Source organism: Salmo trutta, chromosome 5 (assembly GCF_901001165.1).
Source record: "Salmo trutta chromosome 5, fSalTru1.1, whole genome shotgun sequence".
Classification (NCBI taxonomy): Eukaryota; Metazoa; Chordata; class Actinopteri; order Salmoniformes; family Salmonidae; genus Salmo; species Salmo trutta.
Window position 1 is genome coordinate 64,865,575 of NC_042961.1, and position 576,716 is coordinate 65,442,290.

General features: G+C 42.0%; 5 protein-coding genes and 10 long non-coding RNA genes across 23 annotated transcripts; 10 read left to right on the forward strand and 5 right to left on the reverse strand.

Moving 5' to 3' along the window:
* Positions 1-8,718: 8,718 nt before the first annotated feature.
* Positions 8,719-26,898, reverse strand: LOC115194788 (butyrophilin subfamily 1 member A1-like). The gene is made up of 3 exons (XM_029754718.1): positions 26,632-26,898; positions 11,062-11,418; positions 8,719-9,023 (listed from the first exon to the last, which is right to left on the reverse strand). Exons 1-3 carry the CDS (start codon positions 26,702-26,704, stop codon positions 8,719-8,721), a joined length of 735 nt encoding a protein of 244 aa, XP_029610578.1. The 5' UTR covers positions 26,705-26,898.
* Positions 26,899-28,138: 1,240 nt separating this feature from the next.
* LOC115194803 (uncharacterized) lies at positions 28,139-34,487 on the reverse strand. Its single transcript, XR_003878498.1, has 3 exons — positions 34,414-34,487; positions 33,710-33,751; positions 28,139-28,555 (listed from the first exon to the last, which is right to left on the reverse strand). It is a non-coding gene; the product is annotated as an uncharacterized LOC115194803 (long non-coding RNA).
* Positions 34,488-80,011: 45,524 nt separating this feature from the next.
* LOC115194789 (uncharacterized) lies at positions 80,012-87,037 on the reverse strand. The gene is made up of 2 exons (XR_003878482.1): positions 86,790-87,037; positions 80,012-80,086 (listed from the first exon to the last, which is right to left on the reverse strand). It is a non-coding gene; the product is annotated as an uncharacterized LOC115194789 (long non-coding RNA).
* A 1,470-nt stretch (positions 87,038-88,507) lies between these two features.
* Positions 88,508-431,444, reverse strand: LOC115194768 (Fc receptor-like protein 5). Of its 6 annotated transcripts, XM_029754691.1 has the most exons (14): positions 431,248-431,444; positions 425,546-425,590; positions 422,556-422,816; positions 143,328-143,570; positions 118,135-118,179; positions 109,067-109,327; positions 104,110-104,352; positions 103,608-103,883; positions 101,109-101,384; positions 100,658-100,900; positions 93,321-93,563; positions 90,561-90,677; positions 90,071-90,112; positions 88,510-88,944 (listed from the first exon to the last, which is right to left on the reverse strand). In XM_029754691.1, the coding sequence occupies exons 1-14, from the start codon at positions 431,270-431,272 to the stop codon at positions 88,922-88,924; spliced, it is 2,343 nt and encodes a 780-aa protein (XP_029610551.1). In that variant the 5' UTR covers positions 431,273-431,444; the 3' UTR covers positions 88,510-88,921. The 6 variants fall into 6 exon arrangements, with proteins under 6 accessions (XP_029610553.1, XP_029610551.1, XP_029610552.1 ...); XM_029754693.1 differs by lacking the exon at positions 90,561-90,677 and having other exon boundaries at positions 88,508-88,944; XM_029754692.1 differs by lacking the exon at positions 118,135-118,179 and having other exon boundaries at positions 88,511-88,944.
* On the forward strand, positions 194,390-200,144 carry LOC115194808 (uncharacterized). The gene is made up of 3 exons (XR_003878504.1): positions 194,390-194,602; positions 198,441-198,485; positions 199,992-200,144. It is a non-coding gene; the product is annotated as an uncharacterized LOC115194808 (long non-coding RNA).
* On the forward strand, positions 201,880-224,239 carry LOC115194809 (uncharacterized). The gene is made up of 4 exons (XR_003878505.1): positions 201,880-202,068; positions 221,755-221,998; positions 222,523-222,564; positions 223,600-224,239. It is a non-coding gene; the product is annotated as an uncharacterized LOC115194809 (long non-coding RNA).
* LOC115194811 (uncharacterized) lies at positions 238,184-246,899 on the forward strand. Its single transcript, XR_003878507.1, has 3 exons — positions 238,184-238,297; positions 238,457-238,545; positions 246,662-246,899. It is a non-coding gene; the product is annotated as an uncharacterized LOC115194811 (long non-coding RNA).
* On the forward strand, positions 337,405-351,309 carry LOC115194786 (uncharacterized). 2 transcript variants are annotated; one of them, XM_029754717.1, is made up of 4 exons: positions 337,405-337,581; positions 345,239-345,283; positions 347,795-348,064; positions 350,953-351,309. In XM_029754717.1, the coding sequence occupies exons 1-4, from the start codon at positions 337,557-337,559 to the stop codon at positions 351,252-351,254; spliced, it is 642 nt and encodes a 213-aa protein (XP_029610577.1). In that variant the 5' UTR covers positions 337,405-337,556; the 3' UTR covers positions 351,255-351,309. The 2 variants fall into 2 exon arrangements, 1 of the variants encoding a protein (XP_029610577.1); XR_003878481.1 differs by lacking the exon at positions 347,795-348,064 and having other exon boundaries at positions 350,953-351,035.
* On the forward strand, positions 362,526-368,864 carry LOC115194807 (uncharacterized). The gene is made up of 2 exons (XR_003878503.1): positions 362,526-362,570; positions 368,225-368,864. It is a non-coding gene; the product is annotated as an uncharacterized LOC115194807 (long non-coding RNA).
* On the forward strand, positions 377,315-380,081 carry LOC115194792 (uncharacterized). Its single transcript, XR_003878485.1, has 2 exons — positions 377,315-377,469; positions 380,042-380,081. It is a non-coding gene; the product is annotated as an uncharacterized LOC115194792 (long non-coding RNA).
* On the forward strand, positions 382,545-388,191 carry LOC115194805 (uncharacterized). The gene is made up of 2 exons (XR_003878501.1): positions 382,545-382,586; positions 387,562-388,191. It is a non-coding gene; the product is annotated as an uncharacterized LOC115194805 (long non-coding RNA).
* A 27,689-nt stretch (positions 431,445-459,133) lies between the features above and the next one.
* Positions 459,134-479,349, forward strand: LOC115194782 (Fc receptor-like protein 5). Of its 3 annotated transcripts, none has more exons than XM_029754712.1 (7): positions 459,134-459,322; positions 469,874-469,918; positions 471,828-471,890; positions 472,941-473,237; positions 473,517-473,759; positions 478,716-478,813; positions 479,228-479,349. In XM_029754712.1, exons 1-7 carry the CDS (start codon positions 459,298-459,300, stop codon positions 479,303-479,305), a joined length of 849 nt encoding a protein of 282 aa, XP_029610572.1. In that variant the 5' UTR covers positions 459,134-459,297; the 3' UTR covers positions 479,306-479,349. The 3 variants fall into 3 exon arrangements, with proteins under 3 accessions (XP_029610572.1, XP_029610574.1, XP_029610573.1); XM_029754714.1 differs by having other exon boundaries at positions 472,946-473,237; XM_029754713.1 differs by having other exon boundaries at positions 472,962-473,237.
* Positions 479,350-479,799: 450 nt separating this feature from the next.
* Positions 479,800-481,890, forward strand: LOC115194814 (uncharacterized). Its single transcript, XR_003878510.1, has 2 exons — positions 479,800-479,876; positions 481,274-481,890. It is a non-coding gene; the product is annotated as an uncharacterized LOC115194814 (long non-coding RNA).
* Positions 481,891-487,554: 5,664 nt separating this feature from the next.
* LOC115194790 (uncharacterized) lies at positions 487,555-492,745 on the forward strand. Its single transcript, XR_003878483.1, has 2 exons — positions 487,555-487,712; positions 492,695-492,745. It is a non-coding gene; the product is annotated as an uncharacterized LOC115194790 (long non-coding RNA).
* A 1,726-nt stretch (positions 492,746-494,471) lies between these two features.
* On the reverse strand, positions 494,472-498,375 carry LOC115194767 (uncharacterized protein K02A2.6-like; the record flags this gene model as incomplete). The annotated part of the gene is made up of 1 exon (XM_029754690.1): positions 494,472-498,375. A coding segment is annotated over exon 1 (3,816 nt), but the record flags the coding sequence as incomplete, so codon positions are not given.
* Positions 498,376-576,716: the final 78,341 nt, after the last annotated feature.

Consider the following 576,716-nt stretch of genomic DNA (forward strand, 5'->3'; position numbering starts at 1 on the left):
AAGATATTATATTTGATAATGTTATGCTAAGCTATTATATTTGATAATGTTATGCTAAGCTATTATATTTGATAATGTTATGCTAAGCTATTATATTTGATAATGTTATGCTAAGCTATTATATTTGATAATGTTATGCTAAGCTATTATATTTGATAATGTTATGCTAAGCTATTTTTTTTGATAATGTTATGCTAAGCTATTATATTTGATAATGCTATGCTAAGCTATTATATTTGATAATGCTATGCTAAGCTATTATATTTGATAATGTTATGCTAAGCTATTATATTTGATAAAGTTATACTAAGCTATTATATTTGATAATGTTATACTAAGCTATTATATTTGATAATGTTATGCTAAGCTGTTACATTTGATAATGTTATACTAAGCTATTATATTTGATAATGTTAAGCTAAGCTATTATATTTGATAATGTTATGCTAAGCTATTATATTTGATAATGTTGTACTAAGCTATTATATTTGATAATGTTAAGCTAAACTATTATATTTGATAATGTTATGGTAAGCTATTATATTTGTTAATTTTATGCTAAGCTATTATTTTTGATAATGTTGTACTAAGCTATTATATTTGATAATGTTATGCTAAGCTATTATATTTGATAATGTTGTACTAAGCTATTATATTTGATAATGTTATGCATTTGAGACCCGTCATTCAGAGCAGTTTGTTAACAATAAATAAAACGGTCTCTTTTTATCTCCAAAATGCGTTTAAAAAAAATACAAAGAGTAGGGGTTGGTAATATTCTCTAGTTGCGCCGTGAAAAATGTAATTATATATAGATTTTTATATACATTTGCAAAAATAAATAAAAAACTGTTTTCGCTTTGTCATTATTACATTTACATTTAAGTCATTTAGCAGACGCTCTTATCCAGAGCGACTTACAAATTGGTGCATTCACCTTATGATATCCAGTGGAACAACCACTTTACAATAGTGCATCTAAATCTTTTAAAGGGGGGGGGTTAGAAGGATTACTTTATCCTATCCCACGTATTCCTTAAAGAGGTGGGGTTTCAGGTGTCTCCGGAAGGTGGTGATTGACTCCGCTGTCCTGGCGTCGTGAGGGAGCTTGTTCCACCATTGGGGTGCCAGAGCAGCGAACAGTTTTGACTGGGCTGAGCGGGAACTGTGCTTCCTCAGAGGTAGGGAGGCGAGCAGGCCAGAGGTGGATGAACGCAGTGCCCTTGTTTGGGTGTAGGGCCTGATCAGAGCCTGAAGGTACGGAGGTGCCGTTCCCCTCACAGCTCCGTAGGCAAGCACCATGGACTTGTAGCGGATGCGAGCTTCAACTGGAAGCCAGTGGAGAGAGCGGAGGAGCGGGGTGACGTGAGAGAACTTGGGAAGGTTGAACACCAGACGGGCTGCGGCGTTCTGGATGAGTTGTAGGGGTTTAATGGCACAGGCAGGGAGCCCAGCCAACAGCGAGTTGCAGTAATCCAGACGGGAGATGACAAGTGCCTGGACTAGGACCTGCGCCGCTTCCTGTGTGAGGCAGGGTCGTACTCTGCGAATGTTGTAGAGCATGAACCTACAGGATCGGGTCACCGCCTTGATGTTAGTGGAGAACGACAGGGTGTTGTCCAGGGTCACGCCAAGGTTCTTAGCACTCTGGGAGGAGGACACAAGGGAGTTGTCAACCGTGATGGTGAGATCATGGAACGGGCAGTCCTTCCCCGGGAGGAAGAGCAGCTCCGTCTTGCCGAGGTTCAGCTTGAGGTGGTGAGCCGTCATCCACACTGATATGTCTGCCAGACATGCAGAGATGCGATTCGCCACCTGGTTATCAGAAGGGGGAAAGGAGAGAATTAATTTGGTGTCGTCTGCGTAGCAATGATAGGAGAGACCATGTGAGGATATGACCGAGCCAAGTGACTTGGTGTATAGTGAGAATAGGAGAGGGCCTAGAACAGAGCCCTGGGGGACACCAGTGGTGAGAGCACGTGGTGCGGAGACAGATTCTCGCCACGCCACCTGGTAGGAGCGACCTGTCAGGTAGGACGCAATCCAAGCGTGGGCCGCGCCGGAGATGCCCAGCTCGGAGAGGGTGGAGAGGAGGATCTGATGGTTCACAGTATCAAAGGCAGCAGATAGGTCTAGAAGGATGAGAGCAGAGGAGAGAGAGTTAGCTTTAGCAGTGCGGAGAGCCTCCGTGACACAGAGAAGAGCAGTCTCAGTTGAATGCCCAGTCTTGAAACCTGACTGATTAGGATCAAGAAGGTCATTCTGAGAGAGATAGCAGGAGAGCTGGCCAAGGACGGCACGTTCAAGAGTTTTGGAGAGAAAAGAAAGAAGGGATACTGGTCTGTAGTTGTTGATATCGGAGGGATCGAGTGTAGGTTTTTTCAGAAGGGGTGCAACTCTCGCTCTCTTGAAGACGGAAGGGACGTAGCCAGCGGTCAAGGATGAGTTGATGAGCGAGGTGAGGTAGGGGAGAAGGTCTCCGGAAATGGTCTGGAGAAGAGAGGAGGGGATAGGGTCGAGTGGGCAGGTTGTTGGGCGGCCGGCCGTCACGAGACGCGAGATTTCATCTGGAGAGAGAGGGGAGAAAGAGGTCAAAGCACAGGGTAGGGCAGTGTGAGCAGGACCAGCGGTGTCGTTTGGCTTAGCAAACGAGGATCGGATGTCATCAGCCTTCTTTTCAAAATGTTTGACGAAGTCATCCGCAGAGAGAGGAGGGGGGGAGGGGGAGGAGGATTCAGGAGGGAGGAGAAGGTAGCAAAGAGCTTCCTAGGGTTAGAGGCAGATGCTTGGATTTTAGAGTGGTAGAAAGTGGCTTTAGCAGCAGAGACAGAAGAGGAAATTGTAGAGAGGAGGGCGTGAAAGGATGCCAGGTCCGCAGGGAGGCGAGTTTTCCTCCATTTCCGCTCGGCTGCCCGGAGCCTTGTTCTGTGAGCTCGCAGTGAGTCGTCGAGCCACGGCGCAGGAGTGGAGGACCGAGCCGGCCTGGAGGATAGGGGACAGAGAAAATCAAAGGATGCAGAAAGGGAGGAGAGGAGGGTTGAGGAGGCAGAATCAGGAGATAGGTTGGAGAAGGTTTGAGCAGAGGGAAGAGATGATAGGATGGAAGAGGAGAGAGTAGCGGGAGAGAGGAGAGAGTAGCGGGAGAGAGAGAGCGAAGGTTGGGATGGAGCAATACCATCCGAGTAGGGGCAGAGTGAGAAGTGTTGGATGAGAGCGAGAGGGAAAAGGATACAAGGTAGTGGTCGGAGACTTGGAGGGGAGTTGCAATGAGATTAGTGGAAGAACAGCATCTAGTAAAGATGAGGTCAAGCGTATTGGGAAGGTGATAGGGTGAGGTCAAAAGAGGAGAGGAGTGGAAAGAAGGAGGCAGAGAGGAATGAGTCAAAGGTAGACGTGGGGAGGTTAAAGTCACCCAGAACTGTGAGAGGTGAGCCATCCTCAGGGAAGGAACTTATCAAGGCATCAATCTCATTGATGAACTCTCCAAGGGAACCTGGAGGGCGATAAATGATAAGGATGTTAAGCTTGAAAGGGCTGGTAACTGTGACAGCATGGAATTCAAATGAGGAGATAGACAGATGGGTCAGGGGAGAAAGAGAGAATATCCACTTGGGAGAGATGAGGATTCCAGTGCCACCACCCCGCTGGCTCGATGTTCTAGGGGTATGCGAGAACACGTAGGCAGACGAGGAGAGAGCAGTAGGAGTAGCAGTGTTATCTGTGGTAATCCATGTTTCCGTCAGCGCCAGGAAGTCTAGGGACTGGAGGGTAGCATAGGCTGAGATGAACTCAGCCTTGTTGGCCGCAGACCGGCAGTTCCAGAGGCTGCCGGAGACCTGGAACTCCACGTGGCTCGTGCGCACTGGGACCACCAGGTTAGAGTGGCAGCGGCCACGCGGTGTGAAGCGTTTGTATGGCCTGTGCAGAGGGGAGAGAACAGGGATAGACAGACACATAGTTGACAAGCTACAGAAGAGGCTACGCTAATGCAAAGGAGATTGGAATGACAAGTGGACTACACGTCTCGAATGTTCAGAAAGTTAAGCTTATGTTGCGAAAATCTTATTGACTAAAATGACGAAAATGCTAGCTAACTAACACAACACTACACTAATCAAGTCGTTCCATTGTAATGTAATAGTTTCTACAGTGCTGCTAGTCGGTAGAGGTTGGCTATTATACAAAAGCAACTTTGTAGCTAGCGAACATAACATAACACTAATCAAGACGTTCCTTTGTAATGTATTTCGTTTCTACAATGCTGCTCGTCGGTAATAGTTGGCTAGGTATGGAACAATGGCGTCGCGGGGGACGGAAATAGCTGGCTAGCTAACCTAGCTAACCTCGATAATTACTAAACTACACAATTATCAAGCTATGACAAAGACAGCTATGTAGCTAGCTAGCTAACACTGCACTAGTCAAATCGTTCCGTTGTAATGTATTAGTATCTACAGCGCTGCTAGTCGGTAACGGTTGGCTAGCTAGCAGTGTTGACTAGCTAGCAGCTAGCAGTGTTGACTACGTTAGGAGGACGAAAAAATAGCTAGCCTCGGTAATTACTCTAATTACTCTAAACTACACAATTATCTTTGATAGCTAAGAAAAATTGCTCAGATCAAACAAACCAAACTGTTGTAATGTAAAGAAGTGTAATATTACCTGTGGAGCGAAGCGAAGTGCGACTGCTCGCACATTATGGGGTATTGCGTACAGATTGATGAGAATATGTTTTTTTTAAATACATTTTCGAATAAGGCTGTAACGTAACAAAATGTGGAACAAGTCAAGGGGTCTGAATACACTGGATCATTAACTACAGAAATGAATGTAGCAACTGCAGATTGCCCCTTTAATGGACAGCAGGATCTTTATCAATAGTCAACTACATCCATTACCAAGGTGCTGTGGTACAACACTTCATAATACACCTGTTGTATCAGCTGGAACAACACTTCATAATACACCTGTTGTATCAGCTGGAACAACACTTCATAATACACCTGTTGTATCAGCTGGTACAACACTTAATAATACACCTGTTGTATCAGCTGGAACAACACTTCATAATACACCTGTTGTATCAGCTGGAACAACACTTCATAATACACCTGTTGTATCAGCTGGTACACCACTACATAATACACCTGTTGTATCAGCTGGAACAACACTTCATAATACACCTGTTGTATCAGCTGGAACAACACTTCATAATACACCTGTTGTATCAGCTGGAACAACACTTCATAATACAGCTGTTGTATCAGCTGGAACAACACTTCATAATACACCTGTTGTATCAGCTGTAACAACACTTCATAATACACCTGTTGTATCAGCTGGAACAACACTTCATAATACACCTGTTGTATCAGCTGGAACAACACTTCATAATACACCTGTTGTATCAGCTGGAACAACACTTCATAATACACCTGCTACTCTCTGTTATTATCTATGCACAGTCACTTTAAAAACTCTAACTACATGTACATACTACCTCAATTACTTCGACTAACTGGTGCCCCCGCACATTGACTCTGTACCGGTACCCTTTGTATATAGTCTCCACATTGACTCTGTACTGGTACCCCCTGTAGATAGTCTCCACATTGACTCTGTACTGGTACACCCTGTAGAATGTCTCCACATTGACTCTGTACCGATACCCCCTGTATATAGCCTCCACATTGACTCTGTACCGGTACCCCCTGTATATAGCCTCCACATTGACTCTGAACCGGTACCCCCTGTATATAGTCTCCACATTGACTCTGTACCGGTACCCCCTGTATATAGCCTCCACATTGACTCTTTACTGGTACCAACCTGTATATAGCCTCCACATTGACTCTGTACCAGTACCCCCTGTATATAGCCTCCACATTGACTCTGTACCGGTACCCCCTGTATATAGTCTATTTGTGAGATGATGGGATGTTATGTAATAATGATAAAGTGAGAAGTGGTGCCGGGACAACAAACTATCCCTCAACGTGATCAAGACAAAGGAGATGATTGTGGACTACAGGAAAAGAGGACCGAGCACGCCCCCATTCTCATCGAATAGGCTGTAGTGGAGCAGGTTGAGAGCTTCAAGTTCCTTGGTGTCCACATCACTAACAAACTAACATGGTCCAAGCACACCAATACAGTCGTGAAGAAGGGCACAACAAAACCTATTCCCCCTCGGGTGACTGAAAAGATTTGGCATGGGTTCTCAATCCTCAAAAGGTTCTACAGCTGCACCATCGAGAGCATCCTGACTGGTTGCATCACTGTCTGGTACGGCAACTGCTCGGCCTCTGACCGCAAGGCTCTACAGAGGGTAGTGCGTACGGCCCAGTACATTACTGAGGCCAAGCTTCCTGCCATCCAGGACCTCTGTACCAGGCGGTTTCAGAGGAAGGCCCTAAAATTGTCAAACTCCAGCCACCCAAGTCATACACTGTTCTCTCTGCTACCGCACGGCAAGCGGTACCGGAATGCCAAGTGTAGGTCCAAGAGGATTCTAAACAGCTTCTACCTCCAAGACATAAGACCCCTGAACATCTAATCAAATGGCTACCGAGACTATTTGCATTGCTCCCCCACCCCTCTTCTACGCTGCTGCTACTCTCTGTTATTATCTATGCACAGCCACTTTAATAACTCTACCTACATGTACATACTACCTCAATTACCTCGACTAACTGGTGCCCCCGCACATTGACTCTGTACCGGTACCCCCTGTACATAGTCTCCACATTGACTCTGTACCGGTACCCCCTGTCATGACGCTGCCCTCTTTGGACACAGCGAGCACAATCTCTCTCTGTCTCCTACACCCAGGCTGCTGTGGTCAGAGAGGTCGTAAATTGCTGGAGGAGATTATCTCCTCATGGCCACAGTATAGAGAGAGTGAGTTTTCATAGAGAGAACAAAGGAATTTCTTCCAGAACTGGAGGTCCGAACAATATTTATGTTCTGGAGAATGTATAAAAGATCGGTGAAGAATCGCAAGTACATCTCTTAAAAGAAGTAGGGGAAATCCAAACGCGGATCACGTTAAGATATCCAGCCAATCGCAATTGACTGTATATCGATGTCTCATTCGATTTACCTAACAAGTGAAATTGCCAGATTTACCTTTTCAAGTGGATCTTTTAAATAATATCCAAATTGATTGGGCTTCTACAATGAGACAAGATGAACTCTTTCCACATTAACTTAGATGAAGCAAAGCTCTCAGGTTAATTTAAAGTTTAATTCCCAGATAGCCTGTACAGGTTTGATTTATCATAAATAGATTAATGAGTAAAATCTGCTTTTACACAATCAATCAGTCCCACCTCCAGCGGGAATCCCACATTCCTCATTTCCTTGTTACTATATCTACTGTTTGTTATGCATTTCTGTGAATTAGTTAGTAAATAAATGATTTTAAGACAATTGATGTATGGATGACTCATAGTGAAGGCTGAGTTCGTGCAGATAACCAACAATTTAAGACGTTTGGAATGAGACTAACGTAAATAATAATTCATTAATTCGAAGACTAATTGATCAGATATTAAAATATCTGAAAGTTATAATTTTCCTAATATAAACTTTGTAATCTGAATATTTTCCTTGGTGCCCTGACTTCCTAGTTAATTACAGTTACATGATTAATTAGTTTAATCGCGTAATAATAATTACAGAGTGTCACGGTTTTCGTTGTGTTGAGGAAAGGAGGACCAAAATGCAGCGGGATTGTGGACACTCATGTTTATTACTGATAAAACATGTAAGGTATCCACTTGAAACGAAACAAAACAATAAACAATGCTCTCAACGGTGACAGTGTGGCAGGCTCAAACAAATGCAGTGCACACAACAATCTCCCACAAAACACGAATACAAACACACCCTCATATATATGGAACTCTCAATCAAAGGCAAATAGACAACACCTGCCTTCAATTGAGAGTCCCAACCCCAATGAACCCAAACATAGAAACAGACACACTAGACTAAACATAGAATACATGAAAATCAAACAGTGCCCAAAAACCCCGGAATACTTAAATCAACTGCCCTAACACAAACACACCACCCCTAACCACATAAAACAAATACCCTCTGCCACGTCCTGACCAAACTACAATACCAATTAACCCTTATACTGGCCAGGACGTGACACAGAGAGTTATTTGATAAATAAGTCTTCAGTTTTAATGATGCCAAAGACACGACACAGTACAGCCAGTAGAGGACTGGTCACCCCTCAGAGCCTGGTTCCTCTCTACCCAGTACAGTCAGTAGAGGACTGGTCACCCCTCAGAGCCTGGTTCCTCTCTTCCCAGTACAGCCAGGAGAGGACAGGTCACCCCTCAGAGCCTGGTTCCCCTCTACCCAGTACAGCCAGTGGAGGACTGGTCACCCCTCAGAGCCTGCTTCCTCTCTACCCAGTACAGTCAGTAGAGGACTGGTCACCCCTCAGAGCCTGGTTCCTCTCTACCCAGTACAGCCAGTGGAGGTTTAATATCTCTGACTGAGGGACTTTTAATGATGAGACATCAAGGACCAGTCAGAGATCAAGGTTAAACTCACCTTTAATATGTTTTATCAACATGTAGACAAAAGCTGCAAGAACATCATTTATAAATACTACTGACAACAGACCAATAAGGTCATCCCCTAAGAAACCGTCCTCCACAAACAAGTCTAACTAACAAGGTGTCTCAGGTATTTGGGTTAACCAATGAAGACCTCACCTGGGACATGAATCTCTGTCTCCTTCATGTGGTTGATCTCCTGCTGTTGAACTCTACAGGTGAACCTGTTGGTGTCAGTCTGGTTCACGGTGACATGTCGTCTCACAGCGTAGAGGCCCTCTGAGTCCCTGTGTCTCTCTGGAGGTCCATCAGCAGGGAGGATGGTTCCAGAACTGTCCAGCCACTCCATCTTAGGTTCAGGAAACCAGCCTCCAGACTCACACTTCAGGACCACCCCCCAGTCTTTGGTTCCATCAATTGATATCACTGGCTGGGATACAGCACCTACAGATACAAGATAAAACAGATCACTGGCTGAGATACAGCACCTAAACAGATACAAGATAAAACAGATCACTGGCTGATTCACATCACCAAAAAACGAACATGGTCCAAACATACCAAGACAGTCATTAAGAGGGCATGACAAAACCTATTCCCCCTCAGGAAACTAAAAAGATTTGGCATGGGTCCTCATATCCTGAAAAGGTTTTACAGCTGCACCATCAAGAGCATCCTGACTGGTTGCATCACTGCCTGGTATGGCAACTGCTCGGCATCTGACCGCAAGGTACTACAGAGGGTACTGCGTACGACCCAGTACGTTACTGGGGCAAAGCTTCCTGCCATCCAGGACCTCTTTACCAGGTGGTGTCAGAGGAAGGCACTAAAAATGGTCAAAGACCCCAGCCACCCCAGTCATAGACTGTTCTCTCTGCTACCGCACGGTAAGCGGTACCAGAGCACCAAGGTCCAAGAGGCTTCTAATCAGCTTCTACCCCCCCAAGCCATAAGACTCCTGAACATTTAATCAAATGGCTACCCAGAATATTTGCATTGTGTGCCCTCCCCACCCCCCCTCTTTTACACCGCTGCTACTCTCTGTTATTATCTATGCACAGTCACTACCTCAATTACCTCAAATAACTGGTGCCCCCGCACATTGACTCGGTATCGGTACCCCCCTGTAGGGCTGGGCAATAAGGCCAAAATCTCATATCCCGATAACGATACATATCACGATACAGCACATTTTATGTAAATTCAATGAATAAATAGTTTATATAAAACAAAACCTATTTCTTATTACATTTGGAATTATACTCCTTTGTGCAAATGTTCAATTAACATATTTGAAGTAACAAAAAATGTAATATTAACGTATAAAATCTAAAAAGGTAAATAGAAAACACTTCAACTATAGTTGCAAACAAAATAAATATAGGCCTAAAAAAAAATATATATATATATAGACAGAACCCTGCAGCACTCCAGTATTAACAGAAAGATGGTCAGAAGTCATGAACAGAACCCTGCAGCACTCCAGTATTAACAGAAAGATGGTCAGAAGTCATGAACAGAACCCTGCAGCACTCCAGTATTAACAGAAAGATGGTCAGAAGTCATGAACAGAACCCTGCAGCACTCCAGTATTAACAGAAAGATGGTCAGAAGTCATGCCATCAACCTGAATACATTGTGATGTAACACTGAGATAATCATTAAACCAGCAACAGCTTTACTTGAATGACATCTATAATTCACTGTGTCAAAAGCCTTGGACAAATCAATTAACAAAGCAGCACAACGCTGTTGACTATACAATACATTCTCTATAGTATGTATTACTATCAGTATATAGTAACTACTGTGAGTCAACAGCAGGTAGTAGGAATATTAGGACACAGACAGTGTGACAGTGTGGGAGGTTTGGATGTGTGAGGAGTGTGTTGTAAAGGCTGTGTGCTGAGCAGCTGAATACATGATCTATAACAGAGGAAGGAAGACCAGCTGAATACATGATCTATAACAGAGGAAGGAAGACCAGCTGAATACATGATCTATAACAGAGGAAGGAATGATGAGGGAGGAAGACCAGCTGAATACATGATCTATAACAGAGGAAGGAAGACCAGCTGAATACATGATCTATAACAGAGGAAGGAAGACCAGCTGAATACATGACCTATAACAGAGGAAGGAAGACCAGCTGAATACATGATCTATAACAGAGGAAGGACTGATGAGGGAAGAAGACCAGCTGAATACATGATCTATAACAGAGGAAGGACTGATGAGGGAGGAAGACCAGCTGAATACATGATCTATAACAGATGAAGGACTGATGAGGGAGGAAGACCAGCTGAATACATGATCTATAACAGAGGAAGGACTGATGAGGGAGGAAGACCAGCTGAATACATGATCTATAACAGAGGAAGGAATTATGAGGGAGGAAGACATGTTGATATTTTAGCAGCCAATCATTTAGCCAGATTTACCAATACAACCTCTGATCACATGTCCAGTATTCATGACTCACCAACAAGGAGTTGGACGGTGGTTTCATTCACCTGGCTGGTCAGTGTTGGAATGAAGCACCTGTAGCTTACAGCATCAGAGAGAGTAACGTTGGTCAGCTTTAAGGAGACGTTGCCGTTCTTCAGTTCTTCATTAAACAATGATGTCCTTCCCCTGTAGGATGGATGCTGATCCTCATTGGAGTCTCGACTGTCAAGGTAAAGATGGACGTTTCCTCTTGTCAGGTTCAATCTTGTCCACTCCACTGTCATGTTCTCAGCACTGACACTGGGTTTCAGGAAACATGGTAGGATGATGTCATCACCAGCTAAGGCAACGACTGGGTCAGCCGGTCCAACAACCTGAACCTCAGACGACCCTGGAGAAAAACAAATGACACACAGTTAAAGATAACTGGTAACTTCCTGTTGTTCCATGGATTCTGGCCCACGTGACCCCATTCATTCCTATGTGAAGACTCAATAGTGCATTGAAGCCAAATTAAGTTGGTTAAAATGGCGTCTCATGTGGGAGATTTATGTAGACAGTTTGAGATACACCAGGAAGTGACATTACAGGCTAGCTCAGTGCTGCCCCCTCTCATTAAGTAACTCAAGTTGAAGGCCACCCGGGGTACTGCAGCCTGCCATGAGACATAACATGCAGGCTAGCTCAGTGCTGCCCCCCTCTCATTAAGTACCTCAAGTTGAAGGCCAACCGGGGTACTGCAGGCTGCCATTAGACATAACATGCAGGCTAGCTCAGAGCTGCCCCCTCTCATTAAGTAACTCAAGTGGAAGGCCAACCGGGGTACTGCAGGCTGCCATTAGACATAACATGCAGGCTAGCTCAGTGCTGCCCCCTCTCATTAAGTAACTCCAGTTGAAGGCCAACCAGGGTACTGCAGGCTGCCGTTAGAAACTATACACTGAGTTAACAAAGCATTATGAACACCTGCTCTTTCCATGACAGACTGACCAGATGAATCCAGGTGAAAGCTATGATCCCGTATTAATGCCACTTATTAAATCCACTTCAAAACAGTGTAGATGATCATGTGTTAAACCCGGCCCGTGATTTGGGTTGTCAATTAATTTGGTCCCGCTCTGATAAAGCCCACAATGAGCTGCAATATAATTCATAGCACATCAAACAGCGGTGCATTGTCCCACACACCCCTCATCCCACACCCCTCATTCCAGACCCCTCATCCCAGACAGTACATTGTCCCACAGACCCCTCATCCCAGACCCCTCATCCCAGACAGTACATTGTCCCACAGACCCCTCATCCCAGACAGTATATTGTCCCAGACCCCTCATCCCAGACAGTACATTGTCCCAGACCCCTCATCCCACACCCCTCATCCCAGACAGTACATTGTCCCAGATCCAGCCACACCAGAGCCAGCCAGTGTGCTGTATCATTATCATCACTAATGGCACTGACCAAATCTTCAACCGGACCAAAAGTTCAAATGTGTTGTGGATAAATGTCCATGCCAAGTTTCAGTTCAAACGGGTCGATGCTGTAGCCTACAGAAAAGGTTGGTGGTCAAAATGTTATGAAATAAAGGATTAAGGAATGACTACAGAAGAGGGAAAGTGTACAGACAAATACATAAACTGAACAAGGTCCACAGACATGTGACTAACAGAAATGGAATAATGTGTCCCTGAAAAAGGGGGGTTGAAAATCAAAAGTAAGTCAGAATCTGGTGTGGCAGCCAGCTGCAATAAGTATTGCAATGCATCTCCTCCTCATGGACTGCACCAGATGTGCCAGTTCTTGCTGTGAGATGTCCACCAAGGCACCTGCAAGTTCCCGGACATTTCTGGGGGGGAATTGGCCCTAGCCCTCACCCTCCGATCCAACAGGTCCCAGGCGTGCTCAATGGGATTGAGATACGGGCTCTTCGCTGGCCATGGCAGAACACTGACATTCCTGTCTTGCAGGAAATCACGCACAGAACGAGCAGTATGGCTGGTGGCATTGTCATGCTGGAGGGTCATGTCAGGATGAGCCTGCAGGAAGGGTACCACATAAGGGAGGAGGATGTCTTCCCTGTAACGCACAGCGTTGAGATTGCCTGCAATGACAACAAGCTCAGTCCGATGATGCTGTGACACATCACCCCAGACCATGACGGACCCTCCACCTCCAAATCGATCCTGCTCCAGAGTACAGGCCTCGTTGTAATGCTCATTCCTTCGATGATAAACGCAAATCCGACCATCATCCCTGGTGAGACAAAACCGCGACTCGTCAGTGAAGAGCACTTTTTGCCAGTCCTGTCTGGTCCAGCGACGGTGGGTTTGTGCCCATAGGCAACGTTGTTGCCGGTGATGTCTGGTGAGGACCTGCCTTACAACAGGCCTACAAGCCCTCAGTCCAGCCTCTCTCAGCCTATTGAGGACAGTCTGAGCACTGATTGGGATTGTGCATTCCTGGTGTACCTCAGGCAGTTGTCGCCATCCTGTACCTGTCATGCAGGTGTGATGTTCGGATGTACCAATCCTGTGCAGGTGATGTTACACGTGGTCTGCCACTGTGAGGACGATCAGCTGTCCATCCTTTCTCCCTGTAGCTCTGTCTTAGGCATCTCATAGTAAGGACATCGCAATGTATTGCCCTGGCCACATCTGCAGTCCTCATGCCTCCTTGCAGCATGCCTGAGGCACGATCACATAGATGAGCAGGGACCCTGGGCATCTTTCTTTTGGTGTTTTTCAGAGTTAGCAGAAAGGCCTCTTTAGTGTCCTAAGTTTTCATAACTGTGACCTTAATTGCCTTCTGTCTGTAAGCTGTTAGTGTCTTAACGACCGTTCCACAGGTGCATGTTCATTAATTGTTTATGGTTCATTGAACAAGCATGGGAAACAGTGTTTAAACCCTTTACAATGAAGATCTGTGAAGTTACTTGGATTTGTACAAATTATCTTTGAAAGACAGAGTCCTGAAAAAGGGACGTTTCTTTTTTTGCTGAGTTTATATACATGCCTTAATCTATTCTGACTAGAATATTCTGACTAGTGATGTTGAGGTTAAACTATATAGCCTTCCTGTATTCTGACTAGATCAGATGGTGTTAAACTATATAGCCTTCCTGTATTCTGACTAGATCAGATGGTGGTAAACTATATAGCCTTCCTGTATTCTGACTAGATCAGATGGTGGTAAACTATATAACCTTCCTGTATTCTGACTAGATCAGATGGTGGTAAACTATATAACCTTCCTGTATTCTGACTAGATCAGATGGTGGTAAACTATATAACCTTCCTGTATTCTGACTAGTGTCTGTAAAATCTCATCAGAAATTAGGTGTTTTGGATGCTATTATATTTGATCATGTTATGCTAAGCTATTATATTTGATAATGTTATGCTAAGCTATTATATTTGATAATGCTATGCTAAGCTATTACATTTGATAATGTTATACTAAGATATAATATTTGATAATGTTATGCTAAGTTATTATATTTGATAATGTTATGCTAAGCTATTATATTTGATAATGTTATGCTAAGCTATTATATTTGATAATGTTATGCTAAGCTATTATATTTGATAATGTTATACTAAGCTATTATATTTGATAATGTTATGCTAAGCTATTATATTTGATAATGTTATGCTAAGCTATTATATTTGATAATGTTATGCTAAGCTATTATATTTGATAATGTTATGCTAAGCTATTATATTTGATAATGTTATGCTAAGCTATTATATTTGATAATGTTAAGCTAAGCTATTATATTTGATAATGTTATGCTAAGCTATTATATTTGATAATGTTATACTAAGCTATTATATTTGATAATGTTATACTAAGCTATTATATTTGATAATGTTATACTAAGCTATTATATTTGATAATGTTAAACTAAGCTATTATATTTGATAATGTTATACTAAGCTATTATATTTGATAATGTTTATACTAAGCTATTTTTTTTGATAATGTTATGCTAAGCTATTATATTTGATAATGTTATACTAAGCTATTATATTTGATAATGTTATGCTAAGCTATTATATTTGATAATGTTATGCTAAGCTATTATATTTGATAATGTTATGCATTTGAGTCCCGTCATTCAGAGCAGTTTGTTAACAATAAATGAAACAGTCTCTTTTTATCTCCAAAATGCATTTCAAAAAAATACAAATAGTAGGGGTTGGTAATACTCTTTAGTTGTGCCGTGAAAAAGGTAATTATATATATATATATATATTTATATACATTTGCAAAAATAAATAAAAACCTGTTTTCGCTTTGTCATTATGGGGTATTGTGTACAGATTGATGAGAATATGTTTATTTTTTAAACACATTTTTGAATAAGGCTGTAACGTAACAAAATGTGGAACAAGTCAAGGGGTCTGAATACACTGGCTCATTAACTACAGAAATTAATGTAGCAACAGCAGATTGCCCCTTTAATGCACAGCAGGTTCTTTATCGCTGCCACAGTCATACCCTTCCAGACTCCCTCTGCCTACCCAAGGACGTCAGAGGACAAAAATCAGTTAACCACCTAACCGAGGAACTCAATTTAACCTTGCGCAATACCCTAGATGCAGTTGCACCCCTAAAAACTAAAAACATTTGTCCTAAGAAACTTGCTCCCTGGTATACAGAAAATACAGAAGCTCTGAAGCAAGCTTCCAGAAAATTGGAACGGAAATGGCGCCACACCAAACTGGAAGTCTTCCGACTAGCTTGGAAAGACAGTACCGTGCAGTATCGAAGAGCCCTCACTGCTGCTCGATCATCCTATTTTTCCAACTTATTTGAGGAAAATAAGAACAATCCGAAATTTCTTTTTGATACTGTCGCAAAGTTAACTAAAAAGCAGCATTCCCCAAGAGAGGATGGCTCTCACTTCAGCAGTAATGAATTCATGAACTTCTTTGAGGAAAAGATCATGATCATTAGAAAGCAAATTACGGACTCCTCTTTAAATCTGCGTATTCCTCCAAAGCTCCGTTGTCCTGAGTCTGCACAACCCTGCCAGGACCTAGGATCAAGGGAGACACTAAAGTGTTTTAGTACTATATCTCTTGACACAATGATGAAAATAATCATGGCCTCTAAACCTTCAAGCTGCATACTGGACCCTATTCCAACTAAACTACTGAAAGAGCTTCTTTCTGTGCTTGGCCCTCCTATGTTGAACATAATAAACGGCTCTCTATCCACCGGATGTGTACCAAACTCACTAAAAGTGGCAGTAATAAAGCCTCTCTTGTAAAACCAAATCTTCACCCAGAAATTATAAAAAACTATCGGCCTATATCGAATCTTCCATTCCTCTCAAAAATTGTAGAAAAAGTTGTTGCGCAGCAACTCACTGCCTTCCTGAAGACAAACAATGTATATGAAATGCTTCAGTCTGGTTTTAGACCCCATCATAGCACTGGGACTGCACTTGTGAAGGTGGTAAATTACCTTTTAATGATGTCAGACCGAGGCTCTGCATCTGTCCTCGTGCTCCTAGATCTTAGTGCTGCTTTTGATACCATCGATCACCACATTCTTTTGGAGAGATTGGAAACCCAAATTGGTCTACATGGACAAGTTCTGGCCTGGTTTAGGTCTTATCTGTCAGAAAGATATCAATTTGTCTCTGTTGAATGGTTTGTCCTCTGACAAATCAACTGTAAATTTCAGTGTTCCTCAAGGTTCCGTTTTAGGACCACTATTGTTTTCACTATATATTTTACCTCTTGGGGATGTCATTCGAAAACATAATGTTAAATTTCACTGCTATGCGGATGACACACAGCTGTACATTTCAATGAAACATGGTGAAGCCCCAAAATTGCCCTCACTAGAAGCCTGAGTCTCAGACATAAGGAAGTGGATGGCTGCAAACTTTCTACTCTTAACCTGTTGTGGACAGGGGGCAGTATTTGCACGGCCGGATAAAAAACGTACCCGATTTAATCTGGTTACTACTCCTGCCCAGTAACTAGAATATGCATATAATTAGAAAACACTCCAAAGTTTCTAAAACTGTATGAATGGTGCTGTGAGTGTAACAGAACTCATTTGGCAGGCCAAAACCTGAGAAGATTCCAAACAGGAAGCGCTCTCCCTGACCATTTCATGGCCTTCTTGAGCATCTCTAACCAAAACAGGGGATCTCTGGCATAATGTGACATTTTCTAACGCTCCCATAGGCTCTCAGAAGGCGCCAGAACGATGAATGGTGGCTTTGCAGGCCATGGCTGAAAAACATTAGCGCATTTTGATAGTGATCGATCTGAGGACAATGAGACTGGAGGCGCATGTACGAGCCGACACCATGTTTACTTTCTCTCTCTTTGAACGAAAACAACGACTCCCGGTCGGAATATTATCGCTTTTTTACGAGAAAAAAAGCATAAAAATTGATTTTAAACAGCGTTTGACATGCTTCGAAGTACGGTAATGGAATATTTTGAATTTTTTTGTCACGAAACGCGTCGGGCGCGTCACCCTTCTTTACCCTTCGGATAGTGTCTTGAACAAAACGCCGCTATTTGGATATAACTATGGAATATTTGGAAACAAACCAACATTTGTTATTGAAGTAGAAGTCCTGGGAGTGCATTCTGATGAAGAACAGCAAAGGTAATCAAACTTTTCTAATAGTAAATCTGAGTTTGGTGAGTACCACACTTGGTGGGTGTCAAAATAGCTAGCCTGTGATGGCCGGGCTATCTACTCAGAATATTGCAAAATGTGCTTTCACCGAAAAGCTATTTTAAAATCGGACGTAGCGAGTGCATAAAGGAGTTCTGTATCTATAATTCTTAAAATAATTGTTATGTTTTTTGTGAACGTTTATCGTGAGTAATTTTGTAAATTCACCGGAAGTGTTCGGTGGGAATGCTAGTCACATGCTAGTCACATGCTAATGTAAAAAGCTGTTTTTTTATATAGATATGAACTTGATTGAACAAAACATGCATGTATTGTATAACATAATGTCCTAGGATTGTCATCTGATGAAGATCATCAAAGGTTAGTGCTGCATTTAGCTGTGGTTTGGGTTTATGTGACATTATATGCTAGCTTGAAAAATGGGTGTCTGATTATTTCTGGCTGGGTACTCTGCTGACATAATCTAATGTCTTGCTTTCGTTGTAAAGCCTTTTTGAAATCGGACAGTGTGGTTAGATTAACGAGAGTCTTGTCTTTAAAATGGTGTAAAATAGTCATATGTTTGAGAAATTGAAGTAATAGCATTTCTAAGGTATTTGAATATCGCGCCACGGGATTACACTGGCTGTTGAGTAGGTGGGACGCAAGCGTCCCACCTAGCCCATAGAGGTTAAACTACAAAACAGAGATGCTTGTTCTAGGTCCCAAGAAACAAAGAGATCTTCTGTTGAATCTGACAATTAATATGGATGGTTGTACAGTCGTCTCAAATAAAACTGTGAAGGACCTCGGCGTTACTCTGGACCCTGATCTCTCTTTTGAAGAACATATCAAGACTGTTTCAAGGAGAGAAAAAATGACGCAGAAAAATTAACCCATGCCTTTGTTACTTCTAGGTTGGACTACTGCAATGCTCTACTTTCCGGCTACCCGGATAAAGCACTAAATAAACTTCAGTTAGTGCTAAATACGGCTGCTAGAATCCTGACTAGAACCAAAAAATGTGATCATATTACTCCAGTGCTAGCCTCCCTACACTGGCTTCCTGTTAAGGCAAGGGCTGATTTCAAGGTTTTACTGCTAACCTACAAAGCATTACATGAGCTTGCTTCTACCTATCTTTCCGATTTGGTCCTGCCGTACATACCTACACGTACGCTATGGTCACAAGACGCGGGCCTCCTAATTGTTCCTAAAATTTCTAAGCAAACAGCTGGAGGCAGGGCTTTCACCTATTGAGCTCCATTTTTATGGAATAGTCTGCCTACCCATGTGAGAGACACAGACTCAGTCTCAACCTTAAAGTCTTTACTGAAGACATATCTCTTCCGTAGGTCCTATGATTAAGTGTAGTCTGGCCCAGGGGGTGAAGGTGAACAGAAAGGCTGGAGCAACGAACCACCCTTGCTGTCTCTGCCTGGCCGGTTTCCCCTCTTTCCACTGGGATTCTCTGCCTCTACCCCTATTACGGGGGCTGAGTCACTGGCTTGCTGGTGTTCTTCCATGCCGTCCCTGGGAGGGGTGCGTCACTTGAGTGGGTTGAGTCACTGACGTGGTCTTCTTGTCTTGTTTGGCGCCCCCCCCTTGGGCTGTGCCGTGGCGGAGATCTTTGTGGGCTATACTCGGCCTTGTCCCGGGATGGTATGTTGGTGGTTGGAGATATCCCTCCAGTGGTGTGGAGGCTGTGCTTTGGCAAAGTGGATGGGGTTATATCCTACCTGTTTGGCCCTGTCCGGGGGTTTCATCGGATGGTGCCACAGTGTCTCCTGACCCCTCCTGTCTCAGCCTCCAGTATTTATGCTGCAGTAGTTTATGTGTCTGGGGGCTAGGGTCAGTCTGGAGTATCTGGAGTATTTCTCTTGTCTTTTCCGGTGTCCTGTGTGAATTTAAATATGCTCTCTCTAATTCTCTCTTTCTCTCTTTCTTTCTCTCTCTCGGAGAACCTGAGCCCTAGGACCATGCCTCAGGACTACCTGGCTTGATGACTCCTTGCTGTCCCCAGTTCACCTGGCCGTGCTGCTGCTCCAGTTCCAACTGTTCTGCCTGCAGCTATGGAACCCTGACATGTTCACCGGACGTGCTGCCTGTCCCAGACCTGCTGTCCTAGACCTGCTGGAACCCTGACCTATTCACCGGATGTGCTACCTGTCCCAGACTTGCTGTTTTCATCTCTCTAGAGACAGCAGGAGCGGTAGAGATACTCTCAAAGATCGGCTATGAAAAATCCAACTGACACTTACTCTTGTGTTACTGACTTGTTGCACCCTCGACAACTACTATGATTATTATTATTTGACCATGCTGGTCATTTATGAACATTTGAACATCTAAGCCATGTGCTGTTGTAATCTCCACCCGGCACAGCCAGAAGAGGACTGGCCACCCCTCATAGCCTGGTTCCTCTCTAGGTTTCTTCCTAGGTTTTGGCCTTTCTAGGGAGTTTTTCCTAGCCACCGTGCTTCTACACCTCCATTGCTTGCTGTTTGGGGTTTTAGGCTGGGTTTCTGTACAGCACTTTGAGATATCAGCTGATGTAAGAAGAGCTATATAAATACATTTGATTTGATTTATCAATAGTCAGCTGCATCCATTACCAAGGTGCTGTGGTACACAACTTCATATAACACCTGTTGTATCAGCTGGTACAACACTTCATATAACACCTGTCAATAGATACATCTTAGAATGTCTGGAAGCATTTCCTTAAAAAGAAACTTTCTGGAGGATCATGGGAAAACTGCTGTCCATTTCCTGGCAAAATGGTCATTTTGACAGGTGCCAATGGCAAGCAAGCCCTGAAATACATGGTGCTGAAAGAGGTCATTTTAGGTAGGTTTTTAATGCATATTTACAAGTAGATTTAAACACAAATGGTATCCAATGTAATTAGTGGTTCAGGGAGAAAAGCTGTGTGAACCCCTATTGTATTGGTTGACATGCATTAGGGGTTCAAGCAGCAAAGCAGGTGAAAGCCTATTGTATTGGTTGGTGTTCATTAGGGGTTCAAGCAGCAAAGCAGGTGAAAGCCTATTGTATTGGTTGCTGTTGGTTATTGGGGGTTAGAACAGAGAAGCTGGTGGAAGCCTATTGTATTTGTTGATGTTGGTTATTGGGGGTTAGAACAGAGAAGCTGGTGAAAGCCTATTGTATTGGTTGATGTTGGTTATTGGGGGTTAGAACAGAGAAGCTGGTGGAAGCCTGTTAGAACAGAGAAGCTGGTGGAAGCCTGTTGTATTGGTTGCTGTTGGTTATTGGGGGTTAGAACAGAGAAGCTGGTGGAAGCCTATTGTATTTCCTCTGATTCATTATTATTATACCGATTCTTCTTGCAAGCACAATTAACATTCAAATGACTATGAGATTGAAAGGCTGAGGAGGGTGCAACTTGACCTGATGGTAAAGACCCATAGTCCACAGCCTTTCATGCCATGTCAATTTGCCACAAGGTGGAGCTATAACAGGCGACTGAAATTGCAAACTTTGAACCCCCACACCCCCCGGGAAATTCTACACATTTTGCCATGGGGTGTAGAGAAACGCTCGCAGTTTTTAATATGATATCTGAGTGAGACCGATTAACAAAATCATTGGGAGTCCACCGGACGGTAATTAGATAACAAGTTTAGATAGCTGGCGCTAAACTAATTTTGCAATCCAAAAAATGTATCCGAAGCCAGTCCCTGACCTACAGTCCTGAAATTCAATGAATAGGTCCCTCTTCTCACAAAGAACATATTTGCCTCAAGGACTCATAAGGTCGGCAATGATGGATTTTCCACCTTTTTAGAATTTAGTGAAAAACACTTAAATGACATCTCCTCCGGAACCACAGAGCTGATCTGGATTAAACTCGATATATGGCATACAGTGGGGGGAAAAAGTATTTAGTCAGCCACCAATTGTGCAAGTTCTCCCACTTAAAAAGATGAGAGAGGCCTGTAATTTTCATCATAGGTACACATCAGCTATGACAGACAAAATGAGAAAATAAATTCCAGAAAATCACATTGTAGGATTTTTAATGAATTTATTTGCAAATTATGGTGGAAAATAAGTATTTGGTCACCTACAAACAAGCAAGATTTCTGGCTCTCACAGACCTGTAACTTATTCTTTAAGAGGCTCCTCTGTCCTCCACTTGTTACCTGTATTAATGGCACCTGTTTGAACTTTTTATCATTATAAAAGACACCTGTCCACAACCTCAAACAGTCACACTCCAAATTCCACTATGGCCAAGACCAAAGAGCTGTCAAAGGACACCAGAAACAAAATTGTAGACCTGCACCAGGCTGGGAAGACTGAATCTGCAATAGGTAAGCAGCTTGGTTTGAAGAAATCAACTGTGGGAGCAATTATTAGGAAATGGAAGACATACAAGACCACTGATAATCTCCCTTGATCTGGGGCTCCACGCAAGATCTCACCCCGTGGGGTCAAAATTATCACAAGAACGGTGAGCAAAAATCCCAGAACCACACGGGGGGACCTAGTGAATGACCTGCAGAGAGCTGGGACCAAAGTAACAAAGCCTACCATCAGTAACACACTACGCCGCCAGGGACTCAAATCCTGCAGTGCCAGACTTGTCCCCCTGCTTAAGCCAGTACATGTCCAGGCCCGTCTGAAGTTTGCTAGAGAGCATTTGGATGATCCAGAAGAGGATTGGGAGAATGTCAGATGAAACCAAAATATAACTTTTTGGTAAAAACTCAACTCGTCGTGTTTGGAGGACAAAGAATGCTGAGTTGCATCCAAAGAACACCATACCTACTGTGAAGCATGGGGGTGGAAACATCATGCTTTTTGGCTGTTTTTCTGCAAAGGGACCAGGACGATTGATCCGTGTAAAGGAAAGAATGAATGGGGCCATGTATCGTGAGATTTTGAGTGAAAACCTCCTTCCATCAGCAAGGGCATTGAAGATGAAACATGGCTGGGTCTTTCAGCATGACAATGATCCCAAACACACCGCCCGGGCAACAAAGGAGTGGCTTCGTAAGAAGCATTTCAAGGTCCTGGAGTGGCCTAGCCAGTCTCCAGATCTCAACCCCATAGAAAATCTTTGGTGGGAGTTGAAAGTCAGTGTTGCCCAGCGACAGCCCCAAAACATGTGTACTTCCGGTCCGGAGCGAGCAGTCGCACTTCACTTCGCTCCACAGGTAATATTACACTTCTTTACATTACAACGGTTTGGTTTGTTTTATCTGAGCAATTTTTCTTAGCTATCAAAGATAATTGTGTAGTTTAGAGTAATTATAGTAATTTTCCAAGGCTAGCTATTTTTTCGTCCTCCTAACGTAGTCAACACTGCTAGCTGCTAGCTAGTCAACACTGCTAGCTAGCCAACTATTACCGACTAGCAGCGCTGTAGATACTAATATATTACAACGGAACGATTTGACTAGTGCAGTGTTAGCTAGCTAGCTACATAGCTGTCTTTGTCATAGCTTGATAATTGTGTAGTTTAGTAATTATCGAGGTTAGCTAGGTTAGCTAGCCAGCTATTTCCGTCCCCCGCGACGCCATTGTTCCATACCTAGCCAACTATTACCGATGAGCAGCATTGTAGAAACTAAATACATTACAAAGGAACGTCTTGATTAGTGTTATGTTAGCTAGCTACAAAGTTGCTTTTGTATAATAGCCAACCTCTACCGACTAGCAGCACTGTAGAAACTATTACATTACAACGGAACGACTTGATTAGTGTAGTGTTGTGTTAGTTAGCTAGCATTTTTGTCATTTTAGTCAATAAGATTTTCGCAACGTAAGCTTAACTTTCTGAACATTCGAGACGTGTAGTCCACTTGTCATTCCAATCTCCTTTGCATTAGCGTAGCCTCTTCTGTAGCTTGTCAACTGTGTCTGTCTATCCCTGTTCTCTCCCCTCTACACAGGCCATACAAACGCTTCACACCACTCTAACCTGGTGGTCCCAGCACGCACGACCCACGTGGAGTTCCAGGTCTCCGGCAGCCTCTGGAACTGCCGGTCTGCTGCCAACAAGGCTGAGTTCATCTCAGCCTATGCTACCCTCCAGTCCCTAGACTTCCTGGCGCTGACGGAAACATGGATTACCACAGATAACACTGCTACTCCTACTGCTCTCTCCTCGTCTGCCTACGTATTCTCGCATACCCCTAGAGCATCGAGCCAGCGGGGTGGTGGCACTGGAATCCTCATCTCTCCCAAGTGGACATTCTCTCTTTCTCCCCTGACCCATCTGTCTATCTCCTCATTTGAATTCCATGCTGTCACAGTTACCAGCCCTTTCAAGCTTAACATCCTTATCATTTATCGCCCTCCAGGTTCCCTTGGAGAGTTCATCAATGAGCTTGATGCCTTGATAAGTTCCTTTCCTGAGGATGGCTCACCTCTCACAGTTCTGACCTGTGTCATTGCCAACAAAGGGTATATAACAAAGTATTGAGATAGACTTTTGTTATTGACCAAATACTTATTTTCCACCATAATTTGCAAATAAATTCATAAAAAATCCTACAATGTGATTTTCTGGATTTTTTTTGTTGTCATTTTGTCTGTCATAGCTGACGTGTACCTATGATGCAAATTACAGGCCTCTCTCATCTTTTTAAGTGGGAGAACTTGCACAATTGGTGGCTGACTAAATACTTTTTTCCCCCACTGTATATATGATATAGCTGCATTTGCGTTTGTTTAAGCCGTTTTCTAATGATATTTATTTGGATACTGAAAAAGCGTGCGCGAGCAAGGAGGCCTACAAACCTGACTCAGTTACACCAGCTCTGGCAGGAGGAATTGGCCAAAATTCACCCAACTTATTGTGGAAGCTTATGGAAGGCTACTCGAAATGTTTGACCCAAGTTAAACAATTTAAAGGCAATGCTACCAAATACTAATTGAGTGTATGTAAACTTCTGACCCACTGGGAATGTGATGAAATAAATAAAAGCTGAAATAAATCACTCTCTCTACTATTATTCTGACATTTCACATTCTTAAAATAAAGTGGTGATCCTAACTGACCTAAAACAGGGAATTTTTACTAAAATTAAATGTCAGGAATTGTGAAAACTGAGTTTAAATATTTGGCTAAGGTGTATGTAAACTTCCGACTTCAACTGTATATACAGTGCATTCAGAAAGTATTCAGACCTCTTGTCACAGCGTCCACAGAAGGTGGCGCCCCTCCCCGGTCGGGCGGTGCTCGGTGGTCGTCGTCGCCGGCCTACTAGCTGCCACCGATCTACGTTTCTGTGTCTTTTGGTTTTGTCTGTCTAGGTCCGCACCTGATCCTTGTTAGTCATTAGTGGGGGGGTATTTAGTTTGTCTTTTTTGTTTGGGAATTCGTGCGGGATTGTTACATGTCATGTTCTGTGTGGTAGCATTTTGCGCTGCTTCAGCATTAGGGTTGCCGGGCTGCGCCCCGTGTGTTTTGATTTTGGAGCTGTCCTCCTGTCTTGTGTTCTGTGCACCCTGCCTTGTGGCGACTTTATTTATCGGTGATTATTAAACATCTGTTCAAACAGACCTCAGTCTCCTGCACTTGACTCTACCCCTTTCCTGCTATCAAGGATATACCTCTTGACTTTTCTACATTTGCTGGGCTGATTCTGTCCCTAAAATGGCAGCTTTGGCTCAGTTCAGGCACAACCGTGTATTGATTTGAAAACCAATAGAATATTATAATGAATTCTAAAACTGACAGGCAGCTACTGCAGAGACCTTAAAACCGGTGTAATGTGTTCTCTGTCTGTTCTATGTCAGTACCCTGCAGCATTCTGTATGTTTTACAGTGCAGAGACCTTAAAACCGGTGTAATGTGTTCTCTCTGTCTGGTCTTGGTCAGTACCCTGCAGCATTCTGTATGTTTTACAGTACAGAGACCTTAAAACCGGTGTAATGTGTTCTCTGTCTGGTCTTAGTCAGTACCCTGCAGCATTCTGTATGTTTTACAGTACAGAGACCTTAAAACCGGCGTAATGTGTTCTCCGTCTGGTCTTGGTCAGTACCCTGCAGCATTCTGTATGTTTTACAGTTGACCAGATGATATAATGTCACAGATATAAAGATGAGTCCTTCATCTCTATAGTCATTACCTAATCTTAACACTCAATAAATTATACTTAACCGTAACATAACGCTTTGTTCCCAAACCAAACCTTAATTATTTCGACTTAGTGAGTCTACTCTTCCTTGGCTTCAGCCATATTTATGACTAAAGAGAAGACGTTTTAAGATCTGAATTCTTTGTCTCTCTTCAACTCAGATGGTAAAACGTCTCCTCTTTTTAGTCATAAACATGGCCATACTTCCTTTAGTCTAACACTTTTCACCACTTTCTACGTATTCCACGGACAGACACTATTTTCACGCCACTTCGATACAGCTACGATTTTCGTAACAAGTTAGCAGAGCATTTTCGCTAACCCTAACCCTTTTCTTAACCTAACCTATATCTTAAGTTCTCCTCTCCTAACTAACTGGCCTACCTGGTTAAATGAAGGTGAAATAAAAATAAAATATAAACCAGGTACGAACAAGTCACTGCCGTATCGAAGTAGCGGGTAAATAGTGTTTGTCTTCCACGGACACCCTACAGCACCACCACACCCCAAACTGTCCTGTGTGATCAGACACCCTACAGCACCACCACACCCCAAACTGTCCTGTCTGATCAGACACCCTACAGCTCCACCACACCCCAAACTGTCCTGTCTGATCAGACACCCTACAGCTCCACCACACCCCAAACTGTCCTGTCTGATCAGACACCCTACAGCACCACCACACCCCAAACTGTCCTGTCTGATCAGACAACACAGCGACGACAAGACATCTACATTTCCTGCATTTCAATTCTCCCCGTTTCTTTCTTGTTAATATTATGTTCAGATAATAAAATATCCTACAGGATAAATAATGAAGGAATAATGTTGTGTCCTACCTGTCGGTGACGATGAAACACTGATGAACAGAATCCATAAACACCAGACCGCCGAGGTCGGAAAGGTCTTCATTTCACTACAAAACAAGTCTGACTCCAAGGTAAAGCTGTTTTTAACTGGTGAATAAAACTATTAGGAGTTTAGAAAAATAAACCAAAACAGTCGAAAGGCTAATTTGTCAACGAACAGAATGTAACACGACGTCTGTTCCAGAAATAACGGGGGAAAAGGGTGGTGGAGTTTCACACGTTACTTTCACTGTCACTTATAGTACTTCTAGTTGCATATCATCTCGCGATATCTAGCTTCATCTAGTGTTCTGATATGGACATTAACTTCATGTCATCTCGCGATATCTAGCTCCATCTAGTGTTCTGATATGGACATTAACTTTGTGTCAAATGTCCTAAAACACATATGAGCACTAATGTGAATCTTGAAATACACATCACAATAGTGGCGACTAGTCATTCAGGGCAGGTGGGTTGAACCCCACCTGTTTACCTTTTACTATATATATATATATATATATATATATGTATATATTACCTATATACACACACTACCGTTCAGAAGTTTTAGGACACCCACTCATTCAAGGGGTTTTCTTTATTTTTACTATTTTCTACATTGTAGAATAATAGTGAAGAAATCAAAACTATGAAATAACACATATGGACTCATGTGGTAACCAAAAAGGTGTTAAACAAATCAAAACATGTTAAATTTGAGATTGTTCACATAGCCACCCTTTACCTTGATGACAGCTTTGCACACTTTTGGCATTCTCTAATCTAGCTTCATGAAGTAGTCACCTGGAATGCATTTCAATTAACAGGTCTGTCTTGTTGAAAGTTAATGTGGAATTTCTTACTTTCTTAATGTGTTTGAGCCAATCAGTTGTGTTGTGAACCTGGAATGGAGCATTTAGAAGATACTCAAGGCCCTGGGGGCTGTAGGGGAAACCTGGAATGGAACATTTAGAAGATACTCAAGGCCCTGGGGGCTGTAGGGGAAACCTGGAATGGAGTATTTAGAAGATACTCAAGGCCCTGGGGGCTGTAGGGGGATCCTGGAATGGAGTATTTAGAACATACTCAAGGCCCTGGGGGCTGTAGGGGAAACCTGGAATGGAGTATTTAGAAGATACTCAAGGCCCTGGGGGCTGTACGGGGAACCTGGAATGGAGTATTTAGAAGATACATAAAGGGAAGTGAATGAAATGAAAAACAGAGTGGTTGTGATGTCATTCAGAACAGATTAAAAACAAGCTACATGATTGAGGAAAATCATTTATTTAATTCTATATGATACAAAGTCAAAAGAAATATCTTTCCAGGATGATTAATAAACAAATAATTGTTTTGCACAAAACAACCACAATAAAACAATAGGACTACATTAGTTTCATTTAAATCAATTCATAATTTGTCTCTACTACTATAGAGACCAAAATGGGAAAATAAAGTAAACAATTATAATAATTGAATTCTCCTCTCCTGTATGTTTTCTATCTCTGTAACATGTAACGGTATAACATTATACTGAACCTGTAACAATAATGCCTGAACCACAACACCTATCAGTAGTTCTGTATAGACATGAAAAGTTAAGGCATTTACAATGTATCAACCATAATGCTATACAGTATATGACCAGTAAATGACTGATGTTAAAGGACAGCTGCTGAATGAATAATACAACACACATTATATTAAAACACATTCCAATCAGAATAATACATGTATCAGTTAATAGATCACATTTGATCAAATGCCACTATTGTTCCAGCAGGTGGAGCTACAATGTAACAACATACAGCATTGTGACTCACAGTTCTATATTAGAATTCCATGAGTTCCATTCTGATGGTTGTTATGGTGATCAGGTGATCTCAGCCTCACTCTTCTTCAACATGATCACCTGTTCAACACAGAAGTAGTTCATCAGTGTGGCCATGTATTTACTTATCCAATACAGAACCACTTAGAAATGTAAATCGTATCAGATCATTTACTAGTGAATACTGTGCTACTTAGAATCCTATCAAATTACTTCCAATGAGGCTCCTGCTTATGTCCAGGTCTATTTACTGATATGTCCAGGTCTCCCATATCAATACCAGGGCTATTTACTCCTTATATCCAGCTCTCCCACATCAATACCAGGGCTATTTACTGCTTATGTCCAGCTCTCCCATATCAATACCTGGGCTATTTACTGCTTATCAATACCAGGGCTATTTAATCCTTATCAAAACCTGGGCTATTTACTCCTTATCAAAACCGGGGCTATTTACTTCTTATCAATACCAGGGCTATTTACTGCTTATGTCCAGCTCTCCCATATCAATACCTGGGCTATTTACTGCTTATCAATACCAGGGCTATTTAATCCTTATCAAAACCTGGGCTATTTACTCCTTATCAAAACCGGGGCTATTTACTCCTTATCAATACCAGGGCTATTTACTCCTTATCAATATCAAGGCAATTTACTCCTCATCAGTACCAGGGCTATTTGCTCCTCATCAACACCAGGGCTATATACTCCTTATCAATACCAGGGCTATTTACTCCTTATGTCCAGCTCTCCATTATCAATACCAGGGCTATTTACTCCTTATGTCCAGCTCTCCCACATCAATACCAGGGCTATATTCCATATCAATATCAGGGCTATTTACTCCATTTCAATACCAAGGCTATTTACTCCATATCAATACCAGGGCTATTTACTCCTCATAAACACCAGGGCTATTTACTCCTCATCAATACAGGGGCTGTTTACACATCAATACCATGGGGATTTACTCCTTATGTCTAGCTCTCCCGTATCAATACCAGGGCTTTTTGCTCCTTATGTCCAGCTCTCCCTCATCATACCAGGGCTATTTACTCCTTATGTCCAGCTCTCAAACATCAATAACATGGCTATTTACTCCATATCAATACCAGGGCTATTTACTCCATGTCAATACCAGGGATTATTTACTCCATATCAATACCAGTGCAATTTACTCCTTATGACCATCTCTCCCACATCAAAACCAGGGCTATTTACTCCTTATGTCCAGCTCTCCCACATCAAAACCAGGGCTATTTACTCCTTATGTCCAGCTCTCCCTCATCAATACCTGGGCTATTTACTACTTAGATTCATCTCTCCCACATCAAAACCAGGGCTATTTACTCCTTATGTCCAGCTCTCTCTCATCAATACCAGGGCTATTTACTCCTCGTCAACACCAGGGCTGTTTACTCCTCATAAATACCAGGACTATTTTCTCCTTATGTCCAGCTCTCCCTCACCAATGACAGGGCTATTTACTCCTTATCAATACCAGGGCTTTTTACTACATATCAATACCAGGGCTATTTACTCCATATCCTGTTTGGGAAAGGGGGCAGTATTGTCACCTCCAGATGAGAAGCGTGCCCAAAGTAAACTGTCTGATACTCAGGCCCAGAAGCTAGGATATGCATATAATTGGTAGATATGGATAGAAAATACTAAAAGTTTCTGAAACTGTTAAAATAGTGTCTGTGAGTATAACAGAACTGATATGGCAGGCGAAAACCTGAGGGAAATCCATCCAGGAAGTGCTATTATTTTGAAATGAGTGTTTTTCCATTGAAAGCCTATCCACCATATAAATGGTTATGACCCAGTTTGCACTTCCTATGGCTTCCACTGGCTGTGAACAGTCTTTAGACATTGTTTCAGGCTTTTAATCTGAAAAATGAGGGAGAATGACCAGTTTCATTGAGTGGCCAGTGGAAAGGCCCCAGCCTGTTGGGGCGCGATACCAAGAGCGCGCCTTTCATTGTTTTTGTTTTATATTGACGACGCTATTGTCCGGTTGAAATATTATTGATTTTTTAGGCAAAAATCATACTGAGAATTGATTATAAACATTGTTTGACATGTTTCTACGAACTTTAACCTCTCTGGCGCATGTGGGACGAACTCGTCCCACCTACGTAACAGCCACTGAAATCCAGTGGCGCGATTTTTGAATCGTTAGAAATACTATTACTTCAATTTCTCAAACATATGACTATTTTACAGCTATTTAAAGACAAGAATCTCGTTAATCTAACCCCACTGTCCGATTTCAAAAAGGCTTTACAACGAAAGCAAAACATTAGATTATGTCAGCAGAGTGCCCAGCCAGAAAAAATCAGACACCCATTTTTCAAGCTAGCATATCATGTCACATAAAACCAAACCACAGCTAAATGCAGCACTAACCTTTTATGATCTTCATCAGATGACACACCTAGGACATTGTGTTATACAATACATGCATGTCTGTTCAATCAAGTTCATATTTATATCAAAAAACAGCTTTTTACATTAGCATGTGACGTTCAGAAAAAGCATAACCCCCGCAAACTTACGGGGAATTTACTAACAGTTTGCTAAATTACTCACGATAAACGTTCACAAAAAGCATAACAATTATTTTAAGAATTATAGATACATTACTCCTCTATGCACTCGATATGTCCGATTTTAAAATAGCTTTTCGGATGAAGCACATTTTGCAATAATCTAAGTACATAGCCCGGCATCACAGGGCTAGCTATTTAGATACCCACCCAGGTCAGCCTCCACCAAAATCACATTTCCTATAAGAAAAATGTTCTTACCTTGCTTGTTCTTCGTCAGAATACACTGCCAGGACTTCTACTTCAATAACAAATGTTGGTTTGGTCCCAAATAATCCATCGTTATATCCAAACAGCGACGTTTTGTTCGTGAGTTCTAGACACTATCAGAATGCTTCATCACGGTGTCGCGCATGGCGCATTGGCATGACAAAAATGTCTAAATATTCCATTACCGTACTTCGAAGCATGTCAACCGCTGTTTAAAACCAATTTTTATGCCATTTATCTCGTAGATAAGTGATAATATTCCGACCGGGAATATGCATTGAGCCTAAACAGCCGAATTAAATTTCTCCTCAGGAGCGAATCGTGCACACGCCTCATTCAAAGGTCCTCTGAGCCGCCACTTGCCAAAGCCGATAATGTGTTTCAGCCTGAGGCTCCCTCGTCAACCTTCAGTTATTTCCCGGGTTCTGAGAGCCTATCGGAGCCCTGGGAATTGTCACGTTACAGCTAAGATCCTTACTTTTCAATAAACAGATGCAAGACGCACGACTCCTTGTCAGACAGGGTACTTCCTGCTTGAAACCTTGTCAGGTTTTTGCCTGCCATAGGAGTTCTGTTATACTCACAGACACCATTCAAACAGTTTTAGAAAATTCAGAGTGTTTTCTATCCAAACCTGAACAATAATATGCATATTCTAGCTTCTGAGTTGGTGTAGGAGGCAGTTAAAAATGGGCACATATTTTTTTCCAAAATTCTCAATACTGCCCCCTATCCCAAACAGGTTAATGGTACTATTTGGATTTTTTGTCTGCCTGTTGTGACCGCATTTGAGCTAATGGATTACTGAACTTGACATAAAGAGGGACTTAATCGAATGAAACAAACATTTATTGTGTAACATGGAGTCTTGTAAGTGCAACCATATGAAGATCATCAAAGGTAAGTGATTCATTTGATTGCTATTTCTGACTTTCGTGACTAATCTACTTGGCTGGAAAATGTTTGTATGGTTTTGTGTGCTGGCTGCTGTCCTCAGATAATCGCATGGTTTGCTTTCACCTTAAAGCCTTTTTGAAATCTGACACGGCGACTGGATTAAAAAGAAGTTAAGCTTAGTTTTGATGTATTACATTTGTGATTTTAGGAAAGTAATTTTTTTTTATTCATTTCATTTGAATTTGGCGCCTTTCAATTTCACCGGATGTTGTCGAGGTGTCCCGCTAGCGGCACGCCTTTCCCAAACAGGATATCAATACCAGGGCTATTTACTCCATATCAATACCAGGGCTATTTACTCCATATCAATACCAGGTCTATTTACTCCATATCAATACAAGGGCTATTTACTCCATATCCATACCAGGGCTATTTACTCCATATAAATACCAGGGCTATTTACTCCATATCAATACCAGGTCTATTTACTCCATATCAATACCAGGTCTATTTACTCCATATCAATACCAGGTCTATTTACTCCATATCAATACCAGGGCTATTTACTCCATATCAACACCAGGGCTATTTACTCCATATCAATACCAGGGCTATTTACTCCATATCAATACCAGTGCTATATACTCCATATCAATACCAGGTCTATTTACTCCATATCAATACCAGGTCTATTTACTCCATATCAATACCAGGGCTATTTACTCATCAATACCAGGGCTATTTACTCCATATCAATACCAGGCACAATTTTCTCCATATCAATACCAGGGCTATTTACTCCTTATGTCTAGCTCTCTCTCATCAATACCAGGGCTATTTACTCCTCATCAACACCAGGGATTTTTACTCCATATCAATACCAGGGCTATTTACTCATCAATACCAGGGCTATTTACTCCATATCAATACCAGGCACAATTTTCTCCATATCAATACCAGGGCTATTTACTCCTTATGTCCAGCTCTCCCACATCAATACCAGGGCTTTTTTTCTTATATCCAGCTGTCCCTCCTCAATACCTTGGCTATTTACTCCTTATGTGCAGCTTTCCCACATCAATACCTGGCTATTTACTCCTTATCAATACCAGGGCTATTTACTTCTTATCAGTATGTGGCAATTTACTCCTTATCAATACCTGGGATATTTACTTCTTATCAGTATGTGGGCTATTTACTTCTCATCAATACCCAGGATATTTACTCCTTTTCAACACCCAGGCTATTTACTCCTGATCACTACCTGGGATATTTACTCTTCATCAATACCCAGGATATTTACTTTGCACCAATACGCAGGGTATTTACTCATTTTCAATACCAGGGCTATTTACTCCTTATCACTTATCTGTTCATATCAGTTACATTGCATATTGTGGTAGTTAATCCATCCTACTTTCTACTTCTACTAGGAGGTAACATAATATAGTACACACTGTGTTCAGAATACCATATTGTGCCACTGCAGCTGTTGTGATGTAAGGTGGAAACTCACCTAATTGGTCTTGGTGTGTCTTCCTGGGTACCCTGGTTTCCCCTAAACAGACAGTTATCAGCACTTTACAACCTGGTTCAATCAGAGATACAGTTATCAACACTTTACAACATGGTTCAATCAGAGCTACAGTTATCAACACTTTACAACATGGTTCAATCAGAGCTACAGTTATAAACACTTTACAACATGGTTCAATAAGAGATACAGTTATCAACACTTTACAACATGGTTCAATCAGAGCTACAGTTATCAACACTTTACAACATGGTTCAATGAGAGCTAGTTATCAACTATTTACATTATGGTTCAATGGTAGTTACAGTTACCAACACTTTAAAAACATTGTTCAATCAGATCTACAGTTATCAAAACTTTAAAACATGGTTCAATCTGTAAGGATCGATGCCGGGGACGAGAAGCAGGGAGTGAACATTTAAAACATGGTTCAATTAGAGCTAGTTATCAACACTTTACAACATGACTAAGTTAGAACTAGTTATCGACACTTTACAACATAACTCAGTCAGAGATACAGTTATCAACACTTTACAACATGATTCAATCAGAGCTACAGTTATCAACACTTTACAACATGAATCCATCAGAACTACTGCAGTATTGTCAGTCCTTGTGATATATTTCTGATTTACAAAAGGTATTCTGTTGGAATGTGGTGATCCTGTATAAACTCAGGTTCTCACCTTGAGTCCTGCTCCTGCAGCATTTCACCAGCAGTATGATGGTCACCAGCAGGTAGGGAGACCCCACCAGTAGAGACATGAACAACACTGGGACTGTTGGAGATGGAATGGGAGTTGGACCTGCATCTGGAGAAAGAATGAGACCTGTATTATGAGCACATTTATGGGTAGGGAGACCCCACCAGAAGACTACACAGCAGCCTGGGTAGAGATATGGACAACACTGGGACTGTTGGAGATGGAATGGGAGTTGGACCTGCATCTGGAGAAAGAATGAGACCTGTATTATGAGCACATTTATGGGTAGAGAGACCCCACCAGAAGACTACACAGCAGCCTGGGGAGATATGGACAACACTGGAGATGGTGCTGGAGAGAGACAGGAAAATACACCCTCATATACACAGACACACACATATATATACACACACGCACACACAGACACACACAGATTTAGAATTGTGTTCATAAATGTAAAATGTGCAGTATATTTATACTGGAGACTGAAAAGATTTGGCATGGATCCTCAGATCCTCAAAAGGTTCTACAGCTGCACCATCGAGAGCATCCTGACTGGTTGCATCACTGCCTGGTATGACAACTGCTCGGCCTCCGACCGCAAGGCACTACAGAGGGTAGTGTGAATGGCCCAGCAGATCACTGGGGCCAAGCTTCCTGCCATCTAGGACCTCTATACCTGGTGGTGTAAGAGGAAGGCCCTAAAAATTGTCAAAGACTCCAGCCACCCTAGTCATAGTCTGTTCTCTCTGCTACTGCACGGCAAGCGGTACTGGAGTGCCAAGTCTAGGTCCAAGAGGCTTCACAGTCATCCAGGATACTACAGGGATGGTCATCTCTCCTGTAGTCTCAGTCCTGATGAGGGATCCTTCTATCAGATCACAGCAAAATCACGGTCTACTTGAACAGAGTAAGACTCAGTCATGAAGCATCAAATCCAAAGGAACTGAATAAAATGAAAGAAATAGATCGAAGGAAATGATAAGGGATTTATATGTTTAAATGTAATGATTAAATAATTCTACCCTGAAACTTAAATATTAGTGATTATTAGTTTATGTAGCATGTATAATGAATAATTAAAGTACTAAATGTAAGTCCCATAAGGTTTAGTAGAGGCCTTTGAGAAAGAGAAATGTATGTGTGTGCCTAAGAGAATACCGAGAACAATTAAGACTGTGTTTGGCTCAACCTGGCTAGAAATCTGAGAAACTTATGATAGGACAGGGAGTACTTCTCAAGGTTCCTCTAATCTCGGGGGAATGGAACAGACAGCGCTGGGTAGTGATAAACAGTGGGGAGAACTCTGGGGAGGGATACAACTCACCTACTGTTCATGTGTATGTATGTGCGTAGAATACCTACTGTTCGTGTATATGTATGTGCGTAAGGAATAAGCAAGTTATAAAATGAATGTCGTTGTTTAAGCTAATAAGAATGAAAGATACAGTCGCTAGTGTTTGTTTAAGATATCAACTGAATGTTTTAATAGATTGTTTAGGTTAAATTGAAAGACTAATTCATTCAAAAGAATAGCGAGGCGATTTCAATGTAATACGTTGTCTGTTACCAAAAAGGTCTGCTGGAATAACGTATTGAGAAAATGAGTCATATTTAAATAACTGAATCACAGATAATGGCGATAGAGTTGTGCCCACCGAAATGTTTTTATGCTTATGGATTGACAGATTGATGAATGTTATAAATTTGGCGATTTACATGTTACTTTTAAGTCTTGGACATTTCATAAGTGTGAAGCCGAAGTTGGAAAATTTGCTTATAATCTTACGATAGAGGTAAGGCAGAACGTTGTTTAAGTAGGGGAGTTTCATAGATTTGAAATACAGTATTGTATCCAAGGGTAGCGCATGTTCAATTATATAACCATTGAGGAAGTTTAAAACTAATGATTGGAGGGAGTACAATGGAATTATCATTATTATTAGGTTTTGTTTATAGTCAACGTTTGGGTTTCTGAATTGGTGTAGTATAATGAAATGTTGACCAAGTGGTTGTGTTTTTTTTCTGGGAAAAGAAGTGTTTCACTGTCTCTCTTTGGAATGTTTTCTGGGGCTATAATCTTGGAGGGAGAGAGTGAGATAGAGGCCGTGAACTACCAGGTTGAAAGGGCCTGGAAATGTTTTGTTTGTTTTTAACTAGCGTTAGCAAATACCCACACACAACAAATAGTGTATAACTATTTGTTGGTGTTTTAAAAAATACTATGTTTTGATTCGTGTGTACTATTTCTTTTGAGTTTGGTGAGATTTCCATTTGCTGTAAGGCGATATCTTAAAACCTCTTCGGGATAGGGGGCAGTATTTTCATGGCCGGATGAAAAATGTACCCAGGTTAAACTGGTTACTACTCTGGCCCAGAAACTAGAATATGAAAAATCCAACCAGGAAGTGGAAAATCTGAGGTTGTAGTTTTTTCAAGTGATTGTCTTGACTGTATACAGTGACTATGGGTTCATTTTGCACTTCCTAAAGCTTCCACTAGATGTCAACAGTCTTTAGAACATTGTTTGAGGATTCTATGGTGAATTTGATGGGAATAACAGCCCAAGGAAGTAGGTGTCCCATTATAAGGCATGGGCTCAGTCACGCACAAGGACTTGGGAGCGAGCTGAGTTCATATTCACTCCTAAAGAGAACGGATAGGTCCGGTTGGAATTTTATTGAAGATATATGATAAAAGCAACCTAAAGATTGAGTCTATACATGGTTTGACATGTTTCTACAAACTGTAGTTTAACTTTTTTGTCTTTTCGTTTGGACAAAGTAAGCACGCGCGTTGTAGATTTGGATAGTGAACCTAACGCGCAAACAAAATGGATGTATTTAGATGCACTATTGTAAAGTGGTTGTTCCACTGGATATCTTAAGGTGAATGCACCAATTTGTAAGTCGCTCTGGATAAGAGCGTCTGCTAAATGACGTAAATGTAAATGTAAATGTAAATATAAACTTTATCGAACATTTATTGTGGAGCTGGGGATCCTGGGAGTTCCTTCTGATTAAGATAATCAAAGGTATGTGAATATTTATAATGTAATTTCTTAGTGTTATTGACTCCAAGATGGCGGGTTTCTTTTTACTAGTTGTTGGTGTCTTCTGGGCTGTACTCAGATTATTGCAAATTGTGCTTTCGCCGTGAACCTTTTTTGAAATCTGACAAAGTGGTAGCATTTAGGAGAAGTCTATCTATAATTCTGTGCATAACACTTGTATATTGATCAAAGTTTATGATGAGTATTTCTGTAATATGTGTGCTCATTGCTCATTCACCGAGGGTTTGGAGGGAAAACATTTCTGAACATTACGCATCAATGTAAAATGGTTTTTTCGGAAATAAATATGAACTTTATCGAGCAAAACATACATGTATTGTGTAACATGAAGTCCTATGAGTGTCATCTGATGAAGATCATCAAGGGTTAGTGAATATTTTAGCTGTACTTTTGGTTTTTGTGATGCATCTAGTTGCTTGGAAAATGGCTGTGTGGTTTTTCTTGTGAAGTTTATGCCCTAACATAGTCAAATTTTATGCTTTCTCCATAAAGCCTTTTTGAAATCGGACAATGTGGTTGGATTAACAAGGGTCTTATCTTTAAAATGGTGTAAAATAGTTGATAGTTTGAGAAAATGGAATTATGAGATTTTAGCTGTTTTGACTTTGGCGCTCTGATTTTCCACTGGCTGTTGTCAAAATCAATCCTGTTAACCTGTCTGGGCTAGGGGGCAGTATTGAGAATTTTGGAAAAAATATGTTCCCATTTTTAACTGCCTCCTACACCAACTCAGAAGCTAGAATATGCATATTATTGTTCAGGTTTGGATAGAAAACACTCTGAATTTTCTAAAACTGTTTGAATGGTGTCTGTGAGTATAACAGAACTCCTATGGCAGGCAAAAACCTGACAAGGTTTCAAGCAGGAAGTACCCTGTCTGACAAGGAGTCGTGCGTCTTGCATCTTTTTATTGAAAAGTAAGGATCTTAGCTGTAACGTGACAATTCCCAGGGCTCCGATAGGCTCTCAGAGCCCGGGAAATAACTGAAGGTTTACGAGGGAGCCTCAGGCTGAAACACATTATCACCTTTTGTAAGTGGCTGCTCCGAGGACCTTTGAATGAGGCGCGTGCATGAGTCGCTCCTGAGGAGAAATTTTATTCGGCTGTTTAGGCTCAATGCATACTCCCGGTCGGAATATTATCACTAATCTACGAGTTAAATGGCATAAAAATTGGTTTTAAACAGCGGTTGACATGCTTCGAAGTACGGTAATGGAATATTTAGACATTTTTGACACGCCAATGCGCCATGCGCGGGACCGTGAAGAAGCATTCTGATAGAGTCTAGAACTCAGGAACAAAACGTCGCTGTTTGGATATAACGATGGATTATTTGGGACCAAACCAACATTTGTTATTGAAGTAGAAGTCCTGGCAGTGTATTCTGATGAAGAACAAGCAAGGTAAGAACATTTTTCTTATAGGAAATGTGATTTTGGTGGAGGCTGACCTGGGTGGGTATCTAAATAGCTAGCCCTGTAATGCCGGGCTATGTACTTAGATTATTGCAAAATGTGCTTCATCCGAAAAGCTATTTTAAAATCGGACATATCGAGTGCATAGAGGAGTAATGTATCTATAATTCTTAAAATAATTGTTATGCTTTTTGTGAACGTTTATCGTGAGTAATTTAGCAAACTGTTAGTAAATTCCCCGGAAGTTTGCGGGGGTTATGCTTTTTCTGAACGTCACATGCTAATGCAAAAAGCTGTTTTTTGATATAAATATGAACTTGATTGAACAGACATGCATGTATTGTATAACACAATGTCCTAGGTGTGTCATCTGATGAAGATCATCAAAGGTTAGTGCTGCATTTAGCTGTGGTTTGGGTTTATGTGACATGATATGCTAGCTTGAAAAATGGGTGTCTGATTTTTTCTGGCTGGGCACTCTGCTGACATAATCTAATGTTTTGCTTTCGTTGTAAAGCCTTTTTGAAATCGGACAGTGGGGTTAGATTAACGAGATTCTTGTCTTTAAATAGCTGTAAAATAGTCATATGTTTGAGAAATTGAAGTAATAGTATTTCTAACGATTCAAAAATCGCGCCACTGGAATTTCAGTAGCTGTTACGTAGGTGGGACGAGTTCGTCCCACATACCCCAGAGAGGTTAACGGGATCCTATCTCGAAGGGGTCCTCATTAACCAGGTAGGCAAGTTGAGAACAAGTTCTCATTTACAACTGCGACCTGGCCAAGATAAAGCAAAGCAGTTAGACACATTTAACAACACAGAGTTACACATGGAGTAAAACAAACATACAGTCAATAATACAGTAGAAAAACAAGTCTATATACAATGTGAGCAAATGAGGTGAGATAAGGGAGGTAAAGGCAATAAATAGGCCATGGTGGCGAAGTAAATACAATATAGCAATTAAAACACAGGAATGGTATATTTGACAGTAGATGAGTGTGCAAAGTAGAAATACTGGGGTGCAAAGGAGCAAAATAAATAACTAAATACAGTAGGGGAAGAGGTAGTTGTTTGGGCTATTTATAGATTGGCTATGTACAGGTGCAGTGATCTGTGAGCTGCTCTGACAGCTGGTGCTTAAAACCAGTGAGGGAGATAAGTGTTTCCAGTTTCAGAGATTTTTGTATATATGACATCTGTGGTGATCTAGGATCATTGAGAGTATCGAGATAAACTTAACTATGTAATAATCTTAGAGATTACTACCATAGACCTGCTGATTTTTCAAAAAATCCATGAATGCAGACAGGGAGACAGTGAGACATTTAGTCAATATTTGGAAACAACCCATATTTGATACCGACTGTTATAAGAAAGAGCGACAGACAGATAGAAGGAAGGGCAGACAGAGAAGCCCTCCCCCGCACTGCTGAGACCTTCATGGTTTGGGAATATTAGGAAGAAAGGAGTAGGGCCAGGAGGAGGAGAAGATAGAAGTGACACAGAGGGGTTAGATAACAATTACTGAGTAGAGACCAGCATTGTTAAATTATAAACAGGATTAGATGGCAGTGTAAGGCTCTCCCGATAAATTAGGGACAGAAATAATACCGTGACAGACAGAAAAGACAGAATAAGAATAAAAGGGAAAGAGAATTTGGTTCGCTTAGCTTTAGGATATTAATTCATGGAGAGACTGTCGGCTCCATTGGTTCTAAAAAATATGAAAAGTTAGGAGGAGAGGTAGGTATTTTAGTTTTAATTTTAAACCTCTCACACATGGGACCAAACAGCATCCACACAACACCAACACACTCATACAGGTGAAAGCAGCTCATAACATGGTAATTATAAAAATAAAATTCCAAACATTCTATCAAATCACCAAATCAGTGAGGTATACACCACAGAGTTCTCCACTAACTCGTTAGCCAATGTGGTTAACCAGCTAGGGCCTTGGTCACTGATCCATCAGGAATGTACATGCAGCGATGAAACCCAATCATTCCACCCAATCATTCCTGTCCTTTTCTGCCAATAACATATCGAGAGTCAGTCTATTTTACCAGGTCATGAGGGTGGTGGTGGATAATTGGTCAGAGAATATTATTGGTCAGAGAACCCCTTTACTGCATCCCCGGTTTCATTCATGAATCTCTGTTGATTATAATAGATCTCATTAGTCCAATCAACATTTTTATTGATTGTCAACCACCAAAATAATGTAGTGGTAAAGCCTTCACCTATTTGATTCATAGCTTTGTATTCATCTGGAACTTCCCTGAGGATGCAAATAGCATCCATCTAGACAAAACTACTCCCGTCCTGGTCAAATCTCCTCCTGTGCCTACTTTAGCCTCCTATAACTGGCCTCTGATGACTAACTCGAGCTGGTTGTACCAATAACCCCGGGGCGCAAGTTCCTAACCACCCTTTTTGGTAGTTTCTGTCGTATGCGTCCTCTGCTAGTACTAGCCCACCCTTCATCAGTTATAGGTGCTGTGAGGTTAAGAATTTTCTCCTGTACTTCTAAACCTAAGTCAATCACATTAACGATTACCTTTCAGCCCTTAATTAACCTCTCTGGGCTAGGTGGGACGCTTGCGTCCCACCTACTCAACAGCCAGTTGAATCCCGTGGCGTGATATTCAAATACCTTAGAAATGCTATTACTTCAATTTCTCAAACATATGACTATTTTACACCTTTTTAAAGACAAGACTCTCGTTAATCTAACCACACTGTCCGATTTCAAAAAGGCTTTACAACGAAAGCAAAACATTAGATTATGTCAGCAGAGTACACAGCCAGAAATAATCAGACACCCATTTTTCAAGCTAGCATATAATGTCACATCAACCCAATCCACAGCTAAATGCAGCACTAACCTTTGATGATCTTCATCAGATGACACTCCTAGGACATTATGTTATACAATACATGCATGTTTTGTTCAATCAAGTTCATATTGATATCAAAAACCAGCTTTTTACAATAGCATGTGACAAGCATGTGACTAGCATTCACGCCGAACACTTCCAGTGAGTTTACTAAATTACTCACGATAAACGTTCACAAAAAACATAACAATTATTTTAAGAATTATAGATACAGAACTCCTCTATGCACTCGCTATGTCCAATTTTAAAATAGCTTTTCGGTGAAAGCACATTTTGCAATATTCTCAGTAGATAGCCCGGCATCACAGGGCTAGCTATTTAGACACCCAGCAAGATTAGCACTCACCAAAGTCAGATTTACTATAAGAAAAATGTTACTACCTTTGCTGTCAGAATGCACTCCCAGGACTTCTACTTCAATAACAAATGTTGGTTTGGTCCCAAATAATCCATAGTTATATCCAAATAGCGGCGTTTTGTTCGTGCGTTCAGGACACTATCTGAATGGTAAAGAAGGGTGACGAGCACGACGCATTTCGTGACAAAAAAATTCGAAATATTCCATTACTGTACTTCGAAGCATGTCAACCACTGTTTAAAATCTATTTTTATGCCATTTTTCTCGTAAAAAAGCGATAATATTCCGACCGGGAGTGGTGGTTTTCGTTCAAAGAGAGTGAAAAGAAAAACATCTCGTGCCCTCGTGCACGAGCCCCAGTCTGATGGTCCTCTGACAGGCCACTATCCAAACGCGCTAATGTGTTTCAGCCAGGGGCTGCCTCAATATCATTCAGCTTTTTCCCGGGTTCTGAGAGCCTATGGGAGCCGTAGGAAGTGTCACGTTACAGCAAAGATCCTCAGTCTTCAATAAAAAGAGCCAAGATGAACAAGAACAGGCCACTTCCTGTAAGGAATCTTCTCAGGTTTTTGCCTGCCATATGAGTTCTGTTATACTCACAGACACCATTCAAACAGTTTTAGAAACTTTAGGGTGTTTTCTATCCAAAGCCAATAATTATATGCATATTCTAGTTACTGGGCAGGAGTAGTAACCAGATTAAATCGGGTACGTTTTTTATCCGGCCGTGTAAATACTGCCCCTTACCCTCAACAGGTTAACAGAACCTGGTATGGGCTATCCCAATGGGGCTGCTTCCAGTCTTTTATCCACAGGGACTGTATCCACACCCAGTCTCCTGGTTGGATTGAGTGAATCACCTTCTCCCGTAATTCACCTGTTGGACGCAAAATTTTTGATATACAGGTTTGGTTAACAAACAGTCTTCTCATGTGTTCTGCTAGTATATCTTCAACTTCTATGTCTGCCAGTTCTGGTCTCCCTAACTCTGGTATTCTATTTGTTCTACCTGATTAGCTAGTAAACCAACTCTAGGGATAATATCTTGACCTAATATTTTAGCTACCATAATCGTGTCCGCCAAGTAAGTTGGGAACACTTCTACCCATTTAATATACTTATCTATTATTGTTAAACACCCCTTCTTTCCCTCACTTCGGAATAGTTCAATGAAGTACATTTCCAAATGTTTGAGGATATTCTACCCCCAATTTTTTGTTATTAAGTAGTTTTTCTCTAGGCCACTAAGTCTTTCCTAACCTACAGTGTTTCCTCACCTGCTCTACCATCCTTCCTCCCTGTTGACACATGGCTCTGCCCATGTGTCAATATTGCCGCATATCTAAACAGTGTCTTTGGTAAGATTAGTAAATTATCCTATGCCAGACCTTATCTTTTACGAATTCCCCTTTCATTTTCCACATGTCCAATTAATCCTGGGGCGTTCGTTCTTGGCTATCCTGTAACAATTCTCTGTCAAGTGTCTTATTTTCTATAAGATGTATCTGTGCTGCTTTGTATGGTTTTAAATGCTTATGTGCTGTCTGTGTTAATAGTAACCTTTCTCTCCTTTCTTATTTCACAGGCTCTAGTCAATGCTACTCTTTCAGCCTGCTGTGCCGAATAATTTCTAGGCAATGGTTCAGTGTCTAACACCTTAGTTCCTGAAACCAACTAAGCTTTCATTCCCCTTTTAGTTAGGGTAACAACTAAGTTCAACAAAATCATCATATCTCTTCCTAGTGAATTTACTACCCATAAACTTAACCTGTCTGGGAAACGTGGGACGCGTCGCGCGAAATACAAATACCTCGTAAATGCTATAACTTAAATTTCTCAAACATATGACTATTTTACACCATTTTATAGATACACGTTGTCCGATTTCAAAAAGGCTTTACAGCAAAAGCAAAACATTAGATTATGTTAGGAGAGTACCCTACCAAAAATAATCACACTGCCATTTTCAAAGCAACTAGCATGCATCACAAATACCCAAAACACAGCTAAATGCAGCACTAACCTTTGACAATCTTCATCAGATGACACTCCTAGGACATCATGTCACACAATACATGCATTTTGTTCGATAAAGTTCATATTTATATATAAAAACAGCATTTTACATCGGCGCGTGATGTTCAGAAATATTTTCCCTCAAATGCTTCAGGTGAATCAGCGTTACAATTTACAAAATTACTATTGAAAACATGGTTAAAATGTAATATTGTCATTCAAAGAATTATAGATTAACATCTCGTGAATGCAACCGCATTGCCAGATTTAAAAATAACTTTACTGGGAAATCACACTTTGCAATAAACGAGGTGCTATGCTCAGAAAAATAGGCTAGGCGATACAGGTTAGCGCCATCTTGGAACCATCTAAAATCAAATATACTATTGTAAATATTCCCTTACCTTTGATTATCTTCATCAGAAGGCACTTCCAGGAATCCCAGGTCCACAACAAATGTAGTTTTGTTCGAAAAAGTTAATAATTTATGTCCCAATAGCTCCTTCTTGTTAGCGCGTTCCGAAGGCTACTCATAATGTACGAGGCGTGCGGGACTTGTCGTCACGAATGTGCAAAAAATATATATTTATGTACGTTCAAACATGTCAAACGTTGTATAACATAAATCTTTAGGGCCTTTTTCAATCAGACCTTCAATAATATTCAAGGTGGACGATTGCATTGTCTTACTAAACGTTTCGGAACGAGAGGGTATCCACGGGCACCCACGTCATAGTAGTAATGGCCCTCCCCCTATGACCAACTTTCCAGGCCTCTCGTTCGGTCAGTTTTTACCGGAGAAGACTCAAACCCCTTTGTAAAGACTGTTGACATCTAGTGGAAGCCTTAGGAAGTGCTAAATGAATCCTAACTCATGGTGTGTTTCATAGGCAAAGTGTTGAAGGTGATTCCACAAATCAGATTTCCACTTCCTGCATGGAATCTTCTCAGGTTTTGGCCTGCCATATGAGTTCTGTTATACTCACAGACACCATTCAAACAGTTTTAGAAACTTTAGACTGTTTTCTATCCAAATCTACTTATTATATGCATATTCTAGTTACTGGGCAGGAGTAGTAACCAGATTAAATCGGGTACGTTTTTTATCCGGCCGTGAAAATAGGGCTTGAGTTCATAGGGCACATTCACGTTAGATGGGACCTAACATTCCAAAACCTTTCTCAAGACATTGCAAACGTCCGGTTGAAATATTATTGAAGTTTGAACTTAAAATGGTCCTAAAGATTGATGCTATACAACGTTTGACATGTTTTAACGAACGTAAAAAGTCTTTTTTTTTTTACTTTTCGTCGTGAAGGTTCCCTCGTGCGCCGTACATTTTGAGTAGCCTACTGAACGCGCAAACAACATGGAGTTATTTGGACATAAATTATGAACTTTATCGAACAAAAGAACATTTATTGTGGAACTGGGATTTCTGGAAGTGCCTTCTGATGAACATTATTAAAGGTAAGTGAATATTTCTTATGCTATTTATGCGTTTAGATGACTCCAAGACGGCCGGTGTCTATAATTGCCTGCTGTTTTTTTCTGAGCACAGTACTCAGATTATTGCAAAGTGTGCTCTCCCAGTAAAGTTATTTTGAAATCTGTCAATGCGATTGCATTCAGGGGCTAGGGGGCAGTATTGAGAATTTAGAAAAAAATATGTGCCCATTTTTAACTGCCTCCTACACCAACTCAGAAGCTAGGATATGCATATTATTAACAGATTTGGATAGAAAACACTCTGAATTTTCTAAAACTGTTTGAATGGTGTCTGTAAGTATAACAAAACTCATATGGCAGGCAAAAACCTGAGAAAAATACAAGCAGGAAATGAGAATTTTGTGGCTGTACTATTTTCGAGTCATTGCTAATAGATCACACAGTGACAAAGGATTCATTTTGCACTTCCTGCGGCTTCCACTAGATGTCAACGATCTTTATAAAGTTGTTTGAGGCGTCTATGATGAACAGAGACCGGAAGACAAGGAAGGGAAGTTGACTTCCCTGGGATGTCATCACTTCATTATTGCTCGCACATGCGCGTTCATGTGAGGCGAGACATTTTTCAAAACGTTTTTCAAGACACAGGAGAGGTCGGGTTGAAATATTACTGATGTTTCACGTTAAAATGGCCCTAAAGATTGATGCTAAACAACATTTGACATGTTTGAACGAATGTAAATAGATTTTTTTTGTAACTTTTCGTCGTGACTTCCCCCCCGCCCTACATTTTGAGGAGCCTACTGAACGCGCTAACAACATGGAACAACTTGGAGTTATTTGGACATAAATTATGAACTTTGTCGAAAGAAACCTCATTTGTTGTGGACATGGGAATCCTGGAAGTGCCTTCTGATGAAGATAATCAAAGGTAAGGGATTATTTACAATAGTATTATTGATATTAGATGGTTGCAAGATGGTGCTAACCTGTATATCCTAGCCTATTGTTCTTAGCATAGCACCCCGTTTATTGAAAAGTGTGATTTCCCAGTAAAGTTATTTTGAAATCTGGCAATGCGGTAGCATTTACGAGATGTTAATCTATAATTCTTTGAATGACAATATTATATTTTACCAATGTTTTCGAATAGTAATTTTGTAAATTGTAACGCTGATTCACCGGAAGCGTTTGAAGGAGAAAAAAAATCTTAATTTCACCGCCGCTGTAAAATGCTGTTTTTGGATATAAATATGAACTTGATGGAACAAAAAATGCATGTATTGTATAACATAATGTCCTAGGAGTGTCATCTGATGAAGATTGTCAAAGGTTAGTGCATAATTTTAGCTGGTTTTCTGCTTTTGGTGACGCCTGTCTTTGAATTGACAAAACAGTACACACAGCTATTTTCAATGTACTCTCCTAACATAACCTAACTTTATGCTTTCGCCGTAAAGCCTCTTTTTTAATCGGACAATGTGGTTGGATTTAGGAGATGTTTATCTTTCAAAGGGTGAAGAATTTCCCACCATGGTATCTTGTCAATAAATCCCGTTAGTGGGATCAGAGCGGGAAGGGGTCCTCTAGAGGTTAACCTGTTTAGGATTGGGGGCAGTATTTTCACGGCCAGATAAAAAACGTACCCGATTATATCTGGTTATTTCTCCTGCCCAGAAACTAGAATATGCATATAATTATTTTATTTGGATAGAAAATACCCTTAAGTTTCTAAAACTGTTTGAATGGTGTCTGTGAGTATAACAGAACTCATATGGCAGGCCAAAACCTGAGAAGATTCCCTACAGGAAGTGCCCTGTCTGACCATTTCTTGGCCTTCTATAGCCTCTTTATGGAAAATAGAGGATCTCTGCTGTAATGTGACATTTTCTAAGGCTCCCATAGGCTCTCAGAAGGCGCCAGAATGGGGAATGATGACTCTGCAGTCCCTGGGCGAAAAACAGTAGGGCTTTTGGAAAGTGGTCGTTCTGAGAACAATGACACGTGTGTGCGCGTGCATGTGAAGACTCCATTTTCTATTTTCAGTGTTTGAACGAAAACGAGGTCTCTCGGTCGGAATATTATCACTATTTTACGAGAAAAATCGCATAAAAATTGATTTTAAACAGCGTTTGACATGCTTCGATATAACTATGGATTATTTGGAACCAAAACAACATTGGGTGTTGAAGTAGAAGTCCTGGGAGTGCATTCTGATGAAGAACAGCAAAGGTAATCCAATTTTTCTTCATCAGATGACATTCCTAGGACATTATGTTATACAATACATGCATGATTTGTTCAATCAAGTTCATATTTATATCAAAAACCTGCTTTTAACATTACCATGTGATGTTCAGAACTAGCATACCCACCGCAACTTCCGGTGAATTTACTAAATTACTCATGATTAACGTTCACAAAAAACATGACACCCACCAAGTTTGGGACACACTAAACTCAGAATTACTATCAGAAAAATTGGATTACCTTTGCTGTTCTTCGTCAGAATGCACTCCCAGGACTTCTACTTCAACAACAAATGTTGTTTTGGTTCCAAATAATCCATAGTTATATTCAAATAGCTCCGTTTTGTTCGTGCGTTCAAGGCCCCTATCCGAAGGGAGCATGTTTTGACCAAAAAATTTCAAAATATTCCATTACCGTACTTAGTAGCATGTCAAACGCTGTTTAAAATCAATTTTTATGCTATTTTTCTCATAAAATAGTGATAATATTCCAATCGTGTAACGTTGTATTCATTCAAAGGCTGAAAGAAAAAAATTGAGAATTCTCGTGAACGCGCATCTCAGTCTCACTGTCCCCCGGCTGACCACTCACGAACAGAGCTGTTATACTTTGCCCAGAGACAGCAGACACCCCATTCCACTCTCTGGCGGCTTTAGAGAGCCAATGGGAGCCTTAGAAAGTGTCACGTTACAGCAGAGATGCTGTATTTTCAATAGAGATGCAACAGAAGGACAACAAATTGTCAGACAGGGCACTTCCTGTATGGAATCTTCTCAGGTTTTGGCCTGTCATCTGAGTTCTGTTATACTCACAGACACCATTCAAACAGTTTTAGAAACTTTAGAGTGTTTTCTATCTAAATTTACTAATTACATGCATTTTCTCGGCAGGAGTAATAACCAGATTAACTCGGGTACGTTTTTTATCCGGCCGTGAAAATACTGCCCCTATCCATAACAGGTTAACAGTGTAAAGAAGAACCAAATAATCTGAATGTCAAGGTTTCTCATATTCTCACCTGTCACTGTCATCCAGCTCTCTGGTGATTCTCCTTTCGAGCTGGAACACTTGTAGAGTCCTTCATCTGACTTGGAAACTGCAGGGATGGTCATCTCTCCTGAAGACTCAGCCCTGATGAGGGATCCATCTTTGTAGAAAACAGCTGTGAGGTCAGAGGGAGGATCCTGATATCTGCAGCGCAGAATCACTTTATCTCCCTCAGTCACAGGAAGGGCAGGGCTCTCCAGGATCATAGCACCAGCTGTATATAATAAATAAACATTATATATAAACAGGGCTCTCCAGGATCACAGCTCCAGCTGTATATAATATATAAACAGGTCTCTCCAGGATCACAGCACCAGCTGTATATAATATATAAACATCATATATAAACAGGTCTCTCCAGGATCACAGCTCCAGCTGTATATAATATATAAACATCATATATAAACATAACATCAGCTATCTGAAACCAGATGAACCACTAAACACTATAATGTTAGTAGATGGTGTTTGTGGACATACCAGGTACTGTGATGTTGACAGCATTGCTGTGTTCTCCAGACCCAGACTCACACCAGTACACTCCACTGTCTGATGGTGTTAGTGACACGATGCATGAAGACCCTTGTTGTTTTCCCAGTCAGTATTACACTCTGAAAGATTTCCTCTCGATGTGTTCTAAGGAATGACCTTATTGGTCTGTTTTCAGTAGTATTTATAAATGATGCTTTACTTCCTGTACAGTATATATGTAGTGTTGTAATGGTTTGACACGGCTTCTCTGTTTCAGATAACGTGTTTCCTAAATCACAAGTAGGGCTGATTGTAATCTACTCGATCATTGTTGGTCTACTAATAGCAGCTGTTGGAATTCTTACAGCTTCAGTTGGTGTTTACTTTCTACATAAAGGTGAGTTTAACCTTGATCTCTGACTGGTCCTTGATGTCTCATCATTGAGAGTCCTCTACTGGCTGTACTGGGTAGAGATGAACCAGGCTCTGAGGGGTGACCAGTCCTCTACTGGCTGTACTGGGTAGACCAGAGGAACCAGGTTCTGAGGGGTGACCAGTCTTCTACTGGCTGTACTGGGTAGACCAGAGGAACCAGGCTCTGAGGGGTGATGAGTCCTCTACTGGCTGTACTGGGTAGAGAGGAACCAGGCTCTGAGGGGTGACCAGTCCTTTACTGTCTGTACTGGGTAGAGAGGAACCAGGCTCTGAGGGGTGACCAGTCCTCTACTGGCTGTACTGGGTAGACCAGAGGAACCAGGCTCTGAGGGGTGACCAGTCCTCTACTGGCTGTACTGGGTAGACCAGAGGAACCAGGCTCTGAGGGGTGACCAGTCCTCTACTGGCTGTACTGGGTAGATCAGAGGAACCAGGCTCTGAGGGGTGACCCGTCCTCTACTGGCTGTACTGCGTAGACCAGAGGAATCAGGCTCTGAGGGGTGACCCGTCCTCTACTGGCTGTACTGGGTAGAGAGGAACCAGGCTCTGGGGGGTGACCAGTCCTTTACTGGGTAGAGAGGAACCAGGCTCTGAGGGATGACCAGGATATACCTTGGAATGACCCATATACTGTCCATTAGACTCTATTCATTTATACCAGGTTACCTTCAGACCAGTCCTGTATTAGATCAGGATATAACTAGGAATGACCCATATCCTGTCCATTAGACTCTATTCATTTATACCAGGTTACCTTCAGACCAGTCCTGTATTAGATCAGGATATAACTAGGAATGATCCATATCCTGTCCATTAGACTCTATTCATTTATACCAGGTTACCTTCAATCCTGTATTAGATCAGGATATAACTAGGAATGACCCATATCCTGTCCATTAGACTCTATTCATTTATACCAGGTTACCTTCAGACCAGTCCTGTATTAGATCAGGATATAACTAGGAATGACCCATATCCTGTCCATTAGACATTCAGCTTGTGGTCATTGTAGATCAAAACATGTTCAGGAGAGTTTGACCTTTTTACTTCTGGGTCCAAATAGTTTCTAGCTCAAACAGTGCTGATGGTACAGACATTAAATAATAATTTGTACGCCGAGGTGTCCGATTCTGAAACAGCCAAACATGACACTGCTGTGGAAGTAAAGTCTTAAAGTCACAGATTTTTGTTTAAGATTATGCTAATTACAGGAATTAATTAGATTACATCGCGAGAGCAGACATCCAGGCTTTTAATGATTATTATTGTAATGCTGTTATACATTTGTTTTCTTTTGTCTACAGAGAAGAAGCTTAGAGATGGGAATAACTTTTGTCTACAGTGGGAAATGAATTAAGACAACAAGGTAAGTGGGCTGTTGTCTTATTAGAGTTTCACATATAGAGATTCTGATTATTACTATAATACTGATGGGTCAACTGTTAATCACAGACCTCATGGTTTATTACTATAATACTGATGGGTCAACTGTTAATGACAGACCTCATGGTTTATTACTATAATAGTGATGGGTCAACTGTTAATCACAGACCTCATGGTTTATTACTATAATACTGATGGGTCAACTGTTAATCACAGACCTCATGGTTTATTACTATAATACTGATGGGTCAACTGTTAATCACAGACCTCATGGTTTATTACTATAATACTGATGTGTCAACTGTTAATCACAGACCTCATGGTTTATTACTATAATACTGATGGGTCAACTGTTAATCACAGACCTCATGGTTTATTACTATAATACTGATGGGTCAACTGTTAATCACAGACCTCATGGTTTATTACTATAATACTGATGGGTCAAATGTTAATCACAGACCTCATGGTTTATTACTATAATACTGATGGGTCAACTGTTAATCACAGACCTCAGTCCTCTACTGGCTGTACTGGGTAGACCAGAGGAACCAGGCTCTGAGAGGTGACCAGTCCTCTACTGGCTGTACTGGGTAGAGAGGAACCAGGCTCTGAGGGGTGACCAGTCCTCTACTGGCTGTACTGGGTAGACCAGAGGAACCAGGCTCTGAGGGGTGACCAGTCCTCTACTGGCTGTACTGGGTTGACCAGAGGAACCAGGCTCTGAGGGGTGACCAGTCCTCTACTGGCTGTACTGGGTAGAGAGGAACCAGGCTCTGAGGGGTGACCAGTCCTCTACTGACTGTACTGGGTAGACCAGAGGATCCAGGCTCTGAGGAGTGACCAGTCCTCTACTGGCTGTACTGGGTAGAGAGGAACCAGGCTCTGAGGGGTAACCAGTCCTCTACTGGCTGTACTGGGTAGACCAGAGGAACCAGGCTCTGAGGGGTGGCCAGTCCTCTACTGGCTGTACTGTGTAGACCAGAGGAACCAGGCTCTGAGGGGTGACCAGTCCTCTACTGGCTGTACTGGGTAGACCAGAGGAACCAGGCTCTGAGGAGGTACCAGCAGGGTTACATGATAGTTAGAAGACATGTTGACACTAAAACTATTTTATTTTTTATTTTTTACAGTCACAGATTATTTCTGGTAAATTTGTGTCTGTTCCTGTCTGTTCCTGTCTGTTCCTGTCTGTCTGTCTGTCTGTCTGTCTGTCTGTCTGTCTGTCTGTCTGTCTGTCTGTCTGTCTGTCTGTCTGTCTGTCTGTCTGTCTGTCTGTCTGTCTGTCTGTCTGTCTGTCTGTCTGTCGATGTTCCTGTCTGTCTGTCGATGTTCCTGTCTGTCTTCTCCCCAGGTAGACCCCCAGGTCCTCTCCCCAGGTAGACCCCCAGGTCCTCTCCCCAGGTAAACCCCCAGGTATTCTCCCCAGGTCCTCTCCCCAGGTAGACCCCCAGGTACTCTCCCCAGGTAGATCCCCAGGTAATCTCCCCAGGTACTCTCCCCAGGTATTCTCCCCAGGTATTCTCCCCAGGTACTCTCCCCAGGTACTCTCCCCAGGTACTCTCCTCAGGTAGACCCCCAGGTATTCTCCCCAGGTACTCTCCCCAGGTACTCTCCCCAGGTACTCTCCTCAGGTACTCTCCCCAGGTACTCTCCTCAGGTACTCTCCCCAGGTACTCTCCCCGGTACTCTCCCCAGGTACTCTCCCAGGTACTCTCCTCAGGTACTCTCCCCAGGTACTCTCCCCAGGTACTCTCCCCAGGTACTCTCCCCAGGTAGATCCCCAGGTACTCTCCCAGGTACTCTCCTCAGTTACTCTCCCCAGGTACTCTCCCCAGGTACTCTCCCCAGGTAGATCCCCAGGTACTCTCCCAGGTACTCTCCCCAGGTATTCTCCCCAGGTATTCTCCCCAGGTACTCTCCCCAGGTACTCTCCCCAGGTACTCTCCTCAGGTAGACCCCCAGGTATTCTCCCCAGGTACTCTCCCCAGGTACTCTCCCCAGGTACTCTCCTCAGGTACTCTCCCCAGGTACTCTCCTCAGGTACTCTCCCCAGGTATTCTCCCAGGTACTCTCCTCAGGTACTCTCCCCAGGTACTCTCCCCAGGTACTCTCCCCAGGTACTCTCCCCAGGTATTCTCCCCAGGTACTCTCCCAGGTACTCTCCTCAGGTACTCTCCCCAGGTAGATCCCCAGGTACTCTCCCAGGTACTCTCCTCAGGTACTCTCCCCAGGTAGATCCCCAGGTACTCTCCCAGGTACTCTCCCCAGGTACTCTCCCCAGGTACTCTCCCCAGGTACTCTCCCAGATACTCTCCTCAGGTACTCTCCCCAGGTAGACCCCCACCAGCCACTATTATTTAATTTACAAGGTATTACAAACTGACCACAGTATTTCAGTGGCGATCTTTCTCCAATGTATTTACAGTGACATCATCCACAGATTTTTGGAGCTGGAGGTTAAAAGGCAAAGAGCCTCAAAGAGCAAAGAAGGACTTTATACTGTATTTACTGTGTAATGTATACAATAACTATGTATTAATGTGTAATGTATACAACAACTATGTATTAATGTGTAATGTATACAATAACTATGCATTCATGTGTAATGTATACAATAACTATGTATTAATGTGTAATGTATACAATAACTATGTATTAATGTGTAATGTATACAATAACTATGTATTAATGTGTAATGTATACAATAACTATGTATTAATGTGTAATGTATACAATAACTATGTATTAATGTGTAATGTATACAATAACTATGTATTAATGTGTAATGTATACAACAACTATGTATTCATCTGTAATTTGTAATGTAAACAATAACTATGTATTAACTTCTTGAGGCTACCTGGGACGTTAGCGTGCCCCCCGTGGCGCACCCTATCAACAGCAGGTGCATTTCAAGAGCGGCAAATTTGAAACCAAATAAATGTACAAATTCAAATTTCTCAAACATAAAACTAACTTACAGCCTTTGAAAGATAAACATCTTCTTAATCTAACCACGTTTACCGATTTCAAAAAGGTTTTACGGGGAAAGCATAAAGTTAGGTTATGTTAGGAGAGTACATTGACAATAGCGGTGTGCAATGCATTGTCGATTCAGACAGGCTTCACCAAAACCATACAATCAGCTAAAATTATGCACTAACCTTTTACAATCTCCATCAGATGACACTCCTAGGACATTATGTTAGACAATGCATGCATTTTTAGTTCTATCAAGTTCATATTTATATCTAAAAACAGTGTTTTACTATGGCGTTGATGTTCAGGAAATCGTTTCCCTCCAATACCGGCAGTCAAGTCATGACAACAAAATAATTAATTAATATTAGAAAACATTGCTAAAATATTATATTGTCATTCAAAGAATTATAGATTTACATCTCTTGAACGCAATGGACTTGCCAGATTTAAAATTAACCTTACTGGGAAATCACACTTTGCAATAATCTGAGCACTGCGCCAGAAAAATACGCATCGCGATACAGACTAAACGCCATGTTGGAGGAATCTAAAATCGAAAATACTATATAAATAATCCATTACCTTTGATTCTCTTCATCAGATGTCACTTCCAAAGAGTCCCAGGTCCATAACGAATGTAGTTTTGTTCAAAAAAGCTCATCATTTATGTCGAAAAACCTCCGTGTTGTAGCGCATGATCTAAGCCAGCCGGACTTCATTTCACTTCAAGAACGGAAAAAATATATTTCCGTTCGTTCAAACATGTCAAACGTTGTATCGCATACATCATTAGGGCCTTTTTTAACCAGAACATGAATAAAATTCAAGGCGGACCATTGGGTTTTCTTTTAAAACGTTTCGGAATGAGAGTACCCACCATCAAATCGCACGCCAGGTGTCTAATGGACCATCACGTTCCATGGCTCTTATTCGGTCAGATCTCACTGTAGAACACTCAAAACACTTTGTAAAGGCTGGGACATCTTGTGGAAGCAATAGGAAGTGCCAGAATATTCCTCACCCCCTTTGTTTTTCAATGGCATAGGCTCAAAGTCAATTCAACACATCAGGTATCCACTTCCTGTCAGAATCTGTCTCAGGGTTTTGCCTGCCAAATGAGTTCTGTTATACTCACAGACACCATTCAAACAGTTTTTGAAACTTTAGGGTGTTTTCTATCCATATATAATAAGTATATGCATATTGTAGTTACTGGGTAGGTGTAGGAGGCAGTTAAAAATGGGCACATATTTTTTCAAAAAATTCTCAATACTGCCCCCTATACCCTAACAGTTTAATGTGAACAATAACTATGTATTTAATGTGTAATGTATACAATAACTATGTATTTAAATGGGAAAATAGTTGAATCCATTCTCCATTTCATTAATTTATTCATGGGTAAATAGTCATTGAAGCTTTTTTAAATGATTAAAACTTATTTCGGATCATTGGGACACTAGCGTCCCACCTCGACAACATCCGGTGAAATTGCAGAGCGCCAAATTCAAATTACAGAAATAGTAATAATAAACATTCATGAAAATACAAGTGCCGGTTAAAAGATTAACTTTTTGTTAACCTCTCTGGCGCATGTGGGACGAACTGGTCCCACCTACGTAACAGCCACTGAAATCCAGTGGCGCGATTTTTGAATCGTTAGAAATACTATTACTTCAATTTCTCAAACATATGACTATTTTACAGCTATTTAAAGACAAGAATCTCGTTAATCTAACCCCACTGTCCGATTTCAAAAAGGCTTTACAACGAAAGCAAAACATTAGATTATGTCAGCAGAGTGCCCAGCCAGAAATAATCAGACGCCCATTTTTCAAGCTAGCATATCATGTCACATAAAACCAAACCACAGCTAAATGCAGCACCAACCTTTTATGATCTTCATCAGATGACACACCTAGGACATTGTGTTATACAATACATGCATGTCTGTTCAATCAAGTTCATATTTATATCAAAAAACAGCTTTTTACATTAGCATGTGACGTTCAGAAAAAGCATAACCCCCGCAAACTTCCGGGGAATTTACTAACAGTTTGCTAAATTACTCACGATAAACGTTCACAAAAAGCATAACAATTAATTTAAGAATTATAGATACATTACTCCTCTATGCACTCGATATGTCCGATTTTAAAATAGCTTTTCGGATGAAGCACATTTTGCAATAATCTAAGTACATAGCCCGGCATCACAGGGCTAGCTATTTAGATACCCACCCAGGTCAGCCTCCACCAAAATCACATTTCCTATAAGAAAAATGTTCTTACCTTGCTTGTTCTTCGTCAGAATACACTGTCAGGACTTCTACTTCAATAACAAATGTTGGTTTGGTCCCAAATAATCCATCGTTATATCCAAACAGCGACGTTTTGTTCGTGAGTTCTAGACACTATCAGAATGCTTCATCACGGTGTCGCACATGGCGCATTGGCGTGACAAAAATGTCTAAATATTCTATTACCGTACTTCGAAGCATGTCAACCGCTGTTTAAAACCAATTTTTATGCCATTTATCTCGTAGATAAGTAATAATATTCCGACCGGGAATATGCATTGAGCCTAAACAGCCGAATAAAATTTCTCCTCAGGAGCGAATCGTGCACGCTCCTCATTCAAAGGTCCTCTGAGCAGCCACTTACAAAAGGTGATAATGTGTTTCAGCCTGAGGCTCCCTCGTAAACCTTCAGGTTTTTCGCTGGTTCTGAGAGCCTATTGGAGCCCTGGGAATTGTCACATTACAGCTAAGATCCTTACTTTTCAATAAAAAGATGCAAGACGCACGACTCCTTGTCAGACAGGGTACTTCCTGCTTGAAACCTTGTCAGGTTTTTTGCCTGCCATAGGAGTTCTGTTATACTCACAGACACCATTCAAACAGTTTTAGAAAATTCAGAGTGTTTTCTATCCAAACCTGAACAATAATATGCATATTCTAGCTTCTGAGTTGGTGTAGGAGGCAGTTAAAAATGGGAACATATTTTTTCCAATATTCTCAATACTGCCCCCTAGCCCAAACAGGTTAATCCAGCCGCTTTGTCAGATTTCAAAAAGGCTTTACGGCAAAGCATACCATGCGATTATCTGAGGACAGCACCTCGCTTACAAAAGCATACAAACATTTTCCAACCAAGTAGAGGGGTCACAAAAGTCAGAAATAGCGATCAAATGAATCACTTACCTTTGAAGATCTTCATCTGGTTGCAATCACAAGGGTCCCAGCTACACAATAAGTGGTCATTTGTTCGATAAAGTCCCTCTTTATATCCCAAAAACTCTGTTTTGTTGGCGCGTTTTGTTCAGTAATCCACTGGCTCAACATGTCAAACGATGTTTATAATTAATCCTCAGGTTGTCAATTATCTAAATAATCGGTAATATTTCATCCTGATAACAGCGTATTCAATAGAAAGGAAAAACAACGAAGAGTGCGCACACAGTCATACTTTCAATGGAAAACCACTCACATCAAAAATCCCATTTCCTGGATGGATTTTCCTCAGGTTTTTGCCTGCCATATCAGTTATGTTATACTCACAGACATTATTGTAACAGTTTTAGAACCTTCAGAGTGTTTTCCATCCAAATCTACCAATTATATGCATATCCTAGCTTCTGGGCCTGAGTAACAAATCAAATCAAATCAAATGTATTTATATAGCCCTTCGTATATCAGCTGAAATCTCAAAGTGCTGTACAGAAACCCAGCCTAAAACCCCAAACAGCAAGCAATGCATGTGAAAGAAGCACGGTGGCTAGGAAAAACTCCCTAGGAAAAACTCCCTAGAAAGGCCAAAAACCTAGGAAGAAACCTACAGAGGAACCAGGCTATGAGGGGTGGCCAGTCCTCTTCTGGCTGTGCCGGGTGGATATTATAACAGAACATGGTCAAGATGTTAAAATGTTCATAAATGACCAGCATGGTCAAATAATAATAGAGTAGTTGTCGAGGGTGCAACAAGCACGTCCGGTGAACAGGTCAGGGTTCCGTAGCCGCAGGCAGAACAGTTGAAACTGGAGCAGCAGGTGGCCATGCTGTTTACTCTGGACACGTTTGTCAACCAAACTTCAAAATACTGCCAACTAGCCTAAAGAAAAAAAACAGTGTTTAAAATCTGAAATATATTTAATTGTTTATTTGCATATAATAGGTACATTTTTTTAAAGACAACTTTATTGACACCGAATTAAATGTCTTCCCGCTAATATTTAGATTTTTGGAAGGAGTGTATTAGACTGTAAATAGTGATGTCATCTTCATACCTGTATTTCCATCATGAATTGCAAACTGTGGAAACTCTTGGCTATTGCGACGATCTATCAACGCAGCGACAGCGCTCCATGTGGGTTCACCCCGTCCTGATGACCCGCAGCCGGTATATAGAGAACCATGATCTGGTACAGGAGCTGTGGTTTGTGATGTTCCACAGCCGGTATATAGAGTACCATCATCTGGTACAGGAGCTGTGGTTTGTGATGTTCCACAGCCGGTATATAGAGAACCATCATCTGGTACAGGAGCTGTGGTTTGTGATGTTCCACAGCCGGTATATAGAGTACCATCATCTGGTACAGGAGCTGTGGATTGTGATGTTCCACAGCCGGTATATAGAGAACCATAATCTGGTACAGGAGCTGTGGTTTGTGATGTTCCACAGCCGGTATATAGAACCATCATCTGGTACAGGAGCTGTGGTTTGTGATGTTCCACAGCCGGTATATAGAGTACCATCATCTGGTACAGGAGCTGTGGTTTGATGATGTGACGTTCCAGGGATATTTCAGGCTTGATAAAGACCAGTTCGACGACCTGCTGTGCAGGATTTAACCTTGCATTGCAATGGATAGATACAACATTTCGGAGAGCTATTTGTCCAGCTGAACGTCTCGCCATTTGTCTTAGGTAAATATTGTCAAGCAATGTTAGAATCCTGATGTCTGCACAAAACCAAAACAGGCTCTTTTAAAGACCGGCACATACACAGAAAAGACCCGGTTAATTTTTCACCCGTTGGTTTGAATTTCTGAATAGCCCTCATGCACGTTCCATGATCGAACGTTCTAAACACACTTCCTACCGGCGTGGAAATTTACGGTCAGTCTAGTTGTTATCGACGATATAACGTTACTACCACGATGTCCCAGTTTTTTACTAGGTATCTTCAGGACTCAAATTAATATTATCGATGTACATTGAATTGTTAAATCAGCCTCCGAGATTCCAGCTAGTAAGAATGAAAAGGGGTTCAAGACGTATATAGGAAGCTACATAGACAACTATGAAGGTGAGTACCAATTCAGTGACAGATATTACGCTAGCTAGCTACAATCATATTAGCTAATTTAACTATTAACTGTAGCTAGCTACAATCATATTAGCTAATTTAACTATTTACTGTAGCTAGCTACAATCAGATTAGTTAATTTAACTATTCACTGTAGCTAGCTACAATCATATTATCTAATTTAACTATTAACTGTAGCTAGCTACAATCATATTAGCTAATTTAACTATTAACTGTAGCTAGCTACAATCAGATTAGCTAATTTAACTATTAACTGTAGCTAGCTAGTTACTTCGTAAAATGATGTTGACAGAATCTACCTGAGAATGTGTGTATTTTTGTTAGCTTGGTTTAGTTATGCTTGGTAGCTATATTTGCCAGCTAAAAGTAATTGTTATTCATGTCTTCTACACAGTATCTAACGGGGGAGTATCTGACAGGGGAGTATCTAACAGGGGAGTATCTGATAGGGGAGTATCTGACAGGAGTATCTGATAGGGGAGTATCTGATAGGGGAGTATCTGACAGGGGAGATCAACCTGACGGCTGCCTGTCACAGGTCCATCAGGAAGAGTGAAAATTAATTGGTAAAGATCTGTTGATGCAGTGTTTGGTAATTGTGTTCAATGAGACACAATCTATTCCTGTATAGTTAAATGAGCCCCTAGTTAAGAAGACTAGAAACTACTATGTTTATTGTTATTTATGAGCCGCATCATTCTTGTTTCTCACTTCAGTCTTTCATCACACGTATCTTCACAGATGGTGTTAAAGCAGTCCGTACCAGTGGTCGTGGTCCAAAGCCACTGCTCCTGTGTTGCAGGAAGTGCTCTGTGCAATCATCTAGTGGCCGTTCTTTACCAGACAGCGCACTACTCTCAACTAAACATTCCTGCTGCACCACCAGTTCACATCTGCACAGACACAGAACAGAGTTGGCACAAGCCAAGAACACTTGTGAGTCTATCAATATCCATAAAAAAATGCACCTGAAAAGTATTCAGCCTATGTAACAGTAAATCCTTGTTAATTAGGGTGTGAAGCCAGGTCCGGTTGATGGGATAGAGTTCCATAAACATACTAACTTAATTAGGGTGTGAAACCAGGTCCGGTTGATGGGATAGAGTTCTGTAGACCTACTAACTTAATTAGGGTGTGAAACCAGGTCCGGTTAATGGGATGGAGTTCTGTAAACATACTAACTTAATTAGGGTGTGAAACCAGGTCCGGTTGATGGGATAGAGTTCTGTAAACATACTAACTTAATTAGGGTGTGAAACCAGGTCCGGTTGATGGGATAGAGTTCTGTAAACCTACTAACTTAATTAGGGTGTGAAACCAGGTCTGGTTGGTGGGATAGAGTTCCGTAAACATACTAACTTAATTAGGGTGTGAAACCAGGTCTGGTTGATGGGATAGAGTTCTATAAACCTACTAACTCGTGTGCTGATAGAATAAGGTAAGTTGGAGGTTTCTAGACTGGAAACATTTTAGAAAACATTTTCTTGTGATTGTTTTTGTATCCAGATGATAAGCCTAAACAGTGGCGTCTTTACAATGTAATGACAAAGACTAGGGGGAAATATATAGTCTATAAATCTATATATTTTCATTCATTTTATTTGAACTTGTGCTGTTTCTGGAAAAGTTACATGAGTCTTTGTCATAGTAATCTCTCCAACCTGATGTCAAGGTTTTAACATGTTTTGCAGAAGTTCTCTCTACAAAGCACTCAATGGATACATGCCTGACATGGACCTTCTCCACGTCTCAGAAACGTATGCTAACTTTACTCCACTTACTGCCCCTCTTGTGACAACAATGGAAATGTCAGTTGACGTGGCCCTGGTTGAGTCCGCCTTCGGCCCAGTGCAAGCTGGCAGTGTGCTGTCCTATCAACTTCCACAGCCAAAGACCCGTGAAATTGTGAAGATTGCTGATGCCCCTTCTCCACCAATACCCAAATGTACCAAGTTATGATGACTGCCTGAATGGATCCCCTGCATGGGTGCCGAGTTTAGTGGTTTCATGAAAAATGAATATTGATGTTCGTGTGAAAAAAACTCCTGTACCTCCACCCAGTAAGCCTGCCCGACCGTCCTGTACCTCCCTCTGGATGGCAGCGGTGGCAGAGTAGAGAGAGAAAGCGATGAAGAGTGTGAGTCATGCTGGTAGTGGAGGTGCTCCTGTCCTTCCTCCACCCAGTCAGCCTGCCCGACCGTCCTGTACCTCCACCCAGTAGGTTTGTGTTAGCTGTCCATGTCAGGTCGGGACCCACTGGGAAAACACTAGTCGAGTCAACGTTGTTCCCACGTCATTTCAATGATATTAAGTTGAACCAACTTGGTAAAGATGTTGAATTTACATCTGTACTCAGTGGGCAGAGATGTTTATGGACTGACAGTGGCCCCGTTTACTCACAGTAATGTCAATTACTATTTATCACATGTGCCGAATACAACTGTTGGAGACTTTACAGCACAATGCTTGTGAAATAAACTTTCCCAATGATGCATAGTTATAATAATACACAATTAAAAAAACACAAGAGGAATAAAATAAAATACACAAAAACGGAATTCTATACAAAGGGTACCAGAGCAATGTGCAGAGGTACGAGGTATTTGAGGTAGATACAGTATGACAACACAAGCTGCACAGTAACAAGAAAACAGGCAACAATAGCAGCTAGGTCATGTCTAGTGCTACTTGATGCTTAGAGAAGATGGGCAATAATAGTAATGAGCATTTTTGGTATTCAAATACTCTGGTTCAGTCTTTAGATCTGCAAGCTACACCCACCAGATGGCCTTCTGGCACTTGATTGAGCGGGCAGCAGAGACCAAGTATATAAGAGTCACAAGCACCAATCCGTCTGAAACAAGTGTTACTGGAAGAAAACCCTGTAAGGGACAACTTCATTAAATACTTAAGGGGTTGTAAGGCCCCGGTTAATAGAAGAATTTGACAAAGTCCCAGAATTTCTGCAAAAGATTAGTTCTTTATTCAGAGAGCTCTAAAAATCATACAATGCACATAGCCTTTTATACCTCACAGTAAGGGACAACTTCATTAACCTCTCTAGGGTAGGGGGCAGTATTTTCACATCCGGATAAAAAACGTACCCGATTTAATCTGGTTATTACTACTGCCCAGAAACTAGAATATGCATATAATTGTTTGATTTGGATAGAAAACACCCTAAAGTTTCTAAAACTGTTTGAATGGTGTCTGTGAGTATAACTGAACTCATATGGCAGGCCAAAACCTGAGAAGATTCCAAACAGGAAGTGCCCTCTCTGACTATTTCTTGGCCTTCTATACCCTCTTTATCGAAAACAGAGGATCTCTGCTGTAACGTGACACTTTCTAAGGCTCCCATAGGCACTCAGAAGGCGCCAGAACGTTGAATGATGACTCTGCAGTCCCTGGCTGAAAAACAGTAGCGCATTTGGATAGTGGTCGATCTGAGAACAATGAGACGGGGGTGCGCGTGCACGTGAAGAGTCCATTTTCTTCTTTGAGTCTTTGAACGAAAACAAGTCTCCCGGTCGGAATATTATCGCTATTTTACGAGAAAAATCGCATAAATATTGATTTTAAACAGCGTTTGACATGCTTCGAAGTACGGTAATGAATATTTATAATTTTTTTGTCACGACATGCGTCCGCGCGTCACCGTTCAGATAGAGACCTGAACGCACAGATAAAACAGAGGATATTTGAACATAACTATGGATTATTTTGAACCAAAACATCATTTGTGGTTGAAGTAGAAGTCCTGGGAGTGCATTCTGACGAAGAACAGCAAAGGTAATCCAATTTTGCCGAAAAGCTATTTTAAAATCTGACACCGCGATTGCATAAAGGAGTTCTGTATCTATAATTCTTAAAATAATTGTTATGTTTTTTGTGAACGTTTATCGTGAGTAATTTAGTAAATTCGTTTATCGTGAGTAATTTAGTAAATTCACCGGAAGTTTTCGGTATGTTTGCTAGTTCTGAACGTCACATGCTAATGTAAAAAGCTGGTTTTTGATATAAATATGAACTTGATTGAACAAAACATGCATGTATTTTATAACATAATGTCCTAGGAGTGTCATCTGATGAAGATCATCAAAGGTTAGTGCTGCATTTAGCTGTGGTTTTGGTTTATGTGACATTATATGCTAGCTTGAAAATATATATAGCTGTAGTGGTGTCGGTCAGGAGGAGAACGGTTGGACTTTGAGCATATTGTGAGCACCCTGCCAGTGAAGCCGCTGAGCAGCTCTGCTATCTGGGGTGTAGCTCGTTTTGGCTCAGCGGCCGAGAGTCTTTCACTTCCTCAGTGTCAGAAGGCCGCCCCAACTACACACACTATGCATCCACCCCAACTACGCGCACTATGCATCCGCCCCGACTACACACACACTATGCATCCGCCCCGACTACACACACACTATGCATCCGCCCCGACTACACACACACTATGCATCCGCCCCGACTACACACACACTATGCATCCACCCCAACTACGCGCACTATGCGTCCGCCCCGACTACACACACACTATGCATCCGCCCCGACTACACACACACTATGCATCCGCCCCGACTACACACACACTATGCATCCGCCCCGACTACACACACACTACGCATCCGCCCCGACTACACACACACTATGCATCCGCCCCAACTACACACACACTATGCATCCGCCCCGACTACACACACACTATGCATCCGCCCCGACAACACAAACACTATGCATCCGCCCCGACTACACACACACTATGCATCCGCCCCGACTACACACTCTATGCATCCGCCCCGACTACACACACACTGTGCTGCAACAGTCGTGTCTCTCTACTCGGATACCAGCCACCATCATGACTCACCCACTTCAATGGGCACTGCGCTGCCACTCCCACCTCCACCGCCCACATTCAGCATCGACATGCACCTGATTTGTTGGCAGTCTATCATTTTCACTCTATCTTGCCCCGCAACGGATCGGACAATGTCTTAAGGTCAGCGAGATTTCAGAGATCCATAAATTAATAGAATTTGTGTATGCGGCCTCTGAGCCGCGCGTTGAAATTGGATCCGGTGCGGGAGAGAACAACTTTGCTGAACAGAGGACACTGGTGCACTGTTCTCTGACTGGCAACGGACCAGTCTCTCTCACTGCCTCTCTATTGTCTAGCCTACAGGACTTTCGGGACCTACACAGGACCTGCTGTGTATCCAAGACCAAGAAAACATCCGCTTAGGAACAATAGAGCACCAGCATGTCCTACAGCACCATCCTGTCTCTCTCTACTCGACTCCGCTACCAGCCACCAGCATGACTTACACACTTCATCGGTTTCTCTCTCTACTCTGCCACTGCTGCCATCCAGAGGGAGGTACAGGACAGTTGGGCAGGCTTACTGGGTGGAGGAAGGAGGAAAGACAGGAGCACCTCCACTACCAGGTTCAAGAATAGCTTTTATCTGACTGATGTTTTTAACACTTTAGCATTTATGACTGTGCTGTTTTATCATCTTACCACTCTGCACTTTCAAATCAAATCAAATGTATTTATATAGCCCTTCTTACATCAGCTTATATTCTCAAAGTGCTGTACAGAAACCCAGCCTAAAACCCCAAACAGCAAGCAATGCAGGTGTAGAAGCACGGTGGCTAGGAAAACTCCCTAGAAAGGCCAAAACCTAGGAAGAAACCTAGAGAGGAACCAGGCTATGAGGGGCGGCCAGTCCTCTTCTGGCTGTGCCGGGGTGGAGATTATAACAGACCATGGCCAAGATGTTCAAATGTTCATAAATTACCAGCATGGTCAAATAATAATATTCACAGTTGTCGAGGGTGTAACAAGTCTTTTAATTGTTGTTCTATTTATGATATTTATATTCTGTTTAGGACTGTTGTACTATATACCTCTATGTTCTTTGTAGTATATGTGAGAGATCTCCAACGAAGAATTCCAATGTATGTATAACTATTAATACTCGCAAATGGAAAATATACTACTTGTCACGGCTGTCGTGGAAGATAGAAGGGGACCAAGGCGCAGCGGGTTGAGTGCTCATCATAATATTTATTAGACTGAACACGGAAAAACAATAAACAAAGAAACGACAGAAAACAGTTTAGCAGGCTATACACATAACAGCAGTGCTAAAACACAACTACCCACAAAATACAAAACCCAAACACATACCCATATATAGGACTCTCAATCAGAGGCAACGAGAAAGCACCTGCCTCCAATTGAGAGTCCAACCCCCCATTAACCTAAACATAGAAAAACTAAACTAGAAAGAACCTAGAAATACATACAACACACAAACCCTGACCAAAACTAATACAATACTCCCTCTGCTGGTTAGGACGTGACACTACTTGAATAAAATTTGATTAAACTACTTGAATAAACTTATAAACAGCTTCTGATTGAGTTTGGAAACTATCATATAATTTCTGTTCCACAGGAATATAATGATAGAACAATGTATATAATGATATTGTGTATAATATATAATGATTTATAGGAAAGCGCACTGAGGTCACAGGGTCATGGTTGACATGGATAGTTCTAATGCTAGCAGGATTAGCCTGCTGGTTTGGACACTGAAAAAGCGGCGTGCCTCTGACTGGCAGCTGTACTGTCGGGAGAAGAACGTCTGGGCTGTGTGAGGAAGACGGAAAGACAGCGGCAGGAGCACGGCTGCCATAGATCACGAGCACCCAGCCAGTGAAGCCGCTGAGCAGCTCCGCTATCATTTCTTGCCCACAGGAAGAAGCAGTCCAATGTTCAGGAAAAGTTATTAAGTGGGAGGAGACGCTATAGATATATAACTGATATAGATATAACTGCTCAGATGTGTGCTGAGTACAAAGATGTACAAAGAAGCCAGAAGGACGCTGCCAACAACAAGAAAATAGCCAGAAGCCAGATTGAGTTCTTGAGCATTGCCAGAGAGAACTACCTTGGCCTCCTGAACAACGAACTGCCTTGATTATGAAGGGGAAAAGTGTCATGACTGTTTTCCTACTTGCACTTGTTGCAAAATCCTCCGTGTCTCTTCCTATCACTATAACAGTGATGTTGAATGACCCAGTTACACCCCCCTGCTCTGGATCGTTCCATGGTGGCAGAAATAAGAAGAGAAGGAAAGAACCATAGAATAAATGGAACATTCTGCTGTCACTCTGTGGATCCAAGACCAAGAAAACACATCCCCTCAGGAACAAACACGGGCATGTCAGTGTTTGTTCACACAAACTTCATCAGTGTCTCTACAGGCACTGTGGGATAGACTAGATCCCAACTTCACCCCCTGCACATCTACATAGCTGACTGCTGTTTTTACCACTTTATCGTTTATGACTGGACTTTTATTCTAGTCTTTACCACTCTGCACTTTCAATTGTTGTTCTATTGATGATATTTATGAATGTTCTATTTGTGACTGTTTTACTATATACCTCTGTGTACATTGTACTATATGTGAGAGAGCTCCAACGAAGAATTCCAATGTATGTATTACTATGAATACTTGCAAATGGCAAATATGCTACTTGAATAAAATTAATTAAATTACTTGAATAAACTTAGAAGAACTGTCAGATCATTTCTGTACCACAGCAATATAATTATATAATGTCTACAATTATAGTGTGAGCTATGATATTATGATATTATAAGAATGGGGCAATGAGGGCACAGGGAAATGGTTGATATGGGTAATGATAGCAGGATTAGTCTGCTAGTTTATGGTGAAAAAGGGTTTGATTTCGACAAGCAGCTGTAGTGTTCCTGGTTGGGAGAATAAAGGCTGGACGGTGTGAGGAAGACGGCAGTGTTCTTATTGCTAACACTAGGTGGCAGTATGTTACACCAACAAGAACCATAACCATCCATGGACACGGATACCCTGCTCTCATACCCAGGACCATATGTTATGTTCCCTGCCGTGACTTTAAGCACAGTCTGTCCATACTGCTATCAAGAACACTAGTGTGTGAAATGGGGGGGTTAGGAGGATTACTTTATCCTATCCTAGGTATTCCTTAAATAGGTGGGGTTTCAGGTGTCTCCGGAAGGTGGTGATTGACTCCGCTGTCCTGGCGTCGTGAGGGAGCTTGTTCCACCATTGGGTGCCAGAGAAGCGAACAGTTTTGACTGGGCTGAGCGGGAGCTGTGCTTCCTCAGAGGTAGGGGGGCCAGCAGGCCAGAGGTGGATGAACGCAGTGCCCTTGTTTGGGTGTAGGGCCTGATCAGAGCCTGAAGGTACGGAGGTGCCGTTCCCCTCACAGCTCCGTAGGCAAGCACCATGGTCTTGTAGCGGATGCGAGCTTCAACTGGAAGCCAGTGGAGAGAGCGGAGGAGCGGGGTGACGTGAGAGAACTTGGGAAGGTTGAACACCAGACCCCTTTTGTGTTTTAGAATCAGGGTAAGCAGGAGGGGCTCTCAGTTAAATGCACCAAAAAGTGCAGCACAATCTCACATTCAATTCGTGCACATATGTGCATAATTAATTTCAGCAAATTTGGTACGTTTTTGTGTGGCTTAATTCGTGAGAAAAGACACAAATTTATGGGCTGCCAAAACATTGCCATCAGGGTAAGGGACGTTTCTATGGCGGGAGTTTATGGGCTGCCATCAGGGTAAGGGACGTTTCTATGGCGGGAGTTTATGGGCTGCCATCAGGGTAAGGGACGTTTCTATGGCAGGAGTTTATGGGCTGCCATCAGGGTAAGGGACGTTTCTATGGCGGGAGTTTATGGGCTGCCATCAGGGTAAGGGACGTTTCTATGGCGGGAGTTTATGGGCTGCCATCAGGGTAAGGGACATTTCTATGGCGGGAGTTTATGGGCTGCCATCAGGGTAAGGGACGTTTCTATGGCGGGAGTTTATGGGCTGCCATCAGGGTAAGGGACGTTTCTATGGCGGAAGATTATGGGCTGCCATCAGGGTAAGGGACGTTTCTATGGCGGGAGTTTATGGGCTGCCATCAGGGTAAGGGACGTTTCTATGGCGGGAGTTTATGGGCTGCCATCAGGGTAAGGGACGTTTCTATGGCGGGAGTTTATGGGCTGCCATCAGGGTAAGGGACGTTTCTATGGCGGGAGTTTATGGGCTGCCATCAGGGTAAGGGACGTTTCTATGGCAGGAGTTTATGGGCTGCCATCAGGGTAAGGGACATTTCTATGGCGGGAGTTTGTTTTATCAAATGTGTGGTTTAGATCCGGAGCGGCTGCACTTTTTGGTGCGTTTCTCTGAGAGGGCGCTCCCGCCATGTGGTTTAGATCTATATATAGATATATAGATAGATATATATGGCTCCCGCCATGGACATGTCTTCTTACTGTCTGGGCCTTTAGACATGACTTGTTAGATATTACTGCACTGTTGGAGCTAGAAACACAATTTCGCTACAGCCATAATAACATCTGCTAAACACGTGGAAGTGACCAATATCATTTGATTTGATATATCACAATCGCAAGGCATATGAATTAACAGGTTATAGAGCAAACAACGCAATTATCACAGCACATATGTTGTAACATCACTTATATTTTGTTTGGGGGCTTCACCAGTGATTTTACCCACGCAGCACTGCTACAGGTGAAGACAGCAGTCAGTGGCAGGAGCACGGTAGACCAGCTGTACTACGGCTTGGCAGTCAAGTCTTTTCACTTCCTTGTTTGAGCGCCAGCCTTATAACAGCTCTTATAAATGGTTCTGCTGGTAGCAACATGGTGGTGTAATATAATATAATACTATAATACTATAATATAATGCTATAATACATACCGGGAAAGATGGATGGACTTTTTTTACTCTGCCCTTTCTGAATAGTGTAGAGTGTTTTTTGGCTTCCTGTCTTATTATGGTGGCATGGTTGCTTGTTTTCTCTCCAACTTCCTGATGACTGAAACTGACATGATGGGATGATTGAGTGACTGTCAGTGACATAACAGGAGGAAAATTGCTGATTTACAACCACGTTTCTAAATTGCTCTTTGTGTGTTCTACTATTCTAACTCTTAACAGCAAGTTGAGACCCCTGGCTCTATTTTAACAAACCTGATGCGATGGTACATCTCAGCGCTGCTGGTGGAGCTGTAGGTTAGGGTTTTTTTTCAGAAATAGTTTTCAATTTTCACAACCAAGAATGATGGGCGAAGTGCTGGCGCGAAAGGGAAAGGTTTTGATGAAGAAACAAGTTGTCAGGGAAGCGGGTGGTGAATCACGATAGTGAATCATTCAAATGAATACATTTTTTTTATGAACGAAAAACAAGGAACCAGTATTTTTTTTAACAACAACAATTAATACATGTAAAATGTAATGATATCATAAATCCGCCAGTATAGAAAAGACACAAGGCATTGCTGTTGAACCAGCCTAGGGTAAGGAGTAGCCTATGGAGGGCTTGTGTTTTGAACATATGAAACAGAAAACAAGATATTGTTACACGATCATAACTTCTAAATACGAGGTATTCACTGAGGTTCTCATATCTAGTTTCATGATGGGCCTGGACACATGCAGCCAACATGATGGAGAGGGTTTTACACCCAAATCCGGAGCTACATGGCTAAAATAATGTAGGCCTGCTTACAATATAAAAAGGCAGCAAATGTCAGCTCACTATTTTACTCCTCCCCAACTTGACATTTTAATAAAGCTTTGTTGATTAAGATGCATTTCCAGTCGGTTTCACGAGACACACAAACCCTTTATCAACAGCCTTGATTACTGTCAAAATTCATACCATAACAGCACCAGTTTTTGGTTGGTATTAAATATCCTGAAATGCCTGAAATGAGCACTTTGGATCCCGTTAACGTTTCCCATCTGAGCTCAAACGAGCTGATATATGACAGCTAAATTACCAATCCTTGCGCAACAGTTTGAAAATAGCAGAGTGCTGATACTGACTTTGACTTTAACTTGTTATAGATAGGGGGCAGTATTTTCACGGCCAGATAAAAAACGTACCCGATTTAATCTGGTTATTACTTCTGCCCAGAAACTAGAATATGCATATAATTAGTAGCTTTGGATAGAAAACACTCCAACAGTTTCTAAAACTGTTTGAATGGTGTCTGTGAGTATAACAGAACTCAAATGGCAGGCCAAAACCTGAGAAGATTCTGTACAGGAAGTGCCCTCTCTGACCATTTCTTGGCCTTCTTTGTCATCTCTATCCAAAACAAAGGATCTCTGCTGTAACGTGACAATTTCTAAGGCTCCCATAGGCTCTCAGAAGGCGCCAGAACGTTGAATGATGACTGTACTGTCCATGGCTGAAAAACAGTAGCGCATTTGGTAAGTGGTCGATCTGAGAACAATGAGACGGGTGCACGAGTGCACGTGAAGAGTCCATTTTAGATTTTGAGTCTTTGAACGGAAAGGACGTCTCCCGGTCGGAATATTATCGCTTTTTAACGAGAAAAATCGCATAAAAATTTATTTTAAACAGCGTTTGACATGCTTCGAAATACGGTAATGGAATATTTTGATTTTTTTTATCACGATACGCGTCTGCGCGTCACCCTTCGGATAGTGTCTTGAATGCACGAACAAAACGCCGCTATTTGGATATAACTATGGATTATTTTGAACCAAACCAACATTTGTTGTTGAAGTATATGTCCTGGGAGTGCATTCTGACGAAGAACAGCAAAGGTAATCCAATTTTTCTTATAGTAAATCTGAGTTTGGTGAGTACCAAACTTGGTGGGTGTCAAATTAGCTAGCCCGTGATGGCGAGCTATCTACTCAGAATATTGCAAAATGTGCTTTCACCGAAAAGCTATTTTAAAATCGGACGTAGCGAGTGCATAAAGGAGTTCTGTATCTATAATTCTTAAAATAATTGTTATGTTTTTTGTGAACGTTTATCGTGAGTAATTTAGTAAATTCACCGGAAGTTTCGGTGGGTATGCTAGTTCTGAACGTCACATGCTAATGTTAAAAGCTGTTTTTTGATATAAATATGAACTTGATTGAACAAAACATGCATGTACTGTATAACATAATGTCCTAGGAGTGTCATCTGATGAAGATCATCAAAGGTTAGTGCTGCATTTAGCTGTGGTTTTGGTTTTTGTGACATTATATGCTAGCTTGAAAAATGGGTGTCTGATTATTTCTGGCTGGGTACTCTGGTGACATAATCTAATCTTTTGCTTTTAGCGTCCCACCTAGCCCATAGAGGTTAACGTTACCTCAGGCTGACGGTCGGTCGGTAACCCCTTCACCATAACCCTGGACATTTCTAATGGAGGAACAAGCAGAGGGCTTCAAAGTAAACATAGGAGTCTTTATCATTTGGAAACTCCCGTTTGCAGCATCGAAAGTGCCCTTCATCGCAAAGTCTTCCTCCGCGAAGTGGTGTCTACAGAACCTGCTAGTTCGAGCACGTCCTTCCTCTTCAGGACATGGAGCCACTTCTTCAAAAGTTGTGGGTCCTCGGGCAGCCGATGGTAGTTTACCAAGGGATTTTAAAGTTGTGGGTCCTCGGGCAGCCGATGGTAGTTTACCAAGGGATTTTAAAGTTGTGGGTCCTCGGCCAGCCGATGGTAGTTTACCAAGGGATTTTAAAGTTGTGGGTCCTCGGGCAGCCGATGGTAGTTTACCAAGGGATTTTTAAGTTGTGGGTCCTCGGGCAGCCGATGGTAGTTTACCAAGGGATTTTTAAGTTGTGGGTTGTTGGGCAGCCGATGGTAGTTTACAGAGGGATTGTTTTTGGAGCCAATTCCTACAGCGGGGCGCTATACAGTTCATGTTTGAATTACTCCTTGTTGTTGCCATCTGCGTTTTCCGCACCTAACCTCACCCTCTCCGACTCTCCGGGTGGAAACTCAACACCAGACACGTCGCCGATTCCTGCCGTCAGTCGTTACTATGGCGATTTATAATGCCTCTGACCACAGCTCAAATAAACCTTGTTGATGATCAAAATACTAAATGTAGAGATGTTTTTATGTTAAATGAACATGGTTAGTATTAGTGGATTACATACATCAAGGCCTACTGCTTGGAACTGTATATACTGACGGGTTATTTTATTATTGACCCCGTAGCGTTTGATTTAAAAACCAGGTCAGTTATCCAATAGTAATACATGCATCAATCCACTGAACCTGTTGACCAATCATCATCCATCCACTGAACCTGATTACCAATCATCATCAATCCACTGAACCTGATTACCAATCATCATCAAACCACTGAACCTAAGGTTGACCTATCCATCAATTCCCTTGCTGCCTATAGTCCTTGTGTAATATCTTTAACTGCATGTCATTACCTGCTCCTTATAGGTCTCAGACTGATGACCTGTCTCCATAGCTCTATATAACAGACTGATGACCTGTCTCCATAGCTCTATATAACAGACTGATGACCTGTCTCCATAGCTCTATATAACAGACTGATGACCTGTCTCCATAGCTATATATAACAGACTGATGACCTGTCTCCATAGCTCTATATAACAGACTGATGACCTGTCTCCATAGCTCTATATAACAGACTGATGACCTGTCTCCATAGCTCTATATAACAGACTGATGACCTGTCTCCATAGCTCTATATAACAGACTGATGACCTGTCTCAATAGCTGATAGAAACAGAAGGAATATCCTCCCCAATGACACTACTAATAACTGTCCTGATGAGGAAGAGACGTCTCCATTGTCCCTGAACAGTTTGAAGTGTTCAGTCAGAATGACAGAGCCACTTTGTTCCCACTAGTCACATGGTCAATCATGATGACATCATAACAAGACCTGTTAGCTGGAGGACAATGTCTCTACCACAGGTCACCAAGGAAACAGTAAGGTAACACTACCTACTGACATTCAATAATGTTAAAATATTACACTGGAGTCACGTTCTCACACAATGATGTCCTAGTTTATTAAAACAAGAAATCATCAATACATGGAAAATACCATTCAACTGCATATACATGATCAATATATAATATACAGTGGGTCTGAAATTATTGACACCCTTGATAAAGATAATAATGACTGTATAAAATACATCAATATATAATATACAGTGGGTCTGGAATTATTGACACCCTTGATAAAGATAATAATGACTGTATAAAATACATCAATATATAACATAAAGTGGGGTCTGGAATTATTGACACCCTTGACAAAGATGAGAAACAATGACTGTATAAAATAAATAAAAAAATAATTAAAATACTGAGCTATATCATAATGTGTCAATTGTATTATTTTTTTAACAATTGAGCGATGTCATCCTGAGAGAAAAATCTTTTGTTGAACAAGTAGTATTTATTTTCTCAAAAAGTTCGAAAGATTCTAATAAATAAAGTAGTCAAAAGTATTTTGTCCCAATATTGTTCCCATCGACTACATCAACATTCTGAATCATTTTGACCCCTACATTTTTTAAAATAAAATATTACAAAAAAATATATTTATGAGCAATTGTTAGTATAGTTTAAAATAATATAATTCAGACTACATCATCTCTATTCTGACCTCTGTAGACATTTTATTTTAAGCAATCGGTCAGTATTTTATTTATTTAATATTGTCATTATTGCTAACAAGGATGTCAATAATTTCCTCTGTATATTCTGAAGATGAAAACTAAAAAAGTAGAGCAAAGAAATAAACTTAACCTGTCTGGGGTATGTGGGACGATTTCGTCCCACCTACGTAACAGCTACTGATATTCCAGTGGCGCGATTTTTGAATCGTTAGAAATACTATTACTTCAATTTCTCAAACATATGACTATTTTACAGCTATTTAAAGACAAGAATCTCGTTAATCTAACCCCACTGTCCGATTTCAAAAAGGCTTTACAACGAAAGCAAAACATTAGATTATGTCAGCAGAGTGCCCAGCCAGAAAAAATCAGACAGCCATTTTTCAAGCTAGCATATCATGTCACATAAACCCAAACCACAGCTAAATGCAGCACTAACCTTTGATGATCTTCATCAGATGACACACCTAGGACATTGTGTTATACAATACATGCATGTCTGTTCAATCAAGTTCATATTTATATCAAAAAACAGCTTTTTGCATTAGCATGTGACGTTCAGAAAACGCATAACCCCCGGCAAACTTCCGTTGAATTTACTAACAGTTTGCTAAATTACTCACGATAAACGTTCACAAAAAGCATAACAATTATTTTAAGAATTATAGATACATTACTCCTCTATGCACTCGATATGTCCGATTTTAAAATAGCTTTTCGGATGAAGCACATTTTGCAATAATCTAAGTACATAGCCCGGCATTACAGGGCTAGCTATTTAGATACCCACCCAGGTCAGCATCCACCAAAATCACATTTCCTATAAGAAAAATGTTCTTACCTTGCTTGTTCTTCATCAGAATACACTGCCAGGACTTCTACTTCAATAACAAATGTTGGTTTGGTCCCAAATAATCCATCGTTATATCCAAACAGCGACGTTTTGTTCGTGAGTTCTAGAATGCTTCTTCCCGGTTTCGCGCATGGCGCATTGGCGTGTCAAAAATGTCTAAATATTCCATTACCGTACTTCGAAGCATGTCAACCGCTGTTTAAAACCAATTTTTATGCCATTTATGTCGTAGAGAAGTGATAATATTCCGACCGGGAGTATGCATTGAGCCTAAACAGCCGAATAAAATTTCTCCTCAGAAGCGACTCATGCACGCGCATCATTCAAAGGTCCTCGGAGCATCCACTTACAAAAGGCGATAATATGTTTCAACCTGAGGCTCCCTCGTAAACCTTCAGTTATTTCGCGGGCTCTGAGAGCCTATTGGAGCCCTGGGAATTGTCACGTTACAGCTAAGATCCTTACTTTTCAATAAAAAGATGCAAGACGCACGACTCCTTGTCAGACAGGGTACTTCCTGCTTGAAACCTTGTCAGGTTTTTGCCTGCCATAGGAGTTCTGTTATACTCACAGACACCATTCAAACAGTTTTAGAAAATTCAGAGTGTTTTCTATCCAAACCTGAACAATAATATGCATATTCTAGCTTCTGAGTTGGTGTAGGAGGCAGTTAAAAATGGGAACATATTTTTCCAAAATTCTCAATACTGCCCCCTAGCCCAGACAGGTTAAAAAAGTCAAATAAAAACAGGCACATTGAAGCTAAAACAGAAACATTTCAATAAATGGTTTTATCAGGAACTGATAAAGGAGCCTCACAATAAAGGAACAGAACGGAGCCAATGGATTGTCAACAAACATGGAAACCATGGAAACCACATGTAGTAAATGAAGTAAAACTTCAAAGAGTAAAGAACTAACTACTGGAAGTGGATTATAGAGTAGTGACCAACACGTTGATCAAATGACTCTGTCTCACCAAGATTCATATCACTCAGTTATATACTCAGAAACTCAGCTTTGTTAGGAGGGATAGGTCTCTATAGAAAGTTACTGTCTCTCTATAGTAACTCAGCTCTATAGTTATAGTCTCTCTATAGTAACTCAGCTCTATAGTTATAGTCTCTCTATAGTTATAGTCTCTCTATAGTTATAGTCTCTCTATAGTTATAGTCTCTCTATAGTAACTCAGATCTATAGTTATAGTCTCTCTATAGGAACTCCACTCTATAGTTATAGTCTCTCTATAGTTATAGTCTCTCTATAGTAACTCAGCTCTATAGTTATAGTCTCTCTATAGTAACTCAGCTCTATAGTTATAGTCTCTCTATAGTAACTCAGCTCTATAGTTATAGTCTCTCTATAGTTATAGTCTCTCTATAGTAACTCAGCTCTATAGTTATAGTCTCTCTATAGTTATAGTCTCTCTATAGTAACTCAGCTCTATAGTTATAGTCTCTCTGTAGTAACTCAGCTCTAAAGTTATAGTCTCTCTATAGTAACTCAGCTCTATAGTTATAGTCTCTCTATAGTAACTCAGCTCTATAGTTATAGTCTCTCTATAGTAACTCAGCTCTATAGTTATAGTCTCTCTATAGTTATAGTCTCTCTATAGTAACTCAGCTCTATAGTTATAGTCTCTCTATAGTTATAGTCTTTCTGTAGTAACTCAGCTCTATAGTTATAGTCTCTCTATAGTAACTCAGCTCTAAAGTTATAGTCTCTCTATAGTAACTCAGCTCTAAAGTTATAGTCTCTCTATAGTTATAGTCTCTCTATAGTTATAGTCTCTCTATAGTAACTCAGCTCTATAGTTATAGTCTCTCTATAGTAACTCAGCTCTATAGTTATAGTCTCTCTATAGTAACTCAGCTCTAAAGTTAAAGTCTCTCTATAGTAACTCAGCTCTATAGTTATAGTCTCTCTATAGTTATAGTCTCTCTATAGTAACTCAGCTCTATAGTTATAGTCTCTCTATAGTAAACTCAGCTCTATAGTTATAGTCTTTCTGTAGTAACTCAGCTCTATAGTTATAGTCTCTCTATAGTAACTCAGCTCTAAAGTTATAGTCTCTCTATAGTAACTCAGCTCTATAGAAAGGTATAGTCTCTCTATAGTTATAGTCTCTCTATAGTTATAGTCTCTCTATAGTTATAGTCTCTCTATAGTAACTCAGATCTATAGTTATAGTCTCTCTATAGGAACTCCACTCTATAGTTATAGTCTCTCTATAGTTATAGTCTCTCTATAGTTATAGTCTCTCTATAGTAACTCAGCTCTATAGTTATAGTCTCTCTATAGTAACTCAGCTCTATAGAAAGGTATAGTCTCTCTATAGTAACTCAGCTCTATAGAAAGGTATAGTCTCTCTATAGTTATAGTCTCTCTATAGTTATAGTCTCTCTATAGTTATAGTCTCTCTATAGTAACTCAGCTCCATAGTTATAGTCTCTCTATAGTAACTCAGCTCTATAGTTATAGTCTCTCTATAGTAACTCAGCTCTATAGTTATAGTCTCTCTATAGTTATAGTCTCTCTATAGTAACTCAGCTCTATAGTTATAGTCTCTCTATAGTAACTCAGCTCTATAGAAAGGTATTGTCTCTCTATAGTTATAGTCTATAGTAACTAATCTCTTCCTCCCCTCTCCAGATCATCCAGATCATCCTTCTTTGGTCCAGCAGCCAGTAAAGACTCCATCTCCATCTCTTCAATCCTCTCAGACTATTAAAGATATGCAGATTTAAAATGAAGCAACAACACCATAATAAACTGACCAGTAATTCTAGGAAACATTAGAATCATTAAGACTGTGATTACCTTGGGAAGGAGTCTGTGTTTTCTGTTGACCACCTGGAGAATGGTTTTGGATTTGGGTGGTCTCTAATAACTCTCCCTGAGGACAAGAACAGATAGTCAGTCAGATAGACAGAATAGATAGAATAGATAGATAGATAGATAGATAGATAGATAGATAGATAGATAGATAGATAGATAGATAGATAGATAGATAGATAGATAGATAGATAGATAGATAGATAGATAGATAGATAGATAGATAGATAGATAGATAGATAGATAGATAGATAGTCAGTCAGAACACACGTTGGTGAGCAAACCTTAACATGACATTGCAGACACAGACACACGTGAACACACACAGACAGAGACAGAGACACACACACACACACACACACACAGAGACAGAGACAAAGAGAGACAGAGACAGAGACACACACACAGAGACAGACACACACACAGACACACACTACTTACTCAGCTCTTCTTTGAGTTCATCTGTAAAAATTAAATAAAGATAGTGAGAATTAAATAATCATTGAATCATGAGATTAATACACTACATGACCAAAAGTATGTGGACACCTGCGATTATCTAACATTAGATAGAAACACTACATGACCAAAAGTATGTGGACACCTGCTATTATCTAACATTAGGTAGAAACACTACATGACCAAAAGTATGTGGACACCTGCTATTATCTAACATTAGGTAGATACACTACATGACTAAAAGTATATGTACTCCTTGCTGTCCCCAGTCCTGGTTGTGTTGCTTGCTCCAGTTTCAACTGTTCTGCCTGCGGCTATGGAACCCTGACCTGTTCACCGGACGTGCTACCTGTCCCACACCTGCTGTTTTCAACTCTCCTTCTTTCCCTCCACAGCACCTGCTGTCTCTAACTCTGAATGCTCGGCTGTGAAAAGCCAACTGATATTTACTCCTGAGGTGCTGACTTGTTGCACCCTCGACAACTACTGTGATAATTATTATTTGACCCTGCTGGTCATCTATGAACATTTGAACATCTTGGCCATGTTCTGTTATAATCTCCACTCGGCACAGCCAGAACAGGACTGGCCACCCCTCAGAGCCTGGTTCCTCTCTAGGTTTCTTCCTATGTTCCTGCCTTTCTAGGGAGTTTTCCTAGCCACCGTGCATCTGCATTGCTTGCTGTTTGGGGTTTTAGGCTGGGTTGCTGTATAGCACTTTGTGAAATCGGCTAATGCAAAAAGGGCATTATAAATACATTTGATTGATTGATTGATGTTGGGCGATTAGGCCTGGCTCGCAGTCGGCGTTCCAAATCATCCCAAATGTGTTCGATGCGGTTGAGGTCAGGGCTCTGTGCAGGCCAGTCAAGTTCTTCCACACTGATCTCAACAAACCATTTCTGTATGGACCTCGCTTTGTGCACAGGGACAATGTCATCCAAAAACACGAAAGAGCCTTCCCCAAACTGTTACCACAAAGTAGGAAGCACAGACTCGTCTAGAATGTCATTGTATGCACTCCACCCGACACTTGGCATTGAGCATGGTGATCTTAGGCTTGTGTGCGGTTGCTCGGCCCTGGAAACCCATTTCATGAAGCTCCAGACAAACAGTTATTGTGTTGACGTTGCATCCAGAGGCAATTTGGAACTCTGTAGTGAGTGTTGCAACCGAGGACAGACGATTTTTACGCGCTTCAACACTTGGCGGTCCCATTCTGTGAGATTCTGTGGCCTACCACTAAACGGCTGACACATTTTTGCTCCTAGATGTTTCCACTCCACAATAACAGCACTTACACTTGACCAGGGCAGAAACTTGAACTGAATTGTTGGAAAGTTGGCATCCTAAGACAGTGCCACGTTGAAAGTCACTGAGCTCTTCAGAAGGGCCATTCTAATGACAATGTTTGTCTATGGAGATTGCATGGCTGTGCGCTTGATTTTATACACCAGTCAGCAACGGGTGTGGCTGAAATAGCCATATCTACTATTTTAAAGAGTTGTAAACATACTTTAGTATATATAGTGTAGTTAACCAGTGTAAATATATAGTGTAGTTCATCAGTATAATATATAGTGTAGTTAACCAGTGTAATATATAGTGTAGTTAATCAGTGTAATATATAGTGTCTAGTCTATTCTAGTTCTTCATTAAACAATGATGTCCTTCCCCTGTAGGATGGAGACTGGTCCACATTGGAGTCTCGACCGTCATGGTAAAGATGGACGACTTCCAATCTCGGGAAAAATCTTGTCCACCTCACCATCATGGTCTCAGCGCTGACACTGGGTTTCAGGGAACATGGTAGAATGACGTCATCACCAGCTAAGGCAACAACCTGAACCTCAGACGACTCTGGAGAAAAACAAAATGACAGTCAGAGAAAACTGGACCATCAATCAAAACACCATTCATTCCTATGTGAAGACTCAACAGTGCAATGAAGACAAATTAAGTTGGTTAAGATGGCGTCTCATGTGGGAGATTTATGTAGACAGTTTGAGCTACTCTAGTGACGTTACAGGCTAGCTCAGTGCTGCCCCCTCTCATTAAGTACCTGAAGTTGAAGGCCAACCAGGGTACTGCAGGCTGCCATTAAACTACACACTGACTTAACAAAGCATTATGAACACCTGCTCTTTCCATGACAGACTGACCAGGTGAATGCTATGATCCCTTATTGATGCCACTTATTAAATCCACTTCAAAACAGTGTAGATGATCATGTGTTAAACCCGGCACGTGATTTGGGTTGTCAATTAATTTTGTCCCGCTCCCATAAAGCCCAATGAGCTGCAATATAATTCACAGCACGTCAAACAGTGGTGCATTGCCCCACACCCCTCATCCCAGACCCCTCATCCCAGACAGTACACCATCCCAGACCCCTCATCCCAGACAGTACATTGTCCCAGACCCCTCATCCCAGAACCCTCATCCCAGACCCCTCATCCCAGACCCCTCATCCCAGACAGTACATTGTCCCAGACCCCTCATCCCAGACAGTGCATTGTCCCAGACCCCTCATCCCAGACCCCTCATCCAAGACAGTACATTGTCCCAGACAGTACATTGTCCCAGACAGTACATTGTCCCAGACAGTACATTGTCCCAGACCCAGCCACACCATAGCCAGCCAGTGTGCTGTATCATATCATCACTAATGGCACTAACCAAATCTTCTACCGGACCGAAAGTTCAAATGTGTTGTGGATAAATGTCCATGCCAAGTTTCAGTTCCAACGGGTCGATGCTGTAGCCTACAGAAAATGTTGGTGGTCAAAATGTTATGAAATAAAGGATTAAGGAATGACTACAGAAGAGGGAAAGTGTCCAGACAAATACATAAACTGAACAAGTTCCACAGACATGTGACTAACAGAAATGGAATAATGTCCCTGAACAAAGTAAAAGTAACAGTCAGTATTTGGTGTGGCCACCAGCTGCATTAAGTACTGCAGTGGATCTCCTCCTCAAATCCTTTACAATGAAGATCTGTGAAGTTATTTGGATTTTTACGAATTATCTTTGAAAGACAGGGTCCTGAAAAAGGGACGTTTCTTTTTTTGCTGAGTTTATATAGCCTTCAAAGTTGGCCTGTTGGGGGAGGTTTATGACCCCCATAAATACCTTTCCCCTTTTCTCTCTCTCTACTCTACAGAGGGACTCTGGAAAGCCTTTGTTAACATAGAGAGTCTGGTCAAAAGGTTGGAAACGGAACCATATTTCGGTAATCCAACCAGTTGAAAATATGCGTTGGTACTTAATGAATATGATGTCAGATCCGTTGTTGACTGAGACATTATTACTGATGACAGGACGACAAACTGTATCTTGGAAAGTCTACACATTCTAGTTATCAGATTCACATGGAATTGTTGTGCAATTTAAATGTTTAAATATGAAACTATTTTACTTTGTGGCTGTGGTAACTAGTGGAAGCCGTTCTCTCATGCCAAACATGATGGTTATCAGGTTATCATGTGGGGCAGCTAAGCAAAACAATTGTGCCTCGCTTAAGGACACATCAACAGATTGTTCACCTAGTCTGCTCTGGGATTCAACAGATTGTTCACCTAGTCTGCTCTGGGATTCAACAGATTGTTGTTCCAGATTTGGCAGTTTAGAAGCATGATGAGAAGATTTAGGGCCATGCACAGACATTTGCTCAAACAAAAAGAATGGCAGCCCGGAAATTGTATTTCCTGGAACAGCAGTCGTCATTGAGAAATGATTACAGAAAATGGGGAAGGCAGCACAATCTGACGAGTAAAGTCCTTGGCTAAACTACTTTGAAATTGAATAAATTCAGCACTTATTAACGATAACCAACACAATTCAAGTCAAAATAGAAGATTAGGAAAAACTGTATCCATGACTACATCCAACCCCACTCTAAATACTGTATCCATGACTATATCCAACCCAACTCTAAATACTGTATCCATGACTATATCCAACCCCACTCTATATACTGTATCCATGACTAGATCCAACTCTATATACTGTATCCATGACTATATCCAACCCCACTCTAAATACTGTATCCATGACTATATCCAACCCCATTCTAAATACTGTATCCATGACTATATCCAACCCAACTCTATATACTGTATCCATGACTATATCCAACCCCACTCTATATACTGTATCCATGACTACATCCAACCCCACTCTAAATACTGTATCCATGACTATATCCAACTCTAAATACTGTATCCATGACTATATCCAACTCTAAATACTGTATCCATGACTACATCCAACCCAACTCTATATACTGTATCCATGACTATATCCAACTCTATATACTGTATCCCTGACTATATCCAACCCAACTCTAAATACTGTATCCATGACTATATCCAACTCTAAATACTGTATCCATGACTACATCCAACCCAACTCTATATACTGTATCCATGACTATATCCAACTCTATATACTGTATCCCTGACTATATCCAACCCAACTCTAAATACTGTATCCATGACTATATCCAACTCTAAATACTGTATCCATGACTACATGCAACCCAACTCCATATACTGTATCCATGACTACATCCAACCCAACTCTAAATACTGTATCCATGACTATATCCAACTCTAAATACTGTATCCATGACTATATCCAACCCAACTCTAAATACTGTATCCATGACTACACCCAACCCAACTCTAAATACTGTATCCATGACTACATCCAACCCAACTCTAAATACTGTATCCATGACTATATCCAACCCAACTCTAAATACTGTATCCATGACTATATACAACCCAACTCTAAATACTGTATCCATGACTATATCCAACTCTAAATACTGTATCCATGACTACACCCAACCCAACTCTAAATACTGTATCCATGACTATATCTAACCCCACTCTAAATACTGTATCCATGACTACATCCAACTCTAAATACTGTATCCTTATTGTGGCTAGCTTCACAACACAACACGTTCCGGTCAAGCCTCACTAGCCAGATGAAGCTAGCTGGCTGCTGATAACGTTAGCTTTTGGCAACAGGGTTAAGTAGCTGGCTAGCTATTTATTTTCATGAGCTGAAGTTCAATTTCAATAGGTGAACAACAAGTGGCAACCTAGCTAATACTTACCAGGATTCCTAAATCATTGGTAAGAATAATTAAAATGACTGCAGTTTCTACTGGTCATTGTTTTCAGGCTGGTTGTATTGATGCTAGCTAGCTACCCCAGAAGTTGCGGTCGAACAAATAATGCCTTATTACCAACGCGGTATTGTAAACACATTGTTCGTGGCCGGTGTTTGCAGACTTATGTACAGCTTTGACAGTGCTACTGATAGTAGAAATTCAGAACACACACACACACACACACACACACACACACACACACACACACACGTTATTTGACGTGTCAAATTAAAAAGCCTATTTAACACTTCAAATAGTGTTATTTAACGTGCATCTTTTTTGACACGCAAAGACCCAAACGGCGTTCCATAGTATGTCATGAAGCTAATAGCAGTGACGGTATTACTGTGTAATTCCAGTAGGGCAACATCTGAAAATTAGTGCACTTGGTAGTGTGTACCGGTTCTCGACCAGCTGCGAAAGCCAACATCACCCACGTCAGAGAACGGTTGATTGTCAAGGGCAATGAATTCCATTAATGGATTTCACCTTCGAGTTGTCTCGCTGAAATGTTCTTACTCTTTCAAATGACTGCTGGACTTGCTGACTGCTCGATCGACACAATGTGGGTTAGTTTTGGAAAGCTGTGTTGCACGTGTAGCGCAATTTGTTTTACGTGGCGTCATTACGTCATGGAACTACGTTATATAGGGACGCACGTCAGCTTTGACATCGGTTTTTCACATCGGCGTTAAACTAGATCGGGCCGATACCGATGTTGGCATTTTTAGCTAATATCGTCCGATTCCGATATGTTCACCGATATATCGTGCATCCCTAGTGGAGTGCTGCACAGATGGTTGTCCTTCTGGAAGGTTCTCCGATCGCCACAGAGGAACTCTGGAGCTCTGTCAGAGTGACCATCTGTTTCTAGATCACTTCCCTGACCAAGTCCCTTCTCCCCCAATTGGGCCAGTCGGCCAGCTCTAGTAGGAGTCTTGGTGTTTACAAACTTATTCCATTTAGGAATGATGGAGGCCACTGTGTTCTTGGGGACCTTCAACGCTGCAGACAATTGTTGGTACCTTTCCCTAGATCTGTGCCTCGACACAATCCTGTCTGTCTCGGAGCTCTACGGAAGATTTGTTCGATCTCATGGCTTGGTTTTGGATCTGACATACACTGTCAACTGTGGGACCTTATAAAGACAGGTGTGTGCCTTTCCAAATCATGTCCAATCAATTGAATTTACCACAGGTGTAGTCCAATCAAGTTGTAGAAACATCTCAAGGATGATCAATGGAAACAGGATGCACCTGAGCTCAATTTTTAGTCTCATAGCAAAGGGTCTGAATACTTATGTAAATAAGTATTCTTTTTTTTTACCAGTTTTCAATGTGTCAATATGGGGTTGTGTGTAGATTGATGAGGAAAAATCATGTAATTTAATCCATTTTAAAATAAGGCTGTAACATAACAAAATGTGGAAAAGTAAAAGGGGTCTGAATACTTTATCAATACACTGTATCATTAACTCCAAAATTACTGTAACAACTACAGAATGCCCCTTTAATTTAATTCTCTATCAATAGTCAATTGCATCCAGTATCTTCACAAGGTCTTTGCTGTTGTTCTGGGATTGATTTGTACTTTTCGCACCAAAGTACGTTCATCTCTAGGAGACAGAACGCGTCTCCTTCCTGAGCGGTATGACGGCTGCGTGGTCCCATGGTGTTTATACTTGCATACTATTGTTTGAACAGATGAACGTGGTACATTCAGGCGTTTGAAAATTGCTCCCAAGGATGAACCAGACTTGTGGAGGTCTACAATTTTTTTTCTTAGGTCTTGACTGATTTTGTTTGATTTTCCCATGATGTCAAGCAAAGAAGCACTGAGTTTGAAGGTAGGCCTTGAAATACATCCACAGGTACACCTCCAATTGACTCAAATGATGTCAATTAGCCTATCAGAAGTGTCTAAAGCCATGACATCATTTTCTGGAATTTTCCAAGCTGTTTAAAGGCACAGTCAACTTAGTGCATGTAAACTTCTGACCCACTGGAATTGTGATACAGTGAATTACAAGTGAAGTAATCTGTAAACAATTGTAGGAAAAATGACTTGTGTCATGCACAAAGTAGATGTCCTAACCGACTTGCCAAAACTATAGTTTGTTAACCACTTGAGCCACAGACTCCAAATAAGTGTCATGCTGTTGGAAAAATTGCGCACAACACTGCACAGGTCTCATTTTCACAATTCAGACATGAATTAACTTTGCAAAGCTAATAAACATGTGGAAATGTGAGCAGTGTTTTGAATTCCTAGTTGAATTAGTTAGGGAGCGTAAACAAAGTACAAACTTTTTTTTATATTTGAATTTCAATAGCTCCTTGTTTATGTGACCTACTGACCTCAAACAAGGTTCAGAATGTCCACTCAGTGGGCGCCTTGATGGAGGCCTCCTTGTGCACCTGGTGACCCACCCACTTTTATCCGCTCAGAGACTAAGTCTCCAACCCAACCTCCAGCCTGAGTGCTGCCCCCAGCCCCTGAGTCACGCCCGGTGGCATCATCAGAGGCTTTTCTGTCTTACAAACTGGACATCAGTTGCCGGTACTAACCTTCAGCGAACTTTAACTGCGTTTTAACACCTAATCGACATCAAGTGCCAGCGCAATATTTATAGGCTTGAGAACCAAATACCCCTCGCAGTATCTAGCGGCACCATCAACCGGGTGACTGAAGAAGCAACAGAAAATAATCCCCCCTTTCAATCATTTGCCCTTGTTTGAAGTCAGTAGGTCACATGACCAAGGAGCTATTGAAATTTGAAAGTTTGTAAAATTGTGTGTGATTAAAACGGACAAACTAAAGGGTGTGCAATGTGTAGGCCCACTGAGTGGACATTTTGAACATTGTTTGAGAACAGTAGGTCACATGATCAAGGAGCTATTGAAATTCTAAAATTGTAATAATTTAAAATTGTGCGATATGTGAATAGACAAAAAGTGTTTGCATTGTGTGTCTATGCCATCGGGTTAGCTAGAACCAGTATTGACAGTTTTAGGAGTATTGGTTAAAGAGCTATTGAAATTAGAAAAATGTGATTTGCCACTATGTTGACGGTCCCTAACTGCTGTTGATGGACGTAAGGAAAACTACAGGCGAATATCCAACAATATCCAACACTTAACCTGCTACGAAAAAGTCACTGCCGTATCCAAGTAGCGTGAAAATAGTGTTTCTCTGTCATGGACACCACCACAACCCCAAACTGTCCTGTCTGATCAGACAACTAACTACACAGTGACGACAAGACATCTACATTTCCTGCACTTGAATTCTCCCCATTTCTTTCTTGTTAATATTATGTTCAGATAATAAAATAGCCTACAGGATAAATAATGAAGGAATAATGTTGTGTCCTACCTGTCGTTATCAATGAAACACTGATGAACAGAATCCCTAAACACCAGACCGCCGAGGTCGGAAAGGTCTTCATTTCACTACAAAACAAGTCTGACTCCAAGGTAAAGCTGTTTGTAACTGGTGAATAAAACTATTAGGAGTTTAGAAAAATAAACCAAAACAGTCGAAAGGCTAATTTGTCAACGAACAGAATGTAACACGACGTCTGTTCCAGAAATAACGGGGGAAAAGGGTGGTGGAGTTTCACACTTTACGTTTAATTATAGTACTTCTAGTTACCTATCATCTCGCGATATCTAGCTCCATCTAGTGTTCTGATATGGACATTAACTGCATGTCATCTCGCGATATCTACCTCCATCTAGTGTTCTGATATGGACATTAACGTCGTGTCAAATGTCCAAAAACACATATGATCACAAATGTGAATCGTGAAATACACATCACAACAGGCGACTGGTCATTCAGAGCAGGTGGGTTGAACCCCACCTGTTTACCTTTATACACACACTAACTAACTATATATTCACACACTACCGTTCAGAAGATTTAGGACACCCACTCATTCAAGGGGTTTTCTTTATTTTTACTATTTTCGACATTGTAGAATAATAGTGAAGACATCAAAACTATGAAATAACACATATGGAATCATGTGGTAAACAAAAAAGTGTTAAACAAATCGAAACATGTTAAATTTTAGATTGTTCACATAGCCACCCTTTACCTTGATGACAGCTTTGCATACTTTTGGCATTCTCTAATCTAGCTTCATGAAGTAGTCACCTGGAATGCATTTAAATTAACAGGTCTGCCTTGTTGAAAGTTAATGTGGAATTTCTTACTTTCTTAATGCGTTTGAGCCAATCAGTTGTGTTGTGAACCTGGAATGGAGTATTTAGAAGATACTCAAGGCCCTGGTGGCTGTAGGGGAAACCTGGAATGGAGTATTTAGAAGATACTCAAGGCCCTGGGGGCTGTAGGGGAAACCTGGAATGGAGTATTTAGAAGATACTCAAGGCCCTGGGGGCTGTAGGAGAAACCTGGAATGGAGTATTTAGAAGATATTCAAGGCCCTGGGGGCTGTAGGAGAAACCTGGAATGGAGTATTTAGAAGATATTCAAGGCCCTGGGGGCTGTAGGAGAAACCTGGAATGGAGTATTTAGAAGATACTCAAGGCCCTGGGGGCTGTAGGGGAAACCTGGAATGGAGTATTTAGAAGATATTCAAGGCCCTGGGGGCTGTAGGAGAAACCTGGAATGGAGTATTTAGAAGATACTCAAGGCCCTGGGGGCTGTAGGGGAAACCTGGAATGGAGTATTTAGAAGATACTCAAGGACCTGGGGGCTGTAGGGGAAACCTGGAATGGAGTATTTAGAAGATACTCAAGGCCCTGGGGGCTGTAGGGGGAACCTGGAATGGAGCATTTAGAAGACACATAAAGGGAAGTGAATGAAATAAAAAACAGAGTGGTTGTGATGTCATTCAGAACAGATTAAAAACAGGCTACATGACTGAGGAAAATAATGTATTTTATTCTATATGCTACAAAGACTAAAGCAATATCTTACCTAGATGATTCATTGAAAAGTAATGGTTTTGCACAAAACAACCACAATAAAACAAAAGGACTACATTAGTTTCATGTTTAAATAAAATAATGATGAACTATTATATAGACCAAAATGGGAAAATAAAGTAAATAATGATAATAATTGAATTCTCCTCTCCTGCATGTTTTCTATCTCTGTAACATGTAACGGCATAACATTATACTGAACCTGTAACAATAATGCCTGAACCTCAACACCTATCAGTTTATCTGTATAGACATGAAAAGTGAAGGCATTTACAATATATCAACCATAATGCTATACAGTATATGACCAGTAAATGACTGATGTTAAAGGACAGCTGCTGAATGAATAATACAACACACATTATATTAAAACACATTCCAATCAGAATAATACATGTATCAGTTAATAGATCACATTTGATCAAATGCCACTATTGCTCCAGCAGGTGGAGCTACAATGTAACAACATACAGCATTGTGACTCACAGTTCTATATTAGAATTCCATGAGTTCCATTCTGATGGTTGTTATGGTGATCAGGTGATCTCAGCCTCACTCTTCTTCAACATGATCACCTGTTCAACACAGAAGTAGTTCATCAGTGTGGCCATGTATTTACTTATCCAATACAGAACCACTTAGAAATGTAAATCATATCAGATGATTTACTAGTCAATACTGTGCTACTTAGAATCCTATCAAATTACTTCCAATGGGGCTCCTGCTTATGTCCAGTTCTCCCTTATCAATACCTGGGCTATTTACTCCTTATCAATACCTGGGATATTTACTCCTTGTCAATACCCAGGCTATTTACTTCTAATTGCAGCTAGCCTAGTGGTTAGAGTGTTGGACTCGTAATCACAAGGTTGCAAGATTGATTCCCTGAGCTGGGAATAATCTGTCGTTCTACCCCTGAACAAGGCAGTTAACCCACTGTTCCTAGGCTGTCATTGAAAATAAGAATTTGTTCTTAACTGACTTGTTAAATAAAGGTTAAAAAAAAGAATTCATATCAGTGACATATGTTGTTCTAATCCTCTGGTCTGATGGAGCCTGCATTCCATAGAATGGGTTGGTGTTTGTTGGGTCGACCAGCCTCATTATTGCAGAGCACTCTATTCACTATTCATGTATTCACCTGTGTGTGTATTGTGACCTGCTTCCTTATTAAACTTCTTAAGGATCGGACCCTTTTTTAAATGTTATCCAAAACATACCTAAATGAAACTGCCTATAACTCAGGCCCTGAAGCAAGGATATGCTGATTCTTGGTACCATTTGAAAGGAAACACTTTCAAGTTTGTGGAAATGTGAAAGGAGTGTAGTAGAATATAACACAATAGATCTGGTAAAAGGTAATACAAAGATAAAAACAACCGTTCTTTTCTATTTTTTTGTACCATCATCTTAGAAATGCAAGAGAAAGGCCATAATGTATTATTCCATATGTTTTGAATAAAGTAATATGCTGATTGGTGATTGACCTCTCCCATTATTTGGGGGGATTTCCACGACAATACCCAGAATATTTACTCCTAAATGAATTAATTCATATCAGTTACATTACATATTGTGGTAGTGGACTCTAATCCGTCCTACTTTCTACTACTACTAAGAGGTAACATAATATAGTACACACTGTGTTCAGAATACCATATTGTGCCCCTGCAGATGTTGTAATGTAAGGTAGAATCTCACCTAATTGGTCTTGGTGGGTCTTCCTGGGTATCCTGGTTTCACCTAAACAGACAGTTATCAACACTTTACAACATGGTTCAATCAGAGATACAGTTATCAACACTTTAAACATGGTTCAATCAGAGATACAGTTATCAACACTTTACAACATGGTTCAATCAGAGCTACAGTTATCAACACTTTACAACATGATTCAATCAGAGCTAATTATCAACACTTTACAACAGGGTTCAATCAGAGCTACAGTTATCAACACTTTACAACATGGTTCAATCAGAAATACAGTTATCAACACTTTACAACATGAATCAGTCAGAACTACAGTTATCAACACTTTACAACAGGGTTCAATCAGAGATACAGTTATCAACACTTTACAACCTGACTCAGTCAGAGATACTGCAGTATTGTCAGACCTTGTGATATATTTCTGATATACAACAGGTATTCTGTTGGAATGAGGTGATCCTGTATAAACTCAGGTTCTCACCTTGAGTCCTGCTCCTGCAGTATTTCACCAGCAGTATGATGGTCACCAGCAGGTAGGGAGACCCCACCAGTAGACTACACAGCAGCCTGGGTAGAGACATGGACAACACTGGGACTGCTGGAGATGGAATGGGAGTTGGAACTGCAGTTATTAGAAAGAAAACAATTTAAAACATCAATGGAGATGGTGCTGGATAGAGATGGTAATGGCAAGGTATGGTTAGTTATTCTGTTCATTATGTAAATGTTCAGCATATTTTCATGGTTTCAGCAAATACAGTGTCAGACATGTTACTACCACATCAGCACATGTTGAAGCAATAAGGCCAGAGCGGGTGTGGTATATGACCAAGGGCTGTTCTTAGGATGACCTATCGCGGAGTATACAGCCTGGATACAGCCCTTACCCGTGGTATATTGGTGCTATACCACAACCCCCAAGATACCTTAATGCTGTTATAAATTGGATACCAATGTAATTAGAGCAGTAAAAATAAATGTTTTGTCATACCTGTGGTATACGGTCTGATATACCACGGCTTACATAAATATTCCAAGATGGCGTAGCAGTCAGACGTGTGTTTGTCTTGTCCCGTGTAAATATTCTCTTTTTCAGTTTTTTTGTTGTTGTTGCTTTTTTCGTATATATTTTAATTTCACTTTCTATTTACAAATTAATTATACAACCCTGAGCATATCAACCCTGAGCATTTTGATCCTGAGCATTTCGATCCTGAGCATTTCGATCCTGAGCATTTCGACCCTGAGCATATCAACCCTGAGCATTTCGACCCTGAGCATTTCGACCCTGATGAGCATATCGGACTGCTTTCTAAATCACCATATTCCTGCCGTTAGACCGGATCATTGCAGCTAGCTAGCTGCAACTGAGCCGCTATTGTTGGCTAACGCCTCTGTCCCGAGACTAGCACCAGTAAGCCTTGAGTTAGGCCCATCTCCTGGCTAACACCTCTGTCCCGAGGCTAGCACCAGTAAGCCTCGAGTTAGGCCCATCTCCTGGCTAGCCGCTGAAGCTTTTCCGTTGCGGATGTTGCCAAAGACCCATCTGCTAGCCCCGACCCGCTAGCTTTCTGAACGCCGTGTCTCCCGCTCACCTAGCGTAGTAATCGACTACCGAACGGCTCCTTGTTTCATCTATTGCTGCTCATTGGACCCTATGATCACTCGGCTACACAGCTGATGCCTGCTGGACTGTTCACCAACACGGTACTTATTTCTGTTTATCTATCGGCCCCAGCCCTAAACTCAGGTCCTGTGAGTACCTAACTGACCCTCTCTGCCCATTCATCACCATTTACCCGTTGTTGTTGTCTTAACTGTTTACCATTTGTTGTTGTCTTACCCGTTGTTGTCTTAGCTCTCCCAATCAACACCTGTGATTGCTTTATGCCTCTCTCTAATGTCAATATGCCTTGTCTACTACTGTAATGGCCTCTAAACCTTCAAGCTGCATACTGGACCCTATTCCAACTAAACTACTGAAAGAGCTGCTTCCTGTGCTTGGCCCTCCAATGTTGAACATAATAAACAGCTCCCTATCCACCAGATGTGTACCAAACTCACTAAAAGGGGCAGTAATAAAAGCCAAACCTTGACCCAGAAAATATAAAAAACAATCGGACTATATCGAATCTCCCATTCCTATCAAAGATTTCAGAAAAAGCATCTAAACATTATCTCACATATCTTTTAGACATTTGGTTTTCAACAGCAGAGATTTATATAAACCTGTCTGTCTGTCTCTCCAGACATGACTATAGATGACTGGTAGAGAGATGGTAATAATACCAGACTATAGATGACTGGTAGAGAGATGGTAATAATACCAGACTATAGATGACTGGTAGAGAGATGGTAATAATACCAGACATGTAGATTACTGCATTGAATGACCTAGAGCATAGCAGCAACAACAGAAACTATGTTCAGAAAACAAACTGGGTTTTGCTTCGAGGGCTGGCTAGCAGAGAAGAAAAAATATGTTGACTTCAAAACTATCAATAAGGAAGATTTTAACATCCTTCTCTGACAGTTTATGTAAATGTAGGACATGGGAAGGGGGAGAAGTACAGTTTAAGTAGCTATCTGGGACTCTGTAGTGGGCTCAACCAGTTTCTAAATGACCCACCCATCAGTCACAGCTGGTGCAGTATGAAGGACTCTGAATTTACTCTCCAATCATGTATTTCTGGGAAACATCAAACAGCTAAGAAGGCAAGGAAAAGATATCACAAACAGCCACCCTCCCATCACCGATAAGGACATGGCCCAGCTCCAAAACTCTCAGGCTCTGAATCCCGGTACACCAAGGGGTCTGGTGGTTCGACCTCTTTTTAATTTTATTTGTGTCGGGACTATATCTTGTGGAAGGATGAAATAGTAAGAATACATTCATCAAAATAACGTTTTTAATGAAAATATGTCAATCATTATTTGAATATGTTGGTAACCTGTTGTTTAAAAGTGAAGCTGACTTCCTCACGACACAATGCGGAGTGCCTGGATACTGACCTTAGCCGTGGTATATTTACAATATACCACAACCCTCATAGGTGCCTTATTGCTATTAAAAACTGATTACCAACGTAATTAGAGCAGTAAATATGTTGTCATACTGGTAGCTTCCAGCCAATCAGCATTCAAGACTGGAACCACCCAGTTTGTAATGCAGGTTTTAGCACCACTTAACAGTGTAAAGAAGAACCAGATAATCTGAAGTCAAGGTTTCTCATATTCTCACCTGTCACAGTCATCCAGCTCTCTGGTGATTCTCCTTTCGAGCTGGAACACTTGTAGAGTCCTTCATCTGACTTGGATACTGCAGGGATGGTCATCTCTCCTGTAGTCTCAGTCCTGATGAAGGATCTATCTTTGTAGAAATCAGCTGTGAGGTTAGAGGGAGTTCCCTGATATCTGCAGCGCAGAGTCACAGAATCCCCCTCAGTCACAGGAAGGGCAGGACTCTCCAGGATCACAGCTCCAGCTGTATATAATATATAAACATCATATATAAACAGGTCTCTCCAGGATCACAGCTCCAGCTGTATATAATATATAAATATCATATCTAAACAGGTCTTTCCAGGATCATAGCACCAGCTGTATATAATAGATAAATATCATATCTAAACAGGTCTTTCTAGGATCACAGCTCCAGCTGTATATAATATATTGTTGGATTCTGGGTGAAACTTTGAACATTGCTATACTAGAGACATGATAGATCATAAGTAATACTATAGTATCTGAGGGGTGATAGAGATTGTTTTTTACATCAGAAGTTAATGTTTATCTGTAGGAGTCAGATGGCTTTGGAATGTGTGGACAGGAAGAAGTCACAGGAGTAGGTGATACGGGTAGAGAGCTGTGGATTAGACATCAAGGGGGTTGAGGTCAGGTCAGGTCACCTTCAGGGAGACAGAATGGTTTATTCATCTATCACCTTGTCTTCCTTCCATAGAATATGTTTTGAGAGAAAGGGAGTGCCTAAAGTGGAGTATATATACTTGTGGTGGTGGAAATATGATGTCTGAATGCAGCTGTATCGACCCTTTGGGAAGAACTCAATTTGGTTAAGCTTTTCCTTGTCCGTGAAGTCATTTATTCTTAAAATTAGACACTAAAAGATGGCGTTGTCGGTAGGATTCACCACGATTTGTAGTCAAACCAGAGTCCAGATCAGTGGAGCAGTAGCTGGCAACAAACAAAGCAGGCACAGTTTCCTACACTTGTTTCCACTCATTTTGACATCTTGGTGAATCGTAGGCTGAACAATTGTAGGACATGGACCTAGGGAGGTTGAGTTTAATTCGGTAGGCCCATTGTGTAACGACCGGTCGTAGCTTTGTGGTAGATGGTCAGTCCCGGAAGGTAAACCTGAACAGGATGGTGCCTGTAGGGTAAGTTCTAGGAGGTGAATCCCTAGTTGGTTGGTTCCCTGCTAGTACTATACAGTATAGGGTAAGTCCTAGAGGGTAAATCCCTAGTAGGTTGGTTCCCTGCTAGTACTATACAGTATAGGGTAAGTCCTAGAGGGTAAATCCCTAGGAGGTTGGTTCCTTGCTAAACCTGTAATGAGGGTGGAAGCCCAGTCACAGTGATCTTGAGAGTGCAGGGTGTGAGTGTGTGTGCGAAAGAAAGAGAGGCTAATTTAATGCCCTGTTGGGGAGGGGAACCATGAAAGATGATGTGGAAATAGGAAGACGAGTGTGAATAATTTTGGTGATGTGTGTTATCAATAATAGTGATATTTGAGGCAATACGGGAATAAGCCAGCAAGTCATCTGTGCTCTCCGGTGAAACTTTTGCAGACACTACAGTGTAGGTTCTAATACAAGGTATTAAGTGCCGTGAACAATGAATTATTATCCGGGGAAGTGTGTAGTGCTACCTTGGAAAATAGAGCAAATTAGATAAAATTGGACAACATTTCCCTGCTGACGGAGAATTCAAATCAAATAAAGAATTGAGGGAGGCAATTATGACTTGGCACAAAGACATAAAACCAGAATCAAAAGCTCAATATACCAGCGTTTTGATGTCAGCATTCTATCAACAAAAAATACAAACTGATAAACCAGGAATTAGTAGAAGTACGCATCCACAGAAAGACTGGGTGCGAGAGTACAGTGATAGAATTTGAACTTCTGCTTTGAACCCTGTGATCAAAACGGTAATTGCAGAGTAGTGGATGAAATAGAGCAGGATGTTTTGACAGTGGAAAATAACTCCACTGTCACAAGGGTCGTATTGAGTGGACCAAAATGCAGCGGATAAAGTGCTCATCTTCTTTTTTTAATTAAAGTAAACACTTAAACAAAATAACAAAATGACAAAAACAGTCCCGTAAGGTGCACAGACTATACTGGGAAACAACCACCCACAAACACAAGTAAAAACAAACACAACTAAATATGGCCTCCAATTAGAGACAACAACAACCAGCTGCCTCTACTTGGAGGTCATTGCAAAAAACTCACATAGAAATATAAAAACTAGATCCTAAACCCAAAATACCCAAACACACAAAACAAACACCCCCCTGCCACGCCCTGACCAACTATAATGAAAAATAACCCTTTTTACTGGTCAGGACATGACATCCACTCACTTCACAGATGTGCGAGGGGTTAGTAGGGCCTTAGTGGAAATCACTAACTATAGTTTCAATGACCAAGGTAAACCAAAGAAATGTAGTGGAAAAACATCAAAGCGTAGGGAGACAGTCCTGTTTTAGGTGTGGGGCTATTTGGTAATTGGAAAAGGGAGTGTAAAGTGGGTATGGAGCCTGCTGTATTCGGAGGAAATGCTGCCAAGCAAGATTTTGCAACTTTTTTCAAAAGAACCACAACAAATCCTTTTCAGATTAGCAGGAGAGGAAATGTCACATATCGGTGTATGGCCTCGGTACGATCGATAGTGGTTCATAGAGAGTATTATATACAGCTGGAGCTGTGATCCCGGCGAGCCCTGCCCGTCCTATGACTGAGTTTCTATGTGAAGGAAGACGTATGAGATCACGTTTTACCTAACTTTTTAGTAGAGTCCAGGATCAAATATCGCAGATTCTTTACGATGAGAAGTTGGCTAAATTTGCTACAGGTAAACATATTTTGGGTTGAAGAATCTAAGCGACATGCCAAGGGAATGGAAATTGAAATTATACGGCCAAAACCCCTTGAGGGGTTTTTTGATCTCATGAGACATTTTATGTCGTCTTATTCTGAAAGACATTTCTAGAATGGACGAATAGGTGGAGAGGTCACGAGGAATTAGCATAGGAGTTACTAAACCTAAAATGTACTTTTAGTTTGTTTAGTTAGTTCATGAACATTGTGGGGCGGTGGTTATGGAGACATGCTAAATTAAAGATACATAAAGGTTGGTGGATTGAAACAAACATTTAATGATTGGAGTAAGGACAGTGGATTTAGAGTTATCATGTTTGGTTTCTAATTAATACTTTTGGATTGCTGATTAAAATGTAGCATAATGAATGCAAATTATTTTCTCGTTGGAATGTCCCTGGAGACTGTGGGCTTGGGGAGAGCAGTTAGATATTCGGCAGTTTTAAGTATAAAAGTATCTGTATTAGGCCATAAACGGAGTTCCAGATAAGTGAGGCCCTTTCATGTGTGTTCTGGACCTACGGTTCACCAGCACACACACACCATTTACTGATTACGAATATGCGTCAGTGGTGTTGATATTGTGGGATTTATTTTGGGTGGGGTCTTTTCAATTCAGTTTTAAATTGGGTATGCAGAAGGATGGAAATGTTTGGAAGGTTGTGAAATGGGTTCTGAAGGACAGGGAAAGAAAAGGGAGAGGAAATATCAATCTCACTAGAAATTACAGAAACAGGTGTGATTTAATTATAAAATGAATGAGAAACACCAGTCTCTATCCAAATTGTACCATTACTTTATAAGATACTATTATTTCCTTAGGGAGTAAAAAAGAGTTGTAATTCCAAGTTGATTAGCTATTCAAATTGGTTTATTTTTGATCTAACATGTTGTTTTTGAATCATGTGTTCGAAGGGAAAATTACCAGTACGCATAGTCTTTGGGTAAATATACAAAGGTACTTTTTTCAGTCTGCATATAGAAGGGAAAATATATGTTAACCTGTTGGGGCTAGGGGGCAGCATTGAGAATTTTGGAAAAAATATGTGCCCATTTTTAACTGCCTCCTACACCAACTCAGAAGCTAGAATATGCATAATTTTGTTCAGGTTTGGATAGAAAACACCCTAAAGTTTCTAAAACTGTTTGAATGGTGTCTGTGAGTATAACAGAACTCCTATGGCAGGAAAAAACCTGACAAGGTTTCATGCAGGAAGTGGCCTGTCTGACAAGGAGTCGTGCGTCTTGCATCTGTTTATTGAAGAGTAAGGTCCTAGCTGTAACGTGACAATTCCTAGGGCTCCAATAGGCTCTCAGAACCCGGGAAAAACCTGAACGATGACGAGGCGGCCTCTGGCTGAAACAGATTATCGCCTTTGCCAAGTGGCCGATCAGAGGGTCATTGCATGAGGCGCGTGCACGATTCGCCCCCGTGGAGAAATTTCATTCGGCTGTTTAGGCTCATTGCAGATTCCCGGTCGGAATATTATCGCTTTTCTACGAGATAAATGGCATAAAAATTGGTTTTAAACAGCGGTTGACATGCTTCGAAGTACGGTAATGGAATATTTAATGCGCCATGCTCGTGGCCGTGATTTGCCATTGGGATAGTGTCTAGAACTCACGAACAAAACGCCGCTGTTGGAACATAACGATGGATTATTTGGGACCAAACCTACATTTGTTATTGAAGTAGAAGTCCTGGGAGTGCATTCTGACGAAGAACAAGAAAGGTAATAACATTTTTCTTATAGGAAATGTGATTTTGGTGAAGGCTAATCTTGCCGGGTGTCTAAATAGCTAGCCCGTGATGGCTGGGCTATGTACTTAGAATATTGCAAAATGTGCTTCATCCGAAAAGCTATTTTAAAATCGGACATATCGAGTGCATAGAGGAGTAATGTATCTATAATTCTTAAAATAATTGTTATGCTTTTTGTGAACGTTTATCGTGAGTAATTTAGCAAACTGTTAGTAAATTCCCCGGAAGTTTGCGGGGGGTATGCTTTTTCTGAACGTCACATGCTAATGTAAAAAGCTGTTTTTTGATATAAATATGAACTTGATTGAACAGACATGCATGTATTGTATAGGTGTGTCATCTGATGAAGATCATAAAAGGTTAGTGCTGCATTTAGCTGTGGTTTCGGTTTATGTGACATGATATCCTAGCTTGAAAAATGGGTGTCTGATTATTTCTGGCTGGGCACTCTCCTGACATAATCTAATGTTTTGCTTTCGTTGTAAAGCCTTTTTGAAATCGGACAGTGTGGTTAGATTAATGAGATTCTTGTCTTTAAATAGCTGTAAAATAGTCATATGTTTGAGAAATTGAAGTAATAGTATTTCAAACGATTCAAAAATCGCGCCACTGGATTTAAGTGGCTGTTACGTAGGTGGGACGAATTCGTCCCACATGCGCCAGAGAGGTTAACCTGTCAAGGACCGTAACAGCCAGTTGAATCCTGTGGCGCGATTTTCAAAACCTTTGAAATGCTATTACTTCAATTTCTCAAACATATGACTATTTTACATTTATTTAAAGACAAGACTGACGTGACCGTCCCACCTGCGGGACACACTATTCAACAGCCAGTGAAATAGCATGGCCCGAAATACAAAACAGCAAAAATCTCATAATTTCATTTTCTCAAACAATCAACTATTTTACGCCATTTTAAAGATAAACTTCTCGTTAATCTAACCACATTGTCCGATTTCAAAAAGGCTTTACGGCGAAAGCATAAAATTAGATTATGTTAGGACATAAACTTCACAAGAAAAACCACACAGCCATTTTCCAAGCAAGGACATGCATCACAAAAAACAAAAATACAGCTAAAATATTCACTAACCTTTGATGATCTTCATCAGATGGCACTCATAGGACTTCATGTTAAACAATACATGTACGTTTTGCTTGATAAAGTTCATATTTATATCCAAAAACCCCATTTTACATTGGCGCATGATGTTCAGAAAATGTATTCCCACCAAAACATCTGATCAATGTGCACATCAATTTACAAAATACTCATCATAAATGTTGATAAAATTTACAACAGTTATTGAAAGAACTATAGATATACTTCTACTTAATGCAACCGCTGTGTCAGATTTTAAAATAGCTTTACGGAGAAAGCACATTTGTCAATATTCTGAGTACATAGCTCGCTATCAAAGCAAGCTATACAGATACTCGCCAGATACTCGCCAAGGGGTCAACTAAACTCAGAATTTGTATTAGAAATATTCTCTTACCTTTGCTGATCTTCGAATCTTCGTCAGAATGCACTCCCAGGACTCCTACTTCCACAAGAAATTTTATTTTTGTTCGAAATACTCCATATTTATGTCCAAATACCTCCGTTTTGTTTGTGTGTTCAGATCACTAACCAAAGGCATAACGCGCGAGCTTAAATCCAGACGCGAAAAGTCAAATAGTTCCATTACCGTTCGTAGAAAGATGTCAAACGTTGTTTACAATCAATCCTTAGGGTCTTTTTAACATAAAATGTCGATAATATTCCAACCGGACAATAGCGTATTCATTTCAGAGGAAAAAGGAGGGGCAGTCCTGTCCTCAGGCAGTCCACTCATTGACTGAGCTTCTATTTTCTGCCCAGTAACAGGAGAAGGATGAAACACGTTTCTAAAGGCTGTTGATAGCCAATGGAAGCCTTAGGAAGTGCAACGTGACCCCACAGACACTGTAGTTTCGATAGGGATTCAAAAGAAGAACTACAATTCTCAGATTTCCCACTTCCTGGTTGGATTTTTCTCAGGTTTTTGCCTACCATATGAATTCTGTTATACTCACAGACATCATTCAAACAGTTCTAGAAACTTAAGAGTGTTTTCTATCCAAATCTACTAATAATATGCAAATATTTGACTCTGGGCCCGAGTATTAGGCAGTTTACTCTGGGTACGCTTTCATCCGAAAATGAAAATACTGCCCCTAATGCATGCACATGCTTTTACACTATGTTAAAGGAGAATTGGCGTGAGGAGAGATCTTTTACGTCCTTCTAGCTATATGTTAAAGGAGATGTTCGGTCCTGCCTCTGCAGAATGATTGAGAAAGTGAAGAAAAGGTTAATAAGGTGAAAGGGAGGCAGATTGTCTTCCTCAGCAACATAGAAGTTGCTTCCCTTCTCACTTGTACTGGAGCAAACTTTAAGGTTTGGGACTTGTTCTGCCCCAGAGGCATTGGGTATTTTCCAGAACACGTGTGTTATACATTTCGTAGCAGCATTCCATATAATCCGATACTCCCTGGTGGTCATGCAGTCTATCATACTATATTGAAATGGTGACTTACAGAAATAAGGTAACTCTCTCCTCACCTGTCACTGTCATCCAGAGGGCTGGAACCCCCCAGTTTATATTGCAGGTTTTAGAAAGAAGGACCAGATCATCTGAATGTCAAGATTTCTCATATTCTCACCTGTCACAGTCATCCAGCTCTCTGGTGATTCTCCTTCAGAGTTGGTACACTTGTAGAGTCCTTCATCTGACTTGGATACTGCAGGGATGGTAATCTCTCCTGTAGTCTCAGTCCTGATGAGGGATCCATCTTTGTAGAAATCAACTGTGAGGTTAGAGGGAGTTCCCTGATATCTGCAGCGCAGAGTCACAGAATCTCCCTCAGTCACAGGAAGGGCAGGGCTCTCCAGGATCACAGCACCAGCTGTATATAATATATAAACATCATATATAAACAGGTCTCTCCAGGATCACAGCACCAGCTGTATATAATATATAAACATCATATATAAACAGGTCTCTCCAGGATCACAGCTCCAGCTGTTTATAATATATAAACATAACATCAGCTATCTGAAACCAGATGAACCACTAAACACTATAATGTTAGTAGATGGTGTTTGTGGACATACCAGGTACTGTGATGTTGACAGCATTGCTGTGTTCTCCAGACCCAGACTGACACCAGTACACTCCACTGTGTGATGGTATTAGTGACACGATGCATGAAGACCCTTGTGGTTTTCCCCATTTTCTTCCACAATCTGAACGCTCCCCAGAGACTGTGTGTCTCTTCAGTCTCCATCCAGCAGAGTTCCCCTGAACCTCACAGCTCAGAGAGACAGACTCATATTTAAAGAACTGAGATCTGTCTGGACTGACACTCAGAGAGGCTGGATTAGAGAGAACTGAGTGAGAGAGAGAGAGAGAGAGAGAGAGAGAGAGAGAGAGAGAGAGAGAGAGAGAGAGAGAGAGAGAGGAGGGTCAGTCTGATATCTGTACTATTGTAATATATTCCAGAGCTGAGACTGTATCACATCTGAGTTAAACTTTGATTAGTTCTACCAGCCTACACCAGATTCAATATGAGACCCTTTAATTAGATCTACCAGTCTACACCAGATTCAATATGAGACCCTTTAATTAGATCTACCAGTCTACACCAGATTCAATATGAGACCCTTTAATTAGTTCTACCAGTCTACACCAGATTCAATATGAAACCCTTTGATTTGTTCTTCCAGTCTACACCAGATTCAATATGAGACCCTTTGATTAGTTCTACCAGTCTACACCAGATTCAATATGAGACCCTTTGATTTGTTCTACCAGTCTTCACCATCTGTATATAATATATAAACATCATATATAAACAGGTCTCTCCAGGATCATAGCACCAGCTGAATATAATATATAAACATTGTCATGACGTTGGCCTGTGGGTAAGGTTTATGACCCCCCCATAAATACCTTTCTCCCTTCCCCTCTCTTACTGACCCTACTGAAGGACTGCTGTCCTGTTATTAAATATAGAGAGTCTGGGAACATCAAACAAATGGGGAAAGGAACCATATTTTGGTAATAAAACCAGTTGGAAATATGCTTGATAACGTAATGAGTATGGATGTCAGTTCATTGTTATCTGTGACATTATGACTGATGACAGGACGACATAAACTGTACCTGGGAAAGTATACACCCTCTACTTATCAGAGTCACATGGAATTGTTATGCAATTGAAATGTTTGATATTGAAATTGTTTGTTAGGAGATTCAATGTAATTTTAGCTTCCAAATGAGAGATTTGGGTTTTCATAAGGAAAGTGCCCTGCTTGATCAGTGGCCCACCCCTGTGAAGAGGAGGGGTTATAAACGATGAAACACATCCTTCCCCCCTCTCCACTATATAAGCCTTTGACGAAAAGATAACCTGGTTGTTCCAGTACGGGAGGTCTGCAGCCTCTACGTTAGAAGGACACACATGTCAAGGACAGAACTAAGCCAACCTCGGCGTGAGCTATGGTATGAACTGGTATGAACTTTGAGCTTATTCACTACAGAAGTGATACTTCCTAGCCGTTGAGTTAGCAGCTGCCGCTGAAGACGTGGGCTAGGAAAGAACAGACGACGGATCCAGTCTAACAAACAGACGAAGATACCACCACGTATCCAATTTACCACCAGAGAGATTGTTCCGAGTACAGGAAGATCTGTTGGCCAACCCGGCCAGCATCTACGACCAATCTACCGAAGCGCAGCTCAGAGTAAATATTTATTGCATTTTCCTTTTCCAAATGGGCGGTAATTTAGAATGCATAAGATATTGTATTTACGATAGTATAGCTGCTGTTTGTGGTTCCTAAGTCTTCCCGCTCTTTCATTCAAGCCCAACCCCCTTTCCTTTGTGTAACCAGGTTCCGTCCACCGGGACGTTTTCTGTATGACATCGTTTGTATTCTGTGTATTTGTAATTCTGTGTGATTAGTTTAGGTATTTAGTAAATAAATAATTAAACCCAATTTTGTATTGCTGATTCAACTTGTTAGCCAGGGTTCGTGAAGATAGCCAAGAATTTACAACTTTCATTATGAGACTGAAAATAAGATAAGGGTTAATATTGACTGCTATCGATGTAAAATATTACTAAGTATTTTAAGAGTTTATTCGGAAGATAACGGCTCTATAAACGTTCTTCCGTGGTGCCCCGACTTTCTAGTTAATTACATTTACATGATTAGCTTAATCAGGTAATATTAATTACAGAGAAATCATTTTATAAGTTAGCATGTCATATCACTTAATCCGGCATAGCCAAAGACACGACAACATCATATATAAACAGGTCTCTTCAGGATCACAGCACCAGCTGTATATAATATTTAAACATCATATATGAACAGGTCTCTCTAGGATCACAGCACCAGCTGTATATAATATATAAACAGGTCTCACCAGATCACAGCACCAGCTGTATATAATATATAAACATCATATGTAAACAGGTCTCTCCAGGATCACAGCTCCAGCTGTATATAATATATAAACATCATATATAAACATAACATCAGCTCTCTGAAACCAGATGAACCACTAAACACTATAATGTTAGTAGATGGTGTTTGTGGACATACCAGGTACTGTGATGTTGACAGCGTTGCTGTGTTCTCCTGACCCAGACACACACCAGTACACTCCATTGTCTGATGGTGTTAGTGACACGATGCATGAAGACCCTTGTTGTTTTCCCCAGTCAGTATTACACTCTGAAAGGATTCCTCTCGTTGTGTTCCTCACCACTCTCCATCTAGCAGAGTTGCCCTGAACCTCACAGCTCAGAGAGACAGACTCATATTCAAAGAACTGAGATCTGTCAGGACTGACACTCAGAGAGGCTGGAAAAGAGAGATCTGAGGAGAGAGAGGTCTTAGAGAGGGAAGGTCATGAGAAGAGCTCCTTTTAGCATAAAAATACATGTTTGTCATACCCGTGGTATACGTTTCTCATTTACCACGGCTTCCAGCCAATCAGCTTTCAGGGCTGGAACCACTCAGTTTATAATGCAGGTTTTAGCACCACTTAACAGTGTAAAGAAGGACCAGATTATCTGAATGTCAAGGTTTCTCATATTCTCACCTGTCACAGTCATCCAGCTCTCTGGTGATTCTCCTTCAGAGTTGGTACACTTGTAGAGTCCTTCATCTGACTTGGATACTGCAGGGATGGTCATCTCTCCTGTAGTCTGAGTCCTGATGAGGGATCCATCTTTGTAGAAATCAGCTGTGAGGTCAGACGGAGATCCCTGATATCTGCAGCGCAGAGTCACAGAATCTCCCTCAGTCACAAGAATGGCAGGGCTCTCCAGGATCACAGCACCAGCTGTATATAATATATAAACATCATATATAAACAGGTCTCTCCAGGATCACAGCTCCAGCTGTATATAATATATAAACATCATATATAAACAGGTCTCTCCAGGATCACAGCTCCAGCTGTATATAATATATAAACATCATATATAAACAGGCCTCTCCAGGATCACAGCTCCAGCTGTATATAATATATAAACATCATATATAAACAGGTCTCTCCAGGATCACAGCTCCAGCTGTATATAATATATAAACATCATATATAAACAGGTCTCTCCATCACAGCTCCAGCTGTATATAATATATAAACATAATATATAAACAGGTCTCTCCAGGATCACAGCACCAGCTGTATATAATATATAAACATCATATATAAACAGGTCTCTCCAGGATCACAGCTCCAGCTGTATATAATATATAAACATCATATACAAACAGGTGTCGTGTCTTTGGCATCATTAAACTGAAGACTGTTAGTTTATCAAATCAATTCTTTGTAATTATTATTACATGATTAACTAATCAGGTAAATGTAATTAACTCGGAAGTCGGGGCACCAAGGAAAATATTCAGATTACAAAGTTATAATTTTCCTAATATAACTTTCAGATATTTAATATCTGATCAATTAGTCCTCTAATTAATGAATTATTCTTTACCTCACGTTAGTCTCATTCCAAACGTCGGAAATTGTTTGTTATCTGCACAAATCCAGTCTTCACTATGAATCATTCATACATCAATTGTCTCAATCATTTATTAATTAACTTCTTTGGGATAGGGGGCAGTATTTTCACATCCGGATAAAAAACGTATCCGATTTAATCTGGTTACTACTCCTGCCCAGTAACTAGAATATGCATATAATTATTGGCCTTGGATAGAAAACACCCTAAAGTTTCTAAAACTGTTTGAATGGTGTATGTGAGTATAACAGAACTCTTATGGCAGGCAAAAACCTGAGAAGATTTCATGCAGTAAGTGGCCTGTCTGACAAGGTGTTGTTGTTCTTGCTTCTGTTTATTGAAGAGTCAGGATCTTAGCTGTAACGTGACACTTCGTACGGCTCCAATAGGCTCTCAGAGCCCGGGAAAAACCTGAACGATGACGAGGCAGCCTCAGGCTGAAACACATAATCGCCTTTGCCAAGTGGTCTATCAGAGGACAATGGAATTAGGCGCGTGCCCGATTCGACCCCGTGCAGTATTTTCTTTCGGCTGTTTACCTAATTGCAGATTCCCGGTCAGAATATTATCGCTTTTTTTACGAGAAAAATGGCATAAAAATTGATTTTAAACAGCGGTTGACATGCTTCGAAGTACGGTAATGAAATATTTAGAAATCTTTTGTCATGAAATGTGCCGTGCGCATGACCGTTATTTACCATTGGGATAGTGTCTAGAACGCACGAACAAAACGTCGCTGTTGGAACATAACTATGGATTATTTTGGACCAAACCTACATTTGTTATTGAAGTAGAAGTCCTGGGAGTGCATTCTGACGAAGAACAGGAAAGGTAATCAAACTTTTCTAATAGTAAATCTGATTTTGGTGGAGGCTGACCTGGGTGGGTGTCTAAATTGCTAGCCCTGTGATGCCGGGCTATCTACTTAGAATATTGCAAAATGTGCTTTCACCGAAAAGCTATTTTAAAATCGGACATATCGAGTGCATAGAGGAGTAATGTATCTATAATTCTTAAAATAATTGTTATGCTTTTTGTGAACGTTTATCGTGAGTAATTTAGTAAATTGTTAGTAAATTCGCCGGAAGTTTGCGGGGGGTATGCTAGTTCTGAACGTCACATGCTAATGTAAAAAGCTGGTTTTTGATATAAATATGAACTTGATTGAACAAAACATGCATGTATTGTATAACATAATGTCCTAGGTGTGTCATCTGATGAAGATCATCAAAGGTTAGTGCTGCATTTAGCTGTCTTCTGGGTTTTTGTGACATTATATGCTAGCTTGAAAAATGGGTGTCTGATTATTTCTGGCTGCGTACTCTGCTGACATAATCTAATGTTTTGCTTTCGTTGTAAAGCCTTTTTGAAATCGGACAGTGTGGTTAGATTAACGAGAGTCTTGTTTTTAAATAGCTGTAAAATAGTCATATGTTTGAGAAATTGAAGTAATAGCATTTCAAAGGTATTTGAATAACGCGCCACAGGATTCAACTGGCTGTTACGTAGGTGGGACGAATTCGTCCCACCGGTCCTAGAGAGGTTAACTAACTAAATGATCACAGAAATGCATAAACAAACAAACAAAGTAGATATGGTTACAAGGAAATGATAGGGGATGTGCCCTAGTGGGCTTAGCGGCTAGGTGGACAAAAGGGAAGTGGGTGTTGACTGAGAAAGGCGGGAATTACACAAATGAGTCACCACACAGTTAATAATTATATTCATTGAAATGCCATACCTTTGCACATGAACGCTCACTCATTCGGGAATAATTGCAATCAATATATATTTACGCGCAGTCTGTTGTCGTGATCTCTGTTGTAATCTTTCGATTGGAAAGTTTGTCCTCCCTCTCTCTCTCTTCTGTGGTTAGAATGGACACTTCAGAGTCCCATTCAGAAACGTTGTTATAGAATAGATGTTTTGAAGGTTGTTGGCCTTCGCAATCAATGGTATATAATTCCTAGCTGCAAACTAGTAATCAGTATCAAAGATTTGCTCTTATTCAGTCGGTATTGATAGTCTCAGAGTATTAACAACCATTACAAACTTAGCGTATACTCAGGTTTATGGTCTCTACTCAAACCTTAGCCCTCTCGGTTATCGAGGTAAGCTGGTCTGAAGGGAATTCCTCCCGGTGGGGGATATATTTGTAACAGTTGAAAGGGGCTGTCCTATGACGCCAGATCAATATCTGTGCTCATGGGGCGGGCCAATGATTTAGTTAAACTCCAAAGGGAATTGGAGTTTCCTTCATTAAACTGTGTAAAATCACATTACATAATTTCACAAATAGTTTCATCTTTACTCATTCATTTTATACAACAATTAGATGCAAGCCTCACAACTGAGACTCTTGTATAAATATTCTTAAGGATAGGGGGCAGTATTCAGAAGCTTGTATGAATGAGGTGCCCAAAGTAAACTGCCTGTTACTCAGGCCCAGAAGCTAGGATATGCATATGCATGGCAATATTGGATAGAAACACTCTAAAGTTTCTAAAACTGTTAAAATAATGTCTGTGAGTATAACAGAACTGATATGGCAGGCAAAAACCCAAGGACAAACTATCCAGAACTTTTTTCTTTTTCAGCCCTCACTGTTTCCAATGCCTGTCATGGTTAATATAAAGGGAAGACCTCCCAGATCGCAGTTCCTAGGGCTTCCACTAGATGTCAACAGTCTTTAGAAAGAATTTCAGGCTTGTTTTTGGAAAAATGAGCTAGAATTTGTATTTTTTCTAAGTGGCTCCCATTTTGGTGTTTTCATGCGCGTAGATGAGAGCGCGTTCTTTGTTGTTTATCTCCGGTAAAGAAAATAACGATTCTCCATCTTAAATTGTATCATTTATTTACGTGTTAGGGTAGCTGAGGTTTGATTATAAACGTTGTTTGACTTGTTTGGAGAAGTTTATTGGTAAAGTTTGGGATTCATTTTGTATGCATTTTGAAGGAGGGAAACCGGTGGATCATTGAATGAAGCGCGCCAGCTAAACTGAGTTTTTGGGGATATAAAGAAGGACTTTATCGAAAAAAAGGACCATTTGTGATGTAGCTGGGACCTTTTTTAGTGCCAACAGAAGACGATCTTCAAAGGTAAGTGAATTATTTTATCGCTATTTCTGACTTTCGTGGCACATCTGCCTGGTTGAAAAATGTTTTTCATGCTTTTGTATGCGGGGCGCTGTCCTCAGATAATCGCATGGTGTGCTTTCGCCGTAAAGCCTTTTTGAAATCTGACACAGCGGTTGGATTCACAAGAAGTTACGTTTTTTTTCTGATGTATTACACTTGTATTTTCATAACTGTTAAATATTACTATTTCTGTCATTTGAATTTCGTGCTCTGCAATTTCACCGGAAGTTGTCGAGGTGTGCCGCTAGTGGAACACCTAGCCCAAATGAGTTTCACAAAATTGTACCAAATGGACCAGTTCGTAGCTGGCTACTTCACCGACCGTTTATGCCTTCTCCAGAACATGAATATTGTTCAGTTCTCAAGTTCTGTGATGTGGAAGAAGTTCCTTTGTTCTCTCTATGAAAGCTCACTCTCTCTTATACTCTGGCCATGAGGCGAGAACTCCTCTAGGAATTTATTACTTGCCTAACAGAGCCTGGGTGTAGGGGGAAGAGAGAGAGGTGGTGAGAGAGAGAGGGGGATGGTGCAGAGAGAGGGGGATGGTACTCGCTATCCCCAAAGAGGGCAACGTCATGACACAGGTCTAATATATAAACAAGTCTCTCCAGGATCACAGCTCCAGCTGTATATAATTTATAAACATCATATATAAACAGGTCTCTTCAGGATCACAGCACCAGCTGTATATAATAAATAAACATCATATAAAAACAGGTCTCTCCAGGATCACAGCACCAGCTGTATATAATATATAAACAGCTCTCTCCAGGATCACAGCTCCAGCTGTATATAATATATAAACATCATATATAAACATAACATCAGCCATCTGAAACCAGATGAACCACTAAACACTATAATGTTAGTAGATGGTGTTTGTGGACATACCAGGTACTGTGATGTTGACAGCATTGCTGTGTTCTCCAGACCCAGACTGACACCAGTACACTCCACTGTCTGATGGTATAAGTGACACGATGCATGAAGACCCTTGTTGTTTTCCCCATTTTCTTCCACAATCTGAACGCTCCCCAGAGACTGTGTATCTCTTCACTCTCCATCCAGCAGAGTTCCCCTGAACCTCACAGCTCAGAGAGACAGACTCATATTCAAAGAACTGAGATCTGTCAGGACTGACACTCAGAGAGGCTGGAGGAGAGATAGAGAGAGTGAGAGAGAGAGAGAGAGAGAGAGAGAGAGAGAGAGAGAGAGGATTATTAAATATAGGCCCTCAAGAGCAGTAGAGGCTGTATTGGAACAGAGATGTTGAAACACAGCAGAGAACCTATTCTCCAGATGTTTAACCTGGTGACGAGGGTAGGATACTATTAGTATCTATCTACTATTTAGTGATACTAAATCAAATTTCGAATCAAATTTATTTATAAAGCCCTTCTTACATCAGCTGATGTCACAAAGTGCTGTACAGAAACCCAGCCTAAAACCCCAAACAGCAAGCAATGCAGGTGTAGAAGCATGGTGGCTAGGAAAAACTCCCTAGAACGGCCAGAACCTAGGAAGAAACCTAGAACGGAACCAGGTTATGAGGGGTGGCCAGTCCTCTTCTGGCTGTGCCAGGTGGAGATTATAACAGAACATGGCCAAGATGTTCAAATGTTCATAGATCATCAGCAGGGTCAAATAATAGTAATCGCAGTGGATGTCGAGGGTGCAACAGGTCAGCACCTCAGGAGTAAATGTCAGTTGGCTTTTCATAGCCGATCATTCAGAGTATCTCTACCGCTCCTGCTGTCTCTAGAGAGTTGAAAACAGCAGGACTGGGACAGGTAGCATGTCCGGTGAACAGGTCAGGGTTCCATAGCCGCAGGCAGAACAGTTGAAACTGGAGCAGCAGCACAACCAGGTGGACTGGGGACAGCAAGGAGTCAGTCCTTGCTGTCCCCACCTATCATGAGATCTGGAGACAAGGCTTTATATTCTAACAGAGATGCTGAAAAAGAGCAGATTGAGTCTATTCTCTAGCTGTTTAACCTGGTGATGAGGGTAGGATACTATCCTGAGACCTGGAGACAAGGCTTTATCACTCCTAGATACACAAATGGTGACATGTTTGACCCTGTAAATATAGAGACATCTCTGTAGTGTAAGGTAGGTAGGGTTAGTGTAGGGTAGCTAGTGTTAGTGTAGGGTAGGTAGGGTTAGTGTATGGTAGGTAAGGTTAGTGTAGGGTAGGGAGGGTTAGTGTAGGGGTAGGTAGGGTTAGTGTAGGGGTAGGTAGGGTTAGTGTAGGGGTAGGTAGGGTTAGTGCAGGGTAGGTAGGGTTTGTGAAGGGTAGGTAGGGTTAGTGAAGGGGCGGTAGAGTTAGTGTAGGGCAGGTAGGGTTAGTGTAGGGTAGGTAGGGTTAGTGTAGGGGTAGGTAGGGTTAGTGTAGGGGTAGGTTGGGTTCGTGTAGGGTAGGTAGGGTTAGTGTAGTTGTAGATACGGTTAGTAAAGGGGTAGGTAGGGTTAGTGTAGGGGTAGGTAGGGTTTGTGTAGGGGTAGGTAGGGTTAGTGTAGGGTAGGTAGGGTTTGTGAAGGGTAGGTGGGGTTAGTGAAGGGGGCGGTAGAGTTAGTGTAGGGCAGGTAGGGTTATTGTAGGGTTGGTAGGGTTAGTGTAGGGTAGGTAGGGTTATTGGAGGGGTAGGTAGGGTTAGTGTAGGGGTAGGTAGGGTTAGTGTAGGGGTAGGTAGGGTTAGTGTAGGGTAGATAGGGTTAGTGTAGGGGTAGGTTGGGTTCGTGTAGGGTAGGTAGGGTTAGTGTAGTTCTAGGTAGGGTTAGTGTAGGGGTAGGTAGGCTTAGTGTAGAGTAGGTAGGGTTTGTGTAGGGTAGGTAAGGTTAGTGTAGGTTAGGTAGGGTTAGTGTAGGGGTAGGTAGGGTTAGTGTAGGGTAGGTAGGGTAAATGTAGGGTAGGTAGGGTTAGTGTAGGGGTAGGTAGTGTTAGTGTAGGGGTAGGTAGAGTTAGTGTAGGGGTAGGTAGGGTTAGTGTAGGGTAGGTAGGGTAAGTGTAGGGTAGATAGGGTTAGTGTAGGGGTAGGTAGGGTTAGTGTAGGGGTAGGTAGGATTACTGTAGGGTAGGTAGGGTTAGAGTAGGGTAGGTAGGGTTAGTGTAGGGTAGGTAGAATTACTGTAGGGTAGGTAGGGTTAGGGTAGGGGTAGTTAGCGTTAGTGTAGGGGTAGGTACGGTAGGTGTAGGGGTAGGTTCGGTTAGTGTAGGGGTAGGTAGGGTTAGTCTAGGGTAGGTAGAGTTAGTGTTGGGTAGGTAGGTAGGTAGGCTTAGTGTAGGGTTGGTAGGTGAGAGGTTAGCATGTCTTGGAGGTATGATATAAAATGCTAACCTCCCCTGTTATTGTAATGGTGAGAGGTTAGCATGTCCCCGGGGTATAATAAATGCTAACCTCCCCTGTTATTATAATGGTGAGAGGTTAGCATGTCTTGGGGGTATAATACATGCTAACCTCCCCTGTTATTGTAATGGTGAGAGGTTAGCATGTCTTGGGGGTATAATAAATGCTAACCTCCCCTGATATTGTAATGGGGGAGAGGTTAGCATGTCTTGGGGGTATAATAAATGCTAATCTCCCCTGTTATTGTAATGGTGAGAGGTTAGCATGTCTTGGGGGTATAATAAATGCTAACCTCCCCTGTTATTGTAATGGTGAGAGGTTAGCATGTCTTGGGGGTATGATATTTGTGCGTCTGTAACTTTCTCACTTGAGAGTGTTATGTCTTTGCTATGCCGGATTAAGTGATATGACATGCTATTCTATAATATCATTTCTCTGTAATTAATATTACCTGATTAAACTAATCATGGAAATGTAATTCACTAGAAAGTTGGGGCACCACGGAAGAATGTTTATAGAGCTGTTATCTTCCAAATAAACTCTTAAAGACCTGGTAATATTTTACATCAATAGCAGTCAATTATCAATCCTCACCTTATTCAGTCTCATCTGAAATGTGTAAATTCTTGATTATCTACACTGGCTAACAAGTTGAATCAGCAATACAAAATTGGGTTTAATTATTTATTTACTAAATACCTAAGTAATCACACAGAATTACATATACACAGAATGGATCATACATTGATTACTAATTATGTCATAAAGGAAAACGTCCCTGGTGGTCAGAACCAATATGACAGCTGGTTACACAAAGAAACGGGGTTGGGTTTGAATAAAAGCGTGGGAAGACTGAGGAACAAAAGGATTGAGTCTCTATCGGACTGTAATGCAGCTATGCTATCGTAAATACAGAATCTTATGCATTCTAAATAACCGCCCATTTGGAAAAGGAAAATGCAAGAAATATTTACTCTGAGCTGTGCTTCGATAGGTTGGTCACAGATGTCCTTCAGAGATCTTTTGTCCTCTGAAGAATATGTCTTGTGGTAGAATGGATACATTGTAGTACCGTCGTCGTGTGGTAGAATGGATACGTTGTAGTACCCTGTCTTTCTGAAGAGATTGTGGTAGAGCAGATACTTTGTCTGTCCTTTCCTAGCCCACGTTTACAGCTGCTGCTGCTAACTCAACGGCTAGGAGGTATCACTTCTTTAGTGAATAAGAGTTCAAAGTTCATACCAAGTTGCCATACTTTGAGCTCACGCTGAGGTTGGCTTAGTTCTGTAGTTGATATTAGCCCTTTTAACGTCTGGACAGCAGTCCTCACATCCTCGGGAACACGAAGTAACATTTTTATCAAGGGGCTTATGTAGTGGTGGGATGGGCGTGTTTCATAGTTTTAAAAGGCTAATTGATCATTAGAAAACCCTTTTGCAATTTTGTTAGCACAGTTGAAAACTGTTGTTCTGATTATAGAAGCAATAAAACTGGCCTTCTTTAGACTAGTTGAGTATCTGGAGCATCAGCATTTGTGGGTTCGATTAAAGGCTCAAAATGGCCAGAAACAAAGCCCTTTCTTCTGAAACTCATCAGTCTATTCTTGTTCTGAGAAATGAAAGCTATTCCATGTGAGAAATTGTCAAGAAACTGAAGATCTCGTACAACGCTGTGTACTACTCCCTTCACAGAACAGCACAAACTGGCTCTAACCAGAATAGAAAGAGGAGTTGGAGGCCCCAGTGCACAACTGAGCAAGAGGAGAAGTATATTAGAGTGTCTAGTTTGAAAAACAGATGCCTCACAAGTCCTCAACTGGCAGCTTTATTAAATAGTACCAGCAAAACAACATTCTCAACGTCAACAGTGAAGAGGCGACTTATGGATGCTGGCTCCAATTAGCCTTTTAAAATGATAAACTTGGATCAGCTAACACAACGTGCCATTGGAACACAGGAGTGATAGTTGCTGATAATGGGCCTCTGTACGCCTATGTAGATATTCCATAAAAAAATCTGCCGTTTCCAGCTACAACAGTCATTTACAACATTAACAATGTCTACACTGTATTTCTGATCAATTTGATGTTATTTTAATGGACAAAAAAGTTGTTTTTCTTTCAAAAACAAGGACATTTCTAAGTGACCCCAAACTTTTGAACTAGAGTGTACATAATGGGATAAAAGCCCCCATTAAACTGAATGAAATTCTAGAGAATGAAATTCAGTTTAATCACAAACATCAATGTTCTAACTAGAGATATCAAATTAGCATGACACCTTGTCCAAATCAAAGAATTCAAACAAAGGAAGACATTAACAATATACAGACTCAGTGACCATAGCCTGGCCATAGAGACAGACCAATGTACAGACTCAGTGACCACAGAGACAGTTGTTTTGTGAAAACGTAGAGACAGTAGATCTAGCTGGTCTGTCATAATATAATAGAGACAGTAGATCTAGCTGGTCTGACATAATATAATAGAGACAGTAGATCTAGCTGGTCTGTCATAATATAATAGAGACAGTAGATCTAGCTGGTCTGTCATAATCTAATAGAGACAGTAGATCTAGCTGGTCTGTCATAATCTAATAGAGACAGTAGCTCTAGCTGGTCTGTGTAACGTTTGTCGTCGGGAGACGAGGAAGCGGACCAAAACGCAGCTGGGAGCGAATACATGTTTATTTAACACACTAGAATTAAACATGTACACAAAATCAAGGAAAAACTGCCAATACGTTACGTGCTCAAATAACGAGACAACAACCCACAAACATCGTGGGGGAAAAGGAACTTAAATGTGATTCCCAATCAGACTTCACAAGCGACAGCTGTCTGATTGGGAAATCACCCCGAGCCCAACATAGAAATAAAACACAAAGAAAGGCTATAACCAAAACATAGAAAATAAAGCATAGAAATGCCACACCCTGACCAAAATAGCAGAGTTCACCTGGTCAGGGCGTGACAGTCTGTCATAATATAATAGAGACAGTAGATCTAGCTGGTCTGTCGTAATATAATAGAGACAGTAGATCTAGATGGTCTGTCATAATATAATAGAGACAGTAGATCTAGCTGGTCTGTCATAATATAATAGAGACAGTAGATCTAGCTGGTCTGTCATAAGATAACAGAGACAGTAAATCTATCTCCAGATTATGTCTTGGTCAGTTATAATCTAATATCCATAGCTCCCACCATGTCATGAGCCCTTGTAGATTACATTTAATTGTCGCTCAAACATATTGCTTATTTATGTAATACTTCATATACAGTTAACATTCACAAAGCCGCAGGGCCAGACGGATTACCAGGATGTGTACTCAGAGCATGCGCTGACAAACTTGTGTCTTCACTAACATTTATAACCTCTCCCTGACTGAGTCTGTAATACCAACATGTTTCAAGCAGACCACCATAGTCCCTGTTCCCAAGAATGCCAAGGTAACCTGCCTAAATGACTATTGCCCTGTAGCATTCACAGCTATAGGGGCGGCAGGTATCCTAGTGTTTAGAGCGTTGGGCCAATAACCGAAAGATTGCTGGATCGAATCCCCGAGCTGACAAGGTAAAAATCTGTCATTCTGCCCCTGAACAAAGCAGTTAACCCTCTGTTCCCCGGTAGGCCGTCATTTTAAACAATAATTTGTTTTTAACTGACTTGCCTAGTTAATAAATAAAAAAATATATATGCTATTCATTGACTACAGCTCAGTGTTCAACACCATAGTCCCTCAAAGCTCATCACTAAGCTAAGGACCCTGGGACTAAACACCTCCCTCTGCAACTGGATCCTGGACTTCCTGACGGGCCACCCCAGGTGGTAAGGGTAGGTAACAACACATCTGCCATGCTGATCCTCAACACGGGGGCCCCTCAGGGGTGCGTGCTCAGTCCCCTCCTGTACTCCCTGTTCACTCATGACTGCACGGCCAGGCACGACTCCAACACCATCATCAAGTTTGCCAATGACATGACGGTGGTAGGCCTGATCACCGACAATGATGAGAGAGCCTAAGATGTCAGAGACCTGGCAGTGTGGTGACAGGACAGAAACCTCTCCCTCAACGTCAGCAAGACAAAGGAGATGATCGTGGACTACAGGAAACGGGGGGCTGTGCATGCCCCCATTCACATCAATGGGGCTGAAGTGGAGCGGGTCGAGAGCTTCAAGTTCCTCGATGTCCACATTATCATGGTCCAAACACACCAAGACAGTCGTGAAGAGGGCACAACGATGCCTCTTCCCCCTCAGGAGGGTGAAAAAATTTGGCATGGGCCCTCAGATCCTCCAAATGTTCTACACCAAGCCATAAGAACAGTTAATCAAACTGACTCTCGAGTACTAGCTCTATGCACACTCACTGGACTCACACACAGAGAGAGAGAGCAAAATTTTGATAAACTCCCATATCTACTGGGTGAAATACCACAGTGTGCCATCGTAGCAGCAAGATGTGTGATCTGTTGTCACAAGAAAACGTCAACCAGTGAAGAACAAACACTATTGTAAATTCAACCCATATTTATGCTTATTTATTTTCCCTTTTGTACTTTAACCATTTGTACATCGTTACAAAACTGTATATATACATAATATGACATTTGTCTTTATTCTTTTGAAACTTCTGTGAGTGTAATGTTTACTGTTCATTTGTATTGTTTATTTCACTTCTGTATATTATCTACCTCACTTGCTTTGGAAATGTTAACATATGTTTCCCATGCCAACAAAGCCCCTTGAATTGAAAAATTGAGAGAGAGAGAGATGGAGATAGAGGGAGAGAAAGAAAGGGAGAGAGAGATATACTTCACTTGCTTTGGCAATGTTAACATATGTTTCCCATGCCAATACAGCCCCTTGAATTGAATTGAATTGATATAGAGGGCGGAAGAGAGAGAAATAGAGAGACAGAGACACAGGAGGGAGGGTAGAGTGGAGAGAGCGGGAGAAAGAGAAATAGAGAAAGACAGGATGGAGGGAGGGAGGGAGGGAGGAGAGAGGAGAGAGAGAAATAGAGAGACAGAGACAGGAGGGAGGGTAGAGTGGAGAGAGCGGGAGAAAGAGAAATAGAGAGAGAGATACAGGATGGAGGGAGGGAGGGAGGAGAGAGGAGAGAGGAGAGAGAGAAAAATAGAGAGACAGAGACAAGAGGGAGGGTAGAGTGGAGAGAGCGGGAGAAAGAGAAATAGAGAAAGAGAAAGACAGGATGGAGGGAGGGAGGGAGGGAGGAGAGAGGGAGAGAGGGCGGGAGAGAGAGAAATAGAGAGAGAGAGAGAGACAGGAGGGGAGGGTAGAGTGGAGAGAGGAGAGAGCGGAGAGAGTGGGAGAGAGAGAGACAGGATGGAGGGAGGGAGGGAGGGAGGAGAGAGCGGAGAGAGAGAGAGAGAGAGAGAGAGAGAGAGAGAGAGAGAGAGAGACAGAGCCACAGGAGGGAGGGTAGAGTGGAGAGAGCGGGAGAGAGAGAAATAGAGAGAGAGATACAGGATGGAGGGAGGGAGGGAGGAGAGAGGAGAGAGCGAGATAGAGAGAAACAGGAGGTAGGGTAGAGTGGGAGAGAGAGAGATGGAGAGACTGTCATTGCCCGATTGTAGTTCTGCAGACCTGATTTACGATAACCCACCCCAGGGTTGGATTGCAGCTATTAACCCCAGGGTTGGATTGCAGCTATTAACCCCAGGGTTGGATTGCAGCTATTAACCCCAGGGTTATATTGCAGCTATTAACCACCAGGGTTGGATTGCAGCTATTAACACCAGGGTTGGATTGCAGCTATTAACCCCATGGTTGGATTACAGCTATTAACCCCATGGTTGGATTACAGCTATTAACCCGATGGTTGGATTACAGCTATTAACCCCAGGGTTGGATTACAGCTATTAACACCAGGGTTGGATTACAGCTATTAACACCAGGGTTGGATTGCAGCTATTGACCCCAGGGTTGGATTGCAGCTATTGACCCCAGGGTTGGATTGCAGCTATTAACACCAGGGTTGGATTGCAGCTATTAACCCCAGGGTTGGATTGCAGCTATTGACCCCAGGGTTGGATTGCAGCTATTAACACCAGGGTTGGAGTTATAGTCATTATGTAGCTATATGAGTCTGTATGGAGTTATAGTCATTATGTAGCTATATGAGTCTGTATGGAGTTATGGTCATTATGTAGCTATATGAGTCTGTATGGAGTTATAGTCATTATGTAGCTATATGAGTCTGTATGGAGTTATAGTCATTATGTAGCTATATGAGTCTGTATGGAGTTATAGTCATTATGTAGCTATATGAGTCTGTATGGAGTTATAGTCATTATGTAACTATATGAGTCTGTATGGAGTTAATGTCATTATGTAGCTATATGAGTCTGAATGGAGTTACAGTCATTATGTAGCTATATGAGTCTGTATCTCACATCACAGAGTAACACTTTATACCCATTTATATATTCATTATGGAACCTTTACTAAGAGAATAAGGACTGGAGAAATGAAGTCACAACCAATGAAGAGACCAGGAAGACATGATACTATTATAGAACAGGTGATGAATATAGAGAAATGATACTATTATAGAACAGGTGATGAATATAGAGAAATGTTCTCACCTCCACCTTGTCCGAGGCTACAGTATACCAGTGTTCTCAACAGCACTGAAACACACAGAGAGAACGATCACTATGGTACATGATGTAAACACTGAAACACACAGAGAGAACTATCACTATGGTACATGATGTAAACACTGAAAACACACAGAGAGAACTATCACTATGGTACATGATGTAAACACTGAAACACACAGAGAGAACTATCACTATGGTACATGATGTAAACACTGAAACACACAGAGAGAACTATCACTATGGTACATGATGTAAACACTGAAACACACAGAGAGAACTATCACTATGGTACATGATGTAAACACTGAAACACACAGAGAGAACTATCACTATGGTACATGATGTAAACACTGAAACACACAGAGAGAACGATCACTATGGTACATGATGTAAACACTGAAACACACAGAGAGAACTATCACTATGGTACATGATGTAAACACTGAAAACACACAGAGAGAACTATCACTATGGTACATGATGTAAACACTGAAACACACAGAGAGAACTATCACTATGGTACATGATGTAAACACTGAGCTGTACCACAGATATGAATTTCCTTAATAGTCTGTTGACACATTTCTGTGCCAATCTAATTAACATAATACAAACATCCACATCAAAGTCCTTCAGTTTAAGAGATATCCACCTATGTTGGACTTCCTCATCTGCAGTGGAAAGTGCATTTTGCTCTACGACCCCCAAAGTGTCAAGGGATTCGTCTGAAGTCAGCCAGCTGTCTGTTCCGTCAGAACTGTTGGGGCTACAAACTAATATGACCCCACTATGGAAAGGGGAGACTCAGCTACAAACTAATATGACCCCACTATGGAAAGAGGAGACTCTCAGCTACAAACTAATATGACCCTACTATGGAAAGGGGAGACTCTCAAATACAAACTAATATGACCCCACTATGGAAAGGGGAGACTCTCAGCTACAAACTAATATGACCCCACTATGGAAAGGGGAGACTCAGCTACAAACTAATATGACCCCACTATGGAAAGAGGAGACTCAGCTACAAACTAATATGACCCTACTATGGAAAGGGGAGACTCTCAGATACAAACTAATATGACCCCACTATGGAAAGAGGAGACTCTCAGCTACAAACTAATATGACCCTACTATGGAAAGGGGAGACTCTCAAATACAAACTAATATGACCCCACTATGGAAAGGGGAGACTCTCAGCTACAAACTAATATGACCCCACTATGGAAAGGGGAGACTCAGCTACAAACTAATATGACCCCACTATGGAAAGAGGAGACTCAGCTACAAACTAATATGACCCCACTATGGAAAGAGGAGACTCAGCTACAAACTAATATGACCCTACTATGGAAAGAGGAGACTCTCAGCTACAAACTAATATGACCCCACTATGGAAAGGGGAGACTCTCAGCTACAAACTAATATGACCCCACTATGGAACGAGGAGACTCTCAGCTACAAACTAATATGACCCCACTATGGAAAGAGGAGACTCTCAGCTACAAACTAATATGACCCCACTATGGAAAGAGGAGACTCAGATACAAACTAATATGACCCCACTATGGAAAGAGGAGACTCAGCTACAAACTAATATGACCCCACTATGGAAAGAGGAGACGCTCAGATACAAACTAATATGACCGCACTATGGAAAGAGGAGACTCAGCTACAAACTAATATGACCCCACTATAGAAAGAGGAGACTCAGCTACAAACTAATATGACCCAACTATGGAAAGGGGAGACTCTCAGATTCAAACTAATATGACCCCACTATGGAAAGGGGAGACTCTCAGCTACAAACTAATATGACCCCACTATGGAAAGAGGCGACTCAGATACAAACTAATATGACCCCACTATGGAATGGGGAGACTCAGCTACAAACTAATATGACCCCACTATGGAAAGGGGAGACTGAGCTACAAACTAATATGACCCCAATATGGAAAGGGGAGACTCTCAGCTACAAACTAATATGACCCCACTATAGAAAGGGGAGACTCAGCTACAAACTAATATGACCCCACTATGGAAAGGGGAGACTCAGATACAAACTAAGATGACCCCACATTGGAAAGAGGAGACTCAGCTACAAACTAATATTACCCCACTATGGAAAGGGGAGACTTCGATACAAACTAAGATGACCCTACTATGGAAAGGGGAGACTCTCAGCTACAAACTAATATGACCCCACTATGGAAAGAGGAGACTCTCAGCTACAAACTAATATGACCCCACTATGGAAAGAGGAGACTCTCAGATACAAACTAATATGACCCCACTATGGAAAGAGGAGACTCTCAGCTACAAACTAATATGACCCCACTATGGAAAAACGCGACTCAGATACAAACTAATATGACCCCACTATGGAAAGGGGAGACTCAGCTACAAACTAATATGACTCCACTATGGAAAGGGGAGACTCAGATACAAACTAAGATGACCCCACTTTGGAAAGAGGAGACTCAGATACAAACTAATATGACCCACTATGGAAAGAGGAGACTCAGATACAAACTAATATGACCCCACTATGGAAAGAGGAGACTCAGATACAAACTAATATGACCCCACTATGGAAAGGGGAGACTCAGCTACAAACTAATATGACCCCACTATGGAAAGAGGAGACTCTCAGCTACAAACTAATATGACCCCACTATGGAAAGAGGAGACTCTCAGCTACAAACTAATATGACCCCACTATGGAAAGGGGAGACTCAGCTACAAACTAATATGACCCCACTATGGAAAGAGGAAACTCTCAGCTACAAACTAATATGACCCCACTATGGAAAGAGGAGACTCAGATACAAACTAATATGACCCCACTATGGAAAGGGGAGACTCAGCTACAAACTAATATGACCCCACTATGGAAAGAGGAGACTCTCAGCTACAAACTAATATGACCCAAATATGGAAACAGGAGACTCTCAGCTACAAACTAATATGACCCCACTATGGAAAGGGGTTTCTCAGCTACAAACTAATATGACCCCACTATGGAAAGAGGAGACTCAGTTACAAACTAATATGACCCCACTATGGAAAGGGGAGACTCTCAGCTACAAACTAATATGACCCCACTATGGAAAGAGGCGACTCAGATACAAACTAATATGACCCCACTATGGAAAGGGGAGACTCAGCTACAAACTAATATGACCCCACTATGGAAAGGGGAGACTCTCAGCTACAAACTAATATGACCCCACTATGGAACGAGGAGACTCTCAGCTACAAACTAATATGACCCCACTATGGAAAGAGGAGACTCTCAGCTACAAACTAATATGACCCCACTATGGAAAGAGGAGACTCAGATACAAACTAATATGACCCCACTATGGAAAGAGGAGACTCAGCTACAAACTAATATGACCCACTATGGAAAGAGGAGACGCTCAGATACAAACTAATATGACCGCACTATGGAAAGAGGAGACTCAGCTACAAACTAATATGACCCCACTATAGAAAGAGGAGACTCAGCTACAAACTAATATGACCCAACTATGGAAAGGGGAGACTCTCAGATTCAAACTAATATGACCCCACTATGGAAAGGGGAGACTCTCAGCTACAAACTAATATGACCCCACTATGGAAAGAGGCGACTCAGATACAAACTAATATGACCCCACTATGGAAAGGGGAGACTCAGCTACAAACTAATATGACCCCACTATGGAAAGGGGAGACTGAGCTACAAACTAATATGACCCCAATATGGAAAGGGGAGACTCTCAGCTACAAACTAATATGACCCCACTATAGAAAGGGGAGACTCAGCTACAAACTAATATGACCCCACTATGGAAAGGGGAGACTCAGCTACAAACTAATATTACCCCACTATGGAAAGGGGAGACTTCGATACAAACTAAGATGACCCTACTATGGAAAGGGGAGACTCTCAGCTACAAACTAATATGACCCCACTATGGAAAGAGGAGACTCTCAGCTACAAACTAATATGACCCCACTATGGAAAGAGGAGACTCTCAGATACAAACTAATATGACCCCACTATGGAAAGAGGAGACTCTCAGCTACAAACTAATATGACCCCACTATGGAAAAACGCGACTCAGATACAAACTAATATGACCCCACTATGGAAAGGGGAGACTCAGCTACAAACTAATATGACTCCACTATGGAAAGGGGAGACTCAGATACAAACTAAGATGACCCCACTTTGGAAAGAGGAGACTCAGATACAAACTAATATGACCCACTATGGAAAGAGGAGACTCAGATACAAACTAATATGACCCCACTATGGAAAGAGGAGACTCAGATACAAACTAATATGACCCCACTATGGAAAGGGGAGACTCAGCTACAAACTAATATGACCCCACTATGGAAAGAGGAGACTCTCAGCTACAAACTAATATGACCCCACTATGGAAAGAGGAGACTCTCAGCTACAAACTAATATGACCCCACTATGGAAAGGGGAGACTCAGCTACAAACTAATATGACCCCACTATGGAAAGAGGAGACTCTCAGCTACAAACTAATATGACCCCACTATGGAAAGAGGAGACTCAGATACAAACTAATATGACCCCACTATGGAAAGGGGAGACTCAGCTACAAACTAATATGACCCCACTATGGAAAGAGGAGACTCTCAGCTACAAACTAATATGACCCAAATATGGAAACAGGAGACTCTCAGCTACAAACTAATATGACCCCACTATGGAAAGGGGTTTCTCAGCTACAAACTAATATGACCCCACTATGGAAAGAGGAGACTCAGTTACAAACTAATATGACCCCACTATGGAAAGGGGAGACTCTCAGCTACAAACTAATATGACCCCACTATGGAAAGAGGCGACTCAGATACAAACTAATATGACCCCACTATGGAAAGGGGAGACTCAGCTACAAACTAATATGACCCCACTATGGAAAGGAGAGACTCAGATACAAACTAATATGACCCCACTATGGAAAGGGGAGACTCTCAGCTACAAACTAATATGACCCCACTATGGAAAGAGGAGACTCTCAGCTACAAACTAATATGACCCAAATATGGAAACAGGAGACTCTCAGCTACAAACTAATATGACCCCACTATGGAAAGAGGAGACTCAGTTACAAACTAATATGACCCCACTATGGAAAGGGGAGACTCTCAGCTACAAACTAATATGACCCCACTATGGAAAGAGGCGACTCAGATACAAACTAATATGACCCCACTATGGAAAGGGGAGACTCAGCTACAAACTAATATGACCCCACTATGGAAAGGAGAGACTCAGATACAAACTAATATGACCCCACTATGGAAAGGGGAGACTCAGCTACAAACTAATATGACCCCACTATGGAAAGAGGAGACTCTCAGCTACAAACTAATATGACCCAAATATGGAAACAGGAGACTCTCAGCTACAAACTAATATGACCCCACTATGGAAAGGGGTTTCTCAGCTACAAACTAATATGACCCCACTATGGAAAGAGGAGACTCAGTTACAAACTAATATGACCCCACTATGGAAAGGGGAGACTCTCAGCTACAAACTAATATGACCCCACTATGGAAAGAGGCGACTCAGATACAAACTAATATGACCCCACTATGGAAAGGGGAGACTCAGCTACAAACTAATATGACCCCACTATGGAAAGGAGAGACTCAGATACAAACTAATATGACCCCACTATGGAAAGGGGAGACTCTCAGCTACAAACTAAGATGACCCTACTATGGAAAGGGGAGACTCTCAGCTACAAACTAATATGACCCCACTATGGAAAGAGGAGACTCTCAGCTACAAACTAATATGACCCCACTATGGAAAGAGGAGACTCTCAGATAGAAACTAATATGACCCCACTATGGAAAGAGGAGACTCTCAGCTACAAACTAATATGACCCCACTATGGAAAGGGGAGACTCAGCTACAAACTAATATGACCCCACTATGGAAAGGGGAGACTCAGCTACAAACTAATATGACCCCAATATGGAAAGGGGAGACTCTCAGCTACAAACTACTATGACCCCACTATAGAAAGGGGAGACTCAGCTACAAACTAATATGACCCCACTATGGAAAGGGGAGACTCAGATACAAAATAAGATGACCCCACTTTGGAAAGAGGAGACTCAGCTACAAACTAATATGACCCCACTATGGAAAGGGGAGACTTCGATACAAACTAAGATGACCCTACTATGGAAAGAGGAGACTCAGATACAAACTAATATTACCCCACTATGGAAAGGGGAGACTCAGCTACAAACTAATATGACCCCACTATGGAAAGAGGAGACTCAGCTACAAACGAATATCGCCCCACTATGGAAAGGGGAGACTCTCAGCTACAAACTAATATGACCCCACTATGGAAAGAGGAGACTCAGCTACAAACTAATATGACCCCACTATGGAAAGGGGAGACTCTCAGATACAAACTAATATGACCCCACTATGGAAAGAGGACACTCTCAGATACAAACTAATATGACCCCACTATGGAAAGGGGAGACTCTCAGCTACAAACTAATATGACCCCAGTATGGAAAGAGGAGACTCAGATACAAACTAATATGACCCCACTATGGAAAGGGGAGACTCAGCTACAAACTAATATGACCGCACTATGGAAAGAGGAGACTCTCAGCTACAAACTAATATGACCCAAATATGGAAACAGGAGACTCTCAGCTACAAACTAATATGACCCCACTATGGAAAGGGGTTTCTCAGCTACAAACTAATATGACCCCACTATGGAAAGAGGAGACTCAGTTACAAACTAATATGACCCCACTATGGAAAGGGGAGACTCTCAGCTACAAACTAATATGACCCCACTATGGAAAGAGGCGACTCAGATACAAACTAATATGACCCCACTATGGAAAGGGGAGACTCAGCTACAAACTAATATGACCCCACTATGGAAAGGAGAGACTCAGATACAAACTAATATGACCCCACTATGGAAAGGGGAGACTCTCAGCTACAAACTAATATGACCCCACTATGGAAAGAGGCGACTCAGATACAAACTAATATGACCCCACTATGGAAAGGGGAGACTCAGCTACAAACTAATATGACCCCACTATGGAAAGGAGAGACTCAGCTACAAACTAATATGACCCCAATATGGAAAGGGGAGACTCTCAGCAACAAACTAATATGACCCCACTATGGAAAGGGGTTTCTCAGCTACAAACTAATATGACCCCACTATGGAAAGGGGAGACTCAGCTACAAACTAATATGACCCCAATATGGAAAGGGGAGACTCTCAGCTACAAACTAATATGACCCCACTATAGAAAGGGGAGACTCAGCTACAAACTAATATGACCCCACTATGGAAAGGGGAGACTCAGATACAAACTAAGATGACACCACTTTGGAAAGAGGAGACTCAGCTACAAACTAATATGACCCCACTATGGAAAGGGGAGACTTCGATACAAACTAAGATGACCCTACTATGGAAAGGGGAGACTCTCAGCTACAAACTAATATGACCCCACTATGGAAAGAGGAGACTCTCAGCTACAAACTAATATGACCCCACTATGGAAAGAGGAGACTCTCAGATAGAAACTAATATGACCCCACTATGGAAAGAGGAGACTCTCAGCTACAAACTAATATGACCCCACTATGGAAAGGGGAGACTCAGCTACAAACTAATATGACCCCACTATGGAAAGGGGAGACTCAGCTACAAACTAATATGACCCCAATATGGAAAGGGGAGACTCTCAGCTACAAACTACTATGACCCCACTATAGAAAGGGGAGACTCAGCTACAAACTAATATGACCCCACTATGGAAAGGGGAGACTCAGATACAAACTAATATGACCCCACTTTGGAAAGAGGAGACTCAGCTACAAACTAATATGACCCCACTATGGAAAGGGGAGACTTCGATACAAACTAAGATGACCCTACTATGGAAAGAGGAGACTCAGATACAAACTAATATGACCCCACTATGGAAAGGGGAGACTCAGCTACAAACTAATATGACCCCACTATGGAAAGAGGAGACTCAGCTACAAACGAATATCGCCCCACTATGGAAAGGGGAGACTCTCAGCTACAAACTAATATGACCCCACTATGGAAGGGGAGACTCAGCTACAAACTAATATGACCCCACTATGGAAAGGGGAGGACTCTCAGATACAAACTAATATGACCCACTATGGAAAGAGGGACACTCTCAGATACAACTAATATGACCCCACTATGGAAAGGGGAGACTCCTCAGCTTACAAACTAATATGACCCCACTATGGAAAGAGGAGACTCAGATACAAACTAATATGACCCCACTATGGAAAGGGGAGACTCAGCTACAAACTAATATGACCGCACTATGGAAGAGGAGACTCTCAGCTACAAACTATTGACCCAAATATGGAAACAGGAGACTCTCAGCTACAAACTAATATGACCCCACTATGGAAAGGGGTTTCTCAGCTACAAACTAATATGACCCACTATGGAAAGAGGAGACTCAGCTACAAACTAATATGACCCCACTATGGAAAGGGGAGACTCAGCTACAAACTAATATGACCCCACTATGGAAAGAGGCGACTCAGATACAAACTAATATGACCCCACTATGGAAAGGGGAGACTCAGCTACAAACTAATATGACCCACTATGGAAAGGAGAGACTCAGATACAAACTAATATGACCCCACTATGGAAAGGGGAGACTCTCAGCTACAAACTAATATGACCCCACTATGGAAAGAGGCGACTCAGATACAAACTAATATGACCCCACTATGGAAAGGGGAGACTCTCAGCTACAAACTAATATGACCCCACTATGGAAAGAGGCGACTCAGATACAAACTAATATGACCCCACTATGGAAAGGGGAGACTCAGCTACAAACTAATATGACCCCACTATGGAAAGGAGAGACTCAGATACAAACTAATATGACCCCACTATGGAAAGGGGAGACTCTCAGCTACAAACTAATATGACCCCACTATGGAAAGAGGCGACTCAGATACAAACTAATATGACCCCACTATGGAAAGGGGAGACTCAGCTACAAACTAATATGACCCCACTATGGAAAGGGGAGACTCAGCTACAAACTAATATGACCCCAATATGGAAAGGGGAGACTCTCAGCAAACAACTAATATGACCCACTATGAAAGGAGGACCAGCTACAAACTCATATGACCCCACTATGGAAGGGGAGACTTCGATACAAATTAAGATGACCTACTATGGAAAGAGGAGACTCAGCTACAAACTAATATGACCCCACTATGGAAAGGGGAGACTCAGCTACAAACTAATATGACCCCAATATGGAAAGAGGAGACTCAGCTACAAACTAATATCGCCCCACTATGGAAAGGGGAGACTCTCAGCTACAAACTAATATGACCCCACTATGGAAAGATGAGACTCTCAGCTACAAACTAATATGACCCCACTATGGAAAGGGGAGACTCAGATACAAACTAAGATGACCCTACTATGGAAAGAGGAGACTCAGATACAAACTAATTTGACCCCACTATAGAAAGGGGAGACTCAGCTACAAACTAATATGACCCTACTATAGAAAGGGGAGACTCAGCTACAAACTAATATGACCCCACTATAGAAAGAGGAGACTCAGCTACAAACTAATATGACCCCACTATGGAAAGGGGAGACTCTCAGATACAAACTAATATGACCCCCACTATGGAAAGGGGAGACTCTCAGATACAAACTAATATGACCCCACTATGGAAAGAGGACACTCTCAGATACAAACTAATATGACCCCAAAATGGAAAGGGGAGACTCTCAGCTACAAACTAATATGAACCCACTATGGAAAGGGGAGACTCTCAGCTACAAACTATTATGAGCCCACTATGGAAAAAGGCGACTCAGATTCAAACTAATATGACCCCACTATGGAAAGGGGAGACTCAGCTACAAACTAATATGACCCCACTATGGAAAGGGGAGACTCAGCTACAAACTAATATGACCCCACTATGGAAAGAGGAGACTCTCAGATACAAACAAATATGACCCCACTATGGAAAGGTGAGACTCTCAGCTACAAACGAATATGACCCCACTATGGAAAGAGGAGACGCTCAGATACAAACTAATATGACCGCACTATGGAAAGAGGAGACTCAGCTACAAACTAATATGACCCCACTATGGAAAGTGGAGACTCAGCTACAAACTAATATGACCCCACTATAGAAAGGGGAGACTCAGCTACAAACTAATATAACACCACTATAGAAAGGGGAGACTCAGCTACAAACTATTATGACCCCACTATGGAAAGGGGAGACTCAGCTACAAACTAATATGACGCCCCCCAATATAGAAAGGGGAGACTCAGCTACAAACTAATATGACCCCACTATAGAAAGGGGAGACTCATCTACAAACTAATATGACCCCACTATATAAAGGGGAGACTCAGCTACAAACTAATATAACCCCACTATGGAAAGAGGAGACTCAGCTACAAACTAATATGACCCCACTATAGAAATGGGAGACTCAGCTACAAACGAATATGTCCCCACTAAAGAAAGGGGAGACTCAGCTACAAACTAATATGACCCCACTATAGAAAGAGGAGACTCAGCTACAAACTAATATGACCCCACTATGGAAAGGGGAGACTCTCAGATTCAAACTAATATGACCCCACTATGGAAAGAGGACACTCTCAGATACAAACTAATATGACCTCACTATGGAAAGGGGAGACTCTCAGCTACAAACTAATATGACCCCACTATGGAAAGGGGAGACTCTCAGCTACAAACTAATATTACCCCACTATGGAAAGAGGCGACTCATATTCAAACTAATATGACCCCACTATGGAAAGGGGAGACTCAGCTCAAACTAATATGACCCCACTATGGAAAGGGGAGACTCAGCTACAAACTAATATGACCCCAATATGGAAAGGGGAGACTCTCAGCTACAAACTAATATGACCCCACTATAGAAAGGGGAGACTCAGCTACAAACTAATATGACCCCACTATTGAAAGAGGAGACTCAGCTACAAACTAATATGACCCCACTATGGAAAGAGGAGACTCAGCTACAAACTAATATGACCCCACTATGGAAAGAGGAGACTCTCAGCTACAAACTAATATGACCCCACTATGGAAAGGGGAGACTCAGCTACAAACTAATATGACCCCACTATGGAAAGTGGAGACTCAGCTACAAACTAATATGACCCCACTATGGAAAGGGGAGACTCAGCAACAGACTAATATGACCCCACTATAGAAAGGGGAGACTCAGCTAAAAACTAATATGACCCCACTATAGAAAGGGGAGACTCAGCTACAAACTAATATGACCCCACTATAGAAAGGGGAGACTCAGCTACAAACTAATATGACCCCACTATAGAAAGGGGAGACTCAGCTACAAACTAATATGACCCCACTATGGAAAGAGGAGACTCAGCTACAAACTAATATGACCCCACTATAGAAAGGGGAGACTCAGCTACAAACTAATATGACCCCACTATGGAAAGGGGAGACTCAGCTACAAATGAATATGACCCCACTAAAGAAAGGGGTGACTCAGCTACAAACTAATATGACCCCACTATAGAAAGAGGAGACTCAGCTACAAACTAATATGACCCCACTATGGAAAGGGGAGACTCTCAGATACAAACTAATATGACCCCACTATGGAAAGAGGAGTCTCAGCTACAAACTAATATGACCCCACTATGGAAAGGGGAGACTCTCAGATACAAACTAATATGACCCCACTATGGAAAGAGGACACTCTCAGATACAAACTAATATGACCCCACTATGGAAAGGGGAGACTCTCAGCTACAAACTAATTTGACCCCACTATGGAAAGGGGAGACTCTCAGCTACAAAATAATATGACCCCACTATGGAAAGAGGCGACTCAGATACAAACTAATATGACCCCACTATGGAAAGGGGAGACTCAGCTACAAACTAATTTGACCCCACTATGGAAAGGGGAGACTCAGCTACAAACTAATATGACCCCACTATGGAAAGGGGAGACTCTCAGCTACAAACTAATATGACCCCACTATAGAAAGGGGAGACTCAGCTACAAACTAATATGACCCCACTATGGAAAGAGGAGACTCAAATACAAACTAATATGGCCCCACTATGGAAAGAGGAGACTCAGCTACAAACTAATATGACCCACTATGGAAAGAAGAGACTCTCAGTTACAAACTAATATGACCCCACTATGGAAAGAGGAGACTCAGCTACAAACTAATATGACCCACTATGGAAAGAGGAGACTCTCAGATACAAACTAATATGACCCCACTATGGAAAGAGGAGACTCCGATACAAACTAATATGACCCCACTATGAAAAGGGGAGACTCAGCTACAAACTAATATGACCCCACTTTGGAAAGGGGAGACTCAGCTAGAAACTAATATGACCCCAATTTGGAAAGGGGAGACTCTCAGCTACAAACTAATATGACCCCACTATGGAAAGAGGAGACTCTCAGCTACAAACTAATATGACCCCACTATGGAAAGGGGAGACTCTCAGCTACAAACTAATATGACCCCACTATGGAAAGGGGAGACTCAGCTACAAACTAATATGACCCCACTATGGAAAGGGGAGACTCAGCTACAAACTAATATGACCCCACTATGGAAAGGGGAGACTCAGATACAAACTAATATGACCCCACTATGGAAAGAGGAGACTCAGCTGCAAACTAATATGACCCCACTATGGAAAGGGGAGACTCTCAGTTACAAACTAATATGAACCCACTATGGAAAGAGGAGACTCTCAGCTACAAACTAATATGACCCCACTATGGAAAGAGGAGACTCTCAGCTACACACTAATATGACCCCACTATGGAAAGAGGAGACTCTCAGCTACAAACTAACAGCTACAACTGTCAAGGGACTCGTCTGAAGGTAAATAAATGGAATATATTTCCTTAGCTTTCTAATATCTTGTGGCTATAGGAGAGACTCTCCAAAACCTTATGATACATTTTTTGACTGTCTTTTTTGCCATTTCTGAATGTGTTAGTAGGACAGGCCAAAATAAATATTTTATCAAATCATCTTTATTAAAAAAAAATATACAGACAGGAGTCCTGAAATTCCAATGATCCATGGTAGACCATCTAAAACAATTCTATATGTGAGCTGACTAGAACCACCCTTTTAGAGGATATATTAAACCATATAGATAATAAACTATGTAGATATTAAACTATACAGATATTAAACCATACAGATATTAAACCATATAGATATTAAACTATATAGATATTAAACCATACAGATATTAAACCATATAGATATTAAACCATATAGATATTAAACCATACAGATATTAAACCATACAGATATTAAACCATACAGATATTAAACTATATAGATATTAAACCATATAGATATTAAACCATATTGATAATAGACTATATAGATATTAATCTATATAGAAATTAAACCATATAGACATTAAACTATTTAGATATTACACTATACAGATATTAGCATATACAGATATTAAACTATACATGTATTAAACTATATCGATATTAAACTATATAGATATTAAACTATATAGATATTAAATTATATGGACATTGAACTATACATATATTAACATATACAGATATTAAACTATACATATATTAAACTATATAGATATTTTACCATATAGGTATTCATCCATATGGATATTAAACTATATAGATATTAAACTATATAGATATTAAACTATATAGATATTAAACCTTATATATATTAAACCATGAAGATATTAAACCATATAGATATTTAACCATACAGACATTTAACCATACTGTCACGTCCTGACCAGTATAGGGGTCTATTTGTTATTGTAGCTTGGTCAGGACGTGGCAGAGGGTATTTGTTCTCATGATGAGCACGCAACCCGCTGTGCCTTGGTCTCAACATTACGACAACTATGACAGAACTACCCACCACAGCAGCGGAGGAAGGAGCAACGGGTGGACTGTCGCACGTCATGGACTTGGGAGCAGATTCTGGCTGGAGAGGGCCCATGGAGGAAGTCTGGTGAGGACTGGGAACGCTACCGGGGAACACGGCTGGCGAGGAAGCCGGAGAGGCACCCCCATGATTTTTGGGGGGGCACACGGGTAGTTTGGCTGGGCCAAGGGTGAGCCCTAAGCCAGCTCCCCGTGGTTATTGTGAGGAACGTATGGAGTGGAGGGCGCCAAGGTATGCAGAAGTGTGCACGATCTCGCCCATACGCACGCACAGTCCAGTGCGAGTGATCCCAGCCCCTCGCAAGTGCCGTGCTAGAGTGGGCATCCAGCCTGGTAGGAGGATGCCTGCGCAGCGCATCTGGTTGCTGGTGCGCCTCCTAGGTCCAGGCTACCCTATGCCTGCTCTACGCATGGCAACCATCAGGCCCCTGCACAGTCCGGTTCGCCCTGTACCAGCACTCCGCTCGTGCAGGGCTACTAGTTCCATCCAGCCAGGACGGGTTGTGCAGGAGGTGCGATCGAGACTGCCAGTGCGCCTCCACGGTCCGGTATATCCACAGCCAGCATCACGCACCAGGCCTTCAGTGCGTCAGCCCAGTCCAACTCAGCCTGTTCCCGCTCCCCGCACTAGCCCTGAGGTGCGTGTCCCCAAACTGGCATATCCAGTACCAGCACCGCGCATCAGGCTTCCAGTGCGTCAGCCCAGTCCAACTTAGCCTGTTCCCGCTCCTCGCCCTAGCCCTGAGGTGCGTGTCCCTAAACTGGCACATCCAGTACCAGCACCACACATCAGGCTTCCAGTGCGTTAGCCCAGTCCAACTCGGCCAGTTCCTGCTCCCCGCACTAGCCCTGAGGTGCGTGTCTCCAGGCTGGTGCTTCCACTACCAGCCCCACGCATCAGGCTTCCAGTGCGTCAGCCCAGTCCCGAGCTTCCGACGACAGTGCCCCGTCCAGAGTGTCCGGCAACAGTACCCCGTCCAGAGTGTCCGACGACAGTGCCCCGTCCAGAGTGTCCGGAGACAGTACCCCGTCCAGAGTATCCGACGACAGTGCCCCATCCAGAGTGTCCAGCGACAGTGCCCCGTCCAGAGTGTCCAGCGACAGTGCCCCGTCCAGAGTGTCCGGAGACAGTGCCCCGTCCAGAGTGTCCGGCGACAGTGCCCCGTCCAGAGTGTCCGGCGACAGTGCCCCGTCCAGAGTGTCTGACGACAGTTCCCCGTCCAGAGTGTCCGACGACAGTGCCCCGTCCAGAGTGTCTTGCGACAGTGCCCCGTCCAGAGTATTCGGCAACAGTGCCCCGTCCAGAGTGTCTGGCGACAGTGCCCCGTCCAGAGTGTCCGGAGACAGTGCCCCGTCCAGAGTGTCCGGAAACAGTTCCCCGTCCAGAGTGTCCGGTAATAGTGTATAGCCCGGAACCGAGTGAGACGGCCTACAGTTTGGATCCAAGAGAGACGGCCCACTGTTCAGAGCTGAGTGAGACGGCCCACAGTTTGGAACGAAGTGAGAGGGTCTACAGTCCGGAACCGAGTAAGACGGCCTACAGTCCGAAACCAAGTGAGACAGCCTACAGTCCGGAACCAAGTGAGAGGGCCTATAGTTCAGAACCGAGTGAGTGTGCCTACAGCTCAGGACCGAGTGAGTCTGCCTACAGCTCAGAATCGAGTGAGTCTGCCTACGGTCCAGAACCGAATTAGTCTGCCTACGGTCCGGAACAAATGAGTCTGCCTAAAGGCCAGAACCGAGTGAGTCTGCCTATAGCTCAGAACCGAGTGAGTCTGCCTACAGCTCAGAACAGAGTGAGTCTGCCTACGGTCCGGAAACGAATGAGTCTGCCTACGGTCCGGAACCGAGTGAGTCTGCCTACGGTCCGGAACCGAGTGAGTCTGCCTACGGTCCGGAACCGAGTGATTCTGCCTACAGTCTGGAGCTTCCAGAGTCGGCCTACAGTCCGGAGCTCCCAGAGACGCTCTACAGCCCTGAGCATTCAGCAGGGGTGGACAGGTTGGGGGGGGGAAGTAGACCTGAGCCTGAGCCACCTCCAGTATAGGTTGGTTGGGGAGGGGGGGGGTGTAGCACAGGAGCCGTCGTTAACGGCAGCCACCCTCTCTTCCCTCCCTTTAGTTAGGGGTTTATTTGGGGGTTTTTGTTGAGGTATATATATATATATATATATATATTAAATTACGTTGATATTAAACCATACAGATATTAAACCACATGTATACTAAATTATGTTGATATTAAACTATACAGATATTAAACCATACAGATATTAAACTATACAGATATTGAACCATATATATATATATATATATATATATATATATTAAACTATATAGATATTAAACCATACAGATATTAAACTATATTTATATATATCACATTATGTTGATATTAAACCATACAGACATTAAACCATACAGATATAAAAAAATACAGATATTAAACCATACAAATATTAAACCATATAGATATTAAACCTTACAGATGTTAAACCATACAGATATTAAACTATACAGATATTAAACCTTATAGATATTACACCTTACAGATATTAAACAATGTAGATATTAAACCATACACATTTTAAACTATAAGATATCACATCATACAGATATTAAACTATATAGATATTAAACTAAACATTTATTAGTTTAATAAATAAACTATTTATTAGACCTGCATATACTTATGTCATGCAATAAAATGCAAATTAATTACTTAAAAATCATACAATGTGATTTTCTGGATTTTTGTCTCTCACAGTTGAAGTGTACCTATGATAAAAATTACAGACCTCTACATGCTTTGTAAGTAGGAAAACCTGCAAAATCGGCAGTGTATCAAATACTTGTTCTCCCCACTGTATATATATTAAACTTTTTGGGTAATATTCAACTCACAGAGTAGAAGACAGGTGCGTTCCATCTCAACGTGTCGATCACTAACTGTATCTAAACTCTAGTGACTTGAAGCCTGTCCATCCCCCCACCCACCTCTCCTCTTTCCCCGTCTATACTTCCTCTTGAGATGGACTGAGAGGTGTGAAAGATGTGTGTGACAGAATGAGGGGGCCTAGAGAGGAGAGAAACACAGAATGAGAGAGAGATAGAGAGAGAGGGAGGGAGAGAAGAGAGAGACAAATAGAGAGATAGAGAGAGAAGAGATAGACAGAGAGAGAGATAAAGAGAGAGAGAGAGATAGATAGGAATAGAAAGAGAGAGAGACACACAGAGAGAGAGGTGGAGAGAGAAATAGAGAGAAAGGGATATATAGAAGAGAGGGACAGAGAGAAGAGAGACAGAGAGAGTTAGATAAATAGAGATATAGAGAAAGGGGGGTATATAGAAGAGAGGGACAGAGAGAGAGAGAGATGGAGAGAGGGAGAGAGACAGAGAGATAGAGAGAAAGAGAGAAAGAGAGAGAGAGAAAGAGAGAGAGACAGACAGTCTCTCTCTCCCTCTCGCACACAGACTTGCTGTCTTGACCTCTGAATGCTTGGCTATGAAAAGCCAACTGACATTTCCTCCTGAGGTGCTGACCGGCTGCTCCCTCTACAACCACTGGGATTATTATCATTTACTCCTGAGGTGCTGACCTGTTGCCCCCTCTACAACCACTGGGATTATTATCATTTACTCCTGAGGTGCTGACCTGTTGCCCCCTCTACAACCACTGGGATTATTATCATTTACTCCTGAGGTGCTGACCTGTTGCTCCCTCTACAACCACTGGGATTATTATCATTTACTCCTGAGGTGCTGACCTGTTGCTCCCTCTACAACCACTGGGATTATTATCATTTACTCCTGAGGTGCTGACCGGCTGCACCCTCTACAACCACTGGGATTATTATCATTTACTCCTGAGGTGCTGACCGGCTGCACCCTCTACAACCACTGGGATTATTATCATTTACTCCTGAGGTGCTGACCGGCTGCACCCTCTACAACCACTGGGATTATTATTATTTACTCCTGAGGTGCTGACCGGCTGCACCCTCTACAACCACTGTTTATATTATTTGACCCTGCTGGTCATCTGTGAATGTTTGAACAGCTTGAAAAATGATCTAGCCTTTATGGCCATGTACTCTTATAATCTCCAACCAGTTCGGATTTAAGTATAACTTTATATGACTGAAGCCTTTAGTGAGAGGTCTAATGCTTTAAAATGTAATAGTATAAAAAAATGTCTGCCCTCTGATTTCATACTCATTATATAAATAGGCCCATGTGCACCTCCATCATATGAACCGCACTAAAGCGATTTAATTAAAGTTTGTAATATTGTCATTATTTAATAATATTGTTATTATTATTATTATTATTAAACCTGCATTACAATTATATAAAAGCCCCTTAGATATTTTGTGTTTTATTTACAGTAGTGATGGACAGCTAGATCGAATTACATTTAGAGGATTCTAAATTCATATCCAATTATAATGCAGGGTTAATAATACATGAATATATTTGTTAATGCAACTTTTTGTTGGGGCAAATCTGCTTTTAGAGTACTTAAGCATCAAATACATGGCAAGAGGCCCATTTTGGCCATTAGGCTACACTTTACAATAGGACAAATATATTACTGAATTAGATTTTAAAAATTGTGCGCCACCCTGTGGGACTCCCAATCACGGCCGGTTGTGATACAGCCTGGAATTGAACCAGGGTGACTGTAGTGTCAAGTACTCATTAACTCTGTCTTCAATGATTTTTTTGGGTTGCATTATTCATGACCAGAAACATCCAGTAAACCAGGTTATGGGTGGGCCCAGTAGAAAGCCCCTTGGTTATAACCAGGTCTATAGTATGGCTGTGGTTATGGGTGGGCCCAGTAGAAAGCCCCTTGGTAATAACCAGGTCCAGAGTATGGCTGTGGTTATGGGTGGGCCCAGTAGAAAGCCCCTTGGTAATAACCAGGTCCAGAGTATGGCTGTGGTTATGGGTGGGCCCAGTAGAAAGCCCCTTGGTAATAACCAGGTCTATAGTATGGCTGTGGTTATGGGTGGGCCCAGTAACAAGTTGGATAAAGTCCAAAGATCTAAAATGATTCAGACATTCAATGGCCTTGGAGTCAGTCTCTTTGTCAACATGAATAATAAAATCACCCAACACAATGATTATATCATAGTTCTCAAGGACAACAGACAATAGTTCAGATAAATTAGTAAAGAAAGTGGGGCTGTGGTTTGGTGGCCTACACAGGGTTATGGCCAGCACCAGTGGCTGACATTTAAACAGTATAACATGATGCTCTGGTCTGGTGGCTGACATTTAAACAGTATAACATGATGCTCTGGTCTGGTGGCTGACATTTAAACAGTATAACATGATTCTCTGGTCTGGTGGCTGACATTTAAACAGTATAACATGATTCTCTGGTCTGGTGGCTGACATTTAAACAGTATAACATGATGCTTACAGCTGAGAGCATTAGTAGTAGCTTTATGTGAACAACATCACCCATAGTTAAACACCAATGTCCCTTTGTCACACACAGATGTGACCCGCTTCAGGAAACTAGGCGTACAACTGAAAGCCTTAGTAAAAATAGAGGCTGTCTCCACCCCACCACATACAGATCCTTATCAGAGCAGGAGATCTGTGTCTGTTTGAGGTTATAGCTGTATGTGAACAACATCACCCATTGTTAAACACCTCTGTCCCTCAGTCACACATTTTACATGTCTTTTTAGGTCACTTAGCTCTTGTCCAGAGAGACTTACAGTAGTTAGTTGATACATTTTTGTACTTTTTCCTGTACTGGTCCTCCGTGGGAATCAAACCCACAACCCTGGCGTTGCAAGGGCCATGCTCTACCAACTGAGCCACACGGGAAACAGACACACACACTGAGCCATATACACAGACACACACACACACACACAGACAGATAAACAAACACACACACACAGACACAGCAACACAAACACACACAGACAGACACAGCAACACAAACACACACAGACAGACACAGCAACACAAACACACACAAACACACATAGACACACACATTGAGCCATGTACATAGACACACACACTGAGCCATATACACAGACACACACACACAGACAGATAAACAAACACGCACACACAGAAACACAAACACACACAGACACACACAGACAGACACTGTACCATGACAGGTTGGGCCTTCCAGGTCATGTCACACAGGGGTCCTGAAATGATGGCATATTCCTGGATGAAATGTCTGTAATAACCGGTTATTCCCAGAAAAGCACATACCTTTTTCTTATTCACTGGTTGAGGCCAATTCTGTATCGCAGCGACCTTCTTCTTTTGTGGTTTATCAACCCTCGCCCTATGGAATAGCCCAGATAGTCTGCTTCACTTACCCCCAGCGTGCATTTCCTTGGGTTGGCCGTGAGTCCTGCTTGCCCAAAGACCCTCAATGACCGCTGTTAATCTGTCACGACTTCCGCCGAAATTGGAGCCTCTCCTTGTTCGGGCGGCGTTCGGTGGTCGGCGTCACCGGTCTTCTAGCCATCATCGATCCACTTTTCATTTTCCATGTGTTTTGTCTTGTCTTCCCACACACCTGGTTTCAATTCCATCATTACATGTTGTGTATTTAACCCTCTGTTCCCCCCATGTACTTGTCCGGAATTGTTTATTGTATGTGCATGTGCACGTCTATCTGGTGAGCGACGGGTTTTGTACCCATTTATTGTTTGTTCTGTTTCCGGTGGTTTTTATTATTAAAATGCTCCGTTGTAAACACAGTTTTTTGCTCCACCATCTTGGCACCGCCATGGACAGCGGAGACCTCGACAAGTCTGGTTCATCCTTGGGAGCAATTTCCAAACGCCTGAAGGTACCACATTCATCTGTACAAACAATAGTACGCAAGTATAAACACCATGGGACCACGCAGCCGTCATACCGCTCAGGATGGAGACGCGTTCTGTCTCCTAGAGATGAATATACTTTGGTGCGAAAAATGCAAATCAATCCCAGAACAACTGCAAAGGACCTTGTGAAGTTGCTGTAGGAAACAGGTACAAAAGTATCTATATCCACAGTAAAACGAGTCCTACATCGACATAACCTGAAAGGCCACTCAGCAAGGAAGAAGCAACTGCTCCAAAACTGCCATAAAAAAGCCAGACTACGGTTTGCAACTGCACATGGGGACAAAGATCGTACTTTTTGAAGAAATGTCCACTGGTCTGATGAAACTAAAATATAACTATTTGGCCATAATGACCATCGGTTCAGGTGCAGGACGTGGACCCCGCTCCACCCTCGGCGTCGCCCACTTAGGTGGTGCCCCTGGCCGCGTCGGAGGACTGGTGGGCGACCCTGACTGCGCCCGGCTGGCGGGCGATTCCTGCTGCGCCCAGCTGGCGGGCGACCCTGGCTGCGCCCGGCTGGCGGGAGTCCCTGGCGGCTCCAGACTGGCGGGCGGCTCTGGCGGCTCTAGACTGGCGGGCGGCTCTGGCGGCTCCAGACTGGCGGGCGCCTCTGGCGGCTCCAGACTGGCGGGCGGCTCTGGCGGCTCCAGACTGGCGGGCGGCTCTGGCGGTTCCAGACTGGCGGGCGGCTCTGGCTGCTCCAGACTGGCGAGGCTGGGCTGACGCACTAGAAGCCTGATGCGTGGGGCTGGTACTGGACGTGCCAGCCTGGAGACACGCACCTCAAGGCTAGTGCGTGTAGCGGGAAACACTGGACCGTAGAGGCGCACTGGCGGTCTCGAGCGCAGGACTGGCATCACCCCTACTGGCTGGATGCCCACTTTCCCCTGGCACATGCGGGGCGTTTGTACTGCGTGTACCGGCCTGAAAATGCCCGGCCTCGCCACAGCACCCATCACCCCAAAGCACGGGACCTGTCCAGTATGTCTCTGCCCAAAAAGGGTACGGGGAGCTGGCTCCATCCTCGCCCAGCCAAACTACCCTTGTGCCCCCCCCAAAAAAAATTATTGGGGCTGCCTCTCGGGCTCCCTTACCAGCCGTGTTCCCCGGTCCTCACCAGATTTCCTCCGCTGCTTGGTCCTTTTAAGGTGGGTAGTTCTCACACAGGTGTAGCCGTGTTGAATCGACCAAAATGCAGCCGGGATGTGAATACTCATCTTTATATTTATTTTGAATAAAGCACACGGGAAAACAATAAACAAGAATGACTAGTGACAGTTTTACAGGCTATACATTCACTAGCAGTGCGAAATACAACTACCCACCATACAAAACAAACATACCTCTGCCACGCCCTGACCAAATAATACAAATAATCCTCTATACTGGTGACAATAGCTCGCCATCACAGCGAGCTATACAGACACCCGCCAAGTTCGGGGCCACCTAAACTCAGAATTAGTATTATAAATATTGTCTTACCTTTGCTGATCTTCGTCAGAATGCACTCCCAGGACTGCTACTTCCACAAGAAATGTTGTTTTTGTTCGAAATAATCCATATTTATGTCCAAATACCTCCGTTCTGTTCGTGCGTTCCAAATGCATAATCCAAATGCATAATGCGCGAGCGCAATTCGAGACACAAAAAGTCAAAATGTTCCATTACCGTACTTAGAAGCATGTCAAACGTTGTTTAAAATCAATCTTTATGGTATTTCTAACGTAGAGTTGCGATAATATTCCAACCGGACAATAGCGTATTCATTCAAGGAGAAAAAGAAGGAACAGCGGTTCTCGTGGCACCGCGCATATCCAATCACTTTATTGCCAGGCAGTCCACTCAGTAACTGAGCTCAGTAACTGAGCTCCTATTATCTGCCCAGTGACAGGAGAATGCTGAAAGAACATTCTGAAGGCTTTAGACAGCCAATGGAAGCCTTAGGAAGTCCAACGTAACCCCACAGATACTGTAGTTTCGAAAGGGACTAGAAAGAAGAAGTACAATTCTGATCCTCCACTTCCTGGTTGACTTTTTCTCAGGTTTATGCCTGCCATATGAGTTCTGTTATACTCACAGACACCATTCAAACAGTTTTAGAAACTTCAGAGTGTTTCCTATCCAAATCTGCCAATGATATGCATATTCTAGTTCCTGGGCCAGAGTAGTAACCAGTTTAATTTGGGTACGTTTTTCATCCGGCCGTGAAAATACTACCCCTTACACCTCAACAAGTTAAACAAATCAAAATATATTTTATATTTGAGATTCTTCAAAGGAGCCACCCTTTGCCTTGATTATAGTTTTTTCACACTCTTGGCATTATTTTAACCATCTTCATGTGGTAGTCACTTGGAATGCATTTCAATTAACAGGTGAGCCTTATTAAAAAACAATTTTGTGGAATTTCTCTTCATAGTGCGTTTGAGCCAATCAGTTGTGTTGTGACAAGGTAGGGTTAGAAAAGAGAAGATAGCCCTGTTTGGTAAAAGACCAAGTGTCACGTCCTGACCAGTAAAGGGGTTATTTGTTATTATAGTTTGGTCAGGACGTGGCAGGGGGTATTTGTTTAGAGTGTTTCGGGGTTTGTTGGGCTATGTGTTTAGGAAGAGGGGTGTTTGTTTTATGTGGTTCGGGATATGTATTTATGTAGAGGGGTGTTTGTTTAGAGTGTTCCGGGGTTTTTGGTTAATGTTCTATGTGAGTGTATTTCTATGTTCTAGTTTAGTCTTTCTATTTCTATGTTTAGTTGATGGGGTTGACCTTCAATTGGAAGCAGCTGCTCTTCATTGCTTCTAATTGAAGGTCTTATTTAAGAGGGGTGTTTTGTCATGGGATTTTGTGGGAAGTTGTTGTTGTATTGCTGTGTGTTAGCCTGCAACACTGTTCGTTCGATCGTTTTCTTGTTTTGTTTCGTTTGTGTTCAATAAAAGTCATTATGACGACGTACGACGACCGTTACACCAAGTCCATATTATGGCAAAAAACTGCTCAAATAAGAAAAGAGAAACGACAGTCCATTATTACTTTAAGAAATGAAGGTCAGGCAAATCTGTCATTTTTTCAAGAACTTTGAAAGATTCTTCAAGTGGAGTCGCAAAAACCATCAAACGCAATGATGAAACTGGCTTTCATAAGGATCACAACAGGAAAGAAAGACAGAGTTTCCTTTGTTACAGAGGATAAGTTCATTAGTTACCAGCCTCAGAAATTGACAATTAACTGCACCTCAGATTGCATCCCAAATAAATGCTTCACAGAGGTCAAGTAACAGACACATCTCAACATCAACTGTTCAGAGGAGACAGAGTGAAACAAGCCTTCATGATAGAATTGCTGCAAAGAAACCACTACTAAAGGACACCAAAAGAGGAAAAGGCTTGCTTGGACCATTAAACACGAGTAATGGACTTGTGAGACGCAAATTAGTTGAACGGATGATCTCCGCCTGTGTATTTCCCACCGTGAAGCATGGAGGAGGAGGTGTTATGTGTGGGGGTGCTTTGCTGGTGACATTGTCTGTGATTTATTTCGAATTCAAGGCACACTTAACCAGCATGGCCACCACAGCATTCTGCAGCGATACACTTAGTGGGACTATCATTTGTTTTTCAACAGGACAACGACATAAAGCACACCTCCAGGCTGTGTAAGGGCTATTTGACCAAGAAGGAGAGTGATGGAGTGCTGCATCAGATGACCTGGCCTCCACAATCACCTGACCTCAACCCAATTGAGATGGTTTGGGATGAGTTGGACCGCAGAGTGAAGGAAAATCTGCCAAAAAGTGCCCAGCATATGTGGGAACTCCTTCCCACATATTCCCCAAGAAGCTGGTTGAGAGAATGCCAAGAGTGTGCAAAGCTGTCATAAAAGCAAAGAGTGGCTACTTTGAAGAATATATGGTATATTTTGATTTGTTTAACACTTTTTTGGTTACTACATGATTCCATATGTGTTATTTCATAGTTTTGATGACCTCACTATTATTCTACAATGTAGAAAATAGTAAAAAAATAAAGAAAAACCCTTGAATGAGTGGGTACTGTATGTATTGACTGGTACTGTATGTATTGTCTAATGACCAAGCGAGATTACAAGAACACAAATTATTATGAATATAACATCTCACACTTAACAGTGTAAAGAAGAACCAAATAATCTGAATGTCAAAGTTTCTCATATTCTCACCTGTCACAGTCATCCAGCTCTCTGGTGAATCTCCTTTAGAGTTGGTACACTTGTAGAGTCCTTCATCTGACTTGGATACTGCAGGGATGGTCATCTCTCCTGAAGACTCAGCCCTGATGAGGGATCCATCTTTGTAGAAAACAGCTGTGAGGTCAGAGGGAGTTCCCTGATATCTGCAGCGCAGAGTCACAGAATCTCCCTCAGTCACAGGAAGGGCAGGGCTCTCCAGGATCACAGCTCCAGCTGTATATAATATATAAACATTATATATAAACAGGTCTCTCCAGGATCACAGCACCAGCTGTATATAATATATAAACATCATATATTTACAGGTCTCTCCAGGATCACAGCTCCAGCTGTATCTAATATATAAACATCATATATAAACAGGTCTCTCCAGGATCACAGCTCCAGCTGTATATAATATATAAACATCATATATAAACAGGTCTCTCCAGGATCACAGCTCCAGCTGTATATAATATATAAACATCATATATAAACATAACATCAGCTATCTGAAACCAGATGAACCCCTAAACACTATAATGTTAGTAGATGGTGTTTGTTGACATACAGTGGGGGAAAAAAGTATTTAGTCAGACACCAATTGTGCAAGTTCTCCCACTTAAAATGATGAGAGAGGCCTGTAATTTTCATCATAGGTACACGTCAACTATGACAGACAAAATGAGAAAAAAAATCCAGAAAATCACATTGTAGGATTTTTTATGAATTTATTTGCAAATTATGGTGGAAAATAGTATTTTAAATAGATAAATGTACTCACCTTCACCTTGTCCGAGGCTACAGTATACCAGTGTACTCAACAGCACTGAAACACACAGAGAGAACTATCACTATGGTACATGATGTAAACACTGAAACACACAGAGAGAACTATCACTATGGTACATGATGTAAACACTGAAACACACAGAGAGAACTATCACTATGGTACATGATGTAAACACTGAAACACACAGAGAGAACTATCACTATGGTACATGATGTAAACACTGAGCTGTACCACAGATATTAATTTGTATATTGATGCATTTCAGTGCCAATATAATTAACACAAACATCCCCATCAAAGTCCTTCAGTTGAAGAGAGATCTGTTTTTAAATGGGTCTCAATACACCACATCTCCTATCTCTTCAGTTGTCTCATCTGCTGTGGAAAGTATGTTTTGCTCTACGATTCTCAAGGGATTCATCTGAAGTCAGTACCGCAACTTCTATCTGTACCGACTGAACCGTTTGGGCTACAAACTAATATGACCCCACTATGGAAAGGGGAGACTCAGCTACAAACTAATATGACCCCACTATGGAAAGAGGAGACTCTCAGCTTCAAACTAATATGACCCCACTATGGAAAGGGGAGACTCTCAGATACAAACTAATATGACCCCACTATGGAAAGGGGAGACTCAGCTACAAACTAATATGACCCCACTATGGAAAGGGGAGACTCAGCTACAAACTAATATGACCACACTATGGAAAGAGGAGACTCTCAGCTACAAACTAATATGACCCCACTATGGAAAGAGGAGACTCAACTACAAACTAATATAACCCCACTATGGAAAGAGGAGACTCTCAGCTACAAACTCTCACGAACACGATACAAACTCCACAAGTCTCAAGGGACTCGACTGAAGTTAACCCATTCAAATGAATGGAAGTATGGAGATATATATATATATATATAGATATTAAACCTTTATTTTTTATTTATTTTTATTTCACCTTTATTTAACCAGGTCGCCAGTTGAGAACAAGTCCTTTATTTAACCAGGTTGGCTAGTTGAGAACAAGTTCTCATTTACAACTGCGACCTGGTCAAGATAAAGCAAAGCAGTGCAACACAAACAACAACACAGAGTTCCACATGGAATAAACAAACATACAGTCAATAACACAATAGAAAAAAGTATATATACAGTGTGTGCAAATGAGGTAAGATTAGGCAGGTAAGGCAATAAATAGGCCATAGTGCTGAAATAATTACAATTTAGCAATTAAACACTGGAGTGACAGAGACTGGAGTGATAGATGTGCAGAACATGAATGTGCAAGTAGAGATACTGGGGTGCAAAGGAGCAAAAAATAAATAAATAACAGTATGGGGATGAGGTAGTTGGATGGGCTATTTACAGATGGGCTATGTACAGGTGCTGTCATCTGTGAGCTGCTCTGACAGCTGGTGCTTAAAGTTAGTGAGGGAGATATGAGTTTCCAGCTTCAGTGATTTTTGCAATTCGTTCCAGTCATTGGCAGCAGAGAACTGGAAGGAAAGGCGGCCAAACGAGGAATTGGCTTTGGGGGTGACCAGTGAAATATACCTGCTGGAGCACGTGCTACGGGTGGGTGCTGCTATGGTGACCAGTGAGCTGAGATAAGGTGGGGCTTTACCTAGCAAAGACTTATAGATGACCAGAAGCCTGTGGGTTTGGCGACGAATATGAAGCGAGGGCCAGCCTACGAGAGCATACAGGTCACAGTGGTGGGTAGTATATGGGGCTTTGGTGACAAAACGGATGGCACTGTGATAGACTGCATCCAATTTGTTGAGTAGAGTGTTGGAGGCTATTTTGTAAATTACATCGCAGAAGTCAAGGATCGGTAGGATAGTCAGTTTTACGAGGTATGTTTGGCAGCATGAGTGAAGGATGCTTTGTTGTGAAATAGGAAGTCGATTCTAGATTTAATTTTGGATTGGAGATGCTTAATGTGAGTCTGGAAGGAGAGTTTACAGTCTAACCAGACACCTAGGTATTTGTAGATGTCCACATATTCTAAGTCAGAACCGTCCAGAGTAGTGATGCTGGGCAGGCGGGCAGGTGCTGGTAGCGATTGGTTGAAGAGCATGCATTTAGTTTTACTTGCATTTAAGAGCAGTTGGAGGTCACGGAAGGAGAGTTGTATGGCACTGAAGCTCATCTGGAGGTTAGCTAACACAGTGTCCAAAGAACAGCCAGATGTATACAGAATGGTATCATCTCCGTAGAGGTGGATCAGAGAATCACCAGCAGCAAGAGCAACATCATTGATGTATACAGAGAAGAGACTCGGCCCGAGAATTTGACCCTGTGGCACCCCCATAGAGACTGCCAGAGGTCCGGACAACATGCCAGAGGTCCGGACAACATGCCCTCCGATTTGACACACTGAACTCTGTCTGAGAAGTAGTTGGTGAACCAGGCGAGGCAGTCATTTGAGAAACCAAGGCTGTTGAGTCTGCCGATAAGAATGCGGTGATTGACAGAGTCGAAAGCCTTGGCCAGGTCGATGAAGACGGCTGCACAGTATTGTCTTTTATCGATGGAGGTTATGATATCATTTAGAACCTTGAGTGTGGCTGAGATGCACCCATGACCAGCTCGGAAACCAGATTGTATAGCAGAGAATGTAGTACGGTGGGTAGGTACGGTGGGATTTGAAGTGGTCGGGGATCTGTTTGTTAACTTGGCTAGATATAGATATATAGATATAGGTCTGTAGCAGTTTGTGTCTAGAGTGTCATCCCCTTTGAAGAGGGGGATGACCGCAGCAGCTTTCCAATCTTTGGGAATCTCAGACGATACGAAAGAGAGGTTGAACAGGCTAGTAATAGGGGTTGCAACAATTTCGGCTGATCATTTTAGAAAGAGAGGGTCCAGATTGTCTAGTCCTGCTGATTTGTAGGGGTCCAGATTTTTCAGCTCTTTCAGAACATCAGCTATCTGGATTTGGGTGAAGGAGAATAGGGGGGAGGTTTGGGCAAGTTGCTGTGGGGGGGGGGTAGGGCTGTTGACCAGGGTAGGGGTGGCAGGTGGAAAGCATGGCCAGCCGTAGAAAAATGCTTATTGAAGTTCTCAATTATCATGGATTTATTGGTGGTGACAGTGTTTCCTAGCCTCAGTGCAGTGGGCAGCTGGGAGGAGGTGCTCTTATTCTCCGTGGACTTTACAGTGTCCCAGAACTTTTTGGAGTTTGTGTTGCAGGATGCACATTTCTGTTTGATAAAGCTAGCCTTTGCTTTCCTAACTGCCTGTATAAATTGGTTCCTAACTTCCCTGAAAAGTTGCATATCACAGGGGCTATTCGATTCGAATGCAGTATGCCACAGGATGTTTTTGTGCTGGTCAAGGGCAGTCAAGTCTGGAGTGAACCACGGGCTGTATCTGTTCCTGGTTCTACACTTTTTCATTGGGGCATGTTTATTTAAGATGGTGAGGAAAGCACTTTTAAAGAATAACCAGGCATCTTCTACTGACGGAATGACGTCTGAAGGTAACCCATGGTAACCCATACAAATGAATGGAAGTATGGAGATATATATATATAGATATTAAACCTTCATCTGAAGGTAACCCATACAAATGAAGTGAATATACAAATATATTTCCTTATCTTTCTTATATCTCATAGATACGAGACACTATCCTAAACCTTATTCCTTAAACCTTAAATTAAAAAAAATGGACTGTCTTTCTTGCTATTTCTGAATGTGATTAATGTTTAATGTGACTAAATGCGTACTAGTAGTAGTACAGGTCATATTAAATATTTTATCAAGTTCTATTTATTTAAAAAAAGTATACATACTGAAATGTCTTCTGGTCTGATGAAACAAAAATAGATATGTTTGACCATAATGACCATCGTTATGTTTGGAGGAAAAAGGGGGAGGCTTGCAAGCCGAATAACACCATCCCAACCGTGAAGCATGGGGGTGGCAGCATCATGTTGTGGGGGTGCTTTGCTGCAGGAGGGTCTGGTGCACTTCACAAAATAGATGTCATCATGAGGAAAGATAATGATGTGGATATATTAAAGCAACATCTCAAGACATCAGTCAGGAAGTTAAAGCTTGGTTGCAAATGGCTTTTCCAAATGGACAATGACCCCAAGCATACTTCCAAAGTTGAGGCAAAATGGCTTAAGGACAACAATGTCAAGGTATTGGGGTGGCCATCACCAAGCCCTGACCTCAATCCTATAGAAAATGTCTGGGTAAAATTAAAAAGTGTGTACGAGCAAGGAGGCCTACAAACCTGACTCAGTTACACCAGTTCTGTCAGGAGGAATGGGCCAAAATTCACCCAACTTATTGTGGGAAGCTTGTGGAAGGCTACCCGAAATGTTTGACCGAAGTTAAACAATTTAAAGGCAATGCTACTAAATACTAATTGAGTGTATGTAAACTTCTGACCCACTGGAAATGTGATGAAAGAAATAAAAGCTGAAATAAATCATTCTCTCTACAATTATTCTGACATTTCACATTCCTAAAATGAAGTCGTGATCCTAACTGACCTAAGACTGGGAATTTCTACTAGGATTAAATGTCAGGAGTAGTGAAAAACTGAGTTTATATGTATTTGGCTAAGGTGTATGTAAACTTCCGACTTATTGATAATAGACAAAATAGATATTAAACTATATAGATATTAAACTATACAGATATTAAACTATATAGATATTAAACTATACATATATTAAACTATTTAGATATTAAACTATTTAGATATTAAACCATATTGATATTAAGATATATAGATATTAAACTATATAGATATTAAACTATACAGATATTAAACTATTTAGATATTAAACTATTTAGATATTAAACCATATTGATATTAAACTATATAGATATTAAACTATATAGATATTAAACTATTTAGATATTAACATTTACAGATATTAACATATACAGATATTAAACTATACAGATATTAACATATACAGATATTAAACTATACAGATATTAAACTATATAGATATGAAACTATATAGATATGAAACCATACAGATATTAATCTATTTAGACACTAAACCATATATATATATTAAATTATCTAGATATTTACATTTCAGTCATTTAGCAGAGTGACTTACAGTAGAGAACATTTCATGCATTTTTTTTAGTTTTTCTTGTACTGGCCCCCCGTGGGAATCGAACCCACAACCCTGGCGTTGCACACACCATGCTGGCATTGCAAACACCATGCTCTAGCAACTGAGCCAAAGGGAAGACGGTTTATAGATATTAAACTATATAGATATTAATCTATATAGATATTAAACCATATTGATATTAAACTATATAGATATTAAACTATATAGATAGTAAACTATATAGATATGAAATATTATAGATATTAAAACATACAAATGTTAAACTATATAGATATTAAACCATACAGATATTAAAGTATACAGATATTAAACCATATAGATATTAAACGTTATAGATATTAAACGATATAGATATACAGATATTAAACCATACAGATATTACAATTATATCTAGACATTGAACCATATATATATTAAACTATTTAGATAATATTCAACTCACAGAGTAGAGGACAGATGCGTTCCATCTCAACGTGTCGATCACTAACTGTATCTAAACTCTAGTGACTTGTAGCCTGTCCATCCCCCCACCCACCTCTCCTCTCTACCCATCTATACTTCCTCTTGAGAAGGACTGAGAGGTGTGAAAGATGTGTGTGACAGAATGAGGGGGCCTAGAGAGAAGAGAGACACAGAAAGAGAGAGAGAGAGAGAGAGAGAGAGATAAATAGAGAGAGAGAAAGAGAGAGACAGAGAGAGAGGTAGAGCGAGAGAAATAGAGAGAAAGGGATATATAGAAGAGAGGGACAGAGAGAAGAGAGACATTTTGTTAGATAAATAGAGATAGAGAGAGAGGGGGATATATAGAAGAGAGGGACAGAGAGAAGAGAGACAGAGAGAGTTAGATAAATAGAGATAGAGAGAGGGGATATATAGAAGAGAGGGACAGAGAGAAGAGAGACAGAGAGAGTTAGATACATAGAGATAGAGAGAGAGAGAGGGGATATATAGAAGAGAGGGACACAGAGAGAGAGAGAGAGAGAGAGAGAGAGAGAGAGAGAGAGAGAGAGAGAGAGAGAGAGAGAGAGAGAGAGAGAGAGCGAGAGATTGAGAGAGGGAGAGAGAGAGAGAGAAAGAGACAGAAAGAAAGAGAGAGAGACAGACACTCTCACTCTCTATGATAGAAACGGTAGATATATTAAGCATTAAAACACTGCATTATAATTACATAAAAGCCCCTTAGATATTCTGTGTTTTTACATACAGTATGTTTATTAAGCTACAGTGCAGTCTGACAAGTTAACATAACTGTGACGTCAAGTACTCATTAACTCTGTCTTCAATAATTTTTTTGGTTGCATGATTCATGGACCAGGTCCAGAGCATGGCTGTGGTTGTGGGTGGGCCCAGTAGAAAGCCCCTTGGTAATAACCAGGTCCAGAGTATGGCTGGGGTTATGGGTGGGCCCAGTAGAAAGCCCCTTGGTAATAACCAGGTCCAGAGTATGGCTGTGGTTATGGGTTGGCCCTGTAGAAAGCCCCTTGGTAATAACCAGGTCCAGAGTATGGCTGTGGTTATGGGTGGGCCCAGCAGAAAGCCCCTTGGTAATAACCAGGTCCAGAGTATGGCTGTGGTTATGGGTGGGCCCAGTAGGAAGCCCCTTGGTAATATCCAGGTCCAGAGTATGGCTGTGGTTATGGGTGGGCCCAGTAGAAAGCCCCTTGGTAATAACCAGGTCCAGAGTATGGCTGTGGTTATGGGTGGGCCCAGTAGAAAGCCCCTTGGTAATAACCAGGTCCAGAGTATGGCTGTGGTTATGGGTGGGCCCAGTAGAAAGCCCCTTGGTAAAAACCAGGTATACAGTGTGGCTGTGTTATGGTTGGGCCCAGCAACATGTTGGATAATGTCCATAGATCTAAAATGATTCAGACATTCAATGGCCTTGGAGTCAGTCTCTATGTCAACATGAATAATAAAATCACCCAACACAATGATTATATCATAGTTCTCAAGGACAACAGACAATAGTTCAGATAAATTAGTAAAGAAAGTTGGGCAGTGCTTTGGTGGCCTACACAGGGTTATGGCCAGCACCAGTGGCTGACATTTAAACAGTATAACATGATGCTCTGGTCTGGTGGCTGACATTTAAACAGTATAACATGATGCTCTGGTCTGGTGGCTGACATTTAAACAGTATAACATGATGCTCTGGTCTGGTGGCTGACATTTAAACAGTATAACATGATGCTCAAAATACCCAAAGTCATCAAGCCAAATGTACTTACAACTGAAAGCATTAGTAAAAATAGAGGCTGCCACCCCACACATAGACTTATCAGAGCAGTAGATCTGTGTCTGTTTGAGGTTATAGCTGTATGTGAACAACATCACCCATTGTTAAACACATCTGTTCCTCTGTCACACATTTTACATGTATTTTTAGGTCATTTAGCTCTTGTCCAGAGAGACTTACAGTAGTGAGTTGAGACATTATTGTACTTTTCCCCTTTACTGGTCCCCTGTGGGAATCAAACCCACAACCCTGGCATTGCAAGTGCCATTCTCTACCAACTGAGCCACACCGGAAACAGACGCACACAGACACACACACAGACAGATTGGGTGTATGAATTTATCTAACTACACATTAAACACTGAGACCTGTTGGGGTCTATAAATGTATCTAACTACAGATTAAACACTGAGACCTGTTGGGGTCTATAACTGTTCCTGTGGTGTTGAAGGTCTTCACTGTAGTAGACTGGATCAGCTCCTCTGTCCCTCACTCATCTCTCTCTCCTCTCTCTTTACCTAGTGACCCTGCTCATTCAGAACGTCATGGTGGATGGAAAAAGATGCTCTCTTCAGCAGCGGTGAATAACCACAACCCTGTCGGTCCATCTCTTTACTTCTCATTTCTCTTATATTCTCTCTCCCTCCTTCCCTTTTCACACCAACACACTTATCTTTAGACGCTGCAGCCTTGACCTCCATCAACAGTATCAGCAACAGAGAGGTGTGAAGTTCCCACAACAGAATTAGAGTCAGTTTATCATGTACTTCTCTTTAGACGCTGCAGCCTTGACCTCCATCAACAGAGTTAGAGTTAGTTTATCATGAGAACATTCAGAAACCACTGACTGTAACCAGCTGACAGTATCAGTTGTAAAGGCTTCATTACTACTAACAGAAGGAAAGTTGTAGTGTTATGTCCATGATGAATGATGTAAAGGCTTCATTACTACTAACAGAAGGAAAGTTGTAGTGTCCATGATGAATGATGTAAAGGCTTCAATGTGTTTTATATTGTAATTTTTTATGTCCAATTGGATAATGTAATTGTGTGTGTTTATCTTGAGCAACACAAGTGTATGGTTGCAAACTTACCAAATAAAGCTTCCTAGACCTGGAGGTTCCATGTGTTGTATCCTGATTTGTCCACTAGATGGCAGTGTTCCATGTGTGCACTAGATGGCAGTGTTCCATGTGTTGTATCCTGATCTGTCCACTAGATAGCAGTGCTCCATGTGTTGTATCCTGATCTGTCCACTAGATGGCAGTGCTCCATGTGTATCCTGATCTGTCCACTAAATGGCAGTGTTCCATGTGTCCACTAGATGGCAGTGCTCAATGTGATGTATCCTGATCTGTCCACTAGATGGCAGTGCTCCATGTGTATCCTGATCTGTCGACTAGATGGCAGTGCTCCATGTGTGTATCCTGATCTGCCCACTAGATGGCAGTGCTCCATGTGTTGTATCCTGATTTGTCCACTAGATGGCAGTGTTCCATGTGTCCACTAGATGGCAGTGCTCCATATGTTGAATCCTGATCTGTCCACTAGATGGCAGTGCTCCATGTGTTGTATCCTGATTTGTCCACTAGATGGCAGTGCTCCATGTGTTGTATCCTGATCTGTCCACTAGATGGCAGTGCTCTATGTGTTGTATCCTGATCTGTCCACTAGATGGCAGTGCTCCATGTGTCCACTAGATGGCAGTGCTCCATGAGTTGTATCCTGATCTGTCCACTAGATGGCAGTGCTCCATGTGTTGTATCCTGATCTGCCCACTAGATGGCAGTGCTCCATGTGTTGTATCCTGATCTGTCCACTAGATGGCAGTGCTCCATGTGTTGTATCCTGATCTGTCCACTAGATGGCAGTGCTCCATGTGTTGTATCCTGATCTGTCCACTAGATGGCAGTGCTCCATGTGTATCCTGATCTGTCCATTAGATGGCAGTGCTCCATATGTTGTGTCCTGATTTGTCCACTAGATGGCAGTGCTCCATGTGTTGTATCCTGATCTGTCCACTAGATGGCAGTGCTCTATGTGTTGTATCCTGATCTGTCCACTAGATGGCAGTGCTCCATGTGTCCACTAGATGGCAGTGCTCCATGAGTTGTATCCTGATCTGTCCACTAGATGGCAGTGCTCTATGTGTTGTATCCTGATCTGTCCACTAGATGGCAGTGCTCCATGTGTTGTATCCTGATCTGTCCACTAGATGGCAGTGCTCCATGTGTTGTATCCTGATCTGTCCACTAGATGGCAGTGCTCCATGTGTTGTATCCTGATCTGTCCACTAGATGGCAGTGCTCCATGTGTATCCTGATCTGTCCATTAGATGGCAGTGCTCCATATGTTGTATCCTGATTTGTCCACTAGATGGCAGTGCTCCATGTGTTTTATCCTGATCTGTCTACTAGATGGCAGTGCTCCATGTATTGTATCCTGGTCTGTCCACTAGATGGCAGTGCTCCATGTGTTGTATCCTGATCTGTCCACTAGATGGCAGAGCTCCATGTGTTGTATCCTGATCTGTCCACTAGATGGCAGTGCTCCATGTGTTGTATCCTGATCTGTCCACTAGATGGCAGTGCTCCATGTGTTGTATCCTGATTTGTCCACTAGATGGCAGTGCTCCATGTGTCCACTAGATGGCAGTGCTCCATATGTTGTATCCTGATCTGTCCACTAGATGGCAGTGTTTCATGTGTTGTATCCTGATCTGTCCACTAGATGGCAGTGCTCCATGTGTTGTATCCTGATTTGTCCACTAGATGGCAGTGCTCCATGTGTCCACTAGATGGCAGTGCTCCATGAGTTGTATCCTGATCTGTCCACTAGATGGCAGTGTTTCATGTGTTGTATCCTGATCTGTCCACTAGATGGCAGTGCTCCATGTGTTGTATCCTGATTGGCTATTAGAATTTGATGGTAAACACAGATTACCCACTCGCCGTTGGATCCTTACAAGGCACTCAGACCTACGTCCCCAACATCTCCATCTCTTTCTCCTGCGAATGATGGGTCTGAGGGCCTTGTCGGGTGAGTTATCACTGTCCTCATGTCTAGAAGATATTATCGGTCATAAGAGACGGTGGCAGAAACATTATGTACAAAATAAGTTACAAATAAAGCGAAAAAACACACACAATGCACAATTGGTTAGGGGACTGTAAAACGTATACAGAATATGAATCAAATCAAATGTATTTGTCACATAAACATGGTTAGCAGATATTATTGCGAGTGTAGTGAAATGCTTGTGCTTCTAGTTCTGACCATGCAGCAATATCTAACAAGTAACCTAACAATTCCACAACAACTACCTTATACACACAAGTGTAAAGGAATGAATACGAATATGTACATATAAATATATGAATGAATGATGGCCGAACGGCATAGGCAAGATGTAATAGATGGTATAGAGTACAGTATATACATATGAGATGAGCAATGCAGGGTAAGTAAACACTATATAAAGTGGCATTGTTTAAGGTGGCTAGTGATACATTACATCAAGATAGCAAGATGCAGTAGATGGTATAGAGTACAGTATATACATATGAGATGAGTAATGTAGGGTAAGTAAACAGAAACAACAGTCCAACATTACGTTAAGACATGAAGGTCAGTCAATAAAACCACATACAAACATGGTCTCTTTTGTTCTTTCTTAAGGCAGCTCCAAAATGCAGGTGTTTCAGCATAGCTCAGTGCTTTCTGTGGTGGTGGGGCAGCCAGCGGAAAATACAGAGCGTAGGGGTTGGCAATGTTCTGTAGTTGTGCCGTGATAGACTCAGTGTTCTGTCACTCATGGGGACACAACGTCGCCGCAAAATCCTACAGGGAGAGCTAGAAAATTCAACTATGGCCTCTTTCTAGAGCTCCGACCTGAAGATAACTTACGTCATGAATCGACAATGTTTTTATCAGAGATCCCAGTTGTCTTGAAAGCACCAGACTTTGATGACAAAGTTTGATGAGAAAATTTGCCCACAAGAAGGAATGCCGTGACGCCCCCAAAAATGTTTTGTATGCTGCTGCATAAATGATGTAATATGCCAGGTAGATCTGTATACTGTAGCTCAGAAAGTCATCCTACGTGTATGTTGGGAGGTAAGCTGTTAGTAGCCCATGTTCCTCACCCAAATCATTTGGTCTCTTTCCCCCTCATAATTTAGCCTACTGTTCTGACTTGGTGGTGCACATGTAGCCAATAGCCTGGTTTAGAGAAATGCCATCATCGAATATTGAAAGAGCTTTCATTGTCTGCTTATATGCCCCTTTTTTTATCCTACGGTTCTGACTTGGTGTTCAGGTAGAATACTGTAAGGATGGCCCATGTTCTGAATTCTGTCGCTGTACATTTCAAAAGTGCTGAAGTCTTATCCACTCATCGTTCCCTTATGCCATAGATTGTACATCTCAATTGTCAGTAGAAACCACATTTGTTTAATAAACAAGTCAGCTATATCAGCTATGTTTTTAAAAAGGCAGTAAATGAGGATGAATGAGCTGTTTCACTGCCAGACAAGGCTCCGCTGAGGCTCTGGGGTAGTGGTGGTGAGGATTCACTCCATGGTGCTGAAAAGCAGGCTCTGCTGTTGGGACAGCTTTATGTAGGCCCTAACAGTTTGTGTGCAACGTTTGTCACCGTTATAGTGCAATTAATGTATTGTTTAGTGTTGTGTAGTGGCTTTGTTGGCATGAATTGAAGAAAATAATTAGTATTTAGAAGATGCTCTGGGAGCTGTAAGGGGAACCTGGAATGGAGTATTTAGAAGATACTCAAGGCCCTGGGGGCTGTAGGGGAAACCTGGAATGGAGTCTTTAGAAGATACTCAAGGCCCTGGGGGCTGTAGGGGAAACCTGGAATGGAGCATTTAGAAGATACTCAAGGCCCTGGAGGCTGTAGGGGGAACCTGGAATGGAGCATTTAGAAGATACTCAAGGCCCTGGGGGCTGTAGGGGAAACCTGGAATGGATCATTTAGAAGATACTCAAGGCCCTGGGGGCTGTAGGGGAAACCTGGAATGGAGTATTTAGAAGATACTCAAGACCCTGGGGGCTGTAGGGGAAACCTGGAATGGAGTATTTAGAAGATACTCAAGGCCCTGGGGGCTGTAGGGGAAACCTGGAATGGAGTATTTAGAAGATACTCAAGGACCTGGGGGCTGTAGGGGAAACCTGGAATGGAGTATTTAGAAGATACTCAAGGCCCTGGGGGCTGTAGGGGAAACCTGGAATGGAGTATTTAGAAGATACATAAAGGGAAGTGAATGAAATTAAAAACAGAGTGGTTGTGATGTCATTCTGAACAGATTAAAAACAGGCTACATGATTGAGGAAAATCATTTATTTCATTCTATATGCTACAAAGACAAAAGCAATATCTTACCAGGATGATTCATTGTAAAATAACGGTTTTGCACAAAACAACCACAATAAAACAATAGGACTACATTGGTTTAATGTTTAAATAAAATAATGCTGAAGTACTATAGAGACCAAAATGGTCAAATAAAGATAATGATAATAATTGAATTCTCCTCTCCTGTATGTTTTCTATCTCTGTAACATGTAACGATATAACATTATACTGAACCTGTAACAATAATGCCTGAACCACAACATCTATCAGTTAATCTGTATAGACATGAAAAGTGAAGGCATTTACAATGTATCAACCATAATGCTATACAGTATATGACCAGTATATGACTGATGTTAAAGGACAGCTGCTGAATGAAAAGTACGACACACATTATATTAAAACACATTCCAATCAGAATAATACATGTATCAGTTAATAGATCACATTTGATCAAATGCCACTATTGTTCCAGCAGGTGGAGCTACAATGTAACAACATACAGCATTGTGACTCACAGTTCTATATTACAATTCCATGAGTTCCATTCTGATGGTTGTTATGGTGATCAGGTGATCTCAGCCTCACTCTTCTTCAACATGATCACCTGTTCAACACAGAAGTAGTTCATCAGTGTGGCCATGTATTTACTTATCCAATACAGAACCACTTAGAAATGTAAATCATATCAGATGATTTACTAGTCAATACTGTGCTACTTAGAATCCTATCAAATTATTTCCAATGAGGCTCGTGCTCATGTCCAGCTCTCCCATATCAATACCTGGGCTATTTACTCCTTATCAATACCCAGGATTTTTATTTATTTCACCTTTATTTAACCAGGTAGGCCTGTTGAGAACAAGTTCTCATTTACAACTGCGACCTGGCCAAGATAAAGCAAAGCAGTGTGACAAAAACAACAGAGTTATACATGGGATAAACAAACGTACAGTCAATAACACAATAGAAAAAATTGTATACGGTGTGTGCAAATGTAGAAGAGTAGGGAGGTAAGGCAATAAATAGGCCATAGATGCAAAATAATTACAATTTAGCATTAACACTGGAGTGAGATGTGCAAGAAGAGATATTGGGGTGCAAAAAAAATTATAATATGGGGATGAGGTAGTTGGGTGAGCTATTTACAGATGGGCTATTTACAGATGGGTTGTTTACAGGTGCAGATACAGGTAAGCTGCTCTGACACGTCCTGACCATAGAAAGCTCTTATTTTCTATGAAAGAGTAGGTAGGGCGAGGCAGGTTTTTTTTCTAGTTATTATTTTCTATGTGGGGTTCTAGTTTAGTTTTTCTATGTTTGGGTGATTTGTATGATTCCCAATTAGAGGCAGCTGGTAATCATTGTCTCTAATTGGGGATCATACGTAAGTAGCTTTATCAGCTTTATCTCGCTGCGCCTTGGTCCGATCATTATTATGACGAACGTGACAGCTATTTACAGATGGGCTATGTACAGGTACAGTGATCGGTAAGCTGCTCTGACAGATGATGCTTAAAGTTAGTGAGGGAGATATAAGACTCCAGCTTCAGTGATTTTTACAATTCGTTCCAGTCATTGGCAGCAGAGAACTGGAAGGAAAAGGCTGCGTTGGCTTTGGGGATGACCAGTGAAATATACCTGCTGGAGCGCTACAGGGTGGGTGCTGCTATGGTGACCAGTGAAATATACCTGCTGGAGCGCTACAGGGTGGGTGATGCTATGGTGACCAGTGAAATATACCTGCTGGAGCGCGTGCTACGGGTGGGTGCTGCTCTGGTGACCAGTGAGCTGAGATAAGGTGGGGCTTTACCTAGCAAAGACTTATAGATGACCTGGAGCCAGTGGGTTTGGCGACGAATATGAAGCGAGGGCCAGCCAACGAGAGCATATAGGTCACAGTGGTGGGTAGTATATGGGGCTTTGGTGACAAAACAGATGGCACTGTGATAGACTACATCCAATTTGTTGAGTAGAGTGTTGGAGGCTATTTTGTAAATGACATCGCCGAAGTCGAGGATCGGTAGGATAGTCCGTTTTACGAGGGTATGTTTGGCAGCATGAGTAAAGAATGCTTTGTTGCGAAATAGGAAGCCGATTCTAGATTTCATTTTGCATTGGAGATGCTTAATGTGACTCTGGAAGGATAGTTTACAGTCTAACCAGACACCTAGGTATTTGTAGATGTCCACATATTCTAAGTCAGAACCGTCCAGAGTAGTGATGCTGGGCGGGCGGGCAGGTGCTGGTAGCGATTGGTTGAAGAGCATGCATTTAGTTTTACTTGCATTTAAGAGCAGTTGGAGGCCACGGAAGGAGAGTTGTATGGCATTGAAGCTCATCTGGAGGTTAGTTAACACAGTGTCAAAAGAAAGGCCAGAAGTATACAGAATGGTATCATCTCCGTAGAGGTGGATCAGAGAATCACCAGCAGCAAGAGCGACATCATTGATGTATACAGAGAAAAGTGTCGGCCCGAGAATTTGAACCTGTGGCACCCCCATAGAGACTGCCAGAGGTTCGGACAACAGGCCCTCCGATTTGACACACTGGACTCTGTCTGAGAAGTAGTTGGTGAACCAGGCGAGGCAGTCATTTGAGAAACCAAGGCTGTTGAGTCTGCCGATAAGAATGTGGTAATTGACAGAGTCGAAGTCTTGGCCATAACGATGAATACAGCTGCACAGTACTGTCTCTTATCGATGGAGGTTATGATAACATTTAGGACCTTGAGCGTGGCTGAGGTGCACCCATGACCAGCTCGGAAACCAGATTACATAGCAGAGAAGGTACGGTGGGATTTGAAATGGTCGGTGATCTGTTTGTTAACTTGGCTTTCAAATACCTTAGAAAGGCAGGGTAGGATAGACATAGGTCTGTAGCAGTTTGTGTTTAGAGTGTCTTCCCCTTTGAAGAGGGGGATGACCGCGATTATTCTGACATTTCACATTCCTAAAATGAAGTCGTGATCCTAACTGACCTAAGACAGGGTATTATTACTAGGAGTGAATGTCAGGAGTAGTGAAAAACTGAGTTTATCTGTACTTGGCTAAAGTGTATGTAAACTTCTGACTTATTGATAATAGACAAAATAGATATTCAACTATACATATAATAAACTATTTAGATATTAAACTATTTAGATATTAAACCATATTGATATTAAACCATATATATATTAATCTATATAGATATTAACATATACAGATATTAAACTATTCAGATATTAACATATACATATATTAAACTATACATATATTAAACTACATAGATATTAAACTATACAGATGTTAGACTATATATATATATATATATATTAAATTATGTTGATATTAAACCGTACAGATATTACACTATACAGATATTAAACTATATAGATATTAAACTATATAGGTTTTAAACTATATAGATATTAAACTATTTAGATATTAAACTATATAGATATTAAACTATATATATTAAATATTATAGATATTAAACCATACACATATTAAACTATATAGATATTAAACTATATAGATATTAAACCATATATATATTAAATGTTATAGATATTAAACCATACACATTTTAATCTATATAGATATTAAACCATACAGATATTAAAGTATACAGATATGAAATTATATCTAGACATTGAACTGTATATATATTAAACCATTTAGATAATATTCAACTCACAGAGTAGAAGACAGGTGCGTTCCATCTCAACGTGTCGATCACTAACTGTATCTAAACTCTAGTGACTTGTAGCCTGTCCATCCCCCCACCCACCTCTCCTCTCTACCCGTCTATACTTCCTCTTGAGAAGGACTGAGAGGTATGAAAGATGTGTGTGACAGAATGAGGGGCCCTAGAGAGGAGAGAAACACAGATATAGAGAGAGAGGGAGAGAAAGAAAGAAAGAGAGAGAGAGACACACAGAGAGAGAGAGATATAGAAGAGAGGGACAGAGAGAGAGAGAGAGAGAAAGAGAGAGAGAGAGAGACAGACAGACTCTCTCTGTCTCCCTCTCGCACACACACTTGCTGTCTTGATCGGCTATGAAAAGCCAACTGACATTTACTCCTGAGGTGCTGACCGGTTGCACCCTCTACAACCACTGTTTATATTATTTGAATGTCTATGAATGTTTGAACAGCTTGAAAAATGATCTGGCCTTTATGGCCATGTACTCTTATAATCTCCAACCAGTTCGGATTTAAGTATAACTTTTGTATGACTGAAGCCTTTAGTGAGAGGTCTAATGCTTCAAAATGTAATAATATTTTAATCATTTCTGCCCTCCGATTTCATACTCATTATGGTGTTTCTATTCCAAGAAAAATAAAAAACAAAACACTCAGGGTTTCTGTTAGGAAAATATGGACGCTGTACAACGTGACTGGTCGGGAGTAGGTTACCTTACTAAGAAATACTGTACGGTATATGCTTTATCCGACATTTAGTGGCTGCATGAGGTCACCCACATGCACCTTCAACATTGGTATAATAAAGCATTTAAAGCATTTTGAAGAGAGTAGCTGCCTTCATACAGTATGTTTATTAAGCTACAGTGCAGTCTGACAAGTTAACACAGCCTACAATACATAGGGAGAGCAGGCCTCGTCCAGACTTTCTCTGTGACCTCAAGTACTCATTAACTCTGTCTTCAATGATTTTTTGGGATGCATCATTCATGGACAGAAACTTCTGAGACACAGTATTAATAATGAACACTCGGAGGTTCACTGGTAAGACACATTTGCCTCGGGATCCATCCCAGTTGGTATTCTGTGTCCACTCATGGTATCTCTCTTAGGTTACACATCCTTGGAAAAGCAGAACAGTATAGCGGTCCGGATGGCCCTTGCTGTGCCTGGTGAGCAGTTAGTCAAGTTCTGTTGTCAGAAGATGAATGGAATTGTCAGGGTGAACCGACGACCTGACGAACCCTCCACATATGAGCAGAATGGTACCGCCCTGAGCCCCCATCAATTACAGTGGCCTATGATAGAAACGGTAGATATGTTAAGCATTAAAAGTGACTCCAACACACAAATTCTGCGTACAGAAACACATTTTAATAAGAATATAGCAAAACTAACTGTTTTCTTGGGAACTATGCGTTAATTCGGTGTGGCCCGTTGTCCAGTCTGTAGTCCAACCTGGAACTGAGGATGTGGCCCGTTGGCTCTAAGACCATTTATCACTTTAACTAAGGCTGTTTCTGTGCTGTGGTGGGCACCAAAACTAGATTGGATTTTTTATTAAATACAGTTAACAATTCAAAAATAATTTAGCTGTTGGAACACCAACTAATCCAGAATTCTGCTTAAGAGGTTGGAGATCATTGGCTGAAAATTGCTAAGAGCTGAGGAATCTAGATTCCTTTTCCGCAGAAGGGTTTTCATCATAGCAGTTTTTAGTGCAGTGGGGAAAGTTCCCGTGAACAGGGAGTGATTAACAATAGCTTGCACTTTTTCAGATATGCAATTAAAAACTGTTATGAAGAAGGTGGTGGGGATAGGATCGAGAAGGCATGTGGAAGGTCAAGTTGTGATATTAATTTATTGAGTCTGTGTCAACCAGAAAATAAATCCATAGTGCCTTTGCATGGTAGGTAACAACCAGGTCCAGAGTATGGCTGTGGTTGTGGGTGGGCCCAGTAGAAAGCCCTTTGGTTACAACCAGGTCCAGAGTATGGCTGTGGTAATGGGTGGGTCCATTAATTAACATGTTGGATAAAGTCAATAGAGCTCAAAAGATTCATCAATTCAATGGCCTTTGGAGTCAGTCTCTTTGTCAACATGAATATTAGAGAAACAAGTAAGGAAATTGGGGCAGTGGTTTGGTGGTCTATACAGGGTTATGGCCTTAAGGTCATATGTCATATGTTTGAAAAATGGAGGTTAAACACCTCTGTTCCTCTGTCACACATTTCACATGTATTTTTAGGTCATTTATCTCTTGTCCAGAGCAACTTACAGTAGTGAGTGAATACATTTTCATACTTTTTCCCGGAATGGTCCACCATGGGAAACAAACCCACAACCCTGGCGTATGCAAGGGCCATGCTCTACCAACAGAGCAACACGGGAAACAGACACACACACTGAGCCATATACACAGACAGACACACACACAGACAGATAAACAAACGCGCATGCACAAACACACACAGACACAGCAACACAAACACACACAAACATACACAGACACACACAGACAGACACTGTACCATGACAGGTTGGGCCTTCCAGGTCAGGTCACACAGGGGTCCTGAAATGATGGCATATTCCTGGATGAAATGTCTGTAATAACCAGTTATTCCCAGAAAAGCACATACCTTTTTCTTATTTACTGGTCGAGGCCAATTCTGGATCGCAGCGACCTTCTTCTCTTGTGGTTTGATCAACCCTCGCCCTATGGAATAGCCCAGATAGTCTGCTACACTTACCCCCAGCGTGCATTTCCTTGGGTTGGCCGTGAGTCCTGCTTGCCCAAAGACCCTCAATGACCGCTGTTAATCGGATTAGGTGCTCCTCCCAAGTGTAGCTGTGGATTATCACATCATCCAGATATGCTGCAGCATAGGATTGATGTGGCCGCAGAATGCTGTCCATCAGCCTTGAAACATGGCGGTGGCTCCATGAATGCCAAAGGGCAGTCGCACATACTGATATATATAAATGGCTTTGCTCTTTGCTCTCAATTAATTGGACAAAGCGCACTCATTGGAACAGGCCGTCTGGAGTAAAGAATGCAGTCTTCTCACAAACTGGGTCAGAGGAACCTTTGGTGATTCTTCAATGACTTTCAGCTCCAACATCTTCCTCACTTCTTAATTTACTATTTTATTGCCGCTCTCTTCGCCTCTGGCGACCAATAAGGTTTTTTATGAATCACTGGAGGAGTCATGATGTCATGTTGGAGGTGATTGGTGTTTTCAGGTAAGGAAGAAAACATCTTTATTTTTCATAACCAACTCACTTTACTCCTGGGTCTAGGAAGGCGAGACATCTCAAAGTTTGTGAGGGTTTTAGGTGCCAAGCCAAATTTCTTCAGCGTCCTGAGGTTGAAGAAGCAGTGATGCGCCTTCTTCACCACACGATCTGTGTTGATGGACCATTTTCAGTGACGTGTACAAATTGAAGATTTCCACCTTCTCTAATGCGGTCCCGTCGATATGCATAGGGGGTGCTCCCTCTGCAGTTTCCTGAAGTACACGATCAGCTCCTTTGTTTTGTTTACGTTGAGTGAGAGGTTATTTTCCTGGCACCACACTCCCAGGGCCCTCACCTCCTCCCTAAATCGTTGCACAGAAAAACGTGGACGGTCGGGTGCATCGCAAATTCAGAAGAGCTGGACAGCAACATAATAAAGTAAATCACTGATCATTGGGAACGAGATCAGAATGACTGCTAGGGCTTGATCCATAAATTAACATGTCTAGGATAGGGGGCAGTATTTTCACGGCCGGATAAATAACGTACCCGATTTAATCTGGTTACTACTCCTGCCCAGAAACTAGAATATGCATATAAGTAGTAGATTTGGATAGAAACCACTTTAAAGTTTCTAAAACTGTTTGAATGGTGTCTGTGAGTATAACAGAACTCATATGGCAGGCCAAAACCTGAGAAGATTCCATACAGGAAGTGCCCTGTCTGATCATTTGTTGTCCTTCTGTGGCATCTCTATCGGAAATACAGTATCTCTGCTGTAACGTGACAATTTCTAAGGCTTCCATTGGCTGTCTGAAGGCGCCAGAAAGTGGATTGGGGCGTCTGCTGTCTCTGGGCGAAGAACTGCAGCAGATTTTGTGAGTGGTCAGTCTGAGGACAGTGACACTGGATATGCGCGTTCATGTGAATTCTCCATCTTTTCTTTCAGCCTTTGAATGAAAACAACGTCGCCTGGTTGGAATATTATCGCTATTTTACCAGAAAAATCGCATAAAAATTGATTTTAAACAGCGTTTGACATGCTTCGAAGTACGGTAATAGAATATTTTCACATTTTTTTCACAAAATGTGCCCGCGCGTCACCCTACGGATAGGGACCTGAACGCACGAACAAAACGGAGCTTTTTGAATATAACTATGGATTATTTTGAACCAAAATAACATTTTTTGTTGAAGTTGAAGTCCTGGGAGTGCATTCTGACGAAGAACAGCAAAGGTAATCCAATTTTTCTACTAGTAATTCTGAGTTTACTGAGCCTCGATGTTGGCGAGTGTCTGTTTAGCTAGCCGTGATGGCCGAGCTATGTACTCAGAATATTGCAAAATGTGCTTTTGCCGAAAATCTGACACACTGATTGCATAAAGGAGTTCTGTATCTATAATTCTTAAAATAATTGTTATGTATTTTGTGAATGTTAATCGTGAGTAATTTAGTAAATTCACCGGAAGTTTTGAGTGGCTGTAGGCTGTCTCGTCATTGTTGGTAATCAAGCCCACCACTGTAGTGTTGTCTGCAAACTTGATTATTGAGTTGGAGGCATGCATGGCCATGCAGTCATGGGTGAACAGGGAGTACAGGAGAGGGCTGAGAATGCACCCTTGTGGGGCCCCAGGGTTGAACATCAGCGGGATGGAGATGTTGTTTCCTATCCTCACCACCTGGGGGCGGCCCGTCAGAAAGTCCAGAACCCAGTTGCACAGGGCAGGGTTGAGACCCAGGGTCTCGAGCTTAATGACAAGTTTGGAGGGCACTATGGTGTTGAATGCTGAGCTGTAATCGATGAACAGCATTCTTACGTAGGTATTCCTCTTGTCCAGATGGCTTAGGGTAGTGTGCAGTGTGATTGATGAGAATGCGGGTAGACTGGATCCATGCTGAGAAGTATAATCTGTTCTTACAATATATTGATGGATTGACCCCAGAGGTTAATCTGTACATTATATTGATAGTTTGACCCCAGAGGTTAGTCAATACATTATATTGATGGATTGACCCCAGAGGTTAGTCAGTACATTATATTAATGGATTGAGCCCAGAGGTTAGTCAGTACATTATATTTGCTCTACTGGAGCTGCTCTACTGGAGCTGCAGCACTTGTCAGGTCCAACATTATCTTGATTAAGAAGCCCTCCTGTTCTTCACTCATTACCTGTATTAACTGCACCTGTTTGAACTCATTACCTGTATAAAAGACACCTGTCCACACACTCAATCAAACAGACTCCAACCTCTCCACAATGGCCAAGACCAGAGAGCTGTGTAAGGACATCAGGGATAAAATTGTAGACCTGCACAAGGCTGGGATGGGCTACAGGACAATAGGCAAGCAGCTTGGTGAGAAGGCAACAACTGTTGGCGCAATTATTAGAAAATGAAAGAAGTTCAAGATGACGGTCAATCAACCTCGGTCTGGGGCTCCATGCAAGACCTCACCTCGTGGGGCATCAATGATCATGAGGAAGGTGAGGGATCAGCCCAGAACTACACGGCAGGACCTGGTCAATGACCTGAAGAGAGCTGGGACCACAGTCTCAAAGAAAACCATTAGTAACACACTACGCCGTCATGGATTAAAATCTTGCAGCGCACGCAAGGTCCCCCTGCTCAAGCCAGCGCATGTCCAGGCCCATCTGAAGTTTGCCAATGACCATCTGGATGAACCAGAGGAGGAATGGGAGAAGGTCATGTGGTCTGATGAGACAAAAATAGAGCTTTTTGGTCTAAACGCCACTCGCCGTGTTTGGAGGAAGAAGAAGGATGAGTACAACCCCAAGAACACCATCCCAACCATGAAGCATGGAGGTGGAAACATCATTCTTTGGGGATGCTTTTCTGCAAAGGGGACAGGACGACTGCACCGTATTGAGGGGAGGATGGATGGGGCCATGTATCGCAAGATCTTGGCCCACAACCTCCTTCCCTCAGTAAGAGCATTGAAGATGGGTCGTGGCTGGGTCTTCCAGCATGACAACGACCCGAAACACACAGCCAGGGCAACTAAGGAGTGGCTCCGTAAGAAGCATCTCAAGGTCCTGGAGTGGCCTAGCCAGTCTCCAGACCTGAACCCAATAGAAAATCTTTGGAGGGAGCTGAAAGTCCGTATTGCCCAGCGACAGCCCTGAAACCTGAAGGATCTGGAGAAGGTCTGTATGGAGGAGTGGGCCAAAATCCCTGCTGCAGTGTGTGCAAACCTGGTCAAGAACTACAGGAAACGTATTATCTCTGTAATTGCAAACAAAGGTTTCTGTACCAAATATTAAGTTCTGCTTTTCTGATGTATCAAATACTTATGTCATGCAATAAAATTCAAATTAATTACTTAAAAATCATAGAATGTGATTTTCTGGATTTTTGTTTTAGATTCAGTCTCTCACAGTTGAAGTGTACCTATGATAAAAATTACAGACCTCTACATAATTTGTAAGTAGGAAAATCTGCTAAATCGGCAGTGTGTCAAATACTTGTTCTCCCCACTGTGTATATATATATATATATATATATATATATATTGTGGCAAAGAAGGGGGTCGAGTGATAAATGGCAGATATGTGAGGGCAGAACTAATAAACGGGCTCTGCCCGATCACTAAAATGGCCACCCCGATCAGAACTACAGATCACAAAATGGCCGACTGCCAAAACTACAATTCCCAGAAGCAAGGGGAACCCTCAGAAGGTGGAGCCGACCCACAGATAAAAGGTCAAGAAAAACCAGGAAGAGGGAGAGAGGGCGGGAAGGATCTATGAACCATAGAGAGAGAGACATTCTACATTGGCTGGATTTACCGTGTACGAGCTGGACTGTTTTGGACTTACCTGTTGGCGTTTAGACCTGGACCTACCGAGAACCAGATTTGTGTACCGAACCCTGCTATCCTTGACCTTACCTGCGGCCTGGGTGGACCAGGACAGAGAAACAAACATACAGGTACTGTCATGTTCGAAAGAACTTTAATTCTGGGCTGACTTTGGTGACAGTTTCTCACTTAATTTGTGACAAACGCTCCTAGCTTTGAAGAGGTTTGCCACAATATATATATATATATATATATATATATATATATATATATATATATATATATATATATATACATTTTGAATATTCCTTATTTGTTAAGTAAATAACAGAACCAAGAAAAGATGGAACCAACAAAGGTGATATGAGAACACTCAGAGCAGGTGAGGGAACACTCAGAGCAGGTTATATGAGAACACTCAGAGAAGGTGCGGGAACACTCGGAGCAGGTGATATGAGAACACTGAGAGCAGGTGAGGGAACACTCACAGCAGGTGATATGAGAACACTTAGAGCAGGTGAGGGAACACTCAGAGCAGGTGAGGGAACATTCGGAGCAGGTGAGGGTACACTCATAGCAGGTGATATGAGAACACTCAGAGAAGGTGATATGAGGTCTCTCAGAGAAGGTGATATGAGGTCTCTCAGAGAAGTTGGGGAACACTCCGAGAAGGTGATATGAGAACACTCAGAGAAGGTGGGGGAACACTCAGAGAAGGTGATATAAGAACACTCAGAGCAGGTGATATGAGAACACAGAGCAGGTGATATGAGAACACTCAGAGAAGGTGATATGAGAACTCTCATAAAAGGTGTGGGAACACTCAGAGAAGGTGATATGAGAACACTCAGAGAAGGTGTGGGAACACTCAGAGAAGGTGATATGAGAACACTCAGAGAAGGTGTGGGAACACTCAGAGAAGGTGATATGAGGTCTCTCAGAGAATGCGGGGGAACACTCAGAGAAGGTGATATGAGAACGCTCAGAGAAGGTGGTGGAACACTCAGTGAAGGTGATATGAGAACACTCAGAGAATGCGGGGGAACACTCAGAGAAGGTGATATGAGAACGCTCAGAGAAGGTGGTGGAACACTCAGTGAAGGTGATATGAGAACACTCAGAGCAGGTGATATGAGAACACTCAGAGAAGGTATATGAGAACACTCAGAGCAGGTGATATGAGAACACTAAGAGCAGGTGATATGAGAACACTCAGAGAAGGTATATGAGAACACTCAGAGCAGGTGATATAAGAACACTCAGAGAAGATGATATGAGAACTCTCAGAGCAGGTGAGGGAACACTCAGAGCAGGTGAGGGAACACTCAGAGCAGGTGAGGGAACACTCAGAGCAGGTGAGGTTACACTCAGAGCAGGTGATATGAGAACACTCAGAGCAGGTGAGGGAACACACAGAGCTGGTGAGGGAACACTCAGAGCAGGTGATATGAGAACACTCAGAGCAGGTGAGGGAACACTCAGAGCAGGTGAGGGAACATTCGGAGCAGGTGAGGGAACACTCGGAGCAGGGGATATGAGAACACTCAGAGAAGGTGATATGAGGTCTCTCAGATAAGGTGGGGGAACACTCCGAGAAGGTGATATGAGAACACTCAGAGAAGGTGGGGGAACACTCAGAGCAGGTGATATGAGAACACTGAGAGCAGGTGATATGAGAACACTCAGAGAAGGTGATATGAGAACACTCAGAGAAGGTGGGGGAACACTCAGAGAAGGTGATATGAGAACACTCAGAGCATGTGATATGAGAACACTGAGAGCAGGTGATATGAGAACACTCAGAGAAGGTGATATGAGAACACTCAGAGAAGGTGATATGAGAACACTCAGAGAAGGTGATATGAGAAAACTCAGAGAAGGCAATATGAGAATTCTCAGAGAAGGTGTGGGAACACAGAGAAGGTGATATGAGGTCTCTCAGAGAATGTGGGGGAACACTCAGAGAAGGTGATATGAGAACACTCAGAGCAGGTGATATGAGAACACTAAGAGCAGGTGATATGAGAACACTCAGAGAAGGTATATAAGAACACTCAGAGCAGGTTATATAAGAACACTCAGAGAAGATGATTTGAGAACACTCAGAGAAGGTGATATGAGCACACCCAGAGCAGGTGAGGAAACACTCAGAGCACTCCCAGTCAAGGTAGGTGAGGGTGTTCCCTGCAGTGTAGACAACACCTATGCAGGCCTGCAGATCAGCCTCCCCACCATAAGGTCACTGAAATTATCATAATGAATTCATGAATATATGGGTCTTACTTAAAGAATGTTTTAAAACCATAATATCAGTAAACGTTATACATGAGACCAACATCAAGCATCATTTAATACAACAATCAGGAAGATGGCCAGGGTTTGAAGTTGTTCAAGCGTTTCTTGATTAGCCAGCTGCTTTAGTTCCACTTTCTTTCATGGTCATTGGGGCAAAATGATAGCTTTGTCAAAACTTGACAGAATTTTAGCAGTTACAATAATTAGGCCTAAGTAATTTCTTTAGCGTGGACAAAATGCAATTTCAGATGTATGTGCTCAACTTTCTAAACTCTTACATTGTGTGGTTACACCCTCACTATAGTATGTCACAATCTCTGTATGTGTCTTCAATCATATGTATGAGGATAACTGGAAGACTGATGTCTTTCTAGGCTTTGCCACAATTACAAAATTGTAACTGTGTGTAGTCAACTTGGAAAAATAGTCAAATATGAATGAAGGTATTAACTGTACTGTTTCGAGCTACTATTCAGCACCCAAAGATAATTTGAGAACAATGCATGTTAAAAGAAACTAATTGTTAGAATGAATAACAGTGATTCTATTTTGTGTTAAAAGGATCCGCCCCTTTTTTTACATTTTCTCCAAATCTAACTGCCTGTAGCTCAGGACCTGAAGCAAGGACATGCATATTTTTGGTACCATTTGAAAGGAAACACTTTGAAGTTTGTGGAAATGTGAAGTTAATGTAGGAGAATATAACACATTAGATCTGGTAAAAGATAATACAAAGAAAAACACCTTTTTTTGTACCATCATCTTTGAAATGCTAGAGAAAGGCCATAATGTATTATTGCAATTTAGATTTTGGCCACCAGAGGGCAGCAGTGTAGACTGATCAAATGAACCATTGTATATCTGTTCAAAATGTTGTATCAAGACTGCCTGTCACGGTCATTATGAAGGACGGACCAAGGCGCAGCGTGATTTGAGTTCCACATCTTTTTTCAAAGTAAAAACTACCAAAAAACAAATAACCAACAACGAAAACGTGACCTCAGTGGTGCAACATGCATAAACACAAAACAATATCCCACAAAGCAGGTGGGAGAAAGGGCTTCCTAAATATGAACCCCAATTAGAGACAACGATTACCAGCTGCCTCTAATTGGGAACCATACATAACACCAACATAGAAATACAATGACTACAACACCCCCCTAGTCACGCTCTGACCTAAACACCATAGAGAACCAAGGGCTCTCTATGGTCAGGGTGTGACACTGCCCAAATGTGCCTAATTGGTTTATTAATACATTTTCAAGTTCATAATTGTGCACTCTCCTCAAACAATAGCATGGTATTCTTTCACTGTAATAGCTACTGTAAATTGTACAGTGCAGTTAGATTAACAAGAATTTAAGCTTTCTGCCCATATCAGACATGTCTATGTCCTGGGAAATGTTCATGTTACTTACAACCTCATGCTAATCACATTAGCCTATGTTAGCTTAAAATGGTGTCATAGGGGCTGTTTTGAAGGGTTAAAAAGGTCAGATCTTTCCACAACTTCATATGTGTGACTAGGCAACCCTCATGAACTGTAAATCAGTCATTTATCCCACCAGATGTCAAAGAAAAGCTCTCTCTCACACACACACACACACACACACACACAGCAAGGATGGAGTGACACAGTGCGGTGCTTAAAGACACAAAGAGCCTGCAATGGCATTACCATTATCTCTAGGCTGTGCCGAGTTCAATAAGACGCCCGCTTGACCGTAGCTCGCTCGGTCTGAGCGCAGCGACCGTGAGGCCCAAAATGAAGCCTGCACCAATATGTCAAGTGCTTTTGGGTGACAGTGAGAGAACCGTTAGGGTTAGAAGTACAATTCGACCTCAGGAGCATTCCTGAGGTCCTCCCGATCTGTGCAAGCCTAACCTTGACCCTGTGGCATTAACCCTTCACAGTGAAAAGAAGGTGTTTAGATCAAACAGTGTGCAATGACTTCTCACCCCATAGGAATACATTGACTATTCTCCTAAATTCAACCTGAAGCCTATGTGGGTTATGAATGCCTTATGAACCTGTCTTCTATAACAATCCATCAGGCTACTGTGAGGTCTACCTGTGTCGATTCTAAGGTTCCTGGAGCAAATGGAAGTTGTTAAAATCACCCTAAAGCTATTGTAATATAACCATCCTGCAGAATGTGAAAATCACACAACTCAACCCTGTGTCATTCAGTCAATTCTTAAGGTAGAGGCTTCATATTAAGGATTCTGTTTATGCCTACCCCAAAGACAACGTGTGTAGATTATAAGCTTCCTGTGACAACCAGAAGTTGTTAAAAACACCCTAGAGTTATTGTCATATAACCTGCACATTGTGAAAATCACACAACTCAACCCTGTGTCATTCAGTCAATTCTTAAGGTAGAGGCTTCATATTCAGGATTCTGTTTATGCCTACCCCAAAGACAACGTGTGTCTATTCTTTTTGCAAAAAAAACTAAAACACACACACACAGCTTGGCCATAGGGACACAGTGTGGGGCTTAGAGGCTTATACTGCCTTCAATAGTTACTTTCGTTCAAACGATTCAAAAACCGTCAGACCTAGAGCTCCGAAACTTTAGAAACCTGTTCTAGAGCTCAAGTCGATAGTGCACGGGGTCGCCTCACATATTGCAAACGTAACGCGCATTTGCAATATGATTCAACAGCAAAAAATATCACCAAAGTTGACATGATGAAATCAACACAAAAAGCGATGGAGAGGAACCACAGTCACTGCGAGGCCATCCCCAGTTCATCGGTTCAGTCAATTATGCATTTCTGCAGTATTTTTGAGCATGCCTAAATTCGTGATGCTAAATGCCCATTGAATCATATAGCAAATGTAACGCGCATTTGCAATATGATTCAACAGCAAAAAATATCACCAAAGTTGACATGATGAAATCAACAAAACGAGCAATGGAGAGGAGCCACAGTCACTGCGCGGCCATCCCCAGTTCATCGGGACAGTCAATTATGCCTTTCTGCAGTATTTTTGAGCATGCCTAAATTCATGATGCTAAATGCCCATTGAATCATATTGCAAACGTAACGCGCATTTGCAATATGATTCAACAGCAAAAAAATATCACCAAAGTTGACATGATGAAATCAACACAACGAGCGATGGAAAGGAACTACAGTCACTGCCCGGCCATCAGGCTACTGTGAGGTCTACCTGTGTCGATTCTAAGCTTCCTGTGACAACCGGAAGTTGTTAAAAACACCCTAAAGCTGTTGTAATATAAGCAACCTACAGATTGTGAAAATCACGCAACTCAACCCTGTGTCATTCAGTCAATTCTTAAGGTAAAGACTTAATATTCAGGATTCTGTTTATGCCTACTCCAAAGACAACGTGTGTCGATTCTAAGCTTCCTGTGACAACTGGAAGTTGTTAAAACCACCCTAAAGCTGTTGTGGTATATGTATGTATATGTTATATAGTACCGCTTTTGGTGGTATTGGCATTAGGGTGTATGATTCGTGCGGTGCCAATATGTTGCCATGTTATTTTGTCCATTTCAGGGGGGTGTTCCCTTACATAGTTGAAGTGTACCTATGATGAAAATTACAGGCCTCTCTCATCTTTTTAAGTGGGAGAACTTGCACAATTGGTGGCTGACTAAATACTTTTTTGCCCCACTGTATATGATTAAGATATTTTAATAAAAATACAGCCGTTAACAGAAGTCAAAGATCAATATACAACTTGTCTCTCCTGAGTTCTGCCCCGAACAAAAGAAAGACATGATCTTATAGGATCTTATATACCCGAGATCATACCTTATGGTGTGATCTCCTCTGTCAAACCCTGCATGTGCAGCTAAAATAACAAGTTATTCTTAACACAAGGTTTCTGAGAACCTGTCTCAGTGGTATGCAAATCTGCCCTTGTTTCAGAGAGAAACAGACGCTGTCTCTTTGTGTCTCGCTATCACCCACAGTCCCTTTTCTCATCTTTACTCACAGACGCGGGGCTGTGGATTTTGGCAGAGAGCTAGACACAGAGAGGCCTCAATATTCAGCTAAACAGTACAATGGTACGTAAGCAAATTAATAACAACATAATCAATGGTAGGGGTCTTTAGAAGACCCCCAAAATCAACTTTAACCCTTGACCTTCTCTAAGTGTTCCCTCACCTTCTCTGAGTGTTCCCTCACCTGCTCCGAGTGTTCTCATATCACCTGCTCTGAGTGTTCTCATATCACCTGTTCTGAGTGTTCTCATATCACCTGCTCCGAGTGTTCTAATATCACCTTCTTTGAGTGTTCCCTCACCTGCTCCGAGTGTTCCCTGTTTGAGAACAGTCCATGTATGAAAGAGTAACTGCTGAAATAAAATACATTTTATGAAACCCTTAACTAAGACTGTTGAATCCTTAAAAGTAAAAATAGTATGAGAAAATATAGACCGATGTATTGCTTTGTGAGGTTCAACCAACCTTTTGTTGTGGTCTCCATATTCTCAAGAAGGGTGACATTGATGAGGATTGACAAGATACTAACTCTATATCACAGTCATCATTTGATACCCTACTCAACAGCCTCAATTCCTCAGGGCATGAAATCTAACAAGGTGTCAAAAGTGTTCCACAGGGATGCTGGCCCATGTTGACTCCAATGCTTCCCCCAGTTGTGTCAAGTTGGCTGGATGTCCTTTGGGTGGTGGACCATTATTGATACACACGGATAACTGTTGAGCGTGAAAATCCCAGCAGAGTTACAGTTCTTGACACAAACCACTGTGCCTGGTACCTACTACCATACCCCGTTCAAAGGCACTTACATATTTTGTCTTGCCCATTCAAATCAAAATCAAATCAAATTTATTTATATAGCCCTTCGTATATCAGCTGAAATCTCAAAGTGCTGTACAGAAACCCAGCCTAAAACCCCAAACAGCAAGCAATGCATGTGAAAGAGGCACAGTGGCTAGGAAAAACTCCCTAGGAAAAACTCCCTAGAAAGGCCAAAAACCTAGGAAGAAACCTAGAGAGGAACCAGGCTATGAGGGGTGGCCAGTCCTCTTCTGGCTGTGCCGGGTGGATATTATAACAGAACATGGTCAAGATGTTAAAATGTTCATAAATGACCAGCATGGTCAAATAATAATAATCATTGTAGTTGTCGAGGGTGCAACAAGCACGTCCGGTGAACAGGTCAGGGTTCCGTAGCCGCAGGCAGAACAGTTGAAACTGGAGCAGCAGCATGGCCAGATGGACTGGGGACAGCAAGGAGTCATCATGCCAGGTAGTCCTGAGGCATGGTCCTAGGGCTCAGGTCCTCCGAGAGAAAGAAAGAAAGAGAGAAAGAGTGAATTAGAGAGAGCATATTTAAATTCACACAGGACACCGGATAAGACAAGAGAATACTCCAGATGAAACAGACTGACCCTTGCCCCCCGGCACATAAACTACTGCAGCATAAATACTGGAGGCTGAGACAGGAGGGATCAGAAGACACTGTGGCCCCATCCGATGATACCCCCGGACAGGGCCAAACAGGCAGGATATAACCCCACCCACTTTGCCAAAGCACAGCCCCCACACCACTAGAGGGATGTCTACAACCACCAACTTACCGTCCGAAGACGAGGCCGAGTATAGCCCACAAAAATCTCCGCCATGGCACAACCCAAGGGGGGGGGGGGCAACCCAGACAGGAAGACCACGTCAGTGACTCAACCCACTCAAGTGACGCACCCCTCCCATGGACGGCATGGAAGAACACCAGTAAGTCAGTGACTCAGCCCCTGTAATAGGGTTAGAGGCAGAGAATCCCAGTGGAAAGAGGGGAACCGGCAAGGCAGAGACAGCAAGGGCGGTTCGTTGCTCCAGCCTTTCCGTTCACCTTCACACTCCTGGGCCAGACTACACTTAATCATAGGACCTACTGAAGAGATAAGTCTTCAGTAAAGACTTAAAGGTTGAGACTGAGTCTGCGTCTCTCACATGGGTAGGCAGACTATTCCATAAAAATGGAGCTCTATAGGAGAAAGCCCTACCTCCAGCCGTTTGCTTAGAAATTCTAGGGACAATTAGGAGGCCTGCGTCTTGTGACCGTAGCGTACGTGTAGGTATGTACGGCAGGACCAAATCGGAAAGATAGGTAGGAGCAAGCCCATGTAATGCTTTGTAGGTTAGCAGTAAAACCTTGAAATCAGCCCTTGCCTTAACAGGAAGCCAGTGTAGGGAGGCTAGCACTGGAGTAATATGATCAAATTTTTTGGTTCTAGTCAGGATTCTAGCAGCCGTATTTAGCACTAACTGAAGTTTGTTTAGTGCTTTATCCGGGTAGCCGGAAAGTAGAGCATTGCAGTAGTCCAGCCTAGAGTAACAAAAGCATGGATTAATTTTTCTGCGTCATTTTTGGACAGAAAGTTTCTGATTTTTGCAATGTTACGTAGATGGAAAAAAGCTGTCCTTGAAACAGTCTTGATATGTTCTTCAAAAGAGAGATCAGGGTCCAGAGTAACACCGAGGTCCTTCACAGTTTTATTTGAGACGACTGTACAACCATCCAGATTAATTGTCAGATTGAACAGAAGATCTCTTTGTTTCTTGGGACCTAGAACAAGCATCTCTGTTTTGTCCGAGTTTAAAAGTAGAAAGTTTGCAGCCATCCACTTCCTTATGTCTGAAACACAGGCTTCTAGCGAGGGCAATTTTGGAGCTTCACCATGTTACATTGAAATGTACAGCTGTGTGTCGTCCGCAGAGCAGTGAAATTTAACATTATGTTTTCGAATGACATCCCCAAGAGGTAAAATATATAGTGAAAACAATAGTGGTCCTAAAACGGATCCTTGAGGAACACCGAAATTTACAATTGATTTGTCAGAGGACAAACCATTCACAGAGACAAACTGATATCTTTCCGACAGATAAGATCTAAACCAGGCCAGAACTTGTCCATGTAGACCAATTTGGGTTTCCAATCTCTCAAAAAGAATGTGGTGATCGATGGTATCAAAAGCGGCACTAAGATCTAGGAGCACGAGGACAGATGCAGAGCCTCGGTCTGACGTCATTAAAAGGTCATTTACCACCTTCACAAGTGCAGTCTCAGTGCTATGATGGGGTCTAAAACCAGACTGAAGCGTTTCGTATACATTATTTGTCTTCAGGAAGGCAGTGAGTTGCTGTGCAACAGCTTTTTCTAAAATTTTTGAGAGGAATGGAAGATTCGATATAGGCCGATAGTTTTTTATAATTTCTGGGTCAAGATTCGGCTTTTTCAAGAGAGGCTTTATTACTGCCACTTTTAGTGAGCTTGGTACACATCCGGTGGATAGAGAACCGTTTATTATGTTCAACATAGGAGGGCCAAGCACAGGAAGCAGCTCTTTCAGTAGTTTAGTTGGAATAGGGTCCAGTATGCAGCTTGAGGGTTTGGAGGCCATGATTATTTTCATCATTGTGTCAAGAGATATAGTACTAAAACACTTTAGTATCTCCCTTGAGCCAAGGTCCTGGCAGAGTTGTGCAGACTCAGGACAATGGAGCTTTGGAGGAATACCCAGATTTAAAAAGAGGAGTCCGTAATTTGCTTTCTAATGATCATGATCTTTTCCTCAAAGAAGTTCATAAATGTATTACTGCTGAAGTGAAAGCCATCCTCCGTTTGCGAATGCTGCTTTTTAGTTAGCTTTGCGACAGTATCAAAAAGAAATTTCGGATTGTTCTTATTTTCCTCAATTAAGTTGGAAAAATAGGATGATCGAGCAGCAGTGAGGGCTCTTCGATACTGCACGGTACTGTCTTTCCAAGCTAGTCGGAAGACTTCCAGTTTGGTGTGGCGCCATTTCCGTTCCAATTTTCTGGAAGCTTGCTTCAGAGCTCGTGTATTTTCTGTATACCAGGGAGCTAGTTTCTTATGACAGATGTTTTTAATTTTTAGGGGTGCAACTGCATCTAGGGTATTGCGCAAGGTTAAATTGAGTTCCTCGGTTAGGTGGTTAACTGATTTTTGTCCTGTGACGTCCTTGGGTAGGCAGAGGGAGTCTGGAAGGGCATCAAGGAATCTTTGGGTTGTCTGAGAATTTATAGCACAACTTTTAATGCTCCTTGGTTGGGGTCTGAGCAGATTATTTGTTGCAATTGTAAATGCAATAAAATGGTGGTCCGATAATCCAGGATTATGAGGAAAAACATTAAGATCCACAACATTTATTCCATGGGACAAAACTAGGTCCAGAGTATGACTGTGGCCGTGAGTAGGTCCAGAGACATGTTGGACAAAACCCACTGAGTCGATGATGGCTCCGAAAGCCTTTTGGAGTGGGTCTGTGGACTTTTCCATGTGAATGTTAAAGTCACCAAAAATTTGAATATTATCTGCTATGACTACAAGATCCGATAGGAATTCAGGGAACTCAGTGAGGAACACTGCATATGTAAACAGTAGCTATAAAAAGTGAGTGAGTAGGCTGCATAGATTTCATGACTAGAAGCTCAAAAGACGAAAACGTCATTGTTTTTTTTTTTTGTAAATTGAAATTTGCTATCGTAGATGTTAGCAACACCTCCGCCTTTGCCGGATGCACGGGGGGTATGGTCACTAGTGTAACCAGGGGGTGAGGCCTCATTTAACACAGTAAATTCATCAGGCTTAAGCCATGTTTCAGTCAGGCCAATCACATCAAGATTATGATCAGTGATTAGTTCATTGACTATAACTGCCTTGGAAGTGAGGGATCTAACATTAAGTAACCCAATTTTGAGATGTGAAGTATCACAATCTCTTTCAATAATGGCAGGAATGGAGGAGGTCTTTATACTAGTGAGATTACTAAAGCGAACACCGCCATTTTTAATTTTGCCCAACCTAGATCGAGGCACAGACACGGTCTCAATGGGGAAAGCTGAGCTGACTACGCTGACTGTGCTAATGGCAGACTCCACTAAGCTGGCAGGCTGGCTAACAGCCTGCTGCCTGGCCTGCACCCTATTTCATTCTGGAGCTAGAGGAGTTAGAGCCCTGTCTATGTTCGTAGATAAGATGAGAGCACCCCTCCAGCTAGGATGGAGTCCGTCACTCCTCAACAGGCCAGGCTTGGTCCTGTTTGTGGGTGAGTCCCAGAAAGAGGGCCAATTATCTACAAATTCTATCTTTTGGGAGGGGCAGAACACAGTTTTCATCCAGCGATTGAGTTGTGAGACTCTGCTGTAGAGCTCATCACTCCCCCTAACTGGGAGGGGGCCAGAGACAATTAATCGATGCCGACACATCTTTCTAGCTGATTTACACGCTGAAGCTATTCACCCTCTGAATAGCGCATGTGACAAATATGATTTCATTTGATTTGCTATCAGTCTCCTCACTCCTACTCTTGAGGAGGGCTGGAAGGAGGGCTAGAAGGAGGGCTAGAAGGAGGGCTGGATGGATGGCTGGAAGGAGGGCTGGAAGGAGGGCTAGAAGGAGGGCTGGAAGGAGGGCTGGATGGATGGCTGGATGGAGGGCTGGAAGGAGGGTTGGATGGAGGGCTGGAAGGAGGGCTGGAAGGAGGGCTGGAAGGAGGGTAGGATGGAGGGCTGGATGGAGGGCTGGAAGGAGGGTAGGATGGAGGGCTGGGAGGAGGGCTGGGAGGAGGGCTGGATGGAGGGCTGGATGGAGGGCTGGAAGGAGGGCTGGAAGGAGGGCTGGATGGAGGGCTGGAAGGAGGGCTGGATGGAGGGCTGGATGGAGGGCTGGATGGAGGGCTGAAAGGAGGGCTGAAAGGAGGGCTGGGAGGAGGGCTGAAAAATACTGTTCTCCGTATTAATATAAAATAAATTATGTTGGAGCATACTATATAGCTCATTATTGTATAATTTTATTTTATAGAGTATTTCTTACTATTCATAATCAAGATAATGTTGGACCTGACAGGTGCTGCAGCTCCAGTAGAGCAGATGACCGCAAATATAATGTACAGACTAACCTCTGGGGTCAATCCATTAATCTCGCTAGGGTCGGCGGGACGAAATCGTCCCACCTACGTAACAGCCAGTGGAAACCTGTGGCGCGTTATTCAAATACCTTAGAAATGCAATTACTTCAATTTCTCAAACATATGACTATTTTACACCATTTTAAAGACAAGACTCTCGTTAATCTAACCACACTGTCCGATTTCAAAAAGGCTTTACAACGAAAGCAAAACATTAGATTATGTCAGCAGAGTACACAGCCAGAAATAATCAGACACCCATTTTTCAAGCTAGCATATAATGTCACAACAGCGCCTCTTCAACCTCAGGAGGCTGAAGAAATTTGGCTTGTCACCAAAAGCACTCACAAACTTTTACAGATGCACAATCGAGAGCATCCTGTCGGGCTGTATCACCGCCTGGTACGACAACTGCTCCGCCCACAACCTTAAGGCTTTCCAGAGGGTAGTGAGGTCTGCACAATGCATCACCGGGGGCAAACTACCTGCCCTCCAGGACACCTACACCACCCGATGCCATAGGAAGGCCAAAAAGATCATCAAGAACATCAACCACCCGAGCCACTGCCTGTTCACCCCGCTATCATCCAGAAGGCGAGGTCAGTACAGGTGCATCAAAGCTGGGACCGAGAGATTGAAAAACAGCTTCTATCTCAAGGCCATCAGACTGTTAAACAACCATCACTAACATTGAGTGGCTGCTGCCAACATACTGACTCATCGCTAGCCACTTTAATAATGAATAATTGGATGTAATAAATGTATCACTAGTCATTAAACAATGTCACTTTAGAAAATGTTTACATACCCTATATTACTCATCTCATACATACCCTATACCATCTACTGCATCTCTACTGCATCTTGCCTATGCCGTGTGGCCATCACTCATTCATATATTTATATATACATATTGTTATTCATTCCTTTACACTTGTGTGTATTAGGTAGTTGTTGTGAAATTGTCAGATTACTTGTAAGATATTACTGCACGGTCAGAACTAGAAGCACAAGCATTTCACCACACTCACATTAACATCTGCTAACCATGTGTATGTGACCAATAACATTTGATTTGATTTGATGTTTCCAAAGCCACAATCTGACTCATCTACAGATATGGACACTCTCAAAGCCACCTTCAACCAAGCTAAGATCTAATCTCAACTGGGCTATTGGAAAAAATATAGTTTCACTTGTTGACTATGGTGACACCCATAGTCAACACATTGTTCCTCTAATACCCTCCAGTTTGATTTGATTTGACTATGGTGACACCATCTACCATTGTTCCTCTAATACCCTCCAGTTTAATTTGATTTGACTATGGTGACACCCTCTACCATTGTTCCTCTAATACCCTCCAGTTTGATTTAACTATGGTGACACCATCTACCATTGTCCCTCTAATACCCTCCAGTTTGATTTGACTATGGTGACACCCTCTACCATTGTTCCTCTAATAACCTCCAGTTTGACACTGGAGCCCCTTATCACGCCCACCACTGTTCCCTCTATGAAGACTTGGTCTACACTCTATGACGACCTACGACCTACCTACCAATTAAACCATATACACACTCATTTAAGACAATCTACCAAGTCCACTAACAGTCTATAGTACTAATGTGATCATCCTTTGTGTCAAAAAGCATTTCTACACAAAAAGCTACAGACCGGAACCTACATCAACATGAGTTAATCAGTCAGTTTGTCTCCTTCCCCATTTTATCAACAGTGGGAATGAACCCATGTCTGCAGAGCAATGTTGGTAGCTTTGTTTAACATTAAACAGCTTCTGTCTTTGAGACTAGTGGTAGGTAGAGGTCATGAAACAGCTTCTGTCTTTGAGACTAGAGGTAGGTAGAGGTCATAAAACAGCTTCAGTCTTTGAGACTAGAGGTAGGTAGAGGTCATAAAACAGCTTCAGTCTTTGAGACTAGAGGTAGGTAGAGGTCATAAAACAGCTTCCGTCTGAGGCTAGAGGTAGGTAGAGGTCATGAAACAGCTTGTGTCTTTGAGGCTAGAGGTAGGTAGAGGTCATGAAACATGGAGTCTCGCCACAGTTGGGTGAAGAGAAGGTCAAATACGCTGGTCCCCAGTCAGGCTGGCAGGTAACCTGGTAAGTGTGGGAGTGTGGTGCCAGGAAAATAACCTCTCACTCAACGTAAACAAAACAAAAGAGCTGATTGTGGACTTCAGGAAACAGGAGAGGGAGCACCCCCTATCCATATCGACGGGACCGCATTAGAGAAGGTGGAAAGCTTCAATTTGTACACGTCACTGAAAATGGTCCATCAACACTGATCGTGTGGTGAAGAAGGCGCAACAGTGCTTCTTCAACCTCAGGACGCTGAAGAAATTTGGCTTGGCACCTGTTAAAGGAATTTTATATCTTTGATGATAATAATCAAGAATCAATTCGCCTTGACTAATGCCCAAGGTTTGTAAGACAATGGGTTAAAATAATTAGGCAAGGACTCAGCTTTCTGCAAAAGGTATCTGTAGCTTGAATTCAGAGAATGTTCTGAGGTCAGGATAACAAAACAGTCATTATATAGTTCTTGCTTTCTTACGCACATGCATTTACACACACTGTTGGTGACCTGTCTCCCCCACAACCTTCTCACCCTCTTTATCACTCTCCCGAGCTCGCCTGTTTCTTTCCCTCAAGATAAGAAATGCTTTGAAGCTTTCACTCCCAGGAACATGTGTCTCCTGGTGTCCCTCGTAATTGCATATACACATTCCTTTCCCTATCACATGGTTCCTGAACTTTCCAGAACTAATCAAACTTATCTATCCCTACATTGATCATTACATTGATTATTCATTAACCATTCTGTATGACTAATAATTCATCATGGTCTATTGATTCATTTACCTTTAATAGATAATTCTCTTATCAATTCCACCCTTAAATGATTCAATAATTCTCCATGATTTGATCAGATGCTATATGAGAACCATACTAATCACACGCTATATGTAAATGCAATAATCACTCGTTTCATGGAAATACATCACACACTATATGGAAATACATCACATCACACACTATATGGAAATACAATACATCACACGCTATATGGAAATACAATACATCACACTACAATGATTTAAACAAGTCCAATACATGAATATTCCTCATATTCATCCATTAATGTCCTAGGCCTATTTCCAATTATGACACTTCTATTTAGGATTTTCATCATAATTTTCATTTAAGGAACAGTGTATCTAAATGTTGAAAATTGTTTCATCAAACATTGGCTCCTCGTTGTCGAAAGAGACGGAATCATCTCCCTGGCCTGGAGGCCCGCAATCGCCATCCCACTGATCAGAGCTCGGAATCGGTCCATATCTCACCATCTGCTGCGTCATTGATCTCTCTAGAGTCCTGGTGATTAAACCTCTCACACATGGGATGAGACAACATCCACACAACACAAACACACTCATACAGGTGAAAGCAGCCCATAATACAGTTCTTACAACACTTTTCCATTTCCCAAACATGGGATGTATTATCAGGAATGTACGTGTAGCGCTGAACCTAATCATTCTACATACACTGCCCTCTTCTGCCAATAACGTATCGAGAGTCAGTCTATTTTACCAGGTCATGAGGGGGGTGGCGGATAATTGATCAGAGAACCTCTTTACTGCATCCTCGTTTTCATTCATGAATCTCTGTTGATTATAAAAGATGTCATTAATCCAATCCACATTTCTATTTATTGTCAACCACCAAAATAATGTAGTGTTAAAGCCTTCACATATTTGATTCATAGCTTTGTATTCATCTGGAACTTCCCTGAGGATGCCAATAGCATCCATCTAGACAAAGCTACTCCAATCCTGATCAAAACTCCTTCTGTGCCTACTTTAGCCTCCTATAACTGGCCTCTGATGACTAACTTGACTTGGTTGGACCTATAACCCCAGGGCGCAAGTTCCTAACCACCCTTTGTGGTAATTTCCGTCGTATGCGTCCTTTGCTGGTACTAGCCCACCCTTCATCAGTTATAGGTGCTATGAGGTTAAGAATGTTCTATTCATCTCTCAAACCTAAGTCAGTCACATTACCAATTACCTTTCAGTCATTAAAATCATCTAAGTTCTCATTGCCATTCTTGTATCTATAACACTGGTATTCATCCGGAATTTAGGTGAACCGAGGTGGGTTGGCTGAGTACTTCAATCTGGCCAACCCCAATTCCTGTACAGTTGTCTGCTTCCCCAGGAAATTGTTTAATGTTTACCTTAAATTCTACATCTTGATCTTCTTTGATTCCTTATTCTGTAAGTCACTCATCAGTGTATTATATAGTTTATCTTCTACTTCTTCTCAATGACAACGGTATCGTATGATTAGTACCAGAAGGTGGTGGATCCATGTATCAGTCAGATTAGACTATGATGCAGCTCAGAGTCTAAACTCTTTCCAAAAACCGCCAACCCTCTCCTGCCCTTAGTCTCTCTGCTAGGTACCACCCCATACTCACACCTCTAGAAGCACACACAGTGATGAACGGTCGGGATAGGAAATCTTCGTTAAGGAGGTAACCTCCGGACCCTATTGGTATCGGTTCTTCTCCTAACTCTGTGTGTGATCAACAGTGTTCATATGTGTACATACCTCCTTGCAGTGGGTAACGTGGACCCAAGTGACTCTCTCAGCTTTTCTAATGGCAAAAGCAGTGGTTTAACAGAACCTGGTATGGGCCTTCCCAATGGTGTTGCTTCCAGTTTTTTTTCCCTCAGGGACTGGATCCACACCCAGTCTCCTGGTTGGATTGAGTGAATCACCTTCTCCTGTAATTCACCTGTTGGACACAAAATCTTGGACATACGGGTTTGGTTAACAAACAGTCTTCTCATGTGCTCTGCTAGTATTTCTTCAACTTCTATGTCTACCAGTTCTGGTATTTTTAACTCTGTCATTCTATAGGCTCTACCTGATTAGCTAAACTGTCATCCATCATTTAAAGAGATGGCTCCTAGTAAACCAACTCTAGGGATAATATCTTGACTTAATATTTTCTCTACCATAATCATGTCCACCAAGTAAGTTGGGAACGCTTCTACCCATTTGCTATACTTATCTATTCTTGTCAAACATCCCTTCTTCCCCTCCTTTCGGAATATTTCAATAAGTCCAATTCCAAATGTTGGAATGGATCTTCTTACAAATTTTATTTTTTATTTTTAAGTAATTATCATCTTCTTACAAATTTTATTTTTTATTTTTAAGTAATTATCCTCTAGGCCATCACTCTTTCCTAACTACTCTACTATACTCCCTTCCCCTTGATACATTGCTTAGCCTATGTATCAATATTGCTGCGTATCCATACAATTTCTTTGGTAGGATAAGTAAATTATCCTTATGTCAGATCTTCTCTTGTAGGATGCCCCCTTTCATTTTCTACATGTCCAATTCTCTCTGGGGCCTTCATCCTCGGCTATTCTGTAAAAATTCTCTGTCTAGTTTCTTATCGTCTTTAAGATTTATCTATGCTGCTTTGTATGGTTTTAAATGTCTATGTGCTTGTCTGTGTACATATTAACTTTTCTCTCCTTTCTTATTTCACCGGTTCTAGTCAATGCTACTATTTCGGCCTACTGTGCAGAATAGTGTCTGGGCAATGGTTCAGTGTCTAACACCTGAAACCAACTAAGCTTTCATTGCCTTTTTAGTTAGGGTAACAATTACTTTCAACAAAATGATCATATCTCCTCCTATCGAATTTACCAAACATAAACTTAAAATCAAACTAAAATACATGCCTGCCAATGGAGCCGATAGTCTCTCCATTAATTAATATCCTAAAGCTAAGTGAACCAAATTCTCTTCCTATCTACTCCTGCTGGCCCCCCTTCTTTCTTCGTGCTACTCCCCAACCCTCAAGGTTTCAGCAGTGCAGGGGAGGATCTCTCTGTCTGCCCTTCTATCTGTCTCCAGCTTTTACTCATAACAGAAAGTATCAAATCTGGGTTGTTTCCAAATATTGACTAAATGTCTCATTGTCTCCTTGGTTGCACTCCTGAACTTTAGAAAAATCAACCTGTCTAGATATTGCATATCTACTTAAATTTATCTCGATACCCTCAATAATCCTGGATCACCTACAGATGTCATGTATCCCTGTCCTGTTGACCTAAGTCTACCATTATTAAACTTCTTCACAACAAAATATAGTAATACTAGTATATCAATTCCACAGCCTTGTTGTGTTAAATCTCTTTCACTGAATTCAACAACAGCTGACTTCCTAAGGGAAAATAAATGTATCTACATCATGTAAAATAAAATACCCCTGCTACTGGTCAAAATATTTTCAAATCACATAATCAGATCAAAATGACTCATCTGATTTACTCCACCCAGGAAAAATATTTTACCCTTATTGTTCTAGGAAAATAGACTTAAAGAAGCCTACCCTTAGTCTAAGGCTTTGCCCTTTTAGTCTTCTCATTGGTTCAAATTGTCAATTGTATCTAAGAACTTTAACTCCATCATAATTATCAGTTCTTCAAATTCCCTTAAAATCAATATCACCAATGACCTTAATTCACCATCCAAATGGCTTTTCAATGTGGCTGATCAGACCACACAGGAAAAGTCACCAGAGGGGTCAACAAGTCATACCACCCTTTCAGAACCGTGTTTCTTACTACATTAAACAAATTAAGGCTTAGAACTTCATCTACATTTTGTATCCCAGGTTCCCAGAACATTCCCTATCAAATGAATTTCATGTGTTTATTAAAACTCTGAAAACAAGACACTCCCCAGTATCACACAGAAATTTGATTCTCTCTCCCATTACTGTTAGTGTCAAATAGGGTTTCTGTTCTTGTTGTTCTGCCAAATCAATTGTAGCCAATTCAAAAACTTCACAATCGCTGTTTATAACTAAATTCTGAAAATCGTCCTTCCCCTCACTAGTGTCTGTTCCCCTGCTCTCCATAGTTAATCATGCCCCATCCTCCTCCTCTGAGTCTGGCTGGGGTCGCCTGACCTTCTTTCTTTATCTCTACTCCCTCTCTGGCCTTGCTTGTCTCTGTTTTTGTTACAATCTCTACCAGAATGGTTTCCCCCCCTGCAGCGGTTACACGGTGCGTTACACTGTCTAGCAAGGTGTCCTAGCTTGTGACAATTGAAACACTTGTATTCCCCTTTAAGATATCATGTCTCTAGGAATTTTTTATTTATTTATTTATTTTTTCCCAAAGAGAGCTAAGCGCTTCTTTTTCCATACAATAACCACTTGGTCAGCGTTTCATCCTGTCACACTGATTCAGAAACCCAAAAGTTGACTATAAACAAAACCTAATAATACTTATAATTCCATTGTACTCCCCCCCATCATTAGTTTTAAACTTCATCAATGGTTTATGTGATTGAACATGCCTTTCTGTGGGCGCCTGAGCTTCTTCTCTCTGTATTTGTCTCGACCCCCTCTCTGGCCTCTCTTACTTCCCTCAGATCTGCTAGCCCCCACCCTACGAGGTTCTGTTTGGTGGCACGATTTATCTCGGGACGCATTCCACTGAGGAAAGCAATTTTCCATTGCTGATAATCCGGGGCTTCAAATCCATCCACTACCGTCGGTTCTATTAACCCAATATTAGCGTTGGACACGTCCTTTAATCTCTCTAGGTATTGGTTTATAGTCTTATGAAATGTCCAAGGGTTTAAAAATATCATGTATATCGCCACAATTCTGTCGCAATTATTAATTTCCGCTCCTTATAATTCATTAGATTTAAGTAACTGCCTTTTCCTTGATTCCGTCCTTCAATTACAACTCCCATTCTCTCTATAAATCATTTAAGCAGGCCATTTAGACCACAAACAACGTACTTTATCGAATTCGCCCCGCTATTCTTTTGAAAGAATCTGTCTTCCTATTTAAACTAAACAAGCTATCAAAACATTCGGTTTCTATCTTAAACAAACACTAACAACAGTATCGTTCCAGTCAAAACATAACAATAATTACATTTAATTTTAGTCCCATGGTGCATGGGCTGGGATCCGAACACGGGTCCCCCGCATGGCAGGCAAGAATTCTACCACTGAACCACAATGCTATTGTTCATGTTTACAATTTCGGTAGTTCTTTCCTGCTCGGTTACAATGTTCACAGTCTGGTGAAATGTCCTGTTCTATCGCAATTAAAACACCTCTTCTCTCCGTCTTTGTCAGCGCGTCTCCCTGTTTTTCCCCTTCTGTCTATAGTGTCTCTATCCACTTTTCTCAATTAGTTTGCTAAATCATATTCTCCTCTCTGTCTATCCCTAAACTGTCTCTGTCTATGGTTCCTTGGTGGGGCCTTACAATCCTCTGCCATGTGGCCGGTTATATTGCAGTTGTAGCACTTTCTGTCCTCCGGTTCTATCCACTTTCTACTCTCCCTGTTTCCCCCTTTCTTTTTAAAATCTTTCCTGCTTTTTCCTGCAATTTCCCCAAGAGTGGCGATCAAATGTTCTGCTCCTGTCCGTTCTTTCTTACTTTTCTTATCCTTGCCATTATGCTCATGGTGTATAGCATACCTCTTTACTTCAGCCAATGTGGCTGTTCCCCACCCTATCAGAGTCTCTTTTATGATTTGGCAAATTTCAGGCTTCATACCACTCAAGAAGGCTATTTTTAACTGTTGGTGGTAAGGTCCGTCGTCTCCCTGTCTAGGCTCTACCAGTCCACTATTAGCATTGAACACGTCTCTCAGTCTCTCTAAATACTGGCTAACAGTTTCCCCATCCCCTTGTTTACACTCATGTATTTTTGAAAAGTCTGCATGTCTATGGTAATAGTCCCTAAGATTATTACAGAGCTGTGTCAATTTGTCTGCATAATCCCCATCTCCTGCCCATGGTAAACCTGGTTCTCCTCCTTCCCCTGGAACCCAGGCTCCCTTCACTGCTGCCCAGTCTTTCCCCACTATCTGTCGGACAGCCCTTTCCAATTCTCCTGTATTTAGTTTATTAAAACTCTCGGTCAGTCCCTTCATATCTCTCCTAAACCCTTCTATTCCTGTTTTTGGATGTGCTATTCCCTCAACTGCTCTTGCTAAATCTCTCTGAGTCCAGGGTCGATACACTTGTAAGGTATCTGATTGATCAGCTTCGCCTGCCCTAGGATTAGGAAGCTCTATGAGAGGACACTGATCCTCCTCTCAATTTGATTGAACCTCCCTCAGCCCTGGCTTATTATACGGTGCCAGTCGCTTTTTAAGGTTAGACTCTCTTGGTTCTGGCTCTTCTTTCCTCTCCTTTGAGGATTTACCACCCATGTTGCTTAAATCGTTTAAAGTACACCCGTATTTATTCTGTTTCTTCTCCTAATCTAGAGTTTTAGAAATATTATTCGTAAGAACTTTAAACTATGTGCTTTAATTTATACCAAATACGATCAGTGTCTCCTCGTTGTTTATCTTTAGGGTTATGCTATTTTACCGTTCTTAACCTAGAATTTGGGGAATAATCGTTCTTTATTACAAATTGCTTGTACCTCATCGCTCAAAAAGGACAAACGGCTTTTTTCTTGCGACTGTTGATTCTAACAATATGTTTTCGTTATTAACTTATTCAATTTGGGGAATAATTATTCTATATTACAAATTGCTTCTATCTCATCGCTCAAAAAGGACAAACGGCTTTTTTCTTGCGACTGTTGATTCTAGCAATATGTTTTCGTTATTAACCTTCTTTTCAATTATAGAGTAGTTCTGCTAGAATGATTTATACGTATCTATCCTAACCCGGTCTTTATCTCGCTCATAGGCAAACACTGCAACCTGTTTTATATTTTAGGTTTTACTGTCTGTCTTTTCCTCGCGATTTATCGACAGAATTCTCCTCACACGCAATCCCTCATAACAGCATAATCACTCTATCTCTCTCGAAACTTTATCTACAGCGGGGATTTTCGATCAGACATTAGATCGCATACGTATGCAACTATAAACTACTTTCCAGGGGTCGTAAAGCCCTAGTTAACAGCCTATTTATCTGTTGCTTCATGTAACTCTTGACACCAATACCTGCATCTCACTCCACCATATTAGGTCTCACCTCACTCATAGATATCAGACCCAAAGCCGTATTTAGGTACCGACTATCCCCCTATGGACTATTAACCCTTTTACGTTATCAGGTTCTCACCATAAGACCTAGTTTAGTTTTATGCAGTGGCCACAGTTGCCGAGGGTCTATTTCGGACCCTCCGTCGTTTTCGAATTCGTCCTTTTGGATTTACAACTAATTTCTGCCTTCCATTCGCGCAGAATACTTGATTCCCTTTAAAACCGATTTTTCTCCACGCGAACTTCCGAAGCTAGATCACCAGCTATAACCTCCCCGACTTTCAGCGTCTAACACCCAGAGTACATTAAAATCCTCTACATCCATGAGATTTTGAATTTACGACTGATTCCTTTCTTCTATTCGCGCAGACTACTTGATTCCCTTTAAAACCGATTTTTCTCCGTGCGAACTTCTGAGCCCAGGTCACCAGCTATAACATTCTTAACCTCAGCGTACCCAGAGTACCTTTCACTCTCAACAATCGTTTTTGTCTTTCACTCATTTCTCATCAAATGCCAACACCCAATTGTGTCCCTTATTCCCTCATACAATGCATACACACAGGTGTATCACTCATTTCACTCATTTCACCATGCAATGCAAACCTATAGGTATATCACTCATTTCACTATGCAATGCAAACCTATAGGTATATCACTCACCCCTTATTTAATGTAATCATACAGGTGCTATTCCCCAAAAGTATGAATAAAGTCTACTAACCTTATCATTTGCAGCTGAGTTTTTTAATGTTCGTTGAATCTCGTCACCACCTCTGTCGCGTACCAATTTGCCACCGGCCTGTAAAGAACCCACCGAAAAGGGCCAGGTCTTTGATTTACGGATATTTCATCCGCCCGTGCACGGTTTCGGTGTCTCCTTGGAACGACAGCGGCAGTTTGAGATCCGTCTCGAAGGACCAATTGTTAAAGGAATTTTATATCTTTGATGATAATAATCAAGAATCAATTCACCTTGACTAATGCCCAAGGTTTGTAAGACAATGGGTTAAAATAATTAGGCAAGGACTCAGCTTTCTGCAAAAGGTATCTGTAGCTTTTATTCAGAGAACGTTCTGAGGTCAGGATAACAAAACAGTCATTATATAGTTCTTGCTTTCTTACGCACATGCATTTACACACACTGTTGGTGACCTGTCTCCCCCACAACCTTCTCACCCTCTTTATCACTCTCCCGAGCTCGCCTGTTTCTTTCCCTCAAGATAAGAAATGCTTTGAAGCTTTCACTCCCAGGAACATGTGTCTCCTGGTGTCCCTCGTAATTGCATATACACATTCCTTTCCCTATCACATGGTTCCTGAACTTTCCAGAACTAATTAAACTTATCTATCCCTACATTGATCATTACATTGATTATTCATTAACCATTCTGTATGACTAATAATTCATTATGGTCTATTGATTCATTTACCTTTAATAGATAATTCTCTTATCAGCACCTAAAACCCTCACAAACTTTGAGATGTCTCGCCTTCCCAGACCCAGGAGTTAAGTGAGTTGGTTATGAAAAATAAAGATGTTTTCTTCCTTAAAACACCAATCACATCCAACATGACATCATGACACCTCTGGGGATTCATCAAAAACCTTATTGGTCGCCAGAGGCGAAGAGAGCGGCAATAAAATAAGAAGTGAGGAAGATGTTGGAGCTGAAAGTCATTGAAGAATCACCAAAGGTTCCTCTGACCCAGTTTGTGAGAAGACTGCATTCTTTACTCCAGATGGCCTGTTCCAATGAGTGCAACGCTTTGTCCAATTAATTGAGAGCAAAGAGCAAAGCCATTTATATATATCAGTATGTGCGAAGCCCTTTGGACTTCATGGAGCCACCGCCATGTTTCAAGGCTGATGGACAGCATTCTGCGCCCACATCAATCCCATGCTGCAGGCTACCTGTGTAACGGCCGTCGTAGGAAGTGGACCAAAATGCAGCGGGTACGTGAATGCTCATATTTATTTTATTACGAACACCACACAAAAACAACAAAACGAAAAAACGAATGACAGCTAACAGTTCTGCAGGCTAGACATAGCAGTGCACGAATACAACCTCCCACCATTCCATAACAAACACCACAAGTCCTAATTATAGGACCTTCAATCAGAGGCAACGATAAACAGCTGCCTACAATTGAAGGCCCCAATCCCAATTACCTAAACATAGAAATAGAATGACTATACGGAACATAGAAATACACTAACATAGAACATAGACCAAAACCCCGGAATACATAAATCAAACACCCCTCTACATAAACACACACCCCGAACCATATAAAACAAATACCCCCATGCCACGTCCTGACCAAACTACAATAACAAATGACCCCTTTACTGGTCAGAACGTGACAACCTGGATGATGTGATAATCCACAGCTACACTTGGCAGGAGCACCTAACCAGGCTATGAGGGGTGGCCAGTCCTCTTCTGGCTGTGCAGGGTGGAAATTATAACAGAACATGGTCAAGATGTTAAAATGTTCATAAATGACCAGCATGGTCAAATAATAATAATCATAGTAGTTGTCGAGGGTGCAACAAGCACGTCCGGTGAACAGGTCAGGGTTCCGTAGCCGCAGGCAGAACAGTTGAAACTGGAGCAGCAGCATGGCCAGGTGGACTGGGGACAGCAAGGAGTCATCATGCCAGGTAGTCCTGAGGCATGGTCCTAGGGCTCAGGTCCTCCGAGAGAAAGAAAGAAAGAGAGAAAGACAGAATTAGAGAGAGCATATTTAAATTCACACAGGACACCGGATAAGACAAGAGAATACTCCAGATGTAACAGACTGACCCTAGCCCCCAACACATAAACTACTGCAGCATAAATACTGGAGGCTGAGACAGGAGGGAACAGAAGACACTGTGGCCCCATCCGATGACACCCCCGGACAGGGCCAAACAGGCAGGATATAACCCCACCCACCAGACCAGAGCATCATGTTATACTGTTTAAATGTCAGCCAACTGTGCTGGCCATAACCCTGTATAGACCACCAAACCACTGCCCCACTTTCCTTACTGATTTGTCTAATATTCATGTTGACAGAGACTGACTCCAAAGGCCATTGAATTTATGAACCATTTTAGCTCTTTGGACTTTATCCAACATGTTAATGGACCCACCCATTACCAAAGCCACACCACATACTATAGACCTGGTTATTACCAAGGGGCTTTCTACTGGGCCCACCCATAACCACAGCCATACTCTGGACCTGGTTATTACCAAGGGGCTTTCTACTGGGCCCACCCATAACCACAGCCATACTCTGGACCTGGTTATTACCAAGGGGCTATCTACTGGGCCCACCCATAACCACAGCCATACTCTGGACCTGGTTATTACCAAGGGGCTTTCTACTGGAACCACCCATAACCACAGCCATACTCTGGACCTGGTTATTACCAAGGGGCTTTCTGCTGGGCCCACCCATAACCACAGCCATACTCTGGACCTGGTTATTACCAAGGGGCTTTCTACAGGGCCAACCCATAACCACAGCCATACTCTGGACCTGGTTATTACCAAGGGGCTTTCTACTGGGCCCACCCATAACCACAGCCATACTCTGGACCTGGTTATTACCAAGGGGCTTTCTACTGGGCCCACCCACAACCACAGCCATGCTCTGGACCTGGTCCATGAATCATGCAACCAAAACAATCATTGAAGACAGAGTTAATGAGTACTTGACGTCACAGTTATGTTAACTTGTCAGACTGCACTGTAGCTTAATAAACATACTGTATGTAAAAACACAGAATATCTAAGGGGCTTTTATGTAATTATAATGCAGTGTTAATAATAATAATAATAATAATCGTTTGATAACAGATCACTATGACAATATAACAATCTTTAATTAAATCGCTTCAGTGCGGTTCATATGATGGAGGTGCACATGGGCCTATTTATATAATGAGTATGAAATCGGAGGGCAGGCAGAAATTATTAAAATATTATTACATTTTAAAGCATTAGACCTCTCATTAAAGGCTTCAGTCATACAAAAGTTATACTTAAATCCAAACTGGTTGGAGATTATAAGAGTACATGGCCATAAAGGCTAGGTCATTTTTCAAGCTGTTCAAACATTCATAGACATTCAAATAATATAAACAGTGGATGTAGAAGATGTAATCGCACCTTAGGAGTAATTGTCAGCTGGCTTTTCATAGCCGAGCAATCAGAGATCAAGACAGCAAGAGTCTGTCTGTCTCTCTTTCTCTCTCTCTCTCGCTCCCTCTCTCCCTCTCTCCCTCTCTCTCTGTCCCTCTCTTCTATATATCCCCCTTTCTCTCTATCTCTATTTATCTAACTCTCTCTGTCCCTCTCTTCTATATATCCCTTTCTCTCTATTTCTCTCTCTCTACCTCTCTCTGTGTGTGTCTCTCTCTTTCTCTCTCTATCTCTTTCTATTCCTATCTCTCTCTCTGTTTCTCTCTCTCTCTCTCTTTCTGTGTCTCTCTTCTCTCTAGGGCCCCTCATTCTGTCACACACATCTTTCACACCTCTCAGTCCTTCTCAAGAGGAAGTATAGATGGGTAGAGAGGAGAGGTGGGTGGGGGGATGGACAGGCTACAAGTCACTAGAGTTTAGATACAGTTAGTGATCGACACGTTGAGATGGAACGCACCTGTCTTCTACTCTGTGAGTTGAATATTATCTAAATGGTTTAATATATATACAGTTCAATGTCTAGATATAATTTTAATATCTGTATGGTTTAATATCTGCATATCTATATTGTTTAATATCTGTATACTTTAATAACTGTATGGTTTAATATCTGTATAGTTTAAACTGTGTATGGTTTAATATCTATAATTTGTAATATATATATGGTTTAATATCTATATAGTTTAATATCTATATAGTTTAATATCTATATAGTTTAAAATGTGTATGGTTTAATATCTATAATATTTAATATATGTAGTTTAATCTATATATAGTCTATCTGTATAGTTTAATATCTGTATATGTTAATATCTGTAGAGTTTAATATCTGTATAGTTAATATCTATATGGTTTAATAGCTGTATAGATAAATATCTATATAGTTTAATATCTATATGGTTTAATATCAATATGGTTTAAAATCTAAATAGTTTAATATCTAAATAGTTTAATATATGTATAGTTTAATATCTGTATAGTTTAATATCTATATAGTTTAATGTCTATATAGTTTAATATCTATATAGTTGAATATCTATTTTTTCTATTGTCAATAAGTCGGAAGTTTACATACACCTTAGCCAAGTACATATAAACTCAGTTTTTCACTACTCCTGACATTCAATCCTAGTAAAAATTCCCTGTCTTCGGTCAGTTAGGCTCACGACTTCATTTTAGGAATGTGAAATGTCAGAATAATCGTAGAGAGAATGATTTATTTCACGTTTTATTTCTTTCATCACATTCCCAGTGGGTTAGAAGTTTACATACACTCAATTAGAATTTGGTAGCATTGCCTTTAATTTGTTTAACTTGGGTCAAATGTTTCGGGTAGCCTTCCACAAGCTTCCCACAATAAGTTGGGTGAATTTTGGCCCATTCCTCCTGACAGAGCTGGTGTAACTGAGTGAGGTTTGTAGGCCTCCTTGCTCGCACACATTTTTTAATTCTACCCAGACATTTTCTATAGGATTGAGATCAGGGCTTTGTGATGGCCACCCCAATACCTTGACTTTGTTGTCCTTAAGCCATTTTGCCACAACTTTGGAAGAATGCTTGGGGTCATTGTCCATTTGGAAGACCCATTTGCTACCAAGCTTTAACTTCCTGACTGATGTCTTGAGATGTTGCTTCAATATATCCACATAATTTTTCTTCCTCATGAAGCCATCTATTTTGTGAAGTGCACACTGGTGCAGCAAAGCACCCCCACAACATGATGCTGCCACTCCCGTGTTTCACGGTTGGGATGGTGTTATTCGGCTTGCAAGCCTCCCCCTTTTTCATCCAAACATAAAGATGGTCATTATGGCCAAACAGTCTGTATAATGTTTTTTATAAATATGATTTGATAAAATATTTAATTTGGCCTGTACTACTACTACTACACCTGTGCATTTTATAACACATTCAAAAATGGCAAAACATACAGTAAACATTTTTTCATTTAAGGTTTAACCCCTGTGCGGCCTTTCTAAGGTACTCGAAAGCCAAGTTAACAAACAGATCACTGACCATTTCAAATTCCACCGTACCTTCTCTGCTATACAATCTGGTTTCCGAGCTGGTCATGTGCGCACCTCAGCCACGCTCAAGGTCCTAAACGATATCATAACCTCCATCGATAAGAGACAATACTGTGAAGCTGTACTCATCGACATGGCCAAGACTTTCAACTCTGTCAATTACCACATTCTTATCAGCAGACTCAACAGACTTGGTTTCTCAAATGACTGCCTCGCCTGGTTCACCAACTACTTCTCAGACAGAGATCAGTGTGTCAAATCAGAGGGCCTGTTTTTCGAACCTCTGGCAGTCTCTATGGGGTGCCACAGGGTCAAATTCTCGGGCTGACTCTTTTCTCTGTGTACATCAATGATGTTGCTCTTGCTGCTGGTGATTCTCTGATCCACCTCTACGGAGACGATACCATTCTGTATACTTCTGGCCCTTCTTTGGACACTGTGTTAACTAACCTCCAGATGAGATTCAATGCCATTACAACTCCACTTCCGTGGCCTCCAACTGCTCATAATGCAAGTGAAACTAAATGCATGCTCTTCAACCAATCGCTACCAGCACCTGCCCGCCCGCCCAGCATCACTACTCTGGACGGTTCTGACTTAGAATATGTGGACATCTACAAATACCTAGGTGTCTGGTTAGACTGTAAACTCTCCTTCCAGACTCACATTAAGCATCTCCAATGCAAAATTAAATCTAGAATTGGCTTCCTATTTCGCAACAAAGCATTCTTCACTCATGCTGCCAAACATACCCTCGTAAAACTGACTATCCTACCGATCCTTGACTTCGGCGATGTCATTTACAAAATAGCCTCCAACACTCTACTCAAAAAATTGGATGTAGTCTATCACAGTGCCATCTGTTTTGTCACCAAAGCACCATATACTACCCACCACTGTGACCTATATGCTCTCGTTGGCTGGCCCTCGCTTCATATTCTTCGCCAAACCCACTGGCTCCATCTATAAGTCTTTGCTAGGTAAAGCCCTGCCTTATCTCAGCTCACTGGTCACCAGAGCAGCACCCACCCGTAGCACGTGCTCCAGCAGGGATATTTCACTGGTCACCCCCAAAGCCAATTCCTCCTTCGGGCGCCTTTCCTTCCAGTTCTCTGCTGCCAATGACTGGAACGAATTGCAAAAATCACTGAAGCTGGAGACTAATATCTCCCTCTCTAACTTTAAGCACCAGCTGTCAGAGCAGCTCACAGATCACTGCACCTGTACATAGCTCATCTGTAAACAGCCCATCCAACTACCTCATCCCCATACTGTTATTTTTTATTTTTGCACCCCAGTATCTCTACTTGCACATTCATCTTCTGCACATCTATCACTCCAGTCTCTGTCACTCCAGTGTTTAATTGCTAAATTGTAATTATTTCAGCACTATGGCCTATTTATTGCCTAACCTACCTTATCTTACCTCAATTGCACACATTGTATATATACTTTTTTCTATTGTGTTATTGACTGTACGTTTGTTAATGTGTAACTCTGTGTTGTTGTTTGTGTCGCACTGCTTTGCTTTATCTTGGCCAGGTCACAGTTGTAAATGAGAACTTGTTCTCAACTAGCCTACCTGGTTAAATAAAGGTGAAATAAGAAAATAAAAATAAAATGAAGGTTTAATATATATATATATATATATATATATATATATCTCCATACTTCCATTCATTTGTATGGGTTACCTTCAGATGAAGGTTAATATCTATATATACCTCCATACTTCCATTCATTTGTATGGGTTACCATGGGTTACCTTCAGATGAAGGTTTAATATCTATATATACCTCCATACTTCCATTCATTTGTATGGGTTACCATGGGTTACCTTCAGATGAAGGTTAATATCTATATATATCTCCATACTTCCATTCAAGGTTTAATATATATCTATATATCTATAACTATCACTATAATGTACCATAGTGATAGTTCTCTCTGTGTGTTTCAGTGTTTACATAATGTACCATAGTGATAGTTCTCTCTGTGTGCTTCAGTGTTTACATCATGTACCATAGTGATAGTTCTCTATGTGTGTTTCAGTGGTTCCATCATGTACCATAGTGATAGTTCTCTCTGTTTGTTTCAGTGTTTACATCATGTACCATAGTGATAGTTCTCTCTGTGTGTTTCAGTGTTTACATCATGTACCATAGTGATAGTTCTCCCTGTGTGTTTCAGTGTTTACATCATGTACCATAGTGATAGTTCTCTCTGTGTGTTTCAGTGTTTACATCATGTACCATAGTGATAGTTCTCTCTGTGTGTTTCAGTGCTGTTGAGTACACTGGTATACTGTAGCCTCGGACAAGATGGAGGTGAGTACATTTATCTATATTCATCACCTGTTCTGTAATAGTAACATCTCTCTTTATTCATCACTTGTTCTATAATAGTAACATATCTCTATATTCATCACCTGTTCTATAATAGTATCATTTCTTCCTGGTCTCTTCATTGGTTCTTCATGTCTCCAGTCCTTATTCTCTTAGTGAAGAAGGTTCCATAATGGATCTCCACCTGTTCTAGCTGCTCTCACCTGCAACACATCACAGGGTAGAAAGTGTTACTCTGTGATGGAAGATACAGACTCATATAGCTACATAATGACTATAACTCCATACAGACTCATATAGCTACATAATGACTATAACTCCAACCCTGTGGGGGTGTCACTAATCAGATCTACAGTACAACAATAGGGCAGTGATCAGGTCTACAGTACAACAATAGGGCAGTGATCAGGTGTACAGTACAACAATAGGGCAGTGATCAGGTCTACAGTACAACAATAGGGCAGTGATCAGGTCTACAGGACAACAATAGGGCAGTGATCAGGTCTACAGTACAACAATAGGGCAGTGATCAGGACTACAGTACAACAATAGGGCAGTGATAAGGTCTACAGTACTACAATAGGGCAGTGATAGTCTGGGGCGGCAGGTAGCCTAGCGGTTAGAGCGTTGGACTAGTTACCGAAAGGTTGGTGTATTGAATCACCAAGCTGACAAGGTAAAAGTCTGTCGTTCTGCCACTGAACAAATATTCCTAGGATGTCATTGTAAATTACATGTTGTTCTAATCTTACTTGCCTAATTAAATAGAGGTTAAATATAAAAAATAAAGTCAGATACCAACTGGATCTCTCCCTCCCTTCTGTCTGGAGACCAGGACATAATCTGGAGAAAGATCTACTGTCTCTATATTATGGCAGACCAGCTAGATCTACTGTCTCTATTATATTATGACAGACCAGCTAGATCTACTGTCTCTATTATATTATGACAGACCAGATAGATCTACTGTCTCTATTATATTATGACAGACCAGCTAGATCTACTGCCTCTATTATATTATGACAGACCAGCTAGATCTACTGTCTCTATTATATTATGACAGACCAGCTAGATCTACTGTCTCTATTATATTATGACAGACCAGCTAGATCTACTGTCTCTATTATATTATGACAGACCAGCTAGATCTACTGCCTCTATTATATTATGACAGACCAGCTAGATCTACTGTCTCTGTTTCAGTATCTCTGTTAGAATATAAAGCCTTGTCTCCAGATCTCAGGATAGTATCCTTCCCTCATCACCAGGTTAAACAGCTAGAGAATAGCCCCTATCTGCTGTGTTTCAGCATCTCTGTTAGAATATAAAGCATTGTCTCCAGATCTCAGGATAGTAGCCTACCCTCATCACCAGGTTAAACAGCTAGAAAATAGCCTCTCTCTGCTGTGTTTCAGCATCTCTGTTCCAATGCAGCTCACAGGCTTCATCGCTCTCTTCTCTCTCTCTCCCTTTCTCTCTCTCTCTTAGATCTCTCTCCTCCAGCCTCTCTGAGCGTCAGTCCTGACAGATCTCAGTTCTTTGAATATGATGGTATGTCCACAAACACCATCTACTAACATTATAGTGTTTAGTGGTTCATCTGGTTTCAGATAGCTGATGTTATGTTTATATATGATGTTTATATATTATATACAGCTGGAGCTATGATCCTGGAGAGACCTGTTTAAATATGATGTTTATATATTATATACAGCTGGTCTGTCACGGCTGTCGTAGGAAGTGGACCAAAACGCAGCGGGAATGTGAATGCTCATCTTTTTTAATTTTAAGAAAAGTGAACACTTACAAAATAAACAAACAACGACTAAACAGTTCCATAAGGCATATCAGCTATACAGAAAATAACTACCCACAATTCCATACTACAAGACACCCCTATACATAGGACCTTTCAATCAGAGGAAACGAGGAACAGCTGCCTCCAATTGAAGGTCAAATCAATAAAGCTAAACATAGACCTAAACAACCTAGAACTAACGTAGAATACCCTAACCTAGAACATAAACCTAAAACCCCGGCACACTCTAAACCAACACCCCTCTACATAAACACATAATATAACAAATCCCTAAACACTCTAAACAAATACCCCCTGCCACGTTTTGACCAAGCATCAATAACAAATAAGCCCTTTAATGGTCAGGACGTGACATGGTGCTGTGATCCTGGAGAGACCTGTTTATATATTATATACAGCTGGAGCTGTGATCCTGGAGAGACCTGTTTATATATGATGTTTATATATTATATACAGCTGGAGCTGTGATCCTGGAGAGACCTGTTTATATATGATGTTTATATATTATATACAGCTGGAGCTGTGATCCTGGAGAGACCTGTTTATATATGATGTTTATATATTATATACAGCTGGAGTTGTGATCCTGGAGAGACCTGACAAAGGGCAGAAAGGGTCTCATTGAATCTGGTGTAGACTGGTAGAACAAATCAATGTTTAACTCAGATGTGATACAGACCCAGCTCTGGAATATATTACAATAGTACAGATATCAGACTGACCCTCTCTATGTATCTCTCTCTCTACATCCCTCTCTTTTTTCTCTCTCTGTGTGTCTCTCAGATCTCTCTCTCTCTCAGTTCTCTCTAACCAAGCGTCTCTGAGTGTCAGTCCTGACAGATCTCAGTTCTTTGAATATGGGTCTGTCTCTCTGAGCTGTGAGGTTCAGGGGAACTCTGCTGGATGGAGAGTGGTGAGGAACTCAGAGAGAGGAATCCTTTCAGAGTGTAATACTGACTGGGGAAAACAACAAGGGTCTTCATGCAACGTGCTACTAATACCATCAGACAGTGGAGTGTACTGGTGTGAGTCTGGGTCTGGAGAACACAGCAATGCTGTCAACATCACAGTACATGGTATGTCCACAAACACCATCTACTAACATTATAGTGTTTAGTGGTTCATCTGGTTTCAGATAGCTGATGTTATGTTAATATATGATGTTTATATATTATATACAGCTGGTCCTGTGATCCTGGAGAGACATGTTTATATATTATATACAGCTGGAGCTGTGATCCTAGAGAATTCTGTTTATATATGATGTTTATATATTATATACAGCTGGAGCTGTGATCCTGGAGAGACCTGTTTATATATGATGTTTATATATTATATACAGCTGGAGCTGTGATCCTGGAGAGACCTGTTTATATATGATGTTTATATATTATATACAGCTAGAGATGTGATCCTGGAGAGACCTGTTTATATATAATATACAGCTGGAGCTGTGATCCTGGAGAGTCCTGTTTATTTATGATGTTTATATATTATATACAGTTGGAGCTGTGATCCTGGAGAGCCCTGCCCTTCCTGTGACTGAGAGAGATTCTGTGACTCTGCGCTGCAGATATCAGGAAACTACCTCTGACCTCACAGCTGTTTTCTACAAAGATGGAACCTTCATCAGGACTGAGACTACAGGAGAGATGACCATCCCTGCAGTATCCAAGTCAGATGAAGGACTCTACAAGTGTTACAACTCGAAAGGAGATTCACCAGAGAGCTGGATGACTGTGACAGGTGAGAATATGACAAACTTTGACATTCAGATTATTTGGTTCTTCTTTACACTGTTAAGTGTGAGACGTTATATTCATAATAATTTGTGTTCTTGCGATTTCGCTTGGTCAGTAGTAGTAATACATACAGTAAAAGTCAAAAGTTTTGACACACCCACTCATTCAAGGGTTTTGATTTATTTTTACTATTTTCTACATTGTAGAATAATAGTGAAGACATCAAAACTATTAAGTCAGTTAAAACAAATTCTTATTTTCAATGACGGCCTAGGAACAGTGTGTAAACACTGTGTTATAGTCTCCCACCATGATGAATTTATCATTTATTTCCTGTAAGTTCAATAAATTGGTATAAATATTTTCGAAGAAGTATGGATCATCCTAATTTGGACCATATAGATTAATGAACCAAATATGTTTTTCATCCACTTTCATATTCAAATGGTTCCACCTTCCTTGCGAATCATTCCTGACTATTTGCACATTAAGATCGACATTTGTATTTGTATTGCAGTACCTGCTCTAGTGCAACGGTGTCTAGATGGAATTTGTATTCGTGGTCCTGGGAACTGGACCTTTTTTGGAACACCATTATTTTTGTCTTACTGAGCTTCTTACATCAGCTGATACTCTCAAAGTGCTGTACAGAAACCCAGCCTAAAACCCCAAACAGCAAGCAATGCAGGTGTAGAAGCACGGTGGCTAGGAAAAACTCCCTAGAAAGGCCAAAACCTAGGAAGAAACCTAGAGAGGAACCAGGCTATGAGGGGTGGCCAGTCCTCCACTGGCTGTGCCGGGGTGGAGATTATGACAGAACATGGCCAAGATCTTCAAATGTTCATAAATGACCAGCATGGTCAAATAATAATAATCATAGTAGTTGTCGAGGGTGCAACAAGTCAGGAACTCAAGAGTAAGTGTCAGTTGGCTTTTTTCATAGCCGATCTTTGAGAGTATCTCTACCGCTCCTGCTGTCTCTAGAGAATTGAAAACAGCCGGTCTGCGACAGGTAGCATGTCCGGTGAACAGGTCAGGGTTCCAGCAGGTCTGGGACAGCATGTCTGGGACAGGTAGCACGTCCGGTGAACAGGTCAGGGTTCCATAGCCGCAGGCAGAACAGTTGGACACTGGAGCAGCAGCACGGACAGGTGGACTGGGGACAGCAAGGAGTCATCATGCCAAGTAGTCCTGAGGCATGGTCCTATGGCTCAGGTCCTCCGAGATAGAAAAAGAAAGAGAGAAAGAGAGAATTAGAGAGACTATATTTAAATTCACATTTGACACCGGATAAGACAAGAGAAATACTCCAGATGTAACAGGCTGACCCTAGCCCCCCGACACATAAACTACTGCAGCATAAATACAGAAGATCTAGGTGCTGCTGTAGGCCCTCCTTGGTTGGGGACAGGACCACCAGATCATCAGCAAACAGTTGACTTCAGATTCTTGTATGGTGAGGCCGGGTGCTGCAGACTGTTCTAGTGCCCTTGCCAATTCACTGATATGTATGTTGAAGAGGGTGGGGCTTAAGCTGCATCCCTGTCTCACCCTATGGCCCAGTGGAAAGAAATGTATGTTTTTTGTCCATTTTAACCGCACACTTGTTGTTTGTGTACATGGATTTTATGTCGTATGTTTTTCCCCCAACACCACTTTTCATCAGTTTGTATAGCAGGCCCTTTTGCCAAATTGAGTCAAAAGCTTTGTTGAAATCAACAAAGCATGAGAAGACTTTGTCTTTGTTTTGGTTTGTTTGTCAATTAGCGTGTGCAGGGTGAATATTGTTCTGTCGTAAGGTTATTTGGTAAAAAGCCAATTTGACATTTGCTCAGGATATTGTTTTTGCTGAGGAAATGTACAAGTCCGCTGTTAATGATAATGCAGAGGATTTTCCAAAGATTGGTGTTGATGCATATCCCATCGTAGTTGTTGGGGTCAGAACTCTTCGTGTTGTTGTTAGTTTACAATTTTCCCATTTTTATGGATTCTTCAATAACAATGAGCTGATTTCTGATGTGCTCTTCCTTCTTTTTCCGTATTGTTTTTCTGTATTGTTTTAGTGATTCACCATAGTGAAGGTGTAGGCTCAGGTTTTCTGCGTCTCTATGTTTTTGGTTGGATAGGTTTCCCAATTTCTTTCTTAGGCTTTTGCGTTCTTCATCAAACCATTTGTCATTGTTGTTAATTTTCTTAGGTTGCCTGCTTCATATTTTTTGGAAGATGAGGAAGGAAGATGAGAGGTCAAATATACTGTTTAGGTTTTCTACTGCCAAGATTACACCTTCACAATTACAGTGATTTCCACACTACTTTCCTGTCTTGACAATTTTCAATCCAAATGATAATAACTAACAATCAATAAGCTTTGACTAATCCCCATGGTTTGTAAGACACTGGGTTAATAATAATTAGGCAAAGATTCAGCTTATGCAAAAGGTTCGTACAATTTATTCATAAGAACGTTCTGAAGTCCATTATACAAAGACATTCATTTTATAACTTGCTTCTTCCTTACGCACATACATACACACGAACAGTAGGTATTCTACACACATACATACACATGAACAGTAGGTGAGTTGTATCCCTCCCCAGAGTTCTCCCCACTGTTTATCACTACCCAGCGCTGTCCGTTCCTTTCCCCCGAGATTAGAGGAACCTTGAGAAGTACTCCCTGTCCTATCATAAGTTTCTCAGTTCTAGCCAGGTTGAGCCAAATACAGTCTTAATTGTTCTCAGTATTTTCTTAGGCATATACATTCATTTCTCTTCCTCACAGGTCTCTACTAAACCTTATGGGACTTACGTTTAGTACTTTAATTATTCATTATACATGCTACATAAACTAATAATCACTAACAGTTAGGTTTCAGGGTAGAATTATTTAATCATTACATTTAACCTTTTAAGGTATAGGGGGCAGTATTTTCATTTTCGGATGAAAAGCGTGCCCAGAGTAAACTGCCTAATACTCGGGCCCAGAGTCAAATATTTGCATATTATTGGTAGATTTGGATAGAAAACACTCTGAAGTTTCTAAAACTGCTAGAATGATGTCTGTGAGTATAACAGAACTCATACGGCAGGCAAAAACCTGAGAAAAATCCAACCAGGAAGTGGGAAGTCTGAGAATTGTAGTTCTTCTTTTGAATCCCTATCGAAACTACAGTGTCTGTGGGGTCACATTGCACTTCCTAAGGCTTCCATTGGCTGTCAACAGCCTTTAGAAATAAATGTGTTTCATCCTTCTCCTGTTACTGGGCAGAAAATAGGAGCTCAGTCAATGAGTGGACTGCCTGAGGACAAAGAACTTGGTGATGCATGAGCCCGCCAGCGCACCCCTCCTTCTTTTTCCTCTGTAATGAATACGCTATTGTCCGGTTGGAATATTATTGATGTTTTATGTTAAAAAGACCGCAAGGATTGATTGTAAACAACGTTTGACATGTTTCTACGAACGGTAATGGAACTATTTGACTTTTTGTGTCTGGATTTACGCTCGCGCATTATGCCTTTGGATAGTGATCTGAACGCACGAACAAAACGGAGGTATTTGGACATAAATATGGAGTATTTAGAGAGGCATTTCTTGTGGAAGTAGGAGTCCTGGGAGCGCATTCTGAGCAAGATCAGCAAAGGTAAGAGAATATTTATTATACTAATTCTGAGTTTAGTTGATCTCAGAACTTGGCGGGTATCTGTATAGCTTGCTTTGATGGTGAGCTATGTACTCAGAATATTGAAAAATATGTTTTCTATGTAAAGCTATTTTAAAATCTGACACAGCGGTTGCATTAAAGAGAAGTATATCTATATTTCTTTCAATAACTGTTGTAAATTTTATCAACGTTTATGATGAGTATTTTTGTAAATTGATGTGCACATTCACCGAAGGTTTTGGTGAGAATACATTTTCTGAACATCACGAGCCAATGTAAAATGGGGTTTTTGGATATAAATATGAACTTTATCAAGCAAAACATACATGTATTGTGTAACATGAAGTCCTATGAGTGCCATCTGATGAAGATCATCAAAGGTTAGTGAATATTTTAGCTGTATTTTTTATTTTTTTATGCATGTCCTTGCTTGGAAAATGGCTGTGTGGTTTTTCTTGAGAAGTTTATGTCCTAACATAATCTAATTTTATGCTTTCTCCATAGAGCCTTTTTGAAATCGGACAATGTCGTAAGATTAACGAGAAGTTTATCTTTAAAATAATGTAAAATAGTTGATTGTTTGAAAAAATGAAATTATGAGATTTTTGCTGTTTTGTATTTCACTTGCTGTTGAATAGTGGGTCCCGCAGGTGGGACTGTCATGTCCCACCTAGCCCAGAGAAGTTAAACATATAAATCCCTTATCAATTCACCCTTAATGACTAAATAATACACACTGATACATCAAACGCTATATGGAAACATGAATGTTATTCAAGAATAAACAAAACCCATACATTTATTTACATCTGATACTCATCAAATGACTGTCCTAGGCCTACATCCAATTATAACTCTTCCTTTTAGGATTTTCATTATAATCTTCATTAAAACCTCTTATCCTGTTTGGGGGCAGTATTTTCACGGCCGGATGAAAAATGTACCCAAATTAAACTGCCTGCTGCTCGGGCCCAGGAGGGAGGATATTTGCATATTATTAGTAGATTTAGATAGAAAACACTCTGAAGTTTCTAAAACTGTTTGAACAATGTCTGTGAGTATAAGAGTATAAGAGAACTCATATGGCAGGCAAACACCTGAAAAAAAATCCAACCAGGAAGTGGGAAATCTGAGGTTGTAGTTTTTTCAAGTGATTGCCTGTTGGGGCTAGGGGACAGTATTGAGAATTTTGAAAACAAATATGTGCCCATTTTTAACTGCCTCCTACACCAACTCAGAAGCTAGGATATGCATATTATTACCAGATTTGGATAGAAAACACTCTGAATTTTCTAAAACTGTTTGAATGGTGTCTGTAAGTATAACAAAACTCATATGGCAGGCAAAAATCTGAGAAAACAAAATAATTTTGTGGCTGTACTATTTTTTTCGAGTCATTGTTAATAGATCACACAGTGAGAAAGGATTCATTTCGCACTTCCTACGGCTTCCACTAGATGTCAACGATCTTTATAAAGTTGTTTGAAGCTTCTATGATGAACAGAGACCGGATGACAAGGAAGAGAAGTTGACGTCCCTGGGATTACATTTACATTTAAGTCATTTAGCAGACGCTCTTATCCAGAGCGACTTACAAATTGGTGCATTCACCTTATGATATCCAGTGGAACAACTACTTTACAATAGTGCATCTAAATCTTTTAGGGGGGGGGTTAGGATTACTTTATCCTATCCCAGGTATTCCTTAAAGAGGTGGGGTTTCAGGTGTCTCCGGAAGGTGGTGATTGACTCCGCTGTCCTGGCGTCGTGAGGGAGCTTGTTCCACCATTGGGATGTCATCACTTCATTATTGCCCGCACCTGCGCATTCATGTGAGTTCATGTGAGGCGAGACATTTTTCAAAAACGTTTTTCAAGACACAGGAGAGGTCGGGTTGAAACATTACTGATGTTTCACGTTAAAAATGGGCCTAAAGATTGATGCTAAACAACGTTTGACATGTTTGAACGAACGTAAATAGATTATTTTTTTTACTTTTTGTCGTGACTTTCCCCCCCCGCCCTACTTTTGAGGAGCCTACCGAAGCGCTATCAACATGGAATAATTTGGAGTTATTTGGACATAAATTATGAACTTTGTCGAAAGAAACCACATTTGTTGTGGACCTGGGATTCCTGGAAGTGCCAATGGATGAAGATAATCAAAGGTAAGGGATTATTGACAATAGTATTATTGATTTTAGATGTTGCTAACCTGTATAGCCTAGCCTATTGTTCTTAGCACAGCACCCCGTTTATTGCAAAGTGTGATTTCCCAGTAAAGTTATTTTGAAATCTGGCAATGCAGTAGCCTTTACGAAATGTTAAACTATAATTATTTGAATGACAATGTTATAATTTACCAATGTTTTCAAATAGTAATTTTGTAAATTGTAACGTTGATTCACCGGAAGCATTTGAGGGGAAAAAAAATCTGAATTTCACCGCTACTGTAAAATGCTGTTTTTGGATATAAATATGAACTTGATGGAACAAAAAATGCATGTATTGTATAACATAATATCCTAGGAGTGTCATCTGAGGAAGATTGTCAAAGGTTAGTGAATAATTTTAGCTGGTTTTGTGGTTTAGCTGCTTTTGGTGACGCCTGTCTTTGAATTGACAAAACATTACACACAACTATTTTCAATGTACTCTCCTAACATAACCTAATTTTATGCTTTCGCCGTAAAGCCTCTTTGAAATCGGACAATGTGATTGGATTTAGGAGATGTTTATCTTTCAAATGGTGAAAAATAGTTGATTGTTTGAGAAATTGAAATTATTAGATTCTTGCAGTTTTGAATTTCCCGCCATGGTCTCTTGACAATAAATCCCAATACCGGGATAAGATCCCCAAGAGTATACTGGGACTTAGGGTTCATTTTGCACTTCCTAAAGCTTCCACTAGATTTCAATAGTCTTTAGAACCTTGTTTGAGGATTCTATGGTGAATTTGATGGGAATAACAGCCCAAGGAAGTAGGTGTCCCATTATAAGGCATGGGCTCAGTCACGCGCAAGGACTTGGGAGTGAGCTGAGTTCATATTCATTCCTAAAGAGAACGGATAGGTCCGGTTGGAATTTTATTGAAGATATATGTTAAAAACAACCCAAAGATTGATTCTATGCATCGTTTGACATGTTTCTACAAACTGTAGTATAACTTTTTGACTTTTCATCTGGACTAAGTAAGCAATCGCGTTGTGGATTTGGATAGTAAACCTAACGCGCAAACAAAATGGATGTATTTGGACATAAAGATAGACTTTATTGAACATTTGTTGTGGAGCTGGGATCCCTGGGAGTGCATTCTGATGAAGATAATCAAAGGTAAGTGAATATTTATAATGTCATTTCTTAGTGTTATTGACTCCAAGATGGCGGGTTTCTGTTTGCTAGTTGTTGGTGTCTTCTGGGCTGTACTCAGATAATTGCAAATTGTGCTTTTGCCGTGAACCTTTTTTGAAATCTGACAAAGCGGTTGCATTTAGGAGAAGTCTATCAGCCATGGCCTGCAAAGTCATCATTCAATGTTCTGGCGCATTCTGAGAGCCTATGGGAGCGTTAGAAAATGTCACGTTATGCCAGAGATCCCCTGTTTTGGATAGAGATGATCAAGAAGGCCAAGAAATGGTCAGAGAGGGCGCTTCCTGTTTGGAATCTTCTCAGGTTTTGGCCTGCCAAATGAGTTCTGTTATACTAACAGACACCATTCAAACAGTTTTAGAAACTTTAGGGTGTTTTCTATCCAAATCAAACAATTATATGCATATTCTAGTTACTGGGCAGGAATAGTAACCAGATTAAATCGGGTACGTTTTTTATCCGGCCGTGCAAATACTGCCCCCTGTCGTGTCTTTGGCTATGCCGGATTAAGTGATATGACATGCTAACTTATAAAATTATTTCTCTGTAATTAATATTACCTGATTAAGCTAATCATGTAAATGTAATTAACTAGAAAGTCGGGGCACCACAGAAGAACGTTTATAGAGCTGTTATCCTCTGAATAAACTCTTAAAATACTTAGTAATATTTTACACCGATAGCAGTCAATCTTAACCCGTATGTTGTTTCAGTCTCATCATGAAAGTTGTAATTCTTGGTTATCTGCACAAACCGAGTCTTTACTAAAATCATCCATACATCAATTGTCTTAAAATCATTTATTTACTACACTAAGTAATTAACAGAAAACATACAAACAGCAACTATCGTCACCAAGGATTGGCATAGTAATGTGCCCTACTGGCTAACAAGCATGGCTGGTCTGTTAGACAATGGGTCATAAAACGGTAAGCTGAGATGTTACACAGAGTTCATTAATATTAACAATTGACAATTGAAGGCTCACTCATTCGGGAACGTTTGCAATCAATATATATTTACGCTCATGTGTCGTCGGGATTCTTGTTGGAGAGTTTTGTTCTGATGGAGAGTTTGTCAGCATTCTCTCTCTCTCTCTCTCTCGGTTAGAATGGATCTGTCAGAGCGACATTCATGAATGTCGTCATAGAATGGATGTGGTTGGTCTTCGCGTTCGATGATATAATTTACTTAGCTGCAGACTAATAATTAATATCAAAGACTTGTTCTTATTCTGTCGATATCGATAGTCTAAAAGTTAACCACGTGGTATGGTTCACTTTCAGTAGAGTACTTGGCTGGTCAAACCTATGAGCCAACTCGCAATGGAGTGTAGGCCTGGTCTGTAGAAATGTAAATCAGGGGGTCTTTTATAGTACCCAGAGAACAGGCTTGTCAAATGACGCCTGGTCCTGTATGTGTCCCTGGGGGCGTGCCTATGACTGAGCTAGACTTGGTTACAGAAATATAATTATATCACATTAACATCAGTACATAGCATCTCAATGTATTACAAATAGCTTTATCCTTAATAATACATTGTATACACCCATGTGGATTCAGTCTCATCGCTGAGGCTATCATGTAGACCGTTTTAGGGTAATATGGCTATATTGTCTCTTCTGAGTATCACAAAATTGTACCAAGCGGATCAGTTCGTAGCTGGAGTCTTCATCAATCTTCCATATCTTCTCCAGAACACACATGTCGCTAGGTTCTCCAATTCTATGAGTTGGAAGAATTTCCTTTGTCTCTCTATGAAACATGTTGTAGTAGATTCTCCTCTTGGAATTTTTACAACCCTGGGTTGGGGGGGGAGGTAGGTTGGGTGATGGTACAAAGGGGAGGGGGTCAACTGTCCTTCCTGTACCCAAAGAGGCCAACGTCATGACATACCCCCCCTGGTGGTTTGGATCTTGTTTATCCTGCAAGTTACAAATCAACATAAAATCATGACCACGTGATGTCCCATTGGTAGATCATCGTTGCAGTCCTCTCTGGTGGTTGAACTTGGTAGGCTCTCTGAAAGCGGAGCCGTCCACCACAAGGATGGGCAGTTGAGGTCCGGTTGGTGATCGCCGATGCGGTCTCCTCTAGTGGCGTACCTTGGTAGGTTCCCTGGAAGCTGTAAAGTACCCCAGGGAGGGCCAGGGGATGTCCTGGTTGTTGATCGCCGTTGCGGTCCCCCCCTCTGGTGGTTTACCTTGGTAGTCTCTCTGACAGCGGGCATGCCGCCACAAGGATAGGTTGTGGGTGTCCGGATTTGGGGTCGCCGTTCCGGACCCGTCGTCCAGACTGGAAGATCTGGGCAGTAACTTAGGCAGATGTTAACGACGCACACACACTCATGAAATATATATGATTACATTCATTCCCCAATGAGTGGCGTTGTGGCACTAAGTGATGGTTGTATGGGGACTTTGTTTATGGCTCTATCACTTCCTATGTGTCAAAGGAACTGAACCGAAAAGGAATGAAAGCATAAACAAAACAAAAATATACAAAATATAGTTCTCACACAAAAAAAAAATCATCTAATTGGACTGTATTCTTAATACGTCCAATGTTCTGGCAAAATGATTATCATGGCATTGTCTCTAATGCCATATCTAGGGTTTTCCTACTTGGTGTGTTGCTTAGGCGCTATCCTAAGTTGATAACTATATGATAAGTCTACAGCTGTAATGCACTAGTTTTGGGCAGTCTACAGGGATGACCTATGGACTTCTGGGAAGAAAACTGGTGAGTGCTGTAGAGTCAAAGGCCTAGAAGTAAATGTTCACCTTTACTAAGGCTGGTATATTGCTTGGGCCCTTAAGTGGTCCTAGCATAAATCCTAATTGGATGTTCCGTTGTGCATGTGCGCTTCTGCTTACACAAGCGCGCATGTCAAGGGAAGAAAACCAAGTATCCGGGCAGATTACAACTTGTTCAGAATGAGTCTGACATAGTCAGGTAATTTTCAGGTCAATGCCTGGAGGTCAGTCAGAATTGGTGTCAAGGGAGTCTGTAGTAGTTTTTCTACAAGTCACTGTTTCTTCCACTTTTGTAGTGGCGATAGGTATGAAGTCTATTTCATAGCTATGTTATCCACGGAGGAGCTAACCTCACGACGGAAGTACTCTTTAAGTATTGGACTAGTCATACGTGGTGTGATCATGGTTCATGACTTCTAATAATTTTCCTCCTGAATGGAGGGTCCTATTTATTAGTGGCATGTGTGTTAACCATTGGAAGAGTGCACTGGAGATTCCCCTCCACGTTTTGCACTCTGAGTGACTCCTATGTCGCTGTTGTCAATGGTAATTTGATTGGTTAAATCGCTAACCTTCTTACTGATTGTAGCTGGACTGACTGTTGCTAGTATTGGTACTGGTACTCAAGGGGACCAGTTATCCTACCGATTTATTCTGAAATATTATCTACCGGAACACATGATTGGAGCATTTTACTAGTTGTATGGTAGTTGAACCTACACATGGCAAAGAATGATTACTGATGCCATTTGTTTTGGAGGTGGACAAGTCCACTGGACTTCCTTTACGACCAGTGTCGTACACCTCAGTACTATCTTAGATGTGTTCTAAGATAATCCCCGTCTAGGGGCCTGTCTGCTCCTCACTGTTCTCATAGGAGAGTTTACAACTAGATTTGATTTATGCTCTGGCGGCCTCGTACGGTGTTGTCCGTAGTCTTGACCCCCCCACCGGCCTCGATGAGGCTCATCATGGGTCTGGGCTACTATTCCCCCCCTTTGTGCCTCGGGACCCCCCCACCAGCGGGTGGTGTTGGTGTCCGATGCGCAAACAAGAAGATCGGACCCTACGTACGAGTTTTCAGCGGCCGCGTTGTTATGAGAATGGCTGTAACCTTTCAACCAAATCTCCTGGTGTTTGTGCTTCAAAACGCTCAGTGGCTGTCGAGGCATGTCAGTCCCCATCGCGTCCGCGTGTGGCAACCTCTTCATTACCTGCGAACTGAGACGAGGATATCGGTCTGTGATATCGCAAAGTGTTTCACCAGTGGGGGTCATCGGGTCAGTTGCTGGACTGACGCCATTAGTGTCATTGTAAGGGGTGACAGTCCCGAACAAAGCGGAAGGTGTATCATCGGAAGCAGAGTATACTCTGTGCATCAATGTTTTACTTGCTGAGACGGCCGCAGTGCTTGCGGAAGTGTCCAAAGGGCAAGAGAAGTTCATATCAACTATCGTATTGCACGACTGCAAGGAGGAGGGAAGTTTCTTATTCACAGAGGCAGCTGGCTCGAAATCATGAAAAGAATGGTCAATCAGGTTGGCTGATGGAATGTGTCGAGATATCGTACTATCTCCATGGATCGGATTTTGTACCAAGAGGTTTCTAAACGTCTTTTCCCCAAGGGGTGCTTTCGACAGATACCCCTCGTGAAGGACTGCGTTGCAGCTAGCGTTAGGGGAAGACAGTGTGGTCAGTGGAGAAGGCACTGTGGCCTGTGACCATACCTGGTTGGTTTTCCAATCCATCAATGGGAGTAACCGATCCATCAAGTCTGCTCCAAGTAGGAGGGTTACAGCTTCGAGGCTGGTAACATACACAGGGTGAACGAGCGATACGTCCTGGAAGTGTAGTTTCAGCATGACTCTCAATGTGAGAGGCGAGGTAGTCTGAGTGACCCCTCGAAGTTTAGTGTCGCATCGTTCCACTTTTAACCAACGTTTAGTTGGCTTCAAAGCCCTTTTGAGATCATCAAACAATGTTTGAGAGATGAGTGATATTGTCGCACCCGAATCAATTAGCGCATGACAAGCTAAGCAGTCCTCCAGGACTGTTTCCAGGTATGGCCGTTTAGATTCGTGGTTAGTGGACATATTCCCCACAAAGTGGAGTGGTCGTTCGCAACGACGTGATGTGCCATGTCTGTTCAAGATGGAAGCAGATTGACTTTTCCGATTTTGAGTGGGCTTGGCTTTAACGAAGCGTTTGACCTTTATCTTCGCAACTTTTGTATCAGAGTCTATAGTCAAAGCCCGGGGGCTTGTTTCTTGATCAAGCGGGCCCTGGATAGGGTCTTGAATGAGAGCGGGAGAAATTTGAACTTTAACGTCCTTGCTATGGGTGTTAATTCCTGCGGACCTGGTGTCCGGTAATTCCCCGTCTAGTCCTTGTGACTTATCTTTTACCCTTTTCTCAAATTGTTCTCGCTTAAGTTCTTCCCGTAGTGGGACTTCAGGAGAACATTGGTCTATGTTTTGATCGTCCTTCAACCCTTTGTTACCCTTGTGCTCTGACACTTTTTGTGGGTTGGGTGCAGGAACGTAGCGAACGGGTCGATTGTAGCGGTAGTCATGTTGATGGCTACGTACTTTACAGTTATTTTGACCGCGGAGGTCATTGGAATCATGGTTTCGTGGTAGAAACTGTTGTTGTGCGTCATCTCTCGACGCTCCAATACCTGGTAATGCACCCTCTAACTGGAGTGAGTGCTCCTGGTTAAACTTCAAAACTGAGTGGTCAGGGCTCTTAGCGTTGTGAACTTTTGATGCCTCAAAAGCTGTGCTTGCAAGCTCTCTGAGTTGTAAGATAGGCAAGCCAACGTGGGCGGCAGGGCCCAAGTAGGTAATGAAGGTGGGATACATGTTCGACAGAAACATTTGTTTGAATGGTAAAAGCTCTTCCATTCCTGTTTCTGTGAGTAGGCCAAAGTAAGCTGAACGAAGCCTATGATAGTAAGCTTGTGGGTGTTCGTTCCGAGCTTGTTTGACGGTGTTAGCCAGTGAGCTATCGTGTTTGCGAGTCGCAGAACCACTGAATTCTAATTTCAAAGCTGTGGCAAGATTAGTGTAGTCATTTAGCACGTGTTGCTGTTGTAGACGAATGAACCTTGTCACGTGTCTATTTGACGTTCGCTTCAACAGGTAAACCCTGTCAGAACCCGTAGCATTCGGGTAGCCATCCAACGCATCCTCTATGTCAGCTAGGAACGTCTCAGTATCGTTTGGCTGACCTGGAATGGGGTCAAAGGTGGGGAAATTCTTGACGAGTTTGTCAAGGTATTCCGCGCCAAGCGGGCGGAGAGGGTTGGCTTCATCCTGTGGAGAGATTGGGGCCAAAAGGCCAAGAGAGGAAGCCAAGCCTTGTTGTTGTTGGCCAAGAGGCGCCATATAACTCAGTGCCGAAGGGCAAAGAGGAGAAGACTGAGGGACACATGAGGGAGGCAATGTCTGAAACCTATTGTCTTCACGTGCGTTACTCTGGACCCTGATCTCTCTTTTGAAGAACATATCAAGACTGCTTCAAGGACAGCTTTTTTCCATCTACGTATCATTGCAAAAATCAGAAACTTTCTGTCCAAAAATGACGCAGAAAAATTAATCCATGCTTTTGTTACTTCTAGGCTCGACTACTGCAATGCTCTACTTTCCGGCTACCCGGATAAAGCACTAAACAAACTTCAGTTAGTGCTAAATACGGCTGCTAGAATCCTGACTAGAACCAAAAAATTTGATCATATTACTCCAGTGCTAGCCTCCCTACACTGGCTTCCTGTTAAGGCAAGGGCTGATTTCAAGGTTTTACTGCTAACCTACAAAGCATTACATGGGCTTGCTCCTACCTATCTTTCCGATTTGGTCCTGCCGTACATACCTACACGTACGCTACGGTCACAAGACGCAGGCCTCCTAATTGTCCCTAGAATTTCTAAGCAAACGGCTGGAGGTAGGGCTTTCTCCTATAGAGCTCCATTTTTATGGAATGGTCTGCCTACCCATGTGAGAGACGCAGACTCAGTCTCAACCTTTAAGTCTTTACTGAAGACTTATCTCTTCAGTAGGTCCTATGATTAAGTATAGTCTGGCCCAGGAGTGTGAAGGTGAACGGAAAGGCTGGAGCAACGAACCGCCCTTGCTGTCTCTGTCTTGTCGGTTCCCCTCTTCCCACTGGGATTCTCTGCCTCTAACCCTTTTACAGGGGCTGAGTCACTGACTTACTGGTGTTCTTCCATGCCGTCCATGGGAGGGGTGCGTCACTTGAGTAGGTTGAGCCACTGACGTGGTCTTCCTGTCTGGGTTGGCGCCCCCCCCTTGGGTTGTGCCGTGGCGGACATCTTTGTGGGCTATACTCGGCCTTGTCTTCGGACGGTAAGTTGGTGGTTGTAGATATCCCTCTAGTGGTGTGGGGGCTGTGCTTTGGCAAAGTGGGTGGGGTTATATCCTGCCTGTTTGGCCCTGTCCGGGGGTATCATCGGATGGGGCCACAGTGTCTTCTGATCCCTCCTGTCTCAGCCTCCAGTATTTATGCTGCAGTAGTTTATGTGTCGGGGGGCTAGGGTCAGTCTGTTACATCTGAAGTATTCTCTTGTCTTATCCGGTGTCCTGTGTGAATGTAAATATGCTCTCTCTAATTCTCTCTTTCTCTCTTTCTTTCTTTCTCTCGGAGGACCTGAGCCCTAGGACCATGCCTCAGGACTACCTGGCATGATGACTCCTTCCTGTCCCCAGTCCACCTGGCCATGCTGCTGCTCCAGTTTCAACTGTTCTGCCTGCGGCTACGGAACCCTGACCTGTTCACCGTACGTGCTTGTTGCACACTCGACAATTACTATGATTATTATTATTTGACCATGCTGGTCATTTACGAACATTTTAACATCTTGACCATGTTCTGTTATAATATCCACCCGGCACAGCCAGAAGAGGACTGGCCACCCCTCATAGCCTGGTTCCTCTCTAGGTTTCTTCCTAGGTTTTTGGCCTTTCTCAGGAGTTTTTCCTATGGAGTTTTTCCCAGCTACCGTGCTTCTTTCACATGCATTGCTTGCTGTTTGGGGTTTTAGGCTGGGTTTCTGTACAGCACTTTGAGATTTCAGCTGATGTACGAAGGGCTATATAAATAAATTTGATTTGATTTTGATTTGATTCACTCCTGTGAGTACAGGGCTCCTGTTGCTTGGATGGGAAGTCGCGCTGTAGAGCGTGACCATTCTGGATTTCCTCCAGATGGTACCTAAGGGTGGAATTCTGCTGCATTGCAGAGTCCACTTGAGCGCTTAGAGTACTGATTTTGGACACGTGAGTGTCACACCTGCTCCTTTCGGTCTCAAACTTATCTGTCATGGTTTGCAGATAGAGGTCTTGAGTACGGAGCGAGAGATTCAGTGATGAGATTTCCTCTGCTTGCTTAGAAATCAATATTTCCAACCTCATCACCTGAGTTCTCTCATCATTCATTTGGTCAGCGACTTCAATAAGTTCTGCTGATTTATCATCCAACTTTGTCATTGTGTTCATTAACTGATCGTCTTTGGTCTGCAGCGCTTTGAGGAGCACCATGTTATTTTGAGTAACATTCAACAAAACAGCATGCATGTTGTCAAGTTGAGCGCTCCTGTTTGTAGATAACTCTTCAGATTTATCTAGTTTGGCGTGGACATCATCGTATTTAGTTTTGGCTAAATCGAGTTGTTCCTGTAGCCTATGATTTTGTTCCTGTAGAAAACGATTTTGTTGAAGAGCTTGTGCTTGTTCATCGTCATACGTTTTTGCAATTACATTTAATTGTTCAGTTTTCGAACGCAGTTCCATAGCTAGCAGAATTTTTCCCTTGTCTGCCTTGGTCATTGGTTTCCCGGTTCTCTCCACCTGTCCCTTTATGTCTACCATTACCTGCTCGTGCTTCAACTGTGCACTGCGGTATTGGACAGATGGCAATCTCGGATGGCAAGACATCAGAGCTAGACTGGAGAGAACCTTTACAAGGCCTGCACCCGATGGTTGATTTTGGAAAACATTGTTGTCTGCTTTTCCACTTATGGCATAATTTGGGTTGTTATCGCTGCTGAGGTCAGAGATCAATCCATTTACGGGTGGAGGTTCACTAATTAGCGGGCGAGTGGGGACCACCCCCTCTGATAGCTTGCACATTATTAGAACATTTGAAAGGAAAAATGTTTTTCCTAATTTTCCAAAATTTGGTTTTGGAACGTGGGGAGCTGCAAAGACGATTTTAATCTATTTATAGACGTTAATGAACCATCAGTACAGTACAGTACTGTGGAAGTTGGGCGTGAATGAATTTGCAAAAGCAAATTGAATTAATCAATGCCAATGATTAGTCCTACCTGGGTAGGCTGTCTGGGTATTAAACTTGAATTACCTGAGAGTTTGCTTCATCCAGGTTAATATGCAAAGTTTAAGTTGTCTCATTTAATTGGAAGAACCTAGAAAGGTATGTTCGACAATTTAACTTATTAAATTGAATGAGACGATTGGTTCCTACAATCTCCATTGATTGGATATCATAAGTGTAAACCGTAGGTCAAATGTTGGGACCCTTCACCACTAGGGTACGCTCCTACCTGGGCTGAGCGTCAGTAAAGGGGTTTTACTGACTGTGCCTTGCTAAAACAGATTTTACTGATTAATCTATTTAGGATATATCAAACCTGTATAGGCTATCTGGGAATTAACTTTGAATTACCTGAGAGGTTGCTTCATCAAGGTTAATATGCAAAGTTTAAGTTGTCTCATTTAGTTGGAAGAACCTAGAAAGGTATGTTCGACAATTTAACTAAATAAATTGAATGAGGCAATGATACCCAAGCAATTCAGATTGCGGAGTTATCCTAACAGTAATGTAGTTTAAATGTTTAGGGTACATTCACCACTATACTTTCCCTTAAGGCCGAAGCCACATGGGATTCACTCCCGTCAGTAATGGGTTTTACTGAATGTGCCTTGCTAAAGCAGATTTTACTGATTAATCTATTTATGATATATCAAACCTGTATAGGCTATCTGGGAATTAACTTTCAATTAACCTGAGAGCCTTGCTTCATCTAAGTTAAGTTTGGAAAAAGTTAATCATGTCTCATTATGGACGCCCAATCAATTTTGGATATTTTTTAAAAAGATCCACTTGAAAAGGTAAATCTGGCAATTTCACTTGTTAGTTAAATTGAATGAGACGTCATATCCCGTGCTCCACGTTTGAATTTCCCCTAGAGATGTGCTGGCAATTCTTCACCACCAGGGTGCAGAATGATGAAATTTAAACGGAAGTACAAAGGTCGGACTTCCGTCGCGCTACGGAGGAATTTTAAACGTGGTACGGAGAGAGGAAATGTTCCCTCTCTGTTAGCTTGCACGTAATGCTAAGCTATTGCTACTTGGTTCAGAAGTATCCTTCCAAGCACCAAAATAGGATCCTTTCACTTATGGAAAGGGTGGATTTTCTAGTGACGTCTCACCTTAACCCTATTCAGCATATTGTGCTAGCGTTTATGCTGACCGGAGCGACACGGTACTTAAATACAGATACGCATACGGTCTGCCCACTGTCTTAGTGCGGTAGGCAAATTATTCGGCTCGGTTACCGGACAGTTAACTTCTAAATTCTAACCTTACTCTAGAAGTTAATAATTACCGACAGAAATAGTACCGTTTGGCCTAACGGACTAAAACTGGAATTTATTCCTCACTGCTATCGATATAAGACCGGGGCTATTTTAAATAGCTTCTCTCAATGGAAAATGCACAATCACTTTGTTTAGATAGCAGGCTGTTTGTACAATTCTGTTTGCACAATTGATATATAGAATTTCACAGCAAAGTCCAATTCTATCTTAGATTCCTCGCACGGGGGCTCCATATATGTTATCAAAATGAGCCAACGTGCATTTTAGTTTGAGTCCTCACACGGGGGCACCATATATGTCGTGTCTTTGGCTATGCCGGATTAAGTGATATGACATGCTAACTTATAAAATGATTTCTCTGTAATTAATATTACCTGATTAAGCTAATCATGTAAATGTAATTAACTAGAAAGTCGGGGCACCACAGAAGAACGTTTATAGAGCTGTTATCCTCTGAATAAACTCTTAAAATACTTAGTAATATTTTACACCGATAGCAGTCAATCTTAACCCGTATGTTGTTTCAGTCTCATCATGAAAGTTGTAATTCTTGGTTATCTGCACGAACCCAGTCTTTACTAAAATCATCCATACATCAATTGTCTTAAAATCATTTATTTACTACACTAAGTAATTAACAGAAAACATACAAACAGCAACTATCGTCACCAAGGATTGGCATAGTAATGTGCCCTACTGGCTAACAAGCATGGCTGGTCTGTTAGACAATGGGTCATAAAACGGTAAGCTGAGAAGTTACAGAGAGTTCATTAATATTAACAATTGACAATTGAAGGCTCACTCATTCGGGAACGTTTGCAATCAATATATATTTACGCTCATGTGTCGTCGGGATTCTTGTTGGAGAGTTTTGTTCTGATGGAGAGTTTGTCAGCGTTCTCTCTCTCTCTCGGTTAGAATGGATCTGTCAGAGCGACATTCATGAATGTCGTCATAGAATGGATGTGGTTGGTCTTCGCGTTCGATGATATAATTTACTTAGCTGCAGACTAATAATTAATATCAAAGACTTGTTCTTATTCTGTCGATATCGATAGTCTAAAAGTTAACCACGTGGTATGGTTCACTTTCAGTAGAGTACTTGGCTGGTCAAACCTATGAGCCAACTCGCAATGGAGTGTAGGCCTGGTCTGTAGAAATGTAAATCAGGGGGTCTTTTATAGTACCCAGAGAACAGGCTTGTCAAATGACGCCTGGTCCTGTATGTGTCCCTGGGGGCGTGCCTATGACTGAGCTAGACTTGGTTATAGAAATATAATTCTATCACATTAACATCAGTACATAGCATCTCAATGTATTACAAATAGCTTTATCCTTAATAATACATTGTATACACCCATGTGGATTCAGTCTCATCGCTGAGGCTATCATGTAGACCGTTTTAGGGTAATATGGCTATATTGTCTCTTCTGAGTATCACAAAATTGTACCAAGCGGATCAGTTCGTAGCTGGAGTCTTCATCAATCTTCCATATCTTCTCCAGAACACACATGTCGCTAGGTTCTCCAATTCTATGAGTTGGAAGAATTTCCTTTGTCTCTCTATGAAACATGTTGTAGTAGATTCTCCTCTTGGAATTTTTACAACCCTGGGTTGGGGGGGAAGGTAGGTTGGGTGATGGTACAAAGGGGAGGGGGTCAACTGTCCTTCCTGTACCCAAAGAGGCCAACGTCATGACACCCCTATCCCCAACAGGTTATTAAGTAGACTGTGATTTTGCTGTGATCTGATAGATGGATCCCTCACCAGGACTGAGATTACAGGAGAGATGACCATCCCTGCAGTATCCTGGATGACTGTGAAGCCTCTTGGACCTAGACTTGGCACTCCGGTACCGCTTGCCGTGTGGTTGCAGAGAGAACAGACTATGACTAGGGTGGCTGGAGTCTTTGACAATTTTTAGGGCCTTCCTCTGACACCGCCAGGTATAGAGGTCCTGGATGGCAGGAAGCTTGGCCCCAGTGATGTACTGGGCCGTTTACACTACCCTCTGTAGTGCTTTGTGTTCGGAGGCTGAGCAGTTGTCATACCAGGCGGTGATGCAACCAGTCAGGATGCTCTCGATGTTGCAGCTGTAGAACCTTTTGAGGATCTGAGGACCCATGCAAAATATTTTCAGTCTCCAGTATAAATATACTGCACATATTACATTTATGAACACAATTATAAATCTGTGTGTGCGTGTGTGTGTATATATGTGTGTGTCTGTGTATATGAGTGTGTATTTTCCTGTCTCTCTCCAGCACCATCTCCAGTGTTGTCCATATCTCTACCCAAGCTGCTGTGAAGTCTACTGGTGGGGTCTCCCTACCCATAAATGTGCTCATAATACAGGTCTCATTCTTTCTCCAGATGCTGTTCCGTCTCCAGCAGTCCCAGTGTTGTCCATGTCTCTACCCAGGCTGCTGTGTAGTCTACTGGTGGGCTCTCCCTACATGCTGGTGACCATCATACTGCTGGTGAAATACTGCAGGAGCAGGGTTCAAGGTGAGAACTTGAGTTTATACAGGATCACCTCATTCCAACAGAATACCTGTTGTATATCAGAAATATATCACAAGGACTGACAATACTGCAGTAACTCTGACTGAGTCATGTTTAAAGTGTTGATAACTAGTTCTGACTGAGTCATGTTGTAAAGTGTTGATAACTGTAGCTCTAATTGAACCATAATTAAAGTGTTGATAACTGTAGCTCTGATTGAGCCATGTTGTAAAGTGTTGATAACTGTATCTCTGATTGAACCATGTTGTAAAGTGTTGATAACTGTATCTCTGATTAAACCATGTTGTAAAGTGTTGATAACTGTATCTCTGATTGAACCATGTTGTAAAGTGTTGATAACTGTATCTCTGATTGAACCATGTTGTAAAGTGTTGATAACTGTAGCCCTGATTGAACCATGTTGTAAAGTGTTGATAACTGTAGCTCTGATTGAACCATGTTGTAAAGTGTTGATAACTGTATCTCTGATTGAAACATGTTTAAAGTGTTGATAACTGTCTGTTTAGGTGAAACCAGGGTACCCAGGTAGACCCACCAAGACCAATTAGGTGAGTTTCTACCTTACATCACAACAGCTGCAGGGTCACAATATGGTATTCTGAACACAGTGTGTACTATATTATGTTACCTCTTAGTAGTAGTAGAAAGTAGGAAGGATTAACTACCACAATATGTAATCTAACTGATATGAACTGATAAGGAGTAAATAGCCCTGGTATTGAAATGGAATAAATAGCCTGGGAATTGGTGCGAAGTAAATATCCTGGGTATTGATGAAGAATAAACATCCAAGGTAGTGATCAGGAAGAAATATCATGTGTATTGATAAGGAGTAAATAGCCTGGGTATTGAAAAGGAGTGAATATCCCACATACTGATGAGAAGTAAATATCCCAGGTACTGATGACAAGCAAATATACCAGGTAATGATAACGAGTAAATTGCCACATACTGATAAGAAGTAAACAGCCCTGGTATTGATAATGAGTAATTAGCCCTGGTATTGATAATGAGTAAATAGACCTGGTATTGATAATGAGTAAATAGACCTGGTATTGATAATGAGTAAATAGACCTGGTATTGATAATGAGTAAATAGCCCTGGTATTGATATGGAGTAAATAGCCCTGGTATTGATATGGAGTAAATAGCCCTGGTATTGATAAGGAGTAAATAGCCCTGGTATTGATAAGGAGTAAATAGCCCTGGTATCGATAAGGAGTAAATAGCCCTGGTATCGATAAGGAGTAAATAGCCCTGGTATCGATAAGGAGTAAATAGCCCTGGTATTGATAAGGAGTAAATAGCCCTGGTATTGATAAGCAGTAAATAGCCCATGTATTAATGAGGGAGAGCTGGACATATCAGCAAATAGCCCAGGCATTGATGAGGAGTAAAAACCCCTGGTATTGATAAGGGAGAGCTGGACATAAGCAGGTTCCTCATTGGAAATAATTTGATAGGATTCTAAGTAGCACAGTATTCACTAGTAAATCATCTGATATGATTTACATTTCTAAGTGGTTCTGTATTGGATAAGTAAATACATGGCCACACTGATGAACTACTTCTGTGTTGAACAGGTGATCATGTTGAAGAAGAGTGAGGCTGAGATCACCTGATCACCATAACAACAATCAGAATGGAACTCGTGGAATTCTAATATAGAATTGTGAGTCACAATGCTGTATGTTGTTACATTGTAGCGCCACCTGCTGGAACAATAGTGGCATTTGATCAAATGTGATCTATTAACTGATACATGTATTATTCTGATTGGAATGTGTTTTAATATAATGTGTGTTGTATTATTCATTCAGCAGCTGTCCTTTAACATCAGTCATATACTGGTCATATACTGTATAGCATTATGGTTGATACATTGTAAATGCCTTCACTTTTCATGTCTATACAGAACAACTGATAGGTGTTGTGGTTCAGGCATTATTGTTACAGGTTCAGTATAATGTTATACCGTTACATGTTACAGAGATAGAAAACATACAGGAGAGGAGAATTCAATTATTATCATTATTTACTTTATTTCCCCATTTTGGTCTCTATAGTAGTTCATCATTATTTGATTTAAACATGAAACTAATGTAGTCCTTTTGTTTAATTGTGGTTGTTTTGTGCAAAACCATTATTTTTCAATGAATCATCTAGGTAAGATATTGCTTTTGTCTTTGTAGCATATAGAATAAAATCAATTATTTTCCTCAATCATGTAGCCTGTTTTTTAATCTGTTCTGAATGACATCACAACCACTTTGTTTTTAATTTAATTCACTTCCCTTTATGTATCTTCTAAATGTTCCATTCCAGGTTACCCCTACAGCCCCCAGGGCCTTGAGTATCTTCTAAATGATCCATTCCAGGTTTCCCCTACAGCCCCCAGGACCTTGAGTATCTTCTAAAGGCTCCATTCCAGGTTCCCCCTACAGCCCCCAGGGCCTTGAGTATCTTCTAAATGCTCCATTCCAGGTTTCCCCTACAGCCCCCAGGGCCTTGAGTATCTTCTAAATGCTCCATTCCAGGTTCCCCCTACAATCCCCAGGGCCTTGAGTATCTTCTAAATGATCCATTCCCGGTTTCCCCTACAGCCCCCAGGACCTTGAGTATCTTCTAAATGCTCCATTCCAGGTTTCCCCTACAGCCCCCAGGGCCTTGAGTATCTTCTAAATACTCCATTCCAGGTTTCCCCTACAGCCCTCAGTCATTTCTGCCATACTGCTCACACCTATCTAGTCAACAACTGACAGTGAAAGTCACATTTATTTTATATGATCAATGTTCTTGGCAAATCCCAAGTTGTTGTAAATTGAAATATATACTAGAGCCTACTTGTTGTCCAGTGGTGATTTTAGCTGTAAATCTTGGTGGGGCAAGGACATTTTTATTCGATTCATGCCAACAAAGCCACTACACAACACAACACTAAACAATACATTAATTGCACTCTAACGGTGACAAACGCTGCACACAAACTATTTAGGCCTACATAAATCTACAACAGCAGAGCCTTCTTTTCAGCACAATGGAGTGACTCCTTACCACCACTACCCCTGAGCCTCAGTGGCAGCAAAACAGTTCATTCAGCCTCATTAACTGCCTTTTTAAAAACATAGCTGATATGGCTGACTGGTTAAAACAAATGTGGTTTCTACTGACAATTGAGATGAACAAACTATGGCATAAGGGAACGATGAGTGGATAAGAGGTAGTTGTATTTTTGATTTGGACAATGAGTGAGCTGAGACGGATGTTGTCAATTTAATTATTTGTTCAGCACTTTTGAAATGTACAGCGACAGAATTCAGAACATGGGCCGTTCTTACAGTATTATACCTGTACACCAAGTCAGAACCGTAGGATATAAAAAGGGGGCATATAAGCAGACAATGAAAGCTCTTACTATATTTGATGATGGCATTTCTCTAAAACAGGCTGTGGGCTACATGTGCACCACCAAGTCAGAACAGTAGGCTAAATTATGAGGGGGAAAGAGACACAATTATTTGGGTGAGGAACATGGGCTACTAACAAACAGCTTACGACCCAACATACACGTAGGATGGCTTTCTTAGCTACAGTATACAGCATTCAAAACATTTTTGGAGGTGGCACAGCGGTCCTTCTTGTGGGCAAATTTTCTCATCAAACTTTGTCATCAAAGTCTGGCATTCTCTGGATTTATGGTGCTTTCAAGACAACTGGGAACTCTGAAGAAAACAAGGTTGAATACCACCTCTATCTTGTCACAACACAAAAATCAACACTGTTTCCATAAACACTGAGCAGACACTGTTGTCGGTGTCAGGAGAGGAGAATGGCTGCTGTTTTACGGTCCCCTAACAACCATCATTAAGTTTGCTGACGACACAACAGTGGTAGGCCTGATCACCAACAATGATGAGACAGCCTATAGGGAGGAGGTCAGAGACCTGCAGTGTGTTGCTGGGACAACAACCTCTCCCTCAATGTGAGCAAGACAAAGGAGATGATCGTAGACTATAGGAAAAGGAGGGCCGAACAGGCCCCCATTCACATCGACAGGGCTGTAGAGCAGCGGGTGGAGAGTTTCAAGTTCCTTGGTGTCCACATCACCAACAAACTATCATAGTCCAAACACACCAAGACAGTTGTGAAGAGGGAACGACAACATCTTTTCCCCCTCAGGAGACTGAAAAGATTGGCATGGGTCCCCAGATCCTCAAAAAGTTCTACAGCTTAACCATCGAGAGCATCCTGACCGGTTGCATCACCGCCTGGTATGGTAGCTGATCGGCCTCCAACCGCAAGGCACTACAGAGGGTAGTGCGTACGTCCCAGTACATTACTGAAGGCAAGCTTCCCTACCTACATGTACAAATGACCACGTCTAACCTGTATCCCCACATATTGACTTGGTACCGGCACCCCCTGTATATAGCCTTGTTATTGTTATGTAATTTTGTTGTGTTACTTTATATTATCTTTTTTACTTTCGTTCATTTAGTAAATATTTTCTTAACTCTATTTCTTGAACTACATTGTTGGTTAGGGGCTTGTAAGTAAATATTTCACGGTCTACACCTGTTGTATTCGGCGCATGTGACAAATACAATGTTATTTAATTTGATAGCATCAGAAGGGTAGAGAGGGTAGTGCGTACGGCCCAATGTTATTTGATTTGATAGCATGGCTTCAGAATTGGAGATAGAGTAATCTGATCCTAGATCTGTGGTTAGGGACAACTTCTATTTAAAGGATCATCCATGTCTGCAGCCAGGGAATGTAATAGATGTATCACAGTGTACAGTATTACACCATTACAACACATGGAGCACTGCCATCTAGTGGACAAATCAGGACACATGGAGCGCTGCCATCTAGTGGACAGATCAGGATACAACACATGGAGCACTGCCATCTAGTGGACAGATCAGGATACAACACATGGAGCACTGCCATCTAGTGGACAGATCAGGATACAACACATGGAGCACTGCCATCTAGCGGACAGATCAATACAATTTCCATTTTTACATAAACAATTAGAATATAAAACACATTGAAGCCTTTACATCATTCATCATGGACATAACACTACAACTTTCCTTCTGTTAGTAGTAATGAAGCCTTTACATCATTCATCATGGACATAACTTTTACAACTGATACTGTCAGCTGGTTCCAGTCAGTGGTGTCTGTATGTTGTCATGATAAACTGACTCTAACTCTGTTGATGGACGTCAAGGCTGCAGAGTCTAAAGATAAGTGTGTTGGTGTGAAAAGGGAAGGAGTGAGAGAGAAGATAAGAGAAAGGAGAAGTAAAGAGATGGACTGACAGGGTTGTGGTTATTCACCGCTGCTGAAGAGAGCATCTTTTTCCACCCACCATGATGTTCTGATGAACAGGGTCACTAGGTAAAGAGAGAGGAGAGCGAGATGAGTGAGGGACAGAGGAGCTGATCCAGTCTACTGCAGTGGAGAACTCCAACACCACAGGAACAGTTATACAACAAAGTATGTGTGTGTGTGTGTGTGTGTGTGTGTGTGTGTGTGTGTGTGTGTGTGTGTGTGTGTGTGTGTGTGTGTGTGTGTGTGTGTGTGTGTGTGTGTGTGTGTGTGTGTGTGTGTGTGTGATCAACTGATCTGATAAGTCTATGTGCGGGGTGGAGACAGCCTCTATTTTTACTAATGCTTTCAGTTGTAAGGACATTTGGCTTGGTGACTTTGGGTATTTTGGGCATCATGTTATACTGTTTAAATGTCAGCCACCAGATGAGAGCATCATGTTATACTGTTTAAATGTCAGCCACCAGACCAGAGCATCATGTTATACTGTTTAAATATCAGCCACCAGACCACAGCATCATGTTATACTGTTTAAATGTCAGCCACCAGACCAGAGCATCATGTTATACTGTTTAAATATCAGCCACCAGACCAGAGCACAATGTTATACTGTTTAAATGTCAGCAACCAGACCAGAACATCATGTTAAACTGTTTAAATGTCAGCCACCAGACCAGAACATCATGTTAAACTGTTTAAATGTCGGGCACCAGACCAGAGCATCATGTTATACTGTTTAAATGTCAGCCACCAGACCAGAGCATCATGTTATACTGTTTAAATGTCAGCCACCAGACCAGAGCATCATGTTATACTGTTTAAATGTCAGCCACCAGACCAGAGCATCATGCTATACTGTTTAAACGATATCGTAACCGCCATCGATAAGAAACAATACTGTGCTGCCGTATTCATTGACCTGGCCAAAGCTTTCGACTCTGTCAATCACCACATCCTCATCGGTAGACTCAATAGCCTTGGTTTCTCAAATGATTGCATCGCCTGGTTCACCAACTACTTCTCAGATAGAGTTCAGTGTGTCAAATCGGAGGGCCTGTTGTCCGGACCTCTGGCAGTCTCTATGGGGGTGCCACAGGGTTCAATTCTTGGGCCAACTTTTTTCTCTGTATACACCAAAGATGTCGCTCTTGCTGCTGGTGAGTCTCTGATCCACCTCTACGCAGACGACACCATTCTGTATACTTCTGGCCCTTCTTTGGACACTGTGTTAACAACCCTCCAGACGAGCTTCAATGCCATACAACTCTCCTTACGTGGCCTCCAACTGCTCCTAAATACAAGTAAAACTAAATGCATGATCTTCAACCGATCGCTGCCTGCACCTGCCCGCATCACTTCTCTGGACGGTTCTGACTTAGAATATGTGGACAACTACAAATACCTAGGTGTCTGGTTAGACTGTAAACTCTCCTTCCAGACTCACATCAAACATCTTCAATCCAAAGTTAAATCTAGAATTGGCTTCCTATTTCGCAACAAAGCATCCTTCACTCATGCTGCCAAACATACCCTCGTTAAACTGACCATCCTACCGATCCTCGACTTCGGCGATGTCATTTACAAAATAGCCTCCAATACCCTACTCAACAAACTGGATGCAGTCTATCACAGTGCCATCTGTTTTGTCACCAAAACCCCATATACTACCCACCACTGCGACCTGTACGCTCTCGTTGGCTGGCCTTCGCTTCGTAATCGTCGCCAAACCCACTGGCTCGAGGTCATCTACAAGACCCTGCTAGGTAAAGTCCCCCCTTATCTCCGCTCACTGGTCACCATAGCAGCACCCACCTGTAGCACGCGCTCCAGCAGGTATATCTCTCTGGTCACCCCCGAGACCAATTCCTCCTTTGGCCGTCTCTCCTTCCAGTTCTCTGCTGCCAATGACTGGAACAAACTACAAAAATCTCTGAAACTGGAAACACTTATCTCCCTCACTAGCTTTAAGCACCAGCTGTCAGAGTAGCTCCCAGATCACTGCACCTGTACATAGCCCATCTATAATTTAGCCCAAACAACTACCTCTTCCCCTACTGTATTTATTTATTTTATTTATTTTGCTCCTTTGCACCCCATTATTTATTTCTACTTTGCACTCTCTTCTACTACAAATCTACCATTCCAGTGTTTTACTTGCTATATTGTATTTACTTTACCACCATGGCCTTTTTTTTGCCTTTACCTCCCTTATCTCACCTCATTTGCTCACATTGTACATAGACTTATTTTTCTACTGCATTATTGACTGTATGTTTGTTTTACTCCATGTGTAACTCTGTGTTGTTGTATGTTGTTGAACTGCTTTGCTTTATCTTGGCCAGGTCGCAATTGTAAATGAGAACTTGTTCTCAACTTGCCTACCTGGTTAAATAAAGGTGAAATAAAAAATAAATGAAATAAATAAAAAGGGGCTTTCTACTGGGCCCACCCATAACCACGGCCATACTATAGACCTGGTTATTAACAAGGGGCTTTCTACTGGGCCCACCCATAACCAAACCAATACTCTGGACCTGGTTATTACCAAGTGGCTTTCTACTGGGCCCACCCACAACCACAGCCATACTGTGGACATGCTTATTACCAAGGGGCTTTCTACTGGGCCCACCCATAACCACAGCCATACTCTGGACCTGGTTATTACCAAGGGGCTTTCTACTGGACCCACCCATAACCACAGCCATACTCTGGACCTGGTTATTACCAAGGGGCTTTCTACTGGGCCCACCCATAACCACAGCCATACTCTGGACCTGGTTATTACCAAGGGGCTTTCTACTGGGCCCACCCATAACCACAGCCATACTCTGGACCTGGTTATTACCAAGGGGCTTTCTATTGACATATCCTCTATTGTTGATGTTGCTTTATCTGATCACCACTGGGGATGTTTACTACCTTCTGGTCCATAGCACAGGGTAATACTGAACGCATTATTAAGAAACGATATCTTACGTCTGATGTTGCTACAGATTTTATTGAGTTAATGAACAATACTCCACCACCTATTCTGCCTTCCTCTTGTGGTGATTTAGTTGACAACTTTAGTAGCAAATTAAGGGCAACCATTGATGCCATAGATCCAGTAAAGTTGAAAAAGGACACATCCAAACGGAGAGCCCCTTGGATGACTGAGGAAACTAATAAATTAAAGAGAAACTGCAGAAAGACAGAGTGGAATTGGATGAAAGGTCCATTATGATATTCTGAGAGAGCATCATATATAACAAGGCCATTAGAAATGCCAGATGGGCTCATTTTACTAACTTGATCACCAATAATCAGAATAATTAGAGAGTGCTCTACTCCACCATTGATGGCCTGATAAATCCTACCTCCGCAAACCTATGAGAACTCCACATGTAAGTTTGATGAGTTTGCAGCATATTTCAGAGATAAGATTCAACATTAGATTGGGTATCAGTCAAGACCTGATGAGAAGTTTGATGATATGTGTACTAGCCTACCACACAAAGACACTCTGGATTTATCTTCCCTGGTTGACACAGACTCAAGAAATTAATATCACAACTTGACCTTCCACATGCCTTCTCCATCCTATCCTCACCACCTTCTTCAAAACAGTTTTTAATTGCATATCTGAAGAAGTGCTAGCTATTGTTAATCACTCCCTGTTGACGGGAACTTTCCCCACTGCACTAAAAACTGCTATGGTAGTTCCCCTTCTGAAGAAAGGTAATCTAGATTCTTCAGCTCTTGGAAGTTATCGGCCAATCTCCTCTTAAGGAGAATTCTGGATTAGTTGGTGTTCCAACAGCTAAATTATTTTTTAATTGCCAACTGTATTTAAAAAAAAATCCAATCTAGTTTTGGTGCCCACCACAGCACAGAAACAGCCTTAGTTAAAGTGGTAAATGGTCTTAGAGCCAACACAGATGCCAAACAGCTCTCTGTCATTGTACTCTTTAAAAAAATATACACTGCTCAAAAAAATAAATGGAACACTTAAACAACACAATGTAACTCCAAGTCAATCACACTTCTGTGAAATCAAACTGTCCACTTAGGAAGCAACACTGATTGACAATAAATTTCACATGCTGTTGTGCAAATGGAATAGACAACAGGTGGAAATTATAGGCAATTAGCAAGACACCCCCAATAAAGGAGTGGTTCTGCAGGTGGGGACCACAGACCACTTCTCAGTTCCTATGCTTCCTGGCTGATGTTTTGGTCACTTTTGAATGCTGGCGGTGCTTTCACTCTAGCGGTAGCATGAGACGGAGTCTACAACCCACACAAGTGGCTCAGGTAGTGCAGCTTTTCCAGGATGGCACATCAATGCGAGCTGTGGCAAGAAGGTTTGCTGTGTCTGTCAGCGTAGTGTACAGAGCATGGAGGCGCTACCAGGAGACAGGCCAGTACATCAGGAGACGTGGAGGAGGCCGTAGGAGGGCAACAACCCAGCAGCAGGACCACTACCTCCGCCTTTGTGCAAGGAGGAGCAGGAGAAGCACTGCCAGAGCCCTGCAAAATGACCTCCAGCAGGCCACAAATGTGCATGTGTCTGCTCAAATGGTCAGAAACAGACTCCATGAGGGTGGTATGAGGGCCCGATGTCCACAGGTGGGGGTTGGGCTTACAGCCCAACACAGTGCAGGACGTTTGGCATTTGCCAGAGAACACCAAGATTGGCAAATTCGCCACTGGCGCCCTGTGCTCTTCACAGATGAAAGCAGGTTCACACTGAGCACGTGACAGATGTGACAGATGTGAGTCTGGAGACGCCGTGGAGAATGTTCTGCTGCCTGCAACATCCTCCAGCATGACCGGTTTGGCGGTGGGTCAGTCATGGTGTGGCGTGGCATTTCTTTGGGGGGCCGCACAGCCCTCCATGTGCTCGCCAGAGGTAGCCTGACTGCCATTAGGTACCGAGATGAGATCCTCAGACCCCTTGTGAGACCATATGCTGGTGCGGTTGGCCCTGGGTTCCTCCTAATGCAAGAAAATGCTAGACCTCATGTGGCTGGAGTGTGTCAGCAGTTCCTGCAAGAGGAAGGCATTGATGCTATGGACTGGCCCGCCCGTTCCCCAGACCTGAATCCAATTGAGCACATCTGGGACATCATGTCTCGCTCCATCCACCAATGCCACGTTGCACCACAGACTGTCCAGGACTGTCCACCTCATCAGGAGCATGCCCAGGCGTTGTAGGGAGGTCATACGGGCACGTGGAGGCCACACACACTACTGAGCCTCATTTTGACTTGTTTTAAGGACATTACATCAAAGTTGGATCAGCCTGTAGTGTGGTTTTCCACTTTCATTTTGAGTGTGACTCCAAATCCAGACCTCCATGGGCTGATAAATTGGATTTCCATTGATTATTTTTGTGTGATTTTGTTGTCAGCACATTCAACTATGTAAAGAAAAAAGTATTTAATAAGATTATTTCTTTCATTCAGATCTAGGATGTGTTGTTTAAGTGTTCCCTTTATTTTTTTTAGCAGTATATATATAGCCTATCAATGTGTAGGCATACTGTGTAATAAAATCGATAATTGTGTAGTAAAAACGTGAATGTGTTTTTGCAGAGCATATAACCATGCTGACAGCCATCCGTGGAGATCAGTGGACTGTCACAGATTTCGTCGTGGTGTTGAAGGGAGGACCAAAATGCAGCGGGTATGTGGATACTCATCTTTTTTATTTAAACTCAGAAAGCATCCACAGAGAAAAAAAACCAATAAACAGTACTCACGACTAGACAGTGTAGCAGGCTCGATAAACGCAGTGCTCACAAACAATTACCCACAATCACACAGACAAACGCACCCTACTAATATAGGACTCCCAATCAAAGGCAACACAACACACCTGCCTTCAATTGGGAGTCCACCCCAATTAACTATACATAGAACAACCCAACCTAGACAGAACATAGATACACATACAAAACATAACTCCCTCTGCCACGCCCTGACCAAAACCTATACTTACTCCCTCTGCTGGTCAGGACGTGACATGGACAAAGGGCTGGACAACAGGCCGCATCCTCAGTTCCAGGTTGGACTACAGACTGAACATGACTCACTCAGTTCCAGGTTGGACTTCACACTGAACATGACTCACTCAGTTCCAGGTTGGACTACAGACTGAACATGACTCACTCAGTTCCAGGTTGGACTACAGACTGAACATGACTCACTCAGTTCCAGGTTGGATGGTGTTTCAGGTTTCTGTTGTTTGTTTGCCAGACCATTTGCTGTAAATCTTGGAAATAAGAATCTTTGAATCCTTCCAGGTAGTTTTGTCCAAAATCAGGTTGTAGGTTTGGAGTTTTGATTTGGAGTGAATGTTATGTTGTGGAGGGTAGTATCCTGTATATGTCCTTGTGGAAAAATCCAGGTTTATCTAACTCTAAATCTATCTTTTTGTAAAAACATGCTGAAAAATGTGTGAGCTCACATGCAGCTGTGTCTCTCTGTCTCCATCTCTCTCTCTCTCTCTCTGTCGCGCTCTTTGTCTCTGTCTCTCTGTATGTATCTCCCTATCTCTCTCTCTCTCCTTCTGTATGTATCTATCTCCCTCACTCTCTCTTTCCCCTCTCTCCCCTATCTCTCTGTATCTATCGATCAATTCAATGGGCTTTATTGGCATGGGAAACATATGTTAACATTGCCAAAGCAAGTGAGGTAAATAATATACAAAAGTGAAATAAACAAAAAAAATGAACAGTAAACATTACACTCACAGAAGTTCCAAAAGAATAAAGACATTACGTCTCTCTCTCTATCTCTCTCTCTCTCTCTCACACACACACACATCTTTCACACCTCTCAGTCCTTCTCAAGAGGAAGTATAGATGGGTAGAGAGGAGAGGTGGGTGGGGGGATGGACAGGCTACAAGTCACTAGAGTTTAGATACAGTTAGTGATCGACACGTTGAGATGGAACGCACCTGTCTTCTACTCTGTGAGTTGAATATTATCTAAATGGTTTAATATATATACGGTTCAATGTTTAGATATAATTTAATATATATATGGTTAATATCTATATGGTTTAATATCTATATAGTTTAGTATCTATATAGTTTAATATCTGTATGGTTTAATATATCCTCTAAAAAGTGTGGTTCTAGTAAGCTAACATGTAGAATTGTTTTAGATGGTCTAGCATGGATAATTTTGAATTTCAGGACCCCTGTCTGTATATATTTTTTTAAATAAATATGATTTGATAAATATTTAATTTGGCCTCTACTACTACTACACCTGTGCATTGAATAACGCATTCAGAAATGGCAAACAATACAGTCAAAAATGTTTTCATAAGCAATAAGGTTTTGGAGAGTCTGTCCTATATCTACGAGATATAAGAAAGATAAGGAAATATATTTGTATATTCACTTCATTTGTATGGGTTACCATGGGTTACCCTTAGACGAGTCCCATGAGACTTGTGGGTCGTAGAGTCTCCTCTTTCCATAGTGGGGTCATATAGTTTGTATCTGAGAGTCTCCCCTTTCTATAGTGGGGTCATATTAGTTTGTAGCTGAGAGTCTCCTCTTTCCATAGTGGGGTCATATTAGTTTGTATCTGAGTCTCCTCTTTCCATAGTGGGGTCATATTAGTTTGTATCTGAGTCTCCTCTTTCCATAGTGGGGTCATATTAGTTTGTAGCTGAGTCTCCCCTTTCCATAGTGGGGTCATATTAGTTTATAGCCCAAACGGTTCAGTCGGTACAGATAGAAGTTGCGGTACTGACTTCAGATGAATCCCTTGAGACTCGTAGAGCAAAACATACTTTCCACTGCAGATGAGGAAGTCCAACATAGGAGATGTGGTGTATTGAGACGCAGCCCATTTAAAAACAGATCTCTTCTCTCTTCAAATGAAGGACTTTGATGGGGATGTTTGCATTATCTTAATTATATTGGCACAGAAATGCATAAATATAGAAATGAATATCTGTGATTCAGCTCAGTGTTTACATCATGTACCATAGTGATAGTTCTCTCTGTGTGTTTCAGTGTTTACATCATGTACCATAGTGATCGTTCTCTCTGTGTGTTTCAGTGTTTACATTATGTACCATAGTGATAGTTCTCTCTGTGTGTTTCAGTGTTTACATCATGTACCATAGTGATCGTTCTCTCTGTGTGTTTCAGTGTTTACATCATGTACCATAGTGATAGTTCTCTATGTGTGTTTCAGTGTTTACATCATGTACCATAGTGATAGTTCTCTCTGTGTGTTTCAGTGCTGTTGAGTACACTGGTATACTGTAGCCTCGGACAAGGTGGAGGTTAGTACATTTATCTATATTCACCACCTGTTCTATAATAGTAACATTTATCTATATTCATCACCTGTTCTATAATAGTAGCATTTCTCTATATTCATCACCTGTTCTATAAAAATAACATTTCTCTATATTCATCACCTGTTCTATAATAGTAATCAGGTCTGCAGTATTACAATAGGGTAGTGATAGTCTGACACCATCTCCCTCTCTCCCTCTCTCTTTCCCTCCTCTCCCTCTCTCTCTCTTTCCCTCCTCTCCCTCTCTCTCTCTCTCTCTCTCTCTCAATTAATTTCAATAAATGCTTTTTTGGTACGAATGGTTGTGGTTGCCAAATAAATTTGAAAAAATGTGTTTTGGTCACATGTGACGAATACAACAGGTGTAGAGGTTACACTGAAATGATTACTGACGAGGCCATTTACAACAATTCAGAGTTTAAATGTAAGAAAAATATTTGGCAAATATAAAATGAAATAGTAACACAAAAACAATAACAACAAGGCAATATACAAGGTTTATCAGTACTGAGTCAATGTGATACAATGTGCGGTGTCAATATGTGTATGAGCATATGTAGTGTGTGGGTAGAGTCCAGTGTAGTGTGTGTAGAGTCGAGGGTAGTGTGGGTAGAGTCCAGTGTAATTTGTTAGTAGTGTCCAGTGAAATTTGTTAGTAGAGTCAAGTGTGTTGTGGGTAGAGTCCAGTGTAGTGTGGGTAGAGTCCAGTGTAGTGTGGGTAGAGTGTAGTGTGGGTAGAGTCCAGTGTATTGTGTGAGTAGAGTCCAGTGTAGTTTGTGGGAAGAGTCCAGTGTAGTGAGGGTAGAGTCCAGTGTAGTGAGGGTAGAGTCCAGTGTATTGTGTGGGTAGAGTCCAGTGTAGTGTGTGGGAAGAGTCCAGTGTAGTGAGGGTAGAGTCCAGTGTATTGTGTGGGTAGAGTCCAGTGTATTGTGTGTGGGAAGAGTCCAGTGTAGTGTGTGTAGAGTCCAGTGTATTGTGTGGGTAGAGTCCAGTGTAGTTTGTGGGAAGAGTCCAGTGTAGTGAGGGTAGAGTCCAGTGTATTGTGTGGGTAGAGTCCAGTGTAGTCTGTGGGTAGAGTCCAGTGTAGTGTGTGGGTAGAGTCCAGTATAATGTGTGGGTAGAATCCAGTGTAGTGTGAGGGTAGAGTCCAGTGTAGTGTGTGGGTAGAGTCCAGTGTAGTGTGTGGGTAGAGTCCAGTGTAGTGTGTGGGTTTAATCCAGTGTAGTGTGTGGGTAGAGTCCAGTGTAGTGTGTGGGTAGAGTCCAGCGTAGTGTGTGGGTTTAATCCAGTGTAGTGTGTGGGTAGAGTCCAGTGTAGTGTGTGGGTAGAATCCAGTGTAGTGTGGGTAGAGTCAAGGGTAGTGTGGGTAGAGTCCAGTGTAGTGTGAGGGTAGAGTCCAGTGTAGTGTGTGGGTAGAGTCCAGTGTAGTGTGTGGGTTTAATCCAGTGTAGTGTGTGGGTAGAGTCCAGTGTAGTGTGTGGGTAGCGTCCAGTGTAGTGTGTGGGTTTAATCCAGTGTATTGTGTGGGTAGAGTCCAGTGTAGTGTGTGGGTAGAGTCCAGTGTAGTGTGTGGGTAGCATCCAGTGTAGTGTGTAAGTAGAGTCCAGTGTAGTTTGTGGGTAGAGTGTAGTGTGTGGGTAGAGTCCAGTGTATTGTGTGGGTAGAGTCCAGTGAAGTGTGGGTAGAATCCAGCGCAGTGTGTGGGTAGAGTCCAGTATAGTGTGGGTAGACTCCAGTGTAGTGTGGGTAGATTCCAGTGTATTGTAAGGGTAGAGTCCAGTGTAGTGTGTGGGTAGAATCCAGGGTAGTGTGGGTAGAGTCCAGTGTAGTGTGTGGGTAGAATCCAGTGTATTGTGTGGGTAGAGTCCTGTGTTGTTTGTGGGTCGTTTCCAGTGTATTGTGTGGGTAGAGTCCAGTGTATTGTGTGAGTAGAGTCCAGTGTAGTGTGTGGGTAGAATCCAGTGTAGTGTATGGGTAGAGTCCAGTGTAGTGTGTGGGTGGAGTCCAGTGTTGTGTGGGTAGAGTCCAGTGTAGTGTGGGTAGAGTCCAGTGTAGTGTGTGGGTAGAATCCAGTGTATTGTGTGAGTAGAGTCCAGTGTAGTGTGTGGGTAGAATTCAGTGTAGTGTGTGGGTAGAGTCCAGTGTATTGTGTGGGTAGAGTCCAGTGTATTGTGTGGGTAGAGTCCAGTGTAGTGTGTGGGTAGAATCCAGTGTATTGTGTGGGTAGAGTCCAGTGTAGTGTGAGTATAGTCCAGTGTAGTGTGTGGGTAGAGTCCAGTGTAGTGTGGGTAGAGCCCATTGTACTGTTGGTAAATTCCAGTGTTGTGTGTGGGTCGTTTCCAGTGTATTGTGTGGGTAGAGTCCAGTGTCGTGTGTGGGTAGAATCCAGTGATTCTAACTATTTACTGTTTTTTTATTTACTCTATTTCTTGTGTTTTTCAAGTTAGGGGATCTACCTCCCCCCTCCCTCGTCCCCCCTCATCCCCCTCTCCTCCCCCCCTCTCTCCTACCACCTCTCTCCTCCTCCCGCTGTCTGTCTCTGGGTTGGTGGCTGCTCTCTCCATCTCTCTGATCATTCTACTGGTCCTGTTCTGCAAGAGGAACAAAGAGGTAGCAGCTAAACCCAGAAATGGTACGTATGCTGACGTCAGAATCACACAGGACCCAGAACCCAGGAGAAGGAGAGATACAGTCTAAGAGAAGGAGAGATACACATGTACACACAGAGACACACAGAGACACACACAAAGTACAATGTATTTATGTCTAAAACCCATTGTCTCGTCTCCAGGAGCTGATCGAATCTCCTCTGCAGTGAAGACTGTAGTACTGTATAACACTCTAACATACAGCCATGTATATGAGTATTCAACACCACAGGTACTGTAGTACTGAATAACACTATAACACCACAGGTACTGTAATACTGTATAACACTATAACACCACAGGTACTGTAATACTGTATAACACTATAACACCACAGGTACTGTAGTACTGTATAACACTATAACACCACAGGTACTGTAGTACTGTATAACACTATAACACCACAGGTACTGTAATACTGTATAACACTATAACACCACAGGTACTGTAATACTGTATAACACCATAACACCACAGGTACTGTAATACTGTAGAACACTATAACACCACAGTAACTGTAGTACTGAATAACACCACAGGTACTGTAATACTGTATAATACTCCAACACCACAGGTACTGTTATTGTCACACCCTCATGTGTTTCACCTGTCTTTGTGCTTGTCTCCACCCCCCACCATGTGTCGCCCATCTTCCCCATTATCCCCTTGGATAATGCCATCCCACTGTTTCCCGAGCCCATGCAACGATGCAGGGCTGGGCAGTGGAATGGCAACACCAGATCAGCACAAGGATCTGCCTGTACTGCGGGACTTTTGGTCATTTTGTGTCCTCATGCCCGATAAAAGACCAGGCTCACTGGTGGGCCAAATGGAGAACTTTTCTGTTTCCCTTACTCGCATCCCTTTTCATGCCATTCTGCTGTGGGGGTAACCAATCCAGATCTCTCTGGGTCCTCGTTGACACTGGAGCCGATGAGAGCTTTTTGGACTCCACACTGGCTTCCAAGCTGAACATCCCCACTCAACCCCTCTCCTTTAGAGTGCTGGACTCTATAGGTCGGGTCACCCATAACACCACTTCCATCAACCTACGGTGTCTCGGAGGTGGTTCCGGATCTCTCCACGATTCCTGATGAGTACCATTGATGACATCCTCGTCTTCTCTCGCGCCCCCCAAGAACACGTGATCCGGCAGGTTCTCTAGCACCTTCTGGAGAACCAGTTATTCGTTGAGACGGAATGTGTGAGTTCCATCGCTCCACCATTCCCTTTCTGGGCTACATCATCTCTGCTGGGAGCGTCAAGATGGATCCCGAAAAGGTGAAAGCGGTGGTGGATAAGCCCCAGCCTACGTCCAGGGTGCAGCTGCAACGCCAACTTCTATCACCACTTCAACCGGGGTTACAGCACCCTGGTGTCCCCCCTGTCTGCCCTCACCTCTACCAAGGTTCTGTTAACGTGGTCAATGGCCGCTGACACGGCGTTCTGGGACTGTAACTTCTATGGGCAACATGGGACGTTAGCGTCCCACCCGCGGTACACACTATCAACAGCTAGCGTCCCACCCGCGGTACACACTATCAACAGCTAGCGTCCCACCCGCGGTACACACTATCAACAGCTAGCATCCCACCCGCGGTACACACTATCAACAGCTAGCGTCCCACCCGCGGTACACACTATCAACAGCTAGTGTCCCACCCGCGGTACACACTATCAACAACCAGTGAAATATCAGAGCGCCAAATTTGAAAACAACAAAATCTCATAATTCAAATTTCTCAAACATACAACTATTTTACACCATTTGAAAGATAAACATCTCCTTAATCTAACCACGTTGTCCGATTTCAAAAAGGCTTTACGGCGAAAGCATAAAGTTAGATTATGTTAGGACAGTACATTGACAAAACATTACACAGCCATTTTCAATACAAGGACAGGCGTCACCAAAAGCAGAAAACCAGCTAAAATTATGCACTAACCTTTGACAATCTTCATCAGATGACACTCCAAGGACATTATGTTAGACAATACATGCATTTTTTGTTCTATCAAGTTCATATTTATATCCAAAAACAGCATTTTACAATGGCGTGTGATGTTAACTTCTTGGGGCTATGTGGGACGCAAGCGTGCCACCCGTGGCGCACCCTATCAACAGCAGGTGCATTTCAAGAGCGGCAAATTTGAAACCAAATAAATGTCAAAATTCAAATTTCTCAAACATACAACTAACTTACACCCTTTGAAAGATAAACATCTCCTTAATCTAACCACATTGTCCGATTTCAAAAAGGTTTTACGGCGAAAGCATAAAGTTAGGTTATGTTAGGAGAGTACATTGACAATAGCTGTGTGTAATGTATTGTCAATTCAAAGACAGGCGTCACCAAAACCATAAAATCAGCTAAAATTATGCACTAACCTTTTACAATCTCCATCAGATGACACTCCTAGGACATTATGTTAGACAATGCATGCATTTTTAGTTCTATCAAGTTCATATTTATATCCAAAAACAGCGTTTTACTATGGCGTTGATGTTCAGGAAATCGTTTCCCTCCAATAACCGGCTGTCAAGTCATGACAACAAAATAATTAATTAATATTAGAAAACATTGGTAAAATATTATATTGTCATTCAAAGAATTATAGATTTACGTCTCTTGAACGCAATCGACTTGCCAGATTTAAAAATAACCTTACTGGGAAATCACACTTTGCAATAATCGGGGCACTGCGCCCAGAAAAATACGCTTTGCGATACAGACTAACCGCCATGTTGGAGAGATCTAAAATCGAAAATACTATGTAAATAATCCATTACCTTTTGATTGTCTTCATCAGATGTCACTTCCAGGAATCCCAGGTCCATAACGAATGTAGTTTTGTTCAAAAAAGCTCATAATTTATGTCCAAAAAGCTCTGTGTTGTTAGCACATGATCTAAGCCAGCCGGACTTCACTTCACTTCACGAACGGAAAAAATATATTTACGTTCGTTCAAACATGTCAAACGTTGTATCGCATAAATCATTAGTGCCTTTTTTAACCAGAACATGAATAAAATTTAAGGCGGACGATTGCGTTCTCTTTTAAACCGTATTGGAACGAGAGTACCCAACATGAACTCGCACGCCAGGTGTCTAATGGGCTATCACCGTTCCATGGCTCTTGTTCAGTCAGATCTCAGAGTAGAAGACTCAAAACACTTTGTAAAGGCTGGTGACATCTAGTGGAAGCAATAGGAAGTGCCAAAACATTCCTCAGCCCCTTTGTTTTTCAATGGCATAGGCTTAAAGTCAATTCAACACATCAGGTATCCACTTCCTGTCAGAATCTGTCTCAGGGTTTTGCCTGCCAAATGAGTTCTGTTATACTCACAGACACCATTCAAACAGTTTTAGAAACTTTAGGGTGTTTTCTATCCATATATAATAAGTATATGCATATTCTAGTTACTGGGTAGGATTAGTAACCAGATTAAATCGGGTACATTTTTTTATCCAGCCGTGAAAATACTGCCCCCTATACCCTAACAGGTTAACCTGTCTGGGCTAGGGGGCAGTGTTTTCACAGCCGGATAAAAAACATACCCGATTTAAACTGCTTACTACTCTTTTCCAGAAACGAGAATATGCATATAATTAGTATATTTGTATAGAAAGCACTCTAAAGTTTCTAAAACTGTTTGAATGGTGTCTGTGAGTATAACAGAACTCACATGGCAGGCAAAACCCTGAGAAGATTCCAAGCAGGAAATGAAAATCTTGTTCCTGTAGTTTTCTCAAGTCCTTGCCTTTCTGACACACAGTGAGTTAGGACTGAAATAGCACTTCCTAAGGCTTCCACTAGATGTCAACAGTCTTAGGAAGTAGTTTGAGCCTTTTGCGGTAAACACAGACCGAAGGAGAATGCTGGTAAGCAGGTGCCCTGAAAATCACATCAGTTCATAGGGTGCGTTCATGTGAGAAATCCCCTGCGTTCCATAACGTTTTTGAAGGCAATGCAAACGTCCGGTTGGACTATTACTAAAGTTTCACGTTCTCAAGGACCTAAAGATTCATGCTATACAATGTTTGACATGTTTGAACGAACGTAAATATAACTTTTTCTGACTTTTGTCATCACTGTTTCCCTCGCACGCCCTACATTTTGAGTAGCCTACAGAACGCACGAACAACATGGAGTTATTTGGACATAAATCATAAACTTTATCAAACAAACCAACATTTTTTGTGGACCTGGGATTTCTGGAAGTGCCTTCTGATGAAGATTATTAAAGGTAAGTGAATATTTATAATGCTATTTATGCGTTTAGATGACTCCAAGATGGCCGGTGTCTATAATTGCCTGCTGTTTTTTCCTGAGCACAGTACTCAGATTATTGCAAAGTGTGCCTTCCCAGTAAAGTTATTTTGAAATCTGTCAACGCGATTGCATTCAGGAGATGTTAATCTATAATTCTTTGAATAACAGTTTAATATTTGATCAAGGTTTATGAATAGTATTTTTTCATTTGTTGTGCTGATTCACCGGGATTTTTGGAGGCAAAATATTTTCTTAACGAGAGTCTTATCTTTAAAATGGTGTAAAATAGTCATATGTTTGAGAAATTGAAGTTATAGCATTTTTTAGGTATTTGTATTTCGCGCCACGCGATTCCACTGGCTGTTGAAAAGAGTGGGATGCTGACGTCCCACGTTTCCCATAGAAGTTAATTTACAATGTTTTTATTTAATTAACGTTTGGACTGGCAACAAGCTAGTATAAATCCTCAGTGGTGTCACGTCCTGACCATAGCAGCTTTTATTTTCTATGGTAGAGTATGTCAGGGCGTGATGGAGTTTTGTCTAGTTTAGATTTTCTATGTTGGTATGTTCTAGTTTCTGTTTTTCTATGTTGGTGTTTTTTGGTATGATCTCCAATTAGAGGCAGCTGGTCATCGTTGTCTCTAATTGGGGATCATACTTAAGTAGTTGTTTTTCCCACCTGGGTTTGTGGGAGATTGTTTTGAGTGTATGTTGCACCTCTTCGTCACGGTTTGTTGTTTTGTTTATTTATATGTCTTGCATAGTTTCACAGTGATAATAAAATGTGGAACGACACACACGCTGCGCTTTGGTCCACTCCTTTACAACCATGACAAGTAGCGATCAGATGAAGCAACATCAACAATAGAGGATATGTCAATAGAAAGTGGCTGTGGTTATGGCTGGGCCCAGTAGAAAGCCCCTTGGTAATAACCAGGTCCAGAGTATGGCTGTGGTTATGGCTGGGCCCAGTAGAAAGCCCCTTGGCAATAACCAGGTCCAGAGTATGGCTGTGGTTATGGCTGGGCCCAGTAGAAAGGCCCTTGGCAATAACCAGGTCCAGAGTATGGCTGTGGTTATGGGTGGGCCCAGTAGAAAGCCCCTTGGTAAAAACTAGATCCAGAGTATGGCTGTGGTTATGGGTGGGCCCAGTAGAAAGCCCCTTGGTAATAACCAGGTTCAGAGTATGGCTGTGGTTATGGGTGGGCCCAGTAGAAAGCCCCTTGGTAATAACCAGGTCCAGAGTATGGCTGTGGTTATGGGTGGGCCCAGTAGAAAGCCCCTTGGTAATAACCATGTCCAGAGTATGGCTGTGGTTATGGCTGGGCCCAGTAGAAAGCCCCTTGGCAATAACCAGGTCCAGAGTATGGCTGTGGTTATGGGTGGGCCCAGTAGAAAGCCCCTTGGTAATAACCAGGTCCAGAGTATGGCTGTGGTTATGGGTGGGTCCAGTAGAAAGCTACTTGGTAATAACCAGGTCCAGAGTATGGCTGTGGTTATGGGTGGGCCCAGTAGAAAGCCCCTTGGTAATAAGCATGTCCACAGTATGGCTGTGGTTATGGGTGGGCCCAGTAGAAAGCCACTTGGTAATAACCAGGTCCAGAGTATTGGTTTGGTTATGGGTGGGCCCAGTAGAAAGCCCCTTGTTAATAACCAGGTCTATAGTATGGCCGTGGTTATGGGTGGGCCCAGTAGAAAGCCCCTTTTTATTTATTTCATTTATTTTTTATTTCACCTTTATTTAACCAGGTAGGCAAGTTGAGAACAAGTTCTCATTTACAATTGCGACCTGGCCAAGATAAAGCAAAGCAGTTCAACAACATACAACAACACAGAGTTACACATGGAGTAAAACAAACATACAGTCAATAATGCAGTAGAAAAATAAGTCTATGTACAATGTGAGCAAATGAGGTGAGATAAGGGAGGTAAAGGCAAAAAAAAGGCCATGGTGGTAAAGTAAATACAATATAGCAAGTAAAACACTGGAATGGTAGATTTGTAGTAGAAGAGAGTGCAAAGTAGAAATAAATAATGGGGTGCAAAGGAGCAAAATAAATAAAATAAATAAATACAGTAGGGGAAGAGGTAGTTGTTTGGGCTAAATTATAGATGGGCTATGTACAGGTGCAGTGATCTGGGAGCTACTCTGACAGCTGGTGCTTAAAGCTAGTGAGGGAGATAAGTGTTTCCAGTTTCAGAGATTTTTGTAGTTTGTTCCAGTCATTGGCAGCAGAGAACTGGAAGGAGAGACGGCCAAAGGAGGAATTGGTCTCGGGGGTGACCAGAGAGATATACCTGCTGGAGCGCGTGCTACAGGTGGGTGCTGCTATGGTGACCAGTGAGCGGAGATAAGGGGGGACTTTACCTAGCAGGGTCTTGTAGATGACCTGGAGCCAGTGGGTTTGGCGACGATTGCGAAGCGAAGGCCAGCCAACGAGAGCGTACAGGTCGCAGTGGTGGGTAGTATATGGGGTTTTGGTGACAAAACGGATGGCACTGTGATAGACTGCATCCAGTTTGTTGAGTAGGGTATTGGAGGCTATTTTGTAAATGACATCGCCGAAGTCGAGGATCGGTAGGATGGTCAGTTTAACGAGGGTATGTTTGGCAGCATGAGTGAAGGATGCTTTGTTGCGAAATAGGAAGCCAATTCTAGATTTAACTTTGGATTGGAGATGTTTGATGTGAGTCTGGAAGGAGAGTTTACAGTCTAACCAGACACCTAGGTATTTGTAGTTGTCCACATATTCTAAGTCAGAACCGTCCAGAGAAGTGATGCGGGCAGGTGCAGGCAGCGATCGGTTGAAGATCATGCATTTAGTTTTACTTGTATTTAGGAGCAGTTGGAGGCCACGTAAGGAGAGTTGTATGGCTTTGAAGCTCGTCTGGAGGGTTGTTAACACAGTGTCCAAAGAAGGGCCAGAAGTATACAGAATGGTGTCGTCTGCGTAGAGGTGGATCAGAGACTCACCAGCAGCAAGAGCGACATCTTTGGTGTATACAGAGAAAAAAGTTGGCCCAAGAATTGAACCCTGTGGCACCCCCATAGAGACTGCCAGAGGTCCGGACAACAGGCCCTCCGATTTGACACACTGAACTCTATCTGAGAAGTAGTTGGTGAACCAGGCGATGCAATCATTTGAGAAACCAAGACTATTGAGTCTACCGATGAGGATGTGGTGATTGACAGAGTCGAAAGCTTTGGCCAGGTCGATGAAGACGGCAGCACAGTATTTTTTCTTATCGATGGCGGTTACGATATTGTTTAAACAGTATAGCATGATGCTCTGGTCTGGTGGCTGACATTTAAACAGTATAACATGATGCTCTGGTCTGGTGGCTGACATTTAAACAGTATAACATGATGCTCTGGTCTGGTGGCCGACATTTAAACAGTTTAACATGATGTTCTGGTCTGGTGGCTGACATTTAAACAGTATAGCATGATGCTCTGGTCTGGTTGCTGACATTTAAACAGTATAACATGATGCTCTGGTCTGGTGGCTGACATTTAAACAGTATAACATGATGCTGTCGTCTGGTGGCTGACATTTAAACAGTATAACATGATGCTCTGGTCTGGTGGCTGACATTTAAACAGTATAACATGATGCTGTGGTCTGGTGGCTGACATTTAAACAGTATAAGATGATGCTCTGGTCTGGTGGCTGACATTTAAACAGTATAACATGGTGCTCTGATCTGGTGGCTGACATTTAAACAGTATAACATGATAACCAAAATACCCAAAGTCACCAAGCCAAATGTCCTTACAACTGAAAGCATTAGTAAAAATAGAGGCTGTCTCCACCCCGCACATAGACTTATCAGATCAGTTGATCACACACACACACACACACACACACACACACACACACACACACACACACACACACACACACACACACACACACACACACACACACACACACACACACACACACACACACACACACACACACATACTTTGTTGTATAACTGTTCCTGTGGTGTTGGAGTTCTCCACTGCAGTAGACTGGATCAGCTCCTCTGTCCCTCACTCATCTCGCTCTCCTCTCTCTTTACCTAGTGACCCTGTTCATCAGAACATCATGGTGGGTGGAAAAAGATGCTCTCTTCAGCAGCGGTGAATAACCACAACCCTGTCAGTCCATCTCTTTACTTCTCCTTTCTCTTATCTTCTCTCTCACTCCTTCCCTTTTCACACCAACACACTTATCTTTAGACTCTGCAGCCTTGACGTCCATCAACAGAGTTAGAGTCAGTTTATCATGACAACATACAGACACCACTGACTGGAACCAGCTGACAGTATCAGTTGTAAAAGTTATGTCCATGATGAATGATGTAAAGGCTTCATTACTACTAACAGAAGGAATGTTGTAGTGTTATGTCCATGATGAATGATGTAAAGGCTTCAATGTGTTTTATATTCTAATTGTTTATGTAAAAATGGAAATTGTATTGATCTGTCCACTAGATGGCAGTGCTCCATATGTTGTATCATGATCTGTCCACTAGATGGCAGTGCTCCATGTGTTGTATCCTGATCTGTCCACTAGATGGCAGTGCTCCATGTGTTGTATCCTGATCTGTCCACTAGATGGCAGCGCTCCATGTGTCCTGATTTGTCCACTAGATGGCAGTGCTCCATGTGTTGTAATGGTGTAATACTGTACACTGTGATACATCTATTACATTCCCTGGCTGCAGACATGGATGATCCTTTAAATAGAAGTTGTCCCTAACCACAGATCTAGGATCAGATTACTCTATCTCCAATTCTGAAGCCATGCTATCAAATCAAATAACATTGGGCCGTACGCACTACCCTCTCTACCCTTCTGATGCTATCAAATTAAATAACATTGTATTTGTCACATGCGCCGAATACAACAGGTGTAGACCGTGAAATATTTACTTACAAGCCCCTAACCAACAATGTAGTTCAAGAAATAGAGTTAAGAAAATATTTACTAAATGAACGAAAGTAAAAAAGATAATATAAAGTAACACAACAAAATTACATAACAATAACAAGGCTATATACAGGGGGTGCCGGTACCAAGTCAATATGTGGGGATACAGGTTAGACGTGGTCATTTGTACATGTAGGTAGGGAAGCTTGCCTTCAGTAATGTACTGGGACGTACGCACTACCCTCTGTAGTGCCTTGCGGTTGGAGGCCGATCAGCTACCATACCAGGCGGTGATGCAACCGGTCAGGATGCTCTCGATGGTTAAGCTGTAGAACTTTTTGAGGATCTGGGGACCCATGCCAATCTTTTCAGTCTCCTGAGGGGGAAAAGATGTTGTCGTTCCCTCTTCACAACTGTCTTGGTGTGTTTGGACTATGATAGTTTGTTGGTGATGTGGACACCAAGGAACTTGAAACTCTCCACCCGCTGCTCTACAGCCCTGTCGATGTGAATGGGGGCCTGTTCGGCCCTCCTTTTCCTATAGTCTACGATCATCTCCTTTGTCTTGCTCACATTGAGGGAGAGGTTGTTGTCCCAGCAACACACTGCAGGTCTCTGACCTCCTCCCTATAGGCTGTCTCATCATTGTTGGTGATCAGGCCTACCACTGTTGTGTCGTCAGCAAACTTAATGATGGTTGTTAGGGGACCGTAAAACAGCAGCCATTCTCCTCTCCTGACACCGACAACAGTGTCTGCTCAGTGTTTATGGAAACAGTGTTGATTTTTGTGTTGTGACAAGATAGAGGTGGTATTCAACCTTGTTTTCTTCAGAGTTCCCAGTTGTCTTGAAAGCACCATAAATCCAGAGAATGCCAGACTTTGATGACAAAGTTTGATGAGAAAATTTGCCCACAAGAAGGACCGCTGTGCCACCTCCAAAAATGTTTTGAATGCTGTATACTGTAGCTAAGAAAGCCATCCTACGTGTATGTTGGGTCGTATGTTGGGTTTGTCTCTTTCCCCCTCATAATTTAGCCTACTGTTCTGACTTGGTGGTGCACATGTAGCCCAAAGCGTGTTTTAGAGAAATGCCATCATCAAATATAGTAAGAGCTTTCATTGTCTGCTTATATACCCCCTTTTTATATCCTACGGTTCTGACTTGGTGTACAGGTATAATACTGTAAGAACGGCCCATGTTCTGAATTCTGTCGCTGTACATTTCAAAAGTGCTGAACAAATAATTATATTGACAACATCCGTCTCAGCTCACTCATTGTCTAAATCAAAAATACAACTACCTCTTATCCACTCATCGTTCCCTTATGCCATAGTTTGTTCATCTCAATTGTCAGTAGAAACCACATTTGTTTTAATCAGTCAGCCATATCAGCTATGTTTTTAAAAAGGCAGTTAATGAGGCTGAATGAACTGTTTTGCTGCCACTGAGGCTCAGGGGTAGTGGTGGTAAGGAGTCACTCCATTGTGCTGAAAAGAAGGCTCTGCTGTTGTAGATTTATGTAGGCCTAAATAGTTTGTGTGCAGCGTTTGTCACCGTTAGAGTGCAATTAATGTATTGTTTAGTGTTGTGTTGTGTAGTGGCTTTGTTGGCATGAATCGAATAAAAATGTCCTTGCCCCACCAAGATTTACAGCTAAAATCACCACTGGACAACAAGTAGGCTCTAGTATATATTTCAATTTACAACAACTTGGGATTTGCCAAGAACATTGATCATATAAAATAAATGTGACTTTCACTGTCAGTTGTTGACTAAATAGGTGTGAGCAGTATGGCAGAAATGACTGAGGGCTGTAGGGGAAACCTGGAATGGAGTATTTAGAAGATACTCAAGGCCCTGGGGGCTGTAGGGGAAACCTGGAATGGAGCATTTAGAAGATACTCAAGGCCCTGGGGGCTGTAGGGGAAACCTGGAATGGAGTATTTAGAAGATGCATGAAGGGAAGTGAGTGAAATTAAAAACAGAGTTGTTGTGATGTCATTCAGAACAAATAAAAAAAAACAGGCAACGTGATTGAGGAAAATAATGTATTTAATTCTATATGCTACAAAGACAAAGCAATATCTTACCAGGATGATTAATAAACAAATAATTGTTTTGCACAAAACAACCACAATAGAACAATAGTCCTACATTAGTTTCATGTTTACATAAAATAATGAAGAACTACTAAAGAGACCAAAATAGGAAAATAAAGTAAATAATTTTAATAATTGAATTCTCCTCTCCTGTATGTTTTCTATCTCTGTAACATGTAACGGTATAACATTATACTGAACCTGTAACAATAATGCCTGAACCACAACACCTATCAATTTATCTGTGTAGACATTGTTAGGTTGCGTCAATCGAATCTGGTTTCAGAACAGAATTTAACACTAAGTCACTGAAAATATTCTCAGCTTGTTTATTCAATATAATTAGTCAAGCGAATAAATGGTAAATGCAATCTTCGTATATACGGATTCACTGTAACACCTCGCAGGGCAAACAGAGAACTAACTGTCACACCCAAAGTTCTTTAATACTCTGACAGAGATAGTTCCTGCTCAGAGCAGGCCTGTCAGAGTAGAGGCTGAGTGTGGTTTAGACTTACTCAGCCTATTGTAGGCACACAGGCTGGTCCCAGCCTCCTGGTGCATCACTGTTGCCAAGCATAGTTGTCTTCTAGCTTATCTTCGTGTGTGTACCCGAGAGTCAGACACCCAAGGACAGTGTCTGTTTTTATTACATTTACATTTTACATTTTAGTAATTTAGCAGATGCTCTTATCCAGAGCGACTTACAGTATTGAATGCATACATTTCACTTTTTTTTTTTCCTGTGCTGGCCCCCCATGGGAATGAAACCCACAACCCTGGCATTGCAAACACCATGCTCTACCAACTGAGCTACAGGGAAGGACAGTTAGGACAGTTTCTGCTTTTGTGCTACAGCTATCTTCCATTCTACCAGTCCCCCACGTACACATGTCCTTGAGTGGTTCCACAACCAGGCAGTGTGTGTGTGTGTGCGCGTGTGTCACGAGTCTACTCAGCCTACACTCCTACTACCCAGCAACCCTCCAGTTAGTCATGTCTATTATATATTGCTCAATCTATGTTAATACAATACAAACCTCCTATGTTTAACATTAATGTATTCATAAGCTATGCAACACATCTAGTTAAATAAAATATAACCCGACAATCCCCCTTTTCACACCCTGTGGGTGTGAACTTTTCCCAGTGAGAAATTTCAGAGAAATTTAGGATTCCCCTTTTGACACTCACTAGGGTGTCACTCACTAAAATACAATACAAACAAAAATAATCACACTTTTATTAATAGGCAATAACGATAATAAAAACTTGTACTAGGTTGACTACCAGCCACCCAGGAACTTCAAACCCTCACATAAGGAAAGACAGATACTTCACACGAGATAAAAAGATAAACGCTTGTTTTTCTATCTTTTTTCTTCTCCCCCTGTTCCTTTTCCAAGGTCGTCTTATCAACTCTGCCCTGCTAATTTTGGTAACAGTGTCTTACACACTGTATTGGAATATAGTTTTTAACCCATTATTATAGCCTTTATAATGAATCCTCCACCAGGCTCGGCGGTAGGTATTTGTCGTCCCACTGGTCTGAACTTGGACTCGGTCCGTATCTCACCATCTGCTCCATTATCGATCTCTCCAGAACCCTGGAAATGAGACCTCTCGCACACGGGACCAAACAACAACCACACAACACAAACACACTCATACAGGTGAAAGCAGCCCATAATACAGTTCTTACAACACTTTTCCATTTCCCAAACATGAGCTGTGTTATCAGGAATGTACGTGCAGCGATGAACCTAATCATTCTACCTACACCGCCCTCTTCTGCCAATAACATATCGAGAGTCAGTCTATTTTACCAGGTCATGAGGGAGGTGGCGGATAATTGGTCAGAGAACCTCTTTACTGCATCCCCGGTTTCATTCATGAATCTCTGTTGATTATAAAAGATGTCATTAATCCAATCCACATTTTTATTTATTGTCCACCACCAAAATAATGTAGTGTTAAAGCCTTCACATATTTGATTCATAGCTTTGTATTCATCTGGAACTTCCCTGAGGATGCCAATAGACAAAGATACTCCCGTCCTGGTCAAAACTCCTCCTGTGCCTACTTTAGCCTCCTATAACTGGCCTCTGATGACTAACTTGAACTGGTTGGACCTATAACCCCAGGGCGCAAGTTCCTAACCACCCTTTGTGGTAATTTCTGTTGTATGCGTCCTCTGCTGGTACTAGCCCACCCTACATCAGTTATAGGTGCTGTGAGGTTAAGCATTTTCTATTCATCTTTCAAACCTAAGTCAGTCACATTAACGATTACCTTTCAGCCATTAAAATCATCTAAGTTCTCGGTGCCATTCTTGTATCTATAACACTGGTGCTCATCAGGAATTTAAGTGAACCGAGGTGGGTTGGCTGAGTACTTCAATCTGGCCAACCCCAGTCCCTGTAGAGTTGTCTGCTTTCCCAGGGAATTGTTTAATGTTTACCTTTAATTCTACATCCTGATCTTCTTTGACTCCTTATTCTGTAAGTCACTCATCATTGTATTAAATAGTTTATCTTTAACTTCTTCTCAATGACAACGGCGTCATATAATTAGTACCAGAAGGTGGTGGATCTGAATGTATCAGAAAGATTAGACTATGATGCAGCTCAGAGTCTCTACTCTTCCCCAAACCCGCCAACCCTCTCCTGCCCTTAGTCTCTCTGCTAGGTACCACCCCATACTCACACCTCTAGGAGCACACACAGTGATGAACGGTCGGGATAGGGAATCTTCGTGAAGGAGGTAACCCCCGGACCCTGTTGGTATCGGTTCTTCTCCTAACTCTGTGTGTGATCAACAGTGTTCATATGTGTACATACCTCCTTGCAGTGGGTAACGTGGACCCAAGTGACTCTCTCAGGTTTTCTAATGGCAAAGGCAATGGTTTAACAGAACCTGGTATGGGCCTTCCCAACGGGGCTGCTTCCAGTCTTTTCTCCTCAGGGACTGGATCCACACCCAGTCTCCTGGTTGTACTGAGTGAATCACCTTCTCTTGTAATTCACTGTTGGACACAAAATCTTGGACATACGGGTTTGGTTAACAAACAGTCTTCTCATGTGCTCTGCTAGTATTTCTTCAACTTCTATGTCTACCTGTTCTGGTATCTCTAACTCTGGCATTCTATTTGTTCAACCCGATTAGCTAAAATGTCATCCATCATTTAAAGAGATAGATCCTAGTAAGCCAACTCTAGGGATAATATCTTGACCTCATATTTTAGCTACCATAATCATGTCCACCAAGTATGTTGGGAACGCTTCTACCCATTTGCTATACTTATCTATTATTGTTAAACACCCCTTCACGTCGGAATAGTTCAATAAGTCAATTTCCAAAATGTTGGAATGGATATTCTACAAAAAAAATGTTGTTTAAAATCAAAACTAAAATACATGCCAATGGAGCCGATAGCTTTAGGATATTAATTCATGGAGAGACTAAGTGAACCAAATTCTCTTACTATCTTCTCCTGCTGGCCCCCCTCCTTTCTTCCTGCTACTCCCCAACCCTCAAGGTTTCAGCAGTGCGGGGGAGGACTTCTCCGTCTGCCCTTCCTTCTATCTGTCTGTAGCTCTTTCTCATAACAGTCAGTGATAAATACTGGTTGTTTCCAAATATTAACTAAACGTCTCACTGTCTCCCTGGTTGCACTCCTGGATTTTAGAAAAATCAACCTGTCTTAATATCAAGATTATTGCATCGTTTAGTAAGTTTCTGTTACTCTCAATGATCCTGGATCACAGATGTCATATCTCCCTGTCTTGTTGGCTTAGAACATGTCCTAAATACTTAACCTAAGTCTACCATTATTAAACTTTTCTTGCTAACTCAATAACAAAATATAATAATACTTATTATATCAATTCCACAGCCTTGTGTTAAATCTCTTCCACTGAATACAACAATAGCTGACTACTGAAAATAAAGGAAAATACTTATCTAAATAATGTATAAAAATACTACTACTGGTCAAAAGTTATTCAAATAACATAATCAGATCAAAATGACTAATCTGAACTACTCCACAAAGGAAAATGATTGTACCCTTATCGTTCAAGGAAAATAGACTTAAGGAAGCCTACCCTTAGTCTAAGGCTTTGTCCTTTCAGTCTTCTCATTGGTTCAAATTACAAATATGTCTAAGAACTTTAAACTCCATCATCATTATAGGTTATACAAATTCCCTTAAAATTAGTATTACAAATTACCTTAACTTCTATGGGAAACATGGGACGTGAGCATCCCACCCTAGTCAACAGCCAGTGGAATCCCGTGGCGCGATATTCAAATACCTTAGAAATGCTATTACTTCAATTTCTCAAACATATGACTATTTTACACCATTTTAAAGACAAGACTCTTGTTAATCTAACCACACTGTCTGATTTCAAAAAGGCTTTACAGCGAAAGCAAAACATTAGATTATGTCAGCAGAGTACCCAGCCAGAAATAATCAGACACCCATTTTTCAAGCGAGCATATAATGTCACAAAAACCAAAACCACAGCTAAATGCAGCACTAACCTTTGATGATCTTCATCAGATGACACTCCTAGAACATTGTTATACAACACATGCATGTTTTGTTCAATCAAGTTCATATTTATATAAAAAAACTGCTTTTTACATTAGCATGTGACTAGCATTCCCACCGAACACTTCTGGTGAATTTACTGAATTACTCACGATAAATATTCACAAAAAACATAAATTATTTTAAGAATTATAGATACAGAACTCCTTTATGCAATCGCGGTGTCCGATTTTAAAATAGCTTTTTCGGTGAAAGCACATTTTGCAATATTCTGAGTAGATAGCCCGGCCATCACAGGTTAGCTATTTTGACACCCACCAAGTTTGGTACTCACCAAACTCAGATTTACTATAAGAAAAATTGGATTACCTTTGCTGTTCTTCGTCAGAATGCACTCCCAGGACTTCTACTTCAGCAAGAAAATGTTGGTTTGGTTCCAAATAATCCATAGTTACATCCAAATAGCGGCGTTTTGTTTGTGCGTTCAAGACACTATCCGAAGGGTGACGCGCCGGCGCATATCGTGACAAAACATTTCAAAATATTCCATTACCGTACTTCGAAGCATGTCAAACGCTGTTTAAAATCAATTTTTATGCAATTTTTCTCGTAAAATAGCGGTACTATTCCGACCGGGAGAAGTTGTTTTCGTTCAAAGACTCACAGAAGAAAATGGACTCTTCACGTGCACGAGCGCCCGTCTCATTGTTCTCAGATCGTCCACTTACCAAATGCGCTACTGTTTTTCAGCCAGTAACTGCAGAGTCATGATTCAACGTTCTGGCGCCTTCTGAGAGCCTATGGGAGCTGTAGAAAATGTCACGTTACAGCAGAGATCCTTTGTTTTGGATAGAGATAACAAAGAAGGCCAAGAAATGGTGAGAGAGGGCGCTTCCTGTTTGGAATCTTCTCAGGTTTTGGCCTGTCAAATGAGTTCTGTTATACTCAGACACCATTCAAACAGTTTTAGAAACTTTAGGGTCTTTTCCGTCCAAATCAAACAATTATATGCATATTCTAGTTACTGGGCAGGAGTAGTAACCAGATTAAATCGGGTACGTTTTTTATCCGGCCGTGCAAATACTGCCCCCTAGCCCCAGCAGGTTAAAGATGTAGTTTAAGTATAACTCTGACTGTGTGAAGTTTGTAACTCTCCTCATTTGGTAATACAGAAATTAACCAACACATGTCTCAGAGTAGAAGTGTTCCTCTCGGATCAGTTTTGCAGTTTACAACAAGAATAAAATTATAGACACATCCTAGATCAGCAATTACTCTGAGATTATTTGTGGATGAAGTCCCAGGTCTCCCTCTGTCCATGTTTTGATGTTCATTTGGATCTTAACATGGCTTTTGGGGGCCCTAACAGATTTTTTTGGGGTGCCCCCCACCTCACTGGCAAAACATTTTACCTCCCTCCTGACGGTGGAGTGAAATAGACATTTATAATACATTTCATGCAATTAGACTCATTTTGCCATGGAGCAGTATTGCAGTGAATTTCCTGCGATTCTACACATTTTGCCAAGACTGATGTTTGTTAACCATATCTGAGTGAGAGTGACTTAACAAAATTGGTATTGGGGCATTATTACCAGAAGTTTAGACAACTGGCTAGACTAATTTACCAATCTAAATGTTTGTAGCTGACATGTGACTTACTCAACTTGTTCTGATATTTATTATATACATTTTTAAGATTGTGTTTTCTATTGTTAGGTATTACTGCATTGTGGGAGCTACAAACTAACCTTTTGTTAGGTATTACTGCATTGTGGGAGCTACAAACTAACCTTTTGTTAGGTATTACTGCTGTCACAGCTGTCGTCATGGAGAGAAGTGGATCAAGGTGCAGCGGAGTTAGTGTTCATAATTTTAATTCAAAACGATCACTGGAACACTACAAAAACAAGAAAATACCGACAGCTAAACAGTATATCACACTGAACAGAAACAATTACCCACAACCCCAAAGAAAAACACACACTACTATATAGGACTCCCATTCATAGGCAACTCAACACACCTGCCTTCAATTGGGAGTCCAATCACCAACACAACACTTAACACACAAAAACCCTGCCATGTCCTGACCAAAACTAATACAATTGCTCCCTCTGCTGGTCAGGACGTGACAACTGTTAGGTATTACTGCATTGTAAGAGCTACAAACTAACCTTTTGTTAGGTATTACTGCATTGTGGGCGCTACAAACTAACCTTTTGTTGGGTATTACTGCATTGTGGGAGCTACAAACGAACCTTTTGTTGGGTATTACTGCATTGTGGGAGCTACAAACTAACCATTTGTTAGGTATTACTGCATTGTGGGAGCTACAAACTAACCTTTTGTTGGGTATTACTGCATTGTGGGAGCTACAAACTAACCATTTGTTTGGTATTACTGCATTGTGGGAGCTACAAACTAACCTTTTGTTGGGTATTACTGTGTATGTGACATACTTTTATTTGATAACCAACTGCTGATTCATAACCAAATCTCAATTTCACCTTGTGTATTTTGATAAGAGAATTATCTAATAAAATGAATCAATAACCCATCATTAATTAGTAGTTATGTAGCATGGATCATGAATAATTAATCTACTTAAACTACATCTTTAATAATAAGAGCTTTGCAATAGCACTTGTCTTTCAACGATTCCCAATTTCTAATGAACCATTGAGAGTGACAACACAACGGCTACTGAGATCTTTTATAGCAAAGATCCAACCCCCTAGTCGATATGACAAACCACAGATATTAGGAACAGTTCACAAAGGAAGACTTTATAATGAGAAAGGAGTATCCCGTAGCCAGATAGCATTCACTTTAAATTATCGTTCAGTTGGTTCTAATCTCGTTCCTGGTACTTCAAAGCACAAAAACACCAACTCATCCAATGGCATAACTCAATTGTCAACTCTAGATACTCCCATCTCAAGTAAAACCCCTTTTTGACACCACTCCTGGACAAGCTCACTGAGGGGAGTGAGCCTCTAGGTCATACACTATCCCAGGATAAGTGCAACATCAGAGGACATACAATGGTTCCAGACACTGCCATACACCTCCCCCCAATGCCAAAGGAGGGAGTGACTTGCGCACAGACATTGGAGACAAGTAATTGGTTCCCCATTAATCACACCATCCCTTCACATGGTTTAACAGATACATTCACATATGAAGACAATGTTCCATCCTGTCCTCTTCCCTTTCTGATAATCTGCATAGCAACAGAGACATGTAAAAGACAAGCCTGACCTCTCCCCTCTCTGGGCCCCAGGTGACTGAGCCCCAGGTGACTGAGCCCCAGGTGACTGAGCCCCAGCTGAGGGAAGAAGTGCAACTGCCAACACCAGAGTCCAAAGGGAAACATTCTAATAACAAGTATATCACATAAGCATATTATGCAGATAAGACATCTTAATTATCTCTGTTACCCAACTAATTCATCCACCAGACACTTGATACGTACGGCCCCAGGTTAGATTGAATGTTGATACGTAAGGCCCCAGGTTAGATTGAATGTTGATACGTCAGGCCCCAGGATAGATTGAATGTTGATACGTAAGGCCCCAGGTTAGATTGAATGTTGATACGTAAGGCCCCAGGTTAGATTGAATGTTGATACGTAAGGCCCCAGGTTAGATTGAATGTTGATACGTCAGGCCCCAGGTTAGATTGAATGTTGACACTTGACCTCTGGGGTTGAGTGGGGTCATATGGGTATCAAACTTCATGCTAATGAATTTACCTATAGTTGACATGGAGTGGTATCTAGTGGTCTGCACTAGATAGGGTACTAGGTATTGTGCTTGGTAGTGCAGTAGTGAGGGTGCTGGGTAGGGTAATAGGTAGGGTGTGTACTGTACCTTTCCACTATGTAGGAGCTGGCCTCGTGGTTGACTGATGTTACCAAGCTATCCCTGTTTAAACTCACCCCCCCCCGATGTTACCAAGCTATCCCTGTTTAAACTCACCCCCCCTGATGTTACCAAGCTATCCCTGTTTAAACTCACCCCCCTGATGTTACCAAGCTATCCCTGTTTAAACTCCCCCCCCTGATGTTGCAAAGCTATCCCTGTTTAAACTCACCCCCCCCTGATGTTGCCAAGCTATCCCTGTTTAAACTCACCCCCCTGATGTTACCAAGCTATCCCTGTTTAAACTCCCCCCCCTGATGTTACCAAGCTATCCCTGTTTAAACTCACCCCCCCCCCCCGATGTTACCAAGCTATCCCTGTTTAAACTCACCCCCCCCCTGATGTTACCAAGCTATCCCTGTTTAAACTCACCCCCCCCTGATGTTACCAAGCTATCCCTGTTTAAACTCACCCCCTGATGTTACCAAGCTATTCCTGTTATTGTCACTGTTTAAAACCATGTTATGAGGCACCTGCTGTCCATACTTCCTCTCCCCACGTCACTTCCTGAACCGCTAACAGCCAGTGAATTTGCTGCTAGGAAGAGTATGATGAAAACCAGGTATGTCACTGTGCTATAGATATTCTGTAATGTGTCTCAGGTCTCTAGCAAAAGGGATTTAATCTCAAGGAGAATGTATAAATAAAGGTTATATGAAAGAGAAATCATATCCACAGATATCTCGTTCCTAAACACTGGGACCTGCAGATCCGGAGGAGCCCGTATTAATCCTGCTGTAGGACTCACTGCGGCCAGCAATAGCAGGTCAAACAAACGACTAAAAAGGAACGAGTCACTCAGAAAAAAGAAGAATCACGACTCTCGAGTCAGTAAAAAGAGTCATTCAAAAAAATAACAAGTAGTTTGCAAACTGCACATTAGAAATGTACTGTGACTTGCAGTAACTCAACATTATTTAAACCCTCTTCAGTACAATACGGACCAATACAACCATTATTCAACCCTCTTCAGTACAATACGGACCAATACAACCATTATTCAACCCTCTTCAGTACAGTACTGACCAATACAACCATTATTTATTGTAATCAGAGGGCTGATATAAATACTATTCATGCCAGTCTCTCTGAGTTGCACCCCCTCTTGTCCTCGGAACAGCCTCAACTTGTCGGGTCATGGACTCTACAAGGTGTGAAATCGTTCCACAGGGATGCTGGTCCATGTTGACTCCAATGCTTCCCACAGTTGTGTCCAGTTGGCTGGATGTCCTTTGGGTGGTGGACCAGTCTTGATACACACAGGAAACTGTTGTAGCTGGGTTTTTCACACTTGTTGCAGTTCTTGACACAAACCGATGTCCCTCCCCCCCCCCCTTCCCACCTCTACACCCCCCCCCCCCCACCCCTCCCTAGAATGGGACACTGAGTAATATGTTGAAAAAAATACGGAAGATATACAGTTCTGTAATGCTTCAATATGTTTTAGTTCCCCCCATAGAGTGAATTAACCGCTTTGACAGAGACTATTAAATACCAAGAATACTGTCTGCAGGTTAGCATAGTTTATCATGCAACATTACATTCAGTTGAGTATCTTATGCAACTACAACAGCTACATACAGTACACAACTACAATCTACCACAACAGCTACATACAGTACACCACTACAATCTACCACAACAGCTACATACAACTACAATCTACTACAACAGCTACATAATAGCACTATTACATATACTAACTACATTCTACTACATAATAGCACTATTACATACAGTACATATACTAACTACATTCTACTACATAATAGCACTACTACATACAGTACATATACCAAGTACATTTCACTAAACTTCAACTAGAGTCACACATAGTGTGTTTACTGAGCTGTTGATAACTAATAATATCATGTTCACACAATATCCCTTAATGACAAAGAAAAAACTGTTTTTTAGAAAGGTAAATAAAAAATGTAAATATCACATTTACATAAGTATTCAGACCCTTTACTCAGTACTTTGTTGAAATCAGCCCGGAGAGAGAAGAGCCTTTAGGTCAGTGGTCACCAAACGATCCATCGACTGGTCCATCTCCAAGGCATTCCTAGTCAATTGCCAAACATTTCTCTCAACAACAAACAAATAAACAACGATAAAGCTTTACATTCCTAGTTTATTCTGTCTCTGGTGCTGTTGGGAGGAGGTGCACTTCACTTGTTTCAGCTGCTCTGAGCCCCGGGTTGGTCAAGTCTTCCACTTTTTCAGCCATTTCATGTGTCGAAGTGATGGTCCAAACTCTCCCTACTCGGTGTTCCTGAGGAGCGTAACACACACACACACACACACACACACACACACACACACACACACACACACACACACACACACACACACACACACACACACACACACACACACACACACACACACACACACACGCGCGCGCACACACACACACACACACACACACACACACAGTCATTAACATGGACCAAAAATGATCTCTACTCGAATATGATGGTACATTAGGGTGACAATGACAGATGTGCACTTTTACAGCTGTTGTATTCAGCGCACGTGACAAATAAACGTTGATTTGAGTATCAAATCGAGCACACCGCCATGCAGTCTCCATAGACAAACATTGGCACCTGTTACACACAGTAAGACAGCTATTATAAGGGAGGCATAGAGAGGGCACACACAAAGAGACGCATCATGTGCCTGATTTAACAATGAGCACGGCCGCGGAGGTTAACCTCTCTGGGGCATGTGGGACGAACTCGTCCCACCTACGTAACAGCCACTGAAATCCAGTGGCGCGATTTTTGAATCGTTAGAAATACTATTACTTCAATTTCTCAAACATATGACTATTTTACAGCTATTTAAAGACAAGAATCTCGGTAATCTAACCCCACTGTCCGATTTCAAAAAGGCTTTACAACGAAAGCAAAACATTAGATTATGTCAGCAGAGTGCCCAGCCAGAAAAAATCTGACACCCATTTTTCAAGCTAGCATATCATGTCACATAAACCCAAACCACAGCTAAATGCAGCACTAACCTTTGATGATCTTCATCAGATGACACACCTAGGACATTATGTTATACAATACATGCATGTCTGTTCAATCAAGTTCATATTTATATCAAAAACCAGCTTTTTACATTAGCATGTGACGTTCAGAAAAAGCATAACCCCCGCAAACTTCCGGGGAATTTACTAACAGTTTGCTAAATTACTCACGATAAACGTTCACAAAAAGCATAACAATTATTTTAAGAATTATAGATACATTACTCCTCTATGGACTCGATATGTCCGATTTTAAAATAGCTTTTCGGATGAAGCACATTTTGCAATAATCTAAGTACATAGCCCGGCATTACAGGGCTAGCTATTTAGATACCCACCCAGGTCAGCCTCCACCAAAATCACATTTCCTATAAGAAAAATGTTCTTACCTTGCTTGTTCTTCATCAGAATACACTGCCAGGACTTCTACTTCAATAACAAATGTAGGTTTGGTCCCAAATAATCCATCGTTATATCCAAACAGCGACGTTTTGTTCGTGAGTTCTAGACACTATCAGAATGCTTCTTCACGGTCCCGCGCATGGCGCATTGGCGTGTCAAAAATGTCTAAATATTCCATTACCGTACTTCGAAGCATGTCAACCGCTGTTTAAAACCAATTTTTATGCCATTTAACTCGTAGATAACTGATAATATTCCGACCGGGAGTATGCATTGAGCCTAAACAGCCGAATAAAATTTCTCCTCAGGAGCGACTCGTGCATGCGCCTCATTCAAAGGTCCTCGGAGCAGCCACTTACAAAAGGTGATAATGTGTTTCAGCCTGAGGCTCCCTCGTAAACCTTCAGTTATTTCCCGGGCTCTGAGAGCCTATCGGAGCCCTGGGAATTGTCACGTTACAGCTAAGATCCTTACTTTTCAATAAAAAGATGCAAGACGCACGACTCCTTGTCAGACAGGGTACTTCCTGCTTGAAACCTTGTCAGGTTTTTGCCTGCCATAGGAGTTCTGTTATACTCACAGACACCATTCAAACAGTTTTAGAAAATTCAGAGTGTTTTCTATCCAAACCTGAACAATAATATGCATATTCTAGCTTCTGAGTTGGTGTAGGAGGCAGTTAAAAATGGGAACATATTTTTTCCAAAATTCTCAATACTGCCCCCTAGCCCAAACAGGTTAAGGGCGATTACTGTCAGCAGCCTCGTGTGAAAACACACTCATTGGATTATTGTATAATAAATAACATGTGTTGTTTATATTATGCACACCGAGTGAACAAAACATTAAGAACACCGTCCTAATATTGAGTTGCATCCAGCTTTGCCCTCAGAACAGACTCAATTCATGTTGACTCCAATCCTTCCCACAGTTGTGTCCGGTTGGCTGGATGTTTTTTGGGTGGTGGACCATTCTTGATACACACAGGAAACTGTTGAGCGTGAAAAACCCAGCAGCGTTGCAGTTCTTGACACTCGCCTGGCACCTACTACCATATCAGATCAGTCTGATATCTTAACAGTTTAAACCACACAGAAAAAAACAATCCTGTAGTTAACTCAAGGGAATCAGAAATGGGAATTACGCAACAGAATTGCCCATCTTCCCCATTATCCCCAGTGTCAGTGTGTAGAGTCCTGTCAGTGTGTAGAGTCCTGTCAGTGTGTAGAGTCCTGTCAGAGTCCCGTCAGTGTGTAGAGTCCTGTCAGTGTTGTCTTTTAAATGTTATTTACTATATGTAAGACAACAGCAAAAAGGGCAAGAAGGCAGAGACAACAATACATCATGCAAAGCAGCCACAACTGTCAGTAAGAGTGTCTATGATTGAGTCTTTTGAATGAAGAGATTGAGATAAAACTGTCCTGTTTTGAGTGTTTGTTGCAACTCGTTCCAGCCCCCATCTGTATCGGCTAACTGTCTACTGCAGTACTCCCATTTTGTATGTGTGTATGCAGCATGATTGTACATACGGTATGCGTTTATAGGTTTGCTTGAGATGTTCTATGCATGTATGAGAGTGTGCCTGTGGTTGAGGATGACTATATTATTGAGAGCCATTAAACGAGTATATACTTAATTACAGCCTTGTTGGTCAACTGCAATTTACAGAGTTATTTAATGAGCTGGTAGAGATAATATAACGTAGGATAGTATCACCTCTAGCATCAGACAGGGATGTCTGGGGGAAAACACTAGTGTTCTCTTTGAAACCACCAGATGGCAGTGCACCTCTAGCATCAGACAGAGATGTCTGGGGGAAAACACTAGTGTTCTCTTTGAAACCACCAGGTGGCAGTGCACCTCTAGCATCAGACAGGGATGTCTGGGGGAAAACACTAGTGTTCTCTTTGAAACCACCAGGTGGCAGTGCACCTCTAGCATCAGACAGGGATGTCTGGGGGAAACACTAGTGTTCTCTTTGAAACCACCAGGTGGCAGTGCATCCCAATTATTTAATAGTTGTATGTTTCTGTAGCATTTTCTACATGACTGTTTCTCCATACAGTTTGTAATTACACACAGTGCTGTATCACATTTTGGTTAAACACTACTCTAATTTATATACCAATAGTATATAAATGAGTTCACACAGTATCTGCTAGAAGGGGAAACAACAGCATTGAACTCTCTTCCTGTAGATGTGTGTGTGTGTGTGTGTGTGTGTGTGTGTGTGTGTGTGTGTGTGTGTGTGTGTGTGTGTGTGTGTGTGTGTGTGTGTGTGTGTGTGTGTGTGTGTGTGTGTGTGTAGGATTCAGCCTCATTTCCCCCCATGACTTTCATTGTGTTTGAAGTCTGGGCCACTGCATATAAATAAGCAATGTAAAGAGATGGGGTGAATGAGTGGGGAAAGAACATTCTACACAAATTACCTTCATAATAACAAATGTGTCCCCATGAGGGGAAATTAACTTTCATACAGCCAAAAGGGGTGAGAAATTACACCAATATCAGTGGACAATTTGCACTAATGTAAATAAACATAGATGATGGAACATTTTCCCTTTTGCTGACGTGATGAACCTCTAAGGGAACATAAATATTTACCATCTAAACCATGTGTGAGGGGACGGGTTTTTCTTAATTTTTGCTATTTTCTACAGAATAATAGTAAAGACATCAAAACTATGAAATAACACATACTGTATAGTAGTAACCAAAAATAATGTTAAACAAATCAAAATATATTTTCCAAGTGACTACCTCATGAAGCTGGTTGAGAGAATTGGTACCTTTTGATTTATACAGTCATGTTACTAGTGTAACTAAACAAAATGATAAAAAACGCAACATGTAAAGTGTTGGTCCCATGTTTCATGAGCTGAAATAAGATCTCAGAAATGATCCATACACACAAAAAGCTTATTTCTCTCAAATGTTGTCCACAAATTTGTTTACATCCCTGTTAGTGAGCATTTCTTTGCCAAGATAATCGAGTAGGAGTGATGAGTTATTGCTGACGCGGATGACAGAGGCTCAAGTGTTTCCACTGGACCAGATATCTGACAGTATACAGGTCAGAGGCTCAAGTGTTTCCACTGTACGATATACACACATATATACATACAAAACATATATACATTTACAAAATATATATGGGGGATTGGAAATGATGCAGGCAATTACATTGATGGAAGCTACAACCTATCTACAATATTAAAGCTAGGTCATAATAGGTCCATAACTTTCACAAAAAAAAAAATAATATAGTTTTTTGTATCAGAATTATATTCCTTCTCCGAGATTCAGGTTTTGTCATTGTTCCTCAATCTTTACATATATCCCTCCTTTCTTCCTCCCTAAAAGTCTCTGATTATAAATAACTAGAAGGGTTAAACCCATGTAGTGGAGCCCTTGGTTTGAACGGCCCAATCCTGTCTAAGCAGCTTCATTGAGGGAGTAATTAGTACCAAACATCTGAGTTCTCCCAAAGTGAAGTCACCCATTCAATTCTCAGCATGTAGAGGAAATATGGCGCAAACTCATTTTCGGCCTTAGCATGTATATATACTAATATATAACATATAAACTAATACACACATATATATATATATATATATATATATATATATATATATATACTAATATATAACATATACTATATAACATATATACTAATATATAACATATATACTATATACCATATATACTAATGCATAGCCAATCTAATGCTTTTACATTTATGGTGAATAGTGAATAGTATTGTGTGCGCCCTTCAGGAGAAGTGAGTGATGTCATTAAACTGAATTGAAATCATGATCATTAGTTATTTGTTACACAGATATCTGACCAAATTATGTACAAATATTTACAGAACCTTTCCATTTAACTGCATAGTAGGCCAGCCAACATGGGACAAGTGCTGGGGAAAAACCTTTCCATTTAACTGCATAGTAGGTCAGCCAACATGGGACAAGTGCTGGGGAAAAACCTTTCCATTTAACTGCATAGTAGGCCAGCCAACATGGGACAAGTGCTGGGGAGAAACCTTTCCATTTAACTGCATAGTGGGCCAGCCAACATGGGACAAGTGCTGGGGAGAAACCTTTCCATTTAACTGCATAGTAGGCCAGCCAACATGGGACAAGTGCTGGGGAGAAACCTTTCCATTTAACTGCATAGTGGGCCAGCCAACATGGGACAAGTGCTGGGGAAAAACAGTCACATGCTAGATCAAACAGTGAAATACCAACAAAGTCTGGCAGGATGTCATCCAGAATGTGGAAACTTAAGGCCATGTGCAAGGGGTCAAAGGTCACAATTGGGCAGAATGGGAAGTATCACCAATAACCAGAGACTGGATGCATTATTAGTATATTTTATATATTTACATTTATGCTTAAAGACCGGCACATACACAGAAAAGACCTGGTTCATTTTCACCCGTTAGAATGAATTCCTCCCCAAACTGTCAGATATAGTTTCAGTAGTTCATGAAGGTCTTTGGACAGGAAGGTTCTGGTTTAGCTAATGGCCCACTTTTCACCAAAATGGAGAAATGGCATGTTTTTTGTATAAAAGCAAAAAGTTAGTAAATGTTTTCTGATAGGGTCGACTACATCATAGGAGAACGGTCCTTACTGGTGCTGCAGAAAACACACTTTCAACATTTCTGTATATTTCCATAACTGTAAAGGCAAAACATTATTAGGGTAATGCATCCATGCTTGTCTGTCTGATAACGCAATCAGTCATTCTGGTCAATTACAGGGTATTTCACCTGCATGTGTTACTAGAGCCATTCTGGGCCTAAAGATCAGGAATTGGACCGTTGACCCTTTGATCATTCTAAATTCTGGATGACCCCTACGGTGGTCACCACCCTATCGTTTCATATAGCATGGATGACCCCTACGGTGGTCACCACCCTATCGTTTCATATAGCATGGATGACCCCTACGGTGGTCATCACCCTATCGTTTCATATAGCATGGATGACCCCTATGGTGGTCACCACCCTATTGTTTCATATAGCATGGATGACCCCTACGGTGGTCACCACCCTATCGTTTCATATAGCATGGATGACCCCTACGGTGGTCACCACCCTATCGTTTCATATAGCATGGATGACCCCTACGGTGGTCACCACCCTATCGTTTCATATAGCATGGATGACCCCTACGGTGGTCACCACCCTATCGTTTCATATAGCATGGATGACTGACTGCAACAACCCTTCTTCAAACACTTTGTCAACAGTGGGTCATCTAATATCAATTCAAACACAGGAATGGACTTAGCATTATAACATTACAGCATTATAACATTACAGCATTATAGCATTATAACATTATAGCATTATAACATTATAGCATTATAACATTATAACATTACAGCATTATAACAATCCTATTTCAATTCCTCTTGTGCCTCAAGGCCCCCCAATAACCTCCTTTACCACAGAATTTTCAAATTCAAGAAATGTAATTTAAGGGACATGACACTGAAATATAATTTGGTGAAATGTTTTCATGAAACTACTTTTGAAATGTGAAGATAAGTCTTACATTTTAGATTGGAGGGTCACGTCCTTTCACTTCAATTAGATGGTTGATGTGAAAGAGCTGGCCGACGGCTATGAAGGAGTCTGGAGGAGGCACAATGAGACATGACAATGGCATGTGTATGTTAAAATTATTGTGTCAATGAATTGTTGGAGGTTCCACATTGCAGATTACTTTTAAGGCCAGTCGAGTGAACTTAGTGAATATCTGGGTTTTCCAGAAAGACTGCATTTAGTCAGTGGACACCACTCATTTTATTACAACACACCTGTCATAATTGTTTTCTTTACTAAAGTAGAGGTTTATTATTATTATTAATGCTAAAGGTACTGCATAGGTATAAAAATGTTTTTTTCCAAGAGAGAGCACTCGTTCCCCATTCCTAACCAGGAGTTCCCATCAAATAGAAGGAATGAAGTGACACCCTGTGTAGAATGTCCTTTTAATAGAGTTGTGATAACATATTATGTCGTGGAGTAACAATACAATCCTTGTCTGCAAAAGCCAACTTTTACCTGGGGGGCTTTGTAGACCCTTCAAAGGCGTTCCGATACCTGGTCCCCATGAAAAAACCCACATGTTATGACAGCTTATAGACAGTAGTAGGCAAATGAAGGGAAAAAGGTACAATAATAAGATGTTAATAGAAAATGACTCAAGTAAAAGTGAAAGTCCCCCAGTAAAATACTAAGTAAACGTCATTGATAAAATATACTGAAGTATCAGTGGTAAAAGTATAAATGATTTGACCTTCCATATATTAAGCAAACCAGACAGCACGATTCTCTTGTTATTTTATTATAGAAATAACCAGGGGAACACTAACAATCAGACATAATTTACAAATGAAGCATGTGTTTAGTGAGTCCTCCAGATCAGAGGCAGTAGGGACGACCTGGGATGTTCTCTGTTTAGTGAGTCCTCCAGATCAGAGGCAGTAGGAATGACCAGGGATGTTCTCTGTTTAGTGAGTCCTCCAGATCAGAGGCAGTAGGGATGACCAGGGATGTTCTCTTGATCAGTGTGTGAATTGGACCATTTTCCTGTCCTGCTAAGCATACGAAATGAAACAAGTACTTTTGTGTGCCAGGGAAACTGTATGGAGTAAAAAATACATTATTTTATTTAAAAATGTAGTGAAGTAAAATGTTTAATTGTAAAGAAAGAGTAAAAGTACAGATACAAAATAACCAGATATATAAACGGAATGTAGTGGAGTAGTTTAAATACATTTTTGTTAAGTAATTTACACCACTGGACTTGAAAGGAACACCTCAATTACCTCGACTAACCGGTACCCCATGTATAGAGCCTCGCTGTTTTGATTTTACTGCTGCTCTTTAGTTATTTGTTACTTTTATTTCTTACTTAACCAACAATTTCGTTTTAAGAAAAATATGTGTTAAGGGCTTGTAAGTCAGCATTTCACTGTAAGGTCTACACATGTAGTATTCACAACATGAAAACATGTTGTGAACCTGGTGTGACATTATTGAAGCTGTGCTGACACCTAGTGGACATCAAGTGGAACTACATCACACAAACTATAACCTTAAAACAGATGGGATACTTTACATACGTTGCTCTGTTTTATTAGACACTAATATATATGTCCAATAAACAGACTTTCAAAAGTCGGAATGTAGAGTCAGAATGTAGAGTCGGAATGTAGAGTCGGAATGTAGAGTCGGAATGTAGAGTCGGAATGTAGAGTCGGAATGTAGAGCCGGAATGTAGAGCCGGAATGTAGAGTCGGAATGTAAAGTCGGAATGTAAAGCACAAACGACTGGAAAGTTCTTCAAAAGCAGCTGTAGTGAATCAAGCATCTTTAGGTTACCTGGAATAGGTCAAAGCATATATTTTATATGTTCTAATTTATTTAATCTTTATTTAACTAGGCACCTTGAACTAAACAACATCGACACAGACACACTGTCATGTCACCACCTATTTCACCCCCCCATCTGGTCTCAGTCCTCTGATAACACACTGTCATGTCACCACCTATTACACCCCCCCATCTGGTCTCAGTCCTCTGATAACACACTGTCATGTCACCACCTATTTCACCCCCCCATCTGGTCTCAGGCCTCTGATAACACACTGTCATGTCACCACCTATTTCACCCCCCATCTGGTCTCAGTCCACCAGCTCATCATTTCAGGTGCGACATCAAATAACAGACGTGCAATGAGGACAGACTCAAACACTTGATACATTGTATTTCACGTTCGTTGATCAATAAAACGGAATCACTGAACAACATGCAATTAACAGCAGGTTTCCTAGAAGTAGAACAGGGTCTGCAGAGCTAGCTGGCTACTGAAGTAGAACAGGGTCTGCAGAGCTAGCTGGCTACTGAAGTAGAACAGGGTCTGCAGAGCTAGCTGGCTACTGAAGTAGAACAGGGTCTGCAGAGCTAGCTAGCTACTGAAGTAGAACAGGGTCTGCAGAGATAGCTGGCTACTGAAGTAGAACAGGGTCTGCAGAGCTAGCTGGCTACTGAAGTAGAACAGGGTCTGCAGAGCTAGCTGGCTACTGAAGTAGAACAGGGTCTGCAGAGCTAGCTGGCTACTGAAGTAGAACAGGGTCTGCAGAGCTAGCTGGCTACTGAAGTAGAACAGGGTCTGCAGAGCTAGCTGGCTACTGAAGCAGAACAGGGTCTGCAGAGCTAGCTGGCTACTGAAGTAGAACAGGGTCTGCAGAGCTAGCTGGCTACTGAAGTAGAAAGGGTCTGCAGAGCTAGCTGGCTACTGAACTAGAACAGGGTCTGCAGAGCTAGCTGGCTACTGAACTAGAACAGGGTCTGCAGAGCTAGCTGGCTACTGAAGTAGAACAGGGTCTGCAGAGCTAGCTGCCTACTGAAGTAGAACAGGGTCTGCAGAGCTAGCTGGCTACTGAAGTAGAACAGGGTCTGCAGAGCTAGCTGGCTACTGAAGTAGAACAGGGTCTGCAGAGCTAGCTGGCTACTGAAGTAGAACAGGGTCTGCAGAGCTAGCTGGCTACTGAAGTAGAACAGGGTCTGCAGAGCTAGCTGGCTACTGAAGTAGAACAGGGTCTGCAGAGCTAGCTGGCTACTGAACTAGAACAGGGTCTGCAGAGCTAGCTGGCTACTGAACTAGAACAGGGTCTGCAGAGCTAGCTGGCTACTGAAGTAGAACAGGGTCTGCAGAGCTAGCTGGCTACTGAACTAGAACAGGGTCTGCAGAGCTAGCTGGCTACTGAACTAGAACAGGGTCTGCAGAGCTAGCTGGCTACTGAATTAGTAGTAGAACAGTGTCATTTTTTGTAATCTCTATGCAAGTCAGTTAAGAACAAATTCTTATTTACAATGACGGCCTACACGGGTTTTAGCCCGACGACGCTGGGCCAATTGTGATACAGCCTGGAATCGAACCAGGGTCTGTAGTGACGCACTGAAATGAAGTGCCTTAGACCGCTGCATCACTCGGAAGCCACAGTTGACCATAATGTCAACATTACTAGTTAACGTAATGACATGCTGACCCAGTTAACTAGTTAACGTAATGACATGCTGACCCAGTTAACTAGTTAACGTAATGACATGCTGACCCAGTTAACTAGTTAACGTAATGACATGCTGATCCAGTTAACTAGTTAACGTTAGCTACATAAACCTGCATCTGGATGATCTAAGATGATAGCAAGTTGAGAATAACACCATATAACTTCACATCGTATTGCTAACAACGTTATATCACTTCAGGATGTATCTTTGCTAGCCAGCTTACATTTTGTTTACTAGCTAACTTAGTTAGCTAGGTAGCTGAGCTTTCTGAAGCTAGCTAAGCGATGGTGTGAGCAACACACCTTCGGATGTTGTAGAAAGACAGCAGAAGCAAAGCCAGCATAACTACAAACCATAACGAGAAATGATATCCATTTGACAAGCAATGTTACGTTTGATGCTGGTTGTTACTAGCGATTTTAGTTTCAAACACACTTTCCTTCCTCTTCCGTATAATGACGTTCTTCTTTTTCCGTCTAATGACGTTCCCGACAATCTTCTTCTTCTGAGGTTTAACGGCGGTTGGCATCCAATTTTTGCATTACCGCCACCTACTATCCTGGAGTACAACTCCCTTATACTTTACTTGAAAAAGAAAAAGATGTACTGAATAAATACCCTGCCATCTAACACTATACTCACTAATTTCAAAATTATATAAAATAAAATTAACATCCCCCCACTCCACTAATTAAATGTATTTATTCCTACCTCATGCCATCAACCTGAAAGGATGGGGCATCACCACTTAACACACCCTGTTACTCTTTCTATTGTCAAGTCTCCCACACACCCAAATACCTCTCTGCAGCTGCCACCACAACCTCTATTTCCTGAGACTTCAGATCCATCCCTGCTGTACAGTTGATAACCATTGCTATAAATGCTATAAATCCAATCTTACTGAAACTTATTTCACATTTTGCCCTATCCCTCTGTATTGGTATATCTCTACTACTCTCCCCACTCCTCCCCTTAACCCATCTTCCTCTACTTTCTTCACTGCCTCAGCATATGACAACTTCTGCACTACTACAACCCTGGAATCCTCAACCTGCCTCTCTCTCACGGGACATTTCTGATCCCCAGCTCCATGGGCACCCCTACAATTAACACATACCACTACTTTCCCCGATGCTACATATTCCTTTGTCTCGTGCCCTTCTGCACATTTCTCACACCTTGGACCCTCCCTCCTACACACTGCTGCCACCTGCCCACCAGCTGGACACCTGTAACATCGTAATGTATTCAGAACATACGCTCATACAGGATAACTTATATATCCTAACTTCACTTTGTCAGGCAGAGACTCAACTTCAAAACTCAAAATAACAGACAATGGCTCTTCTGTTTCCCCACTTTTCCCCACCCTGTCTGCGTTGCATCAAACGACGAGCATCACATACAACGGGACTCTTTCCCCTCAGCTGGTCAACTTTTCTATTTACTGCTACCCCAGTTATCACTCCTTTCATTGGTGCCCTTTTCTTGAGAAAGAAACAATTCACATTTCTTGCCCTAATTCATTTTACTTCGAGCACATTCTTCCTCTGCCCAACAGCAACACAAACAATTATCACTAGACCACTTCTTGTTACCCTCACCGACTCCACATGACCCAACTCTTTTCTCACCCACCGTGAAACCACAAATGGATCAGCCAAAAGGCAAGGGTCCACTTTTTCCATAAACTTAACTCCTACTGTCACAGACTCATCTTTTTCCTGATCCTTGGTGCCTCGGTCTCTGATAACTTTACTACACCTACCACCTCCGATACTTCACCCTCATTCACTTCCATTTCTCCTCCTGTCTTCAGCTCCCTCTGCTTACACTTCCTACCATTCTTCTTTAACAAACCATCTCCCTTTTTCCCACCATTTTTATACAACTCAAGCTCCCCCTCTTCTTCCCTCACTTTCTTAGACCTCTTCTCCCTTTCTTTTTCCCTCCTTATCTTCTCCGTTTTCCACGTTCACGTCTCCTTATGTTAATACTGCCGCTCCATCCCTGATACCCATCTTGGACTTGCTTTCTCTAGAAACTCCATTTTCCCCTTCCAGAGTTCTGCTCATGTCCCAATGTTTATTGCTGCCACCAACTTGACGGTTTGAACCCCCAAAATGTAAAATCCATATGTAATAGTGAAACTAACTTAATCCACCCTAATAAAAATAGTACACTGCCAAACAAACAAATTCCCACTTCTTCCTTCCTGTAGTTCTCTATATGTCCCTTGGGTGGAACGGCTCTAGGACCTGAGAGGGTGGAATGGCTCTAGGACCTGAGAGGGTGGTACGGCTCTAGGACCTGAGAGGGTGGTCCGGCTCTAGGACCTGAGAGGGTGGTCCGGCTCTAGGACCTGAGAGGGTGGTCCGGCTCTAGGACCTGAGAGGGTGGTCCGGCTCTGGGGCCTGAGAGGGTGGTCCGGCTCTGGGACCTGAGAGGGTGGTACGGCTCTAGGACCTGAGAGGGTGGTACGGCTTGTGCCAATATTCCATGTAACTTCTTCGCTGAGAAATCTTTCAGTCCCAGGAACCGCTCCGCCACATCCTCAATGATTTCAATTTTCCTGGACCTTCTCTCCACCTTGGCAGTGCCATTAATCACCATAGCCATAAAAACCACAAAGTCCACCTTCTTAACCTTTAAAATGTCTGCATCCTGCAGTGTAGGCCTATCCTCTACCATGGGCTCTTCTGATGCACCATTCAACCCCTCTACCCTTTTCCCAGCTGCTGAAATGCTCTGGACAGCCCTGGTTTTGGCCACCTCATTCTGTTTCCCCCTTGTGGGGCGTTAGGAAGACGTGGCTTCATGGTTCCCACCACAATTACAACATGTCACATGTTCATCACTTTTATAACACATAATATGGTCCTTTCCACAACTTGGACATCTCGGCTTCTCCCTTCTGCAAACACTTGCTATATGACCAAAAGCTATACAATTATCCCACTGCGTTGGTCTTGGGATAAATGCTCTGCCTCTGTAGTTAATATACCCCAACTGCACTGGAGAGACTCCATATCAAAAAACAATAGAACAGATAAACTCTTCACTTTTTCTTCATTCGCCATGCGATTCATCCGATGTGCATCAATCACTCCAGGAATATTTTTCATCTCTTCAACATCGACTTCCCACTAGACTCCAGATATTACCCCCTAGAGAGGTGCCCTTTTCCTAAGAAACACGACACTTCAAACTGGTGAGACGCAACACACATTTCTTCTGTTCCTCAGAAGTACAAAAAAAATCTAGACAAGACAGCCTCCAGTGATCCTCACTCTACCCAGAAATCTCTCCACCATTTTGGATACCTCAAATGGATTCCTCCAGATTGGTAATTGGTTCAGCTGCTCCTCATTTACAAACCGTACACCTACAAGATACGAAGTAACATTCTCTTCTCTGTCTTCTCTACTTTGCTCCTTTTTCCTTTGTTTTGGACTCCACTTCTCCTTGATTCTACCACCATTAGATTCAGACCTCATCATCCGCTTCCGCCATCTTTTTCACCTGCGTGAATCTTCCCTCTTCTCCAGCCCAGACGGAGACAAATGTTTTGACCGACAACGCAACAATGATATGTGCATTCTGCCACCTACTGTACAGCTGGGTAATAAGGATTTAAAAAATAATCCATACAAACTATCAGTAACAAAATGTTAAATCATCTTTTCTGTTTTAATCAGGTCCCTACACAGGCTCAGAAGGACCATGTGATGGAGGGACAGTCCTTGCAGTACTTCTGCCATTAAGTCTTGGATGCACAAAAAGTTCTCGGCTTCAGATATAATGATGTCCAGATTCTTGGACTTCTTGGACACTTGTCTTGTGCAATTAATCACTGTGGATATAAATACTACAAAATCCACCATCACAATAAGTGTATCCAGATCACTTGATTGAAGTATAGCATTGGCAACTAGTTGTGGTTCATTGTAACAAAAGAAAATGGATGGCACCGTGATAGACTACTACAAAACAAAACGGACCGTGAGCAACTACATTCAGTTTGCTGAGTGTTGGAGGCTATTTTGTAAATGACATCGCCGAAATCAAGGATCGGTAGGATAGTCAGTTTTACGAGGGTATGTTTGGCAGCATGAGTGTTTGGCAGCATGAGTGAAGGATGCTTTGTTGCGAAATAGGAAGCCTATTCTAGATTTAATTTTGGATTGGAGATGCTTAATGTGAGTCTGGAAGGAGAGTTTACAGTCTAACCAGACACCTAGGTATTTGTAGTTGTACACATATTCTAAGTCAGATCCTTCCGGAGTAGTGACGCTAGTCGGGCGGGCGGGTGCGGGCAGCAATCAGTTGAAGAGCATGCATTTAGTTTTACTAGCATTTAAAAGCAGTTGGAGGCCATGGAAGGAGAGTTGTATGGCATTGAAGCTCGTTTGGAGGTTTGTTAACTTTTTAGTGACGGGGGCTGTATTCGGAAATTCGGATGAATGACGTGCCCAAATTAAACTGCCTGCTACTCGGGGCCCAGAAGGTAGGATATGCATATTATTAGTATATTTGGATAGAAAACACTCTGAAGTTTCTAAAATTGTTTGAATGATGTCTGTGAGCATAACAGAACTCATATGGCAGGCAAAAACCTGAGAAAAAATCCAACCAGGAAGTGGTTTGTAGTTTTTAAAGACTTGGCCTATTCAGTATACAGTGACTTAGGGTTCATTTTGCACTTCCTAAGGCTTCCACTAGATGTCAGCAGTCTTTAGAACATCGTTTCAGGCTTTTGTAGTGAACAGAGAGCAAACAAGAGCTCCTGGAGTGATATGACTGAGAGAATGACATGGCCTCAGTTGCGCGCCTTCACGTGAGAGGTGTGTTGTGTTCCATTACATTTTTTGAAGACATTTGAATCGTCCGGTTGGAATATTATTGAAGATTTATGTTAAAAAGGCCCTAAAGATTGATGCTATACATCGTTTGACATGTTTCTACGAACGTAAATAGTACTTTTTTTGACTTTTCGTCGTGAAATTTTCAGGGCGCTTCCTACATTTGGAGTAGCTTACTGAACGAGCTAACAAAAAATACATAAATGATGGACTTTATCGAACAAAACAACATTTATTGTGGACCTGGGATTCGTGGGAGTGCATTCTGACGAAGATCATTAAAGTTAAGTGAATATTTATAATGCTATTTATGATTTTAGATGACTCCAAAATGGCGGGTATCTGCATTGCCTGATGTTGTTTTTTGAGCGCTTACTCAGATTATTGCAAAGTGTGCTTTCCCCGTGAAGCTTTTTTTAAATCTGTCACAGCGGTTGCATAAAGGAGATGTTTATCTATAATTCTTTGAATAACAGTTTAATATTTTATCAACATTTATGATGAGTATTTCTATAAATTGATGTGCTCATTCACCGGAAGTTTTTGGAGGAAAAGCATTTCTGAACATTACGGGCCAATGTAAAATGGGATTTTTGGATATAAATATGAACTTTATCAAGCAAAACATACATGTATTGTTTAACATGAAGTCCTATGAGTGCCATCTGATGAAGATCATCAAAGGGTAGTGCTTAATTTTAGCTGTGTTTCTGTTTTTTGTGACGTCTGTCCTTGCTTGGAAAATGGCTGTGTGGCTTTTATTTTTTAGGCACTGTCCTAACATAATCTAATGTTTTGCTTTCGCCGTAAAGCCTTTTTGAAATTGGACAACGTGGTTGGATTAACTTCTTTGGGATAGGGGGCAGTATTTTCACATCAAAAACGTACCCGATTTAATCTGGTTACTACTCCTGCCCAGTAACTAGAATATGCATATAATTATTGGCTTTGGATAGAAAACACCCTAAAGTTTCTAAAACTGTTTGAATGGTGTCTGTGAGTAGAACTCCTATGGCAGGCAAAAACCTGAGAAGATTTCATGCAGGAAGTGGCCTGTCTGACAAGGTGTTGTTGTTCTTGCTTCTGTTTATTGAAGAGTCAGGATCTTAGCTGTAACGTGACACTTCCTACGGCTCCAATAGGCTCTCAGAGCCCGGGAAAAACCTGAACGATGACGAGGCAGCCTCAAGCTGAAACACATAATCGCCTTTGCCAAGTGGTCTATCAGAGGACAATGGAATTAGGCGCGTGCCCGATTTGACCCCGTGCAGTATTTTCTTCCGGCTGTTTACCTAATTGCAGATTCCCGGTCGGAATATTATCGCTTTTTTACAAGAAAAATGGCCTAAAAATTGATTTTAAACAGCGGTTGACATGCTTCGAAGTACGGTAATGAAATATTTAGAATTCTTTTGTCACGAAATTCGCCGTGCGCGTGACCGTTATTTACCATTGGGATAGTGTCTAGAACGCACGAACAAAACGTCGCTGTTGGAACATAACTATGGATTATTTTGGACCAAACCTACATTTGTTATTGAAGTAGAAGTCCTGGGAGTGCATTCTGACGAAGAACAGGAAAGGTAATCAAACCTTATCTAATAGTAAATGTGATTTTGGTGAAGGCTAAACTTGGTGGGTGTCTAAATAGCTAGCCCTGTGATGCCGGGCTATCTACTCAGAATATTGCAAAATGTGCTTCATCCGAAAAGCTATTTTAAAATCGGACATATCGAGTGCATAGAGGAGTAATGTATCTATAATTCTTAAAATAATTGTTATGCTTTTTGTGAACGTTTATCGTGAGTAATTTAGTAAATTGTTAGTAAATTCCCCGGAAGTTTGCGGGGGGTATGCTAGTTCTGAACGCCACATGCTAATGTAAAAAGCTGGTTTTTGATATAAATATGAACTTGATTGAACAAAACATGCATGTATTGTATAACATAATGTCCTAGGTGTGTCATCTGATGAAGATCATCAAAGGTTAGTGCTGCATTTAGCTGTCTTCTGGGTTTTTGTGACATTATATGCTAGCTTGAAAAATGGGTGTCTGATTATTTCTGGCTGGGTACTCTGCTGACATAATCTAATGTTTTGCTTCAGTTGTAAAGCCTTTTTGAAATCGGACAGTGTGGTTAGATTAACGAGAGTCTTGTCTTTAAATAGCTGTAAAATAGTCATATGTTTGAGAAATTGAAGTAATAGCATTTCAAAGGTTTTGAAAATCGCGCCACAGGATTCAACTGGCTGTTACGTAGGTGGGACGAATTCGTCCCGCCGGTCCTAGACAGGTTAAGGAGAAGTGTATCTTTAAAATGATGTAAAATAGTAGTATGTTTGAGAAATTTGAATTATGAGATTTTTGCTGTTTTGAATTTGCCGCCCTGCTATTTCACTGGCTGTTGGGAGTGCGCTAGCGTCCCACATAGCCCATACTAGTTAACGCAGTGTCCAAAGAAGGGCCAGATATATACAGAATGGTGTTGTCTGCGTAGAGGTGGATCAGAGAATCAACAGCAGCAAGAGCGACATGATTGATATATGCAGAGAAAATAGTCGACCCGAGAATTGAACCCTGTGGCACCCCCATAGAGACTGCCAAAGGACCAGACAACAGCCCCAACGATTTGACACACTGAACTCTATCTGAGAAGTAGTTGGTAAACCAGGCGAGGCAGTCATTTGAGAAGTCAAGGCTATGAGTCTGCCGTTAAGAATGCAGTGATTGACAGTCGAAAGCCTTGGCCAGGTCGATGAAGACGGCTGCACAGTACTGTCTTTTATTGATGGTGGTTATGATATTGTTTAGGACCTTGAGCGTGGCTGAGGTGCACCCATGACCAGCTCGGAAACCGGATTGCATAGTGGAGGCGGTGCGGTGGGATTCTAAATCTTCGGTGATCTTTTTGTTAACTTGGCTTTTGAAGATCTGGTTTGTTAAAGTACTACTTAAGTAGTTTTTTTGTGTATTTATATTTATAGAATGTATATTTTGACAACTTTTACTTTTGCAAAAATTCTAGATCACCTGTACTCCACACACAGAGACGCGTACAAAGCTCTCCCTCGCCCTCCATTTTGATAAATCCGACCACAACTCTATCCTCCTGATTCCAAGCAAAAATTATAGCAGGAAGCACCAGTGACTCGGTCTATAAAAAAAGTGGTCAGATGAAGCAGATGCTAAACTACAGGACTGTTTTGTTATCACAGACTGGAACATGTTCCGGGATTCTTCCGATGGCATTGAGGAGTACACCACATCAGTCACTGGCTTTATCAATAAGTGCATTGAGGATGTCGTCCCCACAGTGACTGTACGTACATACCCCAACCAGAAGCCATGGATTACAGGCAACATTTGCACTGAGCTAAAGGGTAGAGCTGCCGCTTCCAAGGTGCGGGACTCTAACCCGGAAGCTTACAAAAAAATTCTGCTATGCCCTGTGATGAACCATCAAACAGGCAAAATGTCAATACAGGGCTAAGATTGAATCATACTACACCGGCTCTGACGCTCGTCACATGTGGCAGGGCTTGCAAACTATTACAGACTACAAAGGGAAGCCCAGCCGCGAGCTGCCCAGTGACACGAGACTACCAGATGAGCTAAACCACTTCTATGCTCGCTTCGAGGCAAGCAACACTGAGGCATGCATGAGAACATCAGCTGTTCCGGGCGACTGTGTGTTGTCGCTCTCCGTAGCCAACGTGAGTAAGACCTTTAAACAGGTCAACATACACAAGGCTGCGGGGCCAGACGGATTACCAGGAAGTGTGCTCCAGTCATGTGCTGACCAACTGGCAGGTGTCTTCACTGACATTTTCAACATGTCCCTGATTGAGTCTGTTATACCAACATGTTTCAAGCAGACCACCTTAGTCCCTGTGCCCAAGAACACAAAGGCAACCTGCCTAAATCACTACAGACCCGTAGCACTCAGGTCCGTAGCCATGAAGTGCTTTGAAAGGTTGGTAATGGCTCACATCAACACCATTATCACAGAAACCCTAGACCCACTCCAATTTGCATACCGCCCAAACAGATCCACAGATGATGCCATCTCTATTGCACTCCACACTGCCCTTTCCCACCTGGACAAAAGGAACACCTATGTGAGAATGCTATTCATTGACTACAGCTCAGCGTTCAATACCATAATACCCTCAAAGCTCATCACTAAGCTAAGGATCCTGGGACTAAACACCTTCCTCTGCAACTGGAGCCTGGACTTCCTGATGTGCCGCCCCCAGGTGGTAAGGGTAGATGGCAGCACATCTGCCACGCTGATCCTCAACACTAGAGCTCCCCAGGGGTGCGTGCTCAGTCCCCTCCTGTACTCCCTGTTCACCCACGACTGCATGGCCAGGCACGACTCCAACACCATCATTAAGTTGGCAGACGACACAACAGTGGTAGGCCTGATCACCGACAATGACGAGGAAGCCTATAGGGAGGAGGTCAGAGACCTGGCCGGCTGGTGCCAGAATAACAACCTATCCCTCAACGTAACCAAGACTAAGGAGATGATTGTGGACTACAGGAAAAGGAGGACCGAGCACACCCCCATTCTCATCGACGGGGCTGTAGTGGAGCAGGTTGAGAGCTTCAAGTTCCTTGGTGTCCACATCAACAACAAACTAGAATTGTCCAAACACACCAAGACAGTTGTGAAGAGGGCACGACAAAGCCTATTCCCCCTCAGGAAACTAAAAAGATTTGCCATGGGTCCTGAGATTCTCAAAAGGTTCTACAGCTGTAACATCGAGAGCATCCTGACTGGTTGCATCACTGCCTTGTACGGCAATTGCTCGGCCTCTGACCGCAAGGGACTACAAAGGGTAGTGCGTACGGCCCAGTACATCACTGGGGCTAAGCTGCCTGCCATCCAGGACCTCTACACCAGGCGGTGTCAGAGGAAGGCCCTAAAACTTGTCAAAGACCCCAGCCACCCCAGTCATAGACTGTTCTCTCTATTACCGTATGGCAAGCAGTACCGGAGTGCCAAGTCTAGGACAAAAAGACTTCTCAACAGTTTTTACCCCCAAGCTTTAAGACTCCTGAACATGTAATCAAATGGCTTCCCGGACTATTTGCATTGTGAGCGTAACGTCAAAGAAAGGAAATTCATGTGAGCACCACCATGCCTTCTACACCCATGCTCTTCCAAGGTTTTCCAGGACACAGCTTTGACCTACTACGGTAGCTATGTTGGTCTATTGTACTTCAAACATTGTGTTGGCAGGTTGCTTAGGATTCAAACCTTCTTTGTTGGTACTATTACCCACCAGACATTTCTAAACCCAGAGGCACAATATTGCCAGACTTCGGGGAATGCTTGCGATACAGACCAATGAGTCCAGGCTGGGGTTTGGGGTTAGAGAAGTCACTGAAAGAAGTGAAACATTCTTCCTTAGTTGTTCATTTTCTAGAAATATAAAGGCACAACCTAGATTAGAGACAATGTCTTCATTAGTGGAACATGTTATTACTCCAACCTAGATTAGAGACAACGTCTTCAGTAGTGGAACATGTTATTACTCCAACCTAGATTAGAGACAACGTCTTCAGTAGTGGAACATGTTATTACTCCAACCTAGATTAGAGCCAATGTCTTCAGTAGTGGTACATGTTATTACTCCACTAGATTAGAGACAATGTCTTCAGTAGTGGAACATGTTATTACTCTAAACTCATGAAAGTGACAAACTGACTGAAATGGCTGTCGTAGAGAGGGGACCAAAGTGCAGCATGTTGATTGCTCATGATGAATATTTATTTTAACTCAGAACACTAAAGAAAAAATAACAAAGATAAACCGAAAGCGCACAGTTCTGTCAGGTACAGAAAACTAAACAGAAGACAACTACCCACAAACACAGGTGGAAAAAAACCCTACTTAAGTATGATCTCCAATTAGAGACAACGAGGACCAGCTGCCTCTAATTGGAGATCATCCCAAAAAAACAACAACATAGGAATAGAAAACTAGAACCTAAAACAGAAATACAAACCAGAGAAATACAAAACATAGAAAAACACAAAACACCCGCTGTCATGCCCTGACCTACTCTACCATAGAAAATAACATCTTACTATGGTCAGGACGTGACACTGACACATTTTCTAACACATTTTAGGAAGCTTTATTTGACAAGTTGGTAACCATACAACGGTGTTGCTCAAGGTAAACACACACAATGACATAGAAAAATACCATTTCCAATTTCACATGAACAAACAGAATTTAACAGAGCAGCTCAATATAAAAACACATTGAAGCGTTTGCATCATTCATCATGGACATAACACTACAACTTTCCTTCTGTTAGTAGTAATGAAGCCTTTACATCATTCATCATGGACATAACACTACAACTCTCCTTCTGTTAGTAGTAATGAAGCCTTTACATCATTCATCATGGACATAACACTACAACTTTCCTTCTGTTAGTAGTAATGAAGCCTTTACATCATTCATCATGCACATAACAATACAACTTTCCTTCTGTTAGTAGTAATGAAGCCTTTACAACTGATACTATCACCTGGTTCCAGTCAGTGGTGTCTGTATGTTCTCATGATAAACTGACTCTAACTCTGTTGATGTAGGTCAAGGCTGCAGTGTCTAAAGAGAAGTACATGATAAACTGACTCTAACTCTGTTGTGGAAACTTCACACCTCTCTGTTGCTGATGCTGTTGATGGAGGTCAAGGCTGCAGCGTCTAAAGATAAGTGTGTTGGTGTGAAAAGGGAAGGAGGGAGATAGAATATAAGAGAAATGAGAAGTAAAGAGATGGACCGACAGGGTTGTGGTTGTTCACCGCTGCTGAAGAGAGCATCTTTTTCCACCCACCATGACGTTCTGATGAACAGGGTCACTAGGTAAAGAGAGAGGAGAGAGAGATGAGTGAGGGACAGAGGAGCTGATCCAGTCTACTACAGTGAAGACCATCAACACCACTGGAACAGTTACACACCCCAACAGGTCTCAGTGTTTAATGTGTAGTTAGATACATTGATACACCCCAACAGGTCTCAGTGTTTAATGTGTAGTTAGATACATTTATACACCCCAACATACAGTCCAATTATAATGACTGATTCAATCAGATGTTTGACTGGTGTTTTAAGTGTTTAGAACTCTGAATGTACATCATACAGAATACGTACAGTTGAAGTCGGAAGTTTTACATACACCTTAGCCAACAACATTTAAACTCAGTTTTTCACAATACCTCTTGGGGCTAGGGGGCAGTATTTGCACGGCCAGATGAAAAACGTATCCAAATTAATCTGGTTACTACTCTGGCCCAGAAACTAGAAAATGCATATTAGTTGTAGGTTTGGATAGAAAATACTCTGAAGTTTCTAAAACTGTTTGAATGGTGTCTGTGAGTATAACAGGCAAAAACCTGAGAAAACGTCAACCAGGAAGTGGAGGATCTGAGAATTGTACTTCTTCTTTGTAGTCCTTTTCGAAACTACAGTATCTGTGGGGTGACGTTGCACTTCCTAAGGCTTCCATTGGCTGTCAAAAGCCTTCAGAAAGTTGTTTCAGCATTCTCCTGTCACTGGGCAGATAATAGGAGCTCAGTTACTGAGTGGACTGCCTGGCAACAAAGTGATTGGATATGCGCGGTCCCGCGAGAACCGCTGTTCCTTCTTTTTCTCCTTGAATGAATACACTATTGTCCGGTTGGAATATTATCGCAATTCTACGTTAGAAATACCATAAAGATTGATTTTAAACAACGTTTGACATGCTTCTAAGTACGGTAATGGAACATTTTGACTTTTTGTGTCTCGAATTGCGCTTGCGCATTATGCATTTGGATAGTGACCTGAACGCAAGAACAGAACGAAGGTATTTGGACATAAATATGGATTATTTTGAACAAAAACAACATTTCTTGTGGAAGTAGCAGTCCTGGGAGTGCATTCTGATGAAGATCAGCAAAGGTAAGACAATATTTATACTACTAATTCTGAGTTTAGGTGGCCCCGAACTTGGCGGGTGTCTGTATAGCTCGCTGTGATGGCAAGCTATGTACTCAGAATATTGAAAAATGTGCTTTCTCCGTAAATCTATTTTAAAATCTGACACAGCGGTTGCATAAGGGAGTACTGTATCTATAATTCTTAAAATAATTGTTATGTATCTTGTCAACGTTTTTGATGAGTATTTTTGAAAATTCACCGGAAGTTTTGTGGGAAATACATTTTCTGAACATCACGCGCCAATGTAAAAGGCTGTTTTTGGATATAAATATGAACTTTATCGAACAAAACATGCATGTATTGTGTAACAATGTCCTAGGAGTGTCATCTGATGAAGATCGTCAAAGGTTAGTGCTTCATTTAGCTGTGTTTTCGGTTTTTGTGACATATATCCTTGCTTGGAAAATGGCTGTGTGGTTATTTTTGTCTATGTACTCTCCTAATATAATCTAATGTTTTGCTTTCACTGTAAAGCATTTTTGAAATCGGACAATGTGGTTGGATTTATCTTTAAAATGGTGTAAAATAGTTGATTGTTTGAGAAAATTGAATTGTGGTATTTTTGTTGTTTTGTATTTTGCGCCCTGCGATTCCATTGGCTGTTGGCTAGGGGTTCCGCTGGCGGGAACGGGGTTCCGCTAGCGGAACGCCTAGATGTAATTAAGCCCTTTTGGCACAACTTTGGAAGTATGCTTGGGGTCATTGTCCATTTGGAAGACCCATTTGCGACCAAGCTTCAACTTCCTGACTGATGTCTTGAGATGTTGCTTCAATATATCCACATCATTTTCCTCCTCATGTCATCTATTTTGTGAAGTGTACCAGTCACTCCTGCAGCAAAGCACCCCCACAACATGATGATGCCACCCCCGTGCGTCACGGTTGGGATGGTGTTCTTTGGCATGCAAGCCTCCCCCTTTTTCCTCCAGACATAACGATGGTCATTATGGTCATTATTTCAGGTTATGTCGATATAGGACTCATTTTACTGTGGATATAGACACTTTTGTACCTGTTTCCTACAGCAACTTCACAAGGTCCTTTGCTGTTGTTCTGGGATTGATTTGCACTTTTCGCACCAAAGTACATTCATCTCTAGGAGACAGAACGCGTCTCCATCCTGAGCGGTATGACGGCTGCGTGGTCCCATGGTGTTTATACTTACGTACTATTGTTTGTACAGATGAACGTGGTACCTTCAGGCATTTGGAAATTGCTCCCAAGGATGAACCAGACTTGTCGAGGTCTCCGCGGTCCATGGCAGTGCCAAGATTGTGGAGCAAAAAACTGTGTTTACAATGGAGCATTTTAATAATAAAAACCACCGGAAACAGAACAAACAATGAATGGGTACAAAACCTGTCGCTCACCAGATAGACGTGCACATGCACTTACAATAAACAATTCCGGACAAGTACATGGGGGGAACAGAGGGTTAAATACACAACATGTAATGATGGAATTGAAACCAGGTGTGTGGGAAGACAAGACAAAACACATGGAAAATGAAAAGTGGATCGATGATGGCTAGAAGACCGGTGACGCCGACCACCGAACGCCGCCCAAACAAGGAGAGGAACCAATTTCGGCGGAAGTCGTGACAGATTAACAGCGGTCATTGAGGGTCTTTGGGCAAGCAGGACTCACAGCCAAGCCAAGGAAATGCACGCTGGGGGTAAGTGAAGCAGACTATCTGGGCTATTCCATAGGGCGAGGGTTGATAAACCACAAAAGAAGAAGGTTGCTGCGATACAGAATTGGCCTCGACCAGTGAATAAGAAAAAGGTATGTGCTTTTCTGGGAATAACCGGTTATTACAGACATTTCATCCAGGAATATGCCATCATTTCAGGACCCCTGTGTGACATGACCTGGAAGGCCCAACCTGTCATGATACAGTGTCTGTCTGTGTGTGTCTGTGTGTGTTTGTGTTGCTGTGTCTGTGTGTGCGTGTTTGTTTATCTGTCTGTGTGTGTGTGTCTATGTATATGGCTCAGTGTGTGTGTCTATGTATATGGCTCAGTGTGTGTGTTTGTGTTGCTGTGTCTGTTTGTGTGTGTTTGTTTATGTGTGTGTGTGTGTGTGTGTGTGTGTGTGTGTGTGTGTGTGTGTGTGTGTGTGTGTGTGTCTGTGTATATGGCTCAGTGTGTGTGTCTGTTTCCCGTGTGGCTCAGTTGGTAGAGCATGGCCCTTGCAACGCCAGGGTTTGATTCCCACGGAGGACCAGTACAGGAAAAAGTACAAAAATGTATCAACTCACTACTGTAAGTCTATCTGGACAAGAGCTAAATGACCTAAAATACATGTGAAATGTGTGACAGAGGGACAGAGGTGTTTAACAATGGGTGATGTTGTTCACATACAGCTCTAACCTCAAACAGACACAGATCTACTGCTCTGATAAGTCTATGTGTGGGGTGGCAGCCTCTATTTTTACTAATGCTTTCAGTTGTACGCCTAGTTTCCTGAAGCGGGTCACATCTGTGTGTGACAAAGGGACATTGGTGTTTAACTATGGGTGATGTTGTTCACATAAAGCTACTACTAATGCTCTCAGCTGTAAGCATCATGTTATACTGTTTAAATGTCAGCCACCAGACCAGAGCATCATGTTATACTGTTTAAATGTCAGCCACCAGACCAGAGCATCATGTTATACTGTTTAAATGTCAGCCACCAGACCAGATGTTATACCCATAACCCAGCATAGGCCACCAATGCACTGCCCAACTTTCTTTACTAATTTATCTGAACTATTGTCTGTTGTCCTTGAGAACTATGATATAATCATTGTGTTGGGTGATTTTATTATTCATGTTGACAAAGAGACTGACTCCAAGGCCATTGAATGTCTAAATCATTTTAGATCTTTGGACTTTATCCAACATGTTACTGGGCCCACCCATAACCACAGCCACACTGTGGACCTGGTTATTACCAAGGGGCTTTCTACTGGGCCCACCCATAACCACAGCCATACTCTGGACCTGGTTATTACCAAGGGGCTTTCTACTGGGCCCACCCATAACCACAGCCATACTCTGGACCTGGTTATTACCAAGGGGCTTTCTACTGGGCCCACCCATAACCACAGCCATACTCTGGACCTGGTTATTACCAAGGGGCTTTTTACTGGAAGTTTCTAAAATTATTATAAAAATACTCTTTCAAAATGCAGAATTATTATTTTGCTCTTAGTAAGGTAACCTACTCCCGACCAGTCACGTCGTACAGCGTCCATATTTTCCTAACAGAAACCCTGAGGGTTTTGTTTTTTATTTTTCTTGGAATAGAAACACCATAATATTAATCAAATGAATTAAGCTAAATTTGGCGCAGCGGTCTATGGCACTGCATCTCAGTGCTTGAGGCGTCACTACAGTCACCCTGGTTCAATTCCAGGCTGTATCACAACCGGCCGTGATTGGGAGTCCCACAGGGTGGCGCACAATTTTTAAAATCTAATTCAGTAATATATTTGTCCTATTGTAAAGTGTAGCCTAAAGGCCAAAATGGGCCTCTTGCCATGTATTTGATGCTTTAGTACTCTAAAAGCAGATTTACCCCAACAAAAAGATGCATCAACAAATATATTAATGTATTATTAACCTTGCATTATAATTGGATATTAATTCAGAATCCTCTAAATGTAATTCGTTCTAGCTGTCCACTACTGTAAATAAAAACACAACATATCTAAGGGGCTTTTATATAATTGTAATGCAGGTTTAATAATAATAATAATAATAATAATAGTAGTAATAATAATAATAATACTAATAATAGTAATAATAGTAATAATAATAATCGTTGGATAACAGATCACTATGACAATATTACAAACTTTAATTAAATCTCTTTAGTGCGGTTCATCTGATGGAGATGCAGTTCGACACCATTTTTACAGTAAGAACCACTGTAGCAAGCTTGGTAGCCTTAACTTAGCACTCAGTCCTTATAAAGTAAAATATATCATTGTAATGTATTTTCTTCTTGGCTTTAATAGTAGCTTCAGACTAAACATGACTCATTCAGTTCCAGGTTGGACTTCAGACTAAACATGACTCACTCAGTTCCAGGATGGACTTCAAACTAAACATGACTCACTCAGTTCCAGGATGGACTTCAGACTAAACATGACTCGCTCAGTTCCAGGATGGACTTCAGACTAAACATGACTCACTCAGTTCCAGGATGGACTTCAGACTAAACATGACTCACTCAGTTCCAGGATGGACTTCAGACTAAACATGACTCACTCAGTTCCAGGTTGGACTTCAGACTAAACATTACTCACTCAGTTCCAGGATGGACTTCAGACTAAACATGACTCACTCAGTTCCAGGTTGGACTTCAGACTAAACATGACTCACTCAGTTCCAGGTTGGACTTCAGACTAAACATGACTCGCTCAGTTCCAGGATGGACTACAGACTGAACATGACTCGCTCAGTTCCAGGTTGGACTTCAGACTGAACATGACTCGCTCAGCTCCAGGTTGGACTTCAGACTAAACATGACTCGCTCAGTTCCAGGATGGACTACAGACTGAACATTACTCGCTCAGTTCCAGGTTGGACTTCAGACTAAACATGACTCGCTCAGTTCCAGGATGGACTTCAGACTAAACATGACTCACTCAGTTCCAGGATGGACTATAGACTGAACATGACTCGCTCAGTTCCAGGTTGGACTTCAGACTAAACATGACTCGCTCAGTTCCAGGATGGACTTCAGACTAAACATGACTCGCTCAGTTCCAGGATGGACTTCAGACTAAACATGACTCGCTCAGTTCCAGGATGGACTTCAGACTAAACATGACTCGCTCAGTTCCAGGATGGACTTCAGACTAAACATGACTCGCTCAGTTCCAGGATGGACTTCAGACTAAACATGACTCACTCAGTTCCAGGATGGACTTCAGACTAAACATGACTCACTCAGTTCCAGGTTAGACTTCAGATTAAACATGACTCACTCAGTTCCAGGTTGGATGGTGTTACAGGTTTCTGTTTGTTTGCCAGACCATTTGCTGTAAATCTTGGAAATATGAATCTTGGTAGTAGGAATCCTTCCAGGTAGTTTTGTCCAAATCAGGTTGTAGGTTTGGAGTTTTGATTTGGAGGTTATGTTGTGGAGGGTAGTATCCTGTATATGTCCTGGTGACATAGTGAATGTTATGTTGTGGAGGGTAATATTCTGTATATGTCCTGGTGACATAGTGAAGGTTATGTTGTGGAGGGTAGTATCCTGTATATCTCCTTGTGGAAAATTCCAAGTTTATCTAACTCTAATCTATCTTTTTGTAAAAACATGCATCTCTCTCTCTCTCTGTGTCTCTCTCTCTGTGTCTCTCTCTCTGTGTCTCTCTCTCTGTGTCTATCTCCCCTTCTCTCTCCTTCTCTCTCTCTCTTCTCTCTCTCTCTCTGTCTATGTCTGTCTGTCTGTCTGTCTGTCTGTCTGTCTGTCTGTCTGTCTGTCTGTCTGTCTGTCTGTCTGTCTGTCTGTCTGTCTGTCTGTCTGTCTGTCTGTCTGTCTTTTCTATATATCCCCCTCTATCTCTATTTATCTAACTCTGTCTCTCTTCTCTCTGTCCCTCTCTTCTATATATCCATTTCTAACTATTTCTCTCTCTTTCTTTCTTTCTCTATCTCTTTCTATTCCTCTCTATCTCTCTTTATCTCTCTCGCTGTCTCTCTTCTCTTTGTCTCTCTCTCTCTCTTTATCTCTCTCTCTGTCTATCTCTTCTCTCTCTATCTCTCTCTTTGTCTCTCTCTTCTCTCCTTCTCTCTATCTCTCTCTTTGTCTCTCTCTTCTCTCCCTCTCTCTCTCTCTATCTCTCTCTGTGTCTCTCTTCTCTCTAGGGCCCCTCATTCTGTCACACACATCTTTCACACCTCTCAGTCCATCTCAAGAGGAAGTATAGATGGGTAGAGAGGAGAGGTGGGTGGGGGGACGGACAGGCTACAAGTCACCAGAGTTTAGATACAGTTAGTGATCGACACGTTGAGATGGAACGCACCTGTCTTCTACTCTGTGAGTTGAATATTATCTAAATGGTTTAATATATATACAGTTCAATGTCTAGATATAATTTAATATCTGTATGGTTTAATATCTGTGAATCTATATCATTTAATATCTATAACGTTTAATACCTGTATAGTTTAATACCTGTATATTTTAATATCTGTATGGTTTAATATCTGTGTAGTTTAATATCTATATGGTTTAATATCTGTATGGTTTAATATCTATATAGTTTAATATCTATATGGTTTAATATCTGTATGGTTTAATATCTATATAGTTTAATATCTATATGGTTTAATATCTATATGGTTTAATACATATATGGTTTAACATGTATATGGTTTAATATCTGCATGGTTGAATAAATGTATAGTTTAATATCTGTATGGTGTGAAATCTGAATAGTTAAACATTTGTATGGTTTAATATCTATAAGGTTTAATATCTGTATGGTGTAATATCTGTATGGTTTAATATATATAATTTAATATCTGTATGGTTTAAGATCTTTGTGTTTAATATCTATATAGTTTAATATCTGTATGGTTTAATATCTGTATAGTTTAAAATCTATATGGTTTAGTATCTGTATAGTTTAATATCAACATAATTTGATATTAAACCATATATATATATATATATATATATATATATATATATATATATATATATCTGTACAGAGAGGGAAAAAAGTATTTGATCCCCTGCTGATTTTGTATGTTTGCCCACTGACAAAGAAATGATCAGTCTATAATTTTAATGGTAGGTTTATTTGAACAGTGAGAGACAGAATAACCAAAAAATCCAGAAAAACGCATGTCAAAAATGTTATAAAATGATTTGCATTTTAATGAGGGAAATAAGTATTTGACCCCTCTGCAAAACATGACTTAGTACTTGGTGGCAAAACCCTTGTTGGCAATCACAGAAGTCAGCCATTTCATCTCAGGAGGGATTTTGTCCCACTCCTCTTTGCAGATATTCTCCAAGTCATTAAGGTTTCGAGGTTGACGTTTGGCAACTCGAACCTTCAGCTCCCTCCACAGATTTTCTATGGGATTAAGGTCTGGAGACTGGCTAGGCCACTCCAGGACCTTAATGTGCTTCTTCTTGAGCCACTCCTTTGTTGCCTTGGTCGTGTGTTTTGGGTCATTGTCATGCTGGAATACCCATCCACGACCCATTTTCAATGCCCTGGCTGAGGGAAGGAGGTTCTCACCCAAAATTTGACGGTACATGGCCCCGTCCATCGTCCCTTTGATGCGGTGAAGTTGTCCTGTCCCCTTAGCAGAAAAACACCCCCAAAGCATAATGTTTCCACCTCTATGTTTGACGGTGGTGTTCTTGGGGTTATAGGCAGCATTCCTCCTCCTCCAAACACAGCGAGTTGAGTTGATGCCAAAGAGCTCCATTTTGGTCTCATCTGACCACAACACTTTCACCCAGTTGTCCTCTGAATCATTCAGATGTTCATTGGCAGACTTCAGACAGGCATGTATATGTGCTTTCTTGAGCAGGGTGACCTTGCGGGCGCTGCAGGATTTCAGTCCTTCACGGCGTAGTGTGTTACCAAATGTTTTTCTTGGTGACTATGGTCCCAGCTGCCTTGAGATCATTGACAAGATCCTCCCGTGTAGTTCTGGGCTGATTCTCACCATTCTCATGATCATTGCAACTCCATGAGGTGAGATCTTGCATGGAGCCCCAGGCCGAGGGAGATTGATAGATCTTTTGTGTTTCTTCCATTTGCGAATAATCGCACCAACTGTTGTCACCTTCTCACCAAGCTGCTTGGCGATGGTCTTGTAGCCCATTCCAGCCTTGTGTAGGTCTACAATCTTGTCCCTGACATCCTTGGAGAGCTCTTTGGTTTTGGCCATGGTGGAGAGTTTGGAATCTGATTGATTGATTGCTTCTGTGGACAGGTGTCTTTTATACAGGTAACAAACTTGAGATTAGGAGCACTCCTTTTAAGAGTGTGTTCCTAATCTCAGCTCGTTACCTGCATAAAAGACACCTGGGAGCCAGAAATCTTTCTGATTGAGAGGGGGTCAAACGCTTATTTCTCTCATTAAAATGCAAATCAATTTACAACATTTTTGACATGCGTTTTTCTGGATTTTTTTGTTGTTATTCTGTCTCTCACTATTCAAATAAACCTACCATTAAAATTATAGACTGATCATTTCTATGTCAGTGGGCAAACGTACAAAATCAGAAAGGGATCAAATACTTTTTTTTGCTTCACTGTATGATTTAATATCTTTGTGGTTTAATATCTGTAACATTTAATATCTGTAAAGTTCAATATCTGTATTGTGGAATATCGATATGGTTTAATATCTATATAGATATATATCTATATGGTTTAACATCTGTATGGTTAAATTTAAAATCATTTAATATATCTATACGGTTGAATATCAACATAAATTAATATATATATTTATATATATATGGTTTGATTAATAGATTTCATTTTAATGTCTGTATGGTTTAAAATGTGCATACTTTAATATATGTAGGGTGTGATATCTGTAGAGATTAAAATGTGTATGGTTTAATATCTATAATGTTTAATATCTTTATGGTGTAATATCTATAACGTTTAATATCTGTATGGTTTAATATCTGTATTGTTTAATATCTGTATGGTTTAATATCTGTATGTTTTAATATGAACATAATTTAAATTATATATTTATGTTTTAATATCAAATCAAATTTATTTAAAAAGCCCATCAGCTGATATCTCAAAGTGCTGTACAGAAACCCAGCCTAAAACCCCAAACAGCAAGCAATGCAGATGTAGAAGCACGGTGGCTAGGAAAACTCCCTAGATAGGCAGGAACTTAGGAAGAAACCTAGAGAGGAACCAGGCTATGAGGGGTGGCCAGTCCTCTTCTGGCTGTGCCGGGGTGGAGATTATAACAGCACATGGCCAAGATGTTCAAATGTTCATAAATGACCAGCATGGTCAAATAATAATAATCATAGTAGTTGTCGATGGTGCAACAAGTCAGCAACACAAGAGTAAGTGTCAGTTGGCTTTTTCATAGCCGATCTTTGAGTATCTCTGTATGATTTAATATCTATATGGTTTAATATCTATATGACTTAATACCTGTATGGATTAATATCTGTATGGTTTAAAATATATATAGTTTAATATCTGTATGGTTTAATATCTATATGGTTGAATATCTGTATAGTTTAATATCTATATGGTTTAATATCTGTATGGTTTAATATCTGTATGGTTTAATATCTGTATGGTTTAATATCTGTATGGTTTAATATCTATATGGTTTAAAATCTGTACTGTTTAATATCTGTATGGATTAAAATTAACAAAATTTAAAATATATATCTATGTTTCAATATCTGTATTGTTTAATATCTGTATTGTTTAATATCTGTATGGTTTAATATCAACATAATTTAATATATATATAGTTTAATATCTGTATGGTTTAAAATCTGTATAATTTAATATCTGTATGGTTTAATATCAACATAATTTAATATATATACATGATTTAATATCTGTACAGTTTCATATGTGTATGGTTTTTATATGGTTTAATATCTATATGGCTTAATATCAACATAATTTAATATATATATAGTTTAATATCTGTATGGTTTAAAATCTGTATAATTTAATATATGTATGGCTTAATAAATGTATAGTTTAATATATGTATATTTTAATATCTGTATTGTTTAATATCTGTAGTGTTTAATAAATATATAGTTTAATATCTGGATGTTGTAATATCTGTATAGTTTAAAATTTGTATGTTTTAATATCTATAATGTTTAATATCTGTTTGGTGTAATATCTATAAGGTTTAATATCTATATAGTTTAATATCTATATAGTTTAATATCTGTATGGTTTAATATCTATATGTTTTAATATCTATATGGTTGAATAGCTATACGGTTGAATATCTGCATAGTATAATATCTGTATGGTTTAATATCTGGAAGGATTCCTACTACCAAAGATTCATATTTCCAAGATTTACAGCAAATAGTCTGTTAAACAAACAACAGAAACCTGAAACACCATCCAACTAGGAACTGAATGAGTTATGTTTAGTCTGAAGTCCAACCTGGAACTGAGTGAGTCATGTTTAGTCTGAAGTCCATCCTGGAACTGAGTGAGTCATGTTTAGTCTGAAGTCCATCCTGGAACTGAGTGAGTAATGTTTAGTCTGAAGTCCAACCTGGAACTGAGTGAGTCATGTTTAGTCTGAAGTCCATCCTGGAACTGAGTGAGTCATGTTTAGTCTGAAGTCCATCCTGGAACTGAGTGAGTAATGTTTAGTCTGAAGTCCAACCTGGAACTGAGTGAGTCATGTTTAGTCTGAAGTCCATCCTGGAACTGAGTGAGTCATGTTTAGTCTGAAGTCCATCCTGGAACTGAGTGAGTCATGTTCAGTCTGAAGTCCATCCTGGAACTGAGCGAGTCATGTTTAGTCTGAAGTCCAACCTGGAACTGAATGAGTCATGTTTAGTCTGAAGTCCAACCTGGAACTGAATGAGTAATGTTTAGTCTGAAGTCCATCCTGGAACTGAGTGAGTCATGTTTAGTCTGAAGTCCATCCTGGAACTGAGCGAGTCATGTTTAGTCTGAAGTCCAACCTAGAACTGAATGAGTCATGTTTAGTCTGAAGTCCAACCTGGAACTGAATGAGTCATGTTTAGTCTGAAGCTACTATTAAAGCCAAGAAGAAAATACATTACAATGATATATTTTACTTTATAAGGACTGAGTGCTAAGTTAAGGCTACCAAGCTTGCTACAGTGGTTCTTACTGTAAAAGTTGTATCCAACTGTAGCACACCTTGCGGGCTGCCTCTGTCACGACTTCCGGTGAAGTCGGTCCCTCTCCTTGTTCGGGCGGCGTTCGGCGGTCGACGTCACCGGTCTTCTAGCCATCGCCGATCCAACTTTCATTTTCCATTTGTTTTGTCTTGTCTTCCCACACACCTGGTTTCAATTCCAACATTACATGTTGTGTATTTAACCCTCTGTTCCCCCCATGTCCTTGTCCGGAATTGTTTATTGTAGTGCTTGTGCACGTTTTGCTGGTGTGTAACGGGTTTTGTTTACCCATTGATTTATTGTTCTGTTTACGGTGGTTTAGTTTATTAACTTCTTAAGGTATAGTGGGCAGTATTTTCACGGCCGGATAAAAAAAACAACAAGGGTTTTGTTTGTGCGTTCAGGTCACTATCCAAACGGTAACGTGTGAGCGCATTTCGAGACAAAAAAAATTCAAAATGTTCCTTTACCGTACTTAGAAGCATGTCAAATGCTGTTTAAAATAATTTTTTATGCTATTTTTCTCGTAAAATAGCGATAATATTCCAACCGGACAACGTTGTATTCATTCTAATAGGGAAAATAAAAAAATGGCCAAGTCTCGTGAACGCTCATCTCCAGTCTCACTGTCCCCAGTCAGACCACTTACAAACTGAGGTGCTGTTATCTGCCCAGAGACAGTAGATGCTTCAATCCACTTTCTGAGGCCTTTAGAGAGCCAATGGAAGCCTTAGAAAGTGTCACGTAACAGCACAGATACTGTAATTTTGATAGAGATGCAAAAGAAGGACCACAAATTGTCAGACAGGCCACTTCCTGTTTGGAATCTTCTATAGCCTGCCATATGAGTTCTGTTATACTCACAGACACCATTCAAACAGTTTTAGAAACGTCAGAGTGTTTTCTATCCAAATCTACTAATAATATGCATATTCTAGTTTCAGGGCAAGAGTAGTAACCAGATTAAATCGGGTACGTTGTTTTCATCCGGCCGTGAAAATACTGCCCCCTATCCACAACAGGATGTATATATATAGTTTAATATCTGTATAGTTTAATATCTGTATAGTTTAATATCTGTATAGTTTAATATCTGTGTGGTTTAATATCTGTATAATTTCATATCTGTGTGGTTTAATATCTGTATGGTTTAATGTCTGTATGGTTTAATATCTATATAGTTTAATATATATATGGTTAAATATATATATAGTTTAATATCTATATAGTTTAATATCTGTATAGTTTAATATCTGTATAGTTTAATATCTGTATCGTTTAATATCTGTATGGTAAAATATCTGTATGGTTTAATATCTACATAGTTTAATATCTATGTAGTTTAATATCTATAAAGTTTAATATCTGTATGGTTTAATATCTATATAGTTTAATATCTATGTGGTTTAATATCTATATAGTCTATTATCAATATGGTTTAAAATCTATAGAGTCTAATATCTATGTGGTTTAATATCTATATAGTTTAATATCTATATGGTTTAATATCTACATGGTTTAATATCTACATGGTTTAATATCTATATGGTTTATTATCTATATGGTTTAATATCTATATGGTTTAATATCTATATGTTTAATATCTCTATAGTTTAATATCTCTATAGTTTAATATCTATATGGTTTAATATCTATATGGTTTAATATCTATATAGTTTAATATCTCTATAGTTTATTATCTGTATGGTTTAATATCTGTATAGTTTAATATCTATATAGTTTATTATCTATATGGTTTAATATATCCTCTAAAAGGGTGGTTCTAGTCAGCTAACATATAGAATTGTTTTAGATAGTCTACCATGGATCATTTGAATTTCAGGACCCCTGTCTGTATAATATTTTATAATTAACATTATTTGATAAAAATATATTAATTTGGCCTGTACTACTACTACTACACCTGTGCATTGAATAACACATTCAGAAATGGAAAAAAATACAGTCAAAACATTTATCATATGGAATAAGGTTTTGGAGTCTCTCTCCTATACCTACGAGATATAAGAAAGCCAAGGAAATATATTTGTACATTCCATTCATTTGTATGGGTTACCTTCAGACGAGTCCCTTGACACTTGTGGTGGTCGTAGAGTCTCCTCTTTCCATAGTGGGGTCATGTTAGTTTGTAGCTGAGAGTCTCCTCTTTCCATAGTGAGGCCATATTAGTTTGTATCTGAGAGTCTCCCCTTTCCATAGTGGGGTCATATTAGTTTGTAGCTGAGAGTCTCCCCTTTCCATAGTGGGGTCATATTAGTTTGTAGCTGAGAGTCTCCCCTTTCCATAGTGGGGTCATATTAGTTTGTAGCTGAGAGTCTCCTCTTTCCCTAGCGGGGTAATATTAGTTTGTGGCTGAGAGTCTCCCCTTTCCATAGTGGGAACAAATTTGTTTGTAGCCCAAACAGTTCTGACTGGACAGACAGCTGCACTGACTTCAGACAAATAGCTTGACACTTTGGGAGTCGTAGAGCAAAATGCACTTTCCACTGCAGATGTGGAAATCCAACATAGATATCTCTACTTTGGTGGAGATGTTTGTATTATGTTAATTAGATTGGCACAGAATTGCGTCAACAGCCCAGTGTTTACAGCATGTACCATAGTGATAGTTTTCTCTGTGTGTTTCAGTGTTTACATCATGTACCATAGTGATAGATCTCTCTGTGTGTTTCAGTGTTTACATCATGTACCATAGTGATAGTTCTCTCTGTGTGTTTCAGTGCTGTTGAGTACACTGGTATACTGTAGCCTCGGACAAGGTGGAGGTGAGTACATTTCTCTATATTCATCACCTGTTCTATAATAGTAACATTTCTCTATATTCATCACCTGTTCTATAATAGTAACATTTCTTCCTGGTCTCTTCATTCGTTTTCACTTGTTGTCAGTCTGCAGTCCTTATTCTACTCTCTTAGTAAAGATGGTTCCGTAAAGGATCTCCAATTGTTCGGCACCTCCCTCCCTCTCTCCTGTGTCTCTGTCTGGAGCTATCTACTGTCTCTATTATATTAACCAGACCAGCTAGATCTACTGTCTCTATTATATTAACCAGACCAGCTAGATATACTGTCTCTATTATATTAACCAGACCAGCTAGATCTACTGTCTCTATTATATTAACCAGACCAGCTAGATCTACTGTCTCTTTTATATTATAACATACCAGCTATATCTACTGTCTCTATTATATTATAACAGACCAGCTAGATCTACTGTCTCTATTATATTATAACAGACCAGCTAGATCTACTGTCTCTATTATATTATGACAGACCAGCTAGATCTACTGTCTCTATTATATTAACCAGACCAGCTAGATCTACTGTCTCTATTATATTATGACAGACCAGCTAGATCTACTGTCTCTATTATATTATGACAGACCAGCTAGATCTACTGTCTCTATTATATTATGACAGACCAGCTAGATCTACTGTCTCTATTATATTATAACAGACCAGCTAGATCTACTGTCTCTATTATATTATGACAGACCAGCTAGATCTACTGTCTCTATTATATTAACCAGACCAGCTAGATCTACTGTCTCTATTATATTATGACAGACCAGCTAGATCTACTGTCTCTATTATATTATGACAGACCAGCTAGATCTACTGTCTCTATTATATTATGACAGACCAGCTAGATCTACTGTCTCTATTATATTATGACAGACCAGCTAGATATACTGTCTCTATTATATTATGATAGACCAGCTAGATCTACTGTCTCTATTATATTATGACAGACCAGCTAGATCTACTGCCTCTATTATATTATGACCAGCTAGATCTACTGTCTCTATTATATTATGACAGACCAGATAGATCTACTGTCTCTATTATATTATGACAGACCAGCTAGATCTACTGTCTCTATTATATTAACCAGACCAGCTAGATCTACTGTCTCTATTATATTAACCAGACCAGCTAGATCTACTGTCTCTATTATATTATAACAGACCAGCTAGATCTACTGTCTCTATTATATTTTGACAGACCAGCTAGATCTACTGTCTCTATTATATTATGACAGACCAGCTAGATCTACTGTCTCTATTATATTATGACAGACCAGCTATATCTACTGTCTCTATTATATTATGACAGACCAGCAAGATCTACTGTCTCTATTATGTTATGACAGACCAGCTAGATCTACTGTCTCTATTATATTATGACAGACCAGCTAGATCTACTGTCTCTATTATATTATGACAGACCAGCTAGATCTACTGTCTCTATTATATTATGACAGACCAGCTAGATCTACTGTCTCTATTATATTATGACAGACCAGCTATATCTACTGTCTCTATTATATTATAACAGACCAGCTAGATCTACTGTCTCTATTATATTATGACAGACCAGCTAGATCTACTGTCTCTATCATATTATGACAGACCAGCTAGATCTACTGTCTCTATTATATTATGACAGACCAGCTAGATCTACTGTCTCTATTATATTATGACAGACCAGCTAGACCTACTGTCTCTATTATATTATGACAGACCAGGATATAATCAGAGATGTTACAGAAAACCTAGCCTAAGTTATTACTAACAGAGATGTCTCTATAGTTACATGGTAAAACATGTCATAATTTATTTAATCTAGCATCTCTGTTAGAATATAAAGCCTTGTCTCCAGATCTCAGGATAGTATCCTACCCTCATCACCAGGTTAAACAGCTAGAGAATAGCCTCCCTCTGCTGTGTTTCAGCATCTCTGTTAGAATATAAAGACTTGTCTCCAGATCTCAGGATAGTATCCTACCCTCATCATTAGGTTAAACAGCTAGAGAATAGCCTCTCTCTGCTGTGTTTTCAGCATCTCTGTTCCAATGCAGCTCACAGGCTTCATCGCTCTTAATACATCTACACGTTCCGCTAGCGGAACGTCTGCTCCAATATCCAATGATGGGCGGGGCGCGAAATTCAAACTCCTCTAAATCCGAAAACTTACACTTTTCAAACATATGACTATGTTACAGCTATTTAAAGACAAGACTCTCCTTTATCTAACCAAACTGTCCGATTTCAAAAAGGCTTTACAGCGAAAGCAAAACATTAGATTATGTCAGCAGAGTACCCAGCCAGGAATAATCACACAGCCATTTTTCAAGCTAGCATATCATGTCACATAAACCCAAACCATATCTAAATGCAGCACTAACCTTTGATGATCTTCATCAGATGACACACCTAGGACATTGTGTTATACAATACATGCATGTCTGTTCAATCAAGTTCATATTTATATCAAAAACCAGCTTTTTACATTAGCATGTGACGTTCAGAACTAGCATTCCCACCGAACACTTCCGGTGATTTTACTAAATTACTCACGATAAACGTTCACAAAAAGCATAACAATTATTTTAAGAATTATAGATACAGAACTCCTCTATGCACTCGATATGTCCGATTTTAAAATAGCTTTTCGGATGAAGCACATTTTGCAATAATGTAAGTACATAGCCCGGCGTTACAGGGCTAGCTATTTAGACACCCACCCAGTGTAGCCTTCACCAAAATCACATTTCCTATAAGAAAAATGTTCTTACCTTGCTTGTTCTTCATCAGAATACACTGCCAGGACTTCTACTTCAATAACAAATGTAGGTTTGGTCCCAAATAATCCATCGTTATATCCAAACAGCGACGTTTTGTTCGTGCGTTCTAGACACTATCCCAACGCTAAATCTCGGCCACGAGCATGACGCAAAATATGACAAAAAATTTCGAAATATTCCATTACCGTACTTCGAAGCATGTCAACCGCTGTTTAAAACCAATATTTATGCAATTTATCTCGTAGAGAAGCGATAATATTCCGACCGGGAATCTGCCTGTCTGTAAACTGAGGAAAAAACCGAAAGCCGGGGGCGGGGCGTGTCACGCGCCTAAGGCTTAGTCCATTGACTGACCACTCAGCATTTGCTCTCGTGTGCTTCAGCCAGGGCTTTGAATGACATCATTCCTGTTTTTCCCGGGCTGTGAGACTCCATTGTTGACGTGAGAAGTGTCACGTAAGAGCAGAGATCCTTTGTAAACGACAGAGATAATAAAGAAGGGCAAGAAATGTTCAGACAGGGTACTTCCTGAACAGAAGCATCTCAGGTTTTTGCCTGCCATAGGAGTTCTGTTATACTCACAGACACCATTCAAACAGTTTCAGAAACTTTGGAGTGTTTTCTCTCCAAAGCTAATAATTATATGCATATTCCAGTTTCTGGGCAGGACTAATAATCAGATTAAATCGGGTACGTTTTTTATCCAGCCGTGAAATTACTGCCCCCTAGATGTAACAGGTTAAGGGCCTGTATTTTAAAGTGTACATTAGACAATGCAACTCTATCTCTCTCTCTCTCTCTCTCAGATCTCTCTCCTCTCTCCTCTGGAGAGACCTGTTTATATATTATATACAGCTGGAGCTGTGATCCTGGAGAGACCTGTTTATATATGATGTGTATATATTATATACAGCTGGAGCTGTGATCCTGGAGAGACCTGTTTATATATGATGTTTATATATTATATACAGCTGGAGCTGTGATCCTGGAGAGACCTGTTTATATATGATGTTTATATACTATATACAGCTGGTGTTGTGATCCTGGAGAGACCTGTTTATATATGATGTTTATATATTATATACAGCTGGAGCTGTGATCCTGGAGAGACCTGACTTAGGGCAGAAAGGGTCTCATTGAATCTGGTGTTGACTGGTAGAACAAATCAAAGTTTAACTCAGATGTGATACAGACCCAGCTCTGGAATATATTACAATAGTACAGATATCAGACTGACCCTCTCTATGTATCTCTCTCTCTCTCTCTCTATCTACCTCCCTCTCTTTTTTCACTCTCTCTCTCTCTCTTTCTCCTCTCTCTTTCTCAGTTCTCTCTAATCCAGCGTCTCTGAGCGTCAGTCCTGACAGGTCTCAGTTCTTTAAATATGAGTCTGTCTCTCTGAGCTGTGAGGTTCAGGGGAACTCTGCTAGATGGAGAGTGGTGAGGAACACAACGAGAGGAAACCTTTCAGAGTGTAATACTGACTGGGGAAAACAACAAGGGTCTTCATGCAACGTGTCGCTAACACCATCACACAGTGGAGTGTACTGGTGTGAGTCTGGGTCTGGAGAACACAGCAATGCTGTCAACATCACAGTACCTGGTATGTCCACAAACACCATCTACTAACAGTATAGTGTTTAGTGGTTCATCTGGTTTCAGATAGCTGATGTTATGTTTATATATGATGTTTATATATTATATACAGCTGGAGCTGTGATCCTGGAGAGACCTGTTTATATATGATGTTTATATATTATATACAGCTGGAGCTGTGATCCTGGAGAGACCTGTTTATATATGATGTTTATATATTATATACAGCTGGAGCTGTGATCCTGGAGAGTCCTGTTTATATATGATGTTTATATATTATATACAGCTGGAGCTGTGATCCTGGAGAGACCTGTTTATATATTATGTTTATATATTATATACAGCTGGAGATGTGATCCTGGAGAGACCTGCTTATATATGATGTTTATATATTATATACAGCTGGAGCTGTGATCCTGGAGAGACCTGTTTATATATGATGTTTATATATTATATACAGCTGGAGCTGTGATCCTGGAGAGACCTGTTTATATATGATGTTTATATATTATATACAGCTGGTGCTGTGATCCTGGAGAGCCCTGCCCTTCCTGTGACTGAGGGAGATTCTGTGACTCTGCGCTGCAGATATCAGGAAACTCCCTCTGACCTCACAGCTGTTTTCTACAAAGATGGATCCCTCATCAGGGCTGAGTCTTCAGGAGAGATGACCATCCCTGCAGTATCCAAGTCAGATGAAGGACTCTACAAGTGTTCCAGCTCGAAAGGAGAATCACCAGAGAGCTGGATGACTGTGACAGGTGAGAATATGAGAAACTTTGACATTCAGATTATCTGGTTCTTCTTTACACTGTTAAGTTTGAGACGTTATATTCATAATAATTTGTGTTCTTGCGATTTCGCTTGGTCAGTAGAAGTAATACATACAGTAAAAGTCAAAAGTTTTGACACACCCACTCATTCAAGGGTTTTTCTTTATTTTTACTATTTTCTGCATTGTAGAATAATAGTGAAGACATCAAAATGATGAAATAACAAATTTAGAATCATGTTTTAACCAAACAAGTGTTAAACAAAGTTTTATTTGACCTTTTTTTAACGAGGCAAGTCAGTTAAAACAAATTCTTAATTCCAATGACGGCCTAGGAACAGTGTGTAAACACTGTGTTATAGTCTCCCACCATGATGATTTTATCATTTATTTCCTGTAAGTTCAAAACATTTTTATAAATATTTTCGAAGAAGTATGGATCATCCTGATTTGGACCATATAGATTAATGAGACAAATCTGTTTTTCATATTCAAATGGATCCACCTTCCTTGTGAATCATTTCTGACTTTTTGCACATTCAGATCAACATTTGTATTTGTATTGCAGTATTTGTTTTATTCCCTTGCCTGTGAGCCAATGAAACAGATGATAGAACATTCAGTATATTATGTGTGTAGTAGATCTGAGTAGGTTGATGTGTTTAATATTGGATGTGATTTAGTGACAGTGTCTATATGTGTAGTAGGTCTCACTAGGTTGATGTGTGTGATGTTGGATGTGATTTATTGAGAGTGTGTATGATGTCTGTATAACAGTAAGACTGTCACACCTGCTCCCGCTACCCCTCCCTTGCGCTCAAAGGCGTGCGTACCCCAGTTTGGGAGTACCTGCTCTAGTGCAACGGTGTCTAGATGGAATTTGTATTTGTGGTCCTGGAAACTGGACCTTTTTTGGAACACCATTATTTTTGTCTTACTGAGATTTAATGTCAGGGCCCAGGTCTGGCAGAATCTGTTCAGAAGATCTAGGTGCTGCTGTAGGCCCTCCTTTGTTGGGGACAGGACCACCAGATCATCAGCAAAACCGTAGACTTCAGATTTTGGTAGGGTGAGGCCGGGTGCTGCAGACTGTTCTAGTGGCCTTGCCAATTCATTGATATATATATGTTGAAGAGGGTGGGGCTTAAGCTGCATCCCTGTCTCACCCCCCGGCCCAGTGGAAAGAAATGTGTGTTTTTTGTCCATTTTAACCACACACTTGTTGTATGTGTACATGGATTTTATGTCGGATGTTTTTTCCCCCAACACTGCTTTCCATCAGTTTGTATCGCAGGCCCTTGTGCCAAATTGAGTCAAAAGCTTTTTTGAAATCAACAAAGCATGAGAAGACTTTGTCTTTGTTTTGGTTTGTTTGTCAATTAGCGTGTGCAGGGTGAATATTGTTCTGTCACAGGGTTATTTGGTAAAAAGCCAATTTGACGTTTGCTCAGGACATTGTTTTTGCTGAGGAAATGTACAAGTCTGCTGTTAAAACCTGTTGGGGCTAGGGGGCAGTATTTGCACGGCCAGATAAAAAACACACCTGATTTAAACTGGTTACTACTCTTGCCCAGAAACGAGAATATGCATATAATTAGTAGATTTGGATAGAAAACACTCAAAAGTTTCTAAAACTGTTTGAATGGTGTCTGTGAGTATAACATAACTCAGATAACAGGCCAAAACCTGAGAAGATTCCATACAGGAAGTGCCCTGTCTGATAATTTGTTGTCCTTCTGTTGCATCTCTATCGAAAATACAGCATCTCTGCTGTAACGTGACACTTTCTAAGGCTCCCATTGGCTCTCTAAAGCCGCCAGAAAGTGGAATGGGGTGTCTGCTGTCTCTGGGCAAAGTACAACAGCTCTGTTTGTGAGTGGTCAGCCCGGGGACAGTGAGACTGAGATGCGCGTTCACGAGAATTCTCCATTTTTTTTCTTTCAGCCTTTGAATGAATACAACGTTACCCGGTTGGAATATTATCGCTATTTTACGAGAAAAATAGCATAAAAATTGATTTTAAACAGCGATTGACATGCTTCTAAGTACAGTAATGTGCTTTCACCGAAAAGCTATTTTAAAATCTGACACCGCGATTGCATAAAGGAGGTCTGTATCTATAATTCTTAAAATAATTGTTATGTTTTTTTTTTTACGTTTATCGTGAGTAATTTAGTAAATTCACCGGAAGTTTTTGGTGGGTTTACTAGTTCTGAACGTCACATGCTAATGTAAAAAGCAAGCGTCCCACCTAGCCCAGGGAAGATACTTTTAATGCAGAGGATTTTCCCAAGGTTGGTGTTGACGCATATCCCATCGTAGTTGTTGGTGTCAGAACTCTTCGTGTTGTTGTTAGTTTACAGTTTTCCCATTTTTATCAATTACAATGAGCTGATTTCTGAAGTTCTGTTCCTTCTTTTTCCTTATTGTATTTCTGTATTGTTTTAGTGATTCACCATAGTCAAAGCGTAGGCTCAGGTTTTCTGGGTCTCTATGTTTTTGGTTGGATAGGTTTCTCAATTTCTTTCTTAGGCTTTTGCATTCTTCATCAAACCATTTGTCATTGTTGTTAATTTTCTTAGGTTGCCTGCTTTATATTTTTTGATTTGATAAGGAAGATGAGAGGTCAAATATACTGTTTAGGTTTTCTACTGCCAAGATTACACCTTCACAATTACAGTGATTTCCACACTACTTTCCTGTCTTGACAATTTTCAATCCAAATGATAATAACTAACAATCAATAAGCTTTGACTAATCCCCAAGGTTTGTAATACACTGGGTTAATAAAAATTAGGCAAAGATTCAGCTTATGCAAAAGGTTCGTACAATTTATTCACAAGAACGTTCTGAAGTCCATTATACAAAGACATTAATTTTATAACTTGCTTCTTCCTTACACACATACATACACATGAACACGAGGTATTCTACGCACATACATACACATGAACAGTAGGTGAGTTGTATCCATCCCCAGAGTTCTCCCCACTGTTAATCACTACCCAGCGCTGTCCGTTCCATTCCCCTGAGATTAGAAGAACCTTGAGAAGTACTCCCTGTCCTATCATAAGTTTCTCAGTTCTAGCCAGGTTGAGCCAAATACAGTCTTAATTGTTCTCAGTATTTTCTTAGGCACACACATACATACATTTCTCTTCATCACAGGTCTCTACTAAACCTTATGGGACTTACGTTTAGTACTTTAATTATTCATTATACATGCTACATAAACTAATAATCACTAATAGTTAGGTTTCGGGGTAGAATTATTTATTCATTACATTTAACCTTTTAAGGTATAGGGGGCAGTATTTTCATTTTCGGATGAAAAGCGTGCCCAGAGTAAACTGCCTAATACTCGGGCCCAGAGTCAAATATTTGCATATCATTGGTAGACTTGGATAGAAAACACTCTGAAGTTTCTAAAACTGTTAGAATGATGTCTGTGAGTATAACAGAACTCATATGGCAGGCAAAAACCTGAAAAAAATCCAACCACGAAGTGGGAAATCTGAGGTTGTTGTTTTTTCAAGTGATTGCCTTAAAACCTGTTGGGGATAGGGGGCAGTATTTGCACGGCCGGATAAAAAACGTACCCAATTTAATCTCATTATTACTCCTGCCCAGAAACTAGAATATGCATATAATTATTAGCTTTGGATAGAAAACACTCCAAAGTTTCTAAAACTGTTTGAATGGTGTCTGTGAGTATAACAGAACTCATTTGGCAGGCCAAAACCTGAGAAGATTCCAAACAGGAAGCGCTCTCTCTGACCATTTCATGGCATTCTTTGTCATCTCTAACCAAAACAGGGGATCTCTGGCATGACGTGACATTTTCTAACGCTCCCATAGGCTCTCAGGAGGCGCCAGAAATTTGAATCGTGGCTTTGGAGCCCCAGGCTGAAACACATTAGCGCTTTCAGTAAGTGGTCTATCTGAGGACATTGAGAATGGAGGGGCGTGCATGGGCGTGCGCGGGTCGACTCCATTTTGACTTTCTCTCGTTTTGAACGTATACAGGTTATTCCCGGTCGGAATATTATCATAGATTTCATGACTAGAAGCTCAAAAGGCGAAAATGTCGTCGTTTTGTTTTTTTTGTAAATTGACATTTGCTATCGTAAATTATAGCAACACCTCCGCCTTTGCCGGATGCACGGGGGGTATGGTCACTAGTGTAACCAGGGGGTGAGGCCTCATTTAACACAGTAAATTCATCAGGCTTAAGCCATGTTTCAGTCAGGCCAATCACATCAAGATTATGATCAGTGATTAGTTCATTGACTATAACTGCCTTGGGAGTGAGGGATCGAACATTAAGTAACCCAATTTTGAGATGTGAGGTATCACAATCTCTTTCAATAATGGCAGGAATGGAGGAGGTCTTTATGCTAGTGAGATTGCTAAAGCGAACACCGCCATCTTTAATTTTGCCCAACCTAGATCGAGGCACAGACACGGTCTCAATGGGGAAAGCTGAGCTGACTACACTGACTGTGCTAGTGGCAGACTCCACTAAGCTGGCAGGCTGGCTAACAGCCTGCTGCCTGGCCTGCACCCTATTTCATTGTGGAGCTAGAGGAGTTAGAGCCCTATCTATGTTCGTAGATAAGATGAGAGCACCCCTCCAGCTAGGATGGAGTCCGTCACTCCTCAACAGGCCAGGCTTGGTCTTGTTTGTGGGTGAGTCCCAGAAAGAGGGCCAATTATCTACAAATTCTATATTTTGGGAAGGGCAGAACACAGTTTTCAACCAGCGATTGTGAGACTCTGCTGTAGAGCTCATCACTCCCCCTAACTGGTAGGGGGCCAGAGACAATTAATCGATGCCGACACATCTTTCTAGCTGATTTACACGCTGAAGCTATGTTGCGCTTGGTGACCTCTGACTGTTTCATCCTAACATCGTTGGTGCCGACGTGGATAACAATACATGTATGTTTTGCTCGATAAAGTTCATATTTATATCCAAAAACCCATTTTACATTGGAGCGTAATGTTCAGAAATGTTTTCCCTCCAAACCTACCGGTGAATGAGCAATGAGCACACATATTACAGAAATACTCATCATAAACTTTGATCAATATACAAGTGTTATGCACAGAATTATAGATAGACTTCTCCTAAATGCTACCGCTTTGTCAGATTTCAAAAAAGGTTCACGGCGAAAGCACAATTTGCAATAATCTGAGTACAGCCCAGAAGACACCAACAACTAGCAAACAGAAACCCGCCATCTTGGAGTCAATAACACTAAGAAATTACATTATAAATATTCACTTACCTTTGATTATCTTCATCAGAAGGCACTCCCAGGAACCCAGCTCCACAATAAATGTTCGATAAAGTTAATCTTTATGTCCAAATACATCCATTTTGTTCGCGCGTTAGGTTCACTACCCAAATCTACTACGCGAGTGCTTACTTAGTCCAAATGAAAAGTCAAAAAAGTTAAACTACAGTTTGTAGAAACATGTCAAACCATGTATAGAATCAATCTTTAGGTTGTTTTTAACATATATCTCCAATAAAATTCCAACCGGACCTATCCGTTCTCTTTAGGAGTGAATATGAACTCAGCTCGCTCCCAAGTCCTTGCGCGTGACTGAGCCCATGCCTTATAATAGGACATCTACTTCCTTGGGCTGTTATTCTCATCAAATTCACCATAGAATCCTCAAACAAGGTTCTAAAGACTGTTGACATCTAGTGGAAGCTTTAGGAAGTACAAAATGAACCCATAGTCACTGTATACAGTCAAGACAATCACTTGAAAAAACTTCAACCTCAGATTTTCCATTTCCTGGTTGGATTTTTCTCAGGTTGTTGCCTGCCATATGAGTTCTGTTATACTCACAGACATCATCCAAACAGTTTTAGAAACTTCAGAGTGTTTTCTATCCAAATATACTAATAATAATCATGTTCTAGTTTCTGGGCCAGAGAAGTAACCAATTTAATTTGGGTATGTTTTTCATCCGGCCGTGAAAATACTGCCCCCTATCCCGAAGAGGTTTTAAGATATCGCCTTACAGCAAATGGAAATCTCACCAAACTCAAAAGAAATAGTACACACGAATCCAAACATAGTATTTTTAAAAACACCAACAAATAGTTATACACTATTGGTTGTGTGTGGGTATTTGCTAACCCTAGTTAAAAACAAACAAAACATTTCCAGGCCCTTTCAACCTGGTAGTTCACAGCCTCTATCTCACTCGCTCCCTCCAAGATTATAGCCCCAGAAAACATTCCAAAGAAAGACAGTGAAACACTTCTTTTCCCAGAAAAAAAACACAACCACTTGGTCAACATTTCATTATACTACACCAATTCAGAAACCCAAACGTTGACTAGAAACAAAACCTAATAATAATGATAATTCCATTGTACTCCCTCCAATCATTAGTTTTAAACTTCCTCAATGGTTATATAATTGAACATGCGCTACCCTTGGATACAATACTGTATTTCAAATCTATGAAACTCCCCTATTTAAACAACGTTCTGCCTTACCTCTATCGTAAGATTATAAGCAAATTTTCCAACTTTGGCTTCACACTTGAAATGTCCAAGACTTAAAAGTAACATGTAAATCGCCAAATTTATAACATACATCAGTCAATCCATAAGAATAAAAACATTTCGGGGGGCACAAATCTATCGCCATTATCTGTTTTTCAGTTATTTAAATATGACTCCTATTCTCAATACATTATTCCAGCAGACCTTTTATGCAACAGACAACGTATTACATCGAAATCGCCTCGCTATTCTTTTGAATGAATTAGTCTTTCAATTTAACTTAAACAATCTATTAAAACGTTCAGTTTATATCTTAAACAAACACTAGCGACTGTATCTTTCATTCTTATTAGCTTAATGGGCCTAGGGGGCAGTATTTTCACGGCCGGATGAAAAACGTACCCAATTTAAACAGGTTACTACTCTGGCCCAGAAACTAGAATATGCATATTATTAGTATATTTGGATAGAAAACACTAAAGTTTCTAAAACTGTTTGAATGATGTCTGTGAGTATAACCGAACTCATATGGCAGGCAAAAACCTGAGAAAAATACAATCAGGAAATGAAAAACTGGTTCCTTTATTTTTTTCACGTCATTGCTTATCTAACACACAGTGACTTAGGGTTCATTTTGCACTTCCTACGGCTTCCACTAGATGTCAACAGTCTTTAGAACCTAGTTTCAGGCTTTTGCAGTGAACAGAGAGTGAACAAAAAGGCCGGGAAGTTGGTGACTCAGAAAATTACGAGTTCATAGGGCACTTTCACGTGAAAGGTAGCTGTGTTGCAAAACGTTTTTCAAGAGATTGGAATCGTCCGGTTCGAATATTATTGAAGTTTTATGTTAAAAACCTTGTTTCAGGCTTTTGCAGTGAACAGAGAGCGAACAAGAAGGCCGGGAAGTTGGTGACTCAGAAAATGACATGAGCTTAGTGGCGTGCGGTCACGTGATGAGGTAGCTGTGTTCCATAACGTTTTTCAAGACATTGGAATCGCACGGGTGGAATATTATTGAAGTTTTATGTTAAAAAGGCCCTAAAGATTGATGCTATACAACGTTTGACATGTTTCAACGAACATAAATATAACTTTTTTTTTTACTTTGTCGTGAAATTTTGGGCGCACTTCCTACATTTGGAGTAGCTTACTGAATGCGCAAACAACAAGGAGGTATTTGGACATTCATTATGGACTTTATCGAAACAAAACAACATTTATTGTGGACCTGGGATTATTGGAAGTGCCTTCTGATGAAGATCATCAAAGGTAAGTGAATATTTATAATGCTATTTATGATTTTAGATGACTCCAAAATGGCAGGTATTTGTGTTGCCAGGTGTATGTTTCTAAGCACTCAAATTATTGCAAAGTGTGCTTTCCCGGTGAAGCTTTTTTGAAATCTGTTTAATATTTTATCAACGTTTATGATGAGTATTTTTGTAAATTGATGTGCACATTCACTGGCAGTATTGGAGGCAAAATATTTTCTGAACATCACGCGCCAATGTAAAATGCTGTTTTTGGATATAAATATGAACTTTATCGAACAAAACATACATGTATTGTCTAACATTGAGTCCTAGGACTAGTCCTTCATCATCTGATGAAGATCGTCAAAGGTTAGTGCTTAAAAACCTCTTACATCTAGATGTTCCGCTAGCGGAACGTCTGCTCCAATATCCAATGATGGGCGTGGCGCGAAATACAAATTCCTCTAAAATCCGAAAACTTCAATTTTTCAAACATATGACTATTTTACAGCTATTTAAAGACAAGACTCTCGTTAAGTTAACTATCCGAAGGGTGATGCGCGAGTGCATTTCGTGACAAACAATTTCAAAATATTCCATTATCGTACTTAGAAGCATGTCAAACGCTGTTTAAAATACATTTTTATGCGATTTTTCTTGTAAAATAGCGATAATATTCCAACCGGGCAACTTTGTATTCATTAAAAGGCTGAAAGAAAAAAATGGAGTAGTCTCGTGAATGCGCATCTCAGTCTCACTGTCCCCAGGCTGACCACTCACAAATTCTGCTGCTGTTCTTTGCCCAGAGTCAGCAGACACCCCATTCCACTTTCTAGCGGCTTTAGAGAGCCAATGGAAGCCTTAGAAAATGTCACGTTACAGCACAGATGCTGAATTTTCGATAGAGATGCAACAGAAGGACAACAAATTGTCAGACAGGGCACTTCCTGTATGGAATCTTCTCAGGTTTTGGCCTGCCATATGAGTTCTGTTATACTCACAGACACCATTCAAACAGTTTTAGAAACTTTTGAGTGTTTTCTATCCAAATCTACTAATTATATGCATATTCTCGTTTCTGGGCAAGAGTAGTAACCAGTTTAAATCGGCTACGTTTTTTACCCGGCCGTGCAAATACTGCCCCCTAGCCCCAACAGGTTAATTTTAGCTGAATTTCTGGTATTTGTGACCCCTCTCCTGCTTGGAAAATGGCTGTGTGGTTTTTCTTGTGTTGTTTTTTTTTACTAATTCCCAAGCTTTGTTAATAATAATTAGGCAAAGACTCAGCTTATGCAAAAGGTTCGTACAATTTATTCATGAGAACGTTCTGAAGTCCATTATACAAAGACATTCATTTTATAACTTGCTTCTTCCTTACACACATACATACATACATACGAACAGTAGGTATTCTACTCACATACATACACATGAACAGTAGGTGAGTTGTATCCATCCCCAGAGTTCTCCCCACTGTTTATCACTACTCAGCGCTGTCCGTTCCATTCCCCCGAGATTAGAGAAAACCTTGAGAAGTACTCCCTGTCCTATCATAAGTTTCTCAGAGTTCTAGCCAGGTTGAGCCAAACACAGTCTTAGTTGTTCTCGGTATTCTCTTAGGCGCACACACATACATTTCTCTTTCTCACAGGTCTCTACTAAACCTTATGGGACTTACGTTTAGTACTTTAATTATTCATTATACATGCTACATAAAATAATAATCACTAATAGTTAGGTTTCAGGGTATAATTATTTAATCATTACATTTAAACATATAAATCCCTTATCATTTCCTTCGATCTATTTCTTTCATTTTATTCAGTTCCTTTGGATTTGATGCTTCATGATTGAGTGTTACTCTGTTCAAGTAGACCGTGATTTTGCTGTGATCTGATAGATGGATCCCTCACCAGGACTGAGACTACAGGAGAGATGACCATCCCTGCAGTATCCTGGATGACTGTGAAGCCTCTTGGACCTAGACTTGGCACTCTGGTACCGCTTTCCGTGCGGTAGCAGAGAAAACAGACTATGACTAGGGTGCATGGAGTCTTTAACAATTTTTAGGGCCTTCCTCTGACACCACCAGGTATAGAGGTCCTGGATGGCAAGAAGCTTGGCCCCAGTGATGAACTGGGCTGTTCACACTACCCTCTGTAGTGCCTTGCGGTCGGAGGCCAAGCAGTTGTCATACCAGGCGGTGATGCAACCAGTCAGGATGCTCTCGATGGTGCAGCTGTAGAACCTTTTGAGGATCTGAGGACCCATGCCAAACCTTTTCAGTCTCCAGTATAAATATACTGCACATTTTACATTTATGAACACAATTCTAAATCTGTGTGTGTCTGTGTGTGCGTGTGTGTGTGTATATATGTGTGTGTCTGTGTATATGAGTGTGTATTTTCCTGTCTCTCTCCAGCACCATCTCCAGTGTTGTCCATATCTCTACCCAGGCGGCTGTGTAGTCTACTGGTGGGGTCTCCCTACCTATAAATGTGCTCATAATACAGGTCTCATTCTTTCTCCAGATGCAGTTCCATCTCCAGCAGTCCCAGTGTTGTCCATGTCTCTACCCAGGCTGTTGTGTAGTCTACTGGTGGGGTCTCCCTACCTGCTGGTGACCATCATACTGCTGGTGAAATACTGCAGGAGCAGGGCACAAGGTGAGACCCTGAGTTTATACAGGATCACCTCATTCCAACAGAATACCTGTTGTATATCAGAAATATATCACAAGGACTGACAATACTGCAGTAGCTCTGACTGAGTCATGTTGTAAAGTGTTGATAACCAGCTCTAATTGATCCATTTTTTAAACATGGTTCAATCAGAGCTACAGTTATCAACACTTTACAACATGGTTCAATCAGAGCTACAGTTATCAACACTTTAAACATGGTTCAATCAGAGATACAGTTATCAACACTTTACAACATGGTTCAATCAGAGATACAGTTATCAACACTTTACAACATGGTTCAATCAGAGATACAGTTATCAATACTTTACAACATGGTTCAATCAGAGATACAGTTATCAACACTTCACAACATGGTTCAATCAGAGCTCGTTACCAACACTTTACAATGTTGTTTTACATGTAGACGTTCCGCTAGCGGAACACCTGCTCCAATATCCAATGGTGGGCGTGGCGCGAAATACAAACTCCTCAAAAATCCCAAAACTTCAATTTTTCAAACATATTACTATTTTACACCATTTTAAAGACAAGACTCTCCTTTATCTAACCACACTGTCCGATTTCAAAAAGGCTTTACAGCGAAATCAAAACATTAGATTATGTCAGCAGAGTACCCAGCCAGAAATAATCAGACACCCATTTTTCAAGCTAGCATATAATGTCACAAAAACCCAAACCACAGCTAAATGCAGCACTAACCTTTGATGATCTTCATCAGATGACACGCCTAGGACATTATGTTATACAATACATGCATGTTTTGTTCCATCAAGTTCATATTTATATCAAAAACCAGCGTTTTACATTAGCATGTGACGTTCAGAACTAGCATTCCCACCGAACACTTCCGGTGAATTTACTAAATTACTCACGATAAACGTTCACAAAAAACATAACAATTATTTTAAGAATTATAGATACAGAACTCCTTTATGCAATCGCTATGTCCGATTTTAAAATAGCTTTTCGGTGAAAGCACATTTTGCAATATTCTGAGTACATAGCCCGGGCATCACAGGCTAGCTATTTAGACACCCACCAAGTTTAGCCCTCACCAAACTCCGATTTACTATTAGAAAAGTTTGATTACCTTTGCTGTCTTCGTCAGAATGCACTCCCAGGACTTTTACTTCAATAACAAATGTTGGTTTGGTTCAAAATAATCCATAGTTATATCCAAATAGCGGCGTTTTGTTCGTGCGTTCAAGACACTATCCGAAAGGTAAATAAGGGTCACGCGCATGGTGCGTTTCGTGACAAAAAATGTCTAAATATTCCATTACCGTACTTCGAAGCATGTCAACCACTGTTTAAAATCAATTTTTATGCGATTTGTCTCGTAAAAAAAGCGATAATATTCCGACCGGGAAACCCTGTATACGTTCAAAGAGAGAGAAATGGCGTGCATGGAGTCGACCCATGCACGCCCCTCCATTCTCATTGTCCTCTGATAGACCACTTACAAAAGGCGCTAATGTGTTTCAGCCTGGGGCTCCAAAGCAACCATTCAAATTTCTGGCGCCTTCTGAGATCCTATGGGAACGTTAGAAAATGTCACGTCATGCCAGAGATCCCCTGTTTTGGTTAGAGATGATCAAGAAGGCCAAGAAATGGTCAGAGAGGGCGCTTCCTGTTTGGAATCTTCTCAGGTTTTGGCCTGCCAAATGAGTTCTGTTATACTCACAGACACCATTCAAACAGTTTTAGAAACTTTGGAGTGTTTTCTATCCAAAGCTAATAATTATATGCATATCCTAGTTTCTGGGCAGGAGTAATAATCAGATTAAATCGGGTACGTTTTTTATCCGGACGTGAAAATACTGCCCCCTATCCTAGACAGGTTAATTGCAATTCATCTGATCACTCTTCATAACATTCTGGAGTATATGCAAATTGCCATTATACAAACTGAGGCAGCAGAATTGGTGAAAATGTATATTTGTGTCATTCTCAAAACTTTTGGCCACGACGGTATATGAATATAAAATGGATTTTATGAAACAAACTATGCTACATTTTATCTCTGGGACCCTCAGGATGACAAATTAGAGCAAGATTACTGAATGCAAGTACATTATTTACCTTCATAGGTGAATGTATCAAACCAGTGATACAAGATTTTTATTGTTGTGCACTCTACTAAACAATAGCATAGTCTTTTTTCACTCTAATAGCTACTTTAAATTGAACAGTGCAGTTAGATTAACAAAAATGTAAGCTTTCTGCCCATAAAAGACATGGACATTTTTGCTATTACTTACAACGTCAAGCTAATCACATTAGCGCACGTTAGCTCAACCGTCCCAGTAGAGGGACACCAATCCCGTAGAGGTTTTTAATCCAGCCGCTCTGTCAGATTTGAAAAAGGCTTTACGGCGAAAGCACACCATGCGATTATCTGAGGACAGCGCCCCGCAAACAAAAACATGAAAAACATTTTTCGACCAGGCAGGTGCGACACGAAAGTCAGAAATAGCGATATAATAAATGCCTTACCTTTGAAGATCTTCATCTTTTTGCAATCAAATATCTCAGTGACACAATGAATGGTCGTTTTGTTCGATAAATTCCTTCTTTATATCCCCAAAATGTCCATTAATTTGACGTGTTTGATTCAGAAATTACACCGGTTCCAAATCGACCAACATGACTACAAAGTATCTAATAAGTTACCTGTAAACTTTGTCCAAACATTTCAAACAACGTTTCTAATCCAACCTCAGGTACCCTAAAATGTAAATAATTGATAAAATTTAAGACGTAATAAACTGTTTCCAATACAGGAGAAAAATAACGAGGAGCGTGCTCCTGTTTACGCGCACCACAAGACTTGAGTCCATCTGTGTGACACATGGAAAGAATAGGACTACTTCTTCATTTCTCAAAAGAAAAACATCGAACAATTTCTAAAGACTGTTGACATCTAGTGGAAGCCGTAGGAACTGCAATCTGGGCCCTAATAAATCAGGTTTCCCATAAAAAAGTTTTGGAAAACACTACGACCTCAAAATACATTTTCCCTGGATGGATTGTGTTTGGGGTTTTTGCCTGCCAAATCAGTTCTGTTATACTCACTTTAGAGTGTTTTCTATCCAATACTACCATGCATATGCATATCCTAGCTTCTGGGCCTGATTAACAGGCAGTTTACTTTGGGCACGCTTTCATCTGGACGTGAAAATACTGTCCCCTAGCCCGAATAAGTTTTAAATTGTTGATTACTGTAGCCCTGATTGAACGATGTTTTAACCATGTTATAACATGTTGATAACTAGAGCTCTAATTTAAAAGTGTTGACAACTGTCTGTTTAGGGGAAACCAGGGAACCCAGGAAGACACGCCAAGACCAATTAGGTGAGTTTCTACCTAACATCGCAACAGCTGCAGTGGCACAATATGGTATTCTGAACACAGTGTGTACTATATAATGTTACCTCTTAGTAGTAGTAGAAAGTAGGATGGATTAGAGTCAACTACCACAATCAGGTATTCTGAACACAGTGTGTACTATATAATGTTACCTCTTAGTGGTAGTAGAAAGTAGGATGGATTAGAGTCAACTACCACACTATGGTATTCTGAACACAAGTAGAAGTAGAAAGTAGGATGGATTAACTACCCCAATATGAAATGGAACTGATATAAACTAATAAGTCATAAAGAGTAAATAGGCCTGGTATTGATAAGGAGTAAATACCCTGCATATTGGTGCAAAGTAAATTTTCTGGGTATTGATGAAGAATAAATATCCTGGGTATTGATTAGGAGTAAATATCCTGGGTATTGATTAGGAGTAAATATCCTGGGTATTGATGAAGAATAAACATTCAAGGTATTGATTAGGAAGAAATATCCTGGGTATTGATTAGGAGTAAATATCCTGGGTATTGATTAGGAGTAAATATCCTGGGTATTGATAAGGAGTAAATAGCCTGGGTATTGATCAGGAAGAAATATCATGGGTATTGATTTGGAGTAAATATCCTGGGTATTGATGAGGAGTAAATATCCCACATACTGATGAGAAGTAAATATCCCAGGTATTGATAAGGTGTAAATAGCCCTGGTGTAAATATGGAGTTAATAGCCAAAGTATTGATAAGGAGTAAATAGCCCTGGTATTGATATGGAGTAAAAGCCCTGATATTGATTTGGGAGTGTCGTGGAAAATTGTCTTAAGAACATAACACTCTTACAAGGACTTGTGAATTCAATATAGACTTTAATACAGAATAGCAAAGCCGAGCCCTTCCATGGAAGGACCCTATTCCACACTCAACAGGGCCGAGCACCTCCATGAAAAATACTAAATTCTCATATTACAGAGTCCCATCTTTATAGGTTTCTGTCTTTGCTTAACGTATAGAGTCCCCTCCCTCTATATCAGTTCTTGCTTGTTAACGCCTGACGACGCACACATCTGTTCCGGTTTGGATTACAATGGTGGCAGAACCCCCTAGCTTACACAACAAAAATACATTTATTGTATATGGTTCACATGTCAGTCAATTTGCCACCATTCTTCTCCTGTTTCCTCCTGAAAATAGTATGTTAGAAGGCGGAAATGTTATTATGTTCTCAGCTAATGCAATCTCTGTCATGACATCCTACTCAGAGATGGCAATTGTACTGCATGCCCCACCTCTCTATCCGGCCAATGTACTCATTGTCCTTGGTACTTCCTGCTATTCAATCATGTTCCTTCAGCATAGCAGCTGCATCTAGCTTCTTTACATTAACTCCCACAGGAGAGCTGGACATAAGGAGTAAATAGCCCTGGTATTGATGAGGAGTAAATAGCCCTTGTATTGATGAGGAGTAAATAGCCCTGGTATTGATCAGGAGTAAATAGCCCTGGTGTTGATGAGGAGTAAATAGCCCTGGTGTTGATGAGGAGTAAATAGCCCTGGTGTTGATGAGGAGTAAATAGCCCTGGTGTTGATGAGGAGTAAATAGCCCTGGTGTTGATGAGGAGTAAATAGCCCTGGTGTTGATGAGGAGTAAATAGCCCTGGTGTTAATGAGGAGTAAATATCTCAGGTATTGATGTGGGAGAGCTGGACATAAGGAGTAATTGGCCATGGTATTGACATGGGAGAGCAGGACATACAGAGTAAATAGCCCTGGTATTGATGAGTAAATAACCCAGGTTTTTATATGAGAGAGATGGACATAATGAGTAATAAGCCCTAGTATTGATGAGGAGTAAATAACTCTGGTGTTGATGAGGAGTAAATAGCCCAGGTATTAATATGGAGTAAATAGCCCAGTTAAAGATTAGGAGTAAATAGCCATGGTATTGATATTGAGTACATAGCCCTGGTATTGATGTGGGAGAGCTGTACATAAGGAGAAAATAGCCATGGTATTGATTAGGACTAAATAGCCCTGGTATTGATATGTGAGAGCTGGACATGCAGTACATTTCCCTGTTATTGATATGGGAGAGCTGGAAATAAGGAGTAAATAGCCCTTGTATTGATATGGAGTAAACAGCCCTGGTATTGATGAGGGAGAGCTGAACATAAGGAGTAAATAGCCCTGGTATTGATGTGGGAAAGCTGGAAATAAGGAGTAAACAGCCCCGGTATTGATGAAGAGTAAATATCTCTGGTGTTGATGAGGAGTAAATAGCCCTGGTTTTTATATGGAAGAGCTGGACATGAGGAGTAAATAGCCCTGGTATTGATGAGGAAGAGCTGGACATACTGAGTAAATAGCCCTGGTATTGATGAGGAGTAAATTGCCTTAGTTTTGATGAGGAGCATATATCCCTGGTATTGATATGGGAGAGCTGAACATACGGAGTAAATAGCCCAGGTATTGATGAGGGAGAGCTAGACATAGGGAGAAAATATCCAGGGTAATGATGTCAGAGAGTTGGAAATAAGGAGTAAATAGCCCTGGTATTGATAAGGAGTAAATAGCCCTGGTATTGATGAGGAGTAAATAGCCCTGGTATTGATGTGGGAGAGCTGGACATAAGGTGTAAATATCCAGGGTAATGATGTCGGAGAGTTGGAAATAAGGAGTAAATGGCCTTACTATTGATGAGGAGTAAATAGCCCTGGAGTTGTTGAGGAGTAAATTGCTCAGGTATAGATGTGGAGTAAATAGCCCAGGTATAGATGTGGGAGCGCTGGACATAATGAGTAAATAGCCCTGGCATTGATGAGGGGCAGTTGGACATAAGGAGAAAATAGCAATATTATTGTTGAGTAGTAAATAGCCCAGGTATTTATGAGGGAGAGCTGGACATAAGGAGTAAATCGCCCTGGTATTGATGAGGGAGAGCTGGACATAAGGAGTAAATAGCCCTGGTATTGATGATTAATTAACCCAGGAATTGATATGGGAGAGATGGATATAAGGAGTAAATAACCCTGGTATTGATGGGGGAGAGCTGGACATAAGGAGTAAATATCTGTGGTGTTAATGAGGAGTAAATAGCACTGGTAGTAACATGGTATAGCTGGACATAAGGAGTAAATAGCCCTGGTATTGATATGGGAAAGCTGGACATAAGGAGTAAATAGCCCTGGTATTGATGACGAGTAAATAGCCCTGGTATTGATATGGGAGAGCTGGACATAAGGAGTAAATAGCCCTGGTATTGATGAGGAGTAAATAGCCCTGGTATTGATATGGGAGAGCTGGACATAAGGAGTAAATATCCCTGGTATTGATATGGGAGAGCTGGACATAAGGAGTAAATAGCCCTGGTATTGATGAGGGAGAGCTGGACATACTGAGTAAATAGCCCTGGTGTTGATGAGTAAATAACCCAGGTATTTATATGGGAGAGATGGATATAATGAGTAATAAGCCCTAGTATTGATGAGGAGTAAATAACTCTGGTGTTGATGAGGAGTAAATAGCCCAGGAATTAATATGGAGTAAATAGCCCAGTTATAGATTAGGAGTAAATAGCCATGGTATTGATATTGAGTACATAGCCCTGGTATTGATGTGGGAGAGCTGTACATAAGGAGAAAATAGCCATGGTATTGATTAGGACTAAATAGCCCTGGTATTGATTTGTGAGAGCTGGACATGCAGTACATTTCCCTGTTATTGATATGGGAGAGCTGGAAATAAGGAGTAAATAGCCCTTGTATTGATATGGAGTAAACAGCCCTGGTATTGATGAGGGAGAGCTGAACATAAGGAGTAAATAGCCCTGGTATTGATGTGGGAAAGCTGGAAATAAGGAGTAAACAGCCCTGGTATTGATGAAGAGTAAATATCTCTGGTGTTGATGAGGAGTAAATAGCCCTGGTTTTTATATGGAAGAGCTGGACATGAGGAGTAAATAGCCCTGGTATTGATGAGGGAGAGCTGGACATATTGAGTAAATAGCCCTGGTATTGATGAGGAGTAAATTGCCTTAGTGTTGATGAGGAGCATATATCCCTGGTATTGATATGGGAGAGCTGAACATACGGAATAAATAGCCCAGGTATTGATGAGGGAGAGCTGGACATAGGGAGTAAATATCCAGGGTAATGATGTCGGAGAGTTGGAAATAAGGAGTAAATAGCCCTGGTATTGATAAGGAGTAAATAGCCCTGGTATTGATAAGGAGTAAATAGCCCTGGTATTGATGTGGGAGATCTGGACATAAGGAGTAAATATCCAGGGTAATGATGTCGGAGAGTTGGAAATAAGGAGTAAATAGCCCTGGTATTGATAAGGAGTAAATAGCCCTGGTATTGATAAGGAGTAAATAGCCCTGGTATTGATGTGGGAGATCTGGACATAAGGAGTAAATATCCAGGGTAATGATGTCGGAGAGTTGGAAATAAGGAGTAAATAGCCCTGGTATTGATAAGGAGTAAATAGCCCTGGTATTAATGTGGGAGAGCTGGACATAGGGAGTAAATATCCAGGGTAATGATGTCAGAGAGTTGGAAATAAGGAGTAAATGGCCTTACTATTGATGAGGAGTAAATAGCCCTGGAGTTGTTGAGGAGTAAATTACTCAGGTATACATGTGGATTAAATAGCCCAGGTATAGATGTGGGAGAGCTGGACATAATGAGTAAATAGCCCTGGCATTGATGAGGGGCAGTTGGACATAAGGAGAAAATAGCAATATTATTGATGAGTAGTAAATAGCCCAGGTCTTTATGAGGGAGAGCTGGACATAAGGAGTAAATAGCCCTGGTATTGATGAGGGAGAGCTGGACATAAGGAGTCAATAGCCCTGGTATTGATGATTAATTAACCCAGGAATTGATATGGGAGAGATGGATATAAGGAGTAAATAACCCTGGTATTGATGGGGGAGAGCTGGACATAAGGAGTAAATATCTGAGGTGTTAATGAGGAGTAAATAGCACTGGTAGTAACATGGTAGAGCTGGACATAAGGAGTAAATAGCCTTGGTATTAACATGGGAGAGCTGGACATAAGGACTAAATAGCCTTGGTATTGATATGGGAGAGCTGGACATAAGGAGTAAATAGCCCTGGTATTAATATGGGAGAGCTGGACATAAGGTATAAATGGCCTAAGTATTGATGTGGGATAGCTGGACATAAGGAGTAATTGGCCATGGTATTGATATGGGAGAGCAGGACATAAGGAGTAAATAGCCCTGGTATTGATGAGTAAATAGCCCAGGTATTGATATGGGAGAGATGGACATAGTAGTAAATAGCTCTGGTATTAATAAGGAGTAAAATGCCCTGATAGTGATGAGGGAGAGCTGGATATATTTGTAAGTCGCTCTGGATAAGAGCGTCTGCTAAATGACTTAAATGTAAATGTAAAATGTAAATAGCCCTAGTATTGATGATGAGTATACAGCCCTGGTGTTGATATGGAGTAATTAGCCCAGGCATAGATAAGGAGTAAATAGCCCTGGAATTGATGTGGAGTAAATAGCCCTGGTATTGATGAGGAGTAAATAGCCCTGGTATTGATGAGGAGTAAATAGCCCTGGTATTGATGAGGAGTAAATTGCCCTGGTATTGATGAGGAGTAAATAGCCTTGGTATTGATGAGGAGTAAATTGCCTTAGTGTTGATGAGGAGCATATATCCCTGGTATTGATATGGGAGAGCTGAACATACGGAGTAAATAGCCCAGGTATTGATGAGGGAGAGCTGGACATAGGGAGTAAATATCCAGGGTAATGATGTCGGAGAGTTGGAAATAAGGAGTAAATAGCCATGGTATTGATGAGTAAATAACCCAGGTATTGATATGGGAGAGCTGGACATAAGGAGTAAATAGCCCTGGTATTGATGAGGAGTAAATATCCCTGGTATTAATATGGGAGAGCTGGACATAAGGAGTAAATGGCCCAGGTATTTATGTGTGTGAGCTGGACATAAGAAGTATTTGGCCATGGAATTGATATGGGAGAGCAGGACATAAGGAGTAAATAGCCCTTGTATTGTTGAGTATTAGTTAGCATGTCACGACTCCTGCCGAGGGTGACTCCTCTCCCTGTTCGGGTGGCGCTCGGCGGTCGTCGTCACCGGCCTACTAGCTGCCACCGATCCCTTTTTCCTTTTCTGTTGATTTTGCCTTTATTTGTTGCACCTGTGTTCTATTTAATTATTAGAATGTGTGCATGCTTGTTTCGTTCTTTCACACTGTGTGTTGTGTAGTGGAACGTGTTTTGTGTGGGACTTTGTATTTTGATTACACCCTGTTGTATTTTGGGTGAATACTCTTTTTGGTGGTGCGTCAAATAAAGCACTATAGTAAACGCTCTTGTTTCCTGCGCCTGACTCCACACCCACGACGTCCAGCGTTACATAGCCCTGGTACTGCTATGGGAGAGCTGGAAATAAGCAGTAAATAGCCCTGATATTGATATGGGAGAGCTGTACATAAGGAGTAAATAGCCCTGGTATTGCTTTGAGAGAGCTGGATCTACGTAGTAAATTGCCCTGGTATTTATTAGGAGTAAATATCTATGGTATTGATATGGAGTAAATAGCCCTGGTATTGAAATGGAGTAAATAGCCCGGGTATTGATGAGGGAGAGCTGGACATAAGGAGTAAATAGCCCTGGTATTGATGTGGGAGACCTGGACATACGTAGTAAATTGCCCTGGTATTGAAGAGAGAGAGCTGGACATATGGAGTAAATAGCCCTGGTATTGATATGGGAGAGCTGGACATAAGGAGTAAATAGCCCTGGTATTGATGTGGGAGACCTGGACATACGTAGTAAATTGCCCTGGTATTGAAGAGAGAGAGCTGGACATATGGAGTAAATAGCCCTGGTATTGATATGGGAGAGCTGGACATAAGGAGGAAATTGTAGTCACACAACTAATCAGTTTAATCGCGTAATAATAATTACAGAGAGTTAGTTGATAAACATGTCTTCAAGTTAATGATGCCAAGGACATGACACCTGGTATTGATATGGTGTAAATAGCCCTTGTATTGATATGGAGTAAATAGCCCAGGTATTGGTATGGAGTAATTAGCCCTGGTATTGATATGGAGTAAATAGCCCTGGTATTGATGTGGTAGAGCTGTACATAAGGAGTAAATAGCCCTGGTATTGATGTGGGAGAGCTGGACATAAGGAGTAAATAGCCCTGGTATTTATATGGGAGAGCTGGACATAAGGAGTAAGAAGGGTTAGAAGGATTACTTAATCCAATCCCAGGTATTCCTTAAAGAGGTGGGGTTTCAGGTGTCTCCGGAAGGTGGTGATTGACTCCGCTGTCCTGGTGTCGTGAGGGAGCTTGTTCCACCATTGGGGTGCCAGAGCAGCGAACAGTTTTGACTGGGCTGAGCGGGAACTGTGCTTCCGCAGAGGTAGGGAGGCGAGCAGGCCAGAGGTGGATGAACGCAGTGCCCTTCTTTGGGTGTAGGGACTGATCAGAGCCTGAAGGTACGGAGGTGCCGTTCCCCTCACAGCTCCGTAGGCAAGCACCATGGTCTTGTAGCAGATGCGAGATTCAACTGGAAGCCAGGGGAGTGTGCGGAGGAGCGGGGTGACGTGAGAGAACTTGGGAAGGTTGAACACCAGACGGGCTGTGGCGTTCTGAATGAGTTGTAGGGGTTTAATGGCACAGGCAGGGAGCCCCGCCAACAGTGAGTTGCAGTAATCCAGACGGGAGATGACAAGTGCCTGGATTAGGACCTGCGCCATACGGAGTAAATAGCCCTGGTATTGATAAGGAGTAAATAACCCTGGTATTGATGAGGGAGAGCTGGACATCAACAGTAAATAGCCCTGGTATTGATAAGGAATAAATAGCCCTGGTATTGATGAGGGAGAGCTGGACATAAGCAGTAAATAGCCCTGGTATTGATAAGGAGTAAATAGCCCTGGTATTGATATGGGAGAGCTGGACATCAACAGTAAATAGCCCTGGTATTGATAAGGAGTAAATAGCCCTGGTATTGATATGGGAGAGCTGGACATAGCGCAGTAAATAGCCCTGGTATTGATATGGGAGAGCTGGACATAAGCAGGTTACTCTTTGGAAATATTTGTATAGTATTCACTGGTAAATCATCTGATATGATTTACATTTCTAAGTGGTTCTGTATTGGATAAGTAAATACATGGCCACACTGATGAACTACTTCTATGTTGAACAGGTGATCATGTTGAAGAAGAGTGAGGCTGAGATCACCTGATCACCATAACAACCATCAGAATGGAACTCATGGAATTCTAATATAGAACTGTGAGTCACAATGCTGTATGTTGTTACATTGTAGCTCCACCTGCTGGAACAATAGTGGCATTTGATCAAATGTGATCTATTAACTGATACATGTATTATTCTGATTGGAATGTGTTTTATTATAATGTGTGTTGTATTATTCATTCAGCAGCTGTCCTTTAACATCAGTCATATACTGGTCATATACTGTATAGCATTACGGTTGATACATTGTAAATGCCTTAACTTTTCATGTCTATACTGATAAACTGATAGGTGTTGTGATTCAGGCATTATTGTTACAGGTTCAGTATAATGTTTTACCGTTACATGTTACAGAGTTAGAAAACATACAGGAGAGGAGAATTCAATTATTATAATTATTATTTTCTTAATTTACCAATTTTGGTCTCTACAGTAATTCAGCATTATTTGATTTTATTTAAACATGAAACTAATATATGCCTTTTGTTTTATTGTGGTTGTTTTGTGCAAAACCATAATTTTTCAATTAATCATCCTGGTAAGATATTGCTTTTGTCTTTGTAGCATATAGAATTAAATAAATGATTTTCCTCAATTATGTATAAATTTTTTTAACTCTGTTTATTCAGTTTTACACAGAAAACAATATAAATAATATACTCAACTAGAAAGAATACAAATAAAAAAGTATATCTTTAGAGATACCGTACTTTAGACAAGGTAAACACACCGGGCAGAAGGCTACAAAGGTTAAATTGCAATCTGTAGTACAGGGGCAGCAGACACCTCACCATTGTTCCTGTAAACAGACAAGGGATAGGGGTGGAGAAATGGAACCACTCACAGACAGTCATGCCCCCAGACCAACCATCCACTGGACCAAAAATAAAGTTTACAACGCTTCAAAAAAAATAACAATAATAATAATAATAATAATTTTATGTAAGCGTGAACAAAACAAATTTAAAAAACAGGGCAAAACAAGCTCACATTTTAGTCTCTGATGAACAAGGCATCCGCAGGTCACAATCAATAAGCACATCAATCTTAATGCCCCCCCCCCCCGAAAAACCCCCCACAAAGAAATGCTCATCCAACCCGTAAGTCACAGGGGAGTCAAATACAGACTTATTTTTGTTTTAATATGAATGCCATCAGAGGATGGACTGTTAAAAGTAAGACCGGAATGGAGCCCAAGCCTCATAAAACAGTTTGGGGTTCCCGCGTGTATTGACTTAATTTTTTTATAGTTTCAGAGAGCTCAGGTCTCGAAGTCGCTGAGAGCTAACTTTGTTTTGGTTGGCTGTATAAGAAATAATTTGGCCACGTAGGTATGCTTTGAGAGACTCCCATATGGAAGAGCAGGACATACCTGGCGTTTAATAAATTTCTAGGAATAAGGTGATTTCAGAAGAAATGAAATTGACAAACTCCTTATCTGAGAGTGAAATGGGGTTAAGACGCCATTGATAACACATAGGAGGTCGCTGGGGAAACTCTAGTTCAAGCACTAATGGTGAATGGTCAGAAATAACAAGTACTCTTGTAAGTTCACCGCCGAAGGTAATCTGAAGTTTTTTGTCTGAAAAGAAGTAATCAATGCAAGAGTATGTTTGATGTTTGATGAACATGAGAAAAAAAGGAATAGTGTCTATCTATTAGAGGTCGACCGATTTATGATTTTTCAACGCCGATACCGATTATTGGAGGACCAAAATAAGCTGGTACCGATTAATCTGCCAATAGTTTTTTATTTGTTTTATATATATTTGTAATAATGACAATTACAACAATACTGAATGAACACTTTTATTTTATGTTTGATGAACATGAGAATAAAAGGAATACTGTCTATCTGTAGGGTGTAGGAAACACCAGGCCTCACACATAGCATATTTCCGAAGAAAAGATTGAATAAGTAGGGCACATTTAGGGCACATTTTGATGGGCCTGTAGTTCTTTGTGAGGACTTGTCAAGAACTGGGGACATTGTACAATTGAAATCCCCCCCTAAAATCAACAAATGACAATCTAAATTGGGTATAGCAGATATAAAGGAAGAAATTAAACTTTTTTCATCCCAATTGGGAGCATAAACACTAGACAAAAGAAGAGGGATAGAAAATAGTTTACCGGTTACTATGACGTATCGTCCCTTAGGATCAGCAATAACCTCAGAAGCTACAAAGGGACTTTATATCAACCAAAATGGCAGCACCTCTTGATTTACTATGAAATTTAGAGTGGAAAAGTTGACCAACTCAGTCCTTACACATCCAAAAGTGCTCACAAGTCCTCAAGTGTCTGTTGTAGAAATGCAACATTTGCATTCAAACCCTTTAAGTGCGTCAGCACCCTCTTACTCTTCACAGGGTTGTTAACCCCTTTGATGTTCCATGAAATGTACTTGATCGTATTATTTCGGCCACCCTGAGCACTCCCATTATACAACCCTGTCATTAGAGCATAGAGTGGAAAAGCAATGAATACCGAAAAACCCCAGAATAACTTGTCTCAGAGTAAAAATGTACGGTGTAAGATACTTGGAAAAAGTACAGAAAAAAAACTAAAAAGACAGAATGACAACATTAGAACTGAACAATTCAACCTCTTTCCTCCCCCCCACCACCTCCCCCCATCCCAGACATTACCTCCCCAAACGAGGTGCAAGCCTAAATAGAACATGTTCTCTTCACACAGTATGTCTGTGAGAGTGCGGTGTTAAACCCAAACCCACAGTCCCGCTCTTTAAAGTCGTGTTTTGTGTTAGTGGATCAAGCAGCAAAATATAAAATAAATAAATAAATAAAAGTATAATAAATAAATATTCTCAGTCGTATAACAGAAAGAGAAATAAAATAAATAAATAAATGTATAAAGGCTCTCAACCAAAAACCTAACTTGAAATCGTAGTAAGACGATCAACATTTTCTTTTTAAATAAATCAAATAATTGTCTAGTTTGACGATAAGACAACTTACAGCCAAGACCAAAAAATTACGTGTGTGCAAAGTTGAAAGTTTGTTGGGCATAAATGATGTTCAAAACCTTTAAAATGGAAGTGAAGACACCCAAAAACGTGTAGATTCGGAACATTTACTATTTACTGGGTCAGTACAAACGGATGGTAGTAAACAAATAATCAAAAATATTTTGAGTCACTGAGACACTATGTAAACAAACTGAATAGGTGAATGAGACAGCCTGGAAACAAAGGAGTTAAGTAAAACCTTAATACAATGAAATTAAAATGACTGAATGCTTGTAAGGTAAGCACACAAGATGATCAAAACATTAGATCACATCAAATAAGCCTGAATGGGCTCCCCAACTACAAGAATAGTATGTTTTAACAAAACATAATTGTACCACAAATGTGTAGTCTTTACCATCATGGGATAGCCATAAACGGGCTGGGAATCGCAGTCCATACTTCGCATCTGGATGGTCACGTAGTAGTTGTTTGGCCTGCCCGAAAGCTGCACGCTGCCTTTGCAACAGTGGGGAGTAGTCCTGGTAGATAGAGAATCTCTGTCCTTGAAAGCTCAGAGCGGTATTGCGGGCTCATCTGAGAATCTCCATCTTCTCATGGAAAACGTGCACTCGAAGAATGATGTCACGGGTTCTCTCACCATCCCTGGGCACAGCGAACAGTAGGCATGATCAATCAGAGGCTTCTAATTCATGGCAAGAACATCCTTTAGCAGCTTAGAAACTAAATCCGTGGCGCGAGGCATTTCCGCTGACTCTGGGACCGATACCAGTCTCAGGTTATTGCGGAGAGAATCCTCTAAACTCACACAACTCTCCTGCACCTTTTTCAGATCTCCAGCCAGGCGTTTCACGTCAGCCTCAAGGGAGGTAGTTAAGTCGGAAACATTGGAAGTGGAGGTCTCTGGTGCTGCAATCGTTGTAGTGTACAACACTGTTGTTGTTTTGAGTGATGTGATTGCATCGTCTCGTTCCGCAGGATGGTTAGATCTGCTTTTAAAGTATCAGAAACCTCCTGTATTTGGGCCTCAATCGTAGCAACTACCTCCGTTTTCATTTCAACTATCTCAGAGCTTAGTAGTTTGATGGCCTCGAGAATGTTTATTTCAACGCCGACAGGCCAAGCCGTCGGTGGAGCCTTGTCTGGCAGCGAAACAATTCATTCAGCCTCATTAACTACCTTTAAAAACATAGCTGATATGGCTGACTTGTTTAAACAAATGTGCTTTCTTCTGACAATTGAGATGTACAAACTATGGCATAAGGGAATGATGAGTGGATAAGCGGCAGTTGTATTTTTGATAAAGACAATGAGTGAGCTGAGACGGACGTAGTCAATATAACTATTTGTTCAGCACTTTTGAAATGTACAGCGACAGAATTCAGAACATGGGCCATCCTTACAGTATTCTACCTGTTCACCAAGTCAGAACCGTAGGATAAAAAAAGAGGGCATATAAGCAGACAATAAAAGCTCTTACAATATTTGATGATGGCATTTCTCTAAAACAGGCTATAGGCTATATGTGCACCACCAAGTCAGAACAGTAGGCTAAATTATCAAATCAAATCAAATCAAATTTATTTATATAGCCCTTCGTATATTAGCTGAAATCTCAAAGTGCTGTACAGAAACCCAGCCTAAAACCCCAAACAGCAAGCAATGCATGTGAAAGAGGCACGGTGGCTAGGAAAAAGTCCCTAGGAAAAACTCCCTAGAAAGGCCAAAAACCTAGGAAGAAACCTAGAGAGGAACCAGGCTATGAGGGGTGGCCAGTCCTCTTCTGGCTGTGCCGGGTGGATATTATAACAGAACATGGTCAAGATGTTAAAATGTTCATAAATGACCAGCATGGTCAAATAATAATAATCATTGTAGTTGTCGAGGGTGCAACAAGCACGTCCGGTGAACAGGTCAGGGTTCCGTAGCCGCAGGCAGAACAGTTGAAACTGGAGCAGCAGCATGGTCAGGTGGACTGGGGACAGCAAGGAGTCATCATGCCAGGTAGTCCCGAGGCATGGTCCTAGGGCTCAGGTCCTCCGAGAGAAAGAAAGAAAGAGAGAAAGAGAGAATTAGAGAGAGCATATTTAAATTCACACAGGACACCGGATAAGACAAGAGAATACTCCAGATGAAACAGACTGACCCTAGCCCCCCGGCACATAAACTACTGCAGCATAAATACTGGAGGCTGAGACAGGAGGGATCAGAAGACACTGTGGCCCCATCCGATGAGGGGGAACGAGACCACATTTTTTGGTGAAGAACATGGGCTACTAACAGCTTACCTCCCAACATACACGTAGGATGACTTTCATAGCTACAGTATAAATATCTACCTGGCATATTACATCATTTATGCAGCAGCATACAAAACATTTTTGGGGGTGGCACGGCGGTCCTTCTTGTGGACAAATTTTGTCATTAAACTTTGTCATCAAAGTCTGGCATTCTCTGGATTTATGGTGCTTTCAAGACAACTGGGAACTCTGAAAAAAAACAAGGTCGAATCATGACGTAAGTTATCTTCAGGTCGGAGCTCTAGAAAAAGGCCATAGTTTAATTTTCTAGCTCTCCCTGTAGGATTTTGCGGCGACGTTGTGTCCCCATGTGTGACAGAACACTGAGCCTATCACGGCACAACTACAGAACATTACCATGCCCTGTATTTTCCGCTGGCTGCCCCACCACCACAGAAAGCACTGAGCTATGCTGAAACACCTGCATTTTGGAGCTGCCTTAAGAAAGAACAAAAGAGACCATGTTTGTATGTGGTTTTATTGACTGACCTTCAAGTCTTAAAATAATGATGGACTGTTGTTTTCTTTTTGCTTATTTGAGCTGTTCCTTCCATAATATGGATTTGGTATTTTACCAAATAGGGATATCTTCTGTATACCACCCCTACCTTGTCACAACACAACAATCAACACTGTTTCCATAAACACTAAGCAGACACTGTTGTCGGTGTCAGGAGAGGAGAATGGCTGCCGTTTTACGGTCCCCTAACCAATTGCGCATTGTGTGTGTTTTTTCACTTTTTTTGTAACTTATTTTGTACATAATGTTTCTGCCACCGTCTCTTATGATTGAAAAGATCTTCTAGATATCAGGATAGCGATTACTCACCCGACAAGGCCCTCAGACCCATCATTCGCAGGAGAAAGAGATGGAGATGTTGGGGACGTAGGTCTGAGTGCCTTGTAAGGATCCGACTGCGAGTTGGTAATCTGCATTTACCATCGATCCTATTAGCCAACGCACAATCACTGAATAATAACTACGATCAACGATCACGTATATCCTACCAACAGGACATTAAAAAATGTAATATCTTATGTTTTACTGAGTCGTGGCTGAACAAGACATGAATAACATACGGTGGTTATTAGTCTATTTACCACCACAAACCAATGCTGGCACTAAGACTGAACTCAATGAGCTGTATACGGCCATAAGCAAACATGAAGATGCTCATCCAGAGGCGGCGCTCATAGTGGTCGGGGACTTTAATGCAGGGAAACTTAAATCCGTTTTACCTGATAGGGTCCCTTTTTCAGAATTTCCGCCTGTCTTACGTGCCCAAAGTAAACTGTCTGTTACTCAGGCCCAGAAGCTAGGATATGCATATAATTGGTAGATTTGGATAGAAAACCCTTTGAAGTTTCTAAAACTGTTCAAATAATATCTGTGAGTATAACAGAATTGATATGGCAGGCAAAAATCCGAAGAAAATCGGACCAATTAATTTTTTTTGCTCTTCCAATGCAAACCTATTGCTCATATGTATTTCCGTCTCCCAGAATGCAGTACCTATGGCTTCCATTAGATGTCAACAGTCTTTATACAAGGTTTCAGTCTTGTTTTTTGAAAAAACGCACAAGTAATTGTAGTTTTTCTGAAAAGAGTTCCATAAGAAAAGTAGTATTTTGGCGCACGTGAATGAGGTCCTCTTCGTTATTTTCCTTTCCTATTGAACATACTACTTTCCGTATGAAATATTATCATTTATTTAGATATTAGAGTACCTGAGGATTAATTAGAAACGTCGTTTGACTTGTCTGGACAAAGTTTACCGGTAGCTTTTTGGATTCCTTTGTCTGCATGATGAACGAGTGGATTACTGAAATCAATGGCGCCAACTAAACTGACTTTTTGGGATATAAAGAAGGAATTTATCGAACAAAACACAGGAAGATTTTCAAAAGTAAGTGATTTATTTTATCGCTATTTGTGATTTTGTGATGCCTGTGCTGGTTGAAAAATATGTTGATGTGGGGAGCTGTCCTCAAACAATTGCATGCTATGCTTTCGTTATAAACCCTATTGTAAATCGGACAATGCAGTTTAATTGACAAGATTCTAAGCTTTTGAATCATGTAAGACACTTGTATTTATGGCCTTCCCTGTGGCTCAGTTGGCAGAGCATGGTGTTTGCAACGCCAGCATGGTGTGTGCAACGCCAGCATGGTGTGTGCAACGCCCGGGTTGTGGGTTCGATTCCCATGGGGGGCCAGTACAAAAAAAGAATGAAATGTATGTGTTCACTACTGTAAATCGCTCTGGATAAGAGCGTCTGCTAAATGACGTAAATTTATTTTCATAAATATTTAATATTACGATTTTTTTGTTGAATTGCACGCCCTGCAGTTTCACCAGATGTTGTCGACTGGTGTCCCACTAGCCCTAACAGATGTAAGGGATAGCCACCTTTTTTTCAATTTTTGCCTAAAATGACATACCCAAATCTAACTTCCCGTAGCTCAGGCCCTGAAGCAAGGATATGCATATTCTTGGTACCATTTCAAAGGAAACACTTTGAGGTTTGTGGAAATGTGAATTGAATGTAGGAGAATATAACACAATAGATCTGGTAGAAGAAAATACAAAGAAAGAATAAACCGTTTTTTTTCTACCACCACCATTGAAATGCAAGAGAAAGGTCCCAGTTCTAGCCATGGGTGTAATTCCGATTGTGTCCACAAGATGCCAGCAGTGCATGTGCAAAGTTTCAGATGGATTGCTTGAAATATGAGCGAACTACGTGACATTTAAGTGTGAAGTCAGGTACATTTCAATACAGGCCTAAGATTGAATCGTACTAGACCGGCTACAACGCTCGTCGGATGTTGCAAGACTTGCAAAGTATTACAGATGACAAAGGGAAGCACTGCTGTGAACTGCCCAGTGACGCGAGCCTACCAGACAAGCTAAAGTCCTTCTATGCTCGCTTCGAGGCAAGCAACACTGAAGCATGCATGAGAGCACCAGCTATTCGGAAGACTGTGTAATCATGCTCTCTGTAGCCGATGTGAACAAGACCATTAAATAGGTCAACATTCACAAGGCCGCTGGGCCAGACGGATTACCAGATCGTGTACTCCGAGCACCATTTAATCCTATCCCTGACCGTGTCTGTAATACCCACGTTTCAAGCAGACCACCATAGTCCCTGTGGCCAAGAATGCGAAGGTAACCTGCCTAAATGACTACCACCCAGTAGCACAATTTTTCCTTCTGTTAGTAGTAATGAAGCCTATACAACATTCATCATGGACATAACTTTACAACTGATACTGTCAGCTGGTTCCAGTCAGTGGTGTCTGTATGTTCTCATGATAAACTAACTCTTGTTGTTGATAGTTCCAGTCAGTGGTGTTTGTATGTTCTCATAATAAACTGACTCTAATTCTGTTGATGGAGGTCAAGGCTGCAGCGTCTAAAAAGAAGTGCATGATAAACGAAACCGAATTCTGTTGTGGAAACTTCACACCTCTCTGTTGCTGATGCTGTTGATGGAGGTCAAGGCCGCAGCGTCTAAAGATAAGTGCGTTGGTGTGAAAAGAAGAGGAGGGAGAGAGAAGATAAGAGAAATGAGAAGTAAAGAGATGGACTGACAGGGTTGTGGTTGTTCACCGCTGCTGAAGAGACAATCTTTTTCCACCCAACCTTGACATTCTGATGAACAGGGTCACTAGGTAAAGAGAGAGGAGAGAGAGATGAGTGAGGGACAGAGGAGCTGATCCAGTCTACTACAGTGAAGACCTCCAACACCACTGGAACATTCACACCCCCCAAAAGGTCTCAGTGTTTAATGTGTAGTTAGATACATTTATACACCCCAACAGGTCCCAGTGTTTAATGTGTAGTTAGATACATATATACACCCCAACAGGTCTCAGTGTTGAATGTGTAGTTAGATACATTTATACACCCCAACAGGTCTCAGTGTTTAACTTGTTATGGATAGGGGGCAGTATTTTCACGGCCGGATAAAAAACGTACCCTATTTAATCTGGTTATTACTCCTGCCCAGAAACTAGAATATGCATATCATTATTAGCTTTGGATAGAAAACACTCCAAAGTTTCTAAAACTGTTTGAATGGTGTCTGTGAGTATAACAGAACTCAAATGGCAGGCCAAAACCTGAGAAGATTCTGTACAGGAAGTACCCTGTCTGACCATTTCTTGGCCTTCTTTGCCATCTCTATCCAAAACAAAGAATCTCTGCTGTAACGTGACAATTTCTAATGCTCCCATAGGCTCTCAAAAGGCGCCAGAACGTTGAATGATGACTCTGCTGTCTCTGACTGAAAAACAGTAGCGCATTTGGTAAGTGGTGGATCTGAGAACAATGAGACGGGGGCGCGCGTGCACGAGACGACTCCATGTTTACATTTTCAGTCTTTGAACGAAAACAACGACTCCCGGTCGGAATATCATCGCTATTTTACGAGAAAAATCGCATAAAAATTTATTTTAAACAGCGTTTGACATGCTTCGAAGTACGGTAATGGAATATTTTGAAATTCTTTGTCACGATACGCGCCGGGCGCGTCACCCTTCGGATAGTGTCTTGAACGCACAACAAAATGCCGCTATTTGGATATAACTATGGATTATTTGGAACCAAAAGAACATTGGGTGATGAAGTAGAAGTCCTGGGAGTGCATTCTGACGAAGAACAGCAAAGGTAATCCAATTTTTCTTATAGTAAATCTGAGTTTGGTGAGTGCCAAACTTGGTGGGTGTCAAAATAGCTAGCCATGATGGCCGGGCTATCTACTCAGAATATTGCAAAATGTGCTTTCACTGAAAAGCTATTTTAAAATCGGACATAGCGATTGCATAAAGGAGTTCGGTATCTATAATTCTTAAAATAATTGTTATGTTTTTTGTGAATGTTTATCGTGAGTAATTTAGTAAATTCACCAGAAGTGTTCGGTGGGAATGCTAGTTCTGAACGTCACAAGCTAATGTAAAAAGCTGTTTTTTCATATAAATATGAACTTGATTGAACAAAACATGCATGTATTGTTTAACATAATGTCCTAGGAGTGTCATCTGATGAAGATCATCAAAGGTTAGTGCTGCATTTAGCTGTGGTTTGGGTTTATGTGACATTATATGCTAGCTTGAAAAATGGGTGTCTGATTATTTCTGGCAGGGTACTCTGCTGACATAATCTAATGTTTTGCTTTCGCTGTAAAGCCTTTTTGGAATCAGACAGTGTGGTTAGATTAACGAGAGTCTTGTCTTTAAAATGGTGTAAAATAGTTATATGTTTGAGAAATTGAAGTAATAGCATTTCTAAGGTATTTAAATATCGCGCCATGGGATTCAACTGGCTGTTGACCTGGTTGGGACGCAAGCGAGAGAGAGGTTAATCTAACCACATTGTCCGATTTCAAAAAGGCATTACAGCGAAAGCAAAACATTAGATTATGTTGGGAGAGTACATAGACACAAATATTCACACAGCCATTTTTATGTTGAAATTTTTTCTGTTTTTCTGTTTATTATTTTATTTTTAATTTTTTTTATTTTTTATATCAAAAACCAGCTTTTTACATTACATGTGATGTTCAGAACAAGCATACCGACCGAAAACTTCCGGTGAATTTACTAAATTACTCACGATAAACCTTGACAAAATACATAACAATTATTTTAAGAATTATAGATACAGAACTCCTTTATGGAATCGCTATGTCCGATTTTAAAAAAAGCTTTTCGGCGAAAGCACATTTTGCAATATTCTGAGTACATAGCTCGGCCATCACAGGCTAGCTAATTTGACACCCACCAAGTTTGGGGCTCACTAAACTCAGAATTACTAACAGAAAAATGGTGTTACCTTTGCTGTTCTTCGTCAGAATGCACTCCCAGGACTTCTACTTCAACAACAAATGTTGTTTTGGTTCCAAATAATCTATAGTTATATCCAAATACCTCCGTTTTGTTCATGCGTTCAAGTCATTATCCGAAGGGTAACACACGAGCGCATTTCGTGATAAACAGTTTCAAATTATTCCATTACCGTACTTAGAAGCATGTAAAACACTGTTTAAAATAAATGTTTATAATTTTTATGCAATGTTTCTTGTAAAATAGCGATAATATTCCAACCGGGCAACGTTGTATTTATTCAAAGGCTGAAAGAGAAAAAAATTGAGAAGTCTCGTGAACGCGCATCTCAGTCTCACTGTCCCCAGGCTGACCACTTACAAACTCTGCTGTTGTACTTTGCCCAGAAACAGCAGACACCCCAGCCCACTTTCTGGCGACATTAGAGAGCCAATGGAAGCCTTAGAAAGTGTCACGTTACAGCACGGATGCTGTAATGTCAATAGAGATGCAACAGAAGGACAACAAATTGTCAAACAGGGCACTTCCTGTATGGAACATTCTCAGGTTTTGGCCTGCCATATGAGTTATGTTATACTCACAGACACCATTCAAACAGTTTTAGAATCTTTAGAGTGTTTTCTATCCAAATCTACTAATTATATGCATATTCTAGTTTCTGGGCAGGAGTAGTAACCAGATTAAATCGGGTACGTTTTTTATCCGGCTGTGAAAATACTGCCCCATCCCAAAGAAGTTAAATGTCAGCAACAAGAGCATCATGTTATACTGTTTAAATGTCAGCCACCAGACCAGACCATCATGTTATACTGTTTACATGTCAGCCACCAGACCAGAGCATGATGTTATACTGTTTAAATGTCAGCCACCAGACCAGAGCATCATGTTATACTGTTTAAATGTCAGCCACCAGACCAGAGCATCATGTTATACTGTTTAAATGTCAGCCACCAGACCAGAGCATCATGTTATACTGTTTAAATGTCAGCCACCAGACCAGAGCATCATGTTATACTGTTTACATGTTAGCCTCCAGTACTGGCCATAACCCTGTATAGGCCACCAATGCACTGCCCAACTTTCTTTACTAATTGATCTGAACTATTATCTATTGTCGTTGAGAACTATGATATAATCATTGTGTTGGGTGATTTTAATATTCATGTTGACAAAGAGACTGACTCCAAGGCCATTGAAATTCTGAATCATTTTAGATCTATGGACATTATCCAACATGTTACTGGGCCCACCCATTACCACAGCCATACTCTGGACCTGGTTATTACCAAGGGGATTTCTACTGAGCCCACCCATAACCACAGCCATACTCAGGACCTGGTTATTACCAAGGGGATTTCTATTGACATATTGATATTGTGTTTTGCAGTCACTTTTAATGCTTAATATATCTACCGTTTCTATCATAGAGAGAGAGAGTCTGTCTGTCTCTCTCTCTATCTCTCTGTCTCTTTCTCTCTCTCTCTCTGTCTCTCTCCCTCCCTCTCTCCATCCCTCTCTCTCTCTGTCTCTCTCTGTCTCTCTCTCTCTCTCTCTTTCTCTCTCTCTCTGTCCCTCTCTTCTATATATCCCCTCTCTCTATCTAACTCTCTCTGTCTCTCTTCTCTCTGTCCCTCTCTTCTATATATCCCTTTCTCTCTATTTCTCTCGCTCTACCTACCTCTCTCTTTCTCTCTCTATCTATCTCTTCTCTCTCTATCTCTCTCTTTGTCTCTCTCTTCTCTCCCTCTCTCTCTCTATCTCTCTCTCTTTCTGTGTTTCTCTTCTCTCTAGGCCCCCTCATTCTGTCACACACATCTTTCACACCTCTCAGTCCTTCTCAAGAGGAAGTATAGACGGGTAGAGAGGAGAGGTGGGTGGGGGGATGGACAGGCTACAAGTCACTAGAGTTTAGATACAGTTAGTGATCGACACGTTGAGATGGAACGCACCTGTCATCTACTCTGTGAGTTGAATATTATCTAAATGGTTTAATATATATACGGTTCAATGTCTAGATATAATTTAATATCTGTATGGTTTAATATTTGTATATCTATATCGTTTAATATCTATAACGTTTAATATATATATAATTTAATATCTGTATGGTTTAATATATAGAATATTTAATTACCATATAGTTTAATATCTATATAGTTTAATATCAATATGGTTTAATATCTAAATAGTTGAATATCTATATGGTTTAATATCTATATGGTTATATATCTATATGGTTTAATATCTATATGGTTTACAATCTATATAGTTTAATATCTGTATAGTTTAATATCAACATAATTTAATATATATACATATATATATATATATATATATATATATATATATACGGTTTAATATCTGTATGTTTTAGTATCTATACGGTTTAGTATCTAAATAGTTTAATATCTATATAGATTCATATCTGTATGGTTTAATATCTATATAGTTTCATATCTATATAGTTTCATATCTATATAGTTTAATATATGTATAGTTAAATATCTGTAAATGTTAATATCTAAATAGTTTAATATCTGTATAGTTAAATATCTATAAAGTTTAATATCAATATGGTTTAATATCTGTATAGTTAAATATCTATATAGTTTAATATCAATATGGTTTAACATCTAAATAGTTGAATATCTATATGGTTTAATATCTATATGGTTATATATCTATATGGTTTAATATCTATATGGTTTACAATCTATATAGTTTAATATCTGTATAGTTTAATATCAACATAATTTAATATATATACATATATATATATATATATATATATATATACGGTTTAATATCTGTATGTTTTAGTATCTATACGGTTTAGTATCTAAATAGTTTAATATCTATATAGATTCATATCTGTATGGTTTAATATCTATATAGTTTCATATCTATATAGTTTAATATATGTATAGTTAAATATCTGTAAATGTTAATATCTAAATAGTTTAATATCTGTATAGTTAAATATCTATAAAGTTTAATATCAATATGGTTTAATATCTGTATAGTTAAATATCTATATAGTTTAATATCAATATGGTTTAATATCTGTATAGTTAAATATCTATATAGTTTAACATCAATATGGTTTAATATCTATATGGTTTAATATCTATATAGTTTAATATCAATATAGTTTAATATCTATATAGTTTATATCTATTTTGTCTATTATCAATAAGTCGGAAGTTTACATACACCTTAGTCAAATACATATAAACTCAGTTTTTCTCTACTCCTGACATTTAATCCTAGTAAAAATTCCCTGTTTTAGGTCAGTTAGGATCACGACTTCATTTTAGGGATGTGAAATGTCAGAATAATCGTAGAGAGAATGATTTAATTCAGCTTTTATTTCTTTCATCACATTTCCAGTGGGTCAGAAGTTTATATAAACTCAATTAGTATTTGGTAGCATTGCCTTTAAATTGTTTAACTTGGGTCAAACATTTCGGGTAGCTTCCACAAGCTTCCCACAATAAGTTGGGTGAATTTTGGCCCATTACTCCTGACAGAGCTTTTGTAACTGAGTCAGGGTTGTAGGCCTCCTTGCTCGTACACACTTTTTAATTCTACCCAGACATTTTCTATAGGATTGAGGTCAGGGCTTGGTAATGGCCACCCCAATACCTTGACTTTGTTGTCCTTAAGCTATTTTGCCACAACTTTGGAAGTATGCTTGGGGTCATTGTCCATTTGGAAAAGCCATTTGCAACCAAGCTTTAACTTCCTGACTGATGTCTTGAGATGTTGCTTTAATATATCCACATCATTATCTTTCCTCATGATGCCATCTATTTTGTGAAGTGCACCAGACCCTCCTGCAGCAAAGCACCCCCACAACATGATGCTGCCACCCCCATGCTTCACTGTTGGGATGGTGTTATTCGGCTTGCAAGCCTCCCCCTTTTTCCTCCAAACATAACGATGGTCATTATGGTCAAACATATCTATTTTTGTTTCATCAGACCAGAAGACATTTCAGTATGTATACTTTTTTTAAATAAATAGAACTTGATAAAATATTTAATATGACCTGTACTACTACTAGTACGCATTTAGTCACATTAAACATTAATCACATTCAGAAATAGCAAGAAAGACAGTCCATTTTTTTTTAATTTAAGGTTTAAGGAATAAGGTTTAGGATAGTGTCTCGTATCTATGAGATATAAGAAAGATAAGGAAATATATTTGTATATTCACTTCATTTGTATGGGTTACCATGGGTTACCTTCAGATGAAGGTTTAATATCTATATATATCTCCATACTTCCATTCATTTGTATGGGTTACCATTTGTTACCTTCAGACCTCATTCCATCAGTAGAAGATGCCTGGTTATTCTTTAAAAGTGCTTTCCTCACAATCTTAAATAAGCATGCCCCACTGAAAAAGTGTAGAACCAGGAACAGATACAGCACGTGGTTCACTCCAGACTTGAATGCCCTTGACCAGCACAAAAACATCCTGTAGCATTCTGCATTAGAATCGAATAGCCCCTGTGATATGTGATATTCCTTTTCAGGGAAGTTAGGAACCAATTTACACAGGCAGTTAGGGAAGCAAAGGCTAGCTTTTTCAAACAGAAATTTGCATTCTGCAGCACAAACTCCAAAATGTTCTGGACACTGTAAAGTCCACATAGAATAAGAGCACCTCCTCCCAGCTACCCACTGCACTGAGGCTACGAAACACTGTTACCACCGATAAATCAATGATAATTGAGAACTTCAATAAGCATTTTTCTACGGCTGGGCATGCTTTCCACGTGGCCAACCCAATCCTGGTCAACAGCCCTACACCCCCCCACAGCAACTCGCCCAAGCCTCCCCCTATTCTCCTTCACCCAAATCCAGATAGCTGATGTTCTGAAAGAGCTGCAAAATCTGGACCCCTACAAATGAGCAGGAGAAGACAATCTGGACCCTCTCTTTCTAAAATTATCAGCCGAAATTGTTGCAACCCCTATTACTAGCTTGTTCAACCTCTCTTTCGTATTGTCTGAGGTTCCCAAAGATTGGAAAGCTGCCGTGTTCATCCCCCTCTTCAAAGGGGGAGACACTCTAGACACAAACTGCTACAGACCTATATCTATATATCTATTTCTAGCCAAGTTAACAAACAGATAACCGACCATTTCAAATCCCACCGTACCTTCTCTGCTATACAATCTGGTTTCCGAGCTGGTCATGGGCGCACCTCAGCCACACTCAAGGAACTAAACGATATCATAACCTCCATCGATAAAAGACAGTACTGTGCAGCCGTCTTCATCGACCTGGCCAAGGCTTTCGACTGTCAATCACCACATTCTTATCGGCAGACTCAACAGCCTTGGTTTCTCAAATGACTGCCTCGCCTGGTTCACCAACTACTTCTCAGATAGAGTTCAGTATGTCAAATCGGAGGGCCTGTTGTCCGGACCTCTGGCAGTCTCTATGGGGGTGCCACAGGGTCAAATTCTTGGGCCGACTCCTTTCTCTGTATACATCAATGATGTCGCTCTTGCTGCTGGTGATTCTCTGATCCACCTCTACGGAGACGATACCATTCTGTATACATCTGGCCCTTCTTTGGACACTGTGTTAGCTAACCTCCAGATGAGCTTCAGTGCCATACAACTCTCCTTCCGTGGCCTCCAACTGCTCTTAAATGCAAGTAAAACTAAATGCATGCTCTTCAACCAATCGCTACCAGCACCTGCCCGCCCGTCCAGCATCACTACTTTGGGCGGTTCTGACTTAGAATATGTGGACATTTACAAATACGTAGGTGTCTGGTTAGACTGTAAACTCTCCTTCCAGACTCACATTAAGCATCTCCAATCCGAAATTAAATCTAGAATCGACTTGTTTTTTCACAACAAAGCATCCTTCACTCATGCTGGCAAACATACCTCGTAAAACTGACTATCCTACCGATCCTTGACTTCGGTGATGTCATTTACAAAATAGCCTCCAACACTCTACTCTACAAATTGGATGCAGTCTATCACAGTGCCATCTGTTTTGTCACCAAAGCCCCATATACTACCCACCACTGTGACCTGTACGCTCTCGTTGGCTGGCCCTCGCTTCATATTCGTCGCCAAACCCACTGGCTTCTGGTCATCTATAAGTCTTTGCTAGGTAAAGCCCCGACTTATCTCAGCTCACTGGTCACCATAGCAGCACCCACCCGTAGCACGCGCTCCAGCAGGTATATTTCACTGGTCACCCCCAAGGCCAATTCCTCCTTTGGCCGCCTTTCCTTCCAGTTCTCTGCTGCCAATGACTGGAATGAATTGCAAAAATCACTGAAGCTGGAGACTCATATCACCCTCACTAACTTTATTAAGCACCAGCTGTCAGAGCAGCTCACAGATCACTGCACCTGTACATAGCCCATCTGTAAATAGCCCGTCCAACTACCTCATCCCCATACTGTTATTTTTTATTTTTTTGCTCCTTTGCACCCCAGTATATCTACTTGCATATTCATGTTCTGCACATCTATCACTCCAGTCTCTGTCACTCCAGTGTTTAATTGCTAAATTGTAATTATTTCAGCACTATGGCCTATTTATTGCCTTACCTCCTTATCTTACCTCAATTGCACACACTGTATATATACTTTTTTCTATTGTGTTATTGACTGTATGTTGACTGTACATTTGTTTATTCCATGTGTAACTCTGTGTTGTTGTTTGTGTCGCACTGCTTTGCTTTATCTTGGCCAGGTGGCAGTTGTAAATGAGAACTTGTTCTCAACTAGCCTACCTGGTTAAATAAAGGTGAAATAAGAAAATAAAAAATAAAGATGTAGTTTTAATATATATATATATATATATATATATATATATATATATATATATATATATATAAATATATATATATATCCATACTTCCATTCATTTCTATGTGTTAACTTCAGTTGAGTCCCTTGAGACTTGTGGAGTTTGTAGAGCACCATCGTGTTCGTGAGAATATGTAGCTGAGAGTCTCCTTGTAACGGTCGTCGTCAAAATGAGACCAAGGTGCAGCGGAGGATGTGTTCTTCTTAAATTAATTTAATGGATCGAATGAACACTACAAAAATAAACCAAAAAACAACCAGCAACAGTTCTGTCAGGATACGATACAAAACTAAACAGGAAAATATTCACCCACAAACCCCAAAGGAAAAACAGGCTGCCTATGTATGACTCTGAATCAGCAACAACGAACTACAGCTGTTCCTAATTGAGAGCCATACACGGCAGAAACAAAGAAATACACCAACATAGAAAACGGAACATAGAACGCCCACCCATATCACACCCTGGCCTAACCAAAAATAGAGAACAAAAAACCCTCTCTATGGCCAGGGCGTTACAGTACCCCCCCCCCCCCCCCCAAAGGTGCGGACTCCGGCCGCAAAACCTGACTCTAAAGGGGAGGGTCCGGGTGGGCCTTCCTTACGGCGGTGGCTCTGGTGCGGGACGTGGGCCCTGCTCCACCTTCAGCTTGGCCCACATAGGTGGCGCCCCTGGCTGCGCCGGAGGACTGGCGGGCGACTCTGGCTGCGCCCGGCTGGCGGGCGACTCTGGCTGCGCCTGGCTGGCGGGCGACTCTGGCTGCGCCCGGCTGGTGGACGACTCTGGCTGCGCCCGGCTGGCGGGCGACTCTGGCTGCGCCCGGCTGGCGGGCGACTCTGGCTGCGCCGGACAGGCGGGGGACTCTGGCGGATCCGGACTGGCGGGCGGCTCTGGCGGCTCCGGACTGGCGGGCGGCTCTGGCTGCTCCGGACTGGGGAGACCCACTTGAGGCCTGGTCCGAGGAGGAGGCACAGGATAGACCAGGATGGGGAGACCCACTGGAGGCCTGGTCCGAAGAGGAGGCACAGGATAGATCAGGATGGGGAGACCCACTGGAGGCCTGGTCTGAGGAGGAGGCACAGGATAGACCAGGATGGGGAGACCCACTGGAGGCCTGCTTCGAGGAGGAGGCACAGGATAGATCGGGCTGTGGGGGAGCACTGGAGTTCTGGTGCGTAGGCTTGACACCCCTACTCCAGGCTGAATGACCACTCTAGCCCGGCACGGGCAGAGCGCAGGCATAGGACGAACTGAGCCATCCCAGCGCCCTGGAGACACAGTGCGCAGAGCCGGCGCAGGATAGCCTGGACCGAAACGGCGCACTGGAGACCAGAGGCGCTGAGCTGGCACAATCCGTCCTAGCTCGATGCCCACTCTCGCAAGGCACTTGTGGGGGGCTGGCATGTAGCGCTCCGGGCTATCAACGTGTGTACTGGGGACACCGTGCGCTTTACCGCATAACACGGTGCCTGACCAGTACTACGCTGCCTCCTGTAAGCACGGAAAGTTGGCCCAGAATTCCATCCTGGCTATGCCACACTTCCCATGTGCCCCCCACCCAAAAATGTTGGGGGCTGCCTCTCATGCCTATTGCGCTCCCTTGCCTCATACCGCTGCCTCTCAGCTTTTGCTGCCTCCAGCTCCTCTTTCGGGCGGCGATATTCCCCAGCTTGACTCCATGGTCCCTTTCCGTCCAGTAATTCCTCCCACGTCCAGGAATCCTGAACCCTCTGCTCCTTCCTCTCACGCTGCTTGGTCCGTTTATGGTGGGTGAATCTGTAACGGCCGTCAACAAAATGAGACCAAGGTGCAGCGGAGGATGTGTTCGTCTTAAATGAATTTAATGGATCGAATGAACACTATACAAAAATAAACCAAAAAACGACCAGCAACAGTTCTGTGAGGATACGATACAAAACTAAACAGGAAAATATTCACCCACAAACCCCAAAGGAAAAACAGGCTGCCTATGTATGACTCTCAATCAGCAACAACAAATTACAGCTGTTCCTGATTGAGAGCCATACACGGCCGAAACAAAGAAATACACCAACATAGAAAACGGAACATAGAATGCCCACCCATGTCACACCCTGGCCTAACCAAAAATAGAGAACAAAAAACCCTCTCTATGGCCAGGGCGTTACACTCCTCTTTCCATAGCGGGGTTATATTTGTTTGTAGCTGAGAGTCTCCCCTTTCCACATTGGGGTCATATTAGTTTGTAGCCCAAACAGTTCAGACGGTACAGATAGAATTTGCGATACTGACTTCAGATGAATCGCTTGAGAATCGTAGAGCAAAACATAATTTCCACAGCAGATGTGGAAGTCCGACATAGGAGACGTGGTGTATTGAGACGCAGCCCATTTAAAAACAGATCTCTCTTCAACTGAAGGACTTTGATGGGGATGTTTGTATTATGTTAATTAGACTGATGCACAAATGTGTCAACAGACTATTAAGGAAATGAATATCTGTGGTCCAGCTCAGTGTTTACATCATGTACCATAGTGATAGTTCTCTCTGTGCGTTTCAGTGTTTACATCATGTACCATAGTGATAGTTCTCTCTGTGTGTTTCAGTGTTTACATCATGTACCATAGTGATAGTTCTCTGTGTGTTTCAGTGTTTACATCATGTACCATAGTGATAGTTCTCTCTGTGTGTTTCAGTGTTTACATCATGTACCATAGTGATAGTTCTCTCTGTGTATTTCAGTGTTTACATCATGTACCGTAGTGATAGTTCTCTCTGTGTGTTTCAGTGCTGTTGAGTACACTGGTATACTGTAGCCTCGGACAAGGTGGAGGTGAGTACATTTATCTATATTCACCACCTGTTCTATAATAGTAACATTTCTCTATATTCATCACCTGTTCTATAATAGTATCATTTATCTATATTCATCACCTGTTCTATAATAGTAACATTTATCTATATTCATCACCTGTTCTATAATAGTAACATTTCTCTATATTCATCACCTGTTCTATAATAGTAACATTTATCTATATTCATCACCTGTTCTATAATAGTAACATTTATCTATATTCATCACCTGTTCTATAATAGTAACATTTATCTATATTCATCACCTGTTCTATAATAGTAACATTTATCTATATTCATCACCTGTTCTATAATAGTAACAATTCTCTATATTCATCACCTGTTCTATAATAGTAACATTTCTCTATATTCATCACCTGTTCTATAATAGTAACATTTATCTATATTCATCACCTGTTCTATAATAGTAACATTTATCTATATTCATCACCTGTTCTATAATAGTAACATTTATCTATATTCATCACCTGTTCTATAATAGTAACATTTATCTATATTCATCACCTGTTCTATAATAGTAACATTTATCTATATTCATCACCTGTTCTATAATAGTATCATTTCTTCCTGGTCTCTTCATTGGTTCTTCATGTCTCCAGTCCTTATTCTCTTAGTATAGAAGGTTCCATAATGGATCTCCACCTGTTCTAGCTGCTCTCACCTGCAACACATCACAGGGTAGAAAGTGATACTCTGTGATGTGAGATACAGACTCAAATAGCTACATAATGACTATAACTCCATACAGACTCATATAGCTACATAATGACTATAACTCCATACAGACTCATATAGCTACATAATGACTATCACTCCATGCAGACTCATATAGCTACATAATGATTATAACTCCATACAGACTCATATAGCTACATAATGACTATAACTCCATACAGACTCATATAGCTACATAATGACTATAACTCCAACCCTGTGGGGGGTGTCACTAATCAGGTCTGCAGTACAACAATAAGGCAGTGATCAGGTCTACAGTACAACAATAGGGCAGTGAAAGTGTCACGTCCTGACCAGTAATAGGGGTTATTTGTTATTGTAGTTTGGTCAGGACGTGGCAGAGGGTATTTGTTTTATGTGGTTCAGGGTGGGAGATTGTTCTGTTTATAGCCTTGTGCCTTACCAGCCTGTGAATAGTTGTTGTGTTTTCTTTGTGTACGTGTTTATATTGGTTCTCCTTCTTCACCAAATAAAAGAAGATGAGTGCACATATTCCTGCTGCGTTTTGGTCCACTTTATCCGACGACAACCGTTACAGAAAGTCTGGGGTTGCAGGTAGCCTAGTGGTTAGAGCGTTGGACTAGCAACCAAAAGTTGGTGGATTGAATCACCGAGCTGACAAGGTAAAAGTCTGTCGTTCTGCCACTGAACAAATGTTCCTAGGATGTCATTGTAAATTACATGTTGTTCTAAACTGACGTGCCTAATTAAATAGAGGGTAAATATTTAAAAAATAAAATAAATTCAGACACCAACTGGCTCTCTCCCTCCCTTCTGTCTGGAGACCAGGACATAATCTGGAGAAAGATCTACTGTCTCTATTATATTATGACAGACCAGCTAGATCTACTGTCTCTATTATATTATGACAGACCAGCTAGATCTACTGTCTCTATTATATTATGACAGAACAGCTAGATCTACTGTCTCTATTATATTATGACAGACCAGCTAGATCTACTGTCTCTATTATATTATGACAGACCAGCTAGATCTACTGTCTCTATCATATTATGACAGACCAGCTAGATCTACTGTCTCTATTATATTATGACAGACCAGCTAGAGCTACTGTCTCTATTATATTAACCAGACCAGCTAGATCTACTGTCTCTATTATATTATGACAGACCAGGACATAATCTGGAGATAGATCTAGTGTCTCTGTTTCATTATCTCTGTTAGAATATAAAGCCTTGTCTCCAGATCTCAGGATAGTATCCTACCCTCATCACCAGGTTAAACAGCTAGAGAATAGCCTCTCTCTGCAGTGTTTCAGCATCTCTGTTAGAATATAAAGCCTTGTCTCAGGATAATATCCTACCCTCATCACCAGGTTAAACAGCTAGAGAATAGCCTCTCTCTGCTGTGTTTCAGCATCTCTGTTAGAATATAAAGCCTTGTCTCCAGATCTCAGGCTAATATCCTACCCTCATCACCAGGTTAAACAGCTCGAGAATAGCCTCTCTCTGCTGTGTTTCAGCATCTCTGTTAGAATATAAAGCCTTGTCTCCAGATCTCAGGATAGTATCCTACCCTCATCACTTGGTTAAACAGCTAGAGAATAGCCTCTCTCTGCTGTGTTTCAGCATCTCTGTTCCAATGCAGCTCACAGGCTTCATCGCTCTTAAGGGCCTATATTTTAAAGTGTACATTAGACAATGCAACTCTATCTCTCTTTCTCTCTCTCTCCCTTTCTCTCTCTCTCTCTCTCTCTTAGACCTCTCTCTCTCAGATCTCTCTCCTCCAGCCTCTCTGAGCGTCAGTCCTGACAGATCTCAGTTCTTTAAATATGAGTCTGTCTCTCTGAGCTGTGAGGTTCAGGGGAACTCTGCTGGATGGAGAGTGGTGAGGAACACATCGAGAGGAATCCTTTCAGAGTGTAATACTGACTGGGGAAAACAACAAGGGTCTTCATGCGTCGTGTCACTAATACCATCATACAGTGGAGTGTACTGGTGTGAGTCTGGGTCTGGAGAACACAGCAATGCTGTCAACATATCAGGTATGAAGGCCCAGATGCAGACCACGTTGAATAAACAATAGTTTAATAGGGCAATAGACAGGTCAAGGCAGGCAGGGGTCAGTAAACCAGAAGGAGGAGGCAGTACAGGTCGGCAGGCAGGCTCAGAGTCAAAACCAGGTGGGCGAGAAAAGAGAGGAAAAAAGAAAAAAGGAAAAAAGCAGGAGCTGAGAAACAAAACGCTGGTTGACTTGACAAGCAAGACGAACTGGAAACTAACAAACAGAGAACACAGGTATATACATACGCTAATGGGGAAGATGGGCAACACCTGGAGGCGGTTGGAGACAATCACAAAGACAGGTGAGACAGATCAGGGTGTGACGCAACATCACGGTATGTCCACAAACACCATCTACTAACATTTTAGTGTTTAGTGGTTCATCTGGTTTCAGATAGCTGATGTTATGTTTATATATGATGTTTATATATTATATACAGCTGGTGCTGTGATCCTGGAGAGACCTGTTTATATATGATGTTTATATATTATATACAGATGGAGCTGTGATCCTGGAGAGACCTGTTTATATATGATGTTTATATATCATATACAGCTGGAGCTGTGATCCTGGAGAGACCTGTTTATATATGATGTTTATATATTATATACAGCTGGAGCTGTGATCCTGGAGAGACCTGTTTATATATTATATACAGCTTGAGCTGTGATCCTGGAGACACCTGTTTATATATTATATACAGCTGGAGCTGTGATCCTGGAGAGCCCTGTTTATATATTATATCAAATCAAATCAAATTTTATTTGTCACTTACACATGGTTAGCAGGTGTTAACTTCTATGGGCTAGGTGGGACGCTAGCTGGGACACAGTCAGTAAAATATCAGGGCGGAAAATTCAAAAACAACAAAATGTCATAATTCAACTTTCTCAAACATACAACTATATTACACCATTTTAAAGATAAACTTCTCGTTAATCTAACTACATTTTCCGATTTCAAAAAGGCTTTACAGCGAAAGCAAAACATTAGATTATGTTAGGAGAGTACATAGACAAACATAATCACACAGCCATTTTCCAAGCAAGGACATGTATCTATAAAACCCAAAACACAGCTAAATGAAGCACCAACCTTTGACAATCTTCATCAGATGACACTCCTAGGACATTATGTTACACAATACATGTATGTTTTGTTCGATAAAGTTCATATTTATATCCCAAAAACAGCATTTTACGATGGCGCGTGATGTTCAGAAAATATATTCCCACCAAAACCTCTGGTGAATGTGCACATCAATTTTCAAAAATACTCATCATAAACGTTGACAAAATATATAACAATTATTTTAAGAATTATAGATAGACTACCCCTGGATGCAACCGCTGTGCCAGATTTTAAAATAGCTTTACGGAGAAAGCACATTTTTCAATATTCTGAGTACATAGCTCAGCCATCACGGTGAGCTATTCAGACACCCGCCAAGTTCAGGGCAACCTAAACTCAGAATTAGTATTAGAAATATTGTCTTACCTTTGCTGATCTTCGTCAGAATGCACTCCCAGGACTGCTACTTCCACAAGAAATGTTTTTGTTCTAAATAATCCATATTTATGTACAAACACCTCCGTTTTGTTCGTGCGTACAGATCACTTATCCAAAAGTATAACGCGCGAGCGCGGAATGAGTGACGAAAAGTCAAAATGTTCCATTACCGTACTTAGAAGCATGTCAAACGCTGTTAAAAATCATCCTTATGGTATTTTTAATGTAAAATAGCGATAATATTCCAACCGGACAATAGTGTATTCATTCAAGGAGAAAAAGAAGGAACAGCGGTTCTCGCGGGACCGCGCATATCCAATCACTTTGTTGCCAGGCAGTCCACTCAGTAACTGAGCTCCTATTATCTGCCCAGTGACAGGAGAATGCTGAAACAACTTTCTGAAGGCTTTTGACAGCCAATGGAAGCCTTAGGAAGTGCAACGTAACCCCACAGACACTGTAGCTTCGATAGAGAATCAAAAGAAGAACTACAATTCTCAGACTTTTCACTTCCTGCTTGGATTTTTCTCAGGTTTTTACCTGCCATATGAGTTATGTTATACTCACAGACACCATTCAAACAGTTTTAGAAACTTCAGAGTGTTTTCTATCCAAATCTACTAATAACATGCACATTCTAGTTTCTGGGCCAGAGTAGTAACCTGTTTAAATTGGGTACGTTTTTCATCCGGCCGTGAAAATACTGCCCCCTAGCCCAGATAAGTTAATGCAAGTGTAGCGAAATGCTTGGGCTTCTAGTTTCAACCATGCAGTAATATCTAACAAGTAATATAACCTAACAATTCACAACAACTACTTTATACACACAAGTGTAAAGGAATAAATATGAATATGTACATCAAAATATATAAGTGAGTGATGGCCGAACGGCATAGGCAAGATGTAATAGATGGTATAGAGTACAGTATATACATATGAGATGAGTAATGTAGGGTATGAAAACATTATATGAAATGGCATTGTAAAGTGGCTAGTGATACATTACATCAAGATGGCAAGATGCAGTAGATGGTATAGCGTACAGTATATACATATGAGATGAGTAATGTAATATACAGCTGGTGCTGTGATCCTGTTTATATATGATGTTTATATATTATATACAGCTGGAGCTGTGATCCTGGAAAGACCTGTTTATATATGATGTTTATATATTATATACAGCTGGAGGTGTGATCCTGGCGAGACCTGACAGTGTAGAAAGGGTCTCATTGAATCTGGTGTTGACTAGTAGAACAAATAAATGTTTAACTCAGATGTGATACAGACTCAGCTCTGGAATATATTACAATATTACAGATATCAGACTGACCCTCTCTCTCTCTCTCTCTCTCTCAGTTCTCTCTAATCCAGCATCTCTGAGTGTCAGTCCTGACAGATCTCAGTTCTTTAAATATGAGTCTGTCTCTCTGAGCTGTGAGGTTCAGGGGAACTCTGCTGGATGGAGACTGAAGAGATACACAGTCACTGGGGAGCGTTCAGATTGTGGAATGAAATGGGGAAAACAACAAGGGTCTTCATGCAACGTGTCACTAAAACCATCAGACAGTGGAGTGTACTGGTGTGAGTCTGGGCCTGGAGAACACAGCAATGCTGTCAACATCACAGTACCTGGTATGTCCACAAACACCATCTACTAACATTATAGTGTTTAGTGGTTCATCTGGTTTCAGATAGCTGATGTTATGTTTATATATGATGTTAATATATTATATACAGCTGGAGCTGTGATCCCGGAGAGACCTGTTTATATATGATGTTTATATATTATATACAGCTGGTGCTGTGATCCTGGAGAGACCTGTTTATATATGATGTTTATATATTATATACAGCTGGTGCTTTGATCCTGGAAAGACCTGTTTCTATATTATATACAGCTGGTGCTGTGATCCTGGAGAGACCTGTTTATATATGATGTTTATATATTATATACAGCTTTAGCTGTGATCCTGGAGAGACCTGTTTATATATGTTGTTTATATATTATATACAGCTGGAGCTGTGGTCCTGGAGAGACCTGTTTATATATGATGTTTATATATTATATACAGCTGGTGCTGTGATCCTGGAGAGCCCTGCCCTTCCTGTTACTGAGGGAGATTCTGTGACTCTGCGCTGCAGATATCAGGGAACTCCCTCTGACCTCACAGCTGATTTCTACAAAGATGGATCCCTCATCAGGACTGAGACTACAGGAGAGATGACGATCCCTGCAGTATCCAAGTCAGATGAAGGACTCTACAAGTGTACCAACTCTGAAGGAGAATCACCAGAGAGCTGGATGACTGTGACAGGTGAGAATATGAGAAACCTTGACATTCAGATTATTTGGTCCTTCTTTACACTGTTAAGTGGTGCTAAAACCTGCATTATAAACTGGGTGGATCCAGGTTCATCATGCGTGAGACGTTACATTCATAATAGTTCTTATAATCTCTGCTTGATCAATAGAAGTAATTCATACTAGATAATGTATGTCTAAGATAATATTAATCAATTAGATGTGTTTGTAATCAGTTTGTTTCTAACTATTTACTGTGTTTCTTCTTGTGTTTTTCAAGATAGGGGATCTATCTCGTCATCCCCCCGTCCCCCCTCATCCTCCTCTCCTCCCTCCACTCTCCCCACACCTCTCCTCCTCCCTCTGTCTGTCTCTGGGTTGGTGGCTGCTCTCTCCATCTCTCTGATCATTCTACTGGTCCTGTTCTGCAAGAGGAGCAAAGATGTAGCAGCTGAACCCAGAGATGTTACCTATCCTGACGTTAGAATCATACAGGACCCAGAACCCAGGAGAAGGAGAGGTACACACACACACACACACACACACACACTACAGTGTCTTTATGTCTTTAACCCATTGTCTCGTCTCCTCCAGAGAAGTCTACAGGAGCTGATCCAGTCTACTCTGCAGTGAAGACCTCCAACACCACAGGTACTGTATAACACTATAACACCACAGGTACTGTAATACTGTATAACACTATAACACCACAGGTACTGTAGTACTGTATAACACTGTAACACCACAGGTACTGTAATACTGTATAACACTATAACACCACAGGTACTGTAGTACTGTATAACACTATAACACCACAGGTACTGTAGTACTGTATAACACTATAACACCACAGGTACTGTAATACTGAATAACACTACAACACCACAGGTACTGTAATACTGTATAACACTATAACACCACAGGTACTGTAGTACTGTATAACACTATAACACCACAGGTACTGTAATACTGTATAACACTATGACACCACAGGTACTGTAGTACTGTATAACACTATAACACCACAGGTACTGTAATACTGTATAACACTATAACACCACAGGTACTGTAGTACTGTATAACACTATAACACCACATGTACTGTAGTACTGTATAACACTATAACACCACAGGTACTGTAATACTGTATAGCACTATAACACCACAGGTACTGTAATACTGTATAACACTATAACACCACAGGTACTGTAGTACTGAATAACACTATAACACCACAGGTACTGTAGTACTGTATAACACTATAACACCACAGGTACTGTAATACTGAATAACACTATAACACCACAGGTACTGTAGTACTGAATAACACTATAACACCACAGGTACTGTATAACACTATAACACCACAGGTACCGTAATACTGTATAACACCACAGGTACTGTAATACTGTATAACACCACAGGTACTGTAATACTGAATAACACTATAACACCACAGGTACTGTAGTACTGAATAACACTATAACACCACAGGTACTGTATAACACTATAACACCACAGGTACTGTAATACTGTATAACACCACAGGTACTGTAGTACTGTATAACACCACAGGTACTGTAATACTGTATAACACTCCAACACCACAGGTACTGTAATTGTCATATGCGTCGTAATGATTGGACCAAACTGCAACCTCCCCCCATGGAGGTGGCTCTGGCTCCGGCCTAAATCCCCACTCTAACCTGTCCACCCCTGCTGAGGATCAGGGCTGTAGCCCAACGCTGAAGGCTCTGGGCTGAGGGCCGACTCTGGCTGTGCCGGACTGACGGGCGACTTTGGCTGCGCTGGACTGGCGGCCGTCTCTGTCGGTTCTGGACTGTGGGCCATCGCCGGAAGCTCTAGACGGGGCACTGTCGACGGAAGCTCTAGACGGGGCACTGTCGCCGGAAGCTCTAGACAGGGCACTGTTGCCGGAAGCTCTAGACGGAGCACTGTTGCCGGAAGCTCTAGACGGAGACTGCGCACTGAAGGCCTGATGTGTGGGACTGGCTTTGGAGGCGCCAGACTAGTGACACGCACCACAGGGCTAGTGCGAGGAGCAGGAACTGGATACACGGGCCTTGACTACGCACTGGAGGTCTGGAGCGCACAACCTGCACAACCTGTCCTGGCTGGATTTTTTCTGTAGCCCGGCACGGGCGGAGTACTGGCACAGGGCGAACTGGGCTGTGCTGAGGCAAGATGGCTGCCGTGCGTAGAGCAGGCGCAGGGTAGCCTGGGCCCAGGAGACGCACTAGTGGCCAGATGTATTGTGCAGGCATACTTCTCCCTGGCTGGATGCCCACCCTAGCACTGCACCTGGCTGGTATCGCTCGCACCGGACTGTGGGCGAGACCTTGCACTATTGCCTGACCTAGCCAATCTTCCCTTGTCCCCCCCCCCCAATTTTTTTGGGGGGGGGCTGCCTCTCAGGCTTCCTTGCCAGCCATGTTCCCGCATAACGTTCCCGGTCCTCTCCAGCCTTCCTCCAGCTAGTATCTCCTCCCAGGTCCATGACTCCTTATACTCCTCCTGCTGCTCCTTCCTCCGCTGCTTGGTCCTCTTATGGTGGATGGTTCTGTCATATGCGTCGTAATGATCGGACCAAACTGCAGCGGGGATGTGAATCATCTTCTTGATTTATTAAAGAAATGAACACTGAACAAAAGAACGACGAAAACAGTCCTGTAAGGTACATAGACTATACATGGAACAACCACCCACAAACACAAGAGAAAATAAACCCACTTAAATATGGCCTCCAATTAGAAGCAACGACAACCAGCTGCTTCTAATTGGAGGTCGTTCCCAAAACTAACATAGAAATAGAAAAACTATAAAACCCACATAGAAATAGAAAACAGAGAACATCAACCAAAAACCCCGAAACACACAAAACAAACACCCCCTGCCACGCCCTGACCAAACTACAATAACAAATGACCCCTTTTACTGGTCAGGACGTGACAGTAATACTGTATAACACCACAGGTACTGTAGTACTGTATAACACTATAACACCACAGGTACTGTAATACTGTATAACACTATAACACCACAGGTACTGTAATACTGTATAACACTATAACACCACAGGTACTGTAATACTGTATAACACCACAGGTAATGTAGTACTGAATAACACTATAACACCACAGGTACTGTAGTACTGTATAACACTATAAAACCACAGGTACTGTAATACTGTATAACACTATAACACCACAGGTACTGTAATACTGTATAACACCACAAGGACTGTAGTACTGAATAACACTATAACACCACAGGTACTGTAGTACTGTATAACACTATAACACCACAGGTACTGTAGTACTGTATAACACTATAACACCACAGGTACTGTAGTACTGTATAACACTATAACACCACAGGTACTGTAGTACTGTATAACACTATAACACCACAGGTACTGTAGTACTGTATAACACTATAACACCACAGGTACTGTAGTACTGTATAACACTATGACACCACAGGTACTGTAGTACTGAATAACACTATAACACCACTGGTACTGTAATACTGTATAACACAAAACACCACAGGTACTGTAATAATGTATAACACCACAGGTACTGTAATACTGTACAACACTATAACACCACAGGTACTGTAGTACTGAATAACACTATAACACCACAGGTACTGTAATAATGTATAACACCACAGGTACTGTAATACTGTATAACACTATAACACCACAGGTAATGTAATATTGTATAACACCATAACACCACAGGTACTGTAGTACTGTATAACACTATAACACCACAGGTACTGTAATACTGTATAACACCATAACACCACAGGTACTGTAATACTGAATAACACTATAACACCACAGGTACTGTAGTACTGAATAACACCACAGGTACTGTAATACTGTATAACACTATAACACCACAGGTACTGTAATACTGAATAACACTATAACACCACAGGTACTGAATAACACTATAACACCACAGGTACTGTAGTACTGAATAACACCACAGGTACTGTAATACTGTATAACACTATAACACCACAGGTACTGTAGTACTGTATAACACTACAACACCACAGGTACTCTAATACTGTATAACACTATAACACCACAGGTACTGTAATACTGTATAACACTATAACACCACAGGTACTGTAATACTGTATAACACTATAACACCACAGGTACTGTAATACTGTATAACACTATAACACCACAGGTACTGTAGTACTGTATAACACTATAATACCACAGGTACTGTAGTACTGTATAACACTCAGACTATCCTCTCTCTCTCCTGTGTTTAGTTCCAGGTGGATCTGGTCCAGTCTGTGTTAATATCCTCTCTCTCTCTCCTGTGTTTAGTTCCAGGTGGATCTGGTCCAGTCTGTGTTAATATCCTCTCTCTCTCCTGTGTTTAGTTCCAGGTGGATCTGGTCCAGTCTGTGTTAATATCCTCTCTCTCTCTCCTGTGTTTAGTTCCAGGTGGATCTGGTCCAGTCTGTGTTAATATCCTCTCTCTCTCTCCTGTGTTTAGGTCCAGGTGGATCTGGTCCAGTCTGTGTTAATATCCTCTCTCTCTCCTGTGTTTAGTTCCAGGTGGATCTGGTCCAGTCTGTGTTAATATCCTCTCTCTCTCTCCTGTGTTTAGATCCAGGTGGATCTGGTCCAGTCTGTGTTAATATCCTCTCTCTCTCTCCTGTGTTTAGTTCCAAGTGGATCTGGTCCAGTCTGTGTTAATATCCTCTCTCTCTCTCTCCTGTGTTTAGTTCCAGGTGGATCTGGTCCAGTCTGTGTTAATATCCTCTCTCTCTCCTGTGTTTAGTTCCAGGTGGATCTGGTCAAGTCTGTGTTAATATCCTCTCTCTCTCCTGTGTTTAGTTCCAGGTGGATCTGGTCCAGCCTGTGTTAATATCCTCTCTCTCTCCTGTGTTTAGTTCCAGGTGGATCTGGTCCAGTCTGTGTTAATATCCTCTCTCTCCTGTGTTTAGTTCCAGGTGGATCTGGTCCAGTCTGTGTTAATATCCTCTCTCTCTCCTGTGTTTAGTTCCAGGTGGATCTGGTCCAGTCTGTGTTAATATCCTCTCTCTCTCCTGTGTTTAGTTCCTGGTGGATCTGGTCCAGTCTGTGTTAATATCCTCTCTCTCTCCTGTGTTTAGTTCCAGGTGGATCTGGTCCAGTCTGTGTTAATATCCTCTCTCTCTCCTGTGTTTAGTTCCAGGTGGATCTGGTCCAGTCTGTGTTAATATCCTCTCTCTCTCCTGTGTTTAGTTCCAGGTGGATCTGGTCCAGTCTGTGTTAATATCCTCTCTCTCTCTCCTGTGTTTAGTTCCAGGTGGATCTGGTCCAGTCTGTGTTAATATCCTCTCTCTCTCTCCTGTGTTTAGTTCCAGGTGGATCTGGTCCAGTCTGTGTTAATATCCTCTCTCTCTCCTGTGTTTAGTTCCAGGTGGATCTGGTCCAGTCTGTGTTAATATCCTCTCTCTCCTGTGTTTAGTTCCAGGTGGATATGGTCCAGTCTGTGTTAATATCCTCTCTCTCTTTCTCTCCTGTGTTTAGTTCCAGGTGGATCTGGTCCATTCTGTGTTAATATCCTCTCTCTCTCCTGTGTTTTGTTCCAGGTGGATCTGGTCCAGTATGTGTTAATATCCTCTCTCTCTCTCTCCTGTGTTTAGTTCCAGGTGGTTCTGGTCCAGTCTGTGTTAATATCCTCTCTCTCTCCTGTGTTTAGTTCCAGGTGGATCTGGTCCAGGTGATGTGACCTATGCTGACGTCAACCACACAAAGAGACAACACAACAGGAGGAGAGGTAGGAAGAAGGGAGAGGCCAACAACACTCCCCTCATCTTTCTGAAGTAAATCATGTTTTTTTCGTGTTTTTAACGTCACTAGTTTTGACCTGCTTATGTGTTTCTTTCAGAGAACGTCATTCCAGACCCTGTCTTCTCAGCAGTGAAGACAGACAGACAGAGATACAGGTCAGAAGGTCGTTACAGACGCTGTGTACTTAGCAGTGAAGACAGACAGACAGAGATACAGGTCAGAAGGTTGTTACAGACAGACAGACAGACAGACAGACAGACAGACAGACAGACAGACAGACAGACAGACAGACAGACAGACAGACAGACAGACAGACAGACAGACAGACAGACAGACACGCCCTGGCCATAGAGAGGTTTTTGTTCTCTATTTTGGTTAGGCCAGGGTGTGACTAGGGTGGGCATTCTATGTCCTTTTTTCTATGTCTGGTATTTCTTTGTTTTGGCCGGGTATGGTTCTCAATCAGGGACAGCTGTATATCGTTGTCTCTGATTGGGAGCTATACTTAGGCAGCCTGTTTTCCTTTGGGTTTTGTGGGTGGTTACTTTCTGTTTAGTTGATGTTCCTGACAGAACTGTTTGGCTGTTGTTCGTTTTCTTGGTTTGTTTAAAGTGTTCTATTACAATTATATGATGAGCACTCAACACGCTGTGATTTGGTCTACTCCCTTCGACGGCCGTTACAGAACCACCCACCACAAGAAGACCAAGCAGCGTGGTATGGAGGAACAGAGGCTTATGGACTCCTGGACTGGGGAGATGATTTTGGACGGAAAGGGACCCTGGACAGCGCCTGGGATTATCGCCGCCCACAGTGGGAGATCGAGGCAGCGAAGGCGGAACGGCGATACTGGGAGGAACAGGCAAGTCAGCTACAGGAGCCTGAGAGGCAGCCCCCCAATAAATGGGGGGGGGGCACACGGGGAGTTGGGGTAAGTCAGGTTGGAGACCTGAGCCAACTCCCCGTGCTTATTATGAGGAGCGACGGATCAAGCAGGCACCCTGTTATGCTGAGTTACGCACTATGTCACCAGTGCACAGCTATAGCCCGGTGCGGTCAATACGGGCTCCTCAGCGTTGCTGTGCTAGAGTTGGCACTCAGCCAGGGAGAAGTGCGCCGGCGCAGCACATCTGGCCACCAGTGCGTCTCCTAGGTCCAGCCTACCTTGCGCCTGCTCTATGCACGGCAGCCATCATTCCCCAGCACAGCCCAGTTCGCCCTGCGCTCCGCCCGTGCCGGGTTATAGTGACCATCCAGCCAGGACGGTGTGTGCCAGCCCTGAGCTCCAGATCTCCGGTACGCCTCCATAGCCCAGTACGTCCTGTTCCTGCTCCTCGCACTAGCCCTGAGGTGCGTGTTACCAGTCTGGCACCTCCAAAGCCAGGCCTCCTGCAAGTCTCCCCAGCCTGGTGAGTCCTGTGCCTGACGCCTGTCAGGAGCCGCCAGAGTCGCCCGCCTGTCCGGAGCCGCCAGAGTTGCCCACCTGACCGGAGCCGCCAGAGTCGCCCGCCTGTCCGGAGCCACCTAAGTGGGCCAAGCCGAAGGTAGAGCGGGGTCCAAGTCCTGCACCAGAGCCGCCGCCGTAAGGAAGGCCCACCCGGACCCTCCCCTTTAGAGTCAGGTTTTGCGGCCGGAGTCCGCACCTTTGGGGGGGGTACTGTCACACCTTGGCCATAGAGAGGTTTTTGTTCTCTATTTTGGTTAGGCCAGGGTGGGACTAGGGTGGTTACTTTCTGTTTAGATGATGTTCCTGACAGAACTGTTTGGCTGTCGTTCGTTTTCTTGTTTTGTTTAACTTCTTGGGGCTATTTGGGACGTTAGCGTGCCACCCGTGGCGCACCCTATCAACAGCAGGTGCATGTCAAGAGCGGCAAATTTGAAACCTAATAAATGTCAAAATTCAAGTTTTTCAAACATACAACTAATTTACACCCTTTGAAAGATAAACATCTCCTTAATCTAACCACGTTGTCCGATTTCAAAAAGGTTTTACGGGGAAAGCATAAAGTTAGGTTATGTTAGGAGAGTACATTGACAATAGCTGTGCGTAATGCATTGTCGATTCAAAGACAGGCGTCACCAAAACCATAAAATCAGCTAAAATTATGCACTAACCTTTTACAATCTCCATCAGATGACACTCCTAGGACATTATGTTAGACAATGCATGTATTTTTAGTTCTATCAAGTTCATATTTATATCTAAAAACAGCGTTTTACTATGGCGTTGATGTTCAGGAAATCGTTTCCTCCAATACCGGCAGTCAAGTCATGACAACAAAATAATGAATTAATATTAGAAAACATTGGTAAAATATTATATTGTCATTCAAAGAATTATAGATTTACATCTCTTGAACGCAATGGACTTGCCAGATTTAAAATTAACCTTACTGGGAAATCACAATTTGACATAATCTGAGCACTGCGCCAGAAAAATACGCATTGCGATACAGACTAACCGCCATGTTGGAGAGATCTAAAATCGAAAATACTATGTAAATAATCCATTACCTTTGATTCTCTTCATCAGATGTCACTTCCAAAGAATCCCAGGTCCATAACGAATGTAGTTTTGTTCAAAAAAGCTCATCATTTATGTCCAAAAACCTCCGTGTTGTAGCACATGATCTAAGCCAGCCGGACTTCACTTCACTTCCCGAACGGAAAAAATATATTTACGTTCGTTCAAACATGTCAAACGTTGTATCGCATAAATCATTAGGGCCTTTTTTAACCAGAACATGAATAAAATTCAAGGCGGACCATTGGGTTCTCTTTTAAAACGTTTCGGAATGAGAGTACCCACCATCAACTCGCACGCCAGGTGTCTAATGGGCCATCGCCGTTCCAAGGCTCTTCTTCGGTCAGATCTCACAGTATAAGACTCAAAACACTTTGTAAAGGCTGGGGACATCTTGTGGGAGCAATAGGAAGTGCCAAAACATTCCTCACCCCCTTTGTTTTTCAATGGCATACACTGAAAGTCAATTCAACACATCAGGTATCCACTTCTTGTCAGAATCTGTCTCAGGGTTTTGCCTGCCAAATGAGTTCTGTTATACTCACAGACACCATTCAAACAGTTTTAGAAACTTTAGGGTGTTTTCTATCCAAACCTGAACAATAATATGCATATTCTAGCTTCTGAGTTGGTGTAATAGGCAGTTAAAAATGGGCACATATGTTTTCAAAAAATTCTCAATACTGCCCCCTATACCCTAACAGGTTAAAGTGTTCTATTAAAATTATATGATGAGACAGACAGACAGACGAACGGATGGACGGACGGACGGACAGACAGACGGTCAGGCTTAATGATGATGATGAAAAGTAGAGATCATTGCAGCCATTTTGTGCCAGATGGCTCAGCACCACCCATCAGTTTCTGCAGTGACAAGAGGATTTCTTCCTACATCAGTGCCACTGTGTCCTATTTTATCGGTAGTCATTTAGAGTTAAAGTTGCACTATGCAGAAATTGCTCCTCCATTTCGTGGTGGCTACAACTCTAGTAGTTCACCTAATTTCAGTTTCTGTGACAAAGTAAGATAGTCCAGTGTAGATACTCAGATACCTGCTGAAACAGGACCCGGCACCTCTCTATACTCAGATACCTGCTGGAACAGGACCCGGCACCTCTCTATACTCAGATACCTGCTGGAACAGGACCTGGCACCTCTCTGTACTCACACACCTGCTGGAACAGGACCTGGCACCTCTCTGTACTCACACACCTGCTGGAACAGGACCCAGCACCTCTCTATACTCAGATACCTGCTGAAACAGGACCCGGCACCTCTCTATACTCAGATACCTGCTGAAACAGGACCCGGCACCTCTCTATACTCAGATACCTGCTGAAACAGGACCCGGCACCTCTCTATACTCAGATACCTGCTGGAACAGGACCCGGCACCTCTCTATACTCACACACCTGCTGGAACAGGACCCGGCACCTCTCTATACTCAGATACCTGCTGGAACAGGACCCGACACCTCTCTGTACTCAGATACCTGCTGAAACAGGACCCGGCACCTCTCTATACTCAGATACCTGCTGGAACAGGACACGGCACCTCTCTATACTCAGATACCTGCTGGAACAGGACCCGACACCTCTCTATACTCAGATACCTGCTGGAACAGGACCCGGCAACTCTCTGTACTCAGATACCTGCTGGAACAGGACCGACACCTCTCTATACTCAGATACCTGCTGGAACAGGACCCGGCACCTCTCTGTACTCAGATACCTGCTGGAACAGGACCCGGCACCTCTCTATACTCAGACACCTGCTGGAACAGGACCCGGCACCTCTCTGTACTCAGATACCTGCTGGAACAGGACCCGGCACCTCTCTATACTCAGGTACCTGCTGGAACAGGACCCGGCACCTCTCTATACTCAGACACCTGCTGGAACAGGACCTGGCATATAAAAAAATTTACTCACTTTTTGTTCTGATTTACAAATGAAGCACTGTGTATAGTGTAGATAATCATTGTACCATCTAAACCACTGTGTTTAGTGTAGATAAACATTGTACCATCTAAACCGCTCTGTTTTCTATAACCAAAAATACTGTTGTTTCAGCTCTTTGCAAAAGACGCAAAAACAAAACTTAAGAACGGGAAGCATAGAAATATCTCACAAAGAACAGATGTACCGCTACTTAGATTGACTTTAAAGCAGTATGACAGATCGATAACACATTTCTATGTGGATTTTGTTGGGTTGCTCAAAAAGTTACGTATTGCCATTTTAATAAATGTAATCTGTGTGTCCTTTAGGTAGAGCTGTATCTGGATCCAGGAATGTAATGTACAGACTGAGGTAGGTCCATATCACTGTATCACTAACCCTAATGTACAGACTGAGGTAGGTCCAGATCACTGTATCACTAACCCTAATGAACACAAATGTACCTAACTTCAACTCTAACTTCAAAATGAAGTGTTGTGTTATGAATGATGTAGCATGTTGTGTTATGAACAATGTAGCATGTTGTGTTTGTTATGAACGATGTAGCATGTTGTGTTATGAATGCTGTAGCATGTTGTGTTATGAATTCTGTAGCATGTTGTGTCATGAATGATGGAGCATGTTGTGTTATGAATGATGTAGCATGTTGTGTTATGAATGATGTAGCATGTTGTGTTTGTTATGAATGATGTAGCATGTTGTGTTATGAATGATGTAGCATGTTGTGTTTGATATGAATGATGTAGCATGTTGTGTTTGTTATGAATGATGTAGCATGTTGTGTGTGTTATGAATGATGTAGGTAGCATGTTGTGTTATGAATGATGTAGCATGTTGTGTTTGTTATGAATGCTATAGCATGTTGTGTTTGTTATGAATTCTGTAGCATGTTGTGTTATGAATGATGTAGCATGTTGTGTTATGAATGATGTAGCATGTTGTGTTTGATATGAATGATGTAGCATGTTGTGTTATGAATGATGTAGCATGTTGTGTTTGTTATGAATGATGTAGCATGTTGTGTTTGTTATGAACGATGTATCATGCTGTACCATCTTTTCTGAACTGGTCTGTCTGTCTCACTTTCACACCTAGAGGCTTTGTATCTGAGAGTCAAACACACAAGCCACTACACCCAAAGGCCTAGCTGGTAGCATTTAGCATTGTGAGGTTGTGTTGTGTGTTACATGTCTGTGTGATAGAGATCAAATCAATTTAAATCAAGCGTCATTTATACAGCACATTTCAGACATGGAATGTAACACAATGTGCTTCAAAAGAATAACAGTAAAAACTGAATGACTAAAAAGCACCCTAAGGTAAAGCAAAGCTAAAAATATGTTTTAAGAACTCTTTTAAATATGCCCACAGTTTCGGCCCCCCTCAGGTTCTCTGGCAGGGTATTCCAGAGGCTGGGGGCATAGTAACTAAAGGCTGAGGGCATAGTAACTAAAGGCTGGGGGCATAGTAACTAAAGGCTGGGGGCATAGTAACTAAAGGCTGGGGGCATAGTAACTAAAGTCTGGGGGCATAGTACCTAAAGGCTGGGGGCATAGTAACTAAAGGCTGGGGGTGTAGTAACTAAAGGCTGGGTACATAGTAACTAAAGGCTGGAGGCATAGTAACTAAAGGCTGGGGACATAGTAACTAAAGGCTGGGGACATAATAACTAAAGCCTGGGGGCATAGTAAATAAAGGCTGGGGGCATAGTAACTAAAGGCTGTCTCTCCATGCGTCTTGTCCTCCCTCAGGTTCTCTGGCAGGGTATTCTAGAGGCTGGGGGCATAGTAACTAAAGGCTGCATCCATGCCTCTTGGTCCTATGCTTTGGGATAGTTAAAAGGCCAGAGGACCTGAGGGACCTACTGGGTACATAACTTAAAAGCATGTCTGATATGTATTGGGGCGCACAATCGTGGATTGATTTAAAATCCAATAGAAGAATATTATAATGAATTCTAAAACTGACAGGCAGCCAGTGCAGAGACCTTTTAAAACCGGTGTAATGTGTTCTCCATCTGGTCTTGGTCAGTACCCGTGCTGCAGCATTCTGTATGTTTTGCAGTTTACCAAAGGCTTTCTTGGGTAGACCAGACAGGAGAGCATTACAGTAGTCAAGCCTGCTTGTAGTAAAAGCCTGGATGAGTCTCTCTGTATCAGCCTGAGAGAGAAACAGCTGCACTTTGGCAATGTTCCTCAGGTGGTAAAAAGCTATTTTGGTCACATTCCTAAAGTGGGATTCGAAATTTTGTTGAGAATCTAAAATAACACCTAGGTTTTTTACCTGATGTTTAGGCTTTTTTTGCCTGTGAATTAAAATGTGCGGCCAGATTCTCTCTCTGTGCCTTGGCTCCAACAATAAGTAACTTGGTCTTGTCTTGCTTTAGCTGGAAGAAGTTGTGAACCATCCAAGTATTTAAATCACTAATACAGTCTAATGATTTATCCGTGGAGATAAAATCCAATGAAATGTAAAGTTGTGTATCGTCTGCGTAGCAGTGAAAATCAATGCTGTGCTTTCTGATAACCCTGCCAAGGTGTAACTGTCACGGATTTCATCGTGGTGTTGAGGAAAGGAGGACCAAAATGCAGCGGGTATGTGGATACTCATTCTTTTAATGGAAAAAACGAAAGGCATCCACAGGAAAAACAAACAATTAAACGATACTCACGACCAAACAGTGTTGGCAGGCTAAACAGCAGTGCTCACAAACAATTACCCACAAACATACAGACAAACACACCCTACTAATATAGGACTCCCAATCAAAGGCAACACCACACACCTGCCTTCAATTGGAAGTCCACCCCAATTAACTATACATAGAAACACCCAACCTAGACAGAACACGCCCTGACCCAAAACTTATACACTTACTCCCTCTGCTGGTCAGGACGTGACAGTAACATATATTAACTTGACAGTACCGAACCCAAAATTGAACATTATGGAACGCCACATGTGACATCATAGTCAACAGCGTCGAATGCATTACTTAAATCCAATAGTACAAGAACAGAGAACTGTTTAGCATCTGTGTTGGCTTGGTTCTCTATGGTGTAGAAGGTCAGGGTGTGACTAGGGGGTGTTCTAGTATGTCTATTTCTATGTTGGTGCTAATGTGGTTCCCAATTAGAGGCAGCTGTTTATCGTTGCCTCTGATTGGGGATCATATTTAGGTAGCCATTTCCCCACCTGTGTGTTGTGGGATATTGTTTGTGTTTAGTTGCCTGTCATGACTTCACGGTTCGTTATTGTTTTGTTAGTTTCACGGAGATTAAAAATATGTGAAGCTATACTCATTTCATTTTTTCATTTTAGTCATTTAGCAGACGCTCTTATCCAGAGCGACTTACGGTAGTGAATGCATACATTTCATACATTTTTTCCCCCCCGTACTGGTCCCCCGTGGGAATCGAACCCACAACCCTGGCGTTGCAAACTATGGGTGAACAACATCACCCATAGTTAAACACCAATGTCCCTTTGTCACACACAGATGTGACCTGTTTCAGGAAACTAGGCGAACAACTGAAAGCATTAGTAAAAATAGAGGCTGTCTCCACCCCACCACATATAGATACTTATCAGAGCAGGAGATCTGTGTCTGTTTGAGGTTATAGCTGTATGTGAACAACATCACCCATTGTTAAACACCTCTGTTCCTCTGTCACACATTTCACATGTATTTTTATATGTTTTGGTCATTTAGCGACTTACAGTAGTGAGTCATTTAGCAGACGCTCTTGTCCAGAGCGACTTACAGTAGTGAGCGGATATATTTTTGTTCTTTTCTAAGCACCAGTCTCTACCAACTGAGCCACACAGGACACACATGCAGAGAAACAAACACACACACACACACACACACACAGAGACCCACACAGAACCACACACACACACACACAGACATGTACCTCCCTCTCCTTCCCTTTGCTAACTGTTGCAGCAGGTCTATTTTAGTCTGAATGGGAACGTACAGTTGAAGTCGGAAGTTTACATACACTTAGGTTGGAGTCATTAAAACTCGTTTTTCAACCACTCCACACATTTCTTGTTAAGAAACTATAGTTTTGTCAAGTCGGTTAGGACATCTACTTTGTGCATGACACAAGTAATTTTTCCAACAATTGTTTACAGACAGATTATTTCACTTATAATTCACTGTATCACAATTCCAGTGGGTCAGAGGTTTACATACACTATTGGAGGATTACCTGTGGATGTATTTCAAGGCCTACCTTCAAACCCAGTGCCTCTTTGCTTGACATCATGAGAAAATAAAAATAAATCAGCCAAGACCACAGAAACAAAAATTGAAGACCTCCACAAATCTAGTTAATCCTTGGGAGCAATTTCCAAATGCTTGAATGTACCACGTTCATCTCTACAAACAATAGTATGCAAGTATAAACACAATGGGACCACGAATCAATCATACCGCTCAGGATGGAGACACATTCTGTTTCCTAGAGATTAATGTACTTTGGTGCGAAAAGTGCAAATCAATCCCAGAACAACAGCAAAGGACCTTGTGAAGTTGCAGGAGGAAACAGGTACAAAAGTATCTATATCCACAGTAAAACGAGACCTATTGTAACGACCGTCGTCGCAATGAGACCAAGGTGCAGCGGAGGATGTGTTCATCATAAAGGATTTTAATAAACGAATGAACACTACAAACAAAGCACGAAAAGAAACGACAGCCAAACAGTCCTGTCAGAATTAACACAAACCTAGATAGAAAATAATCACCCACAAACCCCAAAGGAAAAACAGGCTGCCTATGTATGACTCTCAATCAGCAACAACGATCTACAGCTGTTCCTTATTGAGAGCCACACACGGCCTAACCAAAGAAACAAACCAACATAGAAAAATAAACATAGAACGCCCACCCATGTAACACCCTGGCCTAACCAAAATAGAGAACAAAAACCCCTCTCTATGGCCAGGGCGTTACACCTATATCGATATAACCTGAAAGGCCGCTCAGCAAGGAAAAAGCCACTGCTCCAAAACCGCCATAAAAAAGCCAGACTACGGTTTGCAACTGCACATGGGGAAAAAGATCGTACTATTTGGAGAAATGTCCTCTGGTTTGATGAAACAAAAATAGAACTGTTTGGTCATAACGACCACCGTTTTGTCTGGAGGAAAAGGGGGAGGCTTGCAAGCCAATGAACACCATCCCAACCGTGAAGCACGGGGGTGGCAGCATCATGTTATGAGGGTGCTTTGCTGCAGGAGTGACTGGTGCACTTCACAAAATAGATGGCATCATGAGGAACGAAAATTATGTGGATATATTGAAGAAACATCTCAAGACATCAGTCAGGAAGTTAAAGCTTGGTCACAAATGGGTCTTCCAAATGGACAATGACCCCAAGCATACGTCCAAAGTTGTGGCAAAATGGCTTAAGGACAACAAAGTCAAGGTATTGGAGTGGCCATCACAAGCCCTGCCATCAATCCTATAGAAAATGTGTAGGCAGAACTGAAAAAGTGTGTGCGAGCAAGGAGGCCTACAAACCTGACTCAGTTACACCAGTTCTGTCTGTAAACTTCTGACACACTGGGAATGTGATGAAAGAAATAAAAGCTGAAATAAATCATTCTCTCAACTATTATTCTTACATTTCACATTCTTAAAATAAAGTGGTGATCCTAACTGATCTAATCAGGAAAGTTTTACTGGGATTAAATGTCAGGAATTGTGAAAAACTAAGTTTAAATGTAGTTGGCTAAGGTGTATGTCAACTTCCGACTTCAACTGTACGTATTCTGTATGATGTACATTCAGAGTTGTAAACACTTAAAAGACCAGTCAAACATCTGATTGAATCAGTCATAATTGGACTGTATAAATGTATCTAACTACACATTAAACACTGAGACCTGTTGGGGTCTATAACTGTTCCTGTGGTGTTGGAGGTCTTCACTGCAGTAGACTGGATCAGCTCCTCTGTCCCTCACTCATCTCTCTCTCCTGTCTCTTTACCTAGTGACCCTGTTCATCAGAACGTCATGGTGGGTGGAAAAAGATGCTCTCTTCAGCAGCGGTGAATAACCACAACCCTGTCAGTCCATCTCTTTACTTCTCCTTTCTCTTATCTTCTCTCTCCCTCCTTCCCTTTTCACACCAACACACTTATCTTTAGACGCTGTGGCCTTGACTGCCATCAACAGCATCAGCAACAGAGAGGTGTGAAGATTCCACAACAGAGTTAGAGTTAGTTTATCATGTACTTCTCTTTAGTTATGCTGCAGCCTTGACCTCCATCAACAGAGTTAGAGTTAGTTTATCATGAGAACATACAGACACCACTTACTGGAACCAGCTGACAGTATCAGTTGTAAAGGCTTCATTACTACTAACAGAAGGAAAGTTGTAGTGTTATGTCCATGATGAATGATGTAAAGGCTTCATTACTACTAACAGAAGGAAAGTTGTAGTGTTATGTCCATGATCAATGATGCAAACGCTTCAATGTGTTTTTATATTGAGCTCTGTTAAATTCTGTTTGTTCATGTGAAATTGGAAATTGTATTTTTCTATAATGTCATTGTGTGTGTTTACCTTCAGCAACACCGTTGTATGGTTACCAACTTGTCAAATAAAGCTTCCTAAAATGTGTTAGAAAATGTGTCAGTGTCACGTCCTGACCATAGTAAGATGTTATTTTCTATGGTAGAGTAGGTCAGGGCGTGACAGCGGGTGTTTTGTGTTTTTCTATGTTTTGTATTTCTATGTTTAGGTTCTAGTTTTCTATTTCTATGTTGTTGTTTTTTGGGGATGATCTCCAATTAGAGGCAGCTCGTTGTCTCTAATTGGAGATCATACTTAAGTAGGTTTTTTTTCCACCTGTGTTTTTGGTTAGTTGTCTTCTGTTTAGTTTTCTGTACCTGGCAGAACTGTACGCTTTCGGTTTATCTTTGTTATTTTTTCTTTAGTGTTCTGAGTTAAAATAAATATTCATCATGAGCAATCAACACGCTGCACTTTGGTCCCCTCTCTACGACAGCCATTACAGTCAGTTAGTCACTTTCATGAGTTTAGAGTAATAACATGTTCCACAACTGAAGACATTGGCTCTAATCTAGGTTGGAGTAATAACATGTTCCTCTACTGAAGACATTGGCTCTAATCTAGTGGAGTAATAACATGTTCCACTACTGAAGACATTGGCTCTAATCTAGTGGAGTAATAACATGTTCCACTACTGAAGACATTGGCTCTAATCTAGTGGAGTAATAACATGTTCCACTACTGAAGACATTGTCTCTAATCTAGTGGAGTAATAACATGTTCCTCTACTGAAGACATTGGCTCTAATCTAGTGGAGTAATAACATGTTCCACTACTGAAGACATTGGCTCTAATCTAGTGGAGTAATAACATGTTCCACTACTGAAGACATTGGCTCTAATCTAGTGGAGTAATAACATGTTCCACTACTGAAGACATTGTCTCTAATCTAGTGGAGTAATAACATGTTCCACTACTGAAGACATTGTCTCTAATCTAGTGGAGTAATAACATGTTCCACTACTGAAGACATTGTCTCTAATCTAGGTTGGAGTAATAACATGTTCCACTACTGAAGACATTGTCTCTAATCTAGGTTGGAGTAATAACATGTTCCACTACTGAAGACATTGTCTCTAATCTAGGTTGGAGTAATAACATGTTCCACTACTGAAGACATTGTCTCTAATCTAGGTTGGAGTAATAACATGTTCCACTACTGAAGACATTGTCTCTAATCTAGGTTGGAGGAATAACATGTTTCACTGCTGAAGACATTGTCTCTAATCTAGGTTGTGCCTTTAAATTTCTAGAAAATGAACAACTAAGGAAGAATGTTTCACTTCTCTTTTTGACTTCTCTAACCCCAAACCCCGGCCTGGTCTCATTGGTCTGTTTCACAAGCATTCCCCGAAGTCTGGTGATATTGTGCCTCTTGGTTTAGAAATGTCTGGTGGGTATTAGTACCAACAAAGAAGGTTTGAATCCTAAGCAACCTGCCAACACATTGTTTGAAGTACAATAGACCAACATAGCTACCATAGTAGGTGAAATCTGTGAGCTGGAAAACCTTGGAAGAGCATGGGTGTAGAAGGCATTGTGGTGCTCACGTGAATTTCCTTTCTTTGGCATTACGCTCACAATGCAAATAGTCCGGGAAGCCATTTGATTACATGTTCAGGAGTCTTAAATCTTGGGGGTAAAAACTGTTGAGAAGCCTTTTTGTCCTAGACTTGCACTCCGGTACTGCTTGCCATGCGGTAATAGAGAGAACAGTCTATGACTGGGGTGGCTGAGGTCTTTGACAATTTTTAGGGCCTTCCTCTGACAACGCCTGGTGTAGAGGTCCTGGATGGCAGGCAGCTTAGCCCCAGTGATGTACTGGGCCGTACGCACTACCCTTTGTAGTCCCTTGCGGTCAGAGGCCGAGCAGTTGCCATACCAGCCAGTGATGCAACCCATCAGGATGCTCTCGATGGTGCAGCTGTAGAACCTTTTGAGGATCTCAGGACCCATGCCAAATCTTTTTAGTTTCCTGAGGGGGAATAGGCTTTGTCGTGCCCTCTTCACGACTGTCTTGGTGTGTTTGGACAATTCTAGTTTGTTGTTGATGTGGACACCAAGGAACTTGAAGCTCTCAACCTGCTCCACTACAACCCCGTCGATGAGAATGGGGGCGTGCTCGGCCCTCCTTTTCCTGTAGTCCACAATCATATGCTTAGTCTTGGTTACGTTGAGGGATAGGTTGTTATTCTGGCACCACCCGACCAGATCTCTGACCTCTTCCCTATAGGCTGTCTCGTCGTTGTCGGTGATCAGGCCTACCACTGATGTGTCGTCTGCAAACTTAATAATGGTGTTGGAGTCGTGCCTGGCCATGCAGTTGTGGGTGAACAGGGAGTACAGGAGAGGACTGAGCACGCACCCCTGGGGAGCTCCAGTGTTGAGGATCAGCGTGGCAGATTTGTTGCTACCTACCCTCACCACCTGGGGTCGGCCCGTCAGGAAGTCCAGGATCCAGTTGCAGAGGAAGGTGTTTAGTCCCAGGATCCTTAGCTTAGTGATGAGCTTTGAGGGTACTATGGTATTGAACGCTGAGCTGTAGTCAATGAACAGAATTCTCACATAGGTGTTTCTTTTGTACAGGTGGGAAAGGGCAGTGTGGAGTGCAATAGAGATAGCATCATCTGTGGATCTGTTTGGGCGGTATTCAAATTGGATTGGGTCTAGGGTTTCTGGGATAATGGTGTTGATGTGAGCCATTACCAACCTTTCAAAGCACTTCATGGCTTCAGACCTGAGTGCTATGGGTCTGTAGTGATTTAGGCAGGTTGCCTTTGTGTTCTTGGGCACAGGGACTAAGGTGGTCTGCTTGAAACATGTTGGTATAACAGACTCAATCAGAGACATGTTGAAAATGTCAGTGAAGACACTTGCCAGTTGGTCAGCACATGCCCGGAGCACACGTCCTGGTAATCCGTCTGGCCCCGCAGCCTTGTGAATGTTAGCCTGTTTCAAGATCTTACTCACGTCGGCTACGGAGAGCGTGAACACACAGTCGTCCGGAACAGCTGATGTTCTCGTGCATGCCTCAGTGTTGCTTGTCTTGAAGCGAGCATAGAAGTGGTTAAGCTCATCTGGTAGTCTCGTGTCACTGGGCAGCTTGCGGCTGTGCTTCCCTTTGTAGTCTGTAATAGTTTGCAAGCCCTGCCACATAAGACGAGCATCAGAGCCGGTGTAGTGTGATTCAATCTTAGCCCTGTATTGACACTTTGCCTGTTTGATGGTTCGTCGCAGGGCATAGCAGGATTTATTGTAAGCTTCCGGGTTAGAGTCCCGCACCTTGAAAGCGGCAGCTCTACCCTTTAGCTCAGTGCGAATGTTGCCTGTAATCCATGGCTTCTGGTTGGGGTATGTAGGTACAGTCACTGTGAGACCGACGTCCTCGATGCACTTATTGATAAAGCCAGTGACTGATGTGGTGTACTCCTCAATGCCATCGGAAGAATCCCGGAACATGTTCCAGTCTGTGATAGCAAAACAGTCCTGTAGTTTAGTATCTGCTTCATCTGACCACTTTTTTCATAGACCGAGTCACTGGTGCTTCCTGCTATAATTTTTGCTTGTAAGCAGGAATCAGGAGGAAAGAGTTGTGGTCGGATTTGCAAAATGGAGAGCGAGGGAGAGCTTTGTACGTGTCTCTGTGTGTGGAGTAAAGGTGATCTAGAATTTTGGCAAAAGGAAAAGTTGTCAAAATATACATTTTATGAATACAGATACATAAAAAAAACTACTTAAGTTGTACTTTAAAGTATTTTTAGTTCGGTAATTTACACCACTGGACTTAAAAGGAACATTGCTACACATGAAAACCTGGTGTAACAATATTGAAACTGTAATGTCACCTAGTGGACAGCAATAGAAACTACACCACACACACAAACAGAATAGCCTTAAAACAGATGCATGCTTTATATATTGATATTTTTTATTAGCTAAATATGTACAATCAAGGAGACATTTCAAAAGTCGGAATGTAAAGCACAAACGCCTGGAAAGTTCTTCAAAAGCAGCTGTAGTGAGTGAAGTATCTTGAGGTTACCTGAAATAGGTCAAAGCATATATTAAATAGAACTCAACAACATCTTGGACACAGACACAAGTTACCTGCTATATTTGGGCAACAGGATTAACACAGAGAGAACTTGGCAAAATACATTGTATGTTTCTGTAGTACGAGTAGGCTGTTGTGTACAAGCCTCCTAGCTAATAGAATATTGGAGCTAGCAGTCATTTAGTTACATTTTAACCAAAGCAATAGAGTTCACCGGCAAATGCAGACACACCAGAAATAATAACTAAACCAACGAACAAGAATTGCTTGTAGGCGACCAGAATGAGGACAGACATTTTTCAAAATAAATGTTGTCAGTGAAAAAAGTAATTAACCTGTTATGGTATAGGGGGCAGTATGTTCACGGCCGGATAAAAAAAGTTCATATTTATATCAAAAACCAGCTTTTTACATTAGCATGTGACGTTCAGAACTAGCATACCCACCGAAAACTTCCGGTGAATTTACTAAATTACTCACAATAAATGTTCACAAAAAACAAAACAATTATTTTAAGAATTATAGATACAGAACTCCTTTATGCAATCGCGGTGTCTGATTTTAAAATAGCTTTTCGGTGAAAGCACATTTTGCAATATTCTGAGTAGATAGCCCGGCCATCATGGCTAGCTATTTTGACACCCACCAAGTTTGGCACTCACCAAACTCAGATTTACTATTAGAGAAATTGGATTACCTTTGCTGTTCTTCGTCAGAATGCACTCCCAGGACTTCTACTTCAACACCCAATGTTGTTTTGGTTCCAAATAATCCAAATAGCTGCGTTTTGTTCTTGCGTTCAAGACACTATCCAAAGGGTGACGCGCCGGTGCGTTTCGTGACAAATAATTTCAAAATATTCCATTACCGTACTTCGAAGCATGTCAAACGCTGTTTAAAATCAATTTTTATGCGATTTGTCTCGTAAAATAGCGATAATATTCCAACCGTGAGACCTTGTTTTCGTTCAAACACTGAAAATAGAAAATGGAGTCTTCAAATGCACGTGCGCTCCAGTGTCATTGTTCTCAGAACGACCACTTTCCAAAAGCCCTACTGTTTTTCGCCCAAGGACTGCAGAGTTATCATTCCCCGTTCTGGCGCCTTCTGAGAGCTCATGGGAGCCTTAGAAAAATGTCACGTTACAGCAGAGATCCTCTATTTTTGATAAAGAGGCTACAGAAGGCCAAGAAATGGTCAGACAGGGCACTTCCAATATAGAATCTTCTCAGGTTTTGGCCTGCCATATGAGTTCTGTTATACTCACAGACACCATTCAAACAGTTTTAGAAACTTTAGGGTGTTTTCTATCCAAATCAAATGATTATATGCATATTCTAGTTTCTGGGCAGGAGTAATAACCAGATTAAATCGGGTACGTTTTTTATCCGGCCGTGAAAATACTGCCCCCTATCCTAAACAGGTTAACTACAGAGGCAGAGCATTTATCCCAAGACCAACACAGTGGGATCATTGTATAGCTTTTGGTCATGTAGCAAGTGTTTGCAGAAGGGAGAAGCCGAGATGTCCAAGTTGTGGAAAAGACCATATTATGTGTTATAAAAGTGATGAACATGTGACATGTTGTAATTGTGGTGGGAACCATGAAGCCACGTCTTCCTAACGCCCCACAAGGGGGAAACAGAATGAGGTGGCCAAAGCCAGGGCTGTCCAGAGCATTTCAGCAGCTGGGAAAAGGGTAGAGGTGTTGAATGGTGCATCAGAAGAGCCCATGGTAGAGGATAGGCCTACACTGCAGGATGCAGACATTTTAAAGGTTAAGAAGGTGGATTTTGTGGTTTTTATGGCTATGGTGATTAATGGCACTGCCAAGGTGGAGAGAAGGTCCAGGAAAATTGAAATCATTGAGGATGTGGCGGAGCGGTTCCTGGGACTGAAAGATTTCTCAGCGAAGGAGTTACATGGAATATTGGCACAAGCCGTACCACCCTCTCAGGTCCTAGAGCCGGACCACCCTCTCAGGCCCCAGAGCCGGACCACCCTCTCAGGCCCTAGAGCCGTACCACCCTCTCAGGTCCTAGAGCCGTACCACCCTCTCAGGCCCTAGAGCCGGACCACCCTCTCAGGCCCTAGAGCCGGACCACCCTCTCAGGCCCTAGAGCCGGACCACCCTCTCAGGTCCTAGAGCCGTACCACCCTCTCAGGTCCTAGAGCCGTACCACCCTCTCAGGCCCCAGAGCCGTACCACCCTCTCAGGTCCCAGAGCCGTACCACCCTCTCAGGTCCTAGAGCCGTACCACCCTCTCAGGCCCCAGAGCCGTACCACCCTCTCAGGCCCTAGAGCCGCACCACCCTCTCAGGCCCTAGAGCCGTACCACCCTCTCAGGCCCCAGAGCCGTACCACCCTCTCAGGCCCTAGAGCCGCACCACCCTCTCAGGCCCTAGAGCCGTACCACCCTCTCAGGTCCTAGAGCCGAACCACCCTCTCAGGTCCTAGAGCCGTACCACCCTCTCAGGTCCTAGAGTCGTACCACCCTCAGGCCCTAGAGCCGGACCACCCTCTCAGGTCCTAGAGCCGTACCACCCTCAGGCCCTAGAGCCAGACCACCCTCTCAGGTCCTAGAGCTGTACCACCCTCTCAGGTCCTAGAGCCGGACCACCCTCTCAGGCCCTAGAGCCAGACCACCCTCTCAGGTCCTAGAGCCTGAAAAGGGACATAGAGAACTACAGGAAGGAAGAAGTGGGAGTTTGTTTGTTTTGGCAACGTACTATTTTATTAGGATGGATTAAGTTAGTTTCACTATTGCGCATGGATTTTACATTTTGGGGTTTCCAAACCGTCAAGTTGGTGGCGGCAAAACACATTGGGGACATGAGCAGAACTCTGGAAGGGGAAAATGGAGTCCCTAGAGAAAGCAAGTCCAAGATGTGTGTCAGGGATGGAGCAGCAGTATTAACATAAGGAGATGTGAATGTGGAGAAACGGAGAAGATGAGGAGGGAAAAGAGAGGTCTAAGAGAGGGAGGGAAGAAGAGGGGGAGCTTGAGTCGTATAAAAATGGTGGGAAAAAGGGAGATGGTTTGTTAAAGAAGAATGGTAGGAAGTGTAAGCAGAGGGAGCTGAAGACAGGAGGAGAAATGGAAGTGAATGAGGGTGAAGTATCGGAGGTGGTCGGTGTAGTAAAGTTATCAGAGACCGAGGCACCGAGGATCAGGAAAAAGATGAGTCTGTGACAGTAGGAGTGAAGTTTATGGAAAAAGTGGACTCTTGCCTTTTGGCTGATCCATTTGTGGTTTCACGGTGGGTGAAAAAAAGAGTTGGGTCATGTGGAGTCGGTGAGGGTAACTAGAAGTGGTCTAGTGATAATTGTTTGTGTTGCTGTTGGGCAGAGGAAGAATGCACTCGAAGTAAAATTAATGAGGGCAAGAAATGTGAATTGTTTCTTTCTCAAGAAAAGGGCACCAATGAAAGGAGTGATAACTGGGGTAGCAGTAAATAGAAAAGTTGACCAGCTGAGGGGAAAGAGTCCCGGTGTATGTGATGCTCGTCGTTTGATGCAACGCAGACAGGGTGGGGAGAGGGGGGAAACAGAAGAGCCATTGTCTGTTATTTTGAGTTTTGAAGTTGAGTCTTTGCCCGACAAAGTGAATTTAGGATATATAAGTTATCCTGTCGGAGCGTATGTTCTGAATACATTACGATGTTACAGGTGTCCAGCTGATGGGCAGGTGTTAGCAGTGTGTAGGAGGGAGGGTCCAAGGTGTGAGAAATGTGCAGAAGGGCACGAGACAAAGGAATGTGTAGCATCGGGGAAAGTAGTGGTATGTGTTAATTGTAGGAGTGCCGATGGAGCTGGGGATCAGAAATGTCCCGTGCGAGAGAGGCAGGTTGAGGTTTCCAGGGTCATGGTAGCGCAGAAGTTGTCATATGCTGAGGCAGTGAAGAAAGTAGAGGAAGATGGGTCAAGGGGGAGGAGTGGTGAGAGTAGTAGAGATATACCAGTACAGAGGGATAGGACAAAATGTGAAATAAGTTTCATTAAGATTGGATTTTTAGCATTTATAGCAATGGTTATGAACTGTACAGCAGGGATGGATCTGAAGTCTCAGGAAATAGAGGTTGTGGTGGCAGCTGCAGAGAGGTATTTGGGTGTGTGGGAGACTTGACAATAGAAAGAGTAACAGGGTGTGTTAAGTGGTGATGTCCCATCCTTTCAGGGTGATGGCATGAGGAAGGAATAAATACATTTAATTAGTGGAGTAGGGGGGGTGTTAATTTTATTCTATATAATTTTGAAATTAGTGAGTATAGTGTTAGATTGTAGGGTATTTATTCAGTACATTTTTTCTCTTTTTCAAGTAAAGTATAAGGGAGTTGTACTCCAGGCTAGTAGTTGGCGGTAATGCAACAAATTGGATGCCAACCGCCGTTAAACCTCAGAAGAAGAAGCACATTGTTGGGAACGTCATTAGACGGAAAAGGAAATACGTCATTAATGGAAGAGGAAGGAAAGTGTGTTTGAAACTAAAAATCGCTAGTAACAACCAGCATCAAACGTAACATTGCTTGTCAAATGGATATCATTTCTCGTTATGGTTTGTAGTTATGCTGGCTTTGCTTCTGCTGTCTTTCTACAACATCCGAAGGTGGGTTGCTCACACCATCGCTTAGCTAGCTTCAGAAATCTCAGCTACCTAGCTAGCTAAGTTAGCTAGTAAACAAAATGTAAGCTGGCTAGCAAAGATACATCCTGAAGTGATATAACGTTGTTAGCAATACGATGTGAAGTTATATGGTGTTATTCTCAACTTGCTATCATCTTAGATCATCCAGATGCAGGTTTATGTAGCTAACATTAACTAGTTGGTCAACTGTGGTGCAGTGGTCTAAGGCACTTCATTTTCAGTGCGTCACTACAGACCCTGGTTCGATTCCAGACTGTATCACATCTGGCCGTGTTTAGGAGACCCATAGGGCGGCGCACAATTGGCCCAGCGTCGTCCGGGTTTGGCCCGTGTAGGCCGTCATTGTAAATAAGAATTTGTTCTTAACTGACTTGTCTACTTAAATAAAGGTTAAAAAAAAGACAATTTCCAGTGACACAGTAGCCAGCTAACTCTGCAGACCCTGTTCTACTTCAGTAGCCAGCTAGCTCTGCAGACCCTGTTCTGCTTCAGTAGCCAGCTAGCTCTGCAGACCCTGTTCTACTTCAGTAGCCAGCTAGCTCTGCAGACCCTGTTCTACTTCAGTAGCCAGCTAGCTCTGCAGACCCTATTCTACTTCAGTAGCCAGCTAGCTCTGCAGACCCTGTTCTACTTCAGTAGCCAGCTAGCTCTGCAGACCCTGTTCTACTTCAGTAGCCAGCTAGCTCTGCAGACCCTGTTCTACTTCAGTAGCCAGCTGGCTCTGCAGACCCTGTTCTACTTCAGTAGCCAGCTAGCTCTGCAGACCCTGTTCTACTTCAGTAGCCAGCTAGCTCTGCAGACCCTGTTCTACTTCTAGGAAACCTGCTGTTAATTGCATGTTGTTCAGTGATTCCGTTTTATTGATCAACGAACGTGAAATACAATGTATCAAGTGTATGAGTCTGTCCTCATTGCACGTCTGTTATTTGATGTCGCACCTCAAATGATGAGCTAGTGGACTGAGACCAGATGGGGGGGGGGGGGGTGTAATAGGTGGTGACATGACAATGTGTTATCAGAGGACTGAGACCAGATGGGGGGTGAAATAGGTGGTGACATGATGGTGTGTTATCAGAGGACTGAGACCAGATGGGGGGTGAAATAGGTGGTGACATGACAGTGTGTTATCAGAGGACTGAGACCAGATGGGGGGTGAAATAGGTGGTGACATGACAGTGTGTTATCAGAGGACTGAGACCAGATGGGGGGTGAAATAGGTGGTGACATGACAGTGTGTTATCAGAGGCCTGAGACCAGATGGGGGGGTGAAATAGGTGGTGACATGACAGTGTGTTATCAGAGGACTGAGACCAGATGGGGGGGGTGTAATAGGTGGTGACATGACAGTGTGTTATAAGTTTATCACTCACCACGTTTATTCTGAAAAATGTCTGTCTTCGTTCTGGTAGCCTCCACCATTCCTCGTTCGTTGGTTTAGTTATTATTTCCAGTGTTCCTGCATTCGCCAGGTGAACTCTGTTGCGCCTCAATTAGGGAATCGCTATGGTTGAAATGTAACTAATGACTGCCAGCCCCAGTATTTTATTAGCTAGGTGGCTTGGACACAATTGTTACAATGATACTGTATACACCAGCCTACTCGTACTACAGAAACATACATTGTATTTTGCCAAGTTTTCTCAGTGTTAATCCTGTTGCTCAAATATATCAGCTAACTTGTGTCTGTGTCGATGTTGTTTAGTTCAAGGTGCCTAGTTAAATAAAGATGAAATAAATTAGAACATATAAAATATATGCTTTGACCTATTCCAGGTAACCTAAAGATGCTTGATTCACTACAGCTGCTTTTGAACAACTTCCCAGGTGTTTATGCTTTACATTCCGACTTTTGAAATTCTGACTCTACATTCTGACTCTACATTCTGACCCTACATTCTGACTCTACATTCTGACTTTTGAAATTCTGACTCTACATTCTGACTCTACATTCTGACTCTACATTCCGACTCTACATTCCGACTTTTCAACGTCTGTTTATTGGACATATATATTAGTGTCTAATAAAACAGAGCAACGTGTGTAAAGCATCCCATCTGTTTTAAGGTTATAGTTTGTGTGATGTAGTTCCTCTTGATGTCCACTAGGTGTCAGCACAGCTTCAATAATGTCACACCAAGTTCACAATATGTTTTCATGTTGTGAATACTACATGTGTAGACCTTACAGTGAAATGCTGACTTACAAGCCCTTAACCAACAATTTCGTTTTAAGAAAAATCTGTGTTAAGTAAAAAATAAGAAATAAAAGTAACAAATAACTAAAGAGCAGCAGTAAAATAAAAATAGCGAGGCTCTATACATGGGGTACCGGTTAGTCGAGGTAATTGAGGTGTTCCTTTCAAGTCCAGTGGTGTAAATTACTTAATAAAAATGTATTTAAACTACTCCACTACATTCCGTTTATATATCTGGTTATTTTGTATCTGTACTTTTGCTCTTTCTGTTTCTTTACAACTTTACATTTTACTTCACTACATTTCTAAATAAAATAATGTATTTTTTACTCCATACAGTTTCCCTGGCACACAAAAGTACTTGTTTCATTTCGAATGCTAAGCCGGACAGGAAAATGGTCCAATTCACACACTGATCAAGAGAACATCCCTGGTCATCCCTACTGCCTCTGATCTGGAGGACTCACTAAACAGAGAACATCCCTGGTCATCCCTACTGCCTCTGATCTGGAGGACTCTAAACAGAGAACATCCCTGGTCATCCCTACTGCCTCTGATCTGGAGGACTCACTAAACAGAGAACATCCCTGGTCATGCCTACTGCCTCTGATCTGGAGGACTCACTAAACAGAGAACATCCCTGGTCATGCCTACTGCCTCTGATCTGGAGGACTCACTAAACAGAGAACATCCCTGGTCATCCCTACTGCCTCTGATCTGGAGGACTCTAAACAGAGAACATCCCTGGTCATCCCTACTGTCTCTGATCTGGAGGACTCACTAAACAGAGAGCATCCCTGGTCATCCCTACTGCCTCTGATCTGTAGGACTCACTAAACAGAGAACATCCCTGGTCATCTCTACTGCCTCTGATCTGGAGGACTCACTAAACACATGCTTCATTTGTAAATGATGTCTGATTGTTGGAGTGTTCCCCTGGTTATTTCTATAATAAAATAACAAGAGAATCGTGCTGTCTGGTTTGCTTAATATATGGAAGGTCAAATAATGTATGCTTATTATTGTACCTTTTTCCCTTCATTTGCCTACTACTGTCTATAAGCTGTCATAACATGTGGGTTTTTTCTTGGGGACCAGGTATCGGAACGCCTTTGAAGGGTCTACAAAGCCCCCAGGTAAAAGTTGGCTTTTGCAGACAAGGATTGTATTGTTACTCCACGACATAATATGTTATCACAACTCTATTAAAAGGACATTCTACACAGGGTGTCACTTCATTCCTTCTATTTGATGGGGACTCCTGGTTAGGAATGGGGAACGAGTGCTCTCTCTTGGGAAAAAAACATGTTTATACCTATGCAGTACCTTTAGCAATAATAATAATAAACCTCTACTTTAGTAAAGAAAACAATTATGACAGGTGTGTTGTAATAAAAATGAGTGGTGTCCACTGACTAAATGCAGTCTTTCTGGAAAACCCAGATATTCACAAAGTGTTTGATGAATGACACGTTGTTTCTTCATGCAAAATAGATTTGGCCTTTAAAATTCAATTAAGTTGCTTTATTTTCAGGGTTTAGTGAAGGTGGGTCATTTTTTACCCTTGGGACAATGGGAGTAAACAGACTGTTAAGACGACACCAGGGTTAAGTCAAGTATTTACAAGGTGTCTAGTCATTTCTGGTCGTTAATGTCTAATTGACCACACATTAGTGCAAGTTGAAGTGTTGTCAGTGCTACACAGGTGTCTGTAGTCTAGGTGCTCGTTATAAGTGCTTGAAATCATAGATTGCTGTGTTCCAGAGCATCAAGACTGTGATCGAAGGGTGAATTGTGACTGAATTACTGAGCTACAAATAATATTAAGTAGTTATTTATAAGTCAAGGTTACTCTAAATCACTCTCGACTCGCCTTAAAAGTCATCTGCAATGTGGAACCTCCAACAATTCATTGACACAGTTGTGACTGGTGAGGTTTATTTGTTATAGCATCACATTTTACACAAGACATGCCAAAATTCATATAAAGATCATTTTAACATACACACGCCATTGTCATGTCTCATTGTGCCTCCTCCAGACTCCTTCATAGCCGTCGGCCAGCTCTTTCACATCAACCATCTAATTGAGGTGAAGGGACGTGACCCTCCAATCTAAAATGTAAAACTTCACATTTCAAAAGTAGTGTAATGAAAACATTTCACCAAATTATATTTCAGTGTCATGTCCCTTAAATTACATTTCTGGAATTTGAAAATTCTGTGGTAAAGGAGGTTATTGGGGGGCCTTGAGGCACAAGAGAAATTGAAATAGGATTTTTATAATGCTGTAATGTTATAATGCTGTAATTCTGTAATGCTGTAATGTTGTAATGCTATAATGCTGTAATGTTATAATGTTATAATGCTGTAATGTTATAATGCTATAATGCTATAATGTTATAATGCTATAATGCTAAGTCCATTCCACTAGATGTCAGCGATCTTTATAAAGTTGTTTGAAGCGTCTATGATGAACAGAGAGCAAATTAGAATGCATTGAAGTTGACGTCCGTGGGATGTCGTCACTTCCATTATGGCCTGCACCTGCGCAATCATGAGACACGAGACATTTTTCAAAAACGTTAATCTAGACATAGGAGAGGTCGGGTTGAAACATTACTGATGTTTCACGTTAAAAATGGCTCTAAAGATTGATGCTAAACAACGTTTGACATGTTTGAACGAACTTAAATAGATTATTTTTGTAACTTTTTTAACTTTTCGCCGTGACTTCACACCCCCCCCGCGCTACTTTTTAGTAGCCACCGAAGCGCTAACAACATGGAACAACTTGGACATCAATTATGAACTTTGTCAAAAGAAACCAGGAATCCCAGGTCCACAACAAATGTGGAAGTGCCAATGGATGAAGATAATCAAAGGTAAGGGATTATTGACGATAGTATTATTGATATTACATGGTTACAAGATGATGCTAACCTATATAGCCTAGCCTATTGTTGTTAGCACAGCACCCGGTTTATTGCAACTTGTGATTTCCCAGTAAAGTTATTTTGAAATCTGGCAATACAGTAGCATTTACGAAATGTTAAACTGTAATTATTTGAATGACAATATTATAATTTACCAATGTTTTCGAATAGTAGGGGTCATCCATGCTATATGAAACGATAGGGTGGAGACCACCGTAGGGGTCATCCATGCTATATGAAATGATAGGGTGGTGACCACCGTAGGGGTCATCCATGCTATATGAAACGATAGGGTGATGACCACCGTAGGGGTCATCCATGCTATATGAAACGATAGGGTGGTGACCACCGTAGGGGTCATCCGGAATTTAGAATGATCAAAGGGTCAACCGTCCAATTCCTGATCTTTAGGCCCAGAATGGCACTAGTAACACATGCATGTGAAATACCCTGTAATTGACCAGATTGACTGATTGCGTTATCAGACAGACAAGCATGGATGCATTACCCTAATAATTTTTTTAAATATATAGAATTGTTGAAAGTGTGTTTTCTGCTGCGCTAGTAAGGATCATTAAGGACCGTTCTCCTATGATGTAGTCGACTCTATCAGAAAACATTTACTAACTTTTTGCTTTTATACAAAAAACATGCCATTTCTCCATTTTGGTGAAAAGTGGGCCATTAGCTAAACCACAACCTTCCTGTCCAAAGACCTTCATGAACTACTGAAACTATATCTGACAGTTTGGGGAGGAATTCATTCAAACGGGTGAAAATGAACCAGGTCTTTTCTGTGTATGTACCGGTCTTTAAGCATAAATGTAAATATATAAAATATACTAATAATGCATCCAGTCTCTGGTTATTGGTGATACTTCCCATTCTGCCTAATTGTGACCTTTGACCCCTTGCACATGGCCTTACATTTCCACATTCTGGATGACATCCTGCCAGACTTTGTTGGTATTTCACTGTTTGATCTAGCATGTGACTGTTTTTTCCCCAGCACTTGTCCCATGTTGGCTGGCCCACTATGCAGTTAAATGGAAAGGTTTTTCCCCAGCACTTGTCCCATGTTGGCTGGCCCACTATGCAGTTAAATGGAAAGGTTTCTCCCCAGCACTTGTCCCATGTTGGCTGTCCCACTATGCAGTTAAATGGAAAGGTTTTTCCCCAGCACTTGTCCCATGTTGTCTGGCCCACTATGCAGTTAAATGGAAAGGTTTTTTCCCCAGCACTTGTCCCATGTTGGCTGGCCCACTATGCAGTTAAATGACAATCAATGACAACTGAAATAGCAAAGATTATCTGTATATCGCTATATTTGTTCTTGTAGACGTACTTTGAATATGTTTAATATGTGGGTGAAGCATTTCATTTGTAGTCTTTCTTAATTTGTCGTTTTGAGTGGCCTGTAAATATTTGTACATAATTTCGTCGGATGTCTGTGTAACTAATAACTAATGATCATGATTTCAATTCAGTTTAATGACATCACTCACTTCTCCTGAAGGACGCACATAATACTATTCACTATTCACCATAAATGTAAAAGCATTAGATTGGCTATGCAATAGTATATATGTTATATAGTATATATGTTATATATTAGTGTGTGTGTGTGTATATATATATATATATATATGCATGGCCTAAAATGAGTTTGTTATATATTAGTATATATATATATATGCATTAGTATATATGTTATATAATATATATGTTATATAGTATATATGTTATATATTAGTGCTAAGGCCTAAAATGAGTTTGCACCATATGTCCTCTACATGCTGAGAATTGAATGGGTGACTTCACTTTGGGAGAACTCAGATGTTTGGTACTAATTACTCCCTCAATGAAGCTGCTTAGACAGGAATGGGCCGTTCAAACCAAGGGCTCCACTACATGGGTTTAACCCTTCTAGTTATTTATAATCAGAGACTTTTAGGGAGGAAGAAAGGAGGGATATAAGTAAAGAGCCTCTATTGTCGGCCCGACAACCCAATCCTGTTATTTGCATATAACAGACTTTTGGCCTCTGACCTGTATACTATCAGATATTTCATCCAGTGGAAACCCTTGAGCCTCTGACCTGTATACTGTCATATCTGACCTGTATACTGTCATATCTGACCTCTGACCTGTATACTGTCATATCTGACCTCTGACCTGTATACTGTCTGATATCTGACCTCTGACCTGTATACTGTCTGATATCTGGTCCAGTGGAAACACTTGAGCCTCTCTGTCATCCGCGTCAGCAATAACTCATCACTCCTACTCGATTATCTTGGCAAAGAAATGCTCACTAAAAGGGATGTAAACAAATTTGTGCACAACATTTGAGAGAAATCAGCTTTTTATGCGTCTGGAACAATTCTGGGATCTTTTATGAAACATGGGACCAACACTTTGTTGCGTTTTTTAATATTTTTGTTTAGTTACACTAATAACATGGACGTATAAATCAAAAGGTACCAATTCTCTCAACCAGCTTCATGAGGTAGTCACTTGGAAAATATATTTTGATTTGTTTAACATTATTTTTGGTTACTACTATACAGTATGTGTTATTTCATAGTGTTGATGTCTTTACTATTATTCTGTAGAAAATAGCATAAATTAAGAAAACCCTTCATGGTTTAGATGGTAAATATTTATGTTCCCTTAGAGGTTCATCACGTCAGCAAAAGGGAATATGTTCCGTCTATGTTTATTTACATTAGTGCAAATTGTCCACTGAAATTGGTGTAATTTCTCACCCCTTTTGGCTGTATGAAAGTTAATTTCCCCTCAGGGGGACACATTTGTTCTTTGTTATTATGAAGGTAATTTGTGTAGAATGTTCTTTCCCCACTCATTCACCCCATCTCTTTACATTGCTGATTTATATGCAGTGGCCCAGACTTCAAACACAATGAAAGTCATGGGGGGAAATGAGGCTGAACGCTACGCACACACACACACACACACACACACACACACACACACACACATCTACAGGAAGAGAGAGGGAAAGAGTGTCTGTGTGTTTACACGTGCACTTGTTTTATGTCTGTGCCTTTTCATGTGTGTACACGTGTTAGACTTCCTGTTTGTCCTCGTTCAATGCTGTTGTTTCCCCTTCTAGCAGATACTGTGTGAACTCATTTATATACTATTGGTATATAAATGAGGGACTTTTGGTATATAAATTAGAGTAGTGTTTAACCAAAATGTGATACAGCACTGTGTGTAATTGCAAACTGTATGGAGAAACAGTCATGTAGAAAACGCTACAGAAACAAACAACTATTTAATAATTGGGATGCACTGCCACCTGGTGGTTTCAAAGAGAACACTAGTGTTTTCCCCCAGACATCCCTGTCTGATGCTAGAGGTGCACTGCCACCTGGTGGTTTCAAAGAGAACACTAGTGTTTTCCCCCAGACATCTCTGTCTGATGCTAGAGGTGCACTGCCACCTGGTGGTTTCAAAGAGAACACTAGTGTTTTCCCCCAGACATCTCTGTCTGATGCTAGAGGTGATACTATCCTACGTTATATTATCTCTACCAGCTCATTAAATAACTCTGTAAATTGCAGTTGACCAACAAGGCTGTAATTAAGTATATACTCGTTTAATGGCTCTCAATAATATAGTCATCCTCAACCACAGGCACACTCTCATACATGCATAGAACAGCTCAAGCAAACCTATAAACACATACCGTATGTACAATCATGCTGCATACACACATACACAATGGGAGTCCTGCAGTAGACAGTTAGCCGATACAGATGGGGGCTGGAACGAGTTGCAACAAACACTCAAAACAGGACAGTTTTATCTCTGTCTCTTCATTCAAAAGACTCAATCATGGACACTCTTACTGACAGTTGTGGCTGCTTTGCGTGATGTATTGTTGTCTCTACCTTCTTGCCCTTTTTGCTGTTGTCTTACATATAGTAAATAACATTTAAAAGACAACACTGACAGGACTCTACACACTGACAGGACTCTACACACTGACAGGACTCTACACACTGACAGGACTCTACACACTGACAGGACTCTACACACTGACAGGACTCTACACACTGACAGGACTCTACACACTGACAGGACTCTACACACTGACAGGACTCTACACACTGACAGGACTCTACACACTGACACTGGGGATAATGGGGAAGAGGGGCAATTCTGTTACGTAATTCCCATTTCTGATTCCCTTGAGTTAACTACAGGATTGTTTTTTTCTGTGTGGTTTAAACTGTTAAGATATCAGACTGATCTGATATGGTAGTAGGTGCCAGGTGCACTGGTTTGAGTGTGTCAAGAACTGCAATGCTGCTGGGTTTTTCACGCTCAACAGTTTCCTGTGTGTATCAAGAATGAGGGCAAAGCTGGATGCAACTCAATATTAGGACGGTGTTCTTAATGTTTTGTTCACTCGGTGTGCATAATATAAACAACACGTTATTTATTATACAATAATACAATGAGTGTGTTTTCACACGAGGCTGCTGACAGTAATCACCCTTAACCTCCGTGGCCGTGCTCATTGTTAAATCAGGCACATGATGCGTCTCTTTTTGTGTGCCCTCTCTATGCCTCCCTTATAATAGCTGTCTTACTGTGTGTAACAGGTGCCAATGTTTGTCTATGGTGACTGCATGGCTGTGTGCTCGATTTGATACTCAAATCAACGTTTATTTGTCACGTGCGCTGAATACAACCGGTGTAAAAGTGCACATCTGTCATTGTCACCCTAATGTACCATGATATTTGAGTAGCGATCATTTTTGGTCCATGTTAATAACCGTGTGTGTGCGTGTGTGCGTGTGTGCGTGTGTGCGTGTGTGCGTGTGTGTGTGTGTGTGTGTGTGTGTGTGTGTGTGTGTGTGTGTGTGTGTGTGTGTGTTACGCTCCTCAGGAACACCGAGTAGGGAGAGTTTGTACCATCAGTTCGACACATGAAATGGCTGAAAAAGTGGAAGACTTGACCAACCCGGGGCTCAGAGCAGCTGAAACAAGTGAAGTGCACCAACTCCCAACAGCACCAGAGACAGAATAAACTAGGAATGTAAAGCTTTATCATTGTTTATTTGTTGTTGTTGAGAGAAATGTTTGGCGATTGACTAGGAATGCCTTGGAGATGGACCAGTCGATGGATCGTTTGGTGACCACTGACCTAAAGTCTCTTCTCTCTCCGGGCTGATTTCAACAAAGTACTGAGTAAAGGGTCTGAATACTTATGTAAATGTGATATTTACATTTTTTTTATTTACCTTTCTAAAAAAAAGTTTTTTTCTTTGTCATTAAGGGATATTGTGTGAACTTGATATTATTAGTTATGAACAGCTCAGTAAACACACTATGTGTGACTCTAGTTGAAGTTTAGTCAAATGTACTTGGTATGTGTACTGTATGTAGTAGTGCTATTATGTAGTAGAATGTAGTTAGTATATGTAATAGTGCTATTATGTAGCTGTTGTAGTAGATTGTAGTTGCATAAGATACATTCAGTTGAGTAATGTTGCATGATAAACTATGCTAACCTGCAGACAGTGTTCTTGGTATTTAATAGTCTCTGTCAAAGTGGTTAATTCACTCTATGGGGGGGAACTAAAACATATTGAAGCATTACATAACTGTATATCTTCCGTATTTGTTTCAACATATGTCCCCTGCTAGGGACACTGAGTTTACTACATGATAGTTAATCCAGAGATTCTTACCTTTGCCTCGATTCGTCAGTCTCGTCCAGATCATCATGGTATTTGTAGTTCTTTATGATAGCCACATTAGCAGCTAATTAGCGTTTTAACTTACGGCATGGTAAATACAGGCAAATATATTGACAAAAGTCACCTTGTCTGAAAGAGATTTACACGGTTGTCAAAACGCCACGTCAAGATTCAGCCTACATGCAACACAGCCCTTATTTTAAGTGTTTCTAAAATCCCCTATGGGGGAAAAATTAATGGTGGAAAAACTATTGGAACCATTTCCCTGTTTGACCGCTAGGTTTTATGGGTATTATGACTCATAATGTGGTACTCTATTCTGTGCAGGGTAACCAACCACAGCGGAGTCTTGATAATCCAAAAGAGCATGTTTTTCTTCTTTCAGAGCCTGATACAGAGGCTGCCTCCCATACAGCTGTCCGCCCCACTAGATAGATGGCACCAACAGTAGTGACTTACACAGTCCAACACACACACACACACACACTAAAAATAACAACATTCTGGCATTGATACCAACTGACACAGGCACTGTGATTACATACAGAATTAGTTAATTGAGGTTTTCAAAGTGTACATTGAATACACCATTTTTAGATTCCAGTCTTATGGTTGAATCTGTGTTTGAAATGCACTGCTCGACTGAGGGACCTTACAGATAATTGTATGTGTGGGGTACAGAGATGAGGTAGTCAATCGAAAACCATGTTAAACACTATTATTGCACAGAGAAAAAATTTGTTGATGCAAATTAATTCAGGCTATAACGCAACATAATGTGGAAAAAGTCAAGGAGTGTAACCTCAGGAGCTGGATACCGTAACAGAGATGCATTCAATAGTCCTCTGGATACCGTAACAGAGATGCATTCAATAGTCGGTCCTCTGGATACCGTAACAGAGATGCATTCAATAGTCAGTCCTCTGGATACCGTAACAGAGATGCATTCAATAGTCAGTCCTCTGGATACCGTAACAGAGATGCATTCAATAGTCAGTCCTCTGGATACTGTAACAGAGAGATAGTCAGTCCTCTGGATACTGTAGCAGAGATCCATTCAATAGCCCTCTGGATACTGTAACAGAGAGATAGTCAGCCCTCTGGATACTGTAACAGAGAGATAGTCAGTCCTCTGGATACTGTAACTGTCACGTCCTGGCCAGTATAAGGGTTAATTGTCATTTTAGTTTGGTCAGGACGTGGCAGAGGGTATTTGTTTTATGTGGTTCAGGGTGGTGTGTTAGTTAGGAGGGCGTTTGATTTATTATTTCCGGGTTTTGAGTTGTGGTCTATGTTGATGTATTTCTATGTGTAGTCTGGTTGATTAATTTCTATGTTGAGTTAATTGGGGTGGACTTCCAATTGAAGGCAGCTGTGTGGTGTTGCCTTTGATTGGAAGTCCTATATTAGTTGGGTGTGTTTGTCTGTGTATTTGTGGGAGATTGTTCTGTGTTTAGCCTTGTGCCTTGCCAGACTGTCTGTTGATCGTTCTGTCTCTTGTTTGTTATTTTTGTACGTTCATTTTGAGTTAATAAATGTTCAAGATGAACAAACACAGTCCTGCTGCATTTTGGTCCTCCTTAACCGACGACAACCGTGACAGTAACAGAGATCCATTCAATAGTCCTCTGGATACTGTAACAGAGATATAGTCAGTCCTCTGGATACTGTAACAGAGAGATAGTCAGTCCTCTGGATACTGTAACAGAGAGATAGTCAGCCCTCTAGATACTGTAACAGAGATCCATTCAATAGTTAGTATGACCAAATGTGGTACTGCTGTGTAGATGAGTCAGTGATAGTCTCTCTGTTCGGTACCCAGTTCAGTCTTTCTGTTCTGTATCTATGGACGCGACCGAGTCGTTCATTCTAAATGTTCCATTGCCAAACTGGTACCCTATTAATAGGTTATACACTGGGTCACTAATGGTCCTGGTCTAGAATAGTACATTATATACTGTGTTATAATACACAGCACACAGACTGTAATGGAGACGCACGGCGTTAGGCAGCAGCTGCTGCAGTTTAATATACATGAACACGTAATGATATTTGAGTCTGGTCTTTTCTGCACTCCACAACGTGGAGCCTCTCTCTGAAGTGGTGGGTTCTGGGCTCGTACACTTTCTTCATCACCCAGTGCTTCGACCAGAACGTTTGTTTTTAAGTTTTCTTAATAAATATTGAGTTGGTGGGAGAGGGCAGGGTGCAGAGGATCGGGGGGGGGGGGGGGGTGTAGAGGTGGGAACAGGGACACCGGTTTGTGTCAAGAACTGCAACGCTGCTGGGTTTTTCACACACAACAGTTTCCTGTGTGTATCAAGAATGGTCCACCACCCAAAGGACATCCAGCCAACTGGACACAACTGTGGGAAGGATTGTAGTCAACATGGACCAGCATCCCTGTGGAACGCTTTCAACACCTTGTAGAGTCCATGACCCGACAAGTTGAGGCTGTTCCGAGGACAAGAGGGGGTGCAACTCAGAGAGACTGGCATGAATAGTATTTAGATCAGCCCTCTGATTACAATAAATAATGGTTGTATTGGTCAGTATTGTACTGAAGAGGGTTCAGTAATGGTTGTATTGTACTGAAGAGGGTTGAATAATGGTTGTATTGGTCAGTATTGTACTGAAGAGGGTTGAATAATGGTTGTATTGGTCCGTATTGTACTGAAGAGGCTAAAATAATGGTTGTATTGGTCCGTATTGTACTGAAGAGGGTTGAATAATGGTTGTATTGTACTGAAGAGGGTTGAATAATGGTTGTATTGGTCCGTATTGTACTGAAGAGGTTTGAATAATCGTTCTATTGTACTGAAGAGGGTTGAATAATGGTTGTATTGGTCAGTATTGTACTGAAGAGGGTTGAATAATGGTTGTATTGGTCCGTATTGTACTGAAGAGGATGAAATAATGGTTGTATTGGTCCGTATTGTACTGAAGAGGGTTGAATAATGGTTGTATTGGTCCGTATTGTACTGAAGAGGGTTAAATCATGTTGAGTTACTGCAAGTCAAAGTACACTTCTAATGTGCAGTTAGCAAACTACTTGTTCTTTTTTTTACTGACTCGAGAGTCGTGATTCTTCTTTTTTCTGAGTGACTCGTTCCTTTTTAGTCGTTTGTTTGACCTGCTATTGCTGGCCGCAGTGAGTCCTACAGCAGGATTAATACGGGCTCCTCCGGATCTGCAGGTCCCAGTGTTTAGGAACGAGATATCTGTGCATATGATTTCTCTTTCATATAACCTTTATTTATACATTCTCCTTGAGATGAAATCCCTTTTGCTAGAGACCTGAGACACATTACAGAATATCTATAGCACAGTGACATACCTGGTTTTCATCATACTCTTCCTAGCAGCAAATTCACTGGCTGTTAGCGGTTCAGGAAGTGACGTGGGGAGAGAAGAAGTATGGACAGCAGGTGCCTCATAACATGGTTTTAAACAGTGACAATAACAGGGATAGCTTGGTAACATCAGGGGGGGTGAGTTTAAACAGGGATAGCTTGGTAACATCAGGGGGGTGAGTTTAAACAGGGATAGCTTGGTAACATCAGGGGGGGTGAGTTTAAACAGGGATAGCTTGGTAACATCGGGGGGTGAGTTTAAACAGGGATAGCTTGGTAACATCAGGGGGGGTGAGTTTAAACAGGGATAGCTTGGTAACATCAGGGGGGTGAGTTTAAACAGGGATAGCTTGGTAACATCAGGGGGGGGTGAGTTTAAACAGGGATAGCTTGGTAACATCGGGGGGTGAGTTTAAACAGGGATAGCTTGGTAACATCAGGGGGGGGTGAGTTTAAACAGGGATAGCTTGGTAACATCGGGGGGGGTGAGTTTAAACAGGGATAGCTTGGTAACATCAGCGGGGGGTGAGTTTAAACAGGGATAGCTTGGTAACATCAGGGGGGGAGTTTAGACAGGGATAGCTTGGTAACATCAGGGGGGGTGTTTAAACAGGGATAGCTTGGTAACATCAGGGGGGGGTGAGTTTAAACAGGGATAGCTTGGTAACATCGGGGGGGGTGAGTTTAAACAGGGATAGCTTGGTAACACCAGGGGGGGGAGTTTAAACAGGGATAGCTTGGTAACATCGGGGGGGGGGGGTGAGTTTAAACAGGGATAGCTTGGTAACATCAGGCGGGGTGAGTTTAAACAGGGATAGCTTGGTAACATCGGGGGGGGGGGTGAGTTTAAACAGGGATAGCTTGGTAACATCAGGGGGGGGTGAGTTTAAACAGGGATAGCTTGGTAACATCAGGGGGGGTGAGGTTAAACAGGGATAGCTTGGTAACATCAGGGGGGGTGAGTTTAAACAGGGATAGCTTGGTAACATCAGGGGGGGTGAGTTTAAACAGGGATAGCTTGGTAACATCAGTCAACCACGAGGCCTGCTCCTACATAGTGGACAGGTACAGTAGACACCCTACCTAGTACCCTACCCAGCACCCTCACTACTGCACTACCAAGCACAATACCTAGTACCCTATCTAGTGCAGACCACTAGATACCACTCCATGTCAACTATAGGTAAATTAATTAGCATGAAGTTTGATACCCATATGACCCCACTCAACCCCAGGGGCCAAATCTCAACATTCAATCTAACCTGGGGCCTTACGTATCAACATTCAATCTAACCTGGGGCCTTACGTATCAACATTCAATCTAACCTGGGGCCTTACGTATCAACATTCAATCTAACCTGGGGCCTTACGTATCAACATTCAATCTAACCTGGGGCCTTACATATCAACATTCAATCTAACCTGGGGCCTGACGTATCAACATTCAATCTAACCTGGGGCCTTACGTATCGAGTGTCTGTGGTGGATGAATTAGTTGGGTAACATAGATAATTAAGATGTCTTATCTGCATAATATGCTGATGTGATATACTTGTTATTAGAATGTATCCCTTTGGACTCTGGTGTTGGCAGTTGCACTTCTTCCCTCACCTTGGGCTCAGTCACCTGGGGCTCAGTCACCTGGGGCTCAGTCACCTGGGGCTCAGTCACCTGGGGCCCAGTCACCTGGGGCTCAGTCACCTGGGGCCCAGTCACCTGGGGCTCAGTCACCTGGGGCTCAGTCACCTGGGGCTCAGTCACCTGGGGCTCAGTCACCTGGGGCCCAGTCACCTGGGGCTCAGTCACCTGGGGCTCAGTCACCTGGGCTCAGTCACACTGGGGCTCAGTCACCTGGGGCCCAGTCACCTGGGGCTCAGTCACCTGGGGCTCAGTCACCTGGGCTCAGTCACCTGGGCTCAGTCACACTGGGGCTCAGTCACACTGGGGCTCAGTCACACTGGGGCTCAGTCACCTGGGGCTCAGTCACCTGGGGCCCAGTCACCTGGGGCCCAGAGAGGGGAGAGGTCAGGCTTGTCGTTCACATGTCCCTGGTGCTATGCAGAATATCAGAAAGGGAAGAGGACAGGATGGAACATTGTCTTCATATGTGAATGTGTCTTTACCTATTCTTAAACCATGTGAAGGGATGGCATGATTAATGGGGAACCAATTACTTGTCTCCACAATGTCTGTGCGCCAGTCACTCCCTCCTTTGGCATTGGGGGGAGGTGTATGGCAGTGTCTGCAACCATTGTATGTCCTCTCTGATGTTGCACTTATCCTGGGATAGTGTATGACCTAGAGGCTCACTCTCCTCAGTGAGCTTGTCCAGGAGTGGGGTCAAGAAGGGGTTTTACATGAGATGGGAGAATCTAGAGTTGACAATTGAGTTATGCCATTGGATGAGTTGGTGTTTTTGTGCTATGAAGTACCAGGAACGAGATTAGAACCTTGTCTTAGGGACCAAACTGAACGATTATTTATAGCGAATGCTATCTGGCTACGGGATACTCCTTTCTCATTTATAAAGTCTTCCTTTGTGAATTGTTCCTAATATCTGTGGTTTGTTTTGTCGAATAGGGGGGTGGATCTTTGCGATAAAAGATCTCAGTAGCCGTTGTGTTGTCACTCTCAACGGTTCATTAGAAATAGGGAATCGTTGAAAGTCATTGCTATTGCAAAGCTCTTATTATTAAAGATGTAGTTATAAGTATAACTCTGACTGGTGTGTGAAGTTGGTTTCTCCTCATTTGGTAATGCAGAAATGAACCACCACATGTCTCAGAGTAGAAGTGTTCCTCTCGGATCAGTTTTGCAGTTTACAACAAGAATGAGACTATAGACACATCCTAGATCAGCAGTTACTGTGAGATGATTTGTGGATGAAGTCCCAGGTCTCCCTCTGTCCATGTTCTGATGTTCATTTGGATCTTAACATGCCTTTTGGGGGCCCTAACTGAGATTGTTGGGGTGCCTCCCACCTCACTGGCAAAACATTTTACCTCCCCCTCCCTCCTGACGGTGGAGTGAAATAGACAATTATAATACATTTCATGCAATTAGACTAATTTTGCCATGGAGCAGTATTGCAGGGAATTTCCTGCAATTCTACACATTTTGCCAAGACTTATGTTTGTTAACCTGTTAGGGTATAGGGGGCAGTATTGAGACTTTTTTGAAAAAAGATGTGCCCATTTTTAAATGCCTCCTACACCTACCCAGTAACTACAATATGCATATACTTATTATATATGGATAGAAAACACCCTAAAGTTTCAAAAACTGTTTGAATGGTGTCTGTGAGTATAACAGAACTCATTTGGCAGGCAAAACCCTGAGACAGATTCTGACAGGAAGTGGATACCTGATGTGTTGAATTGACTTTGAGCCTATGCCATTGAAAAACAAAGGGGGTGAGGTATATTCTGGCACTTCCTATTGCTTCCACAAGATGTCCCCAGCCTTTACAAAGTGTTTTGAGTCTTCTACAGTGAGATCTGACCGAATAAGAGCCATTGAACGTGATGGTCCATCATTCACCCTGGCGCGCGATTTGATGGTGGGTACTCTCATTCCGAAACGTTTTAAAAGAAAACCCAATGGTCCGCCTTGAATTTTATTCATGTTCTGGTTAAAAAAGGCCCTAATGATTTATGCGATACAACGTTTGACATGTTTGAACGAACGGAAATATATTTTTTCCGTTCTTGAAGTGAAGTGAAGTCCGGCTGGCTTAGATCATGCGCTACAACACAGAGGTTTTTCGACATAAATGATGAGCTTTTTTGAACAAAACTACATTCGTTATGGACCTGGGACTCTTTGGAAGTGACATCTGATGAAGAGAATCAAAGGTAATGGATTATTTATATAGTATTTTCGATTTTCGATTCCTCCAACATGGCGGTTAGTCTGTATCGCGATGCGTATTTTTCTGGCGCAGTGCTCAGATTATTGCAAAGTGTGATTTCCCAGTAAGGTTAATTTAAAATCTGACAAGTCCATTGCGTTCAAGAGATGTAAATCTATAATTCTTTGAATGACAATATAATATTTTAGCAATGTTTTCTAATATTAATTAATTATTTTGTTGTCATGACTTGACTGCCGGTATTGGAGGGAAACGATTTCCTGAACATCAACTCCATAGTAAAACACTGTTTTTAGATATAAATATGAACTTGATAGAACTAAAAATGCATGCATTCTCTAACATAATGTCCTAGGAGTGTCATCTGATGGAGATTGTAAAAGGTTAGTGCATAATAATTTTAGCTGATTGTATGGTTTTGGTGAAGCCTGTCTTTGAATCGACAATGCATTGCACACCGCTATTGTCAATGTACTCTCCTAACATAACCTAACTTTATGCTTTCCCCGTAAAACCTTTTTGAAATCGGTAAACGTGGTTAGATTAAGAAGATGTTTATCTTTCAAAGGCTGTAAGTTAGTTGTATGTTTGAGAAATTTGAATTTGTACATTTATTTGGTTTCAAATTTGCCGCTCTTGAAATGCACCTGCTGTTGATAGGGTGCGCCACAGGTGGCACGCTAACGTCCCAGGTAGCCTCAAGAAGATAACAGAACTCAAATGGCAGGCCAAAACCTGAGAAGATTCTGTACAGGAAGTACCCTGTCTGACCATTTCTTGGCCTTCTTTGTCATCTCTATCCAAAACAGAGTATCTCTGCTGTAACGTGACACTTTCTAAGGCTCCCATAGGCTCTCAGAAGGCGCCAGAACGTTGAATGATGACTCTGCTGTCTCTGGCTGTAAAACAGTAGCGCATTTGGATAGTGGTCGATCTGAGAACAATGAGACGGGGGCGCGCGTGCACGAGACGACTCCATGTTTACATTTTCAGTCTTTTGAACGAAAAAGACGTCTCCCGGTCGGAATATTATCGCTATTTTATGAGAAAAATAGCATCAAAATTGATTTTAAACAGCGTTTGACATGCTTCGAAGTACTGTAATGGAATATTTTGACATTTTACGTGCCGGGCTTGTCACCCTTCGTTACCCTTCGGATAGTGTCTTGAACGCACGAACAAAACGCCGCTATTTGGATATAACTATGGATTATTTGGAACCAAAACAACATTGGGTGATGAAGTAGAAGTCCTGGGAGTGCATTCTGATGAAGAACAGCAAAGGTAATCGAATTTTTCTTATAGTAAATCTGAGTTTGGTGAGTGCCAAACTTGGTGGGTGTCAAAAAAGCTAGCCTGTGATGGCCAGGCTATCTACTCAGAATATTGCAAAATGTGCTTTCACCGAAAAGCTATTTTAAAATTGCATAAAGGAGTTCTGTATCTATAATTCTTAAAATAATTGTTATGTTTTTGTGAACGTTTATCGTGAGTAATTTAGTAAATTCATCGGAAGTGTTCGGTGGGAATGCTAGTTCTGAACGTCACATGCTAATGTAAAAAGCTGGTTTTTGATATAAATATGAACTTGATTGAACAAAACATATGTCATCTGATGAAGATCATCAAAGGTTAGTGCTGCATTTAGCTGTGGTTTTGGTTTTTGTGACATTATATGCTAGCTTGAAAAATGGGTGTCTGATTATTTCTGGCTGGGTACTCTGCTGACATAATCTAATGTTTTGCTTTCGTTGTAAAGCCTTTTTGAAATCGGACAGTGTGGTTAGATTAACGAGAGTCTTGTCTTTAAAATGGTGTAAAATAGTCATATGTTTGAAAAATTGAAGTTTTCGGATTTTCGAGGAGTTTGTATTTCGCGCCACGCCCTATCATTGGATATTGGAGCGGTGTTCCGCTAGCGGAATGTCTAGATGTAAGAGGTTAACACAGTGTCCAAAGAAGGGCCAGATGTATACAGAATGGTGTCGTCTGCGTAGAGGTGGATCAGAGAATCAACAGCAGAAAGAGCGACATCATTGATATATGCAGAGAAAATAGTCGACCCGAGAATTGAACCCTGTGGCACCCCCATAGAGACTGCCAGAGGACCAGACAACAGCCCCAACGATTTGACACACTGAACTCTATCTGAGAAGTAGTTGGTGAACCAGGTGAGGCAGTCATTTGAGAAGCCAAGGCTATGAGTCTGGCGATAAGAATGTGGGGATTGACAGAGTCGAAAGCCTTGGCCAGGTCGATGAAGACGGCCAGTATTGTCTTTTATTGATGGCGGTTATGATATCATTTAGGACCTTGAGGGTGGCTGAGGTGCACCCATGACCAGCTCTGAAACCAGACTGTATAGTGGAGACGGTACGGTGGGATTTGAAATGGTTGGTGATCTTTTTGTTAACTTGGATTTTGAAGATCTGCTTTGTTAACTTGGCTTTTGAAGATTTTAGAAAGGCAGGGCAGGATGGATATAGGTCTGTAACAGTTTGGGTCTAGAGTGTCTCCCCCTTTGAAGAGGGGGATGACCGCGGCAGCTTTCCAATCTTTGGTGATCTCAGACAATACGAAAGAGAGGTTGAACAGGCTAGTAATAGACTTCCACTTTCCCAACACTTCTTCACCATCCTCGTGACTTGAACAGGTTTTCCTCAAATAGACATCTTTATCCAAAAAAAAGTATTCCACCAAGGAACGATTCATCCGACTCATTTTACACAACAATTTTAGCCCTTTTTGTTCCATTGTTGGACTTCCCTGTTGTCCACTTATCTTTCTAGCTAACTTGTACACAACAGCCCACTCGTCCTACAGAAACATACAATGTATTTTGCCAAGTTCTCTCTGTGTTAATCCTGTTGCCCAAATATAGCAGGTAACTTGTGTCTGTGTCGAAGATGTTGTTGAGTTCTATTTAATATATGCTTTGATCTATTTCAGGTAACCTCAAGATACTTCACTCACTACAGCTGCTTTTGAAGAACTTTCCAGGCGTTTGTGCTTTACATTCCCGACTTTTGAAATGTCTCCTTGATTGGACATATTTAGCTAATAAAAAAGAACAATATATAAAGCATGCATCTGTTTTAAGGTTATTGTGTTTGTGTGTGTGGAGTAGTTTCTCTTGGTGTCCACTAGGTGTCATTACAGTTTCAATATTGTCACACCAGGTTTTCATGTGTAACAATGTTCATTTTAAGTCCAGTGGTGTAAATTACTTACACATAAAACTACTTTAAAGTATTTTTAGTTAACTGTATTTATAAAATGAATATTTTGACAACTTTTGCAAAAATTCTAGATCACTTGCACTCCACACACAGAGACGCGTACAAAGCTCTCCCTCACCCTCCATTTGGTAAATCAGACCACAACTCTATCCTCCTGATTCCTGCTTACAAGCAAAAATTATAGCAGGAAGCACCAGTGACTCGGTCTATAAAAAAAGTGGTCAGATGAAGCAGATGCTAAACTACAGGACTGTTTTGCTATCACAGACTGGAACATGTTCCGGGATTCTTCCGATGGCATTGAGGAGTACACCACATCAGTCACTGGCTTTATCAATAAGTGCATCGAGGACGTCGTCCCCACAGTGACTGTACCTACATACCCCAACCAGAAGCCATGGATTACAGGCAACATTCCCACTGAGCTAAAGGGTAGAGCTGCCACTTTCAAGGTGCGGGACTCTAACCCGGAAGCTTACAAGAAATCCTGCTATGCCCTGCGACGAACCATCAAACAGGCAAAGTGTCAATACAGGGCTAAGATTGAATCATACTACACCTGCTCTGATGCTCGTCTTATGTGGCAGGGCTTGCAAACTATTACAGACTACAAAGGGAAGCACAGCCGCGAGCTGCCCAGTGACATGAGACTACCAGACGAGTTAACCTGTTATGGCTAGGTGGCAGCATTTTCACGGCCGGGTGAAAATAACGTACCGATTTAATCTGGTTACTATTGCCCAGAAACTAGAATATGCATATTTGGATAGAAAACACTCTAAAGTTTCTAAAACTGTTTGAATGGTGTCTGTGAGTATAACAGAACTCATATGGCAGGACAAAACCTGAGAAGATTCCATATAGGAAGTGGCCTGTCTGACAATTTCTGGTCCTTCTGTTGCCTCTCTATCGAAAATACAGTATCTCTGCTGTAACGTGACAATTTCTAAGGCTTCCATAGGCTCTCTGAAGGCGCCAGAAAGTGGAATGGGATCTCTGCTGTCTCTGGGCAAGGTTTAGGAACTCTGTTTGTGAGTGATCAGCCTAGTGGCTCAGAGCCTGGAGATGCGCGGGCGCGAGAGTACTCCATGTTTTTCTTCACCTGTTTGAATGAATACAACATCAGCCGGTTGGAATATTATCGCTATTTTACGAGGAAAATTGCATAAAATTTGATTTTAAACAAACAGCGTTTGACATGCTTCTAAGTACGGTAAAGGAACATTTTGAATTTTTTTGTCACGAAATGCGCCCGAGCGTCACCCTTCGGATAGTTACCTGAACGCACACGAACAAAACGGAGCTATTTGAATATAACTATGGATTATTTGTGACCAAAACAACATTTGTTGTTGAAGTAGAAGTCCTGGGAGTGCATTCTGGCGAAGAACAGCAAAGGTAATCCAATTTTTGTAATAGTAATTCTGAGTTTACTGAGCCTCAACGTTGGCGAGTGTCTGAAAAGCTAGCCGTGATGTCCGAGCTATGTACTCAGACTATAGTTAAATGTGCTTTTGTCGAAAAGCTATTTTAAAATCTGACACCGCGATTGCATAAAGGAGTTCTGTATCTATAATTCTTAAAATAATTGTTATGTATTTTGTGAACGTTAATCGTGAGTAATTTAGTAAATTCACCGGACGTTTTCGGTGGGTATGCTAGTTCTGAACAAAACATGCTAATGTAAAAAGCTGGTTTTTGATATAAATATGAACTTGATTGAACAAAACATGCATGTATTGTATAACATAATGTCCTAGGAGTGTCATCTGATGAAGATCATCAAAGGTTAGTGCTGCATTTAGCTGTGGTTTTTGTTTTTTGTGACATATATGCTTGCTTTGAAAATGGCTGTTTGATTATTTCTGTCTGGGTACTCTCCTAACATAATCTAATGTTTTGCTTTCGCTGTAAAGCCTTTTTGAAATTGGATAATGTGGTTAGATTAATGAGAGTCTTATCTTTAAAATGGTGTAAAATAGTTGATTGTTTGAGAAAATTGAATTGTGGTATTTTAGTTGGTTTTGTATTTCGAGTGGTGCGATGCCATTGGCTGTTGGCTAGGGGTTCCGCGGAACGTCTGTCCTTAAGAAGTTAAACCACTTCTATTCTCGCTTCGAGGCAAGCAACACTGAGGCATGCATGAGAACATCAGCTGTTCTGGATGACTGTGTGGTCACGCTCTCCGTAGCCGACGTGAGTAAGACCTTTAAACAGGTCAACATCCACAAGGCTGCGGGGCCAGACGGATTACCAGGACGTGTGCTCCAGGCATGTGCTGACCAACTGGCATGTGTCTTCACTGACATTTTCAACATGTCCCTGATTGAGTCTGTAATACCAACATGTTTCAAGCAGACCACCTTAATCCCTGTGCCCAAGAACACAAAGGCATCCTGCCTAAATCACTACAGACCTGTAGCACTCAGGTCCGTAGCCATGAAGTGCTTTGAAAGGTTTGTAATGGCTCACATCAACACCATTATCCCAGAAACCCTAGACCCACTCCAATTTGCATACCGCCCAAACAGATCCACAGATGATGCAATCTCTATTGCACTCCACAATGCCCTTTCCCACCTGGATAAAAGGAACACTTATGTAAGAATGCTATTCATTGACAACAGCTCAGCGTTCAATACCATAGTACCCTCAAAGCTCATCACTAAGCTAAGGATCCTGGGACTAAACACCTTCCTCTGCAACTGGACTCTGGACTTCCTGATGGGCCGCCCCCAGGTGGTGAGGGTAGGTAGCAACAGGAAGGCCCTAAAAATTGTCAAAGACCCCAGCCACCCCAGTTATAGATTGTTCTCTCTATTACCACATGGCAAGCAGTACCGGAGTGCCAAGTCTAGGACAAAAAGGCTTCTCAACAGTTTTTATCCCCAAGCTTTAAGACTCCTGAACATGTAATCAAATTGCTTCCTGGACTATTTGCATTGTAAGCGTAATGTCAAAGAAAGGAAATTCACATGAGCACCACAATAACTTCTACACCCATGCTCTACCAAGGTTTTCCAGCACACAGATTTCACCTACTACGGTAGCTATGTTGGTCTATTGAACTTCAAACAATGTGTAGGCAGGTTGCTTAGGATTCAAACCTTCTCAGATGGTACTAATACCCACCAGACATTTCTAAGCCCAGAGGCACAATATTGCAAGACTTCGGGGAATGCTTGTGAAACAGACCAATGAGACCAGGCCGGGGTTTGGGGTTAGAGAAGTCAAAAAGAGAAGTGAAACATTCTTCCTTAGTTGTTTATGTTCTAAAAATCTGAAGGCCCAACCTAGATTAGAGACAATGTCTTCAGCAGTGGAACATGTTATTACTCCACTAGATTAGAGCCAATGTCTTCAGTAGTGGAACATGTTATTAATCCAGCCTAGATTAGAGACAATGTCTTCAGTAGTGGAACGTGTTATTACTCTAAACTCATGAAAGTGACAAACTGACTGTAACGTCTGTCGTAGAGAGGGGACCAAAGTGCAGCGTGTTGATTGCTCATGATGAATATTTATTTTAACTCAGAACACTAAAGAAAAATAAGGACGCGAAAACAAAAGCACACAGTTCTGCCAGGTACAGAAAACTAAGCAGAAGACAACTACCCAAAAACACAGGTGGAAAAAAAACCTACTTAAGTATGATCTCCAATTAGAGACAACGAGGACCAGCTGCCTCTAATTGGAGATCATCCCAAAAAAAACAACAACATAGGAATAGAAAACTAGAACCTAAACATAGAAATACAAAACATAGAAAAACACAAAACACCCGCTGTCACGCCCTGACCTACTCTACCATAGAAAATAACATCTTACTATGGTCAGGACGTGACACTGACACATTTTCTAACACATTTTAGGAAGCTTTATTTGACAAGTTGGTAACCATACAACGGTGTTGCTCAAGGTAAACACACACAATGACGTTATAGAAAAATACAATTTCCAATTTCACATGAACAAACAGAATTTAACAGAGCAGCTCAATATAAAAACACATTGAAGCCTTTGCATCATTCATCATGGACATAACACTACAACTTTCTTTCTGTTAGTAGTAATGAAGCCTTTACAACTGATACTGTCAGCTGGTTCCAGTCAGTGGTGTCTGTATGTTCTCATGATAAACTGACTCTAACTCTGTTGATGGAGGTCAAGGCTGCAGCGTCTAAAGAGAAGTGTGTTGGTGTGAAAAGGGAAGGGGGGAGAGAGAAGATAAGAGAAAGGAGAAGTAAAGAGATGGACTGACAGGGTTGTGGTTGTTCACCGCAGCTGAAGAGAGCATCTTTTTCCACCCACCATGACGTTCTGATGAACAGGGTCACTAGGTAAAGAGAGAGGAGAGAGAGATGAGTGAGGGACAGAGGAGCTGATCCAGTCTACTACAGTGAAGACCATCAACACCACTGGAACATTTATACACCCCAAAAGGTCTCAGTGTTTAATGTGTAGTTAGATACATTTATACACCCCAAAAGGTCTCAGTGTTTAATGTGTAGTTAGATACATTGATACACCCCAACAGGTCTCAGTGTTTAATGTGTAGTTAGATACATTTATACACCCCAACAGGTCTCAGTGGTTAATGTGTAGTTAGATACATTTATACACACCAACATACAGTCCAATTATAATGACTGATTCAATCAGATGTTTGACTGGTCTTTTAAGTGTTTAGAACTCTGAATGTACATCATACAGAATACGTACAGTTGAAGTCGTAAGTTGACATACACCTTAGCCAACTACATTTAAACTTAGTTTTTCACAATTCCTGACATTTAATCCCAGTAAAACGTTCCTTTCTTAGATCAGTTAGGATCACCACTTTATTTTAAGAATGTGAAATGTCAGAATAATAGTTGAGAGAATGATTTATTTCAGCTTTTATTTCTTTCATCACATTCCCAGTGTGTCAGAAGCTTACATACACTCAATTATTATTTGGTTGTTTAAATTGTTTAACTTGGGTCAAATGTTTCAGGTAGCCTTCCACAAGCTTCCCACAATAAGTTGGGTGAATTTTGGCCCATTCCTCCTGACAGAACTGGTGTAACTGAGTCAGGTTTGTAGGCCTCCTTGCTCGCACACACTTTTTTCAGTTCTGCCTACACATTTTCTATAGGATTGATGGCAGGGCTTTGTGATGGCCACTCCAATACATTGACTTTGTTGTCCTTAAGCCATTTTGCCACAACTTTGGACGTATGCTTGGGGTCATTGTCCATTTGGAAGACCCATTTGCGACCAAGCTTTAACTTCCTGACTGATGTCTTGAGATGTTCCTTCAATATATCCACATAATTTTCCCTCCTCATGATGCCATCTATTTTGTGAAGTGCACCAGTCACTCCTGCAGCAAAGCACCCTCATAACATGATGCTGCCACCCCCGTGCTTCATGGATGGGATGGTGTTCGTTGGCTTGCAAGCCTCCCCCTTTTCCTCCAGGCAAAACGATGGTCATTATGACCAAACAGTTCTATTTTTGTTTCATCAGACCAGAGGACATTTCTCCAAAAAGTACGATATTTTTCCCCATGTGCAGTTGCAAACCGTAGTCTGGCTTTTTTATGGCGGTTTTGGAGCAGTGGCTTTTTCCTTGCTGAGCGGCCTTTCAGGTTATGTCGATATAGGTGTAACGCCCTGGCCATAGAGAGGGTTTTTTTGTTTTCTATTTTGGTTAGGCCAGGGTGTTACATGGGTGGCCGTTCTATGTTTATTTTTCTATGTTGGTTTGTTCCTTTGGTTAGGCCGTGTGTGGCAGTGAAGCGCACAGTGTCTCCAGTATGCACTCATAGCCCGGTGCGCTATAGGCCAGCCCCCCGCAAGTGCCATGCGAGTGTGGGCATCGAGCCAGGGCGGATTGTGCCAGCTCAGCGCTTCTGGTCTCCAGTGCGCCATTTCGGTCCAGTTTATCCTGCGCCGGCTCTGCGCACTGTGTCTCTGGGGGGCTGGGAGGGCTCAGTTCGCCCTATGCCTGTGCTCCGCCCGTGCTGGCCAAGAGTGGGCATTCAGCCTGGAGTATGGGTGGCAAGCCTACGCACCAGAACTCCAGTGCTCCCCCACAGCCCGGTTTATCCTGTGCCTCCTCACAGGACCAGGCCTCCAGTGGGTCTCTCCAGCCTGGTCTATCCTGTGCCTCCTCCCAGGACCAGGGCTCCTGTGGGTCTCCCTAGCCTGGTGAGTCCTGTGCCTGCGCCCAGAGCCAGGCCTCCTGCATGTCTCCCCAGCCTGGTGAATCCTAGTCCAGAGCCGCCAGAGCCGCCCGCCAGTCCGGAGCCGCCAGAGCCGCCCGCCAGTCCGGAGCCGCCAGAGCCGCCCGCCAGTCCGGAGCCGCCAGAGCTGCCCGCCAGTCCGGAGCCGCCAGAGCCGCCTGCCAGTCCGGAGCCGCCAGAGCCGCCCGCCTGTCCGGAGCCGCCAGAGCCGCCCGCAGCCCGGAGCTGCCACAGTCGCCCGCCAGCCGGGCGCGGCCAGGGTCGCCCGCCATCCGGGCGAAGCCAGGGTCGCCCGCCAGTCCTCCGGCGCAGCCAGGGGCGCCACCTAAGTGGGCCAAGCCGAGGGTGGAGCGGGGTCCACGTCCCGCACCAGAGCCGCCCACCCGGACCCTCCCCTTTAGAGTCAGGTTTTGCGCCGGAGTCCGCACCTTTGGGGGGGTACTGTAACGCCCTGGTCATAGAGAGGGTTTTTTTGTTTTCTATTTTGGTTAGGCCAGGGTGTTACATGGGTGGCCGTTCTATGTTTATTTTTCTATGTTGGTTTGTTTCTTTGGTTAGGCCGTGTGTGGCTCTCAATCAGGAACAGCTGTAGATCGTTGTTGCTGATTGAGAGTCATACATAGGCAGCCTGTTTTTCCTTTGTGGTTTGTGGGTGATTATTTTCTGTCTAGGTTTGTGTTAATCCTGACAGGACTGTTTGGTTGTCGTTTCTTTTCGTGTTTTGTTTGTAGTGTTCATTCGTTTATTAAAATCCTTTATGATGAACACATCCTCCGCTGCACCTTGGTCTCATTGCGACGACGGTCGTTACAATAGGTCTCGTTTTACTGTGGATATAGATACTTTTGTACCTGTTTCCTCCAGCAACTTCACAAGGTCCTTTGCTGTTGTTCTGGGATTGATTTGCACTTTTCGCACCAAAGTACATTAATCTCTAGGAAACAGAATGTGTCTCCATCCTGAGCGGTATGATGGCTTCGTGGTCCCATTGTGTTTCTACTTGAGTACTATAGTTTGTAGAGATGAACGTGGTACGTTCAGGCATTTGGAAATTGCTCCCAAGGATGAACTAGATTTGTGGAGGTCTTCAATTTTGTTTCTGAGGTGTTGGCTGATTTATTTTTATTTTCTCATGATGTCAAGCAAGGAGGCACTGGGTTTGAAGGTAGGCCTTGAAATACATCCACAGGTAATCCTCCAATAGTGTATGTAAACTTCTGACCCACTGGAATTGTGATACAATTAATTATAAGTGAAATAATCTGTCTGTAAACAATTGTTGGAAAAATTACTTGTGTCATGCACAAAGTAGCTGTCCTAACGGACTTGCCAAAATATAGTTTGTTAACAAGAAATGTGTGGAGTGGTTGAAAAACTAGTTTTAATGACTCCAACCTAAGTGTATGTAAACGTCCGACTTCAACTGTACGTTCCCATTCAGACTAAAATAGACCTGCTGCAACAGTTAGCAAAGGGAAGAAGAGGGAGGTACATGTCTGGGCCTGTGTGTGTGTGTGTGTGTGTGTGTGTGTGGTTCTGTGTGGGTCTCTGTGTGTGTGTGTGTGTGTGTGTGTGTGTGTGTGTGTGTGTGTGTGTGTGTGTGTTTCTGTGGGTCTCTCTGTGTGTGTGTGTGTGTGTGTGTGTGTGTGTGTGTTTCTGTGGGTCTCTCTCTGTGTGTGTGTGTGTGTGTGTGTGTGTGTGTGTGTGTGTGTGTGTGTGTGTGTGTGTGTGTGTGTGTGTGTGTGTGTGTGTGTGTGTGTTTGTTTCTCTGCATGTGTGTCCTGTGTGGCTCAGTTGGTAGAGACTGGTGCTTAGAAAAGTACAGAAATGTATCCGCTCACTTCTGTAAGTCGCTCTGGACAAGAGCATCTGCTAAATGACTCACTACTGTAAGTTGCTCTGGACAAGAGCGTCTGCTAAATGACTCACTACTGTAAGTCGCTCTGGACAAGAGCATCTGCTAAATGACTCACTACTGTAAGTCGCTCTGGACAAGAGCGTCTGCTAAATGACTCACTACTGTAAGTTGCTCTGGACAAGAGCGTCTGCTAAATGACTCACTACTGTAAGTCGCTCTGGACAAGAGCATCTGCTAAATGACTCACTACTGTAAGTCGCTCTGGACAAGAGCATCTGCTAAATGACTCACTACTGTAAGTCGCTCTGGACAAGAGCGTCTGCTAAATGACTCACTTCTGTAAGTTGCTCTGGACAAGAGCGTCTGCTAAATGACTCACTACTGTAAGTCGCTCTGGACAAGAGCGTCTGCTAAATGACTCACTACTGTAAGTCGCTCTGGACAAGAGCGTCTGCTAAATGACTCACTACTGTAAGTCGCTCTGGACAAGAGCGTCTGCTAAATGACTCACTACTGCAAGTCTCTCTGGACAAGAGCGTCTGCTAAATGACTCACTACTGTAAGTCTCTCTGGACAAGAGCGTCTGCTAAATGACTCACTACTGCAAGTCGCTAAAAGAGAAAAACACGTAAAAATACATGTAAAATGTGTGACAGAGGGACAGAGGTGTTTAACAATGGGTGATGTTGTTCACATACAGCTCTAACCTCAAACAGACACAGATCTCCTGCTCTGATAAGTATCTATATGTGTGGGGTGGAGACAGCCTCTATTTTTACTAATGCTTTCAGTTGTTCGCCTAGTTTCCTGAAACGGGTCACATCTGTGTGTGACAAAGGGACATTGGTGTTTAACTATGGGTGATGTCGTTCACATAAAGCTACTACTAATGCTCTCAGCTGTAAGCATCATGTTATACTGTTTAAATGTCAGCCTCCAGACCACAGCATCATGTTATACTGTTTAAATGTCAGCCACCAGAGCAGAGCATCATTTTATACTGTTTAAATGTAAGCCACCAGACCAGAGTATCATGTTATACTGTTTAAATGTCAGCCACCAGACCAGAGCATCATGTTATACTGTTTAAATGTAAGCCACCAGTGCTGGCCATAACCCTGTATAGGCCATCCAACATGTTACTGGGCCCACCCATTACCACAGCCACACCACATACTATAGACCTGGTTATTACCAAGGGGCTTTCTACTGGGCCCACCCATAACCACAGCCATACTCTGAACCTGGTTATTACCAAGGGGCTTTCTACTGGGCCCACCCATAACCACAGCCATACTCTGGACCTGGTTATTACCAAGGGGCTTTCTACTGGGCCCACCCATAACCACAGCCATACTCTGGACCTGGTTATTACCAAGGGGCTTTCTACTGGGCCCACCCATTACCACAGCCATACTCTGGACCTGGTTATTACCAAGGGGCTTTCTACTGGGCCCACCCATAACCACAGCCATACTCTGGACCTGGTTATTACCAAGGGGATTTCTACAGGGCCCACCCATAACCACAGCCATACTCTGGACATGGTTATTACCAAGGGGCTTTCTACCGGGCCCACCCATAACCACACTCTGGACCTGGTTATTACCAAGGGGCTTTCTACTGGGCCCACCCATAACCACAGCCACACTCTGGACCTGGTTATTACCAAGGGGCTTTCTACTGGGCACACCATTAACCACAGCCATACTCTGGACCTGGTTATTACCAAGGGGCTTTCTACTGGACCCGCCCATAACCAAAGCCATACTCTGGACCTGGTTATTACCAAGGGGCTTTCTACTGGGCCCACCCATAACCACAGCCATACTCTGGACCTGGTTATTACCAAGGGGCTTTCTACCGGGCCCACCCATAACCACAGCCATACTCTGGACCTGGTTATTACCAAGGGGCTTTCTACCGGGCCCACCCATAACCACAGCCATGCTCTGGACCCGGTTATTACCAAGGGGCTTTCTACTGGGCCCACCCATAACCACAGCCATACTCTGGACCTGGTTATTACCAAGGGGCTTTCTACTGGGCCCACCCATAACCACAGCCATACTCTGGACCTGGTTATTACCAAGGGGCTTTCTACTGGGCCCACCCATAACCACAGCCATACTCTGGACCTGGTTATTACCAAGGGGCTTTCTACTGGGCCCACCCATAACCACAGCCATACTCTGGACCTGGTTATTACCATGGGGCTTTCTATTGACATATCCTCTATTGTTGATGTTGCTTTATCTGATCACCTTGGGGATTTATACTACCTTGTTGCCAGTCCAAGTGTTAATTAAATAAAAACATTGTAAATTTCGGGCAAACATTGGTGCCAGTAAAGGTGAGAAAGGACACATCCAAACAGATCACCACTGAGGAAACTAATAAATTAAAGAGAAATTGCAGAAAGGCAGAGCGGAAGTGGATGAAGTCAAAGTTGCAGGTCCATTATGATATTCTGAGAGAGCATCATATAACAAGGCCATTAGAAATGAGAGAGCATCATATATAACAAGGCCATTAGAAATGAGAGAGCATCATATATAACAAGGCCATTAGAAATGAGAGAGCATCATATAACAAGGCCATTAGAAATGAGAGAGCATCATATAACAAGGCCATTAGAAATGAGAGAGCATCATATATAACAAGGCCATTAGAAATGAGAGAGCATCATATATAACAAGGCCATTAGAAATGAGAGAGCATCATATATAACAAGGCCATTAGAAATGAGAGAGCATCATATATAACAAGGCCATTAGAAATGAGAGAGCATCATATATAACAAGGCCATTAGAAATGAGAGAGCATCATATATAACAAGGCCATTAGAAATGAGAGAGCATCATATATAACAAGGCCATTAGAAATGAGAGAGCATCATATAACAAGGCCATTAGAAATGAGAGAGCATCATATATAACAAGGCCATTAGAAATGAGAGAGCATCATATATAACAAGGCCATTAGAAATGCCAGATGGGCTCATTTTACTAACTTGATCACCAATAATCAGAATAATTAGAGAGTGCTCTACTCCACCATTGATGGCCTGATAAATCCTACCTCCACAAACCTATGAGAACTTTCCTCCACATCTAAATGTGATGAGTTTACAGCATATTTCAGAGATAAGATAACCAACATTAGACTGGGTATCAGTCAAGACCTGATGAGAAGTTTGATGATATGTGTACTAGCCTGCCACACAAAGGTACTATGGATTTATTTTCCCTGGTTGACACAGACATGGTCAGGAAAGTGACATCACAACTTAACCTTCTACCTGCCTTCTCCATCCTATCCCCACCACCTTCTTCAAAACAGTTTCTAATTGCATATCTGAAGAAGCTATTGTTAATCACTCCCTGTTCACAGGCTCTTTCCCCACTGCACTAAAAACTGCTATGGTGAAACCCCTTCTGAAGAAAAGGATTCTAGATTCTTCAGCTCTTAGAAGTTGTCAGCCAATCTCCAACCTCTTAAGCAGAATTCTGGATTAGTTGGTGTTCCAGCAGCTAAATTATTACCTCAAATGAAGTTAGAGCACTGATTATGCTTTTGGGTCCCAAGGAGCACCATTTTGTTTCTCTCCGTCACCCACGCGCACTTTAAACATATGGATGATATAATTATGTCTTTTACATAACTATCACAGACCCAATTTGCCCTTGTCACGTCCTGACCCGTAAAGGGGTCATTTGGTATTGTAGTTTGGTCAGGATGTGTAGTACTGCAGCAGGTGTAGTACTCTAGCAGGTGTAGCACTGTAGTACTGTAGCAGGTGTAGTACTGTAGTACTGTAATACTACAGCAGGTGTAGTAATGTAGCAGGTGTAGTACTGCAGCAGGTGTAGTACTGTAGTACTGTAGCAGGTGTAGTACTGTAGTACTGTAATACTACAGCAGGTGTAGTACTGTAGCAGGTGTAGTACTGCAGCAGGTGTAGTACTCTAAGCAGGTGTAGCACTGTAGTACTGTAGAAGGTGTAGTACTGTAGCAGGTGTAGTACTGTAGCAGGTGTAGCACTGTAGTACTGTAGCAGGTGTAGTACTGTAGTACTGTAGCAGGTGTAGTACTGTAGCAGGTGTAGTACTGTAGCAGGTGTAGCACTGTAGTACTGTAGCAGGTGTAGTACTGTAGTACTGTAATACTACAGCAGGTATAGTATTGTAGCAGGGTTAGTACTGATGATATGTGTACTAGCCTACAAAGTCTGCAAAGTCACTTTTTTATTTTATTTTATTTCACCTTCATTTAACCAGGTAGGCTAGTTGAGAACAAGTTCTCATTTGCAACTGTGACCTGGCCAAGATAAAGCATAGCAGTTAGACACATACAAAACAGAGTTACACATGGAATGAACAAAACATACAGTCAATAATTTAGAAGAAAAAAAGGGGGAAAAAAGTATATATACAGTGAGTGCAAATGAGGTAAAATAAGGGAATTAAGGCAATAAATAGGCCATGGTGGCAAAGTAATTACAGTTTGGCAATTAAACACTGGAATGGTAGATGTGCAAAAGATGGAATGTGCAAGTAGAGATACTGGGGTGCAAAAGGAGCAGAATAAATAAATAAATACAGTATGGGGATGAGGTAGATAGATGAGCTGTATACAGATGGGCTATGTACAGGTGCAGTGATCTGTGAGCTGCTCTGACAGCTGGTGCTTAAAGCTAGTGAGGGAGATGGGAATCTCCAGCTTCAGAGATTTTTGCAGTTCATTCCAGTCATTGGCAGCAGCGAACTGGAAGGAAAGGCGACCAAACGAGAAATTGGCTTTGGGGGTGACCAGTGAGATATACCTGCTGGAGCGCTTGCTACGAGTGGGTGCTGCTATGGTGACCAGCGAGCTGAGATAAGGCGGGGCTTTACCTAGCAGAGACTTGTAGATAACCTGTAGCCAGTGGGTTTGGCGACGAGTATGAAGTGAGGGCCAGCCAACGAGAGCATATAGGTCGCAGTGGGGGGTAGTGTATGGGGCTTTGGTGACAAAACGGTTGGCACTGTGATAGGCTGCATCCAGTTTGTTGAGTAGAGTGTTGGAGGCTATTTTATAGATGACATCACCGAAGTCGAGGATCGGTAGGATGGCCAGTTTTACGAGGGTATGTTTGGCAGCATGAGTGAAGGATGCTTTGTTGCAAAATAGGAAGCTGATTCTAGATTTAATTTTGGATTGGAGATGCTTAATATGAGTCTGGAAGGAGAGTTTACAGTCTAGCCAGACACCCAGGTATTTGTAGTTATCCACGTATTCTAAGTCAGAGCCGTCCAGATTAGTGTCATGACGTTGGCCTGTGGGTAAGGTTTATGACCCCCCCCATAAATACCTTTCTCCCTTCCCCTCTCTGACCCTACTGAAGGACTTGAATAGCCTGTGTTAAATATAGAGAGTCTGGGAACATCAAACAAATGGGGAAAAGGAAACACATTTTGGTAATAAAACCAGTTGGAAATATGCTTGGGAACGTAATGAGTATGTATGTCAGGTTCGGTTGTCATCTGAGACATTATGACTGATGACAGGACGACATAAACTGTACCTGAGAAAGTATACACCCTCTAGTTATCAGAGTAACATGGAATTGTTATGCAATTGAAATGTTTGATATTGAAATTGTTTGTTAGGAGATTAAATGTAATTTTAGCTTCCAAATGAGAGAATTGGGTTTTCATAAGGAAAGTGCCCTGCTTGATCAGTGGCCCACCCCTGTGAAGAGGAGGGGTTATAAACGATGAAACACATCCTTCCCCCCTCTCCACTATATAAGCCTTTGACGAAAAGATGCACGTGAGGTCTGCAGCCTCTACGTTAGAAGGACACACATGTCAAGGACAGAACTAAGCCAACCTCGGCGTGAGCTATGGTATGAACTGGTATGAACTTTGAGCTTATTCACTACAGAAGTGATACTTCCTAGCCGTTGAGTTAGCAGCGGCCGCTGTAGACGTGGGCTAGGAAAGGACGGACGACGGATCCAGTCTAACAAACAGACGAAGATACCACCATGTATCCAATTTACCACCAGAGACATTCTTCCGAGAACAGGAAGATCTGTTGGCCAACCCGGCCAGCATCTATGACCAATGTACCGAAGCGCAGCTCAGAGTAAATATTTATTGCATTTTCCTTTTCCAAATGGGCGGTAATTTAGAATGCATAAGATAATGTATTTACGATAGCATAGCTGCTGTTTCTTTGTTCCTAAATCTTCCCGCTCTTTCATTCAAGCCCAACCCCCTTTCCTTTGTGTAACCAGCCATGATACAGGTTCCGTCCACCAGGACGTTTTCTGTATGACATCATATGTATTCGGTGTATTTGTAATTCTGTGTGATAAGTTTAGGTATTTAGTAAATAAATAATTAAACCCAATTTTGCATTGCTGATTCAACTTGTTAGCCAGGGTTCGTGAAGATAGCCAAGAATTTACAACTTTCATTATGAGACTGAAAATAAGATAAGGGTTAATATTGACTGCTATCGATGTAAAATTTTACTAAGTATTTTAAGAGTTTATTCGGAAGATAACGGCTCTATAAACGTTCTTCCGTGGTGCCCCGACTTTCTAGTTAATTACATTTACATGATTAGCTTAATCAGGTAATATTAATTACAGAGAGAATTTTATAGGTTAGCATGTCATATACCTTAATCCGGCATAGCCAAAGACACGACAGTAGTGATGCTGGATGGGCGGGCAGGTGCGGGCAATGATCGGTTGAATAGCATGCATTTACTTTTATTTGCATTTAAGAGCAGTTGGAGGCCACGGAAGGAGAGTTGTATGGCATTGAAGCTTGTCTGGAGGTTAGTTAACCTGTCTGGGCTAGGGGGCAGTATTGAGAATTTTGGAAAAAATATGTTCCCATTTTTAACTGCCTCCTACACCAACTCAGAAGCTAGAATATGCATATTATTGTTCAGGTTTGGATAGAAAACACTCTGAATTTTCTAAAACTGTTTGAATGGTGTCTGTGAGTATAACAGAACTCCTATGGCAGGCAAAAACCTGACAAGGTTTCAAGCAGGAAGTACCCTGTCTGACAAGTTGTCGTGCGTCTTGCATCTTTTTATTGAAAAGTAAGGATCTTAGCTGTAACGTGACAATTCCCAGGGCTCCGATAGGCTCTCAGACCCCGGGAAATAACTGAAGGTTTACGAGGGAGCCTCAGGCTGAAACACATTATCACCTTTTGTAAGTGGCTGCTCCGAGGACCTTTGAATGAGGCGCGTGCATGAGTCGCTCCTGAGGATAAATTTTATTCGGCTGTTTAGGCTCAATGCATACTCCCAGTCGGAATATTATCACTAATCTACGAGTTAAATGGCATAAAAATTGGTTTTAAACAGCGGTTGACATGCTTCGAAGTACGGTAATGGAATATTTAGACATTTTTGACACGCCAATGCGCCATGCGCGGGACCGTGAAGAAGCATTCTGATAGTGTCTAGAACTCACGAACAAAACGTCGCTGTTTGGATATAACGATGGATTATTTGGGACCAAACCAACATTTGTTATTGAAGTTGAAGTCCTGGCAGTGTATTCTGATGAAGAACAAGCAAGGTAAGAACATTTTTCTTATAGGAAATGTGATTTTGGTGGAGGCTGACCTGGGTGGGTATCTAAATAGCTAGCCCTGTAATGCCGGGCTATGTACTTAGATTATTGCAAAATGTGCTTCATCCGAAAAGCTATTTTAAAATCGGACATATCGAGTGCATAGAGGAGTAATGTATCTATAATTCTTAAAATAATTGTTATGCTTTTTGTGAACGTTTATCGTGAGTAATTTAGCAAACTGTTAGTAAATTCCCCGGAAGTTTGCGGGGGTTATGCTTTTTCTGAACGTCACATGCTAATGCAAAAAGCTGTTTTTTGATATAAATATGAACTTGATTGAACAGACATGCATGTATTGTATAACACAATGTCCTAGGTGTGTCATCTGATGAAGATCATCAAAGGTTAGTGCTGCATTTAGCTGTGGTTTGGGTTTATGTGACATGATATGCTAGCTTGAAAAATGGCTGTCTGATTTTTTCTGGCTGGGCACTCTGCTGACATAATCTAATGGTTTGCTTTCGTTGTAAAGCCTTTTTGAAATCGGACAGTGGGGTTAGATTAACGAGATTCTTGTCTTTAAATAGCTGTAAAATAGTCATATGTTTGAGAAATTGAAGTAATAGTATTTCTAACGATTCAAAAATCGCGCCACTGGAATTTCAGTAGCTGTTACGTAGGTGGGACGAGTTCGTCCCACATACCCCAGAGAGGTTAACACAGTGTCCAAAGAAGAGCCAGAAGTATACAGAATGGTGTCGTCTGTGTAGAGGTGGATCAGAGAATCACCAGCAGCAAGAGCGACATCATAGATGTATACAGAGAAGAGAGTTGGCCCAAGAATTGAACCCTGTGGCACCCCCATAGAGACTGCCAGAGGTCTGGACAACAGGCCCCCCGATTTGACACACTGAACTCTATCAGAGAAGTAGTTGGTGAACCAGGCGAGGCAATCATTTGAGAAACCAAGGCTGTTGAGTCTGCCAATAAGAATGTGGTGATTGACAGAGTCGAAAGCCTTGGCCAGGTCGATGAATACAGCTGCACAGTAATGTCTCTTATCGATGGCGGTTATGATATCGTTAAGGACCTTGAGCGTGGCTGAGGTGCACACATGACCGGCTCTGAAACCAGATTGCATAGCGGAGAAGGTACGGTGTGATTCAAAATGGTCGGTGATCTGTTTGTTAACTTGGCCTTCGAATACCTTAGAAAGGCAGGACAGGATGGATATTGGTCTGTAGCAGTTTGGGTCTAGAGTGTCTCCCCCTTTGAAGAGGGGGATGACCGCAGCAGCTTTCCAATCTTTGGGAATCTCAGACGATACGAAAGAGAGGTTGAACAGGCTAGTAATAGGGGTTGCAACAATTTCGGCAGATAATTTTAGAAAGAGAGGGTCCAGATTGTCTAGCCCGGCTGATTTGTAGGGGCTCAGATTTTGCAGCTCTTTCAGAACATCAGCTATCTGGATATGGGTGAAGGAGAAATGGTGGGGGCTTGGGCGGGTTGCTTTAGAGGGTGCAGTGCTGTTGAATGCAGTAGGGGTGCTTTAGAGGGTGCCGGGCAGTTGACCGGGGTAGGGGTAGCCAGGTGGAAAGCATGGCCAGTCGTAGAGAAAAGCTCATTGAAATTCTCAATTATAGTGGATTTATCAGTTGTAACAGTGTTTCCTAGCCTCAGAGCAGTGGGTAGCTGGGAGGAGGTGTTCTTATTCTTCATAGACTTCACAGTGTTCCAGAACTTTTTTGAGTTTGTACTGCAGGATGCAAATGTCTGTTTAATTAAATCTACCTGTAGCTCAGTTGGTAGAGCATGGTGTTTGCAACACCAGGGTTGTGGGTTCGATTCCCACGGGGGGCCAGCACAGAAAAAAATAAAATAAATAATGTATGAAATGTATGCATTCGCTACTGTAAGTCGCTCTGGATAAGAGCGTCTGCTAAATGACGTAAATGAAGTCGGACGTTTACATACAGCCAATTACATTTAAACTCAGACCAGAGAACATATCTACAAAAAGTGCGATATTTTTCCCCATGTGCATTTGCAAACCGTAGTCTGGCTTTTTCATGGCGGTTTTGGAGCGGTGGCTTCTTCCTTGCTGAGCGGCTTTTCAGGTTGAGTCGATATAGGATTCATTTTACTGTGGATATAGTTTCCTCCAGCATCTACAGTGATATGGACCTACCTCAGTCTGTACATTACTTCCCTGGGTCCAGATACAGCTCTACCTATAGGACACATAGATTTAATTAGTTAAACTGGCAATATGTTATTTTTGGGGTGACCTGACAAAATTCACATAGAAATGTGTGTTATAGATCTGTAATTATACTTTAAAGCATGTCTAAGTAGCAGTAGATCTGTTCTATGTGAGCAATGATATACGTTCCCTTATGTTTTGTTTTTGCATCTTTTAGAAACAGCTGAAACAACAATATTCTTGGTTATAGAATATATATTTCACAGTGGTTTTGATGGCACAATGATTCTCTACACTATGCACAGAAACTGATGGGTGTTGCTGAGCCCTCTGGCACAAAATGGCTGCCATGATCTCTACTTTTCATCATCATCATTGAGCCTGACCTGTCTGTCTGTCTGTCTGTCTGTCTGTCTGTCTGTCTGTCTGTCTGTCTGTCTGTCTGTCTGTCTTCACTGCTAAGTATACAGGGTCTGGAACGACCTTCTGACCTGTATCTCTGTCTGTCTGTTTTCACTGCTGAGTAGACAGGGTCTGGAACGACGTTCTCTGAAAGAAACATATAAACCGGTTACAACTAGTGACATGTTAAAACACTAAAAACATATTTTTTACATCAGAAAGATGAGCGGAGTGTTGTTGGCCTCTCCCTTCTTCCTACCTCTCCTCCTGTTGTGTTGTCTCTTTGTGTGGTTGACGTCAGCATAGGTCACATCACCTGGACCAGATCCACCTGGAACTAAACACAGGAGAGAGGATATTAACACAGACTGGACCAGATCCACCTGGAACTAAACACAGGAGAGAGAGAGGATATTAACACAGACTGGACCAGATCCACCTGGAACTAAACACAGGAGAGAGAGAGGATATTAACACAGACTGGACCAGATCCACCTGGAACTAAACACAGGAGAGAGAGAGGATATTAACACAGACTGGACCAGATACACCTGGAACTAAACACAGGAGAGAGAGAGGATATTAACACAGACTGGACCAGATCCACCTGGAACTAAACACAGGAGAGAGAGAGGATATTAACACAGACTGGACCAGATCCACCTGTAAGTAAACACAGGAGAGAGAGGATATTAACACAGACCGGACCAGATCCACCTGTAAGTAAACACAGGAGAGAGAGAGGATATTAACACAGACTGGACCAGATCCACCTGGAACTAAACACAGGAGAGAGAGAGAGGATATTAACACAGACTGGACCAGATCCACCTGGAAGTAAACACAGGAGAGAGAGAGAGGATATTAACACAGACTGGACCAGATCCACCTGGAACTAAACACAGGAGAGAGAGAGGATATTAACACAGACTGGACCAGATCCACCTGGAACTAAACACAAGAGAGAGAGAGGATATTAACACAGACTGGACCAGATCCACCTGGAACTAAACACAGGAGAGAGAGAGGATATTAACCTGTTATGGCTAGGGGGCAGTATTTTCACGGCTGGATAAAAAACGTACCCGATTTAATCTGATTATTACTCCTGCCCAGAAACTAGAATATGCATATAATTATTAGCTTTGGATAGAAAACACTCCAAAGTTTCTAAAACTGTTTTAATGGTGTCTGTGAGTATAACAGAACTCATTTGGCAGGCCAAAACCTGAGAAGATTCTGTACAGGAAGTACCCTGTCTGACCATTTCTTGGCCTTCTTTGTCATCTCTATCCATTACAAAGGATCTCTGCTGTTACGTGACACTTCCTACGGCTCCAATGGGCTCTCAGAGCCCGGGAAAAAGCTGAATGACGTAATTCAAAGCCCTGGCTGAAACACACGAGCGCTTTTGCTAAGTGGTCTATCAGCGGACAAAGGAATTAGGCGCGTGCCCGAGTCGACCCCATGCTGTATTTTATTTCGTCTGTTTACCTAATTGCAGATTCCCGGTCGGAATATTATCGCTTTTTTACGAGAAAAATGGCATAAAAATTGATTTTAAACAGCGGTTGACATGCTTCGAAGTACGGTAATGAAATATTTAGAAATCTTTTGTCACGAAATGCGCCATGCGCGCGACCCTTATTTACCATTCGGATAGTGTCTAGAACTCACGAACAAAACGCCGCTGTTGGACATAACTATGGATTATTTTGGACCAAACCAACATTTGTTATTGAAGTAGAAGTCCTGGGAGTGCATTCTGACGAAGAACATCAAAGGTAATCAAACTTTTCTAATAGTAAATCTGATTTTGGTGAGTGCTAAACTTGGTGGGTGTCTAAATAGCTAGCCCTGTGATGCCGGGCTATCTACTTAGAATATTGTAAAATGTGCTTTCACCGAAAAGCTATTTTAAAATCGGACATATCGAGTGCATAGAGGAGTTCTGTATCTATAATTCTTAAAATAATTGTTATGTTTTTTGTGAACGTTTATCGTGAGTAATTTAGTAAATTCACCGGAGGTTTGCGGGGGGTATGCTAGTTCTGAACATCACATGCTAATGTAAAAAAGCTGGTTTTTGATATAAATATGAACTTGATTGAACAAAACATGCATGCATTGCATAACATAATGTCCTAGGGTTGTCATCTGATGAAGATCATCAAAGGTTAGTGCTGCATTTAGCTGTGGTTTTGTTTTTTGAGACATTATATGCTAGCTTGAAAAATGGGTGTCTGATTATTTCTGGCTGGGTAGTCTGCTGACATAATCTAATGTTTTGCTTTCGCTGTAAAGCCTTTTTGAAATCGGACAGTGTGGTTAGATTAACGAGAGTCTTTAAAATGCTGTAAAATAGTCATATGTTTGAAAAATTGAAGTTTTCGGATTTTAGAGGAATTTGTATTTCGCGCCACGCCCATCATTGGATATTGGAGCAGGTGTTCCGCTAGCGGAACATCTTAACACAGACTGGACCAGATCCACCTGGAACTAAACACAGGAGAGAGAGAGGATATTAACACAGACTGGACCAGATCCACCTGGAACTAAACACAGGAGAGAGAGAGAGGATATTAACACAGACTGGACCAGATCCACCTGGAACTAAACACAGGAGAGAGAGAGAGGATATTAACACAGACTGGACCAGATCCACCTGGAACTAAACACAGGAGAGACAGAGGATATTAACACAGACTGGACCAGATCCACCTGGAACTAAACTGTAACGGCTGTCTTCTGAAATGAACCAAGGCGCAGCAGGTATGTGAATACTCATTTTTTATTACCCAACAAAAGGAGTAGAGCATCCACAGGAACAACACAAAAGGGTGACACCAGTGACAGTTCTGCAGGCTATAAAAGCAGTGCAAAAAACAACCACCCACAAACCCAAAGAAAAACACACACACCTATATAGGACTTCCAATCAAAGGCAACTCAACACACCTGCCTTCAATTGGAAGTCCCAAATCAACAATCAAACATTCACCTACACAAAAACTGTCACGTCCTGACCCCACTACCCCCTCTACTGGTCAGGACGTGACATAAACACAGGAGAGAGAGAGAGGATATTAACACAGACTGGACCAGATCCACCTGGAACTAAACACAGGAGAGAGAGAGGATATTAACACAGACTGGACCAGATCCACCTGGAACTAAACACAGGAGAGAGAGAGGATATAAACTCAGACTGGACCAGATCCACCTGGAACTAAACACAGGAGAGGGAGAGAGGATATTAACACAGACTGGACCAGCTGTATGTTGGAGTGTTATACAGCATTACAGTACCTGTGGTGTTTTAGTATTATACAGTACTACAGTACCTGTGGTGTTATAATGTTATACAGTACTACAGTACCTGTGGTGTTATACAGTATTACAGTACCTGTGGTGTTATAATGTTATACAGTACTACAGTACCTGTGGTGTTATACAGTATTACAGTACCTGTGGTGTTATACAGTACTACAGTACCTGTGGTGTTATAGTGTTATTCTGTATTACAGTACCTGTGGTGTTATAGTGTTATACAGTATTACAGTACCTGTGGTGTTATAGTGTTATACAGTATTACAGTACCTGTGGTGTTATAGTATTATTCAGTACTACAGTACCTGTGGTGTTATAGTGTTATACAGTATTACAGTACCTGTGGTGTTATAGTGTTATACAGTATTAGAGTACCTGTGGTGTTATAGTGTTATACAGTACTACAGTACCTGTGGTGTTATAGTGTTATACAGTACTACAGTACCTGTGGTGTTGGAGTGTTATTCAGTACTACAGTACCTGTGGTGTTATAGTATTATTCAGTACTACAGTACCTGTGGTGTTATAGTGTTATACAGTATTACAGTACCTGTGGTGTTATAGTGTTATACAGTATTAGAGTACCTGTGGTGTTATAGTGTTATACAGTACTACAGTACCTGTGGTGTTATAGTGTTATACAGTATTACAGTACCTGTGGTGTTATAGTGTTATACAGTATTACAGTACCTGTGGTGTTATAGTGTTATACAGTACTACAGTACCTGTGGTATTATAGTGTTATACAGTATTACAGTACCTGTGGTGTTATAGTGTTATACAGTACTACAGTACCTGTGGTGTTATAGTGTTATACAGTACTACAGTACCTGTGGTGTTATAGTGTTATACAGTACTACAGTACCTGTGGTGTTATAGTGTTATACAGTATTACAGTACCTGTGGTGTTATAGTGTTATACAGTATTACAGTACCTGTGGTGTTATAGTGTTATACAGTACTACAGTACCTGTGGTGTTATAGTGTTATACAGTATTATAGTACCTGTGGTGTTGGAGGTCTTCACTGCAGAGTAGACTGGATCAGCTCCTGGAGACTTCTCTGGAGGAGACGAGACAATGGGTTAAAGACATAAAGACACTGTACTGTGTGTGTGTGTGTGTGTGTGTGTGTGTGTGTGTGTGTGTGTGTGTGTGTGTGTGTGTGTGTGTGTGTGTGTGTACCTCTCCTTCTCCTGGGTTCTGGATCCTGTATGATTCTAACGTCAGGATAGGTAACATCTCTGGGTTCAGCTGCTACATGTTTGTTCCTCTTCTTGCAGAACAGGACCAGTAGAATGATCAGAGAGATGGAGAGAGCAGCCACCAACCCAGAGACAGACAGAGGGAGGAGGAGAGAGGTGGTAGGAGAGGAGGATGAGGTAGAGCCTCCATCTTGAAAAACACAAGAGAAAACAGCACAGTACATAGTTAAAAACAAACTGTTTATATTATCTTCGACATATGTATTACTTCTAATGACCAAGCAGAGATTACAAGAACACAAATTATTATGAATGTCTCACCTGTCACTGTCATCCAGCTCTCTGGTGATTCTCCTTCAGAGTTGTTACACTTGTAGAGTCCTTCATCTGACTTGGATACTGCAGGGATGGTCATCTCTCCTGTAGTCTGAGTCCTGATGAGGGATCCATCTTTGTAGAAATCAGCTGTGAGGTTAGAGGGAATTCCCTGATATCTGCAGCGCAGAGTCACGTTATCTCCCTCAGTCACAGGAAGGGCAGGGCTCTCCAGGATCACAGCTCCAGCTGTATATAATATATAAACATCATATATAAACAGGTCTCTCTAGGATCACAGCTCCAGCTGTATATAATATATAAACATCATATATAAACAGGTCTCTCCAGGATCACAGCTCCAGCTGTAAAAATATATAAACATCATATATAAACAGGTCTCTCCAGGATCACAGCTCCAGCTGTATATAATATATAAACATCATATATCAACAGGTCTCTCCAGGATCACAGCTCCAGCTGTATATAATATATAAACATCATATATAAACATAACATCAGCTCTCTGAAACCAGATGAACCACTAAACACTATAATGTTAGTAGATGGTGTTTGTGGACATACCAGGTACTGTGATGTTGACAGCATTGCTGTGTTCTCCAGACCCAGACTCACACCAGTACACTCCACTGTGTGATGGTATTAGTGACACGATGCATGAAGACCCTTGTGGTTTTCCCCATTTTCTTCCACAATCTGAACGCTCCCCAGAGACTGTGTATCTCTTCAGTCTCCATCCAGCAGAGTTCCCCTGAACCTCACAGCTCAGAGAGACAGACTCATATTTAAAGAACTGAGATCTATCAGGTCTGACACTCAGAGAGGCTGAAAGAGACAGATTTGACATAGAGAAAAAGAGAGAGAGAGAGAGAGACAGAAACGTTGAGAAATGGTTTGATGAAGAATACAAAACCTAAGAAAGAAATTGAGAAACCTATCACACTAAAAACACAGAACCAGAAAACCTGAGCCTTCACGTTCACCACAGTGAATCACTAAAACAATACAGAAATACACATCAGAAAACCTGAGCCTTCACCTTCACCACGTTGAATCACTTAAACAATACAGAAATACACATCAGAAAACCTGAGCCTTCACCTTCACCACGTTGAATCACTTAAACAATACAGAAATACACATCAGAAAACCTGAGCCTTCACCTTCACCACGTTGAATCACTAAAACAATACAGAAATACACATCAGAAAAACAGCTCAATGTAATTGAAGAATTCATAGAATCTAACCACTTCTGGGAAAATTGGAAAACACTAAACAAACAAACGACAACACAAAGAGATGTTTGGATAAACCACTTCTCCAACGTTTTTGGTTCTATAATGAAGATCAAACAGCAAAAACATATACATGACCAAATACAAATCTTAGAATCAGCTATTAAAGACTTCCAGAACCTGGATTATCCAATGGATGAACTACAGGACAAATTACAAACCCTCCAATCCAAAAAGGCCTGTGGGGTTGATGGTATCCTAAGTGAAATTATAAATATACAGACCAGAAATTCCAATTGTCTTAAGGGTTAAAAATGACCCGCCACTATGTTTAAACAGCAGAGAAAACACCCTAAATTATATTTTTTCAACTTGAAATTTGAAATTTGATTACTTTGATGATGCCCAGGACGTCGCCTCAATATTCTACATATTCATCAAACCAGCCATCGAAAAAATCATCCTGGAGATGACAAATTTGGAGGGTTTCTGTAAATATGGAGACAACTGGAAAAGGATGGATGAGATTGACCTGCGTGCCTACATAGGGCTGCTAATCTTAGAGGGTGTGTATAGGTCCCGAGGCGAGGCTACATGTAGTCTCTAGGATGTAGAGAGTGGAAGGGTGATTTTCCGTACCACAATGCCACTGAAAGTCTTTCACACTTTCTCAAGAATGCTATGATTTGATAACCGTGAGACCTACAAGACGTGTGAGAGACAAACTGGCGGCCATAAGAGAGGTCTGGGAGAAGTGGATGGAGTGTCTGCCATACCTCTACAGCCCTGGGCCTGAAGTAACAGTGGATGAGGCCATATCTCTACAACCCTGGGACTGAAGTAACAGTGGATGAGGCCATACCTCTACAACCCTGGGCCTGAAGTAACAGTGGATAAGCAACTGGTTCCATTCAGAAGTACACCCGCCTCACCCAATGTGATATGGATCCCCTATTTTTTAGACCTTATAGCCAGAACCTCCATCAGAAACTAGCCATCAGAAGCTAACCAGCTAATTAGCTACTAGCTATTTAGTCATTGTTAGCCTTCTGCACATACTCCAGCCGCTTTTAGCCTGGATAATACTTGCCAGCTTGCAAGTATCGGATTGTTTTCTCCACCACAACACCGGATTCCTGCCATAAGCCCTGGACCATTACTCCTGATCATCACAGCTAGCTAGCTGCCACCGAGTGACCCAGCCCCGAAGCTAGCTTTGAGCCAGGCCCACCTCCCGGCCTGCTCAGTGATCGCTCGGCTACACAGCTGATGCCTCCCGGACTCTTCACTAACACGACTACAATCTAATACTCCACCGTAAGCTTTGGACCTTTGCAATGGATCATCACTGATAGCTAGCTGCTACCGAGTGGCTATAGTGGCTAACACCCTTGTCCCGAAGCTAGCACCAGTTAGCCGCGAGCCAGGCACATCTCCCGGCTAGCAAACTAAATTACTCCAGCTACAATACCTCTTTCGCCATCTGGCCTGGAGCCTTAGTCGACACGGAGCCCCGCCGTTCCATCACGACTGGTCTGCCGACGTAATTCCATCCGCTGTGCCCTCAACCGGCCTTTGCCGGACGTTGGAGCAGACGCTTCTACTAGCCCCGGCTTGCTAGTGTAGTAACGACTACCCAGAGGCTTCCCTGTTTCATCTATTACTGTTCACTGGACCCTATAATCACTTGGCTACATAGCTGATGCCTGCTGGACTGTTCATTAATCATGGTACTCCATTTTGCTAATTTTTGTTTATCTGTCAGCCCCAGCCTCGAACTCAGGCCCTGTGTGTAGTTAACTGACCCTCTCTGCCCATTCATCGCCATTTTACCTGTTGTTGTTGTCTTAGCTGATTAGCTGTTGTTGTCTTACCCGTTGTTGTCTTAGCTAGCTCTACCAATTTTCACCTGTGATTGCTTTATGCCTCGCTTTATGCCTCTCTCAAATGTCAATATGCCTTGTATACTGTTGTTTAGGATAGTCATCATTGTTTTATTTGACTGCGGAGCCCCTAGCCCCAGTCAACATGCCTCTGATACCTCCTTTGTCCCACCTCCCACACATGCGGTGACCTCACCCAGCATAACTAGTGCCTCCAGAGATGCAACCTCTCTTATTATACTCAGTGCCTGGGTTTACCTCCACTGTACCGGCACCCTACCACACCCCTGTCTGTATATTATGCCCTGAATCTATCCTACAATGCCCAGAAATCTGCTCCTTTTATTCTCTGTCCCCAATGCAACAGGTGATGAAAATACTAGAGAAATGTTACTATTATAGAACAGGTGATGAATATAGATAAATGTACTCACCTCCACCTTGTCCGAGGCTACAGTATACCAGTGTACTCAACAGCACTGAAACACACAGAGAGAACTATCACTATGGTAAATGATGTAAACACTGAAACACACAGAGAAAACTATCACCATGGTACATGATGTAAACACTGAAACACACAGAGAGAACTATCACTATGGTACATGATGTAAACACTGAAACACACAGAGAGAACTATCACTATGGTACATGATGTAAACACTGAAACACACAGAGAGAACTATCACTATGGTACATGATGTAAACACTGAAACACACAGAGAGAACTATCACTATGGTACATGATGTAAACACTGAAACACACAGAGAGAACTATCACTATGGTACATGATGTAAACACTGAAACACACAGAGAGAACTATCACTATGGTACATGATGTAAACACTGAAACACACAGAGAGAACTATCACTATGGTACATGATGTAAACACTGAAACACACAGAGAACTATCACTATGGTACATGATGTAAACACTGAAACACACAGAGAGAACTATCGCTATGGTACATGATGTAAACACTGAAACACACAGAGAGAACTATCACTATGGTACATGATGTAAACACTGAAACACACAGAGAGAACTATCACTATGGTACATGATGTAAACACTGAAACACACAGAGAGAACTATCACTATGGTACATGATGTAAACACTGAAACACACAGAGAGAACTATCACTATGGTACATGATGTAAACACTGAAACACACAGAGAGAACTATCACTATGGTACATGATGTGAACACTGAGCTGTACCACAGATATTAATTTCCTTAAGAGTCATTAATGTGTCAATCTAATAAACATAAAACAAAAATCCCCATCAAAATCCATCAGTTTAAGAGATATCTGTTTTTATTTTCAATACACCGCATCTGCCTATGTTGGCCTTCCGCATCTATGGTGGAACGTGTGTTTTGCTCTACGCACAATTGGCCCAGCGTCGTCCGGGATTGCCCGGTGTAGGCCGTCATTGTAAATAAGAATTTGTTCTTAACTGACTTTCCCAGTTATATAAAGGTAAAATATAAAAAAATACAAATGTCCAAGGGATTCATCTGAAGTCAGTACAGCTGATGTGTCAACTTCTGTCGGTACCGTCCATTTGGGCTACAAGCTAATATGGCCCCACTATGGAAAGAGGAGACTCAGCTACAAACTAATATGACCCACTATGGAAAGAGGAGACTCTCAGTTACAAACTAATATGACCCCACTATGGAAAGAGGAGACTCAGCTACAAACTAATATGACCCACTATGGAAAGAGGAGACTCTCAGATACAAACTAATATGACACCACTATGGAAAGAGGAGACTCCGATACAAACTAATATGACCCCACTATGAAAAGGGGAGACTCAGCTACAAACTAATATGACCCCACTTTGGAAAGGGGAGACTCAGCTAGAAACTAATATGACCCCAATTTGGAAAGGGGAGACTCTCAGCTACAAACTAATATGACCCCACTATGGAAAGAGGAGACTCTCAGCTACAAACTAATATGACCCCACTATGGAAAGAGGAGACTCTCAGCTACAAACTAATATGACCCCACTATGGAAAGGGGAGACTCAGCTACAAACTAATATGACCCCACTATGGAAAGAGGAGACTCAGCTACAAACTAATATGACCCCACTATGGAAAGAGGAGACTCAGCTACAAACTAATATGACCCCACTATGGAAAGAGGAGACTCTCAGCTACAAACTAATATGACCCCACTATGGAAAGAGGAGACTCAGCTACAAACTAATATGACCCACTATGGAAAGAGGAGACTCTCAGATACAAACTAATATGACACCACTATGGAAAGAGGAGACTCCGATACAAACTAATATGACCCCACTATGAAAAGGGGAGACTCAGCTACAAACTAATATGACCCCACTTTGGAAAGGGGAGACTCAGCTAGAAACTAATATGACCCCAATTTGGAAAGGGGAGACTCTCAGCTACAAACTAATATGACCCCACTATGGAAAGAGGAGACTCTCAGCTACAAACTAATATGACCCCACTATGGAAAGAGGAGACTCTCAGCTACAAACTAATATGACCCCACTATGGAAAGGGGAGACTCAGCTACAAACTAATATGACCCCACTATGGAAAGAGGAGACTCAGCTACAAACTAATATGACCCCACTATGGAAAGAGGAGACTCAGCTACAAACTAATATGACCCCACTATGGAAAGAGGAGACTCTCAGCTACAAACTAATATGACCCCACTATGGAAAGAGGAGACTCTCAGCCACAAACTAATATGACCCCACTATGGAAAGAGGAGACTCAGCTACAAACTAATATGACCCCACTATGGAAAGAGGAGACTCAGATACAAACTAATATGACCCCACTATGGAAAGGGGAGACTCTCAGCTACAAACTAATATGACCCCACTATGGAAAGAGGAGACTCAGCCACAAACTAATATGACCCCACTATGGAAAGAGGAGACTCTCAGTTACAAACTAATATGACCCCACTATGGAAAGAGGAGACTCAGCTACAAACTAATGTGACCCCACTATGGAAAGAGGAGACTCAGCTACAAACTAATATGACCCCACTATGGAAAGAGGAGACTCAGCTACAAACTAATATGACCCCACTATGGAAAGGGGAGACTCTCAGCTACAAACTAATATGACCCCACTATGGAAAGAGGAGACTCTCAGCTACAAACTAATATGACCCCACTATGGAAAGAGGAGACTCAGCTACAAACTAATATGACCCCACTATGGAAAGGGGAGACTCTCAGCTACAAACTAATATGACCCCACTATGGAAAGAGGAGACTCAGCTACAAACTAATATGACCCCACTATGGAAAGAGGAGACTCTCAGCTACAAACTAATATGACCCCACTATGGAAAGAGGAGACTCAGCTACAAACTAATATGACCCCACTATGGAAAGAGGAGACTCTCAGCTACAAACTCTCACGAACACGATACAAACTCCACAAGTCTCAAGGGACTCGACTGAAGTTAACCCATACAAATGAATGGAAGTATGGAGATATATATATATATAGATATTAAACCTTTATTTTTTATTTATTTTTATTTCACCTTTATTTAACCAGGTCGCCAGTTGAGAACAAGTCCTTTATTTAACCAGGTTGGCTAGTTGAGAACAAGTTGTCATTTACAACTGCGACCTGGCCAAGATAAAGCAAAGCAGTGCGACACAAACAACAACACAGAGTTCCACATGGAATAAACAAACATACAGTCAATAACACAATAGAAAAAAGTATATATACAGTGTGTGCAAATGAGGTAAGATTAGGCAGGTAAGGCAATAAATAGGCCATAGTGCTGAAATAATTACAATTTAGCAATTAAACACTGGAGTGACAGAGACTGGAGTGATATATGTGCAGAACATGAATGTGCAAGTAAAGATACTGGGGTGCAAAGGAGCAAAAAAATAAAAAATAACAGTATGGGGATGAGGTAGTTGGATGGGCTATTTACAGATGGGCTATGTACAGGTGCAGTGATCTGTGAGCTGCTCTGACAGCTGGTGCTTAAAGTTACTGAGGGAGATATGAGTTTCCAGCTTCAGTGATTTTTGCAATTCGTTCCAGTCATTGGCAGCAGAGAACTGGAAGGAAAGGCGGCCAAACGAGGAATTGGCTTTAGGGATGACCAGTGAAATATACCTGTTGGAGCACGTGCTACGGGTGGGTGCAGCTATGGTGACCAGTGGGCTGAGATAAGGTGGGGCTTTACCTAGAAAAGACTTATAGATGACCAGAAGCCTGTGGGTTTGGCGACGAATATGAAGCGAGGACCAGCCAATGAGAGCATACAGGTCACAGTGGTGGGTAGTATATGGGGCTTTGGTGACAAAACGGATGGCACTGTGATAGACTGCATCCAATTTGTTGAGTAGAGTGTTGGAGGCTATTTTGTAAATTACATCGCAGAAGTCAAGAATCGGTAGGATAGTCAGTTTTACGAGGTATGTTTGGCAGCATGAGTGAAGGATGCTTTGTTGTGAAATAGGAAGTCGATTCTAGATTTAATTTTGGATTGGAGATGCTTAATGTGAGTCTGGAAGGAGAGTTTACAGTCTAACCAGACACCTAGGTATTTGTAGATGCCCACATATTCTAAGTCAGAACCGTCCAGAGTAGTGATGCTGGGCAGGCGGGCAGGTGCTGGTAGCGATTGGTTGAAGAGCATGCATTTAGTTTTACTTGCATTTAAGAGCAGTTGGAGGTCACGGAAGGAGAGTTGTATGGCACTGAAGCTCATCTGGAGGTTAGTTAACACAGTGTCCAAAGAACGGCCAGATGTATACAGAATGGTATCGTCTCCGTAGAGGTGGATCAGAGAATCACCAACAGCAAGAGCAACATCATTGATGTATACAGAGAAGAGAGTTGGCCCGAGAATTTGACCCTGTGGCACCCCCATAGAGACTGCCAGAGGTCCGGACAACATGCCAGAGGTCCGGACAACATGCCCTCCGATTTGACACACTGAACTCTGTCTGAGAAGTAGTTGGTGAACCAGTCATTTGAGAAACCAAGGCTGTTGAGTCTGCCGATAAGAATGCGGTGATTGACAGAGTCGAAAGCCTTGACCAGGTCGATGAAGACGGCTGCACAGTATTGTCTCTTATCGATGGAGGTTATGATATCGTTTAGAACCTTGAGTGTGGCTGAGATGCACCCATGACCAGATCGGAAACCAGATTGTATAGCAGAGAAGGTACGGTGGGATTTGAAATGGTCGGGGATCTGTTTGTTAACTTGGCTTTCAAATACCTTAGAAAGGCAGGGTAGGATAGACATAGGTCTGTAGCAGTTTGTGTTTAGAGTGTCTTCCCCTTTGAAGAGGGGGATGACCGCGATTATTCTGACATTTCACATTCCTAAAATGAAGTCGTGATCCTAACTGACCTAAGACAGGGTATTTTTACTAGGAGTGAATGTCAGGAGTAGTGAAAAACTGAGTTTATCTGTACTTGGCTAAAGTGTATGTAAACTTCTGACTTATTGATAATAGACAAAATAGATATTCAACTATACATATAATAAACTATTTAGATATTAAACTATTTAGATATTAAACCATATTGATATTAAACCATATATATATTAATCTATATAGATATTAACATATACAGATATTAAACTATTCAGATATTAACATATACATATATTAAACTATACATATATTAAACTACATAGATATTAAACTATACAGATGTTAGACTATATATATATATATATATATATATATATATATATATATATATATATATATTAAATTATGTTGATATTAAACCGTACAGATATTACACTATACAGATATTAAACTATATAGATATTAAACTATATAGGTTTTAAACTATATAGATATTAAACTATTTAGATATTAAACTATATAGATATTAAACTATATATATTAAATATTATAGATATTAAACCATACACATATTAAACTATATAGATATTAAACTATATAGATATTAAACCATATATATATTAAATATTATAGATATTAAACCATACACATTTTAATCTATATAGATATTAAACCATACAGATATTAAAGTATACAGATATGAAATTATATCTAGACATTGAACTGTATATATATTAAACCATTTAGATAATATTCAACTCACAGAGTAGAAGACAGGTGCGTTCCATCTCAACGTGTCGATCACTAACTGTATCTAAACTCTAGTGACTTGTAGCCTGTCCATCCCCCCACCCACCTCTCCTCTCTACCCGTCTATACTTCCTCTTGAGAAGGACTGAGAGGTATGAAAGATGTGTGTGACAGAATGAGGGGCCCTAGAGAGGAGAGAAACACAGATATAGAGAGAGAGGGAGAGAAAGAAAGAAAGAGAGAGAGAGACACACAGAGAGAGAGATATATAGAAGAGAGGGACAGAGAGAGAGAGAGAGAGAAAGAGAGAGAGAGAGAGACAGACAGACTCTCTCTGTCTCCCTCTCGCACACACACTTGCTGTCTTGATCGGCTATGAAAAGCCAACTGACATTTACTCCTGAGGTGCTGACCGGTTGCACCCTCTACAACCACTGTTTATATTATTTGAATGTCTATGAATGTTTGAACAGCTTGAAAAATTACCTAGCCTTTATGGCCATGTACTCTTATAATCTCCAACCAGTTCGGATTTAAGTATAACTTTTGTATGACTGAAGCCTTTAGTGAGAGGTCTAATGCTTCAAAATGTAATAATATTTTAATCATTTCTGCCCTCCGATTTCATACTCATTATGGTGTTTCTATTCCAAGAAAAATAAAAAACAAAACACTCAGGGTTTCTGTTAGGAAAATATGGACGCTGTACAACGTGACTGGTTGGGAGTAGGTTACCTTACTAAGAAATACTGTACGGTATATGCTTTATCCGACATTTAGTGGCTGCATGAGGTCACCCACATGCACCTTCAAAATTGGTATAATAAAGCATTTAAAGCATTTTGAAGAGAGTAGCTGCCTTCATACAGTATGTTTATTAAGCTACAGTGCAGTCTGACAAGTTAACACAGCCTACAATACATAGGGAGAGCAGGCCTCGTCCAGACTTTCTCTGTGACCTCAAGTACTCATTAACTCTGTCTTCAATGATTTTTTGGGATGCATCATTCATGGACAGAAACTTCTGAGACACAGTATTAATAATGAACACTCGGAGGTTCACTGGTAAGACACATTTGCCTCGGGATCCATCCCAGTTGGTATTCTGTGTCCACTCATGGTATCTCTCTTAGGTTACACATCCTTGGAAAAGCAGAACAGTATAGCGGTCCGGATGGCCCTTGCTGTGCCTGGTGAGCAGTTAGTCAAGTTCTGTTGTCAGAAGATGAATGGAATTGTCAGGGTGAACCGACGACCTGACGAACCCTCCACGTATGAGCAGAATGGTACCGCCCTGAGCCCCCATCAATTACAGTGGCCTATGATAGAAACGGTAGATATATTAAGCATTAAAAGTGACTCCAACACACAAATTCTGCGTACAGAAACACATTTTAATAAGAATATAGCAAAACTAACTGTTTTCTTGGGAACTATGCGTTAATTCGGTGTGGCCCGTTGTCCAGTCTGTAGTCCAACCTGGAACTGAGGATGTGGCCCGTTGGCTCTAAGACCATTTATCACTTTAACTAAGGCTGTTACTCTGCTGTGGTGGGCACCAAAACTAGATTGGATTTTTTATTAAATACAGTTGACAATTCAAAAATAATTTAGCTGTTGGAACACCAACTAATCCAGAATTCTGCTTAAGAGGTTGGAGATCATTGGCTGAAAATTGCTAAGAGCTGAGGAATCTAGATTCCTTTTCCGCAGAAGGGTTTTCATCATAGCAGTTTTTAGTGCAGTGGGGAAAGTTCCCGTGAACAGGGAGTGATTAACAATAGCTTGCACTTTTTCAGATATGCAATTAAAAACTGTTATGAAGAAGGTGGTGGGGATAGGATCGAGAAGGCATGTGGAAGGTCAAGTTGTGATATTAATTTATTGAGTCTGTGTCAACCAGAAAATAAATCCATAGTGCCTTTGCATGGTAGGTAACAACCAGGTCCAGAGTATGGCTGTGGTTATGGGTGGGCCCAGTAGAAAGCCCCTTGGTAATAACCAGGTCCAGAGTATGGCTGTGGTTATGGGTGGGCCCAGTAGAAAGCCCCTTGTTAATAACCAGGTCCAGAGTATGGCTGTGGTTATGGGTGGGCCCAGTAGAAAGCCCCTTGGTAATAACCAGGTCCAGAGTATGGCTGTGGTTATGGGTGGGCCCAGTAGAAAGCCCCTTGGTAATAACCAGGTCCAGAGTATGGTTGTGGTTGTGGGTGGGCCCAGTAGAAAGCCCTTTGGTTACAACCAGGTCCAGAGTATGGCTGTGGTAATGGGTGGGTCCATTAATTAACATGTTGGATAAAGTCCATAGAGCTCAAAAGATTCATCAATTCAATGGCCTTTGGAGTAAGTCTCTTTGTCAACATGAATATTAGAGAAACAAGTAAGGAAATTGGGGCAGTGGTTTGGTGGTCTATACAAGGTTATGGCCTTAAGGTCATATGTCATATGTTTGAAAAATGGAGGTTAAACACCTCTGTTCCTCTGTCACACATTTCACATGTATTTTTAGGTCATTTATCTCTTGTCCAGAGCAACTTACAGTAGTGAGTGAATACATTTTCATACTTTTTCCCGGAATGGTCCAACATGGGAATCAAACCCACAACCCTGGCGTATGCAAGGGCCATGCTCTACCAACAGAGCAACACGGGAAACAGACACACACACTGAGCCATATACACAGACAGACACACACACAGACAGATAAACAAACGCGCATGCACAAACACACACAGACACAGCAACACAAACACACACAAACATACACAGACACACACAGACAGACACTGTACCATGACAGGTTGGGCCTTCCAGGTCAGGTCACACAGGGGTCCTGAAATGATGGCATATTCCTGGATGAAATGTCTGTAATAACCGGTTATTCCCTGAAAAGCACATACCTTTTTCTTATTTACTGGTCGAGGCCAATTCTGGATCGCAGCGACCTTCTTCTCTTGTGGTTTGATCAACCCTCGCCCTATGGAATAGCCCAGATAGTCTGCTACACTTACCCCCAGCGTGCATTTCCTTGGGTTGGCCGTGAGTCCTGCTTGCCCAAAGACCCTCAATGACCGCTGTTAATCGGATTAGGTGCTCCTCCCAAGTGTAGCTGTGGATTATCACATCATCCAGATATGCTGCAGCATAGGATTGATGTGGGCGCAGAATGCTGTCCATCAGCCTTTGAAACATGGCGGTGGCTCCATGAAGTCCAAATGGCTTCGCACCTACTGATATATATAAAGGGCTTTGCTCTTTGCTCTCAATTAATTGGACAAAGCGTTGCACACATTGGAACAGGCCGTTTGGAGTAAAGAATGCAGTCTTCTCACAAACTGGGTCAGAGGAACCTTTGGTGATTCTTCAATGACTTTCAGCTCCAACATCTTCCTCACTTCATATTTTACTATTTTATTGCCGCTCTCTTCGCCTCTGGCGACCAATAAGGTTTTTGATGAATCACTGGAGGAGTCATGATGTCATGTTGGAGGTGATTGGTGTTTTCAGGTAAGGAAGAAAACATCTTTATTTTTCATAACCAACTCACTTTACTCCTGGGTCTAGGAAGGCGAGACATCTCAAAGTATGTGAGGGTTTAGGTGCCAAGCCAAATTTCTTCAGCGTCCTGAGGTTGAAGAAGCAGTGATGCGCCTTCTTCACCACACGATCTGTGTTGATGGACCATTTTCAGTGACGTGTACAAATTGAAGATTTCCACCTTCTCTAATGCGGTCCCGTCGATATGGATAGGGGGTGCTCCCTCTGCTGTTTCCTGAAGTACACGATCAGCTCCTTTGTTTTGTTTACGTTGAGTGAGAGGTTATTTTCCTGGCACCACACTCCCAGGGCCCTCACCTCCTCCCTAAATCGTTGCACAGAAAAACGTGGACGGTCGGGTGCATCGCAAATTCAGAAGAGCTGGACAGCAACATAATAAAGTAAATCACTGATCATTGGGAACGAGATCAGAATGACTGCTAGGGCTTGATCCATAAATTAACATGTCTAGGATAGGGGGCAGTATTTTCACGGCCGGATAAATAACGTACCCGATTTAATCTGGTTACTACTCCTGCCCAGAAACTAGAATATGCATATAAGTAGTAGATTTGGATAGAAACCACTTTAAAGTTTCTAAAACTGTTTGAATGGTGTCTGTGAGTATAACAGAACTCATATGGCAGGCCAAAACCTGAGAAGATTCCATACAGGAAGTGCCCTGTCTGATCATTTGTTGTCCTTCTGTGGCATCTCTATCGAAAATACAGTATCTCTGCTGTAACGTGACAATTCATAAGGCTTCCATTGGCTGTCTGAAGGCGCCAGAAAGTGGATTGGGGCGTCTGCTGTCTCTGGGCGAAGAACTGCAGCAGATTTTGTGAGTGGTCAGTCTGAGGACAGTGACACTGGATATGCGCGTTCATGTGAATTCTCCATCTTTTCTTTCAGCCTTTGAATGAAAACAACGTCGCCTGGTTGGAATATTATCGCTATTTTACCAGAAAAATCGCATAAAAATTGATTTTAAACAGCGTTTGACATGCTTCGAAGTACGGTAATAGAATATTTTCACATTTGTTTTCACAAAATGTGCCCGCGCGTCACCCTACGGATAGGGACCTGAACGCACGAACAAAACGGAGCTTTTTGAATATAACTATGGATTATTTTGAACCAAAATAACATTTGTTGTTGAAGTTGAAGTCCTGGGAGTGCATTCTGACGAAGAACAGCAAAGGTAATCCAATTTTTCTACTAGTAATTCTGAGTTTACTGAGCCTCGATGTTGGCGAGTGTCTGTTTAGCTAGCCGTGATGGCCGAGCTATGTACTCAGAATATTGCAAAATGTGCTTTTGCCGAAATTCTATTTTAAAATCTGACACATTGATTGCATAAAGGAGTTCTGTATCTATAATTCTTAAAATAATTGTTATGTATTTTGTGAATGTTAATCGTGAGTAATTTAGTAAATTCACCGGAAGTTTTGAGTGGCTGTAGGCTGTCTCGTCATTGTTGGTAATCAAGCCCACCACTGTAGTGTTGTCTGCAAACTTGATTATTGAGTTGGAGGCATGCATGGCCATGCAGTCATGGGTGAACATGGAGTACAGGAGAGGGCTGAGAATGCACCCTTGTGGGGCCCCAGGGTTGAGCATCAGCGGGATGGAGATGTTGTTTCCTATCCTCACCACCTGGGGGCGGCCCGTCAGAAAGTCCAGAACCCAGTTGCACAGGGCAGGGTTGAGACCCAGGGTCTCGAGCTTAATGACAAGTTTGGAGGGCACTATGGTGTTGAATGCTGAGCTGTAATCGATGAACAGCATTCTTACGTAGGTATTCCTCTTGTCCAGATGGCTTAGGGTAGTGTGCAGTGTGATTGATGAGAATGCGGGTAGACTGGATCCATGCTGAGAAGTATAATCTGTTCTTACAATATATTGATGGATTGACCCCAGAGGTTAATCTGTACATTATATTGATAGTTTGACCCCAGAGGTTAGTCAATACATTATATTGATGGATTGACCCCAGAGGTTAATCTGTACATTATATTGATAGATTGACCCCAGAGGTTAGTCAGTACATTATATTGATGGATTGACCCCAGAGGTTAGTCAGTACATTATATTAATGGATTGAGCCCAGAGGTTAGTCAGTACATTATATTTGCGGTCATCTGCTCTACTGGAGCTGCAGCACCTGTCAGGTCCAAAATTATCTTGATTAAGAAGCCCTCCTGTTCTTCACTCATTACCTGTATTAACTGCATCTGTTTGAACTCATTACCTGTATAAAAGACACCTGTCCACACACTCAATCAAACAGACTCCAACCTCTCCACAATGGCCAAGACCAGAGAGCTGTGTAAGGACATCAGGGATAAAATTGTAGACCTGCACAAGGCTGGGATGGGCTACAGGACAATAGGCAAGCAGCTTGGTGAGAAGGCAACAACTGTTGGCGCAATTATTAGAAAATGAAAGAAGTTCAAGATGACGGTCAATCAACCTCGGTCTGGGGCTCCATGCAAGACCTCACCTCGTGGGGCATCAATGATCATGAGGAAGGTGAGGGATCAGCCCAGAACTACACGGCAGGACCTGGTCAATGACCTGAAGAGAGCTGGGACCACAGTCTCAAAGAAAACCATTAGTAACACACTACGCCGTCATGGATTAAAATCTTGCAGCGCACGCAAGGTCCCCCTGCTCAAGCCAGCGCATGTCCAGGCCCATCTGAAGTTTGCCAATGACCATCTGGATGATCCAGAGGAGGAATGGGAGAAGGTCATGTGGTCTGATGAGACAAAAATAGAGCTTTTTGGTCTAAACGCCACTCGCCGTGTTTGGAGGAAGAAGAAGGATGAGTACAACCCCAAGAACACCATCCCAACCATGAAGCATGGAGGTGGAAACATCATTCTTTGGGGATGCTTTTCTGCAAAGGGGACAGGACGACTGCACCGTATTGAGGGGAGGATGGATGGGGCCATGTATCGCAAGATCTTGGCCAACAACCTCCTTCCCTCAGTAAGAGCATTGAAGATGGGTCGTGGCTGGGTCTTACAGCATGACAACGACCCGAAACACACAGCCAGGGCAACTAAGGAGTGGCTCCGTAAGAAGCATCTCAAGGTCCTGGAGTGGCCTAGCCAGTCTCCAGACCTGAACCCAATAGAAAATCTTTGGAGGGAGCTGAAAGTCCGTATTGCCCAGCGACAGCCCTGAAACCTGAAGGATCTGGAGAAGGTCTGTATGGAGGAGTGGGCCAAAATCCCTGCTGCAGTGTGTGCAAACCTGGTCAAGAACTACAGGAAACGTATTATCTCTGTAATTGCAAACAAAGGTTTCTGTACCAAATATTAAGTTCTGCTTTTCTGATGTATCAAATACTTATGTCATGCAATAAAATTCAAATTAATTACTTAAAAATCATAGAATGTGATTTTCTGGATTTTTGTTTTAGATTCAGTCTCTCACAGTTGAAGTGTACCTATGATAAAAATTACAGACCTCTACTTAATTTGTAAGTAGGAACATCTGCTAAATCGGCAGTGTGTCAAATACTTGTTCTCCCCACTGTATATATATATATATATATATATATATATATATATATATACATTTTGAATATTCCTTATTTGTTAAGTAAATAACAGAACCAAGAAAAGATGGAACCAACAAAGGTGATATGAGAACACTCAGAGCAGGTGGGGGAACACTCGGAGCAGGTTATATGAGAACACTCAGAGAAGGTGGGGGAACACTCGGAGCAGGTTATATGAGAACACTCAGAGAAGGTGCGGAAACACTCGGAGCAGGTGATATGAGAACACTGAGAGCAGGTGAGGGAACACTCACAGCAGGTGATATGAGAACATTTAGAGCAGGTGAGGGAACACTCAGAGCAGGTGAGGGAACATTCGGAGCAGGTGAGGGTACACTCATAGCAGGTGATATGAGAACACTCAGAGAAGGTGATATGAGGTCTCTCAGAGAAGGTGATATGAGGTCTCTCAGAGAAGGTGGGGGAACACTCAGAGAAGGTGATATAAGAACACTCAGAGCAGGTGATATGAGAACACAGAGCAGGTGATATGAGAACACTCAGAGAAGGTGATATGAGAACACTCATAAAAGGTGTGGGAACACTCAGAGAAGGTGATATGAGAACTCTCAGAGAAGGTGGTATGAGAACACTCAGAGAAGGTGTGGGAACACTCAGAGAAGGTGATATGAGGTCTCTCAGAGAATGCGGGGGAACACTCAGAGAAGGCAATATGAGAACGCTCAGAGAAGGTGGTGGAACACTCAGTGAAGGTGATATGAGAACACTCAGAGCAGGTGATATGAGAACACTCAGAGCAGGTGATATAAGAACACTCAGAGAAGATGATATGAGAACTCTCAGAGAAGGTGATATGAGAACTCTCAGAGCAGGTGAGGGAACACTCAGAGCAGGTGAGGGAACACTCAGAGCAGGTGAGGGAACACTCAGAGCAGGTGAGGGTACACTCAGAGCAGGTGATATGAGAACACTCAGAGCAGGTGAGGGAACACACAGAGCTGGTGAGGGAACACTCAGAGCAGGTGATATGAGAACACTCAGAGCAGGTGAGGGAACACTCAGAGCAGGTGAGGGAACATTCAGAGCAGGTGAGGGAACATTCGGAGCAGGTGAGGGAACACTCGGAGCAGGGGATATGAGAACACTCAGAGAAGGTGATATGAGGTCTCTCAGATAAGGTGGGGGAACACTCCGAGAAGGTGATATGAGAACACTCAGAGAAGGTGGGGGAACACTCAGAGCATGTGATATGAGAACACTGAGAGCAGGTGATATGAGAACACTCAGAGAAGGTGATATGAGAACACTCAGAGAAGGTGGGGGAACACTCAGAGAAGGTGATATGAGAACACTCAGAGAAGGCAATATGAGAATTCTCAGAGAAGGTGTGGGAACACAGAGAAGGTGATATGAGGTCTCTCAGAGAATGTGGGGGAACACTCAGAGAAGGTGATATGAGAACACTCAGAGAAGGTGGGGGAACACTCAGTGAAGGTGATATGAGAACACTCAGAGCAGGTGATATGAGAACACTAAGAGCAGGTGATATGAGAACACTCAGAGAAGGTATATAAGAACACTCAGAGCAGGTTATATAAGAACACTCAGAGAAGATGATTTGAGAACACTCAGAGAAGGTGATATGAGCACACCCAGAGCAGGTGAGGGAACACTCAGAGAAGGTGATATGAGAACACTCAGAGAAGGCGATATGAGAATTCTCAGAGAAGGTGTGGGAACACAGAGAAGGTGATATGAGGTCTCTCAGAGAATGTGGGGGAACACTCAGAGAAGGTGATATGAGAACACTCAGAGCAGGTGATATGAGAACACTAAGAGCAGGTGATATGAGAACACTCAGAGAAGGTATATAAGAACACTCAGAGCAGGTTATATAAGAACACTCAGAGAAGATGATTTGAGAACACTCAGAGAAGGTGATATGAGCACACCCAGAGCAGGTGAGGAAACACTCAGAGCACTCCCAGTCAAGGTAGGTGAGGGTGTTCCCTGCAGTGTAGACAACACCTATGCAGGCCTGCAGATCAGCCTCCCCACCATAAGGTCACTGAAATTATCATAATGAATTCATGAATATATGGGTCTTACTTAAAGAATGTTTTAAAACCATAATATCAGTAAACGTTATACATGAGACCAACATCAAGCATAATTTAATACAACAATCAGGAAGATGGCCAGGGTTTGAAGTTGTTCAAGCGTTTCTTGATTAGCCAGCTGCTTTAGTTCCACTTTCTTTCATGGTCATTGGGGCAAAATGATAGCTTTGTCAAAACTTGACATAGAATTTTAGCAGTTACAATAATTAGGCCTAAGTAATTTCATTAGCTAGGACAAAATGCAATTTCAGATGTATGTGCTCAACTTTCTAAACTCTTACATTGTGTGGTTACACCCTCACTATAGTATGTCACAATCTCTGTATGTGTCTTCAATCATATGTATGAGGATAACTGGAAGACTGATGTCTTTCTAGGCTTTGCCACAATTACAAAATTGTAACTGTGTGTAGTCAACTTGGAAAAATAGTCAAATATGAATGAAGGTATTAACTGTACTGTTTCGAGCTACTATTCAGCACCCAAAGATAATTTGAGAACAATGCATGTTAAAAGAAACTAATTGTTAGAATGAATAACAGTGATTCTATTTTGTGTTAAAAGGATCCGCCCCTTTTTTTACATTTTCTCCAAATCTAACTGCCTGTAGCTCAGGACCTGAAGCAAGGACATGCATATTTTTGGTACCATTTGAAAGGAAACACTTTGAAGTTTGTGGAAATGTGAAGTTAATGTAGGAGAATATAACACATTAGATCTGGTAAAAGATAATACAAAGAAAAACACCTTTTTTTGTACCATCATCTTTGAAATGCTAGAGAAAGGCCATAATGTATTATTGCAATTTAGATTTTGGCCACCAGAGGGCAGCAGTGTAGACTGATCAAATGAACCATTGTATATCTGTTCAAAATGTTGTATCAAGACTGCCTGTCACGGTCATTATGAAGGACGGACCAAGGCGCAGCGTGATTTGAGTTCCACATCTTTATTCAAAGTAAAAACTACCAAAAAACAAATAACCAACAACGAAAACGTGACTTCAGTGGTGCAACATGCATAAACACAAAACAATATCCCACAAAGCAGGTGGGAGAAAGGGCTTCCTAAATATGAACCCCAATTAGAGACAACGATTACCAGCTGCCTCTAATTGGGAACCATACATAACACCAACATAGAAATACAATGACTACAACACCCCCCTAGTCACGCTCTGACCTAAACACCATAGAGAACCAAGGGCTCTCTATGGTCAGGGTGTGACACTGCCCAAATGTGCCTAATTGGTTTATTAATACATTTTCAAGTTGATTGTGCACTCTCCTCAAACAATAGCATGGTATTCTTTCACTGTAATAGCTACTGTAAATTGTACAGTGCAGTTAGATTAACAAGAATTTAAGCTTTCTGCCCATATCAGACATGTCTATGTCCTGGGAAATGTTCATGTTACTTACAACCTCATGCTAATCACATTAGCCTATGTTAGCTTAACTTGTTATGGATAGGGGGCAGTATTTTAACGGCCGGATAAAAAACGTACCCGATTTAATCTGATTATTACTCCTGCCCAGAAACTAGAATATGCATATAATTATTAGCTTTGGATAGAAAACACTCCAACGTTTCTAAAACTGTTTGAATGGTGTCTTTGAGTATAACAGAACTCATATGGCAGGCCAAAACCTGAGAAGATTCTATACAGGAAGTGGCCTCTCTGACCATTTCTTGGCCTTCTACACTCTCTTTATTGAAAACTGAGGATCTCTGATGTAACGTGACACTTCCTACGGCTCCCATAGGCTCTCAGAAGGCGGCAGAACGGTGAATGATGACTTTGCAGGCCATGGCTGAAAAACAGTAGCGCATTTGGATAGTGGTCGATCAGAGAACAATGAGACTGGGGGTGCGTGCACGAGAAGAATCCATGTTTTTATTTTCATTCTTTGACCGAAAACAACGACTCCCGGTCGGAATCTTATCGCTTTTTTACGAGAAAAATCTGATAAAAATTGATTTTAAACAGCGTTTGACATGCTTCAAAGTACGGTAATGGGCGCGTCACCCTTCGTCACCCTTCGGATAGTTTCTTGAACGCACTAACAAAACGCCGCTAATTGGATATAACTATGGATTATTTGGAACCAAACCAACATTTGTTATTGAAGTAGAAGTCCTGGGAGTGCATTCTGACGAAGAACAGCAAAGGTAATCCAATTTTTCTTATAGTAAATCTGAGTTTGGTTAGTACCAAACTTGGTGGGTGTCAAAATAGCTAGCCCGTGATGGCGAGCTATCTACTCAGAATATTGCAAAATGTGCTTTCACCGAAAAGCTATTTTAAAATCGGACATAGCGATTGCATAAAGGAGTTCTGTATCTATAATTCTTAAAATAATTGTTATGTTTTTTGTGAACGTTTATCGTGAGTAATTTAGTAAATTCACCGGAAGTGTTCGGTGGGTATGCTAGTTCTGAACGTCACATGCTAATGTAAAAAGCTGTTTTTTGATATAAATATGAACTTGATTGAACAAAACATGCATGCATTGTATAACATAATGTCCTAGGAGTGTCATCTGATGAAGATCATCAAAGGTTAGTGCTGCATTTAGCTGTGGTTTTGTTTTTTGTGACATTATATGCTAGCTTGAAAAATGGGTGTCTGATTATTTCTGGCTGGGTACTCTGCTGACATAATCTAATGTTTTGCTTTCGCTGTAAAGCCTTTTTGAAATCGGACAGTGTGGTTAGATAAAGGAGAGTCTTGTCTTTAAAATGGTGTAAAATAGTCATATGTTTGAAAAATGGAATTTTTCGGATTTTCGAGAACTTTGTATTTCGCGCCACGCCCATCATTGGATATTGGAGCAGGTGTTCCGCTAGCGGAACGTCTAGATGTAAGAGGTTAAAATGGTGTCATAGGGGCTGTTTTGAAGGGTTAAAAAGGTCAGATCTTTCCACAACTTCATATGTGTGACTAGGCAACCCTCATGAACTGTAAATCAGTCATTTATCCCATCAGATGTCAGCAAGGATGGAGTGACACAGTGCGGTGCTTAAAGACACAAAGAGCCTGCAATGGCATTACCATTATCTCTAGGCTGTGCCGAGTTCAATAAGACGCCCCGCTTGACCGTAGCTCGCTCGGTCTGAGCGCAGCGACCGTGAGGCCCAAAATGAAGCCTGCACCAATATGTCAAGTGCTTTTGGGTGACAGTGAGAGAACCGTTAGGGTTAGAAGTACAATTCAACCTCAGGAGCATTCCTGAGGTCCTCCCGATCTGTGCAAGCCTAACCTTGACCCTGTGGCATTAACCCTTCACAGTGAAAAGAAGGTGTTTAGATCAAACAGTGTGCAATGACTTCTCTCCCCATGGGAATACATTGACTATTCTCCTAAATTCAACCTGAAGCCTATGTGGGTTATGAATGCCTTATGAACCTGTCTTCTATAACAATCCATCAGGCTACTGTGAGGTCTACCTGTGTCGATTCTAAGGTTCCTGGAGCAAATGGAAGTTGTTAAAATCACCCTAAAGCTATTGTAATATAACCATCCTGCAGAATGTGAAAATCACACAACTCAACCCTGTGTCATTCAGTCAATTCTTAAGGTAGAGGCTTCATATTAAGGATTCTGTTTATGCCTACCCCAAAGACAACGTGTGTAGATTATAAGCTTCCTGTGACAACCAGAAGTTGTTAAAAACACCCTAGAGTTATTGTCATATAACCTGCACATTGTGAAAATCACACAACTCAACCCTGTGTCATTCAGTCAATTCTTAAGGTAGAGGCTTCATATTCAGGATTCTGTTTATGCCTACCCCAAAGACAACGTGTGTCTATTCTTTTTGCAAAAAAAACTAAAACACACACACACACACAGCTTGGCCATAGGGACACAGTGTGGGGCTTAGAGGCTTATACTGCCTTCAATAGTTACTTTCGTTCAAACGATTCAAGAACCGTCAGACCTAGAGCTCCGCAACTTTAGAAACCTGTTCTAGAGCTCAAGTTGATAGTGCACGGGGTCGCCTCACATATTGCAAACGTAACGCGCATTTGCAATATGATTCAACAGCAAAAAATATCACCAAAGTTGACATGATGAAATCAACACAAAAAGCGATGGAGAGGAACCACAGTCACTGCGCGGCCATCCCCAGTTCATCGGTTCAGTCAATTATGCATTTCTGCAGTATTTTTGAGCATGCCTAAATTCGTGATGCTAAATGCCCATTGAATCATATAGCAAATGTAACGCGCATTTGCAATATGATTCAACAGCAAAAAAGATCACCAAAGTTGACATGATGAAATCAACACGAGTGATGGAGAGCGACCACAGTCACTGCGCGGCCATCCCCAGTTCATCGGGACAGTCAATTATGCATTTCTGCAGTATTTTTGAGCATGCCTAAATTCGTGATGCTAAATGCCCATTGAATCATATTGCAAATGTAACGCGCATTTGCAATATGATTCAACAGCAAAAAATATCACCAAAGTTGACATGATGAAATCAACAAAACGAGCAATGGAGAGGAGCCACAGTCACTGCACGGCCATCCCCAGTTCATCGGGACAGTCAATTATGCCTTTCTGCAGTATTTTTGAGCATGCCTAAATTCATGATGCTAAATGCCCATTGAATCATATTGCAAACGTAACGCGCATTTGCAATATGATTCAACAGCAAAAAAATATCACCAAAGTTGACATGATGAAATCAACACAACGAGCGATGGAAAGGAACTACAGTCACTGCCCGGCCATCAGGCTACTGTGAGGTCTACCTGTGTCGATTCTAAGCTTCCTGTGACAACCGGAAGTTGTTAAAAACACCCTAAAGCTGTTGTAATATAAGCAACCTACAGATTGTGAAAATCACGCAACTCAACCCTGTGTCATTCAGTCAATTCTTAAGGTAAAGACTTAATATTCAGGATTCTGTTTATGCCTACTCCAAAGACAACGTGTGTCGATTCTAAGCTTCCTGTGACAACCGGAAGTTGTTAAAACCACCCTAAAGCTGTTGTGGTATATGTATGTATATGTTATATAGTACCGCTTTTGGTGGTATTGGCATTAGGGTGTATGATCGTGCGGTGCCAATATGTTGCCATGTTATTTTGTCCATTTCAGGGGGGTGTTCCCTTACATAGTTGAAGTGTACCTATGATGAAAATTACAGGCCTCTCTCATCTTTTTAAGTGGGAGAACTTGCACAATTGGTGGCTGACTAAATACTTTTTTGCCCCACTGTATATGATTAAGATATTTGAATAAAAATACAGCCGTTAACAGAAGTCAAAGATCAATATACAACTTGTCTCTCCTGAGTTCTGCCCCGAACAAAAGAAAGACATGATCTTATAGGATCTTATATACCCGAGATCATACCTTATGGTGTGATCTCCTCTGTCAAACCCTGCATGTGCAGCTAAAATAACAAGTTATTCTTAACACAAGGTTTCTGAGAACCTGTCTCAGTGGTATGCAAATCTGCCCTTGTTTCAGAGAGAAACAGACGCTGTCTCTCTGTGTCTCGCTATCACCCGCAGTCCCTTTTCTCATCTTTACTCACAGACGCGGGGCTGTGGATTTTGGCAGAGAGCTAGACACAGAGAGGCCTCAATATTCAGCTAAACAGTACAATGGCACGTAAGCAAATTAATAACAACATAATCAATGGTAGGGGTCTTTAGAAGACCCCCAAAATCAACTTTAACCCTTGACCTTCTCTAAGTGTTCCCTCACCTTCTCTGAGTGTTCCCTCACCTGCTCCGAGTGTTCTCATATCACCTGCTCTGAGTGTTCTCATATCACCTGTTCTGAGTGTTCTCATATTACCTGCTCCGAGTGTTCTAATATCACCTTCTTTGAGTGTTCCCTCACCTGCTCCGAGTGTTCCCTGTTTGAGAACAGTCCATGTATGAAAGAGTAACTGCTGAAATAAAATACATTTTATGAAACCCTTAACTAAGACTGTTGAATCCTTAAAAGTAAAAATAGTATGAGAAAATATAGACCGATGTATTGCTTTGTGAGGTTCAACCAACCTTTTGTTGTGGTCTCCATATTCTCAGGAAGGGGGACATTGATGAGGATTGACAAGATACTAACTCTATATCACAGTCATCATTTGATACCCTACTCAACAGCCTCAATTCCTCAGGGCATGAAATCTAACAAGGTGTCAAAAGTGTTCCACAGGGATGCTGGCCCATGTTGACTCCAATGCTTCCCCCAGTTGTGTCAAGTTGGCTGGATGTCCTTTGGGTGGTGGACCATTCTTGATACACACGGATAACTGTTGAGCGTGAAAATCCCAGCAGAGTTACAGTTCTTGACACAAACCACTGTGCCTGGCACCTACTACCATACCCCGTTCAAAGGCACTTACATATTTTGTCTTGCCCATTCAAATCAAAATCAAATCAAATTTATTTATATAGCCCTTCGTATATCAGCTGAAATCTCAAAGTGCTGTACAGAAACCCAGCCTAAAACCCCTTACAGCAAGCAATGCATGTGAAAGAGGCACGGTGGCTAGGAAAAACTCCCTAGGAAAAACTCCCTAGAAAGGCCAAAAACCTAGGAAGAAATCTAGAGAGGAACCAGGCTATGAGGGGTGGCCAGTCCTGGATATTATAACAGAACATGGTCAAGATGTTAAAATGTTCATAAATGACCAGCATGGTCAAATAATAATAATCATTGTAGTTGTCGAGGGTGCAACAAGCACGTCCGGTGAACAGGTCAGGGTTCCGTAGCCGCAGGCAGAACAGTTGAAACTGGAGCAGCAGCATGGCCAGGTGGACTGGGGACAGCAAGGAGTCATCATGCCAGGTAGTCCTGAGGCATGGTCCTAGGGCTCAGGTCCTCCGAGAGAAAGAAAGAAAGAGAGAAAGAGTGAATTAGAGAGAGCATATTTAAATTCACACAGGACACCGGATAAGACAAGAGAATACTCCAGATGAAACAGACTGACCCTAGCCCCCCGGCACATAAACTACTGTAGCATAAATACTGGAGGCTGAGACAGGAGGGATCAGAAGACACTGTGGCCCCATTATATGATACCCCCGGACAGGGCCAAACAGGCAGGATATAACCCCACCCACTTTGCCAAAGCACAGCCCCCACACCACTAGAGGGATGTCTACAACCACCAACTTACCGTCCGAAGACAAGGCCGAGTATAGCCCACAAAAATCTCCGCCATGGCACAACCCAAGGGGGGGGCGCCAACCCAGACAGGAAGACCACGTCAGTGACTCAACCCACTCAAGTGACGCACCCCTCCCATGGACGGCATGGAAGAACACCAGTAAGTCAGTGACTCAGCCCCTGTAATAGGGCTAGAGGCAGAGAATCCCAGTGGAAAGAGGGGAACCGGCAAGGCAGAGACAGCAAGGGTGGTTCGTTGCTCCAGCCTTTCCGTTCACCTTCACACTCCTGGGCCAGACTACACTTAATCATAGGACCTACTGAAGAGATAAGTCTTCAGTAAAGACTTAAAGGTTGAGACTGAGTCTGCGTCTCTCACATGGGTAGGCAGACTATTCCATAAAAATGGAGCTCTATAGGAGAAAGCCCTACCTCCAGCCGTTTGCTTAGAAATTCTAGGGACAATTAGGAGGCCTGCGTCTTGTGACCGTAGCGTACGTGTAGGTATGTACGGCAGGACCAAATCGGAAAGATAGGTAGGAGCAAGCCCATGTAATGCTTTGTAGGTTAGCAGTAAAACCTTGAAATCAGCCCTTGCCTTAACAGGAAGCCAGTGTAGGGAGGCTAGCACTGGAGTAATATGATCAAATTTTTTGGTTCTAGTCAGGATTCTAGCAGCCGTATTTAGCACTAACTGAAGTTTGTTTAGTGCTTTATCCGGGTAGCCGGAAAGTAGAGCATTGCAGTAGTCCAGCCTAGAAGTAACAAAAGCATGGATTAATTTTTCTGCGTCATTTTTGGACAGAAAGTTTCTGATTTTTGCAATGTTACGTAGATGGAAAAAAGCTGTCCTTGAAACAGTCTTGATATGTTCTTCAAAAGAGAGATCAGGGTCCAGAGTAACACCGAGGTCCTTCACAGTTTTATTTGAGACGACTGTACAACCATCCAGATTAATTGTCAGATTGAACAGAAGATCTCTTTGTTTCTTGGGACCTAGAACAAGCATCTCTGTTTTGTCCGAGTTTAAAAGTAGAAAGTTTGCAGCCATCCACTTTCTTATGTCTGAAACACAGGCTTCTAGCGAGGGCAATTTTGGAGCTTCACCATGTTTCATTGAAATGTACAGCTGTGTGTCGTCCGCATAGCAGTGAAATTTAACATTATGTTTTCGAATGACATCCCCAAGAGGTAAAATATATAGTGAAAACAATAGTGGTCCTAAAACGGATCCTTGAGGAACACCGGAATTTACAATTGATTTGTCAGAGGACAAACCATTCACAGAGACAAACTGATATCTTTCCGACAGATAAGATCTAAACCAGGCCAGAACTTGTCCATGTAGACCAATTTGGGTTTCCAATCTCTCCAAAAGAATGTGGTGATCGATGGTATCAAAAGCGGCACTAAGATCTAGGAGCACGAGGACAGATGCAGAGCCTCGGTCTGACGTCATTAAAAGGTCATTTACCACCTTCACAAGTGCAGTCTCAGTGCTATGATGGGGTCTAAAACCAGACTGAAGAGTTTCGTATACATTATTTGTCTTCAGGAAGGCAGTGAGTTGCTGTGCAACAGCTTTTTCTAAAATTTTTGAGAGGAATGGAAGATTCGATTTAGGCCGATAGTTTTTTATAATTTCTGGGTCAAGATTCGGCTTTTTCAAGAGAGGCTTTATTACTGCCACTTTTAGTGAGCTTGGTACACATCCGGTGGATAGAGAACCGTTTATTATGTTCAACATAGGAGGGCCAAGCACAGGAAGCAGCTCTTTCAGTAGTTTAGTTGGAATAGGGTCCAGTATGCAGCTTGAGGGTTTGGAGGCCATGATTATTTTCATCATTGTGTCAAGAGATATAGTACTAAAACACTTTAGTATCTCCCTTGAGCCAAGGTCCTGGCAGAGTTGTGCAGACTCAGGACAATGGAGCTTTGGAGGAATACCCAGATTTAAAGAGGAGTCTGTAATTTGCTTTCTAATGATCATGATATTTTCCTCAAAGAAGTTCATAAATGTATTACTGCTGAAGTGAAAGCCATCCTCCGTTTGCGAATGCTGCTTTTTAGTTAGCTTTGCGACAGTATCAAAAAGAAATTTCGGATTGTTCTTATTTTCCTCAATTAAGTTGGAAAAATAGGATGATCGAGCAGCAGTGAGGGCTCTTCGATACTGCACGGTACTGTCTTTCCAAGCTAGTCGGAAGACTTCCAGTTTGGTGTGGCGCCATTTCCGTTCCAATTTTCTGGAAGCTTGCTTCAGAGCTCGTGTATTTTCTGTATACCAGGGAGCTAGTTTCTTATGACAGATGTTTTTAATTTTTAGGGGTGCAACTGCATCTAGGGTATTGCGCAAGGTTAAATTGAGTTCCTCGGTTAGGTGGTTAACTGATTTTTGTCCTGTGACGTCCTTGGGTAGGCAGAGGGAGTCTGGAAGGGCATCAAGGAATCTTTGGGTTGTCTGAGAATTTATAGCACGACTTTTAATGCTCCTTGGTTGGGGTCTGAGCAGATTATTTGTTGCGATTGCAAATGTAATACAATGGTGGTCCGATAGTCCAGGATTATGAGGAAAAACATTAAGATCCACAACATTTATTCCATGGGACAAAACTAGGTCCAGAGTATGACTGTGGCCGTGAGTAGGTCCAGAGACATGTTGGACAAAACCCACTGAGTCGATGATGGCTCCGAAAGCCTTTTGGAGTGGGTCTGTGGACTTTTCCATGTGAATGTTAAAGTCACCAAAAATTAGAATATTATCTGCTATGACTACAAGATCCGATAGGAATTCAGGGAACTCAGTGAGGAACACTGCATATGTAAACAGTAGCTATAAAAAGTGAGTGAGTAGGCTGCATAGATTTCATGACTAGAAGCTCAAAAGACGAAAACGTCATTGTTTTTTTTTTTGTAAATTGAAATTTGCTATCGTAGATGTTAGCAACACCTCCGCCTTTGCCGGATGCACGGGGGGTATGGTCACTAGTGTAACCAGGGGGTGAGGCCTCATTTAACACAGTAAATTCATCAGGCTTAAGCCATGTTTCAGTCAGGCCAATCACATCAAGATTATGATCAGTGATTAGTTCATTGACTATAACTGCCTTGGAAGTGAGGGATCTAACATTAAGTAACCCAATTTTGAGATGTGAAGTATCACAATCTCTTTCAATAATGGCAGGAATGGAGGAGGTCTTTATACTAGTGAGATTACTAAAGCGAACACCGCCATTTTTAATTTTGCCCAACCTAGATCGAGGCACAGACACGGTCTCAATGGGGAAAGCTGAGCTGACTACGCTGACTGTGCTAATGGCAGACTCCACTAAGCTGGCAGGCTGGCTAACAGCCTGCTGCCTGGCCTGCACCCTATTTCATTCTGGAGCTAGAGGAGTTAGAGCCCTGTCTATGTTCGTAGATAAGATGAGAGCACCCCTCCAGCTAGGATGGAGTCCGTCACTCCTCAACAGGCCAGGCTTGGTCCTGTTTGTGGGTGAGTCCCAGAAAGAGGGCCAATTATCTACAAATTCTATCTTTTGGGAGGGGCAGAACACAGTTTTCATCCAGCGATTGAGTTGTGAGACTCTGCTGTAGAGCTCATCACTCCCCCTAACTGGGAGGGGGCCAGAGACAATTAATCGATGCCGACACATCTTTCTAGCTGATTTACACGCTGAAGCTATTCACCCTCTGAATAGCGCATGTGACAAATATGATTTCATTTGATTTGCTATCAGTCTCCTCACTCCTACTCTTGAGGAGGGCTGGATGGAGGGCTGGAAGGAGGGCTGGAAGGAGGGCTGGAAGGAGGGCTGGAAGGTGAACTGGAAGGAGGGCTGGATGGAGGGCTGGAAGGAGGGCTGGATGGATGGCTAGAAGGAGGGCCGGATGGATGGCTGGAAGGAGGGCTGGAAGGAGGGTTGAATGGATGGCTGGAAGGAGGGCTGGATGGATGGCTAGAAGGAGGGCTGGATGGATGGCTGGAAGGAGGGCTAGAAGGAGGGCTAGAAGGAGGGCTAGAAGGAGGGCTGGAAGGAGGGCTGGATGGATGGCTGGAAGGAGGGCTAGAAGGAGGGCTGGAAGGAGGGCTGGATGGATGGCTGGATGGATGGCTAGAAGGAGGGCTAGAAGGAGGGCTAGAAGGAGGGCTAGAAGGAGGGCTGGAAGGAGGGCTGGAAGGAGGGCTGGAAGGAGGGCTAGAAGGAGGGCCGGATGGATGGCTGGAAGGAGGGCTGGAAGGAGGGCTAGAAGGAGGGCTAGAAGGAGGGCTGGAAGGAGGGCTGGAAGGAGGGCTGGAAGGAGGGCTAGAAGGAGGGCTAGAAGGAGGGCTGGAAGGAGGGCTGGATGGATGGCTGGATGGATGGCTAGAAGGAGGGCTGGATGGATGGCTGGAAGGAGGGCTGGAAGGAGGGCTAGAAGGAGGGCTGGAAGGAGGGCTGGATGGATGGCTAGAAGGAGGGCTGGATGGATGGCTGGAAGGAGGGCTGGAAGGAGGGCTAGAAGGAGGGTAGGATGGAGGGCTGGATGGAGGGCTGGAAGGAGGGTAGGATGGAGGGCTGGGAGGAGGGCTGGGAGGAGGGCTGGATGGAGGGCTGGATGGAGGGCTGGAAGGAGGGCTGGAAGGAGGGCTGGATGGAGGGCTGGAAGGAGGGCTGGAAGGAGGGCTGGATGGAGGGCTGGATGGAGGGCTGGATGGAGGGCTGGATGGAGGGCTGAAAGGAGGGCTGAAAGGAGGGCTGGGAGGAGGGCTGAAAAATACTGTTCTCCGTATTAATATAAAATAAATTATGTTGGAGCATACTATATAGCTCATTATTGTATAATTTATTTTATAGAGTATTTCTTACTATTCATAATCAAGATAATGTTGGACCTGACAGGTGCTGCAGCTCCAGTAGAGCAGATGACCGCAAATATAATGTACAGACTAACCTCTGGGGTCAATCCATTAACCTCGCTAGGGTCGGCGGGACGAAATCGTCCCACCTACGTAACAGCCAGTGGAATCCTGTGGCGTGTTATTCAAATACCTTAGAAATGCTATTACTTCAATTTCTCAAACATATGACTATTTTACACCATTTTAAAGACAAGACTCTCGTTAATCTAACCACACTGTCCGATTTCAAAAAGGCTTTACAACGAAAGCAAAACATTAGATTATGTCAGCAGAGTACCCAGCCAGAAATAATCAGACACCCATTTTTCAAGCTAGCATATAATGTCACAACAGCGCCTCTTCAACCTCAGGAGGCTGAAGAAATTTGGCTTGTCACCAAAAACACTCACAAACTTTTACAGATGCACAATCGAGAGCATCCTGTCGGGCTGTATCACCGCCTGGTACGACAACTGCTCCGCCCACAACCTTAAGGCTTTCCAGAGGGTAGTGAGGTCTGCACAATGCATCACCGGGGGCAAACTACCTGCCCTCCAGGACACCTACACCACCCGATGCCATAGGAAGGCCAAAAAGATCATCAAGAACATCAACCACCCGAGCCACTGCCTGTTCACCCCGCTATCATCCAGAAGGCGTGGTCAGTACAGGTGCATCAAAGCTGGGACCGAGAGATTGAAAAACAGCTTCTATCTCAAGGCCATCAGACTGTTAAACAACCATCACTAACATTGAGTGGCTGCTGCCAACATACTGACTCATCGCTAGCCACTTTAATAATTAATAATTGGATGTAATAAATGTATCACTAGTCATTAAACAATGTCACTTTAGAAAATGTTTACATACCCTATATTACTCATCTCATACATACCCTATACCATCTACTGCATCTCTACTGCATCTTGCCTATGCCGTGTGGCCATCACTCATTCATATATTTATATATACATATTGTTATTCATTCCTTTACACTTGTGTGTATTAGGTAGTTGTTGTGAAATTGTCAGATTACTTGTTAGATATTACTGCACGGTCAGAACTAGAAGCACAAGCATTTCACCACACTCACATTAACATCTGCTAACCATGTGTATGTGACCAATAACATTTGATTTGATTTGATGTTTCCAAAGCCACAATCTGACTCATCTACAGATATGGACACTCTCAAAGCCACCTTCAACCAAGCTAAAATCTAATCTCAACTGGGCTATTGGAAAAAATATAGTTTCACTTGTTCGCAGAGTACGACCCTGCCTCACACAGGAAGCGGCGCAGGTCCTAATCCAGGCACTTGTCATCTCCCGTCTGGATTACTGCAACTCGCTGTTGGCTGGGCTCCCTGCCTGTGCCAGCAAACCCCTACAACTCATCCAGAACGCCGCAGCCCGTCTGGTGTTCAACCTTCCCAAGTTCTCTCATGTCACCCCGCTCCTCCGCTCTCTCCACTGGCTTCCAGTTGAAGCTCGCATCCGCTACAAGACCATGGTGCTTGCCTACGGAGCTGTGAGGGGAACGGCACCTCCGTACCTTCAGGCTCTGATCAGGCCCTACACCCAAACAAGGGCACTGCGTTCATCCACCTCTGGCCTGCTCGCCTCCCTACCTCTGAGGAAGCACAGTTCCCGCTCAGCCCAGTCAAAACTGTTCGCCGCTCTGGCACCCCAATGGTGGAACAATCTCCCTCACGATGCCAGGACAGCGGAGTCAATCACCACCTTCCGGAGACACCTGAAACCCCACCTCTTTAAGGAATACCTGGGATAGGATAAAGTAATCCTTCTAACCCCCCCCCTTTAAAGGATTTAGATGCACTATTGTAAAGTGTTTGTTCAACTGGATATTATAGGTGAATGCACCAATTTGTAAGTCGCTCTGGATAAGAGCGTCTGCTAAATGACTTAAATGTAAAATGTAAATGTACTATGGTGACACCCATAGTCAACACATTGTTCCTCTAATTCCCTCCAGTTTGATTTGATTTAACTATGGTGACACCCTCTACCATTGTTTCTCTAATAACCTCCAGTTTGACACTGGAGCCCCTTATCACGCCCACCACTGTTCCCTCTATGAAGACTTAGTCTACACTCTATGACGACCTACGCCAAATAAACCATATACACACTCATTTAAGACAATCTACCAAGTCCACTAACAGTCTATAGTACTAATGTGATCATCCTTTCTGTCAAAAAGCATTTCTACACAAAAAGCTACAGACTGGATCCTACATCAACATGAGTTAATCAGTCAGTTTGTCTCCTTCCCCATTTTATCAACAGTGGGAATGAACCCATGTCTGCCGTGCAATATTAGTAGCTTTGTTTAACATTAAACAGCTTCTGTCTTTGAGGCTAGTGGTAGGTAGAGGTCATAAAACAGCTTCAGTCTTTGAGGCTAGTGGTAGGTAGAGGTCATAAAACAGCTTCAGTCTTTGAGGCTAGAGGTAGGTAGAGGTCATGAAACAGCTTCTGTCTTTGAGGCTAGAGGTAGGTAGAGGTCATGAAACAGCTTCAGTCTTTGAGGCTAGTGGTAGGTAGAGGTCATGAAACAGCTTCTGTCTTTGAGGCTAGTGGTAGGTAGAGGTCATGAAACAGCTTCTGTCTTTGAGGCTAGTGGTAGGTAGAGGTCATGAAACAGCTTCTGTCTTTGAGGCTAGAGGTAGGTAGAGGTCATGAAACATGGAGACTCGCCACAGTTGGGTGAAGAGAAGGTCAAATACGCTGGTCCCCAGTCAGGCTGGCAGGTAACCTGGTAAGTGTGGGAGTGTGGTGCCAGGAAAATAACCTCTCACTCAACGTAAACAAAACAAAAGAGCTGATTGTGGACTTCAGGAAACAGGAGAGGGAGCACCCCCTATCCATATCGACGGGACCGCATTAGAGAAGGTGGAAAGCTTCAATTTGTACACGTCACTGAAAATGGTCCATCAACACTGATCGTGTGGTGAAGAAGGCGCAACAGTGCTTCTTCAACCTCAGGACGCTGAAGAAATTTGGCTTGGCACCTAAAACCCTCACAAACTTTGAGATGTCTCGCCTTCCCAGACCCAGGAGTTAAGTGAGTTGGTTATGAAAAATAAAGATGTTTTCTTCCTTACCTGAAAACACCAATCACCTCCAACATGACATCATGACACCTCTGGGGATTCATCAAAAACCTTATTGGTCGCCAGAGGCGAAGAGAGCGGCAATAAAGTAAGAAGTGAGGAAGATGTTGGAGCTGAAAGTCATTGAAGAATCACCAAAGGTTCCTCTGACCCAGTTTGTGAGAAGACTGTATTCTTTACTCCAAACGGCCTGTTCCAATGTGTGCAACGCTTTGTCCAATTAATTGAGAGCAAAGAGCAAAGCCCTTTATATATATCAGTATGTGCGAAGCCCTTTGGACTTCATGGAGCCACCGCCATGTTTCAAGGCTGATGGACAGCATTCTGCGCCCACATCAATCCCATGCTGCAGCCTACCTGTGTAACGGCCGTCGTAGGAAGTGGACCAAAATGCAGCGGGTACGTGAATGCTCATATTTATTTTATTACGAACACCACACAAAAACAACAAAACGAAAAAACGAATGACAGCTAACAGTTCTGCAGGCTAGACATAGCAGTGCACGAATACAACCTCCCACCATTCCATAACAAACACCACAAGTCCTAATTATAGGACCTTCAATCAGAGGCAACGATAAACAGCTGCCTACAATTGAAGGCCCCAATCCCAATTACCTAAACATAGAAATAGAATGACTATACGGAACATAGAAATACACTAACATAGAACATAGACCAAAACCCCGGAATACATAAATCAAACACCCCTCTACATAAACACACACCCCGAACCATATAAAACAAATACCCCCATGCCACGTCCTGACCAAACTACAATAACAAATGACCCCTTTACTGGTCAGAACGTGACAACCTGGATGATGTGATAATCCACAGCTACACTTGGCAGGAGCACCTAATCCGATTAACAGCGGTCATTGAGGGTCTTTGGGCAAGCAGGACTCATTGCCAACCCACGGAAATGGACGCTGGGGGTAAGTGAAGCAGACTGTCTGGGCTATTCCATAGGGCGAGGGTTGATAAACCACAAGAGAAGAAGGTCGCTGCGATACAGAATTGGCCTCGACCAGTGAATAAGAAAAAGGTATGTGCTTTTCAGGGAATAACCGGTTATTACAGACATTTCATCCAGGAATATGCCATCATTTCAGGACCCCTGTGTGACCTGACCTGGAAGGCCCAACCTGTCATGGTACAGTGTCTGTCTGTGTGTGTCTGTATGTGTTTGTGTTTGTTTGTGTTGCTGTGTCTGTGTGTGTGTGCATGTTTGTTTATCTGTCTGTGTGTATGTGTCTGTGTATATGGCTCAGTGTGTGTGTGTGTTCCCCTGTTGCTCTGTTGGTAGAGCATGGCCCTTGCAACGCCAGGGTTGTGGGTTTGATTCCCACGCTGGACCATTCAGGGAAAAAGTATGAAAATGTATTCAACTCACTACTGTAAGTCTCTCTGGACAAGAGCTACATTACCTAAAAAAACATGTGAAATGTGTGACAGAGGAACAGAGGTGTTTAACAATGGGTGATGTTGTTCACATACAGCTATAACCTCTAACAGACACAGACCTACTGATCTGAAAAGTCTATATATATACACAGCTATAACCTCAAACAGACACAGATCTACTGCTCTGATAAGTATGTATGTGGGTGTGGGGTGGAGACAGCCTCTATTTTTACTAGTGCTTTCAGTTGTATGCCTAGTTTCCTGAAACGGATCACATATGTGTGTGACAAAGGGACATTGGTGTTTAACTATAGGTGATGGTGTTCACATAAAGCTACAACTAATACTCTCAGCTGTAAGCATCATGTTATACTGTTTAAATGTCAGCCACCAGACCAGAGCATCATGTTATACTGTTTAAATGTCAGCCACCAGACCAGAGCATAATGTTATACTGTTTACATGTCAACCACCAGACCAGAGCATCATGTTATACTGTTTAAATGTCAGCCACCAGACCAGAGCATCATGTTATACTGTTTAAATGTCAGCCACCAGACCAGAGCATCATGTTATACTGTTTAAATGTCAGCCACCAGACCAGAGCATCATGTTATACTGTTTAAATGTCAGCCACCAGACCAGAGCATCATGTTATATTGTTTAAATGTCAGCCACCAGACCAGAGCATCATGTTATACTGTTTAAATGTCAGCCAACTGTGCTGGCCATAACCCTGTATAGACCACCAAACCACTGCCCCACTTTCCTTACTGATTTGTCTAATATTCATGTTGACAAAGAGACTGACTCCAAAGGCCATTGAATTTATGAACCATTTTAGCTCTTTGGACTTTATCCAACATGTTAATGGACCCACCCATAACCACAACCATACTCTGGACCTGGTTATTACCAAGGAGCTTTCTACTGGGCCCACCCATAACCACAGCCATACTCTGGACCTGGTTATTACCAAGGGGCTTTCTACTGGGCCCACCCATAACCACAGCCATACTCTGGACCTGGTTATTACGAAGGGGCTTTCTGCTGGGCCCACCCATAACCACAGCCATACTCTGGACCTGGTTATTACCAAGGGGCTTTCTACTGGGCCCACCCATAACCACAGCCATACTCTGGACCTGGTTATTACCAAGGGGCTTTCTACTGGGCCCACCCATTACCACAGCCATACTCTGGACCTGGTTATTACCAAGGGGCTTTCTACTGGGCCCACCCATAACCACAGCCATACTCTGGACCTGGTTATTACCAAGGGGCTTTCTACTGGGCCCACCCATAACCACAGCCATACTCTGGACCTGGTTATTACCAAGGGGCTTTTTACTGGAAGTTTCTGTCCATGAATGATGCAACCCAAAAAATCATTGAAGACAGAGTTAATGAGTACTTGACGTCACAGTTATGTTAACTTGTCAGACTGCACTGTAGTTTAATAAACATACTGTATTTAAAAACACAGAACTTCTAAGGGGCTTTTATGTAATTATAATGCAGTGTTAATAATAATAATAATAATAATAATCGTTTGATAACAGATCACTATGACAATATTACAAACTTTAATAAAATCGCTTCAGTGCGGTTCATCTGATGGAGGTGCACATGGGCCTATTTATATAATGAGTATGAAATCGGAGGGCAGGCAGAAATTATTAAAAATATTATTACATTTTAAAGCATTAGACCTCTCATTAAAGGCTTCAGTCATACAAAAGTTATACTTAAATCCGAACTGTTTGGAGATTATAAGAGTACATGGCCATAAAGGCTAGGTCATTTTTCAAGCTGTTCAAACTTTCATAGACATTCAAATAATATAAACAGTGGATGTAGAAGGTGTAATCGCACCTTAGGAGTAATTGTCAGCTGGCTTTTCATAGCCGAGCAATCAGAGATCAAGACAGCAAGAGTCTGTCTATCTCTCTCTCTTTCTCTCTCTCTCTCTCCCTCTCTCCCTCTCTCTCTGTCCCTCTCTTCTATATATCCCCCTTTCTCTCAATCTCTTTTTATCTAACTCTCTCTGTCCCCCTCTTCTATATATCCCTTTCTCTCTATTTCTCTCTCTCTAACTCTCTCTGTGTGTCTCTCTCTCTCTCTCTCTCTCTCTCTTTCTGTGTCTCTCTTCTCTCTAGGGCCCCTCATTCTGTCACACACATCTTTCACACCTCTCAGTCCTTCTCAAGAGGAAGTATAGATGGGTAGAGAGGAGAGGTGGGTGGGGGGATGGACAGGCTACAAGTCACTAGAGTTTAGATACAGTTAGTGATCGACACGTTGAGATGGAACGCACCTGTCTTCTACTCTGTGAGTTGAATATTATCTAAATGGATTAATATTCATACAGTTCAATGTCTAGATATAATTTTAATATCTGTATGGTTTAATATCTGTATATCTATATTGTTTAATATCTGTATACTTGAATAACTGTATGGTTTAATATCTGTATAGTTAAAAATGTGTATGGTTTAAAATCTAAATAGTTTAATATCTAAATAGTTTAATATATGTATAGTTTAATATCTGTATAGTTTAATATCTATATAGTTTAATATCTATATAGTTTAATATCTATATAGTTAAATATCTATTTTTCCTATTGTCAATAAGTCGGAAGTTTACATACACTTTAGCCAAGTACATATAAACTCAGTTTTTCACTACACCTGACATTCAATCCTAGTAAAAATTCCCTGTCTTAGGTCAGTTAGGATCACGACTTCATTTTAGGAATGTGAAATGTCAGAATAATCGTAGAGAGAATGATTTAATTCAGCTTTTATTTCTTTCATCACATTTCCAGTGGGTTAGAAGTTTACATACACTCAATTAGTATTTGGTGGCATTGCCTTTAATTTGTTTAACTTGGGTCAAATGTTTTGGGTAGCCTTCCACAAGCTTCCCACAATAAGTTGGGTGAATTTTGGCCCATTCCTCCTGACAGAGCTGGTGTAACTGAGTCAGGTTTGTAGGCCTTCTTGCTCGCACACATTTTTAAATTCTACCCAGACATTTTCTATAGGATTGAGGTCAGGAATTTGTGATGGCCACCCCAATACCTTAACTTTGTTGTCCTTAAGCCATTTTGCCACAACTTTGGAAGAATGCTTGGGGTCATTGTCCATTTGGAAGACCCATTTGCTACCAAGCTTTAACTTCCTTACTGGTGTCTTGAGATGTTGCTTCAATATATCCACATCATTTTTCATTCCTCATGATGCCATCTATTTTGTGAAGTGCACACTGGTGCAGCAAAGCACCCCCACAACATGATGCTGCCATCCCCGTGCTTCACGGTTGGGATGGTGTTATTCGGCTTGGAAGCCTCCCCCTTTTTCCTCCAAACATAACGATTGTCATTACGGCCAAACAGTCTGTATAATTTTTTTAATAAATATGATATGATGAAATATTTAATTTGGCCTGTACTACTACTAGCACACCTGTGCATTTTATAACACATTCAGAAATGGCAAAAAATACAGTAAACATTTTTTTCATTTAAGGTTTAAGGAATAAGGTTTAGGATAGTGTCTCGTATCTACGAGATATAAGAAAGATAAGGAAATATATTTGTATATTCACTTCATTTGTATGGGTTACCTTCAGATGAAGGTTTAATATCTATATATATATCTCCATACTACCATTCATTTGTATGGGTTACCATGGGTTACCTTCAGACGTCATTCCGTCAGTAGAAGATGCCTGGTTATTCTTTAAAAGTGCTTTCCTCACAATCTTAAATAAGCATGCCCCATTCAAAAATATTTTATTTATAAATATACCATGGATTATGTGTACCTATGTTAGCACATTTTGTAAACAAAAATACAGTTTAAAATTCACACAATGCATAAACCTATTACAAGTGGATAAAAAGTTTGGTCAAGGGGCGGCAGGTAGCCTAGTGGTTAGAGCGTTGGACTAGTAACCGGAAGGTTGCAAGATCGAATCCCCGAGCTGACAAGGTAAAAATCTGTCCTTCTGCCCCTGAACAAGGCAGTTAACCCACTATACCTAGGCCGTCATTGAAAATACGAATTTGTTCTTAACTGACTTGCCTTGTTAAATAAAGGTAAAATAAAAACCGATAGTCGACTGTTCTTAAACATTTTTTCCATATATAGACAACTATATTTTTTTCCTATTTTTGAATAAAACCAACTAGATGGTTGTATTATGCTGTTTGATAACAAATTACTTGAGGGAGATCAAGGTAACCAGAAAAGAAATTATAAAAAATCTGACCCGACCATCCTCCTGCTGGCTTTCGCAGATTCTGATTCTACTGAAGTTGACGGTAATCGGCTACACGAGGAGGAGTCGGAAACAAATAGCCAATAGCTGTGTCTGTCCCGAGCTCACTGGCGCGGGAAACTGCCCAGAATATTTATACAATGTTGCATGTTCACTAGCGCAAGCGTCGGGACGGACCCTGTTGGGCTGCATCACAGCCTGGTACGGCAACTACACCACCCTCAACCGCAAGGCTCTCCAGAGGGTGGTGTGGGGGCAAACTTCCAGGGGCAAACTACCTGCCCTCCAGAACACTTATACCACCCGATGTCACAGGAAGGCCAAAAAGATCATCAAGGACAACAACCACCCGAACCACTGCCTGTTCACCCTGCTATCATCCAGAAGGCGAGGACAGTACAGGTGCATCAAAGCTGGGACTGAGAGACTGAAGAACAGCTTCTATCTCAAGGCCATCGGACTGCTAAACAGCAATCACTAACTCAGAGAGGCTGCTGCCTACATTGAGACCCAATCACTGGACACTAATAAATGGATCACTAATCACTTTATACAATAATAATATTAATAATGTTTACATCATGTTTTCTTTACTCATATCGCATTTTATACCATCTACTGCATCTTTCCTATGCCGCTCGGCCATCGTCTATCTATATACTTATATGTACATATTCTCATTCACCCCTTTAGATGTGTGTGTATTGGTAGTTGTTAGATATTACTGCAATGTCGGAACTAGAAGCACAAGCATTTCGCTACACTCGCATTAACATCTGCTAACCATGTGTTTGTGACCAATAAAATTAGATTTTGAATAGTTGATACAATGTTTAAAGTTCGTTGCAGACAGGTGAAGCCAATGTGATTTAGAGGATATTTATTTTTATCAGGATATTTTCTACCTGCGGGCTGCAATGTTTTTATTTGTTGGTTATTTTACAATAATTGGAAATGGTAATAGAAGTTACTTTTTAGGTTTTTATCATTTTGACAAAGAGATATGATTATAAATGAAAACCAGAACTGGCAGATGGGTAGAAATGGTAAGATAAATTGGCATTCCACATGAAAGGTTACCAACTCCTAGTGTAGCCCATTACCGGCAACTTCAGGAGAGGAACGGCAGAATATGTGATAGCCACCAGGAGGAGAATGGTCGGGTCAGGTAAAGGTTTTTTTCTTCTGGAGCCTTCTTGAGGCATTAAATCGTAAGCTTAACCTCTCTAGGGTAGGGGGCAGTATTTTCACGGCCGGATGAAAAATGTACCCAAATTAAACGGCCTACTACTCGGGCCCAGGAACTGGAATATGTATATGTATATGTATTTAAAAATTCAGAGAAATTGAAAGGTCGAAAGAACAGATAACTCAGTCGACCAAGATTAAAACCAAAAACATGAGACAATATATTGTCCAGATACTGATACAGATAGAGCCATTCTGGATCTAAAGAAAAGACACCCTGATACTACTGGTCAGAGATACAACATCAAAACTCAAAAGAACAGATGTATAGACACTGATTCAATGGCATTGAGGAGTATACCACCTCAGTCACCGGCTTCATCAAGAAGTGCATCGACGACATCGTCTACATAGTGACCGTCCATACATATCCCAACCAGAAGCCATGGATTACAGGCTACATCCGCACCAAGTTAAAGACTAGAGCTGCCGATTTCAAGGAGCAGGACGCACATAAGAAATCCCGCTACGCCCTCAAACGAACCATCAAACAGGCAAAGCGTCAATACAGGACTAAGATTGAATCCTACTACACAGGCTTTGGCGCTCGTCGGACGTGGCAGGGCTTACAAACTATTACGGACTACAAAGGGAGACCCAGCCGCGAGCTGCCCAGTGACGCGAGCCTACCAGACGAGCTAAATGCCTTTTTTGCTGGCTTTGATGCAAGCAACACTGAAGCATGCATGAGAACACCAGCTGTCTGGACGACTGTGTTTATGCTCTCTGTAGCTGATGTGAGCAAGATATTTAAACATTCACAAAGCCACGGGGCCAGACGGATTACCAGATCATGTACCCAAAGCATGCGCAGACCAACTGGTAAGTGTCTTCACTGACATTTTCAACCTCTCCCTGACAGAGTCTGTAATACCTACATGTTTCAAGCAGACCACAATAGCAACCTGCCTAAATGATTACCACCCCGTAGCACTCACGTCAGTAGCCATGAAGTGCTTTGAAAGGCTGGTCATGGCTCACATCAATCAACGCCATCATCCCGGAAACCCTAGACCCACTCCAATTCGCATACCGCCCCAACAGATCCACAGATGACGCAATCTCAATTGCACTCCACACTGCCCTTTCACACCTGGACAAAAGGAATACCTACGTGAGAATGCTGTTCATTGACTACAGCTCAGTGTTCAACACTATAGTGCCCACAAAGCTCATCACTAAGCTAAGGACCCTAGGACTAAACACCTCCCTCTGCAAATGGATCCTGGACTTCCTGATACCACCTGGGGGTAGCCTAAGGGTAGACAACAACACATCTGCCATGCTGATCCTCAACACTGGGCCCCCCAGGGGTGTGTACTTAGTCCCCTCCTGTAGTCCCCTCCTGTAGTCCCTGTTCACCCACAACTGCGTGGCTAAACACGACTCCAACACCATCATCAAGTTTGCTGACGACACAAGTGGTAACGATGAGACAGCCTATAGGGAGGTCAGAGACCGGGCAGTGTCTCTCCCAGGGAAAGGCGGGCCTAACAGGCCCCCATTTACATATTTTCCCTCTCAGGAGACTGAAAAGATTTGGCATGGGTCCCTAGATCCTAAGATAATTCTACAGCTGCACCATCGAGAGCATCCAGACCGGTTGCATCAGCACCTGGTATGTCAACTGCTTGGCATCTGACCGTAAGCCATTACAGAGGGTAGTGCGTACCGCCCAGTATATCTCTAGGACCAAGATTCCGGACTATTTACATTGACAACCCCCCCCCCCCCCCCCCCCCCCCTTTGTTTTTACACTGCTGCTACTCGCCATTTAATATCTATGCATTATTCCTACCTACATGTACAAATTACGACTAACCTGTACCCCCACGTATTTACTCGGTACCCCCCTGTATATAGCTTGTTATTAGAGATACAGAGGTTAGCACATTTATATGTTCAGTGTAGTTAGTTAGCAGAGAGCACAGGTCATGAGAGAACACTGGCTGTGTCCCACATCGCAACCTGTCAACTACATAGTGAACTGCTGCTGATCAGATTCCTGGTCAACAGTAGTGCTCTTTATAGGGAATAGGCTGCTATGTGGGATGTACACTGTGACTTCCATTTAGTTCACCATCTTGTCTCAGGCCTCTGATAACACACTGTCATGTCACCACCTATTTCACCCCCCCATCTGGTCTCAGTCCTCTGATAACACACTGTCATGTCACCACCTATTTCACCCCCCATCTGGTCTCAGTCCTCTGATAACACACTGTCATGTCACCACCTATTACACCCCCCATCTGGTCTCAGTCCTCTGATAACACACTGTCATGTCACCACCTATTACACCCCCCATCTGGTCTCAGTCCTCTGATAACACACTGTCATGTCACCACCTATTACACCCCCCATCTGGTCTCAGTCCTCTGATAACACACTGTCATGTCACCACCTATTACACCCCCCATCTGGTCTCAGTCCTCTGATAACACACTGTCATGTCACCACCTATTACACCCCCCCATCTGGTCTCAGTCCTCTGATAACACACTGTCATGTCACCACCTATTTCACCCCCCATCTGGTCTCAGGCCTCTGATAACACACTGTCATGTCACCACCTATTACACCCCCCCCCATCTGGTCTCAGTCCTCTGATAACACACTGTCATGTCACCACCTATTACAGCCCCCATCTGGTCTCAGTCCACCAGCTCATCATTTGAGGTGCGACATCAAATAACAGACGTGCAATGAGGACAGACTCATACACTTGATACTCCGGCCATCCTACAATCTAAGCTTGATGCCCTCAATGAACCTACCAGATATAATCCCAAATCCGTAAACACGGGCACCCTCATAGATATCATCCTAACTAACTCGCCCTCCAAATACACCTTTGCTGTTTTCAACCAAGATCTCAGCGATCACTGCCTCATTGCCTGCATCCGTAATGGGTCTGCGATCAAACGACCACCCCTCATCACTGTCAAACGCTCCCTAAAACACTTCTGCGAGCAGGCCTTTCTAATCGACCTGGACGGGGTATCCTGGAATGACATTGACCTCATCCCGTCAGTAGAGGATGCCTGGTTGCTCTTTAAAAGTGCCTTCCTCACCATCTTAAATAAGCATGCCCCAATGAAAAAGTGTAGAACCAGGAACAGATATAGCCCGTGGTTCACTCCAGAGCTGTGTGCCCTTGACCAGCACAAAAACATCCTGTGGCGTACTGCATTAGAATCGAATAGCCCCCGTGATATGCAACTTTTCAGGGAAGTTAGGAACCAATTTACACAGGCAGTTAGGAAAGCAAAGGATAGCTTTTTCAAACAGAAATGTCCATCCTGCAGCACAAACTCCAAAAGGTTCTGCAACACTGTAAGGTCCATGGAGAATAAGAGCACCTCCTCCCAGCTGCCCACTGCACTGAGGCTAGGAAGCACTGTCACCACCGATAAATCCATGATAATTGAGATCTTCAATAAGCATTTTTCTACGGCTTGCCATGCTTTCCACCTGGCCACCCCTACCCTGGTCAACAGCCCTACACTCCCCACAGCAACTTGCCCAAGCATCCCCCCTATTCTCCTTCACCCAAATCCAGATAGCTGATGTTCTGAAAGAGCTGCAAAATCTGGACCCCTACAAATAAGCAGGACTAGACAATCTGGACCCTCTCTTTCTAAAATTATCAGCCGAAATTGTTTCAACCCCTATTACTAGCCTATTCAACCTCTCATTCGTATCGTCTGAAATTCCCAAAGATTGGAAAGCTGCCGCGGTCATCCCCCTCTTCAAAGGGGGAGACTCTCTAGACACAAACTGCTACAGACCTATATCTATCCTACCCTGTCTTTCTAAGGTATTCGAAAGCCAAGTTAACAAACAGATCACCGATCATTTCAAATCCCACCGTACCTTCTCTGCTATACAATCTGGTTTCCGAGCTGGTCATGGGCGAACCTCAGCCACGCTCAAGGTCCTAAACGATATCATAACCTCCATCGATAAGAGACAATACTGTGCAGCTGTACTCATCGACATGGCCAAGACTTTCGACTCTGTCAATTACCACATTCTCATCAGCACTCTCAACAGCCTTGGTTTCTCAAATGACTGCCTCGCCTGGTTCACCAACTACTTCTCAGACAGAGTTCAGTGTGTCAAATCGGAGGGCCTGTTGTCCGAACCTCTGGCAGTCTATGGGGTGCCACAGGGTCAAATTCTCGGGCTGACTCTTTTCTCTGTGTACATCAATGATGTCGCTCTTGCTGCTGGTGATTCTCTGATCCACCTCTACGGAGACGATACCATTCTGTATACTTCTGGCCCTTCTTTGGACACTGTGTTAACTAACCTCCAGATGAGCTTCAATGCCATACAACTCTCCTTCCGTGGCCTCCAACTGCTCATAATGCAAGTAAAACTAAATGCATGCTCTTCAACCAATCGCTACCAGCACCTGCCCGCCCGCCCAGCATCACTACTCTGGACGGTTCTGACTTAGAATATGTGGACATCTACAAATACCTAGGTGTCTGGTTAGACTGTAAACTCTCCTTCCAGACTCACATTAAGCATCTCCAATGCAAAATTAAATCTAGAATTGGCTTCCTATTTCGCAACAAAGCATTCTTAACTCATGCTGCCAAACATACCCTCGTAAAACTGACTATCCTACCGATCCTTGACTTCGGCGATGTCATTTACAAAATAGCCTCCAACACTCTACTCAACAAATTGGAGGTAGTCTATCACAGTGCCATCTGTTTTGTCACCAAAGCCGCATATACTACCCACCACTGTGACCTATATGCTCTCGTTGGCTGGCCAACGCTTCATATTCGTCGCCAAACCCACTGGCTCCATCTATAAGTCTTTGCTAGGTAAGCCCTGCCTTATCTCAGCTCACTGGTCACCAGAGCAGCACCCACCCGTAGCACGTGCTCCAGCAGGTATATTTCGCTGGTCACCCCCAAAGCCAATTCCTCCTTCGGGCGCCTTTCCTTCCAGTTCTCTGCTGCCAATGACTGGAATTAATTGCAAAAATCACTGAAGCTGGAGACTCATATCTCCCTCACTAGCTTTAAGCACCAGCTGTCAGAGCAGCTCACAGATCACTGCACCTGTACATAGCTCATCTGTAAACAGCCCATCCCCATACTGTTATTTCTAATTTTTGCACCCCAGTATCTCTACTTGCACATTAATCTTCTGCACATCTATCACTCCAGTCTCTATCACTCCAGTGTTTAATTGCTAAATTGTAATTATTTCACCACTATGGCCTATTTATTGCCTAACCTACCTTATCCTGTTATGGATAGGGGGCAGTATTTTCACAGCCGGATAAAAAAACTTACCCGAATTAATCTGATTATTACTCCTGCCCAGAAACTAGAATATGCATATAATTATTAGCTTTGGATAGAAAACACTCCAAAGTTTCTAAAACTGTTTGAATGGTGTCTGTGAGTATAAAATAACTCATTTGGCAGGCCAAAACCTGAGAAGATTCCTTACAGGAAGTGCCGTCTCTGACCATTTCTTGGGCTTCTACACTCTCTTTATTTAAAACTGAGGATCTTTCCTGTAATGTGACACTTCCTACGGCTCCCATAGGCTCTCAGAAGGCGGCAAAAAGCTGAATGATGTCTTTGCAGGCCCTGGCTGAAAAACACAAACAGTAGCGCATTTAGATAGTGGTCGATCATAGAACAGACACTGGAGGCACGTGCACGAGGCGACCCCATGTTTTTATTCTTTCGTCTTTGAATGAAAACAACAACTCCCGGTCAGAATATTAGCGCTTTTTTACGAGAAAAATAGCATAAAAATTGATTTTAAACAGCGGTTGACATGCTTCGAAGTACGGTAATGGAATATTTAGAATTTTTTTGTCACGAAACGCGTAGGGCGCGTCACCCTTCGTCACCCTTCGGATAGTGTCTTGAACGCACGAACAAAACGCCGCTATTTGGATATAACTATGGATTATTTTGAACCAAACCAACATTGTTATTGAAGTCGAAGTCCTGGGAGTGCATTCTGACGAAGAACAGCAAAGGTAATCCAATTTTTCTTATAGTAAATCTGAGTTTGGTGAGGGTCAAACTTGGTGGGTGTCAAAATAGCTAGCCTGTGATGGCGAGCTATCTACTCAGAATATTGCAAAATGTGCTTTCACTGAAAAGCTATTTTAAAATTGGACACCTCGATTGCACAAAGGAGTTCTGTATCTATAATTCTTAAAATAATTGTTATGTTTTTTGTGAACGTTTATCGTGAGTAATTTAGTAAATTCACCGGAAGTGTTCGGTGGGAATGCTAGTTCTGAACGTCACATGCTAATGTAAAAAGCTGGTTTTTGATATAAATATGAACTTGATTGAACAAAACATGCATGTATTGTATAACATAATGTCCTAGGCGTGTCATCTGATGAAGATCATCAAAGGTTAGTGCTGCATTTAGCTGTGGTTTTGTTTTTTGTGACATTATATGCTAGCTTGAAAAATGGGTGTCTGATTATTTCTGGCTGCGTACTCTGCTGACATAATCTAATGTTTTGCTTTCGCTGTAAAGCCTTTTTGAAATCGGACAGTGTGGTTAGATAAAGGAAAGTCTTGTCTTTAAAATGGTGTAAAATAGTCATATGTTTGAAAAATTGAAGTTTGGGGATTTTTGAGGAATTTGTAATTCGCGCCACGCCTATCATTGGATATTGAAGCAGGTGTTCCGCTAGCGGAACGTCTAGATGTAAGAGGTTATCTTACCTCATTTGCACACATTGTATATATACTTTTTTATTTTGTGTTATTGACTGTACGTTGACTGTACGTTTGTTTATTCCATGTGTAACTCTGTGTTGTTGTTTGTGTCGCACTGCTTTGCTTTATCTTGGCCAGGTCGCAGTTGTAAATGAGAACTTGTTCTCAACTAGCTTACCTGGTTAAATAAAGGTGAAATAAGAAAATAAAAAATGAAATGAAGGTTTAATATCTCTCTATATATATATATATATATATATATATATATATATATCTCCATACTTCCATTCATTTGTATGGGTTACCTTCAGATGAAGGTTAATATCTATATATACCTCCATACTACCATTCATTTGTGTGGGTTACCATGGGTTACCTTCAGATGAAGGTTAATATCTATATATATCTCCATACTTCCATTCATTTGTATGGGTTACCATGGGTTACCTTCAGATTAAGGTTTAATATATATCTATATATCTATAACTATCATGTACCATAGTGATAGTTCTCTCTGTGTGTTTCAGTTTTTACATCATGTACCATAGTGATAGTTCTCTCTGTGTGTTTCAGTGTTTACATCATGTACCATAGTGATAGTTCTCTCTGTGTGTTTCAGTGCTGTTGAGTACACTGGTATACTGTAGCCTCGGACAAGGTGGAGGTGAGTACATTTCTCTATATTCATCACCTGTTCTATAATAGTAACATCTCTCTATATTCATCACCTGTTCTATAATAGTATCATTTCTTCCTGGTCTCTTCATTGGTTCTTCATGTCTCCAGTCCTTATTCTCTTAGTAAATAATGTTCCATAATGGATCTCCACTTGTTCTAGCTGCTCTCACCTGCAACACATCACAGGGTAGAAAGTGTTACTCTGTGATGGAAGATACAGACTCATATAGCTACATAATGACTATAACTCCAACCCTGTGGGGGTGTCACTAATCAGATCTACAGTACAACAATAGGGCGGTGATCAGGTCTGCAGTACAACAATAGGACAGTGATCAGGTCTACAGTACAACAATAGGGCAGTGATCAGGTCTACAGGACAACAATAGGGCAGTGATCAGGTCTATAGTACTACAATAGGGCAGTGATCAGGTCTATAGTACAACAATAGGGTAGTGATCAGGTCTACAGGACAACAACAGGGCAGTGATCAGGTCTACAGTACAACAATAGGTCAGTGATCAGGTCTACAGTACAACAATAGGGCAGTGATCAGGTCTACAGTACAACAATAGGTCAGTGATCAGGTCTACAGTACAACAATTGGTCAGTGATCAGGTCTACAGTACAACAATAGGGCAGTGATCAGGACTACAGTACAACAATAGGTGCAGTGATAGTCTGGGGCGGCAGGTAGCCTAGCGGTTAGAGCGTTGGACTAGTTACCGAAAGGTTGGTGGATTGAATCACCGAGCTGACAAGGTAAAAGTCTGTCGTTCTGCTACTGAACAAATATTCCTAGGATGTCATTGTAAATTACATGTTGTTCTAATCTGACTTGCCTAATTAAATAGAGGTTAAATATAAAAAATAAAATCAGACACCAACTGGATCTCTCCCTCCCTTCTGTCTGGAGACCAGGACATAATCTGGAGAAAGATCTACTGTCTCTATTATATTACGACAGACCTGCTAGATCTACTGTCTCTATTATATTATGACAGACCAGCTAGATCTACTGTCTCTATTATATTACGACAGACCAGCTAGATCTACTGTCTCTATTATATTATGACAGACCAGCTAGATCTACTGTCTCTATTATATTATGACAGACCAGCTAGATCTACTGCCTCTATTATATTATGACAGACCAGCTAGATCTACTGTCTCTATTATATTATGACAGACCAGCTAGATCTACTGTCTCTATTATATTATGACAGACCAGCTAGATCTACTGTCTCTATTATATTATGACAGACCAGCTAGATCTACTGTCTCTATTATATTATGGCAGACCATCTAGATCTACTGTCTCTATTATATTATGACAGACCATCTAGATCTACTGTCTCTATTATATTATGACAGACCAGCTAGATCTACTGTCTCTATTATATTATGACCAGCTAGATCTACTGTCTCTATTATATTATGACAGACCAGCTAGATCTACTGTCTCTATTATATTATAACAGACCAGCTAGAGCTACTGTCTCTGTTATATTATGACAGACCAGCTAGATCTACTGTCTCTGTTTCAGCATCTCTGTTAGAATATAAAGCCTTGTCTCCAGATCTCAGGATAGTATCCTACCCTCATCACCAGGTTAAACAGCTAGAGAATAGCCTCTCTCTGCTGTGTTTCAGCATCTCTGTTAGAATATAAAGCCTTGTCTCCAGATCTCAGGATAGTATCCTACCCTCATCACCAGGTTAAACAGCTAGAAAATAGCCTCTCTCTGCTGTGTTTCAGCATCTCTGTTCCAATGCAGCTCACAGGCTTCATTGCTCTTAAGGGTCTATATTTAAAGTGTACATTAGACAATGCAACTCTCTCTCTTTCTCTCTCTCTCCCTTTCTCTCTCTCTCCCTTTCTCTCTCTCTCTTAGATCTCTCTCCTCCAGCGTCTCTGAGCGTCAGTCCTGACAGATCTCAGTTCTTTGAATATGATGGTATGTCCACAAACACCATCTACTAACATTATAGTGTTTAGTGGTTCATCTGGTTTCTGATAGCTGATGTTATGTTTATATATGATGTTTATATATTATATACAGCTGGAGCTGTGATCCTGGAGAGACCTGTTTATATATGATGTTTATATATTATATACAGCTGGAGCTGTGATCCTGGAGAGACCTGTTTAAATATGATGTTTATATATTATATACAGCTGGTCTGTCACGGCTGTCGTAGGAAGTGGACCAAAACGCAGCGGGAATGTGTACGCTCATCTTTTTTAATTTTAAGAAAAGTGAACACTTACAAAATAAACAAACAACGACTAAACAGTTCCATAAGGAATATCAGCTATACAGAAAATAACTACCCACAATTCCCTACTACAAGACGCCCCTATACATAGGACCTTCAAACAGAGGCAACGAGCAACAGATGCCTCCAATTGAAGGGCAAATCAATAAATCTAAACATAGACCTAAACAACCTAGAACTAACATAGAATATCCTAACCTATAACCTAAACCTAAAACCCCGGTACACTCTAAACCAACACCCCTCTACATAAACACATAATATAACAAACCCCTAAACACTCTAAACAAATACCCCCTGCCACATCCTGACCAAACATCAATAACAAATAAGCCCTTTACTGGTCAGGACGTGACATGGTGCTGTGATCCTGGAGAGACCTGTTTATATATTATATACAGCTGGAGCTGTGATCCTGGAGAGACCTGTTTATATATGATGTTTATATATTATATACAGCTGGTGCTGTGATCCTGGAGAGACCTGTTTATATATGATGTTTATATATTATATACAGCTGGAGATGTGATCCTGGAGAGACCTTACAAAGGGCAGAAAGGGTCTCATTGAATCTGGTGTAGACTGGTAGAACAAATCAATGTTTAACTCAGATGTGATACAGACCCAGCTCTGGAATATATTACAATAGTACAGATATCAGACTGACCCTCTCTATGTATCTCTCTCTCTACATCCCTCTCTTTTTTCTCTCTCTGTGTGTCTCTCAGATCAGACTTTCTCTCTCTCAGTTCTCTCTAACCAAGCATCTCTGAGTCTCAGTCCTGACAGATCTCAGTTCTTTGAATATGAGTCTGTCTCTCTGAGCTGTGAGGTTCAGGGGAACTCTGCTAGATGGAGAGTGGTGAGGAACACAACGAGAGGAATCCTTTCAGAGTGTCATACTGACTGGGGAAAACAACAAGGGTCTTCATGCAATGTGTCACTAACACCATCAGACAGTGGATTGTACTGGTGTGAGTCTGGTTCTGGAGAACACAGCAATGCTGTCAACATCACAGTACATGGTATGTCCACAAACACCATCTACTAACATTATAGTGTTTAGTGGTTCATCTGGTTTCAGATAGCTGATGTTATGTTAATATATGATGTTTATATATTATATACAGCTGGAGCTGTGATCCTGGAGAGACCTGTTTATATATGATGTTTATATATTATATACAGCTGGAGCTGTGATCCTAGAGAGACCTGTTTATATATGATGTTTATATATTATATACAGCTGGAGCTGTGATCCTGGAGAGACCTGTTTATATATGATGTTTATATATTATATACAGCTGGTCCTATGATCCTGGAGAGCCCTGCCCTTCCTGTGACTGAGGGAGATTCTGTGACTCTGCGCTGCAGATATCAGGAAACTCCCTCTGACCTCACAGCTGTTTTCTACAAAGATGGATCCCTCATCAGGGCTGAGACTACAGGAGAGATGACCATCCCTGCAGTATCCAAGTCAGATGAAGGACTCTACAAGTGTTACAACTCGAAAGGAGATTCACCAGAGAGCTGGATGACTGTGACAGGTGAGAATATGAGAAACTTTGACATTCAGATTATTTGGTTCTTCTTTACACTGTTAAGTTTGAGACGTTATATTCATAATAATTTGTGTTCTTGCGATTTCGCTTGGTCAGTAGAAGTAATACATACAGTAAAAGTCAAAAGTTTTGACACACCCACTCATTCAAGGGTTTTGATTTATTTTTACTATTTTCTACATTGTAGAATAATAGTGAAGACATCAAAACTATGAAATAACACGTATGGAATCATGTTGTAACCAAACAAGTGTTAAACAAAGTTTTATTTTAGCTTTTTTTAACTAGGCAAGTCAGTTAAAACAAATTCTTATTTTCAATGACGGCCTAGGAACAGTGTGTAAACATTGTGTTATAGTCTCCCACCATGATGAATTTATCATTTATTTCCTGTAAGTTCAATAAATTGGTATTAATATTTTCGAAGAATTATGGATCATCCTGATTTGGACCATATAGATTAATGAACCAAATATGTTTTTCATCCACTTTCATATTCAAATGGATCCACCTTCCTTGCGAATCATTCCTGACTATTTGCACATTAAGATCCACATTTGTATTTGTATTGCAGTATTTGTTTTATTCCCTTGCCTGTTTGGCTGTGAGCCAATGAAACAGATGATAGAACATTCAGTATATTATGTGTGTAGTAGATCTGAGTAGGTTGATGTGTTTAATATTGGATGTGATTTAGTGACAGTGTCTATATGTGTAGTAGGTCTCACTAGGTTGATGTGTGTGATATTGGATGTGATTTATTGAGAGTGTGTATGATGTCTGTATAACAGTAAGACTGTCACACCTGCTCCCGCTACCCCTCCCTTGCGCTCAAAGGCGTGCGTACCCCAGTTTGGGAGTACCTGCTCTAGTGCAACGGTGTCTAGATGGAATTTGTATTCGTGGTCCTGGGAACTGGACCTTTTTTGGAACACCATTATTTTTGTCTTACTGAGCTTCTTACATCAGCTGATACTCTCAAAGTGCTGTACAGAAACCCAGCCTAAAACCCCAAACAGCAAGCAATGCAGGTGTAGAAGCACGGTGGCTAGGAAAACCTCCCTAGAAAGGCCAAAACCTAGGAAGAAACCTAGAGAGGAACCAGGCTATGAGGGGTGGCCAGTCCTCCACTGGCTGTGCCGGGGTGGAGATTATGACAGAACATGGCCAAGATCTTCAAATGTTCATAAATGACCAGCATGGTCAAATAATAATAATCACAGTAGTTGTCGAGGGTGCAACAAGTCAGGAACTCAAGAGTAAGTGTCAGTTGGCTTTTTTCATAGCCGATCTTTGAGAGTATCTCTACCGCTCCTGCTGTCTCTAGAGAATTGAAAACAGCAGGTCTGTGACAGGTAGCAAGTCCGGTGAACAGGTCAGGGTTCCAGCAGGTCTGGGACAGCAGGTCTGGGACAGGTAGCACGTCCGGTGAACAGGTCAGGGTTCCATAGCCGCAGGCAGAACAGTTGGACACTGGAGCAGCAGCACGGACAGGTGGACTGGGGACAGCAAGGAGTCATCATGCCAGGTAGTCCTGAGGCATGGTCCTATGGCTCAGGTCCTCCGAGATAGAAAAAGAAAGAGAGAATTTAAGAGACTATATTTAAATTCACATAGGACACCGGATAAGACAAGAGAAATACTCCAGATGTAACAGGCTGACCCTAGCCCCCCGACACATAAACTACTGCAGCATAAATACAGAAGATCTAGGTGCTGCTGTAGGCCCTCCTTGGTTGGGGACAGGACCACCAGATCATCAACAAACAGTTGACTTCAGATTCTTGTATGGTGAGGCCGGGTGCTGCAGACTGTTCTAGTGCCCTTGCCAATTCACTGATATGTATGTTGAAGAGGGTGGGGCTTAAGCTGCATCCCTGTCTCACCCTATGGCCCAGTGGAAAGAAATGTATGTTTTTTGTCCATTTTAACCGCACACTTGTTGTTTGTGTACATGGATTTTATGTCGTATGTTTTTCCCCCAACACCACTTTTCATCAGTTTGTATAGCAGGCCCTTTTGCCAAATTGAGTCAAAAGCTTTTTTGAAATCAACAAAGCATGAGAAGACTTTGTATTTGTTTTGGTTTGTTTGTCAATTAGCGTGTGCAGGGTGAATATTGTTCTGTCGTACGGTTATTTGGTAAAAAGCCAATTTGACATTTGCTCAGGATATTGTTTTTGCTGAGGAAATGTACAAGTCTGCTGTTAATGATAATGCAGAGGATTTTCCAAAGGTTGGTGTTGATGCATATCCCATCGTAGTTGTTGGGGTCAGAACTCTTCGTGTTGTTGTTAGTTTACAGTTTTCCCATTTTTATGGATTCTTCAATAACAATGAGCTGATTTCTGATGTGCTCTTCCTTCTTTTTCCGTATTGTTTTTCTGTATTGTTTTAGTGATTCACCATAGTGAAGGTGTAGGCTCAGGTTTTCTGCGTCTCTATGTTTTTGGTTGGACAGGTTTCCCAATTTCTTTCTTAGGCTTTTGCATTCTTCATCAAACCATTTGTCATTGTTGTTAATTTTCTTAGGTTGCCTGCTTCATATTTTTTGATTTGATAAGGAAGATGAGAGGTCAAATATACTGTTTAGGTTTTCTACTGCCAAGATTACACCTTCACAATTACAGTGATTTCCACACTACTTACCTGTCTTGAGAATGTTCAATCCAAATGATAATAACTAACAATCAATAAGGTTTGACTAATCCCCAAGGTTTGTAAGACACTGGGTTAATAATAATTAGGCAAAGACTCAGCTTATGCAAAAGGTTCGTACAGTTTATTCATGAGAACGTTCTGAAGTCCATAATACAGAGACATTCATTTTATAACTTGCTTCTTCCTTACGCACATACATACACACGAACACTAGGTATCTACGCACATACATACACATGAACAATAGGTGAGTTGTATCCCTCCCCAGAGTTCTCCCCACTGTTTATCACTACCCAGCGCTGTCCGTTTCTTTCCCCCGAGATTAGAGGAACCTTGAGAAGTACTCCCTGTCCTATCATAAGTTTCTCAGTTCTAGCCAGGTTGAGCCAAATACAGTCTTAATTGTTCTCAGTATTTTCTTAGGCACACACATACATACATTTCTCTTCCTCACAGGTCTCTACTAAACCTTATGGGACTTACGTTTAGTACTTTAATTATTCATTATACATGCTACATAAAGTAATAATCACTAACAGTTAGGTTTCAGGTTAAAGTTAGGTTTCAGGTTAGAATTATTTAATCATTACATTTAACTTTTTAAGGTATAGGGGGGAAGTATTTTCATTTTCGGATGAAAAGCTTGCCCAGAGTAAACTGCCTAATACTCGGGCCCAGAGTCGAATATTTGCATATTATTGGTAGATTTGGATAGAAAACACTCTGAAGTTTCTAAAACTGTTAGAATGATGTCTGTGAGTTTAACAGAACTCATACGGCAGGCAAAAACCTGAGAAAAATCCAACCAGGAAGTGGGAAGTCTGAGAATTGTAGTTCTTCTTTTGAATCCCTATCGAAACTACAGTGTCTGTGGGGTCACATTGCACTTCCTAAGGCTTCCATTGGCTGTCAACAGCCTTTAGCAATGTGTTTCATCCTTCTCCTGTTACTGGGCAGAAAATAGGAGCTCAGTCTGAGTGGACTGCCTGAGGACAAAGAACTTGGTGATGCACGAGCCCGCCAGCGCGCCCCTCCTTCTTTTTCCTCTGTAATGAATACGCTATTGTCCGGTTGGAATATTATTGATGTTTTATGTTAAAAAGACCGCAAGGATTGATTGTAAACAACGTTTGACATGTTTCTACGAACGGTAATGGAACTATTTGACTTTTTGTGTCTGGATTTACGCTCGCGCGTTATGCCTTTGGATAGTGATCTGAACGCACGAACAAAACAGAGGTATTTGGACATAAATATGGAGTATTTAGAGAGGCATTTCTTGTGGAAGTAGGAGTCCTGGGAGCGCATTCTGAGCAAGATCAGCAAAGGTAAGAGAATATTTATTATACTAATTCTGAGTTTAGTTGACCCCTGAACTTGGCGGGTATCTGTATAGCTTGCTTTGATGGTGAGCTATGTACTCAGAATATTGAAAAATGTGTTTTCTCTGTAAAGCTATTTTAAAATCTGACACAGCGGTTGCATTAAAGAGAAGTATATCTATATTTCTTTCAATAACTGTTGTAAATTTTATCAACGTTTATGATGACTATTTTTGTAAATTGATGTGCACATTCAGGTTTTGGTGAGAATACATTTTCTGAACATCACGAGCCAATGTAAAATGGGGTTTTTGGATATAAATATGAACTTTATCGAGCAAAACATACATGTATTGTGTAACATGAAGTCCTATGAGTGCCATCTGATGAAGATCATCAAAGGTTAGTGAATATTTTAGCTGTATTTTCTTTTTTTTTATGCATGTCCTTGCTTGGAAAATGGCTGTGTGGTTTTTCTTGAGAAGTTTATGTCCTAACATAATCAAATTTTATGCTTTCTCCGTAGAGCCTTTTTGAAATCGGACAATGTCGTAAGATTAACGAGAAGTTTATCTTTAAAATGGTGTAAAATAGTTGATTGTTTGAAAAAATGAAATTATGAGATTTTTGCTGTTTTGTATTTCGCGCCATGCTATTTCACTTGCTGTTGAATAGTGGGTCCCGCAGGTGGGACTGTCATGTCCCACCTAGCCCAGAGAAGTTAAACATATAAATCCCTTATCAATTCACCCTTAATGACTAAATAATACACACTGATACATCAAACGCTATATGGAAACATGAATGTTATTCAAGAATAAACAAAACCCATACATTTATTTACATCTGATACTCATCAAATGACTGTCCTAGGCCTACATCCAATTATAACTCTTCCTTTTAGGATTTTCATTATAATCTTCATTAAGTAGACTGTGATTTTGCTGTGATCTGAAAGATGGATCCCTCACCAGGACTGAGACTACAGGAGACATGACCATCCCTGCAGTATCCTGGATGACTGTGAAGCCTCTTGGACCTAGACTTGGCACTTCGGTACCGCTTGCCGTGTGGTAGCAGAGAGAACAGACTATGACTAGGGTGGCTGGAGTCTTTGACAATTTTTAGGGCCTTCCTCTGACACCGCCAGGTATAGAGGTCCTGGATGGCAGGAAGCTTGGCCCCAGTGATGTACTGGGCCGTTTACACTACCCTCTGTAGTGCTTTGTGTTCGGAGGCTGAGCAGTTGTCATACCAGGCGGTGATGCAACCAGTCAGGATGCTCTCGATGTTGCAGCTGTAGAACCTTTTGAGGATCTGAGGACCCATGCCAAATATTTTCAGTCTCCAGTATAAATATACTGCACATATTACATTTATGAACACAATTCTAAATCTGTGTGTGCGTGTGTGTGTATATATATGTGTGTGTCTGTGTATATGAGTGTGTATTTTCCTGTCTTTCTCCAGCACCATCTCCAGTGTTGTCCATATCTCTACCCAGGCTGCTGTGTAGTCTACTGGTGGGGTCTCCCTACCTGCTGGTGACCATCATACTGCTGGTGAAATGCTGCAGGAGCAAGGCTCAAGGTGAGACCCTGAGTTTATACAGGATCGCCTCATTCCAACAGAATACCTATTGTATATCAGAAATAGTATATCACAAGGACTGACAATAGTGCAGTAGTACTGACTGAGTTATGTTGTAAAGTGTCGATAACTAGTTCTGACTGAGTCATGTTGTAAAGTCTTGATAACTAGCTCTAATTGAACCATGATTAAAGTGTTGATAACTGTAGCTCTGATTGAACCATGTTGTAAAGTGTTGATAACTGTATCTCTGATTGAACCATGTTGTAAAGTGTTGATAACTGTATCTCTGATTGAACCATGTTGTAAAGTGTTGATAACTGTATCTCTGATTGAACCATGTTGTAAAGTGTTGATAACTGTATCTCTGATTGAACCATGTTGTAAAGTGTTGATAACTGTATCTCTGATTGAACCATGTTTAAAGTGTTGATAACTGTAGCTCTGATTGAACCATGTTGTAAAGTGTTGATAACTGTATGTTTAGGTGAAACCAGGGTACCCAGGAAAACCCACCAAGACCAATTAGGTGAGTTTCTACCTTACAATACAACAGCTGCAGGGGCACAACATGGTATTCTGAACACAGTGTGTACTATATTACGTTACCTCCTAGTAGAAGTAGAAAGTAGGATGGATTAACTACCACAATATGTAATCTAACTGATATGAACTGATAAGGAGTAAATAGCCCTGGTATTGATGAAGAATAAACATCCAAAGTATTGATCAGGAGTAAATATCATGTGTATTGATAAGGAGTAAATAGCCTGGGTATTGAAAAGGAGTAAATATCCTGGATATTGAAAAGGAGTAAATAGCCTGGGTATTGAAAAGGAGTAAATATCCTGGGTATTGAAAAGGAGTAAATATCCTGGGTATTGAAAAGGAGTAAATATCCTGGGTATTGAAAAGGAGTAAATATCCTGGGTATTGAAAAGGAGTAAATATCCTGGGTATTGATAAGGAGTAAATTGCCACATACTGATAAGAAGTAAACAGCCCAGGTATTGATAATGAGTAAACAGCCCAGGTATTGATAATGAGTAAATAGACCTGGTATTGATAATGAGTAAATAGACCTGGTATTGATAATGAGTAAATAGACCTGGTATTGATAATGAGTAAATAGCCCTAGTATTGATAATGAGTAAATAGCCCTGGTATTGATAATGAGTAAATAGACCTGGTATTGATAATGAGTAAATAGACCTGGTATTGATATGGAGTAAATAGACCTGGTATTGATATGGAGTAAATAGACCTGGTATTGATGAGTAAATAGACCTGGTATTGATATGGAGTAAATAGCCCTGGTATTGATGAGTAAATAGCCCTGGTATTGATAAGGAGTAAATAGCCCTGGTATTGATAAGGAGTAAATAGCCCTGGTATTGATAAGGAGTAAATAGCCCTGGTATTGATAATGACTAAATAGCCCTGGTATTGATGAGTAAATAGCCCTGGTATTGATAAGGAGTAAATAGCCCTGGTATTGATAAGGAGTAAATAGCCCTGGTATTGATAAGCAGTAAATAGCCCTGGTATTGATAAGGAGTAAATAGCCCTGGTATTGATAAGCAGTAAATAGCCCAGGTATTGATATGGGAGAGCTGGACATAAGTAGTAAAAAGCCCAGGTATTGATATGGGAGAGCTGGACATATCAGCAAATAGCCCAGGCATTGATGAGGAGTAAAAACCCCTGGTATTGATATCGGAGAGCTGGACATATCCGTAAATAGACCTGGTATTGATAAGGGAGAGCTGGACATAAGCAGGTTCCTCATTGGAAATAATTTGATAGGATTCTAAGTAGCACAGTATTCACTAGTAAATCATCTGATATGATTTACATTTCTAAGTGGTTCTGTATTGGATAAGTAAATACATGGCCACACTGATGAACTACTTCTGTGTTGAACAGGTGATCGTGTTGAAGAAGAGTGAGGCTGAGATCACCTGATCACCATAACAACCATCAGAATGGAACTCATGGAATTCTAATATAGAACTGTGAGTCACAATGCTGTATGTTGTTACATTGTAGCTCCACCTGCTGGAACAATAGTGGCATTTGATCAAATGTGATCTATTAACTGATACATGTATTATTCTGATTGGAATGTGTTTTAATATAATGTATTATTCATTCAGCAGCTGTCCTTTAACATCAGTCATATACTGGTCATATACTGTATAGCATTATGGTTGATACATTGTAAATGCCTTAACTTTTCATGTCTATACAGATCAACTGATAGGTGTTGCGGTTCAGGCATTATTGTTACAGGTTCAGTATAATGTTATACCGTTACATGTTACAGAGCTAGAAACATACAGGAGAGGAGAATTCAATTATTTACTTTATTTTCCCATTTTGGTCTCATTATTATGTTATTTTGTTTAAACAGGAAACTAATGTAGGCCTTTTGTTTTATTGTGGTTGTTTTGTGCAAAACCATAATTTTTCAATGAATCATCCTGGTAAGATATTGCTTTTGTCTTCGTATCATATAGAATGAAATAAATGATTTTCCTCAATCATGTTGCCTGCTTTTTAATCTGTTCTGAATGACATCACAACCAGTCTGTTTTTAATTTCACTCACTTCCCTTTATGTAATTGTAACGGCCTTCGTGAGAGAGAGTAGACCAAGGCGCAGCAGAGTTAGTGTTCATCATGAATATTTAATTAGAAAGAACACTATACAAAACAAAACAAGAAAATCGACAGCCAAACAGTCCTGTCGGGTTCAAAACACTAACAGAAACAATTACCCACAAAACCCAAAGGAAAAACATGCTCCTTATATGTGACTCCCAATCAACAACAACGAACTTCAGCTGTGCCTGATTGGGAGCCACACACGGCCCAAAACAAAGAAAAACAAAAACCTAGAAAAAGGAACATAGAACGCCCACCCAATGTAACACCCTGGCCTAACCAAAATAAAGAACAAAAACCCCTCTCTATGGCCAGGGCGTTACAGTAATATAACATGTTTCGATTTGTTTAACACTTTTTTGGTTACCACATGATTCCATATGTGTTATTTCATAGTTTTGATGTCTTCACTATTATTCTACAATGTAGAAAATAGTAAAAATAAAGAAAACCCCTTGAATGAGTGGGTGTCCTAAAACTCCTGAACTGTAATGTGTATATATAGGTAATATATAGATAAACAGGTGGGGTTCAACCCACCATATATATATATATATATATATATATAGCCACTGTTGTGATGTGTATTTCAAGATTCACATTTGTGCTCATATGTGTTTTAGGACATTTGACATGAAGTTAAAAAAACTGGAACAGACGTCGTGTTACATTCTGTTCGTTGTCAAATTAGCCTTTTGTCTGTTTTGGTTTATTTTTCTAAACTCCTAATAGTTTTATTCACCAGTTACAAACAGCTTTACCTTGGAGTCAGACTTGTTTTGTAGTGAAATGAAGACCTCTCCGACCTCGGCGGTCTGGTGTTTAGGGATTCTGTTCATCAGTGTTTCATTGATAACGACAGGTAGGACACAACATTATTCCTTCATTATTTATCCTGTAGGCTATTTTATTATCTGAGCATAATATTAACAAGAAAGAAACGGGGAGAATTGAAGTGGAGGAAATGTAGATTTCTTGTCGTCACTGTGTTGTCTGATCAGACAGGACAGTTTGGGGTTGTGGTGGAGCTGTAGGCAGGGGTGAAAATCAGATATCAACTTTGGAGGGGACAATTACATTAAATTTTCTCAAGAGCAATTCCTGAGGTGGACACCAAAAGTAGTGCTGTAACACAAGGCCTACGTTGCAATATGTTAAATGTATATTGAGGAACCATAATCACTACTACTGTATAATTGATAGGTACAGTAGTTAACTGAAGGGTTGTCCCAACTTGTTCAAATGTTTAAATCATTATAAAACTACTACAAATAATAGTTATAGCAGTGTTCCTTATCAGTCCAGTATGTACCAGCAATACCAAGAAAGGCCAGTAGGTGGAAATGGTGCTGTACACTGTATGCAGTTTTCGTAAATTCAATGAACATGGTGTGATCTCGTCTAAAATAATCTCCATTGAGAACCATCACAAAGTTGGTCTCCGTATTGAATTGACCTTTTAATTTTACTTTTTTCTGATACATTTATATAGTCATTAAATATGTGCCACTGGCCTGAGTCTACTACAAAAGCTTTACAAGAACAAAAAGCTAAAAATAAGTTCAGTTCTACTTCAATGAATAACCCAAATAAATCAACCAAAATATCTTTCAGTCAGTGTCTCAACTCTTCAAACAACAGCTATGGACAATTATGTCACACAAAGTATGCAATTTTAAATAAAATAACATGAAATAAATCATTAGTAAGTGTACTGTCATGTACTAAAAACTGAAAACTACTAAACAAAAGAACAAATATCAAACAGGGGTCCATGGACCCCTAGGGGTCCCTGGTGTAATTGCAAGGGGTCCGTGGACCCCTAGGGGTCCCTGGTGTAATTGCAAGGGGTCCATGGACCCCTAGGGGTCCCTGGTGTAATTGCAAGGGGTCCATGGACCCCTAGGGGTCCCTGGTGTAATTGCAAGGGGTCCATGGACCCCTAGGGGTCCCTGGTGTAATTGCAAGGGGTCCGTGGACCCCCAGGGGTCCCTGGTGTAATTGCAAGGGGTCCGTGGACCCCCAGGGGTCCCTGGTGTAATTGCAAGGGGTCCGTGGACCCCCAGGGGTCCCTGGTGTAATTGCAAGGGGTCCGTGATATAAAAAAGTGTAATGAACGTATTCAGTACCACAAGGTTTCCAGTAACTTTACATATAATATAGAGGGGGTGGAGGTCCCTGAGGACCGCTCAAAACCTTGCCTGCCTTGCCTCAAAATATGAAAAATGTCTGATCAGCACCTCAACTTGGTCAAACAACCCCCACACCTCCACTGGAAGCCTCCTGAGGACCTCTGCTGCCTCTCCACTACTGCTACAGGGGTATTTGTTGTGAAAGAGAGGGATCTGCACTGAAAGAGAATCTATGTTCAGCTCTGGGTACTGATCTAGAGACTCATCCAACTCCCCCGTGAGAAGCGCTCTTTCCAACTTTTGCAGGACGTTTAGACTGTCCTGGTCAAAACGGTCGCCAAACTGAACCTCCACACCATCCAACACTATTCTGCCCTATAGTGATCCACTGCTTTGCCAGCTGTAACGGCTGTCGGTAGAGAGAGTAGACCAAGGCGCAGCGGAGTTAGTGTTCATCATTGAATTTAATAACAGAAAGAACACTATACGAAACAAAACAAGAAAACCGAACAGCCAAACAGTCTTGTCAGGTGCAAAACACTAAACAGAAACAATTACCCACAAAACCCCAACGGAAAAACAGGCACTTATGTGTGGCTCCCAATCAGCAACAACACTCTACAGCTGTGCCTGATTGGAAGCCACACGGCCAAAATCAATGAAACAAACCAACATAGAAAAATGCACATAGAACGCCTACCCAATGTAACACCCTGGCCTAACCAAAATAAAGAACAAAAACCCCTCTCTATGGCCAGGGCGTTACAGTACCCCCCCCCCCCCCAAGGTGCGGACTCCGACCGCAAAACCTGACTTTGAAGGGGAGGGTCCGGGTGGGCCTTCATACGGCGGCGGCTCAGGTGTGGGACGTGGCCTCTGCTCCACCCTCGGCGTCGCCCTCTTAGGTGTCGCACCTGGCCGCGCCAAAGGTCTGGTGGGCGACCCTGACTGCGCCTGGCTGGCGGGCGGTGATAGCTGCGCCCGGCTGGCGGGCGACCCTGGTTGCGCCCGGCTGGCTGGCGGTGATGGCTGCGCCCGGCTGGCGGGCGGCGATGGCTGCGCCCGGCTGGCAGGCGGCGATGGCTGTGCCCGGCTGGCGGGCGGCGATGGCTGCGCCCGGCTGGCGGGCGACCCTGGTTGCGCCCGGCTGGCGGGTGTCCCTGGCTGTGCCCGGCTGATGGGCGTCCCTGGCGGCTCCGGCGGCACTGACCCAGGATTAGCCAGGCTGAGGAGACATGTAAGAGGCCTGGCCCTAGGCGCAGACACAGGACTCACCGGGCTGGCGGGCGGCTCTGACTGCTCCGGACAGGCGGGCGGCTCTGGCGGCTTCGGACAGGCGGGCGGCTCTGGCGGCTCCGGACAGGCGGGCGGCTCTGGCGGATCCGGACAGGCGCCAGTGCCGCCCGCCTGTCTGGAGCCGCCAGAGCCGCCCGCCTGTCCGGAGCCGCCAGAGCCGCCCGCCTGTCCGGAGCTGCCAGAGCCGCCCGCCTGTCATTATACAGCAGTAGACTACAGTAGACTACCACCCTCAGGTTATTATACAGCAGTAGACTACCACCCTCAGGTCATTATACAGCAGTAGACTACCACCCTCAGGTCATTATACAGCAGTAGACTACCACCCTCAGGTCATTATACAGCAGTAGACTACCACCCTCAGGTTATTATACAGCAGTAGACTACCACCCTCAGGTCATTATACAGTAGTAGACTACCACCCTCAGGTCATTATACAGCAGTAGACTACCACTACCACCCTCAGGTCATTATACAGCAGTAGACTACCACTACCACCCTCAGGTCATTATACAGCAGTAGACTACCACCCTCAGGTCATTATACAGCAGTAGACTACCACTACCACCCTCAGGTTATTATACAGCAGTAGACTACCACCCTCAGGTCATTATACAGCAGTAGACTACCACCCTCAGGTCATTATACAGTAGTAGACTACCACCCTCAGGTCATTATACAGCAGTAGACTACCACTACCACCCTCAGGTCATTATACAGTAGTAGACTACCACTACCCCCCTCAGGTCATTATACAGCAGTAGACTACCACCCTCAGGTCATTATACAGCAGTAGAATACCACTACCACCCTCAGGTTATTATACAGCAGTAGACTACCACTACCACCCTCAGGTCATTATACAGCAGTAGACTACCACCCTCAGGTCATTATACAGCAGTAGACTACCACCCTCAGGTTATTATACAGCAGTAGACTACCACCCTCAGGTCATTATACAGTAGTAGACTACCACCCTCAGGTTATTATACAGCAGTAGACTACCACCCTCAGGTCATTATACAGCAGTAGACTACCACTACCACCCTCAGGTCATTATACAGCAGTAGACTACCACTACCACCCTCAGGTTATTATACAGCAGTAGACTACCACCCTCAGGTCATTATACAGTAGTAGACTACCACTACCACCCTCAGGTTATTATACAGCAGTAGACTACCACCCTCAGGTCATTATACAGTAGTAGACTACCACCCTCAGGTTATTATACAGCAGTAGACTACCACCCTCAGGTCATTATACAGTAGTAGACTACCACTACCACCCTCAGGTCATTATATAGCAGTAGACTACCACCCTCAGGTCATTATATAGCAGTAGACTACCACCCTCAGGTCATTATACAGCAGTAGACTACCACCCTCAGGTCATTATACATGGGCACCTCTACAATTAACATGTTAACATGTGTTAATTGTAGGGGTGCCCATGGAGCTGGGGATCAGAAATGTCCCGTGAGAGAGAGGCAGGTTGAGGATTCCAGGGTTATAGTAGAGCAGAGGTTGTCATATGCTGAGGCAGTGAAGAAAGTAGAGGAAGATGGGTTAAGGGGGAGGAGTGGTGAGAGTAGTAGAGATATACCAGTACAGAGGGATAGGGCAAAATGTGAAATAAGTTTCAGTAAGATTGGATTTTTAGCATTTATAGCAATGGTTATGAACTGTACAGCAGGGATGGATCTGAAGTCTCAGGAAATAGAGGTTGTGGTGGCAGCTGCAGAGAGGTATTTGGGTGTGTGGGAGACTTGACAATAGAAAGAGTAACAGGGTGTGTTAAGTGGTGATGTCCCATCCTTTCAGGGTGATGGCATGAGGTAGGAATAAATACATTTAATTAGTGGAGTAGGGGGGTGTTAATTTTATTTAATATAATTTTGAAATTAGTGATTATAGTGTTAGATGGTAGGGTATTTATTCAGTTCATTGTTTTCTTTTTCAAGTAAAGTATAAGGGAGTTGTACTCCAGGCTAGTAGGTGGCGGTAATGCAACAAATTGGATGCCAACCGCCGTTAAACCTCAGAAGAAGAAGATTGTTGGGAACGTCATTAGACGGAAAAGGAAAGACGTCATTAGTCGGAAAAGGAAAGACGTCTGTAGACGGAAGAGGAAGGAAAGTGTGTTTGAAACTAAAATCGCTAGTAACAACCAGCATCAAACATAACATTGCTTGTCAAATGGATATCATTTCTCGTTATGGTTTGTAGTTATGCTGGCTTTGCTTCTGCTGTCTTTCTACAACATCCGAAGGTGTGTTGCTCACACCATCGCTTAGCTAGCTTCAGAAAGCTCAGCTACCTAGCTAGCTAAGTTAGCTAGTAAACAAAATGTAAGCTGGCTAGCAAAGATACATCCTGAAGTGATATAACGTTGTTAGCAATACGATGTGAAGTTATATGGTGTTATTCTCAACTTGCTATCATCTTAGATCATCCAGATGCAGGTTTATGTAGCTAACGTTAACTAGTTAACTGGGTTAGCATGTCATTACGTTAACTAGTTAACTGACTTGTCTAGTTAAATAAAGGTTACAAAAAATGACAATTTCCAGTGACACAGTAGCCAGCTAGCTCTGCAGACCCTGTTCTATTTCAGTAGCCAGCTAGCTCTGCAGACCCTGTTCTACTTCAGTAGCCAGCTAGCTCTGCAGACCCTGTTCTATTTCAGTAGCCAGCTAGCTCTGCAGACCCTGTTCTATTTCAGTAGCCAGCTAGCTCTGCAGACCCTGTTCTACTTCAGTAGCCAGCTAGCTCTGCAGACCCTGTTCTACTACAGTAGCCAGCTAGCTCTGCAGACCCTGTTCTGCTTCAGTAGCCAGCTAGCTCTGCAGACCCTGTTCTACTTCAGTAGCCAGCTAGCTCTGCAGACCCTGTTCTACTTCAGTAGCCAGCTAGCTCTGCAGACCCTGTTCTACTTCAGTAGCCAGCTAGCTCTGCAGACCCTGTTCTACTTCAGTAGCCAGCTAGCTCTGCAGACCCTGTTCTACTTCAGTAGCCAGCTAGCTCTGCAGACCCTGTTCTACTTCAGTAGCCAGCTAGCTCTGCAGACCCTGTTCTACTTCAGTAGCCAGCTAGCTCTGCAGACCCTGTTCTACTTCAGTAGCCAGCTAGCTCTGCAGACCCTGTTCTACTTCAGTAGCCAGCTAGCTCTGCAGACCCTGTTCTAGTTAAGTAGCCAGCTAGCTCTGCAGACCCTGTTCTAGTTAAGTAGCCAGCTAGCTCTGCAGACCCTGTTCTACTTCAGTAGCCAGCTAGCTCTACAGACCCTGTTCTACTTCAGTAGCCAGCTAGCTCTGCAGACCCTGTTCTAGTTCAGTAGCCAGCTAGCTCTGCAGACCCTGTTCTAGTTCAGTAGCCAGCTAGCTCTGCAGACCCTGTTCTACTTCAGTAGCCAGCTAGCTCTGCAGACCCTGTTCTAGTTCAGTAGCCAGCTAGCTCTGCAGACCCTGTTCTACTTCAGTAGCCAGCTAGCTCTGCAGACCCTGTTCTAGTTCAGTAGCCAGCTAGCTCTGCAGACCCTGTTCTACTTCAGTAGCCAGCTAGCTCTGCAGACCCTGTTCTACTTCAGTAGCCAGCTAGCTCTGCAGACCCTGTTCTATTTCAGTAGCCAGCTAGCTCTGCAGACCCTGTTCTAGTTCAGTAGCCAGCTAGCTCTGCAGACCCTGTTCTACTTCAGTAGCCAGCTAGCTCTGCAGACCCTGTTCTACTACAGTAGCCAGCTAGCTCTGCAGACCCTGTTCTGCTTCAGTAGCCAGCTAGCTCTGCAGACCCTGTTCTACTTCAGTAGCCAGCTAGCTCTGCAGACCCTGTTCTACTTCAGTAGCCAGCTAGCTCTGCAGACCCTGTTCTACTACAGTAGCCAGCTAGCTCTGCAGACCCTGTTCTACTTCAGTAGCCAGCTAGCTCTGCAGACCCTGTTCTACTTCAGTAGCCAGCTAGCTCTGCAGACCCTGTTCTACTTCAGTAGCCAGCTAGCTCTGCAGACCCTGTTCTACTTCAGTAGCCAGCTAGCTCTGCAGACCCTGTTCTACTTCAGTAGCCAGCTAGCTCTGCAGACCCTGTTCTACTTCAGTAGCCAGCTAGCTCTGCAGACCCTGTTCTACTTCAGTAGCCAGCTAGCTCTGCAGACCCTGTTCTAGTTAAGTAGCCAGCTAGCTCTGCAGACCCTGTTCTACTTCAGTAGCCAGCTAGCTCTACAGACCCTGTTCTACTTCAGTAGCCAGCTAGCGCTGCAGACCCTGTTCTAGTTCAGTAGCCAGCTAGCTCTGCAGACCCTGTTCTAGTTCAGTAGCCAGCTAGCTCTGCAGACCCTGTTCTAGTTCAGTAGCCAGCTAGCTCTGCAGACCCTGTTCTAGTTCAGTAGCCAGCTAGCTCTGCAGACCCTGTTCTAGTTCAGTAGCCAGCTAGCTCTGCAGACCCTGTTCTACTTCAGTAGCCAGCTAGCTCTGCAGACCCTGTTCTACTTCAGTAGCCAGCTAGCTCTGCAGACCCTGTTCTACTTCAGTAGCCAGCTAGCTCTGCAGACCCTGTTCTACTTCAGTAGCCAGCTAGCTCTGCAGACCCTGTTCTACTTCAGTAGCCAGCTAGCTCTGCAGACCCTGTTCTACTTCAGTAGCCAGCTAGCTCTGCAGACCCTGTTCTACTTCAGTAGCCAGCTAGCTCTGCAGACCCTGTTCTAGTTAAGTAGCCAGCTAGCTCTGCAGACCCTGTTCTACTTCAGTAGCCAGCTAGCTCTGCAGACCCTGTTCTAGTTAAGTAGCCAGCTAGCTCTGCAGACCCTGTTCTACTTCAGTAGCCAGCTAGCTCTACAGACCCTGTTCTACTTCAGTAGCCAGCTAGCGCTGCAGACCCTGTTCTAGTTCAGTAGCCAGCTAGCTCTGCAGACCCTGTTCTAGTTCAGTAGCCAGCTAGTTCTGCAGACCCTGTTCTAGTTCAGTAGCCAGCTAGCTCTGCAGACCCTGTTCTACTTCAGTAGCCAGCTAGCTCTGCAGACCCTGTTCTACTTCAGTAGCCAGCTAGCTCTGCAGACCCTGTTCTACTTCAGTAGCCAGCTAGCTCTGCAGACCCTGTTCTACTTCAGTAGCCAGCTAGCTCTGCAGACCCTGTTCTACTTCAGTAGCCAGCTAGCTCTGCAGACCCTGTTCTACTTCAGTAGCCAGCTAGCTCTGCAGACCCTGTTCTACTTCAGTAGCCAGCTAGCTCTGCAGACCCTGTTCTAGTTCAGTAGCCAGCTAGCTCTGCAGACCCTGTTCTACTTCAGTAGCCAGCTAGCTCTGCAGACCCTGTTCTACTTCAGTAGCCAGCTAGCTCTGCAGACCCTGTTCTACTTCAGTAGCCAGCTAGCTCTGCAGACCCTGTTCTGCTTCAGTAGCCAGCTAGCTCTGCAGACCCTGTTCTACTTCAGTAGCCAGCTAGCTCTGCAGACCCTGTTCTACTTCAGTAGCCAGCTAGCTCTGCAGACCCTGTTCTACTTCAGTAGCCAGCTAGCTCTGCAGACCCTGTTCTACTTCAGTAGCCAGCTAGCTCTGCAGAACCTGTTCTACTTCAGTAGCCAGCTAGCTCTGCAGACCCTGTTCTACATCAGTAGCCAGCTAGCTCTGCAGACCCTGTTCTACTTCAGTAGCCAGCTAGCTCTGCAGACCCTGTTCTACTACAGTAGCCAGCTAGCTCTGCAGACCCTGTTCTACTTCAGTAGCCAGCTAGCTCTGCAGACCCTGTTCTACTTCTAGGAAACCTGCTGTTAATTGCATGTTGTTCAGTGATTCCATTTTATTGATCAACGAACGTGAAATACAATGTATCAAGTGTATGAGTGTGTCCTCATTGCACATCTGTTATTTGATGTCGCACCTCAAATGACGAGCTAGTGGACTGAGACCAGATGGGGGGGTGAGATAGGTGGTGACATGACAGTGTGTTATCAGAGGACTGAGACCAGATGGGGGGTGTAATAGGTGGTGACATGACAGTGTGTTATCAGAGGACTGAGACCAGATGGGGGGTGTAATAGGTGGTGACATGACAGTGTGTTATCAGAGGACTGAGACCAGATGGGGGGTGTAATAGGTGGTGACATGAGGGTGGGTATAATTTGTGGAACGTTCCAAACAAAGTCGTATAACGGTAGAATGAGATACCGGGTAGAAAGTGAACAATGTAATAACGTTTTTCAACCACCACGTTTATTCTGAAAAATGTCTCTCTTCGTTCTGGTAGCCTCCACCATTCCTCGTTCGTTGGTTTAGTTATTATTTCCGGTGTTCCTGCATTCGCTGGTGAACTCTGTTGCGCCTCAATTAGGGAATCACTATGGTTGAAATGTAACTAATGACTGCCAGCCCCAGTATTTTATTAGCTAGGTTGCTTGGACACAATTGTTACCGATGATACTGTATACACCAGCCTACTCGTACTACAGAAACATACATTGTATTTTGCCAAGTTCTCTCTGTGTTAATCCTGTTTCCCAAATATATCAGCTAACTTGTTAAATAACGATTAAATAAATTAGAACATATAAAATATATGCTTTGACCTATTCCAGGTAACCGAAAGATGCTTGATTCACTACAGCTGCTTTTGAAGAACTTTCCAGTCGTTTTTGCTTTACATTCTGACTTTTGAACGTCTGTTTATTGGACATATATATTAGTGTCTAATAAAACAGAGCAACGTGTGTAAAGCATCCCATCTGTTTTAAGGTTATAGTTTGTGTGATGTAGTTCCTCTTGATGTCCACTAGGTGTCAGCACAGTTTCAATAATGTCACACCAGGTTATTACATGTTTTCATGTTGTGAATACTACATGTGTAGACCTTACAGTGAAATGCTGACTTACAAGCCCTTAACCAACAATTTAGTTTGAAGAAAAATATGTGTTAAGTAAAAAATAAGAAATAAAAGTAACAAATAATTAAAGAGCAGTAGTAAAATCAAAATAGCGAGGCTCTATACATGGGGTACCGGTTAGTCGAGGTAATTGAGGTGTTCCTTTCAAGTCCAGTGGTGTAAATTACTATTAATAGTATAATTAGTACTTAGTATATAATATTAGTATTAATATTAGTATTAATTACTATTATTATTACAAAAATGTATTTAAACTACTCCACTACATTCCGTTTATATATCTGGTTATTTTGTATCTGTACTTTTACTCTTTCTGTTTCTTTACAACTTTACATTTTACTTCACTACATTTCTAAATACAATGTATTTTTTACTCCATACAGTTTCCCTGGCACACAAAAGTACTTGTTTCATTTCGAATGCTGAGCCGGACAGGAAAATGGTCCAATTCACACACTTATCAAGAGAACATCCCTGGTCATCCCTACTGTCCCTGATCTGGAGGACTCACTAAACAGAGAACATCCCTGGTCATCCCTACTGCCTCTGATCTGGAGGACTCACTAAACAGAGAACATCCCTGGTCATCCCTACTGCCTCTGATCTGGAGGACTCACTAAACAGAGAACATCCCTGGTCATCCCTACTGCCTCTGATCTGGAGGACTCACTAAACAGAGAACATCCCTGGTCATCCCTACTGCCTCTGATCTGGAGGACTCACTAAACAGAGAACATCCCTGGTCATCCCTACTGCCTCTGATCTGGAGGACTCACTAAACAGAGAACATCCCTGGTCATCCCTACTGCCTCTGACCTGGAGGACTCACTAAACACATGCTTCATTTGTAAATGATGTCTGATTGTTGGAGTGTTCCCCTGGTTATTTCTTAAATAAAAAAACAAGAGAATCGTGCTGTCTGGTTTGCTTAATATATGGAAGGTCAAATCATTTATACTTTTACCACTGATACTTAAGTATATTTTAGCAATGACGTTTACTTAGTATTTTACTGGGTGACTTTCACTTTTACTTGAGTCATTTTCTATTAACATCTTATTATTGTACCTTTTTCCCTTCATTTGCCTACTACTGTCTATAAGCTGTCATAACATGTGGGTTTTTTCATGGGGACCAGGTATCGGAACGCCTTTGAAGGGTCTACAAAGCCCCCAGGTAAAAGTTGGCTTTTGCAGACAAGGATTGTATTGTTACTCCACGACATAATATGTTATCACAACTCTATTAAAAGGACATTCTACACAAGGTGTCACTTCATTCCTTCTATTTGATGGGAACTCCTGTTTAGGAATGGGGAACGAGTGCTCTCTCTTGGGAAAAAAACATGTTTATACCTATGCATTACCTTTAGCAATAATAATAATAATAAACCTCTACTTTAGTAAAGAAAGGTGTAGTAACTTGACAAGGAATGCCCACACGCATTTCGATATTACTTTCCTTTACTTTCAACCCAAACCTAAAGGTGTATTGCCAGGTACAAACGGTACAAATATAACAGAACTATATAGCCCACTCAGCCGGTGGTAGAATCACATTGCACAGAACTCACTCTTGATGATGACATCATCAAAGGGGAAAGGTCAAGGTTAATGCCAATAATAACCATGTAATTATTTATATAGTGTCCACACTATAACACTTCTCCCCCCTCAATTTAAATCCCCCCCCTGTAAGGAAAACATAAGGTTAACAAGTAAACCACATTAGTGTTTTCTTCTCTTTACTACACCACACTGTAGAACTTCTGCTGGTGTTACCGTAAATGTAACCAAAACAACAACAATAAAATGACAGTCCTTATTTCTTTTCAACTAGGTCTGCTGCTCCAAACAAACACTAACACCACGAGTCTCTCAGTCTCAACTACAGAGTTAGTTTTTCAGGAGGCTTGTGACTACGCTGTGATCTGCGCAGTACTCCTGGTGTGCTACGAGACACAGGTAAGGCATGTCCCAGTGGAGCTGGGTCTGAGGGCACAGGAGCGGGTTGGGTGTTTGTGAGAGAATGTCCATCACCCTCTGCTGGAACCACTGAATGCCCCTGTTCCTCAGATGCTGTTTCCTGTGGGATTTCAACTTGTATACTACCACCCACAGCTGTTCCGTCTGAAAACATGTTCTTGTCTTTGTCATAGCGCAGGCGGAGATGGTCCTGGTGTCTGCGCATGACTCGACCATCAGTCAGTTTGACCACAAAGGAGACGGGACCACTCTGACTCAGAATGATACCTGGCAACCAGCGTTGGCTGCTTGTGAAGTTGCGGATGTAGACAGTGTCATTGGGTTTTAACTGTCTCTCCCTTGCGTGGTGGTCATGTCTCTCTTTTTGTTTCTCCTGCTTCCGTTCCACTCGTGCTCTGATGTTCGGACGCAGTAGATCCAGGTGAGCTTTTGGCCTTCTGCCCATTAACATCACCGCTGGAGCCTGTCCTGTTGTTGTTTGTGGCGTGATGCGGTACTGGAACAAGAACCGAGAGAGCTTAGTAGTGATGGTTCCCCCAGTCATCCTTTTGAGCCCCTCTTTCAGTGTCTGCACAGCCCGCTCCGCTAAGCCGTTTGAGGCCGGGTGAAACGGGGCGCTGCGGACATGGCGGATCCCGTTTCTCCGCATGAATTCTTGGAACAAATCACAGGTAAACGTTGTTGCGTTGTCGGACACCAGAGAGTCCGGCAGACCATGGGTTGAAAACACCTGCCGAAGCTTTTCGATGGTTGTGGTCGCTGTGATGTTGCTCATGATGTGCGCCTCCAGCCACTTGGAGTGTGCGTCCACCATGACAAGGAACATGTGACCCATGAAAGGGCCTGCAAAATCTATATGCAGCCTAGACCATGGGTGGTCAGGCCACTCCCACAGATGTAGTGGCGCGGGCGGCGCCATCTTCTGGTTGATCTGGCACTCAGAACATGATTTAACTTTGTCTTCTACCTCCTGATCCATGTTAGGCCACCAGATGTAAGATCTGGCTAAACTTTTCATCCGGGAGGCACCCGGGTGAGCCTCATGGACCTCATCCATGACTTGTGCACGGCCAGGGGGTGGAACAACCACTCTGGACCCCCAGAGTATGCAGCCATCCTGCACACTCAGCTCCGTTTTGCGCTTTGCGTAAGGTCCTAGTCCATCATCCTCTATGACAGGAGGCCAACCCTGCATCAGGAATCTTTTCACTTGGGACAGGATAGGATCCCGGTCTGTCCACTGTTTGATCTGATTGGCATTCACAGGTGAGTTTGACAATCTCTCCATTAGGAAAATTGTCTCGGGAGGCACCACAGTTGTGGCAGGCATCTCTGGTAGCGGGAGACGGCTGAGCGCGTCTGCATTTGCATTGTCCTTCCCCGCTCTATACACTATCGTATACTGGTAAGCCGACAGTGTCAGGGCCCAACGCTGTAACCTTGCTGAAGCCATGGGCGGAATGCATCTTGATTCACTAAAAAGGCTCATCAGTGGTTTGTGGTCAGTGCATATGGTGAAATGACTACCGTAGAGGTACTGATGGAAGCGTTTCACAGCAAAGACTATGGCCAGACCTTCCTTGTCTAACTGTGAATAACCCTTCTCAGCACTCGTCAGCGTACGTGATGCAAATCCAATGGGTCTCTCTGACCCGTCCTCCATCTGATGAGAGAGTACTGCCCCGACGCCATAGGGTGAGGCGTCACATGACAGGATGATCTCTTTGTCTTGGTCAAAATGAACCAGAAGTTGTGCTGATTGTAGTAGTGCTTTCACTTCCTTGAAAGCTTTCTCTTGTGCTGGCCCCCACTTCCATTTACAGTCTTTGTGGAGCAACCGATAAAGTGGAGCCAACACTGTTGACAGCTCAGGGAGGAACTTCCCATAGTAGTTCACCATGCCCAGGAACGACCTGAGCTCTGACCCATTCTTGGGGTTTGGAGCATCCTTGATTGCCCTGACTTTGTCCTCCACAGGACACAGACCCTGCGCTGTGATCTTGTGACCTAGGTATGTCACACTCTGTGCTTGGAATGTGCACTTGCTACGCTTCAGGCGCAGCCCTGCCTCAGAGAATCTCTTTAACACCTGGTCCAGATGGTGGAGGTGCTCCTCCTCCGTCTCCCCTGTAACCAGGATGTCATCCAGGTACACTGCTACATGAGGGATCCCCTGCAGCAGATTGTCCATTGTCCTCTGGAAAATGGCTGGGCTGGACGCCACTCCGAAAACCAAGCGGTTGTACCTGAACAAGCCTTTGTGCGTGTTGACTGTGACATACTCTTTTGAGTCCTCGTCCAGGAGGAGCTGTTGGTAGGCGTGACTCATGTCAAGCTTTGAGAACGTCTTGCCTCCTGCCAGTGTCGCGAACAAGTCCTCCACCCGTGGCAGCGGGTAAGCGTCTAGCTTAGAGGCCCTGTTGATGGTGAGTTTGTAGTCCCCACATATACGCACCGTGCCGTCACTTTTCAGAACGGGAACGATAGGAGCTGCCCAGCGGGAGAACTGAACGGGAGTAATGACGTTTGCTTCCTGCAGCCGCTCCAACTCATCTTCCACTTTCTTTTTCATGGCGTAAGGCACTGTCCTGGGCTTGAAAAAGCGAGGCTCGGCCTGAGGATCCACGAACAGCTTAACTGTAGTGCCCTGCAGTGTGCCCAGTTCCTCTTTGAAAATCTCTGGGTATTTTTGAATGACATCCTCAGTCACTCGGGTGTGTTTTATCTCACCCCAGCTCAGTTGTATTTTGTTTAGCCAGTCACGCCCTAGTAAACTAGGCCCATTCCCTTTCACCACCAGGAGCCGTGCTCTCGCTTCCTGGCTGTTGTATGCAATGTTCACTTCTAGAGCCCCAAGCAATGGTATGGTCTCCCCGGTGTACGTACGCAGTCTGATCCCTGCCGGTGTGAGGGCAGAAACCTGTCTTGAGCCCCATTTTTGTTTGTAGGTCTCCTCACTTATGACAGAGGCAGAGGCCCCCGTGTCAACCTCCATCCTCATCTGCTTTCCATCTACCTCCACTGTAGCATAAATAGGCTCTGCGCGCGGCTCCCTCACATTAAACATGTTGTAGGAACAATGCTCGTCCTCCTCCTCTGTGCTCTCTAGGTGGTGCGCTGCTGACTGAGGCTTTGGTGCTGTGAACTTGCCCAGCCCAGTCCGCCCACCCTCTGGCTTGCTCCTAGGACCCCTGCATTTTTTTGCTAAATGTCCCTTTTTGTTGCAATTGTGACAGACAGTCTCCATGAACTTACAGTTGTTACCATAATGTGTCCCTCCACATCTGAAACATTCCACTGCTTTTCCCCTTTTTCCTGCCGCCTCTTTTGTCACCTGATGCACTGCACCACTTTCACTGTTGGCCTTTTGAATATTTTTCACATTACTAGCGGCCATCTCCATCCCTTGAGATAGTTCCAATGCCCTCTTGAAAGTCAGTGTGGCTTCCCCCAGCAACCGGCGCTGTATGCTGTCCTCATTACTGCCACAGACTAATCTGTCACGGAGCAAGTCCTCTAACATAGCCCCAAACTCACAATGTTCAGAGAGTTCCCGTAATTCAGCAACAAAGTTAGCAACAGACTGACCTGTTTTCCGAAAATGGCAGTTAAACTTGAACCTCTGGACAATCACTGAAGGCTTTGGATTGTGGTGAGTCTGAACGAGAGCAACTAGATCCCCAAAAGGAATTTCTCCCGGTCTCCGTGGTGTAGCCAAATTCCTCATTAGCTTGTAGGTTTTAGCCCCACACACACTCAAGAGAATAGAGCGCTGTTTAGCCTCATCTATGATTCCATTTGCCAAGAAAAAGTGTCCCAACCTTTCCACATATTCCGTCCAGTCTTCGTTCTCTTCCACAAACTCAGTGATAGTCCCAAACATTGCCATTATAACGCCAACCTGTCCTTGATCCTCGTTAGCGATTTGCACTTGCTGCTGATTGTCCCCGTCGGCGTTTCCGTCCAGTGGCACCTGCTCTCCGTCGCTCATTAAGCTAGCTAGCTAACTCGCCCTGTACAAGTTGATAAAGTTTTATCCTCGTCGCCAAAAAGGTGTAGTAACTTGACAAGGAATGCCCACACGCATTTCGATATTACTTTCCTTTACTTTCAACCCAAACCTAAAGGTGTATTGCCAGGTACAAACGGTACAAATATAACAGAACTATATAGCCCACTCAGCCGGTGGTAGAATCACATTGCACAGAACTCACTCTTGATGATGACATCATCAAAGGGGAAAGGTCAAGGTTAATGCCAATAATAACCATGTAATTATTTATATAGTGTCCACACTATAACAAAAACAATTATGACAGGTGTGTTGTAATAAAAATGAGTGGTGTCCACTGACTAAATGCAGTCTTTCTGGAAAACCCAGATATTCACAAAGTGTTTGATGAAGGACACGTTGTTTCTTCATGCAAAATAGATTTGACCTTTAAAATTCAATTAAGCTGCTTTATTTTCAGGGTTTAGTGAAGGTGGGTCATTTTTTACCCTTGGGACAATAGGAGTAAACAGACTGTTAAGACTACACAAGGGTTAAGTCAAGTATTTACAAGGTGTCTAGTCATTTCACAAAATTATATTTCAGTGTCATGTCCCTTAAATTACAATTATTGAATTTGAAAATTCTGTGGGAAAGGAGGTTATTGGGGGGCCTTGAGGCACAAGAGAAATTGAAATAGGATTGTTATAATGCTTTAATGTTATAATGCTGTAATGTTATAATGCTATAATGCTAAGTCCATTCCTGTGTTTGAATTGATATTAGATACCCACTGTTGACAAAGTGTTTGAAGAAGGGTTGTTTCAGTCAGTCAGTCATCCATGTTATATGAAACGATAGGGTGGTGACCACCGTAGGGGTCATCCATGCTATATGAAACGATAGGGTGGTGACCACCGTAGGGGTCATCCATGCTATATGAAACGATAGGGTGGTGACCACCGTAGGGGTCATCCATGCTATATGAAACGATAGGGTGGTGACCACCGTAGGGGTCATCCATGCTATATGAAACGATAGGGTGGTGACCACCGTAGGGGTCATCCATGCTATATGAAACGATAGGGTGATGACCACCGTAGGGGTCATCAGGAATTTAGAATGATCAAAGGGTCAATGGTCCAATTCCTGATCTTTAGGCCCAGAATGGCACTAGTAACACATGCAGGTGAAATACCCTGTAATTGACCAGAATGACTGATTGCGTTATCAGACAGACATGCATGCATGCATTACCCTAATAATGTTTTGAAATATACAGAAATGTTGAAAGTTTGTTTTCATTTGAATTCATTCTAACGGGTGAAAATGAACTGGGTCTTTTCTGTGTATGTGCCGGTCTTTAAGCATAAATGTAAATATATAAAATATACTAATAATGCATCCAGTCTCTGGTTATTGGTGATACTTCCCATTCTGCCTAATTGTGACCTTTGACCCCTTGCACATGGCCTTAAATTTCCACATTCTGGATGACATCCTGCCAGACTTTGTTGGTATTTCACTGTTTGATCTAGCATGTGACTGTTTTTTCCCCCAGCACTTGTCCCATGTTGGCTGGCCTACTATGCAGTTAAATGGAAAGGTTTCTCCCCAGTACTTGTCCCATGTTGGCTGGCCTACTATGCAGTTAAATGGAAAGGTTTTTCCCCAGCACTTGTCCCATGTTGGCTGGCCTACTATGCAGTTAAATGGAAAGGTTTTTCCCCAGCACTTGTCCCATGTTGGCTGGCCCACTATGCAGTTAAATGGAAAGGTTTTTCCCCAGCACTTGTCCCATGTTAGCTGGCCCACTATGCAGTTAAATGGAAAGGTTCTACAGATGTAGACGTGACATGTGAATTTGGATGAGGGGAAATGACAATCAATGACAACTGAAATGGCAACATTATCTGTATATCGCTATATTTGTTCTTGTAGACGTACTTTGAATATGTTTAATATGTGGGGGAAGCATTTCATTTGTAGTCTTTCTTAATTTGTCGTTTTCAGTGGCCTGTGAATATTTGTACATAATTTGGTTGGATGTCTGTGTAACTAATAACTAATGATGATCATGATTTCAATTCAGTTTAATGACATCACTCACTTCTCCTGAAGGGCGCACATAATACTATTCACTATTCACCATAAATGTAAAAGCATTAGATTGGCTATGCATTAGTATATATGTTATATAATATATATGTTATATATTAGTATATATGTTATATAGTATATATGTTATATAGTATATATGTTATATTAGTGTATATATGCATTAGTATATATGTTATATAGTATATATGGTATATATTAGTATATATGTTATATATTAGTATATATGTTATATATTAGTATATATGTTATATATTAGTATATATGTTATATATTAGTGTATATATATATATATATATGTATGTATGTATGTATGTATGTATGTATGTATGTATGTATGTATGTGTGTGTGTGTGTGTGTGTGTGTGTCACTGTTGTTGTAGGGTAAAGTGGACCAAGACGCAGCGGGGAAATGTGCACTCATCTTCTTTTATTATGGACAAAGAAGGGAAACCAAACACAACAAAACACAATGACGAATAACAGGCCGGTAAGGCACAAAGCTATACACAGCTCAATCTCCCACCAAAATCCCATGACAAACACACCCCTAATTATAGGACCTTCAATCAGAGGCAACAATAGACAGCTGCCTCCAACTGAAGGCCCCAACACCAATTAACTAAACATAAAACTACAATAGACTAGACAGAATATAGAAATACGCTAACATAGAACATAGACTAACAAACCCCGAACCACATAAACCAAACACCCCTCTACCTAAATACATAGCCCAAACCACATGAAACAGCCATGTCCTGACCAAACTATAATAACAAAAAAAAACTATTACTGGTCAGGAAGTGACAATATGTTATATAATATGTTTTTTATATATATATATATATATATATATATATATATATATATATATATATATATATATCTGTATGCATGGACTAAAATGAGTTAGCACCATATTTCCTTTACATGCTGAGAATTGAATGGGTGACTTCACTTTGGGAGAACTGAGATGTTTGGTACTAATTCCTCCCTCAATGAAGCTGCTTAGACAGGATTGGGCCGTTCAAACCAAGGGCTCCACTACATGGGTTTAACCCTTCTAGTTATTTAGAATCAGAGACTTTTAGGGGGGAAGAATGGAGGGATATATGTAAAGATTGAGCGAGCCACTATTATCGGCTCGACAACCCAATCGTGTTATTTGCATATAATAGACTTTTGGCCTCTGACCTGTATACTGTCAGATATCTACCTATTATATATCTGTGTTGTCCGGACATGGCCTCACAGTATTAATAGACTACCTGGGGGGGAGGTTAATAGACTACCTGGGGGGGGGGGTTAATAGACTACCTGGATGGGAGAGGTTTATAGACCACCTGGATGGGGGAGGTTAATAGACTACCTGGGGGGGGGGTTAATAGACTACCTGGGGGGGGGAGGTTAATAGACTACCTGGATGGGGGGGGGGGTTTACGAGACTACCTGGATGGGGGAGGAGGTTAATAGACTACCTGGATGGGGGGGGGGGGGGGGGTAATAGACTACCTGGATGGGGGGGGGGGGTTAATAGACTACCTGGATGGGGGAGGTTAATAGACTACCTGGATGGGGGGGGGGTTTAAGAGACTACCTGGATGGGGGAGGAGGTTAATAGACTACCTGGATGGGGGGGGGAGGTTAATAGACTACCTGGATGGGGGAGGTTAATAGACTACCTGGGTGGGGGGGTTAATAGACTACCTGGATGGGGGGGGGGGGGTTAATAGACTACCTGGATGGGGGGAGGTTAATAGACTACCTGGATGGGGGAGGAGGTTAATAGACTACCTGGATGGGGGGGTGGAGGTTAATAGACTACCTGGATGGGGGAGGTTAATAGACTACCTGGATGGGGGAGGTTAATAGACTACCTGGATGGGGGAGGTTAATAGACTACCTGGGTGGGGGGGAGGTTAATAGACTACCTGGATGGGGGGAGGTTAATAGACTACCTGGGTGGGGGGGAGGTTAATAGACTACCTGGATGGGGGGGAGGTTAATAGACTACCTGAATGGGGGAGGTTAATAGACTACCTGGATGGGGGAGGAGGTTAATAGACTACCTGGATGGGGGAGGAGGTTAATAGACTACCTGGTTGGGGGGGAGGTTAATAGACTACCTGGATGGGGGGAGGTTAATAGACTACCTGGATGGGGGAGGAGGTTAATAGACTACCTGGATGGGGGGGGGGGGAGGTTAATAGACTACCTGGATGGGGGAGGTTAATAGACTACCTGGATGGGGGGGAGGTTAATAGACTACCTGGGTGGGGGGGAGGTTAAGAGACTACCTGGATGGGGGAGGTTAATAGACTACCTGGATGGGGGAGGTTAATAGACTACCTGGGTGGGGGGGAGGTTAATAGACTACCTGGATGGGGGGAGGTTAATAGACTACCTGAATGGGGGAGGTTAATAGACTACCTGGATGGGGGGGAGGTTAATAGACTACCTGGGTGGGGGGGAGGTTAATAGACTACCTGGGTGGGGGGGAGGTTAATAGACTACCTGGATGGGGGGGAGGTTAATAGACTACCTGGATGGGGGGGAGGTTAATAGACTACCTGGATGGGGGAGGATAATAGACTACCTGGATGGGGATTGGCCCCATGTCCATTCAGAAATCTTATCTGAGAAACAATTTTATTTTGCTTCAGTTTTTACCCTACAAATCCTTGTAAATATCATGACTGTCATGTGTAATGTTTGTTCCTGTGAAATATGGAGAATTGAATATATGCATAATAAAATGACCTCACTAGACGCTCTGCTTCCCATTCTGTCTCCATAGACAAACATTGGCAGTAGAATGGCCTGTACTGAAGAGCTCAGGGACTTTCAATATGGCACCTTTTGAATGAGTTAAAACCCAAACCAAACTAGTTGTTTGTGTGTAAGAGACAGTGAGAGGTATGGATAGATAGAGAAGGGGGCAGAGCGAGAGAGAGAGAGAAGGGGGCAGAGAGAGAGAGAAGGGGGCAGAGAGAGAGAGAGAAGGGGGCAGAGAGAGAGAGAGAAGGGGGCAGAGAGAGAGAGAGAAGGGGGGAGAGAGAGAGAGAAGGGGAGAGAGAGAGAAGGGGGCAGAGAGAGAGAGAGAGGGCAGAGAGAGAGAGAAGGGGGCAGAGAGAGAGAGAAGGGGGCAGAGAGAGAGAGAAGGGGGCAGAGAGAGAGAGAGAGAGAGAGAGAGAGAGAGAAGGGGGCAGAGAGAGATAGAGAGAGAGAAGGGGGCAGAGAGAGATAGAGAGAGAGAGAAGGGGGCAGAGAGAGAGAGAGAGAGAGAGAGAAGGGGGCAGAGAGAGATAGAGAGAGAGAGAAGGGGGCAGAGAGAGAGAGAGAGAGAAGGGGGCAGAGAGAGAGAGAGAGAGAGAGAGAGAGAAGGGGGCAGAGAGAGAGAGAGACAAGGGGGCAGAGAGAGAGAGAAGGGGGCAGAGAGAGAGAGAGAAGGGGGCAGAGAGAGAGAGAGAAGGGGGCAGAGAGAGAGAGAGAGAGAGAGAGAGAAGGGCCAGAGAGAGAGAGAGAGAGAGAGAGAGAGAGAGAAGGGGGCAGAGAGAGAGAGAAGGGGGCAGAGAGAGAGAGAGAAGGGGGCAGAGAGAGACAGAAGTGGGCAGAGAGAGAGAAGGGGGCAATGCTTAATCTCCAGAATAACAAAGAACACTATTTAAATCTATTGTAATCGACTAAAGTTATGAGTTCTGTGTTACGCTTCATATTCTGTGTTGGTGTCTTTGCCAACAAGTCTTTATATGGCGTAGGTGAGAAGCTAGTACAGTAAGCCAGTATTATGAAGAATCATTCCTACACCATCATTTCCAAAACTGGAACATTTCCTAATGTCCTGTTACTGTATGTACATTTACATTTTAGTCATTTAGCAGACGCTCTTATCCAGAGCGACTTATAGTAGTGAAAGCATACATTACATAAATGTTTTGTCTGTACTGGTCCCCCGTGGGAATCGAACCCACAACCCTGGTGTTGCAAACACCATGCTCTACCAACTGAGCCACACGGGACCATATGTGACCGTATGTGTCTGTATACCACATTTAACACGGCTGCTTTCCAATCCACTCTGATATATGTTTTATATTTGGTCTAATCTGATAGAAGGAACAATGACAAAACCTGAATCTCGGAGAAGGAATATAATTGTGATAGAAAAAAAATATATTTGTTTTTTTTGTGAAAGTTATGGACCTATTATGACCTAGCTTTAATATTGTAGATCGGTTGTAACTTCCATCAATGTAATTGTCTGCATCATTTCCAATCCCCCATTTTTTGTAAATATATATATATATATATCTCGTACAGTGAGAAGACTTGAGCCTCTGTCATCCGCGTCAGCAATAACTCATCACTCCTACTCGATTATCTTGGCAAAGAAATGCTCACTAACAGGGATGAAAACAAATTTGTGCACAACATTTGAGAGAAATCAGCTTTTTATGCGTCTGGAACAATTCTGGGATCTTTTATTTCAGCTCATGAAACATGGGACCAACACTTTACATGTTGCGTTTTTTATAATTTTGTTTAGTTACACTAGTAACATGGGAGCTGTCTCAATATGGCCGTACAAATCAAAAGGTACCAATTCTCTCAACCAGCTTCATGAGGTAGTCACTTGGAAAATATATTTTGATTTGTTTAACATGATTTTTGGTTACTACTATACAGTATGTGTTATTTCATAGTTTTGATGTCTTTACTATTATTCTGTAGAAAATAGCATAAATGAAGGAAAACCCTTCCCCTCACACATGGTTTAGATGGTAAATATTTATGTTCCCTTAGAGGTTCATCACGTCAGCTAAAGGGAAGATGTTCCATCATCTATGTTTATTTACATTAGTGCAAATGGTCCACTGATATTGGTGTAATTTCTCACCCCTTTTGGCTGAAAGTTAATTTCCCCTCAGGGGGAGACATTTGTTCTTTGTTATTATGAAGGTAATTTGTGTAGAATGTACATTTCCCACTCATTCACCCCATCTCTTTACATTGCTGATTTATATGCAGTGGCCCAGACTTCAAACCCAATGAAAGTCATGGGGGGAAATGAGGCTGAACGCTACGCGCACACACACACAAACACACCAGCGCACACACACCAGCGCACACATCTACAGGAAGAGAGAGGGAAAGAGTGTCTGTGTGTTTACACGTGCACTTGTTTTATGTCTGTGCCTTTTCATGTGTGTACACGTGTTAGACTTCCTGTTTGTCCTCGTTCAATGCTGTTGTTTCCCCTTCTAGCAGATACTGTGTGAACTCATTTAAATACTATTGGTATATAAATTAGAGTAGTGTTTAACCAAAATGTGATACAGCACTGTGTGTAATTACAAACTGTATGGAGAAACAGTCATGTAGAAATCGCTACAGAAACAAACAACTATTTAATAATTGGGATGCACTGCCATCTGGTGGTTTCAAAGAGAACACTAGTGTTTTCCCCCAGACATCCCTGTCTGATGCTAGAGGTGCACTGCCACCTGGTGGTTTCAAAGAGAACACTAGTGTTTTCCCCCAGACATCCCTGTCTGATGCTAGAGGTGCACTGCCACCTGGTGGTTTCAAAGAGAACACTAGTGTTTTCCCCCAGACATCTCTGTCTGATGCTAGAGGTGCACTGCCACCTGGTGGTTTCAAAGAGAACACTAGTGTTTTCCCCCAGACATCTCTGTCTGATGCTAGAGGTGATACTATCCTACGTTATATAATCTCTACCAGCTCATTAAGTAACTCTGTAAATTGCAGTTGACCAACAAGGCTGTAATTAAGTATATACTAGTTTAATGGCTCTCAATAATATAGTCATCCTCAACCACAGGCACACTCTCATACATGCATAGAACAGCTCAAGCAAACCTATAAACACATACCGTATGTACAATCATGCTGCATCACACATACAACATGGGAGTCCTGCAGTAGACAGTTAGCCGATACAGATGGGGGCTGGAACGAGCTGCAACAAACACTCAAAACAGGACAGTTTGATCTCAATCTCTTCATTCAAAGACTCAATCATAGACACTCTTACTGACAGTTGTGGCTGCTTTGCGTGATGTATTGTTGTCTCTACCTTCTTGCCTTTTTGCTGTTGTCTTACATATAGTAAATAACATTTAAAAGACAACACTGACAGGACTCTACACACTGACAGGACTCTACACACTGACGGGACTCTACACACTGACAGGACTCTACACTCTGACAGGACTCTACACACTGACAGGACTCTACACACTGACAGGACTCTACACACTGACAGGACTCTACACACTGACGGGACTCTACACACTGATAGGACTCTGACAGGACTCTACACACTGACAGGACTCTACACACTGACGGGACTCTACACACTGACAGGACTCTACACACTGACGGGACTCTACACACTGGCGGGACTCGACACACTGACGGGACTCGACACACTGACGGGACTCGACACACTGACGGGACTCGACACACTGGCGGGACTCGACACACTGACGGGACTCGACACACTGACGGGACTCGACACACTGACGGGACTCTACACACTGGCAGGACTCTGACGGGACTCTACACACTGACGGGACTCTACACACTGACGGGACTCTCCACACTGACAGGACTCTACACACTGACAGGACTCTACACACTGACAGGACTCTGCACTCTGACAGGACTCTACACACTGACAGGACTCTACACACTGACAGGACTCTACACACTGACGGGACTCTACACACTGACGGGACTCTACACACTGACAGGACTCTACACACTGACAGGACTCTACACACTGACAGGACTCTACACACTGACGGGACTCTACACACTGACAGGACTCTACACACTGACAGGACTCTACACACTGATAGGACTCGGACAGGACTCTACACACTGACAGGACTCTACACACTGATAGGACTCTGACAGGACTCTACACACTGACAGGACTCTACACACTGACGGGACTCTACACACTGACAGGACTCTACACACTGACGGGACTCTACACACTGACAGGACTCTACACACTGACAGGACTCTACACTCTGACAGGACTCTACACACTGACAGGACTCTACACACTGACAGGACTCTGACAGGACTCTACACACTGACAGGACTCTACACACTGACAGGACTCTGCACTCTGACAGGACTCTACACACTGACAGGACTCTGCACTCTGACAGGACTCTACACACTGACAGGACTCTACACACTGACAGGACTCTACACACTGACAGGACTCTACACACTGACAGGACTCTGACAGGACTCTACACACTGACAGGACTCTACACACTGACAGGACTCTACACACTGACAGGACTCTACACACTGACGGGACTCTGACAGGACTCTACACACTGACAGGACTCTACACACTGACAGGACTCTACAGACTGACAGGACTCTACAGACTGACGGGACTCTACACACTGACAGGACTCTACACACTGACGGGACTCTACACACTGACGGGACTCTACACACTGACAGGACTCTACACACTGACAGGACTCTGCACTCTGACAGGACTCTACACACTGACGGGACTCTACACACTGACGGGACTCTACACACTGACAGGACTCTACACACTGACAGGACTCTACACACTGACAGGACTCTACACACTGATAGGACTCTACACACTGACAGGACTCTGCACTCTGACAGGACTCTACACACTGACAGGACTCTACACACTGACGGGACTCTACACACTGACGGGACTCTACACACTGACGGGACTCTACACACTGACAGGACTCTGCACTCTGACAGGACTCTACACACTGACAGGACTCTACACACTGACAGGACTCTGCACTCTGACAGGACTCTACACACTGACAGGACTCTACACACTGACAGGACTCTACACACTGACAGGACTCTGCACTCTGACAGGACTCTACACTCTGACAGGACTCTACACACTGACAGGACTCTACACTCTGACAGGACTCTGCACTCTGACAGGACTCTACACACTGACAGGACTCTACACACTGACAGGACTCTACACACTGACGGGACTCTAAACACTGACAGGACTCTACACTCTGACAGGACTCTACACACTGACAGGACTCTACACACTGACAGGACTCTACACTCTGACAGGACTCTACACACTGACAGGACTCTACACACTGACAGGACTATACACACTGACAGGACTCTACACTCTGACAGGACTCTACACACTGACAGGACTCTACACACTGACAGGACTCTACACACTGACGGGACTCTACACACTGACAGGACTCTACACTCTGACAGGACTCTGACAGGACTCTACACACTGACAGGACTCTACACACTGACAGGACTCTGCACTCTGACGGGACTCTACACTCTGACGGGACTCTACACACTGACAGGACTCTACACTCTGACAGGACTCTACACTCTGACAGGACTCTACACACTGACAGGACTCTACACTCTGACAGGACTCTACACACTGACAGGACTCTACACACTGACAGGACTCTACACTCTGACAGGACTCTACACACTGACAGGACTCTACACACTGACAGGACTCTACACTCTGACAGGACTCTACACACTGACAGGACTCTACACTCTGACAGGACTCTACACACTGACAGGACTCTACACACTGACAGGACTCTACACACTGACAGGACTCTACACACTGACGGGACTCTACACACTGACGGGACTCTACACACTGACGGGACTCTACACACTGACAGGACTCTACAGACTGACAGGACTCTACACACTGACAGGACTCTGACAGGACTCTACACACTGACAGGACTCTACACACTGACGGGACTCTACACACTGACAGGACTCTACACACTGACACTGGGGTTAATGGGGAAGAGGGGCAATTCTGTTGCGTAATTCCCATTTCAGATTCCCTTGAGTTAATAACTACAGGATTGTTTTTTTCTGTGTGGTTTAAACTGTTAAGATATCAGACTGATCTGATATGGTAGTAAGTGCCAGGCGCACTGGTTTGAGTGTGTCAAGAACTGCAATGCTGCTGGGTTTTTCACGCTCAACAGTTTCCTGTGTGTATCAAGAATGGTCCACCACCCAAAAGACATCCAGCCAACTGGACACAACTGTGGGAAGGATTGGAGTCAACATGAATTGAGTCTGTTCTGAGGACAAAGCTGGATGCAACTCAATATTAGGACGGTGTTCTTAATGTTTTGTTCACTCGGTGTGCATAATATAAATAACACATGTTATTTATTATACAATAATCCAATGAGTGTGATTTCACACGAGGCTGCTGACAGTAATGGCCCTTAACCTCCGCGGCCGTGATCATTGTTAAATCAGGCACATGATGCGTCTCTTTGTGTGTGCCCTCTCTATGCCTCCCTTATAATAGCTGTCTTACTGTGTGTAACAGGTGCCAATGTTTGTCTATGGAGACTGCATGGCTGTGTGCTCGATTTGATACTCAAATCAACGGTTATATGTCACGTGCGCTGAATACAACAGGTGTAAAAGTGCACATCTGTCATTGTCACCCTAATGTACCATCATATTTGATTAGAGATCATTTTTGGTCCATGTTAATGACCGTGTGTGTGTGTGTGTGTGTGTGTGTGTGTGTGTGTGTGTGTGTGTGTGTGTGTGTGTGTGTGTGTGTGTGTTACGCTCCTCAGGAACACCGAGTAGGGAGAGTTTGGACCATCAGTTCAACACATGAAATGGCTGAAAAAGTGGAAGACTTGACCAACCCGGGGCTCAGAGCAGCTGAAACAAGTGAAGTGCACCAACTCCCAACAGCACCAGAGACAGAATAAACTAGGAATGTAAAGCTTTATCATTGTTTATTTGTTGTTGAGAGAAATGTTTGGCAATTGACTAGGAATGCCTTGGAGATGGACCAGTCGATGGATCGTTTGGTGACCACTGACCTAAAGTCTCTTCTCTCTCCGGGCTGATTTCAACAAAGTACTGAGTAAAGGGTCTGAATACTTATGGAAATGTGATATTTACATTTTTTTTATTTACCTTTCTAAAAAAAAGTTTTTTTCTTTGTCATTAAGGGATATTGTGTGAACTTGATATTATTAGTTATGAACAGCTCAGTAAACACACTATGTGTGACTAGTTGAAGTTTAGTCAAATGTACTTGGTATGTGTACTGTATGTAGTAGTGCTATTATGTAGTAGAATGTAGTTAGTATATGTACTGTATGTAGTAGTGCTATTATGTAGTAGAATGTAGCTGTTGTAGTAGATTGTAGTTGCATAAGATACATTCAGTTGAGTAATGTTGCATGATAAACTATGCTAACCTGCAGACAGTGTTCTTGGTATTTAATAGTCTCTGTCAAAGTGGTTAATTCACTCTATGGGGGGGAACTAAAACATATTGAAGCATTACATAACTGTATATCTTCCGTATTTGTTTCAACATATGTCCCCTGCTAGGGACACTGAGTTTACTACATGATAGTTAATCCAGAGATTCTTACCTTTGCCTCGATTCGTCAGTCTCGTCCAGATCATCATGGTATTTGTAGTTCTTTATGATAGCCACATTAGCAGCTAATTAGCGTTTTAACTTACGGCATGGTAAATACAGGCAAATATATTGACAAAAGTCACCTTGTCTGAAAGAGATTTACACGGTTGTCAAAACGCCACGTCAGGGTTCAGCCTACATGCAACACAGCCCTTATTTTAAGTGTTTCTAAAATCCCCTATGGGGGAAAAATTAATGGTGGAAAAACTATTGGAACCATTTCCCTGTTTGACCGCTAGGTCTTATGGGTATTATGACTCATAATGTGGTACTCTATTCTGTGCAGGGTAACCAACCACAGCGGAGTCTTGATAATCCCAAAGACCATGTTTTTCTTCTTTCATCAAATTGATCATCACAGTTAGGTAGCCTAACACGCATAAACACACTTCCCCTCCCTTCATCATTGTGGGTAGGACAATAGGTGATGGGTGTCCTGTGTAGAGCCTGATACAGAGGCTGCCTCCCATACAGCTGTCTGCCCCACTAGATAGATGGCACCAACAGTAGTGACTTACACAGTCCAACACACACACACACACACACACTAAAAATAACAACATTCTGGCATTGATACCAACTGACACAGGCACTGTGATAACATACATAATTAGTTAATTGAGGTTTTCAAAGTGTACATTGAATGCACCATTTTTAGATTCCAGTCTTATGGTTGAATCTGTGTTTGAAATTCACTGCTCGACTGAGGGACCTTACAGATGATTGTATGTGTGGGGTACAGAGATGAGGTAGTCATTCGAAAACCATGTTAAACACTATTATTGCACAGAGAAAAATGAGTTGATGCAAATTAATTCAGGCTATAAAACAACATAATGTGGAAAAAGTCAAGGAGTGTAACCTCAGGAGCTGGATACCGTAACAGAGATGCATTCAATAGTCCTCTGGATACTGTAACAGAGATGCATTCAATAGTCCTCTGGATACCGTAACAGAGATGCATTCAATAGTCCTCTGGATACCTTAACAGAGATGCATTCAATAGTCCTCTGGATACCGTAACAGAGATGCATTCAATAGTCCTCTGGATACCGTAACAGAGATGCATTCAATAGTCCTCTGGATACTGTAACAGAGATGCATTCAATAGTCCTCTGGATACCGTAACAGAGATGCATTCAATAGTCCTCTGGATACCGTAACAGAGATGCATTCAATAGTCCTCTGGATACTGTAACAGAGATGCATTCAATAGTCCTCTGGATACCGTAACAGAGATGCATTCAATAGTCCTCTGGATACTGTAACAGAGATGCATTCAATAGTCCTCTGGATACCGTAACAGAGATGCATTCAATAGTCCTCTGGATACCGTAACAGAGATGCATTCAATAGTCCTCTGGATACTGTAACAGAGATGCATTCAATAGTCCTCTGGATACTGTAACAGAGATGCATTCAATAGTCCTCTGGATACTGTAACAGAGATGCATTCAATAGTCCTCTGGATACTGTAACAGAGATGCATTCAATAGTCCTCTGGATACTGTAACAGAGATGCATTCAATAGTCAGTCCTCTGGATACTGTAACAGAGAGATAGTCAGTCCTCTGGAAACTGTAACAGAGATATAGTCAGTCCTCTGGATACTGTAACAGAGAGATATAGTCAGTCCTCTGGATACTGTAACAGAGAGAGATAGTCAGTCCTCTGGTTACTGTAACAGAGATGCATTCAATAGTCCTCTGGATACTGTAACAGAGATGCATTCAATAGTCCTCTGGATACTGTAACAGAGATGCATTCAATAGTCCTCTGGATACTGTAACAGAGATGCATTCAATAGTCAGTCCTCTGGATACTGTAACAGAGAGATAGTCAGTCCTCTGGAAACTGTAACAGAGATATAGTCAGTCCTCTGGATACTGTAACAGAGAGATATAGTCAGTCCTCTGGATACTGTAACAGAGAGAGATAGTCAGTCCTCTGGTTACTGTAACAGAGATGCATTCAATAGTCCTCTGGATACTGTAACAGAGATCCATTCAATAGTTAGTATGACCAAATGTGGTACTGCTGTGTAGATGAGTCAGTGATAGTCTCTCTGTTCGGTACCCAGTTCAGTCTTTCTGTTCTGTATCTATGGACGCGACCCAGTTCAGTCTTTCTGTTCTGTATCTATGGACGCGACCCAGTTCAGTCTTTCTGTTCTGTATCTATGGACGCGACCCAGTTCAGTCTTTCTGTTCTGTATCTATGGACGCGACCGAGTCGTTCATTCTAAATGTTCCATTGCCAAACTGGTACCCTATTAATAGGTTATACACTGGGTCACTAATGGCCCTGGTCTAGAGTAGTACATTATATACTGTGTTATAATATACAGTACACAGACTGTAATGGAGACGCATGGCGTTAGGCAGCAGCTGCTGCAGTTTAATATACATGAACACGTAATGATATTTGAGTCTGGTCTTTTCTGCACTCCACAACGTGGAGCCTCTCTCTGAAGTGGTGGGTTCTGGGCTCGTACACTTTCTTCATCACCCAGTGCTTCGACCAGAAGATTTGTTTTTAAGATTTCTTAATAAATATTGAGTTGGTGGGAGAGGGCAGGGTGCAGAGGATCAGGGGGGGGGGGGGTAGAGGTGGGAACAGGGACACCGGTTTGTGTCAACTGCAACGCTGCTGGGTTTTTCACACACAACAGTTTCCTGTGTGTATCAAGAATGGTCCACCACCCAAAGGACATCCAGCCAACTGGACACAACTGTGGGAAGCATTGGAGTCAACATGGGCCAGCATCCCTGTGGAAACGCTTTCAACACCTTGTAGAGTCCATGACCCGACAAGTTGAGGCTGTTCCGAGGACAAGAGGGGGTGCAACTCAGAGAGACTGGCATGAATAGTATTTAGATCAGCCCTCTGATTACAATAAATAACGGTTGTATTGGTCCGTATTGTACTGAAGAGGTTTGACTAATCGTTGTATTGTACTGAAGAGGGTTGAGTAATGGTTGTATTGTCAGTATTGTACTGAAGAGGGTTGAATAATGGTTGTATTGTACTGAAGAGGGTCGTATTGTACTGAAGAGGGTTAAATAATGTTGAGTTACTGCAAGTCACAGTACATTTCTAATGTGCAGTTTGCAAACTACTTGTTATTTTTTTGAATGACTCTTTTTACTGACTCGATAGTCGTGATTCGTTTTTTTCTGATTGACTCGTTCCTTTTTAGTCGTTTGTTTGACCTGCTATTGCTGGCTGCAGTGAGTCCTACAGCAGGATTAATACGGGCTCCTCCGGATCAGCAGGTCCCAGTGTTTAGGAACGAGATATCTGTGGATATGGTTTCTCTTTCATATAACCTTTATTTATACATTCTCCTTGAGATTAAATCCCTTTTGCTAGAGACCTGAGACACATTACAGAATATCTATGGCACAGTGACATACCTGGTTTTCATCATACTCTTCCTAGCAGCAAATTCACTGGCTGTTAGCGGTTCAGGAAGTGACGTGGGGAGAGGAAGTATGGACAGCAGGTGCCTCATAACATGTTTTTAAACAGTGACAATAACAGGGATAGCTTGGTAACATCAGGGGGGGTGAGTTTAAACAGGGATAGCTTGGTAACATCAGGGGGGTGAGTTTAAACAGGGATAGCTTGGTAACATCAGGGGGGGGGAGTTTAAACAGGGATAGCTTGGTAAAATCAGGGGGGGGGGAGTTTAAACAGGGATAGCTTGGTAACATCAGGGGGGGGGGAGTTTAAACAGGGATAGCTTGGTAACATCAGGGGGGGGGGGAGTTTAAACAGGGATAGCTTGGTAACATCAGGGGGGGTGAGTTTAAACAGGAATAGCTTGGTAACATCAGGGGGGAGTGAGTTTAAACAGGGATAGCTTGGTAACATCAGGGGGGGAGTTTAAACAGGGATAGCTTGGTAACATCAGGGGGGTGAGTTTAAACAGGGATAGCTTGGTAACATCAGGGGGGTGAGTTTAAACAGGGATAGCTTGGTAACATCAGGGGGGGAGTTTAAACAGGGATAGCTTGGTAACATCAGGGGGGAGTTTAAACAGGGATAGCTTGGTAACATCAGGGGGGGGGAGTTTAAACAGGGATAGCTTGGTAATATCAGGGGGGGTGAGTTTAAACAGGAATAGCTTGGTAACATCAGGGGGGGGTGAGTTTAAACAGGGATAGCTTGGTAACATCAGGGGGGGTGAGTTTAAACAGGGATAGCTTGGTAACATCGGGGGGGGGGGGGTGAGTTTAAACAGGGATAGCTTGGTAACATCAGGTGGGGTGAGTTTAAACAGGGATAGCTTGGTAACATCAGGGGGGGGGTGAGTTTAAACAGGGATAGCTTGGTAACATCAGGGGGGGAGTTTAAACAGGGATAGCTTGGTAACATCAGGGGGGGTGAGTTTAAACAGGGATAGCTTGGTAACATCAGGGGGGGAGTTTAAACAGGGATAGCTTGGTAACATCAGGGGGGGTGTTTAAACAGGGATAGCTTGGTAACATCAGGGGGGGGGAGTTTAAACAGGGATAGCTTGGTAACATCAGGGGGGGTGAGTTTAAACAGGGATAGCTTGGTAACATCAGGGGGGGAGTTTAAACAGGGATAGCTTGGTAACATCAGGGGGGGAGTTTAAACAGGGATAGCTTGGTAACATCAGCGGGGGGGTGAGTTTAAACAGGGATAGCTTGGTAACATCAGGGGGGGAGTTTAAACAGGGATAGCTTGGTAACATCAGGGGGGGTGAGTTTAAACAGGGATAGCTTGGTAACATCAGGGGGGGAGTTTAAACAGGGATAGCTTGGTAACATCAGGGGGGGGGTGTTTAAACAGGGATAGCTTGGTAACATCAGGGGGGGAGTTTAAACAGGGATAGCTTGGTAACATCAGGGGGGTGAGTTTAAACAGGGATAGCTTGGTAACATCAGGGGGGGAGTTTAAACAGGGATAGCTTGGTAACATCAGGGGGGGGGGGGAGTTTAAACAGGGATAGCTTGGTAAAATCAGGGGGGGTGAGTTTAAACAGGGATAGCTTGGTAAAATCAGGGGGGGGGGAGTTTAAACAGGGATAGCTTGGTAAAATCAGGGGGGGGTGAGTTTAAACAGGGATAGCTTGGTAACATCAGGGGGGGGGGAGTTTAAACAGGGATAGCTTGGTAACATCAGGGGGGGGGGAGTTTAAACAGGGATAGCTTGGTAATATCAGGGGGGGTGAGTTTAAACAGGAATAGCTTGGTAACATCAGGGGGGGTGAGTTTAAACAGGGATAGCTTGGTAACATCAGGGGGGGTGAGTTTAAACAGGGATAGCTTGGTAACATCGGGGGGGGGGGGGGTGAGTTTAAACAGGGATAGCTTGGTAACATCAGGGGGGGTGAGTTTAAACAGGGATAGCTTGGTAACATCAGGGGGGGGGTGAGTTTAAACAGGGCTAGCTTGGTAACATCAGAGGGGGGGGGGGGAGTTTAAACAGGGATAGCTTGGTAACATCGGGGGGGGGTGAGTTTAAACAGGGCTAGCTTGGTAACATCAGAGGGGGGGGGGGGAGTTTAAACAGGGATAGCTTGGTAACATCAGGGGGGGGAGTTTAAACAGGAATAGCTTGGTAACATCAGGGGGGGGGGGTGAGTTTAAACAGGGATAGCTTGGTAACATCAGGGGGGGGTGAGTTTAAACAGGGATAGCTTGGTAACATCAGGGGGGGTGAGTTTAAACAGGGTTAGCTTGGTAACATCAGGGGGGGGGGGAGTTTAAACAGGGATAGCTTGGTAACATCAGAGGGGGGGGGTGAGTTTAAACAGGGATAGCTTGGTAACATCAGGGGGGAGTGAGTTTAAACAGGGTTAGCTTGGTAACATCAGGGGGGGGGAGTTTAAACAGGGATAGCTTGGTAACATCAGAGGGGGGGGGGTGAGTTTAAACAGGGATAGCTTGGTAACATCAGGGGGGGTGAGTTTAAACAGGGATAGCTTGGTAACATCAGGGGGGGGTGAGTTTAAACAGGCATAGCTTGGTAACATCAGGGGGGTGAGTTTAAACAGGGATAGCTTGGTAACATCAGGGGGGGTGAGTTTAAACAGGGATAGCTTGGTAACATCGGGGGGGGGGTGAGTTTAAACAGGGATAGCTTGGTAACATCAGGGGGGGTGAGTTTAAACAGGGATAGCTTGGTAACATCAGGGGGGTGAGTTTAAACAGGGATAGCTTGGTAACATCAGGGGGGGTGAGTTTAAACAGGGATAGCTTGGTAACATCAGGGGGGGGGAGTTTAAACAGGGATAGCTTGGTAACATCAGAGGGGGGGGGGGAGTTTAAACAGGGATAGCTTGGTAACATCAGAGGGGGGGGGGGGGGAGTTTAAACAGGGATAGCTTGGTAACATCAGTCAACCACGAGGCCAGCTCCTACATAGTGGACAGGTACAGTACACACCCAGGACGTAAAAGGAACATTGTTACACATGAAAACCTGGTGTGACAATATTGAAACTGTAATGACACCAAGAGGAACTACACCACACAAACACAATAACCTTAAAACAGATGCTTTATATACATTGTTCTTTTTTATTAGCTAAATATGTCCAATCAAGGAGACATTTCAAAAGTCAGAATGTAAATCACAAACGCCTGGAAAGTTCTTCAAAAGCAGCTGTAGTGAGTGAAGTATCTTGAGGTTAACTGAAATGGGTCAAAGCATATATTAAATAGAACTCAACAACATCTTCAACACAGACACAAGTTACCTGCTATATTTGGGCAACAGGATTAACAGAGAGAACTTGGCAAAATACATTGTATGTTTCTGTAGTACGAGTAGGCTGTTGAGTACAAGCCACCGAGCTAATAACATATTGGAGCTGGCAGTCATTTAGTTACATTTTAACCAAAGCAATAGAGTTCACCGGCAAATGCAGACACACCAGAAATAATAACTAAACCAACGAACAAGAATTGCTTGTAGGCGACCAGAATGAGGACAGACATTTTTCAAAATAAATGTTGTCAGTGAAAAAAGTAATTAAGATTTTTTGTGCTTCTGAGGAACAGAAGAAATGTGTGTAGCGTCTCACCAGTTTGAAGTGTCGTGTTTCTTAGGAAAAGGGCACCTCTCAAGGGGGTAATATCTGGAGTCTAGTGGGAAGTCGATGTTGAAGAGATGAAAAATATTCCTGGAGGGATTGATGCACGTCGGATGAATCACATGGCGAATGAAGAAAAAGTGAAGAGTTGATCTGTTCTTTTGTTTTTTGATATGGAGTCTCTCCAGTGCAGTTGGGGTATATTAACTACAGAGGCAGAGCATTTATCCCAAGACCAACGCAGTGGGATCATTGTATAGCTTTTGGTCATGTATCAAGTGTTTGCAGAAGGGAGAAGCCGAGATGTCCAAGTTGTGGAAAGGACCATATTATGTGTTATAAAAGTGATGAACATGTGACATGTTGTAATTGTGGAGGGAACCATGAAGCCACGTCTTCCTAACACCCCACAAGGGGGAAACAGAATGAGGTGGCCAAAGCCAGGGCTGTCCAGAGCATTTCAGCAGCTGGGAAAAGGGTAGAAGGGTTGAATGGTGCATCAGAAGAGCCCATGGTACTGGATAGGCCTACACTGAAGGATACAGACATGTTAAAGGTTAAGAAGGTGGACTTTGTGGTTTTTATGGCTATGGTGATCACTGCCAAGGTGGAGAGAAGGTCCAGGAAAATTGAGGATGTGGCGGAGCGGTTCCTGGGACTGAAAGATTTCTCAGCGAAGGAGTTACATGGAATATTGGCAGAAGCTGTACCACCCTCTCAGGTCCTAGAGCCGTTCCACCCTCTCAGGTCCTAGAGCCGGACCACCCTCTCAGGTCCTAGAGCCGTACCACCCTCTCAGGTCCTAGAGCGGGACCACCCTCTCAGGTCCTAGAGCCGTACCACCCTCTCAGGTCCTAGAGCCGTACCACCCTCTCAGGTCCGAGAGCTGTACCACCCTCTCAGGTCCGAGAGCCGTACCACCCTCTCAGGTCCGAGAGCTGTACCACCCTCTCAGGCCCTAGAGCCGTACCACCCTTTCAGGTCCTAGAGCCGGACCACCCTCTCAGGCCCCAGAGCCTGAAAAGGGAGATATGGAGAACTATAGGAAGGAAGAAGTGGGAATGTGTTTGTTTTGGCAGTGTACTAATTTTATTAGGTGGATTAAGTCAGTTTCACTATTAATCATGGATTTTACATTTTGGGGTTTCAAACCGTCAAGTTGGTGGCGGCAATACACATTGGTGGCATGAGCAGAACTCTGGAAGGGGAAAATGGAGTCCCTAGAGAAAGCAAGTCCAAGATGGGTGTCAGGGATGGAGCAGCAGTATTAACATAAGGAGACGTGAACGTGGAAAACGGATAAAGAGGGAAAAAGAGAGGGAGGGAAGAAGAGGGGGAGCTGGAGTCGGTTAAAAATGGTAGAAAAAAGGGAGATGGTAAAGAGGTCCGGTGTGATGCTCGTCGTTTGATGACATTTGACAAGGTGGGGAGAGTGAGGAAACAGAAGAGCCATTGTCTGTTATTTTGAGTTTTGATGTTGAGTCTCTGCCTGACAAGGTGAAGTTAGGATATATAAGTTATCCTGTAGGAGCGTATGTTCCGAATACATTACGATGTTACAGGTGTCCAGCTGATGGGCAGGTGGCAGCAGTGTGTAGGAGGGAGGGTCCAAGGTGTGAGAAATGTGCAGAAGGGCACGAGACAAAGGAATGTGTAGCATCGGGGAAAGTAGTGGTATGTGTTAATTGTAGGGGTGCCCATGGAGCTGGGGATCAGAAATGTCCCGTGAGAGAGAGGCAGGTTGAGGATTCCAGGGTTATAGTAGTGTAGAAGTTGTCATATGTTGAGGCAGTGAAGAAAGTAGAGGAAGATGGGTTAAGGGGAGGAGTGGTGAGAGTAGTAGAGATATACCAGTACAGAGGGATAGGGCAAAATGTGAAATACGTTTCAGTAAGATTGGATTTTTAGCATTTATAGCAATGGTTATGAACTGTACAGCAGGGATGGATCTGAAGTCTCAGGAAATAGAGGTTGTGGTGGCAGCTGCAGAGAGGTATTTGGGTGTGTGGGAGACTTGACTATAGAAAGAGTAACAGGGTGTGTTAAGTGGTGATGTCCATTCCTTTCAGGGTGATGGCATCAGGTAGGAATAAATACATTTAATTAGTGGAGTAGGGGGGTGTTAATTTAATTTTATATAATTTTGAAATGAGTGAGTATAGTGTTAGATGGTAGGGTATTTATTCAGTACATTTTTTTCTCTTTTTCAAGTAAAGTATAAGGGAGTTGTACTCCAGGCTAGTAGGTGGCGGTAATGCAACAAATTGGATGCCAACCGCCGTTAAACCTCAGAAGAAGAAGATTGTTGGGAACGTCATTAGACGGAAGAGGAAGAACGTCATTAACGGAAGAGGAAGGAAAGTGTGTTTGAAACTAAAATCGCTAGTAACAACTTCATCAAACGTAACATTGCTTGTCAAATGGAAATCATTTCTCGTTATGGTTTGTAGTTATGCTGGCTTTGCTTCTGCTGTCTTTCTACAACATCCGAAGGTGGGTTGCTCACACCATCGCTTAGCTAGCTTCAGAAAGCTCAGCTACCGAGCTAGCTAAGTTAGCTAGTAAACAAAATGTAAGCTGGCTCGCAAAGATACATCCTGAAGTGATATAACGTTGTTAGCAATACGATGTGAAGTTATATGGAGTTATTCTCAACTTGCTATCATCTTAGATCATCCAGATGCAGGTTTATGTAGCTAACGTTAACTAGGTTAGCATGTTATTACGTTAACTAGTAATGTTGACATTATGGTCAACTGTGGCTCCCGAGTGGTGCAGCGCTCTAAGGCACTGCATTTCAGTGCGTCACTACAGACCCTGGTTCGACTCCAGGCTGTATCACATCTGGCCGTGTTTAGGAGTCCCGTAGGGTGGCGCACAATTGGCCCAGCGTCGTCCGTGTTTTAGCCCGTGTAGGCCGTCAGTGTAAATAAGAATTTGTTCTTAACTGACTTGTCTAGTTAAATAAAGGTTATAAAAAATGACAATTTCCAGTGACACAGTAGCCAGCTAACTCTGCAGACCCTGTTCTACTTCAGTAGCCAGCTAACTCTGCAGACCCTGTTCTACTTCAGTAGCCAGCTAGCTCTGCAGACCCTGTTCTACTTCAGTAGCCAGCTAGCTCTGCAGACCCTGTTCTACTTCAGTAGCCAGCTAGTTCTGCAGACCCTGTTCTACTTCAGTAGCCAGCTAGCTCTGCAGACCCTGTTCTACTTCAGTAGCCAGCTAGCTCTGCAGACCCTGTTCTACTTCAGTAGCCAGCTAGCTCTGCAGACCCTGTTCTACTTCAGTAGCCAGCTAGCTCTGCAGACCCTGTTCTACTTCAGTAGCCAGCTAGCTCTGCAGACCCTGTTCTACTTCAGTAGCCAGCTAGCTCTGCAGACCCTGTTCTACTTCAGTAGCCAGCTAGCTCTGCAGACCCTGTTCTACTTCAGTAGCCAGCTAGCTCTGCAGACCCTGTTCTACTTCAGTAGCCAGCTAGCTCTGCAGACCCTGTTCTACTTCAGTAGCCAGCTAGCTCTGCAGACCCTGTTCTACTTCAGTAGCCAGCTAGCTCTGCAGACCCTGTTCTACTTCAGTAGCCAGCTAGCTCTGCAGACCCTGTTCTACTTCAGTAGCCAGCTAGCTCTGCAGACCCTGTTCTACTACAGTAGACAGCCAGCTCTGCAGACCCTGTTCTACTTCAGTAGCCAGCTAGCTCTGTAGACCCTGTTCTACTTCTAGGAAACCTGCTGTTAATTGCATGTTGTTCAGAACGTGAAATACAATGTATCAGTCCTCGTTGCACATCTGTTATTTGATGATGAGACCAGATGGGGGGTGAAATAGGTGGTGACATGACAGTGTGTTATCAGAGGACTGAGACCAGATGGGGGGGGTGTAATAGGTGGTGACATGACAGTGTGTTATCAGAGGACTGAGACCAGATGGGGGGGGTGTAATAGGTGGTGACATGACAGTGTGTTATCAGAGGCCTGAGACCAGATGGGGGGTGTAATAGGTGGTGACATGACAGTGTGTTATCAGAGGCCTGAGACCAGATGGGGGGTGAAATAGGTGGTGACATGACAGTGTGTTATCAGAGGCCTGAGACCAGATGGGGGGTGTAATAGGTGGTGACATGACAGTGTGTTATCAGAGGACTGAGACCAGATGGGGGGTGTAATAGGTGGTGACATGACAGTGTGTTATCAGAGGACTGAGACCAGATGGGGGGTGTAATAGGTGGTGACATGACAGTGTGTTATCAGAGGACTGAGACCAGATGGGGGGTGTAATAGGTGGTGACATGACAGTGTGTTATCAGAGGACTGAGACCAGATGGGGGGTGTAATAGGTGGTGACATGACAGTGTGTTATCAGAGGACTGAGACCAGATGGGGGGGTGTAATAGGTGGTGACATGAGGGGGGGTATAATTAGTCGAACGTTCCAACAGGAATCCGTTCCAAAAACGTTGTAAATATCCAGGTTGCCAACAAGCAACGCAAAAAAATTCGTATAACGGTAGAAGGACATACCGGGTAGAGAGTGAACAATGTAATAACGTTTTTCAACCACCACGTTTATTCTGAAAAATGTCTCTTCGTTCTGGTAGCCTCCACCATTCCTCGTTCGTTGGTTTAGTTTTTATTTCCGGTGTTCCTGCATTCGCCAGGTGAACTCTGTTGCGCCTCAATTAGGGAATCGCTATGGTTGAAATGTAACTAATGACTGCCAGCCCCAGTATTTTATTAGCTAGGTGGCTTGGACACAATTGTTACCGATGATACTGTATACACCAGCCTACTCGTACTACAGAAACATACATTGTATTTTACCAAGTTCTCTCTGTGTTAATCCTGTTTCCCAAATATATCAGCTAACTTGTGTCTGTGTCGATGTTGTTTAGTTCATCTTGCCTAGTTAAATAAAGATTAAATAAATTAGAACATATAAAATATATGCTTTGACCTATTCCAGGTAACCTAAAGATGCTTGATTCACTACAGCTGCTTTTGAAGAACTTTCCAGTCGTTTGTGCTTTACATTCTGACTCTACATTCTGACTCTACATTCTGACTCTACATTCTGACTCTACATTCCGACTCTACATTCCGACTCTACATTCCGACTCTACATTCCGACTCTACATTCCGACTCTACATTCTGACTCTACATTCTGACTCTACATTCTGACTCTACATTCTGACTCTACATTCTGACTCTACATTCCGACTCTACATTCCGACTCTACATTCCGACTCTACATTCCGACTCTACATTCCGACTCTACATTCCGACTCTACATTCCGACTTTTGAACGTCTGTTTATTGGACATATATATTAGTATCTTAAAAAACAGAGCAACGTATGTAAAGCATCCCATCTGTTTTAAGGTTATAGTTTGTGTGATGTAGTTCCTCTTGATGTCCACTAGGTGTCAGCACAGTTTCAATAATGTCACATCAGGTTCACAACATGTTTTCATGTTGTGAATACTACATTTGTAGACCTTACAGTGAAATGCTGACTTACAAGCCCTTATCCAACAATTTAGTTTTAAGAAAAATATGTGTTAAGTAAAAAAATAAGAAATAAAATTAACAAATAACATAAGAGCCACAGTAAAATCAAAATAGCATTACATTTACATTTTAGTCATTTCGCAGACGCTCTTACCCAGAGCGACTTACAGTAGTGAATGCATACATTTCATACATTTTTTTTCCTGTGCTGGCCCCCCGTGGGAATCGAACCCAAAACCTTGGTGTTGCAATTCATTTTAAAGCTCTACCAACTGAGCTACAGGGAAGCAAAAGTAAAATAAAATGAATAAAGGAATAAAAGTAACAAATAACTAAAGAGCAGCAGTAAAATCAAAATAGCGAGGCTCTATACATGAGGTACCGGTTAGTCGAGGTAATTGAGGTGTTCCTTTCAAGTCCAGTGGTGTAAATTACTATTAATAGTATAATTAGTAGTTAGTATATAATATTAATATTAGTATTAATTATTATTATTACAAAAATGTATTTAAACTACTCCACTACATTCCGTTTATATATCTGGTTATTTTGTATCTGTACTTTTACTCTTTCTGTTTCTTTACAACTTTAAATTTTACTTCACTACATTTATAAATAAAATAATGTATGTTTTACTCCATACAGTTTCCCTGGCACACAAAAGTACTTGTTTCATTTTGAATGCTAAGCCGGACAGGAAAATGGTCCAATTCACACACTGATCAAGAGAACATCACTGGTCATCCCTACTGCCTCTGATCTGGAGGACTCACTAAACAGAGAGCATCCCTGGTCATCCCTACTGCCTCTGATCTGGAGGACTCACTAAACAGAGAACATCCCTGGTCATCCCTACTGCCTCTGATCTGGAGGACTCACTAAACAGAGAACATCCCTGGTCGTCCCTACTGCCTCTGACCTGGAGGACTCACTAAACAGAGAACATCCCTGGTCGTCCCTACTGCCTCTGATCTGGAGGACTCACTAAACAGAGAACATCCCTGGTCGTCCCTACTGCCTCTGATCTGGAGGACTCACTAAACAGAGAACATCCCTGGTCATCCCTACTGTCTCTGATCTGGAGGACTCACTAAACAGAGAACATCCCTGGTCATCCCTACTGCCTCTGATCTGGAGGACTCACTAAACACATGCTTCATTTGTAAATGATGTGTGATTGTTGGATTTTTCCCCTGGTTATTTCTATAATAAAATAACAAGAGAATCGTGCTGTCTGGTTTGCTTAATATATGGAAGGTCAAATCATTTATACTTTTACCACTGATACTTCAGTATATTTTAGCAATGACGTTTACTTAGTATTTTACTGGGGGACTTTCACTTTTACTTGAGTCATTTTCTATTAACATCTTATTATTGTACCTTTTTCCCTTCATTTGCCTCCTACTGTCTATAAGCTGTCATAACATGTGGGTTTTTTCATGGGGACCAGGTATCGGAACGCCTTTGAAGGGTCTACAAAGCCCCCAGGGCTTTGTTACTCCACGACATATGTTATCACAACTCTATTAAAAGGACATTCTACACAAGGTGTCACTTCATTCCTTCTATTTGATGGGAACTCCTGGTGAGGAAATGGGGAACGAGTGCTCTCTCTCTTGGGGGAATAAAACATGTTTATACCTATGCAGTACCTTTAGCCATAATAATAATAATAAACCTCTACTTTAGTAAGGAAAACAATTATGACAGGTGTGTTGTAATAAAAATGAGTGGTGTCCACTGACTAAATGCAGTCTTTCTGGAAAACCCAGATATTCACAAAGTGTTTGATGAATGACACGTTGTTTCTTCATGCAAAATAGATTTGGCCTTTAAAATTCAATTAAGCTGCTTTATTTTCAGGGTTTAGTGAAGGTGGGTCATTTTTTACCCTTGGGACAATGGGAGTAAACAGACTGTTAAGACTACACCAGGGTTAAGTCAAGTATTTACAAGGTGTCTAGTCATTTCTGGTGGTTAATGTCTAATTGACCACACATTAGTGCAAGTTGAAGTGTTGTCAGTGCTACACAGGTGTCTGTAGTCTAGGTGCTCGTTATAAGTGCTTGAAATCATAGATTGCTGTGTTCCAGAGCATCAAGACTGTGATCGAAGGGTGAATTGTGACTGAATTACTGAGCTACAAATAATATTAAGTAGTTATTTATCAGTCAAGGTTACTCTAAATCACTCTCGACTCGCCTTAAAAGTCATCTGCAATGTGGAACCTCCAACAATTCATTGACACAGTTGTGACTGGTAGGTTTATTTGTTATAGCATCACATTTTACACAAGACATGCCAAAATTCATATAAAGATCATTTTAACATACACATGCCATTGTCATGTCTCATTGTGCCTCCAGACTCCATAGCCGTCGGCCAGCTCTTTCACATCCACCATCTAATTGAGGTGAAAGGACGTGACCCTCCAATCTAAAATGTAAAACTTCACATTTCAAAAGTAGTGTAATGAAAACATTTCACCAAATTATATTTCAGTGTCATGTCCCTTAAATTACATTTCTTGAATTTGAAAATTCTGTGGTAAAGGAGGTTATTGGGGGGCCTTGAGGCACAAGAGGAATTGAAATAGGATTTTTATAATGCTGTAATGTTATAATGCTATAATGCTGTAATGTTATAATGTTATAATGCTGTAATGTTATAATGCTATAATGTTATAATGCTATAATGCTAAGTCCATTCCACTAGATGTCAGCGATCTTTATAAAGTTGTTTGAAGCTTCCATGATGAACAGAGAGCAAATTAGAATGCAGTGAAGGTGACGTCCCTGGGATGTCGTCACTTCCATTATTGCCTGCACCTGCGCAATCATGAGACACGAGACATTTTTTAAAAACGTTTTTCTAGACACAGGTGAAGTCGGGTTGAAACATTACTGATGTTTCACGTTAAAAATGGCTCTAAAGATTGATGCTAAACAACGTTTGACATGTTTGAACAAACATAAATAGATTATTTTTGTAACTTTTTTAACTTTTTTTTTTTTTTTTTTTTCTGGTGCTCTCATGCATGTTTCAGTGTTTTTTGCCTCGAAGCGAGCATAGAAGTAGTTTAGCTCGTCCAATAGGCTAAAAGGGCTAGGAACAGAAGGTTAATTGCTTGTTCAGGGGCAGAACGTCAGATGTTTACCTTGTCAGCTTGTGGACTCGATCTTGCAACCTTTCAGTTACTAGTCCAACACTTACCACTAGGATACCTGCCGCCCCAATGATGAATGATGTTGCATGTTGTGTTTGTTATGAATGATGTAGCATGTTGTGTTATGAAGGATGTAGCATGTTGTGTTTGTTATGAATGATGTAGCATGTTGTGTTATGAATGATGTAGCATGTTGTGTTAATAATGATGTATCATGTTGTGTTTCGAATGATGTAGCATGTTGTGTTTGTTAGCCTCTACGGGCCACGGTGGCAGTATTGAGCATTTTGAAAAAAATACGTGCCCATTTTTAACTGCCTCCTACACCAACTCAGAAGCTAGGATATGCATATTATTAACACATTCGGATATAAAACACTCTGCATTTTCTAAAACAGTTTGAATGGTGTCTGTAAGTATAACAAAACTCATATTGCAGGCAAAAACCTGAGAAAAATAGATTAAAAAAAATGAGAATTTTGTGGCTGTACTATTTAGTGTCATTGTTTATTAGATACCATAGTGAGAAAGGATTCAGTTCGCAACTCCTACGGATTCCACTAGATGTCAGCGATCTTTAGAAAGTTGTTTGAAGCTTCCATGATTAACAGGGAGCAAATTAGAATGCAGTGAAGTTGACGTCCGTGGGATGTCGTCACTTCCATTATGGCCTGCACCTGCGCAATCATGAGACACGAGACATTTTTCAAAAACGTTAATCTAGACATAGGAGAGGTCGGGTTGAAACATTACTGATGTTTCACGTTAAAAATGGCTCTAAAGATTGATGCTAAACAACGTTTGACATGTTTGAACGAACGTAAATAGATTATTTTTGTAACTTTTTTAACTTTTCGCCGTGACTTCACACCCCCCCGCGCTACTTTTTAGTAGCCACCGAAGCGCTAACAACATGGAACAACTTGGAAATCAATTATGAACTTTGTCAAAAGAAACCAGGAATCCCAGGTCCACAACAAATGTGGAAGTGCCAATGGATGAAGATAATCAAAGGTAAGGGATTATTGACGATAGTATTATTGATATTACATGGTTACAAGATGATGCTAACCTATATAGCCTAGCCTATTGTTGTTAGCACAGCACCCGGTTTATTGCAACTTGTGATTTCCCAGTAAAGTTATTTTGAAATCTGGCAATACAGTAGCATTTACGAAATGTTAAACTGTAATTATTTGAATGACAATATTATAATTTACCAATGTTTTCGAATAGTAGGGGTCATCCATGCTATATGAAACGATAGGGCGGTGACCACCGTAGGGGTCATCCATGCTATATGAAACGATAGGGTGGTGACCACCGTAGGGGTCATCCATGCTATATGAAACGATAGGGTGGTGACCACCGTAGGGGTCATCCATGCTATATGAAACGATAGGGTGGTGACCACCGTAGGGGTCATCCATGCTATATGAAACGATAGGGTGGTGACCACCGTAGGGGTCATCCATGCTATATGAAACGATAGGGTGGTGACCACCGTAGGGGTCATCCATGCTATATGAAACGATAGGGCGGTGACCACCGTAGGGGTCATCCATGCTATATGAAACGATAGGGTGGTGACCACCGTAGGGGTCGTCCATGCTATATGAAACGATAGGGTGGTGACCACCGTAGGGGTCATCCATGCTATATGAAACGATAGGGTGGTGACCACCGTAGGGGTCATCCATGCTATATGAAACGATAGGGTGGTGACCACCGTAGGGGTCATCCATGCTATATGAAACGATAGGGTGGTGACCACCGTAGGGGTCATCCATGCTATATGAAACGATAGGGTGGTGACCACCGTAGGGGTCATCCATGCTATATGAAACGATAGGGTGGTGACCACCGTAGGGGTCATCCATGCTATATGAAACGATAGGGTGGTGACCACCGTAGGGGTCATCCATGCTATATGAAACGATAGGGTGGTGACCACCGTAGGGGTCATCCATGCTATATGAAACGATAGGGTGGTGACCACCGTAGGGGTCATCCATGCTATATGAAACGATAGGGTGGTGACCACCGTAGGGGTCATCCGGAATTTAGAATGATCAAAGGGTCAACGGTCCAATTCCTGATCTTTAGGCCCAGAATGGCACTAGTAACACATGCAGGTGAAATACCCTGTAATTGACCAGATTGACTGATTGCGTTATCAGACAGACAAGCATGGATGCATTACCCTAATAATTTTTTTAAATATATAGAATTGTTGAAAGTGTGTTTTCTGCTGCGCTAGTAAGGATCATTAAGGACCGTTCTCCTATGATGTAGTCGACTCTATCAGAAAACATTTACTAACTTTTTGCTTTTATACAAAAAACATGCCATTTCTCCATTTTGGTGAAAAGTGGGCCATTAGCTAAACCACAACCTTCCTGTCCAAAGACCTTCATGAACTACTGAAACTATATCTGACAGTTTGGGGAGGAATTCATTCTAACGGGTGAAAATGAACCAGGTCTTTTCTGTGTATGTACCGGTCTTTAAGCATAAATGTAAATATATAAAATATACTAATAATGCATCCAGTCTCTGGTTATTGGTGATACTTCCCATTCTGCCTAATTGTGACCTTTGACCCCTTGCACATGGCCTTACATTTCCACATTCTGGATGACATCCTGCCAGACTTTGTTGGTATTTCACTGTTTGATTTAGCATGTGACTGTTTTTCCCCAGCACTTGTCCCATGTTGGCTGGCCTACTACGCAGTTAAATGGAAAGGTTTTTCCCCACCACTTGTCCCATGTTGGCTGGCCCACTATGCAGTTAAATGGAAAGGTTTTTCCCCAGCACTTGTCCCATGTTGGCTGGCCTACTATGCAGTTAAATGGAAAGGTTTTTCCCCAGCACTTGTCCCATGTTGGCTGGCCCAATATGCATTTAAATGGAAAGGTTTTTCCCCAGCACTTGTCCCATGTTGGCTGGCCTACTATGCAGTTAAATGGAAAGGTTTTTCCCCAGCACTTGTCCCATGTTGGCTGGCCCACTATGCAGTTAAATGGAAAGGTTTTTTCCCCAGCACTTGTCCCATGTTGGCTGGCCCACTATGCAGTTAAATGGAAAGGTTCTACAGATGTAGACATGACATGTGAATTGGGATGAGGGGAAATGACAATCAATGACAACTGAAATAGCAAAGATTATCTGTATATCGCTATATTTGTTCTTGTAGACGTACTTTGAATATGTTTAATATGTGGGTGAAGCATTTCATTTGTAGTCTTTCTTAATTTGTCGTTTTGAGTGGCCTGTAAATATTTGTACATAATTTGGTCGGATGTCTGTGTAACTAACGATGATCATGATTTCAATTCAGTTTAATGACATCACTCACTTCTCCTGAAGGGCGCACATAATACTATTCACTATTCACCATAAATGTAAAAGCATTAGATTGGCTATGCAATAGTATATATGTTATATAGTATATATGTTATATATTAGTGTGTGTGTGTGTGTGTGTGTATATATATATATATATATATATATATATGCATGGCCTAAAATGAGTTTGTTATATATTAGTATATATATATATATATATATATATATATATATGCATTAGTATATATGTTATATAATATATATATATATATATATATATATATATATATATATGCATGGCCTAAAATGAGTTTGTTATATATTAGTATATATATATATATATATATGCATTAGTATATATGTTATATAATATATATGTTATATAGTATATATGTTATATATTAGTATATATATATATATATATATATATGCATTAGTATATATGTTATATAGTATATATGTTATATATTAGTATATATATATATATATATATATATATATGTGTGCATTAGTTTATATGTTATATATTAGTGCTAAGGCCTAAAATGAGTTTGCACCATATTTCCTCTACATGCTGAGAACTGAATGGGTGACTTCATTTTGGGAGAACTGAGATGTTTGGTACTAATTACTCCCTCACTGAAGCTGCTTAGACAGGATTGGTCCGTTCAAACCAAGGGCTCCACTACATGGGTTTAACCCTTCTAGTTATTTAGAATCAGAGACTTTTAGGGAGGAAGAAAGGAGGGATATATGTAAAGAGCCTCTATTGTCGGCTCGACAACCCAATCCTGTTATTTGCATATAATAGACTTTTGGCCTCTGACCTGTATACTATCAGATATTTCGTCCAGTGGAAACACTTGAGCCTCTGACCTGTATACTGTCATATCTGACCTCTGACCTGTATACTGTCTGATATCTGACCTCTGACCTGTATACTGTCTGATATCTGGTCCAGTGGAAACACTTGAGCCTCTCTGTCATCCGCGTCAGCAATAACTCATCACTCCTACTCGATTATATTGGCAAAGAAATGCTCACTAACAGGGATGTAAACAAATTTGTGCACAACATTTGAGAGAAATAAGCTTTTTATGCGTCTGGAACAATTCTGGGATCTTTTATGAAACATGGGACCAACACTTTATGTTGCGTTTTTTAATATTTTTGTTTAGTTACACTAATAACATGGACGTATAAATCAAAAGGTACCAATTCTCTCAACCAGCTTCATGAGGTAGTCACTTGGAAAATATATTTTGATTTGTTTAACATTATTTTTGGTTACTACTATACAGTATGTGTTATTTCATAGTGTTGATGTCTTTACTATTATTCTGTAGAAAATAGCATAAATTAAGAAAACCCTTCATGGTTTAGATGGTAAATATTTATGTTCCCTTAGAGGTTCATCACGTCAGCAAAAGGGAATATGTTCCGTCTATGTTTATTTACATTAGTGCAAATTGTCCACTGATATTGGTGTAATTTCTCACCCCTTTTGGCTGTATGAAAGTTAATTTCCCCTCAGGGGGACACATTTGTTCTTTGTTATTATGAAGGTAATTTGTGTAGAATGTTCTTTTCCCACTCATTCACCCCATCTCTTTACATTGCTTATTTATATGCAGTGGCCCAGACTTCAAACACAATGAAAGTCATGGGGGGAAATGAGGCTGAACGCTACGCGCGCACACACACACACACACACACACACACACACACACACACACACACACACACACACACACACACACACACACACATCTACAGGAAGAGAGGGGGAAAGAGTGTCTGTGTTTACACGTGCACTTGTTTAATGTCTGTGCCTTTTCATGTGTGTACACGTGTTAGACTTCCTGTTTGTCCTCGTTCAATGCTGTTGTTTCCCCTTCTAGCAGATACTGTGTGAACTCATTTATATACTATTGGTATATAAATGAGGGACTTTTGGTATATAAATTAGAGTAGTGTTTAACCAAAATGTGATACAGCACTGTGTGTAATTGCAAACTGTATGGAGAAACAGTCATGTAGAAAACGCTACAGAAACAAACAACTATTTAATAATTGGGATGCACTGCCACCTGGTGGTTTCAAAGAGAACACTAGTGTTTCCCCCAGACATCCCTGTCTGATGCTAGAGGTGCACTGCCACCTGGTGGTTTCAAAGAGAACACTAGTGTTTTCCCCCAGACATCCCTGTCTGATGCTAGAGGTGCACTGCCACCTGGTGGTTTCAAAGAGAACACTAGTGTTTTCCCCCAGACATCCCTGTCTGATGCTAGAGGTGCACTGCCATCTGGTGGTTTCAAAGAGAACACTAGTGTTTTCCCCCAGACATCCCTGTCTGATGCTAGAGGTGCACTGCCATCTGGTGGTTTCAAAGAGAACACTAGTGTTTTCCCCCAGACATCCCTGTCTGATGCTAGAGGTGCTACTATCCTACGTTATATTATCTCTACCAGCTCATTAAATAACTCTGTAAATTGCAGTTGACCAACAAGGCTGTAATTAAGTATATACTCGTTTAATGGCTCTCAATAATATAGTCATCCTCAACCACAGGCACACTCTCATACATGCGTAGAACAGCTCAAGCAAACCTATAAACACATACCGTATGTACAATCATGCTGCATACACACATACAAAATGGGAGTCCTGCAGTAGACAGTTAGCCGATACAGATGGGGGCTGGAACGAGTTGCAACAAACACTCAAAACAGGACAGTTTTATCTCTGTCTCTTCATTCAAAAGACTCAATCATAGACACTCTTACTGACAGTTGTGGCTGCTTTGCGTGATGTATTGTTGTCTCTACCTTCTTGCCCTTTTTGCTGTTGTCTTACATATAGTAAATAACATTTAAGAGACAACACTGACAGGACTCTACACACTGACAGGACTCTACACACTGACAGGACTCTACACACTGACAGTACTCTACACACTGACAGGACTCTACACACTGACAGGACTCTACACACTGACAGGACTCTACACACTGACAGGACTCTGACAGGACTCTACACACTGACAGGACTCTACACACTGACAGGACTCTACACACTGACAGGACTCTACACACTGACAGGACTCTACACACTGACAGGACTCTACACACTGAAAGGACACTGACAATACTCTACACACTGACAGGACTACACACTGACAGGACTCTACACACTGACAGGACTCTACACACTGACAGGACTCTACACACTGACACTGGGGATAATGGGGAAGATGGGCAATTCTGTTGCGTAATTCCCATTTCTGATTCCCTTGAGTTAACTACAGGATTGTTTTTTTCTGTGTGGTTTAAACTGTTAAGATATCAGACTGATCTGATATGGTAGTAGGTGCCAGGTGCACTGGTTTGAGTGTGTCAAGAACTGCAATGCTGCTGGGTTTTTCACGCTCAACAGTTTCCTGTGTGTATCAAGAATGAGGGCAAAGCTGGATGCAACTCAATATTAGGACGGTGTTCTTAATGTTTTGTTCACTCGGTGTGCATAATATAAACAACACGTTATTTATTATACAATAATACAATGAGTGTGTTTTCACACGATGCTGCTGACAGTAATCACCCTTAACCTCCGTGGCCGTGCTCATTGTTAAATCAGGCACATGATGCGTCTCTTTTTGTGTGCCCTCTCTATGCCTCCCTTATAATAGCTGTCTTACTGTGTGTAACAGGTGCCAATGTTTGTCTATGGTGACTGCATGGCTGTGTGCTCGATTTGATACTCAAATCAACGTTTATTTGTCACGTGCGCTGAATACAACCGGTGTAAAAGTGCACATCTGTCATTGTCACCCTAATGTACCATGATATTTGAGTAGCGATCATTTTTGGTCCATGTTAATGACCGTGTGTGGTGTGTGTGTGTGTGTGTGTGTGTGTGTGTGTGTGTGTGTGTGTGTGTGTGTGTGTGTGTGTGTGTGTGTGTGTGTGTGTGTGTGTTACGCTCCTCAGGAACACCGAGTAGGGAGAGTTTGTACCATCACTTCGACACATGAAATGGCTGAAAAAGTGGAAGACTTGACCAACCAGGGGCTCAGAGCAGCTGAAACAAGTGAAGTGCACCAACTCCCAACAGCACCAGAGACAGAATAAACTAGGAATGTAAAGCTTTATCGTTGTTTATTTGTTGTTGTTGAGAGAAATGTTTGGCGATTGACTAGGAATGCCTTGGAGATGGACCAGTCGATGGATCGTTTGGTGACCATTGACCTAAAGTCTCTTCTCTCTCCGGGCTGATTTCAACAAAGTACTGAGTAAAGGGTCTGAATACTTATGGAAATGTGATATTTACATTTTTTTATTTACCTTTCTAAAAAAAAGTTTTTTTCTATGTCATTAAGGGATATTGTGTGAACTTGATATTATTAGTTATGAACAGCTCAGTAAACACACTATGTGTGACTCTAGTTGAAGTTTAGTCAAATGTACTTGGTATGTGTACTGTATGTAGTAGTGCTATTATGTAGTAGAATGTAGTTAGTATATGTACTGTATGTAATAGTGCTATTATGTAGTAGAATGTAGTTAGTATATGTACTGTATGTAATAGTGCTATTATGTAGTAGAATGTAGTTAGTATATGTAATAGTGCTATTATGTAGCTGTTGTAGTAGATTGTAGTTGCATAAGATACATTCAGTTGAGTAATGTTGCATGATAAACTATGCTAACCTGCAGACAGTGTTCTTGGTATTTAATAGTCTCTGTCAAAGTGGTTAATTCACTCTATGGGGGGGAACTAAAACATATTGAAGCATTACATAACTGTATATCTTCCGTATTTGTTTCAACATATGTCCCCTGCTAGGGACACTGAGTTTACTACATGATAGTTAATCCAGAGATTCTTACCTTTGCCTCGATTCGTCAGTCTCGTCCAGATCATCATGGCATTTGTAGTTCTTTATGATAGCCACATTAGCAGCTAATTAGCGTTTTAAGTTACGGCATGGTAAATACAGGCAAATATATTGACAAAAGTCACCTTGTCTGAAAGAGATTTACACGGTTGTCAAAACGCCACGTCAAGATTCAGCCTACATGCAACACAGCCCTTATTTTAAGTGTTTCTAAAATCCCCTATGGGGGAAAAATTAATGGTGGAAAAACTATTGGAACCATTTCCCTGTTTGACCGCTAGGTTTTATGGGTATTATGACTCATAATGTGGTACTCTATTCTGTGCAGGGTAACCAACCACAGCGGAGTCTTGATAATCCAAAAGAGCATGTTTTTCTTCTTTCAGAGCCTGATACAGAGGCTGCCTCCCATACAGCTGTCCGCCCCACTAGATAGATGGCACCAACAGTAGTGACTTACACAGTCCAACACACACACACACACACACTAAAAATAACAACATTCTGGCATTGATACCAACTGACACAGGCACTGTGATAACATACAGAATTAGTTAATTGAGGTTTTCAAAGTGTACATTGAATGCACCATTTTTAGATTCCAGTCTTATGGTTGAATCTGTGTTTGAAATGCACTGCTCGACTGAGGGACCTTACAGATAATTGTATGTGTGGGGTACAGAGATGAGGTAGTCAATCGAAAACCATGTTAAACACTATTATTGCACAGAGAAAAAATTAGTTGATGCAAATTAATTTAGGCTATAAAACAACATAATGTGGAAAAAGTCAAGGAGTGTAACCTCAGGAGCTGGATACCGTAACAGAGATGCATTCAATAGTCCTCTGGATACCGTAACAGAGATGCATTCAATAGTCAGTCCTCTGGATACCGTAACAGAGATGCATTCAATAGTCAGTCCTCTGGATACCGTAACAGAGATGCATTCAATAGTCAGTCCTCTGGATACTGTAACAGAGAGAGAGTCAGTCCTCTGGATACTGTAGCAGAGATCCATTCAATAGCCCTCTGGATACTGTAACAGAGAGATAGTCAGCCCTCTGGATACTGTAACAGAGAGATAGTCAGTCCTCTGGATACTGTAACTGTCACGTCCTGGCCAGTATAAGGGTTAATTGTCATTTTAGTTTGGTCAGGACGTGGCAGAGGGTATTTGTTTTATGTGGTTCAGGGTGGTGTGTTAGTTAGGAGGGCGTTTGATTTATTATTTCCGGGTTTTGAGTTATGGTCTATGTTGATGTATTTCTATGTGTAGTCTGGTTGATTAATTTCTATGTTGAGTTAATTGGGGTGGACTTCCAATTGAAGGCAGCTGTGTGGTGTTGCCTTTGATTGGAAGTCCTATATTAGTTGGGTGTGTTTGTCTGTATGTTTGTGGGAGATTGTTCTGTGTTTAGCCTTGTGCCTTGCCAGACTGTCTGTTGATCGTTCTGTCTCTTGTTTGTTATTTTTGTACGTTCATTTTGAGTTAATAAATGTTCAAGATGAACAAACACAGTCCTGCTGCATTTTGGTCCTCCTTAACCGACGACAACCGTGACAGTAACAGAGATCCATTCAATAGTCCTCTGGATACTGTAACAGAGATATAGTCAGTCCTCTGGATACTGTAACAGAGAGATAGTCAGTCCTCTGGATACTGTAACAGAGAGATAGTCAGCCCTCTAGATACTGTAACAGAGATCCATTCAATAGTTAGTATGACCAAATGTGGTACTGCTGTGTAGATGAGTCAGTGATAGTCTCTCTGTTCGGTACCCAGTTCAGTCTTTCTGTTCTGTATCTATGGACGCGACCGAGTCGTTCATTCTAAATGTTCCATTGCCAAACTGGTACCCTATTAATAGGTTATACACTGGGTCACTAATGGTCCTGGTCTAGAATAGTACATTATATACTGTGTTATAATACACAGCACACAGACTGTAATGGAGACGCACGGCGTTAGGCAGCAGCTGCTGCAGTTTAATATACATGAACACGTAATGATATTTGAGTCTGGTCTTTTCTGCACTCCACAACGTGGAGCCTCTCTCTGAAGTGGTGGGTTCTGGGCTCGTACACTTTCTTCATCACCCAGTGCTTCGACCAGAAGGTTTGTTTTTAAGTTTTCTTAATAAATATTGAGTTGGTGGGAGAGGGCAGGGTGCAGAGGATCGGGGGGGGGGGGGGGGTGTAGAGGTGGGAACAGGGACACCGGTTTGTGTCAAGAACTGCAACGCTGCTGGGTTTTTCACACACAACAGTTTCCTGTGTGTATCAAGAATGGTCCACCACCCAAAGGACATCCAGCCAACTGGACACAACTGTGGGAAGGATTGTAGTCAACATGGACCAGCATCCCTGTGGAACGCTTTCAACACCTTGTAGAGTCCATGACCCGACAAGTTGAGGCTGTTCCGAGGACAAGAGGGGGTGCAACTCAGAGAGACTGGCATGAATAGTATTTAGATCAGCCCTCTGATTACAATAAATAATGGTTGTATTGGTCAGTATTGTACTGAAGAGGGTTCAGTAATGGTTGTATTGTACTGAAGAGGGTTGAATAATGGTTGTATTGGTCAGTATTGTACTGAAGAGGGTTGAATAATGGTTGTATTGGTCCGTATTGTACTGAAGAGGCTAAAATAATGGTTGTATTGGTCCGTATTGTACTGAAGAGGGTTGAATAATGGTTGTATTGTACTGAAGAGGGTTGAATAATGGTTGTATTGGTCCGTATTGTACTGAAGAGGGTTGAATAATCGTTGTATTGTACTGAAGAGGGTTGAATAATGGTTGTATTGGTCAGTATTGTACTGAAGAGGGTTGAATAATGGTTGTATTGGTCCGTATTGTACTGAAGAGGATGAAATAATGGTTGTATTGGTCCGTATTGTACTGAAGAGGGTTGAATAATGGTTGTATTGGTCCGTATTGTACTGAAGAGGGTTAAATCATGTTGAGTTACTGCAAGTCAAAGTACACTTCTAATGTGCAGTTAGCAAACTACTTGTTCTTTTTTTTACTGACTCGAGAGTCGTGATTCTTCTTTTTTCTGAGTGACTCGTTCCTTTTTAGTCGTTTGTTTGACCTGCTTTGCTGGCCGCAGTGAGTCCTACAGCAGGATTAATACGGGCTCCTCCGGATCTGCAGGTCCCAGTGTTTAGGAACGAGATATCTGTGGATATGATTTCTCTTTCATATAACCTTTATTTATACATTCTCCTTGAGATGAAATCCCTTTTGCTAGAGACCTGAGACACATTACAGAATATCTATAGCACAGTGACATACCTGGTTTTCATCATACTCTTCCTAGCAGCAAATTCACTGGCTGTTAGCGGTTCAGGAAGTGACGTGGGGAGAGAAGAAGTATGGACAGCAGGTGCCTCATAACATGGTTTTAAACAGTGACAATAACAGGGATAGCTTGGTAACATCAGGGGGGTGAGTTTAAACAGGGATAGCTTGGTAACATCAGGGGGGGTGAGTTTAAACAGGGATAGCTTGGTAACATCAGGGGGGTGAGTTTAAACAGGGATAGCTTGGTAACATCAGGGGGGGGGAGTTTAAACAGGGATAGCTTGGTAACATCGGGGGGTGAGTTTAAACAGGGATAGCTTGGTAACATCAGGGGGGGGTGAGTTTAAACAGGGATAGCTTGGTAACATCGGGGGGGGTGAGTTTAAACAGGGATAGCTTGGTAACATCAGCGGGGGGTGAGTTTAAACAGGGATAGCTTGGTAACATCAGGGGGGGGAGTTTAGACAGGGATAGCTTGGTAACATCAGGGGGGGGTGAGTTTAAACAGGGATAGCTTGGTAACACCAGGGGGGGTGAGTTTAAACAGGGATAGCTTGGTAACATCGGGGGGGGGGGGTGAGTTTAAACAGGGATAGCTTGGTAACATCAGGCGGGGTGAGTTTAAACAGGGATAGCTTGGTAACATCAGGGGGGGGTGAGTTTAAACAGGGATAGCTTGGTAACATCAGGGGGGGTGAGGTTAAACAGGGATAGCTTGGTAACATCAGGGGGGGTGAGTTTAAACAGGGATAGCTTGGTAACATCAGGGGGGGTGAGTTTAAACAGGGATAGCTTGGTAACATCAGTCAACCACGAGGCCTGCTCCTACATAGTGGACAGGTACAGTAGACACCCTACCTAGTACCCTACCCAGCACCCTCACTACTGCACTACCAAGCACAATACCTAGTACCCTATCTAGTGCAGACCACTAGATACCACTCCATGTCAACTATAGGTAAATTCATTAGCATGAAGTTTGATACCCATATGACCCCACTCAACCCCAGGGGCCAAGTCTCAACATTCAATCTAACCTGGGGCCTTACGTATCAACATTCAATCTAACCTGGGGCCTTACGTATCAACATTCAATCTAACCTGGGGCCTTACGTATCAACATTCAATCTAACCTGGGGCCTTACGTATCAACATTCAATCTAACCTGGGGCCTTACGTATCGAGTGTCTGTGGTGGATGAATTAGTTGGGTAACATAGATAATTAAGATGTCTTATCTGCATAATATGCTGATGTGATATACTTGTTATTAGAATGTATCCCTTTGGACTCTGGTGTTGGCAGTTGCACTTCTTCCCTCACCTTGGGCTCAGTCACCTGGGGCTCAGTCACCTGGGGCTCAGTCACCTGGGGCTCAGTCACCTGGGGCCCAGTCACCTGGGGCTCAGTCACCTGGGGCCCAGTCACCTGGGGCCCAGTCACCTGGGGCTCAGTCACCTGGGGCTCAGTCACCTGGGGCTCAGTCACCTGGGGCCCAGTCACCTGGGGCTCAGTCACCTGGGGCTCAGTCACCTGGGCTCAGTCACCTGGGCTCAGTCACACTGGGGCTCAGTCACCTGGGGCCCAGTCACCTGGGGCTCAGTCACCTGGGGCTCAGTCACCTGGGCTCAGTCACACTGGGGCTCAGTCACACTGGGGCTCAGTCACCTGGGGCTCAGTCACCTGGGGCTCAGTCACCTGGGGCCCAGTCACCTGGGGCCCAGAGAGGGGAGAGGTCAGGCTTGTCGTTCACATGTCCCTGGTGCTATGCAGAATATCAGAAAGGGAAGAGGACAGGATGGAACATTGTCTTCATATGTGAATGTGTCTTTACCTATTCTTAAACCATGTGAAGGGATGGCATGATTAATGGGGAACCAATTACTTGTCTCCACAATGTCTGTGCGCCAGTCACTCCCTCCTTTGGCATTGGGGGGAGGTGTATGGCAGTGTCTGCAACCATTGTATGTCCTCTCTGATGTTGCACTTATCCTGGGATAGTGTATGACCTAGAGGCTCACTCTCCTCAGTGAGCTTGTCCAGGAGTGGGGTCAAGAAGGGGTTTTACATGAGATGGGAGAATCTAGAGTTGACAATTGAGTTATGCCATTGGATGAGTTGGTGTTTTTGTGCTATGAAGTACCAGGAACGAGATTAGAACCTTGTCTTAGGGACCAAACTGAACGATTATTTATAGCGAATGCTATCTGGCTACGGGATACTCCTTTCTCATTTATAAAGTCTTCCTTTGTGAATTGTTCCTAATATCTGTGGTTTGTTTTGTCGACTAGGGGGGTGGATCTTTGCTATAAAAGATCTCAGTAGCCGTTGTGTTGTCACTCTCAACGGTTCATTAGAAATAGGGAATCGTTGAAAGTCATTGCTATTGCAAAGCTCTTATTATTAAAGATGTAGTTATAAGTATAACTCTGACTGGTGTGTGAAGTTGGTTTCTCCTCATTTGGTAATGCAGAAATGAACCACCACATGTCTCAGAGTAGAAGTGTTCCTCTCGGATCAGTTTTGCAGTTTACAACAAGAATGAGACTATAGACACATCCTAGATCAGCAGTTACTGTGAGATGATTTGTGGATGAAGTCCCAGGTCTCCCTCTGTCCATGTTCTGATGTTCATTTGGATCTTAACATGCCTTTTGGGGGCCCTAACTGAGATTGTTGGGGTGCCTCCCACCTCACTGGCAAAACATTTTACCTCCCCCTCCCTCCTGACGGTGGAGTGAAATAGACAATTATAATACATTTCATGCAATTAGACTAATTTTGCCATGGAGCAGTATTGCAGGGAATTTCCTGCAATTCTACACATTTTGCCAAGACTTATGTTTGTTAACCATGTCTGAGTGAGAGTGACTTAACCTGTCTGGGCTAGGGGGCAGTATTTTCACGGCCGGATAAAAAACGTACCCGATTTAAACTGGTTACTACTCTTTTCCAGAAACGAGAATATGCATATAATTAGTATATGTGGATAGAAAACACTCTAAAGTTTCTAAAACTGTTTGAATCGTGTCTGTGAGTTTAATTAGTAAATAAATGATTAAGACAATTGGTGTATGGATGATTCATAGTGAAGACTGGGTTCGTGCAGATTACCAACAATTTGGAATGAGACTAACTTGAGGTAAAGAATAATTCATTAATTAGAAGACTAATTGATCAGATATTAAAATATCTGAAGTTATATTATGAAAATTATAACTTTGTAATCTGAAGATTTTGCGTGGTGCCCCGACTTCATAGTTAATTAAATGTACATGATTAGTTTAATCACAGAGAATTGATTTGATAAAATAACAGACTTCACTTTAATGATGCAAAAGACACGACAGAGGTAATGCAATAAATAGGCCATAGAGTCGAAATAATTACAATTTAGCCTTAACACTGGAGTGATAGATGTGCAGATGATGATGTGCAAGTAGAGATACTGGGATGCAAAAGAGCAAGAGGATAAATAACAACATGGAGATGAGTTAGTAGGGTGTGCTATTTACAGACTGGCTGTGTACAGGTACAGTGATCAGTAAGCTGCTCTGACAACTGATGCTTAAAGTTAGAGAGGGAGGTATAAGACTCCAGCTTCAGTGATTTTTGCAATTTATTCCAGTCATTGGCAGCAGAAAAATGTTAAGGAAAGGCGGCCAAAGGAAGTGTTGGCTTTGGGGATGACCAGTGGAATATACCTGCTGGAGCACGTGCTATGGGTGGGTGCTGCTATGGTGACCAGTGAGCTGAGATAAGGCGGGGCTTTACCTAGCAGAGATTTATAGATGACCTGGAACCAACGGGTTTGCCAACGAGAGCACACATTTAACCTGTTATGGATAGGGGGCCGGATAAAAAAAAGTACCCGATTTAATCTGGTTATTACTCCTGCCCAGAAATGGGTTAGGGTTAGAATATGCATATAATTATTAGCTTTGGATAGAAAACACTCCAAAGTTTCTAAAACTGTTTGAATGGTGTCTGTGAGTATAACCTGTTAGGGTATAGGGGGCAGTATTGAGACTTTTTTGAAAAAAGATGTGCCCATTTTTAAATGCCTCCTACACCTACCCAGTAACTACAATATGCATATACTTATTATATATGGATAGAAAACACCCTAAAGTTTCAAAAACTGTTTGAATGGTGTCTGTGAGTATAACAGAACTCATTTGGCAGGCAAAACCCTGAGACAGATTCTGACAGGAAGTGGATACCTGATGTGTTGAATTGACTTTGAGCCTATGCCATTGAAAAACAAAGGGGGTGAGGTATATTCTGGCACTTCCTATTGCTTCCACAAGATGTCCCCAGCCTTTACAAAGTGTTTTGAGTGTTCTACAGTGAGATCTGACCGAATAAGAGCCATTGAACGTGATGGTCCATCATTCACCCTGGCGCGCGATTTGATGGTGGGTACTCTCATTCCGAAACGTTTTAAAAGAAAACCCAATGGTCCGCCTTGAATTTTATTCATGTTCTGGTTAAAAAAGGCCCTAATGATTTATGCGATACAACGTTTGACATGTTTGAACGAACGGAAATATATTTTTTCCGTTCTTGAAGTGAAGTGAAGTCCGGCTGGCTTAGATCATGCGCTACAACACAGAGGTTTTTCGACATAAATGATGAGCTTTTTTGAACAAAACTACATTCGTTATGGACCTGGGACTCTTTGGAAGTGACATCTGATGAAGAGAATCAAAGGTAATGGATTATTTATATAGTATTTTCGATTTTAGATTCCTCCAACATGGCGGTTAGTCTGTATCGCGATGCGTATTTTTCTGGCGCAGTGCTCAGATTATTGCAAAGTGTGATTTCCCAGTAAGGTTCATTTAAAATCTGACAAGTCCATTGCGTTCAAGAGATGTAAATCTATAATTCTTTGAATGACAATATAATATTTTAGCAATGTTTTCTAATATTAATTAATTATTTTGTTGTCATGACTTGACTGCCGGTATTGGAGGGAAACGATTTCCTGAACATCAACTCCATAGTAAAACACTGTTTTTAGATATAAATATGAACTTGATAGAACTAAAAATGCATGCATTCTCTAACATAATGTCCTAGGAGTGTCATCTGATGGAGATTGTAAAAGGTTAGTGCATAATAATTTTAGCTGATTGTATGGTTTTGGTGAAGCCTGTCTTTGAATCGACAATGCATTGCACACCGCTATTGTCAATGTACTCTCCTAACATAACCTAACTTTATGCTTTCCCCGTAAAACCTTTTTGAAATCGGTAAACGTGGTTAGATTAAGAAGATGTTTATCTTTCAAAGGCTGTAAGTTAGTTGTATGTTTGAGAAATTTGAATTTGTACATTTATTTGGTTTCAAATTTGCCGCTCTTGAAATGCACCTGCTGTTGATAGGGTGCGCCACAGGTGGCACGCTAACGTCCCAGGTAGCCTCAAGAAGATAACAGAACTCAAATGGCAGGCCAAAACCTGAGAAGATTCTGTACAGGAAGTACCCTGTCTGACCATTTCTTGGCCTTCTTTGTCATCTCTATCCAAAACAGAGTATCTCTGCTGTAACGTGACACTTTCTAAGGCTCCCATAGGCTCTCAGAAGGCGCCAGAACGTTGAATGATGACTCTGCTGTCTCTGGCTGTAAAACAGTAGCGCATTTGGATAGTGGTCGATCTGAGAACAATGAGACGGGGGCGCGCGTGCACGAGACGACTCCATGTTTACATTTTCAGTCTTTTGAACGAAAAAGACGTCTCCCGGTCGGAATATTATCGCTATTTTATGAGAAAAATAGCATCAAAATTGATTTTAAACAGCGTTTGACATGCTTCGAAGTACTGTAATGGAATATTTTGACATTTTACGTGCCGGGCTTGTCACCCTTCGTTACCCTTCGGATAGTGTCTTGAACGCACGAACAAAACGCCGCTATTTGGATATAACTATGGATTATTTGGAACCAAAACAACATTGGGTGATGAAGTAGAAGTCCTGGGAGTGCATTCTGATGAAGAACAGCAAAGGTAATCCAATTTTTCTTATAGTAAATCTGAGTTTGGTGAGTGCCAAACTTGGTGGGTGTCAAAATAGCTAGCCTGTGATGGCCGGGCTATCTACTCAGAATATTGCAAAATGTGCTTTCACCGAAAAGCTATTTTAAAATTGCATAAAGGAGTTCTGTATCTATAATTCTTAAAATAATTGTTATGTTTTTGTGAACGTTTATCGTGAGTAATTTAGTAAATTCATCGGAAGTGTTCGGTGGGAATGCTAGTTCTGAACGTCACATGCTAATGTAAAAAACAGGCTTCCATAGGCTCTCTGAAGGCGCCAGAAAGTGGAATGGGATCTCTGCTGTCTCTGGGCAAGGTTTAGGAACTCTGTTTGTGAGTGATCAGCCTAGTGGCTCAGAGCCTGGAGATGCGCGGGCGCGAGAGTACTCCATGTTTTTCTTCACCTGTTTGAATGAATACAACATCAGCCGGTTGGAATATTATCGCTATTTTACGAGGAAAATTGCATAAAATTTGATTTTAAACAAACAGCGTTTGACATGCTTCTAAGTACGGTAAAGGAACATTTTGAATTTTTTTGTCACGAAATGCGCCCGAGCGTCACCCTTCGGATAGTTACCTGAACGCACACGAACAAAACGGAGCTATTTGAATATAACTATGGATTATTTGTGACCAAAACAACATTTGTTGTTGAAGTAGAAGTCCTGGGAGTGCATTCTGACGAAGAACAGCAAAGGTAATCCAATTTTTGTAATAGTAATTCTGAGTTTACTGAGCCTCAACGTTGGCGAGTGTCTGAAAAGCTAGCCGTGATGTCCGAGCTATGTACTCAGACTATAGTTAAATGTGCTTTTGTCGAAAAGCTATTTTAAAATCTGACACCGCGATTGCATAAAGGAGTTCTGTATCTATAATTCTTAAAATAATTGTTATGTATTTTGTGAACGTTAATCGTGAGTAATTTAGTAAATTCACCGGACGTTTTCGGTGGGTATGCTAGTTCTGAACAAAACATGCTAATGTAAAAAGCTGGTTTTTGATATAAATATGAACTTGATTGAACAAAACATGCATGTATTGTATAACATAATGTCCTAGGAGTGTCATCTGATGAAGATCATCAAAGGTTAGTGCTGCATTTAGCTGTGGTTTTTGTTTTTTGTGACATATATGCTTGCTTTGAAAATGGCTGTGTGATTATTTCTGTCTGGGTACTCTCCTAACATAATCTAATGTTTTGCTTTCGCTGTAAAGCCTTTTTGAAATTGGATAATGTGGTTAGATTAATGAGAGTCTTATCTTTAAAATGGTGTAAAATAGTTGATTGTTTGAGAAAATTGAATTGTGGTATTTTAGTTGGTTTTGTATTTCGAGTGGTGCGATGCCATTGGCTGTTGGCTAGGGGTTCCGCGGAACGTCTGTCCTTAAGAAGTTAAACCACTTCTATTCTCGCTTCGAGGCAAGCAACACTGAGGCATGCATGAGAACATCAGCTGTTCTGGATGACTGTGTGGTCACGCTCTCCGTAGCCGACGTGAGTAAGACCTTTAACCTGTTGGATTTACCCTAGGATAGGGGGCGCCACAGCGCATTTTGGAAAAAAATCGTTCCCATTTTCAACGGCCTACTAATCAAAGTCAGAAGCTAAGACATGCATATACTTATTTTATATGGATAGAAAACACCCTAAATTTTCTAAAACTGTTTGAATGGTGTCTGTGAGTATAACAGAACTCGTATGGCAGTCAAAACCCCGAGACCGATTGAACCAGGAAGTGGAAATCTGAATTGTGGACTCGACTTCACAGCCTTACCTATAAATCACAACGTAAAAAAATGAAAATTGAGCACTTTCCAGTGCTTCCACTAGATGTCCCCAGTCTTTACAAAGTGTTTTGAGGGTTCTGCGGTAGAAACTCAGTGAAAGAGACGATGTGGCAATTGGTCAGAGTAGTAGGGCCATGAGCATTGTGACGTCGGCGGCCGTGTCTGCCCCCACCTTTGGAAGCCTTTTGAAACAAAATGACATCGTCCCACTCGAATCTGATTGGCTCTCTTGTTGAAACAGGCCCTGACGATTACTTGATACAACGTTTGACATGTTTGAATGACCCTAACTTACCGTAAACAGTCATTTTGCGTTAGACAGGTGCCGCGCACGGAACAACATTTGATTACAGCCTTAGGACGCGCTAACGACAGGAAGCTAATGGAACATAAAGCATGGACTTTTTCGACCGAAAATACATTTGTCATGGACCTGGGACATCGGGAAGTGTTTTCTGATGAAGACAACTAAAGGTGAGGGATTATTGGCGATATTATACAATATCAGATGTTACTTGCTCAAATGTTCAAAGATGGCGCCGAGCTAGGTTTTCGAGCTCAATTTCTGGGTATCGCATCCCATTTGATCTCAAAGTGTGATTACCCTGTAAAGTTAATTTAAAATCTGTTTTGACAGGTGTTTTCAAGAGATATTCATCTATAAATCTTAGATTGACAATATATATTAAAAAAATCGTTTTCGAATAGTAATTTATAAAATTGTAGCACTGTTTCCCGGGACGCATTATATGGGAAAATAGTTAGTCAACCTCAGGTGCTGATGTAAAATGCTGTTTTTATATAGAAATATGACCTTTATTGAACAAAAGATTGCATGCTGTGTGTAACATGATGTCCTAGGTGTGTCATCTGATGAAGTTTGTAAAAGGTTAGTGCTGCATTTAGCTGTTTTTTGGTTATATGTGATGGGTGTGCTTGCTCGGAAAATTCATATGATGCGACTTTTACAATGTACTCCTCTAACATAATCTAATATTGTGCTTTTCCTGTAAAACCTTTTTGAAATCGGACAACGAGGGTCGATTCAAGAGAGGTGTATCTATAAAACGATATGAGACAGCCCTATATTTGAAAAAAAAAAATTATTGAATTTCGTTATGCTAATGTCGCTAGGAGTTTTCGCTGGAAAATGATCCCGCTAACGGGATGGTAGGCTGAAGAAGTTTAAACAGGTCAACATCCACAAGGCTGCGGGGCCAGACGGATTACCAGGACGTGTGCTCCAGGCATGTGCTGACCAACTGGCATGTGTCTTCACTGACATTTTCAACATGTCCCTGATTGAGTCTGTAATACCAACATGTTTCAAGCAGACCACCTTAATCCCTGTGCCCAAGAACACAAAGGCATCCTGCCTAAATCACTACAGACCTGTAGCACTCAGGTCCGTAGCCATGAAGTGCTTTGAAAGGTTTGTAATGGCTCACATCAACACCATTATCCCAGAAACCCTAGACCCACTCCAATTTGCATACCGCCCAAACAGATCCACAGATGATGCAATCTCTATTGCACTCCACAATGCCCTTTCCCACCTGGATAAAAGGAACACTTATGTAAGAATGCTATTCATTGACAACAGCTCAGCGTTCAATACCATAGTACCCTCAAAGCTCATCACTAAGCTAAGGATCCTGGGACTAAACACCTTCCTCTGCAACTGGACTCTGGACTTCCTGATGGGCCGCCCCCAGGTGGTGAGGGTAGGTAGCAACAGGAAGGCCCTAAAAATTGTCAAAGACCCCAGCCACCCCAGTTATAGATTGTTCTCTCTATTACCACATGGCAAGCAGTACCGGAGTGCCAAGTCTAGGACAAAAAGGCTTCTCAACAGTTTTTATCCCCAAGCTTTAAGACTCCTGAACATGTAATCAAATTGCTTCCTGGACTATTTGCATTGTAAGCGTAATGTCAAAGAAAGGAAATTCACATGAGCACCACAATAACTTCTACACCCATGCTCTACCAAGGTTTTCCAGCACACAGATTTCACCTACTACGGTAGCTATGTTGGTCTATTGAACTTCAAACAATGTGTAGGCAGGTTGCTTAGGATTCAAACCTTCTCAGATGGTACTAATACCCACCAGACATTTCTAAGCCCAGAGGCACAATATTGCAAGACTTCGGGGAATGCTTGTGAAACAGACCAATGAGACCAGGCCGGGGTTTGGGGTTAGAGAAGTCAAAAAGAGAAGTGAAACATTCTTCCTTAGTTGTTTATGTTCTAAAAATCTGAAGGCCCAACCTAGATTAGAGACAATGTCTTCAGTAGTGGAACATGTTATTACTCCACTAGATTAGAGCCAATGTCTTCAGTAGTGGAACATGTTATTAATCCAGCCTAGATTAGAGACAATGTCTTCAGTAGTGGAACGTGTTATTACTCTAAACTCATGAAAGTGACAAACTGACTGTAACGTCTGTCGTAGAGAGGGGACCAAAGTGCAGCGTGTTGATTGCTCATGATGAATATTTATTTTAACTCAGAACACTAAAGAAAAAATAACAAAGAGAAACCGAAAGCGTACAGTTCTGTCAGGTACAGAAAACTAAACAGAAGACAACTAACCAAAAACACAGGTGGAAAAAAAACCTACTTAAGTATGATCTCCAATTAGAGACAATGAGGACCAGCTGCCTCTAATTGGAGATCATCCCAAAAAAAACAACAACATAGGAATAGAAAACTAGAACCTAAACATAGAAATACAAAACATAGAAAAACACAAAACACCCGCTGTCACGCCCTGACCTACTCTACCATAGAAAATAACATCTTACTATGGTCAGGACGTGACACTGACACGTTTTCTAACACATTTTAGGAAGCTTTATTTGACAAGTTGGTAACCATACAACGGTGTTGCTCAAGGTAAACACACACAATGACGTTATAGAAAAATACAATTTCCAATTTCACATGAACAAACAGAATTTAACAGAGCAGCTCAATATAAAAACACATTGAAGCCTTTGCATCATTCATCATGGACATAACACTACAACTTTCCTTCTGTTAGTAGTAATGAAGCCTTTACAACTGATACTGTCAGCTGGTTCCAGTCAGTGGTGTCTGTATGTTCTCATGATAAACTGACTCTAACTCTGTTGATGGAGGTCAAGGCTGCAGCGTCTAAAGAGAAGTACATGATAAACTGACTCTAACTCTGTTGTGGAAACTTCACACCTCTCTGTTGCTGATGCTGTTGATGGAGGTCAAGGCTGCAGCGTCTAAAGATAAGTGTGTTGGTGTGAAAAGGGAAGGGGGGAGAGAGAAGATAAGAGAAAGGAGAAGTAAAGAGATGGACTGACAGGGTTGTGGTTGTTAACCGCAGCTGAAGAGAGCATCTTTTTCCACCCACCATGACGTTCTGATGAACAGGGTCACTAGGTAAAGAGAGAGGAGAGAGAGATGAGTGAGGGACAGAGGAGCTGAAAAAGTCTACTACAGTGAAGACCATCAACACCACTGGAACATTTATAAACCCCAACAGGTCTCAGTGTTTAATGTGTAGTTAGATACATTTATACACCCCAACAGGTCTCAGTGGTTAATGTGTAGTTAGATACATTTATACACCCCAACAGGTCTCAGTGGTTAATGTGTAGTTAGATACATTTATACACACCAACATACAGTCCAATTATAATGACTGATTCAATCAGATGTTTGACTGGTGTTTTAAGTGTTTAGAACTCTGAATGTACAGCATACAGAATACGTACAGTTGAAGTCGGAAGTTGACATACACCTTAGCCAACTACATTTAAACTTAGTTTTTCACAATTCCTGACATTTAATCCCAGTAAAACGTTCCTTTCTTAGATCAGTTAGGATCACCACTTTATTTTAAGAATGTGAAATGTCAGAATAATAGTTGAGAGAATGATTTATTTCAGCTTTTATTTCTTTCATCACATTCCCAGTGTGTCAGAAGTTTACATACACTCAATTATTATTTGGTTGTTTAAATTGTTTAACTTGGGTCAAACATTTCAGGTAGCCTTCCACAAGCTTCCCACAATAAGTTGGGTGAATTTTGGCCCATTCCTCCTGACAGAACTGGTGTAACTGAGTCAGGTTTGTAGGCCTCCTTGCTCGCACACACTTTTTTCAGTTCTGCCTACACATTTTCTATAGGATTGATGGCAGGGCTTTGTGATGGCCACTCCAATACATTGACTTTGTTGTCCTTAAGCCATTTTGCCACAACTTTGGACGTATGTTTGGGGTCATTGTCCATTTGGAAGACCCATTTGCGACCAAGCTTTAACTTCCTGACTGATGTCTTGAGATGTTCCTTCAATATATCCACATAATTTTCCTCCCTCATGATGCCATCTATTTTGTGAAGTGCACCAGTCACTCCTGCAGCAAAGCACCCTCATAACATGATGCTGCCACCCCCGTGCTTCATGGTTGGGATGGTGTTCGTTGGCTTGCAAGCCTCCCCCTTTTCCTCCAGGCAAAACGATGGTCATTATGACCAAACAGTTCTATTTTTGTTTCATCAGACCAGAGGACATTTCTCCAAAAAGTACGATATTTTTCCCCATGTGCAGTTGCAAACCGTAGTCTGGCTTTTTTATGGCGGTTTTGGAGCAGTGGCTTTTTCCTTGCTGAGCGGCCTTTCAGGTTATATCGATATAGGTGTAACGCCCTGGCTATAGAGAGGGTTTTTTTGTTTTCTATTTTGGTTAGGCCAGGGTGTTACATGGGTGGCCGTTCTATGTTTATTTTTCTATGTTGGTTTGTTTCTTTGGTTAGGCCGTGTGTGGCAGTGAAGCGCACAGTGTCTCCAGTATGCACTCATAGCCCGGTGCGCTATAGGCCAGCCCCCCGCAAGTGCCATGCGAGTGTGGGCATCGAGCCAGGGCGGATTGTGCCAGCTCAGCGCTTTTGGTCTCCAGTGCGCCATTTCGGTCCAGTTTATCCTGCGCCGGCTCTGCGCACTGTGTCTCTGGGGGGCTGGGAGGGCTCAGTTCGCCCTATGCCTGTGCTCCGCCCGTGCTGGCCAAGAGTGGGCATTCAGCCTGGAGTATGGGTGGCAAGCCTACGCACCAGAACTCCAGTGCTCCCCCACAGCCCGGTTTATCCTGTGCCTCCTCACAGGACCAGGCCTCCAGTGGGTCTCTCCAGCCTGGTCTATCCTGTGCCTCCTCCCAGGACCAGGCCTCCTGTGGGTCTCCCTAGCCTGGTGAGTCCTGTGCCTGCGCCCAGAGCCAGGCCTCCTGCATGTCTCCCCAGCCTGGTGAATCCTAGTCCGGAGCCGCCAGAGCCGCCCGCCAGTCCGGAGCCGCCAGAGCCGCCCGCCAGTCCGGAGCCGCCAGAGCCGCCCGCCAGTCCGGAGCCGCCAGAGCCGCCCGCCAGTCCGGAGCCGCCAGAGCCGCCCGCCAGTCCGGAGCCGCCAGAGCCGCCCGCCAGTCCGGAGCCGCCAGAGCCGCCCGCCTGTCCGGAGCCGCCAGAGCCGCCCGCAGCCCGGAGCTGCCACAGTCGCCCGCCAGCCGGGCTCGGCCATGGTCGCCCGCCATCCGGGCGAAGCCAGGGTCGCCCGCCAGTCCTCCGGCGCAGCCAGGGGCGCCACCTAAGTGGGCCAAGCCGAGGGTGGAGCGGGGTCCACGTCCCGCACCAGAGCCGCCGCCGTAGGAAGGCCCACCCGGACCCTCCCCTTTAGAGTCAGGTTTTGCGCCGGAGTCCGCACCTTTGGGGGGGTACTGTAACGCCCTGGCCATAGAGAGGGTTTTTTGTTCTCTATTTTGGTTAGGCCAGGGTGGCCGTTCTATGTTTATTTTTCTATGTTGGTTTGTTTCTTTGGTTAGGCCGTGTGTGGCTCTCAATCAGGAACAGCTGTAGATCGTTGTTGCTGATTGAGAGTCATACATAGGCAGTCTGTTTTTCCTTTGTGGTTTGTGGGTGATTATTTTCTGTCTAGGTTTGTGTTAATCCTGACAGGACTGTTTGGTTGTCGTTTCTTTTCGTGTTTTGTTTGTAGTGTTCATTCGTTTATTAAAATCCTTTATGATGAACACATCCTCCGCTGCACCTTGGTCTCATTGCGACGACGGTCGTTACAATAGGTCTCGTTTTACTGTGGATATAGATACTTTTGTACCTGTTTCCTCCAGCAACTTCACAAGGTCCTTTGCTGTTGTTCTGGGATTGATTTGCACTTTTTGCACCAAAGTACATTAATCTCTAGGAAACAGAATGTGTCTCCATCCTGAGCGGTATGATGGCTTCGTGGTCCCATTGTGTTTCTACTTGAGTACTATAGTTTGTAGAGATGAACGTGGTACGTTCAGGCATTTGGAAATTGCTCCCAAGGATGAACTAGATTTGTGGAGGTCTTCAATTTTGTTTCTGAGGTATTGGCTGATTTATTTTTATTTTCTCATGATGTCAAGCAAAGAGGCACTGGGTTTGAAGGTAGGCCTTGAAATACATCCACAGGTAATCCTCCAATAGTGTATGTAAACTTCTGACCCACTGGAATTGTGATACAATTAATTATAAGTGAAATAATCTGTCTGTAAACAATTGTTGGAAAAATTACTTGTGTCATGCACAATGTAGATGTCCTAACGGACTTGCAAAACTATAGTTTGTTAACAAGAAATGTGTGGCGTGGTTGAAAAACGAGTTGTTTTAATGATTCCAAACTAAGTGTATGTAAACTTCCGACTTCAACTGTACGTTCCCATTCAAACTAAAATAGACCTGCTGCAACAGTCAGCAAAGGGAAGGAGAGGGAGGTACAGTCTGTGCCTGTGTGTGTGTGGTTCTGTGTGGGTCTCTGTGTGTGTGTGTGTGTGTGTGTGTGTGTGTGTGTGTGTGTTTCTGTGGGTCTCTCTCTGTGTGTGTGTGTGTGTGTGTGTGTGTGTGTGTGTGTGTGTGTGTGTGTGTGTGTGTGTGTGTGTGTGTGTGTGTGTGTTTGTTTGTTTCTCTGCATGTGTGTCCTGTGTGGCTCAGTTGGTAGAGACTGGTGCTTAGAAAAGTACAGAAATGTATCCGCTCACTACTGTAAGTCTCTCTGGACAAGAGCATCTGCTAAATGACTCACTACTGTAAGTTGCTCTGGACAAGAGCGTCTGCTAAATGACTCACTACTGTAAGTCGCTCTGGACAAGAGCATCTGCTAAATGACTCACTACTGTAAGTCGCTCTGGACAAGAGCATCTGCTAAATGACTCACTACTGTAAGTCGCTCTGGACAAGAGCGTCTGCTAAATGACTCACTTCTGTAAGTTGCTCTGGACAAGAGCGTCTGCTAAATGACTCACTACTGTAAGTTGCTCTGGACAAGAGCGTCTGCTAAATGACTCACTACTGTAAGTCGCTCTGGACAAGAGCGTCTGCTAAATGACTCACTACTGTAAGTCGCTCTGGACAAGAGCGTCTGCTAAATGACTCACTACTGTAAGTCTCTCTGGACAAGAGCGTCTGCTAAATGACTCACTACTGCAAGTCGCTAAAAGAGAAAAACACGTAAAAATACATGTAAAATGTGTGACAGAGGAACAGAGGTGTTTAACAATGGGTGATGTTGTTCACATACAGCTATAACCTCAAACAGACACAGATCTCCTGCTCTGATAAGTATCTATATGTGGTGGGGTGGAGACAGCCTCTATTTTTACTAATGCTTTCAGTTGTACGCCTAGTTTCCTGAAACAGGTCACATCTGTGTGTGACAAAGGGACATTGGTGTTTACCTATGGGTGATGTTGTTCACATAAAGCTACTACTAATGCTCTCAGCTGTAAGCATCATGTTATACTGTTTAAATGTCAGCCACCAGACCAGAGCATCATGTTATACTGTTTAAATGTCAGCCACCAGACCAGAGCATCATGTTATACTGTTTAAATGTCAGCCACCAGACCAGAGCATCATGTTATACTGTTTAAATGTCAGCCACCAGACCAGAGCATCATGTTATACTGTTTAAATGTCAGCCACCAGAGCAGAGCATCATTTTATACTGTTTAAATGTAAGCCACCAGACCAGAGCATCATGTTATACTGTTTAAATGTCAGCCACCAGACCAGAGCATCATGTTATACTGTTTAAATGTAAGCCACCAGTGCTGGCCATAACCCTGTATAGGCCATCCAACATGTTACTGGGCCCACCCATTACCACAGCCACACCACATACTATAGACCTGGTTATTACCAAGGGGCTTTCTACTGGGCCCACCCATAACCACAGCCATACTCTGAACCTGGTTATTACCAAGGGGCTTTCTACTGGGCCCACCCATAACCACAGCCATACTCTGGACCTGGTTATTAACAAGGGGCTTTCTACTGGGCCCACCCATAACCACAGCCATACTCTGGACCTGGTTATTACCAAGGGGCTTTCTACTGGGCCCACCCATTACCACAGCCATACTCTGGACCTGGTTATTACCAAGGGGCTTTCTACTGGGCCCACCCATAACCACAGCCATACTCTGGACCTGGTTATTACCAAGGGGCTTTCTACTGGGCCCACCCATAACCACAGCCATACTCTGGACCTGGTTATTACCAAGGGGCTTTCTACCGGGCCCACCCATAACCACACTCTGGACCTGGTTATTACCAAGGGGCTTTCTACTGGGCCCACCCATAACCACAGCCGTACTCTGGACCTGGTTATTACCAAGGGGCTTTCTACTGGGCCCACCCATAACCACAGCCATACTCTGGACCTGGTTATTACCATGGGGCTTTCTATTGACATATCCTCTATTGTTGATGTTGCTTTATCTGATCACCTTGGGGATTTATACTACCTTGTTGCCAGTCCAAGTGTTAATTAAATAAAAACATTGTAAATTTCGGGCAAACATTGGTGCCAGTAAAGGTGAGAAAGGACACATCCAAACAGATAATGAGTGAGGAAACTAATAAATTAAAGAGAAATTGCAGAAAGGCAGAGCGGAAGTGGATGAAGTCAAAGTTGCAGGTCCATTATGATATTCTGAGAGAGCATCATATAACAAGGCCATTAGAAATGAGAGAGCATCATATATAACAAGGCCATTAGAAATGAGAGAGCATCATATATAACAAGGCCATTAGAAATGAGAGAGCATCATATAACAAGGCCATTAGAAATGAGAGAGCATCATATATAACAAGGCCATTAGAAATGAGAGAGCATCATATATAACAAGGCCATTAGAAATGAGAGAGCATCATATATAACAAGGCCATTAGAAATGAGAGAGCATCAGATATTACAAGGCCATTAGAAATGAGAGAGCATCATATATAACAAGGCCATTAGAAATGAGAGAGCATCATATATAACAAGGCCATTAGAAATGAGAGAGCATCAGATAACAAGGCCATTAGAAATGAGAGAGCATCATATATAACAAGGCCATTAGAAATGAGAGAGCATCATATAACAAGGCCATTAGGAATGAGAGAGCATCATATAACAAGGCCATAAGAAATGAGAGAGCATCATATATAACAAGGCCATTAGAAATGAGAGAGCATCATATATAACAAGGCCATTAGAAATGAGAGAGCATCATATAACAAGGCCATTAGAAATGAGAGAGCATCATATATAACAAGGCCATTAGAAATGAGAGAGCATCATATATAACAAGGCCATTAGAAATGAGAGAGCATCATATATAACAAGGCCATTAGAAATGAGAGAGCATCAGATATTACAAGGCCATTAGAAATGAGAGAGCATCATATATAACAAGGCCATTAGAAATGAGAGAGCATCATATATAACAAGGCCATTAGAAATGGGAGAGCATCAGATAACAAGGCCATTAGAAATGAGAGAGCATCATATATAACAAGGCCATTAGAAATGAGAGAGCATCATATATAACAAGGCCATTAGAAATGAGAGAGCATCATATATAACAAGGCCATTAGAAATGAGAGAGCATCATATATAACAAGGCCATTAGAAATGAGAGAGCATCATATATAACAAGGCCATTAGAAATGAGAGAGCATCATATATAACAAGGCCATTAGAAATGAGAGAGCATCATATATAACAAGGCCATTAGAAATGAGAGAGCATCATATATAACAAGGCCATTAGAAATGCCAGATGGGCTCATTTTACTAACTTGATCACCAATAATCAGAATAATTAGAGAGTGCTCTTCTCCACCATTGATGGCCTGATAAATCCTACCTCCACAAACCTATGAGAACTTTCCTCCACATCTAAATGTGATGAGTTTACAGCACATTTCAGAGATAAGATAACCAACATTAGACTGGGTATCAGTCAAGACCTGATGAGAAGTTTGATGATATGTGTACTAGCCTGCCACACAAAGGTACTATGGATTTATTTTCCCTGGTTGACACAGACATGGTCAGGAAAGTGACATCACAACTTAACCTTCTACCTGCCTTCTCCATCCTATCCCCACCACCTTCTTCAAAACAGTTTCTAATTGCATATCTGAAGAAGCTATTGTTAATCACTCCCTGTTCACAGGCTCTTTCCCCACTGCACTAAAAACTGCTATGGTGAAACCCCTTCTGAAGAAAAGGATTCTAGATTCTTCAGCTCTTAGAAGTTGTCAGCCAATCTCCAACCTCTTAAGCAGAATTCTGGATTAGTTGGTGTTCCAGCAGCTAAATTATTACCTCAAATGAAGTTAGAGCACTGATTATGCTTTTGGGTCCCAAGGAGCACCATTTTGTTTCTCTCCGTCACCCACGCGCACTTTAAACATATGGATGATATAATTATGTCTTTTACATAACTATCACAGACCCAATTTGCCCTTGTCACGTCCTGACCCGTAAAGGGGTCATTTGGTATTGTAGTTTGGTCAGGATGTGTAGTACTGCAGCAGGTGTAGCACTGTAGTACTGTAGCAGGTGTAGTACTGTAGTACTGCAGCAGGTGTAGTACTGTAGCAGGTGTAGTACTCTAGCAGGTGTAGCACTGTAGTACTGTAGCAGGTGTAGTACTGTAGTACTGTAATACTACAGCAGGTGTAGTAATGTAGCAGGTGTAGTACTGCAGCAGGTGTAGTACTGTAGTACTGTAGCAGGTGTAGTACTGTAGTACTGTAATACTACAGCAGGTGTAGTACTGTAGCAGGTGTAGTACTGCAGCAGGTGTAGTACTCTAAGCAGGTGTAGCACTGTAGTACTGTAGCAGGTGTAGTACTGTAGTACTGTAGCAGGTGTAGTACTGTAGCAGGTGTAGTACTGTAGCAGGTGTAGCACTGTAGTACTGTAGCAGGTGTAGTACTGTAGTACTGTAGCAGATGTAGTACTGTAGTACTGTAGCAGGTGTAGTACTGTAGCAGGTGTAGCACTGTAGTACTGTAGCAGGTGTAGTACTGTAGTACTGTAGCAGGTGTAGTACTGTAGCAGGTGTAGTACTGTAGCAGGTGTAGCACTGTAGTACTGTAGCAGGTGTAGTACTGTAGTACTGTAATACTACAGCAGGTATAGTACTGTAGCAGGGTTAGTACTGATGATATGTGTACTAGCCTACCATGGAACTATGGATTTATTTTCCATGATTGACACAGACATGTTCAGAAAAATTATATCACAATTTAAGCCTTTCAATTCCAATCTGGTTTTCGTGCCCACCAAAGCATAGAGACAACCATAGTTAAAGTGGTAAATTATCTTAGAGCCAACACAGAGACAGTCTTAGTTAAAGTGGTAAATTATCTTAGAGCCAACACAGAGACAGTCTTAGTTAAAGTAGTAAATGATCTTAGAGCCAACACAGAGACAGTCTTAGTTAAAGTAGTAAATTATCTTAGAACCAACACAGAGACAGTCTTAGTTAGAGGTAACTTATCTTAGAGCCAACACAGAGACAGTCTTAGTTACAGGTAACTTATCTTAGAGCCAACACAGAGACAGTCTTAGTTAAAGTGGTAAATTATCTTAGAGCCAACACAGAGACAGTCTTAGTTAAAGTGGTAAATTATCTTAGAGCCAACACAGAGACAGTCTTAGTTAAAGTGGTAAATTATCTTAGAGCCAACACAGAGACAGTCTTAGTTAAAGTGGTAAATTATCTTAGAGCCAACACAGAGACAACCATAGTTAAAGTGGTAAATTATCTTAGAGCCAACACAGAGAGAGTCTTAGTTAAAGTGGTAAATTATCTTAGAGCCAACACAGAGACAGTCTTAGTTAAAGTGGTAAATTATCTTAGAGCCAACACAGAGACAGTCTTAGTTAAAGTGGTAAATTATCTTAGAGCCAACACAGAGACAGTCTTAGTTAAAGTAGTAACCTATCAGTTCTCTGTTCTTGTACTATTGGATTTAAGTGCTGCATTCAACACTGTTGACTATGATGTCACATGTGGCGTTCCACAAGGTTCCATTTTGGGTCCGGTACTGTCCAGTTCATATATGTTACCCCTTGGCAGGGTTATCAGTCCTGTCTAGTTAATATATGTTAACCCTTGGCAGGGTTATCAGTCCTGTACTGTCTAGTTAATATATGTTAACCCTTGGCAGGGTTATCAGTCCTGTCCTGTCTAGTTTATATATATTACCCCTTGGCAGGGTTATCAGTCCTGTCTAGTTAATATATGTTACCCCTTGGCAGGGTTATCAGTCCTGTCCAGTTAATATATGTTACCCCTTGGCAGGGTTATCAGTCCTGTACTGTCTAGTTAATATATGTTACCCCTTGGCAGGGTTATCAGTCCTGTACTGTCTAGTTAATATATATTACCCCTTGGCAGGGTTATCAGTCCTGTCTAGTCAATATATGTTACCCCTTGGCAGGGTTATCAGTCCTGTACTGTCTAGTTAATATATGTTACCCCTTGGCAGGGTTATCAGTCCTGTACTGTCTAGTTAATATATGTTACCCCTTGGCAGGGTTATCAGTCCTGTCTAGTTAATATATGTTACCCCTTGGCAGGGTTATCAGTCCTGTCTAGTTAATATATGTTAACCCTTGGCAGGGTTATCAGTCCTGTACTGTCTAGTTAATATATGTTACCCCTTGGCAGGGTTATCAGTCCTGTACTGTCTAGTTAATATATGTTACCCCTTGGCAGGGTTATCAGTCCTGTCTAGTTAATATATGTTACCCCTTGGCAGGGTTATCAGTCCTGTACTGTCTAGTTAATATATGTTACCCCTTGGCAGGGTTATCAGTCCTGTCTAGTTAATATATGTTACCCCTTGGCAGGGTTATCAGTCCTGTACTGTCTAGTTAATATATGTTACCCCTTGGCAGGGTTATCAGTCCTGTCTAGTTAATATATGTTACCCCTTGGCAGGGTTATCAGTCCTGTACTGTCTAGTTAATATATGTTACCCCTTGGCAGGGTTATCAGTCCTGTCTAGTTAATATATGTTACCCCTTGGCAGGGTTATCAGTCCTGTCTAGTTAATATATGTTACACCTTGGCAGGGTTATCAGTCCTGTACTGTCTAGTTAATATATATTACCCCTTGGCAATGTTATCAGTCCTGTACTGTCTGCTACACAGACGATAAGCAACTTTACATTTCTGTGGATTTTAGCTCCACGGATAAATGACCAAGACCAGACAGAGAACACATTACACCGGTTTTAAGATCTCTGCACTGGCTGCCTGTGAGTTTTAGAATTAATTTTAAGATGATTCTATTGGTTTTTAAATCAATCCACGATTGTTCACCGCAATGCATGTCAGACATGCTTTTTAGTTATGTACCCAGTAGGTCCCCCATGTCCTCTGGCCTTTAACTATCCCAAAGCCTAGGACCAAGAGACATGGAGAGGCAGCCTTTAGTTACTATGCCCCCAGCCTTTAGTTACTATGCCCCCCAGCCTTTAGTTACTATGCCCCCAGCCTTTAGTTACAATGCCCCCAGCCTTTAGTTACTATGCCCCCAGCCTTTAGTTACTATGGCCCCAGCCTTTAGTTACTATGCCCCCAGCCTTTAGTTACTATTCCCCCAGCCTCTAGTTACTATGCCCCCAGCCTTTAGTTACTATTCCCCCAGCCTCTAGTTACTATGGCCCCAGCCTTTAGTTACTATGCCCCCAGCCTTTAATTACTATGTCCCCAGCCTTTAGTTACTATGCCCCCAGCCTCTGGAATAACCTGCCAGAGAACCTGAGGGGAGCTGAAACTGTGGACATATTTAAAAAAGATATGTAGCTTTGCTTTTCCTCAGGTTATTTTTAGTCATTCAGATTTAATTGTTATTCTTTAGTTTTTTTATCCTCGTTATGTTTGTTGTGTAGTAAATATTTTAGTTTACATTTTCAGAGATTTTTTGATTTTTTTCCCCTGTGAAGCACATAGTGTTGCATTCCATGTCTGAAATGTTCTGTATAAATAACACTTGATTTAATTAGATTTGATCTAAATCTCTCACACAACACAACCTCACAATGCTACATGCTACATGCTGCAAGCTACTTACTGACAGATACAAGGTCTCTGGGTAGAGTGGGTTGGGTGTTATACTGACAGATACAAGGCCTATACTGACAGATAAAAGGGAGACAGACAGACTAGTTCAGAAGTGATGGTACAACATGCTACATCACTCATAACAAACACAACATGCTACATCATTCATGACAAACACAACATGATACATCAATCATAACAAACACAACATGCTACATCAATCACAACACAACATGATACATCATTCATAACAAACACAACATGCTACATCATTCATAACAAACACAACATGCTACATCATTCATAACACAACATGCTACATCATTCATAACACATGATACATTTTTCAAAACACAACATGCTACATCATTCATAACAATCACAACATGCTACATCCTTCATATCAAACACAACATGCTACATAATTCATAACACAACATGCTACATCATTCATAACTCAACATGCTACATAATTCATAACACAACATGCTACATAATTCATAACAAACACAACATGCCACATCATTCATAACACGACATGCTACATCATTCATAACACAACATGCTACATCATTCATAACACAACATGCTACATCATTCATAACACGACATGCTACATCATTCATAACACGACATGCTACATCATTCATAACACAACATGCTACATCATTCATAACACAACATGCTACATCATTCATAACACAACATGCTACATCATTCATAACACGACATGCTACATCATTCATAGCAAACACGACATGCTACATCATTCATAACACGACATGCTACATCATTCATAACACGACATGCTACATCATTCATAGCAAACACAACATGCTACATCATTCATAACACAACATGCTACATCATTCATAACAAACACAACATGCAACATCATTCATCATTGGGGCGGCAGGTATCCTAGTGGTTAGTGTTGGACTAGTAACTGAAAGGTTGCAAGATCGAGGTCACAAGCTGACAAGGTAAACATCTGACGTTCTGCCCCTGAACAAGCAATTAACCTTCTGTTCCTAGCCCTTTTAGCCTACCGGACGAGCTAAACTACTTCTATGCTCGCTTCGAGGCAAAAAACACTGAAACATGCATGAGAGCACCAGCTGTACCGGAAGACTGTGTGATCACGCTCTCCGCAGCCGATGTAAGACCTTTAGACAGGTCAACATTCACAAGGCCGCAGCGCCAGACGGATTACCAGGACGTGTACTGCGAGCATGCGCTGACCAACTGGCAAGTGTCTTCACTGACATTTCAACCTCTCCCTGTCTGAGTCTGTAATACCAACATGTTTAAAGCACTCAACCATAGTCCCTGTGCACAAGAACACTAAGGTAACCTGCCTAACTGACTACCGACCCATAGCATTCACGTCTGTAGCCATTAAGTGCTTTGAAATGATGGTCATGGCTCACATCAACACCATCATCCCAGAAACCTTAGACCCACTCGAATTTACATACCGCCCAAACAGATCCACAGATGATGCAGTCTCTATTGCGCTCCACACTGCCCTTTTCCATCTGGACAAAAGGAACACCTATGTGAGAATGCTATTCATTGACTACAGCTCAGCGTTCAACACCATAGTGCCCTCAAAGCTCATCAATAAGCTAAGGACCCTGGGACTAAACACCTCCCTCGGCAACTGGATTCTGGACTTCCTGACGGGACGCCCACAGGTGGTGAGGGTAAGTAACAACACATCCACTTCGCTGATCCTCAATATACAAGGGCCCCTCAGTGGTGCATGCTCAGACCCCTCCTGTGCTCCCTGTTCACTCATGACTGCATGGCCAGGCACAACTCCAACACTCATTAAATTTGCTGATGACACAACAGTGGTAGGCCTGATCACCGACAACAATGAGACAGCTTATAGGTCAGAGACCTGGCCGTGTGGTGCCAGGACAACAACCTCTCCCTCAACATGATCAAGACAAAGGAGATGATTGTGGACTACAGGAAAAAGAGGACAGAGCACACCCCCATTCTCATCGATGGGGCTGCAGTGGAGCAGGTTGAGAGCTTCAAGTTTTTTGGTGTCCACATCATCAACAAACTAACATGGTCCAAGCACACCATGACAGTCGTGAAGCGGGCACGACAAAACCAATTCCCCCTCAGGAGACTGAAAAGATTTGGCATGGGTCCTGGATCCTCAAAAGGTTCTACAGCTGCAACATCGAGAGCATCCTGACTGGTTGCATAACTGCCTGGTATGGCAACTGCTCGGCCTCTGACTGCAAGGCACTACAGAGGGTAGTGCGAACGGCCCAATATATCGCGGGGGACAAGCTTCCTGCCACCCAGGACCTCTATACCAGGCGGTGTCAGAGGAAGGCCCTAAAAATTGTCAAAGACTCCAGCCACCCTAGTCATTGACTGTTCACTCTGCTACCACACGGCAAGCGGTACCGGAGTGCCAAGTCTAGGACCAAGAGGCTTCTAAACAGCTTCTACCCACAAGACATAAGACTCCTGAACATCTAGTCAAATGGCTACCCAGACTATTTACATTGCCCCCCCTCCCCTCTCCACACCTCTGCCACTCTCTGTTGTCATCTATGCAAAGTCACTTTTTTATTTTATTTTATTTCACCTTCATTTAACCAGGTAGGCTAGTTGAGAACAAGTTCTCATTTGCAACTGTGACCTGGCCAAGATAAAGCATAGCAGTTAGACACATACAAAACAGAGTTACACATGGAATGAACAAAACATACAGTCAATAATTCAGAAGAAAAAAAAGGGGAAAAAAAGTATATATACAGTGAGTGCAAATTAGGTAAAATAAGGGAATTAAGGCAATAAATAGGCCATGGTGGCAAAGTAATTACAGTTTGGCAATTAAACACTGGAATGGTAGATGTGCAAAAGATGGAATGTGCAAGTAGAGATACTGGGGTGCAAAAGGAGCAGAATAAATAAATAAATACAGTATGGGGATGAGGTAGATAGATGAGCTGTATACAGATGGGCTATGTACAGGTGCAGTGATCTGTGAGCTGCTCTGACAGCTGGTGCTTAAAGCTAGTGAGGGAGATGGGAATCTCCAGCTTCAGAGATTTTTGCAGTTCATTCCAGTCATTGGCAGCAGCGAACTGGAAGGAAAGGCGACCAAAGGAGAAATTGGCTTTGGGGGTGACCAGTGAGATATACCTGCTGGAGCGCTTGCTACGAGTGGGTGCTGCTATGGTGACCAGCGAGCTGAGATAAGGCGGGGCTTTACCTAGCAGAGACTTGTAGATAACCTGTAGCCAGTGGGTTTGGCGACGAGTATGAAGTGAGGGCCAGCCAACGAGAGCATATAGGTCGCGGTGGTGGGTAGTGTATGGGGCTTTGGTGACAAAACGGTTGGCACTGTGATAGGCTGCATCCAGTTTGTTGAGTAGAGTGTTGGAGGCTATTTTATAGATGACATCGCCGAAGTCAAGGATTGGTAGGATGGTCAGTTTTACGAGGGTATGTTTGGCAGCATGAGTGAAGGATGCTTTGTTGCAAAATAGGAAGCTGATTCTAGATTTAATTTTGGATTGGAGATGCTTAATGTGAGTCTGGAAGGAGAGTTTACAGTCTAGCCAGACACCCAGGTATTTGTAGTTATCCACGTATTCTAAGTCAGAGCCGTCCAGATTAGTGTCATGACGTTGGCCTGTGGGTAAGGTTTATGACCCCCCCATAAATACCTTTCTCCCTTCCCCTCTCTGACCCTACTGAAGGACTTGAATAGCCTGTGTTAAATATAGAGAGTCTGGGAACATCAAACAAATGGGGAAAAGGAACCATATTTTGGTAATAAAACCAGTTGGAAATATGCTTGGGAACGTAATGAGTATGTATGTCAGGTTCGGTTGTCATCTGAGACATTATGACTGATGACAGGACGACATAAACTGTACCTGAGAAAGTATACACCCTCTAGTTATCAGAGTAACATGGAATTGTTATGCAATTGAAATGTTTGATATTGAAATTGTTTGTTAGGAGATTAAATGTAATTTTAGCTTCCAAATGAGAGAATTGGGTTTTCATAAGGAAAGTGCCCTGCTTGATCAGTGGCCCACCCCTGTGAAGAGGAGGGGTTATAAACGATGAAACACATCCTTCCCCCCTCTCCACTATATAAGCCTTTGACGAAAAGATGCACGTGAGGTCTGCAGCCTCTACGTTAGAAGGACACACATGTCAAGGACAGAACTAAGCCAACCTCGGCGTGAGCTATGGTATGAACTGGTATGAACTTTGAGCTTATTCACTACAGAAGTGATACTTCCTAGCCGTTGAGTTAGCAGCGGCCGCTGTAGACGTGGGCTAGGAAAGGACGGACGACGGATCCAGTCTAACAAACAGACGAAGATACCACCATGTATCCAATTTACCACCAGAGACATTCTTCCGAGAACAGGAAGATCTGTTGGCCAACCCGGCCAGCATCTATGACCAATGTACCGAAGCGCAGCTCAGAGTAAATATTTATTGCATTTTCCTTTTCCAAATGGGCGGTAATTTAGAATGCATAAGATAATGTATTTACGATAGCATAGCTGCTGTTTCTTTGTTCCTAAATCTTCCCGCTCTTTCATTCAAGCCCAACCCCCTTTCCTTTGTGTAACCAGCCATGATACAGGTTCCGTCCACCAGGACGTTTTCTGTATGACATCATATGTATTCGGTGTATTTGTAATTCTGTGTGATAAGTTTAGGTATTTAGTAAATAAATAATTAAACCCAATTTTGCATTGCTGATTCAACTTGTTAGCCAGGGTTCGTGAAGATAGCCAAGAATTTACAACTTTCATTATGAGACTGAAAATAAGATAAGGGTTAATATTGACTGCTATCGATGTAAAATTTTACTAAGTATTTTAAGAGTTTATTCGGAAGATAACGGCTCTATAAACGTTCTTCCGTGGTGCCCCGACTTTCTAGTTAATTACATTTACATGATTAGCTTAATCAGGTAATATTAATTACAGAGAGAATTTTATAGGTTAGTATGTCATATACCTTAATCCGGCATAGCCAAAGACACGACAGTAGTGATGCTGGATGGGCGGGCAGGTGCGGGCAATGATCGGTTGAATAGCATGCATTTACTTTTATTTGCATTTAAGAGCAGTTGGAGGCCACGGAAGGAGAGTTGTATGGCATTGAAGCTTGTCTGGAGGTTAGTTAACACAGTGTCCAAAGAAGAGCCAGAAGTATACAGAATGGTGTCGTCTGTGTAGAGGTGGATCAGAGAATCACCAGCAGCAAGAGCGACATCATAGATGTATACAGAGAAGAGAGTTGGCCCAAGAATTGAACCCTGTGGCACCCCCATAGAGACTGCCAGAGGTCTGGACAACAGGCCCCCCGATTTGACACACTGAACTCTATCAGAGAAGTAGTTGGTGAACCAGGCGAGGCAATCATTTGAGAAACCAAGGCTGTTGAGTCTGCCAATAAGAATGTGGTGATTGACAGAGTCGAAAGCCTTGGCCAGGTCGATGAATACAGCTGCACAGTAATGTCTCTTATCGATGGCGGTTATGATATCGTTAAGGACCTTGAGCGTGGCTGAGGTGCACACATGACCGGCTCTGAAACCAGATTGCATAGCGGAGAAGGTACGGTGTGATTCAAAATGGTCGGTGATCTGTTTGTTAACTTGGCTTTCGAATATCTTAGAAAGGAAGGACAGGATGGATATTGGTCTGTAACAGTTTGGGTCTAGAGTGTCTCCCCCTTTGAAGAGGGGGATGACCGCAGCAGCTTTCCAATCTTTGGGAATCTCAGACGATACGAAAGAGAGGTTGAACAGGCTAGTAATAGGGGTTGCAACAATTTCGGCAGATAATTTTAGAAAGAGAGGGTCCAGATTGTCTAGCCCGGCTGATTTGTAGGGGCTCAGATTTTGCAGCTCTTTCAGAACATCAGCTATCTGGATATGGGTGAAGGAGAAATGGTGGGGGCTTGGGCGGGTTGCTTTAGAGGGTGCCGGGCAGTTGACCGGGGTAGGGGTAGCCAGGTGGAAAGCATGGCCAGTCGTAGAGAAAAGCTCATTGAAATTCTCAATTATAGTGGATTTATCAGTTGTAACAGTGTTTCCTAGCCTCAGAGCAGTGGGTAGCTGGGAGGAGGTGTTCTTATTCTTCATAGACTTTACAGTGTTCCAGAACTTTTTTGAGTTTGTACTGCAGGATGCAAATGTCTGTTTAATTAAATCTACCTTCAGTTGAAGTCGGACGTTTACATACAGCCAATTACATTTAAACTCAGACCAGAGAACATATCTACAAAAAGTGCGATATTTTTCCCCATGTGCATTTGCAAACCGTAGTCTGGCTTTTTCATGGCGGTTTTGGAGCGGTGGCTTCTTCCTTGCTGAGCGGCCTTTCAGGTTGAGTCGATATAGGATTCATTTTACTGTGGATATAGTTTCCTCCAGCATCTACAGTGATATGGACCTACCTCAGTCTGTACATTACTTCCCTGGGTCCAGATACAGCTCTACCTATAGGACACATAGATTTAATTAGTTAAACTGGCAATATGTTATTTTTGGGGTGACCTGACAAAATTCACATAGAAATGTGTGTTATAGATCTGTAATTATACTTTAAAGCATGTCTAAGTAGCAGTAGATCTGTTCTATGTGAGCAATGATATACGTTCCCTTATGTTTTGTTTTTGCATCTTTTAGAAACAGCTGAAACAACAATATTCTTGGTTATAGAATATATATTTCACAGTGGTTTTGATGGCACAATGATTCTCTACACTATGCACAGAAACTGATGGGTGTTGCTGAGCCCTCTGGCACAAAATGGCTGCCATGATCTCTACTTTTCATCATCATCATTGAGCCTGACCTGTCTGTCTGTCTGTCTGTCTGTCTGTCTGTCTGTCTGTCTGTCTGTCTGTCTGTCTGTCTGTCTGTCTGTCTGTCTGTCTGTCTCTGTCTGTCTCTGTCTGTCTCTGTCTGTCTGTCTGTCTGTCTGTCTGTCTGTCTGTCTGTCTGTCTGTCTGTCTTCACTGCTAAGTATACAGGGTCTGGAACGACCTTCTGACCTGTATCTCTGTCTGTCTGTCTTCACTGCTGAGTAGACAGGGTCTGGAACGACGTTCTCTGAAAGAAACATATAAACCGGTTACAACTAGTGACATGTTAAAACACTAAAAACATATTTTTTACATCAGAAAGATGAGCGGAGTGTTGTTGGCCTCTCCCTTCTTCCTACCTCTCCTCCTGTTGTGTTGTCTCTTTGTGTGGTTGACGTCAGCATAGGTCACATCACCTGGACCAGATCCACCTGGAACTAAACACAGGAGAGAGGATATTAACACAGACTGGACCAGATCCACCTGGAACTAAACACAGGAGAGAGAGAGGATATTAACACAGACTGGACCAGATCCACCTGGAACTAAACACAGGAGAGAGAGAGGATATTAACACAGACTGGACCAGATCCACCTGGAACTAAACACAGGAGAGAGAGAGGATATTAACACAGACTGGACCAGATCCACCTGGAACTAAACACAGGAGAGAGAGAGGATATTAACACAGACTGGACCAGATCCACCTGGAACTAAACACAGGAGAGAGAGAGGATATTAACACAGACTGGACCAGATCCACCTGGAACTAAACACAGGAGAGAGAGAGGATATTAACACAGACTGGACCAGATCCACCTGTAAGTAAACACAGGAGAGAGAGAGGATATTAACACAGACTGGACCAGATCCACCTGTAAGTAAACACAGGAGAGAGAGAGGATATTAACACAGACTGGACCAGATCCACCTGGAACTAAACACAGGAGAGAGAGAGAGGATATTAACACAGACTGGACCAGATCCACCTGGAAGTAAACACAGGAGAGAGAGAGGATATTAACACAGACTGGACCAGATCCACCTGGAACTAAACACAGGAGAGAGAGAGGATATTAACACAGACTGGACCAGATCCACCTGGAACTAAACACAAGAGAGAGAGAGGATATTAACACAGACTGGACCAGATCCACCTGGAACTAAACACAGGAGAGAGAGAGGATATTAACCTGTTATGGCTAGGGGGCAGTATTTTCACGGTTGGATAAAAAACGTACCCGATTTAATCTGATTATTACTCCTGCCCAGAAACTAGAATATGCATATAATTATTAGCTTTGGATAGAAAACACTCCAAAGTTTCTAAAACTGTTTTAATGGTGTCTGTGAGTATAACAGAACTCATTTGGCAGGCCAAAACCTGAGAAGATTCTGTACAGGAAGTACCCTGTCTGACCATTTCTTGGCCTTCTTTGTCATCTCTATCCATTACAAAGGATCTCTGCTGTTACGTGACACTTCCTACGGCTCCAATGGGCTCTCAGAGCCCGGGAAAAAGCTGAATGACGTAATTCAAAGCCCTGGCTGAAACACACGAGCGCTTTTGCTAAGTGGTCTATCAGCGGACAAAGGAAATAGGCGCGTGCCCGAGTCGACCCCATGCTGTATTTTATTTCGTCTGTTTACCTAATTGCAGATTCCCGGTCGGAATATTATCGCTTTTTTACGAGAAAAATGGCATAAAAATTGATTTTAAACAGCGGTTGACATGCTTCGAAGTACGGTAATGAAATATTTAGAAATCTTTTGTCACGAAATGCGCCATGCGCGCGACCCTTATTTACCATTCGGATAGTGTCTAGAACTCACGAACAAAACGCCGCTGTTGGACATAACTATGGATTATTTTGGACCAAACCAACATTTGTTATTGAAGTAGAAGTCCTGGGAGTGCATTCTGACGAAGAACATCAAAGGTAATCAAACTTTTATAATAGTAAATCTGATTTTGGTGAGTGCTAAACTTGGTGGGTGTCTAAATAGCTAGCCCTGTGATGCCGGGCTATCTACTTAGAATATTGTAAAATGTGCTTTCACCGAAAAGCTATTTTAAAATCGGACATATCGAGTGCATAGAGGAGTTCTGTATCTATAATTCTTAAAATAATTGTTATGTTTTTTGTGAACGTTTATCGTGAGTAATTTAGTAAATTCACCGGAGGTTTGCGGGGGGTATGCTAGTTCTGAACATCACATGCTAATGTAAAAAAGCTGGTTTTTGATATAAATATGAACTTGATTGAACAAAACATGCATGCATTGTATAACATAATGTCCTAGGGTTGTCATCTGATGAAGATCATCAAAGGTTAGTGCTGCATTTAGCTGTGGTTTTGTTTTTTGAGACATTATATGCTAGCTTGAAAAATGGGTGTCTGATTATTTCTGGCTGGGTAGTCTGCTGACATAATCTAATGTTTTGCTTTCGCTGTAAAGCCTTTTTGAAATCGGACAGTGTGGTTAGATTAACGAGAGTCTTTAAAATGCTGTAAAATAGTCATATGATTGAAAAATTGAAGTTTTCGGATTTTAGAGGAATTTGTATTTCGCGCCACGCCCATCATTGGATATTGGAGCAGGTGTTCCGCTAGCGGAACATCTTAACACAGACTGGACCAGATCCACCTGGAACTAAACACAGGAGAGAGAGAGGATATTAACACAGACTGGACCAGATCCACCTGGAACTAAACACAGGAGAGAGAGAGAGGATATTAACACAGACTGGACCAGATCCACCTGGAACTAAACACAGGAGAGAGAGAGAGGATATTAACACAGACTGGACCAGATCCACCTGGAACTAAACACAGGAGAGACAGAGGATATTAACACAGACTGGACCAGATCCACCTGGAACTAAACACAGGAGAGAGAGAGAGGATATTAACACAGACTGGACCAGATCCACCTGGAACTAAACACAGGAGAGAGAGAGGATATTAACACAGACTGGACCAGATCCACCTGGAACTAAACACAGGAGAGAGAGAGGATATAAACTCAGACTGGACCAGATCCACCTGGAACTAAACACAGGAGAGGGAGAGAGGATATTAACACAGACTGGACCAGCTGTATGTTGGAGTGTTATACAGCATTACAGTACCTGTGGTGTTTTAGTATTATACAGTACTACAGTACCTGTGGTGTTATAATGTTATACAGTACTACAGTACCTGTGGTGTTATACAGTATTACAGTACCTGTGGTGTTATACAGTATTACAGTACCTGTGGTGTTATACAGTACTACAGTACCTGTGGTGTTATAGTGTTATTCAGTATTACAGTACCTGTGGTGTTATAGTGTTATACAGTATTACAGTACCTGTGGTGTTATAGTGTTATACAGTATTACAGTACCTGTGGTGTTATAGTATTATTCAGTACTACAGTACCTGTGGTGTTATAGTGTTATACAGTATTACAGTACCTGTGGTGTTATAGTGTTATACAGTATTAGAGTACCTGTGGTGTTATAGTGTTATACAGTACTACAGTACCTGTGGTGTTATAGTGTTATACAGTACTACAGTACCTGTGGTGTTGGAGTGTTATTCAGTACTACAGTACCTGTGGTGTTATAGTATTATTCAGTACTACAGTACCTGTGGTGTTATAGTGTTATACAGTATTACAGTACCTGTGGTGTTATAGTGTTATACAGTACTACAGTACCTGTGGTGTTATAGTGTTATACAGTATTATAGTACCTGTGGTGTTGGAGGTCTTCACTGCAGAGTAGACTGGATCAGCTCCTGGAGACTTCTCTGGAGGAGGCGAGACAATGGGTTAAAGACATAAAGACACTGTACTGTGTGTGTGTGTGTGTGTGTGTGTGTGTGTGTGTGTGTGTGTGTGTGTGTGTGTGTACCTCTCCTTCTCCTGGGTTCTGGATCCTGTATGATTCTAACGTCAGGATAGGTAACATCTCTGGGTTCAGCTGCTACATGTTTGTTCCTCTTCTTGCAGAACAGGACCAGTAGAATGATCAGAGAGATGGAGAGAGCAGCCACCAACCCAGAGACAGACAGAGGGAGGAGGAGAGAGGTGGTAGGAGAGGAGGATGAGGTAGAGCCTCCATCTTGAAAAACACAAGAGAAAACAGCACAGTACATAGTTAAAAACAAACTGTTTATATTATCTTCGACATATGTATTACTTCTAATGACCAAGCAGAGATTACAAGAACACAAATTATTATGAATGTCTCACCTGTCACTGTCATCCAGCTCTCTGGTGATTCTCCTTCAGAGTTGTTACACTTGTAGAGTCCTTCATCTGACTTGGATACTGCAGGGATGGTCATCTCTCCTGTAGTCTGAGTCCTGATGAGGGATCCATCTTTGTAGAAATCAGCTGTGAGGTTAGAGGGAGTTCCCTGATATCTGCAGCGCAGAGTCACGTTATCTCCCTCAGTCACAGGAAGAGCAGGGCTCTCCAGGATCACAGCTCCAGCTGTATATAATATATAAACATCATATATAAACAGGTCTCTCTAGGATCACAGCTCCAGCTGTATATAATATATAAACATCATATATAAACAGGTCTCTCCAGGATCACAGCTCCAGCTGTAAAAATATATAAACATCATATATCAACAGGTCTCTCCAGGATCACAGCTCCAGCTGTATATAATATATAAACATCATATATCAACAGGTCTCTCCAGGATCACAGCTCCAGCTGTATATAATATATAAACATCATATATAAACATAACATCAGCTCTCTGAAACCAGATGAACCACTAAACACTATAATGTTAGTAGATGGTGTTTGTGGACATACCAGGTACTGTGATGTTGACAGCATTGCTGTGTTCTCCAGACCCAGACTCACACCAGTACACTCCACTGTATGATGGTATTAGGGACACGATGCATGAAGACCCTTGTGGTTTTCCCCATTTTCTTCCACAATCTGAACGATCCCCAGAGACTGTGTATCTCTTCAGTCTCCATCCAGCAGAGTTCCCCTGAACCTCACAGCTCAGAGAGACAGACTCATATTTAAAGAACTGAGATCTATCAGGTCTGACACTCAGAGAGGCTGAAAGAGACAGATTTGACATAGAGAAAAAGAGAGAGAGAGAGAGACAGAAACGTTGAGAAATGGTTTGATGAAGAATACAAAACCTAAGAAAGAAATTAAGAAACCTATTACACTAAAAACACAGAACACAGAACTAAGCCTTCACCTTCACCACGTTGAATCACTAAAACAATACAGAAATACACATCAGAAAACCTGAGCCTTCACCACGGTGAATCACTAAAACAATACAGAAATACACATCAGAAAAACAGCACATCAGAAATCAGCTCAATGTAATTGAAGAATTCATAGAATCTAACCACTTCTGGGAAAATTGGAAAACACTAAACAAACAAACGACAACACAAAGAGATGTTTGGATAAACCACTTCTCCAACGTTTTTGGTTCTATAATGAAGATCAAACAGCAAAAACATATACATGACCAAATACAAATCTTAGAATCAGCTATTAAAGACTTCCAGAACCTGGATTATCCAATGGATGAACTACAGGACAAATTACAAACCCTCCAATCCAAAAAGGCCTGTGGGGTTGATGGTATCCTAAGTGAAATTATAAATATACAGACCAGAAATTCCAATTGTCTTAAGGGTTAAAAATGACCCGCCACTATGTTTAAACAGCAGAGAAAACACCCTAAATTATATTTTTTCAACTTGAAATTTGAAATTTGATTACTTTGATGATGCCCAGGACGTCGCCTCAATATTCTACATATTCATCAAACCAGCCATCGAAAAAATCATCCTGGAGATGACAAATTTGGAGGGTTTCTGTAAATATGGAGACAACTGGAAAAGGATGGATGAGATTGACCTGCGTGCCTACATAGGGCTGCTAATCTTAGAGGGTGTGTATAGGTCCCGAGGCGAGGCTACATGTAGTCTCTAGGATGTAGAGAGTGGAAGGGTGATTTTCCGTACCACAATGCCACTGAAAGTCTTTCACACTTTCTCAAGAATGCTATGATTTCATAACCGTGAGACCTACAAGACGTGTGAGAGACAAACTGGCGGCCATAAGAGAGGTCTGGGAGAAGTGGATGGAGTGTCTGCCATACCTCTACAGCCCTGGGCCTGAAGTAACAGTGGATGAGGCCATATCTCTACAACCCTGGGCCTGAAGTAACAGTGGATGAGGCCATACCTCTACAACCCTGGGCCTGAAGTAACAGTGGATGAGGCCATACCTCTACAACCCTGGGCCTGAAGTAACAGTGGATAAGCAACTGGTTCCATTCAGAAGTACACCCGCCTCACCCAATGTGATATGGATCCCCTATTTTTTAGACCTTATAGCCAGAACCTCCATCAGAAACTAGCCATCAGAAGCTAACCAGCTAATTAGCTACTAGCTATTTAGTCATTGTTAGCCTTCTGCACATACTCCAGCCGCTTTTAGCCTGGATAATACTTGCCAGCTTGCAAGTATCGGATTGTTTTCTCCACCACAACACCGGATTCCTGCCATAAGCCCTGGACCATTACTCCTGATCATCACAGCTAGCTAGCTGCCACCGATTATATCAACATGATTAGCTGTTGTTGTCTTAGCTAGCTCTCCCAATTTTCACCTGTGATTACTTTATGCCTCGCTTTATATCTCTCTCTGATGTCAATATGCCTTGTATACTGTTGTTTAGGGTAGTTATCATTGTTTTATTTGACTGCGGAGCCCCTAGTTCCACTCAACATGCCTCAGATACCTCCTTTGTCCCACCTCCCACACATGCGGTGACCTCAGTCAGCAGAACTAGTGCCTCCAGAGATGCAACCTCTCTTATCATCACTCAGTGCCTGGGTTTACCTCCACTGTACCGGCACCCTACCACACCCCTGTCTGTATATTATGCCCTGAATCTATCCTACAATGCCCAGAAATCTGCTCCTTTTATTCTCTGTCCCCAATGCAACATGTGATGAAAATACTAGAGAAATGTTACTATTATAGAACAGGTGATGAATATAGATAAATGTACTCACCTCCAACTTGTCCGAGGCTACAGTATACCAGTGTACTCAACAGCACTGAAACACACAGAACTATCACTATGGTACATGATGTAAACACTGAAACACACAGAGAAAACTATCACCATGGTACATGGTGTAAACACTGAAACACACAGAGAGAACTATCACTATGGTACATGATGTAAACACTGAAACATACAGAGAGAACTATCACTATGGTACATGATGTAAACACTGAAACACACAGAGAGAACTATCACTATGGTACATGATGTAAACACTGAAACACACAGAGAGAACTATCACTATGGTACATGATGTAAACACTGAAACACACAGAGAGAACTATCACTATGGTACATGATGTAAACACTGAAACACACAGAGAGAACTATCACTATGGTACATGATGTAAACACTGAAACACACAGAGAGAACTATCACTATGGTACATGATGTAAACACTGAAACACACAGAGAGAACTATCACTATGGTACATGATGTAAACACTGAAACACACAGAGAGAACTATCACTATGGTACATGATGTAAACACTGAAACACACAGAGAGAACTATCACTATGGTACATGATGTAAACACTGAAACACAGAGAGAACTATCACTATGGTACATGATGTAAACACTGAAACACACAGAGAGAACTATCACTATGGTACATGATGTAAACACTGAAACACACAGAGAGAACTATCACTATGGTACATGATGTGAACACTGAGCTGTACCACAGATATTAATTTCCTTAAGAGTCATTAATGTGTCAATCTAATAAACATAAAACAAAAATCCCCATCAAAATCCATCAGTTTAAGAGATATCTGTTTTTATTTTCAATACACCGCATCTGCCTATGTTGGCCTTCCGCATCTATGGTGGAACGTGTGTTTTGCTCTACGCACAATTGGCCCAGCGTCGTCCGGGATTGCCCGGTGTAGGCCGTCATTGTAAATAAGAATTTGTTCTTAACTGACTTTCCCAGTTATATAAAGGTAAAATATAAAAAAATACAAATGTCCAAGGGATTCATCTGAAGTCAGTACAGCTGATGTGTCAACTTCTGTCGGTACCGTCCATTTGGGCTACAAGCCCTAGAGACTCTCAGATACAAACTAATATGACCCCACTATGGAAAGAGGAGACTCTCAGATACAAACTAATATGACCCCACTATGGAAAGGGGAGACTCAGATACAAACTAATATGACCCCACTATGGAAAGAGGAGACTCTCAGATACAAACTAATATGACCCCACTATGGAAAGAGGAGACTCTCAGATACAAACTAATATGACCCCACTATGGAAAGGGGAGACTCTCAGCTACAAACTAATATGACCCCACTATGGAAAGGGGAGACTCTCAGCTACAAACTAATATGACCCCACTATGGAAAGAGGAGACTCAGCTACAAACTAATATGACTCCACTATGGAAAGAGGAGACTCTCAGCTACAAACTAATATGACCCCACTATGGAAAGAGGAGACTCAGCTACAAACTAATATGACCCCACTATGGAAAGAGGAGACTCTCAGCTACAAACTAATATGACCCCACTATGGAAAGAGGAGACTCTCAGCTACAAACTAATATGACCCCACTATGGAAAGAGGAGACTCAGCTACAAACTAATATGACCCCACTATGGAAAGAGGAGACTCAGCTACAAACTAATATGACCCCACTATGGAAAGAGGAGACTCAGCTACAAACTAATATGACCCCACTATGGAAAGGGGAGACTCAGCTACAAACTAATATGACCCCACTATGGAAAGAGGAGACTCAGTTACAAACTAATATGACCCCACTATGGAAAGGGGAGACTCTCAGCTACAAACTATTATGACCCCACTATGGAAAGAGGAGACTCTCAGCTACAAACTAATATGACCCCACTATGGAAAGAGGAGACTCTCAGTTACAAACTAATATGACCCCACTATGGAAAGGGGAGACTCAGACACAAACTAAAAAAACAGAAATGTTTCCTGAGCTTTCTTATGTCTCCTAGATATAGGATAGACACTTCAAAACTGTATTACTTATATATATATATATATATAATATATCGATTTTTTTGCCATTTATGAATGTGTTATTGAATGCATTTATATGTGGTATAGTAGCAATGTCTTCATATTGTGCAGACACTAAACAATGCAGATATTAAAGCATATAGATATTAAACCATAAACATATTAAACTATATAGATATTAAACTACATAG

Coding starts and splice junctions, on each gene's coding strand:
- LOC115194782 (XM_029754712.1), top strand. CDS start 459,298: ATGGAACGCACCTGTCTTCTACTCT. Junction 473,760..478,715: donor GAGCTGGATGACTGTGACAG/GTGAGAATATGA, acceptor GTGATCTGAAAG/ATGGATCCCTCACCAGGACT. Junction 478,814..479,227: donor GACCTAGACTTGGCACTTCG/GTACCGCTTGCC, acceptor GTCTTTCTCCAG/CACCATCTCCAGTGTTGTCC.
- LOC115194786 (XM_029754717.1), top strand. CDS start 337,557: ATGGAACGCACCTGTCATCTACTCT. Junction 337,582..345,238: donor ACGCACCTGTCATCTACTCT/GTGAGTTGAATA, acceptor TGTGTGTTTCAG/TGCTGTTGAGTACACTGGTA. Junction 348,065..350,952: donor CAATGCTGTCAACATATCAG/GTATGAAGGCCC, acceptor TCTCTCTCTCAG/TTCTCTCTAATCCAGCATCT.
- LOC115194788 (XM_029754718.1), bottom strand. CDS start 26,704: ATGAAGACCTTTCCGACCTCGGCGGTCTGGTGTTTATGGATTCTGTTC. Junction 11,419..26,631: donor TGTTTCATCGTCACCGACAG/GTAGGACACAAC, acceptor GTTTTTCTCCAG/GGTCGTCTGAGGTTCAGGTT. Junction 9,024..11,061: donor CACCGTCCAACTCCTTGTTG/GTGAGTCATGAA, acceptor TTGTATCTGTAG/GTGCTGTATCCCAGCCAGTG.
- LOC115194768 (XM_029754691.1), bottom strand. CDS start 431,272: ATGGAACGCACCTGTCTTCTACTCT. Junction 101,385..103,607: donor TGTCAACATCACAGTACCTG/GTATGTCCACAA, acceptor TCTCTCACTCAG/TTCTCTCTAATCCAGCCTCT. Junction 90,113..90,560: donor CTGCAGGAGCAGGACTCAAG/GTGAGAACCTGA, acceptor CTGTCTGTTTAG/GTGAAACCAGGATACCCAGG.